The following is a 576,716-nucleotide window of genomic DNA, read 5'->3' on the forward strand; positions in this document are numbered from 1 at the left end:
ACGTCTCTTCATTTCCATGAGATCCATGGGTTAAAGCTCCATGGAATATCCATGGACTTTCCATGCAAGCCTAGCCCATTCCAAATAAGCATTAGCCTACACTATATAAATGTAGAAGCCCATATTTAATTAGTAATCCCTTTGATCTCTAAATTAATCCTAGATTAATTATATATCAATATTAATTAAATAATATGATCTTATATTAATATATTAGAACTGATAATATATTAATAAATCATAACTTGTGCTATTCTCAAAAGATTATCCATAAATTGTTCGGGTGAAGTGCAACCTAAATGGACCATGCCGGGTCGGGTCAAGTACATACCAAATATAGTTATGGACTTAGACACTATTGTTGGGTTTTGAATATTCTAACACTCCTAAGTGTACATGCAACCCTAAATACCTTGGATCTATGTTTTCTCTATTATACATACAAATATGAACATCCAAGGTATTATCCTAATCTAGCATACAAAACAATGAATATAACAAGATAGAATACATACCTCTTTCATGTAGAAAGTCTTCATGAAGCTTGAGTGCCAAGTGCCTCAAGTGTGACACCTCAAATGGTTCACACAACACCAAATACACATGGAATAACTTGAGAGAATTCTACACTTCATGAAAATCGGCTAGCCCTTTCTTACTCTCTCTAGTGGCCGATTTTGGTCAAGAATAAGATGCATATATAGTTAGGGTTACACCATGTAAACCTTAATTGACATGGCCTTTCATTTACATGATCCATGGGTTATGTAACCTCCATGGAGCATCCTATGGGTTTAACCCAACTTGATTATCCATGGAGCTTTGGCCCACTATATAAGTTATGGATGATTTGCACAATCAACCCATATATTTAATTAGTCTTCTTTTGACAACTTAATTAATCCTAGATTAATTCTTGATCAATACTAATTAAATAATCTTATTATTCTTATTATTAATATACTAGAACTTATAACATATTAATAACCATAAGTGTCTTATTTCTCTAATTATAGTCTATCCAAGTGCATGATGGTATGCAACCCAAATGGACCATGCCGGGTCGGGTCAAGTCTTACTAATTATAGTTATGGACTTAGACATTAATCCAACAGTCTCCCACTTGGATAAGTCTAAAACTATTATTGCGTATGACTTCAGGAACCGACTGGCAATCGTAGCTCTCAAAAGCTTCTGTCGAACTCTGACCTTGTAGATGAACTCTGACCTTTGTCAATGACTTGTCCATTAGATTAGGGATCATATATTCCTCCATTCTAGATATCATATGGACTGAGACATGGATTATAATCATTCTCTCTGTCCATTTGTTGTTTCACGATATCCGATTTATGACGACTGACTAATTGAACAAATCAAATCAATCCTGGCCCGGCCGAGCACTTCCATTGGTCATCATCAAATCATCAAGGGGACCACAGATATCGCTTTTATCCCGAAGGTAAAAGGAATGGATAAACTTCAACTCATATGGCTTGTTCTACTACTTGTTGAATCATACACAAAGACACGTTTTATAGCACTGAGTTACCAAATGCGTTTTCGTGCAATCAATGTACAACCAACTCATAGTAACAACTCATATCTCTAGGTTTGAAGAATATAAGATATTATCATCTCATGATCACTCGTGATAAAATCCATGAAGTGATTCCAATGAGTGCGGGTTGAATCCAATACCCAGAACTTATGAGCACTCATGAGTGTTGTAGCCCTTCGTCCAACACCTTAGACCTCTACAAGCCAACCCATGACAGTCTTAATTCATATCTACTTCCAACATATGACCGACTGTGGATGGTTTGAATAACTTAGTCATTCTGGAAGAATAACCTAGTTTATTCAGGAAGTCAAAACATGCAAAGTGAAACACAATAATAATTGAATCCAATATGGTATCAAAACCTATGAACATAAATAAAACACCTTTTATTTATCACCATATGATTACACATTATTCATGTATACTGTTTCAGCTATCAACTTTATTCTTGAATTTAAAACAATAGTAGTCCCATGCTCCAAGCATATACACTATGTTTTCTAAACACTAGTCATGCCACACACCAAGTATGCATACTATGTTTGTCTATGATCTTTACTTTGTGAAATAAATCAATTGAACATAAATCCAATGATTCTATTTTCACACTCCCAAATCCTTACTGCAAATGCAAGAATTCCAAATTCATGCCATTTACTGAAATATGTTAGATTCTAAACTTATATGCATTGATCCTCTTGTAACGATTATGCACAAAGTCAGAAAGACTTGACAACAATCATTACAGAGCATTCCAAAGGAGATCAACTCCTTGGAAACATCCTTCTTGCATTAATTTTCCTAATCTTACACAGATTGAATAATTTCTAACCTTGAAACATTTTTATATTCCATTTTGACTATCACTTCTGAACAAGAGTTGCCTCCTTACAGATTATGTCAATATGGTCCTTCCAGAATTATCACTATACTTCCAATTGTCCTTGAGCAACCAATCTTTGGTAAACCATAGATTGTCCTCGACAATTGTTTAATCCTTTTAGTCATATCCAGTTCTAAACTGTTTCCCTTCTTAATGCCCCAGGCATTTGGAAAATTTAGAAAGGATGAATATAGCACATGTAATCGATCCTATATTCGAAGCATATGGGACACGATTCATGATGTCTCACATAAAGACTAAACCAGTCTTTTGCTATAACATTTCCATTTCGATTTGCCAAGTTCTCATAATTCAGATTATGAAAAGGGATGCTGTAATCATAATCGAATTTTAGAACGCAAATAATGGACTCGTATACAAAATTTCCTTATGTTGAGCCATTCCAACATGAAATTCATATATATATATATATATATATATATATATATATATATATATATATATAATCCTTGACTAAATGATTAAAACCACGATCTAAGCTTATAGATTTGAGATGAAGTATAATTTCCTCTCCCTTAATTATAGCAAAACAACTTTTCCCAATTGAAACCTTTTGTTTTCTATAATTGACATTGCTAACTTGCAATACTTATCATAATTATCATGCTCCCACTAACATGATGATTATTGGCATAACACTTATGCTCCCACTAGCTTTGACATGTACTCAGAAATCAGCTGGACTTCTAGAAATCAATACTTCATTGAATTTCTTACAATTGCTATCTAGCTAAAATCTACTTAGTGAAAGTGTTTCCTCACCATCATTTTCATGAATCGGAGAGAAACCTTATGACACTTAGATTTACTGGTGTATGTGTTTTTATCCATGTGAATTGTCAAAACCATAGTCACAAGACAAGGATAATGACAAATCCAAACTCATATGGACTGAACTCAATCTTAATTTCTTGCCACCTGACAGCTCAAGGGCCTGCCATTGCTTCCAAGTTGCTGTGCAACAAATTAAGAACTCTAAGAACTCATATGCAAAGCCAACTTTAACTGGAATGGGCACAAAATATGTCAACACGATAGGTTATAAACCTCAAGTTGTGTGCTAGTGAAGAACTTCAGGTTTTATTGTTGATTAGTTCTTGAGACTTTCAAGACCTTTAAGACTCCCACTGTCCTCTTGACATATAAGACTTTCTTGTCAGATATTCAAGAGATAGTGTGGATTCTAATCAAGACAAACACTTCACACAATTGGCCTAAGTTGGTCTTTGTTTTATCCAAAACATCACAACTTACCAATTTCAAATGTACAAGAGTAGAAAACTTTTACTCTTACATTTGACAAGTGTTTTAAACCTTCTTTAAGACATGTCACTCAAGTTACAATCTTGGAGTATGACTCTAAGACTTGTATTGGAACGAAGTATGACTCATCTTCTTGATTTAACCATTTCAACAATTCAAGATCCCTTTTCTTTGTCATAAGAATGCACTAAGATTTCCTTAGAGAACTAATTGTGCTATGGTTTCTTAATCATTAAGATGATCACAAAACTAATACTAAAGTACTCTCCCATCTTTTCAGATTTGAGAAACTTTTATCCTTCTGCCTAATTTGATTCTTCTTATTTGCTCTGTCATACATTGGAACCTTTTTCCAATGTCTCAGAGTTATACTTAAGCTTGTAAGTATAATCATATTTACTGAGCTTTTGTAAACTATGACGAATAGTTTTATCAGTCTTTTGTGGTGGACTTGACCAGTGCACAAGAATGTGTACTCGATCCCTTAGTTCTTCACTTGACTCACACATCCATGTGAACAAGTAATTAGTTTTAATTTTCCAATACTTGAAAGTTCTCATTCATCATGTTATACAACTTGCATGATTCCAAGTTCCGGTCCAAATGAAACTTGGGTGATGAGAATCTTCCCTTATTTGGTAAATTTAGACATTACCACAAATGAAAGAATCAATTTTATATTTCCACTCTTGCTATTAATGGAATCTTATAAGCAACAAAAATTTCCACAAATGCCATTGTAAGGATATTTTTAAAATAAATAAAATCAAAATTTTCCTTTTATTTTAAAACTATACGGAAAAACTTATCCTTACAATCCATATGAAAACTTGTTGTTATCTATTCCTAAGCAATATCTCATAACTCCTAAGAAGTAGCTCAAGAATCCGATCTTCAAACTATGCGATAGAAATCCATCTACGCCATCAGATTCAACATATTCTTTCTTTAAGTTTCTTCACTTTTCTTTGATTCTTAAAACATCACCATGTGACCCAGTCACATCATGTATCAAGAATCTCAGAATAGAAACTTAGCAGAGTTAGATAGTGGACTTTACCTGAAGTAGTGTCAAACTTATTGACATTAACATCCTTAGGTAAATTTGGCAGCTTCGCAACCAATGCCCCTTTCTTTGGCAATATAAACATATGGACCGTTTGATAATGGTACACGGGACTATCATAGACTTAGCTTTTCTCTTTACCATTTGGTCAACCGAGTTGACTATGGCCGATCTCTTTCCATTGGGAAGAGAATGCTTTCTTGGATTTCCTATGTCACTATTGTCAATGTCCATCAAGTTTTAAGGAAGTTGATCTTAACAAATAGATAAGATCATTAAGGGTCTTGTCATAGTCTGTTTCATAGGTGTCCCAAAGGAACTCACTATGTGACTTAGAAAGTGATTGAACCACCAACTTTCTCAAGACTTTGACACCCAACTCTCCCGGCTTGTCAATATGTGACTACATCTCCAAGACGTGACCACACCTAGACCTTGCCTTGCCAATTAGGCTTGAGTGACCTTAAACTTTTCAAGAACTTGTGGGTTGGGGAGAATAATTGGAGGAGGTGAATGAAGTATGATTTCCAAGGGACATCATCTTCATTTAGGAAAGCTTGTTTCAAGAGATTTGGGAGGATCATAAATGTCTAAACCAGACATCTTTTGGGAGATATTCATGATAGTTGATCTTAAGTCGTTAATATGACACCCAATATGAAATATTAAGGCTAGGACCCAACAAACTATTTTATAACTTAGAAGAGGTATGCCGTAATATAAGCTATAAAATATTTGAAGGTAGGTGAATGGCGATTCACCAATTTCCACCAAGATAAACGAAATGTATTATTAGGTTTTAATTGGTTTTTGAAACTCCTAGATCTTTGAGATTCATTGAACTGTTCAATGACATGTTTCAATCTCGAGTGTGCCCTTCAGGTTTTGTGACTAGGATGCCGAGGATCACAAAACAAGGTGTGAAGTAACCATGCAAATTACTTGGTACCCTTAAGTGTTTACCCCTCAATCGATGTGCCGGTTAACCACACACGCTCCATCGATACTATGATAAACATTAAGTTACCCTTTGCTTGCCTTGTTAAATACGAGTTAGTGTGCCGGTTAACCACACACGCTCCACTAACCGACTTAAACAAAGTGCAAAGTGTAATTTCATGGATTAGCACCTTATTCACATTTTCCTAAGTAACTAAGATTGGGTATTATTAAGAGTTTAGTTACTTAGTATTTATCATTAATACTTTTAATGAAGGGAGAATTATAGTCCTGTCAAACTCGTTCGGCTAACGACCCTCCACAGTCAAGCAAACGGTGGGTGAGAGCGGACACCCATTAAGTTGCCATTTTATAGGCAACAACCTTATACCCACCTTATAGACCGGCTTCGTGAATGAGGCGTACTAGCGGTAAGACTGACTTTACTCTTATACATATATATATATATATATATATATATATTATTAACTTATAATATTATAAAGTATAAGGGTTGAATTTTAACTCTTAAAAATTCTAAGGGCTAACTTGGAATTAAAGTTTTCATAAGTGAAAACTTTTCAAATTCCAAAACTTGAGGGCAAGTTTTGAAACTATTCAAAACTAATTAATTCCATAACTTATGTGTTTAAAGTAGTTTTAATCCAAAAACTCTTCAAGTTCCATAACTTGAGGACAAGTTATGGAAGACTTTAAACTAATAAAAGAATTAACTTTTCTTTATTTTATAACTTATGGAATTAATTAAGGTTACACTCTTTTTTTATTATTATTATTTAATGAAGAGACTCTTGGTCCTCCATAACTTGAGGACAAGTTATGGAGTCATAAAACCATTTAATTAGAACTAGACTCTTCATTTTTTGTAACCTTTGCCAACTATTATGAGTTTTATGAAACTTAAATGTGACTTTTCATATAACTTGAGGACAAGTTACAAAAACACATTTTAGAATCAACTCTTAGATTAATTTGGAATGAAAACAACTATTTCACTCAACTTTTCTATTAATCTAAGCAACTCATAAGAACAAGATAATTCAAATCAAACTTTTTCATGTAATTAGTCTAAACCTTAAACTAATACAAAACATGAGTCTATTGACAATTATCTTTGAAATTGGATTAGCATGAACATTACCACATCAAAAGCAAGTTTATAAGTTCAAAAACAACTTAGGTTAATGTTCCTAGTCCATTTCTAACCAAAAACCTCGAAAATATGCTGTCTGGGGCTCCTACTCGTCGAGTGCATGAACCTACTCGACGAGTAGGATGATTTTACTCATGGACTCGGCGAGTTCATCAGTGGACTCGGCGAGTTCATCAGTGGACTCGGCAAGTCCAGTGCCCAGTAAGCCAGAAAATCGAGTTTTTCAGCATTTTTCAGCAATTTGCATCAAGTATAAGAGAAAACAAGACCTGGCTCTGATACCACTGTTGGGTTTTGACCATTCTAACACTCCTAAGTGTACATGCAACCCTAAATACCTTGGATCTATGTTTTCTCTATTATACATACAAATATGAACATCCAAGGTATTATCCTAATCTAGCATACAAAACAATGAATATAACAAGATAGAATACATACCTCTTTCATGTAGAAAGGCTTCATGAAGCTTGAGTGCCAAGTGCCTCAAGTGTGACACCTCAAATGGTTCACACAACACCAAATACACATGGAATAACTTGAGAGAATTCTACACTTCATGAAAATCGGCTAGCCCTTTCTTACTCTCTCTAGTGGCCGATATTCGTCAAGAATAAGATGCATATATAGTTAGGGTTACACCATGTAAACCCTAATTGACATGGCCTTTCATTTCCATGATCCATGGGTTATGTAACCTCCATGGAGCATCCATGGAGCATCCTATGGGTTTAACCCAACTTGATTATTCATGGAGCTTTGGCCCACTATATAAGTTATGGACGATTTGCACAATCAACCCATATATTTAATTAGTCTTCTTTTGACCACTTAATTAATCCTAGATTAATTCTTGATCAATACTAATTAAATAATCTAATTATTCTTATTAATAATATATTAGAACTTATAATATATTAATAACCATAAGTGTCTTATTTCTCTCATTTTAGTCTATCCAAGTGCATGATGCCATGCAACCCAAATGGACCATGCCGGGTCGGGTCAAGTCTTACCAATTATAGTTATGGACTTAGACAGTAATCCAACAACCATATCCAACAGTTCCGATCTCGATTGTTTCAGACCAAGATGTGCGTTTTACTTCCAGATTTTGGAAGAAGTTTCACGAAGAGTTGGGTACGAGGCTGCATTTTAGTACTACATACCACCCAGAGACGGACGGTCAGAGTGAGCGGACGATTCAGACGCTCGAGGACATGCTTCGGGCATGTGTATTGGACTTCGGAGGGAGTTGGGACACGTATTTGCCCTTGGCTGAGTTTTCCTATAACAACAGCCATCACTCGAGCATTGGTATGCCACCTTTTGAGCTATTGTATGGGAGGAGATGTCGGACCCCCATTTGCTGGGGTGAGGTAGGGCAACGTGTGATGGGTAGTACGGAGATAGTGCTTCAGACGACCGAGCAGATACAGCAGATCAGACAGAGGTTGTTGACCGCTCAGAGTCGCCAAAAAAGTTATGCAGATAGGTGACGATCCGAGCTCGAGTTTCAGGGTGGGAATTTTTTACTCCTGAAGGTGTCTCCTTGGAAGAGAGTGATTCGATTCAAGAAGAGGGGCAAGCTGGGGTCCCGGTATATTGGGCCATTTAGAGTGGTTGCAAGGGTAGGCATAGTAGCATATCGATTGGAGCTACCTACGGAATTGAGCTAGAATTATGATACCTTCCACGTGTCTCAGTTGAGGAAGTGTATAGCCGACGAGTCGGCTGTGGTGCCGTTGGAGGATATTTAGGTGGATGCGGGCCTGAATTATGCTAAGAGACCAATTGCGATTCGGGATCGAAAGATCAAGGTTCTGAGGAACAAGGAGGTACCGTTGGTGCAGGTTCAGTGGCAACATCGGAAGGGGTCCGAGCTGACGTGGAAGGCAGAGTCAGAGATGCAGGAGCAGCATCCGGAGTTGTTTTCGGCATAAGACTTCGAGGGCAAAGTCTGGTTCAAGTGGGGGAGAATTGTAACATCCCAAAATTCAGGTTCAACCATTTAACCCTACTTCTTTTCCAAGTTGTCATGTTAGGTCCCTTTATGTAAATGCTAGGCTTGTGAGTACGCTAGGCATACTAAGGAGTACGCTGTGTGTACTCGTGCGCTTATTTTGTACGTGGATTCATCCGGGTATGTTGGGCGTACCCAAGGTTACGTCGGGCGTAACTGGCCCAGATGCAAAACCCTAATATGGCTTGAGGGCTATAAAAGGAATGAGATGGCCTTGTCCCTCAGCCACCATCTCACAGAAAGAAACCCTAAGAGAGTATTCCTTTCGTCCCTAGCTTGTGTGTGAGTGTTCTAAGCTTCAAACTGCCATTTCAAGGTGGTGAAAGAGAATAGGAGGCCATTGTAGGAGCTAGAAGTTGGTGGACAAGAGTAGATCTGAGGTTTTCAGAGGTTGGAGCTTCTTCCTAAGGTATAAAGTTCAGAACTTGCCATGTTATTTGTCTTATGTGCTTCTTGGACCAAATTCTAGGGTTTTTGGTCCCAAGATGGAGACTTTATGAGCAAATAGTCTCCATTGGCCTAGATCTATCATATTTCAGGACTATATGTGACATCCCCAAAATCACGGCCAGAAAAGACCGATTTTGTTTATGATTTGTTTAAAAATCAGAGTAACATTTTAAATAAAAGTGTTGCGGAATTTGTCCCAAAACAAAATATGATAAAGATTTATCAAAAGCATTTCCATAGAAATGTATTTCATTAAAAGACTTGGGATGTCATGTTCGTACAGATCAAAAGCATAAACAGTACAATATAAGCCTTACTACATTATTTCATATCTACAGGCCTATATCCGTAATCCCTCGTCCAAAAATCATATCTATGCTCAAGCGCCACTACCTGTAATACATAAAACTGAGTGGGTCAGGCTTGGGAGCCTGGTGAGCACATAGGTTTTTCAACCCATAATAAATAAGTTTATTAATTTCATCAATCAACAATAACCCGATTACCCGTTCCCGTTATCCTCATTTTACGTCCCTAAACACCTATCATAAGCGACCTAGCCTAAGGATCATTATCGGGACGGACACTACTGCTAAGGGGATTCCTCAGCAATAAATGTCCTAAAGGCAACCATGTGGGGGATGGAGTACACCCGTGAACACATCGTTCACAAATACCTACAGGTTGTGAGCCTGCTAGTGTTCCAATGGACTGTCTAGAAGAGTCTGTGGTCGTCATCCATACTCCGCTGGATGACAGAATCAACAACACCAACATCGAGGCCTCTCATCATTTTATCACACATCACCTATTATATCTACCCATGTTTTACCCCAACATTTTCGTAGATATAAAATACATATAAAGTTTAAATCATTGAAAACATGTATAACAATGTTCATCCGACATAGATAGCAAGTATTCAGATAATATGCACACATAGCACGTAATTTATATAAAACACTTCATATCTATGTGTAAGCTGAAAGTAACTATGCACTCACTTGTTAAAGTGATGATTCCAAAATCGGGCAGCGCTTGCTTCTAACTATTCTATTTTCCTTCGATGAAACCTAGCATTATTATCGCTAAATTTTAGTCTAATATTTACCGTGACCAACTATTAGTCTTAGTATTATTATTATTATTATTATATAAGCGTTCAAAAATATTTTCCAACCACTATGTACAGACAGGGGCCAGACATAAAACACCGGAGGGCAGGACCATTTTGGCATATAGCACTTCTGAAATCCAACAACCCTATGCGGCCCTTTAAACCAGATTCCCCATACCGCGAGTAGTTAAAAAAAATATTATAACGACACTTATATAAGTTATAATAATAGCTCAAATATTTATTATAAGTTCATAAAAACAATACTAATTTTAAATATAAGCTATATTAAAATAAGGTAAGCATAACTTACTTACAAGAGGGTTTTAGCTAGGAGTCGGGCTCTGCAGGGGCAGAACTTCGTCGCTGAATCTTTCTAAGAAAGATTCGTGCAGCACTTCAGCGCTCACCTTACTATACTAAACTATAGAAAGAGAAGTCGAATCACGAGGGACTGAAATGTTCGGGGGATAAGGAGAGAAAGACTCTTGAATCAAGAGAATGGTGCAAGAAAGATGAGAGCCCAAGGCTCTTATTTATACTAATTGAATTTTCAAAAACTACCCTCCATAATTACTTAATGACCTTTTAGTTATATAAACAACTAAACACCCCTCTATAATACTATTTTAAATGGATTTAATGATATTTGTACTAAACTAATGTCGAAAGAACTCAACATTAGTCTTATAATGACCGCATCGTCGATACCTTTCTAATGATATATACATATGTATATATATGTGTACGTATACATGATTTATACTTTATTTTAATACGTAAATATGCTATTATAATTTGTAACTCGTTCATACGAACTCCGTTTTTGATGTTCTTTATATCCACGCGTAGGTGGAGACGTACTCTACAACTTTCGATTAGACTCCGTCGGCTAATTTTGACTTTATTTTTAAAGTTATATTTTTAATAGGCCGGGAGAGGATTGGTCTGTCTAAAATCTCATAACTTCTTCATACGAAGTCAGATTTGGGCGTTCTTTTTATGGACACTCTCAGTTTAACATATTCTACGAATTTCATTTAGATTTCTAAGGCTAAAAATCGCACTATCGTAAGTTCACTATTTACGCTTCCCGGTGTCGCGCCGGTTCCGTCGTGAAACTTCGACGGGTCATAACTTCTTCGTTATAACTCGGATTTCGGCATTCCTTATATCCCCAGAATCCTTGTTTAGACCACTACAACTTTATGTAAAGATATCGGGCTTATCTCACACTTTAATTTTGACGCTTATTTTTATTCTTTATTAATTATACATTTATAATTAAACAATAAACACATAAACACACATAATTCACATAATACTCAAATATTTCATCTTTATTACGTCAAAAAGAGTTACGATAGTTGACCTAGATTATTACATTGACAAATATGCTTGGCCCTGAAACCCGGACGTTACAATTCTCTCCCCCTTAGGATGATTTCGTCCCGGAATCATGCATCAGCAAACAGATGTGGATAGCGACTCATCATGTCATCCTCTGTTTCCCAAGTGAGATTCGGCCCATTCGAATGTTTCCATCGGACTAGCACTAAGTCGACCATCTTGCATCGTAACTTCTTAGTCTTACGGTCAACAATTGCCTCGGGCTCTTCGATCAGCCTTTTATTCTCATTCATCCTTAACTTTGAGATTGGAATTATGTCGGGAACATCTCCCGTGAATTTCCTCAAATAACACACATGGAAGGTGTTATGAATACCATTGAGTTCTTCGGGCAATTCCAGCTTGTAAACTTGGTTCCTAATCTTCTGAAGAACTTTGAAGGGTCCAATAAACCTTGGACCCAACTTTCCTCGTTTCCCGAATCTTATAAGTCCCTTCCATGGTGAGACTTTAAGTAAAACCGAATCCCCAACTTCGAAGGTCATCAGTTGTCTTTTCTTGTCAGCATAGCTCTTCTGACGATCCTGAGTTGCTAACATTCTTTCCCTAATCACCTTCAACTTTTCAGCAGTCTCATGGACTATCTCGGGGCCCATAAACTGCTTCTCTCCAGCTTCAAGCCAACAAGACGGCGTATGGCACTTCTGTCCATACAAAGCTTGGTAAGGTGCCATCTTGATGCTCGAGTGGAAACTGTTGTTGTACGAAAATTCTACCAGAGGTAAGTGCTCATCCCAGTTCCCTTGGAACTCGAGGGTACATGCTCTCAGCATATCTTCCAGTGTCTGTATCGTTCTTTCGCTCTGGCTATCAGTTTGCGGATGGTAAGCAGTACTCAAACACAACTTTGTACCCAAATCCTCTTGCAGACTCCTCCAAAACCTCGACGTGAAGCGACTATCATGATCTGATACAATCGTAAGAGGAACACCGTGAAGTCTTACAATTTCCTTCACGTAAGCATTTGCGAGCTTATCCATAGACCACTTTTCGTTAGCTGCTATGAAGTGTGCACTCTTGGTGAAACGATCCACGACTACCCAAATCATGTCGTGTCCGTTCTTCGTCCTGGGCAGTTTAGTCACAAAATCCATGGTGATGTCTTCCCATTTACCCATGGGTATAGGTAAAGGTTCTAAACTCCCATACGGTTTTTGATGTTGTGCCTTAACTCTCGCACATATCATGCACTCGGCCACATACTTCGCAACATCGAGCTTCATCGTCGGCCACCAGTAGTAGAGTTTTAGGTCGCTATACATTTTAGTGCTACCGGGATGAATCGAGTACATGGTCTTGTGGGCTTCTTCCATCAGAAGATCTCTTATTCCTACCGTCTTAGGTACCCAAATTCGATCTTGGAATACCTTTAGTCCTCGATTGTTTGTACCGAACACTAACGTTTTGCCCAAACGTTCTTCCTTTCGGTCATTTTTCTCTAAAGCTTCTTCTTGAGCTTTCTTGATACTTTCCACAATCGTCGAGACAACTTCGATTCTCAACGCTCTTGGCCTCTTCCTTTCAAGATTGACTTTTCGACTGAGGGCATCAGCAAAAACATTTGCTTTACCGGTGTGGTAAAGTATCTCACAATCATAGTCCTTGAGTAGTTCTAGCCAACGTCGTTGCCTCATGTTCAATTCTTTCTGATTAAAGAGATACTGGAGACTCTTATAATCAGTGAAAAGCTTGCACTTCGTGCCATAGAGGTAATGCCTCCATATTTTTAAGGAAAATACTACCGCTGCCAACTCCAAATCATGAGTGGGGTAGTTCTTTTCGTGCTCTTTCAATTATCGAGATGCGTATGCTATCACCTTTTCTCTTTGGGTCAGAACACAACCCAACCCGACTCCAGATGCGTCACTGTAAACTGCGAAGTCTTCAACTCCATCGGGTAGAGAAAGTATTGGTGCTTCGCATAACTTCTTCTTTAGCTTCTCGAAAGCCTCTTCGTGTTTCTCACTCCATGTATATGTGGCTCCTTTGTGGGTCAAAGCTGTCAATGGAGCAGCTATCGAAGAAAAGCCTTGGATAAATCGTCGATAATATCCGGCTAATCCTAGAAAGCTTCGGATCTCCGTGGGACTCTTTGGACGTTCCCACTTCATTACAGCTTCGATTTTTGCTGGGTCAACCATTATCCCTTCTTGGTTAACCACATGACCCAAGAATTGGACTTCTTAGATCCAAAAATCACACTTGGAGAACTTAGTGTAAAGCTTCTCCTTCTTTAACACTTCCAACACTTCCCGTAGATGCTTGCCATGCTCCTCTTGGCTTTTTGAGTAGATCAGAATGTAGTCGATGAACACTATCACAGATTTATCGAGGAATGGTTTACAAACCCTATTCATCAAATCCATGAATGCTGCTGGAGCATTGGTTAGTCCAAACGACATAACCAAGAACTCGTAGTGTCCATATCTCGTCCTGAATGCAATCTTCTCAATATCCTGCTCTCTCACTTTCAGCTGATGATATCCCGACCTAAGATCGATCTTTGAGAAGTAGCTCGAACCTTGCAGCTGATCGAATAGGTTGTCAATCCTCGACAATGGATACTTGTTCTTCACTGTTGCCTTGTTCAGCTCTCAGTAGTCTATACACATTCTCATGCTTCCGTCCTTCTTCTTTACGAATAACACCGGAGCTCCCCAGGGTGATGAACTAGGTCGAATGAAACTGTTGTCTAACAGCTCCTGAAGTTGCGTTATAAGCTCCTTCATCTCCGTCGGTGCTAATCGATAAGGTGCTTTTGATATTGGTGTTGTACCTGGTAACAAGTCTATACGAAACTCCACTTGTCTATCAGGTGGTAATCCGGGAAGATCTTCGGGAAAGACTTCCGGATAATCGCACACAACTGGTAAATTCTGCACCTCTTTCTTTTCCTTCTTAGCATCGATTACGAATGCCAAGTATGATGCACATCCTTTGGACAAACATTTCCTATCTTTCATCAGGGAGATGATTCCACAATTCACTCTGCGTTTGTCCCCGTACACCATAAATGATTCCTTTCCGGGTGGGTTTACCCTTACTATCTTCTTTCGACATTGAATCTCAGCATCATTGGCGCTAAGCCAATCCATACCCAAAACGATGTCGAAACCGTTTAACTCTATGGGTAATAGCTCTTCGTGGAATTCGTTTCCGTTTAGGTCGATGACGATGTTCCTAATACGATCACTAACAGGTACGAATTTGCCACTGGCAACTTCTACAATCAGGGCATTATCAAGTTTTTCTACAGGAAATGCTAATTTCCCACCAAATTTATGCGACACAAAGGAGTAGTTGGCTCCCGAATCAAATAGTATATTTGCAGGCAAACCATTTACAAGAAAGGTACCTGAAACGACGTCTGCTACCTCCTTCGCAACCTCGAGCGTCATCTGGAAGGCTCTCGCCTTCAGCTTTGGTGGTATGTTGGGTCTTCCTGCCTCCTTCTTCTTTGGGCAATCCTTTGAAATGTGCCCCTCCTCGTTGCACTCACAACAGACCTTCTTAGTGAACGTGCATTCGTTGGCGTAGTGCCCAAGCTTTCCGCATTTGAAACAAGTGACCCCTCCGTCACACTTTCCAGAGTGCTTCTTCTTGCACTTGTCACACCACTTCGCTTCTGATCCTCCTCTCGAACCAGACTTCGAGAATCTACTCTTCTTACCGGATCTCGAGGATCCGTCAAATTTCCTTTTCTCTCCCACCTCCACTCTCTCCACACCCTTCTCTCGTATATGGGTCTCCACATTCTTAGCAGCCCAGATGGCGGCTTTCAGAGTGGTAGTTTTCTTGACCATTAGACCGAAGTCCACTGGTAATGCGAGGGAAAATTTGTTAACCTTGGAGAGTTCAGTTGGAATGAGGTGAGGAACAAGCTTCATTTTCTCAGTAAAGCTTGCAGCGTATTCAGTAATGCTCATTCTTCCCTTCTTCAGATTCTGGAATTCGTTGTTGATTTCCAGAAGATCCTGCTCAGAGCAGTATTGCATCTTCAACTGTACCAGAAAATCCTCCCATGACACGTTGCTTGCTTCACCTTTGGGCATTGAATCAGCTAGTAGCTTCCACCAGCTTAGTACTCCAGATTTCAACAGAGGAACCGCGAGAGCGGTCTTCTGCATGTTGCTACACTCGCAACTCTCAAACATCGTCTCCATTTCAGAGATCCAGTTCATGACTTCCACCGGTGTCGGGCTTCCAGATAGACTCGGTGGCTTGGATGCCATGAAATCCTTGTATTTGCATCCACGTCCGTCATTTCCTCCATCCTGGTTGTTTTGCCTAAATATCGGTGGGTTGGCTTGACCAACAGTCCCACTGTAGTTTCCCTCCTCAGTCTGCCCTTCGTTCAACTCGGGCTGTTCGATCTGAATAGTCTCTTCCTCTCGATTTTGCTTGAGCAAACGTATGGTTTCCTCCATTTGACGATCCAACATTGCCTGGATAATCGCTTGCACTCCAGCCATCGTGACTGGATCAGGTGTGACTTCTTCAACAACAGGTATTTGCTGAACCAGTGGGGGTTGGTTCCTATCTCCATTTGCGTTCACGTTTCCGCTACGGGTCCTTGCCATCTTGATCTATACACCGAATAAGGTGAATTTAGATCTTTATTTAGGATAGACGTTTAAATCGTCCTTATCACTCCGAAACGTTTACATGCTAGTTCTAATATCGTAGTCGTACGTTTAGAATCCTAAACACATAAGGTTTCCAGATCCGGTCGGCAACAGACCATAGATCCGAACAAATAACAGTATATCATGCACAAAGCATTTAGCACATAAAAGCATTTTAGGCACAATTCCTAAAATAAGCTAGTGCACCCACCTCACAATCATTGATTAGCATTCTAAGTTTAAGTCTAGAAACCCTACAAATTCCTAGTTTGCTTAAACTAATGCTCTGATACCAACTGTGACATCCCCAAAATCACGGCCAGAAAAGACCGATTTTGTTTATGATTTGTTTAAAAATCAGAGTAACATTTTAAATAAAAGTGTTGCGGAATTTGTCCCAAAACAAAATATGATAAAGATTTATCAAAATCATTTCCATAGAAATGTATTTCATTAAAAGACTTGGAATGTCATGTTCGTACAGATCAAAAGCATAAACAGTACAATATAAGCCTTACTACATTATTTCATATCTACAGGCCTATATCCGTAATCCCTCGTCCAAACATCATATCTATGCTCAAGCGCCACTACCTGTAATACATAAAACTGAGTAGGTCAGGCTTGGGATCCTGGTGAGCACATAGGGTTTTCAACCCATAATAAATAAGTTTACTAATTTCATCAATCAACAATAACCCGATTACCCGTTCCCGTTATCCTCACTTTACGTCCCTAAACACCTATCATAAGGGACCTAGCCTAAGGATCATTATCGGGACGGACACTACTGCTAAGGGGATTCCTCAGCAATAAATGTCCTAAAGGAAACCATGTGGGGGATGGAGTACACCCGTGAACACATCGTTCACAAATACCTACAGGTTGCGAGCCTGCTAGTGTTCCAATGGACTGTCTAGAAGAGTCCGTGGTCGTCATCCATACACCGCTAGATGAAAGAATCAACAACACCAACATCGAGGCCTCTCATCATTTTATCACACATCACCTATTACAGCTACCCATGTTTTACCCCAACATTTTCGTACATATAAAATACATATACAGTTTAAATCATTGAAAACATGTATAACAATGTTCATCCGACATAGATAGCAAGTATTCAGATAATATGAACACATAGCATGTAATTTATATAAAACATTTCATATCTATGTGTAAGCTGAAAGTAACTATGCACTCACTTGTTAAAGTGATGATTCCAAAATCGGGCAGCGCTTGCTTCTAACGATTCTATTTTCCTTCGACGAAACCTAGCATTATTATCGCTAAATTTTAGTCTAATATTTACCATGACCAACTATTAGTCTTAGTATTATTATTATTATTATTATTATTATTATTATTATTATTATTATTATTATTATTATTATTATTATTATTATATAAGCGTTCAAAAATATTTTCCAACCACTATGTACAGACAGGGGCCAGACATAAAACACTGGAGGGCAGGACCATTTTGGCATATAGCACTTCTGAAATCCAACAACCCTATGCGGCCCTTTAAACCAGATTCCCCATATCGCGAGTAGTTAAAAAAAAATATTATAACGACACTTATATAAGTTATAATAATAGCTCAAATATTTATTATAAGTTCATAAAAACAATACTAATTTTAAATATAAGCTATATTAAAATAAGGTAAGCATAACTTACTTACAAGAGGGTTTTAGCTAGGATTCGGGCTCTGCAGAGGCAGAACTTCGTCGCTGAATCTTTCTAAGAAAGATTCGTGCAGCGCTTCAGCGCTCACCTTACTATACAAAACTACAGAAAGAGAAGTCGAATCACGAGGGACTGAAATGCTCGGGGGATAAGGAGAGAAATACTCTTGAATCAATAGAATGGTGCAAGAAATATGAGAGCCCAAGGCTCTTATTTATACTAATCGAATTTTTAAAAACTACCCTCCATAATTACTTAATGACCTTTTAGTTATATAAACAACTAAACACCCCTCTATAATACTATTTTAAATGGATTTAATGATATTTGTACTAAACTAATGTCGAAAGAACTCAACATTAGTCTTATAATGACCGCACCGTCGATACCTTTCTAATGATATATACATATGTATATATATGTGTACATATACATGATTTATACTTTATTTTAATACGTAAATATGCTATTATAATTTGTAACTCGTTCATACGAACTCCGTTTTTGACGTTCTTTATATCCACGCGTAGGTGGAGACGTACTCTACAACTTTCGTTTAGACTCCGTCGGCTAATTTTGACTTTATTTTTAAAGTTATATTTTTAACAGGCCGGGACAGGATTGGTCTGTTTAAAATCTCATAACTACTTCATACGAAGTCGGATTTGGACGTTCTTTTTATGGACACTCTCAGTTTAACATATTCTACGACTTTCATTTAGATTTTTAAGGCTAAAAGTCGCTCTATCGTAAGTTCACTATTTACGCTTCCCGGTGTCACGCCGGTTCCGTCGTGAAACTTCGACGGGTCATAACTTCTTCGTTATAACTCGGATTTCGGCATTCCTTATATCCCCACAATCCTTGTTTCGACCACTACAATTTTATGTAAAGATATCAGGCTTATCTCACACTTTAATTTTGACGCTTATTTTTATTCTTTATTAATTATACATTTATAATTAAACAATAAACACATAAACACACACAATTCACATAATACTCAAATATTTCATCTTTATTACTTCAAAGAGAGTTACAATAGTTGACCTAGACTATTACATTGAAAAATAAGCTTAGCCCTGAAACCCGGGCGTTACACTATATGAGTTTTATGTTCATAAAAATGCAATCTTGGACGTAAATGTTGAGCCATGCATGAGATCTAGACTTTTGGAGGAGAAAGGAATGGTGTTAAGAGGGTATGGGGACCTTTATAGACATGCAAAGGCTTAAAGGTTTCGACTTTATGGATTAAGGGGTATTAGAATGGCCAGATCTGTAATATGAGATTATGTCTTAACTGATTAAGACGTAAAATGAAGAAAGTAAGAAACTAGGATTTACGTTGGGCGTAATCCCAGTACGCGCGGCGTAGGGGGTCGCGTTCCCCGATTTTGGAGTGCAAGGGTACGCCCCGCGTACTGCTTGCTGTTGACTTTTGTTGACTTTTAGGGTTTTGGTCAACATGTGGACTTTTGATTCAGGGAGGGGTAAAATGGTCTCTTACCCTTCTGTGGGATTGTAGAAAGGGATGTGGTATAGCCTTGAGAGCCGTTAATGATTTGGAATGATTACTTGTTGTGATTAGGTGAGGCTAGGTCGTTGTTTCGAGATTCGGAGATATCAAGCATCTGAGATACTAGACATCATACAAGGTGAGTCTTGTCAATATACTGTACCTGGAAGGGTACCTATGTGTGACCAGAAGGTCTGGTATGTTATGAGATATATGCATTGTATGCGATGAGTTGCCTGATTTGTATGCGCTATGTATGTGATATGTATGCTATGCTTGATATGGGCCGGAAGGCATTATGATATGGACCGGAAGGCATTATGATGTGGACCAGAAGGTCAGGGAGTTATGGACCGGAAGGTCGACACGGGTAGGACCGGAAGGTTTACTGGGTTGGGACGGAAGTCCCCTGAGACACATGGACCGGAAGGTCGTGTGGAGTATGGCCTAGAAAGGCGTATGTGTGTAAGTGGTATATTTGGGGAACTCACTAAGCTTTTGCTTACATTGTTTATGTGTAATGTGTTTCAGGTACTAGTGAGGACCGTGGGAAGGCGCCGACATGACTCGTACACACACATGCGGATTTGGATACGATTGATCTTGGGATTTGATATGCTTTGTATGATGACCATGTTACATTGGATTTTATGGTTTGTCTTGAATGAAATTATGTTTTAAAGAAATGAAAAATTGTTTTGAAAATTTACGTCGTTACAAATAGCCACCATATTAAAGAATCCCATGGCTCAAGAAATCGGCACTATGTGTGAGAATGAAGGGCTAGCCGATTTTATGAAGTGTTCCAATTTCTCTCAAGTCATCCCATGTGTATTTGGTGTTGTGTGAACCATTTGAGGTGTCACACTTGGGGCACTAGGCACTCAAGCTTCATCAAGACTTTCTACATCAAAGAGGTATGTAATTCTAACTTGATATATTCATATGAATAATGTTATTATGCGAGTTAGGATGAATACCTTGGAAAGTTCATATTTGCACCAAGGTATTTAGGGTTGCATGTACACTTAGGAGTGTTAGAATGCTCAAAACCCAACAGTGGTATCAGATTCTAGGCTTGTTTTCAATTATACTTGATGCAAATTGCTGAAAAATGCTAAAAAAATCGATTTTCTGGCTTTCTGGGCACTGGAATCGCTGAGTCCACTGATGAACTCGCTGAGTCCATGAACAAAATCATCCTACGCATCGAGTAGGTTGATACACTCGATGAGTAGGAGCCCCAGACAGCATATTTTCGAGCTTTTTGGCTAGAAATGGACTAGGAACATTACCCTAAGCTGTTTTTGACCTTATAAACTTGTTTTTGATGTGGTAATGTTCATACTAATCCAATTTCAAAGATAATTGTCAATAGATTCATGTTTTGTATTAGTTTATTGATTAGGCTAATTAAATGAAAAATTTTGATTTAAATTATCTTGTTCTTATGAGTTGCTTAGATTAACAGAAAAGGTAATTGATTATGTGTTTTCAATCCATTTTAATCTAAGAGTTGATTCTAGAATGTGTTTTTGTAACTTGTCCTCAAGTTATATGAAAACTCACATTTAAGTTTCATAAAACTCATAAAAGTTGGAAATGGTTACAAAAAAATGAAGAGTCTTGTCCTCAAGTTATGGAGGTTCAAGAGTCACTTCATTAAGTAATAAAATGTGTAACCTTAATTAATTCCATAAGTTACAAAATAAAGAAAAGGTACATTCTTTTATTAGTTTAAAGTCTTCCATAACTTGTCCTCGAGTTATGGAACTTGAAGAGTCTTTTATTTAAAACTACTTTAAACACATAAGTTATGGAATTAATTAGTTTTGAATAGTTTCAAAACTTGCCCTCAAGTTTTGGAATTTGAAAAGTTTTCACTTATGAATACTTTAATTCCAAGTTAGCCCTTAGAATTTTAAAAGTTAAAATTCAACCCTTATACTTTATAATATTATAAGTTAATAATATTTATATATATATGTATAAGAGCAAGTCAATCTTACCATTAGTAGGCCTCATTCACGAAGCCGATCTATAAGGGGGGTGTAAGGTTACTGCCTATAAAATGGCAGTTTAATGGGTGTCCACTCTCACCCACCGCTTCCTTGACTGGTGGAGGGTCGTTAGCCGAACGGGTAGGACAATGACTATAATTCTCCCTTCATTAAAAGTATTAATGATAATTACTAAGTAACTAACATCTTATTAATACCCAATCTTAGTTACTTAGGAAAATGTGAATTTGGTGCTAACCCATGAAATTACACATTGCACTTTGCTTAAGTCGTTAGTGGAGTGTGTGTGGTTAACCGGCACACTAACTTGGACTTAACAAGGTAGGCAAAGGGTAACTTAATGTTTATCTTAGTATCGATGGAGCGTGTGTGGTTAACCGGAACATCGATTAAGGGGTAAATATTAAGGGTACCAAGTATATTTGCATGGTTATTCACACCTTGTTTTGTGATCCTAGGCATCCCAGTCACAAAACCTGAAGGGCACACTCGAGATTGAAACAGGCCATTGAACAGTTCAATGAATCTCAAAGAATCTAGGAGTTTCAAATCCAATTAAAACCTAATAATACATTTCGTTTATCTTGGTGGAAATTGGTGAATCGTCATTCACCTACCTTCAAATATTTTATAGCTTGGATTACGGCATCCCTCTTCCAAGTTATAAAGTATTGTGTTGGGTCCTAGCCTTAATATTTCATAGTGGGTGTTATATTAAGGACTTTAAATCAACTATCTTCAATATCTCCCAAAAAGATGTCTGGTTTAGACATTTATGATCTTCCCAAATCTCTTGAAACAATATTTCCTAAATGAAGATGATGTCCCATGGAAATCATATTTCTTTCACCTCCTCCAATTATTCTCCCTAACCCACAAGTTCTTGAAAAGTTTAAGGTCACTCAAGCCCTATTGGCAAGCAAAGGTCTATATGTGATCACATCTTGGAGATGTAGTCACATATTGAAAAGTCGGGAGAGTTGGGTGTCTAAGTCTTGAGAAAGTTGGTGGTTCAGTCACTTTCTAAGTCACATAGTGAGTTCCTTTGGGACTCCTATGAAATAGACTACGACAAGACCCTTAATGATCTTATCTATTTGCTAAGATCAACTTCCTAAAACTTGTGGACATTGACAATAATGACATTGGATATCCACTAAAGCTCTCTGTTCCCAATGGAAAAGGATCGGCCATAGTCAACCCGGTTGACCATATGGTAAAGAGAAAGGATAATTCTGTGATAGTCCCATGTTCCATTACCAAAGCTTCCATATGTTAAATTGCCAAAGGAAGGGGCATTGGTTGCGAAGCTGCCAATTTACCTAAGGGTGTTAAAGTCAATAAGTTTGACTCTAATTCAGGTAAAGTCCACTATCTAACTCTGCTAAGTTTCTAGTCTGAGATTCTTGATACATGATGTGACTGGGTCACATGGTGATGTTTTAAGAATCAAAGAAAAGTGAAGAAACTTAAAGAAAGAATATGCGGAATCTGATCGCTTAGATGGATTTCTATCGCATAGTTTGAAGATTGGATTCTTGAGCTACTTCTTAGGAGTTATGAGATATTGCTTAGGAATAGATAACAACAAGTTTTCATATGGATTGAAAGGATAAGTTTTTCCGCAAAGTTTTTAAAAAATAAAAGGAAATTTTTGTTTTTATTTATTTTATGTATCCTTACAATGGCGTTTGTGAAAAAAATTGTTGCTTATATGATTCCATTAATAGCAAGAGTGGAAATATGAAATTGATTCTTTCATTTGTGGTAATGTCTAAATTTACCAAATAAGGAAAGATCCTCATCACCGAAGTTTCAATTGGACCGGAACTTGGAATCATGCAAGTTGTATAGAATGATGAATGAGAACTTTCAAGCATTGGAAAAACTAAGACTAACTACTTGTTCACATGGATGTGTGAGTCAAGTAACGGACTAAGGGATCGAGTACACATTCTTGTGCACTGATTAAGTCCACCACAAAAGATCGATAAGACTATTCGTCATGATTTACTTAAGTTCAGTAAATATGGTTATACTTACAAGTTTAAGTACAATTCTGAAACATTGGAAAAGTTTCAATGTAAGGCGGAACGAATAAGAAAAGTCAAATTAGGCCGAAAGATAAAAGTTTCTCAAATCTGAAAAGATGGGAGAGTACTTTAGTATCAGTTTTTGTGATCATCTTAATGATTAAGAAACCATAGCACAATTATTTCTCTAAGGAAATCTTAGTGCATTCATATGACTAAAAAGAGGAACCTTGAATTGTTGAAATGGTTAAATCAAGAAGATGAGTCATACTTCGTTCCAATACAAGTCTTAGAGTCATACTCCTAGATTGTAACTTGAGTGACATGTCTTAGAGAAGGTTTAAAACACATGTCAAATGTAAGAGTAAAGGTTTTCTACTCTTGTACATTTGAAATTGGTAAGTTGTGATGCTTTGGATAAAACAAAGACCCACTAAGGCCAATTGTGTGAAGTGTTTGTGTTGATTAGAATCCAAACTGTCTCTTGAATATCTGAAAAGAAAGTCTTATATGTCAAGAGGACAGTGGGAGTCTTAAAGGTCTTGAAAGTCTCAAGAAATAATCAAGAATAAAACCTGAATTTCTTCACTAGCACACGACTTGAGGTTTATAACCTATCGTGTTGACATATTCTGTGCCCATTCCAATTAAAGTTGGCTTTGCATATGAGTTCTTAGAGTTCCTAATTGATTGCACAACAACTTGGAAGCAATGGCAGGCCCTTGAGCTGCCAGGTGGCAAGAAGTTAAGATTGCACAAGTTCAATCCATATGAGTTAGGATTTGTCACTAACCTAGTCTTGTGATTATGGTTTAAAAAATTCACATGGATAAGAACACCTACACCATTAAATCTAAGTGTCATAAGGTTTCTCTCTGATTCATGAAAATGATGGTGAGGAAACACTTTCACTAAGTAGATTTTAGCTAGATAGCAATTGTGATATTTGCATTCTCAAAGTCGTTAGTGGAGCATATGTGGTTAACCGGCACACTAACATGGACTTGTGAGAAGTGGCAAAGGTCTAAACAATCCAGACTATGATTATGGCATCTCTTTTCATAGTTCTTAAAATTGTTTAGACACACCTGTGAGCTATCTAAGATAAGGTGTATGATTATGATAAAGTTTTATCAAAGCAATCTAGTATCAGAAATCTGAACTTTGGTAAGAAAGTCAATAAAGTATTGATTACTAGAAGTCCAGATGATTTTCGAGTACATGTCAAAGCTAGTGGGAGCATAAGTGTTATGATAATAATCATCATGTTAGTGGGAGCATGATAATTATGATAAGTATTGCAAGTTAGCAATGTTAATTATGGAAAACAAAAAGTTTCAATTGGGAAAAAGTTGTTTTGCTATAATTAAGGGAGAGGAAATTATACTTCATCTCAAATCTAAAATCTTAAATTGAGGTTTTAATCGTATTTAGTAAAGGATATATATATATATATATATATATATATATATATATATATATATATATGAATTTCTAGTTCGAATGGCTCAACATAAGGAAATTCTATATATGGGTCTATTATTTGTGTTCTCAAATTCGATTATGATTACGCATCCCATTTCATAATCTGAATTATGAGAACTTGGCAAATAGAAATGGAAATGTTATAGCAAAAGACTGTTTTAGTCTTTATGTGAGACATCATGAATCGTGTCCCATATGCTTCAGATATACGATCGATTACATGTGCTATATTAATCCTTTCTAAAATTTTCCAAATGCCTGGGGCATTAAGAAGGGAAAAGGTCTAGAATTGGATATGACTAAAAGGATTAAACAATTGTCGAAGACAATCTAAGGTTTACCAAAGATTGGTTGCTCAAGGACGGTTGGAAGTATAGTGATAATTCAGGAAGGACCATATTGACATAATCTGTAAGGAGGCAACTCTTGTTCAGAAGTGATAGTCAAAATGGAATCTGGAAATGTTTCAAAGTTAGAAATTATTCAATCTGTGTAAGATTAGGAAACTTAATGGAAGAAGGATGTTTCCAAGGAGCTGATCTCCTTTGGAATGCTCTGTAATGGTTGTTGTCAAGTCTTTCTGACTTTGTGCATAATCATTACAAGAGGATCAATGCATATAAGTTTAGAATCTAACAGATTTCAGTAAATGGCATGAATTTGGAATTCTTGCATTTGTAGTAAGGATTTGGGACTGTGAAAAGAGGATCAATGGAGTTATGTTCAATTGATCTATTTCACAAAGTAAAGATCATAGACAAACATTGTATGCATACTTGGTGTATGGCATGACTAGTGTTTAGAAAACACAGTGTACATGCTTGGAACATGGGACAACTATTGTTTTAAATTAAAGAATAAAGTTGATAGCTGAAACAGTATACAATGAATAATGTGTAATCATATGGTGATAAATAAAAGGTGTTTTATTTATGGTCATATGTTTTGATACCATATTGGATTCAATTATTATTGTGTTTCACTTTGCATGTTTTAACTTCCTGAATAACTAGGTCATTGTTCTAGATGCCTAAGTTATTCAAACCATCCACAGTCGGTCATATGCTGGAAGTAGATATGAATCAAGACTTTCATTGAGTTGGGCTTGTAGAGGTCTAAGATGTTGGACAAGGTGGTGCTACAACACTCATGAGTGCTCATAGGTTCTGAGTATTGGATTCAACCCGCACTCATTGGAATCACTTCATGGATTTTATCACAAGTGATCATGAGACGATAATATCTTATATTCTTCAAACCTAGAGATATGAGTTGCTACTATGAGTTGGTTGTACATTGATTGCATGAAAACGCATTCGGTAACTCGATGTTATAAAATGTGCCTTTGTGTATGATTCAACAAATAGTAGAACAAGCCATATGAGTGGAAGTTTATCCATTCCTTTTACCTTCGGGATAAAAGCGATATCTGTGGGCCCCTCGATGATTTGGTGATGACAAATGTAAGTGCTCGGCCAGGCCAGGACTGATTTGATTTGTTCAATTAGTCAGTCGTCATAAATTGGAAATCGGGAAACAACAAATGGACAGAGAGAATGATTATAATCCATGTCTCAGTCCATATGATATCTAGAATGGAGGAATATATGATTCCTTATCTAATGGACAAGTCATTGACAAAGGTCAGAGTTCATCTACAAGGTCAGAGTTTGACAGAAGCTTTTGAGACCTACGATTTCCAGTCGGTTCTTGAAGTCATACGCAATAATAGTTTTAGACTTATCCAAGTGGGAGAATGTTGGATTAATGTCTAAGTCCATAACTATAATTAGTAAGACTTGACCCGACATGGCATGGTCCATTTGGGTTGCATGGCATCATGCATTTAGATAGACTATAATGAGAGAAATAACACTTAAGGTTTGTTAATATATTATAAGTTCTAATATATTTATAAAGGTTATTTAATTAGTATTGATCAAGAATTAATTTGGAATTAATTAAGTGATCAAAAGGAGACTAATTAAATATTTGGGTTGATTGTGTAGATCATTCATTCTTATATATGTGGGCTTGTGATCCAAGATTCCTTATGTTGGACTAAGTCCATGGGGTGACCCATGGATACTCCATGGAGGTTAAAATCCATGGAGCATAAGGAATGGGAAAAGTTATGAGTTACATGGTGTAACCCTAATAGCCAGCATATAAAAGAATCTCATGGCTCAAGAAATCGGCACTATGTGTAAGAATGAAGGGCTAGCTGATTTTATGAAGTGTTCCAATTTCTCTCAAGTCATTCCATGTGTATTTGGTGTTGTGTGAACCATTTGAGGTGTCACACTTGGGGCACTAGGAACTCAAGCTTCATGAAGACTTTCTACATCAAAGAGGTATGTAATTCTAACTTGATATATTCATATGAATCATGTTATTATGCTAGTTAGGATGAATAACTTGGAAAGTTCATATTTACATGTACAATAGAGAAAACATAGATCCAAGGTATTTAGGGTTGCATGTACACTTAGGAGTGTTAGAATGCTCAAAACCCAACAACATCAAATAGGTTTGATAATCCTATTTTATTTATGTTAGTGATAATGTAGTGTATAAGTCGAGAGGTGGTAATGGGTTCCACCGAGGGTATGTGTGGAGTGGGTGAGGTCTTAGTTTTAGTTGAGGATGGTGTAGAAGTAGGATAGCTCTTAGGATTGGATGTGGTTCAGTTGGTAGTGGTCTTGAGCTTTGGATATTGTGATGATCCAGGTTAAGCCGAGAATGTGTGCGGGTTTGTGGATAGAGTGTAGGTGGTCGGTATTGGTGTAGAGGATAGTGTTGGCGTCGGGGTTATAGGAACTGGCAGAATAGTTAGGATGTTTTAGGAATGTCATCAAGGAGGGAGTATGAGTGTAGGTCGGTTGGGCTTACAAAATCGAATATAAATATAGACGCGTCAAAGCAACATGGTTGGAAATAATGATTTTGAGAGAGGATATGTCAAGAAAATTATATTTGTAGCGGTTACTTGGGTTCCGATGAAGATACATGGATATGTACTCGGTAGTAGTTTGTGATGAGTGAGGACATGAAGATAGCATAAACAACCAAGGAACCAAATTCAAGAGTATGTGGAGTGATGTTTGAATAGAGGATAGTAAGGTCTTGGATTATGGATAGATGAAGATGGTAGGATGTTTTGGTGTTCGGTTTCAATGTTGAGAGATTCTACCAACTGATTGGAGGTAGGTTGGAGTGGAAGAACAGATTCGCATGATCTTATTAGTATTGTAGATCATTCGCTCGAATTTCCAGTTTTGTTGCGAGATATGAGAACATGAGAAATACAATTGTAACATGTTAGCGAAAAAAGTTCAATCAATTGTTTATTTTTATATCCCATGCCCTGCTATCATATTAAAAAACTTTATTTGATTGCTGAATTAAGTTTTGACATAGTTGGAAATTTGATATATTCGTAGAACACATCAGATTTTTGTTTGAGTGGGTAGACCCAAAGAAAACACGAGAAATGATCCAGGAATATAACATAATGCCATAAACCACTAACACTTGTAATAGGTGAAGCCCACAATTCAAAATTTATGATGTTAAATAAATTGGAAACAACATAATTTGAAACACTAAATGGAAGTTTAATAAGTTTTCCAAGTTGATACATGTGACACATGCATTTGACATAACTTTATTACATAAAATGGAATTATTCAAAACTAAAGTGTAACATCCCAAAACGATGACCAAAAAATTTCATTTTTGATTAAAGTAAAAACAGTATTCCAAAACAATGTTCATACTTCCCAATAGAATAAGTATGTCAAACAACATAAAAATCAGAGTGCGCCCCATAATCAGAATCCATATGGTGTGTGCGATGCAGTCAACACGAGCTCTTCCCCTTGGAGCCAGAAGTACTTGGAACATAAGCTAATAACCGCAAGAACAAAGCTTAGTGAGTTCCGCAAGCTACCACATACCAACAAACATATCATATAATGGGCCCCGCCGAATGAATGTAACGGGCCCCTCCCTAACTCGCATACCGAGCCCCGCCCACATACAAATCATATAGCAACTAATAACACACAGTATAATCATCAGGCCCCGCCTTAGAAACATAAAAGCACATACACATACTAGTGTCACAAAGAAAATGATTATTCTAATAGTTCATATCATTAGTCGGCATTGGTGCCTTCGACCAACTATACATGGTGACGAAACTCACCTCCAAAGTTGAACGATAGTTGAATAGGTCCCGACTCTAAATATCAACTCTACCCGACACCTAAACAGTAACAATTCCTTAAATACAACTCAAAATACCTCCACACCCCCTTCTAGGTCAAACTTGGTCAAAGACAAAAGTCAAAGGTCAAGGTCAACAACCCATGTTGACCCAACATGCTATGCTTTCCTCTAACCACGCCGAGTTTCCCCTTTATCGACACTAGCGGGAAAATTCCAACCAATATGTCATGTTTCCTTGAAAGCACGCGGTGTTCCACGAGTTCCAACTGCTTAATACATTAAGCTGTTTTCTTCGACTCCCAGAGCTCCCAAGCTCAGATCTACACCCCATTTGAGACTTAGAATGGTAAAGTTTCCAACTTTACCCCTAAGGACTACCAAAAAGGGTCGAAAACCCAATGATAAGACTTGATATAGTAAACGCTTAACCAATAAGCACTTAGACCATGAAGACAAAGCCCTAGAACCTAGATCTGAATACCTTGAGCCGGAAAACCACATAAACTTTCCAACTGTACGTTTATGCTTGCCTACAAGAAGCTCTTAAGCTTAAAAAGAGACTTAATACATGCATGGGGACCAATTCTTCTCATAAAGCTTGCACCTTCATGCTCAAGGAGTTCAAGAGGAGCTCATATCTAAAATGACAAGCGCTCAAAACGACTTTACTCCATCATCAACCCAAAAAGGACTAAAAGCATGAATTAAGGAGATCTAAACATCTATAATCCAATGTTCAAACTTGATACCTCAAAGAGACTGCAACAAGTGGAGAGATTCTGGATCCACGACCTTCCTTCCAAGCTAAGCACCTTCAATCTTCAAAGCTTCCTTAAAAATGAGCAAGATAACCACAAGAATCCACTCAATGCTCAAGAATACCATCAAGAAAGCATAAGGGACGAATTAGGGTTTTAATGGAACTGGTGGCTGGTAAGGAGACCAGCCCTTGGGGACTTAAGGAGATTATATAGGGTGAAAGACCCTATAATTAGGGATTCCTTTCCATCCTCCAACACGCCATGTTGAGACACCACAACACGTCATATTGGTTCATTGAACTCCATGGGCGTAAACCATATCACCAAGTCATGGTGTGCCTTCAACACACCATGTTCAAAGATAATTTATGAACAAATTGGAAATTATTTCATACCTGGAATAAAGTATTACAATTATCCCTTACTTGAATCAGACTTCGTCCTCAAATTCCGCCACCTTAAATAACTCCTGGTAGTGCTCCATCAGCTCAGCCTCCGGCTTCCAAGTCCATTCTGATCCCTTGCGGTACCGCCATTGCACCTTCACCAGCTCAACTACTTTGTTCCTTAAGGTTTTTGTCTTCCGATCCAAAACCACCACCGCTTTCTCAATATAATTCAAGCAGTCATCCACCTAAATATCCTCAAATGGAACAACTACGGAAACATCCACCAAACACTTCCGCAACTGAGAGACATGAAATGTGCTATGAATCTGGTTGAGCTCGGTTCGAAGACCTAGACGATATGCAACCCGGCCCACCCAAACCGAAACCTTGAAGGGACCAATATACCTGGGGCCCAGCTTGCCCTGCTTCCTGAATTGGATGACACCTTTTCAAGGTGACACCTTCATGAGAACCATATCTCTCACCTGAAACTCCAAATCTGACTGGCGCCTGCCGGCATAACTCTTATGCCGACTCTGGGCTTTCTGGAGCTTGCTCCGAACCTGTTGAATCGACTCAGTGGTCTTAAGTACCACCTCAGTACTCCCCATCACTCGCTGACCGACCTCACCCCAACAAATCGAGGTCCTGCATTTCCTCCCGTAAAGCATCTCAAAAGGATGTCGATCAATGCTAATGTGATAATTGTTGTTATACGAAAGTTCTGCTAACGGAAGATACGTATCCTAACTCCCACCAAAATCCAACACGCACACACGCAACATATCCTCAAGAGTCTGGATAGTCCTCTCACTTTGACCATTTGTCTGCAGATGAAAAACTATACTAAAGAGAAGACGAGTACCCAACTAATCATGGAACCTCTTCCAAAACCTGGAGGTAAACCGAACATCCCTGTCAGAAACCACTGTTATCGGCACCCCATGGCGTGCCACCACCTCTCTGACATAAATCTTGACCAATGTCTCTACAAAAATACTCTCCTGAATCGGGATGAAATTTGTGCTCTTGGTCAATCGATCCACGATGACCCAAATCAAATCCACTATGCACGCATTTCTGGGAAGCTTTGTGATAAAATCCATAGTGATGTCTTCCCATTTCCATATGGGAATTCAGCTGACCCACAATACGCTCATTATTCCAGTGCTCTTCCTTCATAGCCTTGGGCTAAGCCTCACGAATCCGCTCCAACAATGGAGTAATCACGGTCATCCTCAAAAATATATACACGATCGAAGCTGTGACTGCCTTACGGATGAGAGCATCGACCACCACTTTGGTCTTCCCCGGGTGGTAAAGGATCTCACAATCATAATCCTTCACCACATCCAACCATCGATGTTGCCTCATATTCAGATTCAGTTGATCCATCAAGTACCTCAGGCTCTTGCGATCCGTGTAGATGGTACACCGGACCACATAGAGGTAATGCCGCCAAATCTTGAGGGCGGACACCGCGGCTCCCAACTCCAACTGATGAGTCGGATAGTTCACCTCATGAGGCTTCAGCTGCCTCGAAGAGTAAGAGATCATACGACCCCGCTGCATCAACATTTCCCTCAAACTTGTGATCGAAGCATCATAATAAACCACGAAATCATCAACACCCTCTGGCAGGGTCAGAATCGGCGCCTCACACAACCGTTGTCTAAGAGTCTCAAAAGCTGCGTGTTTCTCAGGCCCCCAGCAAAATGTCACCGGCTTCTTGGTCAGTATGGTCAGGGGAACAACGATCTTGGAGAAATCCTGAATGAATCTCTAATAATAACCAGCTAAACTAAGAAAGCTCCGAATCTCAGATGGAGACCTCGAAACCTCCCACAACATCACAGCCTCGACCTTGGCCAGATCGACAAGAATACCCTGCTGGTTGACAAGGTGCCACAAAAATTGCACCTCGCGTAAGCAATACTCGCACTTGGAGAACTTTTCGTAAAGTATCTCCATCCTCAATGTCTCCAGCACCTCCCTCAAGTGCTCCTCATGTTTCTCCTAAGTCTTGGAATACACGAAGATATCGTTAATAAATACTATCACAGACTGATCCCATCGGTCTGCATACGCGGTTCATGATATCCATGAATGTGGTCCAGCGTTGGTGCGCCCAAAAGGCATCACCACGAACACATAATGACCATATCAAGTCCATCAAGCTGTCTTTTGTACATCCTCATCCTCGACCCGAATAAGATGATAACCAAATTACAAATCGAGAACCAAGACGCACCATGAAGCTGGTCGAAAAGATCATCAATCCTCAGGAGGAGTTAAAGGTTCTTCACTGTTACCTTATTCAACTCCTGATAGTTGATATACATATGATGAGACCCGTCCTTCTTCTTCACAAACAAAATAGGTTCTCCCCAATGCGAACTGCTTGGCCTAATAAATCCTTTGTCTAACAGCTCCCGTAGCTGTGTAGACAACTCTTACATCTCGGGAGGAACCAACTGATATGGTGCTTTGGCTATCGATGCCACACCTGGGAGCAGATCAATCTTGAACTCCACCTGTCTCTCCGGAGGTACCCCAGGAAAATCTTTTGGGAACACTTCCGGATAATCCCGCACAATAAACACATCATCCACAGTCGACATACCCTTATCCCGGGTATCCATGACATAGGCGACAAAATCCGAGCAACCCTGATGCAGATAATAGTTGGCCCTCACTGCAGAACATATAATCGGACCACGCTGCGGTCTATCACCCTGAAATACCAACTATCCCCTACGATAACTTTGTTCCCACACAGAGGTAAGGGAACCAGATCAATCAGATACTGCTCACTGAATAACTGGATAGTACAACCATGATGGACCCTCGCAACCCAGACCGTCCTATCATTAGAAATCTTAACATCAAGACGACAAACCAGCTCGCTCGGAGCAACAACAAAAATCTTGCTAAGCGCAAGAGATACAAAGGATTGGGTAGCCCCCGAATCAAATAATACCAAAGCAGAGATACCATTCTCAAGGAACGATCCTAAAATGAAACACATAAACATAAGCAGGTAATTCAATATAAATAAAGAGATAAGGAAAATATGCATACCCTTCACAACATCGGGAGCTGCACGCGCCTCCTCTACCGTCAGCTAGAAAGCCTCGCTCTTCACGGCAGACGCGTCTACCCGGCCCTGGAGGCCATCAGTAATTTAGAGAGTCACAGGAGAGGGTGTTGACACCGGTCCTACTACAGCCAAACTCGGACAATGAGCCTTATTGTGGCCCATCTGATTGCACTAAAAGCAAATCTGATCAGATACTAGGGTGATGGTGGTTGTAGTAGTACAATCCATGCTGATATGACCAGTCCGACCGCACTTGAAGCAAGAAGAACCACCCACACTGCACGCCCCCTCGTGCGACCTGCCGCACTTGTCGTAGCGGCTTGGGCCCTGCTGGCCTTTCCCCCTCGTATCCATAACTTTAGGCCTCTTTCTCGAACCTCTTGATACTTGAACCTCATCCGACTTCCTCTTCCTCTCCATCTTCAGAACAATATCCCTCTCTTGAGCCATCGCTATCATGTCTTCCAGCATCTTACAACTGGATCGACTCACAAACTGCCAAGTGTCACTCCTCAACATCTCATGGTACCAGGCCTTCTTCATATTCTCCTCCACCATATACTGCGGAATTATAAGCGCCCTCTACCTGGATATAGCGGTGATCTCAGCCATCGTCTTAGTAGTCTGGCGGAAGTCCTGGAACTATCGCCTCCACTGTTGCACCTTAATCACTGGTGTAAACTCAGCTCGGAACCTAATCGAGAAATCATCCTAGGTCATCACATCATCTGCATCATCACCCACTGCACAACCAACCTCCTCCCACCAATCATGTTCCCTGTCCTTTAGATGGCAAGAAGCTAGTCTAACCTTCTCCCTTTCGGGACAACGATTGGTACGGAAGGTGTTAACAACATCTGCTAACCACCTCCTGCTCGCAATTAGATCCCTCACCCCACGATAATTTGGTGCTCCACATGCCCGTAACTATCTGAAAGTCAGAGAACGTGTCCCAACCAAAGCCACAAGTTCAGCGCGAAAGGCGCTCAATCGCTCATCAATAATCTCCAAAATATCCTCCTTGACCGAGCCAAAGGTCACAGGAGTCTGATCAAGGATACTATGCGTAATCTCAGATGAGATGAACTCCCTCGTCTGGTCATCAAGCTGTCCGGCTCCAGATCCTGAGCCCAAGCCCTCCCTAACACTAGAACTGCCAACTGGTATGCCTCGCAATACCACCATACTGAAAATAAACCAATACAAACCATCAGAATACACATCAAAATATAACATCAGGGGATCACAACTCTGCAAGCTCCCTGGCTTCATCGCAGCCCTCCTTGAATCGAATACATATCCTCTACTTCCAGTAGTACGGGCCCATACTACCTTCCATATTTATCCGTACTTTCCTCAAGAAGTGCCTTAACTCAACCAAGTTACTTTATACCAAAACAATTCCTCTCACATATAAGGCTTCCAGCACTAGATCTCATCCTAGGTTTTCCTAGGGCGAACTCCACACCACTCTCTGCCATCAGCTGCAGAAGGAACTCCTGTTAACTTCCTCTAACTAGCTCACGAATAGAATTACATACTCCCTCCGTCCCAAAATTATAGTCCATCTTTCCTTTTCGGTTTGTCCCAAATTAATAGTCCACTTCTAAAAATAAATAACATTTTTACCAAAATACCCCTTCATTATTACTTAAACAACTAAGCAATTAATCGAACATTAAATGCAAAGTAAGGACAAAACTGTCATTTTATTGTATAAAGTTAATGGTAATTAATGTTTTCTTAATATGTGTGTTTTTTGTCTGTGGACAATAATTTTGGACGGAGGGAGTATTACAAAACCCAGATAACTCTTTAAATGAGAGGTCTCACACTAGAACGAATGGACTCAAACAAGACCTGCGCAATAGAGTTAAAAACTAAACTTCAAAACTTATCTAGTTCCCATAATATGGAACTTAACATATTCAAATACTAGTTAGCTAAAGTTAGTTAGAACTCCCAGAAGCACAAAGTAGGTAGCATTCGGGCATCAAGTAATCAAAACCAAGCATAACCTAATCAGGCCATCCTATCAATGACTGACCAACAATAGCATGCAATTCTACAAGTTCACACAATAGGCATACAAAGGCATCTCTCTTAGCATTCTATCATGCAAAACTGAGCAGATACTTAGCCTTAACTAGCATGCGATTCATAGATTCACAAATCAAGCATATCAAATAACATGTATGGGTATGTTGGGAAACTGACTTAAGCTCGGCTGATTACATGCACCACACCCTTTCTTATTTTAGAAAAACCTTTTTCTTGAAATATGTTTCTTTTGAAAAACTTTACCAAATCCTTAGTTTGAGTTCAGACACACCCAAGAGTGTGTCTAAATCCCTGAAAACCTTGGCTCTGATACCAACTTGTAACATCCCAATAATATGACCCAAAAATTTCATTTTTGATTAAAGTAAAAACAGTTTTCCAAAACAGTGTTCATACATCCCAATACAATAAGTATGTCAAACATCATAAAAATCAGAGTGTGTCCCTTAATCAGAATACATATGGTGTATGTTATGCAGTAAACACGAGGTCTTCCCCTTGGAACTGGAAGTACCTGAAACATAAACTAAAAACCGTAAGCACAAAGCATAGTGAGTTCTCCAAGATACCACATACCAACAAACATAACATATAACGGGCCCCGCCCAATGAGTGTAACGGGCCCCATCCAAACTAGCATAACGGGCCCTGCCTAATGAGTATAATGGGCCATGCCCTAACTCGCATAACGGGCCCCACCCACTTACAAATCATATAGAAACTAATAACACATAGTATAATCATCAGGCCCCGCCCTAGAAACATACAAGCACATACACATACTAGTGTGGCACAGATAATGAGTATTCTAACATATCATATCATGGGTTGGCATTGGTGCCTTCGGCCTGCTATACATGGGGAGGAAACTCACCTCTAAAGCTGAACGATAATTGAATAGGTCCCGACTCTACCCGACACCTAAATAGTAACAATTCCTTAGATACAACTCAAAATACCTCTACACCCCCTTCTAGGTCAAACTTGGTCAAAGACAAAAGTCAAAGGTCAAGGTTAACAGCCCATGTTGACCCAACATGGTGTGTTTTCCTATAACCACGTCGTGTTTCCCTTTTATCGACACAGGCGGGAAAATCCCAACCAACATTCCGTGTTTTCTTGAAAGCACGTCATGTTCCACGAGTTCCAACAACTTAATACATTAAGCTGTTTTCTTCGACCCCCAGAGCTCCCAATTTTAGTTCTACACCCCATTTGAGACTTAGAATGGTAAAGTTTCCAACTTTACCCCTCAGGACTACCAAAAAGGGTCCAAAACCCAATCATAAGACTTGATAGAGCAACGACTTAACCAATAAGAACTTAGACCATGAAGACAAAGCCCTAGACCTAGACCTGACTACCTTGAGCCGAAGAACCACATAAAGTTTCCAACATTACATTCATGCATGCCTACAAGAAGCTCTTAAGCTTAAAAGAGGACTTAATACATGCATGGGACCAATTCTTCCCATAAAGTTTGCACCTTTATGCTCAATGAGTTCAAGACAAGCACAGATCTGAAATGACAAGCGCTCAAAATGAATTTACTCCATCATCAACCCAAAAAGGACCAAAAGCATGAATTAAGGAGATCTAAACATCTATAAGCCAAGGTTCAAACTTGATACCTCAAATAGACTATAATAAGTGGAGTGATTCTGGATCTATGACCTTCCTTCCAAGCTAAGCACCTTCAATCTTCACAACTTCCTTCAAAATGAGAAAGATAACCACAAGAATCCACTCAATGCTCAAGAACACCACCAAGAAAGCTTAAGGGACAAATTAGGTTTTTAATGGCACTAGAGGTTGGTAAGGAGACCAGCCCTTGGGGACTTAAGGAGATTATATAGGATGCAACACCCTAAAATTAGGGTTTTCTTACCAGCCGCCAACCCGTCGTGTTGAGAAACTACAAGACGCCGTGTTGGTTCATTAAACTCCCATGCCAAAACCATATCACGACGCTGTGTTGATCCTTCAACATGCCATGTTCAAAGATAATTAATGAACAAATTGGAAATAATTTCATATTTGGAATCGAGCATTAAATAAAGACTTCAAGATTGGATCATATGGATGACTATTCTTTGATTTCAAATGGATTGACTTGAGGACACAAAGACTTAAGGGAGAGAAGCAACAACATGGTAGAATGGGATATCATTACAAATCAGATTAGAGGTTAGTGGGTTCTGTACTCCTGTATAGTAAAAAAAATTGATCAATTTTAATTGAGCATACATTTTGACAATTAAATTGTCTAACATATAAGATATTTTATGATAAATGGGATAATTCGGATATTTTTTAGGTGAAGAGATTGGTAAGGATTTTGGAGTGGAACTCGATGTCAGATGGTCACTATAGGAATTTGGAACCTGTTTCCAGCTAATATAGAACCCAAGTTATGGTTATCAAGAGTGGAATGAAGTAAATATGTGTTCATGTGAATATGGTCCATCATACCGATGTCCGTAATCTATTCACTTGTACCCAAATTATTTAGCAGCATGATGTTGGATAGTTGGCACAAAGATGTCACATACTCAGGCCTATACCAATCCAAGGTGACTGAATAGGACCTATAGAGGATGGTTAAGGAACATGGATATGTGAACCTGATGATATTAGATATTGGGAATGCTTACAAGACCAATAGAGACTTGGATTGCACATTAGTCTAGAAAGAGGGTTGTTTGGAAGCAACTTGGTGTTGTTCTTGCTGACCCAAAGACCAAAAGTATATGTAGCTGTAAGGTGGCCTCGTGCTTGACCATTGTACATCGCTATTTAGCGGTTTCCAGTGACAACTGTTTCCATGGGAAGAATCATTTGAGCCAAAATGGAGTACGGTTTGTAACACCCGAGTTTCGATTGTGGTTTTCATTCTTTGATTATTGGTTTTTAAGTCCAAAGAAGGATTGAATCATTTAACGAAGCTCAATGGAATTAATCGCAAGGAAATCTAAGTTTTTCCTGGGGCGTGACGCGACCAGTAAAGGTTGCAGTGTAACCTCGCTGAAACATCCCAAAAATACAAGCCAAAAATTTCGTTTTTAAAATCATTTAACAACATAATATTACCAACATAAAATAAAAACATCAACCATGTATATCAAAATATCATAAAATTTGTCAACATATAACTGTCTCATCTAAAAGTATCTAAGTAAGCTCCCAGGCTAATAAAACGGTGGTGTGTGCCATGCCATCAACTCGCGCCCTTCCCTTTGCTAGTTGAAGTACCTGAAACCAAAACTGAAAACTGTATGCACAAAGCTTAGTGAGTTCCCCCAAACTACCACATACCATACAAGGCACATATAACAAATAACATAACTCTGGGACTACTCCCAACTGCATCGGGACGAATCCTGACATCGGCTTACCCGACATCGGACTCCTATTGGGCATCGGGCTCACCTCGGCATCGGGCTTACCCCGGCATCTGGCCGAAGCCTGGAACAAATAACATATAACATATAACATAATTACATATATTGCTTCGGGCTTGCCCGACATCAGACTGGAGTTTGGGACACATAACACATAATACATATAGACGCATGAATCACAAAGACATCAAGCATACTTAACTACTTCTCGGGACCGCCCCGGCATCGGACCAAAGTCCGGAAACATATAAATTGCGTCGGGCTAAACCCCGACATCGAGCTTACCCCTACATACTCTACTACTCAAACGGGCCGGCATTGGTGCCTTAAACCCATTCCTACTGGAGGAAAAACTCACCTCGTGTGATTGACTGCTGCGAATCTGGTGAGAAATCTCTGCCTCCAACTCCGGTGACTCTCCGGCCATAAATTTCCATAAATGTACTTACTCAAAAACTGATAACTACACTTAGGGTAAAATGACCATTTTACCCCTGGCTAAAGTCAACATCCTGGTCAAAGTCAACACCCAGTTGACCTGATTCGCCAAGTTGGTTCACCAACTCGTCGAGTCCCTATTTTTTCATCTGTTCCCAACCTCGACTCTACTCTTCTATTCTAGCAAGAACTCGACAAGTTCTCCTTCAAACATAACATCGGGACTATCTTCATCTGGTTCGCCAAGTTCATCCTTGAACTTGTCGAGTCCATCTTCATCATATAATTGTGATTAGTCTGTGACTCGCCAAGTTGTATGAAAAACTCGTCGAGTCCTTCTTCATGGGTTGGGAGATTGCCTTGGACTCGCCGAGTGTGTTCATCCACTCACCGAGTCCTATTGTTTCCAGGTCCATAACTACGTCTATTTCGTTGACTCCTTCTCCTGGACTCAACCAGAGCCCTTCTAAACTCAACTGGATCCCTTCGAATCATAATGGGTTTGAAAACCAAACGCCCAACTCGTCGAGTCCCATGAGCGACTCGTCGAGTCGACTTATGCCCAAGTCTATAACTCGATTTCTATTGTGCAAAAACTCATCCAAAAGGTAGATATGGGTTCCTAAGGCCGATATAATACGTAAAGTCATGAACTTTATGTCCATGCATAGGACTTTTAAGCTTAAAGGACCAAAAATGGGGTTTATTACATGCATGAGGTTCTCATGGCCATAAAGATGCCACCTTTATTCCATGAGGACCCTCCAAGGTTCCAGATCTGAAGCTTCTCCCGTACCTTACTCCCTAGAATCCGAAATGACATGGAAATGCCCCCAAAGATGCCAAGGTTCAATCCCCAATTTAGGTCTAACACATAGGAGGTCAAGATAGGGGCTATTTACCTCAAATACACTAGAGATGCAACCAAACTCGAAATCCACTGACTTGGTCCTTGATTCACCAAACCTCCCTTCCTTCTTCTAGCTTCATATCAAGATGCAAAGGCAGAATATAGCTCAAAGATGCTCACAACTGATTAGGGTTTCGAGGACTGGACTTGGGGTGATAGAGGTTGGGGTGGAAGCCTCATAAGTTGTTTAAATAGGGTGAAAACCCTCTAATTTCGGGTTTCACTCAGACATCTCCTACTCGCCGATTTGGTTTTCCAACTCGTCGAGTAGGTCACTTAATCCCCCGACCCGAAGTCGATCCTACATGACGAGTTGAGCCTTCAACTCGCTGAGTCCAAGGGTAAAAATATAAAGTTTGACTTAAATTTGTTGGATTAATGTCTAAGTCCATAACTATAATTGGTAAGACTTGACCCGACCCGGCATGGTCCATTTGGGTTGCATACCATCATGCACTTGGATAGACTATAATGAGGGAAATAAGACACTTATGGTTATTAATATATTATAAGTTCTAGTATATTAATAATAAGAATAATAAGATTATTTAATTAGTATTGATCAAGAATTAATCTAGGATTAATTAAGTGATCAAAAGAAGACTAATTAAATAAATGGGTTGATTGTGTAAATCATCCATACTTGTATAGTGGGCTAATGCTCCATGGATAATCAAGTTGGGCTAAAACCCATAGGATGGTCCATGGATGCTCCATGGTATATTTGTACCCATGGATCATGGAAATGAAAGGCCATGTCAATTAGGGTTTACATGGTGTAACCCTAACTATATAAGCATCTTATTCTTGACCAAAATCGGTCACTAGAGTGTGTAGTGAAAGGGCTAGCCGATTTCATGAGTTGTAGAATTCTCTCAAGTTATTCTAAGTGTTTTGGTGATTGTGATTCCATTTGAGGCTTCCACACTATTGGGGCTAGGCACTCAAGCTTCATGAAGACTTTCTACATCAAGAGGTATGTATTCTATCTTGTTACATTCGTTGTTTTTGTATGCTAGATTAGGATAATACCTTGGAAGTTCTTATTTGCATGTATAATAGAGAAAACATAGATCCAAGTTATTTAGGGTTGCATGTACACTTAGGAGTGTTAGAATGCTCAAAACCCAACAAAATTTATATGCGTACCTGAGACCGGGTGTTACAATTCTCCCCCACTTGTCTTAGACTTCGTCCTCGAAGTCTGTTGTCTCGGGAAACAACTCTGAGTAGTGCTCCCTCATTTCCTCCTCAGGGTCCCACGTCCACTCCGATCCCTTTCGGTACTGCCACTGCACCTTCGCTAACTCTACCCTCTTGTTCTTCAGCGCCTTCTTCTTGTGATCTAAAATCGCCATGGGTCTCTCGATGTAGTTCAGGCTATCTTCAACTTGAATGTCCTCAAGGGGTATCACTGTCGAATCATCCACTAAACACTTTCACAATTGAGAAACATGGAACGTGTTGTGGATCTGGCTGAGCTTTGCTGGAAGATCTAAACGATACGCAACCCGACCCATCCGGGCCAAAACCCTAAAAGGACCAATGAACCTGGGGCCTAGCTTGCCCCGCTTCCGAAACCTGATAACACCCTTCCAGGGTGACACTTTTAGGAGGACCATGTCGCCCACCTGAAACTCCAAATCCGAATGCCGCTTGTCGGTGTAACTCTTCTACCGACTCTGAGCAGTCTGGAGCCTGCTCCAGACTTGCTAAATCTGCTCCGTGGTCTTGAGTACTACCTTTGTACTCCCCATGACTCTCTGGCCGGCCTCACCCTAACAGATTGGGGTCCTACACTTCCTCCCGTAGAGCATCTCGAAGGGAGGTCGGTCTATGCTGGCGTGATAACTGTTGTTATACGAAAATTCCGCTAACGGAAGGTACGTATCCCAAGTGCCACCAAAATCTAACACGTATGCACGTAACATATCCTCGAGAGTCTAAATCTTCCTCTCGCTTTGACCATCCATCTGATGGTGGAAAGCGATGCTGAAATGGAGACGAGTATCCATCTCGTCGTGGAACCGCTTCCAAAACATGGAAGTAAACCGGACATCTCGGTATGACACCACCCGAAGGTACACCCGAATCCCTCAAACCAAGGCTCTGATACCAAATGTAACAGCTCAAATTTCCAAATAAAATTTTCATTTAAAATAAGACAATTTCACTCAACAATAGTATTTATTCCAAATTTCATTTCAAAATACAATTTAAAGGATCCCCAAGATCTCCAACAATGGCAGTGTGTACGCGTCACGCCGGCGCCTTCCCACGGTTCTCGCTAGTACCTGAAACACGTACATACAACTTGTAAGCATAAATGCTTAGTGAGTTCCCCAGTATACGACTTATACACATACGCCTTTCCAGGCCCTGACCCTCCAGTCCACAATACATTGCCTTCCGGCCCGTAACATAATTACCTTCCGGCCTATGACATATCGCCTTCCGGCCCGTATCATAATGCCTTCCGGCCCACAGTATAATTTTTCATTTAAAATAAGACAATTTCACTCAACAATAGTATTTATTCCAAATTTCATTTCAAAATACAATTTAAAGGATCCCCAAGATCTCCAACAATGGCAGTGTGTACGCGTCACGCCGGCGCCTTCCCACGGTTCTCGCTAGTACCTGAAACACGTACATACAACTTGTAAGCATAAATGCTTAGTGAGTTCCCCAGTATACGACTTATACACATACGCCTTTCCAGGCCCTGACCCTTCGGTCCACAATACATTGCCTTCCGGCCCGTAACATAATTGCCTTCCGGCCCATGACATATCGCCTTCCGGCCCGTATCATAATGCCTTCCGGCCCACAGTATATTTACAACACATAATACATTTAACTTAACACACATAACACGTAGCACATACATCATACCTGACCTTTCTGCCACATAAAATATCGCCTTCCGGCCCACATAAACATACATATCTTGCATAGCATCTATCTTTCTATTTATAACATAAATAACAAATATCATATACGACCTTCCGGTCCCACAGTCAAACCCTTCCGGGTGGAGTATAGTGAGAAAACTCACCTCGTAGTATGTAGGCTAGAACTCTTGAAACTACTCGCACTCAATCCGCCAAACTGCAGACTCCCTATAATACCACATACCCTTATCAACAATCTTATCAAACAAGACAACTGACCCTACGAAATTACATGCAGGTCAACTCTGGTCAACGGTCAACTTGACCTGACTCGTCGAGTGCAAAGGCGACTCGGCGAGTCTAGACGTCCTCCCCAACTTCCCTGTTGTTCCCCTTTCTACCCGTCGAGTATCCCTCCTGACTCGACGAGATCCTCGTGGAAGAATCGCGGGGCCACCCCGAATCCACTCGCCGAGTCTAAAGAACAACTCGGCGAGTCCCAGTGAACCTTCAAGATACTCGCCGAGTCTGAAGAACAACTCGGCGAGTCCCAGTGAGTCTTCAAGCTACTCGCCGAGTCTGAAGAACAACTCGGCGAGTCCATGCCATGCAGTCGATCAACTGCCTCCTGTAATCCGCATGGCTCCGATATATATATATATATATATATATATATATATATATATATATATATATATATACATGGGACTTCCTGGACCTCTAACATACTATTACTGGGATTTAAACGCTTGGTAACAACATTATAATCTATCTAATCACCAAATGGGTTTCATAAACCCTAGATTCGTGCTCACCATCAAAACAACATAAATGGGCCGAGTATTACCTGAAGAACGTGATCCCTGTGTCCCCAACCTTCAGAACTCAATCCTCTTGATCTTCCTTTGACCAAAACCTTGCCTCTTCTTGTCTAACAATCTCCTCAAGGTCCCCAATAGCCTTCCCTTCACCTCTAATCGTCCACAGATGCTAGGTGCTTCACAATCGGCCAAAAAAAATGTACAGTGACGGCCTAAGAGGCATTATATACGCTCCAAACTAAACGGCTAGGGTTTCTGCTGAACAGCGTCGACTCGCCGAGTCCATATCTGGACTCGTCGAGTCCAGTCGCGCATCCGCGACCAAGCCTGTGGTCCTACTCGGCGAGTCAGGAACCAACTCGCCGAGTCCCTTCCTAAAATGTCCCCAAAAATAGTTTTAAATCAATACCTGAAATACCGGGCTGTTACACCTAGACCCTCCCATGCAGGGTCAACAATCCTCAGTTATCGTAATCAAACGAAGCTACTCAGCCCACTATCCTCTCGCACTTCTGGCACTCCTCCTTCAGGCCCTCAACCGGCGCCTCCCTAATCTGCTCCAACAGTGGAGTAATCACTGTCATCCTCAAACAAATATCTCGGATCGAAGCCGCTACCGCCTTGCGGCTCAGGGCGTCAGCCACTACGTTGGCCTTACCCGGGTGGTAAAGGATCTCACAATCGTAATCCTTAACCACGTCTAACCACCTATGCTACCTCATGTTCAGATTCAGTTGATCCATGACATGCCTTAAACTCTTGTGATATGTGTAGATAGTACACCGGACCCCGTAGAGGTAATTCCGCCAAATCTTGAGGGCGAACACCACTGCCGCCAGCTCTAAATCATGTGTCGGGTAGTTAGCCTCGTGAGGATTCAACTGTCGCGAAGCATAAGCTAGCACACGCCCCCGCTGCATCAACAATGCTCCCATACTTGTGATTAAAGCGTCATAGTAGACTACGAAGTCATCTACTCCCTCTAGTAGGGTGAGAATCGGTGCTTCGCACAGTCGCTGTTTGAGCGTCTTGACGGCTGACTGCTGCTCAGGACCCCAGCGAAACACCATCGACTTCTTGGTTAGTCGGGTCAGCGGAACTGCTATCTTGGAGAAGTCCTAGATAAATCTCCTATAATACCCTACCAAACCCAGCAAGCTCTGAATCTCGGATGGAGACCACGGGACCTCCCACTGCATCACGACCTCTATCTTGGCCGGATCAACTAATAAACCCTTCTGGTTGACGAGGTGCCCCAGAAACTGCACCTCGCGTAACCAGAACTCGCACTTGGAGAACTTTGCAAAAATTATATCCCTCCTCAAGGTCTCTAGCACCTCACTCAGGTGATCCTCATGCTGCTCCTAAGTCTTGGAATAAACCAAGATGTCGTCAATGAATACTATTACAGACCTATCCAACATCGGTCTGCACACACGATTCATGAGATCCATGAATGTGGAAGGAGCATTGGTGAGCCCAAACGGAATCACCACAAACTCATAATGACCATAGCGGGTCCTAAAAGCGGTCTTCTGCACATCATCATCTCTGGCCCGCACCTGGTGATATTCGGACTGTAGATCAATCTTGGAAAACCAAGATGCTCCCTGAAGCTGGTCGAACAAATTATCTATCCTCGGGAGTGGGTAACAGTTCTTCACAGTTACCTTATTCAGCTCCCGGTAATCTATGCACATACGTGCGACCCATCCTTCTTCTTCACAAACAGTATCGGGGCTCCCCAAGGAGAACTGCCCGGCCTGATAAAACCCTTGTCTAGCAGCTCCTCAAACTGCGTAGACAATTCCTGCATCTCGAGAAGATCCAACCAATACGGTGCCTTGGCTATCGGAGCCGCACCAGGGACCAGGTCAATCCAAAACTCAACCTGTCTCTCCGAAGGTATCCTAGGCAAATCCTCCGGGAATATGTCCGGGTACTCTCGTACTACCGGTACACCATCAACTATCTCTTTACCCTTATCTCGGGTATCCATGACATAGACGATGAATCCTGTGCATCCCTGTTGGAAGTAGCGCCTTACTCTCATCGTTGAACAAAGAATCGGTCCGTGTTGTGGCCTCTCGCCCTGAATCACTAGCTCTCCCCCACTAAGTGTGTGAACCCTCACTAACTGCAGCTCACAATCTATCATTTTCCCATTGGGGCTCAATCAGTCCATACCTACTATAACCTTATTCCCTCGCAGGGGAATAGGAACCAAATCCACTGAGAACTGCTCATCAAACAATCGTAGTGTACATCCTCTATGAACTCTCACAACCTTGACGGTCCTGTCATCGGCTATCTCAACATCGAGTGGGCAATCCAGCTCCCCGGAGCTTTACTGAATCATTTGCTAAGTGAAAACGACACAAATGATCGGATAGCTCCTGAATCAAGCAATACCATAGCTGAAATGTCGTTCACTAAGAACGAACCTATAAACAAACACATAAATATAAGAAACAAAACAATATCAAATACAGAGATAAGAGAAAGGTACACACCCGTCACCACGTCAGGAGCTGCTCCTGCCTCCACTATAGTAAGCTGAAAGGACCAGCTCCATGCCATATGCGCCTCCGCCCGACCTTGACGACCATCTGTAATCCTCAAAGTGGCAAGAGAAGGTGCTACCACCTTCTCTGCTGCTGCTAAACTTGGGCACTGGGACCGCTTTTGTTCCCTCTGATTGCACTGAAAGCAAATCAGGTCTGATGTTGGTGTGGTGGTGCTAGTAGTTGTGTAATATCGGCTCATGTCACCAGTTCGGCCGCACTTGTAGCAGCCCGAATTCCCTGCCTTGCACGCTCCCTCGTGCATCCTGCCGCATTTGCCACAACGAGCGTGGCTGAACTGGCTCCGAGATTTGTGATCTGGTACCTTGGGCTTCTTGCCCGAACCTCCGGACTGAACCTCCTCTAGTTTCCTCTTCCTCTCCATCTCTAAATCCAACTCTCTCTCTCTCGCTCTCTCTCTCGCCCTCGCTATCATATCCTCCAGCGTCTTGCAGCTGGATCGGCTCACAAACTGGTGGATATCACTCCGCAACATCTCATGATATCGGGCCTTTTTATTCTCCTCGTTCACCACATACTACGGAACAAGAAGGGCTCTCTCCCTAAACTTGGCGGTAATCTCCGCCGTCTGACGGAGGTCCTCAAACTCCTTAGCAAGCTTCTGCACCTAAATAATAGGTGCGAATTCGGCTCTGAACCTGGTCGTGAGGTCACTCCAGGTCATAGCATCCAACACAGTGTCATCTCCAATTTCTCTCCAACCTCCTCCCACCAATCTCATGCCCTGCCCTTTAATATATAGGACGCGAGCCTAACCTTGTCCCCCTCGCGACACCTGGTGGTGCGGAATGCGTTGGCGGCATCTATCCTCTCGCACTTCTGGCACTCCTCCTTCAGGCCCTCAACCGGCGCCTCCCTAATCTGCTCCAACAGTGGAGTAATCACTGTCATCCTCAAACAAATATCTCGGATCGAAGCCGCTACCGCCTTGGGGCTCAGGGCGTCAGCCACTACGTTGGCCTTACCCGGGTGGTAAAGGATCTCACAATCGTAATCCTTAACCACGTCTAACCACCTATGCTACCTCATGTTCAGATTCAGTTGATCCATGACGTACCTTAAACTCTTGTGATATGTGTAGATAGTACACCGGACCCCGTAGATGTCACAACTGGAAATTTTGAGCCATGTAATCTATACATTCAAGCTAATGTGAATCAAAAACTTCAATCAAATACATCATACAAGTGCTACAAATAGTCATCAAACAATTGGAAACTTTAGAAGTTCTTGTTTAAGTCCATTTTGGGCTAGAACTCCCTTATTGGATCCAAATGGACCAATAAGCTTCCAAATAGACTATCATGGGCTTAGAACCCTAATTGGGCTCTAATTGGACCCACATTTATTTATTTCAACATTTTGGGCCATGTTGGGCCTATAATGAAATGAATTAAAAGCCTTGATACATGAATAACCTAAACTAGTCCAATAAAAATATAAAAATCCTACTACATTCTTTTAAGCATAAAACACACTCTAACTAACTCTAATTTTGGGCTTAAGGGAAAAAGCCCAAATTTTTCTTTTCCCTTTCAAAAATCTCGGCCCAAGGCCCAAATCCAAGAAGATAAGGAAGAGTTGACTTAAGTATGCCACCTCATTATTGTCCCTTGGATATCCATGCAATATAGTTCATGTTTCCATGCAACATCACCTCAAATATCACTTCTCTTCTCTCCTCTCTCTCATTCTCCGCCACAAGCACACACACACACCACAAATCTCTCACAAATCCTCTCTAGATCACTCAAGAACAACTCTCCCTCTCCACTCAAAAATCTCGAGTTCTAGGAAGCATTCAAGAGGAAATCTCCACAAAATTCTTCATCTAAGGTAAGATTATGCATAGATCTATGATTTAAATTCTTTTTGTTATCAAAATCCTTTCCTAAACTATGCAAAAATCGTGATCTTGCACCCTAGAACCATCTCAAACTCGAGATCTACCAAGGAAAGGTGCTAAGGCCAAAAATCATCAAGTTTTCTTCCATCTTTTCTTCCAAAAACCGAAACCACACCCAAGGTGAGCTTCATACCCCCTATTTTCTGTTTTTATGAGTTTTGTGGGGGGGGGAATACAAGTGAAAGTGTAGATCTATATTTGTTTTGTATGCCTTGTATGATTTCCATGCTTATATGTATGCTTTTGTGTGTTATAATGTTGGATCTAGCCATAAAACCCCTCAAAACCGAGATATATCTTGTGTGAAATGATTTTAGCTTCAAATATATTTCTACATACAAAGGGTTTCAAGAAAAATGGCTAAGTGGTTTAGTAATAATTTTCTTTGGGTTAAAAACACAAATTTTGGGCCTAAAATGTGAAAAATACAAAATTAAGGGTCTAAATTGGCATATCACGAATTCTGCTGGATGAAGTGTGCCAAAACAGTTTCCATAAATCAATTCCTGGAAATATACTCATTTAGGGGATTAAAAACATAAATTCCAAGCTTAATGGGCTAAAAATGACATTTTTGGCCCAATGAGGCCCATTATGCGAATTTTTCTGTTTTGGAGGGCCAAAACAGTGATTTTCTGTAAAACAGTGGACTATAAGTGTTCCAAATCCTTTTCAAAGGTTTAAAATGCTTTTAAATTTAAAAAGGACCAAAGTTGCAAAAATTTTCCAATTTGGGCCAAAATTGCCAAAGTTGTGAAAAAGAAGGGTTAAAACCGAGAAAACTGCATTTTCAGGGACTTAAACTGTTTTCTATGAAAAATATGCTGAAAAATATTAATTTCAATAATTTTTGGTGTTAAAATGTCAAGAAAATTAGTTTAAGGACCAAACCGGGAAGTATTTAATAAAAGGGTTGAAAATGTAAATTTTACAAACAATGAGGGGCTGAAAACAGAAAAATTTCAAGGCTAATTCAATATACACAATTTGATCAAATAATGGCACCGCGGCTTTCGACGAGATACAATACATTACAATACCAAAAGTCGTTGTTAAACGAATTGGCTCGGTCTCGAACCAATAGAAATCTACAACTACTAACACTACGACACTACTACACTACGGTTCATACAAATAACGTTTGGGAACTTAGCTTACATACGAGTGTGCACAGACGTCTACGCACCATCTTCGGGCCCCAAAAGTGTAAAATCTTGCTTGTTGGGCCTAGCTAGCCCAATGACCTGATCTTAAGGCCCGAAGACGCATATTTTCTACGAAGTGTTGAGTTTCACCGACTTGGCACAACGTAGAGGGACTTTCAATGGCTTGTATACCACTGGTCCCCAAGGGTCCTTTGGTATTGCTAGAAGAGTCTGCATATTTTACGAGGCGGGTCGGGGACCCCTCGTACGCATATTATCCCCAACCGATTAATAGAGTCATCGAGGCCTTCGTGTCCTCTTACTCTTCGGATGTGGGACGACACATAGTCAGGGCGGCTGGATAACGTGATTTGTACGAACGACGCCTTCGGGATCGTTAGTATTACTATGAACTGGGCGTTTGTGTAATGCGGGTTTGTAGTAAATAATCATGCTCAAAAATAATCCAACGTCGCCTGGGAATGACACTCCTATCTTTGTAATGGTTTCAACGCAACTTAACGGATTTCAAAGGATTAGGAAAACATCGGGTTTTCCTAGGTTTTTCAAACATATCGGATTCGAAACGCATATAATTTTTAATAAACAATTTTCACAAGTACAGAAACAAACAGGCATACTTATGGATCTTCACAAACATTTTCGAAAGTTTTTCATTTCAGAAAATATCGGATTTTCTGGTGGTTTTCAAACAATACAAACATTGGATTTCAAACACTACTTATGAACTCACCAACATTTCATATGTTGACGTTTTTCAAAATACTTGTATTCTCAGGGAACCAGTGAATCAAAGGAAATCATATTCAGTGACGGTTGCAGTTTATTTATGTACGAATCAAACAATTTATTTTTGGGAATGTAATGTTTAAACAATGTATTTCATGTAAACGCTACTGGTTGTACTATATTGATGAATGGTGACGAATGTTGTTATGTTTCATATATATTCAATGTTATGGTATTCAATTGAGTCACGACAGCCCCCGGACGTTTCCGCCGTCTGGTTCGGGGGTGTGACAGGTTGGTATCAGAGCCAGGTTTATAGTGAACTAGCATGTCGAGCCATACATTGATATGCAACTATAAACCAAAAAGAGGGACTAACATAACTCTGAACAAAACAAGTAAATAAAACACACTTGCTTGCATTAGGAATAAGGACCTAACGCTGAATCAAACACAATAACACTGGTATCTCGGTTAATTCGGGACTGTTCTTAGTGATACCAAGGAGTGAATGTAGCCTGATCAACTACATTCTCTCCAAGGTAAAACTAACACACGTCTTGATGAGATCGGGATAGCTAGGGAACCTAAAATTATACCCTTTATCACAAAAAAGAGAACGTTTGCTTAACCTGTATAATAGTCGTAGCACCTAGGAATAATGTTAGCATATTCACGTACTCGCGCAGACAGCATGGCTGGTTTTCATCACCCTGGAGACCCCTACTTCCCTAATCAGGGAAACAACGGGTGGCTAGAGGAGGAGGAGGAGCCTGAGGAGGAGCAGCAGGGTATCCAGTTTCATCAGGCCTTAGTAGCTCACGGGATGCTTGTGGATGAGCCAGGAGAGAATCCAGGTGAAGCACACGATGTCGGACCCGACGAATACGTAGACACTGACTACGAATTTGGAGAGCTCGACGATGACGACGAAGACGGCCAGGTCGGGGACCAGGACCCCGTCCCGCCATGCGAGGACGAGGCACGACTAGATCACCCTGCTCCACCAGCAAACCCCCCAAGAGAGAACCGTTCCCTCGAAGCTGAGATCGCCGCACTGCGACAACAGCTGTATGCTATGGAGGCTCGGGCAGTGCAAGCAGAGCATGAGAGGGATGAGGTTATAGGAGACATGGCAGAGATGGCGCAGCTACTGGCACAACATTTCGGCATATGACCTCGGCACCACCTCCTGACGCAGCTCATCGCGATTAGGGACAGACTTATCATAGTAGGTCATTAGGAACTATGTTATGTACTCCGGCTCTATGTTTAAGTGACTACACTACTCATGGAGTCGTTATGCTGTCGGATTAGTGTCACATATGTATGCTCCTACGAGCAAATTTTCTTGTATTAAATGCGGATAATATTAATAAACTTTGTGTGTTTTGTTATGATATTACCAGTTGTTATGTGTTGAGACGTTATGATTGTATGCCCGATAGTAGTAAAGTTTAGGTTCGTACCATACACCTAGTTAGTAGGATCACAACCTCACAGAAACCACGTACACTCAACATCTTTCCGTTTCATGACAGAAAGATGCCTCGCCCAGGTACTCGCGGAAATCCCGAACCAACCCCGCCCGAAGTTGACTCCACTGCTTTCCAGGCAGCCGTGTCTGTTGCGGTCACAGCAGCTATGGCACAACTTCACCGAGGGAACAACGGAGGAGGTAACGGGCAAGGATCCGGAAGTTCGAACAACGGGACGAACCAAGGACTCACTAAAACGTGCACCTACAAGGATTTTGCGAACGCTAAACCCCGAACTTTCAACGGCACTGGAGGAGTGATCGCTCTAAAGCGATGGATCGAGAAGGTAGAGTCGGTATTCGAGATATGCGAGTGCCCCGAGCAGATGAAGGTGAAGTTCGCGGCCTGCACTTTCGTGGACCAAGCACTCACTTGGTGGAATGGGCACGTAGAAGCTATGACACTCCCTGTCGCCAACTCTATTCCCTGGGCAGAAATGAAAGAAATGTTAATGGCGGAGTACTGCCCCCGAGGCGAAATACAAAAGATGGAGCAGGAACTATGGAATCTCACGGTGCAGAATGGGAACATCCATGCTTACATATCGAGATTCAGTGAACTATCTCTGTTGTGCCCGGGTATGATCACATCAGAGGGAAAGAAGATTGAACGATTCATCTGGGGACTGACATCCCCCATTCAAGGGAATGTGATAGCTGCGAACCCTGAAACTTTTGACAGTGCGAAGAGATTGGCAAAGAGGCTATATGATCATAACCACAAAAAGGGCGAGAAACCGGTAGAGACTGAGAAGAAGAAGGAGAGTGATGGTAAGAAAGGATGGAACAACAAGAGAAAGGGGCGTCAGGGCCCCGAGACCTCTAAAAAGCAGCAAACGGTGGCAGTTAACGCTATCACTGCGCCGGTTCCAGTCACATCACATGCTCCAGCCTCAGCTGCTTCAAATGCTTCAAGACCCTATTCCGGTAATTCTTCCAAGTGCAATAAGTGCGGGTTCTATCACCATGGAGAATGCAAGGAGTTCCATTGCACCAGTTGCAACCGAAAGGGACACACTGCAAGGTTCTGCAGGACTTATCCTTCTCAGAACCAGAGTCAGGGAAACAACCAGAACAACAACAACCCCCGCAATAACATCAACACCAATACCGGCGGCAACAACGCAGGGCCTAGCCACACCTGTTTTGGGTGTGGAAGGACGGGGCATTTCCGTCGAGATTGCCCTAACAACAACAACTCAGGAAACAGAGGAGCAGGAAGAATGCTGACTATGGGTCAGAGTGATGCAGTTCAGGACCCCGCAGTTGTGACCGGTACGTTCCTCCTAAACCACACTTATGCATGCATCTTATTTGATACCGGAGCGGAGCGAAGTTTCGTAAGTGAGAAGTTTAAACATTTATTAAAACAACAACCCCAGAAGCTAAATGAAACCTATACGGTGGAAATGGCCAATGGGAAAACCGAATCCACTAGGGAAATCTACATCGGATGTACGCTAACCCTCAACCAACACGCCTTACGAATAGATCTGATGCCAGTATCAATTAGGAGTTTCGATGTGATTATCGGCATGGATTGGTTAAGCCCCCACCATGCTGAGATTATGTGCCATGAGAAGGTCATTCGCCTTCGTCTCCCAAATCACGAAACCCTAGTAATTTACGGAGATAAACCCAGTACGAATCTTCGTCTCATTTCGTGCATCAAAGCACAAAAACACTTGCGAAAGAACAATTTGGCGTTCTTGGCTCACATAGTGGACAAGACCAAAGAAGAAACTAACATCCAAGACATTCCAGTAGCGTGTGAATTTCCGGACGTGTTTCCCGATGATCTTCCAGGAGTACCCCCAGAGAGACAGGTTGAGTTTCGAATCGACCTCGTTCCAGGAGCAACTCCTCTCGCTAAATCACCATATCGGTTGGCTCCTGCTGAAATGCAGGAATTGTCCAGCCAACTCAGTGAGCTTCTGGACAAGGGATTTATCCGACCTAGCTACTCGCCATGGGGAGCTCCGGTGCTCTTTGTCAAAAAGAAGGACGGATCTTTCAGAATGTGTATCGATTACAGAGAGTTAAATAAACTCACTGTTAAAAACCGCTACCCACTCCCGCGAATCGACGATCTATTCGACCAGCTCCAAGGAGCTAGCTATTTTTCAAAAATAGATTTACGGTCCGGATACCACCAACTCAAAGTCCGAGAAGAGGATATTCCTAAAACCGCTTTTCGAACCCGCTACGGACATTATGAATTCGTTGTAATGCCCTTCGGTCTAACAAATGCACCTGCCGCATTTATGGACCTAATGAATCGAATCTGTCGACCGTTTCTGGACAACTTCGTCATTGTGTTTATCGATGACATCCTCGTCTATTCTCGAAGCAAAGAGGAGCATGGCCAACATCTCCGACAAGTCCTAGAGACGCTGCGATCGGAAAAGCTTTACGCCAAACTCTCTAAGTGTGAGTTTTGGCTACGGAGCGTGAATTTTCTAGGTCACGTAGTTAGCCAAGACGGAATTCATATGGATCCCTCTAAGGTCAAAGCTGTGGAAGGATGGGCAACTCCGACTACGCCCACAGAAATTCGTCAGTTCTTAGGCCTAGCAGGCTACTATAGGAGATTCATCCAAAACTTCTCTAAGATCGCCAAGCCGCTTACCTTGCTTACGCAAAAGAGCGTGCCATTCAAGTGGACAGACCGACAAGAGATTGCGTTTCGAACCTTGAAGCAAGCTCTCTGTAGCGCTCCTGTGCTATCTCTACCCGAAGGAACGGAAGATTTTGTAGTCTACTGTGACGCGTCGAATCAAGGCCTAGGTTGCGTTCTCATGCAACGTGGAAGAGTGATAGCATATGCGTCCCGCCAACTAAAGACGCACGAAGTAAATTACACGACCCATGACCTAGAACTGGGAGCCGTGGTCTTCGCTCTGAAAATTTGGAGGCACTACCTGTACGGCACAAAGTGCACCATCTTCACGGACCACAAGAGCCTCCAGCACATCTTGAATCAGAAGGAGTTGAACATGAGACAACGAAGATGGGTGGAATTGTTAAACGACTACGAATGCGAGATCAAGTACCATCCAGGCAAGGCCAACGTAGTAGCCGATGCCTTAAGTCGGAAGGAGTACTCTAATCGCCGTACGAAAACGCACTCGATAACCATTCAGTCTCATCTGGCCACTCAAATTGCATCAGTCCAGGCAGAGGCTATGAAAGCGGAAAATAGAACTAGCGAGGCATTACGCGGAATGGAGAAGAACCTGGAAGTCAAAGAGAATGGGGTATACTACTTCATGAACCGTATTTGGGTCCCAAAAATCGGAGGATTTAGGGAGACCGTTATGAAGGAAGCCCACAAGACACGATACTCCATTCATCCCGGTTCGGACAAGATGTATTTGGACATCAAGCAACACTATTGGTGGCCTAACATGAAGGCGGAAATCGCGACTTATGTCGGTAAGTGCCTTACGTGCGCCAAAGTAAAAGTGGAGTACCAGAAACCTTCTGGATTGTTACAGCAACCGGTCATCCCTGAGTGGAAATGGGAGGGGATTTCTATGGACTTCGTGACCAAACTGCCCAAGACGTCGGACGGACTGGACACCATATGGGTAATAATCGACCGACTGACGAAATCTGCCCATTTCCTACCAATCAAAGAGTCCTACAAGATGGAGAGACTGACGCGGTTGTACCTACGAGAGATCGTAAGACTCCATGGAGTGCCAAAATCTATCATCTCGGATAGGGACAGTAGGTTCACGTCGCGGTTTTGGCAATCACTCCACAAGGCAATGGGAACTCATCTTGATATGAGCACCGCGTATCACCCACAAACGGACGGTCAGAGTGAACGAACCATTCAGACGCTTGAAGACATGCTTTGTGCTTGTGTGATAGACTTTGGAAAGTCTTGGGATACCCACCTACCGTTGATCGAATTCTCATATAACAATAGTTACCATTCAAGCATCAAGGTGGCTCCTTTCGAAGCACTGTACGGGCGTAAATGTAGATCACCGGACTTGTCGGCTTGTCGGCTCGGACTGTTGCTAGCAGTCGGGATGTGGGAGTGTCTGTCCCATATAGATCTATACACATAATGCCCGCTCTTCCTCCAGGAGACTTTGGTTACACGGTGAGGGCATAGTGAAGTGTCGTATCAAGGAATAGTATGTCACATTATGTTTTAGTATATTCTCTTGTATTATAGTATAATGTACTTTCTGGTATCGTGTATTGAGTGTTCTCTTGTATAGTATATGGTATTCTCCTTGTATAGTATTTAACATGTATAGACTCATAACAGTACTAACTATAGTGAGTGTCATGGTAATAGTAGTAATGAGCGGTAAACCTTAACTATACATATTATAGTTAAATAGAGGTGTTAGATGCATGCCTTTGATACACAAAGGTATTGAACTAAAGTGAAGACTTTTATATCCAACACAAATATATATGATATATAACTAAGAATCCAACGACAGTCGGACAGATAACAAGATACCCTAAGTCCACAATCAAACAAGAACAGGAAGTAAGGCGAGCTATCAGTACTAAGTCCTTCAAGTCTGACTTATATAAATATATTGATGTAGATATAGTTTGGGAACAAAAGAAGTTTAAAAAGAGTTTGGAAATAGTTTTATAACAATTTAAAACGAAAAATGAGTTTGATAAACATTTAAAGCAGTTGTTTTGGCAAAACAGTTAAAAGTATAGAAAATCCTTTTTGGTTGCAAGTTATAAATCACATGTGATTGAATCTATAACTTGTTGGATTCAACTTGTATTCCCCCCCCCCCCCATAAAAGCATTTAGAAACATTTAAAAGGTCAATTAAGGGGTATGAACTCACCTGCAGTGAGTGGAGTGGATGGAAGTGTCGGGTAGGATGCTAGGTGCCAAGTGAGGACTTGGACACACACGGATCTTATGTAACATGTAGTGATACATAAATGTATCTAATTACTTATTTAATCACTAATTAAGTAAGTAAATACACTCTAATGCATGAAAACACTTTGTTTCAAGTGCTAGGAGTGCTAAGGGTTGTATCTAAGGAGTGTATGGCCTCACTATGGAGTTTACACTTCAAATGGTAGCCCTTAGGGGTGTTTACGGTTTTTGAACCATTTCCCCCATGAGTTTACAGCCGTAAACTCATGGGAATGGTGTGTTTGTGTGCTTCAAGGTCTTATGCTTCACAAAAGAAGGTCCTAGGGTTGAGTCAAGGGCTAAGAAAGTGATTAGGGCTCGAAATGGCACACTTTTTGGAGTTTACGATCCTTGGACCATGTTTGGGAGTTTACTACCGTAAACCCATGAGTTTACTACCATAAACTCATGGTTACTCCATCCATTTCATGTTTTATGGTTCTTAGATCATTCTTTCAAGTTCCTAGTTCATTAGCCAAGCATTGGAAGGAGTTTGAGGCATCAAAAAACCCCTATTAGGGGTGTTTACGGTTTTGGGAGATTCCCAAACTGTAAACCCATATTCTTAGGGGTTTTGGGCTTCATTCCATGGATTTGAAAGCACAGTAAGTAGATAACTAGCTAAGGAAAGTATACTTGCTTATAGGAAGCTTGCAAGAGTGTTTTAGGACCCAAAAACACTAGTGTGTTCTTGGTGTTTTAAAGATGCTTGAAGATCTAAGTAAAAATAAAAAAAATCCATGGATGAAATGATGTATAAACTCTACATTTAGTGTTGTATGAACGAATTTAGGGAAGAAAACTTACATTTTTGGTGGATTTGGAAGAAATGTGTGATGATAGTTGAAAGAAAATTAGTTGTTCTTGAGGTTGGAAGTGTAAAAATGAAGACAAGGTGGGTAAACTCATGCTATATGCATGAGTCTTGGGAGGAGGGTGTTTACGGCCCAAACACCCCTTGTTTGGCCGTGAACACCTAGCTAAGGTGTTGGATTGTTCTACTCGTTACACCTCACTAATAACGACACTTCCTTTTATTTAATCGTTTGACGAAAAATAAAATAAAATCCCAAACGGACTTAAATCCGGCCAAAAATGTACTAAAATATTTTCCACTAATATTTGGAGTGTTTGAATGTGGAAATTATACACATGAAAATTTCGGGTTGTCACATCATCCCCCCCCCCCCCCGTTAGAGGGAATTTCGTCCCGAAATTAGAGTTCAAACAACTAAGTTATTACACAATAACTAAGCAAAAAGATGAGGATATTTAAGTTTCATTTGATCCTCGCGCTCCCAAGTGAACTCCGGTCCTTGCTTGGCATTCCAGCGAACTTTCACAATTGGGATATGGCTTTGTGTTGTTCGTTTGACCTCTCGATCCATAATCTCCGCAGGTTCTTCCACGAAGTTGAGCCTTTCGTTGATCTCGATCTCGTCATGTGGGATTACAAGATTCTCGTCGGATAGGCACTTTTTCAAGTTCAACACGTGGAAGGTAGGATGTATGTTACTGAGCTCGCGGGGTAGATTGAGTTTGTAAGCTACGGGGCCGATTCTAGCGAGAATCTCGAAACGCCCTATGTATCTTGGATTCAGCTTTCCGCGCTTTCCAAAGCGTATAATGCCTTTCCAGGGTGAGACTTTCAAAAGGACTCGGTCTCCCACCTGGAACTCCAAGGGTTTTCTTCGTTTATCTGCATAGCTTTTCTGTCGGTCTCTAGCGGCTTTCAATCGTTCACGAATAAGAACGATCTTCTCTGTCGTTTCTCGAATGATCTCCGGACCCGTAAGAGCGCTGTCAGGAACTCGTCCTTTAGCTAACTGAGTTTCACCCACCTCAGCCCAACATAGAGGGGACCTGCACTTTCGGCCGAAGAGGGCTTCGAATGGATCAGCCTTGATGCTCGCGTGATAACTGTTGTTGTAGGAAAACTCGACAAGGGGTAAGTGGGTATCCCATGCCTTACCAAAGTCGATCACACAGGCTCGCAACATATCTTCCAGAGTCTGGATAGTTCTCTCACTTTGTCCGTCGGTCTGCGGATGGTAGGTTGTACTCATGTCCAGCCTTGTTCCTAAGGAGCTTTGCAGTGACTGCCAGAATCTCGAAGTGAATCTATTATCCCTATCGGAGATAATAGATATAGGAACACCATGTAGTCATACGATCTCCCTAATATATGTTCTTGTGAGCTTCTCCATCTTGTCTATTTCCTTGATGGGTAGGAAGTGTGCGAACTTGGTCAATCTGTCGACGATGACCCATATGGTATCAAGCCCACCCGTTGTCTTAGGTAGTTTGGTTATAAATTCCATAGTGATATGTTCCTACTTCCATTCAGGTATCTCCACTTGTTGTAGTAGACCAGATGGTTTCTGGTATTCGACCTTGACATTGGCGCAAGTAAGTCACTTACTCACGAAGGTAGCAATCTCTGCTTTCATGTTAGGCCACCAGTATGACTTTTTAAGATCCAGATACATCTTATCCGAACCTGGGTGAATTGAGTATCGAGTGTTGTGGGCTTCCCTCATGAACGAGTCTCTGAAGCCACCATGTCGCGGTGTCCAGATTCGGTCCATGAGATATAAGGCTCCGTCACCCTTGAATTCCAAATTCTTATCCATTCCTCGCAGGGATTCTTCTGCCGCATTTTCAGGTTTCAAGGCTTCGAGCTGAGCCTCCTTAATTTGTGTGGATAGATGCGAATGGATAGTCATTGTTAATGACTTGACTCTTTGACCATAATATTCTTTTCAACTTAGGGTGTCTGCTACTACATTGGCTTTACCCGGATGATAACGAATTTTGCATTCGTAGTCATTGAGTAGCTCGACCCATCGTCGTTGACTCATATTGAGCTCATACTGGTTGAATATGTGTTGGAGGCTTTTGTGGTCGGTGTATATCGTGCTCTTCGTACCGTACAGGTAGTGTCTCCATATCTTTAGGGTGAACACAACCGCTTCTAGTTCGAGGTCGTGTGTGGTGTAGTTGACCTCGTATGTCTTCAGCTGCCTTGAGGCGTAGGTGATGACCTTACCTCGTTGCATCAGAACACAACCAAGCCCTTGATTGGATGCATCGTAGTATACCATGAAATCTTCTGTCACTTCGGGGAGGGATAGTATCGGTGCGGTGCATAAGGCTCGTTTCAGGATTTGGAATGCCTTCTCTTTTTTCTCTCCCCAGTCAAAGGCCACGCCTTTCTGGGTCAATGTTGTAAGGGGTTTCGCGATTCGAGAGAAGTTCTGTATGAATCTGCGGTAGTAGCCAGCGAGCCCTAGAAATTGGCGAATTTCTATAGGCGTCTTCGGTGTTGACCAGTTCTCAATAGCTTTAATCTTGGCTGGGTCCATGTGGATTCCTTCTTCGCTAACCACGTGTCCTAATAATTTGACTCTTTGGATCCAAAATTCGCACTTAGAGAACTTCGCGTATAGCTTCTCCGATCGTAGGGTTTCCAGGACTTGTCGTAGATGATCGTTATGCTCCTCCTTACTTCGAGAGTAGTTCATGAACACCGCGGGCGTGTTGGTCAGTCCGAACGGCATCACTACGAACTCGTAGTATCCGTAACGAGTTCGGAAGGCTGTTTTCAGGACATCTTCCTCAAGCACTCGTAACTGGTGATACCCGGACCTCAGATCAATCTTGGAAAAGTAACTCGCCCCTTGCATTTGGTCAAATAGATCGTCTATACGAGGAAGAGGTTAACGATTTTTGACTGTCAACTTGTTGAGTTCTATGTAATCGATGCACATACGGAACGATCCGTTTTTCTTCTTTACGAACAAGACCGGTGCTCCTCGGGTGAGAAGCTTAGTCTTATAAAGCCCTTGTTGAGCAGCTTGTTAAGTTGACCAGACAGTTCTTGCATCTCAGCAGGCGCTAGACGATAGCGCGATTTGGCTACGGGGCTAGCTCCTGGGATTAAGTCAATCCTGAACTCGACCTGACGTTGGGGAGGTAAACCTGGTAGTTCTTTTGCAAAGACGTCGAGGAAGTCGCGTACTACGAGAAAGTCTTTTAGATCTTTTGTTTTCTGGCTCGTATCAACAACGTGTGCAAGGAATGCACGATATTCCTTATGCAAGTACTTCTGAGCTTGAATACCGGAGATGATACGAAGACTGGTACTGGGTTTGTCTCTGTAGATCATCAAGGTTTCGTTATTCGGTAGATTTAGACGGATTGCTCTGTCGAAACACAGGATATCGGTATGATGGAGACTCAACCAGTCCATGCCCACAATGACATCGAAACTCTTGATCGATACTGGTATAAGGTTGATTGGGAACGAATGATTATCTAGCATGAGGGTACAACCTATGTAGATCTTGTTAGAACTCTCTGTCTTTCCGTTAGCCATTTCTACGACGAAGGTTTCTTTTAATGGTTGCGGGGATTGTTTAAGTAAGTGTTTAAAGTTGTGGTTCACGAAGCTTCTTTCTGCCCCACTATCAAATAGGATACAAGCATAAGAGTTATCAAGAAGGAACGTACCCGTGACTACTGTGGGGTCTACTACTGCTTCATTGTGGCCAATAGCAAGTAGTCTTCCTGTTCCTCCCGTATTCCCAGCTTTCGGACAGTTTCTTTTAAAGTGCCCTGTCTCTCCGCAGCCATAGCAGGCTTGGCTCACTCCGGTGCTGGGAACTTGATTGATGGGTTTGGGCTGAGATCTGCAAAACTGGGCGGTATGGCCCTTCCGGTCGCAATTAGTGCAGTGCATTTCATGCCAGGGGTCGTTATGATGGAAGGAGCACTTGGTGCACTTGGGTAGGTTTCCAGCATATGTTTTGGCTGTACAGGGGTAGCAGGAGTAGTGGCAGCATGGACAGCAACAATCTGTTCGTTTTTTGGAAGAGGATTGAGTTGACTTGCCCTTCTTTCAGTCCCACCGCTTCCTCTTGTTGTCGGATGTCTTAGTCGGTGCAGTGGCAACCGTTGTGGTTGTTGATGGTGTGGAAGGAACTTCATGATCAATCAACCTTTGGGCCAATTCCTTGGCACTGTCAAAGGTCGTAGGGTGTGAGGCTAAAACGTTCCCTCGATACGGGGGCACTAAACCCCAGATGTATCGTTCAATTTTCTTGCTCTCAGTAGGGACCATGTTAGGACATAGAGTTACCAGGTCGCGGAACCTAGCCGTATAAGCCACTATGTCGGTCCCCTTCAACTTGAGGTTCCAGAGTTCCACCTCAAGTTTCTGAATTTCGCCTCTGGGGCAGTACTCCCTTGTCAGGAGGTCTTTCAGTGTGTCCCAGCCCATGGCATTGGCTGTTACCAAGGAGAGTGATTTGACATGGCCATTCCACCACGTCAGGGCCCTTTCAGTGAAGGTGCAAGCAGCAAACTTTATCTTGCTTTCCTCGGGGCACGAGCACATCTCGAAAACGACTTCAGTTCTGTAACACCGTAAATTTCAAAACAATTTTTTGCATTTCATAAAAGCATAATTCATTTAGTATTCATAAAAACATCATTGTTTGAAACTCAAATCCATAACATATAAAAAATCCCAAGATCTCATAACATAAAAATCCCGTGTGTGTACTGATCAGGCCGGCGCCTTCCCGCGATCCTCACTAGTACCTGAAACAAATAACATCAAACACTGTAACCACAAAGCTTAGTGAGTTCCCCAAAATACCATATATATATATATATATATATATATATATAACACATATTAGCCACTTAAGGCTATAACTCTTTGGGTCCGTGCACCCAACTCTACGAACCCTCAGGCTTTATCTCTGTGGACCTCCCGGTTCTAACTTTGTAACATGCACAGCATGAATCACATAGAATAATGCAGTGCAACACATAACACATATATAGCATACAACACTGTATCACATAACTCTAATTACCTACTCAAGGTAAAGTATAGTGAGAAGACTCACCTCGCATATCTCGGTAACTCGTAAATCCCTGAAATCACTAGTGCTCAATCACCCGAGCTATAGTCCTCCTATATCACAAATACATCCCTAATTAACACTTTCCAACTAGGGTTGACTAACTCTATCAAGTCAACATCGGTCAAACCTGGTCAATGGTCAACGGTCAACCCAACTCGCCGAGTCTGGCGTGGACTCGCTGAGTCTCTACGGGGACCCAATTCCTCTGAGTCCCTTCCGACTCACAGAGTCACTCACCCGACTCGGTTACTCAACCCCTGGTTCGAAATCACTAAACAACCCGCACCAACTAATCGAGTCTGCCAATGGACTCGGCGAGTGCATCCCATGCACAACCCTAAACGACCTTCTGAGGTCAGAAATGTTCCATTAACTCATAGATCCAGTCCTTCCAAGCTTATTTATCACGTAAAGTTCATGTCTTGGTGCTCATATCACACCTAATGACTCATAAATGGTGTTTTAACCTCAAGCACAAAGATCCCAAACCAAAACCTCCATGGATTCATAAAAAGCTTGGACAAAGGGACACTCTGGACCTCCAAGGGTCCAGATCCAGAACCTAACTCGCTTAAGGGACCAAGGGAGCACTAGATCTAGCCACAAAAGGGCTCAATAAGCCCTAAATCAACATGAACATCACCTCAACAGAAAAGGGTTCGAAAATAGTACCTCAAACGTGATGTTTTGGACCTCAGATCTTCAGGAAGTTGATCCTCTTGTTTCCCCTTGGCTATAGCTTCCTTTCCCTTGCTAGACAACACCTCCAAGGTCAACAATGGCTCCTTCTCTCACTCCAAACGCTCAAGCTCACTAGGGTTTCGCTCTGGGGACTGGTGAGCACAAATGACGGCCATAAGACCCTTTAAATAGGCCCCAAACCCGAGAAATTAGGGTTTCATTAAACAGCGCAGACTCGCCGAGTCCACCAATGCGACTCGTCGAGTCCGGTCATTAATCCGAGTGAGAAAATCGCGTCTCTACTCGGCGAGTCTACGCACCAACTCGCCGAGTTCTTCCACAAAAATCAAAATAAAAATAAATAAATATAATACCTGAAATTTCGGATGTTACAATTCTCCCCCACTTGAATCTGACTTCGCCCTCGAAGTCTCATTCCTAAAATAGCTCCGGATGCTGCTCCCGCATCTCACGCTCTGGCTCCCAGGTCAACTCGGATCCCTTCCGATGTTGCCACTGAACATGGACCAGAGGCACCTCCTTGTTCCTCAGAACCTTGATCTTCCGATCCACAATCGCAACTGGTCTCTCCGCGTAGTTCAGGCTCGCATCCACCTGAATGTCCTCTAACAGCACTACCGCCGACTCGTCGGCTATACACTTCCTCAACTGAGATACGTGGAAGGTATTATGAATCCGCTCCAATTCCGCAGGTAGCTCCAAGCGATACGCTACCCTGCCCACCCTCACGATCACTCTGAACGGCCCAATATACCGAGGCCCTAGCTTGCCCCTCTTCCTGAATCGGATCACTCCTTTCCAAGGAGATACCTTCAGGAGAACATAATCACCGACCTGGAACTCGAGCTCAGATCGACGTCTATCCGCATAACTCTTCTGGCGGCTCTGAGCGGTCAACAATCTCTGCCTGACCCGCTATATCTGCTCTGTCGTCTGAAGCACAATCTCTGTGCTACCCATCACTCGTTGCCCCACCTCTCCCTAACAAATAGGAGTCTGACACCTCCTCCCATACAACAGCTCAAAGGGTGGCATACCAATGCTCGAATGATGGTTGTTGTTGTAGGAAAACTCTGCCAAGGGCAAATACGTGTCCCAACTCCCCCCGAAGTCCAACACACATGCCCGTAGCATGTCCTCGAGCGTCTGAATCGTCCGCTCACTCTGTCCGTCAGTCTAGGGGTGATATGCGGTACTAAAATGCAGCCTAGTACCCAACTCCTCGTGAAACTTCTTCCAGAATCTGGAAGTGAAACGCACATCTCGGTCTAAAACAATCGAGATCGGCACTCCATGCCGCGATACCACTTCCCTCACGTACATCTCTGCTAATTTCTCTGCGGAAGAACTCTCACTGATAGCAAGGAAGTGGGCGCTCTTTGTCAACCTGTCCAAAATCACCCAAATTGCATCGACTCCCCTAGCAGTCCTTGGCAATTTGGAAATCCATGGTAATCTGTTCCCACTTCCATTCGGGAACCTCCAACGGCTGCAACTTACCATGCGGTCTCTGGTGCTCGACCTTAACCCTACGGCAGGTTAAGCACCTCTCAACAAACCACGCAACATCCCTCTTCATACAGGGCCACCAATACTCTCTCCTCAGGTCTAAATACATCTTAGTGGCCTTGCCCGAACTTACCATGCGGTCTCTGGGGCGCTCTCCGCCCTGCGACTCAGGGCATCGGCTACCACATTAGCCTTGCCCGGATGGTACAGGATCTCACAATCATAATCCTTGACCACATCCAACCACCTCCTTTGTCGCATATTTAGGTTAGGCTGATCCATCAAATACTTCAAGCTCTTATGGTCCGTGTATATCGTACACTGAACCCCATACAGATAGTGACGCCAAATTTTGAGGGCGAACACCACTGCCCCCAACTCTAAATCATGGGTGGGATACCTCGTCTCATGAGGCTTCAGCTGTCTTGATGCATATGCTATCACATGCCCTCTCTGCATCAGCACCGCTCCCAACCCCAAGATCGACGCATCACAGTATACCACAAAGTCCTCCATCCCCTCGGGGAGGGCTAACACCGGGGCTTCGCATAACCTTTGGCGAAGCGTCTCAAAGGAGGTCTGCTGCTCGGGGCCCCATGAAAAAGCGACAACCTTCCAGGTCAACCTGGTGAGTGGCACTGCGATTTTAGAGAAGTCCCTGATAAATCTCCAATAATAACCTGCCAGCCCTAAGAAACTCCTGATCTCGGAGGGTGACCTCGGCACCTCCCAACTCATCACTGCCTCAACTTTGGCCGGGTCGACCAATATCCCTTTCTGGTTAACGAGATGCCCTAGGAACTGGACCTCTCGCAACCAGAAATCACACTTGGAGAATTTGGCATAAAGCCTCTCCGTCCTCAGAACTCTGAGGATCTCCCTCAAATGCTCCTCATGCTGCTCTCTAGATCTCGAATATACCAAAATGTCGTCGATGAATACAATCACCGACTGATCCAACATCGGCATGCACACTCAGTTCTTGAGATCCATGAACACTGTCGGGGCATTGGTGAGCCCGAAAGGCATCACCACAAACTCGTAATGCCCATAACGCATCCTGAACGCTGTCTTCTGGATGTCCTCATCTCGCACCCTCACCTGATGATATCCAGACCTCAAATCGATTTTGGAGAACCAAGATGCTCCCTGTAACTGATCGAACAAATCGTTGATCCTCGGCAACGGGTAACGGTTCTTGACCGTCAGCTTGTTCAACTCCCGGTAATCAATGCACATCCGGTGTGAACCATCCTTCTTCTTGACAAAAAGGATAGGCGCTCCCCACGGCGAGCTGCTCGGCCGAATAAATCCCTTTCCCAGCAGCTTCTGAAGCTGCGAGGATAACTCTTGCATCTCTGGAGGTGCAAGGCGATAAGGCACCTTGGCGATAGAGGCGGCCCCCGGAACCAAATTGATACTAAACTCCACTTGCCTCACGGGAGGCACACCCAGCAACTCCTCTGGAAATACATCCAGGAACTCACGCACTATCGGAACCTCCTCAACTGACCTTGGCCTCTCTAAATCAACCCGCGTATCCATCACATACGCCACAAAGCCCTTACAGCCCTGCTGTAGACACTGCCTCACCCTAGCGGCCGAACAAAACGCTGACCCAGAACGTGTACCCTCGTCGTACACCGTAAGAACTCCCCCACTAGGGTCTCGTATGGTCACCAGCTGCCGCTTGCAGTCGATAACCGCACCGAATCTGCTCAACCAGTCCATGCCCACAATGACACAGACATCACCCATCGCAATAGGAACCAAATCAATCGGGAACTCAACACCGAAAATCTCAAATACGCACCCACGGATCACCTCTGTGGCATATATCACCCTCTCGTCAGCTATGGAAACTCTCAGAGGCTGACTCAATGCCTCACGAAAAACACTGATATGTTGACTAAAAGCCAAATATACAAAAGACCGACTCGCACCCGAGTCAAATAACACCAAGGCAGGTACAGAATTCACAAGAAAAGTACCTACGCATAACATAATATAAGCATAATATCTCAACATCAAAATAAATACACGAAAGAATACATACCAGCCACGACATCGGGCGATGCACGGACCTCCTCCGCGGTCATCTGAAAGGCTCTCCCTCGTGCCCTCGGCACCTCGGCTTTCACTGGCCGACTCTCGGTAGCTCTGATAGCAGCAGGGGCGGATCCCTGAGGTGCTCCCTGAGCTGATCCCCGCAACTGTGGACACTCTGCCTTCCGGTGTCCGGTCTGGTTGCAGTGAAAACACACTGCAAACCCCTTGGGGCAGTCCTTGGCCATATGCCCCTCCTTGCCACACTTGTAGCAAGATCCAGCTCTACAAACTCCATCATGACCCTTGCCACACTTTTCACAAGTGCGGCCCTTCTGGCTCCCTGATTTGGGATCAGCGGGCTTGGCCCGCTTGGCTGCCGGCTGGAACTATGCTGGTCGCCGATCCCTCCCCTGAGACTCCGCCTCCTCCCTAGCCTGAGTCTCTAGCTCGATCTCCCTCTTCTGGGCATTTGCCTGAAGCTCGGCAAATGTCCGGTACAAGGAGTTCGCCACAAACTCCTGAATGTCTCTCCTCAAAATACTCAAATATCGGCTCATACATGCCTACTCAGTAGACACGTGCTCAGGGCAGAACATCGCCCTCTCATGAAACATCCTGGTGACAACCGTAACGGACTCTGTACCCTGCTTGAGGGTTAAAAACTCATGTGCCAACCGATCCCGTTCCACCGGAGGAACGTACTCATCACGAAACATGGTGGTGAACCTCTCCCAGGTCACCGCAGCAAGCTCCACTGGAGAATAGTGTGCTGTCGTGAACTTCCACCAGTCCTTCGCCCCCAGGCGAAGCAGGTTCAGCGCAAACCGAACCCTCAAGTGCTCCGGGCACGAGCATGTGTAGAAGCAACCCTCAATGTCAGATACCCATCTCATCGCTGCAATCGGGTCCTGCGTCCCGTCAAACTCTGGTGGCTTCGTGTTGCTGAACTCCATGAACAATAATGAGTCACCCCCTTGCGGCCTAGCAGCAGCAATGGCTGTGGTGGCCACTGCAACAGCAGCCTCAGAAAGAGCGGCATAACGCTCGTGAAAAGTCTCAATCAACGTGGTCTTAATAGACCCGAACATCTCTGGTATCTCTGCCCTGATAGCCGCAGCCACCTCCTCATGGATGATCCGGCGGATCTCCTCATCACTAGCCCCGCTGCTCTCTGGCATAAGACGTGTCCTCACCATGATCTACCTCTGAAAAACAAAATACGATATATTAGAAACTCTCTCGAGCATACTCGCACTCGATAACTCATCCCTCCTTGTTTCCCGGCATCCCGAAGATTCTTACTCGAACTGTATACTGTCCCGGTGTTTCCAGTAGTACGGGCCCAATACTACCTTCCACACCGCTTCAGTATACAACCCAAGTCCTCCTCCTAGGATCCCAAGTACTCTATTATGCAAAATCCTTTCTCTAACAGATCTCTCATAAGCTACTTGCTGCTACCTACTCACTCTCAAGCATCTCATAGCAACTCACCTCTCCCTAAGCTAAGGCATCACAAATCAGGCCACTCTAGTCCTAATAGGAGTACCTAGCCCACTCTAGCACGAGATTACATCATATCAATATCATAAGCATATAACATAAAGGTATCTTGGGAAATCACCGTTCGGGCGCTGACTGATCGTACACACGACTCTGCTCTGCGTTTTCCAAAAATCTCTTACTCTTTTTGAAAATATTATCTCAAATCCTCAGTGTGAGTTCAAATACGCCCGAAGGTGTACTCGAATCCCTCAAACCAAGGCTCTGATACCAACTTGTAACACCGTAAATTTCAAAAAAAAATCGCATTTCATAAAAGCATAATTCATTTAGTATTCATAAAAACATCATTGTTTGAAACTCAAATCCATAACATATAAAAATCCCAAGATCTCATAACATAAAAAACCCGTGTGTGTACGGATCAGGCCGGCACCTTCCCGCGATCCTCACTAGTACCTTAAACAAATAACACCAAACACTGTAAGCACAAAGCTTAGCGAGTTCCCTAAAATACCATACATATATATATATATATATATAACTCATATTAGCCACTCAAGGCTATAACTCTTTGGGTCCGTGCACCCAACTCTACGAACCCTCAGGCTTTATCTCTGTGGACCTCCCGGTTCTAACTTTGTAACATGCACAGCATGAATCACATAGAATAATGCAGTGCAACACATAACACATATATAGCATACAACACTGTATCACATAACTCTAATTACCTACTCAAGGTAAAGTATAGTGAGAAGACTCACCTCGCATATCTCGGTAACTCGTAAATCCCTGAAATCACTAGTGCTCAATCACCCGAGCTATAGTCCTCCTATATCACAAATACATCCCTAATTAACACTTTCCAACTAGGGTTGACTAACTCTATCAAGTCAACATCGGTCAAACCTGGTCAATGGTCAACGGTCAACCCAACTCGCCGAGTCTGGCGTGGACTCGCTGAGTCTCTACGGGGACCCAATTCCTCTGAGTCCCTTCCGACTCACCGAGTCACTCACCCGACTCGGTTACTCAACCCCTGGTTCGAAATCACTAAACAACCCGCACCAACTAATCGAGTCTGCCAATGGACTCGGCGAGTGCATCCCATGCACAACCCTAAACGACCTTCTGAGGTCAGAAATGTTCCATTAACTCGCCGAGTTCTTCCACAAAACTCAAAATAAAAATAAATAAATATAATACCTGAAATTTCGGATGTTACAAGTTCTTTCGATCCATTGGGACAGTGCAATGATTCCTCCGGTCCTATTGAAGAATGTTGGTTTGCAGCTCATGAAATCCTTATAGGTACACCCTTGTGTACGCGGGTGGATTTCACCATGCCTATAGTTGGTGCCCATTCCAACTCCACTTGCATCACTGGAATTTATTTGTGCCATAGCTGCAGTCACAGCTGTGGTTACAGCTTTCTGAAACATCACCGCATTGAACTACAGAGGAGGAGGTGGTGGTGGTGGAGTTTGAGTTGCAGGTCTGCTCCTGTTTGGACGAGGACGAGGCAGCATCTTTTACTGAAAAGTTATGAAAAGTGATGGTAACAGTGAGAATCGACCATGAATATGATGGGAGTGTTTCATGGACTAAATCGCCATAGTCCAATTATCAGATAGAGTTATAACACAGAGTAGAGAAACATAAGAGTATAGACTTTTCCAACAGATTAGATAACTGCGAATATTACTGGTATTACTGATGCAAATAAGTTCAGGAAAAACGACCTAACAGTAGGTCTTACATCAAACCATAAGGGAAAATGTTGACAGCTTAGAAGTCTAGTTGGAGTACTTTCAAGTTTAGGAATGTTTACAGACAAGTGCTCTACCGAGCATAGAAAAGAAAAGGCTATTCCTTAAACAAAAGAGAAAGATGAGTTAACATCTTCTACTGGCAACGGGTATCCCTTGGGTGAACCCTAAGATCAGCCAGTTGGCGTATAACTTCTTGAAGATGTAGTTCCTGAGCCCTCTGACGCACTCGGATTTCCCTGACTTCGGCTCGGGATGCAGCTAGTTGTTGCCGCAGAGCCTCATTGGTCCTCCTAGTCCTATCCATAGCTTCTTCAAGTTTGCGGATACAGATAGTGTTAAGGTTAGAGTTGGCATCAATTTCCACAAATCTGCCGATGGCTGCATGATCTTGTTCGACGTTCCTAGCAATCCTACGGACCATGACGGGTAGGGCTCGATCAGCCGAGCCACCCTTGCTTATGTTGTAAAAGCTTCGGTCTCTATTGAAAGGTAAAGGATGACCTTGTTCATTTCTCCATTGATCCAAGGTTGTTGCCCACATGGGAGTGGGACCTTGAAATGTTGGACGAGGGTTGGGGTTTGGAGCTACTGGGGGTAGGTTGTTGACTTCCGGTTCGGGGTCGGAGCTATCCAAAAAGCCTTCTGCACGGTGATCATCTAAAGGGATCGGGTGATCATCTTCTGAATCTTCATCGAGCCATCCTCCAATGCCTTGGTTCGGATAGTACAGATCTCCGGGAAGGTGGAAGCCATCCATGCTATCTACGCGAGAATGGGGAAAGAAATATGAACAGACATACTAATCTAAGATACTTATAAGATGATCGTTATTAGTCGACCCAATACTTGCATAATGCATACCAATTACATGTAACCGAGATAAGATAGACCTTCGAATAAGTGACCCTAACTCTAAATCCACAACCAAACAAGGAACAGGAAGTAAAGCAAAGATCACAGATTCTAAGTCTATAACGTCTTAGACACATGTAACTGTAGAGTATCCACTTAGCAAGTATTGCCCTACTAGTAACGACCCTTTTAGTTCTCACATATGTAAATTATAGAAATGCAGAATACTCCTATAGTATTCTTGTTCTAATGCTCTTGTAGTAGTGTTGGTAAGTTTTTAGACTTGTTGCAACACCACAACCACTCTTAAGCACATGCTAGTCATTCCTAGGAAAAATGTAGTTGATCAGGCTACATCCACCCAGATTTGACTATATGTCTCTAAGTCTAATTGTGTTGTTCAACAATCTTAATACTTTTGTTTTGTTCTAGTATGATACTGACCCTTTGTATTAATGGATGTATATATATACTTAGTTAAATATTTTATTATTTAAAAGTATATATTCTTGGTCAGAGTGTTTTAATCTCGATGTGTTTATAGTTTGTATATCTTTTATGGGTTGATATACTTGATTCACTAAAAACAATGCTCTAATACCAATCTGTCACACCCCAAAACTGAGAACGGCGGAATATGTTCTGGGGTGGAGGACGTCATGTACAGTATCATAGCAATGCATAATAGTAAAGACAAGCAACAACATCCATTGCATTAATATAATAATTGTAATGCAAGCGTGTTCTGTACAGTTTGTTAGACACCAAAAGTATAATCAAAATAAAATGGAGTCGTGTATGTGCTCCATCTTCTCAAAAGCTGCATCTGTACCTGTCTACTGATGACCTGAGAATACAAGTTATTTTGAAAACGAGTATCAGCATAAAGCTGGAGTGTTCATAAGTATTTAGTGACATTGCTTGTATAAAAGCATTTACAATCATGTAATATAAAAACTGTTATCAAAGTTTGAAAATAGTATGATCTCTAGAAAATCCTATATTTTCCAGTAAAAGTAGTCTTCTACCAAGACTTGATTATTTGCAAGTTTGATCTTTTGAGAGTGTAAAAGTTTTCCGAATGAGACTATCAGTTATAAAAATATAGTTTTAGACTTCATTCATGTAAATTAAGTGGGAAAATAATGTTTTTCCCCAACAGTGTCACTGCCGGCTGAATGAGATAAAAATGCAGACTCCATGTAGTATTAAATGTACAATACACCTCGATGAGTCTGTTTTGCCTTTAATTCTTAATGTGTTAATTAAAGGTCTGAATGTGAACTCATATGTAACCATGCCGATTGACAATCGAATAACTGATGACCCTCCAAGTCACACGTAGTATGGTGACATTTTGTCACCCCTGGTCCTAGTCGGCTCGGACTATTGCTAGCAGTCGGGATGTGGGAGTGTCTGTCCCGTATAGATCTATACACATAATGCCCGCTCTCCCTCTAGGAGACTCTGGTTACACGGTGAGGGCATAGTGAAGTGTCGTATCAAGGAATAGTATGTCACATTATGTTTTAGTATATTCTCTTGTATTATAGTATAATGTACTTTCTGGTATCGTGTATTGAGTGTTCTCTTGTATAGTATATGGTATTCTCCTTGTATAGTATTTAACATGTATAGACTCATAACAGTACTAACTATAGTGAGTGTCATGGTAATAGTAGTAATGAGCGGTAAACCTTAACTATACATATTATAGTTAAATAGAGGTGTTAGATGCATGCCTTTGATACACAAAGGTATTGAACTAAAGTGAAGACTTTTATATCCAACACAAATATATATGATATATAAGTAAGAATTCAACGACAGTCGGACAGATAACAAGATACCCTAAGTCCACAATCAAACAAGAACAGGAAGTAAGGCGAGCTATCAGTACTAAGTCCTTCAAGTCTGACTTATATAAATATATTGATGTAGATATAGTTTGGGAACAACAGAAGTTTAAAAAGAGTTTGGAAATAGTTTTATAACAATTTAACACGAAAAATGAGTTTGATAAACATTTAAAGCAGTTTTGTTGGCAAAACAGTTAAAAGTATAGAAAATCCTTTTTGGTTGCAAGTTATAAATCACATGTAATTGAATCTATAACTTGTTGGATTCAACTTGTATTCCCCCCCCCCCATAAAATCATTTAAAAACATTTAAAAGGTCAATTAAGGGGTATGAACTCACCTGCAGTGAGTGGAGTGGATGGAAGTGCCGGGTAGGATGCTAGGTGCCAAGTGAGGACTTGGACACACACACGGATCCTATGTAACATGTAGTGATACATAAATGTATCTAATTACTTATTTACTCACTAATTAAGTAAGTAAAGACACTCTAATTCATGAAAACACTTTGTTTCAAGTGCTAGGAGTGCTAAGGGTTGCATCTAAGGAGTATATGGCCTCACTATGGAGTTTACACTTCAAATGGTAGCCCTTAGGGGTGTTTACGGTTTTTAAACCATTTCCCCCATGGTTTTATGGCTGTAAACTCATGGGAATGGTGTGTTTGTGTGCTTCAAGGTCTTATGCTTCACAAAAGAAGGTCCTAGGGTTGAATCAAGGGCTTAAAAAGTGGTTAGGGTTCGAAATGGCACAATTTTTGGAGTTTACGATCCTTGGACCATGTTTGGGAGTTTACTACCATAAACCCATGAGTTTACTACCGTAAACTCATGGTTACTCCATCCATTTCATGTTTTGTGGTTCTTAGATCATTCATGCAAGTTCCTAGTTCATTAGCCAAGCATTGGAAGGAGTTTGAGGCATCAAAAACCCCTTGTTAGGGGTGTATACGGTTTTGGGAGATTCCCAAACCGTAAACCCATGTTCTTGGGGGTTTTTGGGGTTCATTACTTGGATTTGAAAGAACACTAAGTATATAACTAGCTAGGGAGAGTATATTTACTTATAGGAAGCTTGCAGGAGTGTTTTAGGACCCAAAAACACTAGTGTGTTCTTGGTGTTTTGAAGATGCTTGAAGATCTAAGTAGAAATCAAAAATCCATGGATGAAATGATGTATAAACACTAGATTTAGTGTTGTATGAACGAATTTAGGGAAGAAAACTTACATTTTTGGTGGATTTGGAAGAAATGTGTGATGATAGTTAAGAGAAAATTAGTTGTTCTTGAGGTTGGAAGTGTAAAAATGAAGACAAGGAGGGTAAACTCATGCTATATGCATGAATCTTGGGAGGAGGGTGTTTACAGCCCAAACACCCCTTGTTTGGCCGTAAACACCTAGCTAAGTTGTTGTATTGTTCTACTTGTTACACCTCACTAATAACGACATTTCCTTTTATTTAATCGTTTGATGAAAAATAAAATAAAATCCCAAACGGACTTAAATCCGGCCAAAAATGTACTGAAATATTTTCGACTAATATTTGGAGTGTTTGAATGTGGAAATTATACACATGACCTATTTTGGTTCACCGAGTTGGTTGTCACAGACCTGACTCGCCGAGGTTGTTTACCAATTCGTCGAGTCCCTATTTTGTCATATGTTCTCAACCCCGACTCTTCTCGTCGAGTCTAGCAAGAACTCGATGAGTTCTCCTTCAAACAAATACATCAGGACTATCTTCATCTGGCTCGCCGAGTTCATCATTGAGCTCGTCGAGTCCATCTTCATCATATGAGTATGATTAGTCTGTGACTCGCCGAGTTGTATGAAAAACTCGTCGAGTCCATCTTCATGGGTTGGGAGATTGCCTTGGACTCGCCGAGTGTGTTCATCCACTCATCGAGTCCCATGGTTTCCAGGTCCATAACTACGTCTATTTCGTTAATTCCTTCACCTAGACTCAACCAGATCCCTTGTAAACTCAACTGGATCCCTTAGAATCATAAAAGGCTAGAGAACCAAACCCCAGACTCGCCAAGTCCCATGAGCGACTCGTCGAGTCGACTTATATACGTAAAGTAGATCTGGGCTCCTAAGGTCGATATAATACGTAAAGTCATGAACTTTACGTCCATGCATGGGACTTTTAAGCTTAAAGGACCAAAAATGGGGTTTATTACATGCATGAGGTTCTCAAGGCCATAAAGATGGCACCTTTATGCCATGAGGTGTAACATCCGGATTCCCAGGTATAATATTTTTATTCTTTTATTTTTTGAAGTTGTGAGGAGACTCGGCGAGTTAGTGTTTAAACTCGCCGAGTATGGTCGCGGATTCGTATCCGGGTTCACAGTCGGTCTCGGCGACTTCATGAGTGAACTCGGCGAGTCCATGTTGTTTAATGAAACCCTAATTTCGTGGGTTTGGGACCTATTTAAAGGCCCTTAAGGCCGTCATTTGCAACTACCAAACCCCAGAGAGAAACCCTAAGGGATCTAGAGCGTTTGTGAGGAAGGAGAGGCCATTCTTGATCCTTTTGTTGGTGTATTTGCAAGAAGGAAGTGACCAAGTCAAGAGGAGGCTGGAGGAGGTGCGATTTTGGTGACTTCTAAGTTCATAGAGATCATATTGAGGTATTTGTTCGGACCTTCTTCGGTTTTGGTGTCGAATCTTAGTGTTAGGGTTTTCTAACCCCTTTAGAAGATGGATAAGTGGAGCATTTGGTCCCTTCTCGAGTCTATGCTTTGGATCTGGACCCAAAGAGGTCCAGAGACCTTAACCCTTGGAGCTTTATGAGTCATTTTGGGAGCCATGAGCTTGGGATGTCATTTTTGGGGCTAAATCACCAAGTTAGACCATTTAGATGTTATATGAGTGTCAAGGTCTGAACTTTAGGTGATTATCATGCTTGGGAAGGCCAGATCTATGAATTTATGGAACAGATCTGACCTCGGGAGGTGTATGGAGTTTGTGCATGGCATGAACTCGCCGAGACCGAAGATCAGACTCGGCGAGCAGGATGAGGGTTTCCTGTAAATCACTCAGCGAGTAGACTTGCCGAGTTGGGGAAATAACTCGGTGAGTCAGGGAGATTTAGGGGGACTGGAGTTCAAGGCGAAACTCGTCGAGTTGTTCTTGAGACTCGGCGAGTTGAGTCGGGGTGGCCCCGCGATTCATGTCAGGTGTGACTCGTCGAGTTAGGGGAAGGACTCGACGTGCCAAGAGAGGGACTAAGAGAGTCAGTGGACACGTGTAGACTCGCCGAGTCGCCCAAGTGCGCTCAACGAGTCGGGTCAAAGTTTGACCGTTGACTTTTGTTGACTTTTAGGGTTTGGTCAACAGTGAGGCCTTTAAGCCAAGAGAGAGGTAAAATGGTCTTTTACCCTTCTGAGGGTGTTAAGAAAGGTTTGAGTATAGTATATTTATGAGAGTATTTACTTTATGTGATTAGGCGGAGGCTAGATCACATTTCTACCGAGTCAGAGACTTACCGAGACATCTGAGGTGAGTCTTCTCACTATACGTTACCTAGAGTGGTATTATGTGTTGACCAGAGGGTCTTATGTGTTATGTATGAGATTACGTGTTATGTGATATACGTATGTTGTATGATGTTATAGACCGGACCGGAGGGTCCAACGAGCTATGACCGGACCAGAGGGTCCAACGAGCTACAGGACCGGAGGGTCCCGCTGAGACACATCGACCAGAGGGTCGTATTATAGCCTCGAGTGGCGTATGTGTTGTATGCGGTATTTTGGGGAACTCAATAAGCATTTAAGCTTATAGTTGTTGTGTTATGTGTTTCAGGTACTAACGAGGGTCGTGGGAAGGCGCCGGTGTGACTCGTACACACTAGAGAGAGAGTTTGATTTTATGATCTTGGGATATGTTATGTTTCAAAAACTAATATTGGAAATACTTGAAAATGTTTTTATATGAACTTGGTTGATTAAAAATGAAAATTTTGTTTTGAAATTTATGTTGTTACAAGTTGGTATCAGAGCCTTGGTTTGAGGGATTCGGATGCATCTTCAGGCGTATCTGAACTCAAACTGAGGATTTGAGGAAAATTTTGATAATGAAGTAAAATTTTTGAAAAGAGTAAAAAGAGTTTTGAGACAAACAGAGCAAAGCCGTGTGTACGATCAACCAACGCCCGAACGGTGAATCCCCAAAAGTACCCTTACATTATGTGTTATGAGATATGTTATGTTACATTATGCATGCTAGAGTAGGCTAGGTATACATATTAGGACTAGAGTGCCCTGATTTGTGATGCCTTAGCCTAGGAGATTTCTGCTGCTGAGATGCTTTGAGAATGAGTAGATAGCAGTTAGGAGCTCATGAGAGGCCTATCGGAGGGTAGCCAATGCATAATGAGAGTAGAGTACTTGTAATCCAGGATCCAAGGAGGAGGAGTTGGAGTGAATGCTGATGCGGTATGGTTAGTAATATTGGGCCCGTATTACTGAAGACACCGAATCAGTGGGCATTCCAAGTAAGAATCTTTTGGACAACGGAGGACGAGTAGGATTGCGTCATCGAGTATGAGTGTGCTCGATCGAGTCTCTGATAATTATTGTTGTATTTCAGAGGCATCATGGTTGGGACTCGACACACACCTGAGAGCAGTGGTGTCAGCGACGAGGAGATCCGTCGATTGTATCATGAGGAGATGGCTGATGCCATCCGGGCTGAGATTCCTGAGATGTTTGGGGACATCAAGACCACATTGATTGAGACCTTTGATGAGCGGTATGCAGCGCTAACTGAGGCTGCGGCAGCTGCAGCTGTTGCTGCTGCCAGACCTCAATGAGGTGACTCGTTGTTTTTTCGGGAGTTCAGCAACATGAAGCCACCAGAGTTCAATGGGACGCAGGACCTGATTGCCGTGATGAGATGGATCTCTGACATCGAGGGATGTTTCTATACGTGTTCTTGTCCAGAGCACTTGAGGATACGGTTTGCTCTGAACTAGCTCCGCTTGGGGGCGAAGGATTGGTGGAAGTTCGTGACGGCGAACTTCACTTTGGCAGAGATTTCTAAGGTGACCTGGGAGAGGTTCACCGCTATGTTTAGAGATGAGTATGTTCCCCCGGTAGAGAGGGAACGGTTGATTTAGGAGTTCTTGACCCTCAAGCAGGGTACTGATTCTGTGGCAGTGATCACCAGGAAGTTTCATGAGAGGGCGATGTTTTGCCCTGAGCAGGTGTCTTTTGAGCAAGTGTCTTCTGAGCAGGCTCGTATGAGCCGTTATCTGAGTGTGCTGAGGAGAGATATTCGGGAGTTCATGGCGAACTCAACTTACCGGACATTTGATGAGCTCCAGGCAAATGCCCGGAAGAGGGAGATTGAGTTGGAGACTCAGGCCAGAGAGGAGGTCGAGTCACAGAGGGCAGATCGGCGACCGGATCAGTCTCAGCCGGTAGCCAAGCAGGCTAGACCCGCTGATTCGAGATCTGGAGGTGCGAAGGGTCGCACTTGTGGGAAGTGCGGCAAGAGCCACGAGGAGTCGTGTAGGGCTGGAGTATGCTACAAGTGCGGGAAGGAGGGGCATATCGCGAGGGATTGCCCCAAGGGATTTTTGGTTTGCTTTCATTGCAACCAGACCGGCCATCGGAAGGCCGAGTGCCCTCAGCTACTTCAGGGGTCAGCGCAGGGATCTGCTCCTGCTGCTAGGGCTACCGAGGTTCGGCCGGTGAAGGCCGAGGCCCCGAAGGCTCGTGGGAGAGCATTTCAGTTGACTGCGGAGGAGGTCCGCGCGGCGCCCGATGTTGTGGCTGGTATGTATTCTATATTCATCTTTTATTTGAGTTGAGTTATTATGCTTATATGATGATATGCGTAGGTTCTTTTCTTGTGAGTTCTGTTCCTGCTTTGGTATTATTTGACTCGGGTGCGACTCGGTCGTTTGTTTCCGTAGCATTTAGTCAGCACATTAGTATCCGTCGAGAGGTGTTGGATCGACCTCTGTGAGTTTCCATAGCTGATGAGCGAGCAGTGTATGCTTCAGATGTGATTCGAGGATGTGTCCTTGAGATCTTCGGTGTGGAGTTTCTGATAGATCTGGTTCCGATTGCGATGAGGGACGTGTGTGTTACAGTGGGCATGGATTGGTTGAGCCGATATGGAGCTGTGATAGCCTGCGAGCGTCAATTGGTGACGATTCGAGACCCTAGTGGGGGATTTCTTACGGTGTACGGCGAGGGTACACGTACGGGATCAACATTTTGTTCGGCCGCCAGAGCGAGACAGAGTCTACAGTAGAGCTGTAGGGGATTTGTGGCATATGTGATGGATGCGAGGGTTGATTCAGAGAGACCGAAGTCAGTTGATGAGGTCCCGATAGTGCGTGAGTTTCCGAATGTGTTTCCAGAGGAGTTGTCGGGTGTGCCTCCGGAGAGGCAAGTAGAGTTCGGTATTGAATTGATTACGGGAGCTGCCCCTATCGCCAAGGTGCCTTATCGCCTTGCGCCTCCGGAGATGCAAGAGTTATCCTCGCAGCTCCAGGAGCTGCTGGGGAAGGGGTTTATTAGGCCGAGCAGTTCGCCATGGGGGCGCCTATCCTTTTTGTCAAGAAGAAGGATGGTTCACACCGGATGTGCATTGATTACCGGGAGTTGAACAAGCTAACGGTCAAGAACCATTACCCGTTGCCGAGGATCGACGATTTGTTCGATCAGTTGCAGGGAGCATCTTGGTTCTCCAAGATCGATTTGAGGTTTGGGTATCATCAGGTGAGGGTGCAAGATGAGGACGTCCAGAAGACAGCATTCCGGACTCGTTATGGGCATTACGAGTTCGCGGTGATGCCTTTCGGACTCACCAACGCACCGACGGTGTTCATGGATCTCATGAACAGAGTGTGCAGACCAATGTTGGATCGCTCAGTGATCGTGTTCATCGACGACATATTGGTGTATTCGAGATCCAGAGAGCAGCATAAGGAGCATTTGAGGGAGATCCTTGGAGTTCTGAGATCAGAGAAACTTTATGCCAAGTTATCCAAATGTGAGTTCTGGTTATGAGAGGTTCAATTTTTGGGGCATCTCGTTAACCAGAATGGGATATTGGTCGATCCGGCCAAGATTGAGACGGTCATGAGGTGGGAGGTGCCGAGATCACCCACCGAGATCAGGAGCTTTCTGGGTTTAGCCGGCTATTATCGGAGATTTATTAAGGATTTCTCCAAGATCGTCGTGCCACTCACCAAGTTGACCCAAAAGGATGTTGCGTTTTCTTGGGGTCCGGAGCAGCAGACCTCGTTCGAGACGCTTCGCCAGAAATTATGCGAAGCCCCAGTATTAGCCCTTCCGGAAGGGATGGAGGATTTTGTGGTATATTGTGATGCATCGATATCCGGATTGGGAGCAGTGCTTATGCATAGGGGGCATGTGATAGCATATGCATCAAGGCAGCTTAAGCCTCATGAGTCGAGGTATCCCACTCATGATTTGGAATTGGGAGCGGTAGTATTCGCCCTCAAGATCTGGCGACATTATCTGTATGGGGTTCGGTGTACGATATACACGGACCACAAGAGCTTGAAGTATTTGATGGATCAGCCCAACCTGAATATGCACCAGAGGAGGTGGTTGGATGTGGTCAAGGATTATGATTGTGAGATCCTGTACCACCCGGGCAAGGCTAATGTTGTAGCTAATGCACTGAGCAGTAGGGTGGAGGGCGCCCCGATGCGAGATGTTTGTTTGAGATTGACAATGATGACCCCGGTGTTGGACGCTATTCGTGGGGCCCAGGCTGAGGCTGTGAGGCCAGAAAGCTAGAAGAGAGAGCGAGTTGTCGGGCTGGTATCGGAATTCGTTACCGATAGCCGGGGGCTTATGACATTTCAGGGTCGGATACGGGTACCGTCTGTAGGCGGAACGCATACCATTTTGATGGAAGAGGCTCATCGATCGAAGTTCTCGATCCATCCCGGGGCCACTAAGATGTATTTGGACCTAAAAAGGGAATATTGGTGGCCCTGTATGAAGAGGGATGTCACATGGTTTGTAGAGAGATGCTTGACCTGTCGCAGGGTTAAGGTCGAGCACCAACGTCCACATGGTAACCTGCAGCCGTTAGAGATTGCCGAGTGGAAATGGGAACAGATTACCATGGATTTCATCACCAAATTGCCAAGGACTGCGAGGGGTGTCGATGCAATTTGGGTGATTGTGGACAGGTTGACGAAGAGTGCTCACTTCCTGGCCATCAGTGAGAGCTCTTCCACGGAGAGGTTTGTGGAGATGTATGTGAGAGAGGTGGTATCGCGGCATGGTGTGCCGATCTCGATTGTCTCGGATCGAGATGTACGTTTCACTTCCAGATTCTGGAAGAAGTTTCATGAGGAATTGGGTACGAAACTGCATTTTAGTACCGCATACCACCCACAGACTGACGGGCAGAGTGAGCGGACGATCCAGACGCTCGAGGACATGCTCCGAGCATGTGTGTTGGATTTCGGCGGGAGTTGGGACACGCATTTGCTCTTGGCAGAGTTTTCTTACAACAACAGCCATCATTCGAGCCTTGGCATGCCGCCCTTTGAGCTGTTGTATGGGAGGAGGTGTCAGACCCCCATTTGTTGGGGAGAAGTAGGGCAGCGTGTGATGGATAGTACCGAGATTGTGCTTTAGACGACAGAGCATATTCAGTAGGTAAGACAGAGGTTGTTGACCGCTCAGAGTCGTCAGAAGAGTTATGCGGACAGACGCCGGTCCGAGCTCGAGTTTCAGGTCGGCGACTTCATGCTCCTGAAGGTCTCTCCTTGGAAAGGAGTGATTCGATTCAGGAAGAGGGGCAAGTTGGGGCCCCGATATATTGGTCCTTTTATGGTAATTGCGAGGGTAGGCAGGGTAGCCTATCGTTTGGAGTTACTAGCAGAGTTTGGGCAGATTCATGACACTTTCCACGTGTCGCAGCTACGAAAGTGTATAGCCGACGAGTCGGCAGTGGTCCCATTAGAAGATATACAGGTGGATGTGAGTCTGAATTATGTTGAGAGACTGGTGGCGATTAAGGATCGGAAGATCAAGGTTTTGAGAAACAAGGAGGTGCCTCTGGTGCAGGTCCAGTGGCAGCATCAGAAACGGTCAGAGTTGACCTGGGAGCCGGAGCGTGAGATGCGGGAGCAGCATCTAGAGTTGTTTGAAGAGTGAGACTTCGAGGGCGAAGTCAAATTCTAGTGGGGGAGAATTGTAACATCCGGATTCCCAGGTATAATATTTTTATTCTTTTATTTTTGGAAGTTGTGAGGAGACTCGGCGAGTTGGTGTTTAAACTCGTCGAGTATGGTCGCGGATTCGTATCCGGGTTCACAGCCGGACTCGGCGAGTTCATGAGTGAACTCGGCGAGTCCACGCTGTTTAATGAAACCCTAATTTCCTGGGTTTGGGACCTGTTTAAAGGCCCTTAAGGTCGTCGTTTGCGGCTACCAAACCCCAGAGAGAAACCCTAAGGGATCTAGAGCGTTTGTGAGGAAGGAGAGGCCATTCTTGATCCTTTTGTTGGTGTATTTGCAAGAAGGAAGTGACCAAGTCAAGAGGAGGCTGGAGGAGGTGCGATTTTGGTGACTTCTAAGTTCATAGAGATCATATTGAGGTATTTGTTCGGACCTTCTTCGGTTTTGGTGTCGAATCTTAGTGTTAGGGTTTTCTAACCCCTTTAGAAGATGGATAAGTGGAGCATTTGGTCCCTTCTCGAGTCTATGCTTTAGATCTGGACCCAAAGAGGTCCAGATACCTTAACCCTTGGAGCTTTATGAGTCATTTTGGGAGCCATGAGCTTGGGATGTCATTTTTGGGGCTAAATCACCAAGTTAGACCATTTAGATGTTATATGAGTGTCAAGGTCTGAACTTTAGGTGATTATCATGCTTGGGAAGGCCAGATCTATGAATTTAAGGAACAGATCTGACCTCGGGAGGTGTATGGAGTTTGTGCATGGCATGAACTCGCCGAGACCGAAGATCAGACTCGGCAAGCAGGATGAGGGTTTCCTATAAATCACTCAGCGAGTAGACTTGCCGAGTTGGGGAAATAACTCGGTGAGTCAGGGAGATTTAGGGGGACTGGAGTTCAAGGCGAAACTCGTCGAGTTGTTCTTGAGACTCGGCGAGTTGAGTCGGGGTGGCCCCGCGATTCATGTCAGGTGTGACTCGTCGAGTTAGGGGAAGGACTCGACGTGCCAAGAGAGGGACTAAGAGAGTCAGTGGACACGTGTAGACTCGCCGAGTCGCCTAAGTGCACTCGACGAGTCGGGTCAAAGTTTGACTGTTGACTTTTGTTGACTTTTAGGGTTTGGTCAACAGTGAGGCCTTTAAGCCAAGAGAGGGGTAAAATGGTCTTTTACCCTTCCGAGGGTGTTATGAAAGGTTTGAGTATAGTATATTTATAAGAGTATTTACTTTATGTGATTAGGCGGAGGCTAAATCACATTTCTACCGAGTCAGAGACTTACCGAGACACCTGAGGTGAGTCTTCTCACTATACGTTACCTAGAGTGGTATTATGTGTTGACCAGAGGGTCTTATGTGTTATGTATGAGATTATGTGCTATGTGATATACGTATGTTGTATGATGTTATAGACCGGACCGGAGGGTCCAACGAGCTATGACCAGACCAGAGGGTCCAACGAGCTACGGGACTAGAGGGTCCCACTGAGACACATCGACCAGAGGGTCGTATTATAGCCTCGAGTGGCGTATGTGTTTTATGCAGTATTTTGGGGAACTCACTAAGAATTTATGCTTACAGTTGTTGTGTTATGTGTTTCAGGTACTAGCGAGGGCCGTGGGAAGGCGCCGGCATGACTCGTACACACTAGAGAGAGAGTTTGATTTTATGATCTTGGGATATGTTATGTTTCAAAAACTAATATTGGAAATATTTAAAAATGTTTTTATATGAACTTGGTTGATTAAAAATGAAAATTTTGTTTTGAAATTTACATTGTTACATGAGGACCCTCCAAGGTTCCAGATCTGGAGCTTCTACCCTACCTTACACCCTAGAATCCGAAATAACATGGAAATGCCCCCAAAGATGCCAAGGTTCAATCCCTAATTTAGTTCTAACCCATAGGAGGTCAAGATAGGGGCTATTTACCTCAAATACACTAGAGATAAAACCAAACTCGGAATCCACTGACTTGCTCCTGGATTCACCAAGCCTCCCTTCCTTCTCCTAGCTTCAAATCAAGATGCTAAGGAATAATATAGCTCAAAGATGCTCACAACTGATTAGGGTTTCAAGGACATGACTTGGGGGTGATGGAGGCTGGGGTGGAAGCCTCATAAGTTGTTTAAATAGGGTGCAAACCCTCCAATTCAGGGTTTCACTCAGACAGCTCCTGCTCGTCGAGTCAGTCTTTCGACACGTCAAGTAGGTCACTTAATCCCCCAACCCAAAGTCGATCCTACTCGACGAGTTGAGCCTTCAACTCGCCGAGTCCAAGGGTAAAAATATGAAGTTTGACTTAAATTTAAATGTGTACCTGAGACCGGGTGTTACACTCGTTGTATGGGCTTAGGCCTTAGGCCACAAGATTATGGCCTATTTAAGAGATTTAACCCTATGGTTTCATCAGTTTCAACCTCCTTCACCCTTAGAATGTCTCTAATGAAACTCTAGCCTCTCTTGAACTGGTTGGAACTTATTATATCTCATAATCACTGTTGTTGTTAGATTGTTTATTTGTTTGTTTGTTATATGTTAACCTATTACATGTGAGAGTTGAGGGCGGTCCAGTTATGTGTTGAAGGCTATGATACTCAGGGCAGACTAGCTTTATGTTTAAGGCCAAGGGGTGGACCAACTTTGTGTTGAATGCCAAGATACTCAGGGTGGACCAATTTTATGTTAAAGTCCAAATGGCTGACCAACTTTATGTTGAAGGCCAACAGGCGGACCAACTTTGTGCTAAAGGCCATTACTTGTATGCACTGTATGTATATTATTGTATGTGATATTTTGTGTAACGCACTAAGATTTATGCTTACATATGTGGATTAAATGTTTTTCAAGTAGATCTTCAGTTTGTGTGAAGGATCCAACTTGATTGTACTGTACGCACATCGCAAACGATTAGAACTTCCACCAATCATGATTTGATACTATGTTTTTCCTAAACTCGGTTTTGGTATATTTTTACACTACGGTTTTACAATGTTTTTAATTAACATGTTACTCTAATCTTTTATGAAAATGTTGTGGATAAATTACTTATTGTTTATAAAAGAAAATTTTGGTTTGAAAAATGGGATGTTACATTGATAGCTAAGAAGTGTAACTTTGTGGTTTGGTGACGATGTAGGGAGAGAATGCATGAATCGTAGGAACACATTGATCGATTTTCGTGAAGGTAGGTAATGGTGGTTGATGGTTAATAAAGCTAGCCATATGACTCTATGAAGAGAGATTTGTTTGTAATGTAGATGGCGAGATGTTTGTTTAGGATCCTGAAGTACGGGTAGGGTTTTTTAAGAAGGTAGGCAATATCTTTGACTTTTTGAGTAGCATGCAATGACAAAGCGGTCACACATGGATATGTTGCAAAATCGAATCTCAAGTTAAAGAGTTCTTGCATATTTATTATCAAGGGAAAGGTTTTCTAGGTTTGGTCATACTTGAAAATGAAGTCCACTTTCATTAACTACGAATTCATGGTTTTTAGGTTTTGCACATCGTAAGAGTCATCAAAGTGATTGATGACATCGTATCGGTTACAATGAGTAGAGAATAATTCTCGCCAAGAACAATAATTAAGTTGGAATCAAGAACGAAAGAAATGTAGGACTTGATGTTAGTTATTTTAAAAGCATTGTGTGGTGATGAGGTTGATATGTATGCATGAGGATAGATAAAGAGAAACCATGGTAATGAATAAACTAGGGGAGGCAGGGGTTGGTTGTGGCAACGCCGTAAAGGAGAGATAGAAGAGAGAAGTGAGGGAACAGATTTTAGGATTGTTCTTATATCATATGATTATTACATTGATTTCCTAATCCGCAAATTATAAATATAAATAATTAAATACAATAGACAATCAACAAATGTCATGGGCCCACTATACAATGTGGGCTAAATGTACAATATCAGTTGTATACTAACACATTAGGATGTGTTTTGTTACACGAGATAGAACTAAACGTAAGATGATTGTTAGATCATAGATGATTGTTACATGAGATAGTACTGAACACGATAAAATGCCATTAGACTAAACCAGATGAAATATGATATTTGTTCCATTGGACTGGACCGTAGAGGTGTCAAATCAGGTCATCGTGTCGTGTTTTTGTCTGACACGACACGACACGACAATGTTTTATGTAACACGAACACAACACGACATAATCTTGGGTTTTTTTTAACTAAATCGAAAACAAACTGATTAAAAAACGACAAACACGACACGACAGGACAAATATAACATGAAATAACAATTAATGTATTTAATTAATATTTGTTCATACATAACACGAAAAACACGATAAAAAAATGTTAAACCGTGTCAATTTTGTGTCAAATTTTGAACACAAACACGACACAACACGACGTCGTGTTTTTTACACTTGACACGAACACGACACAAACACGAATTCAAATTTCAGTTCGTCTCAATTTCGTTTTGTGTCATGTATTTTTGTCGTGTCGTGTCATCAGTTGTCACCCTTACGACCGGATGAAATATGACATAGTAAAACTATTAAGTATCTAATTAATAAAAGAGAAATATACATGCACAAAATCATGATTTAAATTGGTTTATATTTCTTGTCCTACAAAGTCAAAGAACAATGATGCATGACAATTGTGTTTATTTCTACGTTTATCCAATGATGACCTTGTTCAAAACTTTTTTTTCCAAATAGATACCGTCAAAAATCATTTGAACTTGATGATATTTGACTACACATCCATCCAACTTGCACCCAATCGTGGGTACCTTATTGCATCTCGTTTATTAGCGTTTCACATACCAAATCACATCTTACCGATGTGATATACAAGCAAACCATTGGATCTCTTTTTTGCTCCCCCAACCATGAAAACATTTTGCATCATCTAAAATTTAACGAGCTCTTCGCACTCCTTTTCCAAAATCGTTGCGGTCTTACCACTCACCAAATTTTTCATAACCAAACCACACGAAATCGATGCAATAACTTCCTTGCGAGCAACATCACCCACATTACCCACATAAAATTTCATCGGCACCGACATTTTCACTACAAATTCCATCCCTACTCCTTTTTCTTTACCATTTTGCACAATATCTTGATAGGTGCTTGATTCATCTGGGCTTGTTCCTGCCAACGTGACTTCTAGTACTGTCGTGTTGGCAGGACCTTGCTTGTAAGCAGGCAGCTGTCCACATGATATGATCTCATCATCAAAAAGTAAAGATACGTTGTTCTTTTTCCCGTATACGAATCCGATTTTTTCATTCGGATTTTCGATCTTAAAGATAACCACAAACTCCGTTTTGAGAGTTGAATCGTCTTCAAGGTCGAGGGTGTTGACAGTGAATGATTGGATGTCATATACCGGTGGCTTAGGGTCCTCAGCGGAGTAGATGTAATACGCGAAGCCACCGGAGATGATGATTACAAGTAAGAGGAGACAGCAACACCAACACATGCATCGGACAAAACCACTATAGCCTTTTCCCTCGCTAACTACGCCCATGGTGGTGGTGGTGGTGGTTGTGGTGATTATGAATCAAAATGTGAAAAGTTAGATGGAGTTTTGTGCTTTTAGTGATGGGTGGCCGGAAATTTTGATTTTGGTTGGCAGTGGAGTATTGGCTCCATTGTTTTAGGCCCTTTGTGCATGTGTATGGCCATACGTAGGTTTGTACATCAACGCCCCTATTTATTTGGTTAGAGGAAAGAACGTGAAGTGTAAGTGCATTTTGCATAATATAATTGTATAAATTCCACACATTATAATATTGAACTAGTATATAAGAACATAGTACTTATTTATAATTACATGAAATTCGTTTATTGTAGAGTAAATTACACGAATGGTCCCTATGGTTTAGGGTAATTTACGTGTTTGGTCCCTAACTTATTTTTTTAACTTGAAAGGTCTCTACTGTTTGTTTTTGTTACGTGTTTGGTCCCTGTCTTACCTAAAAAGACTATTTTGCTCTTGTTTTTTTAATTTATTTAAATAAACATACCCACAACCCCATCCCTCACCTTACCTATGAAAACAAACAGCAGGGACCAAACGCATAACAAAAACAAACAGTAAAGACTTTCCGAGTTAAAAAAATAAGTTAGAGACCAAACACACAAAATACCCCAAACCATAGGGACCATTCGTGTAATTTACTCTTTATTGTAACATTCAGTTGACGGATGTTACAAGGAATAAAGAAATTCAAGCGTATATCATCAAAATTTATAAATATTTATGAAAATACCTTATGGGTATTTGTCTCCTTGTGATCTATAACAATGACCTATAAAGGATATTGTGTTGGATATCTGATTTACATCGTACATAACAATGACCTATAAAGGATATTGTGTTTGATATCCTATTTACATCTTACATGATGCTCATATCTGACAAGAGTTAGAAAAATAACCATTTGCAGACAAATAAAAAGAGCATACTATAATACACAGATACATAAAAACACATTATTATTTCTCGTATTTAACACTACATAAATGCAAAACTATTTTATTAAACCCACATAAACTACACCATCTATACGAAGTACAACATTTTTCAAACTTCATGGGTAGGGAATTTAGCATTAGTCGGATCGGTCATATCAAGGAAGAGATAGGCCATGCCTCCAATTCCTTCAAACAAGGAGTATGGATTATCACCTCCATGCATTTCGCCTTCCGATATGAGTTTGTGAGATTTATCAAGTAAAAAACACGCAAACGCCTTCGCCTTGTGTAAAAACTCCACGCTTCCTGTCATTTTATAAAGAGAGAGAAACACGTACGCATTCCCACTTATCCCATGACAAATTCCGACTTTTTTTAGTAACCCACGGTCCCACACGACTTTGGATGCATCGATTGCCGCTTCAAGAAATTCTTTATCTTCAAAAACCTAATTATTAAGTTTTAAGGTTAAATGTAAGAAATAGCATCTACTTTCATTTCTCTTTGTTACAACATTGTAGTTTGGAAATCTATTATCCAATTATAGCAATGTCGACCAAATAGAAAGCAATTTTCACTGCTATAATCGAGTAGATTTTTCGAAACTTTAACGTTGTCGTAAGAAAAAAAAATGAAATTGTAGTGCTATAATTGAGTAGTTTTTTGAAAGTATAATACCTTAATATTAATATGAAAAAGATAATTAAAAGTATAATGTTGTAATAAGAAAGTTATGAAAGTAGTATCTATAATACACAAATAAATGAAAGTGTGTTTGCTATTTCTTGAATTTAGCCCTAAGTTTTTTAGTAGGGGCAATGTCACTTAATAGTAACTAAGTTACATACGTTTTCCACTTCGGTACCTTTTTCAAAAATTAACGATTCAAATTTCAGTATTGGTGAAATATTGCATCTTTTTGTTCAATTTTTATTAACTTTGAAATGTTAGTGATGAAGTGGCAATAGCTAAAACTTGTTTCTTATTTCATCATGAAATGACAAGTTATATATTGGAACAGTTTCATTAATTAGTAACCAAGTTTCACTTTTGTTGTAACATTGTGAAAATGTTGAAACTTTTTAACTTTTCAACGATGGAATAAAGTTGAAACTCGGTTACTTTTTAATAAAGATGTTTTAATAAGTCTGGCATGTCTTGTCATGTCATGTCAACAACAGTTGAGTCATGTCAAACTGTCAGCCGTTAGTGCCAAATCATCACTAAAGGTCAAAAACAACAAATTTTCATTAAAAAAAAAGATAACGATACAAAATCTCACAAGAATGGTTACTATTTATTTAATATTTTTGTTACCTCGGCTGCTTTAACTAGTGTGAGGGCAACTCCAGATGCTCCATGACACCAATAAACAAGATGATCACTTTTCATATCTTCTTGTTTTGGGTAATTTCCACTTGGAAAACGATTCTTAATCATATACTTAAGAGTCTCCTTCACATCCAAAACCACATCCGATTTAAGTTCAAAATGCATTAAGACATTCAAGATCCCAGCTAACCCATGTGCAACTCCCCACTGCCTCTCACCTTTATACTCAAACATCAAAGGGCATTTTCCCTTTGAACCCAATTTTCTTCCATTCTCAATCATCTTATCGATAACTACACCCTTTTGATTTAATAAATTGTCAGTATTCGAAATGAAAAAAGTTAAAGCATCTGAGAATGGCAAACTTACAGTATGGGAAGATGGAATTGTTTCATGGCCTAAGTTTTTGTTAAGAAAGAGACATGCTGATAAGTATCCAGCTCTACCAAATATTACTTCATCTAGTACATCTTCACTTAACTTGATCTGTTACCAAAATCAATTGAATCATATTATTATATAAGTTACATATATGTATACCATTTGGGAAGAAATTGAAATATAATATTTTTACCTCTTTAAATTGGGTTAAATAGTAATCAACCATTTCCTCATTGCCTTGGTGCTTTGCAACAACAGCACCAAGTGCACAAACTCCAACGCGTCCCAATAAAAAAGACACAACCCTACAAAGTATCTCCAAGAACATCATATACCCATTTTAAGGGTCAAAAAGTTGAATTTTGAGTGAGCTTTTTGATGCTAGATGCGAGAAAAGTGTGACGTAAATGGATCATAATCATGATACAATAGCGAACCTGGAACTGGAAGAAGAGGAATCGCAAGCTTTGATAATCTCAGAAGCGAGATCAAGATCGTTTTTGTTGTTGGTAACTTGATAGGATTTCAAAAGCAAGAAAGCAGTTCCAAGAGAGCCTCGATATAGGGAAAAGTCTTTGATATCTTGCCCTGTAAAGCCCCATGTCTTCACCACTATCTGTGAGGCATTTTCACAAACACCTGGTGAGCTTACCAGTTTTACTCGCATTGTTCATCAAATGCTTCAAAATTAAACATACATACAAACATAATGAGAGAGAGAGAGAGAGAGAGAGAGAGAGAGAAATTACTGTTTCTTTGAGATCTAAAGCGGCTCGTTTGAGTTTCTCGGAGAGAGTGGGGTAAGGCAAAGCAAGAAGCTTCAACAAAGAATCTTCTTGCTTATCTTCGTCGATTCCTGGTACTGTTGCTTTCTCCTGAACAAAATCTGACATGAAATTCTTAAAGTATCGGTCTGTCATTTTCTTTGCTGGGATTCTGATGGTTCAGAGAATCTGAGACGATGATAGTTTTGAAGGAGATAACATAGCCGCCACGAATGGACCGTTTGACTGAAATCATCAATGACGAGACACGCGTAGACCATCGAAGCTTTAGCTGAGATTGCGGTAAACATGACAGAAGGATCCTCTTTGCCATGGTGTCTCTTTGAAGTTTGAATGGATTTTCCCAAGAAGCATCTTTCTTGTATTTTACTCCTACGCCCTAAACTTTTAGCTTATATCAATTTCAGCCCCTATAGAATGTTGTAAAGCTAATCCGGTGAGATCATCTAGCTCGGCCAACTTGGCTCTTGCCAAGTGATGGTGGCAAGCGGGTATGACTCCTTTTGGTGCTCTTGTATACATTTTATTCATAATCTCAAACTTATTAATGATATTAATGGGTAAAACTTTGCAAAGAAATCTATAAAACAAGTGGTCAAATATCTCTAAGATAGATATGGAGTTGGATGATGAAGGTGTAACTTTTCGTTGATCTATTTAAAAGAGTGGTGGGTCTTTGCGATAGAATATTTTTTTGGAAAGACATTTGATGTTGGAGACGTGACTTCAAAAGATTGTCCAAACTTATATGGAATTGAGACAAACAATGACTATTTGGTAATATGGAAAATTTTGTTGATGGAGTTGTTTTGGACTCGCGGTGGTGCTAGAATTGGGCAAGACAACTTTAGAGAGAGAGAGAGAGAGAGAAGAGAGAGAGAGAGAGAGAGAGAGAGGCTGATTAATTTTCTGTTTTATAGATCTATTGGATTTGCAAGTAGGTGTGATATGTGGCAGTAAGTAGGCGAAAGTGGTGGCTCTTTCTCGGTGAAAGATGTTAGAAATATTATAGCAGATTCAAGAGTCGATGTAATTGTGTTTAGTTTGATCAAATGGGTCCCCTTAAATAGAGTAAATTACTCGAATTGTTCCTATGGTTTAATCAAAATTGCACGTTTGGTCCCTAACCTTTTTTTTCACCCGGATCGTCCCTGTGGTTTGATTTTGTTGCGTTTTTCGTCCGTTACATACATAAAGTTAGAGACAAACGTGCAATTTTGACCAAACCATAGATACAAAAAACACAATAAAATTAAACCATAGGGACAATCTGTTTGCAAAAAAAAAAAAAGTTAGGAATCAAACGTATAATTTTGACCAAACCATAGGGACGATTTCAGAAATTTACTCTCTTAAATATCAATTGTTTTGTGTGGCGGTGGTTAAATAATAGAATAACAACTTATGCAAACTTATTAAAGAGAGGGATTGTGATGAATTTGATTTTATGTCCTTTTTATCACTCCATGGAGGAAGATATGGATCATACTTTCTTTGTGGAATTGGTTGTTAGAGTGGTCTTCTATTCTCCTTCGGGAGCCATTGACTTGTTCAGAGTTGGTTGTTATAGTAAATTCGTGCATGGGTGGAGTTAAAATTAAGAAATTGAGACTCTCTCTTGTGTACACAACTTTATGGTTTATATAGAAAGCTCGGGATGACATTGTCTTCGAGATTAAACGGTAAGCAATCATGAAAATAGTGGATGACATTAATATTTTCATGTTCAGTTAGATTAATGATATATCAAATCTTAGCAAAAATGACTAGTTTAACTCGTGTATGTTTCCTATTTTATTTTCTAGTAATTGTTTGAGCTCTTTGCTTAGGCCTTTTTTTGCTAAGAATTGTTAGCCATTCAAAAAAATATCTAGTATGGGTACCATGGCCATGGCCGTAGTTTCCTTTCACCTCGGCCTTTATCTCCTTCCACCTCATCATCATTTTTTCTAAACCAACTTTAGTGTACATATCACAAACAACAAACACTTGTAGGAAAAGAGAGTATAGAAGAGAGAATATAAGAAAGATGATTGGTCGTCCTACATTGTGGTGGTAACCACAATTCACAATGCCAAAACCACCACGACATACACAGAATGGTGTGCACGGTTGTGGTGGGTTGTCATTGTTGCCACGGACGTCCTTTGTGAAGGGTATATGGGATAGTCTAAGTCTACGTCCCATCCCACTATATTCTCGCATATCATGAGAGTCCACATTTGACGGAAGTCCACAACAAAGTGTTAGATTAGTGTCTAAGCTCGTAACTATATTTGGTATGTACTTGACCCGGTTGTGCATGGTCTTTTTGGGTTGCCTTCACCAAAGCAACTTGACAAGGTAATTTATGGAGAGAGAGGAAATTATGATTTGTTAATATATTAAAAGGGAAATCATATTATTTAATTAATATTAGTCATAAATTAATTATAAATTAATTTGGTGGCTAAAAGAGATTAATTAAATATAGGGACTTAAACTGTCAAATGTGTGATAGTTGGTTTTTAAGCTGGGGAAACCTAATGGATTAAAGGGTGAACAAAATTATGATGAAAGTTCATCATAATTTCTTCCATAGGCCTTATTCCAGAAGGTTCCATGGGCTGCTTGGTGATTAAGCTGTCTGTTAGGGTTTTGACTAAAACCCTAGCATCCTACAGTATAAATAGAGACCCTTACATGCAATTTTCAGCCACTTGATTCCAAGAAAACCTTAGGGCCGATTTTTGAATCTCATCCCTCTCTCATAATTGCCTTCTTGCTTGTGTGGTGTTTGTAAGCCATTAGAGGAGTTACAGTTGTGACTCTAAGCTCCAAGAAGAAGAAGATCCAAGATTGTTCAAGAGGTAAACATCTAGATCTGGTATATCTTGATATTTTCGAAATATGTATGCTAGATTAGGGTTTGTAAGTCTTGGATACAATGCATGTCAATAGAGAAACCTAGAACCAACCATTAGGGTTTGCATGAGCACATAGGAAAGTTCTTGTGTGTAAAACTCATCTGTGGTATCAGAGCTATGTTTTGTTTCTATTGTATTGATGCCTTGTTTATTTGTTCAAGCTTTGAAATCGTTTTTTTTTCTTTTGCTAACTGCCTGATGAACTCGACGAGTTCCAATGTGGACTCGACGAGTTTAGCTGTCAGACAGAAAGATTTTCGGGATTTTATGTTGTTTTTCTTAAGGATAACTGTCAAAACTGTTTTTGTATGATAAAATCTAAATTTTATTATTATTTTGAGATTATCCTTACCAAAAAAAAGATAATTACCAATTAGTTAAATAATAAATTCTTTATATGATAAAATTTGATTATTTGAATTAATTGATCTATTATCTTGCATGAAATTGGATTAGGTCAAATATAGATAATCACCAAATTAATTGTTTAATTTATATTATTTGTTATTTGATCCTTTATGTTTTGAAAAGTTCAAAAACTCGCCCCTCAAGTTTTGGAATTTAAATTTTTTATTAAAAGTTTAATTTTGAATTATTTAAATTTCAAACCCTTAGAATTTTACAAGTTTAAAATTCAACATTATACTTTATTTATTATAAGATTAATATATATATATATATATATATATATATATATATATATATATATATATATAAGAATAAGCTACTCTTATCGCTAGTACGCCTCATTCACGAAGTCGGTCTATAAGGGGGGTATAAGGTTATTGCCTATAAAATGGCACTTAATGGGTGTCCACTCTCACCCACCGCTTCCTTGATTGGTGGAGGGTCGTTAGTCAAACGGATTGGATAGGGCATTTAATTCCTCAGTATAAGTATAATGAATATTACAAGTAACTAAATGTTTTTCAAATTCCCAATCTTAGTTAATTTAGGGTAAAATGTCAAAATGATGCTATTCCATGGAATTACACTTCATACCCTTGTCAAACGTTAATGGAGCGTGTGTGGTTAACCGACACACTAATTTAGGGTTGACATTGGTGGCGAAGGGTGGCTCGATATTTATCATAGATCAATGGGGCGTGTGTGACTAACTGGCACATTGATTAGGTGATAGTGACATTGAGTGCACCATGTTGATTCGCATGGTTATTCACACCTTGTTTGTGATCCTCGGTATCCCAGTCACAAACTTGAAGGGCATATCAAGATTTAAACATGCCATTGAAAAGTTCAATGAATCTCAAAGATCTAGGAGTTTTCAAAACATTTAAAACATAATTTTCTTTAGTTTTTCATGGTGGAAAATTAGTGAATCGTCATTCACTTACCTTCAAGTTATTTGCTTTTAGATTACGACATCCCTTTTCTAAGTTGTATATAATGTTGTTGGATCCTAGCCCTAATTTCTCATTTGGGTGATTAATTGGGGATTCATTCTAATCAAACTTGTCCTTTTCTATTTTCAGATGTCTAACGCAAACAACAACAACACTCCTGCAGCTACTGGTGGATTCTCACTCATGGGTTTATGTGGGAAAGTGATCTTTAATGGCAACAACTTCAACGAGTGGATCTGAAACATTCGAATGATCACTCGCTATGAGGACAAAGAATATGTACTCGACGAGAAGCTTGAAAATATCAATCCAGAAACTGCCACTGCTGAAGAAATCCCTACCTTTGAGGCACATGAACGTGATGCTACGAAGGTTCATTGCATCATGCTCGCGACTATGAATGCAGAACTCCAAAAGTCCTATGAGGACATGTATCCATTCGAGATGCATCAAGATTTAATGGATAGGTATCACCAAAGCGCGAGGCAAGAGCGCTATGAGATCATCACTAACATGATCACCGCTAGGATGGGGAGTGGAGAATCCCTAACCTCGCATCTGTAAAAGATGCAAAGGTATGTTGATCGTCTTCTTAAGTTAAATGTTAACTTTGATGAGGATTTGGCTATCAACATCATCCTCCACTCCTTGCCTCCGTGCTACAACCAGTTCAGAATGACCTACCACATGAACAAAGAAGAGGTCGCTTTGAGCAAGCTTCAAGGGTTGTTGAGGACTGTTGAGTGCAACCTAAAGGATAAATCCATTACATCTACTCCTACTTAATCGACCCCTGTATTGGCAATTGGGCAAGGAAAGGGTAAGAAGAGGAAGGCTCCTTCTAAGAGCCACCAAAAGGGAAAGTCCCAAGATGGTTCCTCTTCTAGTGGGACCAAAGTTGGTTCCGCTAAGCCGTCTTTTGTCCCAAAGGATGCAGAGTGCTTTTACTGCCATAAGAAGGGCCACTGGAAACGAAGTTGCCCTAAATATATGCAAGATATTAAGGATGGGAAGATAAAGCCCACCTTTGCAGGTATGTATTCATTTAAATCTAATAACTCATCACTTGCTACTTCATGGATTCTTGATACTGGATGTGGCTTCCACATTTGTTCTAATTTTCAAGGCCTAAGAGAAAGTAGGGAAGTGGAGCATGGAAGGATAAACTTGGTCATGAAAAAAAGAAGATCGTCGCCAGTTACCAAGATCGGAGTTTATTCCTTAGTGTTGAGTAATGGGTTAGGGTTTGATTTAAATAATTGTTGTTATTCGCCAGATATGCCAAGGAACATCATTTCTTTTCATGGATTATATAGACAAGGGTTTCGATATTCATTTGACAATAGTAATGATTCTATTAATGTTTATCTTGATGTTTTTTCTATTTTAATGCACTACCTTGTAATGGAATATATGAATCTGTGTTGGTTTTAGACAACTTAGGAAATGATATGTTGAGTACTGATGCGTTCAATAGTTTGGACAAAGCATGCTTGTGGAATTGTCGCCTTGGCCATGTCAACAAGAAACGCATAGCCCAACTCCAAAAGGATGGAGTGTTGGAGTCATTCGACCTTAGGGACGATGACATGTGTGAGTCTTGTTTACTTGGGAAGATGAACAGGTCACCCTTTACTGGCACTTATGCAAGGGGTGAAGGTCTAATGGATCTCATACACACAGATGTATGTGGGCCCTTTAGATCCACCCCAAGGGATGAGTGTCGCTTCTACGTGACTTTTACGGATGATTATAGCAGATATGGTTATATCTACTTAATCCAACACAAGTCAAAAATCTTTGAAAAGTTCAAAGAGTTTAAGAATGAAGTGGAGAATCAGCTGGCCAGGAAAATCAAGATGCTTCGATCTGATCGAAGAGGAGAGTACCTAAGTCTTGAGTTTCACGACTATCTAAAGGAATGCAGAATTGTTTCGCAATTGACGCCTCCGAGGACGCCACAATTGAATGGTGTGGCTGAGAGACGTAATCGAACTTTGTTGGACATGGTTCGTTCTATGATGAGTCGGGCTTCGTTACCAATATATTTTTGGGGGTATGCCTTAGAGACTGTCGCCCACATCCTTAACCTAGTTCCCACAAAGAAGGTTGCCAAAACACCTCACGATATGTGGACAGGGAAAGCTCCCTTGTTGGCACATATCAAGGTTTGGGGTTGCGAGGCTTTCGTAAGACGAGAGACTCACGACAAGCTTGAACCTCATAGTGAGCGATGTATTTTCATCGGCTACCCGCAAACGTCTTTTGGCTATCTCTTCTATAGACCGAGTGACAATGTTGTATTCGTTTCAAGGAGAGGGGTTTTCTGAGAGAGAGAGAGAGAACTCATAAGCCAAGGGGACAGTGGGAGGCAAATCGATCTTGAAGAGCTTCAAGAGTCGAGCGATGAAGGAACCTCTAACACTGGCGATCAACCTGAGGAGGAAACTCATGTTGAACCTATTGACGAGTCCTCCTCTCTTAGACGTTCCAATAGGGCTAGTGTTCCACCCCAGTTGTATGGATTCCATATTACTACTGAAAGGGATACATTTATTAGTCATAGTACACTAGTAAATTTGGACGAACCTAGCAGCTACAAGGAAGCCATGGCAGGCACGGAGTCTGCTAAATGGAAAGAGGCAATGGACAGTGAGATTCAGTCTATGTATGACAACCAAGTTTGGAATTTGGTTGATAATGTACCAGATTGTTAATACGATCGGGTACAAGTGGATCTTCAAGAAGAAGACAGACATGGATGGGAAAGTACACACTTATAAAGCACGATTGGTTGCGAAGGGATTTACTCAAACTCCAGGTGTTGACTATGATGAGACCTTTTCACCAGTCGCCAAAATAAAGTCTATTAGGGTAATGCTCACAATAGCTGCGTTTCATGACTATGAAATATGGCAGATGCACGTTAAAACAACTTTCCTTAATGGGAAGTTGGCTGAGGATGTTTACATGAATCAGCCAGAGGGTTTTTTCGATGCGAAGCACCCCAATAGAGTGTGTAAGCTTGAGAAATCCATTTATGGATTGAAGCAAGCGTCTCGCAGATGGAATCTTTATTTCGATGAGAAGGTCAAAGATTTTGGCTTTCTGCGAAGCGAAGATGAGTCATGTGTATATGTCAAAGCCAGTGGGAGTATAGTAAGCTTCCTTGTATTGTATGTCGATAACATACTACTCATAGGAAACAACATCCCAACCTTGCAGGAAGTCAAGTCATGGCTTGGGAAGTGCTTCGCTATGAAGGACCTCGGAGAAGCTGTGTATATTCTGGGAATAAGGATAGTAAGAGACAGGAGTAAGAGACTGATAGGACTCAGTCAGGATACATACTTTGATAAGGTACTAAAGCGTTTTACTATGGAAAATTCCAAGAAAATGGAGTTACCAATCCAAAGCAATACCAAGCTGAGTAAGACTCAGAGCCCAAGTAAAGAGGCAGAGATAGCTGAGATGAGCCGAGTACATTACGCTTCCGCAGTTGGCTCAATCATGTACGCTATGACTTGTACTCACCCTGATGTGGCCTTCGTTTTAAGCATGGTCAGCAGATATCAGGGAAACCCTGGTAGAGCTCATTGGACTGTAGTTAAGAACATTCTTAAGTACCTTCGGAGGACCAAGGAATCGTTTCTAGTCCTCGGTGGGAGTGATGACTTAAGGGTACGAGCGTACATTGACGCTAGTTTTCAGACGGATCGGGATAATTACCGATCATAGTCTGGCTGGATCTTTACCCTTAACGGAGGAGCAGTGACCTAGAAAAGTTCCAAGCAAGAGACGGTAGTTGATTCAACGTGTGAATCAAAATACATTGCGGCAAGTGAAGCATCAAAAGAGGAAATATGGTTGAAGAACTTCATTGGAGACATTGGAGTTGTTTCATCCATAAAGGAGCATATGGAGATTTTCCGTGATAATGAAGATGCGGTTGCCTTGACCAAAGAACCAAGGGGTCATGGAAGATCCAGACATATCGACAGGAAATATCACTTCATTAGACATCGGGTAGAAGAAGGACTCCTCGTGGTGAAGAGGGTATCATCAGAAGATAACCTAGCAGATCCCCTTACAAAGGGACCGAGTAGGGTTAAGCACTTGCGGCATGCGAGGAGCATAGGGCTGAAGGACGATATAAGTTTAGATTAGATAAATAGGAAACATGTAATAGATAATTTGTACTTGACATTTGATGAATAAATAAAGGTGTATTATTTATGAGTAAAGCTACTATCTTGTGTTGATTATTTATCTATTGTTTCAATTTTGCATGTTTTGACTTCCTGAATAATAAGATTATTCAAACAGTCCACAGTCGCTCATATGTTGGAAGTAGATATGAAAGAAGATTGTCATGAATTTGTTTGTAGATTGTCAAGAAGGTTTTAGGCATGGCAAAGGTTTGCTGCAAAGTTCATGAGTGCTTATGAATTGTGATTTGAGCATTGGAATAAACTCACGCTTGCTGGTATCACTTCATGGAATTTGTCATGAGTGATCGCAAGACGATAATATCATATAATCTTTAAACCTAGATATATGGTTATTATTTGTTGGTTGGTTGTGCATTGATAATGCGTAAACGCACCAGTAACTTGATGTTATAAAACATATTGTTGTGTATGATTTAGCCAGTGAATAATAAGAGCATATGAGTCGAAGTTTATTTGTTCCTTTTATTCCAAGAGGATAAAAGCGATATCTAGCAACTTGATGATTTGGTTTGACTTATATGTCGGGCCCGGTCAGGACAAAGTTGATGTGCTCAACTAAGTTCTATGTCAAACAAATCAGATATCGAGGAACAACGTGCTGAACAATAAGTATGACTATGATCCATGTGATTGTTAGCATGATATCTAGAACAGAGGATTATACGATCCCTTATCTAAAGGACAAGATTTTTTTATCAGAGTTGACAGGAGCGTATAAGAGCTACGATTGCTAACCGGATCCTGAAGTCATATATGAGATATAGTTATCAGACTTATCCAAGTGGGAGACTGTTGTATTAGTGTCTAAGCCCATAACTATATTTGGTATGTACTTGACCCAGTTGTGCATGGTCCTTTTGGGTTGCCTTCACCAAAGTAACTTGACTAGGTAATTTATGGAGAGAGAGGAAATTATGATTTGTTAATATATTATATGATTATTATATTAAAAGGGAAATCATAATATTTAATTAATATTAGTCATAAATTAATTAGGAATTAATTTGATGGCTAAAAGAGATTAATTAAATATAGGGACTTAAACTGTCGAATATGTGATAGTTGGTTTTTGGGCTGGAGAAACCTAATGGATTAAAGGGTGAACGAAATTATGATGAAAGTCCATCATAATTTCGTCCATATGCCTTATTCCAGAAGGTCCCATGGGCTTCTTGGTGATTAAGTTGTCTGTTAGGGTTTTGACTGAAACCCTAGCAGCCTACAGTATAAATAGAGACCCTTACATGCAATTTTCAGCCAGTTGATTCCAAGAAAACCCCAGGGCCGATTTTTACATCTCATCCCTCTCTCATAATTGCCTTCTTTCTTGTGTGGTGTTTGTAAGCCATTAGAGGAGTTATACTTGTGACTCTAAGCTCCAAGAAGAAGAAGATCCAAGATTGTTCAAGAGGTAAACATCTAGATCTGGTATATCTTGATATTTTTGAAATATGTATGCTAGATTAGGGTTTATAAGTCTTGGATACAATGCATGTACAATAGAGAAACCTAGATCCAAGCATTAGGGTTTGTATGAGCACATAGGAAAGTTCTTGTGTGTAAAACCCTTCACAAAGTTCATGCATACACCTTTTATCATCCACAGTCTTCTTTTTGTTTGCAGTTAAAACTACTTCAACTTCAACCACAACATCAAATCTGTTTTGAATATTTAAAGTGAAGGGGCATTCTTCGATTTAACGCTAAAGATCTTCATCTAAACCAGTTAGGTAATATTCCATACGATATGTCCACTGATTGTAACATTAAGGTTGCAACATTGGGGATCTAATGGCCCATCTAACTATATTTGTGTAATTGACCAAAGTTGAAGTTTTATAATCCTTCGTGATTGTTGAAAACATAAACAAAATTTCTAATTGACTTATTGAAATAAATAACATATGTGAGAACAAATTCAAATCTAGAAATAAAACATACATTAAATTCCCCCAAAGATTTAGCAACCCTGCTCTCATATCACTTGTTAGATCGAATTAAGAAGATGACAAATCATAGAATGCAAAATGAAAGATTCGAAAAATTATGTAAGTAACCTTTTTATCTATTTGATTGATCACAAGTGGGAGTATAAATTAAAAGGCTTAATTATTTGATAGATTATGAGCACAAATAATTACATCTCGTACTCGATAGTATAAACCTTCACATTAATATGGTATTCACATCAATACTTTGGAGTCTTCATATAAGTTTCCAACTATCACAACTAAATCTGAATTCAACCCTGTTGAGAAAGGTCTGATGGTTTTTTCCTATTGAGCAGGGACCTTTTATCTAAAGACAGCAGTGTTCGAAATAGGTGTCCAATATTATAACTAATTGGTGTAACTTTGGGAATAATAGCAAAGCCCTTTTAGGGCTGCCCTTAAAAGCAAAAATAGCTAGAAATGCTAGTAGGAGATTGAGGAAAAGGATTATTAATTTATTATATGTTTAATAATTTAATGACAAAACTTCAAAAATGGTCCCTGTGGTTTCCAAAAATATCAAGTTTAGTCCCTAAGTTCAAAAAACCTCACAGATGTTCCCTATGGTTTCAAAACTTTTAACAAATGGTCCTTCCGCCTAACTCCGTCATCTTTCTACCGTTAAGTGAGGGGCATTTTCGTCATTTCAATACACAGGGACCATTTATGAGATTTTCTCTATTTAAAAAATATATATATATATATATATATATATATAATTATTTAATTAAAGGGCCCCACCCTCTCTCTCTCTCGTGGGTCTAAGAGATGCATCAAAGCATAATGTGATGGTTAGTTTGTACTCCTCTGACTTTCAACAAGCCCAACATTGGAGAAATTGACTCCACTTTCCCATTCCCAACCACCGCCACAACTGCTGCCGTCTGAATCTCTTCCCTCGACCTCCTTTTCATCTCCAAACTCACTCCCTCTATCTGGTTCTCACTCCACCAACGAAGAGGGCCACCATAGCCGTCTGTGGCAGCCTCTCCGCCTCCTCCTGTCGTGACCCACCATCATCAAACACCCCGACACCACTGCTTCCTTCCACCTATTGCCTCCATTCCAGCATCCACTTGCCATCACCTCCGCCAAGAAACACCGGTTGCCACCTCGTCTTTCTCTCTGTTTCGACGAGCAACACCAATCCCCGCTACCGTAAGTGTCGACCGACCACCAGCAGGATTCTCCCCTCCCCCCGCTCATCTTTCTCGTCGAGATTAGGCAGAAAAGAACTAGCAGAATCCCTAGAGCAGCGCTGCTGCACAATGCCGCCACAGCCGCCATACATAGACACCACATACCGTCGTCGTATGGAGAAGATGGTGGGTCGATTAGCACTGGTCCAGGTCATAAGGGGGAAACAGCGGAACCCAGATTGAGTTCGTGAAATCCGGGTTTGTTGGTATTACTAGCATCGAATATAACTGATTGGTGGGTAGATGTGGAATTTTGATTAAGAAGGAAGAGACAAAGAAGATGAAGCGTTCATCTTGGGTAAAAAGAAAAAGGAGAAGGAGGTGGGGGTATACGGTGGAGAGAGAGAGAGAGAGAGAGAGAGAGGGTGGGGCCCTTTAATTAAATAATTATATTTTTTTCTTTTTTTTTAAATAGAGAAAACCTCATAAATGGTCCCTTGTATTGAAATGATGAAAATGCCCCTCACTTAACGGTAGAAAGTTGACAGAGTTAGGCAGAAGAACCAATTGTTAAAAGTTTTGAAACCACAGGGACCATCTGTGAGGTTTTTTGAACTTAAGGACTAAACTTGATATTTTCGGAAACCACAAGGACGATTTTTGAAGTTTTGTCTAATTTAATTAATAACTAGCTCAAATTAATTTGGAATTAATTTAGGATTAACTTGAGGTACAAAGATTGAATGTTAATTGTTCAATAGTTGAACAAAGGGACATTCTAGAACCCCTTCTACGTGGACGGTTTGGGAGCCTCCTTGGAGGGTTCCAGAATTGTTACATTCAACAGATAAGGCAGTGATTTGAATATTGATTAAATCTGAATATTTAATTGATTCAAATCAAGGTTATCCTGTCATCTGCTCAGCTATATAAAGAGGCATAGGGGAGCTCATAACTTGATCCATATACTCCTCCTGGAAGGCTGCAAATTCCGATCCCCCTCTCTCTTTAACCTCTCTCTTATATGTTTTAGGGTTCTTGGATTTTGGGTGTGAAACATTAGAGGTACTCTCATTGGGTACTAGTCTTCCGAGGAGCAACAAGAGATCAAGGAATCAAGCATCAATAAAGACAAATTTATTTTGTCTAAGGTATGTATTCTAATCCCTCTCTGATAGGTTGATAAGTCAATTTTAAAAGTACGTTGCTATAATAGTAAAACATAGAATCCTAAGGTGCATATACACTTAGGATAATTATTGAATGTTTTCGTTTCCGTCTAGTGTATAGTTGCATAGAAAACACAACAAACAGGTCCAAGGACTGCTGGTCTAAAGACTTTGAATAAAGGAGTTGATTTATGAAAAGAATAAAAAAATTTATTTCGTGATGATCATCAAGAAGAAGGGAATTTGAATTTGTGATATAAAGCTTGTAGTGGATATATGGGTTTTTTTAAATTGTACTATATGTTAAAAAGGGTTTTAAACTAAAAAAATGTTTAAATGGGTTTAAATTAAAAACCGGTATTAAAAAGTGAAATGTTCAAAATGTTTTAGCTAAATCAGGTTAGGGCCAAAGGAGATGTTGGATAGGCATGGAAGAGAAACAAGGATGGGTGGTTGAGGGGGTGGACTTTTGTAACATCCATAAAAATCAGGCCAAATTTGAACTTTTTAAAACATTTATAAACTAGCAGTTATTACCAATTTAAGTTCAAAACAGTTCTATGTCAAAGTATCCCATAAACATAGTCATAAAATGTGAGGAGTTGTACGATCACGCCCTTGCCTTCCTGCGATCGTCTGATGTACCTGAAACAATAAACTGAAACTGTAAGCTCGAGGCTAAGTGAGTTCCCCCAAAATACCGATACACTACACATAACACATATACCAATAACAACATGTACTAGGTCCACAGCTTTACAAACTGGAATACCCCTGGGCCCATAATGTGAGTCTGGATTGCCTTCTGTGCCCACAGCTCACATCTGGATTGCCACCGAGCCCACAGTACAAGTCGCCCTCAGCTCGTATCTGGAATGCTCACATCTAGATTGCCACCAAGCCCACAGTACAAGTCTCCCTCAACTCGTATTTGGAATGCTCCTATCTGGATTGCCACTGAGCCCATAGTACGAGTCTCCCTCAGCTCATATTCGGAATGCTCCTGAGCCCACAATACGAGTCTGGCATGCCCCACCTGGCCCTCAAATCCTATTTGTAATTCTCTCGGGTTTATTGGTTACCGCACGGAGTAGTATCACCTCAACCCATCCCACATAATATGTCAATATATAACACAACTAATGTGCATACAGATAATCACATAACAGCACAGGTAGTCCTACATATCTACCTAACTGGCATAACAACTAGCATGCAACACTAAGTCATACTTAACATACTATCAACTGCTAGGATATCATATCCAATGGGTCGGCCTTGGTGCCTTAGACCCCTTAGTATAGTGAGGATAATTCACTTGTCACTGCTAAAGTCCCGCGGATGAAACTCCAGCTGCTGGTTGACAGATTCCCGAACTACCAACATCAAACAATACCCAATTAATAATTAGGTTCCAAGTCCAAGGTCCAACTCACACTCCAAAGGCCCAATAGTCAAGTAATGGGCCAAAGCCCAACATATGGCCCAATTTTTCAAATTGGGCCCAAACCTCTACATGGTCTTTCCTTAAGGTCCATCCAATTATTCTAGTCCAACCTCTTGGTATTCCCATGACCTAATACCACATAGTCATAAAGGCCTAGTTATGGCCCACCAATGGCCCAATTTTCCAAATTGGGCCCAAGTCCTTCACATGGGCCTTACCCTAAAACTCATCCAATTATTTTGGTCTATTTAATTTGGATAGCCCATCAATAGTCCAACCACCAAGGTCCAATAAGAAGGCCCAAATCAGGGCCCAAGTGAAACACATGAAATAACGATTAGGGTTAAGTGTTTCTTACTTAACCCATTAAGGACTTAATCCATTAAGTCCAATATTGCCTTAGGTTAATTTGCCAATGATTATTATTTAATATTTTAAGTTTATTAAATAATTCTCGTGTGTGTCCCGATCAATTCCCAAAAATTAGGGTTTTATGCCATTAGGGTTTTCCAAACCCTAATTAGGGTTTTGTCACACCCCCGGACCAGACGATGGAAATGTCTGGAGGTGGGTGACTTCATTGTGCAGTATCATAACAATTGAATATAAATGAAACATAGCAAACCCAAACATCATACATTGAGATAACAAACTTACATTGTTTACATATTGTATTTGTTCTTCAACTTACACAAAAGAAACATAAGTAAATAAATTTCCAAACTATAGCAAAATAATCCTGAATCCGCGTTCCTTTAACTTACTTACTGATTTCCTAAGAATACAAGTCGTTTGAAAAGCGTCAACATAAAATATGTTGGTGAGTTCATAAGCATTTTCGTATAAAACTTTCTGATAGTTTAGAAATCCAGAAAATTCTAGTGTTTTCTTATCAAAACAGTTGTAAGTCTTGTTTTCAATCTAGTATATTTGCATGTGCGTACTTTAGTTTATCGTCTTTCGAAATTGTGAAATCGTTTACTCTAGAAAATCCTGTATTTTCTTGTATAAAATAATCATGAGTTCTGTTTCCAATTGAGTATAGTTACATGTGTGTGTTTTAGTCTATCGTTTTCAAAATCATATAAAATCTTTTACTTCAGAAAATTCTATATTTTCTGATATACAAATGGTGGTCTTAAAACCCTAAGACTAGAGAGGCGTGAAAAATCAATAGTCGATTGTGGACATTTTCGCGCAAGTTGAGTGGACGGTCAACACAACAAATGCGGACCATCACTACCATGCATAGGGGAAGTTAAAACAATATGCCAATTTATTTGTAGGGTTTTCCCTACATAAATAACATTATCGTATTCTAGTGAGTCGTTATAACCATACTAATATGACGGAGGCTTGTCTTGGTATTTCTCAGGCGTCCAGATCGATTAAAGACATTTGTCACCCTAGACTGGCCGGTCTAGCTGTAGCGAACAATGAATGTACAGGTTGTCAACCCTGTATAGATCTATACACAAATTCCCGCTCTCCCACCAGGAGACTCTGGTTATAATTGTTTACAGGACTTTAGGCGTACAATAATATATATATATATATATATATATATATATATATATATATATATATATATATATATATATGTACATTGGAGATTCGTCTAACTAGAATACCAAGTGGTTTTTGAGCAAATTGAGGACATCCGTTATTTAATAAATAACATTAATTGTGCTAGTTGACTAGGTCTATCGTTTTCTTTTATTGAGGATAACTACTTGGAATCATAATTATCAAATATGACCCAAAATTATCGGCGTTGGCAAAATAGCCCTTCTTTTTATAAATTATCAAGCAAGACCCATATTTGCCAAAAAGGTGTCATAAGTAACCAAAACTTGGTGAAATGTGTGAAAATGGCCCATTTCTTCTAAAATGTTCATTTTAGACTTACATTTGAGAAAATATTCAAAAGGCCATTGTTTATCCAAAAATTTCATTTTTTGGTCCTTTAAAATTTAGGTGTCCAATGATTTCCCCAAATTTTATCCCATAATCAAAAATAATCCTTGTAATTTTATATGGCCGAAAATGATCCCCAAAATATCATTAAAATTCCAATTTAACCATTTCCAAAATATTATGTTTAACAATTTGTTTAAACAATTTTTGGAGCAAAACCTTATGATTATTGATATAAAAATTTATGATTTATATTTCATAAACATATTAGTTTTTGTTTCTAACTTCTACTTTTTGATATATAGTTCAAAACCTTGAGACTTGCTAAAAATCTCAAGTTCTTGAACCAATATATATATATATATATATATATATATATATATATATATATATATATATATATATATATATAGGGTTCATTACTTTAAGCACATAAATCATATCATTCATGCATAAACAAGAAATTATACTAAAATTTCACAAGACCCTTGACTTGTATCCTCCCCCAAAACCATTAAAACATCAAAAAGAGGGGTATAAAGCTCACCTTGGATTGATTTGGTGGGTGTTTTGGAGAGGTGATGAGAAGTTCAAGTCCTAACACTTGAAGAGTTTGAATGAACCTCTTGAGAATTTTAGCTAGTATAAGATTATAGACACATAAATTTATGTGTGAGTTGGATTTTAAAATAGCTAATTATATGAAACCTTTACTAGTCATAAAACACTTACAAGAACTTAGGAGGAGTGATGAAGAGAATGGTTCCTGGAACTTGGATGAAGCCTTAGGAGAGTTTTCGTTGGTTTACAGAATGCAGATGTGAGTTGTGGAATGAGGAAATGGGGTTCACGGTCCCTAATATAGGACAAGGGGTTGATAAGATACTTACTTTGATTATAGTTGGGTAATACATGAATAACCAAGTTTTGCATTGGAAATCTACGCATTACAAATTGCATCCACCGTGAACACCATTTAATTGGAAGAGGTTCACGATCCAAATGGACCATAAACTATGGTTTATGCTCAAAGGAATCCCCCTAAGGGGTTTACGGCCAAAAGGGATCCACTCAAGGTGGTTTACGGCCTAAAGGTGGCCTAGGAAGGTGTTCATGGTCCATGCTTGAAGGCTTAAGGTGGTTTACGGCCAAAGTGGCTTATTGAAAGTAGTTCACAGCCATGATTCCTCCATTTGATGGTGCTCACGGCCTAAGTGCTTCCTAGGATTGAGTTTGTGGTCTTAGGTGGGTCCTATGGAAGTGTTTATGACCTTAGCTAATAGGAAACCCAAATATATTGTCCTTATAATTCAAGTGTCCAACCTGTGACACAATTACAAGTTATTGTGTCTACACCATGTGATCCTTGTTTGATTGTTTGATTGCATTGTAGATTGAATTCTCGATTTATTTGTCCCACTTTGTCTTTCTTAACTTGTTTACTTTTCTAAGAGATTACTTTACGTGCAACTTTCAAAGTGTATACTTCCTTATACATGCACTTATGCTCTCATGGTTTTCAAGGTTCTTATTGTAATAGGGTTACAATTTAGTCCTTGCATGGTCCAAATAGTTTGGGTTGTCACAGGTTTCCTACCAAATACTAACCCATTAATCATATGGTTGGGCTTTTAGGTCAACTAGGGCTTCGTTGGGCCCATTAGGGTTTCATTGGGCCCATTAGGGTTTCGTTAGGCCCATTCTGTCCAAGTATCCCAAACGAGTCAAAACGTAAACTACTCACACCACCCCCAACACGGCGGCTGGTGGCGGTAGGAGGCGGCAACCACCACCTTACGGTGGTGGTTAGGAGTTTCTTTTTCATTATTCCTACTCTATTACAATATTACAATGCAATCTCAAATAACACACACACACAACCACCTTGTGATGGCCGGTGGTGGTATATGGTGGCAGCCACCACCTCACGGTGGTGGTGGTGACTTCTTTCCAGATTCCGGCCACTGGTTGCTTACACACCCTACATCACACACACTACGCTATACACACATCCTTTTTGCTCGGAAAATAAACCCAACACCCACCTATGGTGGGTGGCGACGATAGCAACGCACTAGTGGCAGAAATAGTGCTGACAGCAACGGCCACAATGGTCAGCCGCCATGGTGGTTCTTCTTGACTACTCACGACGTCCGGCTACATCAACTTTTTCATCCGCTCGGAGTGGCGGAAGTGACACAAGGAGGCGGGCAGCAGCGACGACAGAAACGAAAGAGGAGAAGGGATATGGTGGCAGTAGATGCTCATGGTGGCCACTAATCTCGCCAGAAGGGAAACAGTCGCAAGGAATGGGACGACGGCATATGCTACAAGTCGGAAAGGACATGAGGGCAGACATCGGAGTCCATAACAAACAACATCAACTGGCCGTCGGCATTGGCGGTGACTTCGTTCTTCAACGGCCAGGCATAACGGCAGCCTCACTTAGGTTCCCAATGGTCCTCAACGCCAACAACAAGTGTCACACCCCCAAACCAAGGATGACAGAAACGTCCGGGGGTGGAGGACTTCATGTATAGTATCATAACAACAATTGCAATAGTGATCAAACTAAACATAACCAACATAAATATAATTGAAAAAGTTACACCATAGTATGAGTTTACATGTTTCCAAATCAATTACATTGTGTTGACAAAAATGAAATGTTTGACACCTTAACATCCCATCCTCAAAAGCACTTGGTTACCTGTTTATTGATTTCCTGAGAATACAAGTAGTTTTGAAAGAGTGTCAACAATTAAGTTGGTGAGTTCATAAGCTTTTGAATACAGTATTAAAAGTCTTTTTCCTTGTAAATGTGGTATTTGTTCCAGAAAAATCCAATATTTTTCTTAAAGTGTGAAAGGTAGTCTTAAAATCCAAAGACCGAAATGTACAAGTAATTTCCCATACTTATAGTAAAAACAATGCAAGTTAAAATGGACATAAACTCATTTGATTTAGTGAAGTTCCCGTAAATCCTATGTTGTCTTAATACTTGTTGTGAGTTATTATAACCATGCTATGACCTAGTTGGCCTGAAACGACATTCTTCAGGCGTCGGAAATGTTATGACATTTGTCACCCGTAGACCTCGAGGTCCCACTGTAGCTAACAGCAAGGTGTGGGGTGTCAATTACAATATAGATCTATATACAACTATCATGCTCTCCCTACAAGAGACTCAGGTTATAATACAGGACTTAAGTGTATTACTTGAAAAGTAACATGAAGAGAATGTCTCACATTTAGTCATTAACGGATTTACATGTAGTGTAATGAAAACCCTTTTTGTATAAGTGAAACCTTTTAGTAATGAGTTTGCTATGTAAATGAATCATAAACTATACCTATTATAGTTTATCAAAATAATGGTAGTGGTAGTGAACATAAACTAAACTTTCAATAGTTTATCAAATTTGTTTGTAATGCAAAGGGGTATAAACTTTGTTTATATTAATTTATTACCACACTTGTGAAGGTAAAAATCCCTTTGTTTTCTGATGTATGCCTAATTTACCAAGACAAAATGACATATAATATAACAACAAGTGTTCATATAATGATACACACCTTGCTCAACATATTACAAGGTGTAAATGAAATTGATAGCATTTTTTTAATTATAACATTTCTATTCCTGTATTAGAAAATTTATATAAAAATCATCAAAGGTCCAAATCAGAATCCGTAAATTCTGAGAGTTTGAAAAATGAGTCTAGTTTGTTCATAAAATTTATTATGATTTTTGGTGACCTCCAACTTGTGTGAAAAAGTCCATATTCACATACTAGTCCGGAATTGTTCTTGAAATGATATGTTGTTTTGTAAAAATACCATAAATTGTAGAAAAATCGTATGGAGATGTTCAAGTATCCATTTTAAAGGTATGAACCTGAACTATTTGCACCTAATACAGTTTTGAAAACTAAAATGTTTAACTTGTCCAAAACAGTGCGTGAATGGAGTGGAATTTTCCTGATGAAATATGTTGAGTCTAGTTGTGTTGTTGGTGTTTTAACTTGTATTCCCCCCATAAAACTTAAGAAAACATGAAAAGATAGGGGTATGAACTCACCTTTTGTGATTTCAGTGGATGGATGTTGAAGAAAGGAAGTGTTCAACTCAAGAACACTTAGAAGATTGTTTGAAGATTCGAAGTTCTAACAAAAATATGATGAAGTTTGTGTAAGAAACCTATGATTTGAGTAGAAAGAGGTGGAATAATCATATGAAGGATGATGTTACTTACCAAAAGTAGATGAAGAATTTGAAAATCAGCCTTGGAATCTCGAAATTTAGAGAGAGAAATGAGAGAGAATGGAGTTTGTTCTTTGGTGGAGAATGAGAGAAATGAGAGAAATGAGAGGAGAGATAAGAGTTTTTCCAGCCTTTGACTAAGAGTGTGGCTGGAAAATGGTGGGAAAAGGACAATGAAATGACCTGGTATGGTGGAAGGGCAAGGGCTGGTCATGGAGTGGGCATGGGGTGGTTGCTTGTGTCATACACTAAGGCAAAGTCAACACTCCACCACAAGTATCTCACCCACTAATCTTGGATAAGGAGTGCACTCAAAACGTGATTAATTCATGAAATATGGGTTTTATATGTTGAAATATGATTTTGGGTGAAAATATTGCGTTAAAATAATCAAAAACAGGCTTAAAACGCAAAACTAGTCGAAAACCGGGCAAAAAGGGCCTTTCTGCGAAGCTTCTCGCATTGAACCGAAGATTCGGTCCCTTGTGGCCATGGAACGAAGGCGAATTGGGTCGAGATGGACCAAAACAGAGCGAAGGCGAAAGAGGGAGGTTCGGTCCGAAGGCTAGAGCCGAAGCTCGGTTCAGTCCCTGGTGTGAGGTTCGGGTTCGGTCCTTCTTATCTCCGGGTTCGGTCCTGGTCACTTCGGTTCAGCAAGGTTCGGTCCCTTAAGGGACCTTCGGCTCTAAGAGGGTTCACCCCTTAAAGAGGGGTTTCGGTTCCTTAAGGCTATTTTACCCAATATTACCCCGTTATAAGTGGTTTTTGACCCGGTTAAGGGTTGGGATGACCCAAATGATTACAAAAAGTTAAAGGAACTTTTGAGAGAGATTTGGGAGAGATTTGGGGGAGATTTTTAATAGAGAGAGATTGAGTGAAATAGATTGAGAGGGACTTCTTTTGTGACCTTTTTGAGTGTTTGGCTTTGTAACGCAAGGTTCGTAAACCCCGTTAAGCCATGTTTAAGAGTCCTACACACCCCCGAAGGGTATGTAATAGTGTTTTATCGCTTTGCTAGCTCACTTACCCCGATTAGGGTTAAAGAAATTTTAAGAATACGAATTTTCCAAGTGATGAATTCTTATTAAAATAGCAAGTTGTACAGTAATTACATAACGTAAACCCAAGTATACAAGGGTTAGTTGAGTTGGCCGGTTTGACTTGTTGACTTTAGTTGACTTTGACTTGACTAGAAATTGACTGTTGTCACAACAAGAGTTTCATGGTGGTTTGTGACTCAACAGCGGTGAGGGGTGTAGCCGCGCCGGAGATCGGAGGAATAAGGGGGTGGTGGCGACTAGAGGGAGGTTGGAGAATAAGGAGGGTGACGGTTGAAGTTTAAAATGGTTAGGGTTAGGGTTTGTGAAGGTGACGGGTTCATATACCCGATCCATTCAAACTTCTTTTCATAACAACACATTTGGTCCCTCCTTAACGCTTTTCTTTCAATATCGATCCAAAATTTACCATTTCAACCCCTCATTCTGAAAACCCTTACAAAACAAGTCTTAAATCTTACCAATCAGCCCCTTGGCCTAAAAAATCTTTTCAAAAGAAGTCCCAGAAGTTAACATTTAGTCCCTGCCTTCATAAATACTTACAAAACCAATCCAGAACTTACACTTTTAACCCCCCAACTTCAAAATTATGCCATTTGGCTCCCAGAAACCAACTCCCCGCTAAATATTATTTGATTTTGGACTATAATAATATATAAAAATTACTTCTCGGGGTTTTGGGTTTATTATTTAATTATCCTATTTTAAACAGGATGTTACAATGTAACATCCCAAAATTCAATGCCAAAAATTTCAATTTTTTAATAAGTTATTATAAAACCGACAGTATAAGAAACATCCATCATATCATGTCATGTCAAAACCAAAGTCGAAATAATCAAAACATGTTATCATAAACAATATTAGAGTGTAATACTAAAGATCTCATGTACAGAAAAACCATAGTGTGATGCGCTGCGATCAAGCCGACTCCTTTCCTTTGAAAACGAAGTACCTAAAACCAAAACTAAAAACTGTAAGCACGAAGCTTAGTGAGTTCCCCCACCATACCACATACCATACAATCACATAGCATACATACTGTCGGGCAATTCTGGGGTGCCCGACCTACCCATGTCAAGCCATTATGGGGTACTGACTACCCGTGTCAAGCCATTCTAGGGTGCTGACTACCCGTGTCAGGCCATTATGGGTATTCTAATGGCCCAATACCACATAATCATAAAGGCCCAAACTATGGCCCATTAATGGCACAATTTTCCAAATTGGGCCCAAATCCTTATATGGGCCTTACCTAAAAGCCCATTAATAATTATAGTCCATTTGCTTGATCTGGGATGACCCGTTAATAACCCAATCATCAAGGCCCAAAAGAAATGCCCAACAATAAATCCAAGTGAAATTAGGGTTTCACATAAAATAACGATTAGGGTTAAATTCTTCTCAGTTACCCCATTAAGGACTTAATCCGTTAAGTCTCACATGGCCTTAGGTTAATTGAAAATAGTTATTAATTAATATTTTAATTTAATAAACGATTTTATTGTGGGTCCCAATTGATCCAAAGCCCATATATCCAAAACTAGGGTTTTCTAAACCCTAATTAGGGTTTCCAACCCATTCATAGCCCAATAAGCCCAAAACCAAGTCCTTAAGCACATTAGGGTTTCTTAGTCCCATTAGGACTTCACCAGGCCCATTAAGGATTCATTGGGACCCTTAGGGTTTTAAACACCCCAACAGAATCAAACACAACAAGGCAAAGCACACCGCCACCCGACACGACGGTCGGTGGCGGCAGGAGGTGGCAGCCACCACCTCACGGTGTTGGTTAGGGTTTCGTTTCATTATTCACATTTCTAATTACATTTTACAATGCTAATCTATAAAATAACTCACACAACTAAGCTAAACACACACACAGCCACCTTGTAGTGGCTGGCGGTGGCTAGTGTCGGCAGCCACACCTCACGGTGATGGTGGTGGTTGTTCTAGGTTTTCCAGCCAAGAAAGTTACACACATAACACACACTATAGGAAAACGAACACCCATATGCTTTCTTGCTTGCAAGTGGATCCAGCCACCCTCCTAGTGGTGGTTGGCGACGGCAGAAGCACAAAACAGCGGCAGCAACGGCGGCACCACCGACGATCTTATCATGTGGCAGCGGATCATGGTGGGACAACAACCCATGGACACCACAACATCTTCAACTTAACTATCCACGAGAACCGACAACCCTTTATTTTCACGAAAACGCACAGCGATGTTATTGGTCAGAGATAGCTGCAGTGATGGTGTAACGGCAGGCGAGGCTAGCGAAATGAAGAGAAGAAGAAGAAGTGGTGGCAGTGGACTTCAACCGATGGCAGTGGCTCCTCCAGGGCTCATTTCTCCGGCAAGGAAGGTCACGACGTCCGGCGGTGGACGCGTATTCCAGCAGCAACAACAACAACAACATGGTGGCTGCGACTTGGCCCTCTCCACGTCCGACTGCACAAAGCCCTCCACCGGTCTTTATCTCCAGTTACAACAGAAAGAGGGCGACAATGGAACTTGGATTGGCGGCTAGCAACCTCGACACGGTGGTGGCGATGCCGAGAAATGGAAGGGAAGGCGGCGACTAGTGGGAGGCATAAGGGGTGACGGCTGGAGGGTTTTTTATTAGGGTTAGGGTTTGTATGGGCTTTATACCCGAGCCCTAGGAAACTTAATGCCATAATGGCATAAATGGCCTCTCCCATATCATTTTCTTACAACATTAATTCTATATTTACCAAATAAACCCTTAGCATTAGAATCCATCACAATTTAGGTCTAATTTTTACCAATTTCACCCCTGCTTCCATAATTACTCCGAAATTCGATCCCTAATTTACCAAACAGCCCCTTAGCCCCAAAATCTCTTCCAATGAAGTCCCAGAAGTTACCATTTAGCCCCTGCCTTCATAAATACTTACAAAACCAATTCAGAACTTACACTTTAAACCCCTAACTTCTAAATTATGCCAGATAACTCTTCAAAATCAACACCTTGCTATATAATTATGGTTTTTGGGGCTATTATACATTAATTAATTTATTTATTTATTAAGTAAACGGGGTGTTACAACTCTCGCCCACTTAAATTGGATTTCATCCTCAAAATCATTCCTTACCATTTCTTATGCCTCATACCACTCGAGTAATATGGTCACCATCCTGGGTACACCCTAGCCTTCCCAATGTAGCCGTGTCCAATCTTTGCAAGGCCCTAAAATCCACTGGTGAACGAATTCCTCGCAACAAGTTCACATATACTCCGCCTGAAATCTGCTGTCTTGAGATGGTCTGATTCTCTAACAGACCACTCATATTGAATCATCATTGTTCAGTCTAGCCCTTTTATCCCTCAACAGGCTACTCAACTTCTGATAGCTCGAGGTTCCCACTATAAAACAGGGTCACAGACCTAATTATCCCTGCATATCACTTATACTTGGCCAAGGCTTAGCTAATTCCGCTGTGAGTGACTTGTCACTTCCCAATCAACCAACTATTCTGTTTGTATATGCAACCTAAAACACACATATTAAGACCGCCCAAATGATGAAACTGCTTGAACACTGATCTGCCTGAAGCAGTATGCTGCTACATAGATGCTTCCTAAAATCTATCGAGACCTCCCTGGTCTCAATTCATCCATCAGTCATCTGAAATACTGGGTTCCAGCCTGGTTGCTGAGCTAAAAGGGCTCCCACTTAGTCGTTTCACACAACTTCTAAACAAAATCCTTCTCAAGAACTAGTTGCCACTAGTTATCATGTCACTAAGGCTCTAACAACCTCCTGATCCAACCGATCGGGTCTATGCATTGAATCCTGATGTTACTATACCACGGCTAAACGTAATTACTACATGACCAATTGTAGCCTTATATAACAAGCTACCTTAAGCAATCCATTGCTTCCTCGATCTCAAAACTGCAGTGGCGTTCCTACAGTCTTATCACTGGCTCAACTAGATCTAATCCATCCAGATAATTCTGAAATCCAATTCGTGGATTTCCATATCCTTACTGCTACACCCGAACTGGTGGGGTACTACTGTTCCTTTTGCGTCCTAACAACGCACTCATGCTATATACCAACCTAGTGAATGCTACAGCTACATCCGCAAACTTACAACACTCTATCGCTATCTGGCTGCTAGTGAATGCTACGGCTAACCCCGCAGACTTACAACACTCTAATACTATCTGACTGTTAGTGAATGCTACGGCTACACCCATAGACTTACAACACTCTAGCACTATCTGGCTGCTAGTGAATGCTACGGCTATACCCATAGACTTACAATGCTCTAACACTATCTGGCTGCTAGTGAATGCTACGGCTACACCCGCAGAGTTACAACACTTTCCATACTGGTTCGAACACGAACTCGACCTAACACATAACTGAACTTGAATTCTAACTGGAGCTCTACCCTGGTTTCCGAAACTTGTTGTCTGAGAGTCTCGAAGGTTGTCTGCTGCTTAGGCCCCCAACGAAAGGCCACCAACTTCTTGTTCAGTCAGGTCAAAGGAACCGTAATCTCAGAAAAGTCTCGTATACACCTTCGGTAATATCCCGCTAGACCCAGGAAACTTCGAATCTCAGTTGGAGACCTTGGAATCTCCCACTACATCACGACCCCTATCTTGGCCGGATCGACCAGAATAACCTTCTGGTTGACAAGGTGCCTAAGAGATTGCACCCCACGCAACCAGAACTCACATTTGGAGAACTTTACAAAAAGTCTCTCCCCTACTTAGATTCGAGTAACTCTTCACGGTACATGAGAATTGAAGGATTCCCAATCCTTCTTACTTCCTAATAGTCCACTGCCGACAATCTGAGCTTAACGATCAATCACCAGTTACACCCTAAGATCTCCCATCCTCTGAAATCTTAAAGAGTACTCTTGAAACCTGGTCAAGTCGGACACCTCAGTCTACCTCTCACGCCGACCATTGGAGGCCTTAATTCTCACCCTGGCTGAGGAATCCTCGTTCTCACTTCCAATCTTGTAGCACCACTGAACTCTAACTGAACACAACCCATGCGAGAAATGCAATTGTCTTGAACATCCATTGACCAAACACCCATACGTATAACACTTGCAACTGACTCCACTATCTTCATGCTACCAATCCTTCCCTAGCAACGGTAGTGCCTTGAACTCCAAAGTTCTTCCATAGACAGCTAACGACCATACCCAAACAATGATAGAACCACTGAACCCTGACTTCACTAGAGATATATCGCTCTACTCCTGACCCAATATTCAATGAATAATACTCCAGCACAGATCCCGACAAAGATTAGGGATGAGAATGGTCACGCGGAATCCACTCTGCGAGATACATCCCTCTGTAGGTTCATAAAGGACTTCCGGCATGCATATTGGCATATGACAATCCTTGATAACCCAGACAGTAGCAGAAACCGACCTAATATCTCAATTGTCCAAACTCACTCAAAATTTTAAAGCGGTACAGATTCTCGATATTCATTTGAAGTGGCAAAAGATGACATACCCGCGAACATCTAATGAAATCCTGGTCTTGATGACAGGGACCAACTATAGGATCTCCTTACCCGAAGGATTCTAAGGGTCCACAGGCCTTGGGTTCCAAATGAACCCATAACTCCACCCCCCCCTCCCGCAACAAATCGGGCTCGAAAGGCCCCGAGACGACTACCGAGGGCTCCCAAAGTCTTTTCCCTGACTAAACAAAAGACCACTAATGTCCATTCCCATAACTCTGCAAGTAATCTTCGATGAGATGAACTTCTGCGATCGCGCATCGACTGGTTCAGACTCTGCTCCTGAGCCGGAACCCGAATCTGAGTTTCGTTCTTGGGTGCTTAACACCATACCGAACTGAAATTCTAAAGATCCGGATATACCCGAGAATCCTTATCACCTTTTGCTGAGATGACCAACCCTTCCACATCTGTAGCAGCCTAAACCCTTGGAGTGACAAACTCCCTTGTGCACTTTCCCGTACGTGCTGAACTAACTCCGGCCCTGTTGGCCTTTCACCTGATGATCAGAAATCATGGGTCTCTTCCTGGGACCCTTTACTATATGCACCTAGCACGAACTCCTCTTCTCAAAGTGCTCCAAATCGATCTCGCATCTGCAACCTCGTGGAACTCATACCCTTCAGGGTCTGACACCCTGCCACGCTCACTAACTCACTTGCCAATGGGTAAGCTGCAACAACGGGAACATCCTCTGTCTCGAAACCGGGTCACAAACTCTTCCCTAAAGCTTCTCAAATTCTCCAAGACTCTCACCGATTCGAGTATGGATCTTGTGCTTTCAGTACTATGGGCCCAATACTACCTTCCACACCTATCCATACTTTCCTCAGCAATCCTCCCAAATCCTCCAAGTCACTTCCTCAAACTGGTACACCCAAGTCTCACTGAACCTCACTACTAACCCATTGAAACGTATCCTAGGCTTTCCTAGGTTCCCGAACTCACCCAGTCCTCGTCTGCTGAAAGATTCCCAGTAATGTTAACTAGCTACCTCATGAATATACCTAGCTCACATTACTAAGAGTCCCACAAAGCACAAAGCAATCCGCATTCAAACAATGGAAAATCTAACCATCATATTCCAATCAAGCCTTTATATCCTCTACTCAGGGATTTGTACATGCAATTCAAAGGCTCATACAATCAGGCATAACCTAAAGAGGTTATCCTATTACTGATTGATCAGTACTAGCATGCAAGTCTACCAGCACATACAATAGGCATATAAGGCATCCTTCCTAGATCCTCAGCCCTAATCTAGCATGAAATTCTCATAATCATATAATATCATAGAATAACATAAGATAACATGTATGGGTGTCTTAGGGAAAGCTTACTTGAGCTCGGATGATTGCACGCATCACACACCTTGTTCTTTTCAAAGTTCTTTTCTCCTTCCAAAATCTTTTCAAACTCTTTTATAAAATGATTTTCTTTTGAAAATTTTCATACCAAGTCCTTAGTTTGAGTTCAGACACACCCGAGAGTGTGCTTGAATCCCTCAAACCAAGTCTCTGATACCAACTTGTAACATCCCAAAATTCAAGGCCAAAAATTTCATGTTTTAAATAATTTATTATAAAACCGACAGTATAAGAAACATCCATTATATCATGTCATGTCAAAACCAAAGTCGAAATAATCAAAACATGTTATCATAAACAATATCAGAGTGTGATCCTAAAGATCTCATGTGCGGAAAAACCATAGTGTGATGCGCTGCGATCGAGGCGGCTCCTTTCCTTTGAAAATGAAATACCTGAAACCAAAACTGAAAACTGTAAGCACAAAGCTTAGTGAGTTCCCCCATCATACCACATACCATACAATCACATAGCATACATACTGTCGGGTAATTCTGAGGTGCCCGAACTGCCCATGTCAAGCCATTATGGGGTGCTGACTACCCGTGTCAAGCCATTATGGGGTGCCAACTACCCGTTTTTGCCATTCTGGGGTGTCTGCCTACCCTCCGGTCTATCTCACCCGGTCACCGGGACTATTTCACCCCCTACTACTATCACATAATAACATATCATAAACATGTTGTTAGACATATTTGGGGTGTCCGACCTACCCTTCGGTCCTAACAACCGATCGGGGGACTATTCCCTTCTTACTACCACTATCACATAGAACATAACATAGTGGCACACAAAACACATCAGTAATAGCAAACCAGACAACTATCACAAAGACAATCATCTCAACTGTGATAAACTACTAGTGGGTCGGCCTTGGTGCCTTAGACCCACTTCTACTGGAAGGTAACTCACCTCACACTGTTGAAGTCTCGTAGACACAATCCCAACTGCTGGATGACAACCTCCTGAATTGTCAATATCAAAACATCACCTAATTACTAATTGGGTTCCACTACATAACCATAAGTACATACTTAGGGTCATTACTACATTACCCCATGCTTGGCTTTATTCAAGCCCAAGGCCCAATCCATAGTCATAAAAGTTTAACCATGGCTCAAAGCCCAACATATGGCCCAATTTTCCAAATTGGGCCCATACCTCTATATGGTCTTATTCTAAGGCCCAACCAAAAGTCCAGTCCAACATTTGGTATTCTAATGGCCTAATACCACATAATCATAAAGGCCCAAACTATGGCCCATCAATGGCCCAATTTTCCAAATTGGGCCCAACTCCTCATATGCGCCTTACCTAAAAAGCCCAATAATTATTCTAGTCCATTTTCTTGATCCGAGATGGCCCGTTAATAACCCAATCATCAAGGCCCAAAAGAAAGACCCAACAATAAATCCAAGTGAAATTAGGGTTTCACATAAAATGACGATTAGGGTTAGGTTTTTCTCACTTACCCCATTAAGGACTTAATCCATTAAGTCCCACATGGCCTTAGGTTAATTGCAAATGGTTATTAATTAATAATTTAATAAATGATTTTAGTGCGGGTCCCGATTGATCCAAAGCCCATATATCCAAAATTAGGGTTTTCTAAACCCTAATTAGGGTTTCCAACCCATTCATAGCCCAATAGGCCCAAAACCAAGTCCTTAAGCCCATTAGGGTTTCCTAGGCCCATTAGTGTTTCAAGCACCCCAATTGAATCAAACACAACAAGGCAAAACACACCGCCACCCGATACGGCGGCCAATGGCGGCAGGAGGCGGCAGCCACCACCTCACGGTGGTGGTTAGGGTTTCTTTTCATTATTCACATTTCTAATTACATTTTACAATGCTAATCTCCAAAATAACTAACACACCTAAGCTAAACACACACACACACACAACCAACTTATGGTGGCCGACTGTGGCTAGTGGTGGTGGTGGTTGTTCTACGTTTTCCAGTTAAACAAGTTACACACATAACACAAACTACAACAAAATGAACATCCATACGCTTTCTTGCTTGCAAGCGGATCCAGCCACCCTCCTGGTGGCGGTTGGCGACGGCAGAAGCAGAAAACGGCGACAACAGCGGTGGTGCCACCGACGATCTTGGCATGTGGCAGCGGCTCACAGTGGGACAACAACCCACGGACACCACAACACCTTCAACTAAACTATCTACGAGAACCGGCAACCCTTTATTTTCACGGAAATACACAGCAACGATATTTTCCTGAGATAGTGGTAGCGATGGTGTAACGGCAGGTGGGGCTAGCGGAAAGAAGAGAAGAAGAAGAAGAAGTGGTGGCAACAGACTTCTACCGAGGGTAGTGGCTCCTCCATGGCTCGTTTCTCCGGCAAGGAAGGTCACGACGTCCGGCAGTGGGGGCGTATTCCAGCAGCAGCAACCACAGCAGCATGGTGGCTGCGACTTGGCCCTCTCCACGTCCGACTGCACAAAGCCCTCCACCGGTCTTCATCTCCAATCACAATGGAAAAAGGGTGATAGTGGCACTTGGCTCGGCGGCTAGCGTCCTTGACACAGTGGTGGCAACGCCGGAAAATGGAAGGAAGGCGGCGACTAATGGGAGGCATAAAGGGTGACGGCTGGAGGGTTTTCTATTAAGGTTAGGGTTTGTATGGGCTTTATACCCGAGCCCTAGGAAACTTAATGCCATAATGGCAGAAATGTCCCCTCCCATATTATTTTCTTACAACATTAATCCGATATTTACCAAATAAACCCTCAACATTAGAATCCATCACAATTTAGGTCCAATATTTACTAATTTCACCCTTTCTTCCATAACTACTCCCAAATTCGATCCCTAATTTACCAAACAGCCCCTTAGCCCCAAAATCTCTTCCAATGAAGTCCCAGAAGTTACCATTTAGCCCCTGCCTTCATAAATACTTACAAAACCAATTCAGAACTTACACTTTAAACCCCTAACTTCTAAATTATGCCAGATAACTCTTCAAAATCAACACATTGCTATATGATTATGGTTTTTAGGGCTATTATACATTCATTAATTTGTTTATTTATTTATTAAATAAACGGGGTGTTACATACAACTTTGTTTTTTTTTTTTTTTTTTGGGGGGGGGGGGGGGGGGGGTAAGTTCGAAAGGTATAAGAGTGTTGGTTCGGGAAAAAGGTTGGGTTTATTCTGAGAGCATGACTTTGGTGGGTAGTGAAGGTTGTGGTAGAAAAGATTGAAGGAGAAGGCGTGTCGTCATGCATGGAGAGGAGCATGAGGAAGATAAGTATGGTTTAGTGGGGTGACATAGTTTTAGGAAAATGAGATGGATATGGGGGGTTACATTGTAGTTTAGGAGAATGGATTTGACCCAAACTAGGATTGCTTGTCAATAGGAGAAATAGATCGTGGATGGAATATGTTGGGCATAAAAATGATTGTAAAAGTTTTTACCTACTCTCTGAAGAGTTCAATTGTCATGTCACAAGGAGATACCACCGACATCGTTTTTTTCTGTATACCAAGAAAATACTCCAAAGACGATATACTTTTTTATTTCGTTTCCACAACGCATACATATAGTTATTTTTGGAACTTTAGGAACTTTTAAGAAGTCCAATTTCAAGAATTATAATCTCCATAGAAATTTTAAGAGAGATTTGGAAATTATAAGTTATTTGGAAGAACTAGATTTTCCTTTGATTCGTAGTCAAAGAATCTATGCACACACAAAGGTGTAAGGTGGTTACCTAGGAGCCATAGGTTACCTGGGAGCCATATCTAGGAAGTTTTCATTCCCCATTTTTTTGGAAAGCCGAAAGATTTTCTTTTTTCTATATCTGACTTGATCAATCTATTTTTCATTTTAAAGATAGATCGGGTAAAAAGTCATAATTCAAAATTTAGATCAACAATTCCAAATTAAAAAATAACCACGAAGACACAAGAGAATTCTTAGAAAACATTCCATATGCACAAAAATTCGCATTTAAGCTTATTTGTGAAAAATATATTATCCTCATGACGTATTTTTGGATTTTATTCACTAATTTGTTATTAAAATAACAGGTTTATAATAAAATGTTTTTTACTGTAAGGAAAAACAACATCAGGAATTCACGAATTTTTCTTAGTGATTTTGATGATAATTTTCTGATAAAAGTGGTCATATGGTATATATATATGTCACCAAAATACTTGGTGAATAAATCTAAAAAAAATAAGTAAACGACTTGGCATTTGTAAATTCTTTTAAAATGTCATTTTTCTCTAGTTATATAAGGATCCCTTAAACTTTGTCCTTAATCATAATTGTTAGGCCGTTTGGTTCTTGGCCCGGCCTTTTTAACATTTTAATCATAATTGTTGGGCCGTCCGGTTCTTGGCCTGACCCTTTTAACATTTTCTAATGTACAGTAGAATTTTTTAAATATAATTTAATATGGTAAGACAGTAAGTTATATATAAATTTGTTTTATTTTTATTTGAAGAGAATTATAAAAAAAAAAAAATCAAGAAAATGAGGAGAGGGACTTCATAATTTCAACTTTTTACAATTTGATATTATTTATTTTTTTCTTCTCAAAATATGTCGTTTATTTTTCAAATGTTTTTTAATAGGTGTTTTTATGTTTATAAATTTTTAACTCTTCATGTATATTGGTATACATACTTGAATCAAATATTTTAATTTTTTATTCGAATCAAGTGTTTAACACAATATCATCAAATTTTTTGTTTGAATATTTTACGAATTTTACAATTTTGTATCAGTTATAATATGCTTCCATTATTTATTATGAGCAAATTCATTTGTAAGACATTGACCTTAATTATAATCTGCTAAATCGTCACAATGAAGATTATCATTTAATGAAGAATAAAAAGCACCCAAAAAAAAGCACCACTGCTTTAATGCCCAAAAGCAAGGTCTTATTGCATCAAGCACATTCACATTTGTCCTCTTGGCGTCGTGCATGATTATTTGAGAGATTGTTTATAACATGGAGATCATGTGGCTATGTTAATATGACATGAATGATTTGTCAAAGTATGACAACATTGCTCAATGACGAGTAAATTACATGAAGGGTCCCTATGGTTTATGGTAGTTTATATGTTTGGTCTCTAACTTATTTTTTTAACTTGGAAGGTTCTTATAGTTTGTTTTTGTAACGTGTCGGGTCATTGTCTTATCTAAAAAAACTATTTTGTCATTGATTTTTTAATTTATTTAAGTAAACACACACTCAACCCCACCCCTCACCTTACCTTATATACTCCATCATTTTTTCCTATTTAAATAAGACAGAGACCAAACGCGTAACAAAAACAAACAGTAGAGACCAAGCCTGTAACAAAAAAACAAACAATGGAGACTTTCCGAGTTAAAAAAATAAATTAAGGACCAAGCATGCAAATTACCTCAAACCATAGAGACCATTCGTCTTTGATATTCCTACCAATTTGATCGGCAAGTACTTTGTTCATGAGTCTTTGATAAGTAGCGCCCGCATTCTTGAGTCCAAACGTCATTTTCTGGTAGCAGAAGGTACCCTTTTCGGTGTGGAAGGCAGTTTTCGCTTCGTCCTCTCGTTTCATCTGTACTTGATGGTAGCCATTGTACGGGTCAAAGAAACATTTGAGTTGAAAGCCTTCAAGCGATTGGACCTTTTGATCGATCTTTGGAAGAGGATAACAATCCTTGGGGCAGACATTGTTGAGGTCCGAATAATCAATGCACATTCGCCATGTCCCATTGGTTTTCTTTACAATGACATGATTTGTGATCCATGTTGGGAACATGACTTCCCTGAGGATGTCGGCGTTCACCAGATCGGCCACCTCTGTGTTTATGGCCTTATTCTATTCTGCCGCCCGACCTATCTTTTTTTGCTTAACCGAATTGCTTCCAGACGTGATACTAAGGTTGTGTTCTATAACTTGTCGATCAACGCTTGTCAGATCTGTTGGCTTCCAGGAGAAGACGAATGAGTATTACTTTAGGAGCGCTACCAGTCGTGCCCTAGTTTCGTCTGATAAATGAGCGCATATTCACACGAGATGTTTTGGATATTCCAAGTTCTCTGGTGTTGCTTAGTGAAAAATTCCTCCTTGGACTTCTTTGGCGTGCGTACGAGTTCCGCGACGGCTATGATCTGATGGTAATGTTGTGCCCTGGTGTTTGTGGCGAGGACCATCGTCGATCCCTGGCGCGTGCTAAATTTAACGATGTCATGGATCGTCGATGACGCAAGGCGCAGTAAGGATATTGCTGATCGTCCGAGCAGAATATTATGTTTTGTTGGGTACCGGACAGAGAATTCAATTGTTCTTGTGATTCAGTCCCTCTCGTCGTGACTTACCTGTCGATCAACGTCTGTCAGATCTGTTGGCTTCCAGGAGAAGACGAAGGAGTATTACTTTAGGAGCACTACCAGCCGTGCCCTGGTTTCGTCTGATAAATGAGCGCAGATTCGCACGAGATGTTTTGGATATTCCAAGTTATCTGGTGTTGCTTAGTGAAAAATCCCTCCTTGGACTTCTTTGGCGTGCGTACGAGTTCCGCGACGGCTATGATCTGATGGTAATGTTGTGCCTTGGTGTTTGTGGCGAGGACCATCGTCGATCCCTGGCGCGTGCTAAATTTAACGATGTCATGGATCGTCGATGACGCAAGGCGCAGTAAGGATATTGCTGATCGTCCGAGCAGAATATTATTTTTTGTTGGGTACCAGACAGAGAATTCAATTGTTCTTGTGATTCGGTCCCTCTCGTCGTGACTTACCAACGTTAAGGGCAACGAATAGTATCTAGTGACCATAAGCTATGTCTGGTGAATCCTACCAATGGTCCACCAGTTGGGGGTTGTAGCCCCTCCTTCCATGTATTTGGTAGTTGCCGGAAACAGTGCTCATAGAGCATATCAGAGCAATTATTATTGTCAATGTATATTCGGTGGACTTTCGTGTTACGAACGAATCCTTATATAAGGAGTGGGTATTGTGGGTCCCAGTTTGATGGTCTGGAATTGCTGCTCGATAAACTGATGTTGATTAGGTTTCTCGAGAGTGCCTCAATCTCGTCTTTCGCATAGTGAGGTGTGTTCCTCTTACGGGGGTTAGAGATAGTGAGTACCTCAATGCCGTCATATGGATTTGGGATGTGATATCGCCATCTAAGGCAGTGAAACATTCGACGACAGTTGTCAGAAACTGCTCTGGAGTACTGTCTCTGTTGTTCCTATCGTAATCGGCAGGATTTGTGTCATTAGCACCTAGAGTGGTTCCCGTGTTCTATGCTTACGGTGGTTGTTGTGGGACGTCATCGATATTCTAAACAAATCTCCTACTACCGTCCCAGATATTGTTGGGCTTAGATCCCCCTTTTGCAGAGAACCAGCGTCGTCGATCGGCAATATCACTCTGAGGATATGTCCAGATGGCGCCAAATGATGTGACATGTTCCACATGGGTTTGGATGTTGGATGATGGATCTGTCCTGGAGGCTTTCCTGAGAACACAAATACAAAAGAATCGTTAAAGGAAGTCCGAGTGTTCTCCCGAGACGTCGCTCCGACGATCAAGTTAGTTTTATGGGAGAGGTAATTTTAGGGTAATCTTCGTGAGAGAGAAGATGGATCCCTTCCTTGAGACAAAAAAGATCCTTTTATACATGTTTCTAACGGATCATGGGGACCTCGTCCAATGAGTGTGAGACGTGGCCTCCTCTGACTGGGAGAATCACGCCCACGTTAACTAACCACCTGGTGAATGAGAGGATCACGGGGAATATTCTTTTCTTGTGAAGGAAAGTGAACTGTCGCCCTGGTCTTGGCTCTCTTAGGCCGAGACCGGGTCTTGGCCAAGGTTCTGGCGCAGTAACATCTTTGTTATGTTTTCCATTACATTTATCGTGGCCCTTTGTGGCAACGTTAACACACACACACACACACACACACACACACACACACACACACACACACACACACACACACACACACATATATATATATATATATATATATATATATATATATATATATATATATATAATTTCAAAATTAGCATTTTGATACATAATTATAGCATATGTTTTTTTTTTCACTTTATCATTATAGGGTGCATTTTTTTTGTATATCATAGTGCTGAAATTTGAATTTTATGAACGTTCGAATCTACACTAATTTAATAAAATGTTTTCTTTTCTATTCAACTTTATATTATTAATATTGTTCGATTTTGAAATTAATTATACATTGTAATCTTTATAAATCACCAAATCAACGACAAGATCCGTTTGATATCTCTCAATACTAAATATCACCAACATACATAATTCAACCGATTTTTTATTCATCCAAATAAAATAATTAACGGCTTTACATAAACGAATAAAATATCCGTATACGTATAATTTCGTTGATGTTTTAATCAAAGTCCATAATGTTGATCGAAAAGTCTATTACAAGTTTTTTCATTTAATCATCTACAAAAGTTTTGCTGCATTATACGTATAGATTTATGGTTTATGACATTCATAGTCTTGTAATTAGGTTATTATTGATCAAAAAAGTAGGTTAATAGTGTGGCAAAGGCAAATCTATAGTTAGCTTCAGATTTACTACTTAACTTAATAATACAAGTTGTTTTGTTTTCTTCTTCTATTTTTTAAAAGAAAAAAAAAATATGCATGTAAAATAATATTTACATTTTACATAATATGTGTACTGATTTTATCAAAGTAAGTGTAGGTTGGATGGTAAATATGATGTGACAATGCATAAGGAAAACATGTGGATATGAAGATTGAATTCAAGGGTATCCACATGGGATCATTCTCATGAGATCTCCATCACAATCTCTCTAGTCTCTACTCTCATTTTATAGTATTTCTATAAACAATACTAGTTGTTATTTGTTCATGCTCTGGTATAAATTATAACCTGATATTATGATGTCATTCCAAGTAAAATGTATCATTCAATTTGGATTATCTATGATTATTGTAGTATTCAATAAATTATTCTTAAAAAAAATCTCATGTCTTTATCCGTCGTCGGGGATAAGACATATGTAGTATAATTTTAATTAATAGAACATGTATTTAGTACGGACTTCTATGGAGATGGTTCACCATTTTGAGAAGATACAAAGACGTCTTATCTTGCATTTATAAGCAATGATGCATTATCCTTTCATGACAAACTCCTTATTGAAAACCTAAAACCGTAAAATATTACTTAACCTTTTGTTTTTGTCTTTTTATATAGAGTAAAAATTGTTGGTTATTTTCCAAAAGAAAAAAAGTTAAAAAGGTTATTTAAAAAAAACATTATGGCGTTGGCAATTGCTTGATGAAATATAAATGAAATGAAATCATAATTTTTTGTATTATAAAACTAGAAGTCTTAGGTGTCGACTCATTGATCCATATGTAAACACAGGTTGGCCCTTAGCCTTTGCCCTTTAGACTTTTAATTTGAATTAAAAATAAACGATAAACAATATAAAATATAAATATATAATTCAAAATTTTATTTGGGATGGGTTATAAACGGAGTGGATCGGTGATGATCCATACCCCAATCTTTTAATAAATGGTTAGCTGGTACATGCCATTAATGCATAAACGAATCATAAATTACGTTTCAAACTCATATGATTCTTACAATTTCAGATTAGATCAGGGTCAAAACTTACTCCATTGGTAGGTTTACTTATACCATGTTTTTTAACTTGTTAAAAGACAAAGATAAAAATTCGGTGAGATTATTTTGCTTAAACTTTAAAATAAAATAAAATGCTTTATCCCAAAGATCAAAATGTTAAGCTTTTTTAGAAATAATCTTTTTTTTTCAAATATAGGGTAATAATAATATTTATATTGATAATTCCAATACCAAACGAATAAATAATAATAATAATAATAACTAGATATGTTGCCCATGCTCCACATGGATCGTGTGCGTTTGATTTGAGTGTCGTTTTTTTTAGATTAATAGGCGTCGTTGTTGATTCTTTTAATTGACTTTGGATTATTTTCTTACGGATAAACAGTCGGAAACGGATAGATAGAGGGCATGAAAAAAAACAAAAAGGTTAAATATGATGACCAATATAGAAAAAATATACAAAAAGAAGAAAATAACAGACACAGAAAGTGCAAGGATGAAAACAGTAAAAAAAAATGTAAGTTTCACTATTTCTAACTCGTTGTTGACTCTTCTAGCGAAAAAACTCGGGCTTTGCCCCGAGCCATTTTTTGTGTTTTTTATGAAAAAATGTAAAAGTTTTGACTGCAAGGACCAAAAGTGTCAAAATGGCTAAAGAATTAAAGGAGTTGAAATTAGCAAGTTGTTAGAAAATGGACCAAAATTTTCAATTCCTTAAAGTTTTATCGCCAAACTTTGAATATTAAAAGGTTCTAAAAGAATGTAAAAATTTTGATTGCAAGGACTAGAAGTGTCAAAATGGCTAAAGAATGAGGGGCAAAGTTGACAAAAAATGATGTAAAAGTTTTGACTATAATGAACAAAAATGTCAAAATGGCTAAAGAATTAAAGCTGTTGGAATTAGCAAGTTTTTAATAAAGGGACCAAAGATGTCAATTCCTTAAAGTTTTATGGCCAAACTATAAATATTAAAAGGTTCCAAAAAAATATAAAAAGTTTGATTGCAATGACCAAAAATATCAACATGGCAAAAGAATAAAGGCCAAAATTGATTAAAAAAAAATACACATTTACTATTCCTAACTTTGAACATCTTTTATATATATATATATATATATATATATATATATATATATATATATATATATATATATATATATATATACTAATAATAATTATAATAATAAGAATAATAACAACAACATATTATTATTATTATTATTATTATTATTATTATTATTATTATTATTATAATAAGAATAATAACAACAACATACTAATAATAATTATAATAATAAGAATAATAACAACAACAACATATTATTATTATTATTATTATTATTATTATTATTTTACGATTTATCAATTTCATTGCTGACATGGACCGCCTATTCATTGAATGAGCCAGAAAAATCTCAATTAAAGTCTTATTATTTTATCCTAATTTACAAATAAGTCATAAACTAAAATTTATTTATGAAAAAACATGAATTACAGTTTGATCATTTTCTTCATGTAACATACATTTTATCAGTTATATTATCTACCTGAATGCCTAGCAATTAAATGAACCGATAAGATGAATATGATGAGTTATATAATGCAACATTTATAGTAAAATTTTATATAAATATCATCAGCTCATTTAATGACTAGACGTCCATGTTTACAATAAAACTGATAAAATGTGTGTAACGCCCCGTTCCTGGTACGTATTTATTTTGATTAGATGTTCTTTTGGGAAGAGCTACTCGGCGAGTTGTAGCCCTAACTCCCCGAGTAGATGTCGAGTGGATACGGGCTTTAAGTGATCTACTCGGCGAGTCCACGCCTGGACTCGGCGAGTAGGCCAATCAGGAGGAGGCCCTAATCCTTAGGGTTTGCACCCTATTTAAACATCCTTACAGCCCAATCTCAGCCCCCATCACCCTCAGAGCATTCCTTATCGAAAACCCTAGCCTCCATTGATAAGTTTGAGTGATTGTTGCCTTGTGAAGGGACTTTTGGTTCACCTTGGAGCAAGAGGAAGAAGGGAGAGGTTGAAGAGGTCAAGGAGGGGGACTTAGATCCAGAACACATTCATTTGTGGTCATCCATTCTGGTAATAAAGTTTCCATCTTGGTTATTGATCTATTAGATCTTGTTTGTCCCTAAATTGTTGCTTTTAAGCCCTAAAACCCCAAATCCTTGAAGAGAAATCTTATGGTTGGGTTATACTCCAGATCTGGACTCTCATTACCTTCTTGAAGTGTTAAGTTTCAGTTATATTGGTGATTAAGGTCCCTCTTGAGCTTAGAATCCCATTAAGAGCTTAGTTTGGACATTTGAAGCCTCTAAAGCTATGCATGCACATAAAGTTTGCAACTTTACGTGATAAGCATGACCTAGAAGCCTAGATCTGTGGTTTGGAGCCGTTGCATGACTCAAATCAGGTATGTATAGAAAAAGGACTGAATGAACTCGGCGAGTAGAACGATAGACTCGGCGAGTCCTATGAAGTTAGCCGTGGACTCGACGAGTTGTTCTTCAACTCGGCGAGTCAGATGAACTTGGACTTAGTATTTACGCATCGAGGAAGAACGCGTCGAGTCTTCGCTAAGCTCGACGAGTAGAAACGGGTGTAGAACTAGAACATATGAAAGGGACTCGGCGAGTTGGCGAGCCAACTCGGCGAGTCCGGTCAACCAGGAAGTTGACTTTGACCAAGATGTTGATTTTGAACGGGGGGGGGGGGGGGTAAAATAGTCATTTTACCCTAAGATTAGTTATCAGTATCTGACTTAGTGTTTATGGAAATTGTAGCCGGGGGGTTCCGGTTCAGCAGTCAGGCGCTCAACAAGCAGACTTTCAGCAGCTACTTCGAGGTGAGTTTCCTTCCAGTAGTAACGGGTCTAAGGCACCAAGGTCGGCCCGTATAGACGATATGATAGTGTTGGAGTGTGGGCAGAGCCCGTATCTCTTAGTTGAGTCCGATGATGCTATATGCTAGCGTGGTAGAATTGTTTATACTCGTTGTCTGTGTGAAACTTGTATATTATGGTTTAGTAATGGAGTGTGGGCGAGGCCCGTATCTCCTAGATAACGGAGTGTGGGCGAGGCCCGTATCTCCTAGATAGCAGAGTGTGGGTGAGGCCCGTATCTCCCAGTTAGCGGAGTGTGGGCGAGGCCCGTATCTCCTAGCTGTTCATTATATGATTGTATGGTATGTGGTATTATGGGGGAACTCACTAAGCTTCGTGCTTACAGTTTTCAGTTTGGTTTTAGATACCTCTTCTTCGAAGGGGAATGAGCTGGCGCGGTAGCGGCCAATCACACACATGCCTTGTATTCCGCACTATGAGATCCTCTTGGGAATTTGTACTTTGATGATATTATGTTTTTTTTTATAAAATGTTTTTCAAGACATGCGATAATCTTTTATGAAATGATAAGATCGGTGAACGTTATATTTCTAATGGTTGCTAAGCATATGCTTATTAAATGAAATTTTTGGCTCGAATTTTTGGGATGTTACAATCATATTTTTTTACCGATAAAATGTGTTACAAGGAGAAAAATGTTAAATCATCATTTTTACCGGTAATTCATATTTTTTTATAAATAAAAAAATTAGTTTAAGACTTATTCGTAAATTATGATAAAATAATAAGATTTTAATGAGAGTTCCCCCACTTATTTAACGATCAGGTGTCCAGGTCGGCAATAAAATTGGTAAACTGCGAAAAAAAGGCTAAATCGTCACTTTTATCGGTAATTTATGCTTTTTCATAAACAAATTTTAACTTTGGACTTATTTGTAAATTATAATAAAATAATGGAATTAACGGAGATTTCCCTTAATATTAAAGAAAATAACCCTCTCTCTCTCTCTCTCTATATATATATATATATATATATATATATATATATATATATATATATATATATATATATATATATATATATATATATTTGAAAAATAACCAACATTCACTTCTGGATTGGGTCATTCTAGGACCATAAAAAATAGTGAAATAAAGGACATGTGTTGCTGACATTTTGGATTCGAGATTATAAAATTTCATTCGAAAAGAAAACTCTGAAATTTTAAAAATAAGTTCAAAATCCAATGAATGATTCCGGAATTTTAAGAAAATATTTTTTTTTCATTAAAATCTAACAAAAACTTAAACAAGCATAGTAAATAGAAAAGTATATACACAATACAATGACTTCAAATCAAACATTTGATTGAAAAATGCTTGATTAGTTCCGAATATAAGTAGAGAGATTTTATTTGGAAAAAAATTTAGAGCAAATGAGAAAAATAATCCGAAATTTCAATAACAAGTTCGGAATTGGATATTCAGGTTAGTTTAATTAATATCCTTATTATTATTATTAGGGTTAATGTCACTGTAACCCAACCAATTATTCGGTTTTGGTTTAAAAGGTCCCTAATGTATTTTTTTGGTGGTCTAAGTCATTAAACTTATATGTGACCCGTTAATTATACCAACAATCTATTTTTTACCCGGTTTTACCGGTTACACCCACAAATTGAAGCTCATTTTCCTTGTAAATCTCTAATATGAAATCCTTAAGTATCTGAGCTATTGTTATCGTCATTAACATGGTTGCTGAAACTTTCCATGTTTTATTCTAAATTTTGATGTTGTATGATGCTACATGCTATCTACCTTCAACCATCGACTTCACCATCCACTGTCATACACCATCACCACCTGTCAAAAATTCATCACTGGAAATACCATCCAACCATATACACCACCATTCAAGCTTTCTTCGACAACCACCTGCTCCAGTCAAATCTCCACAGTGAAACACAGCCTACCGAACACCATCTCCCAGCACACCTGCAGACTCAGCCATCTTAATATCACAAACTCCACCATTTTAACCAGCAGCTACATTTCCTCCTTACACCATCGAGCTTTATACCACCGGGGAAATACCGAGAACAGCTTGAAAGCCACTAATGAGGAGACGAGAGCCACCGATGAGGAGACGAGAGCTATCTGCACCTTTTATCCTCCACACAATCCCTACAATTTAATGCTTCTCAAGTTGTTACTGTTGCAACCTTCTCCTCTAATTTCACCAAAACAATCCAAGTCAATGTTGAATAATACTTTAATGGAGCCACACCCACTCACATGAATATCTTAAAGATGATCCAAACATACAACTTTTTATAACTTTTAATTGAAAATATTATTTGAACCATAGCATCATAAACCATATTTACATGTTCCTTCAAAAAAAATTAAATGCTTCCAGATTATTCCTAGGATAAATGCTTGTGATATTTGGAATTATTTCAAGTTCCGACTCCATGAGTTGTAACAGCTCCATTTTGTTGGTAGCCCACACAAAGATAAAAACTTCATCTTTATGAACGTTATTGTCTCTTTTCCAGCATTTTCAGTAAAGATGATGAGTTCTGCTACTTCTCGCAGTATTATCTGTCATGATAATAGATCGTTTATGTATATTCCTATGACTAAGTCGAGTTCCATCAGAAAATCACATATACAACTCTTCAAGGTTGGCCAAATTTTTCTTTGACACCTTGTGATGGTAAGGGGGCCAAGGAAAACATGTTCTTGACTGGGGGATGTTGACGGTGGTTTGCAGGTGCATAAAAAGGTGGCTAATATGATATAAGGGTGGCGGTTCTCGGTAGCTACAGTGAAGTCGATGGTGAGGGATGTTTCTGGTAGAGGTTGTAGTTGCTAGACTTTGCACGAAGATAATAGTGTTCGACATGTTGTGTTGTGTTTCACTGGGCATATCGGATGGACAAGGTGGTTATCGAAGGAAGCTTGAATGGTGGTTTAAGGTGGTTTGATGGTATTTCCAGTGAGATTTACAAGGAAAATGAGCTTCAATTCGTGGGTGTAACCGATAAAACCGGGTAAAAAATAGATTGTTGGTATAATTAATAGGTCACATATAAGTTTAATGACCTAGACCACCAAAAAAATACATTAGGGACCTTTTAAACCAAAACCGGATAATTGGTTGGGTTACAGTGACATTATTATTAAAACAAAAGAGCTACTCAAAAACCGGATAATTGGTTGGGTTAGAGTGACATTATTATTATTATTATTTGTATGTGCTGTTCAATTAAAACAAAAGAGCTACTTAATTGAATTGCTTAAATAGTTGAAGCATAATCATGGCAATAGTTATTATTATTATTATTATTATTATTATTATTATTATGATTATTATATTCTTGTTTGTATGTGCTATTTAATTAAAACAAAATAGCCGCTTAATTGAACTGTTTAAATAGTTGAAGCATAATCATGGCAATTTAAAATCATAAATTCAAACATTATATCTATAAATTAGTCAATAATTGCTATAGGAATTGTTTGTACGTATTGCAGAATTGATGGCAGCTCTATTATTATAGGTAAAATAATTAAATCAAAAGAAACGACTAAAGAGATATTTGTGATTTGCATGTGAGATTTTCTGAACGTGTAAGATGATGATATCCGAAGATTTCATACAAACCACTTAATTATATCAAGTTTGCACTGTTGCACATGCCAAAGTAAGGTTCCATGGTGTGCTCATGGCATACCACCATTCAATCTTTTGCATATGGATAACATGTTGGTCCTACTTTCATATGCTATTTTTCATGAATCATACTACATTGTGTGTAAAACTTTATAAAATTCTAATAATTGTAATCAAAGTTATAAATTACATGAAAATATCATATAATAGAATATACATACGGTATACAATGCTTAGATTTTATAAATGTCACTATATAAGGATTTGGAGATAGAGAGGGGTTTAGAAAGATGAAGATTAGAAATTGAGAATTTACTTTGTTAAGAGTGGCAAATGTGGGTTGATTACTAAAAACAAAAGCCTAAATTTAAGGTTGTTAATGTGAATGTGATTTTAACAGCAATAAGAAACAAAAGCCTAAATTTGAAGTTGTTAATGGAAATGTGGTTTTAACACCGATAAGAGTTTGACAGCGAATTTTTAAAAAATTTCAACTTAGTTTTTGAAAAAAATAAAAACAAAAAAGTTTCGTTATAAGCACGAACTTTTTTTTTTTACTAATATGTTATTATCTAAAAGATATTTCAAATAGTGTAAATAGGGATGTTCATTTAGATGAATCGGTTTGATCCGATCCAATCAAGTAAATCCAAATGGATTTCGGTTTTCAAAACATGGATCCAAATAGTCCAAACTAAGTTCAAATCCGATCCAATCCAACCAAATTACAGTTCGGTTGGATCGGTTTTTAAGAACCAAGACATTTTAAATAATGTATAATTTAAATATTAGCTAACTCTTTAAAAGTAACTAAATAAAACTTTTTAGCTATGAACTATAATTTATAAACAACTATTATGAAAAATTAGCTATAGTTTAATCTTTCATTGACAAAAACTTTTGATAAGTATATATTAAAGTATTATCTTGGTTGAAAGATTCTAATAATTAAAAAAATTATTTAGTAAATTTATAAATGATTAAAAATATATATGAAAAAATAAATAATAAGTTGTTATTCGGTTTTTTTGGACTATTTGGTTCTTATTTTATAAACCAAAACCAATCTGAAAGCCAAAAATAATAATTCGGTTTAGTTTAAAACCAATCCAAAAATCCAAATATCCGAACCAAATAGTCAAATCCAAATTGTCCGATTGGACAATTCGATTTTAACCAAATAATGAACAACCCTAAGTGTAAGCTTTTAACTTTTATGTTTTACGTAATTTTACCATTATTTTGGTCTAGGACGTGTTCGATAAAACTAGCTGGTAGCAGGTAGCGGTTAGCGGGTAGCGTTTAATTTTGGAGTGTTTTGTTTAGGTTAAAAGCTAAACGCTCCTGTCGACGAACGTGGCTTTTTTTTTACTAACGTTTTCATAAAAGTCAGAAGCTATCAAACGCTGCATGCCAAACATGCTCCTAATATTTCTACACAGATAAAAGTTATAGTTTTAATCTGCTGCTACCAGTTAATTTTTGCCAAAATTATATAAGAAGGAATTGTGAGTTGTATATCTTTACAAAAGGGTGAGAGTTTGTCGAGTGTTGATTGGATCCGATAAAATGAAGGACAAAAAATCCAAGTTCTAAATGGGTTTGGAGTGAAATGAGTTTCAAGGTGAGTTTTTTTTTTTTTTTTTTTTTTTTTTTTTTTTTTTTAAGTCATTATTAAGTCGGTATTGCCATGTATTTCATATTTCACAAACAAATAATCTAACAATTAATTTTGTAAACTAACATCGAATTGTAAATAAAATTAAAAGCAATCAAACCGACAAATAATTTCGAGAATTATATAATAAATCATATCATTATTACTTAATTACCAAGTTTCATTTAGAAATCAGATTGATCTTTTGTGATCAGTTCTAATCATAAGAAATATAGAAAGAGATTGTTCCATTGTACGGGAGAATTAAAATGTGAGACAAAACCCATGATTTAATGAAAATTATCGTTCTTTCCAACAACTATGGAAACTCTAATAAACACAAAGTGCATACTAAAAAACTTGGAATAACTAGAATTGCTTGCTTGCAAATCGTAGAGAGAGAAATTGAAGATGAGATCTTGATTTTTTGTGAGGAATACATTTCCGGGAGAGCTGTATTTATAGTTGTAAAAAACTCACGACCGATGTGGTGTGTAAAGTGAAAAGTGCGCCTAAATCATGTAATTTAACGAACTTCATGTCTCGCGTCCTCATTCTGACTAGGTGCGTGTCTAGACTTGATCCATCCCTTAACGTTCACTAAAGCTTTAAAGGCTAAAGGAAAGGAAATCAATATATGCTCACTAATAGTTTGTCCTCCTGCCTATGTAGGATAATAGAAAACTTGACAACTTGCATTTAACCCATTAAATTTCCAACAACCCGTACAAACTAAGGAAGTTTCCTATAACTAAAACAAATGATTTCCCATGAGTGTCACGAAGATTAAACCCTCGTTTAATATTGAAAAACAAGAAGAGGCCGATTTAATGGCATGCTTATGGATTTAAACCAAGAACTTTGTGACCTGTCTAGCTTACCCCACACATCACCTTCCAGCTTTGGGTTCTTACTGAGTGCGAAACCATCGTGTGCTGTAAAACTTTTTCATGACCCTCTAGAAGATAAGACATAAAAATTTCCTACAGATGAATATCCAAAAGTAGATCTTTAATCCACTACGCTTCTTTTCCTACTGATGTTAAGGGAATAAGCTCAACCTCCATCATTGAGCGAGCTATACATATATGTTTATATCTCATCCCCAAGAAATAACCCCTCCACTAGAGGATAAATCCAACCACCCATGGATTTTGAATCACATGTGTAAGCTTCAACGTGAAACCCATGATTTAATAAAAATTATCTTACTTTCCAACAACTATGGAAGAATCGATAAAGACAAAGTGAATACTCATAAATTTGGAAGAACTAGAGTTTAATGCTTGCAAACCGCAGAGAGAGAGAGAGAGAGAGAGAGAGAGAGAGAGAGAGAGAGAGAGAGAGAGAGAGAGAGAGAGAGAGAGAGAGAGAGAGAGAGAACATGAGATCTTCATTTTTAGGATGATAAATACATCTCCGGAAGAGTTGTATTTATAGTTGCAAAATCTCTTGGAGACTCCAAAAAAACATGGGCAAATGAAGACCACAACCCTACCACGACTTGTCACGTGTCACATAGTTTGACTAGGTCAAACACTAGTTGGAGCCCCTTGCTCTCCAAGCAACATGTTTTCTGGATGCTTTTAAATGCTTCCACACGCTTATCACGAAACCAACGCTGACCGGGTTGATCCAACCTGAACCCTGCTAAAAATAAAAACTCTTCAACTCCCACTGACCGATGAAGTGCAAAGTGTGCATAAATCACACCATTTCGCAAACCTCACGTCCTACATCCTCAGCTCGACGAGGCGCTTGTAGGCTCTTGGTAAATCCCTTAACATTCACTAAAGCCTTTAAAGACTTAAGCAAATAAATTGATATTAAAGGTTATGCCATTTTTTTTAAACGAGCAAATATAATCTACTCATAATTCCATTTATGTCTCAGACGAGACTTGAATCTCCCGATCTCAAAAAAATGACAACACTTGATACTGCTATGAATTAAGCTTTTATTAATTCAGTAAATGATTTATGTTAAAAATAAATGTTTCAAATCAAACTATCAAAAAATCATAATCATAAACATATATAACCAGAACAAGAAGGCAACTGTATGTCTAAATTTAACTGTTGCAATTTACAATGCATGAATAAGATTGTGACCTCACTTACTTAACTTTTCTTTTTCTTATATTGACATAAAATAAAGTTCACATAAATCGAATTATAAAACATCAATCCACATATTATAAATAAAACTCACATGTTATATATATTAAAAGAAGAAGAGAAGATACAAAAGGTTCCATTTAATCCAACATGGCACAACAAACTATAATCAACAAACCATACAAAAGGCCAAACCCAACCCACCACGCCTACATAAAAAGACCAAAAGGTCCTCACACCCTAAAAGCGTTTACATATATTAATCCAAAAAAAAAAAAACAAAGAAAAAAAAAGGCGCGCTCACTCTCCCTTTGGAGAGGGGCTGCAAAATACCCTCAAACAGACACTAAATTACAAAACAACCACTTGACTTAACAAATAACAACACTATATATTATATTTTATATATATATTATATAATTAAATACCACAGAAAGCCAAACGGATACCCACTCCCAACGGTTACTTCTTTCCCTTCTCCATCACCAAAAAAAACACCAACTGATATAACGGCTCCATTTGATGTGATAGGTCTTAGCTTAAAATTACCCTTTTGACCTTGCGATGGAATAGGTGATTTGGGTATTTTTGCTTTCTTCTTATTTAGGAATGTCAAAATTAAAAGGGGTAAAAAGTAAAAACATATATATTTTTTCGGAACCAAACTTTTGAACCTTTCGACGAGTGTTAATACTGTTAACGGTTAAGGGGAAAAGTTAAGACGGGACGTATAAGTGGCTTTGACTGCCCAATTTCCGGGAATCACATCCCTTGCTGACAGAGTCCTTTTGGTGGACAGGGTGGTGAGTTTGACGGAAAATGGTCCTCTGAGAGGTCCTCGAACTATCACCCAGTTCGCTCCCCAAACATGGCTCATTTCTAGCCACTCTGTTGACCTCGCCTGTGTTTAACACAGATAAAACGTTAGATTTGTATTTTGGAACATGTATTTCGTTCGTAAGTAAACCGGTATAGATTCTTTTTAACGTTTATAAAAACCATTTATTACAGATAAAGTTATTTGGTTTCGATAATTTGATGTCAAGAAAAAAAATATGGCAAACACAATATATGTTTATTATTTTATAGATTTGGATAGTGAATTATTATTAGAAAATAATAGCTAAATGGATAAAATACTAAAATAACTCCGTTTCTGTGTAATTTAACCTTTTTGTAAGGAAAGTTATCAATATAATTTTTTTTTTCTTACACAATAATATATATATTTTAAAGAATCGTACAATCCGTATAGTATACACATTGTTTGTAGACTGTATAAAACGATAATATTTTAATAAAAACACTTTATTTTTTTACTTGTCTATTATGTTATAAAAATATAGTATTTTAGTGACTAAAAAATAAAATGAAACATAATAAAAATAATTTAATTTTTATTTGTCAATATATATGTAAAATCATATTTATATTTTCTTTTTTTTTTTTTATATATATAAGAAATATCTTTGATTGATTGGACAAGCTATAATGGGTGTCGCAGCATTGTTAGCACTAGGGAGTAGAAAATAATTGAAGATGAAATTTGGGGAAAATGTTGATTAAAACTTGAAATAAGTGCTTTTGTTTTATTTTAATTAAATAAAAAATTCTCCAAAAGCGAAACCATTATCAGAATTAACTACCACCAACGATATTAACTTCACCAATCAATCACATAACGTTTTTCTAATTATTTTAATTGCACGTCTATTTATGTAATCGTGTATGCTATAAAATGTTGGACACTGAGTTAAAAGGGTGTTATATTCTGTATCCGACACATTCGGATTTCTCCATGCTTCTTTTATGCAAGTGTGTGTGTGTATGTGTTTTTATAAAGCTGATCAAAAGTACTTTCTTTTGACTATTTTGCCCATCTGCCCGCCACCACATTTTTCATTTCTTTATTCGTCTTTTCTAGATGCATTTTTCTCCCATTACATGTTTTTTTAATTCCCACTTCTTGTCATTAACCTAAGATTTAAGATTAAATCTTGATTTTGTTTTATCTTTTTATATATGTATCTTTTATTTATCAAATTGATATATAAAATAAAATTAATATATATTATATAGAAAATTATACCTCTCTGATATGCATCGATCCAACATCCCCATCTCCACCCTCGAATTCGACCAGAAGTGAAAGCCAGTAATTTGTAGATCCTTCGTTTACGTGAAATGCAATGTTTCTTCCTGGATATTTGCATGGTGTCCTATATTTTATATAAAAATTAGATAAAAATAATTAATATGTATTTGGAATAATAATTATGTTAAGTAGTTCGGTGTAATTCAATAACATAATTTCTCAGATATTAAATTTTCTCAGATATTAAATTTAGTTTAAATAGTTTTAAGTTTGTTCACTGTGAACAAACTTAAAACTATTATAACAATATAACATAATTTTAGAAATATTAAATTTAGTTTTAAATTTGTTCGTGAACAAACTTAAAGTTGTTATAACAATATAACATAATTTTAAAAATATTAAATTTAATTTTAAACAGTTTTAAGTTTATTAACTATGTCAACAAACTTAAAATTGTTATAACATAATTTTAGAAATATTAAATTTAGTTTTAAATAGTTTTAAATTTGATCACTGTGTGAACAAACTTAAAATTGTTATAATAATATAACATAAATTTAAAATTATTAAATTTAGTTTTAAACAGTTTTAAGTTTATTAAATGTGTGAATAAACTTAAAATTAAAATTGTTATAACAATATAACATAATTTTAGAAATATTAAATTTAGTTTTTAACAGTTTTATTAAAGGTCCTATAACAATGTGACGAGTTTCCGGGATTATAAAAAATTATTCAGATTTTTTTTTTTAACTTTATAAAGATTTTGATGGTGAAAGTGTCTCTTAGCATATATTGAAAGTACATGTTGTAAGAACTAATTAGTTATAAAAAAATAAAAACTAAGGGGTGGATGTTGTCATTTTTGAATAGTGGTGGGGGCCATGTAGCATTTATAGAAAGATTGATCCACGTTAATTAAAAATAAGTATTTTTTAATAAAAATCTGAAACCAAACTGACCAAAAAGAAAAACAAACGACTGTTAATTTAACTAAAAGCCGTTAAAGGACTGCGTGAATACCGGCGATAAACGATGTTCAGTACGCCGCGGTTACGGAGCTGGTTGTGATCGCCGGAAACCGCCATGCGACCAAAGGCGGCACCGCTGAGGTCAAAATGGGTGTTTCCGCCGGAGCAGTAACCGCCGGGACATTCGTCGGTGATAATAACGGTCACCGCCCGGCGAGAACAGATTGATTTATCTAAACACTTGACTTTATAACATGCCCCACATCCTTCACCCGCCTTAAACAGAATTGGACTCACTGCTCCTACACGCGCTCTAAATGGCTTCACATCAACCAGAGATCCGTATCCACACGCGCCACCTACGAGAGTGGAATTACATTATTACAATTTACACACACTCACTCAGGTTTCATTCACTGATTTCAGTCAACAAATTGAACAGAAATGTACAAATCAAAGAAGCATAGAGGACAAGTCACTTCTGCGTAAAAAACTAGATTTGTTGCTTTAAACAGAAATCAAATCACTCAAATTACTGAAATTAGTAAAATTAGTAAAATTAATGAAATTACCATCGCTTCCATCGCCTTCTGGACTGCCGTACCACGTCGCGGTGGCCGGACGCCAATGTGAGTTGACGGAGTTCATAATCGGCCCACCGGAGATCTCCAAACTCTGAAACACCACAGCCGCAAACCACCACGTCATAGCAACACATATTTTGCCAATGTAGCTGTTGGTGTATGATATAAGCGCCATCGTGGAAGGAAAAACACAACCACCGTGTCGGCCGGCGGCGGAGTACACGAGGTACGTATAACAAACAAGTTTTAGAGAGAGAAAAAAGATGAGAGAGAGAGAATGCCGACACTGGGTTTACAGAGTTGGATTTCCACGGTGTTAGGACTGAGCTTTTCACATCGGTATATAACGAGGCTCAAAAAGGCGACAAAGGAAACACGGGTAACATACACTGGAGATTGTAAGGATGAATTTACAGTTATACCCTTGCTGACTTCAGTTATTTACGGTCGTACCATTTTCCCTTTTGTATGGGTCCTACCGGCAGTTAAGGCGTCAAATCCGGACTATTCACTGCTGGGTGTCGGTAAGGTCGGGTCGGGTTTGGGTTGCTCATTTTCTTTAAATATTATATTGTTATTTATGTATCGTTAATCGTTAAAGATTTGTTGGATGATTCTAAACCGGTTTTTCTTTATGGGGGTTTGTGATCACGGTTCTTTTTGCAACTTTACCTTTATATTAATAGTTATCTTTCCGGTATTAAAATGAAAAATATACCTTATTCACATTTGTTTTTTCAACATGTTTTTGCACAAAAATTATCATGTATATTAGAGCTTTCACAAAGGCAAACTTGTTTTCATTAAGCCTTTGAATTATTGGTTATATTATAATGATCTTATTTTGAAATAGCATATTTTGTGTTTAAAAACTAAAAAACAAATTACCTAGTTGATACGGAGTCGGGGTGAAGAGAGTGATTCGCTCGACCAAAGATAGGTTATTCTTTGTGTTGAACCAAATGGTCATAAGTTTCCATGTAAATTTGAACACAAACTTGCAAGGGACCTTTATTTGACATAAAGCAAACCGATAATGTTTAGCAAGATTATTCTACTCTTCACATATACTATTTTAGATAGTATTAATGATTCACTATCACCATTATTTCCTCGCGAGTATTATTGATTTGATTGTTCTCAGCGTGTCGTTCAACAATACATACTTGCAGTCATAAATTTTATTACTAAATCGTAGCGATGAACCTAATTTCGCCTAACCCTGTCGCCATTTACTCTATATGTCTAAGATGAAGGTTATCGTAGAAAAAAACTAACATACATCTTAAAAATTCTTTAATACTGCGATTCATGTTGAAGAGAAAACATCAACGCTGTAGATTTCCCAACATCCTTTGATAGGATCCTATTTAGCAAATAACAATCATCTTGCGAGTAGTTGGTTCGTTTCACTTGAAAAGTTTATTTATGTTCTTTTCTCCCCCATTTTAAAAGAAAAAAATAGATTTGATAAATCATTTCGTTTATGTTTGTCTTTTTTGAAATAGGTGTGGAGTATAGTCGAATACATTACTCTCCCCGAGCAACCTTAAGAGATGCAAGCAGAGAATACTTTGGTTATGGACGACACTCATTTTTCTTGAGGATCCCTTGGTGAACTCCTCCAAGCCAAGTTTGTCAAAGAGCTTATAGGCCAGTTCATCTAAGCTTGTAGAGGACATTAAGGAGAGCATGATCACCATGTTTAGCAGGGCCCACACTAAACGTAAAAGCGATCTTGAGTTCTACCGACAATATGGCTGATATTGGCGAGGCCAATATTGGAAAGCAGGTATAGAGACAGAGGATGTTAGGTAATGTTTTGGCTGGTGCACCAGGTGATAGGTGTAACATCCCAAAAATCATAGTAAATATTTTTATTTTTAAAACCATTTTAAAGATCCATAAATCATTCACAACATTGTTTCAAAATCCATAATCGTTAATGAGAGTATTCCAAAATAATTTATCAATAAAATATCCAAGGATTATGTGCACAATCGCGCATTCACCTTTCCCCGATCATTTGATGTACCTGAAACCATGAAATTAAATTGTAAGCCTAAGCATAGTCAGTTTTCCAAAATACCAAAACGCATCAGAAATACAATTACAGTGCATGCGTATAGGGTTTGTTGGCCCATGGCCTCAACCTAACCATCCTGGGTTTGTTGACATAGAGTCTCAACCCAACCATCCGGGTTTGTTGGTCCATCGCACGAAGCAGTACATTAACCCACCCATCCGGTTTTGTTAGCTTCCCACCTTAACCCAACCATCTAAATGATGGGTTTTATACAAACAATCCTATGTGTGCATGTAACCCTAGAGTTGGATCTATGTTTTCACTATTAGTTATATAACTTTATGAACACAAAAAGAAACCTAGCATGCTACTACTATTTTTGAAATCCACATAAAAGAATATAATACATACCTTTTGTTATTATATAGTAATAACAACTAGTTCCTTGAATTTCCTTAGCTCTTGAAAGCAAGTACCACAAGTGTAGTACCTCTAATGGCTCACAAACACACTTTAGGTGAGAGGATGAATATGAGAGAGAGGAATGAAGGCAAAAGGCTCTAAAATTAGACCCTAGTAGGGTTTCTCCAAGGGTTAGTCGAATTTAGTGCCTTAGGGTGCTATTTATACTTAAGGCTAACTAGGGTTTCAAGGTGGAAACCTTAATCCCTTAGCTTAGGGCCTAAGCAAGTCCATGAACTCCTTTCCTTAAGCCCTTGGATGAAAACTCCTAGACCCTTCTAGGATTTTCATTCAAGCCTTAATAAAGGTGATCCAATAGCCCAAAGTCTCAACTATCAAATAATTACAAAACAACCCCTATACTTTTAATTAATTCCTTTAATCCTGAAATTAATTCCTAATAATTTCTGATTACATACTAATTAATAATATGATTACAAATTAGTATATTATTCATATAATATATTAACAATCATATTTATACCCTAATTTATTATTCTTAACAATAAACCAGCCTCTCTCCTCAACAATCATCCTGTCTAGTCATCAGTGTGAAGGCAACCCAAAAGGACCATGCTCACAATCGGGTCAAGTACATACCAAAATAGTTATGGACTTAGACACTAATCCAACAGTCTCCCACTTGGATAAGTCTAATAACTATTCTACGTATGACTTCAGAACCTGATCATCAATCGTAGCTTTCAAAAGCCGCTGTCAACTCTGATCGTATCAGAAGCGTGTCCTTTAGATAAGGGATCATATATTCCTCCATTCCTGATATCGCATAGACGTGAGGCATGGATTGAAGTCATTCTCTCAGTCTATGTGTTGTTTCCCGACTTCCGATTTATGACGACTGACAACAGACTACAATTGAACACATCAAATTAGTCTCGGCTTGGCCAAGTGCTTAGGGTGTTATCACTAAATCATCGAGGGGCCCACAAATATCGCTTTTATCCCACTTTGGGAAAAAGGAACGGATAAACTTTGACTCAATGCTTGCTTGTACTTACACATCGAATCACACACAACAATAAGTTTTATAACACCAAGTTACTGGTGCGTTTACTTATCATCAATGTGCAACCGAACAGCAAATAACAACTCACACGTCTCGGTTTCAAGAATATACAATATTATCAACTCACAATCACTCATGATAAAATCCATGAAGTGATTTTTGTGAGCGTGGGTTTAATCCAATACTCTAATCTTATTAAAGCACTCATGAACTCTGCAGCAAACTTGTGTTATGTCTAAACTCTTCAAACAATCTACAGACTCTTCATGACAGTCTTCCTTCATACCTACTTCCAACGTATGACCGACTTTGGAGGTTCGAATAACCAAGTTATTCTGGAAGTCAAAACATGCAAAGAGAAACACAATGATAATACTTAATCCTATATGACTCCAAACTGGTGAGTATAAATAAAATAGTTTTATTTAATCACTATATTGATTACTCATTATTCATTATTTAATGTTTCAGATAATCAACTTTATAACTCGAATTATAACCACAATTGTCCCATGCTCCAAGCATGCACACTTTGGTTTCCTATGGTCCATACTTTGTGAAATAGATCAATTGAAAAACTTTTCTAATGAAACTCATTTCATAATCCCCAATCCTTATAATTAGTGTAAGAATACCAAATTCTTGCCACTTTTAGAATATGTTAAATTCTAATATTTTATGCAATGATCCTTTTGTGAACTCACGGCACAAAAGTCACAAAGACTCGGCCAATGAAATCACAAGGTACTCTATCAGAAAAACAATTCTATAGATGTGATGTCTCTCACTCAAAGTACATTCCTTTGAACATCCTTTTTGCATAAAATTTTCTAATCTAGACATAAATTCTAAATTTCCAACTCCCAATTATGGAAACATTTCCATATTTTCCATATGACAACTCATTCTAAATAGAATCTTATCTATTCATAATAATGTCGATATGGTCCATCCATTACTATACTTCCAACTACTCACAAGCGACCAATCCTCAGCAAACTTTGGATCGTCCTTTGATAGTTGTTTAATTATTTCAGTCAAAACCGGTTCAAGTCCCTTTTCCCTCTTAATTACCTTGGCATTTGGAAAATTTTAGAACGGTAAAATATTATAGCATATGCAATTGTTCCTATACCCGAAGTGTATGGGACATGATGCATAATGTCTTACATAAATATATGATACTTTATCAATCTTTTGCCATAATATTTTATGTGTCACGTTCTCATTATTCGAACTATGAAGAGGGATGTCGTAATCATAATAAAAATTTGAGAACACACTATGTATCATTTGACTAAATTTATTAAAATTTCTCAATCTGAGCTTTAGATTTTGAAACGAAGTACAATATTTTCTCCCTTAATTATAGCAAAACAACTTTTCAACCCTTACGACTTTGCAAAGTATAACTCTTGTTTTCTATAATTAATATTGCTAACTTGCAATACTTACCATAATAATCATGCTCCCACTAACATGATGATTATTTCCATATTGGCATAACACTTATGCTCCCACTAGCTTTGATATGTATTCAGAAAACAACTGAACTTCCAGAAAACAATGCATATTGAATTCCTTAAGTTCATATTTCTAATACCATATGCTTTGATAATCCTTTATCTAAGCTTCTTAAACTCATACACCTTTTCTTAGGAAGCTTACATGTGTGTCTAAACAAATTTAGAACTTATGTTACTAAGTCCCAAATGTTCAAACTAATTCTCAAATCTCACAATTCGAACTATGAAGAGAGATGCCGTAATCATAATCGAATTTGAGAATACAATTTACACAACTGCTATCTCCTTAAAATCTCTCTTGGTGAAAGCATTTCCTCACAATCATTTTCATGAAGGAGGGAAACCTTATGACACTTAGATTTTATGATGTATGCGTTCCTATCCATGTAAATTTGTCATAACAACAATCATAAGACAATGTTTGTGACAAATCCATCTCATATGGAAAAAACTTGTTTAATCTAAATTCCCTGCCTCATGGCAGCATAGTTGCCCACCATTGCTTCCAGGTGGTTTAGCAACTTATCCTTACATATCAATGTACTTTCCATTGATCAATGTGCTTTGTCTTTATGCATTCAAATGAGAACTCATAGAACTCACATGCATAATTAACTCAATCGGAATGGCATAGAAACAAAATATTGTCAACACGATAGGTTGTAAACGTCAAGTCGTGTGCTAGTGATGATCGATAAGGTTTATTCTTGATTTGTTCTTGAAACCTTTCAAGACCATTAAGACTCCTACTGACTCCTTGACATATAAGATTCTCTTTTCAAGAAACATTTCTTGACAAAACAAATATTCAAGAGTTAGTGTAGTTCTTATCAAAACAAAACACTTCACATAATTGGTCCTAGTTGGTCTTTGTCTTATCCAAGACAACACAACTTACCAATTTCAAATATGCAAGAACAAGAAAACCTTTTCCAAATTCCACATTTGATGAATGTTATAAACCTTCTTTAGACTTGTCACTCAATGTCACAATCTTAACTCTAAGACTTGATTTTGGAACGAAGTATGATTGACTTCTTGATTTAAGCATTTCTTCAATTCTCGATTCCTCTTCTTAGACATATAATTGCACTAAGACTCACTTAGAGGATCAATTGAGATATGGTTCTTAATCATTAAGACCTATCATAAAACATAATAAAAGGTACTCTCCTTTCTTTTTAGAATAGAGAAACTTTTATCTTTCTGCCTACTTGATTCTTCTTATTCGTTCTGCTATTGATTGAAACTCTTTTAATCAACTCAGAATTATACTCAATCTTATAAGTATAACCATATTTACTAAACTTTAGTAAATAATGATGAATATCTTTGTCACTCTTGTGGTAGACTTGATCAATGTACGACCTAGTGTACTCGATCTCCTAGTCCTTCAATTGACACTTTGTCAAAGAATTAGTCTAAATTTCCCAAATGTGAAAGTTTTCATTCATCATACAATACTCGTTGCATGATTCCAAGTTTTTATCCACTTGAAACTTGGGCGATGAGAAACTCTCCCTATTTGGTAAACTCTTGACACTTCCACAAATAACCTAATTAAGAATCAAATCCATTTTGCTAATAATAGAAACATTCAAACATTATTTTTTCATACACGCCATTGCAAGGATAAATAAATAATATAAAACCAAAATTTATTTCATTGCGGAAAAATTTGTCCTTACAATGCAATTCAATTGAAAAACTATGTTATTACATATTTCTTAGCAATCTATTCTAACTCCAAGTAGTAGCTCAAGAATCTAATCTTCAAGCAATGCGATCGAAATCCATTTCTTCACGATTAGATTCAGCTCACTTCTTCCCTTAAGCTTCCTCTCTTTTCTTTGATCCTACAAAACATCAAAATGTAATCTTATCACATCATGTATTAAGAATCTAGAATAGGAACTTAAAAGAGTTAGTTAATGGATTTTACCTGAAGTTAGAGTCATACGTCTTGACTCTCCCGTCTCTTAGACCTCTCAGGTAAATAGGGCAGCTTCGTCTCCAATTCCCCTTCTTTTGGCAATAAAAGCAAATGGACTCTTTTGGAATGGCACAAGGAACTATCTCAGAGTTTACCTTTTCTGGATTTCCAATGTCACCATTTTCAATGTTCATTGAAGTTTGGGATTTTGATTCACCAGAAAAATTTGCTTGACTAGTACGCCAAATCATTTCTGATTCAACAGCTATAAGCAAATAGGTGGGATCAATGAGGGTCACGTCATGATCCATCATATAGTACTCTCTTACGAATTCACTATATGATCAGGAAGCGACTGAAGAACCCAGTCAACAGCCAACTCACTTGAAATCTCGACACCCAACATCCATAACCTATCAATGTGTGACTTCATCTCTAAGACATCTGCACACACATGTTTCCCATCTTCGTGTTTTCTCGCCAAAAGGGCTTGAGTGATCTTGAACTTTTCAAGCCTTCGAACTTGTGGGTTAGGGAGAATAATCGGAGGAGGTGGAGGAAGCGAAGCATGATCTCGTGCTCCTCGATCGAATTGTGGAATATCATCTTCATGTAGAAAGCTTGTTCCATGGGATTTGGGAAGACCATAGTTGTCATACTTTGACATCTACAAAACAGGAGAAAAAAATAAAATTCAAGTTAGTTGATTGATTGAGTCCTTAATAAATCACCCAAATGAGATATTAAGGCTAGGACCCAACACAATGTTCCACAACTTGGGAGAGGGATGTCGTAACCCAAATTGCAGAACATTTGAAGGTAAGTGAATGACGATTCACTAATTTTCCACCATGAAAAACGAATAAGAGATTAGGTTTTAAATGTATTGAAAAATTCCTAGATCCTTTAAGATTCATTGAACTTTTCAATGGCATGTTTAACTCCCGATATGCCCCTCGATTTGTGACTGGGATGCCGAGGATCACAAAACAGGGTGTGAATAACCATGCAAACTTACATGGTGCCCCCAATGTTACAGTCACCTTTTCGATGTGCCGGTTAACCACACACGCTCCACCGAACTATGACAAACATTGATTCACCATTTGCTACCTTTGCTTAGAACCATTTAGTGTGCCGGTTAACCACACACGCTCCACTAACGTCTTCGCAAGGGCACAAAGTGTAATTTCATGGAATTACATCAATTCACTTTTGCCTAAAGTAACTAAGATTGGGAATTTTGTAAAAACATTTAGTTACTTTATACTTCATTATACTTTTAATGGAAAAGGGTTTGCCCTATTCTACCCGTTCGGCTAACGACCCTCTACCAATCAAGGAAGCGGTGGGTGAGAGTGGACACCCATTAAACGGCCATTTTATAGGCCATAACCTTATACCCCCCTTATAGACCGGCTTCGTGAATGAGGCCTACTAACGGTAAGACTAGCAGTTTAAGTTATACATATATATATATATATATATATATATATATATATATATATATATATATAATATTAGACTTTTAATGTTATATATAGTATAAGGGTGTATTTTATGCTTTTAAAATACTAGGTGGTTTAATTTAATAAATTACACTTTTAATTTGATTAAATATAAACCATATGATAATGGATTTATTAACTCTCTTTAATTATACTTTTAATTAACTTAACAAAACCATAAGGGTGTAATTTGAACTTTTTAAAATTAGGGGTTTTAGAATTTAGACTTTCAAAATTAAACCTTTTAATCAAACAATTTAAATTCCAAAACTTGAGGGCAAGTTTTTGAAACTTTTCAAAACAATTAGGTTTTAATTTTATTCAAAATTTTCGAAAAATTTAAACCCTTAAATTTTAAAATTTTAAATATTAAAACATTGATTTAATAATTATCCAAAATTAAACAATTAATTTGAATTATCAAATCTTGTAGGATTATCTATTAAATTAAACAATTAATTTAATCTATCCCATATCCCCTAAGATTTGAAAATTTATGGAATGGGATAATTTCATATGATCTTTAATTATCTATTTAAGGAATCAAGGATAATAACAAGATATGACATTATCCAAATCTCTAAAATTTGGGAATCCTATCTAGGGGACAAGGCAAATTTCGAAATTCTAGGGTTAGACAACCCTAAAATCGAAATCTTGGGGCCAAAGAAAAAGGTTTAGGAAACCTTACCAAAAATTTCGAAATCTAGGGTTTAGAAACCCTAATTTCGAAAATCAAGCCTCCAGGGTTTATTAGCCATAAACCCTAATTGTCATATTCATACATTTGTATCAAATCTAATTGAAAACAAAAACCAATGGCTCTGATACCACTGATGGGTTTTATAAAAACAATCCTATGTGTGCATGCAACCCTAGAGTTGGATCTTTGTTTTCACAATTAGTTATACAACTTTATGAATACAAAAAGAAACCTGGCATGCTACTACTATTTTCGAAATCCACATAAAAGAATATAATACATACCTTTTGTTATTATATAGTAATAACAACTAGTTCCTTGAATTTCCTTAGCTCTTGAAAGCAAGTACCAGAAGTGTAGTACCTCTAATGGCTCACAAACACACTTTGGGTGAGAGGATGAATATGAGAGAGAGGAAGGAAGGCAAGAGGCTCTAAAATTCGACCCTAGTAGGGTTTCTCCAATGGTTAGTCGAATTTAGTGCCTTAGGGTGCTATTTATACTTATGGCTAACTAGGGTTTCAAGGTGGAAACCCTAATCCCTTAGCTTAGGGCCTAAGCAAGTCCATGGACTCCTTTCCTTAATCCCTTGGACAAAAACTCGTATATCCTTCTAGGATTTTCGTTCAAGCCTTAATAAAGGTGATCCAATAGCCCAAAGTCTCAACTATCAAATAATTACAAAACAACCCCTATACTTTTAATTAATTCCTTTAATCCCGAAATTAATTCCTAATTAATTTCTGATTAAATACTAATTAATAATATGATTACAAATTAGTATATTATTCATATAACATATTAACAAATCTTATTTATACCCAAATTTATTATTCTTAACAATAAACCAGCCTCTCTCCTCAACAATCATCCTGTCTAGTCACCAATGTGAAGGCAACCTAAAAGGATCATGCTCACAATCGGGTCAAGTACATACCAAAATAGTTATGGACTTAGACACCAATCCAACACTAAATATGTCGACATATGCAAATAACAATTAATCATATAAGGGTCCTACATCAAGTACATAACACAACGAATGATCCGACCTTGGTGCCTTTGACCCATAGGCAGTGTGAGAAAACTCACCTCAAAACCAAGATGATAACCGAAAAGAAAGCAACTTCGAATATCGACTCTACAGGTCACAATGGTCCAGCAATAATTTAATCTTGTTGGATCTGTACTTGAACTTTTCTTCTATACACTTTGCCACCACCTTGCACTTTAAGACTCAACCTTCCAATGGAGAAATAAGCTCATAAATGATGCCAAGGATAAAAAAAACAAGTAAGAAGAGGCTAGGGTTTCTCAAGGAATGTTCTTAGGTGATGGAGGCTGGTAATGAGAGGGTTTCCCATAAGTTAGAACCCTTAAATAGGGCTCAAAACCGAAGATTTAGGGTTTTGATCTGCCAAGATTACTGATGGGTTTTCTAGGTTATAAACAAAAATTACATGTGGCAGAAAAAAACACTTAAACCCTTAAGTTCACATGCAACCTAGAATGGATCTATGTTTTCTCTATTGATAGCAACTAACTATCAATATCAAGAAAACACTAGGAAAGAGGCTATGAAATCGAAATTCATATATAAAATTAGGTTTACATACCTTTTGATTATTATTCTAAATAATCAAAATAGAATCCTTCTTCTATATCTTGGAAAGCTAGCACCAAAGGAATTGGTGCCTCTAATGTGTCACACCCCCGAACCAGACGGCGGAAACGTCCGGGGGCTGTTGTGACTCAATTGAATACCATCACAATGAATATACATGAAACATAACATCATTCATCACCAACATTTGAATATTACAACTGATAGTGTTTACATCCATTACATTGTTCCATAATATTACATGCCCAAAAGTAAATTGTTCGATACTAATTAAACAACAGCAAAACATCATAGAGTACAATTCTTCCTTCACTTTATCTGTTACCTGAGAATACAAGTATTTTGAAAAACGTCAACATATGAAATGTTGGTGAGTTCATAAGTAATGTTTGAAATCCAATGTGTTGTATTGTTTTGAAAACCACCAGAAAATCCGATATTTTCTGAAAATAGTATAGTATAAAAGGTGTGAAGATCCATAAGTATGCTTGTTTGTTTCTATAAATGTAAGAGTACGATTTGTAAAACTCGGTATGTAGTTCGAAGGTGTATTAATTGAAAACCCTAGGAAAACCCAACGTTTTTCTATCACTTTACTTTAATTAGTTTATGTGTTGTTATTTCGTTACGATAGGTGTATTCGTTGAGCTCCGGAGATGTTGGATTAATAGTGGGTTGTGAATTGTTGTAACGTACATTATTGAAAACGACCAGTTGACAACCGTACAAACGATCCCTTAGGCATCGCTTGCACTTATTCACTTAACCCCCCCCCCCTGGACTCATGTAGCCCCACGACTGAGGGGAAAAAGAGGGTGCGAAGCCCCCGATAATTCCCTACGTCGTTCAAGGCTATAGTGAATGCGAAGGGCCCTTAGCTCAACTCGCATTACTTTGCTAGCAGTACCGAAGGACCCTTGGGGACCAGCAGCATGTTTGCCATTGAAAGTCCTTTTACAAGGAATTAAGTCGTATTAGACCCAACTACATGTAAGCAAATTTCCTTCGGGCCTAAAGATCATGCCATTGGGCTAACTAGGCCCAACAAACATGATTTGAAACTTTTGGGCCCAAAGACGGTGTATCGACGTCTGGTGTATTCCCGCGTGTGTATTGAATTCCCGAGAGTATAACATCCCCCTCTGGCACGTATCACAATATTGTCCGCTTTGGGCCACTCGGCACGAGGACTTCCCAGGGGGTCACCCATCCTGGTACTACTCCCGCCCGAGCACGCTTAACTGCAGAGTTCTTATGGGATCTACTGCCCTCACGACTTTAAAACGCGTTGTGATAGGGAAGGTATCCACACCCCTTATAAGGAATGCTTAGTTCTCCTTCCCAGCCGATGTGGGATCAGATCTAACCCACTTTCACCCCCCATTATAGGGTTCGACGTCCCCGTCGAACACATCGACCCGTGCCCTAGCTCTGATACCAACTTGTAACACCGTAATTTACAAAATAATTTTTCACAATTTATAAAAAACATTTCCCATTAACTTTTCATAAAATAATCAAGTTTAAATCCCAATTTTCATTATACAAAATCCCAAGATCACAAGTATAACAAAATCCCATGCGTGTGTACGGATCAAGCCGGCGCCTTCCCACGGTCATTGCTAGTACCTGAAACAACAACACTAACATTGTAAGCACAAAGCTTAGTGAGTTCCCCAAAATACCACACATAAAACACATTTTAGCTACTCGAGGCTATAACTCTATGGGTCCGTGCACCCAAACTCTGTGAACCCTCAGGTTCTAACTCTAGGAATCTTACGGTTCCAACTCTGTAAACATGCACAGCAGTACAACATATAGCATACAATACTCTGTCACATAACTCTGGTTACCTACTCAAGGTAAAGTGTAGTAAGAAGACTCACCTCGCGTATCTCGATGACTCACAGATCCTGAAATTCCTCGTGCCCGATCCTCCGAGCTGTAATCCTCCTATATCATCATATGTCTCTAATTAACACTTTTTATCTCTAAGGTTGACTATCCCTAAGAAGTCAACACAGGTCAACTCTGGTCAACGGTCAACGGTCAACGGTCAACTTTGACCAGACTCGGCGAGTGCACGAGGGCAACTCGGCGAGTCTAGACGTTTTCACCAACTCTCTAGGATTCCCTTCTTACACGTCGAGTACTCCCCCTGACTCGACAAGTTCCACCTGGAAGAATCGCGGGGCCACCCCGACTCAACTCGCCGAGTCTCAAGAACAACTCGGCGAGTCCCAGCTCGACTCAGTCCTCTTGACCACCCTTCCCTACTCGCCCTGACTCACTGAGTCAACCCATGACTCGACTGGACCACTCACTGCCCGATCCAAGGCAATCTTCAAGCTACTCGCCGAGTCTGCTCATCGGACTCGACGAGTCCATGCCATGCAATCACTCAAACTCGCTTCTAAGGTCAGATCTGTTCTATCAATTCATAGATCTGGCCTTCCTAGACTGATTCACCACGTAAAGCCCCAAACTTGGTGTACATACCACCTCTATATGTCCATATATGAAGAATTATCAACAAGTATCATAACTCAAAGTCATAACCTCCATTGTTCTTCATAAAGTTTGATGAATGAGGCTCTCTGGACCTCTATGGATCCAGATCCAAAGCCTCATCACTAGCAAGGGACTATTTGGCCATCAAATCAACCCAACAAAGGCCACAAGAAACCCTAAATCCTAATATACTTCACAAAACAGAAGATGAGCCGAAATCATACCTTTAGATTGATGATCTAAGCTTCCAATCCACAGAATAGCAACCTCTTTTGCTTCCTCTTGGCTAGAACCTCCCTCTTCTTTGCTAAACAACACACAAAGGTCAAGAAATGCTTCCTCTCTCTCTCAAATCGCTAAAGCACTCTAGGGTTTCTCTCTATGGACTGCTGGGTAAAAATGACGGCCATAAGGCCCCTTTAAATAGGTCCCAAACTCGAGAAATTAGGGTTTCATTAAACAGCGCGGACTCGCCGAGTCCATATCCTGGACTCGCCGAGTCCAGGCGAATCCCGCGTCCAGAATCGCGTCCCTACTCGGCGAGTCTGAGCTCCAACTCGCCGAGTCCCCTCTCAAAACACCAAAATCATAAACAATAAAGATACCTGGAAATCCGGGCTGTTACAGAGAGTTTCATGTGTGTATTGAAGTGTCGTCGCGTTAGTAGTTTCGGATTTGTTATTGATTCGAGACCGAATCAATTCGTTTGATAACGATTTTTGGTGTTGAAAGTGTATTATAATTTGCCGATAGTCGAGATGTTAGAATTTCATCATGACGAATTTATTGTTTACAACTTTAGGATGTTTCATTATTGCAGCCCCTTTTCTTTTGGATAATTTACACATTTAATCCTTTATATAAAATAATTTCTATTTTAGTCCTCAAACTATTTTTCTTGACACTTTAGTATCAAAACTTGTAGAAAAGTTATTTTTCAGCCCAAAGTTATTTGAAAAACAGTTTTAGTCCCTCGAAATGAAACTTTTTTGGCTGGACCCTTCATTTTCGCAAATTTAACACTTTTGGCCCAAAATAGAGAATTTTTGCATTTTTGGTCCCTTTTAAATGTGAAAAGCATTTTTAACCTTTGAAATGGACTTGGGGCACTAGTAGTCCCCTGTTTTACAGAAAAACGCAATTTCAGCCCCTCAACTTTGGATTTTTCGCATATTGGGCTTTATTGGGCCGAAAAGTTCCCTTTTAGCCCATTAAGTTTAGAAATTTACATTTTAAACATTCTAAAGTGTATATTTCTGGAAAATTACTATATGAAACTGTTTGGACACATCTTAACCTCCAGAATTTGTATTTTGACATTTTGGGCCCTTAAACTTCATGTTTTTAACATTTTAAGTCCGAAAATGTGATTTTTAGCCCAAGATGTTCATCTAAACCAAGTTGGCTATTTTTCTAGAAATGATTTGTGTATAGCAATATGTTTAACACTTGTTTCATACATCCTAATGCAAATCTCGATTTTAAGTGCTTTTTGACTAGTTTCAACACCATAATCACATATAAACATGTATATAAGCATAGAAATCATACAAAGCATACATATACTCATAGATCTACACATTTGCTTGTATTCCCCCCACAAAACTTGTAAAAACCGAAAAATAAGGGGGTATGAAGCTCACCTTGGGTGTGGTTTCGGTTTTGGAGAGGATTGGAAGAAGTTTGAAGTGATTTTCGGCCCTAGCAACTTTTCCTTGAAGATCTCGAGTTTAAGGAGTTTTCTAGGAGTATGATCACCAAAAACTTGTTTAGAATAAGTGATCTTATATGAGAGAGGAGTTTTGTAACTTAGACATGGGAAAACTTACCAAAGGATGATGATTATCTTGTGAAATCCTCTTGAAACACAAGCAAAATTTCGAGATCCTTGGGTGAGGAAGAAGAGAGGAGTCTTGAGTGATTTAGAGAGATTTTTGTTGTGAAATGTGTGTGTTTGGGGAGACTCTCGGCCAAAGGAAAAGAAAGAGGGGGAAGAGAAGTGAGTGAAGTGATGTGTGCATGGAAACATGAGTTTGTGCATGGAGATCCATGAGAGAATAAAGAGGTGGCAATGAAAGTCAACCCCCCTTCCAATTTGGGTTGTTGGGCCGAGATTTTTTTTTAAACAAGAAGAGAGTGTTGGGCTTTAATGTTATTAAGCCCACATTAGAGTTAGGTTGGATGATTTTTGACCTAAAAAAATATAATATGATTTTTACACTTTGTTGGGCTAGTTTAGGTTAATCATGGTTCAAAATTATTAATTTATTTCCTTCTAGGCCCAATATGGCCCAAAATGTTGAAATAAATGGATGTGGGTCCAATTAGAGCCCATTTAAAGGTTCTAATCCCATGATAGTCAAATTGGAGGCTTATTGGCCCAATGAGTCCAATAAGGAAGTCCTAGTCCCAAAATGGACCTAAACAAGAACTTCTAGGGTTTCCAATTGCTTATTGACTATTAGTAGCACTTGTATGGTGCACTTGTTTGAAAATTAGATGTCATAGAGTAAGCATCATACATGCTCTTTGAGTTTTTGATTCTACATTTAACTTGAGTGTATAGATTACATGACACAAAATTTCTAGTTGTGACATCATCCCCCCGTTAGAGGGAATTTCGTCCCGAAATTTTGTTTGAAGGATAGATTTGAGAATGCTAGAATAGGTGAGGGTACTTTTGCTTCATTTGGTCTTCGCGCTCCCATGTGAATTCTGGCCCACGCTTCGCGTTCCACCGTACCTTCACGATCGGGATGCGGCTTTGCTTAGTACGCTTCACCTCCCTGTCCATGATTTCAACCGGCTCTTCAACGAACAGGAGATTCTCATTGATTTCGATCTCGTCAAGGGGAATGACGAGTGTTTCATCCGATAGGCACTTCTTTAGATTTGAGACATGGAACACTGGGTGTACACTGTTTAGCTCTGCGGGTAACTGCAGTTTATATGCCAGGGGACCTATTCGGGCGACAATCTCGAAAGGCCCGATGTATCGTGGGTTCAGTTTTCCCGGTTTTCCGAAACGAATAACCCCTTTCCAGGGTGAGACTTTCAACAGTACTCGATCCCCGACCTGAAATTCTAAGGGCTTTCGTCGTTTATCGGCGTAGCTCTTTTGTCGGTCGCACGATGCTTGTAATCGAGCTCTGATTTGGACGATCTTTTCCGTGGTTTCACGAATGATCTCCGGTCCCGTTAGCGACTTGTCCGACGTATGTGTTTTTGCTAGTTGAGTATCACTTACCTCAGCCCAACATAACGGTGATCTACACTTACGCCCGTATAGTGCTTCGAAAGGAGCCACCTTGATGCTCGAATGATAACTTTTGTTATACGAGAATTCGATTAAAGGTAAGTGGGTATCCTAAGACTTCCCAAAGTCTATCACGCATGCGCGGAGCATGTCTTCGAGCGTTTGAATGGTTCGTTCGCTTTGACCATCCATTTGCGGATGATAAGCGGTGCTCATGTCGAGATGAGTTCCCATTGCCTTATGGAGTGATTGCCAAAAACGTGAAGTGAACCTACTGTCCCTATCCGAGATAATAGATTTTGGCACTCCATGGAGTCTCACGATTTCTCGAATGTATAAACGCATCAATCTCTCCATCTTGTAGGATTCTTTGATTGGCAGGAAATGGGCAGATTTCGTCAGTCGGTCGATTATTACCCATATGGTGTCTAGTCCATCCGACGTTTTGGGTAGCTTGGTCACGAAGTCCATAGAAATCCCCTCCCATTTCCATTCAGGGATTACCGGTTGCTGTAATAAACCTAAGGGCTTCTGATATTCCACCTTTACCTTGGCACACGTAAGGCACTTACTAACATAGGTAGCAATTTCCGCCTTCATGTTAGGCCACCAATAGTGTTGTTTAATATCCAAATACATCTTGTCTGAACCAGGATGAATGGAGTATCGCGTCTTGTGGGCTTCCTTCATAACTACCTCCCTATATCCTCCGATTTTAGGGACCCAAATACGGTTCATGAAGTAGTATACTCCATTCTCCTTTGCCTCTAGGTTCTTCTCCATCCCGCGTAGTGCTTCGCTTGTCCTGTTTTCTGCTTTCATGGCCTCCGACTGGGCTACCGCAATTTGAGTGACTAGGTGAGGTTAAATGGTTACAGAGAGAGTTTTCGTACGACGATTTGAGTACTCCTTCCGACTTAATGCATCGGCTACCACGTTGGCCTTGCCTGGGTGGTACTTGATCTCACACTCGTAATCGTTTAGTAATTCAACCCATCTTCGTTGCCTCATGTTCAACTCTTTCTGGTTCAAGATGTGCTGGAGACTCTTGTGGTCCGTGAAGATGGTGCACTTCATACCATACAGGTAGTGCCTCCAAATTTTCAAAGCGAAGACCACGACTCCCAATTCCAGGTCATGGGTCGTATAATTTACTTCGTGCATCTTTAGTTGGCGAGATGCGTAAGCTATCACCCTTCCACGCTGCATGAGAACGCAACCTAAGCCCTGATTTGATGCGTCACAGTGGACCACGAAATCTTCCGTTCCCTCCGGTAGTGATAGTACCGGGGCGCTACAGAGAGCTTGTTTCAGGGTTCGGAATGCGGCTTCTTGTTTGTACGTCCATTTGAATGGTACGCCCTTTTGTGTAAGTGAGGTAAGTGGCTTGGCGATCTTAGAGAAGTTTTGAATGAATCTCCTATAGTAGCCTGCTAGACCCAAGAACTGATGGATTTCCGTAGGTGTGGTCGGGATTGCCCATCCTTCAACAACTTTGACTTTTGAGGGATCCACATGAATTCCATCTTGGCTAACTACATGACCTAGGAAGTTCACACTCCGGGGCCAGAACTCACACTTGGAAAGTTTTGCGTATAGCTTTTCCGATCGCAAAGTTTCTAGGATTTGTCGGAGATGTTGGCCATGCTCTTCTTCGCTTCGGGAATAGACGAGAATATCGTCAATGAAGACGATGACAAAGTTGTCGAGGAATGGTCGACAGATTCGGTTCATTAGGTCCATAAATGCGGCAGGGGCATTTGTTAGACCGAAGGGCAGTACAACAAATTCATAATGTCCGTAGCGAGTTCGGAAAGCGGTTTTTGGAAGATCCTCTTCCCGGACTTTGAGTTGGTGGTATCCGGACCGTAGATCTATCTTAGAAAAATAACTAGCTCCTTGGAGCTGGTCAAATAGATCATCGATTCGTGGGAGTGGGTAGCGATTTTTAACAGTGAGTTTATTTAACTCTCTGTAATCGATGCACATCCTAAAAGATCTATCCTTCTTTTTGACAAAGAGGACTGGAGCTCCCCATGGCGAGTAACTAGGGCGGATGAATCCCTTGTCCAAGAGTTCGCTGAGTTGGCTGGATAATTCCTGCATCTCAGCAGGAGCTAACCGATAGGGTGATTTAGCGAGAGGAGTTGCTCCTGGAACGAGGTCGATTCGAAATTCCACTTGTCTCTCCGGGGGTACTCCTGGAAGATCTTTAGGAAACACGTCTGGAAATTCACATGCTACGGGAATGTCTTGAACGTTAACCTCTTCCTTGATTTTGTCCACTATGTGAGCCAGGAACACCAAGTTGTTCTTTCGTAGATGTTTTTGTGCCTTGATGCACGAGACGAGGCAGAGGTTCATGCTAGGTTTGTCTCCGTAAATTACTAGGGTTTCATGATTGGGGAGGCGAAGGCGAACGGGCTTCTCATGACACATAATTTCAGCATGGTGGGGGCTTAACCAGTCCATGCCAATAATCACATCGAAACTCCTAATTGATACAGGCATCAAGTCTATTCGAAAGACATGTTGATTGAGGGTTAGGGTACATCTGATGTAGATTTCCCCGGTGGATTCGGTTTTCCCATTGGCCATTTCCACCGTAAAGGTTTCATTTAGCTTCTAGGGCTGTTGTTTTAATAAATGTTTAAACTTATTGCTTACGAAACTTCGCTCCGCTCCGGTGTCAAATAGGATGCATGCATAAGTGTGGTTTAGGAGAAACGTACCGGTCACAACTGCGGGGTCCTGAATCGCCTCTCCCTGACCTATGGTCAGCATCCTTCCTGTTCCTCCGTTCCTGGATTGTTATTGTTAGGGTAGTCTCGGCGGAAATGACCAGTCCTCCCACACCCATAGCAGGTGTGGCTAGGCCCTGCATTGTTGCCGCCGGTGGTGACGTTGTTGTTGTTGCGATTGTTGTTGTGGTTGCTGTTTCCCTGTTGTTGGTTTTGGGGAGGGTAAGTCCTGCAGTACTTCGCCGTGTGTCCCCTTCGGTTACAACTGGTGCACTGTAACTCCTTGCATTCCCCATTGTGATGGAAACCGCATTTGTTGCACTTGGGAAGATTACCGGAATAAGGTCTGGGAGCATTTGAAGCAGCTGAGGCTGGAACATGTGGTGTGGCTGGAACCGGTGCGGTGACAGCGTTAACTACCACTGTCTGCTGCTTTTTAAAAGTCTCGGGGCCCTGACGCCCCTTCCTCTTATTGTTCTTCCCCTTCTTGCCATCACCTTCCTTCTTTCCTTCAGCCTCCGCCGGCTTCTCACCCTTCTTGTTGTTATGGTCATACAACTTCTTTGCCAATATTTTTGCACTGTCAAATGTTTCGGGGTTTGCAGCTATCACATTTCCTTGAATTGGTGATGTTAATCCCCAGATGAATCGCTCAATCTTCTTTCCTTCCGAGGTGATCATACTCGGGCACAACATAGACAGTTCACTAAATCTCGATATGTAGGCATCGATATTCGCATTCTGCACAGCGAGGTTCCACAACTCTTGCTCCATTTTCTGAATCTCCCCTCGTGGGCAGTATTCAGCCATCAACATTTCTTTCATCTCCGCCCACGGCATGGAGTTGGCTACAGGGAGTGTCATGGCTTCCACATGTCCGTTCCACCAGGTGAGCGCTTGATCGACAAAAGTGCAGGCCGCGAACTTCACTTTCATCTGCTCAGGACAATCGCATATCTCGAATACTGATTCCACCTTCTCAATCCATCGCTTCAGAGTGATCACTCCTCCAGTGCCGTTAAAAGTTCGTGGTTTGGCGTTCGTGAAGTCCTTGTAGGTACATGTTTTGGTAGTTCCTTGATTTATCCCGTTGTTCGAACTCCCTGCCCTTTGCCCGTTGCCTCCTCCGTTATTCCCTTGGTGGAGTTGTGCCATAGCTGCGGTGACCGCAGCAGACACGGCCGCCTGGAATGCAGTGGAGTCAACTTCGGGTGGGGTTAGTCCAGGGTTTCCGCGAGTAGGTCGGCGAGGCATCTTTCTGTCATGACACTACTAGAAAAACAGCCTTTTACGACGCTCATTGCGCGTCGTAAAAGGCTCAGACGACGCGCAAATGCGCGTCAAGGAAGGCCCTGTCATAAAGAGAGACGACGTGCATTTATGACGCGCGTATACGACATGCAATGCGTATCAAGGAAGGCCCTGTCATAAAGGAAGATGACACGCATTCGCGTGTCGTAACCTTACGACGCGCGTGTTAATGACACACAATGTGTATCAAGAAAGCCCCTGTCAAGAAAGGCCATGTCATAAATGAAGATGACACACATTTTTGCGTATCATAATTTTAAATGTTTAAAAAAAATATTATTTATAGATTTACTAATTTTCAAATTAAATAATACATTAAAAATCTCATAATACAAAATAAAATACCATAAATAACAAATATAATTCATTTCACTAATATGTCAAGTACAAATAATTATTCCAATAGTGAGTAAATGTTATTAAAAAATGAACTCATTTATATACAATTGCATCATCTAGCTTACTATGTGCCAACAACTCTCTGTGTGCCAACAACATTAGAATATATTCGGATATGGGGTTACAACGTTTTCCTGTCTTCATTCTCGAGCATGTAGAGTTGAACCATCAAAATGGTATGCATGTAGCCGGTTGCAGGAGCTTCAGGGGGAGCTATTCGCAATCCTTGGCTTAAAATACCAACATAGTTTGTCAAACGAGAACCTATTAAGAACAATAGATTTCATTAACATCCATGCAAAAGACAGTAATGCCCTTCTCATCTTGCATGAATGATATAACTTAACAGAAAAGGTTTGAAGCTACAATACCATGCTAAAGGAGAATCTTGTTCTTGATTGTATTTTTATATGGAACAAACTTATCAAACCTATGAAAACTTCTTCCAGCTCAAGTGCCCAATCCTACATTTTACAAAGTACAAACAAGGCCTCCTAGCAAGTTTTTTCCTACAACCAGAGTACAATGTCAATTTCATGTCAGATATTATAAAAGGACAAAATAAACAAATCAAGAAACATATGACTTCATTAGAAAAGGAATCAGAAAAAGGTTTACCTGTAAAATTCAGCAAATAGATCTTTATCACTAATGTAGGCAAGCAACTTTACTACCTGCAAATTAGTTCAAAAACTCAATCACTTCTGCTTACCATTTGCTGCACAGGAGACTTTCGATGATGATGAGGGCATTTACGTCTTTTGAGCAAACAAAATTTTAACATACCTTCTCAAGCGTGTCCTCAACGGATTCATCGTTCAATTTCTCACTTCCACCATTTTAAAGAATATTATCACAAAATGTAGCAAGTAACTCTGCACTTGAACTTCCAACAACACCCTTGTCGCAGAATATTTCAAATGCCTCTTTGAAAGCCTAGAGGGGAATTCATTCAAAAGTAAGACCAAGTAATTTTGAATGGCAGGAGTGTTTATTTTGATGAAATTACTATACTAACTTGTGGAAAAGAGTATGGTTCCTGAAACAGTCATTTACATATGCCAGGTACTTGCCATGAAGCTTAATAACTTTTCTAACAAAAACCTGGAGCAAAGTAAGTAAACATATATAAATAAATAAATAAATAAATTACTAATTTATGCAAATTTCATGTTCTTGTGATTTTACCTGTTACTGTAACCCAACCACATCTCTCTTTTTAGCCTGGAAAAAACAATAAGTTCAAAGTTATTCATCATTGCAACTTTATTTATAAAATTCAATTCTGAATATCTGATAGGAATATGGAATATGGGAGTAGAAAGAAAGAAACATTGATACATATGTAAGAGATAAAACTAACCTGAGTTATGAACACCATGTCAGATGTCAAAGAAAGTCCTTCAAGCTTTAACTGAGAAATATATTCCTGGATTAGGACATTGATCTTTGCCCTAGGCTCTTCCAAAATTTCCTTGATGGGAATAGGAACACGGTCCAAAAGCTTTGCAGGTTCCATCTTTGCATCTTGTCTTACTGTTACATATTTGAACTCCTGACTCAGTGAAAATAATCTGCAAAGCTTAATACCTCAAATAAGTACTAAAATTATAAGATTAATATTTTGGAACAATTTTTTTTGTAACTTATGCTTCTATATATTTCTACTTTTATGTCGTGTGATTACTTTCACTTGAAGATCTCTGAACTAAAGAATTGTGTTGTGCATCAACAGAGCAGACATCTGGTCATTTGGAATCACAACACTTGAACTCGCTCATGGGCATGCACCATTCTCTAAGTATCCACCAATGAAGGTAATTCTTTTGTTAAAATGACCCTTGTACCCTTATACCCTAATCCCTCATGTCTCGTTTTTTTTTTTTTTTTTTTTTTTTGCAGGTTTTGCTCATGACTCTGCAAAACACACCACTAGGTCTTGACTATGAAAATAGCCACTTTCTATCATACTTCACCAGATTGTTTTTATCCAGTATTGTAGCTGCAGAATGGACCTACAAGAAACAGTAAATAGCAGTATTTTTAGACAACATTGTTGTAGAATAAATATTTATATGGGGTAAAAAATATCTAGTAGTAAGTGAAGGATTATATATAAAATATGTAAAATAACTCTCATTTTTACTGTCCATGTAGCTGAACTTATTGACATTGCTTGATCTTATTTCAGTTTCTTAGATTTTTGTCAATGAGGGTGCACATACTTACACACTTACACAGAAAAGTATTGCTGTAAAACACTTTAACTAACATTCTTCTCTATTGTACTTCACTTTTTCTGTGATTGTCTCCTTGATCCACCAACCATCTACAAGTCAACACAACAAGGGTAAAATTGTAATTTATGCTTATTCACACGGTTGATTTAGTCCAAAAAAGAAACAGGCTTTGTTCATACAGCACTTACTCTAGACATACATTAGTGTGCTTTCAACATTTAAACTATTTTTGATACTTTCCTATTTTCTATAGTGATTAAACCATTACACTTTTTTTGACTGTTTAAGAAAGAAAGTTTTCCAGCTTTCCCGGATCTGATATCAGGGAAAAATAATATAAAAACATGGATTCGAGTTCATTAATTATCTCACAAAAGATACAAAACATTTTATAGATGATTATCTAGGTTTGAATTGTTCTCAAGTAGGGTTTAGTTCTTTCGTAAGAAATACTACATTAGGATAATTTAAACAATTTGACATTATATATACAAAGGAAATATATTTAACCTTGTAATAAAATGTATCCAGAATACAAAACTCCAGCCATTTTTAGCAAATACATGCTTATATAGTCGATCCCCTATCAGCTATTCTGATGTCCAGCTAGAAAGTGCTTCTAATCATGCCTATTACATATATTAGGTATCTAATATTAAAGACTGATCATCGGTAACAAGAATAATGAAAACTCAAAAATTGTAGACAAATAACTACCATATAAACAAGAACTTACTTCTATATATTTGAGGATTCTAGAAGATAATCAAAAGAACTTCTCAAAATTTGTCAGAAGTAAGATCTAATTGAAGTATGAAATCAAGTTCTTTTTCATTTTTCATCTCCATTTTGCACTTCCATGGCTTCAAAGAAGACTTAATTGCAGAGCTTAGTGAATTCAACTGCTCTTACCTGCAAAGAGTCGAAGGAGGATAATGCATCTTTTGGTCATCATCTTAATTACGAAACAAAAAACTAGGCTTTAAACAAACATGATACGAAAAAAATGGACAAGGTAAATATTATTAATTAAATATGATTGGGAAAGATGGATAAGGTAAGGAGATTGCATATGGTGGGGTTTAATGATCCCAACATTCAAGAGATACCACAACAGAATCAAGAGGCTTATTTGGAGCCCACTTAGTAAAATATATATAATCACACCAGCACTCTAAGTATCACATTCTTAATTATAAAACTTCCTCAATGCCTCTTGGTCCAACCACCGAGATGGTCCAACAATTGAGAAGGGAGAAGAAAAATCAAGAAACAGGGGTTATTGGTAGAAATTGCTTTGAATATTCAACTTTAAGTAAAGGAATGTGGAAATACACGAACCTTATGGATGTCAGTACCTTTTACCGTAAACTTTGTAAGATATAAAGCTCCATAACTAGAATATTTTTCACCTCCGTTACCAGTTTTTAGTCTGTGTGTTATATCGATGTTATCAGAAATCAAAAACACACGCAATATGTATATGTATATATATAGGAGAGAGAGAGAGAGAGAGAAAGAGACTTGTAGTTGGTCGTGTATTACCTGTATCAAATCAAAATTGAGGGAATGTTGATTTCATAAGATGACTTTGAAATCGCAATATGTATATGGATGTCCACAAATTTGTTACTAAAACCTAGAGAATCGACCTAGGTTTTCCCTGATTTGTGTTTGAAAAACCATTTGTGGTGGGTAATGGAAGAGAGAGAGAGAGAGAGAGAGAGGTTTCTTATAGATAGGGCGGGGCGGCGAACGCGTTGTTTGATAATAATGATAAGAAGGAGATCGAGTAGAGATCCGATGAGAAGATTAGCAAGCAGCGGAGAAGCAGATCGGGGACGAGAGAGGATGGAGAGGGGAGAATCAATTGAAGGTAGAAAAGAACAAGGCGGGTTTTCAAAATTTTGGGGATTTCATTTTCCCCCGTATCTACTAAAGGGGCGTTCATTAAAATTATAAAGCGACACTTATAGAGGGCGCACATTTAAGATATAGCGCCCTCCGTGTTTTTAATTTTTTTTATATTACACTAGTTTAAGGGCACTCAGTAATGCGCGACCTAAATCCTTAAGATTTTTGAAGAGATGACACTTTTTTAATGTCGCTCTCTAATGCGTAACATAAATCAAAGAGCATCGTGTTTTGCGCGTCGTAAAAGGGTCTTTTTCTTGTAGTGTGAAACGGAAAGATGTTGAGTGTTTGGGGTTTCGGGAAGGTTGTGACCCTACGGACTAGGTGTAATGTACGTACTAAAACATTCCTATCATTCAACATACAATCATAGATTTCTCAACACATAGAAATTTGTAATATCATAACAAGGCACGTAAAATTTTACTAATATTATCCGCATTTGATATATGAAAAATTTGCTCGTAAGAGCATACATGAGTGACACTAGTTTGACAGCATAACAACTCTATGAGTAGTGTAGTCACTTAAACATAGAGTCAGGGTACATAGCATAGTTCCTAACGACCTACTAAGATAAGTCTATCCCTAACCGCGACGATCTGCGTCCTACGTAGTGGCGGGGTCATATGCCGAAATGATGCGCCAGTAACTGAGCCATTTCCGTCATGTCTCCAATAACCTCATCCCTCTCATGCTCAGCTCGCACTGCCCGAGCCTCCATAGCATACAGCTGTTGTCGCAGTGCGGCGATCTTAGCTTCGGGGGAACATTAATTCTGACCAATAATCATCTAGATCCATAGTGTGTCACTATGGTTCTTCCAAAACAATAGTATACTTCTAACTGTCCACAGGCAACAAATCTTCAGTAAACCTCATAATATTCTTGACAGTCTGTTTCATAAGTCTTGTCACTTAAAATTCTAGTCTTTTTTTTCTCACAATGCTCAGAGCATTTGAAAAATTAGAATAAACAAATATTACAACACATGTAATCGATCCTATATCCAAAGCATATGGGACTCGATTCAATATTACAAGGGTCCAATATCTATTCAATTTCTTGCTATAATATTTCCATATATAGAATCTCCAATGTTGAAGCATTTCAACATGCTATTCATATGTGCCTTTGACTAATTTCTATTAAACTATACAATCTAAACCTTTAGATATGTAACCAATTATGAGTGTCATCTCCTTTATGTTCACTATATCATAATAGTTCCTAGCTTTTGCAACTTGTACATTAGAGACATTGTTCCCTATCGATAGTATTGTCAACATGTAATACCAGGCATAACAATTATGCTCCCACTAGCTTTGATAGGTACCCAGAAATCAACTGGACTTCTAGAAATCAATACCTTTTTTGAATTTCTCATGGAAGTACAAATTCCTATTCGCGATGCTTCGTTAATCCTATAATTAGGCTTCTTAAGCTTATGCACTTAATCTGGATAATGTATGTGTTCAACCTCTTTCAAGACGTGACAAACATATCTCCTGAAAGTTTAAACAATTCCTTGTAATTCCTCACAATTCGAAATATGAAGAGGGATGCCATAATCATATTGTGAATTTGAGAATGCAATTAACACAACCAATATCCATGTTGATCTTTATTAGATCCTTAAAATCTATCAGCGAAAGTGTTTCCTCATAATCATTTTCATGAACTAGAGCGAAACCTTTTGTCACCTAGATTCGAAGGTGTATATGTTCCCATCCATGTAGAACTTTATTTTTCAACCTACAGTCATAAGAAAAGGTTTAGGACAAACCAAAATCACGTTTTATTTCTCCTTCATGGACTGAACTTCACTTATTCTAAATTTCTTGCCTTACGGCAGCTCAAGGAGCCAACCAGTGATTTCATGTTGTTAGCAGCTCACTTATATTGATCAGTGTACTTTCACTGACCAACGTGCTTTGACTTTTGTATTTAAATGAAGAACATAGAACTCATAGGCACTGACAACTCAACTGGAAATGCACAAAAATTAGAATAAAGCACAACAAGTTATCAACCTCAGGTCGCGTGTTAGTGATAACTAAAAGGATCACTGTCGGTTGACTCTTGAAACTATCAAGATCAATAAGACTCCCATTGACATCTTGACATATGAGTTTTTATCTCAAGAAGAATTCCTTGATGAGCTAAAACAAGAATTCAAAAGTTCGTGCGGATTTCCGACAAGAAAACACTTCATAGAATAGGTCTCATCTTGTTTTTCGATCAACGAAAACATCACAACTGCAATTCCAAATGTGCGAGAGTAAGAAAACATTATTACTCCACGTTTTACGAGGTTTTGTTATCCTTCTTATTTTTTGAAATGAGTTTCAAGATATGATTCATTGTTACTAGAGCATGGCTCTAAAACTTTGATTAGGAACAAAGTATAACTCATCTTATGATCATATCATTTATAACAATGTTCTATTTCTCTTCTTAGTCATATAATTGCACTAAGATGTTCTTGTAGGATTTATTCTGATATAATTCCACAATTACTAAGACAATCATAAAACATGATACTAAATCATTCTCCTTTGTTTTCAGATTGGAGTATCTTTTATCTTTCTGCCTGGCATATTCTTCTATTCGTTCGGATACTCTTTGAACTTTTCAAAAGTATTAGAATTATGTTTAATCTTATAAACAAAACCATATTTGTTGAATCATCAGTAAATCACGAAGAATAGAGTTATCGCCCTTTGTGGTGGTTCTGAAAAGTGCATATCAACATGTATTAGATTCATTAGTCCTTCACTTGCCTCACATAAACATGTGAACAATGATTTGAGTCATATTTTTCCAATGAACAAGAATATCATATATAATACAATTGGAACTATACGATTCCAATTATCAGTGATGAGATTTCCTTTCACTTGGTTAATTATGATATTACCACAAGCGATATCATAAGAATCATATCCACAATTAATATTGCTATTATTAGAAACATAACCAACACTTTCATTAATGCCATTGCAAGGAAATAAGATAAGGCAACTATGTAACCCAAAACTTCATCTTACTGCTAAAAAGAAAATTGGAACTTGTCCTTACAATGCATAAAATTAAAAACTATATTTCCAGACATCTCTGAAGAGTAATAGTAATCTATTAAATTATCCTAACTCCGCAGTAGTAGCTCCAAATTCTGATCATCGAACCATGTGACCAAAGTCCATTTCCCACGATTAGATTTAACTCACTTCACTTAAGCTTCCTTCTCCCTTTTAGATCATGCTATACCATCAAAATGTGATCATCACATTATGTACTAAGAGTCTAAGAATAGGAACTTATAAAACAAAGGAGTTAGATATTGGATGTACCACACGTAGATTCATACAAATTGACTTTACCATCTCTGAGATCATTCAGGTACTTTAGGCAGCTTCGCAACCAATGTCCCTTCAATCGGCAATAAAAACAATTGGACTCTTTGGGTTTAACACATGGAACGATCCTAGAACAAGCATTTCTCTTAACCATATGATCGAACGGTTTGATCTTAGACAACCCCTTTCCATTGGGAAGAGAAATCTTTTCTGGATCACCAGTGTCACCATTGCCAATGTCCATGGAAACCTTGGAATCCGACCTAATAAGCATCTATGCTTCAGATGTGTTATTAAGCATTTATGCCTCAATAACCACCAACACTTGGGTCAGATCTATTAGGGTCACATCGAGATTCCTCATATAAAAGTTCTCAACGAACTGACCATACGACTTAGGAAGCGAGATAAGAACCAACTCAATGGCTTGATCCTTTGGAAATTTGACACCCATTGTAACATCCCAAAAATACGGTCCAAAAATTTCATTTTTAATATACTAATTATAAAACCATTTGTATGAAAACAACCATAGGACAAAATCAAAGTATCAATAGTAAAAACTATTGGATTAGGTGTCTAAGCCCATAACTATAAATGGTATGTACTTGAATTGATAGTAGCAATGTCCTTTTGGGTTGCCTTCAAACCTGGCAATTGAATAGGATTATTGTTGGAGAGAGAAGAATGATTTATTAATTTATTACTTGGTTATTAAATAAATTTATTAATGTATTATGTCTATAATATATTAATTAGAAATCATATTGTTTAATTAATATTTAATCATAAATTAATTTTGGGGTTAAAGGAATTAATTGAAACTGCAGGGACTCAAGGTGACAATGTTCAAAAGTTGATCATTGAGAATTCTAGAACCTCCCTTAGAGGGATGGAACGAAATCTAGAGTGTCCTAGGGTTTCCTTGGGCAGTAAGGGTGCCTTGAAAGCCTTAGGGAGGAAGTTAAGGGATTAGGGTTATCTAAGATACACCTGTCTTATCCTAAACCTTCCTTATCACCTATATAAAACCTTATAGGGTTGGATTTCGTATAAGGGCACTCCAAGAGAGGCTAGGGCCGAATATTCCACTTCCCTTCTCTCTCCATAGTAATCCTTGGTTGTTAGGTTTGTTTGTGAACCATTAGAGGCGCGACACTTGTGGCGCTTGTTACCAAAGTTCAAGATCTTCAAGGATTTGATTGTTATTACAATATAACAATAAAGGTATGTATCCTAACCCTAATTATATGTTAATTTCAAAAATTACATGTGCCTCCTAGGGTTTCTAGTTTTTGTGTTCAATGCTTGTATGTCTAATAGTGAAAACATAGATCCTCAAATTAGGGTTGCATGCACACATATGATTATTTGTTTTGTATAAAACCCATCAGTGGTATCAGAGCCTTTGGTTTTGTTTTCAATTGGATTTGATACAAGAGTTTGAACATGACATATTAGGGTTTATGGCTAATAAACCCTAAGGATTGGATTTTCGAAATTAGGGTTCCTTAATCCTAGTTTTCGAAATTTTATTAGGGTTTCTTAAACCCTTTCCTTAGGCCTCAATATTTCGAAATTTTAGGGTTTCCTAACCCTATGGATTTTCGAAATCATGATAAGGATTCAAATCCTTGTTTTCCTCCCCGAGATAAGATTCCCAAATTTTAGGATTAGGATAATGCCATCTTTTATAATTATCCATTTAATTGTTTAAGTAGATAATTAAAGACCCTTGAATTATCCCATCCCAAATTTTTGAATTTTACGGGATAAAGGGATTAGGTTAAATTAATTGTTTAATTTAAATAAATAATTCTACATGATTTAATAAATAAATTAATTGTTTAATTTTGGATAATTATTAAATCAAATTTTTTAATATTTAAGGTTTTAAAATTGAAAGGTTTTAATTTTCGAAAATTTTTAAGTTTGACTAAGACCCTAGTATTTTGAAAAATTCTAATCACACCCTTATGGTTTTATTAAATTAATTAAGTGTGTAGCTAAAAGAGAGTTAATCCATAATGATATGGTTTATATTTAATTAAATTAAAAGGTATAATTTATTAAATGAGACCACCTAGTATTTTAAAAGTTTAAAATACACCCTTATACTATATAAATTAGAAGTCTAATATATTATATATGTATAAGTAAAGAGTCAGTCTTACCGTTAGTAGGCCTCAATCACGAAGTTGGTCTATCAGGGGTGTTTAAGGAAATTGCCTATAAAATGGCGATTGAATGAGTATCCATTCTTACCCGCCGCACTCTTGACTAGTGGAGGGTCGTTAGCCGAACGGGTAGGATAGGACACAACCTTCCATTATAAGTATAATGAAAACCAAAGTAACAAAACACTTTTATAAATTCCCAAATCTTAGTTACTTTAGGAAAAATGTGGAATTGGTGCTAATCCTTGAAATTGCACATTGCATCCTTATTGGTAGATTAGTGGAGTGTATGTGGTTAACCGACACACTCATATGGGATCAATGAAGGATGGAAATAGGTAGCTTGATGTTTATCATAGATCAATGGAGCATGTGTGGTTAACCGACACTTTGATTAGGTGATTCGTAACATCGAGAGTACCGAGTTAATTTGCATGGTTATCCACACCTTGTTTGTGATCCTCAGCATCCCAGTCACAAATGAAGGTCACAACCAAGATTTAAACATGCCATTGAAATGTTCAATGAATCTCAAAAGATCTAGGAGTTTCAATTCATTTAAAACTTAAATTTCCTCTCGTTTTTCATGGTGGAAATTGGTAAATCGTCATTTACCTACCTTCAAATGTTCTGCAATTTGGATTACAGCATCCCTCTTCCAAATTGTAGAACATTGTGTTGGATCCTAGCCTTAATATCTCATTTGGGTGTTTTATTAAGGACTCAATCAACTGACTCGAATTTTCTCCCGTTTTGTAGATGTCCGATTCTAACTATGGTCTTCCCAAATCCCTTGGAACAAGCTTTCCACATGAAGATGATATTCCATGATTCGATCGAGGAACAAGAGATGATGCTTCACTTCCTCCACCTCCTACTATTGTTCTCCCTAACCCACAAGTTCAAAGGCTTGAAAAGTTCAAGCTCACTCAATCCCTTTTGGCAAGTAAACATGAAGAAGGAAAGTCAGTGTGTGCACACATCTTAGACATTAAGTCGCACATTGACAAGTTAAGAATGTTGGGAGTCGTTGTCTGTGAGAAGCTGGCTATTAACTGGGTTCTTCAATCGCTTCCTGACTCATATAGTGAGTTTGTAAGAGAGTACTATATGATGGACCACGACGTGGCCCTCATCGATCTCACCTATTTTCTTGTTGCTGCTGAATCAGAAATGATTTGGCACACTGGAGAAGCAAAGTTGATTGGTAGATCTGCCTTCCAAACCTCCATGGACATAGGCAGTGGCAACGAAAGGCATTCCATGGTCAAAAAGTTTGACCATAAGAGAAAGGCAAAGTCTGAGGTAGTTCTATGCGCTATTCCAAAAGAGTCAATTTGCTTTTATTTCCAAGAGAAGAGGCAATGGTGACGAAGATTCCTTCTCTACCTTAGAGATCTAAGAGATGCGAGAGTCAAGACGTATGAATCTACTTCAGGTAAAATCCATTAACTAACTCAGTAAGTTCCTATTTTTTGATTCTTAATACATTATGTAATAAGATTACATTTTTTTTGATGTTTTGGAGAATCGAAGAAAAGAGAGGAAGCTTAAAGGAAGAAGTAAGCTGAGTCTGATCGCGAAGAAATGAACTTCGATCGCATGATTCGATGATTGGATTTTTGGAGCTGCTACTTTTAGAGTTATGATAGATTTCTTAGGAATATGTAATAGCGTATTTTTTAATATGAATTGCATTGTAAGGACAAGTTTTTCCGCACCTTTTATAAATAAAATAAAATTTTGTTTTTGTCTTATTTATTTATTTCCTTGCAATGGCATGTATGAAAAATTGACGTTTATGTATTTCTAGTTTTAGCAATGTTGAAATGTATGTGATTCTTAGTTATGTTATTTGTGGAAATGTCGAGAATTCACCAAATAAGGAAAGATTCTTGTCGTGCGAGTTTCAATTGGACAGAAACTTGGAATCATACAAATTGTATTGTATGATGAATGAGAACCTTCATATTTGGAAAATTAAGACTAATTCCTTGACAAAGAGTCAAGTGAAGGACTAGGAGAACTGGTACACAATGTTGTGCACTAGTCAAGTCCACCACAAAGAACAATAAGATTATTTGTCATGATTTACTAAAAATCTAGTAAATGTGGTTATGCTTACAAGATTAAGTGTAATTCTGAATCATTGAAAAGTTTCAATGTATGGCAGAACGAATAAAAAGAATCAATTAGGCAGAAAGATAAAAGTTTCTCCAATCTAAGAAGAAGGGAGAGTAATTTTGTATCGTGTTTTATGATCGTCTTGTTGATTATGAAACCATATCACAATTAATCCTCTAAGGAGATCTTAGTGCACTAGTATGGCTAAGAAGAGGAATCAGAAATTTTTGAGATGGTTAAATCAAAAGGATGAGTCATACTTCGTTTCAAAATCAAGTCTTAGAGTCATACTCCAAGATTGTGAATAGAGTGACACATCTTAAGAAGTTCTAACACACTCTTCAAATGTGAAGTAGAAAATTGTCTTTCTTACTCTTGCACATTTAAAATCGGTAAATTGTGATGTCTTGAATAAGACAAAGACCAACTAATACCAACAGTGTGTAGTGTTTGTCTTGATAAGAATCCACACTAACTATTGAATATTTGTTTATCAAGAAATGTTTCTTGATAGGAGAATCTTATATGTCAAGTGGTTGGTGGGAGTCTAAATGATCTTGAAAAGTTTCAAGAACTAATCAAGAGTAAACCTATTATTAAACACTAGCGCACGAAGTGAGGTTTGTAACCTATCGTGTTGACATGTCCTTGTTTATGTGCCATTCCAGTTTAGTAAACTATGCATATTAGTTCTACGAGTTCTCAACAGACTGCATAAAGGCAAGCACCTTGTTCAATGAAAGAACATTAACAAGTATAGGTGAACTGCTAAATAACTTGGAAGCAATGGTGGGACCCTTGATGGCAAGAAATCAAGTATGAACAAGTTCTATCCATATGAGTTTGGATTTGTCACGAACATTATCTTACGATGATGATTATGACAAATTCACATGGATAGGAACACATACACCATAAAATCTAAGTGTCATAAGGTTTCTCTCCTTCATGAAAATGATTGTGAGGAAACGCTTTCACTAAGAGAGATTTTAAAGAGATAGCTATTATGTAAATTGCATTCTCAAATTCGATTATGATTACGACATCCCTCTTCATAGTTTGAATTGTGAGATTTGGCGATTAGTCTGAACGTTTGGGACTTAGTAATATAAGTTTTGAATTAGTTTAGACACACATGTGAGCTATCTAAGGAAAGGTGGATAAATTTGAGAAGCTTAGATAAAGGCTTATCGAAGCATATCATATTAGAAAAGATGAACTTTGGAAGTCAATAAGTATTGTTTTCCAGAAGTTTAACTGATTTTTGAATACGTGTCAAAGCTAGTGGGAGTATAAATGTTATGCTAGAAAGGATATAATCATCATGATAGTGGGAGCATGATTATTATTTTAAGTGTTGCAGGTTGGCAATATTAATTATAGAAAGCAAAAGTTTCACTTTGCAAAGTTGCATGGGTTGAAAAGTTGTTTTGCTATAATTAAGGAAGAGAATGTTATACTTCGTTTCAAATCTAAACGCTTAGATTGAGAAATTTTAATTTAGTCAAAGGAGATATATGGATGTTACGTTGAAAATATTCAACATAAAGGAATTTGATGAGAATTGTTATCGAGTTTTGAGAAAGCAAAGTTTGATTTGAGTGATTGAAGATTTAGAACACGAAGAGTAAATATTAATCAGATCTCATATTGATAAAGACTGATTACAACATAAGCAGAAAAGAGATATTTGTTACGAAAAAGTCTCTCTCTACTTCTAACCTCAGTCCCTATTTATAGGGAACAAGAGTGTACAAAAAATATACTAAGTCTAGACATTTCACTTCGCATAAAGATGACTTAGTAAAATACCATAAAATGCGAAACTATACAAAACACCATATTCGACTTTTACAATTTTACATCTACATTCTCCCCCTTTGTAAACAGTCGAAGCTATTCATCCCATAAGCTTTTGAACAGCTGAGTGGATTGTCTTTCGCACTTCTCCATACCAGGAGATCACCTTCTTGAGATCTTTCTTGTCTCCTTCATTGTTCTTCTTGAAATTGTTCATACGAACAATAAAGTGCGTATATTGCGAAGAATTATATCTTTCCACCTCTGAGACTTTAAACAAGAACTTCTTAGGTTTCCCTTTTGTATCTTTTCCAGAAAACACCATGCCGAACAGTTTCAGACATATTTCTCAAACAACATATTTAGATAATGCTGATTGAGATAAAGTTTCTTCCCAAGGAACGTTTACTTCTCTTCCCAACACATTAGCCAGTTCTTCATCTGTAAGGGCCAAACAATCAAAGTAATTATCGATGTATGTCTTAACATGTGCGAAACCTATCTTGAACACTTCAGTCTCAGAGCCCTTGAGATTATTTTCTTCCATATGCTTCAAAATCATAGCCACTTGAATTAAATCATTGCAGTTCATCAGAGGAAAATCTGCTACAGTGAAGTCATACTGCTTGTTGTCTGCTCGGATAACAAAATAACGAAAATTTTGAAGCATGTCTTCTAATAATATGTCTTTCTTGATTGTCAGCGCCATTTTGATCTTCATTAAAGACCAAACTTCATCTGGATTCTTCCCCAAAACAACATGAAATCTGATTTTCATGTGTATATAATCATCAGGATTATCAAACTTCTCAATAATCTTGTATTGTGCAGTGATGAATAGCATTTCATTTTATTGGAAAATCCAGCTGACAATTGTCTGAATTCGCAATATCATAACTTCTCTTTGGCTTCTTTTCGAATTCGTACATTTCCCTCCCCACAACTTTTGACTCTATAGTTTCGTAAGAGTAAAGCTTCGCAGGATCTCCTTTGTTCATCATGGGAGGATCACTTGCCCTCTGCCTCATGATGCTTTGTACTTGCCTCATCCTTTCCAACTCAGCTTCAGCCTCAGCTTTCTTCTCCTCCTTTGATTTTTCATATAAAATCCCTTTTCCTTTTCCCACCATATCTGTTTGAGGTTTTGAACTTGAACCTCCTTCTTTTTCTCCAATAACGATTCCTTTGGCAAACGTTTTTGTGGTTACTGTGGTTGAGGGAATTGGCTTCGTAAGTATGGGAAGAGTAGTTATAACCTGAGTAGATATAACTTTTCCAACTGTCTTCGCATCCTCTTCTTTACTTAAACTTTTCTCTCCCCCTTGCACCCCTGTGAAATCAGGTGGGGCACCCTTTGGTAGTAAAAAAGTAAAACTGGCGAGTGGAGCAAGAGCTTTCTGAATTGCTTGTTCTAAAGTATTAATCTTTAGAGACAAGAACTCAGGAGTGAGAATTTGTGTAGTTGAAGATTGCGAAACCACCATTTTAAGCTCAGACACCAACTTGGTTAGCTGATCAAGCTTCTCCTTTGTTTCTTCGTTATGGGCTTCAAGAATAGGAACATCAACAAACTTTTGTACTTTTGAAGAAACCTCTGAAATATGCTTTTAAACTTCAGCATTTTGAGTATGAATATCCTGAAGCTCCTTCGCAAGTTCAGATTTCAACTCTTGAAGCTTATAGTTGACATCCTCCCGAACTTTCTTCACATCCTATACAAAAAGAACATGACGTTCTTTTGCAACAGCTTTCAAATCCTTGAACACTGAAGAAAAATTGCTCCCTTGTGCTTGAATGCGAAGCTCATTATTCTTGTCAGATTGATCAACCTTCTCCATAATACGCTTCTCAGCACCTTTGATCATTATATCAATCTCCATTGCTGATATAGAAGACATCCTGTCGGAATCAGCTTGCGACTGAATAATAACATTCAACTTCTGATTTAGGATTTTAAATTGTTTTCCTGTCATAAGCATATGATCAAGAATATCCTCCTCCTCTGAATAAAAATGAATGTCTTCAATTATCCCTCCAAAGGCACCTCCTTCAGCTTCATTATCAGATAAAGTTTGCGAAAGTTGAGGATTTTCGGGTGATTGAGATGGAAAAAGTGTTGTAAATGGGTTTTGAAGAGCATGATCAAAAATTGATGAAGTGGTGGATAAAGTTGTAAATGGAATTGAAACAATTGGTAAAGAAATAGGTAAGGAGATTGGGATTGTGGTTGCAACACTCAGGATAGGTTCCCCCGTATCAGATACGTTGACAACCGTATTAGAAATAGGTACCTCCTCAGAAACTGATTTGGTAGTGACTATGTCGAGTGGTTTGGTGAGTGGTAAGGTGGTCGAGATTTGCGAAGTTTGAATGATAGGTAATGAAACATTTACCGTAGATGTTATTGGTGGAGTTTCTGGTACTATTTCTTCATCAGATGATTCATTGCGAATCACCATCTTTCTTCTTTTGATGAGAGTACGTTGCATGTTTTTGGAAACATCTTCAGCTCTTTGTCTTTTCTTTCCTGGAGAAACCGGAGCTGGAATACTGCGAATAATAACGCCTTTACTGCTTACCTCAGCCTTGCGAATTTTCTTCAATACCCCAGACTTAGAAGGTATTATTTCTTTCTTTGATTTCGATGAAGTTTCTTCAATCTGAATATCTTCATCTTGAACTTGTTGTGAAGATGAACCCTTCGCATCCTTCTTTATGAGCTTCTTCTTCTTTGACGGAGCAGCAACATCCAATAATACTCCAGTCTGCTCTGATTGATCAAATGTTCGCAAATATCTCACCAAGACTTTGTGAGTTTGAGATACCTTGCGAAGCATCGCATCTGGAATGCGAGCCACATGAGTAAAGATTGCTTCATCATCTTCTACTGCCTTTGGAAACTGATACAAAGAAAATTCAGCAACTTCAACATCCTCCATTACTGGAATTGCTTTTTTTTTCATAGACCTTCTCCAGAATCAAGCTCCAATATCTTGCACACGAAATCCCCTTTTCCGAATTTGTGTTTTCAAGACTCTTAACAAATTCCTTCCATAATTGGGTTGCATAATCAACGTTTATATCATAGTATATGCCCATAACCATGGCATATACTTCCATTCGTCCTCTATCTAGTCCAACTGATCTTCCTGTAAGACATCTGAGAAAAATTCAAAATAAGAAATTCCATATGCACGACAACCCAGACTTTCGAAAGTCACTGATCTTCTCAAGCTCTGGTTGATGACCCATCTCGTTGAACATGTGAATGATTTGAGAGTTAACAGGTTTGACAAATGGAGGGTTGTTTGGAATCTGCAAGAATTCAACAAACATCTTCTTGGACAGTTTGACCCGTTTGTTGTTGATTAAGTTGAATGTTATCACATCCGCTGTATGATTGTATGATGCCGTTGAAGCTGCCAAGGATAACCATGTCATCGGAACAGAGAAGGAACTAAACATGGCAGTTGACAAAGGTGATCGTTTCAGGGCAACGATAAGCATCTTCATGCCTTCAGGATAAGAAGATACATTTGGATCAACTTGATAGTTTGTGCTTTGGATTTTCATCAGGGATTGAGAAAGAACTTCATCAGTGTTAGATTGAGTGGCTACCATTTTTAGGGTTTGAAAAACATGAAGTTTGATCAAGGTTGAAACTTTGGAGGTTTGTGAGAGTTCTGTTTGCGTAACCGTATATAGTGTTCTTGATCCCCCTTTTATAGGTTACTCAAATTGATTTGAAATTAAAGCGGGATGCATTTAATGTTATCCGATGTGGCACCTTGAAAATCGGATCATGACTGCAAAAGATAACCATGCTTCAAAAAGTAACTGTCACATCTCCTTGAAAACCGGATAGAATACCAACCATCTTGAGTACACAGCCTGTCAAGTTTCCCGTTATAGAATATGAACCGTTAAAACCCTTCGCATGGAGTAAAGGCTCTTTCACTTTTGGGATATAAAGTGAAGTCATATGCCAGATTTGCGAAATCATCAGTCTGAGTTGGTTTTAGTCAGAACCTCAAGGATTTCGTGTGTGCATTGTGTCAACAGAATAAGATGAGAAACAAAAAATTTGGAATTTTGTGATGTCAAAAATTTAATTTGACATGAATGCAGTTAAACCCCAGGCAAATGTTGCTTTGTTAATCATCAAGAGAGATAATCAACAGCTTGTGTAGTTTCCCGTGAATTACAATCGAATACTTGTAGAGAAGTATCGAAGGGCTTCTTTTAAAATACATTTTGGATTGGTTTTAAATTTCATTACATATCAGCCTTAACATAAGGTGAGAAATTGTAAATGAAATTACTTGTTTGACCAGTGTAGTTAGTGATAAGTTGGCTTGTGAAAATATTTATCATGACTAAGATTTGCGTATGAAACTTATACATAAATCATATTCAAAAGAAAATTTGTTCTGGATCTTGTTGGGTAACAAATATTGTTGGTTGTGAATATTTGATCAAGGCCACACATGCAAATTGAATATGATTTGAAGTTTCGAAATTTTTGATACTGAAACAAAGGTTTCGTAAAAATCTGGAACAAAGTTCCCCGTGAATTCCTTAAGGTTTATGATTTTTGGGTTTCACTTCCATCACAGACTCATGATTTTAGATCATAAACACAAATTTGTGATTTGTCTAGGTTTTGATTGGTTTTATCAAAGACCTCAAGGACAAATCTCTTCAAAAATTTGGAGTGTAAGAATTGTTTGGTATAAAAAGATTGGATAAGAATCAAAGTGTACCTCTGTTATAATGGACAAAACAGAAAACTCTTAACTCATTTGAGAAGAGTAAGGTAGCTCTTTTGACTGATGCGAATATAAGCCTTTTTGGGAAGAAATTTTCATGTGATAATTTCATTAAGGCTTTCTTTTCACACATAGAGTCTTGTTGAGGCTTTTGGTCTACATACAGCAGCATGCTTCTAGGGACATCCTAACTAGTTTTTAAAAGAAATTTGATACCTTCCCGTAGAAACACATAAGTATGACATCTTCGCATTTTAGCCCTGTATTAAATTCTCAGCATACAAAGTTTAAAGAACAAAGAAAAGAAAAATATTTTTGTGATTTTTGAATTTTTCAAAATTAAAAACATAACAAAATAAAATCTTTTTGGATTTTTAATTTCAAAATTAAGAACATAACAAAATAAAATCTTTTTGGATTTTTGATTTTTCAAAGATTAAAAAAAAATTCAAAATTAGTCGTAAACCTTACCTTAGTTGTTATGATCTCAGATGCGAGAAGATGTGGATGCGAAGCCATGCGAAGCCTCTGAATGAACAGTAACCTCTGAACAAATTTGACTCATAACTGCTGAACCAGACTTTTAGGCATGAGAGTTTGAAATTGAATTCGCATTAATCATCCCCAAACCTGCTAAAATTCTAACAAATGTTTTTTCATCAAGTGGTTTTGTAAAAATATCAGCAAGTTGTTCAGTTGTTTTAACAAAATGAATTTCAATATTCCCATCTTCCACATGATCTTTGATAAAATGATATCGAAGAGCAATGTGTTTTGTCTTTGAATGTTGTACTGGATTATGACAAATGCGAATTGCACTTTGCGAATCACAATACAAAGGAATGTTTTTCATGTTTATTGTATAGTCACGAAGTTGACTCTGAATCCAAATAATTTGCGAAGTGCAAGCAGCAGCAGCAATGTATTCTGCCTCAGCGGTTGATATAGCCACACAAGTTTGTTTCTTTGATTGCCAACTCACCAACTTCCCATCCAATAGTTGACATCCACCACTCCAAAGTAAATCCTCCTAGATCAGAATTTGAAAAAGCTTGAATGAAAAACCCCGTTTTCGTAGGATACCAAAGTCCTAAAGAAACTGCTCCCTTAAGATAGCGAAAAATATTTTTCACTGCAGTCAAATGAGGTTCTCTGGGATTAGCTTGATATCTAGCACAATTGCAAACCGAAAACATAATATCAGGTGTACTTGCAGTTAAGTACAATAAAGACCCTATCATGCTTCGATAAAGTGTTAAATCAACAGCAGGAGCATCTAACGAAGGAGTTAGTCTTGTTCCTACTGCCATTGGTACTCTGAGTTTCGTGCTATTAGACATTCCAAACTTTTCAAGCAAATTCTTCGTATATTTTTCTTGATTGATTAAGATTCCATCCGTGTTCTGTCTTATGTTTAAGCCAAGAAAATTATTAATTTTCCCATCATGCTCATTTCAAACTGACTTTTCATTAGATTTTCAAATTCAATTGACAATGCTGGATCAGTTGAGCCAAAGATAATATCAACATAAATTTGAACAAGCATTAGATGACACCCAACTTTCTTGCGAAAGAATGTGGGGTCAATTGATCCTTGTTTAAATTTAGATTGTTTCAAGAAATTTGTAAGTGTTGCATACCAGGCTCTTGGTGCTTGTTTTAATCCATATACAACCTTATCTAGGATGTAAACATGATTAGGATGTTCATTGCTTATAAATCCTGGTGGTTGTTCAACATACACTGTTTCTTCTAGTTCTCCATTTAAGAATGCACATTTAACATCAATTTGATAAACATCAAAGTCTTTGTGAGCTGCATAGGCTAAAAATATGCGAACTGCTTCAAGTCTTGCAACAGGTGCAAATGTTTCTTCATAGTCTATCCCTTCTTGTTGCGAATAACCTTTAATCACTAGTCTAGCTTTATTTCGAATAATATTGCCATCTTTGTCGGTTTTGTTTTTAAAAATCCATTTTAATCCGACAATTGAAACATCAGAAGGTTTAGAAACTAATCTCCAAACCTTGTTTCGTTCAAATTCAACCAGTTCAGATTGCATAGCAACAACCCAATCTGAGTGTTCCATAGCATCTTTTACTGTCTTTGGCTCTATTTTCGAAATAAAGACATTAAACATACATAGTTCTTGGTTCGCATTCAGTACCTCATTTTTCGCACGAACTTGAGCTCTTGTCAACACACCATCTTGTGCATTACCAATTACCTGTTCTTTTGGATAATTTCTTGTCCATTTCTCAAGTGGTGGAAAATTAGGATCAAATTCTAATGGTGCATCTTCATACATATCTTCATTTTCAGATCCTGCAACAGAAAAATTATCGTTTAGTTCATGAAACTCATCATTTTCATCAAGATTAATTGTCTCTGTTTCATCATGCTCCCCCTCAACATGATCTTCATCTTGATGCTCCCCCTCAAAATGATGTTCATGTTGATTCTGCGAATGCTCCCCCTCAACTTGATATTCCTGTTGATTCTGCGAATGCTCCCCCTCAACTTGATATTCCTGTTGATTCTGCGAATGTTCCCCCTCGAAAGTTGGCTGACTATCTTCATGAATACTCGTATGTTCCTCCTCCATACGAATATCAGGCATACTTTCACAAGTTATTGATGTTGTAGTTATTTTCGAATCATCAGTATGTTTTGAGGTTTCTGATGTTTGATTATCAGGAGCTTTATTTTCGGCTTCAATTGCCCTGTCAAGAATTCCGAAAATTAAGTCATAATCATAATCATTGATTTCAGAATTATCAATTTGAGTATTTGAATCCACAAGTATTGATTTATTTTCAAATTTACTGTCTATTTGTGTAAGATAGTAATCATCAAACGTTAAATTGAAAGTTTCTTCAACTTTTCTTGTTCTTTTATTAAGCACTCTGTATGCAACTGAATTCTGTGAATATCCTAAGAATATGCCTTCATCATCTTTAGCTTGGAACTTGGACAAATTATCTTTGAGATTCATGATAAAGCACCTGCAACCAAAAACATGAAAGAATTTTACATTAGGTTTCCGATTATTGATTATTTCATATGGAGTAACATTGAATCTTCGATGAATGAATGATCAATTCTGAGTAAAACATGCAGTGGACACTGCTTCTGCCCAAAGATATGGAGGTAGATTCGCATATGTTAACATGGTCCTGGCTGCTTCGCATAGAGATCGATTTCTTCTTTCAACAACACCATTTTGTTGTGGAGTATATGGTGATGAGAAATTATGCGAAATGCCTTTGCTTGTGAGAAAAATATCAAGAGTTTGATTTTTAAACTCAGAACCATTATCAGTTTTAATTTTTCGTACATTCTTCTTCAGACTAAGTTCAATCTTTTTGATAAAATCAATCATCGTCTGAGCAACTTCAGATTTCAACCTGAGAAAAAACACCCATGTGAATCGAGAGAAATCATCTACAACAACTAAAATATACCGTTTTTTATTGATTGTTGCAATAGTCGACGGTCCACATAAGTCAATGTGAAGAAGTTCCAATGGTTCTATGATTTTTGAATCTATCACAATCGGATGGCCTTTTCGATGTTGTTTTCCTTGTTCGCAAGCTGCACACAAAGAATCAGTGTCAAATTTTAGTACTGGTAACCCTCAAACTAAATCTTCAGTGACAAGTTTATTAATATTTTGAAAGTTCAGGTGTGACAATCTTCTATGCCAAAGCCAGCTGAGATCATTAGATGCTTTTGATAGTAAACACACAACAGGTTTTCCCACAATTGGTTTGATGTCCAGTGTAAACATATTACCATATCTTTTGGATTTGAGAAGTATTTCATTTGACTTCGCATTTGAAATGATACTTCCTTACTCATTAAATACAACTTGATTTCCAGTACCAACAACAAGTTGTGACACGCTTATCAAATTGTGTTGAAGTCCTTCAACATAAGCAACTCTATTCACAGTGAATTTTCCATTTGTGACTTTCCCATAGCCTTTCACTTGACACTTGTGATTATTCCCAAATTTGACTACTCCTGCATTTTCCAAGCTTCTATAATCTCGCAAGTTTTCCTTTCTTCCAGTCATATGACGAGAGCAACCACTATCAATATACCATTTCGAATCACATTGCTCGTCACACATCGCCTACATTCATTGAAAGAATTTAGGAACCCAAGACTTGTTGGGTCCATCATTAGTAGAATGAAACAAATTCTTTGAATTTAAAAAGCATGTTTTCACTTTCTTTGTGACAGAATCCATTATATCAACATCAACAGATCTAGATATTGATATATAGTCATTCAATAGTTTTGGATTTCCATTGATTGTCATCTTATCCTTCACAACATTCGCATTTTTGATAACTGGTTTCCATTTTTGAACCAGAACTTGCAAATTATAACTGGTTTCCATTTGCGAACTTATCAAATGCATTTTTGATTTGTTGCTCTGAAAACATCCCACTTTGATATTTTCTTCCTTTCCCTTCAAACCAACGATTGATCGTACTTACATCAGATTTTCCTTTTGTATATGAAACTTTGGTCGGTTTTGAGACTGAAGGATTTGGAAAATTTGGTTGTTTTGGTGAAAATTTCACTTTTGCTTGAGTTGAATTTTTCAAACTTGATGAAGTATTCATGAATTTGCCAACATTTTGAAACTTTTGATTATTTGCAAATTTTTGCGAATTCTCAAATTTTCGATTGTTGTCATATTTGCGAACATATGGAATTTTGTCAACAAAATTTATTGGTTTATGAAAACTTGAATATGTTTGTTTATTTTTGCTTTGAAATTTTGATGATGTTGTTTTTGAAATTTGTTCTTTTTCAGCTCTTGGTTTGTCATTAGACACAACTTGCCAGAAAATTGCTTTTCTTGCTTTTCTTTTTGAAACATTATTTTCTGTTGAATAATTTCCAACCATCAATTTGAATTCATGAGAATTTAATTTTACTTCAGACTTTGATTTTTCAACTTTTTCAAAAATTTTGTTTGGTTTTTCACCTTTAACCATCCATTTTTGTAATGATTTTTGTTTTTGAAACACATAAGAATTTTGAGTTAAATTGTTTGCTTCTGTGTTTTGATTTGCGAAAAAACCTTCTGTGGTTGACTTTAGATTATCTTTTTCAATCATTTTGTTGAATTCAGGATGAACTTTCTCAGCATTTCCAGTAGTGACAAAATCTTGATTTGGAAAAATGGTTTTATCAGTACATACAAAATTTGGATAAACCACAGTGTTGGTTTCCAAATAATGTGCGCCTTTGTCATTTAAAATTTTGTCAAATTCTTTTGTATTCTCAAACACTTGATCAACCACATCTCGTTGAGGTGTTTCATTTGACTCTTTCTTTTCTTCTCTGTTTTCTTCATTATCATCAGATTTCCAGCTTTCAACTTCCACATTATCAAACTTACAATGTTGTGAAGTTGAAGTTTTATCAATTTCATCCTCTACTATCGAATCAACTATTATTTCTTTACCTTTGATCTTAGATGTGATATTAACTATTGACAATTGAGAACAATCTACCTCTTCTTCCTCTTCTATCTCACTGATTTCTCTCATATTATCTGAATTTTCATCAATATCAGCATAATTGAATTGAGAGGCAAGAGTTGAATTTTCTATTTTCTTTAAGATTTTCACTTGTTCACTCTTTGTCAAACTTTCATTGACAATGTTAACTAACTCATCAGCATTCAGAAATTCATCAATTTTGACAATACCATATGTATATCTATCATCAGGTATTTTGTCAAATTGAGCAATTGTACTTTCACAATCATAAGAAACAACATCAACTTTTTCACGTTCATATTCAAGAAAAGGTAACAGTTTTCTATGTTGTTCTTTGCTAATGTCAGAAGAATGATGTAAAGCAGTTAATTTTGCATACAATCGTTTGGCAGAATTACAATATATATTCCTTTGTGCTAGCAACAACCTAACATCATTTGTAAGATTATTCCTATCACAATCTATATTTTTGATCTGCATTTCAAGTTTTTCTACTCTGCTCCTCTTTATTTCTAATTCTCTCCGTGTCTCACCTAGTTGCAAATTTAATTTTTGAGCTTCAGTACTAGCAGACACAATAACAGAATCAAAATAAGCCACAATATCATCAAATGAAACAATTTCAGCATCATAAGCAGATAAAGGAATATTAAAAGATTCAAGTATTGCACGTACCTTGGTTGTCATGGGTGATTTGTCCGTGGATTTGGATACGAAGCACCTTCCTGAAATTTCCTCTTCGCAATCTTCAAAACTTGCGAACATTGCTCCATGTGTGGGATGCCTCATTTCTTCATCATCAGATTCTGATGACCAGATCTGATACGTTCCACTTTCTTCATCAACAGATTCACCCTTCGCAACCAAAGACACTCATTTGGTCTTAGCACGTATCTCTTCAATCTTTTCAGAGTAGTATGCTTCATCTTTAACTTTTTCCTTCTTCTCTTCTTTCTTTCGCAACATGCAATCAGCTGCAAAATGATTCGCACCGTTGCAGTAGTGACAATAAATTCCTGAATCACCTTTCAGGTTTTTCACTCTTTCGCATCTTTTTGTTTCTCTTCAGCTTTCTCCATTATCTTCCTGTCCTCTCCTCCAATTTTTGTGACTCCACTTTTCGCATCATTAGCCTTTCCTTTTGGATTAAAAGGCTTTTTGAAAAACTTCTTAACTCTATTGTTTGAGTAGAATGCCACAACTTCATCATCAGAGTTTATCAAAAATCCTTCATTATCTGAACCATCTTTTTCATTAACATGAACTTCTGATACCTTTGAAACAAGAGCCAAAGGACCTCCAATATTCTGTTTTGATTCTTCATACATTTCTGAAACTTCACATTCATGTGTTTTCAATTGATTGTAGAGATCATTCAATTTAGTTGTATCAAAACTCTGTTGATTCTTAATCATCATGCTCACACTTTGCCATTCCTTGCGAAAACCCATAATGAAAGTTAAATTGAAATCCATGAGAGACCTAGTGATTCCATACCTATTGCAGCGAAACATAAGCTCACTCAGACGATCATAGTAATTTTCAAGAGTTTCTGCATCCTTTTGTCTGAATTCCTTCAGTTGAACTAGACATTGCTTCACAGAGTTGATCTTCATCTTTTCGCTACCTTGATACTTCTCTTTTAGAGCGTTCCAGATCTCCTTGGTTGTTTTACAACTACGGATGTAATTGTAAACCACAGGAGGTAGAGCACCTCTTAGTTCCCTCATGCACCTCTTTTCATTAGTCTTCAACCGTTTTTCTTGATCAGCAACTTCAGTAGATGTAGTAGATGAACCAATTGGTTGAACATTAACAGGAGCTTGCACTGTTCCATCGATACAATTCCAAAGTTCTTCATCAATTCCATTTAAGTAATCTTCCATTCTATCAGCCCACTGATCATAGTATTCTGGAATTAACATCGGAATTTTGGTTGAGGAACCAAGCAAGTGAGAGAAGGAAGTCATTGTATTCATGTTGAAGTTCGCCATTGATGAACACATAAATTTTCAGAAAGCTTGAAAAACATGATGAAATAGAGAATTTGATCAAATGAATTGATCACAAATCACTAATCGATTAATCGACTTAACAATTCAAAGACATAATCAATTCAAATCTGAAGATCAAATGTGATTTTCAAAACCAAAATGCGCGGAAAATTTTGAGTAAAGTTGCAACTCAAAAAGCAAATGATTCTAACACGAAAATCAGATCGAAGCAGTTTGAATCCTGCTCTGATACCAATTGATGAGAATTGTTATCGAGTTTTGAGAAAGCAAAGTTTGATTTGAGTGATTGAAGATTTAGAACACAAAGAGTAAATATTAATCAGATCTCATATTGATAAAGACTGATTACAACATAAGCAGAAAAGAGATATCTGTTACGAAAAAGTCTCTCTCTACTTCTAACCTCAGTCCCTATTTATAGGGAACATGAGTGTATAAAAAATATACTAAGTCTAGACATTTCACTTCGTATAAAGATGACTTAGTAAAATAACATAAAATGTGAAACTATACAAAACACTATATTCGACTTTTACAATTTTACGTCTACAGAATTCTATATATGGCAATATTATAGCAAGAAATTGGTAAAGTATCGCGTTTTTCATTATGAATCGTGCCCCATACGCTTCGGGTATAGGATCGATTGCATTTGCTGTAATATTTGACCGTTCTAAAATTTTCCAAATGCCTAGGGCATTAAGAGGGAAAAAGGACTAGAACTGAATTTAAGTAAAATAATTAAACAATTGTCAAGGACAATCTAAGGTTCGCCAAGGATTGGTCGCTTGTGAGCAGTTGGAAGTATACTAATGGATGCACCATATTGACATTATTATGAATAGATAAGATTCTGTTTAGAATGAGTTTTAATATGGCCAATATGGAAATATTTCCATATTAGGAGTTAAACATTAAGAATTTATGTCTAGAATAGAAAATTTTATGCAAGAAGGATGTTCAAAGGAATGTACTTTGAATGTGAGACTTCACATCTATGGGATTGTCGTTTAACATTCTCCAATAGAGCACTTTTTAATTTCATTGGCCGAGTCTTGGTGACTTTTGTGCTGTGACATTACGAAAGGACTGTTGCATAAAATGTTAGAATCTAACATATTCTTGTAGTCACGAGAACTTTTGTATTCTTACACTAATTATTAGGATTAGGAATTGTGAAATGAGCATCATTGAAAATGTGTTCATTTGATCTATTTCATGAAGTAAGGACCATAGGTAAACATAGTGTGCATGCTTGATGCATGAGACAACTATTGTTATAATTCAAGTAAGAAGTTGATTACCCGAAGCAACAAATAATGAGTAATCAATATGGTGATTAAATAAAAAATGTTTTATTTATACTCAAAGGTTTGGGGCCATATAGGATTAGTATTATTCTTGTGTTTCACTTTGCAAGTTTTGACTTCTCGAATAATAAGATTATTCAAATCCTCCACGGTCGCTCATACTTTGGAAGTAGGTATGAATGAAGACTGTCATGAATCCGTCTGTAGATTGTCTAAAGTGTTTAGACATAGCACAAGTTTGCTGCAGAGTTCATGAGTGCTGCTATAAGATTAGAGTATTGGATTAACCCCATGCTCACTTGGATCGCTTCATGGATTTTATCACGAGTGATTGGTGAGTCGATAGTATCTTATATTCTTGAAACCGAGATGTGCGAGTTATATTCTGCAAGTCGGTTGCACATTGATAATATGTAAACGCACCAATAACTTGGTGTTATAAAACATATTGCTGTGTGTGATTTGATGAGTAGATACATGAGAGCATTGGAGTCGAAGTTTATCCATTCCCTTTACCCAAAGTCGATAAAAGCGATATTTGTGGGCCCCTCGATGATTTAGTGATGACACCTAAGTGCTTGGCCAAGCCTGGACTAAGTTGATGTGTTCAATTAAAGTCTATTGTCAGTCGTCATAAATCGGAAATTAGGAAACAACACATAGACAGAGAGAATGATTAAAATCCTTGTCTCAGTCTATACAATATCTAGAATGGAGGAATATAAGATCCCTTATCTTAAGGACACGTCACTGATAAGATCAGAGTTCGACAACGACTTTTGCTAGCTAAAATTTGCTAGTCAATTTTGAAGTTATACTTACAACTATAATTATTAGACTTATCCAAGTGGGAGACTGTTGGATTTGGTGTCTAGGCCCATAACTATAATTGGTATGTACTTGAATTGATAGTAGCAATGTCCTTTTGGGTTGCCTTCAAACCTGGCAATTGAATAGGATTATTGTTGAAGAGAGAAGAATGATTTATTAATTTATTACTTGGTTAATAAATTAATTTATTAATGTATTATGGATATAATATATTAATTAGAAATCATATTGTTTAATTAATATTTAATCATAAATTAATTTGGAATTAATTTTGGGATTAAAGGAATTAATTGAAACTGCAGGGACGAAAGGTGACAATGTTCAAAAGTTGAGCATTGAGCATTCTAGAACCTCCCTTAGAGGGATGGAACGAAATCTAGAGTGTCCTAGGGTTTCCTTGGGCTCTAAGGGTGCCTTGGAAGCCTTAGGGAGGAAGTTAAGGGATTAGGGTTATCTAAGGTACACCTGCCTTATCCTAAACCTTCCTTATCACATATAAAAACCCTTATAGGGTTGGGTTTCGTCTAAGGGAACTCCAAGAGAGGCTAGGGCCGAATTTTCCACTTCCCTTCTCTCTCCATAGTATTCCTTGGTTGCTAGATTTGTTTGTGAGCTATTAGAGGCACGACACTTGTGGTGCTTGCTACCAAAGTTCAAGATCTTCAACGATTTGATTGTTATTACAATATAACAATAAAGGTATGTATCCTAACCCTAATTATATGTTAATTTCGAAAATTACATGTGTCTCCTAGGGTTTCTAGTTTTTGGGTTCAATGCTTGTATGTCTCATAGTGAAAACATAGATCCTCAAATTAAGGTTGCATGCACACATAGGATTGTTTGTTTTGTATAAAACCCATCAAAAACATGTCATGATAAAACAATATCAGAGTGTAAATCCTAATAATCTCATGTGCGGAAATCCTGCTGTGATGCGCTGCAGTCATGCCGACTCCTTTAGCTTCAAAGAGGAAGTACCGGAAACCAAAATTGAAAACCATAAGCACAAAGCTTAGTGAGCTCCCTCATCATACCACATACCATATAATAAACATACTGCCAAACATATCTGGGTGCTCGGCCTACCCTGCTGAGCATATTTGGGTGCTCAACCTTCCATTGTCAGGCATACCGGGGTGCTCGACCTACCCCTATGAAGCATATCTGGGTGCTCGACCTACCCTGCCAAGCATATATGGGTGCCCGACCTACCCTCTAGTTTATTTCAACCGGTTACGGGGCTATTTCACCCCTATCACTACCACGTAATAACATAACATAACATACTCTCAGGCATATCTGGGTGCCTGACCTACTATCTGGTTTATCTCAACCGGCTACGGGGTCTAACCTACCCCTCCTACCACTATCACATAATATCATACTATAAAAGCACATAAAGCATAACATATAGTGGCATAACAGATAATTATCACAAAGACAATCATCTAAACTATAATCAACTACTAGTGGGCCAACATTAGTGCCTTCGACCCATTTCTAATGGAAGGTAACTCACCTTGATAACTGAGAATAGCTGCAAAGACTCCTGATTTGAAATCAACTCCCCTCAGAATCCTACACATAAACATTTCCTTTAATTATCCTTCCATGCTCATGACACCTTAAGGGTCAACTTTGGTCAAGGTCAAAGTCAAAGTCAACATCCTGGTCAAAGTCAACATTCTGGTTGACTCAACTCGCCGAGTTGGGGCTGATGGGTTTTGGTCATAAGACATCCTATGTGCTCATACAAACCCTAATGCTTGGATCTAGGTTTCTCTATTGTACATGCTTTGAATCCAAGACTATAAACCCTAATTCTAGCATATGGGAATCAATATTAACATATAATTAGGTTTATGATATTACCTTGATTGTTATGTAGCAATAACAATCCCAATTCCTCCTTGAATTGACTTTGGAAGGCTTAGAGTCACAAGTGTCACTCCTCTAATGGTTCACAAACACCATAAGCAAGAGGATGAAGAGGAGAGATGATGGAGGCTGCCCAAAACGTGTTCTAACCCTAGAAAAGAAGTTCCCCCACGTTTTTAAGCCTTAAGGGTTCTATATATAGTGAGGCTATTAGGGTTATCTAACAAGGAAACCCTAATTTGGTTGCTTAAGCCCTAAGCAACCCATAGACTCCTTTAATCAAGCCCTTGGACGATTTCCTTATGGGCTTCCCCATAGAATTCGTCCACCCCTTGATTCAAGGCAATCCATGGCCCAAATTGCAATTATCTTATAATTACAATTCCAGTCCCTTAAGTTTAATTAATCTCTTTTAGTCACAAAACTAATTACCAATTAATTATTGACTAATAATAGTTAAACAATATGATTTCTCCTTTAATATATTATTCTCATAATATATTAATAAATCATATTTAATCATTTCTCTCCATAATTCATCCTATCAAGTTGCTTTGGTGAAGGCAACCCAAAAGGACCATGCACCATCGGGTCAAGTACATACCAAAATAGTTATGGACTTAGACACTAATCCAACAGTCTCCCACTTGGATAAGTCTAATAACTATTATGTGTATGACTTCAGATCCTGATCTGCAATCGTAGCTTTCCAAAGCCGCTGTCAACTCTGTTCATATCAGATACGCGTGTCCTTTAGATAAGGGATCATATATTCCTGCATTCTAGATATCATATGAGATATGATTTCAAATCATTCTCTTTGTACTATATCTCGATTCCCGATTTATGACGACTGACTAATTGAACAAATCAAATTAGCCCTAGCCCGGTCGAGCATTTACGTTTGTCATCACAAAATCATCGAGGGGCCCAAAGATATCGCTTTTATCCTACCTTGGATAAAAGGAACGAATAAACTTTGATACAATGCTCGCTTGTACTCACTCACTGAATCAAACACAATAATATGTTTTATAACACCAAGTTACTAGTGCGTTTACATATTATCAATGTGCAACCGATTTGCAAGATACAACTCACACATCTTGGTTTCAAGAATATAAGATGTTATCGTCTCATAAATCACTCGTGACACAATCCATGGAGTGATCCAAGTGAGCGTGGGTTTAATCTAATGCTCAAATTCATATTCATAAGCACTCATGAACGTTGCAGCAAACATTTGCTTATGTCTAATACTCTTTTAGACAATCCACACACCAATTCACGACAGTCTTCATTCATATCTACTTCCAACATATGAACGACTGTGGCCCGTTCGAATAATTCGATTATTCTTAATAAATTCAATTATTCTGGAAGTCAAAACATGCAAATTGAAACACAAGAATAATACTAATCCCATATGGCCTCAAACCTTTGAGTATAAATAAAAATAAAACTCCTTTTATTTATCACCATATCGATTACTCATTATTTGTCGTTTCGGGTAATCAACTTCTTACTTGAATTACTACACTTGTCCCATGCTCTTAGCATGCACACAATGTTTACCTATCGTTCTTACTTTGTGAAATAGATCAAATTGAACACACTTCCAATCATTCTCATTTCACAACTCCAAATCCTTTTTCATAAGTGTCAGAATATAAAATTCTTGCCACTTATAGAATATGTTAGATTCTAACATTTTTATGCAATGATCCTTTCGTAATGTCACTGCACCAAAGTCACAAAGACTATTGCCAATGATATTACAGAGTTCTCTATTGGAGATTGTTACAAGACAATTCCTTAGACATGATGTCTCTCATTCAAAGTACATTCCTTTGAACATCATTTTGCATAAAGGTTTCTAATCTAGACATAGATTTTCAATATTCAATTCCCAATATGGACACACTTCCATATTTTCCATATGACAACTCATTCTTAATAGAATCTTTTCTATTCATAATAATGTCGATATGGTCCATCCAATACCATGCTTCCAACTACTCACAAGCGACCAATCCTCATCAAACTTTGGATTGTCCTTTGAAAGTTGTTTAATTGTTTTAGTCAAAACCAATTCTAGTCCCTTTTCCCTCTAAATGCGCTCGACATTTGGAAAATTTTAGAATGGTCAAACATTAAAGCATTTACAATCGATCCTATACCCGAAGCGTATGGGACACGACGCATAATGTTTTATTTGCTATGTTCTCAAAATTCGAATTGTGAAGAGGAATGCCGTAATCATAATCGAGATTTTAAGAACACACTATGTACCCATGACTAAATTTATTAACATTTCTCAAGCTAATCCTTTAGATTTGAAATGAGGCATAATATTCTCTCCCTTAATTATAGCAAAACAACTTTACAACCCTTACGACTTTGCAAGGTATAACTCTTGTTTTCTATAATTAATATTGCCAACTTGCAATACGTGCCTTAATAATCATACAATCATAACATTTATGCTCCCACTATCATGATGATTATTATAAAACATAACACTTATGCTCCCACTAGCTTCGACATGTATTCATAAACATCTTAACTTTCAGAAAAACAATGCTTATTGAATTTCTTAAGTTCATGTTTCTAATACTTAGTGCTTTGATAATCTTTTATCAAGGCTTATTGAACTTATACACCTTTGACTTCGATAGTTCATATGTGTGTCTAAACACTTAAGACTAATTGCCAAATCTCATAATTCAAATTATGGAAAGGGATACCGTAACCATAATCGAATTCGAGAATGCAATTTTACAATCACTATCTTCTTAAAATCTTTCTTAGTGAAAGCATTTCCTCACAATCATTTTCATGAAGGAGGAAATCTTATGACACTTAGATTTAAACGGTGTATGTGTTCTTATCCATGTGAATTTGTTAAACTAAAGTTTACGACAAATTCAAACTCATATGGACCGAACTTTCTTAATCTTGATTTCTTGCCTTATGGTAGTACAGCTGCCCACCATGTCTTCCAAGTAGTTAAGCAGCTCACCCTTTCCTATCAATGTACCTTTCATTGATTAAGGTGCTTTGCCTTTTATGCGTTCAAAATGAGAACTCATAGAACTCTCATGCATAATTAACTCGATTGGATTGGCACAGAACCAAAATAATGTCATCACGATAGGTTGTAAACCTCAACTCGTGTGCTAGTGATGATCGATAAGGTTTATTTGATTTGTTCTTGAAACCTTTCAAGACCATTAAGACTCCCACTTACTCCTTGACATATAATATTCTCTTGTCAAAACATTTCTTGACAAACAAATATTCAAGAGTTAGTGTACTTTTTATCAAAACTCTTCATAAATTGGTTCTAGTTGGTCTCTGTCTTATCCAAGACATCACAACTTTCCACATTTGATGAATGTTATAAACCTTTAATACTTGTCACTCGTTGTCACAATCTTAACTTTAAGACTTGTCATTGGAACGAAGTATGATAGACTTCTTGATTTAACCATTTCTTCAATCCTTGATTCCTCTTCTTAAACATACAATTGTGCTAAGATTTACTTAGAGGATCAATTGAGATATGGTTCTTAATCATTAAGACCTATCATAAAGCATAAAAGCTACTCTGCCTTCTTCTTAGAATGGAGAAACTTTTATCTTTCTGCCTACTTGATTCGTCTTATTCGTTCTACTATTGATTTAAACCTTTTTCAATCAATCTAGAATTACACTTAATCTTGTGAGTATAATCACATTTACTAAACCTTTAGTAAATCATGACGAATATCTTTGTTACTCTTATGGTGGACTTGATCAACACATAACTTTGTGTACTTGATCTCCTAGTCCTTCACTTGACATTTTTTCAACGAATTAGTCTAATTTCCAAATATGAAATTTCTCATTCATCGTGCAACCAAGTTGCATGATTCCAAGTTTCTGTCCAATTGAAACTTGGGCGATGAGAAACTCTTGACTTTCCATAAATAACATAATAAGAACCAAATCCATTATTGCTAATAATAGAAACATTTTAACATCAATTTTTCATACATGCCATTGCAAGGATAAATAAATAAAATTTAAAATCAAAATTTATTTATTGCGGAAAAATTTGTCATTACAATGCAATTCATTGAAAAACTTATGCTAATAAATCTTTCTTAGCAATCTAACTCTAACTCTAAGTAGTAGCTTAAGAATCTAATCTTCGAGAAATATGATCGAAATCGATTCCTTCATGGTTATATTCTACTCACTTCTTCCTTTAAGCTCCCTTTCTTTTCTTCGATTCTACAAAACATCAATTGTAATCTTATCACATTATGTATTAAGAATCTAGAATGAAGCTTAAAAGAGTTAGTCAATGGATTTTACCTATATTAAAGCCATACGTTTCAACTCTCCCATCTCTTAGATCTCTTAGGTAAATGGGGCTGCTTCGTCTCCAATGCCCTTTCTCTTGGCAATAAAAGCAAATTGACTCTTTTAGAGCATGACATGGAACTACTTTAGAGATTGCCCTTCTCTTATGATCAAACTTTTCGATAATAGCATGTCTTTCGTTGCCATTGTCTATATCCATAGAGGTCTTGAAGGCAGATTCACCAATCAACTTTGCTTTTCCATTGCGCCAAACCATTGCTGATTCAGCAGCAATAAGCATATAGGTGAGATCTATAAGGGTCACGTCGCGGTTCATCATATAGTACTCTCTTACGAACTCACTATATGAGTTAGGAAGTGACTGAAGAACCCAATCAACAGCCATTTCCTCACAGACAACGGATCCCAACATTCTTAACCTATCAATGTGTGACTTCATCCCTAGGACGTGTGCACACACCGACTTTCCTTCTTTATGTTTACTTGCCAAAAGGGCTTGAGTGATCTTGAACTTTTCAAGCCTTTGAACTTGTGGGTTAGGGAGAATAATTTGAGGAGGAGGAGGAAGTGAAGTATGATCTCTTGTTCCTCGATCAAATCGTGGAATATCATCTTCATGTGGAATGCTTGTTCCACGGGATTTGGGAAAACCATAGTTGTCGAACTTTGACATCTATAATACGGGAGAAAACGAATTCAAGGTAGTTGATTGAATGAGTCCTTAGCAAATCACCCAAATGAGATACTAAGGCTAGGACCCAACACAATATTCTACAACTTGGGAGAGGGATGCCGTAACCCAAATTGCAGAACATTTGAAGGTAAGTGAATGACGATTCACTAATTTTCACCATGAAAAACGAAAAAGAATTTTAAGTTTTAAATCTATGAAAACTCCTAGATCCTTTGAGATCCATTGAACTTTCAATGGCATGTTTAAATCTCGATATGCCCCTCTTGTTTGTGACTGGGATGCCGAGGATCACAAAGCGGGTGTAAATAACCATGCAAACTTACATGGTGCCCTCACATGTTACAGTCAACTATTCGATGTGCCGGTAAACCACACACGCTCCACCGAACTATGAAAAACATTGAGTCACCCTTTGCTACCTTTGCTTAGAACCATTTAGTGTGCCGGTAAACCACACACGCTCCACTAACGTCTTCGCAAGGGCACAAAGTGTAATTTCATGGAATTACATCAATTCACTTTTGCCTAAGTAACTAAGATTGGGAATTTTGAAAACATTTAGTTACTTTTATAATTCATTATACTTATAATGGAAGGTTTCGTCCTATCCTACCCGTTCGGCTAATGACCCTCCACTAGTCAAGAGTGCGGTGGGTAAGAGTGGATACCCATTCAATCGCCATTTTATAGGCAATTTCCTTAAACGCCCCTTATAGACCAGCTTCGTGAATGAGGCCTACTAACGGTAAGACTGACTTTTACTCATACATATATATAATGTTAGACTTTTAATGCTATATATAGTATAGGGTGTATTTTACACTTTTAAAATACTAGTTGGTCAAATTTAACAATTATACTTTTAATTCAATTAAATTTTAAACCTAAACTTTTATGGATTTATTAAACCTCCTTTAATTATACACCTTAATTAATTAATAAAACCATAAGGGTGTGATTTGAACTTTTTCAAAACAATACTAGGGTTTTAGAATTTAACATTCCTAATTAAACTTTTAAGCGACTTTTAAATTCCTAAACTTGAGGGCAAGTTTTGAAACATTTCAACACATTAGGGTTTAGAATTTAAATATACATCAAAATTAAACTATTAATCAAAATTTAAATTCCAAAACTTGAGGGCAAGTTTTGAAACCTTTTTCAAAACATTAGGGTTTCAACTATTTAAATTTCAAAACAACAAAACTTTTGGGTTCAAATTTAAGCTATAAAACCTAAAGGGGAAAATATGAAACATTTAATAACAACAAGGATCAAATAACAAATAATCTAAATTAACAATTAATCACGTAATTATCCATATTTGATTTATTTAATGATTTCTTGCAAAACAATTTATCAATTTAGTCAAAATAATTAATCAATTATCTTATAAGGAAACAATTATCTTATTAATTGATAAATATCTTCAATTAGATAAAAATTATAGTCAAATATATCATATAATCATATTAATATTGATCTAACATGATAAGGTAACTATCCATAAGCAAACACAACAAGAAATCACGAAATACCCTCCATCTGACGAGTTGACTCGTCGAGTCAGGCTTGGACTCGTCGAGTCTGCATGGACTCGGCGAGTTCAGCCATGGACTCGGCGATTCCAGCCTCCAGAAACCCAAAAAACGAATTTTCCAGTTATACAATGCATCAATACAATTGAAACCAATCAAGTCTCTGATACCACTGATGGGTTTTGGTCATAAGACATCCTATGTGCTCATACAAACCCTAATGCTTGGATCTAGGTTTCTCTATTGTACATGCTTTGAATCCAAGACTATAAACCCTAATTTTAGCATATGGGAATCAATATTAACATATAATTAGGTTTATGATATTACCTTGATTGTTATGTAGCAATAACAATCCCAATTCCTCCTTGAATTGACTTTGGAAGGCTTAGAGTCACAAGTGTCACTCCTCTAATGGTTCACAAACACCATAAGCAAGATGATGAAGAGGAGAGATGATGGAGGCTGCCCAAAACGTGTTCTAACCCTAGAAAAGAAGTTACCCCACGTTTTTTAGCCTTAAGGGTTCTATATATAGTGAGGCTATTAGGGTTATCTAACAAGCAAACCCTAATTTGGTTGCTTAAGCCCTAAGCAACCCATAGACTCCTTTAATCAAGCCCTTGGACGATTTCCTTATGGGCTTCCCCATAGAATTCGTCCACCCCTTGATTCAAGGCAATCCATGGACCAAATTGCAATTATCTTATAATTACAATTCCAGTCCCTTAAGTTTAATTAATCTCTTTTAGTCACAAAACTAATTACCAATTAGTTATTGACTAATATTAATTAAACAATATGATTTCTCCTTTAATATATTATTCTCATAATATATTAATAAATCATATTTAATCCTTTCTCTCCATAATTCATCCTATCAAGTTGCTTTGGTGAAGGCAACCCAAAAGGACCATGCACCATCGGGTCAAGTGCATACCAAAATAGTTATGGACTTAGACACTAATCCAACAGGGGCCTCCATGTAACATCCTGATTTGCCAGGTATATTATTGTATTTTATTATTTTGGAGTTTGTGGAGGAACTCGGCGAGTTGGAGCCAAGACTCGCCGAGTAGGGTCGTAGATGTTCATCCGGGTTCACGTCCGGACTTGGCGAGTCCATTAGTGGACTCGGCGAGTCCACGCTGTTTAATGAAACCCTAATCCCCCGGGTTTGGAGCCTATTTAAGGGCACTTATAGCCTCCTATTGTGGCTACCAGTCCCTAGAGAGAACCCTAAGTGAGCCAAATCGTTGTGAGGGAGAATAAGTCACTTTTTGATCCTTGTACCTTTGGTTTAGCAAGAAGAAGGTGACAAGAGCAAAGAGGAGGTGCGATTCAAGCAGTTCCAGAGTTCGGAGACTTCATTTTGAGGTAACAGTTCGAACCTCCTTCAGTTTTGGTGTTGATCATTAGAGTTAGGGTTTTCTAACCCCTTTGGAGAGTGATTATGTGGAGCAAATGGTCCCTCTTCGAGTTTGTGCCTTGGATCTGGACTCAAAGAGGTCTAGAGACCTTAACCCTTGGAGCTTTAGGGATCAGTTTGGTAATAGAGTTATGTGACAGAGTACTATAGAGTTATATGCCAGTGTATTTGCGTGTTATTTATGTGTTGTGATTTATTCTGATATGTGATATGCATGATTCAGGGTTACAGAGTTGGGCCTTTCGGGTACCTAGAGTTTGGGCCAGAGGGCCCACAGAGAGTCGGGGCTGGAGGGCCCCACTGAGACACATTGACCAGAGGTTCGACAGAGTTATAGCTCGAGTGGCTATTATAAGTTAGAGTGGTATTTTGGGGAACTCACTAAGCTTATGCTTACAGTGTTACGTGTTATGTGTTTCAGGTACCAATGATGACCGCGGGAAGGCGCCGGCTTGATTCGTACACACACATGGGATTTTATGTATTTTGATCTTGGGAGATATTTTGTGAAACAAAGACATGATACTATGACATTTCATGAATGAATGAGTTTGTAAAAATGTGTTTGAAAATGCGAAAAATTGTTTTAATTTTTACGGTGTTACAAGTTGGTATCAGAGCCTTGGTTTGAGGGATTTGGGTGCACCTTCGGGCGTATCTGAACTCAAATTGAGGATTTGAGGAAATTTTGATCATAAAAAAAGTTTTCAAAAAGAAGAACTTACGAGACAAACAGAGTAGAGTCGTGTGTACGAACAGCAGCGCCCGAACGGTGATTTCCCAAAATACCATTACGATAAGTGTTATAAGATATGATGTGATATGTTATATGATGAGCTATGATATGCATGCTAGAGTAGACTAGGTATTCTTGTTAGGACTAGAGTGGCTTGATATGCGATGCCTGAGTCTAGGAGTCTTGCTGCTAGGAATACATTCAGAGTGTTTAGGTAGCAGCGAGGAGGTTATGAGAGATCTGCTAGCGAGTATCATATGATTAGAGAGAGTAGAGTACTTGGGATTTGGGACTCTGGGAGGAGGACTTGGGGTGAATGCTGATGCGGTGTGGACGGTAGTATTGGGCCCGTACTACTGAAGACACCGGGTCAATGCACAGTCCAAGTAAGAATCCTTGGAGTACCAAGGGACAAGTAGGGTGGAGTATTCGAGTGTGAGCATACTCGAGCGAGTCCCTGATATTTATTCTTGTGTTGTATTTCAGAGAGAGGGAGATCATGGTTGGGATGCGCCACACACCAGGGACCAGCGGTACGAGTGATGAGGAGATACGTAGTGACCTCTCCCAGGTCACTGCTCTTTCTGAGGCTGCTGTTGCTGTAGCTACTGTAGCTATAGTTACGACTAGGCCGCAGGGTGGTGATGTGTTGCTGTTCCGAGAATTCAGCAACACAAAACCACCGGAGTTTGACGGGACCCAGAATCTGATTGCGGCGATGAGATGGATTTCAGACATAGAGGGGTGTTTCTTTACTTGCTCATCTCTATAGCATTTGAGAGTTCGGTTCGCGCTTAACTAGCTTTTCTTGGGAGCGAAGGATTGGTGGAAGTTTGTGACGACACACTATAAGCCTGCTGAGCTTTCTGCAGTGACCTGGGAGAGGTTCACTGCTATGTTCCGAGATGAGTACGTTCCCCAGGTGGAGAGGGAGAGTTTGGCCCAGGAGTTTCTGACCCTCAAGCAGGGTACTGAGTCTGTTACGGTGATTACGAGGATGTTTCATGAGCGTGCGATGTTATGCCCAGAGCACGTGTCCTCCGAGCAGGCACGTATGAGCCAATATCTGAGCATTTTGAGGAGGGATATAGGAGAGTTCGTGGCAAACTCGACGTACCGGACATTTTCCGAGCTTCTGGAAAATGCCCGGAAGAGGGATATAGAGCTGGAGACCCAGGCTAGGGAGGAGGTTGAGTCTTTGGGGAGAGACCGGCGACCGGTACAGTCTGAGCCGGTAGCCAAGCGGGCCAAGCCCGCTGATTCGAGATCAGGGAACCAGAGGGGCCGCACTTGTGGCAAGTGCGGCAAGAGCCACGATGGGGTGTGCAGAGCAGGGTCTTGCTACAAATGTGGCAAGGAGGGCATATGGCCAAGGATTGCCCCAAGGGGTTTGCAGTATGTTTTCACTGTAACCAGACCGAACATCGGAAGGCGGAGTGTCCGCAGCTACGGGGATCAGCACTGGGAGCATCTCAGGGATCTGCCCCTGCTGCCATCAGAGCTACTGAGAGCCGGCCAGTGAAGGCCGTGGCACCGAAGGCACGAGGGAGAGCCTTTCAGTTGACCGCGGAGGAGGTCCGCGTAGTGCCCGATGTCGTGATTGGTATGTATTCTTTCGTGTATTTATTTTGATGTTGAGATATTGTGCTTATATTATGTTATGCGTAGGTACTTTTCTATTGAATTATGTACCTGCCTTGGTGTTATTTGAATCGGGTGCGAGTCCGTCTTTTGTATCTTTGGCTTTTAGTCAGCACATCAGTGGTAGTCGTGAGGCGTTAAGTCGACCTCTGAGGGTTTCCATAGCTGACGAGAGGGCGGTATATGCCACAGAGGTGATCCGAGGGTGTGAGCTCGAGATTTTCGGTGTCGGGTTCCCGGTTGATTTAGTTCCTATTGCGATGGGAGATGTATGTGTCATCGTGGGCATGGACTGGTTGAGCAGATTCAGAGCGGTTATCGACTGCGAGCGACAGCTGGTGACCATACGAGACCCTAGTGGGGGAGTTATTACGGTGTACGTCGAGGGTACACGTTCTGGGTCGGCATTTTGTTCGGCCGCTAGGGCAAGGCAGTGTCTACAGCAGGGCTGTAGGGGTTTTGTAGCGTACGTGATGTATACGTGGGTTGATTCAGAGAGACCGAGGTCAGTTGACGAGGTTCAGATAGTGCGTGAGTTCCCAGACGTATTTCCAGAGGAGTTGTCGGGCGTGCCTCCCGTGAGGCAAGTGGAGTTCAGTATCGATTTGGTTCCGGGGGCCGCGCCTGTCGCCAAGGTGCCCTATCGCCTAGCACCTCTAGAGATGCAGTTATCCTCGCAGCTTCAGGAGTTGCTGGGAAAGGGATTTATTCGGTCGAGCAGCTCGCTGTGGGGAGCGCCTATTCTTTTTGTCAAGAAGAAGGATGATTCACACCGGATGTGCATTGATTACCGGGAGTTGAACAAGCTGACGGTCAAGAATCGTTACCCGTTGCCGAGGATCGACGATTTGTTCGATCAGTTGCAGGGAGCATCTTGATTCTCCAAGATCGATTTGAGGTCTGGGTATCATCAGGTAAGGGTGCGAGATGAGGACATCCAGAAGACAACGTTCAGGACTCGTTATGGGCATTACGAGTTTGTGGTGATGCCCTTCGGACTCACCAATGCCCCGACAATGTTCATGGATCTCATGAACAGAGTGTGCAGACCGATGTTGGATCGCTCGGTGATCGTATTCATCGACGACATTTTGGTGTATTTGAGATCTAAAGAGCCACATGAGGAGCATTTGAGGGAGATCCTCGGAGTTCTGAGATCGGAGAGGCTTTATGCCAAATTCTCGAAGTGTGATTTCTGGTTGCGAGAGGTCTAGTTCCTAGGGTACCTCGTTAACCAGAAAGAGATATTGGTCGACCTGGCCAAAGTTGATGCAGTGATGAGTTGGGAGGTGCCGAGGTCACCCACCGAGATCAGGAGTTTCTTAGGGCTGGCAGGCTATTATCAGAGATTTATCAGGGATTTCTCCAAGATCGTCGTGCCACTCACCAGGTTGACCCGGAAGGGTGTCGCTTTTTTTATGGGGCCCAGAGCAATAGGCCTCCTTTGAGACACTTCTCTAGAGGCTATGAGAAGCCTCGGTGTTAGCCCTCCCAGAGGGAATGGAGGACTTTATGGTGTATTGTGATGCGTCGATCTTGGGTTTGGGAGTGGTGCTGATGCAGAGAGGGCGTGTGATAGCATACGCATCGAGGCAACTGAAGCCTCATGAGACGAGGTATCCCACCCATGATCTCGAGTTGGGGGCAGTGGTGTTCGCCCTCAAGATCTGGCGTCACTACCTGTATGGGGTTCGGTGTACCATATACACGGACCACAAGAGCTTGAAGTATTTGATGGATCAGCCCAACCTGAATATGCACCAGAGGAGATGGTTGGATGTGGTAAAAGATTACCACTGCGAGATCCTATACCACCCAGGTAAGGCTAATGTTGTAGCCGATGCACTGAGCCGAAGGGTGGAGAGCGCCCCGATGCGAGATGTTTGTTTGAGGTTGACCATGATGGCTCCAGTGTTGGAAACCATTCGTGGGGCCCAGGCTGAGGCCGTGAGATCAGAAAACCAGAAGAGAGAGCGAGTTGTCGGGTTGGTATTAGAGTTCATTACCGATAGCCGGGGGCTTATGACATTTCAGGGTCGTATCTGGGTACTGTTTGTGGGCGGGACGCGTACCATTCTGATGGAAGAGGCTCATCGGTCGAAGTTCTCGATCCATCCTGGGTCCACCAAGATGTATTTAGATCTGAAGAGGGAGTATTGGTGGCCCTGTATGAAGAGGGATGTCGCGTGGTTTGTTGAGAGGTGCTTAACCTGTCGTAGGGTTAAGGCCGAGCACCAGAGACCGCATGGTAAGTTGCAGCCGTTGGAGGTTCTTGAGTGGAAGTGGGAACAGATTACCATGGATTTTATCACCAAATTGCCAAGGATTGCTAGGGGAGTCGATGCAATTTGGGTGATTGTGGACAAGTTAACAAAGAGCGCCCACTTCCTTGCTATCAGTGAGAGCTCTTCCGCATAGAAGTTGGCAGAGATGTACGTCAGGGAAGTGGTATCACGACATGGAGTGCCGATCTCGATTGTCTCAGACCGAGATGTGCGTTTCACTTCCAGATTCTGGAAGAAATTTCATGAGGAACTTTAGTACCGCATACCACCCCCAGACTGACGGACAGAGCGAGCAGACGATTCAGACGCTCGAGGATATGCTCCGGGCATGTGTGTTGGATTTCGGTGGGAGTTGGGACACGTATTTTCCCTTGGAAGAGTTTTCCTACAACAACATCCATCATTCGAGCATTGGTATGCCACCCTTTGAGCTGTTGTATGGGAGAAGGTGTCGGACCCCCATTTGCTGGGGAGAGGTCGGGCAGCGTGTTATGAGTAGAACCGAGATCGTGCTTCAGACGAATGAGCAGATACAGCAGGTCTGGCAGAGGTTATTGACCGCTCAGAGTCGTCAGAAGAGTTATGCGGACAGGCGCCGGTCCGAGCTCGAGTTCTAGGTCGGCGACTTTGTACTCCTGAAGGTCTCTCCTTGGAAAGGGGTGATCCGATTCAGGAAGAGGGGTTAGTTGGGGCCCCGATATATCGGTCCTTTTCGGGTGATCGTGAGGGTAGGCAGGGTAGCCTACCGTTTGGAGCTACCTGCAGAGCTAGGTCAGATTCATGACACTTTCCATGTGTCCCAGTTGCGAAAGTGTATAGCCGATGAGTCAGCAGTAGTGCCATTAGAGGATATTTAGGTGGATGTGGGCCTGAACTACGTTGAGAAACCGGTGGCTATTCGGGATCGAAAGATCAAGGTTCTGAGGAACAAAGAGGTGCCTCTGGTGCAGGTCCAGTGGCAACACCGGAATGGGTCAGAGCTTACTTGGGAGCCGGAGCGCGAGATGCGTGAGCAGCATCCGGAGTTGTTTCCAGAGTGAGACTTCGAGGGCGAAGTCTGATTCTAGTGGGGGAGAATTGTAACATTCTAATTTCCCAGGTATATTATTGTATTTTATTATTTTGGAGTTTGTGGAGGAACTCGGCGAGTTGGAGCCAAGACTCGTCGAGTAGGGTCGCGGATGTTCATCCGGGTTCACGTCCGGACTCGGCGAGTCCATTAGTGGACTCGACGAGTCCATGCTGTTTAATGAAACCCTAATCCCCCGGGTTTGGAGCCTATTTAAGGGCACTTATAGCCTCCCATTCCAGCTACCAGTCCCTAGAGAGAACCCTAAGTGAGCCAAATCGTTGTGAGGGAGAAGAAGTCACTTTTTGATCCTTGTACCTTTGGTTTAGCAAGAAGAAGGTGACAAGAGCAAAGAGGAGGTGCGATTCAAGCAGTTACAGAGTTCAGAGACTTCATTTTGAGGTAAGAGTTCGAACCTCCTTCAGTTTTGGTGTTGATCATTAGAGTTAGGGGTTTCTAACCCCTTCGGAGAGTGATTATGTGGAGCAAATGGTCCCTCTTCGAGTTTGTGACTTGGATCTGGACTCAAAGAGGTCCAGAGACCTTAACCCTTGGAGCTTTAAGGATCAGTTTGGGGTTATTGGACTTAGGTTTCCATTTTTGGGACTAAATCTCCTTTTGATGCCTTGTTGTGGTTATACAAGAATCAAGTTTCGAACTTTACGTGACATTCATGCTTGGGGAGGCAAGATCTATGGTTTGGGGAAACAGATCTGACCTCAGGAGGTCAATAGAGTTTGTGCATGGCATGAACTCGCCGAGTTGTTATTGAGACTCGGCGAGTAGGGTTCGGGTTTCACGTAAATTGCTCAGTGAGTAGACTTGCCGAGTTGGGGGATGACTCAGTGAGTTAGGAGGGGGCTAGAGGACTGGAGTTCAAGGCGGTACTCGCCGAGTTGTTCTTGAGACTCAGTGAGTTGAGTCGGGGTGGCCTCGCGATTCATGCCTGGTAGGACTCGTCGAGCATAGGGAGGGACTCAACGTGTCAAGCGGGACAAAGAGTAAGAGGACATGTGTGAACTCGCCGAGTCACCAGGGTGCACTCAGCGAGTAAGGTCAAAGTGTGACCGTTGACTTTTAGGGTTTGGTCATCAATGGAGTCTTTGTGACAAGAGGGGGGTAAAATAGTCTTTTACCCTTCTGAGAGTGCCAATGGCAGGTTGAGTCTAGTCTCGGGAGTTATATTTATAAGAGTATTTATTTATGTGAATAGGCGGAGGCTAGGCCATATTTTCCATCGAGTCAGAGATTTACCGAGACGCCTGAGGTGAGTCTTCTCACTATACTTTACCTAGTGTGGTAACAAAGTTATGTGACAGAGTACTATAGAGTTATATGCCAGTGTATTTGCATTTTATTTATGTGTTGTGACTTATTGTGATATGTGATATGCATGATTCAGGGTTATAGAGTTGGGACTTTCGGGTCCCTAGAGTTAAGGCCAGAGGGCCCACAGAGAGTTGGGGCTGGAGGGCCCCACTGAGATACATTGACCAGAGGGTCGACATAGTTACAGCCTCGAGTGGCTATTATGTGTTAGAGTGGTATTTTGGGGAACTCACTAAGCTGATGCTTACAGTGTTACATGTTATGTGTTTCAGGTACCAGTGATGACCGCGGGAAGGCGCCGACTTGATTCATACAAACTCATGGGATTTTATGTATTTTGATCTTGGGAGATATTTTGTGAAACAAAGACATGATACTATGACATTTCATGAATGAATGAGTTTGAAAAAATGTGTTTGAAAATGCGAAAAATTGTTTTAATTTTTACGGTGTTACACTCCAACTCGTCGAGTTCCTATACAAAAATGAATAAATCTAATTTAAAATACATACCTGGAACCGAGCGTTACAAATCTCCCCCACTTATTTTTAGACTTTTTCCTTGAAGTCTGCTGCGTCTGGAAACAGCTCTAGGTAGTACTCCCTCATCTCATCCTCAGTCTCCCAAGTCCATTCCGAGCCCTTGCAGTGCTGCCATTGCACCTTCATTAACTTTACCCTCTTGTTCCTCAGATCCTTCGCCTTCTTGTTGAGGATGGCTACCAGTCGCTCGATGTAGTCCAAACTGTCATCTACCTGAATATCCTCTAAAGGCACCACTACGGAGTCATGTACCAAGCACTTACGCAATTGGGAGAAGTGAAAGGTGTTGTGGATCTACCTAGCTCGACTGTCTGATCCAGTCGATACGCAACCCATGCCACCCGGGCAATTACCCTGAACAGACCAATGTATATGGGGCCCAACTTGCCCTGCTTCTTGAACTGGATGACACCTTTCAAGGGTGACACCTCATCAGGACCATATCTCCGTCCTAAAACTCCAGGTCTGCCCGATGTTTGTCGGCGTAACTCTTCTGCCGACTCTGGGCCGTCTGGAGTCTACTCCAGACTTGCTGGATCCTCTCTGTCATCTTGAGTACCACTACGGTACTCCCCATGACTCTCTGTCCAAACTCATCCCTAGATACCGGGGTTCTGCACTTCTTCCCGTAGAGCGTCTCGAAGGGAGTTCGGTCGATACTGGCGTGGTAGCTATTATTTTAAGAAAAATTTGCTAAGGTAAGGTAGGTATCCAAGCTACCTTTGAAGTCTAAGACACACACCCGCAACATATCCTCATCCTCCAAGGTCTGGATGGTCTGTTCACTCTGACCATCCGTCTGCGGGTGAAAAGTCATGTTAAAGTGTAGACGAGTACCCAACGCGTCATGAAATTTCTTCCAGAATCTGGAAATGAACCGTACATCTCTATCAGAAATCACTAAAACCGACAATCCGTGACGAGCTACTACCTCTATAATGTAGATGTCAGCCAACTTCTTGGCTGAAATGCTCTCCTAGATCGAAATGAACTGGGCACTCTTGGTCAACCGATCCATGATGACCCAAATCGAATCCACTCCACGTGCGGTCATGGGAAGCTTCGTGATGAAATCCATGGTAATTTCCTCCTATTTACACACAAGGATTTCTAACAGCTTCGTCTTGCCGTGAGGTCTCTGGTGCTTGACCTTGACCTTCCTGCAGGTCAGGCACCTCTCAACATACCAGGCTACATCCCACTCCATGCAGGGCCACCAGTAATTAGGGTGAAGATCTCTATACATCTTCATCACCCCGGGATGGATGGAAAATCCGGACTTGTGCACCTGCATATGGAACGCACCCTATGCGGTGAAGTGTCAACATCCCATGACTATCATAGTCGAAGGAGGAAATCTGTCCCACGATATGCTTACTCTTCCAATGTTCCTCCTTCATAGCCTCTTGCTAGGCCTCTCGGATCTGCTCTAGAAGTGGAGTAACTACTATTATCCTCAGACAGATGTCTCTAATCGGGGTTGCGAAGGCCTTGCGGCTAAGTGCATCAGCCACAACATTGGCCTTCCCTAGGTGGTAAAGGATCGCACAGTCGTAATCCTTCACCACATCTAACCACTGACGCTGTCTCATGTTCAGATTCGGCTGATCCATGAGGTACCTAAAACTCTCTTGGTCCGTGTAAATGGTACAACGAAAGCCATAGAGGTAATGCCGCCAAATCTTGAGGGCAAAAAACTGTAGCCCCCTCTCCAAATCGTGCGTAGGGTAGTTCGCCCCGTGAGGCTTCAGGTACCTTGAGGCATTGACGATGGTGTGCCCTCTCTGCATCAACACTGCCCCAAAACCCGAGATGGACGAATCGTAGTATACCATAATATCCTCAACACCCTCTGGCAGGGCTAAGATCGGTGCCTCGCACAACCTCTGCCTTAAGGTCTCGAACGATGGTTGCTGCTCAGGCCCCCAACAAAATACAACGACCTTCTTCGTCATCCGGGTCAGGGGTATTGTGATATTTGCATGATTAGTCATATATTAAGCATACATTTTTATTCATTTTTTTACTAATTATGTGTATAATGTGGACAAAAGGTACTTAATAATGTTTAAATTTTGTTTTCAGTTCAAAAGACATTCTTGGAAGTGAAAGGGAACAAGGAGAAGCAATTAGAGACCAAAGAATGAAGAAAGAGGGACAAAAGAATGGCTACTCGGCGAGTCTGCGAGCTTACTCGGCGAGTACACTAGAATATTCCAGAAGATAAGTCAAGACTCCTGGTATAAGACGGATAACAAGCATCTACTCGGCGAGTTGGGTCTGCTACTCGCCGAATACACACTATTTTGTGATAATTATAAATACCAAACCATTATCCGAATGGAAGGGACTTCTGGCATTTTTGGAGCTTCACCTGTGATTGATGAACCCTTGGGAGAGCTGAGAAACCCTAACCTTCAATCCTTTGAAGAATCAAGGCAATTTAGGTTAATTATTCCACTTTACCTTAGGAATTGAGCATGTTTAGCGTAGTTGAATTTGTTTTTGAGTTTGTTTTTGCTATGATTATGAACTAAATTCATTTTGTTTCTGTTGGGGAAGACCAAGTTACTCCTATGGTTTAGTTATACTTTTTGATTGATTGTTATTTGGTGATTTTATTAAATTAAGTTTGTTAAAGAACCTTATGCATTAATGACAACTATTTTCTGTTAATTGGAAGGCAATTAAGCTGCATGAACATCTCTTAGTTGTTAACCTCATATGTTATGTGAACACTTCATCATATGCTTAGGAATAATGAATATGAAACTAGGATTAATTAGAAAATGGGTAAATTAATGTGTAAGCTTGTTTGAGAAACCAACAAACAAGAGGTTAATTGAAACACCAACTTGACTAACCAATTACAAATCTTATTTAATCCAAATAATTGAACTAGGGAATTAATTAGTTTAAACAATTAGCCACTGCTTGAATTGATTAATTATCTAAGGGTTAGGAGTAATAAACTTGAACCTAACCACTATAGTTGGTAACCAATAATAATTAATCTATCATTTAAATAACCATAGGAGTGAATTGGTTGAACCTAAACAGAAACCCTTTGTTAAATTTGGTGAATTCGTCATTTGCTTAAATTGTTTAGTTAGTTAAGTGCTTAAGTGCTGTGTTTAAGTTTCAAGTCTTGTAAAACTAGAGAAAAACCCTTTACTTTTATTACTTGCTTGGTTAAAATTAGTTATTAGATTAAATTTCGTTCCCTGAGTTCGACACCCTACTTATCCAACTATACCACTAAAAGACAGGTTCACTGCCTTTGTGTGCTTAATTTATTAACTAAAAGTAGGATTAAAACTAGCTCATTTGACACACATCAAGTTTTTGGCGCCGTTGCCGGGGAACGGTTCAAATAGTTAATTTTATTTGCTAATTGTTATCATTTTTATTTTATTGATTTTTTATGTAGTTTAATTTTAATTTTAATTTTTTTTATTTTATTATGTATTTTCCAAATCTCGATGCTTTTGATGCTTTTCTTGAGGAAATAGTACAAGAAATTGAACAAGAAGATGAGGAGTGTGAATCAGATGAAGATTTGAAGAAATTTGATAGATGGTTAGATAACATCTTGTCTAACGATCAAGAACAATTTGAGTCACAAGAGCTAGATTTACAAGATGAAGAATTTAATCCAAAAAGAGATTTGGAGGAGCTGGAAAGGTTGCTGGCAGAAGGGTCAGATGAAGAACAAGAACAAGCTGAATTGCAGGAACCAAGCTGTGGTTTCACCATTACCACGACATGGCCCCCTCTTCTTCCGGTTTGTGTTTCGAAGCATGGGGTGACGATTCCAACTTTGGAGAAAGTTCTGAAGCGCGATCCATTTCTGATTAGTATCCAACCGGTCCCAACCCTTGTCAGAATTCTTGGGTTTTATGTATTCAAGCTTGTTTGGCCAATTTTAGAAGAAAAGAGCCAAATTTTACAAATTGGTCCAAAGAAGATATTCAATGCAATGGATGGATTGGCGTTGAGTTTATTGGAAGTTTATTAAGTTGGGAATCCAGCTCAAGACTCGCACAAAAAGAAGCGCTTGCGGGAGGCAACCCGTCATTAGAGTTTGCTTTTCTTTTTCTTTTAAACTTCTAGTATTTAGGGATAATATAGGAATTTTTATTTTGATGTTTGTTTTCCTTTTTATTACGTGGTTTTGTCTTTGATCTTTTTAGAAGCTAGGGTGATATTAGAGCGAATTCTTAAAGCGTGAGGGAATTAAAGTGAGGGGTCGAGTCGTTTACGAGAAGATTAAAAGATTTTGAGCGATATGTTGAGTCCGATGTTTATATTTGATTAAAAAGAGTCTCGTCCCTGAAGAAAATGAGGAGTTGTATTACCTTGATACTCTGCTTGAACAAAAAATTAAAGTTGAGGCAGAAAGAAGAAAAGACCTGATCATAGTCAAGAACTCGTCGAGTGCATAATACTAATTCGACGAGTCCAAGCAAAAAATCAGGATTTCTGCGAGTATAGCGATTCAACTCGGCGAGTCTCCACCAAAAACTCGGCGAGTTACTCCTTATTTTTATATTTGAGTTGACGATTTGATTCCATTCGACGTTGGCATTGTCTATATTTTTGAAGATCATTTTCCGAGCGTTTCCAAGATGCTTTTTCCCTCATATTTAGAGTTGTCAACCACACGAGATTTGACGCCCAAGGCATGGATGCGCTGTTCCCATGCCAAAGTCAGCTGAAGTTGGAGCTTTACATGAAGAAGATCAACCTCACAACTACTATCCCAAGGGAGTTTGTTCTAATTCCCTATTTACTTTGTTATTTTCTTTATCATGCATAATATGCAATGGGGAGATTGCATAATTTAAGTGTGGGGTAGGGGGTTGGTTACATTAGTTAAAATTTTAGTTAAATTTTGAAAATTTTGCATGGATCATGCTAGTATTATATTTGATGATTCTATGAAGACCCAAATGTTTAGTTGAGCCTATATACGTTCTAGTGCATTTGTGGCTTCCTTATTCTAGTGAAATCATGGGACAAAAACACGACCTCGCTCAGCCTGAGGGATGCAATATGTTTAGCATCGTGTACCAGAAATATATCCAGGAAAATTGTTATCTGTAACTAATAAAGGTTGAAGTTGAGCGCCCCTGCTTAAGCATGCAGGGTTTTGAGTGAAAAAAGTGAGGTACATGTAAAAAAAAGAAGAAAAAAGAAAAAAAAGAGAGAAAATTACAAGAAAAGTTTGAAGAATTTTTGGAGCATCAAAATCAAATATGAAATTAGAAGATCAAAAATTCCAAAGAAGTGCAAAAAGTTGAAGATACCAAAAATCAAACAATAAAGTGGTAAATTCAAAGAGATCAAAGATCAAATGCCAAATAAATGAAGAATTCCAAAGAGCTCCAATGTGGTATCATAAATTGTAATTATCTAGATTATGTATGCTTGGGTTGCTCAACCAAAAATACTTGAGGTTAAGAGGTTTTCTGAGGATGGATTCAGAGGGATGCATAAAATGAGCATAGTTCGGGGTGAGTGGGCGAAAGTTTATGAGGATTGTGAGTATTTAGAGTATGAGGGTATTTAGGAACATTTTAGACACAAATGCATGCGTTGCGGTCTTGGCATAATGGCTGGGTTAGATTGGAGTTGTCATATGTGGTTCTAATGTGTTAAAATTCGGTTTTGCTTGGGGGCAAGCAAAAGTCAAGTGTGGGGTATTTTGATATTTGCATAATTAGTCATATATTAAGCATACATTTTTATTCATTTTTAGCTAATTATGTGTATAATGTGGACAAAAGGTACTTAATAATGTTTAAATTTTGTTTTCAGTTCAAAAGACATGCTTGGAAGTGAAAGGGAACAAGGAAAAGCAATTAGAGACCAAAGAATGAAGAAAGAGGGACAAAAGAATGGCTACTCGGCGAGTCTGCGAGCTTACTCGGTGAGTACACTAGAATATTCCAGAAGATAAGTCAAGACTCCTGGTATAAGACGGATAACAAGCATCTACTCGGCGAGTTGGGTCTGCTACTCGCCGAGTACACCCTGTTTTGTGATAATTATAAATACCAAACCATTATCCGAATGGAAGGGACTTCTGGCATTTTTGGAGCTTCACCTGTGATTGAAGAACCCTTGGGAGAGCTGAGAAACCCTAACCTTCAATCCTTTGAAGAATCAAGGCAATTTAGGTTAATCATTCCACTTTACCTTAGGAATTGAGCATGTTTCGCTTAGTTGAATTTGTTTTTGACTTTGTTTTTGCTATGACTATGAACTAAATTCATTTTGTTTCTGTTGGGGAAGACCAATTTACTCCTATGGTTTAATTATACTTTTTGATTGATTGTTATTTGGTGATTTTATTAAATTAAGTTTGTTAAAGAACCTTATGCATTAATGACAACTATTTTCTGTTAATTGGAAGGCAATTAAGCTGCATGAACATCTCTTAGTTGTTAACCTCGTATGTTATGTGAACACTTCATCATATGCTTAGGAATAATGGATATGAAACTAGAATTAATTAGAAAATGGGTAAATTAATGTGTAAGCTTGTTTGAGAAACCAACAAACAAGAGGTTAATTGAAACACCAACTTGATTAAGCAATTACAAATCATATTTAATCCAAATAATTGAACTAGGGAATTAATTAGTTTAAACAATTGGCCACTGCTTGAATTGATTAATTATCTAAGGGTTAGGAGTAATGAACATGAACCTAACCACTATAGTTGGTAACCAATAATAATTAATCTATCATTTAAATAACCATAGGAGTGAATTGGTTGAACCTAAACAGAAACCCTTTATTAAATTTGGTGAATTTGACATTTGCTTAAATTGTTTAGTTAGTTAAGTGCTTAAGTGCTATGTTTAAGTTTCTAGTCTTGCAAAACTAGAGAAAAACCCTTTACTTTTATTACTTGCTTAGTTAAAATTAGTTATTACCCTGAGTTCGACACCCTACTTATCCAACTATACCACTAAAAGACAGGTTCACTGCCTTTGTGTGCTTAATTTATTAACTAAAAGTAGGATTAAAACTAGCTCATTTGACACACATCATACCGCTATCTTTGAAAAATCCTGAATGAATCTCCGTTAATAGCCTGCTAACCTGAGGAAACTCCAAATCTCGAATGGAGACTTCAGAACCTCCCATCTCATCACGACCTCCACTTTGGCCGGGTCAACCAAAATATTGTTATGGTTGACAAGGTGCCCCAGAAACTGCACCTCACGCAACCAGAACTCACACTTGGAGAACTTGGCGTACAAGCTCTCCAACCTTAGGGTATCCAACACCTCTTTCAAGTGCTCTTCATGCTGATCATTCGTCTTGGAGTAAACCAAGATGTCCTCAATAAAGACTATCCCAGAACGATCCAGTATTTATCTGCATACATGGTTCATGAGGTCCATGAACGGGGCAGGGACATTGGTGAGACCGAAGGGCATCACTACGAACTCATAGTGGCCATAACGAGTCCACAAAGCAGTCTTCTGTACATCCTCATCTCTGACTCGCATCTGGTGATAGCCTGAACGCAAATCTATCTTGGAAAACCAAGATGCCTCCTAAAGCTAGTCGAAGAGGTCGTTAATCCTTGGTAGTGGGTAATGGTTCTTCACCGTTACCTTGTTCAGCTCCTGGTATTCTATACACATCCGATACAACCCGTCCTTCTTCTTCACAAACAGGATCGGGGCTCCCCAAGACGAACTGCTCGACTTGATAAATCCCTTGTCTAACAGCTCTTGCAGCTGTGTAGACAACTCCTGCATCTCGGGAGGAGCCAACCGATATGGTGCCTTGGCTATCGGAGCCGCACCCGGGACTAGGTCAATCCTGAAATCCACCTGCCTCTCCGGCGGTATCCCAAGCAACTCCTCTGGAAACACGTCCGGGTACTCTCGCACAACTGGCACATCACTCACGGTCGCCATACCCACCTCTTGGGTATCCATAACATAGGCGACATAACCTGCACAACCCTGCTGAAGGTAGCGCCTAACTCTCTCCGCTGAACACAAATCTGGCCCACACTGCAGCCTCTCGCACTGAATCACCAACTCTCTCCCACTTGGGGTCCTGGCACGAACCAACTGCTGCTCACAATCGATCACCGCCCCATTAGGGCTCAACCAATCAATGCCTATGATGACCTTATTCCAACGCATAGGAATGGGAAGCAAATCCACGAGGTAACGCTCTTCATACATCCTCAAGACACAATCTATGTTGACCTCAGATGCCCGGACGGACCGGTCGTTAGCAATCTCGAACTCTAAAGAACAATCCAACATGCCTGAAGACTCAACAAACTTCTTGTTGAGTGTAAGAGATACGAATGATCGGGTAGCCCCCGAGTCAAATAACACTTGTACTAGGATACCATTCACATGGAACAATCTCGTCACCACATCCGATGCAGCACGCGCCTCCTCGGGGGTCAGCTGGATGGCTCAGCTCCTCACCACTAGAGCATCTGACTTGCCCTGTCGGCCATCCGTGATCCGCAGGGTCGCTGGAGCTGGCGCCGCCACTGGCGCCCCTGATGTCAATCTCGGGAAGTTGGCCTTTTTATGGCCCATCTGATTGTAATGAAAGCAAATTAGGTTTGATGTCTGAATAGTGGGGGTAGGGGTTGTAATCGTTGCTAAAATGCCCTATCTTGCGGAACTTGTAACAATCCAATCCCCCAGCCCTGCAAACTCCCTCATGTGGCCTGTCGCTTTTCCCATAACGGCTCTGGCCCTACTGGCCCTTTGACCTAGATTCGAATCCCTTGGTTTTCTTCCACGAAACCCCAGTCCTCTGCCCAGTCTCGGCCGTCCTCTTACTGAGGTGTTCTATATCAATCTCCCTCTCCTTCTCCCTGGATATCATATCCTCCAAGGTCGTACATGCTAAGTAGCTGGCATGTTTTCGAATGTCAGCTCTCCACATATCATGGTACCGGGCCTTCATCATCTCCTCATCACCTCTCCCTGAACTTGGCGGTAATCTACGCCACTGACTCTATCGTCTGTCTCATATCAAGAAACTCCCTGTCTGACTGCTAAATCTCTACATCTGGTGTGAAATCAGCTCGAAATCAGGTCACAAAGTCCGACCAGGTCATAGCCTCAATGGTTGGGGCTCCCAACGTGTCACTGACTGCGTCCCACCAGTCTCTGGCCCTCTCTCTCAAGCAACCGGTAGTATACCTGACCTTCGATCCCTCAGGGCAGAAGCTCGTCAACTGTACAGACTTGATGTATGCAATCCATCGCTAAGCCACAACGGGGTCTTTAACCCCTCTGAAGTTTGGCGCTCCACATCCCCTAAAATCCTTGAAGGAGAGCGTGCGAATCCCTGAATGGCCAGATGTCATGTCACTCCGGAATGCCCTAAGTCGATCCTCCATCAGCTCGATAATCCTTCCTTGATCGACCCAAAAGTCATTGTGGTCGCAGCAAGGATGCCTCTCGTAATCTCAGATGCGATGAACTCGCACAATCCATCATCAACCGACTCGGAACCTGTACCTGAGCCTGACCTTGACCCTGAAGCTCCTGCTCCGGTACGTGTCGCCACCATTCTGAAACATAATCGTCAGGGTCATATATAACCTCAAGAGGTTTCACACACTACAAGTTCCCTAGCTTAATCTCAGCTCTCCTTGATTCGAGTATGAATCCTCTGCTTTTAGTAGTACGAGCCTATACTACCTTCCACATCTATCCACACTTTCCTCAAGAATTGCCTTGAATCCACCAAGTTCCTTTCACTACTACTGCTCACTGCACTAATCTCATCCTAGGCTTACCCTAGATTAATCTCCGTCACACTCTCCACCATCAGCTGCATAAGAAGTCCCTGCTATCTCTCCCTAGCTAGCTCGCTAATACCATTAAATATTACTAAGACTAGATAATTCTTCGAATGAGAGGTCCTACCCTACACCGGTTGGACTCAGACAAGAGCTGCGAAATAGGGCTAGACCTAACCTTCTGAAATTATTTTGTCCTTGTAATATGTAACTTAACGTATTCATTTACTAGCTAATTAAAGATAACTAGGACTCCTAAAAGCACAAAGCAAGCAACATTAGAGCTTTGAGTAACTAAAACCAAGCATCTCCTAATCAGGCTATCATATCACTGACTAATCAATACTATCATGCAGTTCAATAAGCACATATAATAGGAACATAAGACATCTTCCTAGATCCTTATCCCTAATCTAACATGCAATTCTCATACACATACAATAGGCATATAAAGCATCCTTCATAGATCCTTATCCCTAATCTAGCATGCAGTTCTCATAATCATAATGTATATCATAGCAAACTTGTATGGGTATCTTGGGGGAAACTTACTTGAGCTCGGCTGGTTGCACGCATCACACACTTTTTCTTTCTCAAAAATATAAATTTTAATTTTTGAAAAATTGTTTTCCTTGTAAAAATTTTACAAACCCTCGATTTGAGTCCAGAAACCCCCGAAGGTGTGTCTGAATCACTCAAACCAAGGCTCTAATACCTTCCTATAACATCCCAAAAATACTGTCCAAAAATTTCATTTTTATTATACTAATTATAAAACCATTTGTCTTAAAACAACCATAGTAAAAAATCAAAGTATCAATAGTCAAAACATATCATGATAAGACAATATCATAGTGTAAATCCCAACGATCTCATGTGCGGAAATGTTGGTGTGATGCTCTGCAGTCATGCCGACTCCTTTCCTTTCGAAGAGGAAGTACCTGAAACCAAAACTGAAAACCGTAAGCACAAAGCTTAGTGAGTTCCAGCATCATACCACATACCATACAATAAACATAATGCCAGACATATATGGGTGCTCAACCTACCCTTTTTAGGCATACCGAGGTGCCTGACCTACCCCTGTCAAGCATATCTGGGTGCTCGACCTACCCTGCCAGGCATATCTGGGTGCCCGACCTACCCTCTGGTTTATATCAACCATTTATGGGGACTATTTCACCCCTACCACTACCACGTAATAACATAAAATAACATAATGTCAGGCATATCTAGGTGCCCAACCTACCCCTCGGTTTATCTCAACCGGCTACGGGGTCTAACCTACCCTTCCTACCACTATCACATAATATCATTGCATACTAGCACATAAAGCATAACATATAGTGGTTTACCAGATAATTATCACAAAGACAATCATCTCAACTATAATCAACCACTAGTGGGCCAGCATTGGCGCCTTCGACTCACTTCTACTGGAAGGTAACTCACCTCGATAACTGGGAATAGCTGCAAAGACTCCTGTTCTGAATTCAATTCTCCTCAGACTCCTACACATAAACATTTCCTTTAATTATCCTTCCGTACTTATGACCCGTTAAGAGTCAACTTTGGTGAAAGTCAAAGTCAAATTCAACATCATGGTCAAAGTCATCATCCTGGTTGACTCAACTGGCCGAGTTGTGGCCTCCAACTCGTCAAGTTCCTGTACAAAAATGAATAAATCCGATTTAAATACATACCAGGAACCGGGCGTTACATCCATCCTGTCCAATTTGTCGATGTACAACTTCATTTTCAGAACGTGCGCCCACACAGAATTTCCATCTTCATGTTTACATGCCAAAAGGACTTGAGTTGTTTCATATCTTTCAACTTGTGATGTTGGGAGAGTCACACGAGGAGGAGGTGAAGGAGTTGAAGAGAGATGATGTCTAGTTTCATCATTTCCTAAGGAAGGGAATATATTTTCAACTTGGCTCGAAAGTGGAAGATCATTGTTAGGTGCATTTTATGCACCTTTTTTTCACACCTTTTAGTCCCTTTAGAACAACCGTATTTGCACGCTTTTATGGTCTTTTCAGGTAAACCGGAGGTTGAAACGCGCTTCGATCGGGAGGTGTCGGGAAGCACTGGTGAAGATTCCTGGATGATTGGATGCAAAATGGAAAAGTTGGAAAATTCAAGATTTGGCTTGGAAGCAGGAACATACACGGGGTGTGTTTGATTTGCACTGAAAAACAGACATGAGGCGTGTTTGACCAAAAAGGATCTGTTGACCATGCTGAACATGACCCGTGTAAATTTAGCCTATTTTGACACGGGCCATGTTGACCATGCTGAAAACGACTTGTGTCAGTTTGGCCTATTTTGACACTGATCGTGTTCGACCCAAAAACTGTATTTTGATAGTTTTTCTTATCTTTCATATTACGGGATTAGGTTCCTTTTTACACACACACACATCATATCAAAGCACTATGGGTGAGAGGATTTTGAAGACTTTTGCAAGGATTTGATCATTTATCATTTGGAAACATTATTTCTCTTATTTGTAAGCTGTAATTGCATACTATTTCCATCTTTTCGACTTGTGATCTTGTTCTTGTCATGTGTGGCTAGAACCCTAGTTTCTCCAACTTCATGTTTTGACCTCTTAGTTGTGATTTCAATCATATGACTTGATGTTTGCTTTTAATTTCTATCTGGTGAATTTGATTTTTCTTTAATCAAATGTTTGATTCTAGTTGTGATTCTTATTGGTCATTTGAATTAGGTTTAGGTCATTCAAGTTATCTAATCACAAAATCCATAATTGCTTTCTGAATTGGACTATGTAACAAGCAGTAAATTGATTTCCATTGAACGAAGTTAGTGTAAATCTTATTCACACTCTTACACTCCCGATCTTGTGAGGAGTATTGGGTGTTGTTGGGAACATTCAAATAAAGTTTAATGCAATCTTTTAATCTAATTCTAAGAGCTTATTTAGTTTAGGTTAGTAATGTTAGGGTTAATCAAAGAGCTTGTTTTGGTTACTTAATGTAGTGAATGGGAAGTGCTAGAGATTGTTAACACTTTCAAGTACCAACTTAAATAGAATTGAGCAAGTATCTAGTCATCTTTCAAGCGCATTGCTAAGTTGTCATACATAGAGTTGGAGTCCTTACAATTTCAGAATTTAATTCACTCGTTTAGTCGATTACTTGTTTCTTTAATTATTTGTTCTAATCATTGCATTCAAAACCCCCATCTTTATTGTTGGTGACCAAAGTACCTTGCGCAAAGAGGTGACCGATTGTCCCGTGTCTTTGTGGATCGACCCTACTTGCCCTGTACTGCCTTTTAGTGTAAAGACAAGCCTAACAAATTGGCGTTGTTGGACACTGTGTTACTAATGCGTCAGCCCAAGCCATACATATATGACAACTCAAGGTTGTGTCAGGTCTATTTCTCCCCCGAGTTTATTTCAACTCATGGGTCAGCCCAAGCCGTACCAGGTCTATTTCACTCCCGAATCTTTTTCAACTCATATGTCAACACAAGGCTGTACCAGGTCTATTTCACCCTACGTATATATAGCAAACAGTCACACATGCATATAACACATATAGCAGGAGTCACAAAGACTACAAGAACATAACATATACTAGTGTCCTACAGTATAGTGAGCAAACTCACCTTAGTTTGCCGACAGTCGAACAAATGATCGGGTTGCTGAACCAGAAATCCCCAGTAAATCACAAGTAAAGAAACCCTAATTAGAAATTACGTCAATAATCAAACCCGTGAGTACAAACCCTAAATCTCTTCCTTAAGGGAAAAAGTTACGAATTCTTTTCCTTATTGAGCCTAGTCCATCAAGGCCCAAATGCTACTAACCATGAAGCCCAAAAGATAATCTATAATCCAAAATGGGCCCAAGCCCCAAAGGCCCATCATAGAAAAGCTTACAGCCTAAGATGGGCCCAAAGTCCCTAAATCCCACACATGGCTTGAAACAAGCCAAAAACCCAATCTGATGAGTACGCTTAGCGTACCAACCAATACGCTGGCATACTCTCAACCTTCTCATCATTGGACTTCAGACGCGTACGCGTAGCGTACCTCAAGGTACACCCAGTGTACATTGTAGTTGGCCAAAACCTCATTCCAAGGTCTTTATCAGTTAATACCCAACGTCCAATTTTAGATCTAGGATTATTAAAGTGCATTAAGCCATAAAGTTGCCAACTTTATGCTTTTACATGTCTTAATCGGGAAAATCTTGGATTTAACAACATTATTTTCATGAAACCACCTTCAATCCTTGCATAATTGAACTTAATCCATCAAGACTCCATTTTTAAACTCAAGGGACGTTAGAAACACTAGGATTTAACATTATAACCTTTTAGAGTAGCTCATACTCTCAATAATACCTTAAGTAATCCCTAAAATAACAACTAGCACATGGAGTCGTCAAGGTAGAATCTTTTTTTTTTTTTTTATCTTTAATAAGCTAGAAATGATGAGAAACCTCTTGATCTACAAGCTCTTTATGATCCAATGCTTCCTCATAAGTCTTATTCTTCTTTTCTAAGCACCACACACACCCAAAACACACACAAGCTCAAAATTTAGGGAAAATGGATCAGGGTTTCGAGATATGACTCAACAGGAAAAGGAGGCTGATAAGGTGATGAAATTGAAGGACTTAATGAGCTTAAATAGGGTGAAAATCCTATAAATTAGGGTTTCCCTCTGGCTTGAGTACACCCTACCTACGCATGTGTATGCCCAACGTACGTAGGGGTTATCCCTGATGCGCACATGCAAAGGAATGTACACCCAACATACTCAAGGTTTTGTTCTTGATTAATTGAAATAATAGTTAAAGCTTATACCTGGCGACTCGGGCACTAAAATTCTCCCCCACTTGAACCAAACTTCATCCTCAAAGTCCGCTGCCAGAGATAACTGTTGTTAATGCTCTCTTATCTTCTCCTCAGGCTCCCAAGTCCACTCCGAACCCTTCCAGTGCTATCACTGCACCTTCACCAATTCAACAACCTTGTTCCTCAAGGTTTTCGTCTTCCTGTCAAGAATCGCTACCACACTCTCAATGTAGTTTAGGTGGTCATCCACATGTATATCCTCCAATGGAACCACTAAGGAATCATCAACCAAATACTTCCGCAACTGAGAGACATGAAAAGTACTATGAATCTAACTGAGTTCCTCCAGGAGATCCAAACGGTACTCTATCTTGCCCACTCGGGCTACAACCATGAAAAGACCAATATACATGGGGCCTAACTTTCCTCGCTTCCTGAATCGGTGACACCTTTCCAAGGTGACACCTTTTGGAGAACCATATCCCCAACTGAGAACTCCACATCTGATCGGCGCTTGTCGGCATAGCTCTTTTGCCGACTCTGATATGTCAAAAGTCTACAACGAACCTGCTGAATCATCTAGGTCATCTTGAGTACCACCTCGGTACTCCCCATGACCTACTGACCGAACTCACTCCAACATATCGGGGTCCTACACTTACTCCCACAGAGCATCTCAAAAGGAGGTCGATCGAAGCTAGCATGATAACTGTTGTTATACGAAAATTCAGCTAATGGAAGATATGTATCCCAACTGCCGCCGAAATCCAAAACACATCCCCGTAGCATATCCTCCAATATCTTGATGGTCCGCTCCCTCTGGCTATCCGTCTGCGGGTGAAAAGTCATGCTGAAGTGCATATGAGTACCCAACTCTTTGTGGAATTTCTTCCACATGGTAACTAGTAACTGGGACGGAGATCTCTATACATCTTTGTCATTCCAGGATGAATAAAGAATATCGGCTAATGCGCCTCTTCCATCAAAATATGCCGCACTCTACCCCAGTAAGGAACCTACACCCTCCGATGAAGATTTAATAACCATTGGTTATCATAATCCAAGGAACACTCACTATTTCGGTGCTCTTTCTTTATAGCCCCAACCTGAGCCTCTCGTATCTGCTACAAGAGTGGAGTAATCACCGTCTTCCTAAACACATATCCCTGATTGGAGCCGCGCCCACCTTGTGGCTGAGAGCATCGGCTACCACATTGGCCTTCCCTAGATGGTAAAGGATCTTAAAATCATAATGTTTCACCCCGTCCAACCACTTACGTTGTAGCATGTTTAGGTTCGGATGATCCATCAAATACCTCAGGCTTTTTTGATATGTGTAGATACTACAAAGGACCCCATAGAGGTAATGCTGTTGTAACGACCAGAAAATCACGATGTAAATTTTTTGTTTTTAAATTAATAAATTGTCAATACAGATTGTTTCCATAAAACTAGAGTAATCAATATTTAGCAAAACATCCTTTAACCAGAGTAATTCACAAAATGCGGAACCATGTGGTGTGTGCACTGCAATCATCCTAAGCTCTTTTAATTGGAAACCACAATACCCGAGACATAAACTGAAAACCGTAAGCACAAAACCTAGTGAGTTCTCCAAAATACCATACCACACACAATCACAGATTATCATGCACATACATAGAGATGCCATGGGCTCCCCCATGGTCTTTACTTATATTGCCATGAGCTCCCCCATGGTATTTACCTTGAATACCAAGGGATTTTCCCCATGGTCTGACATCCAATTGCAACGGGCTCCCACTAGGGTCTTCCATGAAAGTATCATAGAGACAATTAGCATACCACATAACACATAATGGGTCGGCATTGGTGCCTTTGACCCATGGATATAGTGAGAAGACTCACCTCACACTGCTGAAACATATAGAAAACCTCTAGTTGCCTGCTGACAGATATCGAACTACCAATAACAAAACAAAACCCAATTAACAATTGGGTTCTAATCCATAACCATAGCTCCATACCTGGGGTAAAACGACCATTTTACCCCTAACCTAGCCTTGTCTAAAACTATGGCCCAAACTATAATCTGCAAGGCCCAAAGGCTAATTAAGAGACCAATGACCCAATTTTCCAAATTGAGGCCACGCCTCTACATGGGCCTTACCTTAAAGCCCAACCATCTTTCTAGTCCAAAACATTTGGCATTCCGATGGCCCATTAGCCATAATCATCCAAAGCCTAATAATGGCCTAATTTTCCAAATTGGGCCCAAACGTCTCTAATGGCCTTATCCTAAAGCCAAATAATTTAATTGGTCCAAAAACCTATTTCCAGATGGTCCACGATGGCCCACAACAACTAAGTGCAAGGAATGGCCGAACCCAAGGCCTACAATTATGAAGTCTAATCTGACTGAGTATGTAGGGCGTACTCAGCTGAATGTTGCACGTAGTCACATAATGGATTGTATGTTGCGCGTACATGCTTGTACACCCAACGTACTCCCATTTTAATCTGACTTTTTCCATTTAGCACTTAATGCTTAGCCGATTGATCCAAACCACAAATCTGAGTCCTAAACAACGTCTAGACCCATAAAGTCACTAATTTGGTGACTTTCCATGCCCCAAATGGACCCAACCTCAAAATATAACACTCTACTATCATGAAAATTGTCGTAACTCATGCATGGATGGATTTAAACCCCAAATATGGAAACTTTATAACTCAAGGAACAAAATAACACTAAGAGTGGCAACTCTAAGCTTTAGAAATGCGTAAGATCTCATTAATGGAACCAAAAAGGTTCATAAACCCAAACCAAAAGAGATCTAAGCTAAGAAGCATCAAGTTCAAGACTTTATACCTTAAATGAGTGCCAAATGTTGATGGGTTTCTGGATCTATAAGCCTTCACTCCTCTAGTGAAACTTCAAGGATGAACACCTTCCTTCAAAGCACCAAAATCCATCTTACAACGATCTTCTAAGATAAAAACACACAAGCATGGAATTAGGGTTCGAGTGTAGGGTAAGGAGGAAATGGAGGATCGTAAAATGAGGGATTCAAGTCCATAAGAATGCTTAAATAGTAGCCAACCCCGAATATTAGGGTTTCAAGCTCTGACTATACGCACCACGTACACTTTTATACGCCCAGCATACATATCCGAATCCCCGATAAAACACCCTCGCATGATTACACTAAGCGTACCACTTGGTACGCCCCACGTACTCGCTTTACTGCTTGTACGCTAAGTGTACCTCGTTGTACGCCCCGCGTACTTCTCAACCCTTAACCCTAAATACTCCGAAGATCATTACTCCTTTGTTATAAACCCGATTCGGACAATCCTTATATCCATATAAAGGTACCGAGATACTAAATACTGATATCCATTCATACTCACCGTAGATATCCCGAACGAACATCCGCTTTCCATAAAACCCGAGCTGACAAATTACCAAAATGCCCCTTTGATTCCGAAACACAAACCGAATACCCGAACTATCCAAAATACCTTAACCACTGCAACTGAGTCCAGAACCCAACTTCTCGAGGGTCCAAAGCCTGTTAATACCTAGTCCTTTGATCACCAACATAAAATGGAAACAATGCAAAACAGGATGTTACAACTCCCCACCACTTAAATTAGATTTCGTCCTCGAAATCCGTCGTTACCTTTCCATGCACATCCAACAATCTGGTCATCACCACCACAACCCGAGAATACTACAGCCTTCTCAAGGCAACCGTACCCAACCTCATCAGAACTTACCAAACTTGAAAAAGGAACGAACCTTAAACCCCTTGCAAGAACCACCTCTATCCTTCCTAAAACCTGAAACGTCATATTGATCTGTCTTCCAGACAACCACCTACACTGAACCACTATCATACCATTCCTCATGAATACTAGACTAAACAAATTACTTCCATCCCTGATTATATTGATTCTCCCAATGGAACAAAACCAATGATCATAAATAGCTTTAGAATACTTACACTTGACAAGAGGATCAGATAATCCTTCAGGAGAAGATTCCTCAGTGCAATGGTAAGACTCATACGAGAGCTGCGCAACAGGGTCCAATCAACCACTATCAGAATATTCAATCCAAGTGCAAGTGACTTATCATCCACTCCAAAATACAAGCGACTCTTCACACCAAGCTCAAATCACTAAAACCACTCTGACTCGTCTTGCTACCACCTAGCTACTTACCAAAGGCTAACGAGACCCCTGATCCCAACTTGTCCGCCATCTTTTAGAAACATCGGATTCTTACCCAATCATTGAGCCAAAAGACCCGCAAACACACAGTCACTCCACATGACTTTTAAATGAAAACTTCATCTGGCGATAATACCCCAAACCATGTTGACACCAAACCCCACTGCTAAAATATTACCATGAGACCAACTGCAATCTCATAACATAACCGGTCTCCAACGACCTACCTTATCCTGATTCCAAACACGATGAGGCCCACTCGCAGACATAACCAACCCAAGACACAACCCAACAACTCAATTGCTATCAAAACTAAACTCATATATTACCCTTGAACCCTGCGAATGATACCCTTGGCATATAGATACCCCAATTCTTATTCCACTGAACCGAAATCATGTGCAGATCTCGCACAATACCCGACATAGAGTTCTTACCCAAAACCAATTTAATACACCATTCATAACCTAAGATTCCCAAATCTACACTTGCATTTAACACCACCACCTTCCGAATCCCGATGAACCCTTACCTGACCGATAAATAACTACCCCCAAACCATTTCTAAGACCGTCAATCTCGCACCTAGTCCAACCACCAGGTTCCCAAGAGTCCAAGCAGCAAGGCTACCTAGCCTAAAACCCCTCTTCGTCACACACTGATCCCCCACATGATCCTGGAACTCAAGATCCGATACCTTGACCCAACGGTCTCTACTAGAACCAACCTGATTTATCATAATCACATGGGTCTCGCCCATGGTTCCTACTCAACTAAAGCTACATAGACCCGAATCTGACGCGGACACCAACAGTCTATTGGGTTTCGAGCAATCTAACACTTCCTAAGTGTGCATGCAACCCTAATAAACCTTGGATCTATGTTTGTCTAAATACATGCAAAATAATAATTTTCCAAGGTTTATAACCTATCTAACATGGCATGGGGTACTTTTAAACATAAAAGAATTAGATGAGATTACATACCTTTTGATAATGAGTTCAATTCCTAAGGAGTTTGAGGGCCAAGCACCAATAGTGTGAATGCCTCAAATGGAATCACAAAACACCACAAACTCTTGGAAAACTTTGAGAGAGAATACACACTTGTATTTTCGGCCACACACAAGCACACACACACTAGCTCACTAGTTACCCTTAGGGGCCATTTCATGCAACATAAGCATGCTTATATAGTGTACATGATTAGGGTGAAACCCTAATAACCCATGTCTTTTGCTTTCCAAGGATCCATGGGTTAAAAGCTCCATGGATCATCCATGGACTTCCATATAAGCCTAGCCCATTAACAAATGAGTGTTAGCCCACACCATATAAAACCAATAGCCCATAATCTAATTAGTTTTCCTTTTAATCTCTAAATTAATTCATAATTAATTTAAGACTAAGACTAATTAAATAACATGACTTCATATTAATATATTATAACTTATAATATATTAATAAACATATGTGTATAACTCTCATAAAATTATCCATAAATAGTTTGGATGAGATGCAACCCAAATGGACCATGCCGGGTCGGGTCAAGTATATACCAAATAAGTTATGGACTTAGACACCTTATCCAACAGACTCCCACTTGGATAAGTCTAATAACTGTATTTGCCTATATAACTTCAGGAACCAACCAGCAATCGTAGCTCTCGAAAACTCCATTGAACTATGAAGAAAACTCTGTTGAACTATGAAGCGCCATTTTAGATAAGTGATCATATAATCCTCTGTTCTCATGATATTAGCCGGACAAATACATGGAACAATGTCGTACTTATTGTCCAGCAGTTTGTTTCCCGATTTTCGATTTGTTTGACAAAGAACTTAATCGAACACATCAATTTAGTTATGACCGGCCGTTACATAGGTCACAACAAAATCATCGAGGGGCCCAGATATCGCTTCTATTTCTAGAAGGAACAGATAAACTTCGACTCATATGCTTGTTCTACTACTTGTTGAATTGTACACAAAGGCACGTTTTACAACATCAAGTTACTGATGCGTTTACGTGCAATCAATGCACAACCAACTCATAGGTAACAACTCATATCTCTAGGCTTGAAGATTTATATGAAATTACCGTCTCACGATCACTCGAGATAAATTCCATGAAGTGATAGAAGTGAGCGTGGGTTTAATCTAATACTCATAACTTATGAGCACTCATGAATGTTGTAGCAACCATTGCTATGACTAAACCCATTTAGCCATCTACAAACCCGATTCATGACAGTCTTGATTCATACCTACTTCCAACATATGAACGACTGTTGAGTGTTTAAATAACTTAGTCATTCGGAAAGAATAACCTAGTTATTTTGGAAGTCAAAACATGCAAAGTGAAACACAATAATAATCGAATCCAATATGGTCTCAGAACCCTTTTGAATATAAATAGAACCACCTTTTATTTATTACCATATTGAGTACACATTATTCATTGTATAATGTTTCAAACAATCAACTTAAGACTTGAATAAAAACAACAGTCGTCCCATGCTCCTAGCATGTACACTTTGTTTTCTAAACAATAGTTATGCCATACTCCAAGTATGCACACTATGTTTGTTGATGATCCTTACATTGTGATGTAGATCAATTGAACATGATTCCAATGATACTCATTTCACAATCCCAAATCCTTATTGTAATTGTGAGAATCCCCGATTCCTATCATTTACCAAAAAAATCTGTTAGATTTTAAACTTTTATGCAATGTTCCTCTTGTAATGATTATGCACAAAGTCACCAAAACCTTGTCATTAGTCATTACAGAGTATTCCAAAGAAGGTCAACTTCTATGGAACGGAAGTCTCATATTCAAAGTACATTGCTTTGAACATCCTTCTTGCATTAAGGTTTTTCTAATCTTACATAGATTAAATAACTTCCACCTATGGAGACATTTCCATAGTCCCATTTTGACTATCACTTCCGAACAAGAGTTACTTCTTTTCAGAACATGTCAATACGATCATTTCCGACAACTTACATCCAACTTTCCATGAGTAACCAATCTTTGGCGAACCTCAGATTGTCCTCGACAATTGCTTAATCACTTTAGTCATATCCAATTCTAGACTTTTCCCTTCTCAATGCCTTAAGCATTTGGAAAATTTAGAAAAGATGAATATTATAGCACATGCAATCGATCCTATATCCGAAGCATATGGGACACGATTCATGACGTTTGACATAAAGACATGATACTAGACCAGTCTTTTGCTACAATATTTTTTATTTGCCATGTTTTCGGAATTTTACTATGAAGAGGGATGTCGTAGTCATAATTGAATTTTGAGAACGCAATATATATATATATATATAGAATTTCCTTAAGTCGAACTATTCAGACATAAAATTCATATATATGTCCTTGACTAAAGATGATTAAAATCTCAATCTAAGCTTCTAGAATTGAAATGAAGTATAATTTCCTCTCCCTTAATTATAGCAAAATGACTTTTTCAACCCCTGCAACTTCATGAATTGAAACTTTTTTTTTTCTATAATTAACATTGCTAGCTTGCAATACTAAACGTAATAATCATGCTCCCACTAACATGATGATTATCAGCATAACACTTATGCTCCCACTAGCTCTGACATATTTTCAGAAATTTGCTGGACTTCTGAAATTTAGATTCATACACCCTTTCTTAGATAGCTCACATGTGTATCTAAACAATTTTTAGAACTATGAAAAGGGATGCCGTAATCATAGTCTCAATTGCTTAGGCATTTTCCATTTCTCACAAGTCCATGTTAGTGTGCCGGTTAACCACACGCACTCCACTAACGACTTTTGAAAATGCAAATAACACAATTGATATCTACGTAAAATCTACTTAGTGAAAACGTTTCCTCACCATCATTTTCATGAATCGGAGAGAAACCTTATGACACTTAGATTTTATAGTGTATGGGTTCCTATCCATGTGAATTTGTTAAAACCATAATCACAAGATAAGGTTAGTGACAAATTCAGCCTTACATGGATTAAACTTGTTCAATCTTAGTTTCTTGTCACCTTGGTAGCACAAGGCCCACCAATGCTTCCAAGTTGAACTCTGATAACTCACATGCAAATTCAACTTATTTGAAGTAGGTACAGAAATAAGAATTATGTCAACACGATAGGTTGCAAACCTTAAGTCATGTGCTAGTGATAAAATACAGGTTTTACTCTTGATTAAATCTTGAAACTCTTTCAGGATCTTTAAGGCTCCCACTGTCCCCTTGACATATAAGTTTCCCCAGTCAAGAACCATTCCTTGACAAAACAAATATTCAAGGGATAGTGCGGATTCTTATCAAGACTAACACTTCACACAATTGGTCTTAGTTGGTCTTTGTCTCATCCAAGACATCACAACTTACCAATCTCAAATGTACAAGGGTAGAAACATTTTACACTACATTTGATAAGTGTTTTAAACCTTACTTTATGTCACTCAATGTTACAATCTTGGAGTATGACTCTAAGAATTGTTTTGGAATGAAGTATGACTCATCTTCTCGATCTTAACCAATCCAACAATCCATGACCTCTCCTCTTAGCCATAACAATGCACTAAGACGTCCTTAGAGTATGAATTTGTGATATGGTTTCATACTCATTAAGATGATCATGAAATACGATACTAAAGTACTCTCCCATCCTTTCAGATTTGAGAAACTTTTATCTTTCTGCCTAATTTGATTCTTCTCATTTGTTTTGTCATACATTGTAACCTTTCCAATGTTACAAAATTATACTTAACCTCATAAGTATAATCATATTTACTAATCTTTAGTAAATCATGACAAATCAATCTTTGTGGTGGACCTTGACCAGCGCACACCCAGTGTACCTAATTCCTTAGTCCTTCAACTGACTCACATATACATGTGATCAAAGAATTAGTCTTAATTTTCAAAGATGAAAATCCTCATTCATCATACAATACAACTAGTATGATTCCAAGTTTCTGTCCAATTGAAACTTGGGTGATGAAAAACTTTCTTCATTTGGTAAATTCAGACACTACCACAAATGAAAGAATCAAATCCACTTTCCAATATTGCTATTACTGGAAACATATAAGCAATAATTTTCCACAGATGCCATTGTAAGGATATTTTTAAAATAAATAAAATTAAAACTCTTTTTTTTTTCTTTTATTTTAAAACTTTGCGGAAAAACTTATCCTTACAATCCACATGAAAACCTTGTTGTTATTTATTCATAAGCAATATATTATAACTCTTAAGCAACAACTCAAAATTCTGATTGCCGAACCATGCGATCGAAACCCACCTTTGCAATCAGAATCAACATATACTTACTTTAAGCTTCCTATCTTTTCTTTGATTCTTAAAAAACATCAGCATGTGACCCATTCACATTATGTAATAAGAATCTCCAAATAGGAACTTAATAGAGTTAGATAGTGGACTTTACCCGAAGTAGAGTCAAACCTCTTGACTTGATCAACCTTATGACCTTTCAGGTGAATAGGGCAGCTTCACAACCAATGCCCCTTCCTTTGGAAACAAAACACATGGACCCTTTGGCACATGAGACTATCTCAGACTTAGCCTTTCTCTTTACCATTTGGTCAACCGAGTTGACTATGGCCGATCACTTTCCATTGGGAAGAGACATCTTTTTCTAGATATCCAATGCTACCATTCTCAATGTCCATTTAAGACTTGGGAAGTTGTTCTTTTAATCAAATTTTCTTTACTGGTGTTCCAAATCATTGTTGATTCCACAACACCAAGCAAATCTATAACATCATTAAGGGTCATGTCATAGTCTGTCTCATAGTAGTCCCAAAGAGACTCACTATGTTACAAAGAAAGTGATTGAACATCCAACTTTCACAGGACTTTGACACCCAACTCTCCCGGCTTGTCAATATGTGACTTTATCTCCAAGATGTGAGCACACATAGACTATGCTTGCCAATAGGGATTGAGTGACTTTAAACTTTTCAAGAACTTGTGGGTGAGGGAGAATAATTGGAGGAGGTGGAGGAAGTGAAGCATGATGTTGAGGGACACCATCTTCAAGAGATTTGGGAAGATCATAGTTGTCTTAACCAGACATCTATAATGGGAGAAAATCAAGTTAGTTGATTCAAAGTCCTTAATATAACACCCAATATGAAATATTAAGGCTAGGACCCAACATAATATTTTATAATTTGGAAGAGGGATGCCGTAATCCAAGCTATAAAATATTTGAAGGTAGGCGAATGACGATTCACCAATTTCCACCATGAAAAACGAAATAATTTATTAGGTTTTAATTGGATTTGAAATTCCTTGATCTTTTGAGATTCATTGAACTTTTCAATGGCATGTTTCAATCTCGAGTGTGCCCTCTCAAATTTTGTGACTGGGATGCCGAGGATCACAAAACAAGGCGTGAATAACCATACCAATTCACTTGGTACCCTTAATATTATCACCTAATCAATGTGCCGGTTAACCACACACGCTCCATTGATCTATGACAAACATTAAGTCACCCTTCGTGATCCTTACTAGTCCAAGTTAGTGTGCCGGTTAACCACACACGCTCCACCAACGACTTGGTAAGGTACAAAGTGAGAATTCCATGGGCTAGCACCAAATTCACATTTTTCCTAAAGTAACTAAGATTGGGAATTAAATAAAAAAACATTTAGTTACTTTATAATAATCATTATACTTTTAATGAGAATTTAAAGTCATTGTCCTACCCGTTCGGCTAACGACCCTCCACCGATCAAGCAAGCGGTGGGTGAGAGTGGACACCCATTAAGTCGCCATTTTATAGGCAACAACCTTATACCCACCTTATAGACTGGCTTCGTGAATGAGGCCTACTAACGGTAAAATGACTTGTTCTTATACATATATATAATAATTAACCATTAATGTTATAAATAGTATAAGTGTTGAATTTTAACTTTTAAAACTCTAAGTGTTGGAATTAAAGTTTATTAAAGTGTGTGAAACTTTTCCAAATTCCAAAACTTGAGGGCAAGTTTTGAAACTATTCAAAACTAATTAATTCCATGATTTATGTGTTTAAAGTAGTTTTAATCCAAAAACTCTTCAAGTTCCATAACTTGAGGACAAGTTATGGAAGACTTTAAACTAATAAAAGAATTACTTTTCTTTATTTTATAACTTATGGAATTAATTAAGGTTACACTTTATTTATATATTTATTAATGAAGTGACTCTTGAACCTCCATAACTTAAGGACAAGACTCTTCATCTTTTGTAACCATCCAAGACTTTTCATTTCATAACTTATGAATTAAAGGTTCATAAAAATGAAGACTCTTCATTTTCATGTAACTTATGTGTTTTAAGTGTGTGTTAAATAAAAGTGACCTTTGGATATCCATAACTTGAGGACAAATTATGGACTCCATTAAAACACATAAATGATCAAGAATTAATTCTAAACAATTCAGCAAATAATTCCTATCATCTTCTAAATTCATAAGAACATGAACATGATCATCAAAATTTCAAGAATTATATGAACACATAAAAATCATGGAATTTTGATATATGCTATTGTAAATGGATTAGAACAACCATTACACCAACTAAAACAAGTTTTAAAACACCAAAACAGTTTAGGGTAATGTTTCTAGTCCATTTCCAGCAGCAAAAGTCGAAATTCTGCATTCTGATTATTCTACTCGCCGAGTGCACGAACCTACTCGCCGAGTAGCATGAATTTTTCCTTGAACTCAGCGAGTCCCCCCATGGACTCGGCGAGTCCATCAGCCAGACAGCAACAATTTCAACTTTTCTTTCACTATTTTGCATCAAGTATCACACAAGCAAGCCTAGGCTCTGATACCACTATTGGGTTTCGAGCAATCTAACACTTCCTAAGTGTGCATGCAACCCTAATAAACCTTGGATCTATCTTTGTCTAAATACATGCAAAATAATAATTTTCCAAGGTTTATAACCTATCTAACATCGCATGGGGTACTTTTAAACATAAAAGAATTAGATGAGATTACATACCTTTTGATGATGAGTTCAATTCCTAAGGAGTTTGAGGGCCAAGCACCAATAGTGTGAATGCCTCAAATGGAATCACAAAACACCACAAACTCTTGGAAAACTTTGAGAGAGAATACACACTTGTATTTTCGGCCACACACAAGCACACACACACACTAGTTCACTAGTTACCCTTAGGGGCCATTTCATGCAACATAAGCATGCTTATATAGTGTACATGATTAGGGTGAAACCCTAATAACCCATGTCTTTTCCTTTCCAAGGATCCATGGGTTAAAAGCTCCATGGATCATCCATGGACTTCCATATAAGCCTAGCCCATTAACAAATGAGTGTTAGCCCACACCATATAAAACCAATAGCCCATAATCTAACTAGTTTTCCTTTTAATCTCTAAATTAATTCATAATTAATTTAAGACTAAGACTAATTAAATAACATGACTTCATATTAATATATTATAACTTATAATATATTAATAAACATATGTGTATAAGTCTCATAAAATTATCCATAAATAGTTTGGATGAGATGCAACCCAAATGGACCATGCCGGGTCGGGTCAAGTATATACCAAATAAGTTATGGACTTAGACACCTTATCCAACACAGTCCTCAACCCAAAACAGAGACTACTCCTCGACAATCCTGACTGACATGCCCAAGGCACGAACTAATTCCCCATCACACTCGACCATTTCTAATAATAGTTTAGCTTGAAATAGTGAATGCTACGATCCCATCGCAGTCTTACAACACCTCCAACCAACTCTGGTTACTACTCATGGTTTAACCATCATAATACAGTACATCCTGAGCCGAATCAGGAGTTCTGGTCATGCATTCGAGTCCCACGACATATTATAAATAACAATGGAGATGCCGACTTGCGGTTGGGAGTTTCCGGAAGCCCCACTAATTCAACCTCAATCAGAACGACCACTTAACTCTCCCCCACTTGAACTCGACGGAGGTCTCTCACCTTTTAATCCTTATAGATCTCTGACTCATCTCCCTTCAACAGAATGAACAGCCCTGATCCTGCGCTAAACAATACTAGCGTTCCATTGCTGGATAACTCCATGATCACCCCACTCTTGCAACCCTGATGGATACCCTTTAAATCTCAACCCACCTGATAATCCATATCTCCTCCCACGATACCAAACCAATTTCCCGATTTCTTAAGCTGGCGGCTAAAAACTATTACCCTTGCCTTGAACGGACGGGTCTTTATCCCACTTCCAACTTCAACGAATTTATGGATTCCTACTGATTGCAACCCATGAAAATATAAAATTCATCTGGCACTTCTGATGACCAAACAACCCATACAACTGCCACTATCATCTTCCTGCCACCACTCCCTCCTAACTACCACAATGCTTGAACCCAAATGTTCTTCCATAGGCATTTCCGCTCCTACCGAAGCAAATACTATAACCACTGAACCCTTACGATTATTAGAGAACCAACTCACTGAATCCTGACCATATACTTCACCCACAATTCCCCCGAACCGATCTCGACCAAACCCAAATTATCAATCGAACACATTGGAGCCTACTACACGAGATACAACCCCCTCGATAGCCCAATACATCATTATCCAATCCCAAGCAACATGAAAACTGATAATAAACAAAAAGAACACAAAAGATAACATGCCCACAGAATCACCCAACGGAGCATGGACCTCTCTCCTGACTGACATCGCAAGGATCATCTCTTCTCTGTTGGAGTTCTTTCCCTACGATCACGACTTTCAGAGATCCGCAAATATAATCGGAGCATGCCCACTCACTACTTTTCCCCTTCTCCTCAGACAGACAACCCTCTGGTGGCCTACTTATTCATAGAGAAAACATAACTGGCTTGCTCCTGAGGACAACCCTTAATGACATGATCAATCCTGCTACACTTAAAGCAACTCATACCCCTAGAACGACAACCCCATCATGTAGTTTCTTGCACATGCTACACTAACCCCAGCCCTACTAGCCTCTCAACCCCTATTAGAAGTCTTGGGTCTCTTCCCGAGACCCTCCACTATATGCACCAGACCTGATCGAGAAATCAACCCCTGATATAGGATCAACAACATCATCACCCACTTCACAACCAATCTCTTTCCAAAAATTCACGCCCTGACCTCCAATAGGCAGGAAGCATATCTGACCTTCGCCTCCTCGAGTAGACACTCGTCCTGAACACGTTAGCCATACCCGCTAACCACCTCCTACTTGCAATGGGTTCCCTCTCCCCGTAGAATGCAGAAGCTTCACTGGCACGAAACTCACTAAAAGAAAGAGTGCGTGCTCCAACGATAACCATAACCTCAACATGGAACGCTCCCAAACGCTCATCCAATATCTCCAAAACCCCTCCTTCCCTGAAGTTCATCACCAAACTGAAATACGATCATGCATAAGATGAAAACACACTTAAGAATCCTCTTCCCCAAGCTTCTTAGATTCTCCAATACTCTCCCTGATTTGAGTATGGATCCTATGCTTTCAGTAGTGCGGGCCCAATACCGCCTTCCACACCTATCAATACTTTCCTCTAGAATCATCATGAATCATCTCATTCAGCCAATCTAGAGATGCACAAAAGCTCACTAAACAACGCAACATAACCTATTGAAGCAATCCCTAGGCTCTCTTAGGTTCCCCACCTCATCCTGCGATCAGCTGTTGAGGAACTCCTCATAATGCCATTCATACACCTCATGAATACCATCATATTCACTTAGTGGCTGACTCCCATCATCTAAGAGTTCCACAAAGCACAAACCACGCAACATTCATGCAGTAACGCTCCAATCCATAAAACTATCGAATAACGATCAACCCACTCGCCACCACTTATGCTAGAATTCCACTCTTACTGCCGGTTGCCATATGCATGAAAATTATACACGGAACAAGATTAAATAGAACGTCGAATAACAGACTCTACCCCAGAATCACAACCAGAGAAGGAACAGGAAATAAGGCCAAATCAATTATTCTAGGGCTATAAGATCCTAACCGTGCATAATTTTTAAAGCATACATTTAGCAATTACTGATTCCCATAGATATTCTTATTGCAGCATATCATCCAATTCGCTCAACGGAACAAGGTATCACATATCAAGTCAAACTACCACTAACTATTCAGCACTAGCATCCAAGTCTATGAGCTCATACAATATACATACACGACATCTCTCCTAGCATCTTATCATGCAAAAACTTAGCAGATCCTTAGCCCTAACTAGCATACGATTCACAGATTCAAATCATAACAGATAATATGTATGGGTAATTTGGGAGAAACTTACTTGAGCTCGGCCGATTGCATGCACCACACCCTTATCTTTTCTTAGAAAACACTTTTCTTGAAAATAATTTTCTTTTGAAAACCTTACCAATCCTGAGCTTGAGTTCAGACACACCCGATAGTATGTCCGAATCTCTTAAACCAAGGCTCTGATACCAACTTGTAATGAACTGAAAATAACCAAAATAATTTTTTTTGTTTTTAAATTAATAAAATGTCACTACAGATTGTTTCTCTAAAACCAGAGTATTCAATATTTAGCAAAACATCCTTTAACCAGAGTAATTCACAAAATGCGGAACCATGTGGTGTGTGCGCTGCAATCATCTCGAACTCTTTCATTTGAAAATCGGAGTACCTGAAACATAAAATGAAAACCGTAAGTACAACGCTTATTGAGTTCCCCAAAATACCATACCATATACAATCACATATTATCCTGCACATAAATATAGATGCCATGGGCTCCCCCCATGGTCTTTACCTGGAATGCCATAGGCTTTCCCCCATGGTCTGACATCCAATTGTCACGGGCTTCCCCTGGGGTCTTCCATGCAAGTATCACAGAGACAACTAGCATAGCACATAACACATAATTGGCCTGCATTGGTGCCTTCGACCCATGGATATAGTGAGAAGACTCACCTCGCACTGCTGAAACATACAGAAAACCCCTGGCTGCTGGTTGACAGATCCTCGAACTACCAATAACAAAACAATACCTAATTAACAATTAGGTTTTAATCCATAACGATAACTCCATACCTGGATTAAAAATACCATTTTAGCCCTAACCTAGCCTTATCCAAAACTATGGCCCAAACTATAATCTGCAAGGCCCAATGGCCAATTAATCGTCCAATGGCCCAATTTTCCAAATTGGGCCCAAGCCTCTACATGGGCCTTACCTTTCTAAAATATTTGGCATTCCGATGGCCCATTAGCCTGTAATCATCCAAACCCCAATAATGGCCAACTTATGGCATGCTTTTCCAAATTTGACCTAAACCTATCCAATGACCTGATCCTAAAACACAATAATTTCCATGGTCTAAAAACCTGTTTCCAGATGGTCCACGAAGGCCCATAGCAACTAAGTCCAATCTAACTGAGTACGCAGGGCGTACTCAGTTGTACGCTGTGCATACTCACATAATTGCTTTTATACTGCCCATACTCGCATAATGGCTTGTACAGTGAGCATACAGGCTTGTACGCCCATCGTACTCCCCTCTTAATCCCACTTTTGACATTAAGTACTTAATGCTTAGCCCATAGGACCAAACCACATATCTGAGTCCTAAACAACGTCTAGACCCATAAAGTCATTGACTTGGTGACTTTGCATGCCCCAAATGGACCCAACCTCAAAATATAACACTCTACTATCATGAAAATGCTCCTAACTCATGCATGGATGGATTTAAACCCCAAAGATGGCAACTTTACGACTGATGGACCAAAATAACACCAAGAGTGGAAACTCTAAGCTTTAGAAAAGAAATGAACTCATAAGATCTCATCAATGGAACCAAAAAGGTTCATAAACCCAAACCAAAAGATATCTAAGCTAAGAAGCATCAAGTTCAAGACTTTATACCTTAAATGAGTGCCAAATGCTGATGGGATTCTAGATCTATAAGTCTTTACTCCTCCAGTGAAACTTTAAGGATGCCCACCTTCCTTCAAAGTACCAAAATCCATCTTATAATGATCTTCTAAGCCCAAAACACACAAGCATGGAATTAGGGTTCTAGTGTCGGGTAAGAAGGACAAGGAGGCTGACAAAATTAGGGTTTCAAGTCCATAAGAATGCTTAAATAGTGGCCAAACCCGAAAATTAGGTATTTCAACATTTGACCATACGCCCTGCGTACACTTATTTACGCCCATCGTACATATTCGGATCCCCGATAAAACAACCTCGCATAAGTACGCTAAATGTACCAATTGGTATGTCCCGCCTACTTCTCAAACCTTAACCCAAAATACTTCGAAGATCATAACTCCTTTGTTAGAAACCTGATTCTAAAGATCCTTATATCCATATAAAGGTACCGAGACGCTCAATATTGATATCCATTCATACTCACCACATATATCCTGAATGAACATCCACTTTCCTTAAAAACCCGACCTGAAAAATTACTAAAATGCGCAATTTGATTCCGAAACACAAACCAAATACCCGAACTATCTGAAATACCTTAACCACTCCAACTGAGTCCAGAACCCAATTTCATGAGGGTCTGAGGCCTGTTAATACCCAATCCTTTGGTCACCAACTCAAAATGGAAACAATGTGAAACATAATGTTACAAGTGCCAAATCTTTAGGACAAACATCACTACCTCCAGCTGCAAATGATGCGTAGGATAGTTTGCCTCATGAGGCTTCAGCTGCTTCGAAGCATCATCGATAACGCGACCCCTCTGTATCAGAACTACACCCAAACCCGTGATAGACGCATCACAATAAACCTCAAAATCCTCGATAGTCTCAGGCAGGGTCAAAATCAGTGCCTGAAACAATCTTTGCCTCAGGGTCTCAAAATTTGCATGTTGCTCAGGCTCCCAACAAAAAGTGGCAGTCTTCTCTATCAATCTAGTCAAAGGAACCGTTATCTTGGAGAAATTGTAAATGAATCTCCGGTAGTAACCTGCCAAACCAAGGAAACTTTGAATCTCAATTGGAGACCCCGAAATTTCCCAGCTCATCACTTCCTCGACATTGGCCGCATCGACCAAAATATTGTTCTGGTTGACAAGATGTCCCAAAAACTGCATCTCTTGCAACCAAAACTCGCACTTGTAGAACTTCACATACAAAATCTCCCTCCTCAGAGTCTCCAATACCTCCCTCAGATGCTCCTCATGCTTCTCCTCAGTCTTGGAATAAACCTGGATATCATCAATAAACACAATCACAGACCGATCCAATGTGGGTCTACATACAAGATTCATGAGATCCTTGATTGCAGCTGGAGCATTAGTGAGCCCAAAGGGCATCACCACAAACTCGTAATGACCATAACAAATCCGAAAGGCCGTCTTCTTCACATTATCTTCTTTGAACCTCATCTGATGATATCCTGAATGCAAACCGATCTTGGAAAACCAGGATGCATCTTGAAGCTGGTCAAACAAATCGTCAATCCTCGGGAGTGGATAACAGTTCTTCATAGTTAGCTTATTCAGCTCCCGATAATCGATACACATCCGATATGACCCATCTTTCTTCTTTATAAACAAGATCAGCGCTCCCTAAGGCGAACTACTCATCCGCATGAATCGTTTTTCCAACAGCTCCTATACCTGTGTAGACAACTCCTGCATCTCTGGAGGTGCTAGCCGATAAGGTGCTTTGGCTATCGGAGCCGCACCGGGAACTAGGTTAATCCAAAACTCCACTTGCCTCTCTAGAGGCACTCTAGGCAAATCATCTGGGAACACATCCGGATATTCCCGATCAACCAGCACATGATCCACAATCACCTTGCCCTTCTCCCGGGTATCCATAACATAGGCGATAAATCCAAAACAACCCTGCTGAAGATAGCGTCTGGACCTAGATGCTAAACATAAAACCGGCCAGCGCTAAACACCCTCACCCTAAATCACTATCTCTCCTGTGTAAGGGGTTTGTATACTCATCAAATGTGGCTCACAATAAACCATTTCCCCATAGGGGCTCAACCAATCCATGCACACAATACCCTTGCTCCCACGAAGGGAAATAACAACCAAATCAACCAGATACTGCTCCCTAAACAACTCCACGACAGAACCCCGATGAACCCTATGTAATCGCACAGGTCGATCATCAACAGTCTCAACCTCTAATGGAAAATCATGCTCCCCTGGAGCATCGATAAACCTCTTGTTGAGCACAAGAGATATAAACGATCGGGTAGCCCTCGAATAAAACAATACCAAGACAGAGATACGGTTTACAAGGAACGATCCTAAAATAAAACACACAAATATAAGCAGAAAGTCAACATAAATAAAGAGATAAGGAGAAAATACATACCCGTCACCACATCTGCTGCTGCACGAGCCTCTTCAGCTGTCAGCTGAAAAGACATGTTCCTCACAAAAGGCGCGTCTGTCTTGCCTTGGCAGCCATCTGTAATCCTCAAAGTCACCGGAAGCAGGAGCTGGAACCGGTCCTACCGCTTCTAGACTCGGAAAATCGGCCTTTTTATGGCCCCTCTGATTGCAATGGAAGCAAATCAGGCTCAATCTCTGAATAGTGGCTGTGCAATCCTGAGTAAAATGCCCAATATTTCCGCCCTGATAACAGCCTGAACCACCACCACCCCTACAAGCTCCATCGTGTGTCTTGCTGCACTTGCTACAGCGGCCTCGACTCTGCTGGCCTCTCGGTCTTGAATCAAATATCGTTGGCCTCTTGCCTGAACCCTATGAACCCTGAACCTGACCCGACTTCCTCTTCCACTCCATATCCTAGTGAATCTCCGTATCCCTGGCGCATGCCCTACGTACACATGGGTACGTCCAATGTACTTATGGGTCATCCTCGATGCTCGCATGCAAAGGAGTACACTATACGTACCTAGTGTACGCCAAACATACTCAAGGTTTGGTCCTTAATTAATTAAAATAATAGTTAAAGCTTATACCTGGCGACACGGGCGTTACATTTTCACAAACAAGATTCTCATTGTTAATTAAGGTAAAACACAATTTTCATAAAACCCATGTTAAGAAAACTCATTTGTTCCAAAATACATTACTTGAAAATCAGAGTAATATAATAAATGCGAAATTTCGAAAGTTATTGATGAGTGTGTACAGTCATGCATTCACTTTCCCACGGTCATCATTTGTACCTGAAAAATATTTAACCGACAACTTTATGCCAAATATTAGTGTATTCACCCACATTTAACAAAAACCAATCCCATAAAACATTTATGATTAAAACATTGGGTGTTGGCATTAAGCATCATACAAACTTCTTTTTATTTCTTGTCTCTTACTTATGAACACACAACCACTTTTAATAAACCTCTTGCTTTGTGCAATAGATATAAATGATCGGGTAGCCCTCGAATTAAACAATACCAAGGAAGAGATACCGTTCACAAGGAACAATTCTAAAATAAAACACACAAATATAAGTAGAAAATCAATATAAATAAAGAGATAAGGAGAAGATACACACCCGTCACCACATCTGGTGCTGCACGAGCCATTCGGCTGTCAGCTGAAAAGACCTGTTCCTCACAAAAGGCGCATCCGCCTTGCCTTGGAGGCCATCTGTAATCCTCAAAGTCACCAGAAGCGGGAGCTGGAACCAATCCTACCACTTTTAGAATCAGACTCGGCCTTTTTATGGCCCCTCTAATTGCAGTGGAAGCAAATCAGGTTCAATCCCTGAATAGTGGCTGTGAAATCCTGAGTAAAATGCCCAGTATTTCCGCACTGATAACAGCCTGAACCACCACCACCCCTACAAGCTCCATCGTGTGTCTTGCCGCACTTGCTATAGTGGCCTCGACCCTGCTGGCCTCTCGGTCTCGAATCAAATACCGTTGGCCTCTTGCCTGAACCCTCTGAACCCTGAACCTGATTCGACTTCCTCTTCCTCTTTATCTCCTAGTTAATCTCCCTCTCCCTGACGCACACCCTACATATGGATGGGTACGCCCAATGTACGTATGGGTCGTCCTTGATGCTCGCATGCAAAGGAGTACACTGTGTGTACCTAGTGTATGCCCAACATACTCAAGGTCTAGTCCTTGATTAATTAAAATAATAGTTAAAGATTATACCTTGCGACTCGGGCGTTACATTTTCACAAACAAGATTCTCATTTTTATGTAAGGTAAAACACAATTTTCATAAAACCCATGTTAAGAAAACTCATTTGTTCCAAAATACATTACTTGAAAATCGGAGTAATATAATAAATACAAAATTTCCAACGCTATTGATGAGTGTGTACAGTCACGCATTCTCCTTCCCACGATCATCATTGGTACCTGAAAAACATTTAACCCACAACTTTAAGCCAAAGCTTAGTGTATTCACCCACATTTAACAAAAACCGATCCCATAAAACATTTATGATTAAAACATTGGGTGTTGGCATTAAGCATCATACAAACTTCTTTTTATTTCTTGTCCCTTCCTTATGAACACACAACCACTTTTAATCAACTAATTTCCACATTCTTTGGTCACAGTTGAGTGACTCGTAAGGATTTGTGTCAAAGTTCTACCTACTATATGAACTCATAGCAGAAGATCTCATTATCTTAGGCCTACCCACTTTTGTTCGGTTGTCAAAAAATATACTTAAACCTAGTACTCAATTGTACTTGAGTATGCTAAGTCTGGGTCATCATTTTACACAGCATGGAAGCTTTAAATCTTGCATCCTTGGTTCGTTCGTGTCACTCATAATTTTGAGCACCAAGTGTTTTTCTTACTCAATCTGTAGGATGCCATGAGCTATTGTAAATCACATCATCATACTTTCGTATCCTTCATACCATCTACCCCTTATAAGAAATGAGGGAATTTCTTTTAAGGTCTAAATCACCCTATGTTTCTCACACGGTAAGAGTTAGTCTCTAAGACTCATTTATGGGAATTTCAAAAATTTCCTTTTCTCATCATCCCCTTCTTGGCAACCCTTTTCAACGAGCTTCAAGTGTTTATTATTGCCCATACCTTTTTAGAACTATAAGATCTTTGATTTTCAGATTGAGTTCTTCAATATTCCATCGTGGGAAGAGGTCTTCCTCCTTGATCATTCATAAAACATCTTCCAAATATTACTCCTTCATGATCACATTATCATATCTTGAAGTCTGATTTCTTCTGACACCATCATTATGTTTTCCACGTATTCTTAACTTTTCATCACCAATCACAAAACATGTAAGTAGAGCTTATAAAGTTACTTATGTATAACTGTTCATCATGGCGGTCTAGCATCTTACGATGAGGTACTCTCATGGACTCATTATCATCACTTTTTAGTTCTCATTATTTTTATAATTCAAGATGGTCTTCATAATGCTTGAATTCTTTTAGGTTAAACAAATACCTTTAGGTATCTTTCACTACCCTTTTTTACTTGTGATGACTTCACTTGCTAATGTAGTGCATTAGTTTAATGCACCATCACTCATCTTTTACTAATGTCCCGATGTCACGAGGATACCTTTCTTCCACATCTACTGTCATGCTTGACCCTTGATAATGTTGTTATCTGGTTGCCAACTCCTTAGGATCCCAAAAGATCTTTTCGATTCAACAGTATCATGCTTCTTCCCAAACTATCTTGGTTATGCTTTTTTTATGTTATCTCACTCTCATCATCATATCACCATTTCACTAATTATGTTATTAGCTGAACTTCCACTGTCATCAATCACATCCAAACATTTACTTTCATCTAAAGATGGAATTCATGATTCCATTCCATTTGTTTCTCATTCAACTTGCTTGTAATTTGAATTTGTCACTCCTATGTAGTAACATAAGCTTGTCCTAAATAACCAACTTCAATTAGTTTCTTAATCATAAATTTGGAATTCCAATTCTTGTCCCATTTTAGACATTCACCAAAAGTCAGTTATATGTTTTTGTAGCTAATTGATTTCCAAAAAAATTATATAGCTCAATTTGCTTCAGTCCTTGGTGTTTCTAACTCACGACCAATAGTACTAAAAGATTACAAACTTCATTTTGAACATCTATGATAAGTATACCAAATAATTTTCATTTTTATACTAGTTGTTTGACTTTGACAAAAAAAACAAAGTTTTTAAAATTTTCCATCGTCCATTAACATACTTTAAGTTCTTTCATGATTCCTATTTGACACAAGGTATGTGCTCATTAAGTCCATAAATCACTCAAATCTTTATCACATTTAAAAAAAACCCTTTCATGGTTCTACCGAGTTCGTGTATGTATTATGTGTTTATACTAGTACATGACCTATACTATTATATCCACATCATACATACATAACCTTGACTTCACCACTTAGGAGATTTGATCCATTTGTTTAGACTTTCCATACACTAGTCATACATGATGGGTTTTACATGTAATAGCGTGGATAAATCCTTATACACTTTAAGGGTACATCCAACCTATTAGATCTAGTCATGACACTATTGAAGTAACATTCTATTGAACATCAAGAACCTTATAACCCTAGCTAATTTCAAAATTCATAGAAGAAGATTACATACCTTTGATTGTTGTAGTAAACAATCAAACAATCCTTCTTGAGAACTCTTGGAAGCTAGCACCAAAAATCTCGTGCCTCTGATGGTTCACAACCAAAGTCTAGCAACTAGGAAACTTGAAGAGAAGAGAGAAGAGGGAAATTTTTTTGGCTACGATCTTATCTAAAGGAGTGGCAGAAAATTATAGGGTGGAATGCCTTATTTATAGCCAACAAAGAAACCCTAGATAACTCTCACTTGATTAAAATAATAATATCTTAAATCAGGTAATTATATGGTTTCCTAATTATCTTCAACTGATATTCTAGAACCCTAAGGAAGCCTATAATTTTCGGTCTAACTTGGACTATTTTAGAATCCCTCTTTGGTTCAACTATTGAATAATTACAACTTAGGTCCTTCCACTTTTAATTAATTAAATTAATCCCAAAATTAATTGTAATTAACTTCTGATTAATTCTTAATTAAATAATACCATTTATAATTAATATATTATTCTCTTAATATATTAATAAATCATTTATTGCTATTTATTAATTATATAATAAATCAATAAACCAGTCTCTCTCTAAAAACATCCTATTTAATTACCAGGTTTGGGGGAAACCCAGAAGGACTTTGTTAATAATTCAAGTATATACCAATTTAGTTAATGGTTTAAACACCTAATCCAACAGTCTCCCCTTTGGATAAGTCTAAAACTACAATTGTCATTATAACTTCTAAATTATCAGCAAACGCTGCTTTCAAAAGCAACTTCAGTCTCTGATATGATTATACATTAGTCCTAAGATAAGTGATCAAATATTCCTCTATTCTACAAGATATCGTATGGACACGAGACATGGATTAGAATCAATCTCATTCTCTAAAATTTTGTTTCCTGATTTCCTGATATGTGATGACCTCATAAGATTTCTAATTGGACACATCAATGTAGTCCTTGTTAGGCCCATCACTATAAGTCAACACCAAATCACCGAGGAGCCCAAAGATATCGCCTTTCCCGATAGGGAAAAAAAGGAACGAATAAACTTTGACTCATATGCTTGTATCCTTTACTATCCAAATCACACATGACATTACGTTTTATAACACCAAGTTACTGATTCATTTTCGCAATACCAATGTACAACCCGTTTGTAAATTACAACTAATATATCTCTATTTCAAGAATATAAGATATTATCATTTCAGAATTACATGTGATAGAATCTATGAAGTAATTCTCTGAGCGTGGATTTATCCAATACTAAAAATCTCCATTTTTATAAGTACTCATGAACGTTGTAGCAACACAATTGCTATATCTAAACTCCTTAGACAATCTATAATCCAATTCATGACGGTCTTCATTCAGTACTTACTTCCTAATGTATGAGCAACTGTGTAGCTTTGAATAATCAAATTATTCAGGAAGTAAAACATTCCAAACGAAACACAAGAATAAATAATTGACAAAGGATGTAATCAAACTCATAAATAATCTCTATTATCTAGTCACCAAAATTGATTACATTTATTCTGCTAAAAGTTTCAAACTAATCATGTAACCACTAAAACTAATATCATCTCACAAACCAATGCTCTTAGTGTATTGATTATGCTTACTCATAGCCTCCATGAGAGGATCTGCAGGATTGTCTTCTGAAGACACTCTCTTAACTATGAGATGACCTTCTTCAACTCTATATATGATATTATGGTACTTTGGTCAAAGCAATTGCTCCTTCATTATCGCAGAAAAGTTCCATTGGCTCTTGAATGCTCGGAGCTACTCTGAGGTCACCGATGAAGTTCTTCGTCCAAGTAGCATCCTTTGATGCTTCACTCGCTGCTATGTAATTTGATTCACAAGTAGAATCAACCACTGTGTCTTGCTTGGAACTTTTCCAAGTAACTGTTCCTCCATTTAACAGAAACACCCAACCAAATTGAGAATGAAGATCGTCTCTATCTGCTTGAAATTTGGATTCACTATTCCCATTTACTCTCAATGTATCTCTGCCACCAAGGACTAGAATTAGATCGTTTCTCCTTCGCAAATACTTGAGAATGTTCTTCACTGCTGTCTAATGAGCTCTGCCAAGATTTCCCTAAAAGCGACTTACCATGCTTAATGCAAAAGACACATCAGGGCGAGTACATCTCATAGCGTACATGATTGATCCTACAACCGACGCATATGCGACTTGACTCATTTCTGCTATCTCTTCATCTATACTAGGGATTTGAGTCTTACTCAACTTGGCATTACTATGAATACGTAGCTCTCTTTTCTTGGAGTTTTCCATACTAAAACATTTTAGTACCTTATCCAGGTACTTACTTTGACTAAGACCAGTTAGTCTTTTCTTTTTATACCTTAAGATTCTTATCCCAAGAACATAGGCTGCCTTTCCTAGATCTTTCATAGCAAAACACTTTCCAAGCCAAGACTTTACTTCTTACAAAGTTGGAATGTCGTTTATTATAAGGAGTATGTCATCAATATACACTAGCCTTGATATACATACATGACACATGACTCATCTTCACTCCTAGAGAAACCAAATTCTTTGACTTCTCATGGAAGCAAAGATTCCAGCTGCGAGACACTTGTTTCAATCCATAAAGGGATATCTCAAGCTTACACACTCTATTATGATACATTGCATCTACAAAACCCTCTGGCTAACTCATGTAATCATCTTCAGCCAACTTCCCATTAAGGAAAGAAATTTTGACATCCATCTGCCATATTTTATAATCATGAAAGGGAGCTAAGGTGAGAATTATCCTAATAGACTTTATCTTGGTAACTAGTGAGAAGGTCTCATCATATTCAAACCCTGGGGTTTGAGTAAAGCCCTTCATAACCAGTCGTGCCTTGAAAGTGTGTAACTTTCTATCCATGACGATCTTCTTCTTGAAGATATATTTGCAGCCAATTGTCTTTCGACCAACTTCTAGATCGACTAAATTCCAAACTTGGTTATCAAACATGGACCTGATGTCGCTATCCATTGCCTCTTTCCATTTGGTAGGCTCAGGGCCTACAATCGCTTCCTTCTAGCTAGCTGGTTCATCCAAATTTACTAGTGTACAATCACTGATAAACATATCACCATCTGACGTTATATGGAAACCACATAATGTTGGTGTAATTGCTAACTCTACTGGAACGTCTAACAGGTAGCAAATCTTCAATGGGTTCAATAGGAGTTTCATCCTCTGGTTGAGCACTAATATCTTTTAAGGTTCCTTTATTGCTTGATTCTTGAATTTCTTCATGGTCCATTATGCTCCTACTGTCGTCTTTGCATATGAGCTCTCTCACACGAAATACTCCTCTTCATGCTATAAAGACCACGTTCTCACTAGGTTTGTAGAAAAAATATCCAAAAGACTTTTGTTAGTAACCAATGAAAATACATCTTTCACTTCTAGGTTCTAGCTTGTCATGATTTTCTCGTCTAATGGAAGCTTCACAACCCCAGACCTTGATATGTGCTAATGAGGGAACTTTCACTATCCACATCTCGTGAGGTGTTTTGGCAACCTTCTTGGTAGGGAAAATATTTAGGATATGGGCGGCTGTCTCTCGGGAATACCCATAGAAAGAAATGTGAAGAGAAGCTCGACTCATCATGGAATGAACCATGTCGATCAAGGTCCGATTGCGCCTCTCAGCCATACCATTATGTTGTGGTGTCCTAGGAGGAGTCAATTGTGAAACCATTCCACATTCCTTGAGATATTCGTGGAAATCGATACTAAGATACTCTCTACCTCTGTCAGATCGGAGCATCTTTATCTTCCTGCCTAATTGATTCTTGACTTCATGTTTAAACTCTTTTAACTTTTCAAAGGTTTCTGATTTATTCTTAGTTAAATAGATATATACCCATATCTGCTATAAGCATCTGTAAATGTTATATGAAATCGACTAGCATCCCTTGTGGTGGATATGAAGGGTCCACACACATCTGTGTGTATGAGATCCAACAAACCTTCACCTCTTTCATAAGATCCAGTGAAAGGTGATTTTGTCATCTTCTCCAAAAGACAAGATTCGCATTCATCGTCTGTCCTTAAGTCAAATGATTCCAACACTCCATCATTTTGGATTTGGGCGATGCGTTTCTTATTAATGTGCCTAAGACGACAATGCCACAATCATGCTTTGTCGAAACCATTAGACAAATCAATATAAAATACACTATTACCTAAGCTATTAATACAAATCACAGTTTCATCACACCATTACAAGGTAAAGCTTCCAACATAAAAATGCCATATTTATAAACCAAAATCGATCCAATTATGTCATTAAACGAATATTGAAAAACTTGTCTAAAAAATACACGAAAAGAAATAATGTTTTGCACCATTTCTAACGAATAACAACAATTAACTAAATCTAATCTAATCAAACATCTCTGTGTATGTGATCAAACAAACCTTCACCTCTTTCATAAGATCCAGTGAAAGGTGATTTTGTCATCTTCTCCAAAAGAAAAGATTCGCATTCATCATCTGTCCTTAAGTCAAATGATTCCAACACTCCATCATTTTGGAGTTGGGCGATGCGTTTCTTGTTAATGTGCGTAAGACGACAATGCCACAATCATGCTTTGTCTAAACCATTAGGCGTATGTATATGAAATACACTATTACCTAATCTATCAATACAAATCACAGTTTCACACACACCATTACAAGGTAAAGCTTCAAAAATAAAAGTGCCATCTTTATAAACCAAAATCGATGCAATCATGTCATTAAACGAATATTAAAAACCTTGTCTAAAAAGTGCACGAAAATAAATACTTTTTTACATCATTTTTAAGGAATAGCAACAATTAACTAAATCTAATCTAACATCACTACTAAGCATAAGGCTATAAGTTCCAATATTGGTAACAAGAGAATATCGCCTATTGCCCATGATTAGATTCATTCTTCCATGCTCCACTTCTTCACTTTCTCTTTGTCCTTTCAAATCAGATCAAATATGAAAACCACATCCTATATCAAGAATCACAGAACGGTTAGGTTGTGATTTATTAGTTTGAATAATGTAAATACATGCCTACGATGGCTTCACTTTTCCATTCTTGATGTCTTGCAAGTACTTGGGGTGGCTTCATTTCTAATGGACCTTATCATTGCAATAGAAGTAAATGGCCTCTTTGGGATCACTAACAGAAGGAATATCAGAACTGGGTTTCGACTTTGGGCCATTTCTAGACGACCTAACATGGGTCTTTCCTTTCCAGTTCTGCTTAGGACCACCTTTCCCTGTCTTTCCTTTGTTTTGACCAATGGCAAGGACAAGAACATTTTTAGAGGTAAGAGTTTGATTCCTCTTCATTCTTGACTCAGCTGTTTGCAACTGGTTGTGGAGATGGGACAATATGGTTTCTATGTTGTTCAAGTGATAAGCCGAAACAAACTGATCATAACAAGGTGACAAAGACTTAAGGACTATGTCTATGGCGAAATCCTCATTGAGATTCATATTTAGCCTTTCAAGGCGCTCCACGTATCTCTGCCTTATTTGCATGTGGCTGCAAAAAGGCTCTTCTTCCTTCAATTTACAAGCCATTAATGTTTTGACGACCTCATACTTTTCTTGACGAGGTCATTTTTAAAACTTTTCCATAAGATCCAAGTTCATCTCATATGGCCAATAGTCCTCATAGAAATTTTGCAACTCAGGAATCATGGTGGCAACCATGATGCAAGCAACCTTTGTCGCGTTGTCATTGTTTTCTTGTAGGAGGTTATTTCTTCAGGAGTAGTAGTGGCCTCATCGATCTCAACAAGTTGTCTTTCAAGGACATACTCTCTGTCCTCGTATCGAAGAGCCATATTGATGTTGCACATTTAATCATTGTAGTTGGTGCCATCTAATGTCACATTGGACACGATCGAGAGAAGCAAAAAGTGATGGGAATAGTTTTGAGGGGAAGAAGCATCACCAGAAGCAAAAATCTTTAGAGAAAAAGAAGTTTTAGTTAGATGACAATAATCCTTAATATTTTAACCCATAATTAATATTTAAGGCTCGGATACAAAATAACAATTAACAACCAAGAAGAGGGATGTTGTAATCTTATCACAAATTTATGAAGGTAGGTAAAAGGAATTCACAGATTTCGAACTATGAAACTCCTAGATCTTTTCAGATTCATTGATTCTTATCAATGACATGTTTAATCTCAGATTATGTTCTTCTATTTGTGACGGAGATGCCGATGATCACAAACAAGATGTGAATAACCATACAAATATGCTTGGCATTATCGATGTCATTTATCATCTCTAATTAATATTCTGTTTAACCACACATGCTCCATTAACAATGATAATTTTCAAGATGGCCATTATTTCTCTTTATAGTCACTATTAGTGTGTTGGTTAACCACATGCGCTCCACTAACTACATATAAAGTATAATGTGCAATTTTATGGACTAGCATACTTTTCACATTTTTCCTAAAGTAACTAAGAGTAGGATTTTTCAAAACAGTTTAGTTACTTTATATCAATTTACTTATTAATGAGATTATGTCCTATCAATTCCATTAGGCTAACGATCCTCCACCATACAAGAGAGTGGTGGGTAAGAGGGAATACCCAATGACGGCCATTTTATAGGCCACTTCGTTAAACTCCCCTTGTAGTATGACTTCGTGAATGGGGCGTACAAACGATTTGACTAACTTGACTTCTACATATAATACATATTAAACTTTGAAGTATACATATAGTATAAGGTCTATTTTAAAACTTTTCTAGAATACTAGGTTTAATTTTACAATTTTGAAATTAATGTAAGAATTAATTTAATTTAAAAGTAAACCTATTTTTATTTAATCGTTATCTTTTAATTAAAAATTAACTAAATTAATTAAATCTTATGGATAATTCACAAATTTAAGATATAGGTTATCTAATTACAAAGATAAATATTAAGTTTTACAGAATTAAAAAGCACTATCTAAAGTAAATATCCTAATAAATTTTGAATTAAGCATAAAACAATTTCACTGATTAGAAGGTTCACCACATCGTGGCAATCAACTGCCATGTCGTGGCATAACAAAAAAAAAACGTAGATATGAAGATCCCCACGACATGGCAGAAGAGGACCATGACATTGTGCTGCGACAGAATGATGATTTTGTTGAATCTCCAAGTTGGGTTTTGTTCAACTTCAAGTAATGTATGATCAATTGTTAGACAACCGTATGCTTTGATACCACTAATTGGTTTTACATGCAATAATGCAGATAAATCCTTATACACGTAAGGGTACATGCAACCTATTAGATCTAGTCATGACACTATTGAAGTAACATTCTATTGAACAACAAGAACCCTATAACCCTAGCTAATTTCAAAATTCATAGAAGAAGATTACATAACTTTGATTATTGTAGTAAACAATTAAAAAAATCCTTCTTGAAAACTCTTGGAAGCTAGCACCAGAAATCTCATGCCTCTGATGGTTCACACCAAAACCCTAGCAACTAAAAAACTTGAAGAGAAGAGAGACGAGGGACAAAATTTCGGCTAACCTCTTAGCTAAAGGAGTGGCCGGAAATTGTAGGGTGGAATGCCCTATTTATAGCTGACAAAGAAACCCTAGATAACCCTTACTTGATTAAAATAATAATATCTTAAATCAGATAATTATCTGGTTTCCTAATTATCTTCAAGAGATATTCTAGAACCCTAAGGAAGCCTCTAATTTGTGGCCTACCTTGGACTTTTCTAGAATCACTCTTTTGTTCAACTATTGAACAATTACAACTTAGGTCCTTCCACTTTTAACTAATCAAATTAATCCCAAAATTAGATTTCTAATTGGATTTCTGATTAATTCTTAATTAAATAATAATATTTATAATTAATACATTATTCTCATAATATATTAATAAATCATTTATTTCTATTTATATTAATCATATAATAAATCAATAAACCAATCTCTGTCTCTCTAAAAAAATATCATATTTAATTACCAAGTTTAAGGGTAACCCAAAAGGACTTTGTCAATGAGTCAAGCATATATCAATTTAGTTTTGGCTTAGACACATAATCCAACAGTCTCCCGCTTGTACAAGTCTATAACAATAATTGCCAGTATAACTTCTAAATTATGAGCAAATGGTGCTTCCAAAAGCAACTCCAGTCTCTGATCTTATCAGACATTAATCCTAAGATAAGTGATCAAATATTCCTTCGTTCTACAAGATAACGTATGGATACGAGAGATGGATTAGAATCAATCTCATTGTCCAAAATAATGTTTCCTGATTTTCTAATTTTTGATGACCTCATAAGACTTCCAATTGAATACATCAATTTAGTCTTGGCTAGGCCCATCACTATAAGTCAAAACGAAATCACCGAGTGGCCTAAAGATATATCTTTTCCCGTTAGGGCACAAAGAACGAATAAAAATTCGACTCATATGCGTGTACCCTTCACTCACCAAATCATACATGGCACTACATTTGGATCCTAAATTAAGCTTAAGTTCATATTTGCTTGTAAAGAATTGATACTTCTTTATATAATAAGTATAATTGTGGGTTGTGACACTTTTACATTTTTGTTAAGCAAATTCGGACAAGGGTAAAGGTTTAGGCTTCCCCCAATGAGTGGCTTGTATTTCTTCAGACTTGGAAAAATAATAAGGAAACTTTTCATGTTGGGGTTTTCGGGCTTTTAGGGAATCGGTTTCCTCCTCTTCGGGTTTAGTTTCATCCCCATCAAATTCAGTGAAACTCTTAAAATGTTCAACTATTTCTCCCTGTGGAATTATATTACCATCATCAACTAACAACATTAGTTTTGCCTCATCATTTGCAGATTCATCATCATCAAATGCTGGAGAACCATCATCAACAACCTTACCTTTATACCTAAAATCACCCACATATATAGGGTCATTATAAGAAGGATCATGATTGATTGTTATAGGTAATAATTTACAAATTTGATTACTTCCAGCACCGGAAGACCCATTTCCACTTGAACGATTATTCTTGGGAAATCGCTGAATACCACTTTCTATAATGTTATTAACAACAAACAGTTGTATTGTGTTAGGAGACATACTACTAACCAAACTAAGAAAGTATTTGAATTCACTATCGTCAAGAATCCGCATAACTATATTTGATCATGGACATTGAAAAGATAGACGTATTTGGTTAGTACATAATCTGGACTTGGAAGCAACTAATGTGATCAAACCGACAAAGTTGATATCATTGGTTATATCTACACTAAAACATATGTAGTTTGGAGCGATATACTACATAGATCCCTCGATACGCTGCGTCGACTAGAAACTAGCACTCGGAAAAAACATGTATACATACTCATTCTTTTAGAATATGAAAACTATCAAAGAACACTACTTCTTGATGAATTTGGGAACATATATATATATATATATATATATATATATATATATATATATATATATATATATATATATATATTGCATATGGCTTGTGGATGAACAAAGAATACACAAATATCCTTATTTTACCTCTTCAGAACAGAAGTCAGGAATGGTCGTACATTCCGGAGTACAATCTGAAATAAACTTTATAAGTCTGGAACATACGAGTTTTAGATTCTGACACAAAATCCTACCAACCACCACTAACTCTGGAATTAACATAAATATTCCAGAATATCGTATTCCAGAATATTTAGTTCGGAACATACGATTGTTAGATTCCTGACACGATACATACCAACCACTCTATCTCCAGAACGACACTAACTACTCTAAAATACAATATTCTGGATAAATTAGTCATTTTACAAAATTTATAATAAGTTGGTTATTATTATCAAATTATTCGTTTATATAGATTAGTTTACTCAATTTTCCTTTATTATTTGATTATGTTGGTGATTGACACTATGGTTCATGAGATATACAAATTTAATTTGAAATATAATCGGTTCTTGACTTAACTTAAAAGAACTAGGTTTCATAGACTAGATAAAACACAAGACTTTTGCAAAAGAATCTTCTAAAAAAGATCCAGACGCGGTTGGTATAGAATTATATTCATATTTATCATCAAAAGAGTTCAAGAAAAATGATTGTAGTGAGAAACGTGTGTGGAATGTGAAAGCAATTGATGATGCAACAGGTATACTATGTCTTGAATGTTGTGACAATTAAGTTTTGAGTTTGATTATTTTATTTCACAATTAAATTTTGAGTTGAATATTTTACTAACATTATATTTTGGAATCAAACATTAAGAAAGCTATATCCTACAATCTTTATTTTGCATTCTTTTCATTATGTGTTTTGGAGTATCATTTTATTTATTGCTTAATTTTTTACTCAATCTTTCAAGCGTTGTAATATTCCATTTGCACCATTTATGTCTTGAACGTTGTGAAAATTATATTTTGACTTTGAATATTTGACTCATATTAGACTTTGTAAACAAAAAACTTATTGTTTAATAGTCTAACGACATCAAGTGCTGCCCTCACTCATTGAGATTTATAGTTCAAGTCTAGTCTAGAAGAAAAGTGGAATCTAGAGTAATTTAAAAATAAATTAGTACATTGGATTATGGATAAAAAAAGTCTTTAGAACAAATCATTAATAAGACTATATCCTATAATCTTCATTCTCTATTATTTTCATTAGACCATCCGTTGTACACATCACTTACCACATATGTGGTGGGTGCCACATCAGCACCATATTCTCTACCACTAACCAAGTGATACCTATCACTAAACACATCACTTCATCTTATTTTTTTATTTAAATTTAATTTAAAAATACATTAAAATCATTGTTTTAATACCAGTTTTCCATTAAAAAGACCAAATTACATTAAATAAAACTACATTAATTGAAATAAAAAAAATAAAAATAACAATAAAAATAAAAATTGCAGTACTTAAAATAAAAAAAAAAACAAAAAAAAAACATTAAAAAAAACTAAAAATTCCAACCATAAATAAAATAAACTACCCCATACTCTTATGTCGGGTTCGAACCGACTCTTTCATCGTGATGAAAACTTCCAAGTCTTCGCCCTCGAGGTCGCCCGCTTTCATTTTCAAGATTTCCATATCGATTTTTATTTGGATCGTCGTTTGTGCCTCTTGAAATGATGTTTGTTCTCGACCTTTGTTTCTTGAAGTTGCACATATCGATCAAATTTATCACCAAACATATTCATAACACTAGAATTCGAAGATGTTGAAGCCGCATTTTTTTGCTTTATTTCTTCCAATGGACCGACGAAGAGGTTAGTCGTTTTCAAGATCTAGCGGATCATCGTTGACGTCGATGTGTGTTCGGCCGTACGATTGTTGGGAGGTTCCATTGGGGTTTCTCGAATGCTTTGAACCGGAAGATAGCAAAGTTCCTTCTGTTTGCTCTTTCCATTTTGGAGCGTCTTTCAATTTTAGCCACGGTTTCATATATAGAAAAGCTTTGCGTGTTGGCGTTGTTTTATCAAATTGCTCCATGGCCGCCATGAAAACATCAAAATCATTCGAGCCGCTTTTGCGTATATTTAGGAGGTTGTTGTGGATTCCTCCAAACTCGATGCATTTTAGTCGAATATCTCGCCATTTTGACGTAATTTGATCGGCATTTCAAGTTTCACTTTCCATTAACTCGTAGAAAATGGCTTGGACTTTCTCCTAAAAACTTATGTATAGCTGACTATCTCCTACAATTGGATCTTCAGAAGTCGCCACCCATGCCTCTGCTAACTTTTCTTCTTCTTCTTTTGTCCATGGGACCCTTTCTTGGGTGGTAGTGGGTCGGACCGTTTTTTTTCCTTTTCTCTTTTTTGGTTGAGGTGGTGGTGAAGGTTTCGTTTCCGCAACAAAATCCAGCGAAAGTGGTTGTTGTTGTTGTTGTGACGATTGTTGTTGGAGTTGTTGGAATTGTTGGTATTATTATGAAATTTGTTGTTATTGGAAAGACGGAAAATGTTGATATTGTTGTATGAAAAGTGGTGTTTGTTGGATAGGGGAACCGGTTTGAAGCAAATTGATAAAACCGCCTTGAAGTGACTCCATAGTCGGGAATTGGCGAGGAGTTGTATCTAACGCAAAAGCGTTATTCGGTTTGCGATTTCTGTAGTTTAGAGGGGTATTTTGGTTGGGATCCATGATTTTTGGTTGTGAAGATGTAGTGTGTAGTTTGTGTATAGAGAAAGAAAAGAATGATGTAAGCCTCGCTTCGGGGTTCGAGCTTATCATGAGTCTCGCATCTCACGAAAGCCTCGCAACCCCAAATCTTTATGTGGTCTAGTTTAGGTACTTTACCAGTCCACATCTCGTGAGGAGTTTTGGCAACATTCTTTGTAGGGACCAGATTAAGAATATGGGCGACAGTCTCTAAGGCATACCCCCAGAATGAGATTGGTAGCGTAGCTCGACTCATCATGGAACGAACCATATCTAACAAGGTTCGATTACGCCTCTCAGCTACACCATTCAACTGTCGTGTCCTGGGAGGTGTCAATTGTGAGACAATCCCACATTCCCTAAGATAGTCAAGGAACTCTGAACTAAGATACTCACCACCACGATCGGATCGAAGCATCTTAATGTTCCTGCCCAATTGATTCTCGACTTCCTGTTTAAATTCCTTAAACTTCTCGAAAGTCTCTGACTTATGCTTGATTAGGTAGACATATCCATATCTACTGTAATCATCAGTAAAAGTCAAATAATAACGATTAGCATCCCTTGTGGCATGTTTGAATGGTCCACACACATCCATGTGTACAAGATCCAACAAACCTTCACCCCTCTCACACGAGCTTGTGAAGGGTGACTTTGTCATTTTTCCAAGTAAGCATGATTCGCAACTATCATCTAACTTTAGGTCAAATGACTCCAAGACTCCATCCTTTTGGAGTTGGCCTATGTGTTTCTTGCTTATATGTCCAAGGCGACAATGCCATAATGATGCTTTATCCAAGTTATTATTATTAATAGAATCAATACACAAAACATTATTTCCTAATTTATCTACAACAGATACAACTTCATACACACCATCACAAGGTAATGCTTTAAAATAAAGAACATTATTAAAGAAAGCATCAATAGAACCAACTTCATTATTAAACGAAAAGGTAAACCCTTGTTTGTACAAAGCATGAAAGGAAATAATATTTCTCGCCATTCCTGGCGAATAACAAGATTTATTCAAATCTAAATTAAACCCACTACTTAGCGATAAGGTATAAACTCCAATCTTGGTGACAGGTGAAGCTTTCCTATTCCCCATGATCAAGTTTATTCTTCCTTGTTCCACATTCTCACTTCTTCTTAGTCCCTGCAAGTCACAACAAATATGAATACCACAACCGGTATCAAGGACCGAAGATTTAGAATGGGGTGAGTTATTAGATAAGATAGTGTAAATACCTACATGGGTGGGTTTAACTTTCCCATCCTTTACATCCTGCTGGTACTTTGGGCAGTTCCGCTTCCAATGAGCTTTTTCATGGCAATAGAAGCATTCAGCTTCTTTTGGGTCAGAAAAAGGAGTGATGAAACCTTTCTTGGTTCCACTTGAAGAAGAGCCATCAAGGGTCCGACCCTTGGTACCCTTCGAAGATCTCTTTCTTTTCTTCCCTCGACTTTTCCCGATTGCCAAAACCGGAGTAGAGTTTGGAGTAGGAGTGTTAACAACCGACTTCCCCTTAAGACCTGTTTCTGCGGTCTTGAGAAGTCCCTGAAGTTTGCTGAGTGTGACCTCTTCCTTATTCATGTGATATGTCATGCAGAATTGATCATATCACGATGGTAAGGAATGCAAAATGATATCTATTGCAAGATCCTCAGGGAAGTTCACATTAAGCTTCAGCAAACGATCCACATACCTTTGCATTTTCTGCATGTGGCTCGTGACGGATTCCCCGTCCTTCATCATGGCTGTTATCATGGAGCAGATGATTTAATACCTCTCTTGTCGTGCACTTTGATGGTATCTTTCCATCAAATCTTGGTGCATTTCATAAGGGTAGAAATCCTCATAAGACTTTTGGAGTTCCGCTGTCATTATGGCCATCATGATGCAAGCCACTTTTGTAGCATCCCTTTCATGTGCCCGAAAGTCAACGATCTCCTGAGGAGTCGCAGTGGTCTCATCAATCTCCTTAAGCTCCTTGTCAAGGACATATTCTTTGTCCTCGTAGCGGGTAATCATCCTGATGTTTCTGATCCACTCATTGAAGTTGGATCCATCAATGGTGACTTTCCCACACAAGTTCATAAGTGTAAAGGAGCCATTAGGATTAGAGCCAGAAGCAGCATTGTTAGAAGACATCTGAAAGAAGAGAACAAGATTAGTTTAGATATTAAGAGAGTCCTTAATAAAACACCCAAATGTAATATTAAGGCTAGGATCCAATCACAATATATTATAACTTAGAAGAGGTATGCCGTAATCCAAGCTATAACATATTCGAAAGGTAGGTGAATGACGATTCACCAATTTCCACCAAGAAAACCGAGACATTTAAATATTAGGTTTTTTTGATTGGTTCTTAGAAATTCCTAGATTCTTTGAGATTCAATGAACTTTTCAAAGGCATGTTTCAATCTCGAGTGTGCCCTCCAACTTTTGTGACTGGGATGCCGAGGATCACAAAACGAGGTGTGAAGTAACCATGCAAATCACTTGGTACCCTTAAAGTTTATCACTCAATCGATGTGCCGGTAAAGCACACACGCTCCATCGATACTATAATAAACCTTAAGTCACCCCTTACCTACCTTGTTAAGTCCAAGTTGGTGTGCCGGTTAACCTCACACGCTCCACCAACGACTTAAGCAAAGTGAAAAGTGTAATTTCATGGATTAGCACCTTATTCACATTTTTCCTAAAGTTACTAAGATTGGGAATTTAATAAAACATTTAGTTACTTTATAATATTCATCATACTTTTAATGAGAATTTATAAGTCCTTGTCTTACCCGTTCGGCTAACGACCCTCCACCGATCAAGCAAGCATTGGGTGAGAGTGGACACCCATTAAGTTGCCATTTTATAGGCAACAACCTTATACCCACCTTATAGACCGGTTTCGTGAATGAGGCGTACTAGTGGTAAGACGACTTTGTTCTTATACAGACATATATATATATATATATATATATATATATATATATATATATATATATATATATATATATATATATATAATTAAATCATAATAATATAAGTATAAGGGTTGAATTTTAACTTTTTAAAATTCTAAGGGTTGGAACTAAGGTTTAACTTGACTTTACTTGTTCCAAAACTTGAGGGCAAGTTTTGTAAACTTTCATAACTTTTCATTTCTTGTAACTTATGAGTTTAATACAGTAATAAAATGAAGACTCTTCATTTTTCTAACTCTTGTGTTCTTTTAATGGTTTGTAACTCAAGTGACTTTTGGTTTTCCATAACTTGAGGACAAGTTATGGATACCATTAAAACACATTATGATCAAGAATTAATCTACCACATAGGTTACAAATAATTCCTATGATCATCTAAACATCATAAGAACAAGAACATGAATATGAACACTTTCATGAATCAAAATCACATTTAAACTTTGTAATTTTGATAACTAGTTGTTGTAAATGAATTAGCAAGACATTACACCAACTAAAACAAGTTTTTCAAGTACCAAAACAGTTTAGGGTAATGTTTCTAATCCATTTCCAGCAACTAAAGTCGAAAATCTGGACTCTGTCGACCCTACTCGCCGAGTGCATGAACCTACTCGACGAGTAGCTTGAAGATACAAGTGAACTCGACGAGTCCCCCCATGGACTCGCCGAGTCCAGCAGTCAGGCAACAAGTTTTTCGACTTTCTCCATAATATTGCAACAAGTATCAAACAAACAAGCCTAGGCTCTGATACCACTGTTGGGTTTTGAGCATTCTAACACTTCCCAAGTGTACATGCAACCCTAATAAACCTTGGATCTATGTTTGTCTAAGATACATGCAAATAATTATTTTTCCAAGGTTCATATCCTAACTAGCATGGCATGGGGAACTTGAATCAAATAAAGCTAGTAGAAACACTTACCTTGTAGTTGTAGTTGATTCCTTGAAGTTTTAGAGCCTAGAACCAATAGTGTGGATGCCTCAAATGGAACCACAAATCACCACAAACTTGGAACTTTGAGAGAATAGTTACTACTATCTTGAAATCGGCCCTCACCTCAACAAGTGTCAACTAGTGTTATTTCAAGAACCAAAGCCTCCTTTATATAGTGTGATGGATTAGGGTTACTTCCATGTAAACCCTAATACCCATGTCTCTTCATTTCCATGAGATCCATGGGTTAGAGCTCCATGGAGTATCCATGGACTTTTTCCATGCAAGCCTAGCCCATTCCAAATAAGCACTAGCCCACACTATATAAATATAGAAGCCCATATTTAATTAGTAATATCTTTAATCTCTAAATTAATCCTAGATTAATTATAGATCACTACTAATTAAATAACATGATCTTATATTAATATATTAGAACTTATAATATATTAATAAATCATAACTTGTACTATTCTCAAATATTATCCATAAATTGTTCGGGTGAAGTGCAACCCAAATGGACCATGCCGGGTCGGGTCAAGTACATACCAAATATAGTTATGGACTTAGACACTATATCCAACAACTAATTCAATGCACAGTTTTCTAGTACAAAGCATACTTTTCGAACATAACTTTTGGTACTCAAAGCTAGAAACATACCAATAAAGGGTTTAATCCAGTTTATTAAGCCAGTGTAAACATAAAGGACTTTCAGTGATTGGCTCTATAATACCTTAGTTTATACATCTTGGTTATATATCATTAATACCCAACAGGTAGTTGGATGTGTGCTTTCCGCCTTATTTCCTATTCCTTGTTTGGTTGTGGGGTTAGGGAAGATTCATCCAATCAACTATCTATTCGATATTAGACTATATATAGCCAGTATAAACTAAGTGATTATAGAAGTAATCGCTGTGGTAACTATTTTATTATAAGAAATAAGGGTTTTCTTAAAGAATCTTTTCATTAAATATAAAGGAACTATTACAATAAACTCCATGAGTAACACGTAAATACACCAGGGTTATATACAACGAGGACCTAATAGACAATGGGATGTGTACTGTAACACCAAAAATCAGGAAGGCCAAGAAAGGAAAGGAAACCCTAAGTTAAAGGGCCGACTCGTCGAGTCCAAGGAGGAAATCGGCGAGTCTGAGCGGGATCCGGGTCGAGGAGTAAGTGACCGACTCGGCGAGTCGGCTAAGGGGACTCGGCGAGTCTGGTCTGAACGAGGAAAACCCTAATCCAGGGAGTTGTATTCTATATAAAGGGTGTTATGTCCCTCCCTCAGCCTCCATATCATCCTAGAGAACCTGTAAACCCTAGATTTCGTGTGAGCTTCCATCATTTGAGAGAAATAGCTTTGGAGGAAGGAAACTTTGGAAAGGAACTTGAAGATCAAGAAGGTTTTTTCAAAGGAGAGGTGTAGATCCGAGATCTACTTCAGTTTGTGTTCGTCTTGGTGGTAATAAGCTGCTATTTTCCCTCCTTTGCATCTAGATCTATTTTTGTTATGAGATTTGGGGGTTTTATGGTTGTTTGAGACCCAATTCGAGTTTGGGGCTTAGATATGTTGTTGCCACTTCAGATCTAGTGTTGGGATGGTCCAATATGTCGTAAAGCATCAGAAGATGAGTAGTTAGTGAAGCCTTTTTGTCCTTAAACCTAGCCCTAGAGTGTTTTGAGCCTAGATCTCTTTAGTTATATGTAAAGTTTGCAACCTTACGTGAGGATTGAGCTTTGGAAGTATGGATCTATGATTTGGAGCCCCTGCATGGCTTGAAAAGCCACTGTGTGGATTAAGAACTGGAGCGACTCGGCGAGTCACATGGGTGGACTCGGCGAGTTGGATGAAGTTGGGCAGGAAATCGGCGAGTTGGAAGAACAACTCGGCGAGTCTGTTGAAGATTGCCTTGGACTCGGCGAGTCAAGTCGAAAAATCCCAAACCCTTCGAGTTGAGACTCGAATCAGTGAGTCGAGTGGAGGCTCGGTGAGTTGGACAGGTCAGGACTCGAAAATCGGTAGACTCGGCGAGTCATAGACTGACTCGGCGAGTCGAGTCGCGAATGGAACGACTCTGAGCACATGAAATCGGTGAGTCAGTAGGCAGACTCGACGAGTAGGGTTGACCTGGAAGGTTGACTTTGACCCGAGTTGAATTAGTTGACTTTCGGGGGACAGTTAGACTAAGTGTTGCATTGATATTGGTAGCTCGGGGAGCTAGTGGAGCAGGAGTTCAGAGAGTTGCCGGGCAACAACTAGAGGGGCTATCAGCAAGTTCAGCAAGTGTAGGTGAGTTTCCCTTTGTGTGAATGGGTCTAAGGCTACAGTGTCGGCCCATGTAGTTATGAGTAGAAGACCTGGGGGTTAGCCCTAGGTATAGTATGCTAGTATGATATTCAGGACGAGGTCCAATGATAACTGGCGGGTTCCTAAGGAATGGTTTATATGATAGTTTATACTTGTTGTCTGTGTGATACTTGTATGTGCCTGGTAGGGAGGTGAGTGTGGGCGAGGCCCCATAAATCACCAATAGCAGAGTGTGGATGGTGTTCCACATCTCATTAGGAGCAGATCAGGGGCGAGGCCCAAGTTAGGGAACGAGTGAGTGTGGGCTAGGCCCGTATCTCACTATGAGTAGGAGCATGGACGGGGTTCCATGACTCATCAATAGCTGGACAAGGGCGCGGCCCAGGATAGCCGAGGCCTTAGGACAGGATCCGTTAGTATATGTTTAGCTTATTTGTTGTGATATGTTTATGTGCTATTATATGTTAGCGGGCGAGGCCTAGTGACAGGCGAGGCCTAAGTGAAATAGATTTGTATCCGAGCGGGGCTCGAAGCCAGGCGAGGCCTGGAGCGACGGGGTCGTTGTAGCGGGCGAGGCCCAGAATAGCAGGCGTTGCCCAGTATGTGTAGTATGTGGTTATGTATGGTATGTGGTAGGGTGGGGAACTCACTAAGCTTCGTGCTTACGGTTTTCAGTTTTGCTTTCAGGTACTTCCGGTAGCCGAGGGAAGAGCTTGGGGTGATCGCATGGCACACACCATAGATTAGATAGCCTGGGAATGTTTTACTCTGATAACGAACATGTGTTTTTGGAAATTAATACTCTGATTATGTTTTGGATTGATGATTTTGCTTTAAGTAATGTTTTATTAAAAGAAATTTTTAGTCTTGAATTTTGGGATGTTACAAGTTGTATCAGAGCCTTGGTTTGAGGGATTCGGACGTACTCTCGGGTGCATCTGAACTTAAACTAAGGAATTGGTATGGAAGTTTTCAAAATGCAAATACAGTTTTGTAAAAAGAGTTTGAGAAACAAAAACAGTTTTAGAAAAGCAAAAAGAATTCAGAAAGAAAAGAAGTTTGAAAAGAAAAAAAGTGTGTGGTGCATGCAATCAGCCGAGCTCAAGTAAGTACCCTAAAATACCCATACAAGTTTATGTTATGATTATCAGTTAGTTGAACAGCATGCTAGATTAGGACTAAGGATGCCTTATGTGCCTATTATATGTGCTTGAGTTGCATGATAGTGCTAATTAGACAGTAGTAAGACAGCCTGTTTAGGTTATGCCTGAGTTTTTGAGTTTGTGTTGCGTGCTAGTACATATTCTTGCTATGTCGATATGATTGCTTGAGTATGTTATGGTTAGATTTTCCCTTGTCTGAATGCAGCTTGCTTTGTGCATTGTGGGATTCTAAGTGATGTGAGTTAGCCATTAGTTGAATACGCCACGTCACATGTGATCAGGGTTGAATAATCTCAGAGTACTGGATTTGGCCCTATTATGCAACTCTTGTCTGAGTCCAACCATGGTAGGGACGAGTCTTTTACTCGAAGGATTATCCAAGCCTCGTCACATGTGATGGTATTCAGGTGATGGATAATTGGCATCACAAGGAGGCCTTCAGCAGCTGAGGACTGGTTTGAGTTGAGTCGGAGGTTCCCTAGGGTAAGCCTAGGATGAGGTAGTACTGGGATAAGTAGTAGTGGAGAAGGGACCTGGTGGAGTCGAACAATTCTTAGGGAAATTACGGATATATGTGGAAGGTAGTATGGGCACGTACTACTGAAAGCAGAGGATCCGTACTCGATTCGGGAAAGGCTGAGACAAGATCGGGAACCTGGTAGTGCGTGTGCTTGGTCTCGTAGCAATGATAAGTATTCCAATAGTGGTTGTGGCATATTTCCAGCATGGTGACGTTGCGAGAGAGGCCAGTGGGCGGATCAGGCACCAGAGAGGGATGATGCTCGTGTTCAGGGGCCGAGCAGCTCGAGGAGCGAATGAGGGAGTTGATATTAGTGGAGGTTACGCGTAGTATTCTAGATCAGGCTCCTGTGATCTTTGGCACGGTCAAGGAGGGTATACTAGAGATTTTGGATGAGAGGCTGGGAGCCTTCCGTACCGAGATGATGGCTTTGATGGGAGTGCATACCTTGACATTTCGAGAGTTCAGGGCTTGCGGGGAACCAGATTAGCATGGGGCTAGGGACCCCATTGCTAGTAGCAGATGGTTGGCTGATGTTGCCAATGCATTCCGTACGAGCCAGTGTCCTGAGGAGGACAAGGTCAGACTCGCCTCCTGTCTTCTGAAGGACAGAGCGAGGGATTGGTGGGAGGAGATGGGTCATGCTTTGGGGATGATGCCGCGTTGGACGCGATGACATGGAGCGATTTCTCGACCAGGTTCAGGGCGGAGTTTTCGCCGATTATTGAGGTGCAGCAATTGGCATGGGAGGTTCAGGATTTGACGCAAACCACTGAGACTGTGGCAGAGATCATCGCCGAGTTCAGGGAGAGGGCTCTTCTTGTACCGTAGTACGTCGCGGATAAGGATATGAAGAAGGCCCGATACCATGAGATGTTGAGGGATGACATCAGGCAGTTTGTGAGCAGGTCCAGCTGCAAAACGTTGGAGGATATGATCGCGCGAGCTAGAGAGAGAGACTGATTTGGAGAAGATCCGGAAGAGGAAGCCGGATGAGGTTCAGGCAGCCACGGGCTCGGGCAAAAGGCCCAAGGGGTCGGATTCGAGATCGAGGGATTATCTGGACCGTAGCCGGTGCGGGAAGTGTGGCAGGGCGCATGGGTGCGTGTGCAGGAGTGGTAGCGGTCGTGAGTCTGGCTGCTTCAAGTGTGGTCGGACTGGTCATTTTAGCAGAGATTGTACTGTTACCACCACATAGGGATCAGGCTTGATATGTTTTCACTGCAATCAGCGGGGCCACAAGAAGGCCCAGTGCCCCAGTTTGCTTCCGGCAGGACGGGTGATGGCACCTGCCCCTACAACCTTGAGGATCACAGACAGCCGTCAGGGCCGTGTAGAGGCGCCTGCGGTAGGAGGCAGGGCTTTTCAGATGACTACCTTGGTGTCGCAAGCAGCATCGGACGTTGCAGGTGTGCGACTCCCGTTTTCAGTTCTTTTATTTGTGCATGATTGTATTGTTATGGTTCTGCATCATTATCGGTATGATTATTTTATTTTTGTACGGCTTGATTATGTTCGAGTTATATGCCATCTGCATACCTTGGATATTTGAATGGTAGTTAAGGGATGGGCTCTATTGGAGAAGATTACTTAGGATGTAGTTGATGGGTTTTGAGCATTCTAACACTTCCTAAGTGTACATGCAACCCTAATAACCTTGGTTCTATGTTTGTCTAATTATCATGCAAAGTTGAATTCCAAGGTTATATTTCTATTTAGCATACATGGGGAACAATTTTTAACTTGAATGAAAGATAGAATAACTTACCTTGTTGTTGCTTATGTTCCTTGAAACCTTGTGAGCCTAGCACCCCAAGTGTGATGCCTCAAATGCTTCACACAACACCAAATGCTCTTGGAAAGACTTTTGAGAGAATACACACTTCTTGAAATCAGCCTAGCCCTCCTGTTTCATATGTGTAGCCGATTTTGGTGGAGAATGGATTCTTATATAGTGTTGACACACCTAGGGTTACACCATGTAAACCCTAATGTGTCATGACTCTTCATTTCCATGACCCATGGGTTTGTAACTCCCATGGAGCATCCATGGAGCATCCTATGGGTGAAACCCAACTTGATAATCCATGAAGCCTCTTAGCCCACTATACAAGATACGAATAATTTACATAATCAACCCATATATTTAATTAGTTATCTTTTGATCACTTAATTAATTCTAAATTAATTCTTGATCAAACTAATTAAATAATATTATTAATATATTAGAACTTATAATATATTAATAATCTCCAAGTGTTATTTCTCTCATTTAGTCTATCCAATTGCATGGTGCCATGCAACCCAAATGGACCATGCCGGGTCGGGTCAAGTACTGACCAGAAATAGTTATGGATTTAGACACCATATCCAACAGTCTCCCACTTGGATAAGTCTAATAACTATAACTCCAATTCTTCAGGAACCGGCCAGCAATCGTAGCTCTTTCAAGGTCGCTCGTACTGAGAAGATGTTGATATGCCATTTAAGATAAGTGATCATATAATCCTCTGTTCTAGATATCAATCGGACAAATACATGGAACAATGTCTTACTGATTGTCCAGCAGTTTGTTTCCCGATTTCCGATTTGTTTGACAAAGAACTTAATTGAACACATCAACTTAGTTCTGACCGGTCCCGGTACATAGGTCAAAACAAAATCATCGAGGGGCCCAGATATCAGCTTCTAATCCAAGAAGGAACAGATAAACTTCGACTCATATGTTTGTTCTACCACTCATTGAATTATACACAAAAGCACTTTTTATAACATCGAGTTACCAATGCGTTTTCGTACAATCAATGCATAACCAACTTGTAAGTAACAAATCATATCTCTAGGTTTGAAGACTTATATGATATTACCGTCTCACAATCACTCGAGATAAATTCCATGAAGTGATTCCAGTGAGCGTGGGTTGAGTCCAATGCTCAGAACTTATGAGCACTCATGATTGTTGTAGCCTTGTCCAACACCGTAGACCTCTGTAACCAATCATGACAGTCATGATTCATACCTACTTCCGACATATGACCGACTGTGGAGGTTTGAATAATATGTTATACCAAACAAAATTATTCTGGAAGTCAAAACATGAAAAAGAAATATAGTAAACGATCGACAAGAGATAGCAAAACTTTACTCATAAATAAAACACCTTTTATTCATCATCTAATGTCAATTACACTTTACAAATTTCGAGGTTATCTAACTACTAAATCTAATATCATCCTTCAGCCCAATGCTCCGAGCATGCTGGAGATGCTTAACCCGAGTCAGTTCCTTCATGAGGGGATCTGCTGGGTTCTCATCCGATGATACCCTCTTTGCCATGAGGAGTCCTTCTTCTATCCGATGTCTGATAAAATGGTATTTTCTGTCGATGTGTCTGGATCTCCCGTGATCCATTGGTTCCTTGGCTAAGGCAACAATGCTTTCACTATCATAGAAAATTTCCATTGGCTCATTAATAGCTGGTACAACTCCAAGGTCTCCAATGAAGTTCTTCAGCCATATCGCCTCCTTTGCCGCCTCGCTAGCTGCAATATACTCTGATTCACAAGTTGAATCAGCCACTGTCTCTTGCTTGGAACTCTTCCAAGAAATTGCTCCTCCGTTTAGGGTAAAGACACAGCCCGACTGAGAGCGGAAACTATCCCTATCAGTTTGGAAGCTAGCATCACTATACCCTACAACTCTCAAGTCATCACTCCCACCGAGGGTAAGGACCCAGTCCTTAGTCCTCCGTAGGTACTGGAGGATATTCTTTACCGCAGTCCAGTGTGCCTTGCCAGGGTTCCCCTGATACCTGCTAACCATGCTTAGGGCAAAGGCTACATCAGGTCGAGTACACATCATAGCATACAAGATCGATCCTACAGCCGTAGCATAAGGTATTCGACTCATTTCTGCTATCTCAGCCTCAGTGCTAGGGCTTTGTGTCTTTCTCAATATGGTGTTACTCTGGATGGGTAACTCTCCTTTCTTGGAGTCCTGCATGCTGAATCTCTTCAGCACCTTATCCAAGTAGGTACTTTGACTAAGTCCAATTAGTCTTTTACTCCGATCTCTCAAGATCCTTATCCCTAGAATATAGGCAGCTTCTCCTAGGTCCTTCATAAAGAAACACTTCCCAAGCCAGGACTTAACTTCCTGCAGAGTTGGGATGTCATTTCCTATGAGTAGTATGTCATCCACATACAATACCAAAAAGCTAACTATACTCCCACTAGCCTTGACATACACGCAAGACTCATCTTCACTCCTAGAAAAGCCAAATTCCTTGACCTTTTCATCAAAGCAAAGATTCCATCTGCGAGGTGCTTGCTTCAATCCACAAATGGATTTCTCAAGCTTACATACTCTATTAGGGTACTCGTTGCTGACAAAACCTTCAAGCTGACTCATGTAAACATCTTCAGCTAACTTTCCATTAAGGAAAGCAGTTTTGACATCCATTTGCCATATTTCATAGTCATGAATTGCAGCTATGGCTAACAGAACCCTAATAGACTTAATCTTGGCTACTGGAGAAAAGGTCTCATCATAGTCCACTCCAGGAATTTGAGAGAAGCCCTTTGCAACCAGTCGAGCCTTATAAGTGTGTACTTTACCATCCATGTCGATCTTCTTCTTGAAGATCCATTTGCACCCTACTGTCTTACGACCTGGTACATTCTCAACCAAGTTCCAAACTTGATTGTCATACATGGACTGTATTTCGCTGTCCATTGCCTCTTTCCACTTGGCTGACTCAGGGCTTGCCATGGCTTCTGTGTAACTGTTAGGTTCATCCAGACCTATCAGTGTCTCATCACTGCTAAGTGTATCACCTTCTGCAGTAATATGGAATCCATAGTAATGCTCAGGAGCATTCCTAACCCTTGTGGACTGCCTCAGAGGTACAAACTTGTCAATTGGCTCAACAGGAGTTTCCTCCTCAAGTTGAGTGCTAGGGTTTGAAGTTCATTCACCGCTTGACTCTTGAATTTCTTCAAGATCAACTTGCCTCCCACTGTTTCCTAGGCTTATGAACTCTCTCTCTCTCTCTCTCTCTCTCTCTCTAAAGAAATACCTCCTAGCTACAAAGACCACATTTTCACTAGGTCTGTAGAAGAGGTAACCAAAAGGATTGTTGTGGGTAGCCGATGAAAATACACCTTTCGCTTCGAGGTTCGAGCTTATCATGAGTCTCGCGTCTCACGAAAGCCTCGTAACCCCAAATATTGATGTGGTCTAGTTTAGGTACTTTACCAGTCCACATCTCGTGAGGAGTTTTGGCAACTTTCTTTGTAGGGTCTAGATTAGGGATATGGGTGGCAGTCTGTAAGGCATACCCCCAAAATGAGATTGGTAGCTAAGCTCGACTCATCATGGAATGAACCATATCCAACAAGGTTCTATTACGCCTCTCAGCCACACCATTCAACTGTGGTGTCCTAGGAGGTGTCAATTGTGAAACAATCCCACATTCCCTTAGATAGTCAAGGAACCCTAAACTAAGATACTCACCACTACGATCGGATCGAAGCATCTTAATGTTCCTGCCCAATTGATTCTCGACTTCCTGTTTAAATTCCTTAAACCTTTCGAAAGTCTCTGACTTATGCTTGATCAAGTAGACATATCCATATCTACTGTAATCATCAGTAAAAGTCAAATAATAACGATTAGCATCCCTTGTGGCATGTTTGAATGGTCCACACACATCCGTGTGTACAAGGTCCAACAAACCTTCACCCCTCTCGCACGAGCCTGTGAAGGGTGACTTTGTCATTTTTCCAAGTAAGCATGATTCGCAACTATCATCTGACTTTAGGTTAAACGATTCCAAGACTCCATCCTTTTGGAGTTGGCCTATGTGTTTCTTGCTTATATGTCCAAGACGACAATGCCATAATGATGCTTTATCCAAGTTATTATTGTTAATAGAATCAATACACATCACATTATTTCCTAAGTTATCTACAACATACACAACTTCATACACACCATCACAAGGTAATGCTTTAAAATAAAGAACATTATTAAAGAAAGCATCAATAGAACCAACTTCATTATTAAATGAAAAGGTAAACCCTTGTTTGTACAATGCATGAAAGGAAATAATGTTTCTTGCCATTTTTGGCGAATAACAACGTTTATTCAAATCTAAATTGAACCCACTCCTTAGCGACAAAGTATAAACTCCAATCTTGGTGACATGTGTAACTTTCCTATTCCCCATGATTAAGTTTATTCTTCCTTGCTCCACATTCTCACTTCTTCTTAGTCCCTGCAAGTCACAACAAATATGAATACCACAACCGGTATCATGGACCCAAGATTTAGAATGGGGTGAGTTATTAGAAATGATAGTGTAAATACCTGCATGATTGGGTTTAACTTTTCCATCCTTCACATCTTGCTGGTATTTTGGGCTGTTCCGCTTCCAATGTGATTTTTCATGGCAATAGAAGCATTCAGCCTCTTTTGGGTCAGAAGAAGGAGTGACGAAACCTTTCTTGGTTCCACTTGAAGAAGAGCCATCAAGGGTCCGAGCCTTGGTACCCTTTGAAGAGCTCTTTCTCTTCTTCCCTCGACTTTTCCCGATTGCCAAAACCAGAGTGGAGTTTGGAGTAGGAGTGTTAACAACCGACTTCCCCTTAAGACCTGTTCCAGCGGTCTTGAGAAGTCCCTGAAGTTTGCTGAGTGTGACCTCTTCCTTATTCATGTGATATGTCATGCGGAATTGATCATAGCACAATGGTAAGGAGTGCAAAATGATATCTATTGCAAGCTCCTCAGGGAAGTTCACATTAAGCTTCAGCAATCGATCCACATACCTTGGCATTTTCTGCATGTGGCTCATGACGGATTCCCCGTCCTTCATCATGGCTGTTATGATGGAGCAGATGATTTCATACCTCTCTTGTCGTGCACTTTGATGGTATCTTTCCATCAGATCTTGGTGCATTTCATAAGGGTAGAAATCCTCACAGGACTTTTGGAGTTTCACTGTCATCGTGGCCATCATGATGCATGCCACTTTGGTAGCATCCCTTTCATGTGCCTGAAAGTCAGCGATCTCCTGGGGAGTTGCAGTGGTCTCATCAATCTCCTTAAGCGCCTTTTCAAGGACATATTCTTTGTCCTCATAGCGGGTAATCATCCCGATGTTTCTGATCCACTCATTGAAGTTGGATCCATCAAAAGTGACTTTCCCACACAAGTTCATAAGGGTAAAGGAGCCATTAGGATTAGAGCCAGGAGCAGCATTGTTTGAAGACATCTGAAGGAAGAGGACAAGATTAGTTTAGATATTATGAGAGTCCTAATAAAACACCCAAATTTAATATTAAGGCTAGGATCCAATCACAATATATTATAACTTAGAAGAGGTATGCCGTAATCCAAGCTATAACATATTTGAAAGGTAGGTGAACGACGATTCACCAATTTCCACCACGAAAACCGAAATATTAAATATTAGGTCTTGATTGGTTCTTAGAAATTCCTAGATTCTTTGAGATTCAATGAACTTTTCAAAGGCATGTTTCAATCTCGAGTGTGCCCTCCAAGTTTTGTGACTGGGATACCAAGGATCAGAAAACGAGGTGTGAAGTAACCATGCAAATCACTTGGTACCCTTAAAGTTTATCACTCAATCGATGTGCCGGTAAACCACACACGCTCCACCGATACTATAATAAACCTTAAGTCACCCTTTACCTACCTTGTTAAGTCCAAGTTAGTGTGCCGGTTAACCACACACACTCAACCAACGACTTAAACAAAGTGTAAAGCGTAATTTCATGGATTAGCACCTTATTTACATTTTTCCTAAAGTAACTAAGATTGGGAATTTAATAAAACATTTAGTTACTTTATAATATTCATCATACTTTTAATGAGAATTTATAAGTCCTTGTCCTACCCGTTCGGCTAACGACCCTCCACCAGTCAAGCGAGTGGTGGGTGAGAGTGGACACCCATTAAGTTGCCATTTTATAGGCAACAACCTTATACCCACCTTATAGACCGGCTTCGTGAATGAGGCGTACTAGCGGTAAGACGACTTTAATCTTATACATATATATATATATATATATATATATATATATATATATTAACATATAATATTATAAGTATAAGGGTTGAATTTTAACTTTTAAATTTCTAAGGGTTGGAACTAAAGTTTTAATCAAGACTTTACTTGTTCCAAAACTTGAGGAAAAGTTTTGTAAACTTTCAAAACTTTTCATTTCTTGTAACTTATGAGTTTAATAGACTAATAAAAATGAAGACTCTTCATTTTTGTAACTCTTGTGTTCTTTTAATGGTTATAATTCAAGTGAATTTTGGTTTTCCATAACTTGAGGACAAGTTATGGACTTCATTAAAACACATTATGATCAAGAATTAAACTACCACATAGGTTACAAATAATTCCATTTCCAGCAACTAAAGTCGAAAATCTGCACTCTGTGGCTCCTTCTCGCCGAGTGCATGAACCTACTCGGCGAGTTGGTTGAAGATATAAGTGAACTCGACGAGTCTCCCCATGGACTCGGCGAGTTCATCAGGCAGACAGCAAGCTTTTCGACTGTTTTCAACTTTTAAGCACAAATAACAAACAAACAAGCCTAGGCTCTGATACCACTGATGGGTTTTGAGCATTCTAACACTTCCTAAGTGTACATGCAACCCTAATAACGTTGGATCTATGTTTGTCTAATTATCATGCAAAGTTGAATTCCAAGGTTATATTCCTATCTAGCATACATGGGGAACAATTTTTAACTTGAATGAAAGATAGAATAACTTACCTTGTTGTTGCTTATGTTCCTTGAAACCTTGTGAGCCTAGCACCCCAAGTGTGATGCCTCAAATGCTTAACACAACACCAAATGCTCTTGGAAAGACTTTTGAGAGAATACACACTTCTTGAAATCGGCGTAGCCCTCTTGTTTCATATGTGTAGCCGATTTTGGTGGAGAATGGGATTCTTATATAGTGTTGACACATCTAGGGTTACACCATGTAAACCCTAATGTGTCATGACTCTTCATTTCCATGACCCATGGGTTTGTAACTCCCATGGAGCATCCATGGAGCATCCTATGGGTGGAACCCAACTTGATAATGCATGAAGCCTCTTAGCCCACTATACAAGATATGAATAATTTACATAATCAACCCATATATTTAATTAGTTATCTTTTGATCACTTAATTAATTCTAAATTAATTCTTGATCAAACTAATTAAATAATATTATTAATATATTAGAACTTATAATATATTAATAATCTCCAAGTGTTATTTCTCTCATTTAGTCTATCCAATTGCATGGTGCCATGCAACCCAAATGGACCATGCCGGGTCAGGTCAAGTACTGACCATAAATAGTTATGGATTTAGACACCTTATCCAACAGTAGTAACTATAGCATGCCTGGGAGGAACTTCGTATGTCTCTCTAGCTCAGAACTGTATAGTTTTAGAAATGGACTGGTTAGATCCCTAGCTATGGTAAGCTTGGGATTCCTCAGCAAAGTGATTATGGAATGGTAGCAAGGATTGGGATTTTCTTTTCGAGCATAGATCAACGAGGTGTAAGCAGGATCGAAGTGGGGGAGAATCCTCCGAGTGTACAAGGGTAAGAGCACGCAGATCCAGAATGAGTATGCGATCTCTGAGAAGGAAACGAAGTAGTACAACGTTTGATGGATTGAGGAGTTCAGGGGTGGGACTTTGGGAAACTCCCCATCAGTTAGTGCATGTAATGGTGATGGTTAGTACGTGGTTGGGAATTCAGGTTGGAGGATCGCCTGTAGGACTCGAGTGAGCCGGAATGAAGATCTAGAGGACAGATAGCATGGGATGCTTTCGTGTTAGTAGTCAGTGGCAGAGGCAACATGTAGAGCATGGTAGAGCGGTGGGAGAGTCGCAGCTTTCTCCAGCAACAGTCAGTGGTAGAAGGTGTTGTAAGACTACGGGACAGCCATAGCATTCACTAGCAGTCAGAGATGGAAGGTGATGTAAGACTGCGGGTAAGTGTAGGGTCCATTATGTGTTGCGTCTTGGGCTCGGTCCATAGTCCAATTTTGTATCCGGATTGGGCCTGTCCATCCGTGATTTTATTATTAGGGTTTAGTATTTATAGATTCTTTCATGCATCTTTGTACGCAAGATTTTGGAGTCGATCATTCATAACGAATACCTTTTATCGATTGTAACCCTAAAAAGCCTCTATAGCGGAAGTTCTTTGTAGAGCTCTGCTAAGGCGTGAATCTATTGAATCATTCAGCTTATTTTGATTCATTCTCTTGTTTGATATTTGTGTTTGCATTATTTTGATTAACTTGTGTAAGATCTAAACGATCAAAGAGTTTTTCAACTCATCAATTGGTATCAAAGCATTATTAGGGTTTAGTATTTAGAGATGCTTGCATGCATCTTTATACGCAAGATTTTGGAGTCGATCATTCATAGCGAATACCTTTTATCGATTGTAACCCTAAAAAGCCTCTACAACGGAAGTTCTTTGTCGAGCTCTGCTAAGGCGTGAATCTATTGAATCATTCAGCTTATTTTGATTCATTCTCTTGTTTGATATTTCTGTTTGCATTATTCTGATTAACCTGTGTAAGATCTAAACGATCAAAGAGTTTTTCAACTCATCAATTGGTATCAGAGCAGGAGACTGTGTAATTCATACACATCTCTTCTGTGAAAAAAGTGATTAGGGTTCATTCCGCATTCATTAATATTTATTGAGCCGTCACTCTATAATTGACGATCTCATTAACTATTCATCTTGCCCTAATATTACGTATTACAAAGTCTGATCTTATAATAGGTTAAACGATCAAGCATGGACGATTCTCAATCCAATCCCATCAACATCTCTAATAGCATTGGATCAACAACCAAGATTCCAATCCTCTACACTCAAGACTATGAAGTGTGGACGCACCACTTTGAAGATTACATTATTGGATCGGAAGATAATGGGTATCTGATATGGGAAGCTATCACAGCTGGCCCTTTCGCTTATTCAAGCACGTCAAGAATCATTAAAACTCAAAAGGAGTATAATGATCTATTAAAATAGGTGAAAGACGTCGCTCAGGACGAAAAGGAGAAGTTCCAATGTAACATTAAGGCATTGAGACTAATTCGATTCGCTCTTCTATCCGACACATTTCGATTAGTAAGTTCTTGTGGTACAACAAAGGAAATCTGGGATCGGCTGCGAGAGCTGTACTCCACAGATGAAGATCTGGAGCACTCAATTCAGACCCTACTTCTCTCTGAATATGGAGAGTTCAAGCAGAAGCCAGAAGAGGTTGTTACACAAACATTTGATCGGTTCAATCATCTTCTCAGCAAGATGATCAAACATGACATAGAAAGAAAGCTCATCGAGCAGAAGGTCACTTTCTTAAATGGCCTAAGACCCGAATGGAGGGCGGTTGTGTCGACGGTTAAAGCGCATGAGCAGTTCAAATCGTATTCTTTGGCAAAACTAGTCGGGATTCTGAAATCCCAGGAAAAGATTGTGCTACAAGAGAAGAGTGTGGTTTCAAACTTGGGGTCTTTGGCTCTTCTGTCTAAAGGTAAGAATGCAGCAGCAGAAGAAGAAGATTTGAATCTGGGAGACTACGATTTAACTACTGAAGACTATGCTATGATGGTGTCAAATCCTAGAAGGTTCATCAAAAAGAAGTTCCCTACCAACAAGAACCGAAAATGGCAGGGAAGCTACAGCTCTGAAATGGTGAAAGAGGAGCCGAAGGTTGAAGAATCAAAGAAAGAAGCGAAGGGTGAAGCTGACTCTGGTGTCAGCTGTTTTTACTGTGGTGGGAAAAATCACTACTCAAAAGATTGTGTGTTGAAGAAAATGGCAGAGAAAGATGAGGAGAAAGATGAAGAAGCAAGTCTCCTGAAAAGACTGGAGGAGATTAAAAGGAAGAAAGCTACTACTAATCCCTCTATGAATGCTCTTGTTGTGCAGGATTCGATAGATGATGATGAGTTCGGTGGTGTACAGGTGTGCTCAACCGAATCAGAAGATGATGAAGTGAGAAAGCCTTCTCATGGAAAGGCTTATGTGGCGAAGAGTGGTGATGCTGGTGGAAGATGTCTGATGGTGACAGATGTATCCCAGATGAGAGGATACAACACTGATGGTGGAAACGAAGTAGCTAAGGAGCGAGAGGACGTGTGCTTTACAGCGAAGCCTCTCAGTGTGCAGATCAGTGAACTAGATGAACTGATCAAGAAGGTACAATCCATTTTTCTTTCGTTTAAAATTCCACAAACATCATATGAAAAAGAATTAAATAACTTGAATTCAAGAATTTCAAATCTAGATAGTTGTTTAACTCAAACACGTGTCACGAATTCTAATCTAACTGACCAAATAAGCAGGGTATCATCCAAGAGTGAGGAGCGAAGAATGTGGATTGAGCAGAAGGAGTTGGAGCTGGTTAAGTCTAGAGATGAGAATATCTATTTGCAAAGAGACAATCTTAAATTGTTAAAACAGAGGAATGCTTTTTGTTTAATTGCAAAAAGACTTTATACTAACATTACTCAACTGCATTTAAACTGTGAAATAGGCCAGAAGATACATCGCATGATTTTGCCCTTCCTTGAGTTAAAGGAGGATGAAATCGATGCCGAAGCATACAACTATGAAAGTGTTGTATCTTCAGATGATATAAATCCCACTTATATGTATGCTCTGGACAAAATTGAATCTTTTATAAAGTCCAAAGACCATAAGGACATGCTTAAGAATCTTTTGGATGAAAATGACAAGTTGAAACTCAGAGCCGAAACTATACAAAAATTTGACTCATTGAGTACAAAATTAAGTTTAGAAAATAAAATTGATGCTGAAAATGCATCTGAAGTTAATGAGGACGATGACATGAGTGAAATCTCTGTAGAGGATGAGGTTGGCTGTTCTGAGTTTATTAGAAGCGAACCTGAAAACCACAAAAACTTGATTTCTGAAAATTCTATGGAATTCGCTCGTCTGTCCAAAAATAAGTCCCCAATCCTTAAAGAGAAGGCAGTTGTTTACCAAAAGGTTAGAACCACTCCCAATCAGGTTTATAAGGTCACAGGAGTAACCGAACATCAGACAACCGAACTCGCTGCCATGGTGAATGAAGATAATGCAGATGGCTGCGATGAGTTTTTCTGGTCTGCACCGTTAGACAACGCAGATGAAACAGTTGGTTTTTCGGAGTGAACTTCATGGAAGACCAAAGGTAGATATGTGGCAGAACCACTAAATAAACCTACCAAATTTGACGTGCCCAGTTCCAGTGGCACAAAAGAGGTTCCGGTTGAATGCATCTACTCTACAAGCGAAACCTCTTCCATGGAAAGTGAACCAGTTGTTCAAAAGCCGAAACAAAAGGCAAATATTCACAAACAACCAAAACAGGTGAAAAATCAAAAGCAGCAGAGAAATCTGAGATACAAGAAAAATCTCTCAGAGCGAAAACAATTTTGGCTCTCCCAAAATCCTCACTATACTCACTTTGATAGAAACTCCAAGCTAAAAGGAGAAGAAAATAAAAGTAAGAGGAGCTTCGGTCCATTGGATCAAAAGAACCAGAAGAAAACTTTTGGGCCAGAGGAAGAACAACACCGGAAGGATAGGTTCGGTCCCGAAAGTAACAACAACCGAAAGCCTGGTTTCGGTCCACAAAACGGCAACAGACAAAGACCAGAGTTCAGTCCATCAAGCTTTTACAGTAGAAGACCGCGTTTCGGCCCAGCAATCCACAACAACCGAAAATCCAGTTTCGGTCCATCATCCAACAACAACCGGAGGTCCAGGTTCGGTCCCACAAACTCCCGAACCTGAATCCAAAATACCTACATCTAACTCTAATAAAGTCAAAGTGTTTAATATTAAGAGGAATGATGAAACAACCTTAATAAAATGAACATATCTTGTTGATGTTTCTCTTACTATTCCTGTTTCTGTAAAAGGTTCACGAGGACCCAAGAAACTTTGGGTTCCTAAATCTGCTTAATTTTTGCAGGTTATAAGTGATGAGCATTTCAACGAAGAATGGTACGTAGACATTGGCTGCTCACGTCACATGACAGGAAGGAAGGAAGAGCTAAGAGAGTTCGGTCACTTCAAAACGGTGGCAATGGCAAGTTTGGTAACAACTCTTATGGAACGATAAAGGGTTATGGGATGATAACCAATGGAGACTTTACAATCAGGAAGGTGGCGTATGTAGAAGGGTTGCAGCATAACCTCATAAGTGTGTCTCAACTGGTGGGAGGTACAGGTCTCAAAGTCTCATTCGATGACGAAGGTTTAGAGATAATAGAGAAGAAATGCAACAAAGTCATTCTCAAGTCTGAACGAAAAGGTGAAATGTTCCCTCTGAATCTCAGACCAATCAAAGGGAATCCAGCCATATGTCTTTTGTCCAAATCCCATTCAGACGAAAGTTGGTTGTGGCACCGAAGGCTCTCACATATCAACTTCAAAGACATCAACAAGCTAGTCACCGGTGGTCATGTTCGGGGACTTCCACTGCTCAAGTTCGATCATGAACACTTATGTGCTGCATGTGAAATGGGGAAACAAAGTCGCCAAAGTCACCCAACAATCATAAACACGAAAGTTGTTGAACCACTTGAGTTGCTTCACATCGACTTATGTGGTCCATCATCAATCGAGAGCATTGGCGGTAACAAGTACATCCTTGTTATTGTTGATGACTTCTCACGATTTACTTGGGTATTCTTTCTAAAGCACAAATCTGAGGTGACTCCCAAAATGAAGATCTTTATCAAGCAAGTCGAAGTGCAACTGAGAAAATTCGTTCGAAACATCAGGAGCGACAATGGACTGGAATTCAAGAACAAAGAATTCGAAGATTTCTTAGCAGAAAAAGGCACCAGTCACAATTTCTCAGCCCCCTATACACCTCAACAGAACGGAATTGTCGAAAGGCGTAACCGATCCCTATGTGAGGCGGCCCGAACCATGTTGAGTTTTGCTTCTCTTCCTCTATATTTCTGGGCTGACGCCATTGCTGCAGTTTGTTTTACTCAAAACAGATCTTATCTCAACAAACGGTTCTCTCTCACCCCTTATGAGATTATTAACAACAGGAAGCCGAATGTTAAGTTCTTTCAGGTGTTCGGTTCAAGGTGCTTCATCTTCAACTCCAAAGAACATCGCAACAAGTTTGATGCCAAAGCTGATGAAGGTATCTTTCTGGGATATTCTCTTACTTCAAAGGCATACAGGGTTTTGAATTAGCGTTCTAAAAGAATTGAAGAAACCTATTATGTGACGTTCGATGACAATTACGTCAAGAAGTTGAAGTCCACCGAAGAAGCAATTGGAGAGATTTTCTCTCAAACAGGTCAAGTCACAGCCTCAATCGCCAATTTCTTTGACCAGTTCATGGATTTATTTGATGAACTTGAGAAAGCTGCTCACTCTGAGGCCACGGCAGCAGACAACACGATTGATCACCTTAAGAAGATTGTCGAAGATGTAACCAAACAAATGGGAGAAGAAGAACCAGTTCGAAACGAACCTCCCCAGAGCAGTACTTCGGTCGAGGGGGAGAATCACTTTTCTTCAAATCAACAGGTCTCACATGTCCAGGGGGAGAATCCAATCTTTGATGGACCCGAAAGTCCTGTAGCACCCGAAAGCCCAGTTGCACCCGAAATTCCGGTAGCACCCGAATGTTCAGATCAGCCTGAAAGCCCAGTCGAAGAAAGACTTCTTGGTTCATCATCTGTCGAGGGGGAGAGCTCGAATATGCTCTATGATGATGATATTCAATCAGAGTTGGAAGAAATGGTAAATGCTGAATTGGATCCATCCTATGATCCAAATTATCCTCCTCTCACCAAATGGACCAGAGATCATCCTGTGTCTCAAATTGTGGGTGATGCATCTTAAAAGGTTCTAACTCGATCTCAACTTAAGGCGAAGCAAACTGCTTTATTCTCCAAAGTAGAATTCTGCATGTTAAATTCTTTCATCTCCAAAATAGAGCCGAAGACTGTCAATATTGCTCTCGATCATTCTGATTGGGTTCAGGCAATGCAAGACAAACTCAATGAGTTCGAAAGAAATAAGGTCTGGAGACTCATTCCAACACCAAAAGATGCCTCGGTTGTCGGTCTCAAATGGGTATTCAGAAACAAAATGGACACGGAGGGAAATGTAATCCGGAATAAAGCTTGGCTAGTGGTGAAAGGATATTGCCAGTAAGAAGGAATTGATTACGAAGATACATTCGCTCCGGTAGCAAGGCTGGAATCCGTTCGAATATTTCTTGCCTATGTTGCACACAAAAATTTCGAGGTCTACCAGATGGATGTGAAGTGTGTGTTTCTGAATGGGGAACTTGAAGAAACCATGTACGTGGAGCAACCTCCTTGTTTTGTAAATGAAAAGCATCCAGATCACAGCTACATCTTGGATAAGGCCGTTTATGGTCTGAAACAAGCACCTAGGGCATGGTATGAAACATTAACTAAGTTTTTAAAGATGTCTAAATTCAAACAAGGTTCGGTTGACCCAACCTTCTTTCTTAAAAAGCAAGGTAACCACCTTATGATCGTTCAAATCTATGTCGATGATATCATCTTTGGCTCAACGAATCCTAGCCTAATAGTTGAATTCAGAAAGTTGATGGAGACTAAATTTGAAATGAGCTCAATGGGTCCAATTAACTTTTTCCTTTGTTTAAATATTAGACAGGGACCCGATGGCATCTTTATCAACCAGGAAGCATATATGAAGACTCTCCTTGCCAAATTCGGCATGATGGGAGACTCAAAGGTCAAAGTTCCTATGGCGTTTGGTACCAAGCTCACACCATCTTTGGAAAAACCGATAGTCGACATAACGCTATATCGCCAAATGATTGGTTCCTTGATGTACCTCACAACTAGCAGGCCCGATATAATGTTTTCAGTGTGCTATTGTGCTAGGTTCCAAGCAAATCCTCGTGAACCACATATGTTGGTAGTGAAAAATATATTCCGTTATTTGAAGCGAACCACCTCTCTCGGTCTCTGGTATCCCTCAAACTCAGGTTTCTTCGTTCAAGCCTACTCAGATGCAGACCTAGGAGGATGTGGTCTAGACCGGAAAAGCACTACAGGAGGCTGTCAATTCCTCGACGGGAAGTTGGTGAGCTGGCAATCTAAGAAACAAACATGTGTTTCTCTATCTACAGCTGAAGCAGAGTACATTGCCACTACCTCCTGCATATCTCAAGTGATTTGGATCCAAAGCCAACTCCGGGATTATGGACTCAATATGAAAAAGATCCCACTATATTGCGACTCAGAAAGTGCAATTAGGATCTATCATAACCCAGTGCAACATTCCAAGACAAAGCATATAGCACTGAGGTATCACTTTATTAAGGATCATGTAGAAGATGGAAATGTAGAAATTCACTTTGTTCGAACCAATGATCAACTGGCCGACATCTTCACCAAAGCCCTTCTAGAAGCAAGTTTCAATAAAATCCTACAAGGCCTAGGTATGATGGAATCGGAGTCTGTACCAAAAACGCCTTCTCAAAACTAAAAGTTCGAAGCGAAATGAACCGAACGCTCGGTTTATTTCGGGCTCGGTTCACACGGGAACCGATCGGTCTATTTCGGGTTCGGTCCCACTTCACTTGTTTTCGTTTATCTTAAAAAGGTGATATCTTTGGTTGTATACTTTTGTACAATTGTTTTCCAAAAACCCAAAAACATTTTTTTAAGGAACCGAAATGAACCGAGCGTTCGATCCATTTTGGGTTCGTTTCAAAAAAAATTTCATTTGGTTTGTTTTGTTTTTCTCTTTACAAAAATATCAAAAATTCCAAAAATATTTTCGTTCTTTTTGTCTCTACTTCTGTTTATGTTAATAGTTAATGGAATATCGATGGGGCAGGTATCATTCTCACACTTTTTACTAGCTAAGTGTTCCTAGAAGCATGCTGTTGCATGTTGTCCAAAGCCTCAACTGATTTTGAATAAAGCCTTATTGACTGGGTATATACAAACCTTGTCTTCCCAATTAGGCTGCCATATTTATTCTAATCATGAGCTACCTTACTCTTTTCTCATATGAGTTAAGAGTTTTCTGCTTGGTCACTATTTTTTTTATATAGCAGAGGTACTTTAGTTTCCTTACACCACCTAAATTTTTTTTTTCTCCATCATATTCGCTTCATACATGTAACCCTTGAGACTCTCAGAAATTATCACTGAGGTTTATGGTTACACAATCTCTATGTTTGTGATCTTAGCTTCGTGTCACTACGTGCTAAGTGAAACCCTCAATTCAATACCCACTATGCATTGACAGTGAACAATTAAATTTGCTCTAGCTTTCACTTATGAATTAACGAATCCACCCAAGTGGTTGTACCATGAAATCTCTATTTTCCTTTTATGTGATTCTTATGAAATTATTACATACCATAACATTTCTTCCCATAGAGTCCCGTTTTAAATTTTCTTGAGATTTCACACCAAGCATTTCCAACAAGTCACTAATATGCTATCCAAACCTACTTGTTCAACAGACCACATTGGTCCCACAAGTACTTCATTCAGTTTCTATCTTATGCCAAGATTTGGAATTCTGAACTGAAGCGAAAGTCACCCCTCTAAGCCTCATTAAAAGATGCCTTTCAACACTTCTTAACAAGTGCTTGATCGTAATTCAACGGGAAACCACACAGACACTTTAAAGTCTCTCTTGACTTTGAAGGAAGAGATTCGTGCCCGGGATCCACTGTTTCGTTTCTATATTGACATCACAACTTCCCACATATATGTTGCTTTATTTCTTCATCTTTGACACTCTATGCACACAAATCTTTTTGATTTTCCAAAAGTCTGGTTTGGTTCACTACAGGCTATTTTTATAGCTCTGGTTTTTAATGCTATATTCTCAAAGGGATGTTGTGGTTTATCTACATGTTTGTTTTTCTCTAGTGAAGACAGCTCATTTTAAAGATAAGATGATGACTCAGCCGGGAGACTAAAGGTTTCAGGAATTCAAAAAGGCATTTGATGGGAAGACATGTAAAATGGAAACGTTTTTCTCTCTCCTGCGTAATCATAGGAGCTGCTAACTGTCACGCATCAATCAACTCAGGAACCGATTCATTTTTCAAGAAGATTTGGGGGTGGATTTTTCTCTCACTTCTACACACGGTATAAAGGGTAAACCCTAAGTTGTTTTACCTCTTTACTGCACCCAAATTTCTGAGATAAAACACAGATGCTTTTCTACCACTGTTGATCTCCTTCTTCGAAGCACTCATCAATGGCGGATTCCTCATCTGTTCATGAAACCTCCCACATTCTCCCAATCCGACCCCAGCAAAGCTTGGTCATTGATCTCACCCCAGTTTCGTATGATGCATTCATGTACCCCATCGTGGAGTGTCTCAAACACTCTCCACTGGTTCTCGCTCTGACCAAGGTCGAAAATGTCCCTATGGAGTGTTTATCCCAGATTTTCTCTACTGCCCTCTACGATAAGTCTGTTGATTGCATCTTCTTCGACATTCTTGATACCAAAGCCTCCATCTCAAAACAGCGATTCTACTCACTTCTATGGTTTGAACCTGATGAGTCAACGGTTAACCCTGAGTTGATTTCAGTGGGACAGTTGTTCTCCATGTTTTACAACATGGGTTACACTAAAATCCTTACCACTGTGATGAAGTTCAAGAAGCCGTGTCTTCCTCCTCAGTGGAATGGCTTTTTCACGATCCTGTTTAAGGGTCTATCAGAGAGGAGTACACGTTCAGATGGGGCTAGTCGCTTGTTCATGACGATTCTCTACGGGTTGTACAATGGGGTTAACCTCGACTATGGCTCAGTTTTATGGCAGCAGTTAATCCAAAGCCTTGCCTCTACTTCTCGCCATTCTGAAGTTTCATATGCCAGGTTCTGGACGCTCGTCACCAAATGGGCAATGGACAAGTATCATGTCCCCATTGTGGCTACATCTCCACTCTCCTCTATTGGCGTTTTCCACACCACAAAGATAATTGTTATTGATCCTTCCAGGTTTCAGTTTATTGGCTCAATTCCTGAGTCAATGTATTCTTGTGTATCAGGGGGGAGCCGCATTATCAAGACCTACAAGGAGTTTCTTCCTTAGGGTCCCAGAGAGCTCACTCCAGAGATGATTCATTCTATCAATGACGCCGACAAACCTGCTCCCAGGGGCAAGAAACCAGAAAAGGGGAAAGACAAGAAGGTGGTCAAAGGGGCGAAAGGCCCTTCTCCTAAAAAGAGAAAATCAACGAAGGCAGTCCAATCACCTCCACCAAAGAAGAGGAAAACCCAGACCAGGAGAAATCTCATTCTTGCCTCTTCCTCTAGTGAATCTGAGGATGAGGATTCAGACTCAGAGGAGTCGTTTCGAGGCGATTCTCCTCCCTGTTCGCCTTCACCTGAGGTACCAGTTTCAACCAAACTTGTCTCTCCTCCCCCAATATCCATTTCTATTTCCATTCCCGCATAACCTCCACTACTCATATTCCACCCACCTCTATTCCTGTACCACCCGCATTTTCTCAGATGCTACAACAACAACAACCACTGGAGTTCGAACCAACGTATCTGATACGGGGGCTCACACTTCATCACCCAAACACACACCTGCAACCGAACCTACTTCCAAACCCGAACCTACACCCACAACCGAACCTCCACCTTCGCCTTCATCTCCTAATCACTCAGCCAATACCGAGACTTTTCTTGGAGGGGAAGACATGACCTTTGATTCTGTCTACTACAGTCCCTACCAGGTTCAAAGAGATGATGACGATGATGCTCCTGTCACTAAAAATCACATAAAGGAACTTCATGAGAAAATTGATCGTCTCGTCGCTTCCTCCTCCTCCTCTCGGTCCAATATCTCAGAAGCTGCCATTTAGGGGATGGTTGATACTTTCACCAAGGCTCATGAAGCCTCTATCAACTCTGCCAATGCTGCTATCGAGGCATCCACAAAGGCATGTGCTGCTGCGACCGAAAAAGTCAAAAAACTATTTCATGATGCTAACGTTCTTTTACAGTCTTTACAGGGAGCAACTGACTCTAGTGTAGCGAAAGTTGATTATTGAGAAGCTGGTTACTTCATTTGCATCAGAACAACATCTCTTTGCTGATCTTCGTCAGTCTCTTAAAGCTGACAATAAATCTGTCTAGGCAGTTGTTGAGGAGCGATTGACCAAGCTCCAAGAAGACCTCGCTTCGGATAACTCTGTGATGGATGCACTTGCACGCAAAACAATTGCTCGGATTGCTAGAGAGGCAAAAGCAAACGAAAGGAAGATGAAGGAGGTTCATGATCTCCTTGAAAGTCGAAAAACCCTATTCCCTCCATGGACTCTCGAGAAGCTTATCAAAGAAGCTATCGATACCCCCAACATCCTCTGGCTTGAACCTGTTATCTCCTTGGATAGGGTTAATTCTGTCGACTCTCAGTTCGACATGCCCTTGACCCGAAAGTCCTTCATATTTCATGGATTTTCCCACATTGCTGAAGTCCCTCATCCTCACCCGAAGGTCGATAGGGAGCTTATTGACTTCTATCTGAGGTCTGCTCAGCCTTAGTATCAGACGTGGAGTGCACAAAAGATCGTCAATGTTCGGGTCCTCAAACCCTTTCAGGAGGGTAACTTCACAAATGTCAGATTCAAAGTGTTGAGGGGGTTAGCTAAAGCCAAACATACCATTTCTCTTGCTGATCTTCCTAACCTGAATCCACACGATTGGATCATCCTACATAACATCCTCCTCATCAATGAAGCTGAATATGGGCCGATCATAGATCACTTCAAGAGGATGTTGGTTTGCTACATCATGGAGGTTGCCAAGATGGATCAGGAGATTGCTAGTGTATTCAAGAAGAAGCCCACCGTCTCCCCAGTTGGTTCTGCAAGTGATTTGAATATGATGCAAATGGGGAGGATCGATCCAAAGCGAAACTCAGTCATGTTCACCAGGAATGAAGGCCAAAAATGTCTGTTTGCCTTGGCTGACAAGCATCTATATACCACTTCATGTTTGGAGCATGTTCTGGGGATCATTAATCGATGCAAGCAGAATTCTGAAGATGACAAAAAGTATTTCGATGATATGATCCAGTGGTACATTCGTTTCAGACAAACCATTCTTGCCATCATTCCTCGTCTATTCGATACCACGAAGAAAGTTTCCGATTAACCTGTGTAAGATCTAAACGATCAAAGAGTTTTTCAACTCATCAGTAAGCCGTAGCATTCCATAGTAGCTTCATTAGCGGAGTTGGAGCGAGGCCCTTATCTCCTAGTGATCAGATGGGGATCAAGAATGGGTAGTGGATGAGAATAGTAGGGAGTTTGCCTGTATAGCCCTAGAAAGGTTAGACCTTGGGAAAGGCCGCTCCAAGATGTAGTTGGGTGAGACCCATGGGTGAGGCCCGTATGAGAGTAGCAGTATAGGTGAAACTTGAGAGCAGGGTTGCTCCGTAGTATGGTTGGGTGGGACCCGTAGGCGAGGCCCGTACGAGAATGGTTAGACAAGTCAGACTAAGAAGGATAGAGGTGGGTGAGACCCGTGGGCGAGGCCCGTGAGTTTTAGTAACACAGGTGGGACCTGGTAAAGACCTTAGTGTCGAGGTAGGGGATCGAGGATCCCAGGATTGTAGTGCCTGAATGGATGAATAGATTGAGCAGTTATAGGTAGTCGAAGTTTCTTCGAAAGTCGCTGGGAGCGACTAGGAGATTGGGTTGGGGCTAGCGACTGGTGGGAGCCGGTAATCCAGATATTGATAGATTGGTAGGGACCAGGGTGGTCTCGGTTCATCCGGAAGGCAGATAAGGAATAACGGAAATTTTCAGTCAGTAGCAGTGCTGGTAAGCGGGCTATGGTGGAATTCAGTTAGTTGATCGTGGGGTGCTCGACACCCAATTATAGTAGAGAGAAGTGCGCAGTGGATACTAGCGGTAATGACCCATACTGGAGGTAGCGGGAGTAATAGATTTGGTGAAGGATAGGACCTTCACAGTGACAAAGGAAATAGTTGGTTATGGAGCATCGCCTTGGGAAGGCCAGAAAACGCACAAGGAAAGAGGGGGTGAACCCCTATGGGGTTCAGTTGCAGTAATTTGAGAGTACCAGAAGGATTGTCGGTTGAGTAAGTTGTGTTTCCAGAATGTTCAAGGTCAGGGTTGACCCGAGATTATTATCCGCATGGATTAATGCTAGTCGGAATGACCGGGCGAAAGGCCAGCGAAGGTAGGCAGCTGGTGTTGGATTAATAAGTAGAGTATTGGAAGAAGATCGCAGGCGGTTGGCCATAGCAAACTTTGAGGAAGAATTTTAGTTTAAGTTGGGGAAAGTTGTAACACCCAAAATCAGGAAGGCCAAGAAAGGAAAGGAAACCCTAAGTTAAAGGGCCGACTCGTCGAGTCCAAGGAGGAACTCGGCGAGTCTGAGCGGGATCCGGGTCGAGGAATAAGTGACCGACTCGGCGAGTCGGCTAAAGGGACTTGGCGAGTCTGGTCTGAACGAGGAAAACCCTAATCCAGGGAGTTGTATTCTATATAAAGGGTGTTATGTCCCTCCCTCAGCCTCCATATCATCCTAGAGAACCTGTAAACCCTAGATTTCGTGTGAGCTTCCATCATTTGAGAGAAATAGCTTTGGAGGAAGGAAACTTTGGAAAGGAACTTGAAGATCAAGAAGGTTTCTTCAAAGCAGAGGTGTAGATCCGAGATCTACTTCAGTTTGTGTTCATCTTGAAGGTAATAAGCTGCTATTTTCCCTCCTTTTCATCTAGATCTATTTTTTAATGAGATTTGGGGGTTTTATGGTTGTTTAAGACCCAATTCGAGTTTAGGGCTTAGATATGTTGTTGCCACTTCAGATCTAGTGTTGGGATGGTCCAATATGTCGTAAAGCATCAGAATATGAGTAGTTGGTGAAGCCCTTTTGTCCTTAAACCTAGCCCTAGAGTGTTTTGAGCCTAGATATCTTTAGTTATACGTAAAGTTTGCAACTTTACGTGAGGATTGAGCTTTGGAAGTATGGATTTATGATTTGGAGCCCCTGCATGGCTCGAAAAGCCACTGTATGGATTAATAACTAGAACGACTCGGCGAGTCACATGGGTGGACTCGGCGAGTTGGATGAAGTTGGGCAGGAACTCGGCAAGTTGGAAAAACAACCCGGTGAGTCTGTTGAAGATTGCCTTGGACACAGCGAGTCTGTTCTTGGACTCGGCGAGTCAAGTCACGAAACCCCAAACCCTTCGAGTTGAGACTCGAATCAGTGAGTCGAGTGGAGACTCGATGAGTTGGACAAGTCAGGACTTGGAAATCGGTAGACTCGACGAGTCATAGACTGACTCGGTGAGTCGTGTCGCGAATGGAAGGACTCTGAGCATATGAACTCGGCGAGTCAGTAGGCAGACTCGGCGAGTAGGGTTAACCTGGAAGGTTGAATTTGACCAGAGTTGACTTAGTTGACTTTCGGGGGACAGTTAGACTAAGTGTTTGATTGATATTGGTAGCTCGGGGAGCTAGTGGAGCAGGTGTTCAGAGAGTTGCCAGGCAATAGCTAGAGGGGCTATCAGCAAGTTCAGCAAGTGCAGGTGAGTTTCCCTTTGTGTGAATGGGTCTAAGGCCACAATACCGGCCCATGTAGTTATCAGTAGAACACCTGGGGGTTAGCCCTAGGTACAGTATGCTAGTGTGATATTCAGGACGAGGTCTAATGATAGCTGGCGGGTGCCCAAGGAATGGTTTATATGATAGTTTATACTTGTTGTCTGTGTGATACTTGTATGTGCCTGGTAGGGAGGTGAGTGTGGGCGAGGCCTCGTAACTCACCAATAGTAGAGTGTGGATGGTGTTCCACATCTCATTAACAACATATCAGGGGCGAGGCCCAAGTTAGGGAAAGGGTGAGTGTGGGCTAGGCCCGTATCTCACTATTAGTAGGAGCATGGACGGGGTTCCATGACTCATCAGTAGCAGGACAAGGGCGAGGCCCAGGATAGGCGAGGCCTTAGGACAGGATCCATTAGTATATGTTTAGCTTATGTGATGTGATATGTTTATATGCTATTATATGTTAGCGGGCGAGGCCCAGTGACAGGAGAGGCCTAAGTGAAATAGATCTGTATCCGAGCGGGGCTCGAAGGCAAGCAAGGCCTGGAGCGGCGGGGTCGTTGTAGCAAGCGAGGCCCATAATAGCGGGCGTGGCCCAGTATTTGCAGTATGTGGTTATGTATGGTATGTGGTAGGGTGGGGAACTCACTAGGCTTCGTGCTTACGGTTTTCAGTTTTGGTTTCAGGTACTTCCGGTAGCGGAGGGAAGAGCTCGGGGTGATCGTATGGCAAACACCATAGATTAGACAGCCTGAGAATGTTTTACTATGATAACGAACTTGTGTTTTTGTAAATTAATACTCTGATTATGTTTTGGATTGATGATTTTGCTTTAAGTAATGTTTTATTAAAAGAAATTTTTAGTCTTGAATTTTGGGATGTTACATGTACTATCCGCCTTACTTCCTGTTCCTTGTTTGGTTGTGGACTTAGGGCAGATGCTCACAATCAATTTTTTGTTTACTCTGAGTTTTATATAACTTGTATCCACTTAGTACTCATAGAAAGGATTGTAGGATGATTTTTATGTATCTTTCATCAAATTAGGAAATATAGGATTTTCTACAGGAACTGGCGAACTTTTCTAAAAACAGAACTTATAACTTACTACATTTCAACTACATTTTTCAACAACTTTCTACGACTTACATATATCACTAAAATCTTATGAATTCACCAGCTTCATTGTTGATAAAGTCTCTCAAATAACTTGTATTCTCAGGAAACTAGTAGACATGTACTAGCTCTGGGAATTTAGAAGATGGAGCAGTATAGCTTCAAGTCTTGTTTTGTTATTTGCTTATGTACTCTATGTTTTGTGAACAAATACTTTGTAAATACTTTCTTTCTAATGAAGTGATTGTTCATTACTTTCTTACTATGATACATGTCTTGTGATACTAAACATGACGTCCTCCACCCCCGAACGTTTCCGTCGTTCCGGTTTTGGGGTGTGACAGTTTCAAAGGTTCTTATTATTATTATTCTCAAAAACTAATATTAACTTAATATAATCTAAATATTGATAGAAACAAAAGCTAAAATCGAAAGGTAAAACTGTAATTGCTTAATTTTCTAACTTAATAAGAGCAATATACAACACCTAATAAAGACTAGAGGTAGTTTAAAAGTAGATTAATATACTAAATTGTCATTAGAAAAAGACTTTAGAATGAACCACTTATAAGACTGTATCCTATAATCTTCATTCTCCATTCTTTCATTATGTGTCGTGTAGTATCAATTTATTTGTAAGTTAAGGTTTTACTCGATCTTTCAAGCCTTGTAATATTCCCTTTTCACCTTTTATCATTTCATTTACTTTTTAAAAGTAGATTAATATACTAAATTGTCATTAAAAAAAGACTTTAGAATGAACCATTTATAAGACTATATCATATAATCTCCATTCTCCATTCTTTTCATTATGTGTCGTGTAGTATCAATTTATTTCTTAGTTACAGTTTTACTCGATCTTTCAAGCTTTGTAATATTCCCTTTTCACCTTTTATCATTTCATTTACTTTTTAATACAAATATTAAATTTGTTATTATAACTTTTAACATAATAATAATCATAAAATTATATAACATTAACATTTATTAAATAAAATATTAAAACCACAAAATTATCTATATCTATATCTATATCATTTCGTTATATACTTATAAAGCTTGCATTTTTTCTTGTTCCACATTCATTTGAAACTCCCATGCATTTTTTCCTTTCACCATATTCATTTGAAACTCGTATGACTTTTCAATTTCTTTCTAATAATTATTATAAGTTGGTTAATAAGGTTAAATAAATATCAAACCTAAAGTGTAATCATATATAACCTAAATTTCAATATTAAAAAATATATTTTTTTCTACTTATAAAGTTTCTTTTTAACTTTTAACATATTATACTTAATGTATTAGGTCTAATATGTTGTATGTAACATATAATTCAAAATAATCAATATACTATATCAACTTAGTATACGAATTATTATAACAAATTTAATAACGACATTATTGTTATATCTAAAAAAGCATATATTTGTAAAGATTTCAACTATATAGATGCTTCTGCGCAACGCGCAGACATTCGCCTAGTATACTTATAAATGAAGCATTTTTCCTTTCATCACATTCATTTGAAACTCCCATAAGGCATTTTTACTCAAACCATATTCATTTGAAACTTCCTATTTGAATGAATCACTCAAAAGTCTCTTATTAATGATTAACCATTCAAATGTTTTATAACTTATATAATATGTTTAATAAACAATTAATTGATAGTCTATTATAAAAGGTCAATCTCTTTGAGTAGACATACAAATACCAATCATATACTAAATTCATTAAGAAAACAAATTTAAAGGTTATTGTATTGGTTTGAGGGCTTTGGACCATTTTTTGAGCCATGTTATTATGTTAAAGTTTTTAATTTGTAAGTTTATTATATACAAATTCTTTATTTTATTTTATTTTTCTTGGTTGAAGTATTCTTTTAATACAATCATTGTATGTTGTGGTTGAAATTTTGATGTAAATTAGATTAGATTCATGTTATCAATCATATGTTATGGAATGTGATATAGATAATATTTAATTAAATGTTGTATATATATTTATATGTTGTGTTGCTTCAAAGAAATAATTAATTAAAAATCATGAATATATCATATTATCTATATTATTCATGTAAGTCTCTTTTAAAATGCAAATTGTCTATCTTATCACTTTATATTTTAGTATATGTTTAACATTTTAAGTATAATAATACATGCTTTATAAAAGTTTTCTTTCAATTATTAATAATAATATGTGGTTTTAAAATTAACGAAAAATAGTTATAAATAATAAAATCAAATTATAAAAATCATAGATATGTCATATTATCCATGCAAGTCTTTTTTGAAATGCAAATTGTCAATCTTACACTTTATTATTTAGTATATGTTTCATATTTGAATAATAATAGTAAGTGTTTCTTAAAAGTCTTCTTTAACTTATTAATAATAATAAATGGTTTTAAATTAATGAACAATAGTTTTAAATGATAAGAACATCAAATTATAAATTACATAACGTTAGTCACAAATAAATTGTATTTTAAATGAACATCATTAATAAAATTAGAAAATAATTTCATAAGTAAAAGTTTAAATTAAATAGTCATAAGAGTTGTTAAAAATAATATTAAGTATATAATTATATTTAATTTTATTAATGAGGAAGGTGGGTTGATGTCAACGAATATTATTGTTCAAAATAGTTGAGATTATATATATATATATATATATATATATATATATATATATTAGTGTAAAAATATTATGTCAATGTTAATGTCAATAGCATAACCATTATAAACATATATTTTCAATATTCTAACAATATATTTTTAGCCTGTGTCGCGCAACGTGCCGAAATTCGTCTAATATATTTATAAAGGAAACATTTTTCCTTTCACCACATTCATTTAAAACTCTCATGACTTTTCAATTTCTTTCTAATAATAATTATAAGTTTGTTAATAAAGTTAAATAAATATAAAACCTAAAGTGTAATCATATATAATTAAATTTCAATATTAAAATAATATTTTTACTTCTACTTATAAAGTTATGTTTTCTAACTTTTAACTTATTATTAGTTTTAATATATTATTGAATGTAAACCATTATCATTTGGAACAATGTGTATAAAATACTTAAATTATTAAGTTAAATATAACATTACATGGTCAACTTAAATATAAATTTTAGTTAAACTTAAACAACCAAAAAATATTTTGTAAATAGTTAAAAGTGATAGATTGTACTGTCTTTCTAATAATGATTATAACTTCGTTAATTAGAATAAATAAATATCAAACCTAAAGTGTAATCATAAATAAAATAAATTTCAATTTTAAAATAATATATTTAATTCTACTTATAAAGTTATGTCTTTAACTTTTAACATATTATACTTAATATATTAGATTTTAAATTTTGTTCTATGTAAACCATTATCAGTTTAAAGCTATAACTTTTGAACAGTTTGGACAAAATACTTAAATATTAATTTAAATATAACATTACAACGTCAACTTAAATATAAATTTTAGTTCTACTTAAAAAGTCAAAGAATATTTTGTAAATAGTTAAAAGTGATAAATTATAGTAATAAATACAAAAACTAAATTGTAATTTCAAATTTAACTAAAATCTTTCCTAAAGATATTTTTATAATCACTAAAAGTTTTCAAATTTAAAATAACTTACAATAACAATAGTTAAAAATAACTCTATATAAATGATTCTATTGTTACCTTTAAAATCGACAAACAATGTTTGATGTTTTAAATAATTATAATGATAGAAATTAAAACATTAAGCAAATAAATTTTAAAAAAATTAATTAACAGTAACAACAATTATAAATAACCTTAAACCATATATTATATTTAATTTTGTTCATGTGTAATTCGTAGGTAGAAGTCATTCAAATGATTGAGATTATGTAGTTATCACAGATGTTTATATATATATATATATATATATATATATATATATATATATATATATATATATATATATATATATATATGTTATCCTATAATTCAAAATAATTAATATATTATATCAAATTTAACAATAACTTTATTGTTATATTTAAAAAATATATATTTGTAAAGAATTCAAGTATATAGGAGTTTTTGCACAACGTACCGGCATTCGCCTTGTATAATAATAAAAATAAAATATTACGTAGTAAAAATGAAAATATATTATGAGAATTACTTTAAGAAAATCATTAAAAGCATATATTTTAAAAAATACTAAAATTTTTGGATAACAAAACTTATACAAAGGTTTCAAAGGTGTTTATTTTTATTCTCAAAAACTAATATTAGCTTAATATAATTTAAATATTGATAGAAATAAAAGGTAAAATCGAAATATAAAATTATAATTGCTTAATTTTGTAAGTTAACAAGAGGAATATACAAAACTAAATAAAGATCAATGGTAGTTTAAAAGTAGATTAGTGTACTAGATTGCCGTTAAAAAAAAAACTTTAGAAGAAGATGAGGTGACGTAGCTGGGTCGGTTTTTGGCTGATGTGATGGTAGTGTTGGTGGCGGTGACGGTTGTTGTGGGGAAGGTTCCGGGGAAAAAATTAACAGACGACAGTACATAATCATTATGAATATATTACTACCCTGCCGTGCCGATACGCTCGAGTGTAGAGCGGCAAATAAAAAGTATGTGACTAAGGTTGAATATCGAGATCTTTATTTTTTCAAAATTTCAAAGGAAGCTATATATATATATATATATATATATATATATATATATATATATATATATATATATATATATATATATATATATATATATATATATATATATATATATATATATATATATATATATATATATATATATATATATATATATATCGTGATTTTAACTAAATAATTTAATGGAATTTTAAAACAAGAAGATATCTTATTTATCTTATAATTTGGTGGGATTTTAACTAAATACTTAATTACATTTTTATTTAAATTTTAAAATGTAGTATTAATGGATAATTACACAAATTATATTAAAAAAATGAAGGATCATAATGATTACTAAAGACTTTATTCTAAGATATTTTTTTTAGAAATAAACATTCTTTTAAAATACTTGTTAGTTCAAAAGATTATAAAAATTAAACATTTTTAATAATAAGTTTCCACATTTTCTCATTAATAATATGTGGCATCAAAATAATAATCATTTTCATTATATAACTAACATATTCTGATTTTGTTCATAAATATATAAAAATTACTCCTAGTAAATTTTGAAGTTTGTGTCTGTTTTGAATGTAGCATTCAAAAAAGACCTACAAGTTTAGATCCAAAAAAGATTGGTAAATGATTTGGTTCAAACCCTGGTAATACATTTCTTATTGCAAGCAATTTATCTTTGGAATTAGATGAGATTTTGATTCCTAAATTTCCATCCTTTTAGTTCGTTCACAAACTCTTCTTATTAATATTTTGAGATGTTTGGTGCACTCACCCCTTATGCGGCGATGGTGATTGAGAGAAGAATGAACAAGTTTGTTACACAGGAGACAACACAAGTATGAAAAAACATCTTTGAAGTACAAGATTATACACGGATCATTGATATCGATGTCATCAGTTATACATGTGAGAAATGGTGAAGTTGTCATATACATTGTAGGCACATGATAGCGGTATTTTTTTGGTTAAACATGTTGCCCGATTATCAAATTTTGTTTATAATTACAAAACTTTTGCAATTTATCTAGTTGTATAACAAACAAAATCTCTATCGCCCCCACCTCCATCTCAATGAGAAATACACAAACTTTGACCAATTGACTGTTGGCTATTGACTTTTCAACAAGTCTTACTTTTAGTTTAACTTTGATAGTTTTGAGATATGGATTGAGGTTGGACCTTTGCAGATTTATAGGTGATTCGTGCCAGATTTGTAACATCCCAAAAATCATGACCAAAAATTTCTTTTAAAAACATTACTAAACCATAACATTAAATCATTTCAACATACTAAAAAGGATTATGTGACAAATCAGAGTATTTTTCCCAAAACACTTATTCATTTTATCAGAGTAAACATCACAGACTAAAATTCTTGGTGTGTGCCATGCGATCATCACGAGCTCTTCTTTCCGCTATTGGAAGTACCTAAAACTAAAACTGAAAACCGTAAGCACGAAGCTTAGTGAGTTCCCCAACCTACCACATACCATACATATCTACTGATCCAAACATGTCATATACAAGTGTGTGCACATAATCATATACTGGGCCCGCGCCCGCTGCATTGGGCCTCGCCCGCCATCGGATCCCGTCCGTCATCAGGACCCGCCTAGCATCCGGTCCCACCTGGCATCGAGCCCCGCTCGGTATAAAAATATGTTTCCCTTAGGCCCCACCTATCTCCGGGCCTCGCCCTCCATACACATACATACGATCAAATAACATACTGAGACATACATAAACATTCCCTAACCATACCCTGATCTAAGGCCTCGTCTAACTTGGGCCCCGCCCCTGGTCTGCTACAGAAGTAGTGGAACCCCGTCCACACTCCTACTAGTAGTGAGATATGGGCCCCCCTCCTACACTCACATCCTTCCTACCATGGGCCTCGCCTCAGCTAGTGACGATATACGTGACCTCGCCCACACTCACCTCCCTACCAGGCACATACAAGTATCATGAAGACATCAAGTATAATCTAACGCACTACATAAGAATCTTCCTCGGGAATAACCCAGCATCAGACCCCCGGCCCGGAAACATACTATTATCTAACTTACTTCGGGATTACCCCGACATCGGACCCTCGGTCCAGATCCTATCATACCGATACATGCAAGAGTCACAAAGACCTCTAACATCCTAACATTCCTCAGGCCTCGCCCGACATTAAGTCGTAATCCGAAACATATATTAATAAGTGCCTAGGGCTAACCCCCGGGTCTTCCTTCTATATATAAATATAAACATGAACATAATGGGCCGACATTGTGGCCGTAGACCCATGCACACAGTGAGGAGACTCACCTAGCACTGCTGAAGATTCGATGAACACTTCTGACTGCTAACCGACACTTCTGAACTGCTGACCCTTTGGCTTCCCGAACTATCAATACCCAAACAATATTTATACCATAATAATCCAAAAGTCAACCCTGGTCAAACTTGGTCAAAGTCAACCTCCAGTTGACTTGAATCGCCGAGCTGTGTTACCGTCTCGTTGAGTCCATACCCCTACAACCCAATACATCGCTCAACTCAACTCGTCGAGTGTAGCAAGAACTCGACGGGTCCTCCTTCAACCATACAATCGGGACCATCTTCAGCCGACTCGCCGAGTTCATCCTTGAACTCGTTGAGTTCATCATCCACATATGAATGTGTCTAGTCTGTGACTTGCCGAGTTGTATAAACAACTTGTCGAGTACATCTTCATAAACTAAGGAGATTGCCTTAGACTCGCCGAGTTCTTCCTTGAACTCGTCAAGTACGATGAACTTCATGACCATCATGGACTCGGGCCAACTAAGCCCCTTTTCCAAACTCAACTCATACCCTTAACATAAGGGTTTGGGGCAAGAACTGACCTGAATCGCCGAGTCTCTCTATGTCCAACACTATTCAGACGATTTCAGACAAGCTCAAGGCATCAAAAACATAGATCTGGACCCAACCATCTCCTAATCATGCAAAGCTACCGCTTTTTTCCTCCATTCATGGCCTTTTGAGCTAAAAAGGCCAAAAGAATACTTCATATGCTTGCATGGGGATTCCTATGGCATAAAGCTTGCACCTTTATGCTATAACAACCCTTAATAATGGTAGATCTAAAAACACAAGCTCTTGGGACGTCCATTCCTCTCATGCTAGGGTTCTTGGACTAGAAACCCCCAAAATGAAAAAGAAGGGAGATCTACATGCATAATGATCAAGCTGGAAACTTTCTTACAATAAAATGGAGGAGAATGCAAGAGGTTTCTGGATCTACCAGTCTCTTCTTGAACCTCCAAAGCTTCACTTTCTTCTTAAAGCTTCACAACACTCTAGAATGCTGACAAAGGCTCGCAAACTCATGGGAGGCACTAGGGCTTCGTTCTGGAGTTGAGAGAGCATCAAGGAGGATGATGAAGGGTTATAATGTTCTTTAAATTGGGTACAAGACCCGCATTTAGGGTTTTCTCCAAATCTGACCAACTTGCCGAGTCAGTCCTCTGGCTCGTCGAGTAGGTCACTTAACTCGTGACCCTATCCATGCTCCTACTCGTCTAGTCACTCCATCTACTCAACCAGTCCCTTCCCTAATTTGAGGTTTTCTTTCCTTTCTAGACTTCTTGAATTTGGGGTGTTACAACTCTCCCTCACTTAAACTAGACTTCGTCCTCGAAGTCCGCCACGGTTAACTACCTTATTGTAAGTCCCTAATTTGCCTGTGTATCAATCAGATCTGTTTGATGGTGCGGAATCCCAATCAAACGGATGATGTCAGATCAAACAGAAGAGAAGGAGAAGAAGAGTAATATGAATCTTTGTATGTATTGATATGGATGAAGATCCGGATACAAAAGATTCACACACACATAAAAGCTCCTGTTTCTCTCTGGCCGTAAACTCTTTAGGGTTCATCAATCTCTACTCCTCACCCTAACACCTCTATTTATACTAGGGAACATGGGCCGTAAATGAGTTTTCGGCCGTAAGGTGTTTACGGCCGTAAACTCTGCCGTAAACTAGACCATAAATTCATAAATATTACAGAAAAATACAATTGTCCAGAAAGTAAAGTATAAACCATATTTTGACCAAACAATCTTCCCCTTGGTTTATAGCTTTCTTTTCTTAATTGACCCAACAAGCTCCCCCTAAAAAGTAGCTGGCTCTTCTTGTCAGTCTTCAATGGGAGCTTGGCTTCAGCTTTAACCTTCGATTTCTTCACAGCATCAGGATGAACATATGAATCTTCAATGAATGACTTTAACTTGAGCACTTGAGGTTTTCTTCAGAATTTGGCATTGAATGCACATTGGGTGAGGAGGCTTGACGTACTAATTCTTGAAAATTGGTGCTTTTAGCTTGAGAATCTTCAGAGAGAACATTAGAGAGAACTAAACTTCTAGATCACTTCAGCAGGTACAGCGATAGCAGCAGACTGATTGAGGAGGCTTCAATGCAATCCGTCACATAATCTTCAAGTCAGCTTGACCTTTCTTCTGGGGTTGAAGGATTGAATGTCGAAAGAATAATCTTCATTTCTTGCTCCTTCGAATGCGAATTCTTCAATGCTCACAGACGAGGCTTTGGCTCAGAAATCTTCAACACAAACTCCATGAGTCTTATCTATACCTAAAATCACTTTTCAAGACAAAACAAAACTAAAAGAAAACTTAGCACACAAATTAAAACAGAAACAAAAATATTTTTGGATTTTTGATTTTTCTGAACAAGAAATAAAACAGAAATAACACTATTTTTGGATTTTTTAATTTTTCTGATTTTTCTTTGATTTTTTGAATTTTTCTGATTTTTTTTTAATTTTTAATTATCCCCTAATATTTAAATTAGAAGAAACTATGACAAATTTAACAAAATTAAAAATGATATCTAACCTTAAGAGAGATTTGGGATCAAAGTTTTTAGACAGCCTTTATCCACTTGTCGGTACCTTTCATATTCATATCTTTGTCTGGTCGATCGTCGGTATTGTTGTCCACTTAAACACGAAAAATTGTGACAAAGTTAGGACATACTATTTGTTACAAGACAGGTGAACTTAAGTTCCTAAAAAATTATATATGATCCTAATTTCTTAGATATTATATCTTAAGGACCATTCATCTGACGACGACCAGGGATATTGTTGTCCACCTAAATTGAGCAGTGAGATCTACAGACAATCTGTATGAGTTCAATTTTAAGTGTACTGGAACGTGTTTCCCGCTTCCTGATATGCCCCAGCCATCAAGAACTTCCAGAGTACTCCTTACACCGGGTGAGCAGACTACCATTCAGAGAGAGGATAGATTCAGAATTCTATTACTAATTACTTCAGAGGGGTTGAGAAGAAGAAGGTTGCATATGCTGCGTACCAGGTCGGATTAGAAGTCGCGCAAAGGAGACAACATATGGCTAACAGATAAAAAGTATTTCACATATATATAGCCTGCAGAGAAAGAAAATGATATTCTACAGACCTAATTTATCGGAATATACCAGTTGCCCCAGCCAACCGGAATTAAGGACATAATCCGCACATCGAGGAAAAGTTAAACCACGGTTCCAAGTACGGGTTCATTTAATGTGACGAGTAGATTCCAATATATATCTCCCTGCTCAACCTATCCGAGCGTCGTATTGTCAGACTGAATGGATCTACCTAGGTCAAGATTTGTCAAGTCTATAAATTTCCTAAGTTTAGCTCTGCCTAGTCATGTCCATTTTAAAAAATTTCGTGCCTACCGACACATCAAACCAGAGCATAGACCCTTCAACTTTGGGTACGTTACGCAAACTCAGGTTGCCTGTTATCACTTGATAATATCACTTCCCAAAATATCTCCCTCAAACACATTTCATAACTAATATTTTTTTTTATTTTCTAATTTTCTAATGTTTTTAAATTTTCTAATTTTTGTTTTGTTTTTATTTCTCCCCCTAAATTTGTGCATAGGAGAGAAACGAAAATAAATGCGCAAATTTAAACTATTCTAAAACAAAAATTAGTCTTTAAAGCGAATCAGCTTAAGAAAAATTCAGGAGTATAGAGAAGAAAATGCAAACCGTAATTCACTGATTGAATTTGCATCTAGAAGGTCTGAGAACAACACACGTAATCTCAGAACAAATCCGAAAATTCTTCATGTCGTTAAGCACTAACCCCGTTTGATCCCTTCTTTTCTTCCTTTCCCGCAAAAGGACACATACTCTCAAACAAAGGTCTGAATGTTGTACAGTTGAGAGATGTCCCCTATTATGTGCCTGGAACAGCCACTACAAACAAACCGAAGTTTGATGATATGCCTTCATAGCTGCTCCGACACAAAGCGGGATTAGTTGGTCTTTGGAACCCAGTCCATTTTGAAACTGGGTCGACCTTGTCATCCTTGTACGTTACTCTCTCCCATGACATGTTCTGTTTATCAAAAACTGAATACATAGAAATATTAGAATCGTTAGTTGATTTGGGAGATTGAGCCTTCGGAACCCATTTGTAGTTGGGTTTAACCCATTTATTTTTCGATCCGATGGATGCCTCGGCACTTGCTTTGGAGCTTGAAGCCGGCTGCCGAGATGACTTTGACCTAACCGGTCTTTGTTTCATTGGAGCATCTCTTGGATTGGGCTTGTTGGCTGACATTTCCTTCTTGCCCTTGGGATTCGGATGCTTGGCCTTGGGAGTTGAATTCTTGTCCTTCATGGCATTCCAGTCGACGTTATCTGAACGTGACTTTGAGGGGTTTCTTTTGAAAAACCTCCCTCTTGGCGCGTTCTGCCAGCTGTGTGCATTGTAGGGAACGTAAGCGCGATTTGGACAGTTTCGGGCAATGTGTCCAGGTGTTCCACAATGAAAACAAGTCTTTTTCCTCACTGTGAAGTTATTTCTTCCTGCCCCTGGTGGCGTATCCTTGCCTCGTTTCTTTTTGTTCCCACATGCACACTTGCCACAAGAACACTGTTGCGTTGGAATTGGTGGCCTGTATTTACCAACGGCTGGTTGATTAGAAGCAACAGAATTCGAAGCAAAAGATTCAGAGTTCAAGAAGATGTTGTTTTATTCAATGGTTTTCACATTGTTCTCATCTTCTGCTACTTTACCTGCACATGTAACAGAAACATCAATATTTTCAACATTAATAACTCCTCCTGACACAAATCCAGCTCGTTTGCCATATCGAAGATGTGGCTCCGTGTCAGTTTTGTCCTGTGTTATAGGGATGGATGTGTAGTTACGATTATAAGGAGGAGGTACACTATCATACCATAGACCATTGTTTTGATTTTCTTTGAATCTTAACTGGGTTTCATATAAGGACTCGACTTTCTGACTTGACGCAGTATAATTTTTGAAACTGACATCAGTTTTCCCACACTTGATTTTTAAAGCGTCAAGTTCTTCAGTTACAGCAACAAGTTGTCTCTTAACATAATCATAATTTTCACACTTGCTGCTATACTCTTCCTGAAGTTTCCTAAAGTCCTTGGTTTTTGCTTCTTACTCAGCCTTCAGGGGTTTCTGTCGTTTCCTGAATTGATATCCTTCATATCTCAGGTCCTCAACTTCTCTTTTAAATAACTCAATTTGTTCCCGAAGAAATTTAATCGTATCTTCACATGATTGAGAACATGAAGCTTCACATGAATGAGAACATGACGCTTCATTGACCGGAAGGTTTACAGAACTCTTTAAAGTGTCAAGCTCTTCAATTACTTCAGCAATACTAAGACGATTGAGATCTCTTGTCTTCTTGATGACATCTACATTCATATCCCACGATTTTGGAAGTGAATTCAATAGCCTTTTGTTTATCTCAGATTTAGACAAAAAGATCCCAGCCATATTCATCTCAGTAGTAAGCGTGGTAAATCGCTGCAACTGAGCTTCAAGGGTTTCTCCAGGGATATAATCGAACATGTTGAAGTTCTGTCTTAACATCTCTTGACGACTCTCTTTCATGTCTTCAAATCCGTTGTTGACCTCAAAATCAATTAAAAAGCACAACTAGAAGCTAAAATAAAAATTAAACGTCAAATTTAAAATGCTTTTTTTTTTTTAAATCAAACTCAAAAGTCAACCTTAAAAGTCAAATTTAAAAAGTTAGACTCAAAAGTCAAACTTGAAAAGTCAAACCGAAAAGCTAAATTTGAAAATTTAAAAGTCAAATGAGAAAGTCAAAGATCTTATTTTAAAAGTCAAAGTCAAAATTTTAAATAAAAAGTCAAAAATAAAATTCAAAAATTAAAAATTAAAATTTTTGGTTGAAAAAGATATTTAAAAAAGAAAGAAATTGATTTTTGGGGTTAAAAGTGTCAAATTTCGAAATTAGGAAGCGACAGGTAGTGTTTAAGTTTAATATTTGGGAGGGAAGGAACAAAGTCACAGTTGGTCGAGTTGGCTAAGCGTTTGTGTCAATGATCTAGAGGTCGCGGGTTTGATCCCTGCCACCCCCAACTTCGTGTCCTTTTTATTTGAAGCGCGCTGCTGCTGAGGAGACCAGTCGCTGAGCCGATCACCGAGCTGAGCCACAGACAATCCGAGCCGTATCCTTCCAACCGAGCTGCAAACTCCGAGCCGCAAGCTTGGAAACCCTAGCGGCAAACACGAACTTCGCCGCCGGCCATGAGCTGTTTCCGACAGTAAGCTCCGGCCGAAAATCCTTCAACTATTACGTGAAAAACAACGATTTTTCGACTTTGAAGCAATAAATCCTTTTGATTGATACAACCAGGCTCTGATACCAATTGTAAGTCCCTAATTTGTCTGTGTATCAATCAGATCCGTTTAATGGTGCGGAATCACAATCAAACGGATGATGTCAGATCAAACAAAAGAGAAGGAGAAGAAGAATAATATGAATCTTTGTATGTATTGATATGAATGAAGATCCGGATACAAAAGATTCAGACACACATAAAAGCTCCTGTTTCTCTCTGGCTGTAAACTCTCTAGGGTTCATCAATCTCTACTCCTCACCCTAACACCTCTATTTATACTAGGGAACATGGGCCGGAAACAAATGGGCCGTAAATGAGTTTACGGCCGTAAGGTGTTTAAGGCTGTAAACTCAGCCGTAAACTAGACCATAAATTCATAAATATTACAGAAAAATACAATTGCCCAGAAAAGTAAAGTATAAACCATATTTTGTCCCAACACTTACAATCCGCTTACAGCTTTACGCACTTCACCCATTACCATTAGGTCCATCCTTGGAAATATCATCCTTAGAATAATCTGATCATTACTACCTTCGAGTACAACACCTTTTCCCAACTGGTAGCCTTACCGGTACTCCTAGTGCACTTACATTGATACACAAGGGGTTCACCCTTTTTCCTTGCACTGCCACTGGCCTTTCCAAGGCAACTTCCTATAAGCAACAATTTTTCCGATCTCCATCAAGAACATCTCTTCTGCTTAAACCGCAATCCTAGCCACTCCCAGTGCCGGCCATCACACCTGCACTCCGAGATTATGTGATTCCGCAGTGAGCAACTTAACATTACCCGATCAGTTCACTACTTTTTGCACCAAATACGTTATCATCATTCCTGTCTGAAGTCCTGCCGACTCCCATCCGCCTTCCGGATGAACCGAGACCACCCTGGTCCCAACTAATCTACCATTACCCGAAATACCGGTCTTCCACCGGTTACTGGACGCAAAAGCATTCCCTCAGTCGCTCCCAGCGACTCATGAAGAGACCGTGACTACCTGAACTGCTCTACCAACCCAGCCACTCTGGCTCTAGAAGATCTAGGATCCCCGATCCCCTACCTTACCCTATGGTCTCTATCTGGTCCCACCTGTTGCTAAAAGAACACGGGCCTCGCCCTTGGGTCCCACCCATCTATACCTCGGAGCGGCCTTTCCCACAGGTCTTACCTATCCAGGGCTATGCATACCCACTCCTCCTCTGATCTCAACTAGCTAAACTTTATTGATTCTTAACATGCTAACTCGGAGATACGAGCCCCCGCCCACACTCCGAGAACTAGGAGATACGGGCCCCCGCCCACACTCCGCTAACTAAGCTGCTAATGATTCTTACCTTTAGTCTTACATCACTTCCCTTACTGACTCGCTGCTGGGGAATGTTGCGACTACCTCGCAACCTTATATCCCGACTAAACTCGTACCTGCCGAAGGCTCTCCGACCTGGTTTCCCCGAACTAGCCATTAACTATTCGTGAAGATACGAACTCAAGGTTAGAAAGTTTCCCCAACTTCCAACCTAATTGATCCTCAATTCAAACAGCCACTCGAGCTGCTTCCTTCCTCACCAAGACTGTAGAACACCCCAGTCTTGCACTAACTTCTGTCTCTGGCCCCACGAGTGGCTCTCCCTCACTTCGATTCGTCTAGCTCCTTACAGCTCACAGCTTCATAGAATTACCAATTCTCCCTACCATCCTCTAGCCACTTCTATTGAAAACCCAAGCTTACCACAACTAGGAAACTAACTGATCTATCCCCTAACGAAACCTTCCCGAAACTAGCGAGACACTACCGAGCCCCACACGTGCATGCTACAGTTACTGCATCCAAAGTAACCTGCTCTAAAGCAGGCGACCTCCTATTATCTGTTGGGTTTTAGTATACTACAACATCCTATGGTGCACATACACCCCTAAATACCTTGGATCTATGTTTTCTCTATTATACATGCAAATATCAAGTTTCCAAGATATTACCCTATACTAGCATACAAATATAAAATACTTGGGTAATAAAATAGATAGAATACATACCTTTTTTTATGTAACTTGTCTTCATGAAGCTTGAGTGCCTAGTGCCCCAAGTGTGACACCTCAAATGGTTCACACAACACCATGAACACTTGGAATAACCTTGAGAATAAGGATACTTTGGTTCTCTCTAGTGAAATCGGCCTTGCCTTTTGTGTACACACACTAGTGCCCATTTCACCAACCAAGGACATCTTTATATAGTGTGGAGATTAGGGTTAAACCCTAATACCGATGACCTTTCATTTCATATGATCCATGGGTTAAACACTCCAAGGACTATCCATGAAAGCTTAGCCCAACCTAAATGAACTTGGCCCATCACACAATATATCTTAGAGTCCATATTTAATTAGTTCCTTTTGATCACTTAATTAATTATAAATTAATTCTTGATCAATACCAATTAAATAATATGATTATATGTTAATATATTAGAATTTATAATATATTAATATAAATCACTAGTATCCTTTTTCCTCATCTTGTCTATCCAATTGACCCGATGCCATGCAACCCAAATAGACCATGTCGGGTCGGGTCAAGTCTTACCAATTATAGTTATGAGTTACACATTAATCCAACAGTCTCCCACTTGGATAAGTGTAAAACTATTATTGAGTATGACTTCAAACCCCGACTAGCAATCGTAGCTCTCAAAAGCTTCTGTCAAACTCTGACCTTGCCGATGAATTTTGACCTTTGTCAATGACTTGTCCATTAGATAAGAGATCATATATTCCTCCATTCTAGATATCATATGGATTGAGACATGGATTATAAATCATTCTCTCTATCCATTTTTTTTCCTAATTTCCGATTCATGACGACTGACTGATTGAACAAATCAAATCAGTCTTGGCTTGGCCAAGCACTCACATGTAACATCATTAAATCATCTAGGGGCTGACAGATATCGCTTTTATCCTGAAGGTAAAAAGGAATGGATAAACTTCGACTCATACAACTTGTTCTACTACTTGTTGAATCATATACAAAGGCACGTTTTATAACATTGAGTTATCGAATGTGTTTTCGTGCAATCAATGTACAACCAACTCATAGTAACAACTCATATCTCTTGGTTTGAAGAATATAAGATATTATCGTCTCATGATCACACGTGATAAAATCCATGAAGTGATTCAAATGAGCGCAGGTTGAATCCAATACTCAGAACTTATGAGCACCCATGAGTATTGTTGCATGACTTTGTCCACCAACTTGGACCTCTACAAGCCAACCCATGACACTCTTGATTCATATCTACTTCCAATATATGACCGACTATGGATGGTTTGAATCACTTAGTCATTCTGGAAGAATAACCTAGTTATTATGGAAGTCAAAACATGCAAAGTGAAACACGAGAATAAATTAATCAAATATGGTATCAAACCCTATGAATATAAATAGACCACTTTTATTTATCACCATACCAGTTACTCTTTATTCATTGTTTCGGTTTTATCAACTTTATACCTGAATTAAAAATACTAGTTGTCCCATGATCCAACCATGTACACTATGTTTTTCTATACAATAGCTTTGCCATACACCAAGTATGCACTCTATGTTTGTCTATGATCCTTTTCTTTGTGAGCTAGATCAATTGAACATAATTTCAATGATTCTCTTTTCAGACTCCCAAATCTTTGTCTTAAATGTGAGAATTCCAAATTCTTATCATTTATCGAAATCTGTTTAGATTTTAAACTTATATACACTGTTCCTCTTGTAATGATTATGCACAAAGCCACAAAGACTTGGCAACAATCATTACAGAGTATTCCAATGGAGAGAAATTCCATGGAAACGATGTCTCAAATTCAAAGCACATTGCTTTGAACATGCTTCTTGCATTAAGTTTCTTTAACCTTACACATATTTCTTCCACCTATGAAGACAACTCTATATTCCCATTTTGACTACCACTTCTGAATAACAGTTTCCTCTTTTCAGACTATGTCAATATGGTCCTTCCAATATTAACATTATACTTCCAACTGTCCTTGAGCAACCAATCTTTGGTAAACCTTAGATTGTCCTCGACAATTTCTTAATCACTTTAGTCATATCCAATTCTAGACATTTTCCTCCATAATGCCCCAAGGCATTTGGAAAATTCAAAAAAAATAAATATTATAGCACATGTAATCAATTTTGTACCCAAAGTAAATGGGACACGATTCATGATGTTTCACATAAAGACATGGTTCTAGACCTGTCTTTTGCCATAATAATTTTTTGTTTGCCATATTCTCAAAATTTAACTATGAAAAGGGATGCCTGGAGAACGCAATATATAGAATTTTCTTAAGTTGAACCAATCCAACATGAAATTCATATATATATATATATATATATATATATATATATATATATATATATATATATTCTTGACTAAAAAAGGTGATTAAAATCTAAATATAAGCTCTTTAGAATGATTATAAACTCAATCTAAGCTTTTTAGAATTGAAATGAAGCATAATTTCCTCTCCCTTAATAATAGCAAAACAACTCTTTCAACCCCTGCAACCTCACGAATTGAAACTTTTGTTTTCTATAATTAACATTGCTAACTTGCAATACTTATCATAATTATCATGCTCCCACTAACATGATGATTATTAGCATAACACTTATGCTCCCACTAGCTTTGACATGTATCCAGAAAACATATGGACCTCTAGAAGTCAATACTTTATTGACATTCTTACCAAAGTTCAGATTTCTGATACTAGATTGCTTTGATAAGACTTTATCAAAATTATACACCTTATCTTAGATAGCTCACAGGTGTGTCTAAGCAATTTCAGAACTTTGAAAAGGGATGCCATAATCATAGTCTCAATTGTTTAGACCTTTGCCATTTCTCATAAGTCCATGTTAGTGTGCCGGTTAACCACGCACGCTCCACTAACAACTTTGAGAACTGAAAATATCACAATTGCTATCTACTTAAAATTTACTTAGTGAAAGAATTTCCTCACCATCAATTTCATTAATCGGAGAGCAACCTTATGACACTTAGATTTTATGGTGTATGTGTTCTTATCCATGTGAATGTGTCAAACCATAATCACAAGACTAGGTTAGTGACAAATCCTAACTCATATGGATTGAACTTGTGCAATCTTAACCTCTTGCCACCTGGCAGCACAAGGGCCTGCCATTGCTTCCAAGTAGTTATAAAAACAATTGAGAACATGTAGAAATCAAATATATATAGCCAACTTAACTGGAATGGGCACAAAAATGTCAACACGATAGGTTATAAACCTCTAGTTGTGTGCTAGTGATGAAATACAAGTTTTATTCTTGATTACTTCTTGAAACCCTTTCAGAATCTTTTAGACTCCCATTGTCTCCTTGACCTATAAGACTTTCTTGCCAAATATTCAAGAGATAGTGTGGATTCTAATCAAGACAAACACTTAACATAATTGGCCTGAGTTGGTCTTTGTTTTATCCAAAACATCAGAACTTACCAAATTCAAATGTACAAGAGTAGAAAACCTTTTACTCTTACATTTCACTAGTGTTAATAAACCTTCTTTAAGATGTGTCACTCAAGTTACATTTGTGGTGGGCTTGATCAGTGCACAAGAATGTGTACTCAATCCCTTAGTCCTTTATTTGAGTCACACATCCATGTGAACAAGTAATTAGTCTTAATTTTCCAATGCTTGAAAGTTCTCATTCATCATACTATACAACTTGCATGATTCCAAGTTTCGGTCCAATTGAAACTTGGGTGATGAGAAACTTTCTTTATTTGGTAAATTTAGACACTACCACAAATGAAAGAATCAAAACGATTTTCCTATATTACTAGCAATGGAATCATATAAACAATAATTTTTTTTCACAAATGCCATTGTAAGGATATTTAAAATAAATAAAATCAAAAATTTCCTTTTATTTTAAAAACTTTGCGGAAAAACTTATCCTTCCAATCCATATGAAAACCTTGTTATTATATATTCCTAAGCAATGTGTCATAACTCCTAAGTAACAACTTCAAAATTCTGATGCGATCGAAGTCCATCTTCGCGATCAAAAGCAGCATATACTTCCTTTTAGATTTCTATCTTTTCTTTGATTCTTATAACATCACCATGTGACTCAGTCACATTATGTAATAAGAATCTCCAAATAGGATCTTAACAGAGTTAGACAATGGACTTTACCTGAAGTAGAGTCAAACTTATTGACTTTAACATCCTTAGGTAAATTTGGCAGCTTCGCAAACAGTGCCCCCTCCTTTGGAAATTTTAACAAATGGACCCTTTGGTAATGGTACATGGGACTATCACAAACTTAGCATTTCTCTTTACCATTTGGTCAACCGAGTTGACTATGGCCGATCCCTTTCCATTGGGAAGAGAATGCTTTTTCTGTGTTTCCTGTGTCATCATTGTCAATGTCCATAAAGTTTTGGGAATTCGATCTTCTAATCAAATTTGCTTTACTAGCCTTCCAAATCATTGCTGGTTCAACAGTACCAAGCAAATAGATAAGATCATTAAGGGTCTTGTCATATTATGTTTCATAGGAGTCCTAAAGGAACTCACTATGTGACTTAGAAAGTGATTGAACCACTAACTTTCTCAAGACTTTGACACCCAACTCTCACGGCTTGTCAATATGTGATTTCATCTCCAAGATGTGATCACACCTAGACCTTTACTTGCCAATAGGGCTTGAGTGACCTTGAACTTGTGGGTTAGGGAGAATAATAGGAGGAGGTGGAGGAAGTGAAGTTCCAAGAGATTTGGGAAGATCATAGATGTCTGAACTAGACATCTTTTGGGAGATATTCAAGTTTAATTGATTAAAGTCCTTAATATAACACCCAAAATGAAATATTAAGGCTAGGACCCAACAACCTATTTATAACTGGAAGTGGGATGCCCTAATCCAAGTTATAAAATAGTTGAAGGTATGTAAATGACGATTTACCAATTTCCACCATGAAAAACGAAATATAATTAAGTTTTAATTGGATTTGAAACTCCTAGATCTTTTGAGATACATTGAACTTTCAATGGCATGTTTGAATCTCGAGTGTGCCCTCTCAAGTTTGTGACTGGGATGCCGAGGATCACAAACAAGGTGTGAATAACCATGCAAATTGACATCGTACCCTTAATTTTATCACCTAATCGATGTGCCGGTTAACCACACAAGCTCCACCGATCTATGATAAAACTTAAGTCACCCTTTGCCACACATTGTCAGTCCCATGTTAGTGTGCCAGTTAACCACACACGCTCCACTAACGACTTAACAAAGGTGCAAAGTGTAATTTAATGGGTTAGCACCATTTCACATTTTCCTAAGTAACTAAGATTGGGAATTTATAAGTATTTAGTTACTTAGTATTTATCATTATACTTTTAATGAAGGGAAAATTATAGTCCTTGTCCTACCCGTTCGGCTAACGACCCTTCACTAGTCAAGGAAGCGGTGGGTGAGAGTAGACACCCATTAAGTTGCCATTTTATAGGCAACAACCTTATACCCCCCTTATAGATCGGCTTCGTGAATGAGGCCTACTAATGGTAAGACGACTTGCTCTTATACACATATATAAATATTATTAACTTATAATATTATAAAGTATAAGGGTTGAATTTTATCTTTTAAAATTCTAAGGGCTTAACTTGGAATTAAAGTATTCATTACAGAAAACTTTTCAAATTCCAAAACTTGAGGGCGAGTTTTGAAACTATTCAAAACTCTTGGATTTTCATAACTTATGAGTTTTAATTAAAGCTTTAAAACTTTTAATGAAAAGACTCTTGGACATCCATAACTTGAGGACAAGTTATGAGTTTTAAGATTCATAAATGTGACTATTCATATAACTTGAGGACAAGTTACAAAAACACATTTTATGAACTACCTCTAGATTAATTAGGATTGAAAACAACTAAAACACAATTTATTTTTTCCATTAATCTAAACTAACTCATAAATCAAGGAAACATAAAACTTTTGGTAATCCATAACTTATGGATTTAAATGCTTGTTTTGTGATGAAACTTTTCAGGTTCCATAACTTCAAAATAAGTTATGGAATTCTTTAAAACATTAACAACAAATTTTGTAACTCCATAAAAACTTTGAATCATTTTTTTTTTAATTTTAAAACCTTTTCATATCCATAACTTATGGAGGTTTTATAACACTTAAGATCACAACTTTAAAAAAAAACTTTTGAGCTCCAAAATTTTATGAGAAAATTTGTAACTCCTTAAAACATTTAGATCAAACTTTTAAAACTAATAAAATAATCATATCATTTTATCTTTTACTAAATTTGACATAATTCAACTCATATAGCAAATGATTCAAATTTTACAAATAATTAGTTTTTCACAAAACAAGTAATTATCTTAAAATTTGACAAACTTCATGTTTTTTTTTCTTTTTTTTTCTAACTTTGAAAATTAAACATTTGCATGAATATAACAGAAAACAACCCATGGCTCTGATACCACTATTGGGTTTTAGTATACTACATCATCCTATGGTGCACATACAACCCTAAATACCGTGGATCTATGTTTTCTCTATTATACATGCAAATATGAAGTTTCCAAGATATTACCCTATACTAGCATACAAATATCAAATACTTGGGTAATAAAATAGATAGAATACATACCTTTTTTATGTAACTTGTCTTCATGAAGCTTAAGTAATAAAATAGATAGAATACAATCTTTGATACTTGGGTAATAAAATAGATAGAATATATACCTTTTTTATGTGATTTGTCTTCATGAAGCTTGAGCGCCTAGTTCCCCAAGTGTGACACCTCAAATGGTTCACACAACACTATGAACACTTGGAATAACCTTGAGAATAAGGATACTATGGTTCTCACTAGTGAAATTGGCCTTGCCCTTTTTGTGTACACACACTAGTGCCCATTTCACCAACCAAGGACATCTTTATATAGTGTGGAGATTAGGGTTAAACGTTAATACCCATGACCTTTCATTTCATATGATCCATGGGTTAAACACTCCATGGACTATCCATGAAAGCTTAGCCTAACCTAAATGAACTTGGCCCATCACAGAAATATATCTTAGAGTCCATATTTAATTAGGTCCTTTTGATCACTTAATTAATTATAAATTAATTCCTGATCAATACTAATTAAATAATATGATTATATATTAATAGATTAGAACTTATAATATATTAATATAAATCACTAGTATCCTTTTTCCTCATCTTGTCTATCCAATTGTCCCGATGCCATGCAACCCAAATGGACCATGCCGGGTCGGATCAAGTATTACCAATTATAGTTGTGGACTTAGACATTAATCCAACATTATCATTCTAAAATCCGAGGTATGCAGATGGCATATAACTCAATCACAATAAGGCCACAAAATTTCGAAATATCATTATCAATACCGATGCCGAACCATAACAATAAGATCATAACATAAGCTGATAGGGAAATGAAAGAAGATATGTACCTGATGCATCGGGCTGCTCACACCTCATCTAAAACCAACTGATTCGCCATGCTCCTTGTTGTAGGCATATCCGCCCGACCCTGATGGCCATCGGTGATCCTCAAGGTTGAAGGGGCAGGTGTAATCACCTTTCCTGCTGAATGCAAACTCGGACATTGGGCCTTCTTCTGGCCCCTCTGACTGCAATAGAAACGTATCAGGTCTGATCCGTGGGTGGTGGTAGCAGTACAATCTTCGGTAAAATGACCAATTCGGCCGCACTTTAAGCAGCATGAATCACCACCGCTGCCACTCCTACACGCACCCTCGTGCGTCCTGCCGCATTTGCCACAGCGGCCCCGACCCTGAGGACCTCTGAATCTAGAATATGATGTCTTAGGGCTCTTACTCGATCCCATGGATATCTGAAACTCTGCCAACTTTCTCTTCCTTTCTGTCTCAAGATCAATCTCCCTTTCTCTGGCCCGAGCGATCATGTCTTCCAGCGTCTTGCAGCTGGACTGACTCACAAACTGGTTGATATCAATCCTCAACATCTCGTGGTACTGAGCCTTCTTCATCTCCTCGTCTGCCACATACTGCGGAACCATAAGGGCTCTCTCCCTGAACTTGGCGCTGATCTCCGCCACTGACTCTGTAGTCTGTCTCAAATCCTGAAACTCTCGGGCTAACTGTTGCACCTTAATCACCGTTGCAAACTTGGACATGAACCTGGCCGAGAAATCGCTCCATGTCATCGCGTCCAGCACGACATCATCGCCGATAGCATGACCAACCTCCTCCCATCAATCCCGTGCTCTGTCCTTCAGGAGACAGGAGGCGAGTCGTACCTTGTCCTCCTCGGGACATCGCCAGGAATGAAAGCGTTGGCGACATCAGCCAACTAATTGCCACTAACAATGGGGTCCCTAGCCCCATGGTTGTCTGGAGCTCCACAAGCTCTGAACTCTCGGAATGTCAATGTACACGCTCCCAACAAGGCCATCATCTTTGTGCAGAAGGTTCCAAGCCTCTCATCCAAAATCTCCAGGATCCCCTCCTTTACCGTGCCAAAGATCACAAGAGTCTAGTCTAGAATACTACGCGTAACCTTCGCTGATACAAACTCCCTCATCCGCTCCTCGAGCTGCTCGGTCCCTGAACCCTAGCCTGATCCCTCTCTGACACCTAACCCATCCATTGGTCCATGTTGCAATGTCCGCATACTGAAAACATGGGATAACAATCATGAAAATACACATCACTGCTGAGGGATCACACCCACACTACAAGTTCCCTGGTTTTATCTCGGCCCTTCTTGAATCGAGTATGGATCCTATGCTTTCAGTAGTATGGGCCCATACTACCTTCCACATCTATTCATACTTTCCTCAAGAGTTTCCTCGACTCCACCAAGTCCCTTACTACTACTACTGCTCCCAGCACTAAACTCATCCTAGGGTTACCATAGGGAAATCTCTTACCCAAACTAGTCCTCAGCTGCTAAAGGTCTCTTCGTAATGCCAATTAGCCATCACCTGAATACCATCACATGTAACGAGGCTCGGATAATCGTTCGAGTAAAGGACTCGTCCCAACAACGGTTAGGACTCAAACAAGACCTACGCAATAGGGTCAAATCGAATACTCTAAGATTATTCCACCCTGATTACATGTGACTTAACGTATTCACCAAATAGCTAACTCACATCACTCAGAGTCCCAGAAAGCATAGAGCAAGCAACATTCAGACAAAAGGAAAAAATCTAACCATATAATATATAAGCAATCATATTCACATATCAGGAATCTGCACTAGCATGCGATATAAGCTCATATAATCAGACATAACCTAAACAGGCTATCCTAGCACTGTCTAACCAATACTAGAATATAGCTCAATAAGCACATATAACAGGCACATAAGGCATCCTCCTAGATTCTTAGCCCTAAATCTAGCATGCTGGTACATAATCATAACAAAACATAAACATGTATGGGTAATTTGGGAGAGCTTACTTGAGCTCGGCTGATTGCATGCACCACACCCTTTTCTCTTTTCAAATTTCTTACTTCCTTTTTGAAATCCTTTTTCCTTTTCAAATCTCTTTTAAAAAAACGGTTTTCCTTTCAAAAAAAATATCCTTACCCAACCCTTAGTTTGAGTTCAGTCACACCCGAGAGTGTGCCCGAATCCCTCAAACCAAGGATCTGATACCAACTTGTAACATCCCAAAAATCATGAACAAAAATTCCTTTTACAAACATTACTAAACCATAGCATTAAATCATTTCAAACATACAAAAAAGGGTTATGTGAAAAATTAGAGTATTTTTCCAAAAACACTTATTCATTTTATCAGAATAAACATCCCAGGCTAAACTTCTTGGTGTGTGCTATACGATCATCCCGAGCTCTTCTTTCCGCTATCGGAAGTACCTGAAACCAAAACTGAAAACCGTAAGCACAAAGCTTAGTGAGTTCCCCAACCTACCACACACCATACATATCTATTGATCCAAACATGCCTTATACAACTGTGAGCACATAATCACATACTGGGCCCCCACCCGCTACATTGGGGTCGCCCACCATCAAACTCCGTCCGTCATCCGGCCCCACCTGGCATCAGGTCCCACCTGGCATCGATCCCCGCTCGATATACAAATTTGTTTGCCTTAGGCCCCGCCTGTATCTAGGCCTCGCCCGCGCGTACACATACATACGATCAAATAACATATTGAGACATACATAAACATTCCCTAACCATACCCTGATCTAAGGCCTAGCCTAACTTGGGCCCCGCCCCTGGTCTGCTACTGAAGTAGTGGAACCCCGTCCACACTCGTACTAGTAGTGAGATATGGGCCCCCTCCTACACTCACATCCTTCCTACCACGGGCCGTGCCCCTGTTCTGCTAATATCGAGATATGGAACCCTATCCATACTCAGCTAATGAAGAGATACGGGACCTCGCCCACACTCACCTCCCTACCAGTCATATACAATTATCACGAAGACAACAAGTATAATCTAACACACTACATAACAATCTTCCTCAGGAATACCCCGGCATCGGACCCCCGACCCGGAAACATACTATTGTCTAACGTACATCGGGCTTACCCCGACATTGGACCCTTGGTCTGGATCTTATCATACCGACACATGCAAGAATCACAAAGACCTCTAGCATCCTAACATTCCTCGGGCCTCGCCCGACATCAGGTCGTAACCCGGAACATATATCAATAAGTGCCTAGGGGTAACCCCCAGGTCTTCCTTCTATATATAAACTTAAACATGAACATAATGGGCTAACATTGTGGCCGCAGACCCATGCGCACTGTGAGGAGACTCACCTCGCACTGCTGAAGATTCGCTGAACACTTTTGACTGCTAACCGACACTTCTGAACTGCTGACCCTTCGGCTTCCCAAACTATCAATACACAAACAACATTTAGACCGTAATAATCCAAAATTCAACCCTAGTCAAACTTGGTCAAAGTCAACCTCTAGTTGACTTGACTCGTCGAGTTGTTCTACAAACTTGTCGAGTCCATACCCCTACAATCCAATACATCCCTCGACTCAACTCGTTGAGTCTAGCAAGAACTCAACGGGTCCTCCTTCAACCATACAATCGGGACCATCTTCAACCGACTCACCGAGTTCATCCTTGAACTCGTCGAGTTCATCATCCACATATGAATGTGCCTAGTATGTGACTCACCAAGTTGTAAGAAAAACTCGTCGAGTCCATCTTCATAAACTAAGGAGATTGCCTTAGACTTGCCGAGTTCTTCCTTGAGCTCATCGAGTACGATGAACTTCATGACCATCATGGACTCGGGCCGACTAAGCCCCTTTTCAAACTCAACTCATACCCTTAACAGATGGGTTTTGGGGCAAGAACTGGCCTGAATCGCCGAGTCCCACAACTGAGTCGCCGAGTCTCCCTATGTCCAACACTATTCAGACGATTTCAGACAAGATCAAGGCATCCAAAACATAGATCTGGACCCAACCATCTCCTAACCATGCAAAGCTACTACCTTTTTCCTCCATTCATGGCCTTTTGAGCTTAAAAGGCCAAAAGAACACTTCATATTCTTGCATGGGGATTCCTATGGCATAAATCTTGCACCTTTATGCTATAACAACCCTTAATAGTGCTAGATCTGAAAACACAAGATCTTGGGATGTCCATTCCTTTCATGCTAGGGTTCTTAGACTAAAAACCTCTAAAATGAAAAAGAAGAGAGATCTACATGCATAATGATCAAGGTGGAAACTTTCTTACCAGAAAATGAAGGAGATGTAATAGGTTTCTGGATCTACCAGTCTCTTCTTGAACCCCCAAGGCTTCACCTTCTTCTTCAAGCTTCACAAACTCAAGAATGCTCACAAAGGCACACAAACTCATGGGAGGCACTAGGGCTTCGTTCTGGAGTTGATAGAGCATCAAGGATGTTGATGAAGGGTTATAATGTTCTTTAAATAGGGTACAAGACCCGCATTTAGGGTTTTCCCCAAACCTGAGCAACTCGCCGAATCAGTCGTCTGACTTGTCGAGTAGGTCACTTAACTCACGACCCTATCTGCGCTCCTACTCGTTGAGTCACTCCATCTACTCGACGAGTCCCTTCCCTAATTTGAGGTTTTCTTTCCTTTGTAGACCTCCTGAATTCAGGGTGTTACAAGATTATTATTGCTCAGAGATTTATGAGACTGCACTTGCTAGTATTGTTGGAAATAGTGTCCAAGTTCATAACTATTGGTAATATTTTTAATAATATCATGGACCTTTTGGGTTACCCTTAAGAACCAATTGATCAATTAAAAGACAAAAATAATTTAGGAGAATTAGTTTATTAACTTTTCATGTTTTGATAAATTTATTAGAAGCTGATATCTAATTAATTAGAAGTTGATGAACAAAAATGGATTGGATGTTAATTAATTAAAAGTTTAATTAATAGAAACAATCCATGGGCCGAATTCAACAAAAGGGTGCTACTTTGGCAATACGCAACTGAATGCCATTAAATAGGGAGCTAGGGATTAAACCTTAATTTCTCATTCCCTTGCAAGAAATTCTATTCTCCCTTGCCTCTCCATAAGGTGGACAAAAACCTAATGCTTATATGGTTTGTGGTTTTTCATTTTTGCCTCCCCTCTCCTAGGGTTTGTTGCATTGTTCAAGTGATGTTCGTATGTGTGATTCCATTATAGGGATTCTCATTTGGATCCATGGAATCCAAGCAAAGGGGGCAAGAACAAGATCTCAAGCCAGAAGATAATTAGATAACAAAGAGATACGTTTTTCTTATTCATTTTTTAGTTTGAATAATATTATGAACATAAGACCATGTAGTGTTAGTTGAACATTTGATTAGAAAATTGCTATATGCTTCCGTTACTATATGTTTTTGTATAGTATGTTAAAAACCTTTTAGTGGTATCAAAGCCTTAGTTCATAGTTATTTGGACTCTTAGATTCAATTTGATTTGTGTAAAATCTTATTTGCATGTTATGGTTTTTTAAAATTAGGATTTACAAGGTGAGAAATTATTGTTTTTTATGGCTATTTTGATTACTCGTGCCATAAGTTAGGTTTTAATGGTCGTAACCTTAAACCAAAAATTGGAAGCTAGGGTTTACTAAGAAAAAAGTGGCACCCTAATGCAATGTTTTCAAGAAAAATGTTGGACCCTAATTCAACGTTTTCTGAAAAAAGGTTGCATCAGCAGACCCTAATGCAATGTTTTTTGAAAAAAAAAGGTTGCATTACCGGACCCTAATACAACATTTTCTGGAAAAGTGTTGCATTAGATTCTTATTAGGAAACACTTTTGCAACCCTAACTTGTTTGGAAAGTTTCCTAACTTGTTTTGCAAGAAATACAAATAGGAGGATTTTTCGAATACCGGATATACCTCTTTTATGTAAATATTATTTATAATTGTGATTATAATTTTGAATATTAATTTATTAAGATTGCGTCATCGCATGTTAAATTGCAATTAATAAATTAAAATATGAAATGGTTTAAAATTTTCCTATATATGTTGAAGTATTGTGTGTGTGTTTGTATATATATATATATATATATATATATATATATATATATATATATATATATATATATATATATATAACATTGTGTCCTAACATGTTTAAATACAGTGTCAGTCTTACGGCGACTAGGTTCACCCTCATTGCCTTTTTTCGTTTTGAGTAAAGTTAGCGAAAGGTTTTGATAGGATAATGTTTGAAATTAAAAGTATTAACTTATAGTATTTAAACAAAATCTAGTTTTAAATGTAAGTAAAAACAAGAATCATATGCTACCCATGAAAAAAACACATTTTCTTTATAACATGTTGATGGAGCGTGTGCGGTTTGCTGGCATGTGAAATCGAGGGTATAATAGGAAGTGATATGGTACTCATGAAAGTTAAGCGTAACTTAAGTTGGGGATTATGTGTTTTGCATGGTTGTTCCACCATCTAATCCATGATCCACATCATCCTTGGCTAGGACTAAGATAAGCAAAAATGAGATTAAGATGCAATTAACCATAGTCAATGAACCTCAAAGATCAAGGAAATATCATTGTGATTGAAATTGGAGAGTATTGTTGCTACCTAAATAGCTTCATGGCGTGATTACAACATCCCTCTTTACATGATGGAGTGAAATACGGATCGTAGGATTATTTAAATAAAGATGTTGAATTGGTTAAAAGGATTAATAAAAAAACTAGAATGGCACTTAATATCAAATGATATCTATAAATTTATCCACTAAAATATACATCTACAAAGCCTCTAAAAAGAAAAGATGATAGGACCGATCAATCTTTTCTAAATTTGTAGTTTGCGAATAGTTTTAATGAACAAACAGAAAGATCATCCTGTAGATAAATGAATTCATGAGGTTCCTCCAGACGCTGCATTTTAAACTGTACAAAGAAATTGTAGGACACCATGGAAATGACAATTGCGAAATTAAGAACATGCATAATCGAAAAGACACGAATTAATGTTTAAGCTCAAATGTAGATAATGGAGTAAAATTTTTTATATAAGCATGTGCATGCATGTATACAATTATATATATATATATATATATATATATATATATATATATATATATATATAACTGTAACTAAACTACTCTTCTATACATAATGGGAGCTCTCTCTCAACTTACAAAGAATACTAAACAAGTAGCCTTCTACATGAGAAACCTTCTTCATCGAATAAGGGAAAGCCTTCTAAGTCAATATCCCATGGAGATTTTTTCACCCCAACATTCTCCCCCTCAATGCTTGGAATGGTTGACCTGACTTCTAGTTCTCGAAGAGCAACTTCGCGAATTAAGACCTCAATCGTAATAAGAATATAGAAGTGATCATCAAATCTTCAAATCTTCAATAGTCTTCTAATCCAGGTACTAGAATGTGAGACATTACAATCCAAAGCTACAAGACACAATTTAACTCCTTGAGCATCCAAAACTCTAAGGAAAATTACACATGCTTGAGCATTAAGCACATCCAAGAAATATTCAATAAGTCCAAACCCCGCATAAAACCCCCCTTTGGAAAATCAAATCTGAATGAATTCATAATCAATACCAACTCCCTCTCAAAGTCACATCGGTCTTCAATCATAAAAGTTCATTCACTACAAAAGTGAATATCCAAAAACTTTGAGTACCCATATCGAAATCTCTCCCCCTTTTTATAATCAAAATATGATTATAATACCTCCAAATGGGAATGAGAAAGCGCTCAAAGTGGATTTGTCAATGGAATACTCCCCCTCGATATATGATAAAAAATATGAAGCTTCAAAAATAACAATCTTTGAAATCCCAAGAAATTATCTTCAAAAGTTGCAAAGATTTTAGTTTTCGGGTAAAATTATCATTTTGCTGAAAGTTTGAGGACTAAATGTGTAAAACTATGTTTGCTTCTTCCCCAAATCTGTTCAGTTAGAAAAGGAACACACATTAGTCAACTATATTGAAGCACCCTTCAACCATTCGATATCCAAAATCAATACCCTTCAAAATCCAAAATCGATACCCTTCGACATCCAAAATCGATATCGAACAATTCGTTATCAACCATGTGCAATTCAAATCATCGATATCAAAGCCTTCGTTATCAACTTCTCATTTGATACTCAATTTTTGAAGACATCGTATCGATTGTGAGTCAAACACACAAAATGCTAGATTATCAATTTCATTTACACGACCTAAAATTGAGTTTTGATTGCAAATCATCGGTTCCAACTTTATTCCAACTGTGAGACATTTGTTCCAATGATACCTTCACAACATCACATCAATGGCCATCGCAATATCCATTGGTTCCGATTTTGACATTTTCTTTGACCAACAATTGCGAATGGATATACACTCATACTACTTGCGAGATTATCTACACTTACAATTTAAAATCATAAATGAATGTAAAACAAAAGTATTCAAACATAAAAAAATCTTGTTAAACACAATCATATATGAATAGAAAATAGTTATAAACTATTTACTTCCATATTTATTTTTATTTGGATCCTCTTTTACCCCTTTTGCCAAATCAGTGCCAACTTCACTACCTTCACTTTCTACCACACCTTGTCCATCCTTCTTTGCTTTAGCATTTTCAACTTCACCTTCAGCACAAACTTTAAACAAACTTGCAACAATTAATTCATATTTTTTTATTTTTTGTCCAATAACTTTATCAGCAGTACCATCTGAAATTCCTGCTTTGATTTTATGATCGTCACCCAAATTTACAGTACCTAAATTATTAAAATCAAAAGTGAATAATCTATGTAACATATTCATATATTTTATGTACAAACAATACATACACAAATACTTACCTTCATCAAATTCATTGTTCTTAAAACCAGTCAAAATGTTATTAATATAATCTTCAATTGCTTTCTTATTTATACCACCCTCAACCAAGTTCTTAGTACATATAATATTCAAAAATACAAAACTAAAGTCATATATGATTAAACCATATATAACAAAAACACATTACCTCGATTCAAATCATTAAGAAAATTTTCAACGATTGGGTCACACATGAATTGACTAAAAGTTACACCTTCCTGGATTTAAACTACACCAACACTCTTAGAAACATTTTCGACAACTAAATTCAAATTCGAGACCTCTTCTTTATTGAATTCACTTCGATTTCCTTGTTCATCATCTTCATTACCAAAATATCCCATCGCAACATCATCATTTTTATCATCATCTTTCTCATTTAAAACATCAATATTTTTAACAATCTGGTCCTCATGTGCATGATCATCAACATCACCTTCAACACCATCAACTTTACCACGACCATAATTTTTGTCAAGATGGTCCTCGAATCTTTATCATTAACATCCCCTTCAGCACCACCACCTTTCCGTTGATCATCAACTTCATCATCATTCAAAAAATCATTTCCATAATCATCACCATCATTTTCATGATCATTTATTATCTGTAATACCCTGTTCTGAAAGTATGCGTTATTGGATTTCAGAGCCCGAGGCTAGGCGCGTTTCGGTCATTTGTGGGTCTTGAAGTTTATTTTTGAGAATTATTGGGCTGAGTTGTGTCACTAGAAGCGAAGGGCTTCTCGCCACCTTTTCGTGGATATAAAGTTCGTCGGAAACGGACTTAGAATGAAGGAGTTATAGCATTTTGAAGTTATTGACATTAATGGTCCATTAATGGAAAAGTTGGCAAGGAGGACCATGCATGCAAAGTGGGAGGTGCGTGGGTACGCCTAGCGTAAGCTGGGTTATGCCTAGCGTATAAGGGAAATGGTCGCGGGTGCTCCTTGGCGTACGATCAACATACGTCCAGAGTCCAGAAACCCTAAATTTAGGGTGTGACACTATATAAGGAACATTATACCCTCAAGGTTCAACCTCCATTTCACCCTAAAGAGCTACTAGGAAACCCTAAACTCTCTTGAGTGTTGTTGGAGCTTGTAAGCCCATTTTGGAGTGCATTTTATTGTTCTTGGATAGGGTGATCATCTTGGAGTCTCATTGATCAAGGAAGAGCGTTTGGATCCAAGTTCTCAAGCTCATTTACAAACCCTAAAAAGTATAAAGCTTCCAACTTTCCTCATAGAAGTTTAGATCTAGGTTTATGGAGCTTTAGACCTTTTTAGGTCCATATAATGGACCTTTATGATGAAACCTAGTGTTTGAGCTTAGGGTTGTCACCCTCATCTAAAAAGGTACCATAAGTAGTAAAGTCTCCATCTTGAACGTCTTAATGAGTTCATGCATGAGATCTAGCCCTCTTTATGGAAGAAGAATGTCATTTTGAGAGTTTGCGCTTGTTTGGGTCAAGTGAAGTCACCATGTTAGTGACTTTATAGTTTACGACGTGGAAAGGACCTAGCTCTGTAACTGTAGCTTCTAAAGTGGAGTATTAAGCACTTAATGAGAAATGGGCTTATCAGGGAGGTTATGCTGAGCGTACATGTAGGTATACCCAGCGTACTCACCACTTACCTATTATGCTTAGCGTACGTGTGTGTACGCCCCGCATACTAAGGCAATTTGGGCTTCGGTTTATTGCGCTTCAGTTTGGGCCATGCTTTAGAATTTGGGCCTTAGTAGGCCAGCAGAAGTTAGATGATGTGGGCCAAGTAGATGTTTGGACTTAGGGTAAGGACCATTAGAGGGATTGGGCCCAATTTAGCAAATTGAGCCATTGGTGGGCTACTACTGGGCTTGGGAGGCATACCTGGTATTGGGCCTTAGTTTTGGGCCTTAGATAAAGACCAAGTTGGACTAGGGGTAGAATGGTCATGTTAACCTATGAGGGATTATTGTATTGGACTAAGTGATGTTTAGTATTGGTAGTTCGAGAAGCCAAAGGGTCAGCAGTTCGGGAATTTGCTAGTCAGCAGCAAGAGGAGTATGAACAGGGTTCAGCAGTGCGAGGTGAGTCTCCTCATTGTGTAAATGGGTCTACGGCCACAATGTCGGCCCATTTATTTATGAGTAGGAAGACCCGGGGGTTAGCCCTAGGCACTGTATGCTAGTATATGATTCTAGATCAAGGTCCGATGTCAGGCGGGTGCATGAGGAATGCTTGTATGATAGTTTGTACTTGTTGTCCGTGTGATGCTCGTATGTGCCTGGTAGGGAGGTGAGTGCGGGCGAGGTTCCATATCTCATTAGTAGCAGATCAGGGGCGAGGCCCGGGATAGGATAAAGGTGAGTGTGGGTGAGGGCCCGTATCTCACTATCACCAGGAGCATGGAAGGGGTTCCATGACTCACCAGTAGCAAGATAGGGGCGGGGCCCAAGATAGGCGAGGCCTTAGTACAAGAATATAGTAGAGTGTGTTTAGCTTACATGTTATGTGTTATGTTATATCTTGTATGTGTTTAGTGGACGAGGCCCAGAGATAGGCGGGGCCTAAGAGAAACATATTTGTATACCAAGCAGGGCTCGATGCCAGGACGGGCCTGATGCCGGGCGGGGCCCGATGCCGCGTGGGGCCCAATGTCGGGCAAGTCCCGATGCGGCAGGCGGGGGCCCAATATGTGGCTATGTATGTGGTATATGGTAGGTTGGGTAACTCACTAAGCTTCATACTTTGGTTTCAGGTACTTCCGGTAGCGGAGGGAAGAGCTCGGGGTGATTGCATGGCACACACACCAAAGTAGTTTTAGCCTGGGATGTTTACTCTGATAAAATAAAATAATGCTTTAGTCATGATACTCTGATGTGATATGGTTTGTATGAACGGTTGACACTTGTGGTTGTATTATTAAATTAAAAACGAAATTTTTGGTCATGATTTTTGGGTTGTTACAAGTTGGTATCAGTGCCTTGGTTTGAGGGATTCGGGCATACTCTTGGGTGTGAATCAACTAAAACTAAGGCCAAGGTATGAAAATTTTCAAAAGAAAATCATTTTTATAAAAACGCGTTCTGAGAAAAGGAAAAGAGTTTGAAAAGAGAAAAGGGTGTGGTGCGTGCAATCAGCCGAGCTCAAGTAAGTTCTCCCAAATTACCCATACAAGTTTATGTTATGATATGATTATGTGATCAGCATGCTAGATTTAGGGCTAAGGATCTAGGAGGATGCCTTATATACCTGTTATATGTGTTTGTGAACTGCATGCTAGTATCGGTTAGACAGTAGTAGGATAGCCTGTTTAGGTTATGCCTGATTATATGAGCTTAGCATCGCATCCTATTACAGTTTCTTGTTGTGTCAATAGAATTGCTTGATTGTGTTCTGTTTAGATTTCCCTTTTTTTCTGAATGCTACTTACTTTTTGCTTTGTGGGACTCTGAGTGATGGGAGTTAGCCATTAGGTGAATGCGTCAAGTCACATGTGACCAGGGTTGAATAATCTTAGAGTGTTGGATTTGGCCATATTGAATAACTCTTGTCTGAGTCCAACCAACTAGAGAGGAGTCCTTTACTCGAAGGATTATCTGAGCCTCGTCACATGTGATGGTATTCAGGTAGTAGCCAATTGGCAATATGAAGATACCTTCAGTACCTGAGGATTGGGTGCGGGTTGGAGGTTACCCGTAGGGAAAGCCTAGGATGACAGTAGTGTTGGGAGAAGTGTTAGTAGCAGTGAAAGGGACTTGGTGGAGTCGAGGCAATTCTTGAGGAAAGTACGGATAGATGTGGAAGCTAGTAGGGGCCCATACTACTGAAAGAAGAGGATTTGTACTCGATTCAAGAAGGGCTAAGATAAAACCAGGAAACTTGGAGTGCGTGTGTGATCCATCGATATTGATGTGTATTCTGATGGTTGTTATGGCATGTTTTCAGCATGGTGACGTTGCGGGTGAGACCAGTGGGCGGTTCTGGCGCAGGTGAAGGATCAGGCTCGGGTTCAGGAGCCGATCAGCTCGGGGAGCAGATGAGGGAGTTTATATCAGCTAAGATTACTCATAGTATTATACACCAGACTCCTGTGATCTTTGGTATGGTCAAGGAGGGAATACTAGAGATGTTAGATGAGAGGCTAGGAGCCTTCCGCACTGAGATGGTAGCCATGATATGGGCGCGTATACTGACATTCTGAGAGTTCATGGCTTATAGAGCTCCAGATTACCATGGGCACAGGGACCCCATTGCTAGTAGCAGGTGGTCATACCATTGGGGATGATGCCGCATTGGACGTGATGACATAGAGTGATTTCTCCACTAGGTTCAGGGCCGAGTTTGCGCGAGTGATTGAGGTGAAACAGTTAGCACAAGAGTTTCAGGATTTACGGCAGACTACAGAGACAGTGGCAGAGATCACCGCCAAGTTCAGAGAGAGGGATCTTATTGTTCAACAGTATGCCGCGAACGAGGAGATGAAGAAGGACCGATATCACGAGATGCTGAGGAGTGACATTAGGGAGTTGGTGAGCAGGTCCAACTGCAAGACACTAGAGGATATGATTGTTCGGTCCAGGGAAAGGGATATCGATCTTGAGGACCTTAGGAAGATGATACCGGAGGAGGTTCTGGTAGCCGCAGGTTCAGGCAAGAGACCCAAGGGGCAAGTGTCGCAAGTGTGGCAGGACGCACAAGGGTGCGTGCAAGAGTGGTAGTGGTGGTGATTCTGGCTGCTTCAAGTGCGGCCAGATTGGTCATTTCAGTAGGGATTGTACTGCTACGACCCCTCAGGGATCAGACCTGATATGTTTCCATTGCAGTCAGAGGGGCCACAAGAAGGCTTATTGTCGGAGTTTGATTCCAGCAAGACAGGTGATGGCACCTGCCCCTGCGACCATGAGGATCACCGAGGGCCGTCAGGGCCGAGTGGAGGCGCCTTCAGTGGGGAGCAGGGATTTTCTGTTGTCTACAGTGGAGGCGCGAGCAGCACCAGACATTACAGGTATGTATCTTTTGCTTTCCTGTCAATTTTTATTCATGATCATATTGGTATGGTACTGCATCTATGTTAGAGAATGTATGTTAGAATTCTATTTCTGTTCGTGTTCGGATCATATGCCATCTGCATACCATGGGTTTTCGGGCGGTAGTTCATAGCAGTACCCCCCCCCATTTTGGGTCGGTTTTCAGGATGCATTCGATGTAGCAGGTGTGAGTGGGACTCGGGAAGTGTCTTGTTAGTTTGCAAGAGTGGTTCAGGTTTGGTATTAGTTAGTTTTGGAGATCCAGCGGTGGTAAGCGTGGCTGGCATCAGATCGACATTTGGATGGAGAAAAGGATTGGGAATCCTTTCCAAGCTGAAACCTATAGGGATCTAGTTTAATCGACGTGGGGGAGTATTATCCCAATAGTCAGGTGCTGGGGTAGGAGCGCAAATTGGATGCGTTCACCTCCTGGCTAAGAAGGAAAGCAGCCTGGGTAGCCGTTTGGATAGAGCAGCGGGGAGTGGGGAATTTGAGAAACATCCTGACATTGAGTTCATGTATTCGCAGTAGTAGAGGACTAGTTTGGGAAACCAGGTTGATGTTTTCCCAGTACCACGCGAGTTAATCAATAGGTTAGACTACGGATCGCTCGTTTTTGGATGTTATCAGGTTGGTAGCCAGTAGTTGGAGGAGTGCGGGCGGGCGCACAAATCTCCTAGTTAGCGGAGTGTGGGAGAGGCCCTTATATCCTAGATAGTCGGATAGAGATCGAGAAAGGATAGTTTGTTGAGGATTCAGGATAGTTTAGGACCCGTGTCGCCCTAGATAAGTGATACTGGGGGTAGGGTCACTCTGTAGTATGGTTTGGGTGGGACCCGTGGGCGAGGCCCTTGCGATAGTAGCAAGACAAGTGAGACTTGAGGGAGAGACCGCTCTAAGATATAGTTTGGTTGAGACCCATGGGTGAGGCCCGTGAGATTTTAGCAGCTTTAGCGTTAAGTTAGGGGATCGAGGATCTCAGGACTTAGGAAGCCAGAGTAGCAAGGTAGAGTAGAGCAGTTTTAGCTAGCCAAAGTTTTTTCGAAGGTCGCTGGGAGCGATTGTGAGCTTGAGCTCGGGTTCGGTGACCGGAGGAAATCCAGTATCTTGGATGGTGGACTAAGAGGTTCGGACCTGGGAGGTCCCAGTTCTTTTGGAAAGAATACAAGAGGCAGCATGGTGTTCAGACAGAAGTGGCTAGTATGATGGTTCCTGTGGGCGAAGTAGCTTGGGATTTGCAGAAGCTTGAAGTACGTTTTCTTCATAATGGAAGACCGAGTTGGCTTTCAGTGTCGTGGGAATGTTGTTTCGCACGTAGAATCATTGGGTGCGTGTAACATCCCATTTAAATGGAGTATTTAAATAATAAATATGGAGTCCCGAGAAGTAATTTTATTACTGTTGTATATTATTGTAGCCCAAAATTGAATGAGGGGGAGTGCTAGTTTCGGGAAGCCAAATGGCAATATTTGAACCTATGGGGGGCATAATATAAAATAAATTATGGGTGTGGGGGTTAAAAAGTAAATATCGGATTTATTTTGTAAGGATTTTAGAAGGCAGGGTAGGAATGTTAATTTTTGGACTAAACTTGAAGGAAGAAGGGCAAGGACGGACTAAATGCGTCAATATGGGATAATGTTTCAATGGAGTCGGTATATAACTGTTCACCACCCCGTAACCCAAACCCTAACCCTAATATCATGTTGCGGCCACCAATCTCCACCCCTTTACTCCCTCCAACCGTCACCATCCCTCTTCCCTCTTCCCTCCGACGCCGCTACACCTTCTACTGCCGTTGAAGTCGTAACCACCATCGCTACTATCGACATAGGAGGTGACCGGCGCGTTCATATTATGGCAGTGAGAGTCGGGAGCAGGACTCATATCTATGGCTTTGTCGATGGACGTCACCGCCACTATGCCGCTATCGGAGACATTGAGTGCACCTCTCGTGACCACTGAGACCGATGGATGACCACCGTCTATTGCCGCCGTTGCCCGGTTCCATTGAAGAGAAGATGTCGCCATTTCTGTTGCTGCAGTTCTAGGTGGAGATTAACCGCCACCATCTCCCAGCCGTGCTCTTCTTCTCTTTCTCCAATTCCGTTCCGGTGTAGCGCCGTTGCTGCCCGTTTCTTGTGTTGCCGCCAAGCTCAGCCGCTGCCACTACTGTACGTCCCTAGGAGGGTGGTGGTGTCACTGTCCAGATTTTTGTATGTGTATATCCTCAGGGATGATCCAGTCAAGGTGGTGTATGGTGTTGGATTGGCCGGAAAACAAGTAAGACCACCATAGCTGCCAACCATGGTGGTAACCACCGCCTTTGTTGCTCTGCTGTTACTAGCCGCCGCGTGGTGGTGGCTGTGTGTGCGTTTTGATATGGATTTAGGTGTGTATGAGTATGTGTGCATTATTTTGTTTTTCAGCATTGTAATTGTAACCGAAATAGTAATAGATAAACTCCAGACCGCCACTGTGAGGTGGTGGTTGCCACCTCCTGCCACCACCGGCCGCCGTGTCTGGTGGCGGTGTGATTTGATTGCGTTTGGACCTTGTTTGGGGGATGTTTGGACAATGTGGGATCAATGAAACCCTAATGGGCCCAAAGAAAACCCATTAGGCCCAATGGAACTTTAATGGGCCCAATAAGTCCCAATGTGACCTAAAAGCCCAACCAATGGACTAATGGGCTAGTATTGGGTTGGAAAACCTTAATTAGGGTTTGGAAAACCCTAATGGCATAATACCCTAATTTTGAGAATTAATCGGGACACACACGAGATTATTTAATAACTTGAAATGTTAAATAATAATCATTGGCAAACTAACTTAAGGGAATAATGGACTTAATAGATAAGTCCTTAATGGATTAATTCCTTAATGGGTTAAGTAAGAAACACTTAACCCTAATCATCATTTCATGTGAAAGTCCTAATCTTACTTCGGCCTTGAATTGGGCCTTCCTATTGGGCTTTGGCGATTGGATTATTGATGGGCCATCCAAGAACAAGTTAATGGACCAAAGTAATTGGATGTGCTTTAGGATAAGGCCCATGTAAGGACTTGGGCCTATTTTGGAAAATTAGGCCATAAGTGGGCCTTTATGATTATGTGATAATGGGTCATGGGAATTGGATTGGAATAATTGGATGGGCCTTAAGGAAAGACTGTGTAGAGTTCTGGGCCCAATTTAGAAAATTAGGCCATATGTTGGGCTTTGGCCCATGATTTGACTTTTGGGATTTTGTAGTGTCTGTTGGACCTTAGGCTTGGAACGCAATTATTAATTGGGTATTGTTTGCTGTTGAATGTTCAGGAATCTGTCGACCAACAGCGGGAGCTTTACATGCGGGACTTCAGCAGTGCCAGGTGAATTGCCTCGCAATACTAAGGGGTCTAAGGCACCAAGGCCGGCCCGATGGATTAATATCCTAGTAGCTGTTATGATAAGTATGTATTAGATATGAATGCTAATTAGATATGTTGGTTTGGTAGGCCTGTAGGACTACCTGTGATATTATTGATTATTGGTATGTGCATTGGGTATGATATCCTAGCAGTGGTAGTATGTTGAGTATGAGCTACAGTTGCATGCTACTTGCTATGCCAGTTAGGTAGATCTGTTGGACTATTGTAGTATTAAGTGATTATCTGTGCGTGCATTTGTTGTGTTATATGTCGACATGTTATGTGGGCTGGGTTGAGGTTGTACTGCTCCGTGCGGTAGCCAACAAACCCTAGGAGCATTCCAGATACGAGCTGTGGGCCCAGTAGGCAGTACAGACTCATACTGTGGTCCCGGAGCATTTGAGATACGAGTTGTGGGCCCGGTAGGCAATCCAAACTCGTATTGTGGGCTCGGTGGCAATCCGGATGTGACTTGTGGGCCCGAAAGGCAATCCAGACTCACACTGGTGGCTCAGGGGTAATCCAGTCTATAAAGCTGTGGACCCATTGCATTCTGATCAGTTTGTTATAATACTGCTGACATTGTTAGGTGGACTGTATGTGTATCGGTATTTTGGGGTAACTCACTAAGCTTTCGGGTTTACAGTTTCAGTTTATTGTTTCATGTACATCAAGGGATCATGGCAAGGCAAAGGCGTGATCATACAACTGCTAACTTTTATGACTATGTTTCTGGGATACTATGATATCAAACTATTTTGAAAACATTTTATAATGACTAATGGGTTTTGTGTTGTTTAAAAAGTTTTAAATTGGGTTGAATTTTACGAGTGCTACAAGTTGGTATCAGAGCCTTGGTTTGAGTGAATTGGAGGAACATTCGTGTGAATCTAGTCTTAAATCAAGGAAAGGTTTTCAAATGATTTCTAAAATGGTTATCAAAATAAGTAAAGGAGGATGCAGGGTGTACGATTAGTCGGAGCCAGTAAGTAGACCCCAAAATACCATACAGTTATTTGATTATGTGATATGTTAGAACAACATGCTAGTACTAGGCTAGGGATCTTCAGGAATTGCATGATAGAATTTCCTGATTACATGATGCCTGCTAGCCTAGGGTTTTCCTTGTATAAGATTGACATCATTACTGTAGTTACTTGTGTATGCGTCACAACTGTATATAATTAAGATCTTATAGCCTGAGAATGATTGATTTGGCCTGATGTTCTATTCTTATTAATTAGGGCTTAGGGTAGGATCGGATATTCAAATGTCTGTGGGGTCCAATGTTATGTATGGCTAGCATACACTAATGCTGCAGGATTGGTGGAAGTTTCATGGATGGGTGGGTTGTGAGAGGCTGGGAGGCCAGTTACTAGATATTTAGCATTCCTCTAGGAGTGAGGATTGAGCGCTCGCTATGATTATGTATATTGTTAGGGTGTTATGGTGATACTTGAGACAAATATGGGTAGGTGTGGAAGGTAGTATGTGCCCGTACTACTGAAAGCACAAGACCCATACATGTACCAAGGAAGTCACAACCCCTAGGGTTTGGTAGAAAATTGGTTCTTGGTCATTATATGGGTTGTTAGAGATCTTTCTGGTGAATAACCAGAATGGTGGTTATGATATGTCTTGAGACGGATCCGGGTCAGGATCGAGAGTTAGCAGCCAAGATAGGCCGGTGTTGTCAGAGGATCATGTCAGTGAGATCATTCGGGAGGAGGTGATCGAGTTTGTCTAGGGACAATTTGTTGGATATAGTGTCTAATCCATAACTTTATTTGGTTTGTACTTGACCCGACTCGGCATGGTCCATTTGGGTTGCATGGCATTGCAATACTTGGATAGACAAAATGAGAGAAAGTACACTTGTGATTATTAATATATTATAAGTTCTAATATATTAATAATAGTATTATATAATTAGTATTGATCAAGTATTAATCTAGTATTAATTTGGTGATCAAAGTGATACTAATTAAATACATAGGGTTGATTATGACAATCATCAATTCTTTTATGGTGGATTAATGATCCATGGTTTATGGGTTTGGTTATAACCATATGGAGCTCCATGGATACTCCATGGGAGTTACAAACTCATGGGTCATGAGAAATGGAGAGTCATGACAATTAAGAGTGTTCATGTGAAAACCCAAATTGTGACAACACTATAAAAGGAACCATTTGGTTGGCAAAATCGGCTACCTAGAGTTCGTGTGAGGGCATAACCAATTTTTTGAGTGTAGCAAGTTTTGTGGTGTTGCGTGAAGCATTTGAGGCACAACATTTGGGGTGCTAGGCTCACAAAGTCTTGAAGGAATCCAAGCAACAACAAAGTATGTATTTCTACTGGTTTTTATTTTTTATATATTCCCCATGCCATGCTAGTTAAGAAATAACCTTGAAAAAGAAATTTGCATGTATATAGAGAAAACATAGATTCAAGGTTATTAGGGTTGCATGTACACTTAGGAAGTGTTAGAATGCTCAAAACCCATCAGTGGTATCAGAGACTAGGTTTGTTTTCTGTATACTTGATGGAAACTGCTTGAAAAAGTCAAAAATTTGCTCTCTGTCGACTGGACTCGCCGAGTTCATAGGGAGGACTCGCCGAGTCCATGAACAAATTCATCCTACTCGTCGTGTAGGTTCATGCACTCGACGAGTAGGAGCGTGTTGGGCAGTTTTTCGAGTTTTGTTGCTGGAAATGGATTAAAATCATTATCCCAAACTGTTTTGGACTTGTAAAATCTTTTTTTTTAAATTGGTAATGATTATGTTAACCCATTTCACATGACTTTTATCAAATTTCAAGTATTATATGTGTTAATATGATTTCTTGAAATTGCTTGTGCTGAATATGTGTTCTTATGAGTTTTTTAGAAGATCATAGGAGTTATGTGTAACCTTCATGTGTGTTTAAATTCTTGATCTTAATGGCAATGATGGAGTCCATAACTAGTCCTCAAGTTCTGGATAACCAAAAGTCACTTCTTTAAATTGTGATTAAAGAACAAAGAGGTTTCATAAAATGAAGAGTCATCATTTTTATATACCATTAAAACTCACAAGTTACAAATTGAAGAAACTTGGAATAGTTTCAATTCTTTCCCTCAAGTTTTGGAATTTGTAAAGTCCTACACTTTAATACTTTAATTCCAAATTAAACCTTAGATTTTTAAAAGTTTAAAAGTCAACACTTATTCTATTATTATAATTTTATTATATAGATATGTATAAGAATATGTCATTCTTACCGTTAGTAGGCCTATAAAATGGTGACTTAATGGGTGTCCACTCTCACCCACCGCTTCCTTGATCGGTGGAGGGTCGTGAGCCGGACGGGTAGGATACGACTTTAAATTCTTATTAAAAGTATAATGAATTATAAAGTAACTATACATTATCAAATCCCAATCTTAGTTACTTTAGGAAAATGTGAAATAGGTGCTAGCCCATAAAATTACACTTTGTACCTTACCAAGTCGTTAGTGGAGCGTGTGTGGTTAACCGGCACACTAACAAGGAGTAGTAAGTGTGGCAAAGGGTAACTTGACTTTATTATAGATCGGTGGAGTGTGTGTGGTTAACCGGCACATCAATTAGGTAATATGGTTAAGGGTACGAAGTCAATTTGTATGGTTATTCACACCTTGTTTGTGATCCTCGGCATCCCAGTCACAAACTTGAGAGGGCACAGTCGAAATTCAAACATGCCATTGAACAGTTCAATGTATCTCAAAAGATCTAGGAATTTCAAAACCAATAAAACCTAATAATAAAATATTTCATTCTTATGGTGGAAATTGGTAAATCGTCATTTACCTACCTTCAAATATTTTATAGTGTGGATTACAGCATCCCTCTTCCAACTATAAATAGTTTTTTGGATCCTAGCCTTAATATTACATTTGGGTGACTTATTAAGGATTCTTTATCTAATTAAACATATCCTTCTTTATTTCAGATGTCTTCCAACAGTACTACTGGTTCAAACCCTACAGGCTCCTTTTCCCTCATGAACTTGTGTGGGAAAGTCACTTTTGATGGATCTAATTTCAATGAATGGATTAGAAACATCCGGATGATTACCCGCTATGAGAACAAGGAATATGTCTTTGATAAGGAGTTTAGGGTTATCAATGAGTCCACTACTACTCCTGAGGAGATTGCGGAGTACACTGCACATGAGAGGGATGCTACCAAAGTGTCCTGCATCATGTTGGCTACCATGACTCCCGAACTCCAGAAATCCTATGAATATTTCTATCCCTATGAGATGCACCTGGATCTGACAGATAGGTACCATTAGAGCGCGCGTCAAGGGAGGTATGAAATCATCTCCTCCATGATAATGGTCAGGATGAAGGACGGTGCACCAATCACCGGTCACTTGCAGAAGATGCAAAGGTTAGTGGATCGGTTGCTGAAGCTGAATGTAGACTTCCTTGAGGACTTGGCGATTGATATCATTCTCCATTCCTTACCTCCTAGTTATGATCAGTTTCGTATGAGTTATCATATGAACAAGGAGGAAGTTACAATTAGCAAACTTCAAGGACTTTTAAGGACCGCTGAAAGTGGCCTTAAAGGTAAGTCGACTGTTACTTTTACACCTACTCCTACAGCAACCCCTGTTCTTGCAATTGGGCAGGGAAAGGATAAGAAGAGGAAAAAGCCTTCGAAGGGTACCAAGGGTAAGCCCCTTGATGGTTCCTCTTCAATTGGGACAAAGAAAGGTCCAATTCCTCCTTCCTCAAACCCAAAGGAAGCACAATGCTTCTATTGCCAGGAAAAGGGGCACTGGACGCGAAGCTGCCCCAAATACTTGCAAGATGTAAAGGATGGGAAAGTTAAACCCAGCCATGCAAGTATTTATACAATATTGTCTAATAACTCATCTAATGGTAATTCTTGGGTGCTTGATACAGGTTGTGGTATTCACATTTGTACTGATTTGCAGGGCCTAAGAGGAAGTGAGCAAGTGGAGCACGGGAAGATAAACTTAGTCATGGGCAACAGGAAAGCATCACCTGTCACCAAGATAGGAGTTTATTCTTTATTTCTTAATAATGGGTTAATGTTAGATTTGAATAAATGTTGTTACTCGCCTGAAATGGCGAGAAATATATTTCTTTTCATGTCTTGTACAAACAAGGTTTTACATTTGCATTTGATAATAATAATGGTGTTATTAATGTTTATCTTAATGATGTATTTTACTTTAAAGCATTACCTTGTGATGGTGTATATGAAGCTGTGAATATTGTAGACAATTTAGGAAATAATGTGTTGTATATTGATTCTTCAGATAGCTTGGATAAAGCATCCTTGTGGCATTGTCGTCTTGGACATGTTAAGAACAAACGCATAGGCCAACTCCAAAAGGCTAGAGTGTTGGAATCATTTGACCTCAAGTCAGGTGATAGTTGCGAATCTTGTTTGCTTGGAAAAATGATAAAGTCACCCTTCATAGGTACTTGTGATAGGGGTGAAGGTTTGTTGGGTCTTGTACACACGGATGTGTGTGGGCCCTTCAGAGTGGATACAAGGGATGCTAATCGCTATTATGTGACTTTTACTGATGATTACAGTAGATATGGATATATTTATTTAATCAAGCATAAATCAGAAACCTTTGAAAAATTCAAAGAGTTTAAGTAGGAAGTTGAGAATCAATTGGGCAGGAACATCAAGATGCACCGATCCGATCGGGGAGGAGAGTATCTTAGCATTGAGTTCCTTGACTATCTTGAGGAATGTGGGATTGTCTCACAATTGACACCTCCTAGGACACCATAACTGAATGGTGTGTCTGAGAGGCGCAATTAAACCTTGTTGGATATGGTTCGTTCCATGATGAGTCGAGCTTCGTTACAAATCTCTTTCTGGGGGTATGCCTTAGAGACTGCCACCCATATCCTTAATCTATTCCCTACTAAAAAGGTTGCCAAAACACCTCACGAGATGTGGACTGGGAAAGTGCCCAATTTGGACCACATCAATATTTGGGGTTGTGGAGCTTTTGTGAGGCGTGAGACTCATGACAAGCTGGAACCCCGAAGCGAGAGGTGTATTTTCATCGGCTACCCATAGAGATCCTTTGGTTACCTCTTCTACAGACCCAGTGATAATATGGTCTTTGTGGCAAGAAGAGGAGTCTTTCGTGAGAGAGAATTTATAAGTCAATGGGATAGTGGGAGGCAAATTGACCTTCAAGATTCAAGTGGTGAAGGAACCTCAAATACTGTCAGCCAACCTGAGGAGGAAACTCCTGTTGAGCCGATAGATGAGTCTGTACCTCCAAGACGTTCCACTAGGGTGAGGAACACACCTGAATTTTATTATGGTTATCACATCACCACTGAAGGTGATACATTTATCAGTGATAGTACCTTGATAGATTTTGAGAACCTAATAATTATAAGGAAGCCATGGTAGACCCTGAGTCTGCAAAATGGAAGGAGGCTATTGACAGCGAGATTCAGTCCATGTATGACAATCAAATTTGGGAACTTGGTTGACAATGTACCCGGTCGTAAGACAGTAGGGTGCAAATGGATCTTCAAGAAGAAGACCGACATGGATGGGAAGTTACACACTTACAAAGCGCGACTGGTTGCGAAGGGCTTTACTCAAACTCCGGGAGTTGACTATGATGAGACCTTCTCGCCAGTAGCAAAGATTAAGTCTATTAGGGTGTTATTTGCCATAGTTGCATTTCATGATTATGAAATATGGCAAATGGATGTCAAAACCGATTTCCTTAATGGGAAGTTGTCTGAGGATGTTTACATGGCTCAGCCAGAGGGTTTTGTCGATCCAAAATACCCTAATAGAGTGTGTAAGCTTGAGAAATCCATTTATGGATTGAAACAAGCGTCTCGCAGATGGAATCTTTGCTTTGATGAGAAGGTCAGAGAGTTTGGCTTCTCTAGGAGTGAGGATGAGTCATGTGTGTATGTTAGTGCCAGTGGGAGCATAGTCAGCTTTTTAGTGTTGTATGTGGATGATATACTTCTCATAGGAAATGACATCCCAACTTTGCAAGAGGTTAAGTCTTGGCTTGGGAAGTGTTTCGCTATGAAGGACCTTAAGGAAGCTGCCTATATCCTAGGGATAAGGATATTAAGATACAGGAGTAAGAGACTAATTGGACTTAGTCAGAGTACTTATGTGGATAAGGTACTAAAGAGGTTCAGTATGCAAGATTCCAAGAAAGAAGAATTACCAATCCAAAGTAATGCCAAGCTGAGTAAGACTCAGAGTCCGAGTACAGAGGCTGAGATAGCTGAAATGAGTCATATACAACATGCTTCTGCTGTGGGCTCGATCATGTATTCTATGACTTGTACTCGCCCTGATGTGGCCTTTGCTTTGAGCATGGTCCGTAGATATCAAGGGAACCTTGGAAAGGCACACTGGACAGCGGTAAAGAACATTCTCAAGTATCTGTGGAGGACTAAGGACTGGGTCCTTACCCCCCGAGGCAGTGATGACTTGAGAGTGGAAGGATATAGCGATGCTAGCTTTCAGACTGATATGGATAATTTCCGATCACAGTCAGGTTGGGTCTTTATCCTAAATGGAGTGGCAATTACTTGGAAAAGTTCCAAGTAGGAGACAGTAGCTAATTCTACTTGTGAATCAGAGTACATAGCAGCGAGTGAAGCAGCAAAGGAGGCGATATGGCTAAAGAACTTCATCGGAGACCTTGGAGTTGTACCAGCTATAAAGGAGCCAATGAAAATTTTCTATGACAGCGAAAGTGCGGTTGCTTTGGCGAAGGAACCAAGAGACCACAGGAGATCTAGGCACATTGACAGAAAATACCATTTCATCAGACATTGCAGAGAAAAAGGACTCCTCGTGGCAAAGAGGGTATCATCAGATGAGAACCCAGCAAATCCCCTCACGAAGGGACTGGGTAGGGTTAAGCATTTACAACATGCGAGGCGCATTGGGCTGAAGGATGATATTATTTTAATAATTAGATTTTTGAAACTTGTAAAATGTAAATGACATTTTGATGATTAAATAATTAACATTATTTATTTATGAGTAAAGTGTTACTATCTTATGTTAGTCGTTTACTATGGTTTTTATTTTGCATGTTTTGACTTCCAAAATAATTATTTTATTCGAACTCTCCACAGTCGGTCATATGTCGGAAGTAGATATGAATCAAGACTGTCATGAATTTGATTTGTATGATATGTCTAAAGGGTATTAGACATAGCAATAGTTGCTTCAACATTCATGAGTACTCATAAGGCCTGAGTATTGGATTCAACCCACGCTCACTTGCATCACTTCATGGAATTTATCTCGAGTGATCGTGAGACGGTAATATCATATAAATCTTCAAACCTAGAGATATGAGTTGTTGACTATGAGTTGGTTATCCATTGATTGTACAAAAATGCATTGGTAACTCGATGTTATAAAACGTGCTTTTGTGTATAATTCAACAAGTAGTCAGTACAAGCATATCAGTCGAAGTTTATCTGTTCCTTCTAGAAATAGAAGCGATATCTGGGCCCCTCGATGATTTGGTTTTGACTAATGTGTCGGGACCGGTCAGAACCTAATTGATGTGTTCAATTTAGTTCTATATCGAAACATATCAGAGATCGAGAAACAAATGCTGGACAATAAGTAAGACCATGTTCCATGTGTTTTCCGGCTGATATCTTGAGAGCAGAGGATTATATGATCACTTATCTTAAATGGCGCATCATCATCATCTCAGTTCCGAGAGACTTTGAAAGAGCTACGATTGCTAGTCGGATTCTGAAGTCATATCTGCAAATAGATTTATTGGACTTATCCAAGTGGGAGACTGTTGGATATAGTGTCTAAGTCCATAACTTTATTTGGTATGTACTTGACCCGACTCGGCATGGTCCATTTGGGTTGCATGGCATTGCAATACTTGGATAGACAAAATGAGAGAAAGTACACTTGTGATTATTAATATATTATAACTTGTAATATATTAATAATAGTATTATATAATTAGTATTGATCAAGTATTAATCTAGTATTAATTTGGTGATCAAAGTGATACTAATTAAATACATAGCGTTGATTATGAAAATCATCAATTCTTTTATGGTGGATTAATGATCCATGGTTTATGGGTTTGGTTATAACCATATGGAGCTCTATGGATAGTCCATGGGATTTACAAACCCATGGGTCATGAGAAATGGAGAGTCATGACAATTAAAAGTGTTCATGTGAAAACTCTAATTGTGACAACACTATAAAAGGAACCCCTTTGGTTGGCAAAATCGGCTACCTAGAGTTCTTGTGAGGGCATAACCGATTTTTTGAGTGTAGAAGTATTCTCTCAAGTTATTACAAGTTTTGTGGTGTTGTGTGAAGCATTTGAGGCACAACATTTGGGGTGCTAGGCTCACAAAGTCTTGAAGGAATCCAAGCAACAACAAGGTATGTATTTCTACTAGTTTTTATGTTTTACATATTCCCCATGTCATGCTAGTTAGGAAATAACCTTGAAAAATATATTTGCATGTATATAGAGAAAACATAGACTCAATGTTGTTAGGGTTGCATGTCCACTTAGGAAGTGTTAGAATGCTCAAAACCCATCACAATTACCGGATACGTTGGGTCTAGTTAGACCACCATGGTTGCGTATTTCGACAAGCGTTACGCAACCATTGCTGAGACGGCTGCCACAGCAGTTTCAACAGCTGTAACGACAACAGGGAGAGGAGCTGGTCGATTTTACCAGTACTGGGACTTGTTATTGGTACATATTCAGATGAGCAGAGGGCTGCAGTTATCTGGGATTAGGAAGATGATATGTACTCGTTATATTTATGCGGATCGAGCGGGAGGATAGTACATGATTTTCTGGATTTGAGGCTCGGGGATTTTGCTCGAGGCCGAAATGTGAGTCGCTGGGACTCTAGAAAGGAGTGATGATTATCTTCAACTAGGGTTTTGCAGCTGGAAGTAAAATTGCTAATTGATGGATTGGAATGTCGTTTTCTAGGGCAAGGATTATGCACTTTCAGTTTACGAGCTCGAAGGATTGAGCAGGCTTGTGACCCCAGGATCAGGTTGTATTCTAGCTCGGGGTCAGCTGGTCGTCGGGAATGGAGATAGTAGTTCAACGCTGGTGAGCATGGGTGAGTCGACATGACATAAGTATCTTGTGAGATCCGATTCGTGTTGGATCTCTTGCATCAGACGGTAAGGATTAATCATGCAATCTATTGCACTTTTGGGATTGTAAACTAAATTTTGGGAGTAGTTTGTAGCCCGATTTAGGGCAAATGTTGCTTTAGCTATTGCAATTCAGTTGTGGACATTTGAGAGGGTGAGTAAGTCAGAGTGCGAACCCTAAATGGAATGATTTCTAGAGCCCGGGAACGGGAGACTTGTTTGGAGCACCTTTGGAAGAAGGGTATTATGAGGGAGGTCTGCGGACAGGGTCCCACATGATGGTTATTCTGCATTGTCAGATTCAGTGGTTCTAGTAACCATTATTGTTTGGCGAAGGAAAGCACTAAGGGAAGTAGCTCGTGTTGAGACACTAGTTGGAGCATCTATCTTTGGACTTCAAGATTTGGATGTGGGATCATTTGAGCATAAGGGTTCGTTGGTTTCCCTGGGATTCAAAAAAGAGGTTCATCTAGTTATTAGAAACATGTGATCATTTGGGGTTGGCTATTAAATGAGTACCAGTTGGAAAGGTGTGGTTGTCATCATATCGATCGTTGGAAAATGAGAAGTACTGGGAATTCTCCAATCTTCGTGTGTTGTGAAAACTTAGTCAAATCTAAGTGGGGGAGAATTATCCTGAGCTTCCGAAATAGGAGCGATCTTGAAAATGGGATGAGTTTTGCATCGTTGTCAGAAAGGAAGACAACCCAAGATGTTTGGTTTGAGGTTTGTGTGAGTGGGGAGTTCGGTAAAACTTCCCAGTGTGTGAATCGCATCATCTCGGTGCATGATAACAATGTTGTGAATTTATAGGTTGAGCGTCAGCCATTGAAGGTTTCATCTATTGTTGTTCAGATTATGGTTTCCAGTACGGTCGGACAGGCATTAATCGGTGAACCTATCAGGGAGCGGGATTCTCCGAAGGAATTCAAGAGGCGATAGTTGAGAAGCTAGGAGCGTGTCACCAATTCTCGTATGCAGTGTGTTTATGTTTCCAATGTCTTTGGGGTATGTTTCACCTCGATGATGGAGTATAATTTTGATTTGTATCGGACTTGAATTTCGGTAACATTTGGGATAATTGTGGAAGTCTTCTTGGACTAGTTTGGTATTAGTAGATCTGATCATTCTCAATCGAGTATGGGCTTTGTGGTGAGTAAATATGGATTAGGGATTCTCAGATATGTACATGGGAGTGATTCTTTGCGTGTATCTATGAGTATTCATGGCGACAATAGAGTTGGTTTGGATTACGTGTTTGATCAGGTTTGGCTTTCAGTCTGCGAATTGGATCTAGAATTCGACTATCATCTTATTCTAAGGGCATGTTCGACCATGAATTAAAGGATTTTGCTTGGATAGAGACTTATTCTATAAGTGAATCGTACGTAGTGGGATTTCATCATTGTGGCGTTGGTTGGTGTTGTGAGGGACGTTTGTTAGGCCTTTTCTTTTGGACAATGCTGATAGTTCATCAGGAGCATTCCAGTCATGAGCTGAGGGCCAGGTAGGGTATACCAGACTCATGCTGCAGGCTCAGAGGCTTTCCAGACCTATGTTGAGGACGTTGCAGGGGTATTCCAGTCATAGGCTGTGGGCCTAGTGATCTTAGAAGTTTATTTCTTCTGTTAGAGCACTTTCGGAATGGACACAGTGTTGAGGCTCGGGTGAGCCGCAACCGGCTGCGAGGAATTAGAAGATTGAGTGCAAAATACAAGGGTAGGTCCTTGAACCTCAAGCTGTAAGTCTAGACATGAGTTCGTATATATTGGTATTCTGATCTAGGGTATTCCATCATGAGGATGACCGGACCCTACGATTGAGTGGACCTGACGTGTTTGGTATTCCAACCCAAGGGTTGATTCGACCAAACATGTGCGTGATACGAGGGTATTCCATCCCAAGGATGACTAGACCCATCGTGGGCATGCCTGGTACTCCAGCCTGAAGCTGATTGGGCAATGTATGAGTGTTTGAGCTTATGAGCTGGTCATTATATGTATGTGATTCAGGAACCAAAGGAAACATTGCTATGTTGATCCAAAAAGAGGTTCATCTCCCAATTTACATTCTGTTGTTCATTATATTATTGGTAATTGGTTATCGAAACGAGTTTCTCTTGAAGGAGTACCTAATATCTTGTTAAAAAAAGAATTAGAGACTGTAGTGTGGAATTTGTGATTCTTTTTACGAGTGAGAATCCCAGGTTATTATCAGCTGAGTAGCCAGTTAGGAGATAAGTGCAATAAATACAACAACAATGATCCAGTGTGGTCAGTCTGTCATGAAGCCCGACCATCTAGTGACTTCAGAATTCAGTTTGAGTAAATGCGATCTTATTGCAAGGGATTCGTTTATTTTTAGGTTTTAGAACCCTACGAGGGTTGGATATGGTTGCCTTGGAGAGGCTAGGGTTTCACTCGGGATTAGAGCCAAGTGGTTCACATTGTTTGGCGTATAAGGAATGATAAGAAACGATTTCGAGGACGGAATCAAACTTAAGTGGGGGACAGTTGTAACATCCCGTTTAAATGGAGTATTTAAATAATAAATAAGGAGTCCCGAGAAGTAATTTAATTATTTTTGTATATTATTATAGCTCAAAATCGAATGTTAATTGGGGGAGTATTGGTTTCGGGAAGCGAAATGGCAATATTTGAACCTTTGGGGGGCTTAATATAAAAGAAATTTTGGGTGCGGGGGTTAAAAAGTAAATATCGGATTTATTTTGTAAGGATTTTAGAAGGCAGGGTAGGAATGGTAATTTTTGGACTAAACTTGAAGGAAGAAGGGCAAGGAGGGACTAAATGCGTCAATATGGGATAATGTTTCAATGGAGTCGGTATATAACCATTCACCACCCCGTAACCTAAACCCTAACCCTAATATCATGTTGCGGCCGCAACGTTCCACCCCTTTACTCCCTCCAGCCATCACCACCCCTCTTCCCTCCGAACTCCGACGCCGCTACACCCCCTACAGTCATTGAAGTCGTGACCACTATCGCTACTGCCGACGTAGGATGAGACTGGCGAGTTCATATTGTGGCAGTGACAGTCGGGAGCAGGGCTCATAGCTATGGCTTTTCCAATCGATGTCGCCGCCACTGTGCCGCTACCGAAGACGTTGAGTGCAGCTCGCGTGACCGTTGAGACCAACGGACGACGACCATCTATTGCTGCCGCTGCCGCTGCCCGGTTCCATTGAAGAGAAGATGTCACCATTTCTGTTGCTGTTGTTCCCAGTGGAGATTAACCGCCACCATCTCCCAGCCGTGTTCTTCTTCTCTTTCTCCAATTCCGTTCAGGTGCAGCACCGCTGCTGCCCGTTTCTTGTGCTGCCGCCAAGCTCAACCGCTGCCACCACCGTACGCCCCTAGGAGGGTGGTGGTGTCACTGTCCGATTTTGTGATGTGCATATTCTCGGGGATGATCCAGTCAAGGTGGTGTATGGTGTTGGATTGGCCGGAAACCAAGGAAGACCACCATGGTTGCCAACCATGGTAGTAACCACTGCCTTTGTTGCTCTGCCGCTACTAGCCGCCGCGTGGTGGTGGCTGTGTGTGTGTTTTGATATGGATTTATGTGTGTATTAGTATGTGTGCATTATTTTGGTTTTCAACATTGTAATTGTAACCAGAATAATATTAGAGAAACTCCAGACCACCACCGTGAGGTGGTGGTTGTCGCTCCTACTACCACCGGCCGCCGTGTCGGGTGGCAGTGTGATTTGATTGCGTTTGGACCTTGTTTGGATAATGTGGGATCAACAAAACCCTAATGGGCCCAATGAAAACCCAGTAGGCCCAATGGAACCCTAATGGGCCCAATAAGGCCCAATGTGACCAAAAAGCCCAACCAATGGACTAATGGGCTAGTATTGGGTTGGAAAACCTTAATTAGGGTTTGGAAAACCCTAATGGAATAATACCGTAATTTTGAGAATTAATCGAGACACACACGAGATTATTTAATAACTTGAATTATTAAATAATAATCATTGGCAAACTAACTTAAGGAAATAATGGACTTAATGGATAAGTCCTTAATGGGTAAAGTAAGAAACACTTAACCTTAATCATCATTTCATGTGACAACCCTAATCTCACTCGGGCCTTGAATTGGGCCTTCCTATTGGGCTTTCGCGATTGGACTATTGATGCGCCATCCAAGAACAAGTTAATGGACCAAAGTAATTAGATGGGCTTTAGGATAAGGCCCATGTGAGGACTTGGGCCCAATTTGGAAAATTGGGCCATAAGTGGGCCTTTATGATTATGTGATAATGGGCCATAGGAATTGGATGGGCATTAAGGAAAGACTATGTAGAGGTCTGGGTGTGAATTGGAAAATTGGGCCATATGTTGGGCTTTGGCCCATGATTTGACTTTTGGGCATTTGTAGTGTGAGTTGGACCTTGGGCTTGGAACCCAATTATTGATTGGGTATTGTTTGTTGTTGACTGTTCATGAATCTATCAACCAACAGCGGGAGCTTTACCTGCGGGACTTCAGCAGTGCCAGGTGAGTTACCTCGATATACTAAGGGGTCTAAGGCACCAAGGCCGGCCCGATGGATTAATATCCTAATAGTTGTTATGATAAGTATGTATTAGATATGAATGCTAATTGGATATGTTGGTTTGGTAGGCCTGGATGACTACCTGTGATATAATTAATTATTGGTATGTGCATTGGGTATGATATCCTAGCAGCGGTAGTATGTTGATTCTGAGCTAGAGTTGGATGCTAGTTGTTATGCCAATTAGGTAGATCTATTGGATTACCGTAGTATTAAGTGATTATCTGTACATGCATTTGCTGTGTTATATGTCGACATGTTATGTGGGGTGGGTTGAGGTTGTACTGCTTCGTGCGGTAGCCAACAAACCCTAGGAGCATTACAGATACGATTTGGGGGACCGGTAGGCAATCCAGACTCGTACTGTAGGCTCGGGAGCATTCGAGATACGAGTTGTGGGCCCGATAGGCAATCCAGACTCGTACTGTGGGCTTGGTGGCAATCCAGATGTGAGCTGTGGGCCCAGAAGGCAATCCAGACTCATACTGTTGGCTCAGGGGTAATCCAGTTTGTAAAGTTGTGGACCTATTGCATTCTGTTCAGTTTGTTATAATATTGTTGACATTGTTATGTGGACTGTATGCGTATCGCTATTTTGGGGTTAACTCACTAAGCTTTCGGGCTTACAGTTTCAGTTTATTGTTTCAGGTGCATCAGGGGATCGTGGCAAGGAAAAGGCGTGATTGTACAACTCCTAACTTTTATAAGTATGTTTCTGGGATACTCTGATATTAAACTATTTTGAAAACATTTTGTAATGACTAATGGGTTTTGTATTGTTTAAAAAGTTTTAAATTGGCTTGAATTTTACAGGTGTTAGAATGCGTTCCACAGATTCAATTAATGGGGATAAGGGTGTTAGTAAGGAGAGACTTCGAGGAAGAAGTTTAGTTTAAGTGGGGCAAAGTTGTAATACCCTGTTCTGAAGGTATCCTTTATTGGATTTTAGAGCCCCAGGCTTGGGGCATTTCGGTCTTTTGTGGGTCTTGAATCTTTTATTTTAGAATTTTTTGGCCGAGGTGTGTCACTAGAAGCGAATAGCTTCTCACCACCTTTTCGTGGATATAAAGTTCTTCGGAAACGGACTTATAACGAAAGAGTTATAGCATTTTGAAGTTATAGACATTAATGGTCCCTTAATGGAAAAGTTGGCAAGGAGGACCGTGCATGCTAAGTGGGAGGCGCATGGGTACGCCCAGTGTATAAGGGAAATGGTCGCAGATGCTCCTTGGTGTACGCCCATCGTACGTCTAGAGTCCAGAAACCCTAAATTTAGGGTGTGCCACTATAAAAGGAACATTATACCCTCAAGATTCATTCTCCATTTCACCCTAAAGACCTGCTACGAAATTCTAAACCCTCTTGAGTGCTCTTGGAGCTTGTAAGGCCAATTTGGAGTGCATTTTAGTGTTCTTGGAGAAGGTGATCATCTCGGAGTCTCATTGATCAAGGAAGAGCTTTTGGATCCAAGTTCTCTAGCTTATTTGCAAACCCCAAAAGTTAAAAAGCTTCCAACTGTCCTCATAGAAGTTTAGATCTTGGTTTATGGAGCTTTGGACATTTTTAGGTCAAAAGAATGGACCTTTATGATGAAACCTAGTGTTTGTGCTTAGGGTTATCACCCTCAAAGCTAAAAAGGTCCCATAAGCAGTAAAGTCTCCATCTTGAATGCCTTAATCAGTTCATGCATGAGATCTAGCCCTATTTATGAAAGAAGAATGTCATTTTGAGAGTTTGGGCTTGTTTGGGTCTACTGAAGTCACCAAGTCAGTGACTTTATAGTTTAAGACGTGGAAAAGGACTTGGATCTGTAATTGTAGCTTCTAAAGTGGAGTATTAAGCCCTTAATGAGAAAAAGGGCTTATCATGGAGGTTACGTTGGGCGTACGTGTAGGTACGCCCAACGTACTTACCACTTAGCTAGTACGCTTAGTGTACGTGTGTGTACGCCCCGCGTACTCTGGCAATTTAGGCTTCGAGTTATTGGGCCTCGGTTTGGGCCATGGTTTGGACTTTAGGCATTAGTAGGCCAGCAGAAGTTATATGATGTGGGCCAAGTAGATGTTTGCGCTTAGGGTTAGGACCATTAGAGGGATTGGGCCCGATTTAGCAAATTGGGCAATTGGTGGGCCACTAGTGGTCTTGGTAAGCTTACCTAGTATTGGGCCTTAGTTTTGGGCCTTAGATGTGGACCAAGTTGGACTAGCGGTAGAATGGTCATGTTAACCTATGAGGGATTATTGTATTGGACAAAGTGATGTTTGGTATTGGTAGTTTGGGAAGCCGAAGGGTCACCGGTTCGGGAATTTGCAAGTGAGCAGCCAGAGGAGTATCAGTAGGGTTCAACAGTGCGAGGTGAGTCTCCTCATTGTGCGACTGGGTCTACGTCCATAATGTCGGCCTATGTAGTTATGGGGTAGGAAGACCCAGGGGTTAGCCCTAGGCACTGTATGCTAGTATGTGATTCCCGATCAAGGTTTGATGTCGGGCGGGTGCCCGAGGAATGCTTGTATGATAGTTTGTACTTGTTGTCTGTGTGATGCTCGTATGTGCTTGGTAGGGAGTTGAGTGCGGGCGAGGTCCCGTATCTCACCACCAGCAGTGTATGGACGGGGTTCCATATCTCATTTGTAGCAGAGCAGGGGCGATGCCCAGGATAGGAGAGAGTCGAGTGTGGGCGGGGGCCCGTATCTCACTATCAACAGGAGCATGGAGGGGTTCCATGACTCACCAGCAGCAGGACAAGGGTGGCGCCCAAGATAGGTGAGGCCTTAGTACAGGAATACAGTAGAGTGAGTTCAGCTTATGTGTTAAGTGTTATGTTATATGTTGTATGTGTTTAGCGGACGAGGCCCAGAGATAGGCAGGGCCTATGAGAAACAGATTTGTATACCGAGCGGGGTTGGATGCCAAATGGGGCCCGATGCCAGAGCTAGTCCAATGCCGGGAAAGTCTCGATGCGGTGGGCGGGGGCCCAGTATGTGGCTATGTATGTGGTATGTGGTAGGATGGGGAGCTCACTAAGCTTCGTGCTTACGGTTTTCAATTTTGGTTTCAGATACTTCCTGTAGCGGAGGGAAGAGTTCGGGGTGATCGCATGACACACACACGAAAGGCGTTTTAGCCTGGAATGTTTACTCTGATAAAATAAAATAATATCTTAGTCATGATACTCTGATGTGATATTGTTTGTTTGAACGGTTGACATTTGTGGTTTTGTTATTAAATTAAAAACAAAATTTTTGGTCATGATTTTTGGGTTGTTACAAGTTGGTATCAGAGCCTTGGTTTGAGGGATTTGGGCATACTCTTGGGTGTGACAGAACTCAAACTAAGGGCATGGTATGAAAATTTTCAAATGAAAATCATTTTTATAAAAACGCGTTCTGAGAAAAGGAAAAGAGTTTGAAAAGAGAAAAGGGTGTGGTGCGTGCAATTAGCCGAGCTCAAGTAAGTTCTCCCAAATTACCCATACAAGTTTATGTTATGATCTGATTATGTGATTAGCATGATAGATTTAGGACTAAGGATCTAGGAGGATTCCTTATATGCCCGTTATATGTGTTTGTGAACTGCATGCTAGTATCAGTTAGACAGCGGTAGGATAACTTGCTTAGGTTATGCCTAATTATATAAGCTTAGCATCGCATGCTAGTATAGATTCTTGTTGTGTTGATAGAATTGCTTGATTATGTTCTGTTTAGATTTCCCTTTTTTCTGAATGCTACTGACTTTGTGCTTTATGGGACTCTGAGTGATGGAAGTTAGCCATTAGGTGAATGCGTCAAGTCACACGTGACCAGTATTGAATAATCTCAGAGTGTTGGATTTGGCCCTATTGCGCAACTCTTGTCTGAGTCCAACCGACTAGGGAGGAGTCCTTTACTCGAAGGATTATCTGAGCCTCGTCACATGTGATGGTATTCAGGTAGTGGGTAATTGGCATTATGAAGATACCTTCAGTAGTTGAGGATTGGGTACGTGTTGGAGGTTACCCTAGGGAAAGCCTAGGATGAGAGTTGTGTTGGGGCAGTGTTAGTAGCAGTGAAAGGGACTTGGTAGAGTCGAGGCAATTCTTGAGGAAAGTACGAATAGATGTGGAAGGTAGTAGGGCCCATACTACAGAAAGAAAATGATTTGTACTCGATTCAAGAAGGGTTGAGATAAGACCAGGAAACTTGGAGTGCCTGGGTGATCCATCGGTATTGATGTCTATTTTGATGGTTGTTATGGAATGTTTTCAGCATGGTGACGTTGTGGGAGAGACCAATGGGCGGTTCAGGCACAGGTGAAGGATCAGGCTCAGGTTCAGGAGCCGATCAGCTCGGGGAGCAGATGAGGAAGTTTATATCAGCTAAGATTACTCGTAGTATTCTAGACCAGACTCCTGTGATCTTTGGTACAGTCAAGGAGGAAATACTAGAGATGTTAGATGAGAGGCTAGGAGCCTTCCGCATTGAGATGGTGGGCATGATATGGGTGCGTACACTGACATTCCGAGAGTTTAGTGCTTGTGGAGCTCCAGATTACCATGGGGCCAGGGACCCCATTGGTAGTAGCAGGTGGTTGGCTGATGTCGCCAACGCTTTCCGTATGAGCCGGTGTCCCGAGGGGGACAAGGTCCGACTTGCCTCCTATCTTCTGAAGGACAGAGCACGGGATTGGTGGGAGCAGATTGGTCATGCCATTGGGGATGATCCCGCGTTGGACGCGATGACATGGAGTGATTTTTCTCGACTAGGTTCAGGGCCGAGTTTGCACCAATAATATAGGTGCAACAGTTAGCATGAGAGTTTCAGGATTTGCGGCAGACTACAGAGATAGTGGTTGAGATCATCGCCAAGTTTAGAGAGAGGGCTCTTCTTTTTCAATAGTATGTCGCGGACGAGGAGATGAAGAAGGCCCGATATCACGAGATGCTGAGGAGTGACATCAGGGAGTTTGTGAGCAGATCCAGCTGCAAGACACTGGAGGATATGATTGCTCGGGCCAGGGAGAGGGAAATCGATCTGGAGGACCTCAAGAAGAGGAAGCCGGAAGAGGTTCAGGTAGCCGCAGGTTCAGGCAAAAGACCCAAGGGTTCGGACGCGAGATCGAGGGATTATCAGGGTCGGAGTCACTGTGGCAAGTGTGGTAGGACGCACGAGGGTGCGTGCAGGAGTGGTAGTTGTGGTGATTTTGGTTGCTTCAAGTGTGGCCGGACTGGTCATTTAAGTAGGGATTATACTGCAACCACCCCTCAAGGATCAGACCTGATATGTTTCCATTGCAGTCAGAGGGGCCACAAGAAGGCCCAATGTCGGAGTTTCTTTCGAGCAGGACAGGTGATGGCACCTGCCCCTGCGACCAAGAGGATCACCGAGGGTCGTCATGGTTGAGCGGAGGCGCCTTCTGTGGGGAGCAAGGCTTTTCAGTTGCTGACAGTGGAGGCGCAAGCAGCACCGGACGTTGCAGGTATGTATCTTTTGCGTTCCTGTCAGTTTTTATTCATGATCATATTTGTTTGGTATTGCATCTATGATAGCTAATGTATGTTAGAATTCTATTTATGATCGTTTTCGGATCATATGCCATCTGCATACCATGGGTTTTCGGGCAGTAGTTCGTAGCAGTACCACCCCCCCCCCCCTTTTGGGCCGGTTTTCGGGATGCAGTCGATGTAGCATGTGACATCCCCAATTTCACGGCCAAAAAAATATCAATTTGTTAATGCTTTGTTTTTAAAATCAGAGAAATCTTTTAAAGAAAACAGTTGCGGAATTTGTTCCCAAAACAAAATATGATAAGAATTTATCAAATCATTTCTTTAAAAAAAGGTATTTTCATTATATAACAAAATCTCGGGATGTCATGTTCAATACAGACCAAAAGCATAAACAGAGCAAAATAGACCTTACAACAGTTATTCATAACTACTGGCCTATAATCGAAAATCTCTCGTTATGTCAGCCAACTTATGCTCTCGTGCCATAACCTGTAATACAAAGAAAACTGAGAGGGTCAGGCTAGGGAGCCTGGTGAGCATATAGGGTTTTCAACCCACAATAATATGATTATTATATTCACTTATCAGACAATCAATCCGATTACCCACCCCCATTATCTTCCTTTATTTCTTAAAGATTTACGCTAAGAACAGATTACCCTGTTCCCATTCATTCCTAAGGATTGCCCTAAGGAATTGACACAAAGTCTAGTGCTGCCAATGTTCTTAGATTACCTCTGGTGAACACGCAGTTCAAAATAATTAATGAACACCTAGTTCAATAACACCCAGTGAACACACTTCGTTCAATAATACCTAATGAATATCTAGTTCAAAAACACCTAATGAACACTTTGTTCAAATATCCCTAGTGAACCCAATCATGTAAGGAACACAGAGTACGAAAACTCTTAGTTCAAACAAGGTGATAATAATGTATATCTTGATCTTGAAAAACCACTATTACTATTAACACATATAAATCATATTTATAAAACAATCTATCCTATCCTGTCGATCCCCACATACCGACCCTACACAATGACCTTACGAGATCCAGCCTAAGGAATCGATATGAGCAACAAACTGACGAAGCTACTTCGGAAATTCCCTCGCAGCAAATGAGGATCAATAAAGACATCAATTGAGGGGAATGGAATAAGTTTCACCACGAACCTTCGTTCGTAAAAGAAAGAACCATAAGACAATTAAGTAAGGGGTAGTTGTCTAGATAACAATGCCTAGGCATGGTCTGGATATCGTAAGGTATTTTACCCGCAGACTCTCCGTATCCGGCATCGAACTTTGCCTAGTAGTGGTCTAAATATCATGAGGTACTTCACCCCCAGACGCACCCTATCCGGCAATACAACACCATACATACCTAGAAGTTCATACACTTTATTAGGCAGTCTACGAAGTTCCCTTAATTACTTTGTGAAAGGAAACGCTGACACATGAAGCTCGTCCGGTCACTTCATAAAAGAAACGCTGACTCCAAAGCTCTTTCAACATAAACAATATGGGGAAATACTAATAAAGTACTCCCATACGCTCCTGTAACCGACAGGCATTAGCTTCAAAAAGACTTTGTACATGATAGTACTTCTGGCACATTATAGTACTCTGGTATGCGTAGAATCCGTACCCGAGAACATAATAGTACCCCGACACAAGCAACTCCTAATACACAGAGCTTTGAAAAAGTACTTCGTACATAAAATGTACTTCTGTACGTAGGAAGTACTCCACCGATCATCGATCTCACCACACACATACTCTTAATAAGAGGCTACCCAATGTCCGAACTTAGTTGAACTAAACATCCCATTTTAAGTCTTAACCCATCACTAGGCAAGCCTACAATGCTTATAATCAATTTTTGATACTAACTCCGTTTAGGGAATGCTAACTAGTGTATACTTAACACAGAGTTTTAAGTAATAATATAATATATTCACATCTTAACACATATTGAACCATAACTTGATTCGTGCATTGTATATCATCAAATATATCTAACACGTATTTCGGGCAATAACAAATACTTCACATGCATATATATTTAATACTTTAACAAATACTTGTATTACAATCATGTCCATGAAAGGGAATATGCACAGGATACCTTATCGGATGAACACACAGTTCAAAAATACATAATCCGTACTCCCGGATCTAAAACTAACCTCCTGATATGATCCATACTTCCGGATCTAAAACTAACCTCCTGATTTGATCCATACTCCCATATCTAAAACTAACCTCCTGATCTGATCCATACTCCCGGATCTAAAACAAACCTGTTCAACTGATCCATACTCTCGGATATAAAACTAACACCTCACCCTTTTATCTCATTATACAGCTCATCTTTTATCACCCAGCAACAACCTCATCTACCCATTTTCTACCCAACATATTTGTAGATACAAAATACATACACAGTTTAACTCATTAAAACTTATATAATTCATCCATTCCACAACCATCTCAAATAAGAAACAATATAGTATAGATATAACACATATTTCATAGCAAATACTTAATATTTATGTGTTAGAAGAAAGTGAGTAAACACTCACTTGATCAGAAGATGATCGTGCAACACTACGGCTTGTAGAAGTAGTATTCTTCGGTGAAACTGTTATCTATTCACACACCGGGACTCTCGCGGGCTGAGCTTCGGCTCGGAAACTCTTTTCTTCTCGGGATCTTCGGAACTTCGGGACTTGCTTTGGGACTCGGGATGATACCGGGGCTTCAGGGGGGGGGGGGGGGTTAAAATAGGGCTTAGAGAGGGTATTGGGAGTGAGAGAGTGATCAAGTAGCAACCTAAATCAGCTACACTTCGATTTCTATTTATAGGGCTGATTTTTTGGATTCACGTCGTAAATCTCAAATATTCACGTCGTGAGTTCAGTCATCATCAGGTGTGTCATCGCAACTTGCGTCTGCCAGGCTTCAGAAGGCGTTAGAAGTATGTTCACGTCGTGGTCTCTAACAGTTTTGGGGTTTCGCGCCCCGAACTTCAGAAATTCATAACTTTCGCATACGAACTCCGTTTTTGACGTTCTTTATATCGACGCGTTGGTAAAAACAAGATCTACAACTTTCAATTAGAATTTTTTGGCTAATTTTTACTTTATTTTTAATATATTAATAATATATTATTGTTAGTAGGTCGGGACAGGAAAACTCCGTTAGAAATTATTAACTCATTCATCTAATGTCCGTTTTCGACTGTCTTTCCACCGTTGCACTACTATCAACGAGATCTTCGATTCTCGTTTAGATTGTTTTGGCTAGAACTCTCTCGATCTCAAAATCGAACTTCGGGATGCATACTGCTAAGCTGAAACTTAGAAAAATCATAACTTCCTCATACGAAATCAGATTTGGGTGTTCTTTTTATGCACGCTCTTGTTTTAACGTATTCTACGACTTTCTCTTAGATTGCTAAGGCTAAATATCGCTCTATCGTAAATTCACTATTTACGTCGCGCTGTGCCATGCTGGTTCTTTCGTGAAACTTCGACATGTCATAACTTCTTTGTTATAACTTGGATTTCAACGTTCTTTATATGTACGGAATCCTTGTAACATATACTACAACTTAGTTTAGACTAATCCTCCTAAATAATCTTCTATCAAAAACCCATTTTTGATGTTCCTTGTCTCCAAATTGACTAGCCCTGATCTACGGGCGTTACAATTATCTTTCCCTTAGGATGATTTCGTCCCATAATCATCGATGAAAATAAGGCTTGTTATAATGATTCCATACGTTATCTTTCCATCCTATGTAATAACTGTAATATATATGATTCTTCGAACGAGTTCCCAACTCTAAAGCTTCTTGACTGCAGACGATGCTCAATCTTGCATCTGCTTTTCGTACTATGTTGTACTTTCAAACATAACCTTCGAGTTACAAAATATGTCCTTATTGTGGACTCCTTCTTCTTCTTAGGATAAGTACTTTCCCTTATCTATTGTACTAGATCGATGGGTCGTGCTCTAATGATATTTCGTCATATGAAGCAACGCTTAGACTCACGCCTCTTAGAGTCAAATTCTAGAATGGAATATACCTTCACTCACATTCTAATGTGATATAATCACCTTTTAACATGTAGCATTTCTAGCTACAACTTCTTTAACAACGAGTGCGATACAATCGATCACATATTTTTTAACCTTCTGACTTAAGTCAGATTTTACATCGAACTTGGTCCTCTGGACCATGTAACAAACTCATCGTAGTCGAACTCAAATTGGACATGACCACTGGGGTCGGAATAACAACCATCTTACTAGTCATTACCGAAACAAGGGTAACGACATATCCGAATAAAACATAATCAATTTCTAGCTCCTTGGTAACCTTGTGACTTTTCTTGATCCAAGTGTGAGTCTTGTGCTTCTGGTAGTATATGCATCTACTACCTTTCACACCTACTCATACTCGTCCCAAGTATTGTCTCGCAGTCCCCAAGTCCTAAAATCACAAAACAATTTAACACATATGAATGTGTCCAAATAATCATAAACAATTTCCCCTAGACTCTACTAGGACTTCTTCATTGCATATCTTCAATCATCAATTCTATTTCAACTTGATTGGTGATGGAAATACCAGGTGATGAGACAACCTCAAGAATTACACCAATCGTTCCATCATCCTGCCAATCGAAGGTGTACTTCAGACGTACCGTACTCCTCTAAACGTTCAGTTATTTTATCTGACATACTCTAAAGTCAAGGTACCACCCTTACGACATCTTCCGATAGGTGTCATTCACTATCATAATCCTTTCATTTCCTCCATTTACTCAATTCTCTACGAGTCTTCACTATGACCTTTCATACACCCAAGCATACGTTCGGTGCACTGGATGAGAATTTAAGATAGGAAAGCTTCATTTACGATAAACGTATAAATCTCCCTATCACTCTGAAACGTTTACATGCTAGTTCTAATATCGTATTCATACGCTTAGAATCCTACACACATAAGGTTTCCAGATCCAGTCGACAACAGACCATGGATCCGAACAAATAATAGCATCGATATAGCTATCACACAAAAAATGTAGCACATAAAAGCATTTTAGGCATTATTCCTAAAATAAACTAGTGCTTGTGTCAATTTAGGTGTACTACCTAACAAATTTTAGACACACTCCTCACGATCATTACTTAGCATTCTAAGTTTAAGTCTAGAAATTTCCTACAATTTCCTAGTTCGCTTAAACTAATGCTCTGATACCAAGTGTGACATCCCCAATTTCACGGCCAGAAAAGACCGATTTCCTTATGCTTTGTCTTTAAAATCAGAGAAATATTTTAAAGAAAACAGTTGCGGAATTTGTTCCCAAAACAAAATATGATAAGAATTTATCAAAACATTTCTTTAAAAAACGTATTTTCATTATATAACAAAATCTCGGGATGTCATGTTCAATACAGACCAAAAGCATAAACAGAGCAAAATAGACCTTACAACAGTTATTCATAACTACTGGCCTATAATCGAAAATCTCTCGTTATGTCAACCAACTTATGGTCTCGTGCCATAACCTGTAATACAAAGAAAACTGAGAGGGTCAGGCTTGGGAGCCTAGTGAGCATATAGGGTTTTCAACCCACAATAATATGATTATTATATTCACTTATCAAACAATCAATCCAATTACCCACCCCCATTATCTTCCTTTATTTCTTAAAGATTTACCATAAGAACCGATTACCCTTCTCCCATTCATTCCTAAGGATTGCCCTAAGGAATTGGCACAAAGTCTAGTGCTGCCAATGTTCTTAGATTACCTCTGGTGAACACACAGTTCAAAATAACTAATGAACACCTAGTTCAAGAACACCAAGTGAACACACTCCGTTCAATAATACCTAATGAATATCTAGTTCAAAAACACCTAATGAACACTTAGTTCAAATATCCCTGGTGAACCCAATCACTTAAGGAAAACAGAGTACGAAAGATCTTAGTTCAAACAAGGTGATAATAATCTATATCTCGATCCTGTAAAACCACTAATATTATTAACACATATAAATCATATTTCTAAAACAATGTATCCTATCCTGTCGAACCCCACATACTGACCCTATACAATGACCTTACGAGGTCCAGCCTAAGGAATCGATATGAACAACGAACTGACGAATCTGCTTCGGAGATTCCCTGGCAGCAAACGAGGATCAATAAAGACATCAATTGTGGGGAGTGGAATAAGTTTCACCACAAACCTTCGTTCATAAAAGAAAGAACCAGAAGACTATTAATTTAGGGGTAGTTATCTAGATAACAATGCCTAGGCGTGGTCCATATATCGTGAGGTATTTTACCCTCAAACTCTCCCTATCGAGCATCGAACTTTGCCTAGCAGTGGTCTAAATATCATGAGGTACTTCACCCCCAGACGCACCCTATCCGACAACACAACACCAGACATACCTAGTAGTTGATACACTTTATTAGGCAGTCTACGAAGTTCCCTTAATTACTTCGTGAAAGGAAACACTGACACATGAAGCTCGTCCGATCACTTCATAAAAGAAACGCTGACTCCAAAGCTTTTTCAACATAAACAGTATGGGGAAATACTAATAGAGTACTCCTGTACGCTCCCGTAACCGACAAACATTAACGTCAAAAAGACTTTGTACATGATAGTAGTTCTGGCACATCATAGTACTCTGGTATGCGTAGAATCCGTACCCGAGAACATAATAGTACGCCGACACAAGCAGCACCTAAAACACAGAGCTTTGAAAAAGGACTTCGTACATAAAACATACTTCTGTACGTAGGACATACTCCACCGATCATCGATCTCATCACACACGGACTCTTAATAAGAGGCTACCCAATGTCCAAACTTAATTGAACTAAACATCCCATTTTAAGTCTTAACCCATCACTAGGAAAACCTACAATGCTTATAATCAATTTTCGATACTAACTCCGTTTAGGCAATGCTAACTAGTGTATACTTAACACAAAGTTTTAAGTAATAATATCATATGTTCACATCTTAAAACATATTGAACCATAACTTGAATCGCACGTTGCATATCATCAAATATATCTAACACGTATTTCGGGCAATAACAAATACTTCACATGCATATATATTTAATACTTTAACCAATACTTGTATTAAAATCATGTCCATGAAAGGGACTATGCACATGATACCTTATCGGATGAACACATAGTTCAAAAATGCATAATCCGTACTCCCGGATCGAAAACTAACCTCCTGATCTGATCCATACTCCCGTATCTAAAATTAACCTCCAGATCTGATGCATACTCTCGGATCTAAAACTAACCTGCTCATCTGATCCATACTCCCTGATCTAAAACTAACCCCTCACCCTTTTATCTGATTATCCAACTCCTATTTTATCACCTACCAACAACCTCATCTACCCATGTTCTACCCAACGTATTCGTAGATACAAAATACATATACAGTTTACATCATTAAAATTTATATAATTCATCAATTCCACAACCTTCTCAAATAAGCAACAATATATTATATACATAGCATGTATTTCATATTAAATACTTAATATTTTTGTGTTAGAAGAAAGTGACTACACACTCACTTGATTAGAAGATGATTGGGCTGCACTAAAACTTGTAGAAGTAGTATTCTTCGGTGAAACGGTGATCTCTTCACACACCGGGCCTCTCGCGGGCAGAGCTTCATCTTGGAAACTCTTTTCTTCTCGGGATTTTCGGAACTTGAGGACATGCTTCGGGTCTCGGGATGATACCGGGGCTTCGGGGGGTTAAAATAGGGCTTAAAGAGGGTATCGGGAGTGAGAGAGTGATAAAGTAGCAACCTAAGTCGGTTGCCCTTCGATTTCTATTTATAGGGCTGATTTTTAGGATTCACGTTGTCAATCTCAAATATTCACGTCGTGAGTTCAGTCGTCATCAGGTGCGTCATCACAACTTGCGTTTGTCAGGCTCCAGAAGGCGTCAGAAGTCAGTTCACGTCGTGAACATTGTTTTCACTTCGTGGTCTCTAACAGTGTTAGGGTTTCGCGCCCCGAACTTCAGAAATTCATAACTTTCGCATAATAACTCTGTTTTCGACGTTCTTTATATTGACTCGTTGGTAAAAACAAGATCTACAATTTTCAATTAGAATTTTTTGCTAATTTTGACTTTATGTTTAATATATTAATAATATATTATTGTTAGTAGGTCGGGACAGGAAAACTCCGTTAGAAATTCATAACTCCTTCATTTGACGTCCGTTTTCGACTGTGTTTTCACCGTTTCACTACTATCAATGAGATCTTCGATTCTCGTTTAGATTTTTTTGGCTAGAACTCACTCGATCTCAAAATCGAACTTTGGGCTGCATACTATAAAGATAAATCTTAGAAAAATCATAACTTCCTCATACGAAGTCAGATTTGGGTGTTCTTTTCATGCACGCTCTCGGTTTAACATATTCTATGGCTTTCGTTTAGATTTCTAAGTCTAAATATCGCTCCATCATAAATTCACTATTTACGTCACGTAGTGCTGTGCTGGTTCTGTCGCGAAACTTCGACAGGTCATAACGTCTTTCTTATAACTCAGGTTTCAACGTTCTTTATAGGTACGGAATCCTTGTAACATATAGTAAAACTTAGTTAAGATTAATCCTCCTAAATAATTTTCGATCAAAAAGCTATTTTTGATGTTCCTTGTCTCTAAATTAACTAGCCCTGATATACGGGCGTTACATAGCAAGTGTGAGTGGGACTTGGGAAGTGTCTTGTTAGTCTGCAAGAGTGGTTCCGGTTTGGTATTGGTTAGTTTTGGAGCTCCAGCGGTGGTAAGCGTTTCTGGCATCAGATTGACCTTTGGATGGAGAAAAGGATTGGGAATCCTTTCCAAGCTGGAACCTATGGGGGTCTATTTGAATCGAAGTGGGGGAGTATTATCCCAGTAGTTAGGCGTTGGGGTAGGAGAGAAAGTTGGATGCGTTCACCTCCTGGCTAAGAAGAAAAGTAGCCGAGGTAGCCGTTTGAATAGAGCAGTGGGGAGTCGGCAGTTTGAGAAACATCCAGACATTGAGTTCATGTATTCGCAGTAGTAGAGGACTGGTTTAGGAAACCAGGTTGATATCTTCCTAGTAGCACCCGAGTTAATCAGGATGTTAGACCGTGGATCGCTCGTTGTTGGACGTTTTCATGCTGGTAGCCAGTAGTTGGAGGAGTGCGGGTGGGGGCCCGAATCTTCTAGTTAGCGGAGTGTAGGCGAGGCCTGTATCTCCTAGATAGTCGGATAGAGATCGAGAAAGGATAGTTTGTTGAGGATTCAGGATAGTTTAGGGCCCGTGTAGCCCTAGATAAGTGAGACTGGGGGTAGGGTCACTCAGTAGTATGGTTTGGGTGGGACCCGTAGGCGACGCCCTTGTGATAGTAGCAAGACAAGTGAGACTTGAGGGATAGACCGCTCTAAGATATAGTTTGGGTGAGACCCGTGGGCAAGGCCCGTGAGATTTTAGCAATGCAGGTAGGACCTGGTAGAGGACTTAGGGAGCCAGAGTAGCAAGGTAGAGTAGAGTAGTTTTAGCTAGCCGAAGTTTCTTCGGAGGTCGCTTGGAGCGACTGAGAGCTTGAGCTTAGGTTCGGTGACCGGAGGAAATCCAGTATCTTGGATGGTGGGCTTAGAGGTTCGGACCTGGGAGGTCCCAGTTCTTTTGGAGGGAAGACAAGAGTCAGCATGGTGTTCGGGAAGAAGTGGCTAGCATGATGGTTCCTGTGTGCGAAGTAGCTTGGGGTTTGCGGAAGCTTGAAGTACGTTTTCTTCATAATGGAAGAACGAGTTGGCTTTCAGTGTCATGGGAATGTTGTTTTGCACCTAGAATCATCGGGTGCGTTTCGCAGATTCAGTTAATGGGGATGTAAGTGTTAGTAATGCGAGACATCGAGGACGAAGTTTAGTTTAAGTGGGAGAGAGTTCTAACACCCTGTTTTGAAAGTATCCGTTATTGGATTTCAGAGCATGAGGCTAGGGGTGTTTCGGTCTTTTATGGGTCTTGTAACTTTTATTTGAGAATTTTTGGGCCGAGGTGTGTCACTAGAAGCGAAGGGCTTATCGCCACCTTTTCGTGGATATAAAGTGTGTCGGAAATGGACTTAGAATGAATGAGTTATAACATTTTGAAGTTATTGACATTAATGGACCCTTAAGGGAAATGGTCGCGGATCCTCCTTGGCGTACGACCAGCGTACGTCCAGAGTCCTGAAACCCTAAATTCAGGGTGTGCCACGATATAAGGAACATTATACCCTCAAGGTTCAGCCTCCATTTCACCCTAAAGAGCTGCTACGAAACCCTAAACCCTCTTGAGTGTTCTTGGAGCTTGTAAGGCCATTTTAGAGTGCATTTTAGTGTTCTTGGAGAGGGTGATCATCTTGGAGTCTCATTGATCAAGGAAGAGCTTTTAGATCCAAGTTCTCCAGCTCATTTACAAACCCCAGAAGGTATAAAGCTTCCAACTTTCCTCATAGAAGTTTATGTTGGGTTTTGAGCATTCTAACACTCCTATGGTGTACATGCAACCCTATAAACCCTGGATCTATGTTTTCTCTATTATACATGCAAATAAGAACTTTCCAAGGATTTAATCCTAACTAGCATATTATGAAGCTCTTATACTACAAAGTACTAGTTAGATGACATACCTTTTGATGTAGCTTTATGTCTTCAAGCTTTAAGAGCTTAGCCCCAATAGTGTGGAAGCCTCAAGTGGAATCACAAATCACCAAAACACCTTGGAAGACTTTAGAGAATATGAATACTTGGTTCTCTCTAGTGAAATCGGCTAGCCCTCTTAGTGTAACCACACTAGTGCCAATTTCACCAACCAAGGACATCTTTATATAGTATGGAGACTAGGGTTAAATCCATGACCTTTCATTTCATATGATCCATGGGTTAAATACTCCATGGACTATCCAAGAAAGCTTAGCCCAACCTAAATGAACTTGGCCCATTCCATATATATATAAGAGTCCATATTTAATTAGTTCATTTTGATCACTTAATTTATTCTTGATCAATACTAATTAAATAATATGTTTTCATATTAATATATTAGACCTTATAATATATTAATATAAATCATAAATATACTATTCTCAAAAGACTATCCATGTAAATTGTGTCGGTGAAGTGCAACCCAAATGGACCATTTCGGGTCGGGTCAACTACATACCAAATATAGTTATGGACTTAGACACTAATCCAACAGTCTCCCACTTGGATAAGTCAAAAACTATTATTGAGTATGACTTCAAAACCTAACTGGCAATCGTAGCTCTTAAAGCCGTTGTCGAACTCTGATCTTGTCAACGAACTTGTCCATTAGATAAGGGATCATATATTCCTCCATTCTAGATATCATATGGACTGAGACATGGATTATAATCATTCTCTCTGTCCATTTGTTGTTTCCCAATTTCCGATTCATGACGACTGACTGATTGAACAAATCAAATCATTCCTGGCTTGGCCAAGCACTCACATGTGTGATCATTAAATCAACGAGAGGCCCACAGATATCGCTTTTATCCCGAAGGTAAAAGGAATGGATAAACTTCGACTCATATGGCTTGTTCTACTACTTGTTGAATCATATACAAAGGCACGTTTTATAACACCGAGTTACCGAATGCGTTTTCGTGCAATCAATGTACAACTAACTCATAGTAACAACTCATATCTCTAGGTTTGAAGAATATAAGATATTATCGTCTCATGATCACTCGTGATAAAATCCATGAAGTGACTCCAATGAGCGCAGGTTGAATCCAATACTCAGAACTTATGAACACTCATGCGTGTTGTAGCCCTTTGTCCAACATCTTAGACCTCTACAAGCCAACCCATGATAGTCTTAATTCATATCTACTTCCAACATATGACCGGCTGTGGATGGTTTAAATAACTTAGTCATTCCGGAAGTCAAAACAAGCAAAGTGAAACACAAGAATAAATGAATCAAATATGGTATCAAACCCTATGAATATAAATAAACACTTTTATTTATCACCATACTGATTACTCATTATTCATTGTTTCGGTTTTATCAACTTTATACTTGAATTTAAAACAATAGTTGTCCCATGCTCCAAGCATGTACACTATGTTTTCTAAACACTAATCATGCCATACACAAAGTATGCATACTATGTTTGTCTATGATCTTTACTTTATGAAATAGATCAATTGAGCATAACTCCAATGATCATCTTTTCACAGTCCCAAACCCTTACTGCAAAAGCAAGAATTCCAAATTCATGCCATTTACTAAAATCTGTTAGATTCTAAACTTATATGCATTGATCCTCTTGTAATGATTATGCACAAATTCAACCAGACTTGGCAACAATCATTACAGAGTATTCCAACAGAGATCAACTCCTTGGAAACATCCTTCTTGCATTAAGTTTCCTAATCTTACAGATTGAATGCTTTCTAACTTTGAACCATTTCCATATTCCATTTTGACTATCACTTCCGAACAAGAGTTTCCTCTTTTCAGACTATGTCAATATGGTCTTTCCAAAGTCAACACTATACTTCCAACTGTCCTTGAGCAACCAATCCTTGGTAAACCTTAGATTGTCCTCAACAATTGCTTAATCATTTTAGTCATATCCAATTATAGACCTTTTCCCTTCTTAATGCCCCAGGCATTTGGAAAATTTTTAGAAAGGATGAATATAGCACATGTAATCTATTTGCCATGTTCTCAATCTAAGCCTTTGGATTTGAGATGAAGTATAATTTCCTCTCCCTTAATTATAGCAAAACAACTCTTTCCCAATTGAAACCTTTTGTTATCTATAACTAACATTGCTAACTTGCAACCTTTATCATAATTATCATGGTCCCACTAACATGATGATTAATAGCATAACACTTATGCTCCCACTAGCTTTGACATGTACCTAGAAATCAACTGGACTTCTAGAAATCAATACTTTATTTACTTTTTTACCAAAGTTCATATTTCTGATACTAGATTGCCTTGATAAGACTTTATGAAAATCATACACCTCTCTTAGATAGCTCACAAGTGTGTCTAAACAATTTCAGAATTATGAAAGGGATGCCGTAATCATAGTCTAAATTGTTTAGACCTTTTTCCATTTCTCATAAGTCAATATTAGTGTCCCGGTTAACCACGCATGCTCCACTAACGACTTTGAGAACTGCAAAATTCACAATTGTTATCTACTTAAAATATACTTAGTGAAAGAGTTTCCTTACCAACATTTTCATGAATCGAAGAGAAACCTTATGACACTTAGATTTTATGGTATATGTGTTCTTATCCACGTAAATTTCTCAAAACCATAATCACAATACTAGGTTAGTGACAAATCCTAACTCATATGGATTGAACTTGTGCAATCTTAACTTCTTGCCACCTGGCAGCTCAAGGGCCTGCCATTGCTTCCAAGTAGTTATGCAAACAATTGAGAACATGTAGAACTCAAATGTATAGCCAACTTAACTGGAATGTGCACAGAAATGTCAACACGATAGGTTATAAACCTCTAGTTGTGTGCTAGTGATGAAATACAGGTTTTTGTTCTTGATTACTTCTTGAAACCCTTTCAGGATCTTTTAGACTCCCACTGTCTCCTTGACTTATAACACTTTGTTGCCAAATATTCAAGAGATAGTATATATTCTAACCAAGACAGACACTTAACACAATTAGCCTTAGTTGGTCTTTGTTTTATCCAAAACATCACTACTTACCAATTTCAAATGTACAAGAGTAGAAAACTTTTACTCTTACATTTGACAAGTGTTTTAAACCTTCTTTAAGATATGCCACTCAAGTTACAATCTTAGAGCATAACTCTACGAATTGTTTTGGAATGAAGTATGAATCATCTTCTTGATTTAACCACTTCAACAATTCATAACTCCTCTTCTTAACTATCAGAATGTACTTAGAGGATGAATTGTGATAAGGTCTCAAATTCATTAAGATGATCTTAAAACAGGATACTAAAGTACTCTCCCATCTTTTCAGATTTGAGAAACTTTTATCCTTCTGCCTAATTTGATTCTTCTTATTCGTTCTGTCATACATTGAAAAATTTCCAATGCTTGAAAATTATACTTATGCTTGTAAGTATAATCATATTTACTAAATCTTAGTAAATCATGACGGATAGTCTTATCCATCTTTTGTGGTGGACTTTGAGAAGTGCACAAGAAAGTGTACTTGATCCCTTAGTCCTCTTGACTCACACATACATGTGAACAAGCAGTTAGTCTTAATTTTCCAATGCTCGAAAGTTCTCATTCATCATACTATACAACTTGCATGATTCCAAGTTTCTATCCAACTGAAACTTGGGTGATGAGAATCTTTCCTTATTTGCTAAATTTAGACACTACCACAAATGAAAGAATCAAATTCATATTTCCAATATTGCTATCAATAGAATCATATAAGCAACATCTTTTCCTTTTTCTACAAATGCCATTATAAGGATATTTTAAAATAAATAAAATTGAAACCTTTTCTTTTTATTTTAAAACTTTGCGGAAAAACTAATCCTTACAGTGCAAATGTATATGAAAACTTGTTGTCATCTATTCCTAAGCAATCTATCATAACTCTTAAGCACATGCTAAAAATTCTGATCACCGAACCATGCGATCCATCTTCGCGATCAGAATCAGCATATACTTCCTTTAAGTTTCTTTACTTTTCTTTGATTCTTAAAACATCAACATCTGACCGAGCCACATCATGTAATAAGAATCTCCAACTAGGAACTTAATAGAGTTAGACAATGGAATTTACCTGAAATAAAGTCAAACTTATTGTAACGTCCCAAAAATATCGGTAAAAAATTAATTTTTAATTTAGATTAATACATAGAAACATCATTACAAAACATTCATAACAATAATCCATGTCTGAAAACCGGTAATATCATAGTAATAATTCAGAGTACATCCCAGAAATCCATAGTGCGAGAACAAAAGTGTGTGATATGCCGCTACCGCACCGGCTCCTTTCCCCTAGCTGAAGAGGTGCCTGAAACAACAACTGAAAACGTAAGCACAAAGCTTAGTGAGTTCCCCCATCGTACCACATACCATACAAACACATAACATACATACTGCCCGACTATTCTGGGGTGCCTGACTACCCGGTACGGCTATTTTGGGGTGCCGACTACCCGTGCGACCATTCTGGGGTGCCGTCTACCCGTGTCAAGCTATTCTGGGGTGCTGACTACCCATCGGTCCTGACAACCGATCCTCGGGGACTATTTCACCCCCTACTGCTACTTACACATATATCATAAGATAACAAATTCTCAGACATATCTGGGGTGTCTGAACTACCCTTCGGTCCTAACAACCGAACTCTACTTCTATCACATATAACACATCATGCTAGCATATAACATATAGTATAGTAGCAAACCTAGATGATATCACAAAGACATTCATCTAACGTACAACTCCTACTGGTGGGCCGGCATTGTGGCCGTAGACCCACCGCTACTGGAAGGTAACTCACCTCAAAGTAGCTGCTGATCTGATCGGGAACTGACTGTCTACTGCTGTTGCTGCTGCTCCGGACGTCCTCCGGCTATAATTCCCACAAAACGATCAGTCTAACACTTCTACATGTACTTAGGGTAAAATGACCCTTTTACCCTTGAACAAGTCGAAATCCAAGTCAAAGTCAACTTCCAGTTGACTGGACTCGCCGAGTCCGCGAGCAACTCGCCGAGTCCTTGCCATACTAATCCGGTCCTACTCGCCAAGTCCCTCTCCCCACTCACTGAGTCACCCTTGACTCACCACTCGGGACTATGGGGCCGACTCGAGTCCCGACTCGCCGAGTCTGCGAGCAACTCGCCAAGTTCCTCGAGCGGATCCCCTACTCGCTTCCAATCCACACACCAAAACACCCCATACAAGGGTTTGGGGTTTTGGGACTACGTTACACGGTTAATTCCGCGTGCAGGTACGAAGGATTGAGACTTCAACGCTTAAACCCCTCTTGCTCTTTGAAAGTTCATATGACTCGCCGAGTTTGAAGAACAACTCGGCGAGCTCCAGGCAATATTCATAGGGCTCGCCGAGTTGTTCATCCAACTCGCCGAGTCTAGGACCATCTTCATAGAACTCGCCAAGTTCCACTTTGGGACTCGCTGAGTCCCCCGACCCATTTCCCGCTAGGCCAGATCTGAGACATGCAACGCTTCAAAACCACAGATCTATGGTGCTAGGGCATGTTTACTACGTAAAGTTGCAAACTTTACGTGCATGCATGGCCCTATGAGCTCAAACATGCAATTCCAAGCTCTTTAAGAGGTCCTACACTCAATGGGGACCTCAATCACCTCAACCACAGAGACTTTATGCTACTAGCATGTCCAAAAGGTCCAAATCCAAAGTCCTTGCAGAACATTACCCATAAACACATAGAGATTTAGGTTCTTAGGGCTTAAAACCACTTTTTAGGGACAAATAGGGGATTTAATGAACTAAAGATCAAGGTAGGAACTTTTCTACCTGAATAGAAGCCCTTCACAGAGTAGATTCCGGATCTTCTTCCCTTCTTGCACTCTTCAACCTTCTCCTTCTTCTCCCAAGCTCCAAACCACCTTCACAATACCAAAAAAATCACCCACAAGGACACAAAAGGGCTAGGGTTCGTTCTACAGATCTCTGGGAGTGCTAGGGGAAATGGAGGCTGGCTTAGATCGTTTAAATAGGGTGCAAACACCCGGGTTAGGGTTTTAGTCCATACAGGGTCTACTCGCTGAGTCCCACATGCCTACTCGCCGAGTAGATAGAGTAGATCCCGCGTCAAGTCCCACTTCTACTCGGCGAGTTAGTCCTTCAACTCGTCGAGTCCAAGGTTAAAACGCAATATATAAGGAGAGTTAATAACCAAGAATACATACCAGGAACCAGGTGCTACAAATCTCCCTCACTTATTTTAAACTTCGTCCTCGAAGTCTGCTGCTCAATCCTGGAACAGCTCGAGGTAATGCTCCATCATCTCTTCCACCGGCTCCCAAGTCCACTCCGATCCCTTCTGGTGCTTCCATTGCACCTTCACGAGTTCCACTCGCTTGTTCCTCAAATCCTTCGACATCCTGTCGAGGATTGCGACTGGACGCTCAATGTAATTCAGGCTGTCATCAACCTATATATCCTCTAATGGCACTACCGCTGAATCGTCCACTAGGCACGTCCGCAGCTGAGAAACATGGAAAGTGTTGTGGATCTGGCTGAGTTCGGCTGGCAGATCCGGCCTATACGCCACCTTGCCCACCCGGGCTACGACCCTGAACGGCCCAATATACCTCGGACCCAACTTGCCCCGCTTCCTGAATCGAATGACGCCCTTCCAAGGCGACGCCTTCAGGAGAACCATATCCCCAACCTGGAACTCCAGGTCGGATCGGCGCTTGTCGGCGTAAATTTTCTGCCGACTCTGCGTGGTTTGAAGCCTGCTCTGAACCTGCTGAATCCTCTCGGTAGTCTTGAGCACCACTTCGATGCTCCCCATGACCATCTGACCAACCTCTCCCCAACATATCGGGGTCTTGCACCTCCGTCCGTACAACATCTCAAATGGGGGGCGGTCGATACTCATGTGGTAGCTGTTGTTGTACGATAACTCAGCCAAGGGAAGATAAGTATCCCAGCTACCACCAAAGTCTAGCATGCACGCCCGCAACATATCCTTCAGAGTCTGGATGGTCCGCTCGCTCTGATCATCTGTCTGCGGGTGAAAGGCGGTGCTAAAATGCAAACGAGTGCCCAACTCGTCATGAAACCTCTTCCAAATCCTGGAAGTAAAACGCACATCCCTGTCCGAGATAACCGATACTGGCACCCTGTGTCGTGCCATAATCTCCCTAATATAGATGTCGGTCAATTTCTCGGCCAATATGCTCTCCTGAATCGGAATAAAATGAGCACTCTTGGTCAATCGATCCATGATGACCCAAATTGAATCTACTCCACGCGCGGTCCTGGGAAGCTTCGTGATAAAATCCATCGTGATATCTTCCCATTTCCACAACCGGATGTCCAACGGCTGCATCTTGCCATGCGGTCTCTGATGTTCGGCCTTGACCTTCCTGCAGGTCAAGCACCGCTCGACGTACCAAGCCACATCCCGCTTCATGTAGGGCCACCAATAATCTAGACGAAGATCCCTATACATCTTCGTCGCCCCTGGATGAATAGAGAATCGGGATTTATGCGCCTCCTCCATCAAGATCTGGCGCACGCCCCCATGATACGGCACCCACACCCTACGGTGTTGTGTCAATAGTCCTCGGCTATCATAATCGAAGGAGGAAACCTAACCCACCACACTCTCGCTCTTCCAATGATCCTCCTTCATAGCCTCCTGTGAGCCTCCCGAATTTGCTCCAACAGGGAAGTCACTACGGTCATCCTCATTTAAATATCCCTGATCGGCGCCGCCTTGAGGCTAAGCGCATCGGCCACCACGTTGGCCTTCCCCGGGTGGTAGAGGATCTCGCAATCATAATCCTTCACCACGTCCAACCACTGACGCTGCCTCATGTTAAGATTCAGCTGATCCATGAGGTACCTCAAACTCTTGTGGTCCATTTAGATGGTACATCGAACCCCGTAGAGGTAATGCCGCCAAATCTTGAGGGCAAAAACTACCGCCCCCAACTCCAAATCATGCGTTCGGTAGTTCGCCTCGTGAGGCTTGAGCTGCCTCGAAGCGTAGGCAATGACATGCCCCCTTTGCATCAGTACCGCGCCCAACCCTGAAATAGACGCGTCACAGTAAACCAAAAAATCCTCTACGCCACCTGGCAGGGCTAAGATTGGCGCCTCGCACAATCTCTGTCTTAGTGTCTCAAACGCAGCCTGCTGCTCGGGTCCCCACCGAAAGACTACGGCTTTCTTCGTCAGCCGCGTCAGAGGTACGACTATCTTGGAGAAATCGTGAATGAATCTCCAATAGTAGCCTGCTAATCCCAGGAAGCTCCGAATCTCAGATGGAGACTTAGGAACCTCCCATCTCATCACGGCCTCGACCTTGGCCGGGTCGACTAGAATCCCGTTCTGGTTGACAAGTTGTCCGAGAAATTGCACCTCGCGCAACCAAAACTCGCACTTGGAGAACTTGGCATACAAGCTCTCCCTCCTCAGGGTCTCCAAAACCTCTGTCAGATGCTCCTCATGCTCCTCCTGTGTCTTGGAATAAACCAAGATGTCATCAATGAAAACTATCACAGACCAATCCAGCATCGGTCTGCATACGTGGTTCATGAGGTCCATGAACGCGGCAGGAGCATTGGTGAGCCCAAACGGCATCACCACGAACTCATAATGGCCATAGCGTGTCCGAAACGCGGTCTTCTACGCATCCTCCTCTCTGACCCTCATCTGATGATAACCCGAACGCAAATTGATCTTGGAAAACCAAGACGCTCCCTGAAGTTGGTCAAAGAGATCATCAATCCTCGGGAGTGGGTAACGGTTCTTCACCGTTACCTTGTTTAGCTCCCGGTAATCTATACACATCCGACGCGACCCGTCCTTCTTTCTCACGAGTAGAATCGTGACTCCCCAGGGTGAACTGCTCGGTCGAATGAATCCCTTGTCTAACAGCTCCTGCAACTGTGTAGACAACTCCTGCATCTCAGGAGGAGCCAACCAATACGATGTCTTGGCTATCGGAGCCGCACCAGGAATGAGGTCAATCCTGAACTCCACCTGTCGCTCCGGAGGTATCCCAGGAAGCTCCTCTGGAAAAACATTTGCAAAATCTCGCACCACCGGAACCTCGCTCACCGTCGCCTTACCCGCCTCCCGGGTATCCATCACATACGCGACATAACCTGCGCATCCTTGCTGAAGGTATCGTCTAGCCCTCGCTGCTGAACAGGCTGTTGGTCCACACTGTGGCCTCTCGCCATGAATTACTAACTCTCCCCCACCTGGGGTCCTGACTCGCACTAGCTGCTGCGCGCAATCCATGCCTATAATTACCTTGTTCCCACGCAACGGAATGGGAACCAAGTCTACCAGGTAGCGCTCCTCAAACAAACGCAATACGCAATCCCGAAACACCATCGATTCTCGCACCGATCGATCATCATCAATTTCTACCTCTAAAGGGCAATCTAACACGCCCGAAGACTCAGGAAACTTCTTGCTAAGCGCAAGGGAAACAAATGATCGGGAGGCACCCGAGTCGAACAACACCTGAACTGGGATGCCGTTCACATGGAACGATCCTAATGCATACATATACACACAGAGCACATGTCAATATCATAACATCATAAAAATAAAATAGAGGGAAAGAATCATACCCGTCACCACATCGGGTGCGGCGCGTGCCTCCTCGGTAGTCAGCTGAAATGCCTGACTCCTCACCACTGGAGCCTCTGCCTTGCCCTGCCGGCCATCAGTAATCCGCAGGGTCGCTGGTGCTGGCGCCTTCACTGACGTTGTAGCTGTCAACTGGGGACAATTGGCCTTCTTGTGGCCTCTCTGGTTGCAGTGGAAACACAGCAACTCCGATGTCTGCAACACAAGTGCAGGGGCGGTACAATCCCTGCTAAAATCCCCCGTCTTGCCGCACTTATAGCAGCCTGACGATCCCAGTCTACATGCCCCCTCATGAGGCCTGCCGCATTTTCTGCAGCGGCCCGGTCCTGACTGGCCTTTCGGCCTACCATCTGATCCCATGGGCTTCTTCCCCGAAGCCCCTCCCGTCTGTCCCTCCTCTGACTTCCGTTTCCGGATATGCTCCAAATCTATCTTGCTCTCCCTCGCCTTGGCAATCATGGAGTCCAAGGTGGGGCAAGCTGAAAAACTAACGTGCTCCCAGATATCAGCCTGGAGCATGTCATGATAACAGGTCCTCCTCATGTCCTCATCGCCCGCATACTAGGGCACCAACAGTACCCTCTCCCAGAACTTGGCGGTGATCTCCGCCACAGTCTCTGTCGTCTGCCCCATGTCCAAAAACTCCCTGGCCAACTGCTGAAGCTCGACAGCCGGCACAAACTCTGCCCTGAACCTGGTCACAAAGTCCGACCAGGTCATAGCCTCGATAGCTGAGGCTCCCATTGAGTCACCCACGGACTCCCACCAATCTCGAGCTCGGTCTCGTAAACACCCTGCTGCATACCTCACCTTCGACCCCTCGGGGCAGAAGCTAGTCAACTGTGCAGACTCGATGTCTGCAATCCATCGCCTGGCAGCAATGGGGTCTTTCACCCCGTGGAAATTCGGCGCACCACTGCCCCTGAAGTCCTTAAAGGACAGCATGCGAGATCCCGACTAGCCAGATGCCATGTCACTCCTGAACACCCTGAGGCGATCCTCTATCAACTCGATGATCCCTTCCTTGATCGACCCGAAGATAATGGGGTCGACTCAAGGATACCCTTGGTGATCTCTGACGCGATGAACTCACATAGTCCCTCATTTACCGGCTCGGAACCTGATCCTGAACCTGACCCCTCTCCTGAACCGCAATCTATCAGCCTCGATCGAAGTACCACCATTCTGCAATACATAATAACAATCATTAGTGATACTGATACTTCCTGAGGGATCACAACTACTTACAAAGTTCCCTGGTCTTATCTTGGCCTTCCTTGGTTCGGGTACGGATCCTCTGCTTTCAATAGTACGGGCCCATTATACCTTCCACATCTATCCGTACCTTCTTCAAGGACTCCCTCGACTCCACCAGATCCCTTCCACTACGACTGATCACTGCTATACTTATCCTAGGCTTGCCCTAGGGAAATCTCAGGCTCCACTCTACCAGGTCCTCAGCTGCTGAAGGCCTCTTAGTAGTGCCAATTAACCATTACCTGAATACTATCACATGTGGTGAGGCTCGGATAATCCTTCGAGTAACAGGCTCATCCCTACAACGGTTAGACTCAAACGAGAGCTGCGCAATAGGGCCAAATTCAGCACTCTAAGATTATTCAACCCTGATCACATGTGACGTGACGTATTCACCTAATGGCTAACTCCCACCACTCAGAGTCCCACAAAGCACAAAGCAAGCAACATTCGAACTAAGGGAACAATCTCAAGCAAATCCTCTCTCATAGAGAAAAACTAATCTAGCATAGAGAGCTAAACTCATACTATTAGGCATAACCTAACAGGCTATCCTACTACTGTCTGCTCGATTCTAGAATGCAATTTTCATACACTGAAGCACATAAAGCAGGCACATAAGGCATCACTACTAGATCCTTAGTCCTATTCTAGCATGTTGTTCTACTGAAACTGATAAACACAACATAAGCTTGTATGGGTACTTTGGGGAAGACTTACTTGAGCTCGGCCGATTGCGCACACGACACACCTCGTTTCTTCTTAAAATACTTTACTTGAGCTTTTAGAAAACGTTTTCTTTTTCAAAATCTTTTGACCCCTCGATTTGAGTTCAGACACCCCCCCCCCCCCCCGAAGGTGTGTCCGAATCCCTCAAACTAGGGCTCTGATACCAACTTGTAACGTCCCAAAAATATCGGTAAAAATTTCATTTTTAATTTAGGTTAATACATAGAAACATCATTACAAAACATTCATAACAATAATCCATGTCTGAAAACCGGTAATATCATAGTAATAATTCAGAGTACATCCCAGAAATCCATAGTGCGGGAACAAAAGTGTGTGTGATATGCCGCTACCGCGCCGGCTCCTTTCCCCTAGCTAAAGAGGTACCTGAAACAACAACTGAAAACGTAAGCACAAAGCTTAGTGAGTTCCCCCATCGTACCACATACCATACAAACACATAGCATACGTACTGCCAGGCTATTCTGGAGTGCCTGACTACCCGGTACGGCCATTCTGGGGTGCCGACTACCCGTGCGGCCATTTTGGGGTGCCGTCTACCCGTGTCAAGCTATTTTGGGGTGCTGACTACCCGTCGGTCCTGACAACCGATCCTCGGGGACTATTTCACCTCCTACTGCTACTTACACATATATCATAACATAACAAATTATCAGACATATCCGGGGTGTCTGAACTACCCTTCGGTCTAACAACCGAACTCTATTTCTATCACATATAACACATCATGCTAGCATATAACATATAGTGTAGTAGCAAACCTAGATGATATCACAAAGACATTCATCTAACGTACAACTCCTACTGGTGGGCCGACAGTGTGGCCGTAGACCCACCGCTACTAGAATGTAACTCACCTCAAAGTACCTGCTGATCTGATCGGGAACTGACTGTCTACTGCTGCTGCTGCTGCTCCGGACGTCCTTCGGCTATAATTCCCACAAAACGATCAGTCTAACACTGCTAGATGTACTTAGGGTAAAATGACCCTTTTACCCTTGACCAAGTCGAAATCCAAGTCAAAGTCAACTTCCAGTTGACTGGACTCGCCGAATCCGCGAGCAACTCGCCGAGTCCTTGCCTTACTAATCCGGTCCTACTCGCCAAGTCCCTCTCCCCACTCACTGAGTCACCCTTGACTCACCACTCGGGACTATGGGGCCGACTCGAGTCCCGACTCGCCGAGTCCACGAGCAAGTCGCCGAGTTCCTCGAGCGGATCCCCTACTCACTTCCAATCCACACCAGAACACCCCATACGAGGGTTTGAGGTTTTGGGACTACGTTACACGGTTAATTCCGCGTGCAGGTACGAAGGGTTGAACCTTCAACGCTTAAACCCCTCTTGATCTGTGAAAGTTCATATGACTCACCGAGTTTGAAGAACAACTCGGCGAGCTCCAGGCAATCTTCATAGGACTCGCCGAATTGTTCATCCAACTCGCCGAGTCTAGGACCATCTTCATAGAACTCGCCGAGTCCCTCGACCCATTTCCCGAGTAGGCCAGATCTGAGACATGCAACGCTTCAAAACCACAGATCTATGGTCCTCGGGCATGTTTACCACGTAAAGTTGCAAACTTTACATGCATGCATGGCCCTATGAGATCAAACATGTAATTCCAAGCTCTTTAAGAGGTCCTACACTCAATGGGGGCCTCAATCACCTCAACCACATAGACTTTTAACTACTTAGATGTCCAAAAGGTCCAAATCTAAAGTCCTTGCAGAACATTAACCATAAGCACATAGAGATTTAGGTTCTTAGGGCTTAAAACCACTTTTTAGGGACAAATAGGGGATTTAATGAACTAAAGATCAAGGTAGGAACTTTTCTACCTGAATAGAAGCACTTCACAGAGTAGATTCCGAATATTCTTCCCTTCTTGCACTCTTCAACCTTCTCCTTCTTCTCCCAAGCTCCAAACCACCTTCACAATGCTAAAAAAATCACCCACAAGGACACAAAGGGGCTAGGGTTCGTTCTAAAGATCTCTGGGAGTGCTAGGGGAAATGGAGGCTGGGTTAGATCGTTTAAATAGGGTGCGAACACCCGGGTTAGGGTTTTAGTCCAAACAGGGTCTACTCGCCGAGTCCCACGAGCCTACTCGCCGAGTAGACAAAGTAGATCCCGCGTCAAGTCCCGCTTCTACTCGGCGAGTTAGTCCTTCAACTCGCCGAGTCCAAGGTTAAAATGCAATATATAAGGAGAGTTAATAACCAAGAATACATACCAGGAACCAGGTGCTACAAATCTCCCCCACTTATTTTAGACTTCGTCCTTGAAGTTTGTTGCTCGATCCTGGAACAGCTCGGGGTAATGCTCCGTCATCTCTTCCACCGGCTCCCAAGTCCACTCCGATCCCTTCCGGTGCTTCCATTGAACCTTCACGAGTTCCACTCGCTTGTTCCTCAAATCCTTCGACTTCCTGTCAAGGATTGCGACTGGACGCTCAATGTAATTCAGGCTGTCATCAACCTATATATCCTCTAATGGCACTACCGCTGAATCGTCCACTAGGCACTTCCGCAGCTAAGAAACATGGAAAGTGTTGTGAATCTGGCTGAGTTCGGCTGGCAGATCCAGCCTATACGCCACCTTGCCCATCCGGGCTACGACCCTGAACGGCCCAATATACCTCGGACCCAACTTGCCCCGCTTCCTGAATCGAATGACGCCCTTCCAAGGCGACACCTTCAGGAGAACCATATCCCCAACCTGGAACTCCAGGTCGGATCGGCGCTTGTCGGCGTAACTTTTCTGCCGTCTCTGTGCGGTCTGAAGCCTGCTCCGAGTGTGCCCTTCAGGTTTTGTGATTGGGATGCCGAGGATCACGAAACAAGGTGTGAAGTAACCATGCAAATTACTTGGTACCCTTAAGTGTTTACCCCTCAATCGATGTGTCGGTTAACCACACACGCTCCATCGATACTATGATAAACATTAAGTTACCCTTTTCCTACCTTGCTAAATATGAATTAGTGTACCGGTTAACCACACACGCTCCACTAACCTACTTAAACAAGGTGCAAAGTGTAATTTCATGGATTAGCACCTTATTCACATTTTCCTAAGTAACTAAGATTGGATATTATTAAGAGTTTAGTTACTTAGTATTTATCATTAATACTTTTAATGAAGGGAGAATTATAGTCTTGTCAAACCCGTTCGGCTAATGACCCTCCACCAGTCAAGGAAGCGGTGGGTGAGAGTGGACACCCATTAAACTGCCATTTTATAGGCAGTAACCTTATACCCCCCTTATAGACCGGCTTCGTGAATGAGGCCTACTAATGGAAAGATTGGCTTTACTCTTATACATATATATAAATATTATGAACTTATAATATTATAAAGTATAAGGGTTGAATTTTAACTTTTAAAATTCTAAGGGCTAACTTGGAATTAAAGTATTCATAAGAGAAAACTTTTCAAATTCCAAAACTTGAGGGCAACTTTTGAAACTATTCAAAACTAATTAATTCCATAACTTATGTGTTTAAAGTAGTTTTAATCAAAAAACTCTTCAAGTTCCATAACTTGAGGACAAGTTATGGAAGACTTTAAACTAATAAAAGAATTAACTTTTCTTTATTTTATAACTTATGGAATTAATTAAGGTTACACTTTTTATTATTATTTAATGAAGAGACTCTTGGTCCTCCATAACTTGAGGACAAGTTATGGAGTCATAAGACCATTTAATTAGAACAACACTCTTCATTTTATAACCTTTGCCAACTTTTATGAGTTTTATGAAACTTAAATGTGACTTTTCATATAACTTGAGGACAAGTTACAAAAACACATTTTAGAATCAACTCTTAATTTGGATTGAAAACAACTATTTCACTAAACTTTTCTATTAATCTAAGCAACTCATAAGAACAAGATAATTCAAATCAAACTTTTTCATGTAATTAGTCTAAACCTTAAACTAATACAAAACATGAATCTATTGACAATTATCTTTGAAATTGGATTAGCATGAACATTACCACATCAAAACAAGTTTATAAGTCCAAAAATATCTTAGGGTAATGTTCCTAGTCCAATTCCAGCCAAAAAAGTCGAATTTATGCTGTTTGGGGGTCCAACTCGTCGAGTGCACGAACCAACTCGGTGAGTTGGATGCATTTTGCCTTGGACTCGGCGAGTCCATTCATGGACTTGGCGAGTCTGCTGGGCAGACAGCAACAAAACTCGATTTTTCAGCTTCTATTGCAAGTATAACAAGAAAACAAGCCTAGGCTCTAATACCACTGTTGGGTTTTGAGCATTTTAACACTCCTATGGTGTACATGCAACCCTATAAACCTTGGATCTATGTTTTCTCTATTTTACATGAAAATAAGAACTTTCCAAGGCTTTAATCCTAATTAGCATATTATGAAGCTCTTATACTACAAAGTACTAGTTAGATGACATACCTTTTGATGTAGCTTGATGTCTTCAAGCTTTAAAAGCTTAGCCCCAATAGTGTGGAAGCCTCAAGTGAAATCACAAATCACCAAAACACCTTGGAAGACTTTAGAGAATATGAATACTTGGTTCTCTCTAGTGAAATCGGCTAGCCCTCTTAGTGTAACCACACTAGTGCTAATTTCACAAACCAAGGACATCTTTATATAGTATGGAGACTAGGGTTAAACCCATGACCTTTCATTTCATATGATCCATGGGTTAAACACTCCATGGACTATCCATGAAAGCTTAGCCCAACCTAAATGAACTTGGCCCATTCCATATATATAAGAGTCCATATTTAATTAGTTCATTTTGATCACTTAATTAATTATAAATTAATTCTTGAGCAATACTATTTAAATAATATGATTTCATATTAATATATTAGAACTTATAATATATTAATATAAATCATAAATATACTATTCTCAAAAGACTATCCATGTAAATTGTGTCGGTGAAGTGCAACCCAAATGGACCATGTCGGGTCGGGTCAAGTACATACCAATTATAGTTATGGACTTAGACACTAATCCAACAGTTTAGATATAGGTTTATGGAGCTTTGGACCTTTTAAGGTCCAAAGAATGGACCTTTATGATGAAACCGAGTGTTTGAGCTTAGGGTTGTCACCCTCAGAGCTAAAAAGGTCCCATAAGCAGTAAAGTCTCCATCTTGAACATCTTAATGAGTTGATGCATGAGATCTAGCCCTCTTTATGGAAGAAGAATGTCATTTTGAGTGTTTGGGCTTGTTTGCGTCAGGTGAAGTCACCAAGTCAGTGACTTTACAGTTTAACACGTGGAAAAGGACTTGGATCTATAATTGTAGCTTCTGAAGTGGAGTATTAAGAACTTAATGAGAAAAAAAACTTAACAGGGAGGTTACGTTGAGCGTACGTGCAGGTACGTCCAACGTACTCACCACTTACCTAGTACGCTTAGCGTACGTGTGTCTAGGCTTCGGGTCATTGGGCCTCGGTTTGGGCCATGCATTGGACTTTGGGCCTTAGTAGGCCAGTTGAAGTTAGATGATGTGGGCCAAGTATATGTTTGGGCTTAGGGTAAGGCCCACTAGAGGGAGTGGGCCCGATTTAGCAAATTAGGCCATTGGTGGGCCACTAGTGAGCTTGGGAAGCTTACCTAGTATTGGGCCTTAGATATGGACCAAGTTGGACTAGGGGTAGAATGCTCATGTTATCCTATGAGTGATTATTGTATTGGATTAAGTTGTCACAACTAGAAATTTTGTGTCTTGTAATCAAAACACTCAAGTAAAATGTTGAATCAAAAACTTAAGAGCATGTAAGATACTTACTTCATGGCAACAAAATTTCAATCAAGTACACCATACAAGCATTTCAAATAGTCAACAAGTAATTGGAAACCCTAGAAGTTCTTGTGTAGGTCCATTTTGGACTAGGACTTCCTTATTGGGCCCAATGGGCCAATAAGCTTCCAACTTGACTATCTTGGGCTTAGAACCTTAAATGGGCTCTAATTGGACCCACTTTCATTTATTTCCAACATTTTGGGCCATATTGGGCCTAGAATGAAATAAATCAATTATATTAACTACTATGGACCATAATTAACCTAATCTAGCCTAATAAAGCATAAAAATCACACTTATATTTTATAAGGCCAACAATCATTCAACCTAACTCTAATATGGGCTTAGGGGCAAAAAGCCCAAAAATCCTTTCTCTCCTCTCTCTATTCTCGGCCCAAGACAAGCCCAAAAGAAAAGGAAGAGTTGACTTATTTCATGACACCTCATTTTTGTCCTTAGGTTTTCCATACAACACACATATCTCCATGCAATAATCTTGTCAAGCTTCTCACTCCTCCCCTCCCTTCTTGTTTCGGCCAAGAGCACACACACACACACACACCTCACAAAAACACTCTCTAAATTACTCAAGAATCACCCACTCTCTCCATCCGAGATCTTGAAAATTTGGCTAGAAGCTTAAGGATCTTCATAAAGTAATTCATCATCTAAGGTAAGTTAATGGCTAACTTATGATCTAACTCCCTCCACTTCATAAAAATCTCTTCTAAATTCATTCAATCTTGTGATCTTGCACCTTAGAAGCTCCTAAACTCGAGATCTTTAAGGAAAGGTTGCTAGGGCTGAAAATCACCTCATTTCTTTCCATCTCTTCTCCAAAACCGAAACCACACCCAAAGGTGAGCTTCATACCCCCTATTTTTCGGCTTTTATAAGTTTTTTTTTTTGGGGGGGGGGGGAATACAAGCAAATGAGTTTATGTATGCTTTGTATGATTTCTATGTTTATTTACATGTTCTTATGTGATTATAGTGTTGGATCTAGTCAAAAAGGAACTCAAAACCGAGATCTACATTATGTTGAATGAAATAAGTATAAATCATATTATTTCATACAAATCAACTCTAGAAAAATAACCAAGTTGGTTAATATGAACTCATTTGGGCTAAAATCCCATTTTTGGACTTTAAATGTTAAAAATATGAAGTTAAAGGGCCCAAAATGTCAAAATACAAATTCTGATGGTTGAGATGAGTTAAAACAGTTTCAAAAATGTATTTTCTGGAAAATTACTCTTTTTAAGGACTAAAATGGAAATTCTTAAACCTAATGGGCCAAAAATGCACTTTTCGGCCCAACAAGGCCCAAATTGCGAGATTTTCAAACTAGAGGGGCTGAATCTGTATTTTTCTGTAAAACAGAGGACTACTAGTGCTTCAAGTCCATTTCAAGGGTTAAAAATACTTTTCATATTCAAAAGGGACTAAAGATGCAAAAAATTTATATTTTGGGCCAAAAATGTAAAAATTGCGAAAATTGAGGTTTCAGCCGAGAAAACTTCATCTTGAGGGACTAAAACTGTTTTTCAAATAAACTTGAGCTGAAAAATACCCTTTCAATGAGTTTTGATACTAAAGTGTCTAGAAAAATGGTTTAAGGACTAAAACGGAAATTCTTTTATACAAAGGGCAAAAAATTGAAAATTTATCCAAAAGGAAGGGGCTGCAAAAGAAAATTTCTAGTGATTTTAAACAATAAATCTGTTAGGATGGAATACTAGTACCACGACCATCGACGAAATATAATACACCTTCAACACCAAAATCGTTATCAAACGAACTGATTCGGTCTCGAATCAATAACGAATCCGAACTTAATAACACGACGCTACTTCAATACACACGCGAAAATTTCGGGAAGTCAATACACACGTGGGAATACACCAGATGTCGATACACCATTTTTGGGCCCGAAAGTTTCAAATCGTGCTTGTTGGGCCTAACTAGCCCAATAACATGATCTTTAGGCCCGAAGGAAACTCGCTTACATGTAGTTGGGTCTTATATGACCTAATTCCGTGTAAAAGGACTTTCAATGGCTTTTGTGCTGTTGGGCCCCAAGGGTCCTTTGGTACTGCTAGCGAAGTCGAGAATTCATCAATGCGAGTTGGGCTAAGGGCCCTTCGCATTCACGATAGCCTTGAACGACTTATGGAAATATCAGTGGCTTCGTACCCTCTTTTCCTCCTCGGTTGTGGGGCTATGAGTAGTCAGGGTGGTTGGATTAAGTGAATAGTACGAACGACTCCTAAGGGATCGTTTGTATAGTTGTAAACTAGTCATTTTCATTAATGTGTGATTATAACAATTCACAATCCATAATTAATCTAATGTCACCGGGACTCATCGAATACACACGTCGCAACGAAATAACAAAATATAAAACGCTTAATTCAATGTATTAGGAAAACATCGGGTTTTCCTAGGATTTTCAATTCATACACCTACGAGATGCATACCAAGTTTATCAATTTTTTTTTACATTTACAGAAACGAACAATCATACTTACGGATCTTCACACTTTTTATACTATGCTCTTTTCAGAAAATATCGGATTTTCTGGTGGTTTTCAAAACAATACAAAACATTATATTTCAAACATTACTTGTGAACTCACCAACATTTCGTATGTTGACGTTTTTCAAAATACTTGTATTCTCAGGTAACAGGTAAATCGAAAGGGAAAAATTTACTCAGTAATGTCTTGCTGTTTGTTTAATTAGTATCGAACTATTTACTTTTGGGCATGCAATGTTATGGATCAATGTACTGAATGTAAATGCTACCGGTTGTAATATTTCAATGCTTGGTGATGTATGATGTTATGTTTCATGTATATTCATTGTGATGGTATTCAATTGAGTCACAATAGCCCTCGGATGCTTCCGCCGTCTGGTTCGGGGGTGTGACAGGTTGGTATCAGAGCCAGGTTTATAGTGAACTAGCATGTCTAACCAGACATTGATATGCAACTATAAACCAAAAGAGGGACTAACCCAACTCTGAACAAAACAAGTAAAACATAACAATAAAACACCCCTGCTTGTATTAGGAACAAGAACATAACGCCGAACCAAACAAGATAACGCTAGTATCCCGGTTAATTCAGGACTGTTTTAGTGATATCAAGAAGTGGATGTAGCCTGATCAACTACATTCCCTCCAAGGTATAACTAACACATGTTCTGATGAGATCGCGAGCTAGGGAACCTAAAAACAAACCCCTATATCACCAAAAGAAAAGAACGTCTGTTTAGTATATATCATAGTTGTAGAGTCATAAGAGTAACGATAGTTTACACTTTCCCCCAGTCTTCATGGAGGGAGAGCAACCGGGTATCCAGTTTCATGAAGTCCTAGTAGCTCACGGGATGCTTGAAGATGAACCAGAAGGGAATCCAGAGGAAGCACACGACGTCGGACCTGACGAATACATAGACACCGACTACGTGTTCGGGGAGAACGACGATGACATCGAGGAAGGTCAAGACCTAGACAAGGATCACAACACGTCGTGTGTGGATGAGGCGCAACCAGACCACCCCGCTCCACCAATGAACCCCCCCCCAAGGGAGAACTGTTCTCCCGAAGCTGAGATCGCCGCCCTGCGGCAACAGTTGTACGTCATGGAGGCCCGGGCAGTGCGAGCTGAGCATGAGCGGGATGAGGTTATTGGAGACATGACGTAGATGGCTCAGTTGCTGGCATAACATTTCGGCATATGATCCCTCCACTATGTAGGACGCACCACGGAGTATTAGGGATAGACTTATCTCACTAGGTCATTAGGAACTATGCTATGTACCCCGACTCTATGTTTAAGTGACTACACTACTCATAGAGCCGTTATGCTGTCGAACTAGTGTCACTCATGTATGCTCCTACGAGCAAAATTTTCATGTATTAAATGCGGATAATATTAGTGAACTTTTGCGTGTTTTATTATGACATTACAAATTGCTATGTGTTGAGAATCTATGATTGTATGCTAAATGGTAGAAGTGTTTAAGTTAGTACCATGCACCTAGTCAGTAGGATCACAACCTCACAGAAACCCCAAACACTCAACATCTTTCCGTTTCATGACAGAAAGATGCCTCGCCGACCTACTCACGGTAACCCTGGACCAACCCCACCCGAAGCTGACACCACTGCATTCCAGGCGGTCGTATCTGCTGCGGTCACCGCAGCTATGGCACAAATTCACCAAGGGAACAACGAAGGAGGCAACGGGCAAGGGGCCGGGAGTTCGAACAACAGAATGAATCAAGGACCCACCAAAACATGTACCTACAAGGACTTCACAAACGCCAAACCACGAACTTTTAACGGCACTAGAGGGGTGATCACTCTGAAGCGATGGATCGAGAAGGTGGAATCGGTATTCGAGATATGCGATTGTCCTGAGGAGATGAAGGTGAAGTTCGCAGCCTGCACTTTTTTTGATCAAGCGCTCACTTGGTGGAACGGACACGTGGAAGCCATGACACTCCCTGTAGCCAACTCCATGCCGTGGTCGGAAATGAAAGAAATGTTGATGGCTGAATACTGCCCACGAGGTGAGATTTAGAAAATGGAGCAAGAGCTGTGGAACCTACTGTGCAGAATGCGAATATCGATGCCTACATAATGAGATTTAGTGAACTATCTCTGTTATGCCCGGGTATGATCACCTCGGAAGGAAAGAAGATTGAGCGATTCATCTGGGGACTAACCTCTCCGATCCAAGGGAACGTGATAGCTGCAAACCCCGAAACTTTTGACAGTGCAAAAAGATTGGCGAAGAAGCTGTATGACCACAACAACAAAAAGGGTGAGAAGCCAGCGGAGGCTGAAGGCAAGAAAGGGAAGAACAACAAGAGGAAGGGGCGTCAGGGCCCCGAGACCTCTAAGAAGCAGCAGACAGTGGAAGTTAATGCTGCAACCGCACCAGTTCCAACCACATCACATGCTCCAGCCTCAGCTGCTTCAAATGCTCCCAGACCTTATTCCGGTAATCTTCCCAAGTGCAAGAAGTGCGGTTTCCATCACAATGGAGAATGCAAGGAGTTGCAGTGCACCAGTTGCAATCGAAAGGGACATATACCAAGGTGTTGCAGGGTTTACCCTCCTCAGAACCAAAAACAAGGAAACAGCAACAACAACAACAATCGCAACAACAACAACATCACCACCGGCGGCAACAATGCAGGACCTAGCCACACCTGCTATGGGTGTGGGAGGACTGGTCATTTCCGCCGAGATTTCCCCAACAACAACAATCCCGGAAATGGAGGAACATGAAGGATGCTGACCATGGGTCAGGGAGAGGCGATTCAGGACCCCGCTGTTGTTACCGGTACGTTTCTCCTAAACCACACTTATGCATGCATCCTATTTGACACCGGAGCAGAGCGAAGCTTCGTGAGTAATAAATTTAAGCATTTATTAAAACATCAACCCCAGAAGCTCAATGAAACCTTTATGGTGGAAATGGCCAATGGGAAAACCGAATCCACCGGGGAAATCTACACCGGATGTACCCTAACCTTAAATCAACACGTCTTTTGAATAGACTTAATGCCGGTTTCCATTAGGAGTTTTGACGTGATTATCGGCATGGATTGGTTAAGCCCCCACCATGCTGAAATTATGTGTCACGAGAAGGCCGTTCGCCTTCACCTTCCCAATCACGGAACCCTAGTAATTTACGAAGACAAACCTAGCTTGAACCTTCGCCTCATCTCGTGCATCCAGGCACGGAAACATCTACGAAGGAACAATTTGGCGTTCCTGGCTCACATAGTGGATAAAACCAAGGAAGAGGTTAACGTTCAAGACATTCACGTAGCACATGAGTTCCCAGACGTGTTTCCTGAAGATCTTCCTGGAGTACCCCCAGAGAGACAAGTGGAGTTTCGAATTGACCTCGTTCCAGGAGCAACTCCTCTCGCTAAATCACCCTACCGGCTAGCTCCTGATGAAATGCAGGAATTGTCTAGCCAACTCAGTGAACTCTTGGACAAGGGATTCATCCGACCTAGTTACTCGCCATGGGGAGCTCCATTCCTCTTTGTCAAAAAGAAGGACGGATCTTTTAAATGTGCATCGATTACAGAGAGTTAAATAAACTCACTGTCAAATATCGCTACCCACTCCCACGAATCAACGATCTATTTGACCAGCTCCAAGGAGCTAGTTACTTTTCTAAGATAGATCTACGGTCCGGATACCATCAACTTAAAGTCCGGGAAGAGGATATTCCTAAAACCGCTTTCCGAACTCGTTACGGACATTATGAATTTGTCGTAATGCCCTTCGGTCTAACAAATGCCCTTGCCGCATTTATGGATCTGATGAACCGAATCTGTTGACCATTCCTCGAAAACTTTGTCATTGTCTTCATCGACGACATTCTCGTCTATTCCCGAAGCGAAGAAGAGCATGGCCAACATCTCCGACAAATCCTAGAAACTCTGCGGTCGGAAAAGCTATACGCAAAACTCTCCAAGTGTGAGTTCTGGCTCCGTAGTGTGAATTTCCTAGGTCATGTTGTTAGCCAAGATGGAATTCATGTGGATCCCTCTAAGGTTAAATCTCTTGAAGGATGGGCAGTCCTGACAACACCCACGGAAATCTGTCAATTCTTGGGTCTAGCAGGCTACTATAGGCGATTCATTCAAAACTTCTCTAAGATCGCCAAGCCACTTACCTCGCTTACACAAAAGGGCATACCATTTAAATGGACGGACAAACAAGAAGTCGCATTCCGAACCCTGAAGCAAGCTCTTTGTAGTGCCCCGGTACTATCCCTACCGGAGGGAATGGAAGATTTCGTGGTCTACTATGACGCATCAAATCAGGGCTTAGGTTGCGTTCTCATGCAGCGTGGAAGGGTGATAGCTTACGCATCCCGCCAACTAAAGACGCACGAAGTGAATTATATGACCCATGACCTAGAATTGGGAGTCGTGGTCTTTGCCCTGAAGATTTGGAGGCATGACCTTTATGGTATGAAGTGCACCATCTTCACGGACCACAAGAGTCTCCAGCACATCTTGAACCAGAAAGAGTTGAACACGAGGCAACGAAAGATGGGTTGAATTATTAAACGATTACAAGTGTGAAATCAAGTACCACCCGGGCAGGGCTAACGTGGTAGCTGACGCATTGAGCTGGAAGGAGTACTCTAATCGTCGTACGAAAACTCTCTCAATAACCATTCAATCTCACCTAACCACTCAAATTGGGTAGCCCAGTCAGAGGCCCTGAAGATGGAAAATAGAGCAAGCGAAGCATTACGTGGAATGGAGAAGAACCTAAAGGCAAAGGAGAATGGAGTATACTATTTCATGACCCGTATTTGGGTCCCCAAACTCGGAGGATTTAGGTAGGTGGTCATGAAGGAAGCTCACAAGACGCGATACTCCATCCATCCCGGCTCAGACAAGATGTATTCGGATATCAAACAACACTATTGGTGGCCTAACATGAAGGCGGAAATCGCCACCTATGTTAGTAAGTGCCTTACGTGTGCCAAGGAAAAGGTGGAATACCAGAAGCCCTCAGGGTTATTGCAGCAACCAATATGTTGGGTTTTGAGCAATCTAACACTTCCTAAGTGTGCATGCAACCCTAATAAACCTTGGATCTATGTTTGTCTAAATACATGCAAAATAATAATTTTTCCAAGGTTCATAACCTATCTAACATGGCATGGGGTACTTTTAACCATAAAAGAATTAGATGAGATTACATACCTTTTGATGATGAGTTTGATTCCTAAGGAGTTTGAGGGCCAAGCACCAATAGTGTGAATGCCTCAAATGGAATCACAAATCACCACAAACTCTTGGAAAACTTTGAGAGAGTGTATACACACTTATAAAATCGGTCACACACAAACACACACACTAGTGCCACTAGTGGCTATTTCATGCAACATAAGCACGCTTATATAGTGTACATGATTAGGGTGAAACCCTAATAACCCATGACCTTTCCTTTCCCAAGGATCCATGGGTTAAAAGCTCCATGGATCATCCATGGACTTCCATACAAGCCTAACCCATTAACAAATGAGTGTTAGCCCACACCATATAAAACCAATAGCCCACAATCTAATTAGTCTTCCTTTTAATCTCTAAATTAATTCATAATTAATTTAAGACTAAGACTAATTAAATAACATAAATTCATATTAATATATTATAACTTATAATATATTAATAATCATATGTGTATAACTCTCATAAAATTATCCATAAATAGTTTGGATGAAATGCAACCCAAATGGACCATGCCGGGTCGGGTCATGTATATACCAAATTAGTTATGGACTTAGACACCTTATCCAACAGACTCCCACTTGGATAAGTCTAATAACTATATTTGCGTATGTTACTTTAGGAACCAACCAACAATCGTAGCTCTCGAAAACTCTGTTAAACTATGAAGCGCCATTTTAGATAAGTGATCGTATAATCCTCTGTTCTTATGATATCAGCCGGCCAAATACATGGAACAATGTCGTACTTATTGTCCAGCAGTTTGTTTCCCGATTTTCGATTTGTTTGACAAAGAACTTAATCGAACACATCAATTTTAGTTCTGACCGGCAGGTACATAGGTCACAACAAAATCATCGAGGGGCCCAGATATCGCTTCTATTTCTAGAAGGAACAGATAAACTTTGACTCATATGCTTGTTCTACTGCTTGTTGAATTGTACACAAAGGCACGTTTTATAACATCAAGTTACTGATGCGTTTACATGCAATCAATGCACAACCAACTCATAGGTAACAACTCATATCTCTAGGTTTGAAGATTTATATGATATTACCGTCTCACGATCACTCGAGATAAATTCCATGAAGTGATAGAAGTGAGCGTGGGTTTATTCCAATACTCATAACTTATGAGCACTCATGAATGTTGTAGCAACCATTGCTATGACTAAACCCATTTAGCCATCTACAAACTCGATTCATGACAGTCTTGATTCATACCTACTTCCAACATATGAACGACTGTGGAGTGTTTAAATAACTTAGTCATTCGGAAAGAATAACCTAGCTATTTTTGAAGTCAAAACATGCAAAGTGAAACACAATAATAATCGAATCCAATATGGTCTCAGAACCCTTTTGAATATAAATAGAACCACCTTTTATTTATCACCATATTGTTTACACATTATTCATTGTATAATGTTTCAAACAATCAACTTAAGACTTGAATAAAAAGAACAGTCGTCCCATGCTCCTAGCATGTACACTTTGTTTTTCTAAACAATAGTTATGCCATACTCCGAGTATGCACACTATGTTTGTCTATGATCCTTACATTGTGATGTAGATCAATTGAACATGATTCCATTGATACTCATTTCACAATCCCAAATCCTTATTGTAAATGTGAGAATCCCCGATTCCTATCATTTAGCAAAAAAACTGTTAGATTTTTAAACTTTTATGCAATGTTCCTCTTGTAATGATTATGCACAAAGTCACCAAAACCTTGTCACCAGTCATTACAGAGTTTTCCAAAGAAGGTCAACTTCTATGCAACGGAAGTCTCATATTCAAAGTATATTGCTTTGAACATCCTTCTTGCATTAAGGTTTTCTAATCGTACATAGATTGAATAATTTCCACCTATGGAGACATTTCCATAGTCCCATTTTGACTATCACTTTCGAACAAGAGTTACTTCTTTTCAGAATATGTCAATATGGTCCTTTTCGACAACTTACATCATACTTCCAACTTTCCCTGAGTAACCAACCTTTGGCGAACCTCAGATTTGTCCTCGACAATTGCTTAATGACTTTAGTCATATCCAGTTCTAGACTTTTCCCTTCTCAATGCCTTAAGCATTTGGAAAATTTAGAAAAGATGAATATTATAGCACATGCAATCGATCCTATATCCGAAGCATGTGGGACACGATTCATGATGTTTGACATAAAGACATGATACTAGACAAGTCTTTTGCTACAATATTTTTTATTTGCCATGTTTTCAAAATTTAACTATGAAGAGGGATGTCGTAATCATAATCAAATTTTGAAAACGCAATATATATAGAATTTCTTCAAGTTGAACCATTCCAACATAAAATTCATATATATATTCTTGACTAAAGATGATTAAAACGTCAATCTAAGCTTTAGAATTAAAACGAAGTATAATTTTCTCTCCCTTAATTATAGAAAAACAACTTTTCAACCCCTGCAACGTCACGAATTGAAACTTTTTTTTTCTATAATTAACATTGCTAACTTGCAACACTAAACGTAATAATCATGTTCCCACTAACATGATGATTATCAGCTTAACACTTATGCTCCCACTAGCTCTGACATATTTCTAGAAATCTGCTGGACTTCTGAAATTTAGATTCATACACCCTTTCTTAGATAGCTCACATGTGTGTCTAAGAAATTTCAAGAACTATGAAAGGGATGCCGTAATCATAGTCTCAATTGCTTGGGCATTTGCCATTTCTCACAAGTCCATGTTAATGTGCCGGTTAACCACAAGCGCTCCACTAACGACTTTTGAAAATGCAAATAACACAATTGATATCTACGTAAAATCTACTTAGTGAAAGCGTTTCCTCACCATCATTTTCATGAATCGGAGAGAAACCTTATGACACTTAGATTTTATAGTGTATGAGTTCCTATCCATTTGAATTTGTCAAAACCATAATCACAAGATAAGATTAGTGAAAAATTCAGCCTTACATGGATTAAACTTGTTTAATTTTAGTTTCTTGTCACCTTGGTAGCACAAGGCCCACCAATGCTTCCAAGTTGAACTCTGATAACTCATATGCAAATTCAACTTATTTGAAGTAGGTACATAAATAAGAATTAAGTCAACACGATAGGTTGCAAACCATAAGTTATGTGCTATTGATAAATTACAGGTTTTACTCTTGATTAAATCTTGAAACTCTTTCAGGATCTTTAAGGCTCCCACTGTCCCCTTGACATATAAGTTTCCCCAGTCAAGAACCATTCCTTGACAAAACAAATATTCAAGGGATAGTGCGGATTCTTATCAAGACTAACACTTCACACAATTGGTCTTAGTTGGTCTTTGTCTTATCCAAGACATCACAACTTACCAATCTCAAATGTACAAGGGTAGAAACATTCTACACTATATTTGATAAGTGTTTTAAACCTTACTTTATGTCACTCAATATTACAATCTTGGAGTATGACTCTAAGAATTGTTTTGGAACGAAATATGACTCATCTTCTTGATTTTAACCAATCCAACAATTCATGACCTCTCTTCTTAGCCATAACAATGCACTAAGACGTCCTTAGAGTATGAATTTGTGATATGGTTTCATAATCATTAAGATGATCATGAAATACGATACTAAAGTACTCTCCCATCCTTTCAGATTTGAGAAACTTTTATCTTTCTGCCTAATTTGATTCTTCTCATTTGTTTTGTCATACATTGTAACCTTTCCAATGTTACAGAATTATACTTAACCTTATAAGTATAATCATATTTACTAATCTTTAGTAAATTATGACAAATCAATCTTTGTGGTGGACCTTGACTAGCACACCCAGTGTACCTAATTCCTTAGTCCTTCAATTGACTCACATATACATGTGATCAAAGAATTAGTCTTGGTTTTCAAAGATGAAAATTCTCATTCATCATACATTACAACTTGTATGATTCCAAGTTTCTGTCCAATTGAAACTTGGGTGATGAAAAACCTTCTTCATTTGGTAAATTCAGACACTACCACAAATGAAAGAATCAAATCCACTTTCCAATATTGCTATTACTGGAAACATATAAGCAACAATTTTCCAAAGATGCCATTGTAAGGATATTTTCAAAGTAAATAAAATTAAAACTCTTTTTTACTTTTATTTTAAAACTTTGCGGAAAAACTTATCCTTACAATCCACATGAAAACCTTGTTGTTATCTATTCATAAGCAATATACTATAACTCTTAAGCAACAACTCAAAATTCTGATTGTCGAACCATGCGATCGAAACCCACCTTCGCAATCAGAATTAACATATACTTATTTTAAGCTTCCTACCTTTTCTTTGATTCTTAAAAACATCAGCATGTGACCCATTCACATTATGTAATAAGAATCTCTAAATAGGAACTTAATAGAGTTAGATAGTGGACTTTACCCGAAGTAGATTCAAACCTCTTGACTTGATCAACCTTATGACCTTTCAGGTGAATAGGGCAGCTTCGCAACCAATGCCCCTTTGTTTGGCAACAAAACATATAGACCCTTTGGTAATGGCACATGAGACTATCTCAGACTTAGCCTTTCTCTTTACCATTTGGTCAACAGAGTTGACTATGGCCGATCCCTTTCCATTGGGAAGAGAAATCTTTTTCTAGATATCCAATGCTACCATTGTCAATGTCCATTTAAGACTTGGGAAGTTGTTCTTTTAATCAAATTTGCTTTACTGGTGTTCCAAATCATTGCTGATTCCACAACACCAAGCAAATAGATAACATCATTAAGGGTCATGTCATAGTCTGTCTCATAGTAGTCCCAAAAAGACTCACTATGTTACTAAGGAAGTGATTGAACATCCAACTTTCACGAGACTTTGACACCCAACTCTCCCGGCTTGTCAATATGTGACTTTATCTCCAAGATGTGAGCACACATAGACTATGCTTGCCAATAGGGATTGAGTGACTTTAAACTTTTCAAGAACTTCTGGGTGAGGGAGAATAATTGGAGGAGGTGGAGGAAGTGAAGCATGATGTTGAAGGACACCATCTTCAAGAGATTTGGGAAGATCATAGTTGTCTTAACCAGACATCTATAATGGGAGAAAATCAAGTTAGTTGATTCAAAGTCCTTAATATAACACCCAATATGAAATATTAAGGCTAGGACCCAACACAATATTTTATAATTTGGAAGAGGGATGCCGTAATCCAAGCTATAAAATATTTGAAGGTAGGCGAATGACGATTCACCAATTTCCACCATGAAAAAAAGCGAAATAATTTATTAGGTTTTAATTGAATTTGAAATTCCTAGATCTTTTGAGATTCATTGAACTTTTCAATGGCATGTTTCAATCTCGAGTGTGCCCTCTCAAATTTTGTGACTGGGATGCTGAGGATCACAAAACAAGGTGTGAATAACCATACCAATTCACTTGGTACCCTTAATATTATCACCTAATCAATGTGCCGGTTAACCACACACGCTCCATTGATCTATGACAAACATTAAGTCACCCTTCGTGATCCTTACTAGTCCAAGTTAGTGTGTCGGTTAACCACACACGCTCCACCAACGACTTGGTAAGGTACAAAGTGTGAATTCCATGGGCTAGCACCAAATTCACATTTTTCCTAAAGTAACTAAGATTGGGAATTAAATAAAAAATATTTAGTTACTTTATAATAATCATTATACTTTTAATGAGAATTTAAAGTCATTGTCCTACCCGTTCGGCTAACGGCCTTCCACCAGTCAAGCAAGCGGTGGGTGAGAGTGGACACCCATTAAGTTGCCATTTTATAGGCAACAACCTTATACCCACCTTATAGACCGGATTCGTGAATGAGGCCTACTAACGGTAAAACGACTTGTTCTTATATATATATATATATATATATATATATATATATATATATATATATATATATATATATATATAATAATTAACCATTAATGTTATAATAGTATAAGGGTAGAATTTTAACTTTTAAAACTTCTAAGGGTTGGAATTAAAGTTTATTAAAGTGTGTGAAACTTTACAAATTCCAAAACTTGAGGGCAAGTTTTGTAACTATCCTAAACTTTTCATTTCATAACTTATGAATTAAAGGTTCATAAAAATGAAGACTCTTCATTTTCATGTAACTTATGTGTTTAAATGTGTGTGTTAAAGAAAAGTGACATTTGGAAATCCATAACTTGTGGACAAATTATGGACTCCATTAAAACACATAAATGATCAAGAATTAATTCTAAATAATTCAGCAAATAATTCCTATCATCTTCTAAATTCATAAGAACATGAACATGATCATCAAAATTTCAAGAATTATATGAACACATAAAAATCATGGAATTTTCATATATGCTATTGTAAATGGATTAGAACAATCATTACACCAACTAAAATAATTTTTAAAACATCAAAACAGTTTAGGGTAAAGTTTCTAGTCCATTTCCAGCAGCAAAAGTCGAAAATCTGCATTCTGAACCTTCTACTCGCCGAGTGCACGAACCTACTCGGCGAGTAGGATGAGTTTTGCCTTGAACTCGGCGAGTCCCCCCCATGGACTCGGCGAGTCCATCATGCAGACAACAAAAATTTCAACTTTTTTCCCTATTTTGCATCAAGTATCAAACAAGCAAGCCTAGGCTCTGATACCACTGTTGGGTTTTGAGCAATCTAACACTTCCTAAGTGTGCATGCAACCCTAATAAACCTTGGATCTATGTTTGTCTAAATACATGCAAAATAATAATTTTTCCAAGGTTCATAACCTATCTAACATGGCATGGGGTACTTTTAACCATAAAAGAATTAGATGAGATTACATACCTTTTGATGATGAGTTTGATTCCTAAGGAGTTTGAGGGCCAAGCACCAATAGTGTGAATGCCTCAAATGGAATCACAAATCACCACAAACTCTTGGAAAACTTTGAGAGAGTGTATACACACTTATAAAATCGGTCACACACAAACACGTACACTAGTGCCACTAGTGGCTATTTCATGCAACATAAGCATGCTTATAGAGTGTATATGATTAGGGTGAAACCCTAATAACCCATGACCTTTCCTTTCCCAAGGATCCATGGGTTAAAAGCTCCATGGATCATCCATGGACTTCCATACAAGCCTAATCCATTAACAAATGAGTGTTAGCCCACACCATATAAAACCAATAGCCCACAATCTAATTAGTCTTCCTTTTAATCTCTAAATTAATTCATAATTAATTTAAGACTAAGACTAATTAAATAACATGACTTCATATTAATATATTATAACTTATAATATATTAATAATCATATGTGTATAACTCTCATAAAATTATCCATAAATAGTTTGGATGAAATGCAACCCAAATGGACCATGCCGGGTCGGGTCAAGTATATACCAAATAATTTATGGACTTAGACACCTTATCCAACACAGTAATCCCTGAGTGGAAATGGGAAGGAATTTCTATGGATTTCGTGACCAAGCTACCTAAGACGTCGGATGGACTAGACACCATATGGGTAATAGTCGACCGACTGACGAAATCTGCCCATTTCCTGCCAATAAAAGAATCCTACAAGATGGAGAGATTGACACGTTTATACATTTGCGAAATCGTGAGACTCCATGGAGTGCCAGTGTCTATTATCTCGGACAGAGACAGTAGGTTCACTTCACGTTTTTGGCAATCACTCCAGAAAGCACTGGGAACTCATCTCGACATGAGCACCGCTTATCATCCACAAACGGATGGTCAAAGTGAACGAACCATTCAAACGCTCGAGGACATGCTTCGCGCATGTGTGATAGACTTTGGGAAGTCTTGGGATACCCATTTACCTTTAGTCGAATTCTCGTATAACAACAGTTACCATTCGAGAATTAAGGTCGCTCCTTTCGAAGCACTATACGGGCGTAAGTGTAGATCGCCGTTATGTTGGGCTGAAGTAGGCGACACCCAGCTAGCAAGAGCACTCACGTTGGACAAGGCGCTAACGGGACCGGAGATCATTCGTGAAACCACGAAAAAGATCATTCAAATCAGAGCTCGATTACAAGCATCGCGCGACCGACAAAAGAGCTACGCCGATAAACGGCGAAAGCCGTTAGAATTTCAGGTCGGGGATCGAGTACTGTTAAAAGTCTCACCCTGGAAAGGAGTTATTCGTTTTGGGAAGCGGGGAAAATTGAACCCACAATACATTGGACCTTTCGAAATCGTCGCCCGAATAGGTCCAGTGGCATACAAACTGCAACTACCCGAAGAGCTAAACAGTGTACACCCCGTGTTCCATGTCTCTAATCTAAAGAAGTGTCTATCAGATGAAACAATCGTCATTCCCCTTGACGAGATCGAAATCAACGAGAATCTCCTGTTCGTGGAAGAGCCAATTGAAATCATGGACAGGGAGGTGAAGCGTACTAACCAAAGTCGCATCCCGATCGTGAAAGTACGATGGAACGCAAAGCGTGGACCAGAATTCACGTGGGAACGCGAAGACCAAATGAAGCAAAAGTACCCTCACCTATTCTAGCATTCTTAAATCTAGCTTTCAAATAGAATTTCGGGACGAAATTCCCTCTAACGGGGGGATGATGTCACAACTAGAAATTTTGTGTCTTGTAATCACAACACTCAAGTAAAATGTTGAATCAAAAACTTAAGAGCATGTAAGATACTTACTTCATGGCAACAAAATTTAAATCAAGTACACCATACAAGCATTTCAAATAGTCAACAAGTAATTGGAAACCCTAGAAGTTCTTGTGTAGGTCCATTTTGGACTAGGACTTCCTTATTAGGCCCAATGGGCCGATAAGCTTCCAATTTGACTATCTTGGGATTAGAACCTTAAATGGGCTCTAATTGGACCCACTTTCATTTATTTCCAACATTTTGGGCCATATTGGGCCTAGAATGAAATAAATCAATTATATGAACTACTATGGACCATAATTAACCTAATCTAGCCTAATAAAGCATAAAAATCACACTTATATTTTATAAGGCCAACAATCATTCAACCTAACTCTAATATGGGCTTAGGGGCAAAAAGCCCAAAAATCCTTTCTCTCCTCTCTCTATTCTCGGCCCAAGACAAGCCCAAAAGAAAAGGAAGAGTTGACTTATTTCATGACACCTCATTTTTGTCCTTAGGTTTTCCATACAACACACATATCTCCATGCAACAATCTTGTCAAGCTTCTCACTCCTCCCCTCCCTTCTTTTTTCGCCCGAGAGCACACACACACACATACACCTCACAAAAACACTCTCTAAATTACTCAAGAATCGCCCACTCTCTCCATCCAAGATCTTGAAAATTTGGCTAGAAGCTTAAGGATCTTCATAAAGTGATTCATCATCTAAGGTAAGTTAATGGCTAACTTATGATCTAACTCCCTCCACTTCATAAAAATCTCTTCTAAATTCATTCAATCTTGTGATCTTGCACCTTAGAAGCTCCTAAACTCGAGATCTTCAAGGAAAGGTTGCTAGGGCCGAAAATCACCTCATTTCTTTCCATCTCTTCTCCAAAACTGAAACCACACCCAAAGGTGAGCTTCATACCCCCTATTTTTCGGCTTTTATAAGTTTTTTTTTTGGGGGGGGGGAATACAAGCAAATGTGTAGATCTATGAGTATATGTATGCTTTGTATGATTTCTATGTTTATTTACATGTTCTTATGTGATTATAGTGTTGGATCTAGTCAAAAAGGAACTCAAAACCGAGATCTACATTATGTTGAATGAAATAAGTATAAATCATATTATTTCATACAAATCAACTCTAGAAAAATAACCAAGTTGGTTAATATGAACTCATTTGGGCTAAAATCCCATTTTTGGACTTTAAATGTTAAAAATATAAAGTTAAAGGGCCAAAAATGTCAAAATACAAATTCTGATTGTTGAGATGAGTTAAAATAGTTTCAAAAATGTATTTTTTGGAAAATTACTCTTTTGAAGGATTAAAATGGAAATTCTTAAACCTAATGGGCCAAAAATGCACTTTTCGGCCCAACAAGGCCCAAATTGTGAGATTTTCAAACTAGAGGGGCTGAATCTGTATTTTTCTGTAAAACAGAGGACTACTAGTGCTCCAAGTCCATTTCAAGGGTTAAAAATACTTTTCATATTCAAAAGGGACTAAAGATGCAAAAAATTTCTATTTTGGGCCAAAAATGTAAAATTTGCGAAAATTGAGGTTTCATCCTAGAAAACTTCATCTTGAGGGACTAAAACTGTTTTTCAAATAAACTTGAGCTGAAAAATACCCTTTCAATGAGTTTTGATACTAAAGTGTCTAGAAAAATGGTTTAAGGACTAAAACGGAAATTCTTTTATACAAAGGGCCAAATGTTGAAAATTTATCCAAACGGAAGGGGCTGCAAAAGAAAAATTCTAGTGATTTTAAACAATAAATCTGTTAGGATGGAATACTAGTACCACGACTATCGACGAAATATAATACACCTTCAACACCAAAATCGTTATCAAACGAACTGATTCGGTCTCGAATCAATAACAAAGAACTTAATAACACGACGCTACTTCAATACACACACGGAAATTTCGGGAAGTCAATACACACGTGGGAATACACTAGACATCGATACACCATCTTTGGGCCCGAAAGTTTCAAACCGTGCTTGTTGGGCCTAGCTAGCCCAATGACATGATCTTTAGGCCCGAAGGAAACTCGCTTACATGTAGTTGGGTCTTATATGACCTAATTCCGTGTAAAAGGACTTTCAATGGCTTTTGTGCTGTTGGGCCCCAAGGGTCCTTTGGTACTGCTAGCGAAGTCGAGAATTCACCAATGCGAGTTGGGCTAAGGGCACTTCGCATTCACGGTAGCCTTGAACGACTTATGGAAATATCGGGGGCTTCGTACCCTCTTTTCCTCCTCGGTTGTGGGGCTATGAGAAGTCAGGGTGGTTGGATTAAGTGAATAGTATGAACGATGCCTAAGGGGTCGTTTGTATAGTTGTAAACTAGTCATTTTCATTAATGTGTGATTATAACAATTCACAATCCGTAATTAATCCAATGTCACCGGGACTCATCGAATACACACATCGCAACGAAATAACAAAATATAAAACGCTTAATTCAAAGTATTAGGAAAACATCGGGTTTTCCTAGGATTTTCAATTCATACACCTACGAGATGCATACCAAGTTTATCAATTTTTTTACATTTATAGAAACAAACAAGCATACTTACGGATCTTCACACTTTTTATGCTATGCTCTTTTCAGAAAATATCGGATTTTCTGGTGGTTTTCAAAACAATACAAAACATTATACTTCAAACATTACTTATGAACTCACCAACATTTCATATTTTGACGTTTTTCAAAATACTTGTATTCTCAGGTAACAGGTAAATCGAAAGGGAAAAATGTACTCAGTAATGTCTTGCGGTTTGTTTAATTAGTATCGAACAATTTACTTTTGGGCATGCAATGTTATGGATCAATGTACTGAATGTAAACGCTACCAGTTGTAATATTTCAATGCTTGGTGATGTATGATGTTATGTTTCATGTATATTCATTGTGATGGTATTCAATTGAGTCATAATCGCCCTCAGACGTTTCCGCCGTCTGGTTCGGGGGTGTGACATAAGTGATGTTTCGTATTGGTAGTTCAGGAAGCCGAAGGGTTAGCGGTTCGGGAATGTGCCAGTCATCAACCAGAGGAGTATCAGCAGGGTTCATTAGTGCGAGGTGAGTCTCCTCATTGTGTGAATGGGTCTACGGCCACAACATCGGCCCATGTAGTTATAAGTAGGAAGACTCGGGGGTTAGGCCTAGGCATTGTATGCTAGTATGTGATTCCGGATCAAGGTCCGATGTCGGGCGGGTACCCGAGGAATGCATGTATGATAGTTTGTACTTGTTGTCTGTGTGATGCTCGTATGTGCCTGGTAGGGAGGTGAGTGCGGGCGAGGTCATGTATCTCACCAGTAGTAGAGTATGGATGGGGTTCCATATCTCATTAGTAGCAGAGTAGGGGCAAGGCCCAGTATAGGAGAAAGGTGATTGTGGGCGGGGGGCCGTATCTCACTATCAGCAGGACCATGGACGGGGTTCCATGACTCACCAGTAGCAGGACAGGGGCAGGGCCGAAGATAGGCGAGGCCTTAGTACGGGAATACAATAGAGTGTGTTTAGCTTACGTGTTATGTGTTATGTTATATGTTTTATGTGTTTAGCAGGTGAGGCCTAAAGACAGGTGGGGCCTAAGAGAAACAGATATGTATATCGAGCGGGGCTCGATGCTAGGCAGGGCCCAATGCCGGAGCTAGTCCAATGCCGGGCAACTCCCGATGCGGCAGGCGGGGGCCCAGTATGTGGCTATGTATGTGGTATGTGGTAGGTTGGGGAACTCACTAAGCTTCGTGCTTACGGTTTTCAATTTTGGTTTCAGTTACTTCCGGTAGTGGAGGGAAGAGCTCGGGGTGATCGCATGGCACACACACCAAAGGTGTTTTAGCCTGGGATGTTTACTCAAATAAAATAAAATAATGTTTTAGTCATGATACTCTAATGTGATATGGTTTGTATGAATGGTTGACACTTGTGGTTTTATTATTAAATTAAACACAAAATTTTTGGTCATGATTTTTGGTTCGTTACATTATTTGCCTTCATCTTCATTATTATATTGATCAAAGGCAAGTGTTAGCGTTGGCTATTTAGAATTTCATGAATCATAACCAAAATTGAAATTTTCTACACTTAACTCTTCAGTTGACAACAATAATTTCCATTGTTTCAAAATTTGACTTTCGCGAAAATTTAACACTCCGTCATCTATTTTTACAACAAACTACTTTCTAAATTTTTCAAATTTATGATACATATAAAATATTTTAGTTTAATATTATCAAATAAGAAAAAATACTTTAAAAAGAATACCTAATCATAAAAATCATATCTGAATACACTAATGAAATCATAATTGAATACACTATAAATTACCTCTATAGAACTAACTTTATAAGCATCAAATTCTTCTTCATAGTCATCAAATAATTCCTCAACGCCATCATATTCCTCCTCATAGCCATCAGATTCCTCCTCATCGTACCCAGATTCTTGACATTCTTCTTCTACATATAGTTCATTAATCTCTCCATAACCAAATCCTCCATCATCTTGTAAAATATCCTCTAGAAGCCTAATATTTTCTGACGTCCAATAAAAAATTATTGGACGTTTAAGTAAGACTTGCAAATGATCAAACTTGAAACTATCGACATACAACAACTACAAAAAAATATATATCATATAAGTTAACTTAAATAGATGTATAATCATATGTGATTAATTATATATTACACTACATAATCATATATGATTATTCATATGTACTTATACAATGTAGTATATCATTAATCATATATTTGACTATATAATCATATATGATTCTTCATATATACTTATACAATGTGATGTATCAGTAATCATATCTTAGACTGAATAATTGTACATGATTATAAAGTATAATATATGATTAAAAGTAAAAAAAACATATATATTACAAATGAAAAAAAATATTTAATATTAAAAACTAATACACCTACCATAATATATGTTTTTGGTCCATAAAAGAAAGACGATTCTTTCTCTGGGTTGTAAACCTTCTTAGTCCTTATCAAACAAATCAACAATAAAATTGCACCAGTCAATAAAATTGAAATTAGTACTTCTTCTGATTACATTTAATGGATTCATATTACATTTTCCCATGCTTGTAGACTCACATAATGTATTGATAAATAGAACCAAAAATTCGATTCTAAAGTTATAATCTGCTGCATTATTCCGAACAAATTCATTCTTTAGTTGCTTCAGTCTCAATTGATCAATATTTTCATATTGTTTCTTCCACTCAAACATACAACTCTCTTCATCAGGTTCTAAAATTTAATCAACGCTTGAAAGTAATGTAACACCAAATGGTAATCCTAACATCTCATGAACAGACTTGCTATTAACACTCACTTGACACTTCTCAAACTCCACCTTCAAACTTTCAAAATTAAAATGATCAAGAACATAATAAACAATCCTAAACCATACATCAATCATCTTAATTCCATAGCAAACTCCTGAATCCCATAGCACTAACACATTCGTTCTATTCTCTACTTGAACCCTAAATAATAGCTAACAATGACCCGAGTGAGCATCTGTTTTTCATTGAAGGAAATCCTTTTATCATAGCAACTTTTTTCTCCTTCTTCACAACTTTAGGTTCTCTCTGTGGTTTCTTTGAATACCTAGGAAAGCTCTTAAAATCATAATCATCTTCACAGATAGTACATGTTTCTTACTTCTGGTTTTGACATTCTCTAAAACTAATTTATTTCCCTTAACTCTCACTTTCTCTTTTGGTTGTTCAATATTTTCTTTATTAGATTTCTTTGATTAGGTTTGAACTGCTTCCTTAGCCTTTTTTTAAGATGATAGTGTATGCATTAATCTTTCTACTAATACCTTCTTCGTAATATTATCTTTTTAAACTACAAATATTTTTACGCACATAGTGTTAGTAAAATAATCACTTATGATTAAAAAATACATATAGTCAGTTACAAATGAAGAAACATAAATACTTATGATTAAAAAAACATACGCTTATCATTTTTAATCTTGGACTTTTTCACTAAAACTTCTAGACCTTCCTTTTTATAAACAAAAGGATTTACTAGAAACAAAAATAAATATAATTAATTATTTATATAGAATCACTAATTATTAAAATTATATATATATATATATATATATATATATATATATATATATATATATATATATATATATAAAAGAAAGTATGATTTTAACTAAAACAATCACTAATAATTATAAAACATACACTTATCATTCATCTTCTTTGACCTTTTCTCTTTAGATTGTAGAGAATCGTCTTCAAATTCAGATTAGTTACCTATATAAACAATATATATATATATATATATATATATATATATATATATATATATATATATATATATATAGTCATTTATAATTAGAACTAGAAATAAACATATAACTACAACAAGAGAATATCATTTCATTTATACACAATCACTAATGATTATAAACGATAACTTTATCATTTTTTTTCTTTGACATTTCTCTTTACCTTATGAAGAAACATCTTCATATTCACGTTGGTTAAATAGAAATATAAAAGGACCAAAAACAATTTCGTTATAAATAATGACATCATCAGTTATGAATAAGATAAAAAGAATAGAAGAATCCGAACACAAAAACATAACATAAACCTTTTTGAAAATCAATTTTTTCAACTGTATCTTTTGTCTACAGCCACACATCTGCCGCCTTCGAGATTTTTTTGTTTTTTGAACTTTTTCCGAACATATTTTGTTTCGAAATCCCTATCTGCGAACAAAAAAATACTTATAAAAAATCACCACGAATATAAATACTACAAAACAAAAGAACTATGAAACAAACAAATCACCATAATCAAGTAAAAATGATGAAAAAACTACTAAATGAAAACAAAAATCATCGTTACAAACAAAACAAACTACAATTAACTAGGTATAACAAACATGTGTTATGAATAAAATGAGAAAATAATCACATTCTAACGTTTCATTTTGATTAACGAAGATGCGATTTCCTTTAGGTGTTCTTGTGAAGACATTACTGATATTTCAACTTAATTTGAACAACTAACAACCGATATCTAGGGCTTATTGTGATAAACAAAGAAAAGTGGGCTTTCGAATGGGTTCGCATGTGAATTTTTGAATAGGATAGGATGTAGGCAATTTTAGAGTATGATCGTAGCCTTCAATATAATCCATGTGCAGACGATTTGATGTGTGTAAAATGACGATAATAACCCTAACGCTGACTATAAACCCGTTGAAGTTATGAAATGATCTAATATTACAATTATGTCACCATAGACATTTGTTCATTTAAGATCGGATAATCAAATGACCATGTGACAATCAGACAATCTCTATTTTTTTTATAATTTCATGGGAATCAACATGTGTGTATATATATATATATATATATATATATATATATATATATATATATATATATATATATATATATATATATATAAGGGCAAAGAGGGCTGTGTCCCCGATGAATCCCACCAAGACCAATTAATTCCTTAACACCGGTCAACCTTCGAGCTACTGTCGAGCCATTTTTACAACCTTAATATATATATATATATATATATATATATATATATATATATATATATATATATATATATATATATATATATATATATATATATAAAATTGATTGGGCCGAATCGTTGCATAGAAATTGACTTGATTGATCTAAGTTCGTATAATTTATTATTTACTAATATTTTCGTTTGGTCAATCGTTGAATAAAATCAACTAAAAATGGGGAATGGTTTTGTAGAACATCTTTTTCCTATTTAATCACACATCATACAGACCAAGGAGTTAGCCACCTTCCCACAGACATTTGGTGGGATTCATCGGGGACACAGCCGCCTTTACCGTTATATATATATATATATATATATATATATATATATATATATATATATATATATATATATATATATATATATATATATATATATATATATATATATATATATATATATATATCATGGGCTAATGGGGTATACGAATTATATGGTCTTGTATTTTAAGCTAGGGATGGTGGATCTACTTTTCATATTTTATTCTTGTTCAAGTAATGATACAAACGGTAGTATGTCTCCGTTTGTTATAAAATTATCGCTAATAATTGGTTTCATTCTTCAGTAGCACACTATTGTATTTGAATTATAACTTTGATTGCTATCGATGTGGAACCATGTTGGGATATATTTATATTTATCTTCTCGTAGTTTTGAGTTGTTGGTTGGATCAGCACCCACCCAACGGACGAGTTCAAGATATTCTTGTAACTTGGATATCGACGGTGGATCATGATGGCAAAAACAAGCTTTTCGTGTCAATGGATGTGTGTGTTTGTTTATATAAATATCGTTGAAATTGCTATTTTGAAGTACGAAATTTGAACAATGATGTAATATATACTTGAACGAGTAGTAAGTAACGTGTTTCGTATATTTATAATGCAATGTTAAATAATGATGAACGTTGTTTTATTTGTTTATCTTGCATTCATAAATAAATATGGGACCGCTGGTTTTGGTGTAATTACTCGCTAGTAAAAATTACCTCGAGTAATTATTACGAATATCTCCAAGATCAAAAAATAAAGCTTATACATGTATAGTCTTAGCTATCATCTAAATGTATATAGGTTGTCATATTAGTATTAATGCTTTCCTGTAATAGCTCCTCAATTAGCTCCTTTCCATGTAAATATTATTGGCTATAAAAGCCACCATAAGGATCAATAATAAACATGCATTTCCAATATCACCAATACCTTCATATGATATCAAAGCCTACCGAAGCTCCCCTGAGCAACTCTCGTTCCTTCTTCTAAACCCTTAAAATCACTCATAAATCAACAATGGCTGCAACTATTCAATTGACTGTCGCCACCCACTTTCCTATCAAACTCACTTCTGTCAATTTTCCTGTTTGGTGCAAACAAGTTGAATCTACCCTCATCAGACTACAACTCGAAACATTCATAGATGGCAGTCAAGAACTACCAAGGAAACAAATTGAAGATAAAGATGGAAAGAAGACAAACCCAGAATACTTACCTTGGTTTCGACAAGACTAAATCCTCATCAGTGCACTCTTTGGAAGTTGCTCTGAATCAATTCAACCACTCATATCTTTTGCCAGCACTGCTAGAGAAGCCTGGGTAAGACTAAATTCAAGCTATGCTAGCGCCTCAAGGTCACAAATTATTTCCATAAAATCTAAATTGGTGAAGAACCCCAAAGGAAATCGATCAATCACTGATTTTCTTCAAGATATGTGGTCTATTGCTGATGACCTAGCCCTAGCCCAAAACCCAATTTCTGAAGAAGATCTCATGGTGCATATGTTGTCCCAATTAGGCGATGAATATGCCAATATTATCGCAGCCAATAAAGTAAGAGAAATCGCTCTCTCCTACTCTGAATTGTTTGAGAAGCTAATCGATTTTGAAAGAGGACTCAGTGAAACTTCACACAGCCCGACATCCTCCCTGATCACCGCCAACTACACTTCTCGACAACCAGGTCGCCAATATACACAGTGCCCACCTCAAGGTACCCAAAAACCTAATCTCAATACCCAGCAATGAGGCCCAAATCGTCCTCCATGGGCTAACTCTCAATCCAACAACAATCGCCAAAACCCAAACCGCAGCTCCACTTACTACCACTATTGCAATATCCTAGGTCATCCAACAAAAGAATGCCGCAAGCTATCCAGGTTCCATCGTGAAAACAACATCTCAATCACTACCAACCCAACATTACTCCCTGTTGCAAATGTGACCACCGCAGGCCCCACCACATCGCAACCTACCTGGTTGTTTGACACAGGAGCCTCCATCCATGTCACTTTTGACCCCTCAAATCTTCACTCTGTCTCTGAATATCGGGTACCTGATGAAATTCAACTAGGAAACGGTACATCACTACCAATTTCACACATTGGCTCAACGCACATAAAAACATGATTTATACCTCTCTCTTTACCTGATATTTTGTGTGTTCCAAACTTAAAAAGAAACCTTATTTATGTTGCTAAACTATGTAAAACTAACATGGTTTCTGTTGAATTTTTCTCCTCTCATTTTATTTTGAAGGATCTTCGCACGGTGGCGTGTCTACTACTGGGGGAGAACATTGATGATGTCTATCACACCACTATCTCATCCTTACATCAACTAAACTTCATCACTACCAAAAAGTCGCTTGACTGACATCACAAGCTAGGCCATCCATCCATCAAAGTCTTTAAAACCATTGCTGCCAGCCTAGGTCTTAATTCTAAAATAATGCTGAACTCCAGTGTTCATTGTTCTTCCTGTGAGGTTAATAAAAGTCATAAATTGCCCTTTGGGCCAAATTCTTTTGTTGCCACAAAACCTTTACAACTAATTTACTCAAATGTATGGGGTCCAGTTAAACAATCCATTGATCACTTCACTTATTATGTCATATTTGTTGACTTCTATTCCAAATATGTATGGCTTTACCCAATGCAACACAAGTCTGATGGAGCTAAATTATTCCCTCAATTCAAAATCTTAGTTGAAAAATTCTTCAATCAACAGATTGTATCCCTTTTCACAGACAATGGAGGAGAGTACATTGGCTTACTCCCTTTCTTACAATCTCATGGAATATCCCATTACACAACCCCACCACATACGCCTAAACAGAACAGGATAGCCGAAGGGCATCATTGACACGTAGTTGAAACGGGTTTGTCCCTGCTCCACTATGCTAAACTTCCACTGGAATACTGGTCCAATGCTTTTCAAACCGCAGTCTACCTCATAAATCGTCTAACTACACCTACCCTTGCAAACAAAAGTCCCTATCAGATTCTATTCAATCAAACTCCATCCTACTCCAAACTAAAGCCTTTTGGCTGCCTCTGTTACCCATGGTTGAAGCCATATACCACCTCCAAACTTCAACCTCACTCCTCACCATGTGTATTTATTGGCTACTCCACTTCTAAATGTGCATACAAATGTCTCGACCTTACTACCAACCGCCTCTATCACTCTCGTCATGTGCAATTCATTGAAGAAAGCTTCCCATTTCATGATCATTCACACTCCTACACCTTGCCCACATCTCACGAATTCCATCCAGGTTCAACAATTCCCTCTCCAGTCTCAACCACCTCATCCTCTACCCCAACGACTGTAACATCTCGAAATAGCGAGAGTAGAGTTGAAGGGCCAAAAGTGTTAATTGGGAAAGAGTGACTCGGCGAGTCCATGGCTGGGCTCGGCGAGTAGAGTCGCGGCTTGACCGCGTGTTAAGTAGCCGACTCGACGAGTCGATGAGATAGACTCGGCGAGTAGGCGCTGGATGGAGAAAACCCTAATTCTCGGGGTTGAGCCATATATAAGGAACATTATGTTCCTTCCCCAGCCTCTTTATTTCCCTCTTGGGTTCCAGAAACCCTAAATCGCAGAGGAGCTCCATTGTTGAGTGGATTGAAGCTTGGAGAAGCAATCATTGAAGGAATTTTGTGGGAATTGAAGGCTTGGGGCAAGGGGCTTTGCTTGGAATCAACTTCATTGCAGTTGGGGGCGTCCATTGGAGGTAATATCTCGTTCTTGGTCTGATTGTATGTTGTTTCTTCATTTTGGGGTTGTGGGATCTTGCCTTTGGATGTAATTGGAAGTCTAGAGGGTAGATCTGAGGTTGCTACCTCAGATCTGGAGTAGAGGAGAATCAGAGAGCATGAAAGTCCCGGTGTTGGATTGTTTAGTGAAGCTTGCAAGTCCCAAACCCTAATTATGAGTGAATATGGCTTAGATCTCTATGGATTTACGTAAAGTTTGCAACTTTACGTGATGGATGAATTGTAGGAGGCTAGATCTATGTTTTGGATCAATTGCATGGTCTGGAATGCTTCTGTATGGATTCAGATCGGCGGTACTCGGCGAGTCACATGGGTGAACTCGACGAGTTGCTTGAAGATGAGCTGGGACTCGACGAGTTGGAAGAACAACTCAGCGAGTCGGATGAAGGTAGCCTGGAACTCGGCAAGTTGTATGAACAACTCGGCGAGTACGTTGATGATAGCCTTGGACTCGGCGAGTCTGTTTTTAGACTCGGCGAGTCTTGTCGAAGAGTCCCGATATTCTCTGGTTGAGTCGAGAATCGGTGAGTCAAGGGATAACTCGGTGAGTTGAGGGCAAGTGGACTCTGAGTTGTTGGACTTGGCGAGTCTCGGGGTGACTCGGCGAGTTAGGTCGCGGATGGAGTGAAGTCTGAGAATGGGAACTCGGCGAGTCATAGGGTTGACTCGGCGAGTAGGGTCAGTCAGGAGTTGATTTTGACCTTGTCTTTGACCAAGGGTTGCCCAGTGGTTTCCAGGAGTATTTTGGTAATTGTTGATTATTGTTTGAGTTCAGTGCATTGGTGGCTGTCCAGAGGTGGAGATCGTATCAGTGATCGGAGCAGCTTGAGCTATCTGTTCAGTCGGCAGTTTCGAGGTGAGTTATATTCACTATATCGCTAGGGTTTATGGCACCAAGGCCAACCCTTTTATCGGATGGAAATGCGGGTAGTTGTCAGTTGTTATATGTTATGGGCCGGAAGGCATTGCTATGTGGACCGGAAGGTCATGGCCTGGAAAGGCGTATGTGTGCTTTTAGTATGTTGACTGATTCGTAGGGTGATATTATGCTAGTGACCGGCTGGGCTGGTATCTTGATTAGAGTAATGCTATGTTATGTGATTTGTTGATCGATCGTTGACTGTGAACTGTTAAATGATTATGTGTTATGCGTATGATTGCTAGATCTGGGGTGTGACCCGGTATGCAGGGTCGTTCTATGATTTGTTATGTTATGTATGCATTTTATGTTATGGGCCGGAAGGCAATATGTTATGGGCCGGAAGGCAATATGTTATGATCCGGAAGGCGATAAGTTTGGACCGGAAGGTCGTGGCCTGGAAGGGCGTATATGTGGTTGGTATATTGGGGGTATCTCACTAAGCTTCCGGGCTTACAGTTGTGGTTTTATGTTTCAGGTTCTCAGGAGTCTGTGGCAAGGCAAAGGCGTGATCGTACCGTTCCTCGCGTTGATGTTTTATGATATGAACCTGGGAAAATACTCTGTTAAATAATGTATTGAAAACCTTTTGTAACAATGTTATTATTAATGAGTGGTTTTTGAAAAGTTTTAATTGTTTTGAAATTTCGGTCGTTACAAGTTGGTATCAGAGCCTTGGTTTGAGTGAATTGGGGGAACATTCGTGTGACTACAGTCTCAAATCGAGGAGGATTTTAAAAAGAGAAATTAAAATGGTTTTCAAATTAAGTAAAAGGAGGACGCGGAGGTACGATCAGTCGGAGCCAGTAAGTAACCCCAAGATACCATACATGATATTTGTCTTATTGAGCTTGATAGAACAGCATGCTAGAGCTAGGCTAGGGATCTTCAGGAATTCATGATAATGTTGCCTGATTTGTGATGCCTGTAGCCTAGGGTCCCTTATGGGAGATTCTCAGTGTTCCTCTAGTGGTGAGGGTTGGTAGTTGTTATGCATGTTCTCTAGGGTATTGTGGTAGTACTTCATACAAATATGGGTAGGTGTGGAAGGTAGTATGGGCCCGTACTACTGAAAGCACAGGACCCATACACGTATCAGGGAAACCATGATCTCTAGGGTTGGGTTGCGAGAGTTGGATCCCAGGATTGTGGGAAGTGTCTGAGATTGGTATGGTGTCTTCGGTATGGAGATTTCGAGGCATGATGATAGTGGATCCGGATCAGGATCGGGAGCTGGAGAGCGAGTTCCGGGTGGATCGGTGCCGTCTGAAGTTATCGATCAGACGGGCACGAGCGAGTTGGATGCGAGGATTCGCGAGATCCTGCGTGATGGGGTTGCTGCATTGTTCCGGGCTGAGTTGCCGGAATTGTTTGGGTCGATCAAGACCGCCATGATTGAGTATTTTGATGAGCGATATGCGGCTCTCACAGAGACGGCTGCCGCGGCGGCTACAGCGGCTGTAGCAGCGGCAAGGAGAGGAGCTAGTCGGGGTTTTCAGTATCGGGACTTCTATTATACGAAGCCTCCCACATTCGATGGATTTCAGGACCCAATTGTTGCTATGAGATGGTTATCAGACGTGGAGGGGTGTTTCTCCACGTGTTTATGCCCTGCTGATCAGAGGGTGAGGTGTGCTCTGAACCTGTTGAGGCTCGGGGCGAAGGGTTGGTGGAGATTCACCACGGGGTCATATTCAGATGCGCAGAGGGCTGCGGTTTCATGGGATCAGTTCCGAGAGATGTTCATCACCCGCTTTGTTCCGCATGATGAGAGGGAGAGATTGGCTCAAGAGTTCCTTGAGCTGAAGCAGGATTCAGAGTCGGTGACTGAGATCACCAGGATGTTCGCTGAGAGGGCGATGTTTTGCCCTGAGTTCGCTTCGGAGCAGGCTCAGATGTCCCGATATCTGAGTACGCTCAAGGGGGATATCAGACAGTTCGTGTCTGCGCAGAGGTGCGAGACCTTGTTGGAGTTGCAGGAGGCCGCCAGGCGGCGTGAGTTAGAGGTTGAGTTACAGTTGCATGAGCTGAGGCAGGCTCCGATGCAGTCGCAGCCAGCGCCGAAACGGTCCAGGACCGTTGATGTTAGAGTGGGGAATCTGAGCGGCCACACTTGTGGGAAGTGTGGGAGGGGTCATACCGTAGTTTGTTGGTCCTGTGGTGCATGCCGCAAGTGCGGAAGGGAGGAGCACTATGCGCGGGATTGTCGGCAGTCAGTGCCGGTTCAGGATTTGAGGATCTGCTATCATTGTCATCAGGTTGGATATTTGAGGGCCAACTGTCCACAGTTTGCTGCTGGGTCGGTGCAGGCTCCAACACCGGCCACTTTGAGGATCACAGGTAGAGGTCAGGGTGGAGCGGAGCCCCCAAGGGCTCAGGGTCGTGTTTTTCAGCTTGTTGCAAAGGAGGTCAGGGCAGTGCCAGAGACAGCTGCGGGTATGTTTCTCTTTTGATGTCTTGTTGTCTTGTGATTATTGTGGTGTAATGTTCATGAGCCGGTAATTGTTTGGTTTTCGTTGTGATATTCTTCGTTTTGCGGGTTGTGGTTTGGGTTATGGATTTGTGTTTCGGGTTTTTGTCTTGGTATCCGTTGTTTCCTGAGGGTTTAATATGATTATGGTTAGTGTTTTGGTGCCTTCGTTGGTTATTGTTAGTGAGGGTTGATAGTGGAGATGCGGCTCTGGGTCGAATGTCGGGTAGCATCTGCAGTCGTGGAGTGGATGATTGAAAGACCGGATTCTTTTGAGCGGATTGATCAGGGAGGAGATGTGTTTTGCTGAGGGTTGCTTATGGTTGTGGGAAGCAGTCAGTGTGTAAGTTTTCTCTTTGTGCGGGGTTGTTCTGGAAGGTCGTTAATGGCGATCGGTGGCTGTTAGTTAGTGCTTTAAGTGGGGGAGAATTGGAGAATTCTCCAGGAGATCGATGAGTATGTGAGGGTGCTTAGCTGTTGGGATTCAGCAGTGTTCTGTCAGCATAGAGTATAGGCTGACAAGAGTGAGTGTCAGGTATGCGGGGTGGGATACAGACCTAGGGCATTTGATTGTGGAGGCCTGGGAGCAGGCTGGGATCAAGTTTGAGTAGGTAACCGGGGTTATGCGATCAGAGTATTTGTATGCTTGATGTACGTGATGGGTTGTACTGCATTAATCCCACGGGATTTATGTTGTGCATGTTTCCAGAGTTAGAACCGGAAGGTTCGCAGAGTTAGAACCTGAGGGTTCACAGAGTTTGGGTGTACGGACCCACAGAGATATAGCCTCGAGTGGCTAGTGTGTGTTATGAGAGTCGGTCCAGTCATGCTGGAGACTCTGTTGGTATTGCTGGATCAGTTTGAGATTGCGGATTGTGTATGTTTCAATGTGATTGCATTGGAAGGTCTGGCCCCGGGTTAGTGATCTTGTTTAGCTGAGGTAGTGATTTTGATGAGTGGAGAGAGTGCATGGGCTTGAGATCCCCTGCAATGAGAGCCAGAGTATGTGAATAGCGGTTACGCAAAAAAGGTGGTGTCGCTTGGGGCGAGCCCCGTGGCACAGGTTGGGGTGGCATCATGGCCAAGTGAGTTCCTTGGAAAAGGAAAAAGGAAAGGTGTGTAACTCCGAAGGGGAGTGCAAGTTCATGAAAGTGAAAGCTGCAGAGCAGAATTATGGCTAGAGTATTCCGAGTATGGTTTTGAGCATCGTGTTCGCGGCAGCGAAGTAGGAACCCAACCGGTTTGGGATGTCTGTTGAGGTCGCGAAGGGAAATCCGCAAGTGTAGAGCCAAGAGGCTCAGAAGGGATGCAGGGAGAGAGAGAATCTTGAATTCTCAGTGTGATTCTAATCAGGGTATGGGGTGGATATTAATGGTTCATCCTGGGAGATGCTTGAGGATAGTATCAGTGTATCAGGTTTCCCAACCTGAAGGTGTTAGAGCTGGTTCAGCTTGTGTGTGCGGTTGCAAGAGGAGAACTCGTGAGGGTTACTCTAAAATAGAGAATGAGTTTTTCCGTTGTCACGGAATGGGTAGAGTGGGATTCGGATCGGGAATCCGATGGTTCATGGTCTTCTAGCCTTTAAGAGTCGAGCGATGGTTGCGATTTGGAGCAGTGTTGCATTATGGGTAATTCTCAGGGGTTAAGCGAAGATATTAGAGGGTGAATCCGGTGCCCTATTTGAGACGGTGGACAGGACACCGGGAGGGAAGGTAAGTGTATTCGAGTTCGTTTGGGTATGCCTGGTGGGACCGGGTCTGGTTGAGGCCAGGTGGAGCGTTGTGGGAGTATCCTTGGAGTCGAGCTGCTATAGGCTTCGAGGGCGAAGCCTAATATAAGTGGGGGAGAATTGTAACATCCCGAAATAGCGAGAGTAGAGTTGAAGGGCCAAAAGTGTTAATTGGGAAAGAGTGACTCGGCGAGTCCATGGTTGGGCTCGACGAGTAGAGTCGCGGATTGACCGCGTGTTAAGTAGCCGACTCGACGAGTCGATGAGATAGACTCGGCGAGTAGGCACTGGATGGAGAAAACCCTAATTCTCGGGGTTGAGCCATATATAAGGAACATTATGTTCGTTCCCCATCCTCTTTATTTTCCTCTTGAGTTCCAGAAACCCTAAATCGCAGAGGAGCTCCATTGTTGAGTGGATTGAAGCTTGGAGAAGCAATCATTGAAGGAATTTTGTGGGAATTGAAGGCTTGGGGCAAGGGGCTTTGCTTGGAATCAACTTCATTGCAGTTGGGGGTGTCCATTGGAGGTAATATCTCGTTCTTGGTCTGATTGTATGTTGTTTCTTCATTTTGGGGTTGTGGGATCTTGCCTTTGGATGTAATTGGAAGTCTAGAGGGTATATCTGAGGTTGCTACCTCAGATCTGGAGTAGAGGAGAATCAGAGAGCATGAAAGTCCCGATGTTGGATTGTTTAGTGAAGCTTGCAAGTCCCAAACCCTAATTATGAGTGAATATGGCCTAGATCTCTATGGATTCACGTAAAGTTTGCCACTTTACGTGATGGATGAATTGTAGGAGGCTAGATCTATGTTTTGGATCAATTGCATGGTCTGGAATGCTTCTGTATGGATTCAGATCGGCGGTACTCGGCGAGTCACATGGGTGAACTCGACGAGTTGCTTGAAGATGAGCTGGGACTCGACGAGTTGGAAGAACAACTCGGCGAGTCGGATGAAGATCGCTTGGAACTCGGCGAGTTGTATGAACAACTCGGCGAGTACGTTGATGATAGCCTTGGACTCGGCGAGTCTGTTTTTGGACTCGGCGAGTCTTGTGGAAGAGTCCCGATATTCTCTGGTTGAGTCGAGAATCGGTGAGTCAAGGGATGACTCGGTGAGTTGAGGGCGAGTGGACTCTGAGTTGTTGGACTCGGCGAGTCTCGGGGTGACTCGGCGAGTTAGGTCGCGGATGGAGTGAAGTCTGAGAATGGGAACTCGGCGAGTCATAGGGTTGACTCGGCGAGTAGGGTCAGTCAGGAGTTGACTTTGACCTTGTCTTTGACCAAGGGTTGCCCAGTGGTTTCCAGGAGTATTTTGGTAATTGTTGATTATTGTTTGAGTTTAGTGCATTGGTGGCTATCCAGAGGTGGAGATCGTATCAGTGATCGGAGCAGCTTGAGCTATCTGTTCAGTCCACAGTTTCGAGGTGAGTTATCCTCACTATATCGCTAGGGTTTATGGCACCAAGGCCAACCCTTTTATCGGATGGAAATCCGGGTAGTTGTCAGTTGTTATATGTTATGGGCCAGAAGGCATTGCTATGTGGACCGGAAGGTCATGGCCTGGAAAGGCGTATGTGTGCATTTAGTATGTTGACTGATTCGTAGGGTGATATTATGCTAGTGACCGGCTGGGCCGGTATCTTGATTAGAGTAATGCTACGTTATGTGATTTGTTGATCGATCGTTGACTGTGAACTGTTAAATGATTATGTGTTATGCGTATGATTGCTAGATCTGGGGTGTGACCCGGTATGCAGGGTCGTTCTATGATTTGTTATGTTATGTATGCATTTTATGTTATGGGTCGGAAGGCAATATGTTATGGGCCGGAAGGCAATATGTTATGGGCCGGAAGGCGATAAGTTTGGACCGGAAGGTCGTGGCCTGGAAGGGCGTATATGTGGTTGGTATATTGGGGGTATCTCACTAAGCTTTCGGGCTTACAGTTGTGGTTTTATGTTTCAGGTTCTCAGGAGTCTGTGGCAAGGCAAAGGCGTGATCGTACCGTTCCTCACGTTGATGTTTTATGATACGAACCTGGGAAAATACTCTGTTAAATAATGTATTGAAAACCTTTTGTAACAATGTTATTATTAATGAGTGGTTTTTGAAAAGTTTTAATTGTTTTGAAATTTCGGTCGTTACAACGACTATCCCTATCCTACCTCAACCACAAACATCCTCCATCACAGATCCATCACTCTCTCCTACAAATCACTCTCAATTACCACCTATCACCACTACACCTCCTATTGACCAACATTCTACCCCCTCCTCAAATCACATCTCACCTAATTCTCCCTTCCCTATTTCACCTCCACCCATACTTACCTGCTCTCGCTGGCTACACCACCCATCTGCTCCTTTCCTATCCACTCCCTCTCCTACAAGAACATCTGAATCGCCTCCAATCACACCAAACATATCCCCAGTTTCCCCACCTTCACCACCACTTACAAAAAGAAGCCACAAACCCAACACAAAATACTTCAACTCTAACTTTATCAACACTACCACTCTTCACCCTCTTCCTCCAACTATTGAACCCACCACTCCTAACCAAGCCACGAAAGACCCTAGGTGGCATGCAGCCATGGATCACGAATTCAATGCACTCATGCAAAACGGAACTTGGGAGCTTGTTCCTCCCAACACTCAACAACCAATCGGTGGTAAATGGGTCTTCCGTGTCGAACGAAACCGAGATGGTTCCATTCAAAAATACAAAGCCCGACTTGTTACAAAGGGATTTCTCCAACAATTTGGAAAAGACTACTTTGAAACCTTCAGTCCTATTACTAAACCTATCACCATTCGTACCATCCTCTCAATTGCTCTCTCCAAGAACTAGCAACTATGACAGTTGGATGTCAATAATGCCTTCCTACATGTCACTTTCCATGAACAAGTCTTCATGAATCAACCTCCTGGCTTTGTGCACCCTCAATTTCCAAATCATATCTGCAAGCTAAGAAAAATCTCTCTATGGGCTTAAACAAGCCCCACAAGCAAGGTACATGGAACTTACCCAATTTCTTCTTACTACTAGTTTTTGCACATCAATGGCCGATGCTTCCCTTTTCATCTACAATCACAATGGAATAACATGTTATTTCATGGTCTATGTGGACGACATTGTCCTAACCGGAAACAATCCCTCCTTTCTCACTCACTTCACTAAAACTCTTGCCACTCGATTCTCCATCAAAGACCTTGGACCTCTTCACCACTTCTTAGGTATTAAAGTAATTTTAACTCTAAATGGCCTCTTCCTCTCTCAACATCGGCATATCCAAGACCTCCTAACTCAATTTCGCATGGATGGTGCGAAAGATGTCGCCACTCCCTTAAACTCATCAATTGTTCTATCACCCATCGATGGCTCCCAACCGTTGATCCAACACCTTCCCGGAAACTTGTGGGCTCCCTACAATACCTTGCGTTTACTAGACCTGACAAATCCTTTGCGGTCAATCGTGTCTCTCAATTTATGCATTTACCCACACAGACCCATTGGCAAGCGTTAAAAAGAGTCCTTCGCTACCTTAAAGGTACCATTCATCATGGTCTATTTCTAAACAAAAGATCTAATATTGATCTTAAAGCCTTCTCAGATTCTGATTGGGGCGGTGTAACTAATGGTGGTCGATCTACGACAGCATATATTAAATGTCTTGGATCCAACATCATCTCTTGGCGTTCAGCACGTCAAAAATCGGTCTCCCGTTCGTCAACCGATGCTGAGTACAAGGAATTATCTAATTTTTCTGCTGAAGTCACATGGGTTCAACATATGTTACACAATCTTGGTCTAAAATCCACTGCACCACCTACCTTGCTTTGTGACAATACTGGTTCCACGTATGTTTGCGCCAATGCACTATATCATTCCCGGATGAAGCATGTTGCCTTAGACTAGAATTTTGTGTGTGAACGGGCACAAGGTGGATCATTACGTGTTCTACATATCAACTCCTCTGATCAGCTTGCTGATGCTCTCACGAAGCCTTTGGGTCGCACAGTCTTTCTATCTCTTCGTTCCAAGATTGGACTCTCCGATGGATCCTCCATCTTGCGGGGGCGTATTACGAATATCTCCAAGATCACAAAATAAAGCTTATACATGTATAATCTTAGCTGTCATCTAAATGTACATAGGCTGTCATATTAGTATTAATGCTTTCCTATAATAGCTCCTCAATTAGCTCCTTTCCATGTATGTATTATTGGCTATAAAAGCCACTATAAAGATCAAGAATAAACATGCATTTCCAGTATCACCAATACCTTCATAGTAATAGGGGAGAATGTATGTTGCACAAATACTCTAGATAATATGGTGCGCCATTTTTTATGTAGACGGTGTAATGATCACATTCATGAAATATGTTTATTTCCTAATGGCAACCTTTATCGAGAAACTAGTACGCAACTAGTAAATAATCCTAAAATGTACTATAACTAAATGATTAATGTTAGATCTTTAAATAATGCTAAAGAATACTATAATCAAATAATAAAAATCAGATCTTTCGGCCATCCTAAATTCCTAACCACTTAATGTATCTTTTAAGTTGGAAAAACAAAAATAAGTATGCACACAATGTTGTTAAACAATGTCTCCTCTCTCGACTTCTTAGTAAAAAACATATAAACATTTCGAAACATCCATATCGACCACAAAACCGTAAGAGTAACGATGCTGAAACCTGCATCATAAAATATATAAGAAAATTCCATTGTTAGTGTATTTATTAAAAACGAATTGTTGGAGGTTGTTTTGATATGTCTATCGCATTGAAACATTCATCAAATATGATGGTATCTAATCTTTATCCAAGATGTATGTATCTTTATACCATATTTTATTGTTTAGTTTGTACTAATTTATCAGTAAATCCCACTTTGGTTCAACTACTTTATGTATTAAGTATAGTAATGTTTACTTTTATATACTAGTTTTAAGTTTATAAATTCATAATTTGTTGCAACTAAACTAATGCATATAACAAATAGTGTACCTGATCAGGTGTCAATATTAGGAAGAATGGTGTTCAATTCAGATAAATTCAAACGATAATTAAACTATAAAGAATAAAGTAAAAAAGAGGTTTTTATCTGAACTAACAAAATTAGAGACTAAATTTAGAGACAAAAGAGATAAATATGTTTTCACATAGATTGATGTCGCCTTCAGATATGGTGGATTGCAATTGAATGGAAAGAATATTAGTTATTATTTACCGATTTCTAATGTATTAGTTATTGTTAGGCATGTCAAAGCCAACAAATGATAGGGGTACACTAGACTCCAAATACACTGTTTTAATGAACTAAAAAGTAGTACATGACAAGCAGGGTCGAAACACAGAGACACGAGATAAAATTCTATACCTCTTTGCGCAAGGTAATTTGGTCACAAATGGGGATTTCATTGCAAAAGTCAAATAATGAAAATAACAATCAACTTTGAAACATTCAGAAAATGAAATAGATTTATAAACAAGTTGTGAAAGTGCTTCCAGTTCTAGTTCTAAATGTTGTCATTTAATCTGATTATGATTTGATGTAATTTATTATTGCTATTGTAAGTTGGTATTGAAAGATATTAACATGCTCTAATACCTCTCGCTTGCCAAATTATCTAACCAAAATACGCTATTTGACTAGACCTAGCTTTACTAATTTAACCTAAACACGCTCTTAAACTGTATTGAAAATTGCATTAAGTTTTGTACAAGCTTCCCAACAATGTTCATTTCTTCTCATACACTCGGAAGTGTGAAAACATGTGATAAATGTTCTACAATAAGAAAACCTATTTTTTGTTACCAATCATTAACTTTATAGAATGATTAGGTTCCCTAAAAGTTAATTAACTATACAAAAATTCAAATCATGGAAGTGGTCAATCAAACACAAATCAAATTTAAGGATTATAATTTAAACAAGAACATAGTCACTAGAATAGAATCACAAATCAAACATCAAATCACATGCTTCAAGTCAAACAATCAACATGTTTTGAACAAGAACTAGAAACTAGGGTTTCTTAGCCACACATAGCTAAGAACAAATCAATCAAAGAGAAAGATGGAATTGGAAATGTTTAATGCTTACTAAATGAAATCAAAAAGTGCTTGCAGTGATTAGGTTTTCACAAAATCTCCAAGAAGTCTCCTAGAATCGCCCAAGATCGCTGAAAACTGCTCCTTAAACCGTCTTCCAGATAAAATGTCAACCTCTCTTGTTTTATTAAGTTCTCACGTGCATACCATAAGGCCATGCGTTATAAGCATATCCATGCTTTTGTCCATATGTTTTTGGCATGGCCATTTGTCTTGACCATGTGTTTTTGGCATGACCATTTCTTGACCATGTGTTTTTGGCATGACCCATGCTTTTTGCTAAAACTCCAATAAGTCTTCCCTATGGCTCCATCTTCAGTCTTGCCTCACTGCGAGTCATGTTGCTCAAATATAAGATGGTAAAGGACAAACACGACCAGTGTCGGTGTGACGAGAACCGCGTTTCAAACGTAGTCCTTTGCTACGATGATAATAAGACAATGAATCGGGTTATGTCTTCATGTTCTTTTCCATGGCATGACCATTACATCTTCTTTTCATGATCCAAAGCTCCAAGCTCCAAGTTCTATGCTCCATGGTCCAAGCATCCAAATTCCATGCTCCCAAATGCCTGCAAAATAAATCAAAAAAATAGTGAAGTACGAAACATTCTTAATGAAATATGTAGTTGCCCAAACAATTAAATAAATGCAATAACTATGAAGTAGAATGCTATGAAATGACATAATTAAACATGCAAAATAGGTGCATAAAATGCACCTATCAAACCTCCCCAAGCATAGACCTTACTTATCCTCAAGAAAGAACAAAATTAAGAACTCACCTTAGAGAAGACGATAGACGACTAAAAAGATGATGGGTTTTGGAGCATTCTAACACTTCCTAAGTGTACATGCTGTTGGGTTTTGAGCAATCTAACACTTCCTATGTGTGCATGCAACCCTAATAAACCTTGGATCTATGTTTGTCTAAATACATGCAAAATAATAATTTTTCCAAGGTTCATAACCTATCTAACATGGCATGGGGTACTTTTAAACATAAAAGAATTAGATGAGATTACATACCTTTTGATGATGAGTTCAATTCCTAAGGAGTTTGAGGGCCAAGCACCAATAGTGTAAGTGCCTCAAATGGAATCACAAAACACCACAAACTCTTGGAAAACTTTGAGAGAGTATACACACTTGTATATTTTGGCCACACACAAGCACACACACACTAGTTCACTAGTTACACTAGTAACACTAGTTCACTAGTCCTATTTCATGCTCCATAAGCATGCTTATATAGTGTGTATGGTTAGGGTGAAACCCTAATAACCCATGACCTTTCCTTTCCAAGGATCCATGGGTTAAAAGCTCCGTGGATCATCCATGGACTTCCATATAAGCCTAGCCCATTAACAAATGAGTGTTAGCCCACACCATATAAAACCAATAGCCCATAATCTAATTAGTCTTCCTTTTAATCTCTAAATTAATTCATAATTAATTTAAGACTAATACTAATTAAATAACATAACTTCATATTAATATATTATAACTTATAATATATTAATAAGATATGTGTATAACTCTCATAAAATTATCCATAAATAGTTCGGGTGAGATGCAACCCAAATAGACCATGCCTGGTCGGGTCAAGTATATACCAAATAAGTTATGGACTTAGACACCTTATCCAACAGACTCCCACTTGGATAAGTCTAATAACCATATTTGCGTATGTTACTTCAGGAACCAACCAGCAATCGTAGCTCTTGAAAACTCCGTTGAACTATGAAGCGCCATTTTTAGATAAGTGATCATAAAATCCTCTGTTCTCATGATATCAGCCGGACAAATACATGGAACAACGTCATACTTATTGTCCAGCAGTTTGTTTCCCGATTTTCGATTTGTTTGACAAAGAACTTAATCGAACACATCAATTTTAGTTCTGACCGGCCGGTACATAGGTCACAACAAAATCATCGAGGGGCCCAGATATCGCTTCTATTTCTAGAAGGAACAGATAAACTTTGACTCATATGCTTGTTCTACTACTTGTTGAATTGTACACAAAGGCACGTTTTATAACATCAAGTTACTGATGCGTTTACGTGCAATCAATGCACAACCAACTCATAGGTAACAACTCATATCTCTAGGTTTGAAGATTTATATGATATTACCGTCTCACGATCACTCGAGATAAATTCCATGAAGTGATACAAGTGAGCGTGGGTTTATTCCAATACTCATAACTTATGAGCACTCATGAATGTTGTAGCAACCATTGCTATGACTAAACCCATTTAGCCATCTACAAACTCGATTCATGACAGTCTTGATTCATACCTACTTCCAACATATGAACGACTGTGGAGTGTTTAAATAACTTAGTCATTCGGAAAGAATAACCTAGCTATTTTGGAAGTCAAAACATGCAAAGTGAAACACAATAATAATCGAATCCAATATGGTCTCAGAACCCTTTTGAATATAAATAGAACCACCTTTTATTTATCACCATATTGATTACACATTATTCATTGTATAATGTTTCAAACAATCAACTTAAGACTTGAATAAAAAACAACATTCGTCCCATGCTCCTAGCATGTACACTTTGTTTTTCTAAACAATAGTTATGCCATACTCCAAGTATGCACACTATGTTTGTCTATGATCCTTACATTGTGATGTAGATCAATTGAACATGATTCCATTTCACAATCCCAAATCCTTATTTTAAATGTGAGAATCCCCGATTCCTATCATTTACCAAAAAACTGTTAGATTTTAAACATTTATGCAATGTTCCTCTTGTAATGATTATGCACAAAGTCACCGAAACCTTGTCACTAGTCATTAAAGACTATTCCAAAGAAGCTCAACCTCTATGGAACGGAAGTCTCATATTCAAAGTATATTGCTTTGAACATCCTTCTTGCATTAAGGTTTTCTAATCTTACATAGATTGAATAACTTCCACCTATAGAAACATTTCCATAGTCCCATTTTGACTATCACTTCCGAACAAGAGTTACTTCTTTTCAGAACATGTCAATATGGTCCTTTCCGACAACTTACATCATACTTCCAACTTTCCCTAAGCAACCAATCTTTGGCGAACCTCAGATTGTCCTCGACAATTGCTTAATCACTTTAGTCATATCTAGTTCTAGACTTTTCCCTTCTCAATGCCTAAAGCATTTGGAAAATTTAGAAAAGATGAATATTATAGCACATGCAATCGATCCTATATCCGAAGCATATGGGACATGATTCATGATGTTTGACATAAAGACATGATACTAGACCAGTCTTTTGCTACAATATTTTTTATTTGCCATGTTTTCAAAATTTAACTATGAAGAGGGATGCCGTAATCATAATCGAATTTTGAAAACGCAATATACATAGAATTTCTTCAAGTTGAACCATTCCAACATAAAATACATATATATTCTTGACTAAAGATGATTAAAATCTCAATCTAAGCTTCTAGAATTGAAATGAAGTATAATTTCCTCTCCCTTAATTATAGCAAAACAACTTTTCAACACCTGCAACTTCACGAATTGAAACTTTGTTTTCTATAATTAACATTGCTAACTTGCAACACTAAACGTAATAATCATGCTCCCACTAACATGATGATTATCAGCATAACACTTATGCTCCCACTAGCTCTGACATATTTCCAGGAATCTGCTGGACTTCTGAAATTTAGATTCATACACCCTTTCTTAGATAGCTCACATGTGTGTCTAAACAATTTTCAGGACTATGAAAAGGGATGCTGTAATCATAGTCTCAATTGCTTAGGCATTTTCCATTTCTCACAAGTCCATGTTAGTGTGCCGGTTAACCACACGCGCTCCACTAACGACTTTTGAAAATGCAAATAACACAATTGATATCTACGTAAAATCTACTTAGTGAAAGCGTTTCCTCACCATCATTTTCATGAATCGGAGAGAAACCTTATGACACTTAGATTTTATAGTGTATGAGTTCCTATCCATGTGAATTTGTCAAAACCATAATCACAAAATAAGGTAAGTGACAAATTCAGCCTTACATGGATTAAACTTGTTCAATCTTAGTTTCTTGTCACCTTGGTAGCACAAGGCCCGCCAATGCTTCCAAGTTGAACTCTTATAACTCACATGCAAATTCAACTTATTTGAAGTAGGTACAGAAATAAGAATTATGTCAACATGATAGGTTGCAAACCTTAAGTCGTGTGCTAGTGATAAATTACAGGTTTTCCTCTTGATTAAATCTTGAAACTCTTTCAGGATCTTTAAGGCTCCCACTGTCCCCTTGACATATAAGTTTCCCCAGTCAAGAACCATTCCTTGACAAAACAAATATTCAAGGGATAGTGCAGATTCTTATCAAGACTAACACTTCACACAATTGGTCCTAGTTGGTCTTTGTCTCATCCAAGACATCACAACTTACCAATCTCAAATGTACAAGGGTAGAAACATTTTACACTACATTTGACTAGTGTTAATAAATCTTCGTTTATGTCACTCAAAGTTACAATCTTGGAGTATGACTCTAAGAATTGTTTTGGAACGAAATATGACTCATCTTCTTGATTTTAACCAATCCAACAATTCATGACCTCTCTTCTTAGCCATAACAATGCACTAAGACGTCCTTAGACTATGAATTTGTGATATGGTTTCATAATCATTAAGATGATCATGAAATACGATACTAAAGTACTCTCCCATCCTTTCAGATTTGAGAAACTTTTATCTTTCTGCCTAATTTGATTCTTCTCATTTGTTTTGTCATACATTGTAACCTTTCCAATGTTACAGAATTATACTTAACCTCATAAGTATAATCATATTTACTAATCTTTAGTAAATCATGAAAAATCAATCTTTGTGGTGGACCTTGACCAGCGCACACCCAGTGTACCTAATTCCTTAGTCCTTCAACTGACTCACATATACATGTGATCAAAGAATTAATCTTAATTTTCAAAGATGAGAATTCTCATTCATCATACAATACAACTTGTATGATTCCAAGTTTCTGTCCAATTGAAACTTGGGTGATGAAAAACTTTCTTCATTTGGTAAATTCAGACACTACCACAAATGAAAGAATCAAATCCACTTTCCAATATTGCTATTACTGGAAACATATAAGTAACAATTTTCCACAGATGCCATTGTAAGGATACTTTTTAAAATAAATAAAATTAAAAACCTTTTTTTTTCTTTTATTTTAAAACTTTGCGGAAAAACTTATCCTTATAATCCACATGAAAACCTTGTTGTTATCTATTCATAAGCAATATATATTATAACTCTTAAGCAATAGCTCAAAATTCTGATTACCGAACCATGCGATTGAAACCCACCTTTGCAATCAGAATCAACATATACTTACTTTAAGCTTCCTATCCTTTCTTTGATTCTTAAAAACATCAGCATGTGACCAATTCACATTATGTAATAAGAATCTCCAAATAGGAACTTAATAGAGTTAGATGGTGGACTTTACCCGAAGTAGAGTCAAACCTCTTGACTTGATCAACCTTATGACCTTTCAGGTGAACAGGGCAGCTTCGCAACCAATGCCCCTTCCTTTGGCAACAAAACACATGGACCCTTTGGTTATGGCACATGAGACTATCTCAGACTTAGCCTTTCTCTTTACCATTTGGTCAACCGAGTTGACTATAGCCGATCCGTTTCCATTGGGAAGAGAAATGCCTTTCTAGATATCCAATGCTACCATTGTCAATGTCCATTTAAGACTTGGGAAGTTGTTCTTTTAATCAAATTTGCTTTACTGGTGTTCCAAATCATTGCTGATTCCACAACACCAAGCAAATAGATAACATCATTAAGGGTCATGTCATAGTCTGTCTCATAGTAGTCCCAAAGAGACTCACTATGTTACTAAGAAAGTGATTGAACATCCAACCTTCACGAGACTTTGACACCCAACTCTCCCGGCTTGTCAATATGTGACTTTATCTCCAAGATGTGAGCACACATAGACTATGCTCGCCAATAGAAATTGAGTGACTTTAAACTTTTCAAGAACTTGTGGGTGAGGGAGAATAATTGGAGGAGGTGGAGGAAGTGAAGCATGATGTTGAGGGACACCATCTTCAAGAGATTTGGGAATATCATAGTTGTCTGAACCAGACATCTATAATGGGAGAAAATCAAGTTAGTTGATTCAAAATCCTTAATATCACACCCAATATGAAATATTAAGGCCAGGACCCAACACAATATTTTATAATTTGGAAGAGGGATGCCGTAATCCAAGCTATAGAATATTTGAAGGTAGGCGAATGACGATTCACCAATTTCCACCATGAAAAACGAAATAATTTATTAGGTTTTAATTGGATTTGAAATTCCTAGATCTTTTGAGATTCATTGAACTTTTCAATGGCATGTTTCAATCTCGAGTGTGCCCTCTCAAATTTTGTGACTGGGATGCCATGGATCACAAAACAAGGTGTGAATAACCATACCAATTCACTTGGTACCCTTAATATTATCACCTAATCAATGTGCCGGTTAACCACACACGCTCCATTGATCTATGACAAACATTAAGTCACCCTTCGTGATCCTTATTAGTCCAAGTTAGTGTGCCGGTTAACCACACACGCTCCACCAACGACTTAGTAAGGTACAAAGTGTGAATTCCATGGGCTAGCACCAAATTCACATTTTTCCTAAAGTAACTAAGATTGGGAATTAAATAAAAAATATTTAGTTACTTTATAATAATCATTATACTTTTAATGAGAATTTAAAGTCATTGTCCTACCCGTTCGGCTAACGGCCCTCCACCAGTCAAGCAAGCGGTGGGTGAGAGTGGACACCCATTAAGTTGCCATTTTATAGGCAACAACCTTATACCCTCCTTATAGACCGGCTTCGTGAATGAGGCCTACTAACGGTTTAACGACTTATTCTTATACATATATATAATAATTAACCATTAATGTTATGAATAGTATAAGGGTTGAATTTTAACTATTAAAACTCTAAGTGTTGGAATTAAAGTTTATTAAAGTGTGTGAAACTTTTCCAAATTCCAAAACTTGAGGGCAAGTTTTGAAACTATTCAAAACTAATTAATTCCATGATTTATATGTTTAAAGTAGTTTTAATTCAAAAACTCTTCAAGCTCCATAACTTGAGGACAAGTTATGGAAGACTTTAAACTAATAAAAGAATTACTTTTCTTTATTTTATAACTTATGGAATTACTTAAGGTTACACTTTATTTATATATTTATTAATGAAGTGACTCTTGAACCTCCATAACTTAAGGACAAGACTCTTCATCTTTTGTAACCATCCAAGACTTTTCATTTCATAACTTATGAAGTAAAGGTTCATAAAAATGAAGACTCTTCATTTTCATGTAACTTATGTGTTTTAAGTGTGTGTTAAATAAAAGTGACCTTTGGATATCCATAACTTGAGGACAAATTATGGACTCCATTAAAACACATAAATGATCAAGAATTAGTTCTAAACAATTCAGCAAATAATTCCTATCATCTTCTAAATTCATAAGAACATGAACGTGATCATCAAAATTTCAAGAATTATATGAACACATAAAATCATGGAATTTTGATTAGAACTTTGAAATTGGTCCACAATCATCATTACCACATCAAAAACAGGTTTTATGAGTCCAAAACAGTTTAAGGTAATGATTCTAGACCAATTCCAGCACCAAAACTCGAAGATATGCTGTCTGGGGGTCCAACTCGTCGAGTGCATGAACTAACTCGCTGAGTTGGATGAGTTTTGCCTTGGACTCGGTGAGTCAGCTATGCAGACAACATAAAATCTTCGACTTTCAGCAATTTGCATCAAGTATTCAAACAAGCAAGCCTAGGCTTTGATACCACTGTTGGGTTTTGAGCAATCTAACACTTCCTAAGTGTGCATGCAACCCTAATAAACCTTGGATCTATGTTTGTCTAAATACATGCAAAATAATAATTTTTCCAAGGTTCATAACCTATCTAACATGGCATGGGGTACTTTTAAACATAAAAGAATTAGATGAGATTACATACCTTTTGATGATGAGTTCAATTCCTAAGGAGTTTGAGGGCCAAGCACCAATAGTGTGAATGCCTCAAATGGAATCACAAAACACCACAAACTCTTGGAAAACTTTGAGAGAGTATACACACTTGTATATTTCGGCCACACACAAGCACACACACACTAGTTCACTAGTTACACTAGTAACACTACTTCACTAGTCCCATTTCATGCTCCATAAGCATACTTATATAGTGTGTATGGTTAGGGTGAAACCCTAATAACCCATGACCTTTCCTTTCCAAGGATCCATGGGTTAAAAGCTCCATGGATCATCCATGGACTTCCATATAAGCCTAGCCCATTAACAAATGAGTGTTAGCCCACACCATATAAAACCAATAGCCCATGATCTAATTAGTCTTCCTTTTAATCTCTAAATCAATTCAGAATTAATTTAAGACTAATACTAATTAAATAACATAACTTCATATTAATATATTATAACTTATAATATATTAATAAGATATGTGTATAACTCTCATAAAATTATCCATAAATAGTTCGGGTGAGATGCAACCCATATGGACCATGCCGGGTCGGGTCAAGTATATACCAAATAAGTTATGGACTTAGACACCTTATCCAACACATGCAACCCTAATAAACCTTGGATCTATGTTGAAATCGGCCCACTTGCTTTACTCACCTCAACTAGTGTGATTTCAAGAACCAAAGCCTCCTTTATATAGTGTGGTGGATTAGGGTTGCATCCATGTAAACCCTAATACCCATGTCTCTTCATTTCCATGATATCCATGGGTTAAAGCTCCATGGAGTATCCATGGACTTTCCATGCAAGCCTAGCCCATTCCAAATAAGCATTAGCCCACACTATATAAATATAGAAGCCCATATTTAATTAGTAATACCTTTGATCTCTAAATTAATCCTAGATTAATTATAGATCAATACTAATTAAATAATATGATCTTATATTAATATATTAGAACTTATAATATATTAATAAATCATAACTTGTGCTATTCTCAAAAGATTATCCATAAATTGTTCGGGTGAAGTGCAACCCAAATGGACCATGTCGGGTCGGGTCAAGTACTTACCAAATATAGTTATGGACTTAGACAGTATATCCAACAGTTTCCCACTTGGATAAGTCTAATAACTATAGTTGCAAGTATGACTTCAGGAACCGATCAGCAATCATAGCTCTTTAAACTCTGTTGAACTAGAACGCACCATTTTAGATAAGTGATCATATAATCCTCTGTTCTAGATATCAGTCGGACAAATACATGGAACATGGTCTTACTTACTGTCTAACATTTGTTTCCCGATTTCCGATTTGTTTGACATAGAACCGAACTGAACACATCAATTCAGTTATGACCGGGCCCGGTACATAGGTCAAAACAAAATCATCGAGGGGCCCAAATATCGCTTCTAATCCTAGAAGAAACAGATAAACTTCGACTCATATGTTTGTTCTACCACTCATTGAATTATACACAAAAGCACGTTTTATAACATCGAGTTACCAATGCGTTTTCGTACAATCAATGCATAACCAACTTGTAAGTAACAAATCATATCTCTAGGTTTGAAGACTTATATGATATTACCGTCTCACGATCACTCGAGATAAATTCCATGAAGTGATTCCAGTAAGCGTGGGTAGAGTCCAATGCTCAGAACTTATGAGCACTCATGATTGTTGTAGCCGTCTCCAACACTTTAGACCTCTGCAACCAATCATGACAGTCTTGATTCATACCTACTTCCAACGTATGACCGACTGTGGAGGTTCGAATAATATGATATACCAAACATAATTATTCTGGTAGTCAAAACATGCAAAAGAAATATAGTAAACGATCAACAAGAGATATCAACACTTTATTCATAAATAAAACACCTTTTATTCATCATCTGATGTCAATTACACTTTACAAATTTCAAGGTTATCTAACTACTAAATCTAATATCATCCTTCAGCCCTATGCTCCGAGCATGATGGAGATGCTTAACTCGAGTCAGTCCCTTCGTGAGGGGATCTGTTGGATTCTCATCCGATGATACCCTCTTTGCCACGAGGATTCCTTCTTCTATTCGATGTCTAATGAAGTGATATTTTCTGTCAATGTGTATGGATCTCCCATGATCTCTTGGTTCCTTGGCTAAGGCAACCGCACTATTGCTGTCACGGAAAATCTCCATTGGCTCCTTTATAGCTGGTACAACTCCAAGGTCTCCGATGAAGTTCTTTAGCCATATAGCCTCCTTTTCTGCCTCGCTTGCTGCTATATACTCTGATTCACAAGTGGAATCAGCCACTGTCTCCTGCTTGGAACTTTTCCAAGTAATTGCCCCTCCGTTTAGGGTTAAGACCCAGCCTGACTGGGAGCGGAAATTATCCCAGTCAGTCTGAAAGCTAGCATCACTGTACCCTACAACTCTCAAGTCATTACTCCCACCAAGGGTAAGGACCCAGTCCTTAGTCCTTCGTAGGTATTTGAGGATATTCTTTACCACAGTCCAGTGTGCCTGGCCAGGGTTCCCCTGATACCTACTAACCATGCTCAAAGCAAATGCTACATCAGGTCGAGTACACGTCATAGCATACATGATCGATCCTACAGCTGAAGTATAAGGTATTCGACTCATTTCTGCTATCTCAGCCTCAGTACTAGGACTTTGTTACTAGGGCTTTGTGTCTTACTCAATCTGGTGGTACTCTGGATGGGTAACTCACCCTTCTTGGAGTTATGCATGTTGAATCTTTTCAACACTTTGTCCACATAGGTGCTTTGACTAAGTCCAATTAGTCTTTTACTCCTGTTTCTCAAATCCTTATCCCTAGAATATAGGCAGCTTCACTAAGGTCCTTCACAGCGAAACACTTCCCAAGCCAGGACTTTACTTCCTGCAGGGTTGGGATGTCATTTCCAATGAGTAGCATGTCATCCACATACTGTACCAAAAAGCTGACTATGTTCCCACTAGCCTTGATATAGACACAAGATTTATCTTCACTCCTTGAAAAGCCAAATTCTTTGACTTTCTCATCAAAACAAAGATTCCGTCTACGAGGTGCTTGTTTCAATCCATAAATGGATTTCTCAAGTTTACACACTCTATTGGGGTACTTTGTACTGACAAAACCCTCTGGCTCAACCATGTAAACATCTCCTGCCAACTTTCCATTAAGGAAATCGGTTTTGATATCCATTTGACATATTTCACAGTCATGAAATGCAGCGATGGCTAACAGAACCCTAATAGACTTAATCTTGGCCACTGGTGAAAAGGTCTCATCATAATAAACTCCCGGAGTTTGAGAATAACCCTTTGCAACCAGTCGTGCCTTATAAGTGTGTACATTACCGTCCATGTCAGTCTTCTTCTTGAAGATCCATTTGCACCCAACTATCTTATGATCAGGTACGTTGTCAACCAAGTTCCAAACTTGATTGTCATACATGGACTGTATCTCACTGTCCATAGCCTCTTTTCATTTAGCAGCCTTAGGGCCTGCCATGGCTTCCGTGTAGCTGTTAGGCTCATCCAGATTTACCAGTGTGTTATCACTGATAAGTGTCTCACCTTCTGCACTAATATGGAAACCATAATAATGCTCAGGTGCATTCCTGACTCTGGTGGAACGCCTCAGAGGTATAGATTCTTCAGTCGGCTCAACATGAGTTTCCTCCTCAGGTTGAGGGCTAAGGTTTGAGGTTACTTCACCACATGACTCTTGAATTTCCTCAAGGTCAATTTGCCTCCCACTGTCTCCTTGGTTCATGAATTCTCTCTCTCTCGAAAGAATCCTCTTCTTGCTACAAAGACCACATTATCACTGGGTCTGTAGAAGATGTAGCCAAAGGATTTCTGTGGGTAGCCGATGAAAATACACCTTTCACTTCGGGGTTCGAGCTTATCGTGAGTCTCACGTCTCACGAAAGCCTCACAACCCCAAATCTTGATGTGGTCTAGATTGGGAACTTTTCCAGTCCACATCTCGTGAGGTGTTTTAGCAACCTTCTTTGTAGGGACAAGATTAAGGATATGGGCGGTAGTCTCTAAGGCGTACCCCCAAAATGAGATTGGTAGCGAAGCTCGACTCATCATGGAACGAACCATGTCTAACAAGGTCCGATTGCGCCTCTCAGCAACACCATTCAACTGTGGTGTCCTAGGAGGTCTCAATTGTGAGATAATCCCACATTCCTTAAGATAGTCAAGGAACTTAATGTTCCTGCCCAACTGATTCTCCACTTCTTGCTTAAACTCTTTGAATTTCTCAAAGGTTTCTGACTTATGCTTGATTAAGTAGACATATCCATATCTACTAAAATCATCAGTAAAAGTCACATAGAACCGATTAACATCTCTTGTGGCAGTTCTGAAGGGTCCACACACATCGTGTGTATGAGGTCCAACAAACCTTCACCCCTAGCACAAGTTCCAGTAAAAGGTGACTTTGTCATTTTACCAACCAAACAAGATTCACAACTATCATCTGACTTTAGGTCAAATGACTCCAAGACTCCATCCTTTTGGAGTTGGCCTATGCGTTTCTTGCTTACATGTCCAAGACGACTATGCCATAAAGATGCTTTATCTAAGCTAGTGGAATGGTCAATACACAATACATTATTTCCTAGATTATCTACAACAGATACAATTTCATACACGCCATCACAAGGTAATGCTTTAAAACAACGAACATTATTAAAGAAAGCATCAATACTACCATTATTATTATCAAAATAAAAGGTAAAACCTTTTTTATACAATGCATGAAAGGAAATAACATTTCTTCCCATTTCTGGCGAATAATAACACTTATTCAAATCTAATGTAAACCCACTATTTAGCACTAAGGAATAAACTCCTATCTTGGTGACAGGTGGAGCTTTCCTGTTTCCCATGATCAAGTTTATCTTTCCCTGCTCCACATTCTCACTTCTTCTTAGTCCCTGCAAATCACAACTTATGTGAATACCACAACCTGTGTCAAGGACCCAAGACTTAGAATGAGGTGAGTTATTAGACAATATAGTGTATGTACCTGCATGGTTGGGTTTTACTTTCCCATCCTTCACATCTTGCTGGTACTTTGGGCAGTTTCGCTTCCAGTGCGACTTTTCATGGCAATAGAAGCGTTCAGCCTCATTAGGGTTAGCAGAAGGAGTGACAAAACCTTTCTTGGTTTTGCTTGAAGAGGAGCCTTCAAGAGTCTTACCCTTGGTAACTTAGAAGGGTTCTTTCTCTTCTTCCCTTTTCCATGCCCGATTGCCAAGACATTAGCCACAGTTGGAGTAGGAGTAGGAGTAGTAACAACCGAATTACCCTTTAGACCACTTTCCACGGTATTCAAGAGTCCCTGAAGTTTGCTGAGGGTGACTTCTTCCTTGTTCATGTGATATGTCATGCGAAATTGATCATAACACGATGGCAAGGAGTGCAAAATGATGTCTATTGCTAACTCCTCGTAGAAGTTCAAATTCAGCTTCAGTAAATGGCCTCAAATGGAAATCACAAATCACCACAAACTGTGGAACCTTGAGAGAATAGTCACAACTATCTTGAAATCGGTCCTCTACTTTACTCACCACAACTAGTGTGATTTCAAGAACCAAAGCCTCCTTTATATAGTGTGGTGGATTAGGGTTACATCCATGTAAACCCTAATACCCATGTCTCTTCATTTCCATGAGATCCACGGGTTAAAGCTCCATGTTGTATCCATGGATTTTCCAAGCAAGCCTAGCCCATTCAAAATAAGCATTAGCCCACACTATATAAATATAAGAGCCCATATTTAATTAGTAATACTTTTGATCTCTAAATTAATCCTAAATTAATTATAGACCAATACTAATTAAATAATATGATCTTATATTAATATATTAGAACTTATAATATATTAATAAATCATAACTTATACTATTCTTAACAGATTATCCATAAATTGTTCGGGTGAAATGCAACCCAAATGGACCATGCCGGGTCGGGTCAAGTACATACCAAATATAGTTATAGACTTAGACACTATATCCAACAAAAGAAAATAATATGAGAAGAATGGAAGGAACGAAAAGGACCTAAAGGGAATTAAGAGTGAATGCATCCAATAAAAGAATAACTAATGAAAATAACATATGTACAAAAAGATTAAGAAAACTTCAAAGATATATATATATATATATATATATATATATATATATATATATATATATATATATCAAATATTAACGCAATAAACAAAACAAAAGGAACAAATTCAATCCAATTAACGTAATTGTGTCATATAGTCGAAGGTGTACCTATCGTGCCTTGAGATAATTTGGCATTAACCCCACGAAGATATATAACATTTAAAACAAGATTTTTAGCCACTCCCTAACACAACTCAACAAAGTAAAAACTACAACACTTGTTCACTTTTTCCAGGTATTGGGTTAGCACATGGAACAAATTATGGTTTTACTCTCTTGAAAACATGTGATGAAAATAATGCTCAATCATTTTCATTTTACATAGCATGACAATGACCAACTCCAACAATTTGTTGACTAACAACAATCTTTTTCTAAAAAATATTTTCTAAAAATTCCCTAATATTTACCCAGATTGGTTACGTGTTTCAAACGACTTACACCAGTCAAAGTAGTTTACACGATGTCATAAGTTCAACTTCAAGGCCAATGGGATCTTTTGACAGCCAAGCTTATTTCCTAGTTGTAATTATTCATGGAATTTTTTATTTTTTCCGATTCTTTTTTTTTTTTGAATTTTTTTCTTAACTCTTTTATATTTTGTCCCTGCACAACTCCTTTGAAGTTGTGTTCGCAAGGACACACTTTCAAAGTATTTGAAGATGCACTCATGTTTAAATGTCAGCTTAACGCGACATACCAAGATGGTGTTCACATGGAGGGTGCTACTATGGCATAAATAGAGGAGCACAATTGTCAGGGAAGAGTACACATCTACATGTTTAAATTATTTGCTTGTCCTATTTTTTTTATTTTTTTATTTTTTGATATTTTTGTCCTTGACTTTTTCTATTGTTTGGACATCTCACAGTCTATTACCATGAGAAACTTCTAAGACATTTTTTGGCGTACTGATGTAAACGCGCAAAGACCCGTAAGTATAGTTGGAAATAATGTCCCCAAGTAGGGTATTTAGAAGGGAATAGGTAGAAATGAATTTTTAGAGCGCTAGAAGATTCGAGTCGCTGCAATTTTATATTCATTTGATGGTTTTTTTGAACTTACAGTTTGGATACGATTGAGCACTTAATACTCATAAGACTGGTCGTGTGTTCCAAGGGCTAATCTATACCTGTCGTTATGCTTCGGTGTTGATAACCTTATCATTTTTTGTTTTGCACGAATAGCTTCGAGAGGCGTGTTCGTGTGTGATTATATTGCTTCAAGATTTTTAATGAAAAATGAACAGGTTCTAATCTCAAGCCATGACTAATCTACCACTTCTACTGATTCAAGAAGATTAGGTTCCTTTAGATTGATTTTTCTTTTTGGGAAAACTAAGAAATAGTTAAAAACAAAATCTTTTTGCATTTTTGTATTTTTTTTATTGCTTTGAAATGAATGCATGAAAAAATTGAAAATAAGGAAAATAAGATAATTTTGGATTTTTTTTTGATGAAATGTATGTGGAAACTAGAACCTAATGTACAAAGACCCCTCCCTAAGATTAAGATTAAGCATCATCCTCGATGCTTGGAGAGGGGAGGGAAATCTACTGACCGTGGGGGGGCCAACATTACATGAACTGCATGGCTTCTTATGTAGTTTGTGTCAATTTCTGAACGGAGGCATTGGTAGCAGAAAAATCGACGCGAATGTCGGCAACAACTCGATCAAGGTGATCAAAACGCCTCATGTATGTGTCATGGTACTTAGTTGCATGTCGGGCGTAGAAGTAACATGCGGTCTCTACCGGGGAAACAGAAGTGGATCCCCCTGCAGTGCGAGCAGTGGAGTGAGCGGGGGGAATAGGGATGTCGTCTTCGTGGTCAACAACAAGCCACTCAGGAGGTCTCGGGATGGGCGCAGGAGCACGTGGGATGGAATCTGAAGAAGTATTCTTTGGTAGGCACCACCGAGTCTGAGTGACGTCCTGTTAGAGCTATAGGGAACTGAAATCCCCAACAGGAACTCAGAAATGTGGCTCACCTTGCACCCACCATGTGTGACTACCATTACTTTCTCTACGAAAGAAAGATGAGGCTGCAAGGACATTACATGTGATGGTATTAGAGCCTTGCGTGATTTTCTTGAGATTCGGGTGCTTGTTCTCAAAAAGCTAGGCACAAGTAAGGCGGGTGGCAAGATAAGTGATAATCCCGCCACAACAGATAGGGCCGAAATCGCTAGTGGAGACCTTGAGAAGTTTGTAAGCCAGGAAGGCGCCAAAGTGTGGTCTTTTAAAGCCAGTGGCCATGTAACAAAGAATTTCTAGCTCCATCTTACCGGATCTGCTAACGTCTTCTTGGGGGAAGACAATGTTAGCAATAATTCAATGACCTACCCTTAAAACCGGATAGATGATTTGGGATGCTTTCGCGGATCGAGCCTCATACACATCAAGTCCAGTGATTTCCTTCTAAAAGGCTTTGGCTTGGGTTTTGAAACGCGTATTTTTCTCCAACATCTAGCCTAATTAGGGACCATAAGTATTGAATGTAGAAATCCCAACAAACATACTAAGATCGTTTAGACTCGGTAAAAATTGCAAATGCATGAGACAGAATGAGAGACATTTGGCATTGTCATTGAATTCCCAGGATTGTAAGAATTCAATGGTTGCGTTTTCATACGATTCCATTGGTTCCAAAGTGAGAAGTTTCTCTCAACTGATGTTGCTAAACAACCTAAGGATGCCAACAAAAACTCCTAGTTCTTGGAGAGTCGGAAAATCTACAATTCGTTGCTGAGAATATCCGTGGTCCTTCAGGTGAAGGAATCAGTCACATTGCTCAAGACAATTGTAAATAATGGTGGTGACACTATATTTGGAATCTAATTGTTCTTTTGGCTTTGGATTTTTGCGTTTTGGCATGATGACAAACCAAATTTATGACTGACAGGTAGTGACCAAAGAGTAGAACACAACTAGACAAGCACGAATTAACAATTATATAAAGCACAAGAACAGATTCACAACAATTCTAGCAAAAAAAATCTTAAAATCAATGCGTATAACTTGAGATATGGAAGGAATGTACCGTTCGAACGCTTGAATTTGTGGTGTTGGCTTGTATTGTTCACTTTATCTTCAACCTCAAAATTGCTTGAACTCTTCAGTGGTGGAATGCCCAATTGGAGAGGAAAGCTTCCAATATTCCTACCAAAAGCACCTCCCCAAGCTTGTTCTTCAAACCCTATACAAGAATTTTGAAACCCAATACAAGAATCAATTCAAACATTACAAATCAAGAACTAGGGTTTATGAAGGGAAATTCGATTTTACCCATTGAATAATGAATTCGACCTAGATGATGAATGAAATGAAGTTAGGAACTTAAAAAAACATACCTTTATGCCTAAATCTTGGATTAATTGAAGAAAAAAGAGAAACACACGGTTAGATGAAAATCAAATAAACTTGTGTTTATCGATTCGCACGACCCAAGTCGCTCGATCGAGGCTATGGGCTACTTGATTTTGTCCGTGATATGTATCCGTGCGATGTTCTAACTATCCAAAGATGAATTCAGGGGCTGCACGTTTTTAGTTTAAGTACACACTTGGAATGCAAGGTCTAGGGTAAAGTAGGTCGTGTATTTTTTATTAGCCCATGCGATTTTTCACAAAGGCCCGTGTGCTTTTTTTCTTGAGCAGAGTAGTTGTGATGTGGAAGAACGGTCTACCCTTAGGCCGTGTGTTTTGTTCTTCCAACCCATGCGATTTGGAGTATGCTCGTGATCTTTTTATTTGCTTCTTGAAATCCTCGATAGTAGCGCACAATCTAAGGCTTAGGCTGTGCGTTTTGAGCTTTTACCCGTGCATTTTCAAGCTAGTCCGTGCCAAATTTTTTTTCCTTAAAAACCTCGATGCAGTAACATGGACAAAAAAATATGACCGTGCTTTTTCGTTTTTGGCCTAACCTGTGCGTTTTTCTTCGGTAAATCTCAAAAATGATGATTTTTTTTATTATTCAAAACCAACTGGACCATTAGATAGGAAAATTATTTGTATGGAACCCTCGAAACGACTCAAAAACATTGCAACACGGAAGAAATAAAGTAAAATAAAGAAAATGCGAATAAATATTCCGAGTTGCCTCTCGGTTAGCCGCCCTGGTTTCAAGTCTTTTGCTCGACTTTGCCCTTTAGATTCACTCAATGTAGTCCAGGCGTTCCAAGCTATCAACGTCCATGTCTTTCTCTTGGAAACCTTCATAGAAGACCTTTAACCCGTGGCCATTAACTTTGAACACTTTTCCAGTTTTTGTTACTCTTAATCTCAACTGCACCATGATCAAATACATTGGTAACAATGAACGGTGTCACCCACCGGGACTATAACTTACCGGAAAACCATTTAAGTCAAGAGTCATAGAGTAATACCTTTTGACCAATCTCAAAGGTCTTACGGGAGAGGTACTTATCATGGAATGCTTTGGTCCTGTCTTTGTAGATGCGTGAACTCTCGAATGCGTCATTTCTTATCTCCTCCAACTCTTGAATTTCTAACTTTCGGTGAACACCCACTTCATCAATCTTCATGTTGAGCTTTTTGACAACCTAGAAAGCTTTGTGCTCAGTTCGACAGGGAGATGACAGGCTTTGCCAAACACAAGTCTATAAGATGACATCCTAATTGGAGTTTTATATGCAGTTCGGTATGCCCAAAGAGCATCTTCTAATCTCAAACTTCAATCTTTGTGGTTTGTGTTCACTGTTTTCTCAAGTATGGACTTGATTTATCTATTTGACACTTCAACTAGTCCATTTGTTTGTGGGTGATAAGTCGTGGACACCCGATGTTGGATTCCATACTTCTTGAGAATTGATCCAAGAGTTTTTTTGCAAAAGTGTGTGCCTTTGTCACTGATCAAGGCTTTTGGAGTTCTAAACCTACATAATATGTTAGCCTTGACAAAATCTACAACAACTATAGCATCATCACTTCTTGTTGCCTTTTTTTCTACCCATTTGGAAGCATAATCAACAGCCAAAAGGATGTATTAATTCCCAAAGGATGAAGGAAAAGGACCCATAAAATCAATACCGCATATATCAAATATTTCACAAACCAAGATGGGGGTCAAAGGCATTTGCTTTCGGGAACTCAAAGAACCAGTCATTTGACATCTCTCACAACTTTTACAAAAGGTGTAAGAGTCATGAAAGAGTCAAGGCCAATAAAATCCACAGTCTAAAATTTTCCTTGCAGTTTTTTGAGGACCAAAATGCCCTCCACAAGCATAACTATGAACAAAGTTGAGGATAGATTGTACCTCATGTTCTTCAATACATCTTCTTATTACTGGATCTGCACAATGTTTCCAAAGGTACGCCTCATCCCAAATGTACCTTTTCGCATCTTTCTTGATCTAATCTCTCTGTGACCTTGTGAGATCGGATGGGAACTTCCCCGTGACCATGAAGATTCATATATCCGCATAGCAAGGTGGTGTTTGGATAACAAACAAGTGCTCGTCTGGGAATGTGTCATGGACTGGAGTTGCATCTTCGGGTTGAACTACTCGGCTCAAATGATCGGCGACTAGGTTCTCTTTCCCGCTTTTATCTTTGATCTCAATATCGAACTCTTGCAAAAGCAGCATCCACTGTATTATGATCACTTTAGTTCCAAGGAGGTACTTCAAGAACTACTGTACTGCAAAAACAATAGCAAGCAACTCTTTTTCTGTTGTGGTATAGTTGCTTTGTGCACTATCAAGGGTTTTAGATGCATAGTAGGTGACATGATGTGCTTGAGCCACCTTTTGAACCAATACCGCCCCAACAACCGTGTTGCTCGCGTCACACATGATCTCAAATGGGAGATCCTAATTAGGCAGTTGGAGAATTGGAGCGGAGGTGAGTAAATCCTTCAAATGATCAAAAGCATCCTTGCATGGCTAAGTGAACTCAAATTCAGCATGTTTTTGGAGTAGTTGACACATTGGCACCGTAATCTTTGAAAAATATTGATGAACCGTCGATAGAAACCTGCATGGACAAGAAACGAACAAACTTCCCAAACATTTTTCGGGTAAGGAAGACTCTTGATAACATCTATCTTGGCTTTGTCAACTTCCAAGCCTTTTTGGGACAGAATACGACCTAAAATCAATCCTTTGTCCACCATGAAATGACATTTTTCATAGTTAAGCACAAGATCTGTGTCAATTCACCTTTGCAGAATTTTTGTTAGATTGCTTAAACATTCATCAAAGGAGTTTCCATAAACTGTGAAATCATCCATGAAGACTTCAATGATATTTTCAACATATTCAGAAAAAATGCTCACCATGCATCTCTGAAATGTTGCCGGTGCATTGCATAGACCAAATGGAATACGCCTATAATAAAATGTGCCAAAGGGACAAGTGAAGGTGGTTCTCTCTTGCTATTACGGGGCTACCAAAATTTGATGAAAACTCGAGAAACCATCCAAGCAACAGTAATGAGATTTACCTGCAAATCTCTCTAAAATTTGGTCAATAAATGGCAAAGGAAAATGGTATTTTCTCGTTGAGGCATTCAACTTTCTATAGTCAATACAGACTCTCCACCTATTTTGCATACGGGTTGGCACCAAATCTCCCTCGGAATTCTTAACATCTGTGACCCCGACTTTTTTGGGGACTACATGTACAAGGCTCACCCATTTACTATATGAGATGGGGTAGATCATACTTGCATCCAAAAGCTTCACGATTTCTTTCATTACCACCTCCATCATTGGTGGATTCAATATTCATTGTGCCTCTTGGGTTGGTTTGAAGTCTTCCTCCATGAGAATCTTATGCATGCACAAGGAAGGACTAACCCTTTTATGTCAACAATTTTCCACCTAATAGCTTTCTTATACTTTTTCAGCAAAGTCACCAACTCATCTTCTTCTACAATGGATAGCTTGTTGGAGATAATGACAAGCAAATTCTTCTCATCTCCAAGGTATGCGTACTTCAAATGATCTGGAAGAGTCTTCAATTCTAGCTTAGGCGCCTACATAATAGAAGGAAGAAGTTTTGTGTTAGAAATAGGCAATTTCACATTGGTATTATCATACATCATTTTCTTCCTTTTTTCCATGAACTCCACAACTTCTAGCAACTCTTCATCTCACTTGAAATTTCCTTCAATATCTGTGACTGAATTGTTATAAAAATTCCTGATAAAAACTAACTCCAACAAATCATGGTTAGTCCACTCAATACACTTTTGAGTCAAAGGTTAGATCATATCAACAAAATTTATACGATGAACATCACTTGGGTACCTCATTGCTTCATGGATATCGAAGTTGATGACCTCCCCATCGAATCATAAATAATGTACCATTGTAGACAACAATTTTTGTTCTAGCTATTTTTAAGAATGGTCTACCTAAAAGTATGGAACTCGAGGATGGGTGGTCATCATCTCCCATATCAAGCACATAAAAACATCCTCTAATACACCTTTTGGGTGTACTATAGAACGATCTGCAAGTTAGATAATCACCCCAGTTATTGTCAAAGTGCCTATGCCAATAGATTTATATACAAAATATGGTAAAACATTAATTGAAGCTCCTAAATCTAGCATAGCACAGGGGAAATAAATGTTTCCCAATTTGCAAGGAATGGTGAAAACACCTGAATCCTTGCACTTTGGGGGCATCCTTTTCTACAAAACTGCAGAAACATTTTCACTGTCTCATTATCTCCCAACTTCTTTTTAGATGTACAAAGTTTCTTAAGGAACTTAGTATATCTAGGTACATGTTTGAGCGCGTCTAAGAGAGGGATGTTGACTTCAACTTTTCGAAACATTGTTATGCTTTCATTATCTTCTCTCCCTTTTTTTGCTGCTCAATCTTGATGGAAAAAGGTGGTGGTGGGTTCTTTGTTTCTTTCTCTTCTGACTTCTTTTTCTCCACCATTTCTTCTTTCTTTTCATCCTTCTTTGGTGGTTCTTCTATCACCAACTCCTCCTCTTCTTCTTCTTCTTCTTCTTCTTCTTCTTCTTCTTCTCCGGGCATCTTTGAGCCATCATATTTCTTTCCACTCCTCAAGCTAATTGCACAAGCATTATGCTTTGGGTTCTTTTCGGTTTTAGGAGGCAGTTTTCCTTGATTCTCCATTTACTCACCGATTGAGCAAGAGGTGCCATTTTTTGCTCAAGATTCTTTATGCTTGCCTTGGTTTGTAATTTTGTTGTGGAGGGTTTTGACAATGTCTTCTAAGGACATGCTTGAAGACCCGAATTATTGAGGAGGAGGTTGTGGTTGCCTCGGTTGGTAATTTTGTTGTGGAAACGGTGGCCTTGCTTGGTAATGCGGTGGTTGTCTATGTTGATAGCCCATGTTTTGGTTGTTGTTCCACCCTTTATTGTCTCGGGGCTAATCATAAATTCTTTGATTGTGCCCTAAATAGCCTCCCATAGCATTTGCTTCTTCAAATTCTTCTTCTAGAAATTGAGGACACATATCAGTCGGGTGTCCCACTTAAGTGAGAATACCACAAGGACGGGGTGTGGATTGTACACCTTTGTCCTTAGCAAGCATCATTACCACCTTGGTCAACTTAGATAGTTGAGCTTCAATTTGGGGAGTGTACACCTCTTTTACAACTCGGGATGCATCTGTGTACCAATCTGCATCTTGACTAGTATGCTTGGAATCCTACGCCATGTTTTTTATGAGATCCCGAATCTCAGTTGGGGTCATATCTGTCAAAGATCATCCACTTGAAGCATTAAGAAGTCTTATTTACCAAGTAGTCATCCTTTCAATGAAGTATTGGAGGATTTGATACTCACTAATACCATGCTTTGGGCAATAGGCACAAAGCTTTTTGAACCTCTCCCAGTATGTATGAAAAGCTTCTTTCTTGTGATGTTTGATCCCAATTATCTCTCTTCTTAGGGCTGGTGCTTTCATTTATGGGAAGTATTTGTCTAAGAAGAGGCATGCAAAATCTACCCATGTGTTGACCGTCCCCGGTGGAAGGTCATAAAGCCAATCTTTTGCTGAGTCTTGCACTATAAAGGGGAATGCCCTAAGCTTGATTTGGTGATCTGTGAGGAACTTTTGGGGATCTTTGTTTTCTAGGCCTCTAAAGGTTGGGAGTAAGTGGATGAGTCTGGAATTCAATTCAAGATTTGTGGCTGCCAGATAGGTGATGCAAAGAGGTTGTTGAGTAACCTCTTTCCTAGGCCATTGGCGAAGGGCTTGTTCGGGTTGTGATTTTGGAGGTGGATTCCCGCCTTGGTTATCTCCCATGGTATGAGTAGTGGTTGAAGCTTCCGTGGGTGTAGTGTTCAAGATATTATGAGTAGGTGAAGAGGGTGGAGTGGTACTTCTAGGTGAAGATGGTTGAGGTGAAGGTGATGGACTTTCTATTTCAGATGCGGACACACTTGAGAGGGGTATATCCTTGCAAATGTTAATGACTGGAGGGGTAGATGATGAAGAATTATCGGAAACCGGTTGCCTCTTACGAAGCTTGGCTTGCTTCCTTAACCTCTTTGTAGTCTTCTCTATCTCCGAGTCAATTGGTAGTGGTGTACCTTCACGAAAATATCTAGGGATAAACAATTAGTAACACCGTATCCCCGACAACGACGCCAATTTGTTAAAAGTGTCAAACCCAAGAAATGATAAGGATACAACAGACTCCAAATACACTGCTTTAATGCACTAAAAGTAGTACAAGGTAAGCAGGGTCGAACCACAGAGACATGGGATAAAATTCTATACCTCTTTGTGCAAGACACTTTGGTCACAAAGGGGGATTTGTTTGCAGAAGTCAAATAATGTAAATATCAATTAACTTTGAAATATGCAGAAAATTAAATTGATTTGTAAACAAGTTGTGAAAGGGCTTCCAATTCTAGTTCTCAATGTTGTCATTTAACCTGATTGTGACTTGATGTAATTTATGATTGCTATCCTATGTTGATACTGAAAGATATTAACACGCTCTAATACCTCTCGCTTGCCAAATTATCTAACCAAAACACACTCACTGACTAGACCTAGCTTTACTAATTTAACCTAAACACGCTCCTAGATTGTATTGAAAAACTGCATTAAGTTTTGTACAAGCTTCCCAACAATGTTCATTTCTTCTCATATGCTCAGAAGTGTGAAAACATGTGATAGATGTTCTACAATAAGAAAATATGTTGTTTGTTACCAATCATTAACTTTGTAGAACGATTAGGTGCCCTAAAAGGTAATTAAGTACACAAAAATTCAATTCATGAAAGTGACCAATCAAACACAAATCAAATTTAAGGATTCTAACTGAAACAAGAACATAATAACTAGAATAGAATCACAAATCAAACATCAAATCACATGCTACAAGTCAAGAAATCAACATGTTTTGTACAAGAACTAAAAACTAGGGTTTCTTAGCCACACATGACTAAGAACAAATCAATCAAAGAGAAAGATGGAATTAGAAATTTTTATTGCTTACAAAAATGAAATCAAAAGTGTTTGCAATGATTAGGCGTTCTCAAAAGCTCCAAGAAGTCTCCTAGAATCGCCCAAGATCGCTCAAAACTACTCCAGAAACCGTCCTCCTGATAAAATGTCGACCTCCCTTCTTTTATTAAGTTCTCACGTGCATGCCATAAGGCCATGCGTTTTTAGCACGACCATGCCTTTTGCACATGTGTTTTTGGCAAGGCCATTTGTCTTGACCATGTGTTTTTGGAATGGACCATGCTTTTTGCTAAAACTCTAGTAACTCTTCACTATGGCTCCATCTTCAGTATAGCCTCACCACGAGTCATGTTGCTCAAATATATGATGGTAAAGGACAAACACGACCCGTTTCGGTGTGACAAGAACCGCGTTTCGAATGTAGTCCTTTGCTATAATGATAATGCGACAATGACTCGGGTTATGTCTTTATGTTCTCTTCCATGGCATGACCGGTACGTCTTCATTTCATGATCCAAAGCTCCAAGCTCCAAGTTCTATACCCCATGCTCCAAGTATCTAAGTTCCATGCTCTGAAATGTCTGCAAAATAAATCAAAAAAATAGTGAAGTACCTGACATTCTTAATGAAATATGTAGTTGCCCAATTAATTAACTAAATGCAATAACTATGGTGTAGAATGGTATGAAATGACGGAACTAAACATGCAAAATACGTGCATAAATTCACCTATCAGTTATATTGGTTTGATTAACTAAAATGGATACTTATTAAGATAATAAACATAAAGGTCACGCAATTCACTATCTAAAAAACTATAATTAAGTACGTAGTATGAGATATTTGATGTATGAATTAACTTTAATATTCGTGGAAGTAAATTATAAGCAAAAGTGGTTAACAAACACTCTCTTACACGTTTTAGATTACAATATTATTTCCTAACCCTAGGTTTTGGTCAAACACTAGCCCTAATAGTTTATTGTTTATAAACTAATTAAGATTCAAGCTAATACAATCAGATTAGTTATCTAAATTATAAATAACTCAACAATAGATAATAAAAAGAAAATCTTTAACACATAATTTATTTGATCAAACAATCATAATATATTAAATAAAACTAAATATTTTAACAATGAAATCACACTAAGTTATTAGGTTACATCTAATATATTGAAAACATTAGGGTTTTACCCCATAATTAACAGATAAAAAAAGAAAAAACATCACCGAATGACTGCTAGACATGATCATTAAGCAAATCGACCGAAGTGAAATCCTAATGCTTCTAGCTCATGATTCTTCAAAACCTTGCTCCTAGAGCTTCTCCAGTTTCGAAATCGACACAAAAGGGTTTCTACATGTTTGGAACACCTTCAAATCTCTTGGGAAAAGTTCCCAAGGGTTACACACCGAATTAGGGCTGTAAAAGTGTGTATTTGTAGACTTAGCAACGTCGAGACGCGACCATGGAAGTGTAGCGTCGCAAAGTAGGAATTTGTATTCGAGTCAGTTTAGATATCTTGGATGTCATTATCTTATTTTGAACATGGGAAGTTAGCGGCATGCTTCTTTGTATTTTCGAGAAGTTTCTCGTTTTTCGTCCTTATCAACTCCATTTAGACCCAAGCTCTTCCTTTTGCACAAACCCATGAATTTTCCTATCATTATCCAATTCAAAACATTTTAAGTATCTTTTATCTTTAAATAAAACAATTAAGCTAATAAATATTATGATAATTACCTCAAAATATGTGTACAAATAAGACGATATCATATACATTCCAAACTAGTTTGTTGAATCGTTTTGAAAAATATATCTTTTTCAAAAAATCCATAGGGACCTGAAATCCACAATTTCATTCTTATTCCTACATGAATAAGGAACCATTACTATGCAAAAATTTAAAGAATATTGTATCCATATAACTTAATTCATAAATGAATAATTTGTTATCACACTTACTATTTCAAACTTATTACATACCTCTACTTGTAATTTTTTTATTATGTTTCAGATATACAATTTATGATTCGAATAAGGTAATACAACATCAACAACCTACATAGAGGCTGAAATATTTGTATGTTAACTCAAATATTGGTTGTTTTCCATGATTTTTTTAAAATGATTCTAGCAACCACCAATATGATTCTATCGTCTCATTGCTTAATAACACAACTCTAACAATTTTAGATAATTTATGACCAGCAAAAACTTTGAATGGAACAAAAACCATTACATACATGGTGAACGAAAATCATATATATTCTTAAATGACTATGAATCAAATTATTAAATTATATTATACACCATAATAACTAGAGTGGATTGTTTGTCTTGAATGTTGTGTCAAAAGAGATGACATCTCCAAACTCCTTATTGGCAATGAGACGATCTGGGTTGATTTCGAGTTCAAACCATTTATTAATTGGGTTGAAGATTTCAAACAATCCAACCTGTTTATTTAAATTGGTTGATATTTCCGACCCAGCCCAACTTTCCAAATAAATGAGTTGTCATCGGTTTGACATATTTATGTAGTTTCCAATCCATCCTATTAAATAAATAGGTTAAACATGGGTTATACCATTTAAATAAAAAAAAGTAAATATATTTAATTTACGATTACACCACTTAAATTAGTTTCAAACTTAATTAAAATTTCAAAGTGTGAGAAAAACACAATCTCAATTTACAAATACAAAAAGGTGTTCAAATAACATAAAAGATATTTAATTTAGAAGTAATTTTGGAGAGTAAGTAGTGTTTTCGGCGCAAAAAAGAGAGATAAGAATTAGGAATGCATTTTTTGATAACATAAATAATAATACATCAATGTATTTATAAATTAATACTTTGACTAATATATGATAATATTTAAATAGTCATCAAACTAAATATATATTATAGTTAAATGGGTTGGTGGTATAAAATATGCTATATTTTTTATCCAACACAACCTAGTTAATTAAATGAGTTAGTCGGGTTTACCCATTTAACTTAAATAGGTTGCAAATTTCAAGCCACCCTGTTAATTTTGGGTTGGTTGGTTGGGTCGATTCTTGTTGGCTCTATAGATTATAACATTCAGTATACTATCTACATATTTATACTTAAATGTGTAATTTTATAAATGCACTTTCCTTATATTAGTTTTATCGACTACCATTTACGCATCATTGTCTTCTATAATGTCATCCATCGTTCTTCTAAAATTTATATAGTCAATCACCTAAAGGCTAGGATTTTCATATTCTGCTTTCAAACTTGCTTGTAACTTATATAGTTTTGTTACACCTATCTTGGATGTCGATGATCAAACTATATACTCCGTATAAGAGCCTATAATTTAGAAAAGAATTGACTTTAATAAAGTTAGTCGAGATAACTCTAAGTCACTTTTATGAGATGAGTAAGTGGGTTCAAGAGAAGAAATGCAATAGATTATGCACTTAGGCCATAAAGGGTAAAATGGTAATTTTATGCCACTAGTGGAAATTTTATGACTTAATAGATTAAGACCACCAAAGGGTTTCTAGCCCAGCAGTATGCGGTATTGTCCTCCCTCCTTAAGGTCGAGGGTTCAAGTCTCAGTGTGGACATAGGTCTAATAATTTAGGAATAGTTTAGTATATATTTGTATTTGCTGTGCAAAAAAAAAAGATTAAGACCGGTAAGTATTCAATCTGAAGTGACTTAATAGAGCTGTAGAACTCAATACCAACTTCACGTAGATATAAAGATAATTTAAAACGGGTTTAAAATGAAAAAGTCATGAGTGTTTGAAGTTAGAAAGAAAATTGACCAAAGTTAGATAGGAATCAGCAAAGGAGTCTACTAATGTACAACAATCGTCGCGCGGTAAGGCCATTGTCAAAATGCAATTTGCGACACAGTAAAAATGACGAAATTTTCGTCGTAAGTAGAGGGCAACATGCTTTGGACCGCAACGGTAAGGCCATTGTCACAACGTGCTTTCCACCGTGTGGAAGTGAAAGTAGAATTCTATAAGAGAAAGGCTATGCAACTTGGTTAGAGGGAGTCCGCGACTTATTTAGAGGAACAAAGGCATAATGGTACGGTTTCGTAGTCAGGAAACATGTTTACAACTGTTAACGGTTTATTATTCGAACTATTTCTCCCCGAATTCGAAGGAGAACTGAGATAAGGCGATTTTGATGCCAATATGAGATAGACACAGATGATTACAAGGATTAACTGTTGGATAAGGTGTCTAAGTCCATAAATATATTTGGTATCTAGTTGACCCGATTTAGCATGGTCCATTTGGGTTGCATGGCATCGTAACCATTTGGATATACTTTTGTGAGAAGAGGACATTTATGGTTTATTAATATATTATAAGTTCTAATATATTAATATGAATTATTTAATTGGTATTGATCAAGAATTAGTTTGGAATTAATTTGTGATCAAAAGAGACTAATTAAATAAATGGGGATTGATTTGGTAAATCATTTATTCTTATATAGTGGGCTTATGATCCATAGTTCATCATGATGGGCTAAACACGTGTGGTTACCCATGGATACTCCATGGAGGTTAAAACCCATGGATCATGAAGAATATGGAAAGGAATGAGTTACATGGTGTAACCCTAATATGAACACTATATAAAGAAGCCTCATTCTTGTAAAATCGATACTTAAGTGATTCTAGTGAGGGCTAGCCGATATTGGTGCATAAGAATCTTCTCTCAAGTTATTCAAAGTTGTTGGTGGTGCTGTGTGAAGCATTTGAGGCATCACATTTGGGGTGCTAGGCTCACAAAGTCTTAAGGAATCTAAGCTACAAGAAAGGTATGTCATTCTACTAGTTTTTATATTACGTATACCTCAAGCATATGCTAGTTAGGATGAATCCTTGGAAAAATGAAAATTTGCATGTATAATGGAGAAAACATAGATCCAAGGTTTCTAGGGTTGCATGTACACCATAGGAGTATTAGAATGCTCAAAAACCATCAGTGGTATCAAAGCCTAGGCTTGTTTTAGTTATAGTTGATGCAAATTTCTAAAAAAATCAATTTTTCTGCTCACTATTTAGTGAACTCGCCGAGTCCATGGGGGGACTCGACCAGTCCATGTGAAAGTTAATCCAACTCGTCGAGTAGGTTCTTACACTCGACGAGTAGGAGGCCTTGAGTGTAGAATTTCGAGTATTATTGCCGGAATCGGACTAGGATCATTACCCTAAATTGTTTGTATATTCTTAAACCCGTTTTTGATGTGGTAATGATTGTGCTAATCCAATTTCAAAGATAATTGTCAAAGTTTCAAGTTTTATGTTAAGTTCATACGATTCTTGAAAATTGTTTATATGAATTATTCATTCTTACGAGTTTTGATAGATCATAGAAATTAGTTGACATGCTTGTTAGTTTAATTGTTGATCTAAATGCTTTTTAATGGACTCCATAACTTGTCCTCAAGTTATGGAATTCCAAAAGTCTTTTCCATTAAAATCATTAAAACTCATAAGTTATAGAAATGAAAGGTTTTGAATAGTTTTAAAACTTGCCCTCAAGTATTAGAATTTGCAAAGTCACTTTAGAAAACATTAATTCCAAATCCTAGAATTTTAATAGTTTAAAATTCAACCCTTATACTTTATAATATTATAAGTTAATAATATATATATATATATATATATATATATATATATATATATATATGTATGTATAAGATCAAGTCAGTCTTACCGTTAATAGGCCTCATTCACAAAGTTGATCTATAACGGGGGGTATAAAGGTTGTTGCCTATAAAATGACAGCTTAATGGGTGTCTACTCTCACCCACCGCTTCCTTGACTGGTGGAGGGTCGTTAGCCGAACGGATAGGACAAAGACTATAATTATCATTAAAAGTACAATGATAAATATAAAGTAACTAAACCTTTTATAAATTCCCAATCTTAGTTACTTTATGAAAATGTGAAATTAATGCTAACCTATGAAATTACACTTTGCACCTTGCTAAAGTCGTTAGTGGAGCATGTGTGGTTAACCGGCACACTAGCTTGGACTTAACAAAGGTAGCAAAGGGTGGCTTAAGGTTTATCAGTGGATCATGTGTGGTTAACCAACACATCAATTAGGTGATAAAATTAAGAGTACCAAGTTAATTTGCATGGTTATTCATACCACGTTTGTGATCCTCGGTATCCCAGTCACAAACTTGAGGGAATAATCGAGATTTAAAAATGTCATTGAATTGTTCAATGAATCTCAAAAGATCTAGGAGTTTCAATACAATTAAAACCTAATAATCTATTTCGTTTTTTCACGGTGTAAAATTGGTAAATCGTCATTTACCTACCTTCAAATATTTTGTAGCTTGGATTACGACATCCCTCTTCCAATTTATAAAATATTGTGTTGGGTCCTAGACTTAATATTTCATTTGGGTGTCTTGTTAAGGACTCTTTATCGAATCTAAACTTGTCTTTCTTCATTTTCAGATGTCTTCCAACAATGCTTCTGGCTCATTCTCTCTCATGAACTTTTGTGGGAGAGTCATCTTCGATGGGACTAATTTCAATGATTGGATTAGGAACATAAGGATGGTCACTTGTTATGAGGACAACGAATATGTCCTGCAAAAGGTGCTTAAGGTCATCGATGAGTCTTCTGCTACTCCCTAGGAGATTGCTCAGTGCACTAGCCATGAGAAGGATGCCACCAAGGTATCTTGTATCATGTTGGCTACCATGACAGCAGAATTCCAAAAATCCTATGAAGATTTCTACCCTTATGAGATGCACCAGGACCTGATGGAAAGATACCATCAGAGTGCTCGTCGGGAAAGGTATGAAATCATCACCTTCATGATAAAAAGAAAAATAAAGGATGGAGAGTCTATCATGGGCCACTTGCAGAAAATGCAAAGATTCGTGAACTGTTTGCTAAAGTTAAATGTGAACTTTGATGAGAAGTTAGAAATGGATATCATTCTACACTCTTTACCGTCTTGTTAAGATCAGTTCCGCATGACTTATCATATGAACCAGGAGGAAGTCACACTAAGCAAACTTCAAGGACTTTTGAGGATTGCTGAAAGTAGTCTCAAAGGTAAGAATGTTGTTACCACTCCTATTACCACCCCTGTTCTGGTAACCGGGCAAGGCAAAGGGAAAAAGAGGAAGTCCCCTTCGAAGGGTACCAAGGGAAAGTCTCTGGATGGGTACTCTTTGAGTGGAACCAAGGTGGTTCTGCCTCTTCCTCTTCCAACCCGAAGGATACTCAATGCTTCTACTATCAGGAAAACGGGCACTGGAAGCGAAGCTGCCCCAAGTGCTTGCAGGTTGTTAAGGATAGGAAAGTTAAACCCACCCATGCAGGTATTGACACTATATTGTCTAATAACTCACCACATACTAATTCTAGGGTCCTTGATACAGGGTGTGGAATTCACATTTTTTCTTATTTGTCGGGCCTAAAAAGATGTGAGGATGTGGAGCATGAGAAGATAAAATTGACCATAAGGAATAGGAAAGCTTCAACTATCATAAAGATTGGAGTTTATTATTTATTTCTTAGTGATGGGTTAACATTAGATTTGAATAAATGTTGTTACTCGTCTGAAATGGAAATAAATATTATTTCCTTTCATGGTTTGTACAATCAAGGATTTACTTTTTAATTTGATAATGAATGTGGTGGTATTAATGCTTTCTATAATGGTGTTCTTCATTTTAAAGCATTACCTAGTGATGGTGTATATGAAACTGTGTCGGTTGTAGACAACTTAGGAAATAATGTATTACATATTGATTCTTCCACTAGTTTGGATAAGGCATCCTTGTGGCATTTTCATCTTGGACATGTCAACAAGAAGCGTATAGGCCAAATCCAAAAGGCTGGAGTCTTGGAATCACTTAACTTAAAGTCAGATGATCGTTGCGAATATTGTTTACTTGGAAAAATGACTAAGTTACCCTTCACTGGTACTTGTGCTTGGGGTGAAGGTTTGTTGGACCTCATACACACGGATGTGTGTGGACCCTTTAGAACTGCCATAAGGGATGCTAACCTCTTCTATATGACTTTTACAAATGATTATTGTAGATATGGTTATGTCTATTAATCAAGCATAACTCTAAAACCTTTGAGAAATTCAAAGAGTTTAAACAAGAAGTGGAGAATCAGTTAGGCAGGACGATAAAGATGCTCCGATCCGATCCTAGGTGGTGAGTATGTTAGTATTGAGTTCCTTGACTATCTTAAGGAATGTGGAATTGTTTCACAACTGACACCTCCTAGGACACCGCAGCTAAATGGTGTGGTTGAGAGGCTCAATCGAACCTTGTTAGACATGGTTCATTTCATGATGAGTCGACCTTCTTTACCAATCTCATTTTGGGGGGTATTTCTTAGAGATAGACGCCCATATCCTTAATCTAGTCTGTAACGCCCGTAGATCCGGGCTAGTCAATTTTGAGGCAATAAGGGTCGAAAACGACTTTTTAAAAAAGATTATTTATAATAATTAGTCTTAAACAAGTTGTAGAATATGTTTCAAGGTTTCCGTACATATAAAGAACACCGAAATCCGAGTTATAACGAAGAAGTTATGGCCCGTCGAACTTTTACGGCAAAACCGACACGACACCGGGAAGCGTAAATAGTAAATTGACGATGGAGCAACTTTTAGCCGTAGAAATCTAAACGAAAGTAGTAGTATATGTAAAACCGAGAACATACAAAAAAAATAACGCCCAAATCTGACTTCGTATAAGGAATTTATGATTTTAGTAAGATTTGGCTTAGCAGTGCACGACCCGAAACTCGAATTTTAGTTCGAGCGGTTTTTGGCTTACGCGACCTAAATGAGAGTTGAAGATCTCATTAATAGGAACTCATCGGTAAAAAGATAGACGAAAACAGAGTTCGTATGAAGGAGTTACAATTCTTCGCAGTCATTTAACAGTCTAAATTCCTCTTATTGTTAAATTTGAGATCGGTCAAGAATTTGCCGATAGAGTCTAAATGAAAGTTGTAGATCTTCTTTTTAGCTACGTGTGGTTATAAAGAACGTCGAAAACGGAGTTTGTATGCGAAAGTTATGAATTTTTGAAAATCGACTATTTTACCCTCTATCTATGATGCCACGTATCAGCACCAAGTTTTGCCTTGGAGCCTAAGCAAGCTCACGAGGTGAACACTAAAAACTCACGAGGTGAGTGACCCTTCAGCCTCCTGTAAATAGAAACTCCCCTCTCCTTCATTCCTCACACCTTAACCCTTCATTCTTCTCTCTAGAACTTTTCTCTAGCCCCCGAAACCCCCCGAAAAGCCTGGGGAACCTCCCTAGCACGAGGCGGAAGCCCCAAAATGCCCAATGGCTCCGAGAAGAAGAGCCTTTCGGCTCAGGAACGGTGCTCTAGTGGCACTCAGTTTTGAGAAAAACCCGCTGTAAGTGAGCTATGCCTACCCTATCTTTAGTATAGCTTATGTTTTAATATAGTAACGTTATTAGGAACTTATAATGAGTATTTGGGATATTATTATGAGTTATATAAGAATGTTTCTTAACGCTTATATAATAGTAATAATATCTAGACTATTAATTAGTCGCGGTTAACGTTAGACTAAACTCTAGTGGTAATGATACTAGGTTTTGTCCGAGGGAAATTGTTTTAACAGTAACGAAGTGTTGTCCGAGTACCGAGTTATCACCTTATCAAGTGAGTGCATAGTCCCTTTCATCTTACGCATAGATATGAAGTATTTTAATATAAATTACATGCTACGTGTGCATATTGTCTGAATACTTGCTGTCTATGCTGGGTGAAAGATTTTTATACATGTTTTAAATGATTTAAACTGTATATGTATTTTATATCTACAAAATGTGTTGGGTAAAACATGGGTAGATGAAATAGTTGTTGTGTGATAACACGATGAAAGACATCATTGTTGACAGTGATCCAGTCATATAATGGAGTATAGATGACGACCATGGACGATACTAGACAGTCTAGTGGAACGCTAGCAGGCTTTTAACCTGTAGGTGTTTTTGAACTAGGTGCTCATTAGGTATTTTTGAACTGAATGTGTTCACAAGGTATTTGAACTGAGTGTCCACTAGGTATTTTTGAACGGAGTGTGTTTACTATGTATTTTGAACTAAGTGTGATCACCAGTTACTTTTGAACTAAGTGTTTACCAGATGTTTTGGACTACGTGTTCACCAGTTATAATCTATAAGCCTTGGTAACGATGGATTTCGTGCCGATTCCTTAGGATGATCCTTAGGTATAAATAAACGAGGAATAGTTTATTCTTAAGGTAGATCATTAAGACTAAAGAAGATAATGGGGATGGGTAATTGGGTTGATTGTTTGATTGTTTAAACATAATAATTATATTATTGTGGGTTGGAAACCCTATGTACTCACCAGGTTTCCCAACCTGACCCACCCAGTTTATTTATATCACAGGTGTTGATATGAAGTCACATTACACTAACATATTAAAGAGATGTAGATCACTAGTGTAAATAAATGTAAGTTCCGTTTATGCTTATGTTTCTGTATTAACGATGACATCCCAAACGTTTTAAAATGAATAAAATACGTTTCTTTGAAAATGTTTTGATAACGTATTTATCGTGTTTTTCTGGGAACAAATTCTGCAACATTTTTATGAAAAGAAGTACTCTGATTTTTACAAAGCATAAACAAAATGGCTTTTCTGGCCGTGAAAAATAGGGATGTCACAGTTGGTATCAAAGCATTAGTTTAAGCGAACTAGGAATACGGATTTATTTCTAGACTTAAACTTAGAATGCTAAGCGATGATTGTTAGGTGTGAGCACTAGCTAATTTTAGGAATGATACCTAAATTGCTTTTATGTGCTAAATGATTTGTTATGCTTTATGCTATAGCTTGATCGGATCTATGGTCTATTGCCGACCGGATCTGGAAACCTTATGTGTTTAGGATTCTAAGCGTTTAACTACGATATTAGAACTAGCATATAAACGTTTCAGAGTGATTAGGATGATTTAAGACGTCAATCTTAAATTAAGGTCTAGATTCACCTTATTCGGTGTATAGATCAAAATGGCAAGAACCCGCAGTGGAGCTGGGAATGCAAATGGGAATAGGAATCAACCCCTGGTGATTCAACAGACACCTATTGTAGTAGAAGATGTACCCGAGCCAATCACCATGGCTGGAGTACAAGCCATGATTCGGACTATGTTGGCTGAACAAAGAGAAGAAATGAGGCGGATGTTGAATAGGGACGAACCTACTATGCCCATTGAGCAACCCGAGCTGATTCCCAAGCAGTCAGAGGAAGGGAACTACAGCCGCCAAGTGAGTCAAGTGGGGACTCAAGGTGAACGAAGGGATGGCCCGAAGAGGAGAAACGACAAGTATGGACGAATCTACAAGTATTTCTTGGGTGCGAAACCACCAAGTCTCTCAGGAAGCCCAAAGCCTGTTGAGATTATGGATTGGATCTCCGAGATGGAGATGGTGTTTGAGAGCTACGACTGTAGCGAGAAATAGAAGACCGTCTTCGCTATCAGACAATTGAAAACTGGAGTCTTGAGCTGGTGGAAGCTATTGGCTGATACGATGCCATGAGGAGAAGCCCTAAGGATGTCATGGGAAGAGTTCTTGAAACAGTTGAAAAATGTAGTACTGCTCAGAGATAGATCTGATAGACCTAAACAACGAGTTTCAGAACCTGAAGAAAGGGAAAATGAGGGTTGATGAGTACGCCACTGCATTCACCGAAAGGATGCAGCTATTCCCCTACCTGGTGCCTACTAAACTCTCCAAGATTGATAGGTTTGCTAACGGACTGCCCAATGACTTTGGCCCAATGGTCAAAATGGCAACTACCTTGAAAATAGTTGTTAGGGTAGCTAAGAACGTAGAGGCCTAGGTAAGAGAAAAGGGTCTAGAAAAAGATAAGGCAGGAGAGAAGCGAAAGTTTGAAGGATCTTCAAGGTCCAACAAGGAGAGCAAATTCTCAAAGCTTAGAGGAGGAGATGGAGGTGAAGCGAGATGGTGTGGTAAATGCAAGAAGAAGCATTGTGGGAAGTGCAACAAATAAGTGACATGTTTCAAGTGTGGAAAGTCTGGGCATTACGCCAATAAGTGTACATCCAACAAGAGGTTGTGTTATGAATGTAAAGAAGGGGGCATCTTTCAAAGAATTGCCCAAAGAAGAATGAAGCAGCAAGGCCAAACACACCACCAAGACCAAGGGCATTCCACATGATCCTCGACGAAGCGGAAAACAACGCGAGGAACCAAGGATGAGGAACCCATACCCGAAGATCGAGTTATGAGGTAGCCAAAGAGATAGAATCATATGATGTAGCCTATTAGAGGCATAGTCTAGGGTCGACTTGAACACCTATGTAATAGTTTCAAGAAATAATAAAGCCTTCATTTTCTTATCTGATGTGTTAAACTGTTATGTGATTTTCTTGCATTGTGACTTGGAAAACTGCGAGACAATACTTGGGACGAGTATGAGTAGGTGTGAAAGGTAGTAGATGCATATACTACCGGAAGCACGGGACTCACGCTTGGATCAAGGAAAGTCACAAGGTTACCAATAAGCCAATAAATGATTCCGTTTTATTCAAGCATGTCGTTACCATCGTTTCAGTAATGACTAAGAAGATTGTTGTTATTCAGACCCTAGTGGTCATATCAAATTGAGTCCGATTACGGTGAGTATGTTACGTCGTTTAGAGAACCAAGTTCGATGTAGCATCTTACTTAATCCAGAAGATTGAAGTGAGAGATAATCAAAGCGATTAATAGAAGTATCGCGCTTATTGTTAAAGAAGTTAGTAGCTAGAAATGCTACATGTTAAAATGTGATTCTATCACATTAGAGCATGAAGGAAGGTATATTTCATTCTGGAATTTGACTCTAAGAGACCTGAGTCTGAGCGTTGCAACATACGATGAGAGGTCATTAGAATATGACACTTCGATCCATGATAGTAATAAAGGAACTTATCTTAATTCCGTATCCAATGAGTATCGATATTTTGACTTAAAGGTCATAATTAGGAGTCTAACGTGAGATAGGGAGCAAGTGCAACATCGAGCACCGCCTGCAGTCAGGAAGTCTTAGAGTTAGATACTCGTTCGAAGAAACATCAAAGTTACGGTTATAACAAAGGATAAAGAGATAACTTATGGAGTCATCATGTGAGCCCTATTTCGTTGATGATTTCGGGACATAATCATCCTAAGGGGGGGGGGATAATTGTAACGCCCGTAGATCCGGGCTAGTCAATTTTGAGGCAATAAGTGTCGAAAATGACTTTTTGACAAATGATTATTTATAATAAATAGTCTTAACCAAGTTGTAGAGTATTTCTCAAGGTTTCCGTACATATAAAGAACGCCGAAATCCGAGTTATAACGAAGAAGTTATGGCTCGTCGAAGTTTTACGGCAAAACCGGCACGACACCGGGAAGCGTAAATAGTAAATTTATGCTGGAGCGACTTTTAGGCTTAGCAATCTAAACGACAGTTGTAGTATATGGTAAGCCTAGAACATACAAAAAAAGAACACCCAAATCTGACTTCGTATGAGGAAGTTATGACTTTTCTAAAATTCGGCTTAGCAATGCACGACCCGAAACTCGAATTTTAGTTCGAGCGGTGTTTGGCTTACGCGATCTAAATGAGAGTTGAAGAGCTCATTAATAGGAACTCAACGGTAAAAATATAGACGAAAACGGGGTCCGTATGAAGGAGTTACGAATTTATCGCGGTAATTTAACAGTCTAAATTCCTCCTACTGTTAAATTTGAGATCGGTCAAGAAATAGCCAACGGAGTCTAAATGAAAGTTGTAGATCTTGTTTTTACCTATGTGTGGATACAAAGAAAGTCGAAAACGGAGTTCGTATGCGAAAGTTATGAATTTTTGAAAATCGGTTGTTTTACCCTTTATGTACGATGGCACGTGTCAGCACCAGGTTTTGCATTGGAGCCTAAGCAAGCTCACGAGGTGAGCACTAAAAACTCACGAGGTGAGTGACCCTTCAGCCTCCTATAAATATAAACACCCCTCTCCTTCATTCCTCACACCTTAACCCTTCATTCCTCTCTCTAGAAATTCTCTCTAGCCCCCGAAACCCCCCCCCCCCCCCCCCCCCGAAAAGCCTAGGGAACCTCCCTAGCACGAGGTGGAAGCCCCAGAGTGCCCGACGGCTCCGAGAAGAAGAGCCTTTCGGCTCGGGAACGAAGCTCCAGTGGCGCCTGTTTTTGAGAAAAACCCGCTGTAAATGAGCTATGCCTACCCTATCTTTAGTATAGCTTATGTTTTAATATAGTAACGTTATTAGGAACTTATAATGTGTATTTGGGCTATTATTATGAGTTATGTAAGAGTGTTTCTTAATGCTTATATAATAGTAATAATATCTAGACTATTAATTAGTCGCGGTTAACGTTAGACTAAACTCTAATGGTAATGATACTAGGTTTTGTCCGAGGGATATTGTTTTAATAGTAACGAAGTGTTGTCCAAGTACCGAGTCATCACCTTATCAGGTGAGTGCATAGTCCCTTTCATCTTACATATAGATATGAAGTATTTTAATATAAATTACGTGCTATGTGTGCATATTGTCTGAATACTTGTTGTCTATGCTGGGTGAAAGATTTTTATACATGTTTTAAATGATTTAAACTGTATATGTATTTTATATCTACAAAATGTGTCGGGTAAAGTATGGGTAGATGAAATAGTTGTTGTGTGATAACACGATGAAAGACATCAATGTTGACAGTGATCCAGTCATCTAGTGGAGTATAAATGATGACCATGGACAATACTAGACAGTCCAGTGGAACGCTAGCAGGCTCGTAACTTGTAGGTGTTTTTGAAGTACGTGCTCATTAGGTATTTTTGAACTGAGTGTGTTCACTAGGTATTTTGAACTGAGTGTGTTCACTAGGTATTTTTGAATGGAGTGTGTTCACTAGGTATTTTGAACTAAGTGTGTTCACTAGTTACATTTGAACTAAGTGTTTACCAGATGTTTTGGACTATGTGTGCACCAATTATAATCTATAAGCCTTGGTAACGATGGATTTCGTGCCGATTCCTTAGGTTGATCCTTAGGAATAAATAAACGAGGAATAGCTGATTCTTAGGGTAGATCCTTAAGACTAAAGAAGATAATGGAGATGGGTAATTGGGTTGATTGTTTGATTGTTTAAACATAATAATTATATTATTGTGGGTTGAAAACCCTATGTACTCACCAGGTTTCCCAACCTGACCCACTCAGTTTATTTATATCACAGGTGTTGATATGAAGTCACATTACACTGACAGATTATAGAGATGTAAATCACTAGTGTAAATAAATATAAGTTCCGTTTATGCTTATGTTTCTGTATTGACGATGACATCCCAAGCATTTTAAAATGAATAAAATACGTTTCTTCGAAAATGTTTTGATAACGTATTTATCGTGTTTTTCTGGGAACAAATTCCGCAACATTTTTATGAAAAGAAGTACTCTGATTTTTACAAAGCATAAACAAGACCGGTCTTTTCTGGCCGTGAAAATTCGGATGTCACATAGTCCCTAACAAAAAGGTTGCTGAAACACCTCACGAGATGTGTACTAGGAAAGTTCCCACTTTAGACCACATCAAGATTTACGGTTGTGAGGCTTTCGTGAGGCGTGAGACTCACGGCAATCTCGAACCTCGAAGTGAGTGATGTATTTTCATCAGCTACCCACACAAATCCTTTGGTTATTTCTTCTACCGACCGAGTGAAAATGTTGTCTTCATGGAGATGCAAGGAGTCTTTCGTGAGAGAGAATTCATAAGCCAAGGAAATAGTGGGAGGCAAATTGACCTTGAAGAACTTCAAGAGTCAAGTGGTGAAGGAACCTCAAACACTAGCAATCAACCTGAGGAGGAAATTCCTGTTGAGCCAATTGATTAGTCTGTACCTCTGAGGCGTTCCAAAAGAGTTAGGAGCACACCTGATTTTTATTATGGTTTTCATATTACTACAGAAGGTGATGCATTTATCAATGATAATACACTGGTAAATTTTGATGAACCTAATAGATTTAAGGAAGCCATGGCAAGCCCTAAGTCCACTAAATGGAAAGAGGCTATGGACATCGAGATTCAGTTCACGTATGACAATCAAGTTTGGAACTTGGTCGACAATGTACCCGGTCGTAAGACAGTCGGGTGCAAATGGATCTTCAAGAAGAAGACCGACATTGGATGGGAAGTTAGAAACTTATAAGGCGCGGCTAGTTGCGAAGGGCTTTACTCAAACTCCAGGAGTTGACTATGATGAGACCTTCTCAACAGTAGCGAATATTAAGTCTATTAGGGTTATGCTAGCCATAGCTGCATTTCATGATTATGAAATATGGCAAATGGATGTCAAAACCGCTTTCCTTATTGGAAAGTTGGTTGAGGATATTTACATGAGTCATCCAGAGGGTTTTGTTGATGCAAAGTACCCTAATAGAGTGTGTAAGCTTGAGAAATCCATCTATGGATTAAAACAAGCATCTCGCAGATGGAATCTTTTTTTCGATGAGAAAGTCAAAGAGTTTTCATTTTTGAGGAGCGAGGATGAGTCTTGTGTATATGTTAAGGCTAGTGGGAGTATAGTTAGCTTTTTTGTATTGTATGTGGATGACATACTACTTATAGGAAATGACATCAAAACCTTGCAGGAGGTTAAGTCCTGGCTTGGTAAGTGTTTCGCTATGAAGGACCTTGGAGAAGCTGCCTACATCCTAGGGATAAGGATATTAAGACACATGAGTAAGAGACTAATTGGACTTAGTTAAAGTGCCTACTTGGATAAGGTGTTGAAAAGATTCAGCATGCAAGATTCCAAGAAAAGTGACTTACCGATCCAGAGTAATGCCACTGAGTAAGACTCAGAGCCTAAGTATAGAGGCTTAGATAGCTGAGATGAGTTGAGTATGATATGCTTCCGTTGTAGGCTCGATCATGTAAGCTATTAGTTGTACCCTCCCTAATGTGGACTTTTCTTTGAGCATGGTCAGCAGATATCAAGGGAATCCTAGCAAGGGTAACTAGACTGCAGTGAATAACATTCTCAAGTACCTGTGGAGGACTAAGGACTGGGTCCTTACCATTGGTGGGAGTGATGACTTAAGAGTAGTGGGGATAGTGATATTAGCTTTCAGACTAATAGGGATAATTTCCGCTCTCAGTTGGGCTGGGTTTTTACCCTAAACGGAGGAGAAATTACTTGGAAAAGTTCCAAGAAGGAGACAGTGGTGGATTCAACTTGTGAATCAGAGTACTTAGCAGCAAGCGAGGCGACAATATGGCTGAAGAACTTCATTGGAGGCCTTAGAGTTGTACCAGCTATAAACGAGCCTATGGAGATTTTCTATGATAACAAGTTTGCAGTTGCCTTAGCCAAGTAACCAAGGGATCACGGTAGATCCAGACACATCGACAGAAAATACAACTTCATTAGACATCGAATAGAATTAGGACTCCTCATGGCAAAGAGGGTATCATCGGATGAGAACCCATCAGATCCCCTCACGAACGGACTCTGTAGGGTTAAGCATTTACAGCATGCGAGGCGCATTGGGCTGAAGGATGATATTAGTTTTAGTAATTAGATAACTTTCGAAACTTGTAATAGTTGAAATGTAATTGACATTCGATGTTTAAATAAAAGGTTTTTTTTTATTTACTAGTATGGTACTGTCTTGTGTCAATCATTAACTATTGTTTCATTCTGCATGTTTTGACTTCCAGAATAATTATATTATTCAAGCCATCCATAGTCGATCATACTTTGGAAGTAGGTATTGAAATAAGACTGTCATGAATTGGGTTTGTAGATTTGTCTGAATTGTGTTAAGCATAGAAATTGTTGCTGCAACATTCCTGAGTGCTCATAAGTTCTGAGTATTGGATTCAACCCACGAAAATGCGTTGGTTATACATTGATAGTACGAAAATGCATTCCTGAGTGCTCATAAGCTCATAAGTGCTCATAAGTGAGACACTAATATCGTATAAGTCAGTTGTTGAATATGAGTTGGTTATACATTGATAGTATGAAAATGCATCAGTAACTTGATGTTATAAAACGTGTTGTTGTGTACAATTTGATGATTAGTTAGTACAAGCATATGAGTCGAAGTTTATCTGTTCCTTTTTGTCCTTGGAGGATTAAAAGCGATATCTTAGGCCCCTCGATGATTTTGTTTTGACTTATGTGTCGGGCCCAGTCAGAACTGACTTGATGTGTTCGATTAAGTTCCATGTTAAACAAATCGGAAATCGGGAAACAAACTATTGGATAATAAGTACGGCGTTGTTCCATGTATTTGTCCGGCTGATATCTTGAACTTAGGATTATATGATCACTTATATAAAATGGCACAATTAGCTCCGCGAGACTATGAAAGAGCTACAATTGCTGGTCAGATCCTGAAGTCATACTTGCAGCGATAGTTACTAGACTTATCCATGTGAGAGACTGTTGGATAAGGTGTCTAAGTCCATAACTATATTTGGTATGAATTGACTTGATTTAGCATGGTCCATTTGGGTTGCATGGCATCGGAACAATTTGGATAGACTTTTGTGAGAAGAGGATATTTATGGTTTATTAATATATTATAAGTTCTATATATTAATATGAATTATATAATTAGTATTGATCAAGAATTAGTTTGGAATTAATTTTGTGATCAAAAGATACTAACTAAATAAAAGAGGATTGATTTGGTAAATCATTCATTCTTATATAGTAGGCTTATGATCCATAGTTCTTCATGATGGGCTAAACCCATGTGGTTAACCATGGATACTCCATGGAGGTTAAAACCCATAGATGATGAATAATATGGAAAGGCATGAGTTACATGGTGTAACCCTAATATGCACACTATGTAAAGAAGCCTCATCCTTGTAAAATCGACACTTAAGTGATTCTAGTGAGGGCTAGCCAATTTTGGTGCATAATAATTTTCTCTCAAGTTATTCCAAGTTGTTGGTGTTGTTGTGTTAATGATGGGTTTTATACAAACAATCCTAAGTGTGCATGCAACCCTACTTTGGATCTATGTTTTCACTATTAGATACACAACATTATGAACACAAGAATAAAACCCTAATATGCATTGTTATTTTCGAAATTAACATACAAGGTTGGATTACATACCTCTTGTTGTTATATTGAAATAACAACTTAAATCTTCAAATCCTAAGTCTTGAAAGCAAGCACCATAAGTGTAGTGCCTCTAATGGCTCACAAACACCACAAGCAATTGGAGAGGCTTAAGATAGAGGAAGGAGGAGATGGAATTAGTCCTTGGGACATCTTAGGAGCATGTACACGAATTCTAAAGGCCTAGGGGTCTTTATATAGGGTTTAGATTAGGGTTTCAGTCGTTATCCTTATCCAGTTGCTTGCCCACCAAGCAACCACAAGATAAGCCTTGAAAAACCCTTATCCTCTTATCCTTGGACGATTTTAAGGATATCATTATCCTTGAATTCGTCCATCATTTAACAAGGATAAATATTGCCCTATCTTGCAACTATCTTATAATTACAATTCAGCCCCTCTAGTTTAATTAATTACACTTGATCACAAAATTAATTCCTAATTAATTATTGACCAATATTAATTAAACAAATATGATTTTTCCTTTAATATATTATTCTTATAACGTATTAATAAATCACAATAACCTCTCTCTCTATTTAATTTCTCCAGTCAAGTTGCTTTGGTGAAGGCAACCCAAAAGGACCATGCACAACCGGGTCAAGTACTTACCAAATATGGTTACGGGCTTAGACACTAATCCAACAGTCTCCCACTTGGATAAGTCTAGTAACCATAAATGTAATGTGCAACCCGATTAGCAATCGTAGCTCTCAAAGACGCTGTCAAACTCTGATCTTATCAGTAACCTATCCTCTAGATAAGGGATCGTACAGTCCTCTGTTAGATATCATGCTGACAATTCTATGGAATGATTAGTCAAGCATTTAGGTTTCTCGATCTCCGATTTATTTGACATAGAACTTAATCGAACACATCAATTCAGTTCTGACCGGGCCCGGCACATAAGTCAAATCAAATCATCGAGCGGCCGAGATATCTCTTCTACCCTCTTAGGATAAAATTTACAGATAAACTTCGACTTATATGCATTTACTTATTCAATAATCAACTATACACAACAATGCGTTTTATAACATTGAGTTACCAATGCGTTTTCGCATTATCAATGTACAATTAGTTAGCAAATAATAGACCATATATCTAGGTTTTAAGACTATATGATATTATCGTCTTGCGATCACCTCTTATATATCATATTCCATACGGTGATTCCAGCAAGCGCGGGTTTATTCCAATGCTCAAAACCAGTTCATAAGCACTCATGAACGTCGCAGCAACCCTTTGCTATGTCTAATACCATTTAGACAATCTACGCACAAATTCATGACAATCTTCATTCGTATCTACTTCCAACACATGAACGATTGTGGACAATTTGAATAATTCGATTATTTCTAATAAACTCAATTATTCTGGAAGTCAAAACATGCAAAAATTGAAACAATAGTTAAACAATTAACATATGACAGTAGCTTTACTTATAAATAAAACTCCTTTATTTAATCATCAAATGTCAATTACATTTATCTATTACACGTTTCTAAAACTATCTAATCTATGCTAATACCATCCTTCAGCCCAATACTCCTAGTATGCTGCAACTGCTTAACCCTACTCAGTCCCTCCGTAAGCGGATCTGCTGGGTTATCTTCTGATGATATCCTCTTCACTACAAGTTGGCCTTCTTCTACACGATGTCTGATGAAGTGATATTTTCTGTCGATATGTCGAGATCTACCATGATCCCTCGGTTCCTTGGTCAAGGCAACCGCTCCTTCATTATCACAGAAAATTTCCATGGACTCCTTTATGGCGGGTACAACTCCAAGGTCACAAGTGAAGTTCTTTAGCCATATTGCCTCCTTCGACGCTTCGCTCGCTGCGATGTACTTTGATTCGCACGTTGAATCAGCTACTGTTTCCTGTTTGGAACTCTTCCAAGTCACTGCTCCTCCATTTAGGATAAAGACCCATCCCGATTGCGAACGATAGTTATCCCGATCGGTTTGGAAGCTGGCGTCACTATACCCTCGCACCTTCAAGTCATCACTCCCTCCGAGGATTAAAAACCATTCCTTCGTCCTCCGAAGGTACTTAAGGATATTCTTCACAGCAATCCAATGTGCTCTGCCAGGGTTCCCTTGATTCTACTAACCATGCTCAAAGCAAAGGCTACATCAGGGCGAGTACAAGTCATAGCGCACATGATTGAGCCAACTGCGGAAGCGTGTGGAACTTGGCTCATTTCAGCTATCTCAGCTTCGGTACTCGGACTTTGAGTCTTACTCAATTTGGCATTGCTTTGTATCGGTAATTCTTCCTTCTTTGAGTTTTCCATACTAAAACGTTTTAGTACTCTCTCTAAGTAAGTGTTCTGACTAAGTCCAATTAGTCTCTTACTTGTTTCTCTTACTATCCTTATTCCCAAAATGTAAGAAGCTTCTCCGAGGTCCTTCATAGCGAAGCACTTCCCGAGCCAGGACTTAACCTCCTACAAAGTCGGGATGTCGTTTCCTATGAGTAATATGTCATCGACATATAAAACTAGAAAGCTTACTATACTCCCACTGGCTTTGACATATACACACGACTCATCTTCGCTTCGTACAAATCCAAGCTCTTTGACTTTCTCATCGAAGCAGAGATTCCATCTGCGAGATGCTTGCTTAAGTCCATAAATGGACTTCTCAAGCTTACACACTCTATTCGGACGCTTCGGATCCACAAACCCTTTTGGCTGAGCCATGTAAACATCCTCAGCCAACTTTCCATTAAGGAAAGCGGTCTTGACATCCATTTGCCAAATCTCATAATCATGAAATGCGGCAATAGCTAGCATCACTCTAATAGATTTTATCTTCGCAACTGGTGAGAAGGTCTCTTCATAGTCAACTCCGGGAGTTTGAGTAAAGCCCTTCGCAACCAATCGTGCTTTATATGTGTGTACCTTTCCATCCACGTCGGTCTTCTTCTTGAAGATCCACTTACACCCAACGGTCTTACGTCCGGGCACATGATCAACCAAATTCAAAACTTGGTTATCATACATGGATTGGATCTCGCTATCCATCGGCTCTTTCCATTTCACAGACTCCGGGCCTGCCATGGCTTCCTTATAGCTATTAGGTTCATCAAGATTTACTAGTGTACCATCACTAATATACATGTCCCCTTCGGTAGTAATATGAAAACCATAAAACTGGGGTTGAACTTTAACTCTATCGGAATGTCTAAGAGGTAAGGACTCGTCAATTGGTTCAACCGGAGTTTCCTCCTCGGTTTGAGTTCCAGCGGTAGAGGTTCCTTCATCTATCGACTCTTGAATCTCTTCAAGCTCGATTTGCCTCCCACTGTCCTCTTGGCCTATGAGTTCTCGCTCTCGGAAAACTCCTCTCCTCGCAACAAGGACAACATTGTCCTTCGGTCTATAGAAGAGATATCCAAAGGATTTCTGTGGGTAGCCGATGAAAATACATCGCTCACTTCGAGGTTCAAGTTTGTCATGAGTGTCTCGTCTTACGAAAACCTCGCAACCCCAAACCTTGATATGTGCCAACGAAGGAGCTTTCCCCGTCCACATCTCGTGAGGTGTTTTGGCAACCTTCTTAGTAGGGACTCAGTTAAGGATATCGGCGGCAGTCTCTAAGGCATACCCCCAAAAAGAGATTGATAGTGAAGCACGATTCATCATAGAGCGAACCATATCCAATAAGGTTCGATTACGCCTTTCTGCCACACCATTCAATTGTGGTGTCCTAGGTGGCGTCAATTGTGAAACTATTCCACACTCCTTGAGATATTCGTGGAATTCAAGACTTAGGTACTCTCCTCCTCGATCGGATCGAAGCATCTTGATCTTCCTGCCCAATTGATTCTCCACTTCATTCTTAAACTCTTTGAACTTTTCAAAAGTTTCTGACTTTTGCTTGATTAAATAGATATACCCATATCTACTATAGTCATCGGTAAAAGTCACGTACAACCGGTTCCCATCCTTCGTGGTTGATCTAAACGGTCCACATACATCGGTATGTATTAGGTCCAATAAACCTTCACCCCTTTCGCACATACCAGCGAAGCGTGACTTAGTCATCTTTCCAAGCAAACAAGACTCGCACGTGTCATCTTCCCTAAGGTCGAATGACTCCAACACTCCATCCTTTTGGAGTTGGGCTATGCGTTTCTTGTTGACATGTCCAAGACGACTATGCCACAAGGATGCTTTATCCAGACTATTGGAAGAATATATATTCAAAACATCATTTCCTAAGTTATCAACAATCATAACAGTTTCATAAATTCCATTACATGGTATAGCTTCAAAGTAAAAGAAACCATTTAGATAAGCTAAAATAGAACCATTCTCATTATTAAAAGAAAATCTAAAACCTTGTCTAAACATACCATGAAATGAAATGATGTTTTTAGCCATTTCTGGCGAATAGCAACAATTTTCTAAATCTAAACATAAACTATTCCTAAGCACTAAAGAATATACTCCAATCTTGGTTACAGGCGACGATCTTCTGTTCCCCATGATTAGATTTATCCTTCCTTGCTCCACATCCCTACTTCTTTTTAGTCCCTGCACATTAGAACAAATGTGGTAACCACAACCGGTATCAAGAACCCAAGAAATAGCATGATTAGAATCGTTAGATTTAATTGTGTATATACCTGCAAAAGATGGCTTGATCTTTCCTTCCTTGATGGCTTGCAGGTACTCTGGGCAGCTTCTCTTCCAATGTCCTATCTTGTGGCAGTGGTGACATTCAGCCTCCTTAGGGTTAGAGCAGGGCTTAGCGGGATCAACTTTGGTCCCACTAGAAGAGGCACCATCTCGGGCTTTCACCTTGCGTTGGTTCTTGGATGAAGCCTTCCTCTTCTTTCCCTTCCCTTGACCAATAGCCAAGACAGGAGCAGTGGGTGGATTGGGAGTTGTTGCAACAGACTTGTCTTTGAAGTTGCTCTCAGCGACCCTCAAAAGACCTTGGAGTTTGCTTAGTGTGACCTCCTCTTTGTTCATGTGGTAGGTCATCCTAAATGTATTGTAGCTTGGAGGCAAAGAGTGAAGCACCATGTCGATTGCCAAGTCTTCCCCAAAGTCAACATTCAACTTTCGAAGACGATCGACATACCTTTGCATCTTTTGTAGGTACATGGTAAGAGACTCTCCATGACCCATCTTAGCGGAAATCATGTTAGTGAAAATCTCATAACGCTCTTGTCTCGCGTTTTGGTGGTATCTCTCCAATAAATCTTGGTGCATCTCGTATGGATACATGTCCTCATAGGACTTTTGGAATTCGGAGTTCATTGTGGCTATCATGATGCAGTGAACTTTCGTTGCATCACGTTCATGAGTCTCAAAAGAACTCATTTCAGCCGGAGTAGCGATTTCTGGGTTGATCTTCTCGAGCTTTTCATCAAGGACATAATCCTTGTCCTCGTAGCGAGCAATCGTGCGAATGTATCTTATCCATTCGCTAAAGTTCGTCCCATCGAAAGTGACATTTTGACAAAGGCTCATCAATGTGAAAGAACTATCAGCAGCGTTGTTTGTCTTCGACATCTAGAAATAGAAAGGACAAAGATAGATTAGAATATGAATCCCTAATTATCACCCAATTAGAAAAAAATTAGGGCTAGGATCCAACAACAATATTTACATCTTAGAAAAGGGATGCCGTAATCTAGATGCAAATAATTTGAAGGTAAGTGAATGACGATTCACTAATTCTCCATCATGAAAAACATTAACTCTAAGTTCTAAATGTATTGAGAATTCCTAGGTTCGGATGAGATTCAATGAAACTTTTCAATGGCATGTTTAAATCTCGATATGCCCCTCTCGTTTGTGACTGGGATACCGAGGATCACAAAGTGGGTGTGAATTACCATGCAAATTCACATGGTGCCTTCGTTGTAACGATCACCTATTCGATGTGCCGATAAACCACACACGCTCCATCGAACTATGATAAACAACGAATCACCCTTTGCCACCTTCGCTTAGAACCAATGAGTGTGCCGGTAAACCACGCACGCTCCACTAACTTCTTAGCAAGGTGCAAAGTGTAATTTCATGGGATTGCATCAAATTCACTTTTCCTAAAGTAACTAAGATTGGGAAATTTTAGAAAACATGTAGTTAATTTGTATTTCTTATTATACTTTTAATGAGAGAATGAGGTTGCCCTATCCTACCCGTTCGGCTAACGACCCTCCACCGATCAAGCAAGCGGTGGGTGTGAGTGTACACCCATTAAGCGCCATTTTATAGGCCGCAACCTTATACCCACCTTATAGACCGGCTTCGTGAATGAGGTCTACTAACGGTAAGACTAGCATTTTAATTATACATATATATATTTATTAAGCTTGTAATAATATAATAGTATAGGGTGTATTTTAAACATTTCAAAAATACTAGGGTTTTAATCTTCAATTAAAATTTTCGAAATTTAATGTCACTTAAATTAAAATTTTAATTATTAAAACTCTTGATTTAATAATTATCTTAAATTAAACTATTAATTTAAATTATCAAATCATAAAGGATTATCTAAACCTAAAAGATAATTACCATTTAAACATTTAAGTTATCCTAATCCCTTAAATCCCTCTATAAATTTCGAAAATAGGGATGGGATAATTCATGATCTTTAATTACCATATTTAACTATTAAACGATAATTACAAGATATGGGATTATCCAAATCCCTAAAATTTAGGATCTTATCTTGGGGAAGGAGGCAAATCTCGAAATCTAAGGGTTTGCAAACCCTAGATTTCGAAATCTTGGATTGAAAGGAATGGATTCAAAAATCCTTTCAAGATTTTCGCAAATTAGGGTTAGGAAACCCTAATCTCGAAATCTATGGCCTCCTAGGGTTTATTGGCTATAAACCCTAATTTGTCAAGTTCATACGATTGAGTAAAACTAATTGAAAACAAGTTAACCAAAGGCTCTGATACCACTGATGGGTTTTATACAAACAATCCTAAGTGTGCATGCAACCCTAGTTTGGATCTATGTTTTCACTATTAGATACACAACATTATGAACACAAGAATAAAACCCTAATGTGCATTGCTATTTTCGAAATTAACATACAAGGTTGGATTACATACCTCTTGTTGTTATATTGCAATAACAACTTAAATATTCAAATCCTAAGTCTGGAAAGCAAGCACCACAAGTGTAGTGCCTCTAATGGCTCACAAACACCACAAGCAATTGGAGAGGCTTAAGATAGAGGAGGGAGGAGATGGAATTCGTCCTTGGGACCTCTTAGGAGCATGTACACGAATTCTAAAGGCCTAGGGGTCTTTATATAGGGTTTAGATTAGGGTTTCAGTCCTTATCCTTATCCAGTTGCTTGCCCACCAAGCAACCACAAGATAAGCCTTGAAAAACCCTTATCCTCTTATCCTTGGACGATTTTAAGGATATCCTTATCCTTGAATTCGTCCATCCTTTAACAAGGATAAATATTGCCCTATCTTGCAACTATCTTATAATTACAATTCAACCCCTCTAGTTTAATTAATTACACTTGATCACAAAATTAATTCCTAATTAATTATTGACCAATATTAATTAAACAAATATGATTTTTCCTTTAATATATTATTCTTATAACATATTAATAAATCACAATAACCTCTCTCTCTATTTAATTTCTCCAGTCAAGTTGCTTTGGTGAAGGCAATCGAAAAGGACCATGCACAACCGAGTCAAGTACTTACCAAATATGGTTACGGGCTTAGACACTAATCCAACAGTTAAGCATTTGAGGCATCACATTTGGGGTGCTAGGCTCACAAGGTCTTAAGGAATCCAAGCTACAAGAAAGGTTTTTCATTCTACTAGATCATATGCTAGTTAGGATGAATCCTTGGGAAAATGAAAATTTACATGTATAATAGAGAAAACATAGATCCAAGGTTTCTAGGATTAAATGTATAATAGAGAAAACTTGATACTATTGGAAGAACATAGCATTCTTGTAACGACAAGAAATTTCAACCAAATTTTTTATTTTTGATATTCATAAAACATATGTTTCAACATTACATCTCAAAAACCAATCAGCAAGTTTTCAAAACAATAGTTCAATTCTAGGATCCACAAATATAGCTCCAAATCAAAAGTGTGTGTACTATCTTGCCGGTGCGTTCCCGCGATCCTCTGAGGTACCTGAAACACATAACACATAATATGGTAAGCATGAACGCGTAGTGAGTTCCCGAAAATACCACATGCACATAAATTAGCCACTCGAGGCTATAGCTCTATGATGCCTTCCGACCAATGTGTCTCAGTCGACCTTCTGGCTCCACAACTCTGGTAGACCTTCCGGCCCTACACTGATGACCTTCCAGTCCTCCTCTATTGACCTTCCGGTCCTACTCTGTTGATCTTTCGGCCTAACTATGTTGACCTTCCGGTCCAAGCCATGTAGACCTTCCTGTCCGAAACAGGCAACTCATACATAACATATCACATAACACATATATCACATATCACATATAAACACATACGGCCTTCCGGTCACACATAATTACCACTCTAGGTAAGGTATAGTGAGAAGACTCACCTCGAACTATCTCAGAATAATATCGAACTCTAATCTCTGGTCTAGCCTCCGTCTAATACACATAAACATAAATTGTTATTGAATAACAACACTCATTAAGCTAGACCACCCCCTAGCTCTCACAGAAGGGTAAAAGACCATAATTACCAAAAGTCAATGTCTGCGAGTACGCTATGCGTACCAGATTCCTACGCTGGGCGTACCCATCCACTACGCTGATATCGGGCTGATTGAACCCTACGCCCCACGTACTAGGATTTACGCTCAGTGTACTTCAGTTAAGACCTTGGCTAAAAATGCATATCTGGACCCCCTATAGGCTCCTAATCCATAAAGTTGAAGACTTTACGCCTTTGCATGGCTGGTTTGACCTTAAACACTTAAATCCTTCATCCATTTTCTTTCTCAAGTACATATCTCATGAATGGTTAGTTCTTAATGACCAAGATTGGATTTTTATGACTTTATAACACGAAATACACTAGCAAGGGACATATCTAGGTTCTTAGAGCTCATCAACTCACAAAGCCATCAACTTTTGGGACAAAAACCCAAAAACATCCCATATAAGAACACACAGTAGAAAAGGAAGAAAGTTTGAAGCTTTATACCTCCAAATGAAGCTTCTCACACTGCTAAGCTTAGATCCAAGTCCTTGGGCTCTTACTCCTTCTTCTCCAAAGCATCCTTCCCACTTGTAAGGCTCAATAACACACCAACAAGCTCTCAAGGGAACTCTAGCTTCAAGAATGAGGATTAGGGTTTTGGATGGACAAGTCTCTAGAAATGGTGGCCAACAATGAGTCCATAATGTTCTTTAAGTAGGGGGCTCACTTAGAATTAGGGTTTCATTATGGGCCTGGTACGCCCCGCTTAAACCTTGGTATGCCCCGCGTACTAGGCAACCTCCGCATCATGATTACACTCACGAGTACGCGCGACGTACTCTATATTACGCCCAACATACTCGATCATCACACAAATTACACAAGGGCTAAAACTGACAACTTAAGGAAAGAAGAAGGATCAAGGAGATATACCTGATTTCGGGATGTTACAATTCTCCCCCACTAGAATCAGACTTCGCCCTCGAAGTATTACTCCTCAAATATCTCAGGGTATTGCTCCCGCATTTCTAACTCCGGTTCCGAAGTCAAATCGGATCCCCTCCGATGCTGCCACTGGACCTGAAGCAGAGGCACTTCCTTGTTCCTCAGAAGTTTCACTTTCCGATCTAGGATCGCGATCGGCCTCTCGATGTAATTCAGAATCACATCCACCTGAATGCCCTCTAATGGTACTACTACCGTCTCATCAGCCACACACTTCCGCAACTGGGACACGTGGAAGGTGCTATGGATCTGGCTCAACTCCTCAGGTAGCTCCAGCTAATATGCTACCTTGCCTACCCTGGAAATCACCCTGAAAGGTCCAATATATCGAGGCCCCAACTTGCCCCGCTTCCTTAACCGAATTACTCCTCTCCAAGGGGAAACTTTTTGAAGCACAAGATCTCTGACCTGAAACTCAAGCTCAGGTCACTATCTGTCTGCGTAACTCTTCTGGCGGCTCTGAGCCATTTGCATCCTCTGTCGGACCTACTGAATCTGCTTGGTCGTCTTCAACACTATCTCAGTGCCGCCCATAACTCTCTGCCCCACCTCTCCCCAACAGATGGGAGTATGACACCTCCTCCCATAAAGAAGTTCAAAGGGAGGCATACTGATACTCAAGTGATGGTTGTTGTTATAGGAAAACTCAACCAAAGGTAGGGTTGAGTCCCAACTCCCACCAAAATCAATGACACATGCCCGAAGCATGACCTCGAGTGTCTGAATCGTCTGCTCACTCTGCCCGTATGTCTGTGTGTGGTAGGCGGTACTAAAATACAATCGCTTTCCCAACTCCTCATGGAATTTCTTCTAGAATTTGGAAGTAAAGCGCACATCCCAATCCGAAACTATGGACGTCGGCATTCCATGTCGAGCCACCACTTCTTGCACATAAATCTCTGCAAGCCTCTCAGTAGAAGAGCTCTCACTAATAGCAAGGAAGTGAGCACTCCTCGTCAACTGGTCCACAATCATCCAGATCGCGTCAACTCCACATGTCGTCCTTGGCAATTTGGTGATAAAGTCCATCGAGATCTGCTCCCACTTCCACTGGGGAATCTCCAAAGGCTGCAATGGACCATGTAGACGCTGGTGCTCTGCCTTGACCCGACGGCAGGTCAGACACCTCTCTACTACCCACGCTAGATCCCTCTTAATATAGGGAAACCAATAGTCTCTCTTCAGATCCAAATACATCTTAGTGGCCCCGAGATGGATCGAAAACCTCGAACTATGCGCCTCCTCCATCAGAGTGCTACGATCCCCGCCCGCATAAGGTACCCAAATCCGTCCTCGAAAGGTCAGAGGCCCCCGACTATACATCACAAAGTCGGATACCTGGCCGATCACCCGCTCCTTCTTGCGGTTCTCTAGTCTCATGGCCTGCGCCTAGGCCTCTCGAATGGTATCCAATACCGGAGTCATCATTGTAATCCTCATGCATATATCTCGAATCGGGGGCACTCTCTGCCTTGAGGCTCAGGTCATCAGCCACCACGTTAGCCTTGCCCAGGTGATACATAATCTCAAAATCATAATCTTTTACCACATCCAACCATCTCCTCTAGCGCGTATTCAGGTTGGGCTGATCCATCACATAATTCAAGCTTTTGTGGTCCGGGTAAATGGTACATCGAACCCCGTACAAGTAATTGCGCCAGATCTTGAGGGCGAACACCACTGCCCCCAACTCTAAATCGTGGGTGGGATACCTCGTCTCATGAGACTTCAGCTACCTCGATGCATATGCTATCACGTTCCCCCTCTGCATAAGCACTTCACCTAACCCCGATATAGATGCATCATAGAAAACCACGAAGTCCTCCATTCCCTCAGGAAGAGATAAAACCGGAGCTTCGCACAACCTCTGGCGAAGAGTCTCAAACGAGGTCTGCTAATCGGGACCCCAAACAAAAGCAACACCCTTTGAGTCAACTTGGTGAGAGGAGCAACAATCTTAGAGAAATCTCTAATAAATCTTCAGTAGTAGTTGACTAACCCCAGAAAATTCCTAATTTCCGTGGGGGATCTCGGCACCTCCTAACTCATAACCGCCTCAATTTTGGCCGGGTCGACCAAAATCCCATTCTGATTAATTCGGTGTCCCAAAAACTGGACCTCTTGTAACCAAAGATCACACTTGGAGAATTTGGCATAAAGCCTCTCCGATCTCAATACTCCGAGAACCTCCCTCAAATGCTCCTCATGCTGCTCTCTAGACCTCGAATACACCAAAATATCATCAATGAACACGATTACTAAACGATCCAACATAGGTCTGCATACCCGGTTCATGAGATCCATGAACGCTGCTGGTGCATTAGTGAGCCCGAAAGGCATCACCACGAACTCGTAATGCCCATAATGAGTTCTAAATGTTGTCTTCATAATATCTTCCTCACGAGCTCTCATCTGATGATAACTGACCTCAAATCGATCTTAAAGAATGAATATGCACCCTGCAATTGATCGAACAGATCGTCGATCCTCAGCAACGGATAACGGTTCTTGACCGTCAACTTGTTCAGCTCCCAGTAATCAATGCACATCCGGTGTGAACCATCCTTCTTCTTAAAAAAAGGATCGGCGCTCCCCACGGCGAGCTACTCGGCCGGATAAATCCCTTACCCAACAGCTCCTGAAGTTAGTAGAATAATTCCTGCATCCCTGGCGGCGCAAGGCGATAGGGTGCCTTGGCGATAGGTGTCACCCCTGGAAGCAAATCTATGTGGAATTCCACCTGCCTCTCGGTAGGCACACCCAGTAACTCCTCGGGGAAAACGTCCGGAAACTCGCTAACCTATGGAACCTCAGCGCTAGTACACGGTCTCTCTGTAATATCCCTCGTATCCGACACATACGCCAGAAAACCCATGCAGCCCTGTTGCAAGCTCTTCCTTGCTCTGGCATCCGCACAAAATGTTGACCCAGATCTGGTACCCTCTCCATATATAGTAAGCACTCCCCCACTAAGGTCTCGTATCGTCAACATCTGACGCTCGCAGTCGATCATAGCTCCGAATCGACTCAGCCAATCCATGCCCACAATAACACAGACATCACCCATCGTGATCGGTACCAGATCTATCGGAAACTCAACTCCGAAAATCTCGAGCACATATCCCCAGATCACATCAGTCGCAAACACCGCATGCTCATCGGCTATAGAGACTCTCAGAGGCCGACTCAACGCCTCTCTTTGCATACTAATGTGGGGACTAAGTGCTAGATATACGAAAGATCGACTCACACCCAAGTCAAACAACACCAAAGCAGGTACATAATTCACAAGAAAAGTACCTAAACATATCACAGATAAGCACCATATATAAGCAAAAGAATAAACAAAAGATCACATACCAGCCACAACGTCGGGTGCTGCGCGTACCTCCTCCGCGGTCAACTGAAAGGCTCTCCCACGAGCCTTCGGTGCCTCGGCCTTCACTGGCCAATTCTCAGTAGCTCGGATAGCAGCAGGTGCAGATCCCTGCGCTGGCCCCTGCAACAGCTGTGGGCATTCGGCCTTTCGATGGTCGGTCTGGTTATAGTGAAAACAGACTATAAATACTTTGGGGCAATCATTGCCTATGTGCCCCTCGTTGCCACACTTATAGCAAGCACCTGATCGACAGACTCCCTCGTGACTATTGCCGCACTTTCCACAAAGTGCGGACCTTCTGGCCTCCCGATCTCAAATTAGCGGGCTTTGTCCGCTTGGCCGTCGGCTGAGACTGTTCCGACCGCCTATCCCCTCTCTGAGACTCCGCCTCCTCCCTGACCTGAGTCTCTAGCTCGATCTCCCTCTTCCGAGCGTTCTCATGGAGCTCGGAAAATGTTCAATATGTCGAGTTCATCATGAACTCACAAATGTCTCTCCTCAGTGTGCTCAGATATCAGCTCATACGTTCCTGCTCGGTAGACACATGCTCGGGGTGAAACAACGCCCTCTCATGAAACATCTGTGTGATCACAGTCACAGACTCACTCCCCTGCTTGAGGAACAAGAACTCCTGGGCCAACCGTTCCTTCTCTACCGGGGGAACGTACTCATTTCGAAACATACTGGTGAACCTCTCGCAAGTTACTACGGTAAGTTCTGCAACAGAGAAATATGCTGTCACAAACTTCCACCAGTGCTTCGCTCCCAAGCAATGCTGGTTCAGCGTGAACCGTACCCTCAGATGATCTGCACAAGAGCATGTATAGAAGCATCCCTCAATGTCAGAAATCCGTCTCATTGCTGCTATCGGATCCTGAGTTCCATCAAACTCTAGTGGCTTTGTGTTGCTAAACTCCCAGTATAGCAATGAGTCACCCCCCTGTCGCCTAGCATCAGCGACGGCTGCGGTTGCCGCAGCAACAGCAGCATCGGTAAGAGCAGCATATCGCTCGTCAAATGTCACAATCAGCATGGTCTTGATAGACCCAACCATCTCCGGTATCTCAACTCGAATGGCTACAACCACCTGATCATGGATCATCCTGCGAATCTCATCATCGGTAACACCGTTGCTCTCTGGAGTGTGGCGCGTATCCTCCATGATGCCTCTGAAATACGACATAAAATAATCATAGACTCGACCGAGATTACTCACACTTGATCAACCGTTCCTACTTATTCCTTAGCACTCTAAGGATTCTTAATTGGAATGCTTACCGATCTGGTGCTTTCAGTAGTACGGGCCCAATACTACCTTCCACAACATATCCGTATCCACACCAAGTCCTCCTCCTAGTATCCCAACTCGCAAGTACTCTATAGCACCCTGAATACATCCTAATCGCTAGCATACTTCTCACATGCTACTCTCTGCTACCTACATGCACTGAAAGCAACTCACATCAGCAAAAACTCTTAGGCTAACGCATCACATATCAGGAAACTCTAGTCCTAAGATATGAATTACCTAGCCTACTCTAGCATGCATAAAACATCTCATAATAACATAACACATAACATAAGGGTATTTTGGGAAATCACCGTTCGGTCGTTGGCTGATTGTACATACTGCTCTTTTCTTGAAATCCTTTTATTTTTAGAAAAATTGTTCCTTTTTGAAAACTTTTCTCAAATCCTCAGTTTGAGTCCAGATATGCCCGAAGGTGTATCCGAATCGCTCAAACCAAGGCTCTGATACCAACTTGTAACAACAAGAAATTTCAACCAAAATATTCATTTTTAATATTCATAAAACATATGTTTCAACATTACATCTCCAAAACCAATCAACAAGTTTTCAAAACAATTGTTCAATTCCAGGATCCACAAATACAGCTCCAAATCAAAAGTGTGTGTATAATCACCCTGATGCCTTCCAGCGATCCTCTGAGGTACCTGAAACACATAACACATAACACGGTAAGCACAAACATAGCTCTCTGATGCCTGCCGGCCAATGTGTCTCCGTGGACCTTCCGACTCCATAACTCTGGTAGACCTTCTAGCCCTACCATGATGACCTTTGGGTCCTACTCTATTGATCTTTTGTTCCTACTCTGTTGACCTTCCGACCCAACTCTGTTGGCCTTCCAGTCCAAGCCCTGTCGACCTTCCGGTTCGAACCAGGCAACTCAAAACATAGCATATCACATAAAACATATATCACATATCACATATAAGCACATACGACCTTTCGGTCACACATAATTACCACTCTAGGTAAGGTATAATGAGAAGACTCACCTCAAATTATCTCAGAATAATCTCAAACTCTAATCTCCGATCTAGCCTCTGTCTAATACACATAAACATAAATTCTTATTGAATAACAACACTCATTAAGCTTGACCACACCCCCTTTTAGCTCTCACAGAAGGATAAAAGACCTTATAAACCTAAATGTCAACAAAAGTCAACGTCTGCGAGTACGCTATGTGTACTAGATTCCTACGTTGGGCGTACTCATCCACTACTCAGACATCAGGCTGATTGAACCCTACGCCCCGCGTATTGGGATTTACGCTCAGCGTACATCCCAGTTTCACTATTTTCTCACTTATGGTCTAAATCAGTTAAGACCTTGGCTAAAAATGCAGATCTAGACCCCTTACAACCTCCTAATCCATAAAGTCGAAGACTTTACGCTTTTGCATGGCTGGTTTGACGTTAAACACTCAAATCCTTCATCTATTTTCTTTCTCAAGCCCATATCTCATGCATGGTTAGTTCTTAATGACCAAGATTGAATTTTTATGACTTTATAACACAAAATACACTAGCAAGGGAAGTTTGAAGCTTTATACCTCCAAATGAAGCTTCTCACACTGCTTAGCTCAGATCCAAGTGCTTGGGCTCTTACTCCTTCTTTTCCAAAGCTTCCTTCCCACTCTTAAGGCTCAAGAACACACCAACAAGCTCTCAAGGGTACTCACTAGCTTCAAGAACGAGGATTAGGGTTTTGGTTAGACAAGTCTTTGGAAATGGTGGCCAACAATGATGCCATAACGTTCTTTAAATAGGGGGCTCACTTAGAATTAGGGTTTCATTATGGGCCTGGTACGCCCCGCGTACACCTTCGTAGGCCCCGCGTACTAGGCAACCTCCGCGTCATGAATACGCTTATGAGGACACGCAGCATACTCTATATTACACCCAGCGTACTCAATCATCACACAAATTACACAAGGGCTAAAACTGACAACTTAAGGAAAAAAGAAGCACCAAGGAGATATACTTGATTTCGGGATGTTACAATTCTCACGAAAGAATATGAGATTATCGATATGTAATTCCTTCGAGAATAGAGATATGTGATTCCTTTGGGAATAAAGATACGTAATTCATACGGGAATAAATATATGTAATTCCTTCGGGAATAAAGATATGTAATTCCATTAGGAATAGAGACATGTTATTCCTTTAGGGATAGAGATATGTGATTCCTACGGGAATAGAGATATGGGATTCCTTAGGGAATAGAGATATGCAATTCCTTTTGGAAAGTGAATATATGTATAATTAGAAGATATAAAGATAGAAATATGATGAGAAGAAATAGAGATAAACAAGTGAGGGGAAACGAAAGAGATAAAGAGATTGAGAAGATTTAAAGATATAGAGATAAAGAGAAGAGAAAAGACAAAGAGAATGCATACTGATAGATATATTATGAGAAAAGATAAAGCTAAAGAGATGAGAAGAAGAGATAAAGATAGAGAGATTGCGAGGAATTAAAGATAGAGAGATAAAGAGAAGAGAATAGATGGAGAGAATGAGAAGAGGTAGAAATAAGAGAATGAGAAGAGGAAGAGATAAAGAGAGTGATAAGAGATAGAGATAGAAATAATGAGAAGAGTTAGAGATAGAGAGATATTGAGAAGAGAATAAGAAGAGAAATAGATAGAGAGGATGAGACTATATATATATATATATATATATATATATATATATATATATATATATATATATATATAATGAGAAGAGTCAGAAATAGAGCGATAATGAGAATAGAAGGAGATCTTGAAAAAATGAGAAGAGTTAGATCTGGAGAGAATGTAAAGATATAGAAATACGGACAAATATATTGAAATAGAGAGAAATAAAGATAACAAATAGAAAGAGGAAGGGGATCATTATAATCCATGAGGGATTTTATGTAGAGGATCTGTAAGGGATCATTGGAATCTGCAAGGGATTCCTGAAATGAATTTTTACCAAAGGATCCACAAGGGATCAAAGTGAGGGTCCTGAGTCCGAATGATTGTACAATTTAAGGTTAGAGCTATGGTGTCACTATACACGATAATGTAGTAAATTTATGTGACTAGATTGCTTGGATCTTAATGAGAGGAGATTAGAGTTGCATATGAGATGATGAGAATAAAATGTTTTATAAACTCACCAGACTTGTTGTTTGATGTTTGTAGATTTTCATATGTTGCAGCTTCAGGTAGTAGTTGTAGTACAAGAGTAAATAGAAGCACCAATGATATGGACTAGATGTAGTTTTTGATTTTAGTATATTCTTGTTGCTTTAAATTATGGTTAAGAAATGTTCTAAACCCGAATGTATTATGGGATATAAAATGTTTTTAAAACTCTGTTTTTTTTAATGTTTTAGAAAAACACTGATAAATATCTAGAATATTTTATTGAGAAAAGTCAGGTCGTTACACTCCACCTCTTTAAAATCCATTTTCCTTAATTTTCTCGAATGCCTTTGACCTCTTTGATATCAATAGGGTGTTTGTGGAACCCATGAAACTCTCTAATTTTAAATACATCTGTTTCAATATGTTTTCATTCAAACTTGACTAGTGATTTAAAATCAATATTTTTGATGTTGGAGTTCCATATATTCCTACAACTCTCCCTATCTAATAAAAGTGTAGCACATTTGTCACGTGTCAATCAATTAGAGCTTCACATTAATTATTTGCCACTTGTCATTCTAAGGTTTTTCCTCATTAATTAAATTTCCACTAATTCAATCATCCATTTTACACATATCAAACACGTCAACAAAAAATTTATTTGTAATATCTATTGCCTAATTTATTAAATTATTAATTTTTTTTATCATAGTTCAATAATTACATTATAATTTAATTAAAATTATTTTTACTTTTCTAATCCGTGGTGCCCACGGGTTATAAACTAGTACCATATATATATATATATATATATATATATATATATATATATATATATATATACATACATACATATATATATATATATATATATATACATATATATATATATATATATATATATATATATATATATATATATATATATATATATATATATATAGGGAAAAGTGAATATACCCTTAAGGGTATATAAGCTTAGGTACCCAAACACGTTATAATACGTCATTTTGTTTGATATATTCATTATAATGTTCTTAAAGTTCAACCCCTAACTGGATTTACTTTCAAGATTTTTCAATTTTCACTATTATCTTTCTCCTACATCATATCTTTTTACCGAACACCTACTAATCTATATATATTGTAGTTGAAAATGAAAAATATGTAAGAAGAAGATAAATGTGTAATTTATAAAAATCATGAAGGTAAATCAAGTTAGAAGTTAAATTATAAGAACATTAGACAATTAGAATGTATTATATAATACAAAACGACGTAATATAGTGAGTTTGGGTACCTAAACTTATATATCCTTAAGGGTATATTCACTTTTCCTATATATATATATATATATATATATATATATATATATATATATATATATATATATATATATATATATATATATATATATATATATATATATATATATATATATATATATATATATATATCTCCAAAGTGTCATTTGTTTTGTTTGGTATCTTACCTTGTGGTTGCATACCACATACTACACAAAATTTTCTATTTATAAGAATACATTTTAATGGAAACTTCAAGTGATTGGAAACAAATGTTTTTATCCGGCATAAACTCTTTGGGGATGGTTTACCGTCACAACTTGAACGTCCCACCTGATAAGATTCATTTGTTGAATCATAATCTTCACTTACTATAAAACAAGTGTGTATAAATTAAAATAGGCCCAAAACAACTTTGTAATCATTAATGATTAACTAAAAAATAAATTATCACTTAACACGATTAACAAAAAACATATATAATGTAAATAGTTTTCTTTTCTTCTTAATTCATATAAACATAAGCAACAACCATTAGTTCTACTAGTTACTATATTCACTCATGATCATACATACAGATAGATTTTTGCCATGTAAAACCAATGTTTGAAAACATATTTTATATAGTGACAACCATTAATTGCATTACCGTTTTATTAGAAGGTTACTATTTTCATTTTTTTGGAACCGATGAGAATTTATTAAGGCCAATCTTTGCAAGTCGCCAAAAACAAAAACAAGTTATAGAGTACAGAGCTTAAGGGGAAATATGATGCCAAAACAGAATACAAATTAAAAATTTCTAAATAGATTGCAACACCACTGTACTCAATTGCAATTTTCTATTTTGTCGCTATGGTTGATCCACCCATGAGTCAAATTAATCACGTGATCCGCCATTTTAGAAGGGTTTAGAGTGAAATTATTGAAGCTCCTGTTGTTTCTTGCCATCCAAGTACACCATATATAGTGCTTAAGCTGATTTTCTTTTTCTTGGGCAGTTTCCCATTGAGTTGTGTATCTGATTATGTCTTCCACTTTATAGAAGCCATGGATATTTATATCACACCATTTAAAAATCCACATAAATGTGTCACAAACGAATGAACATTCAACTAACAGGTGGTTCGTTGTTTCCATATCAGTTAGGAAGATTGAACATTCAGTTGAGGTAATATGTAGGCCCCGATGGGATAAAGTTGTTGTACTTGGAATGCATCCGAAAAAAGCCCTCAAAATAAACACCAACACTTTGTTTGGAACCACATTAACCCATTCCATAATCTTTGTCGAGGCAGCTGTCAACACCATATCAAACCAATCTCATAAGATACTCACCCAAAAAACACCATCTGGAGCTAAAGGGAATTTGCATGAGTATTCAGTATTAAAGAAGTGAAATGATTTTACAATCGCCTAATGTTTTTCTAATAACCTAAACAAGTTTCGAAGGAATCCTTTTCCAAGAAGCAGCAAATCCAGAATGATCCTTTCGTTCAGATATGCATGCCCACTTACATTTCTATGGTGCATATATGTTTGGGTACCACATAGATATGGAAGATGTATATATATGTTTGGGTACCGTGTGCAGATGTGTGACAACTAGAAATTTTTTGATTAGGCAAGGTTTAAAATGTAGCTATATGTAAGTACAACCACAATGTAACCTTGTTGCAATAAAAATTTTGAAAGCCAAAATGACATTATTTGTACAAGTTTATATGTATGTATATATGCATACTTTGTAAGTTATGTTTGTAGTAAACACTTAAAAGTCAAGTAAAGCAAAATAGTTGGAACCTAAAACATGAAGTTAAAACATTACTTTATAGTTTTTGGCCTAGTCCCTCACCCACTTTGAGATTTCGACTATAAGGAGGCCGAAATCCCCAACCTAGAACAGCCTCAGCAAAAACACCTAAGATCCAACCCACTATGACCGAAACCCATTTGTGGGGGAGTTAGGACCGAAATCACAAAGGGGGCAAGGTGATTTCGGTCATACCTTGGCCGAAATCGCCACCTTGATCCCTTTTAAATGTGATTTGGGTTTAAGGAATAAAAGATAAGGTTAGTTGCCTTTAAGAGGTGATGTTTCACCCATTTCCCATGCAATTTTTACCCAGCAAACCTCCAAGCTTTTATCCAACAGTTAACTAGATAAGTATCACCTCATCCCATCCTTTTTATAAATGATAGTACACATTCAAAGAACCCTCACTTTCATTTCTCCTTACTATAACTCCTAAGTTCTCCCATGAACAAGTCTAATATCCTCCAAGAAATTACATTCTTCATGTTTATTCCTGGAATTTTGGTAAGCTTTTATTGTTGACCTAGTGTTTCTATACATTTTATGTTAGTTCATTATATTTACACACATTATTATGTGTTAAAACTCTTAAGATAAGATCAATTCCAAGAAAATTCATCAACCACACTTAAGTGTTTAGGCTTGAAGATCTTCACACCACATTCTCAAACAACTCACAAATCCACTCAAGGTTAGTTCATAGCCCCATATTTTCAAGCTTTTACATGTTTGGATGGGGGGGGGGATACAAGTCAAAAATGTTCATCATACAAATATTTACATGTTTCATCATTAAGTTAAAGTATAAGCCATTATTTGCATGAGATATAGTTATCACTAGTTTTATCCAATTCTTTGTGGTACAAATTTGGTCCAAAATTACCTTTTTTGCCAAAATTTTAAAAATTTATTATGAATTCATCCTAACTTTAGCTTTTTTACAACTTTTTTTCTCAAAAATTTGTTTCTAATATGTTTTTTCTTTATAAACTCATATTATTCAAAAGAAACATATTTCCACATAAAAATCTTATTTTTTCTATATAAAAACGTTTTTAAAAAACTTTTTGAATATGAAATATCTACTTATAAAAATAGGTTTGGATTATTTGTGTGATTTCTTTTAAAAAGTCAATTAACAAATTAAAAGTAACCCCAAATTATACACTCAAATTATAGTTTGTCAAAGACTAGTTACACTCATTTTAATATTATTTATTTGTTCTTTAATCACATTTATAGGACAAATAATGTTAGTTCTTAATTGTAGTTCATAGAAAAAAACCATTTTATTAAAAAACTTTTGACATCAGGTTTTTGAGTAGGTTGTGATACTTTCCTTGTGAAGCTCAACTCAAACATGTTTCAGGTGTTTGAGTAATTTTTTTTAACCAAACTCATGTGTAAATTCTTTAGAACTTTAGTTAAAGTATTTTATTGAGTTATTGATTGTTATAATATTTTAAATATTTATGTTGCGATTGTATTTTTGGTCATTTCTCACTCCCCTAAAAACATATTTATCGAGAATAAATTGCAACCGGTATTCCATATAACAGACATTAAAAAATATAGGAAATACAGGATTATAAATAATCCAAGTAAAAAGAGGTTAATTGGCAATAAAAAATCACAACCTAGATCGGACACGTGCCATGAATAGATATGTTTTATTTACATAATATATTTATTAAAAAGTTATTAAAAATATATCAAAGTTATGATTTTAACCTTTTTCTTAAAAAAAATCTTATCAATAAAGTATAATATTATATATATATATATATATATATATATATATATATATATATATATATATATATATATATAATGTAACTAGTTTAAACTTTCACATAAATGTGATTAAAGAACAAATAATCCAAACCTATTTTTATAACTAGATATTTTATTTACAAAAAAGTTTTTATATAGAAAAAAATAAGATTTTTATGTGAAAATATGTTTTTTTTGTATAAATATGAGCTTAAAAAGAAAAAACATATTAGAAACAAATTTTTGAGAAAAAAAAAAGCTGTAAAAAAAACTAAAGTTAGGATGAATTCATAATAAAATTCTAAAATTTGGGCAAAAAGGGTAAATTTTGTACCAAATTTGTAAAAAAAATTTAAAATCTGGGCCAAAAGTGTAAATTTTGGACCAAATTTGTAATAAATTTTGAAATCTGGGCCAAAAATGTAATTTTTGAATGTTTGATTACCTGTTGACGGGGTCAAAAGGTTAAATTGAATATGATTACCGCTATTTGGGACTTAATTGAATAAAAAAAATATATAAGGACTAAATCGATTATGAGTGCAATATGGAGGGACTTTATTGGAGTTTTCCCATTACTAAATTTATAATTATTTTGCTTACAAAATAACGAATTTTCAGCACTATAGACGTAAACCGGTTGATACAGACTTGTGTGGCACTACTTCCTTGTACCTACCAAAGTACCCACTATAGTCCTAAATTATAACAAGACTCTTTATTAGGGAGAGCGTGACACTTGTGTATAGATCTATACAGGATTGAGAAACCCGCACCTAAACTATTAGCTGCAGTTAGACCGCTAGTTCTGAGGTGAAAAATGTCGTAACAGTTCCGATGTCTGAAGAACGTTGTTCAGGTCACTAGTCGTATTAATATGGTTATAATAACTCACTTAGGGTATCGATGTTACATTGGATTTACTGGTTAACATACATTCAATTAGTTGTATATAAAGATAAAATTACATAACACTACTTTTTAGACAACATTACTTACATTTTTAGTCTTTGGATTATAAGAAAATATTGGATTTTCTAGAAGTATACACTACCATTTTACACGAAACAGTACCCACTCCTTCGCATACAAAAACGCTTATGAACTCACCAACTTAATTGTTAACACTTTTCAAAATCAATTGTATTCTCAAGAAACCAGTAAACAGGTAATCGCAAGAGATTTTGGTGGATGGGATGTCGTCACATCTTGTTATTTCATGTTAGACACATGTAATTGATATCATGTAAACGATGTTTTTGAGTACGATGTAAACATATTAAATATTCAATATTATGGTTGTAATTCTTTGATATCTACTATCCAATTGTTATGATACTGTACATGAAGTCATCCTCCCCAAACGTTTCCACCATTCTGGTTTGGGGGTGTGACAGATTGGTATCAGAGCATTGTTTATAGTGAACTAAGTATATCCACCCATGTAAGATTTAAAACTATAAATACGAATGGGGCTAAGACAATCTGACTAAAAGCATACTTTTGAAAATATATGTATTTTTATAAATAGTATACATACATGCATACATACTAGGACAGTGTCGAAATAAGGAGCATATAAAAGTATTTAGATAATTAAACACTACGATTAAGCCTAGGCAGTTATGTAGTCATTTCTGGAATAAATATAGCCTGATCAACTATATTTATATGAGATATGACCAACATGTATTTAGGAGTGGTCACGATGGGTAACGAATCTAAAACTTACCAACCCTATATACCCAGAAACTCTAGAATCAAACATAAAGATTAAATACTATAGTAGTATTTTAGGATACCATGGGATCATAAACTTAAACCTTCATGTATTTCTCAAATCTTTATTCTCGGACAGACGTCATGGCAGGATTTCACAAGCCCGGAGACCCGTATTTCCTAACCAGGGAAATGGTGGGTGGACCGTAGAGGATCCCAAAAAGAATCCTAAGGAACTAATGGAAGAAGAACCTGAAGACGATTCCCGAAGAGGATCCAGAGTAGGAGGAAGAAGAAGACGAGGAAGAGGAAGAGGTGGGCTCAGACACAGAGTCCGAAGTCACTGAACAACCCTACGTCGCCCAAGTTCCCAAACATCGTCTGGGCTACCAGGGACCCACGCCTCGTTGTGCAGATGACCTGGAGTGGTGGAGCAGGCAGCATCACCGACGCTCACCATACGACATGCAGAGAGGTTTCTATAACCTCCACCACGGAGGACCGACAGACCAGGCCCTCCCTGTCACGGTTCAGCGCATCACACACCTCGGAGACCAGACCAGGGCGCCAGCAAATCAGAACGTGGAGCTAGGGGCTACTACTGAGACCACTAACGCACACACTCGACTACAGGAGATGAGAGAGTACCAGGAGAGGCACTCGACTCTCGAAGAGAGGGTAATCACAATTGAAGCTAGAACAGTCGTAGCATAACACACAGCGGAGGAGGCCACTCGTGTGCTGTTGAGATGGCAGGGCACTTTGCAAGTCACCGAGGTATATGATGAGCTGGTATAGCATACTAAGTTGGTGACTGCACTGCTTTTACTACGAGTTAGACTTATCGTGCCCTATATCACAACCAGTAGGAGTAAATCAAGTAAGATACGCCCTTCGAAGCCAGCATACCCCGAATCAACTAAACGTTTTGACGTCCAGTTTTATTATAGTAACCTAAAATTCGTACAACACCGACCACTACATACTACCATAAGTATAATACAACGATGTTGATCGAAACAATTGAGAATCGTACAAAAAAACATATAGATTATATGTAGATGGAATACAACTAGCAACAACCAAAGTTACTTACAAATTCGTTTTTCTACAACATAATCATGGAGCCCCGCGCAAGTAGCCAGCGTACCGGCGCAACACCAATTCTACGCATGGATCCCGCTACATTCCATGTTGTCGTGGCTGCCGCTGTAGCATCCGTTATGACACAACTTAACACTAACAACCCAAACATAAGCATGAATGGTGCCAATGTTTCCAAGCATGACGACAACCAAGGAAGCTAACGAGTGTGTTCGTGCAAGGACACTCCAAATTCCAAGCCTAAGGCCTCCTACGACAGTGGAGGAGTACTGCCCAAGAAATGAATGTTCTAGAACAAAGGGAAGGGCTGATCGACATAAAATCCTTCCAAGAAACAACAAACTAAGGTAGTCTATACCACCACTATCCCTATTGCCCCCATGCTAACGACAACGTATGCTGGGAACTTGCTAAAATGCAAAAAATGTAGCTTTCATCATTTTGGGATATGCCAAGGGATGCACTACAATAGTTGCCAAAGAAAAGGTTATACCGCCAAATTTTGTAGGGCACCCACCTGACGAGGCACCCAAACCGCAACTTATAGGGTGATCAAGTCTTGTTACGAGTGCGGGGAGGAAGCTGCAAGGAGTGCCCAAAGAATAAAAGCAAAAAGTTGGGCAGCGTCGGAGGATTTCCAATCACGGGACATGAAGAAGCTGCAAGGAACCCCGATGTGATTACCGGTACGTTTCCTCCACAAATAACTCCTATACATATATATACTTTATAATAGAGATGACGTGAGGAGACTCATGAGTCACAAGGTATAAATGCATACTTCAACAAAAACCTCAAACATTTACAAAATATTTCCCGGTGGAAATAACCAGGGGAAAGAACTAAAACCACCACCAACACATACCTAGGATGCACTCTAACTCTAAGAAAACATTACATATGAATCGACCTAATACAAGAGAAAATAGCAAACTTCGATATGATCATTTGCATGCTATGGTTATGTCCTCACTATACCAATACCACATGTTACAAAAAGGCCGTTCGATTTAACTTACCAGATAACAAAACCCTTATTACCTATGATGACGATTCCGACATAAACCTCCGAATCATACCTTACGTCAAGGATCAAAAGTACCTAGGAAATAAGTACCTTGCTCTTCCTTAGACCACGATAGGAATAAGACTCAAGTGTGAATGACATTCAAGAATATCCAAGGATCTTTAACTTTCCTGATGTATTTTAAGAAAACCTTCCGGGAATACCACCCGTACGCCTAGTCAAGTTCCGAATCGACTTGATTCCAGGAGCCACCCCATAGCCAAATCCCCATACCGCTTAGCACCGACTAAAATACAGACACCATCCGCTAAGAGTTCCAGAGAAAGAGGTTTCTGAGACCACTCAAGACTCAAGAGATCGACTACACCACACATGTCCTCACATTAAGAGCAATGGTATTGCCTTGAAGATCTAGGGACACTACCTTTACGGCAAAAAGTGTACCATCTTCACAAACCATAAGAGCCTTCAGCACATCTTCAATCAAAAGGAGCTCAACATGAGACAAGGACGATGGGTTGAACTGCTAAATGTCTACGAACGTGAAATTCGTTATCATCCGGGCAAGGCCGACGTAGTAGCAGACGCCCTAAGACGGAAAGAAAACTCGGGCCGCCGAGTAAGGTTATTAACCATGACGATCCATTCACATCTGTCCATACACGATCAATGAAGCACAACTAGATGCCCTAAAACCCGAGAACCTAGTGGGTAAGGCATTGCAGGGATGGGTAAAAACTTACAAATCAAGGGTGATGTAGCTCTTCAATTCATGGATCGAATGTGGATACCGAGATTCGGCGGATACGGAGACGTTTTCATGAACGAGGCCAATAAGACAAAATACCACGTTCATCCTGATTCAGACAAGATGTATCTAGACCTAAAGAGACTTTATTGGTTCCCAAACATAAAGGCAGAGATCACCACCTATATGGGCAAGTGCCTAACTTGCACGAAGGTCAAGGAAGAATATCAAAAGCCCTCGGGTTTGCTTCAGCAACTGGAAATACGCGAGTGGAAGTGGGAACGAATAACCATGGACTTCATAACCAAGTTACCCAAGGCGACGGGTGGACTAGACACGACATGGGTGATTGTTGACGGATTAGCCAAATCCGCACACTTCCTGCCACTAAAAGAGACCTAAAAAATGGAAAAGCTAACATGGACACACATTAAGGGAATTGTGCGACTACATGGGGTACCAATATCCATCATCTCCAAACGGGATAGTAGGTTCACTTCATGATTCGGGCAGTCGCTTCAAAAGTCCTTGGTGACCAAACTCGATATGAGTACAACTTATCACCTTAAACAGACAGTCAGAGATAAAAGGACTATTCAAACGCTGGGAGACATGCTGAGAACTTGTGTGATAGACTTCAGTGAAGAATGGGATACCCATTTACCGCTCATCGAGTTATCATACAATAACAACTATCACACTAGCATCAAGGTCTCACCCTAGAACGAAATGGTGCGTTTTGGAAAACATAGAAACATAAATCCGAGGTATATCGGTCCATTCAAGACCCTTGCTAGAATCGGCCTGGTGGCTTACAAAATTTGACTACCAAAGGAGGGTAGTAACATACCTCCTACCTTCCACGTATTCAACTTAAAGAAGTGTCTGACCGATGAAACTCTTGTAGTCCCATTCGACGAAATCGAGGTAAACGAGAGCCTACCCTTCATAGCGGAACCTTCAGAATTAATGGACATAGAGATCGAGAGAATGAAACAAAGTCGTATAACAATAGCAAAGGTCCGCTGGAACGCTAAGCGAGGGCCCAAATTCACTTAGGAGCGGGAACATCAGATGAAACAGAAATAACCGAAACTTTTCTTCTAGTTGCAAGAGTCCGTCCACGATGATAATTTCAGGATGAAATTCCCTATAACGGGGGGTTGATTTGACAACTGGAAAATTTTGGATTAGGCAAGGTTTAAAATGTAGCTATTTATAAGAACAACCACAATGTAACCTTATTGCAATAAAAGTTTTGAAAGCAATAAAGGGCATTATTTGTACAAGTATATTTGTATGTATATATGCGTACTTTGTAAATTTTGATTGTAGTAAACACTTAAAAGTCAAGCAAAGCCAAATAGTTGGAACATAAAACATGAAGTTAAATCATTACATTATATTTTTTAGCCTAGTACCTCACCCACTTTGAGACTTCGGCTATAAGGAGGCCGAAATCCCCAACCTAGAACATCCTTAGCCGAAAACACCTAAGATGCAACCCACTATGACTGAAAACCCATTTGAGGGGGAGTTAGGACCGAAATCACAAAGGGGGCAAGGTGATTTTGGTCATACCTTGGCCGAAATCACCACGTTGATCCCTTTTAAATATGATTTCGGTTTAGGGATTAAAAGATAAGGTTAGTTGACTTTAAGAGGTGATGTTTCACCCATTTCCCATGCATTTTTTACCTAGCAAACCTCCAAGATTTTCTCCAATAGTTAACTAGGTAAGCATCACCTCATCCCATCCTTTTTATGCACGGCAGTGCACATTCAAAGAAACGCCACTTTCTCCTTACTATAACTCCGAAATTCTCTCAAGAACAAGTCTTTGATCCTCCAAGAAATTACTTCCTTCAAGTTTATTACTAGAATTTTGGTAAGCTTTTCTTGTTAACCTAGTGTCTATATACATTTTATGTTAGTTCATTATATTTACACACATTATTATGTGTTAAAACTCTTAGGATAAGATCAATTCCAAGAAAATTCATCAACCACACTCAAGTGTTTAGGCTTGAAGATCTTCACACCACTTTTTCAAACAACCCACAAATCCACTCAAGGTGAGTTCATACCCCCCATATTTTCAATCTTTTCCATGTTTTAGGGGGGAGGGATACGAGTCAAAATTGTTTATCATACAAATATTTACATGTTTCATTGTTATGTTAAAGTATAAGCCATTATTTGCATGAGACATAGTTATCACTAGCTTTATCCAATTATTTGTGATATATTAGTTTTAAAAGTCAAACTAACAAGAACAACACATGATCTATGTTATAAAAATCATGAGAAAATTTATGATTTGCAAAACTATAAGATTTTTGGAAACTTGTGACAACCCGAACCATTTTTCTGTTTCCGTTCTTCGAATTCCGTTAATAAAATTTGAATTTTATTGAGTTTCGTCGAATTCCTTTGGTTTGGAAAGTCATTTTATTATATAATTGAGCTTCATATATGATTCGGGACCAAAAAATACGCGAAATTTCGAGTTTCCTTCGATCAAAACAACCATTCACAGTCTGACTTGAGTTTACGGCCATACAATCGTTTACGGCCAGCGTCGGGTGGACCCCACCACCAACCACGAAAACCCCTATAAATACGAGACCCTACCCCTCATTTACACTCTTTTGATGGGAAACTTTCTCCTTGTCTTTCTAAACTCTTGACCATACACCCCTAAAACACCCTTATTGCTTCAGGGAAACATCGAGGATCACCATTGGGATCATTTTAGAGCATCTAGAACACGTTTTTCATTGATTCCAGCACCCTTGTTCTTAAGTGTACAGACGTACACCCTTCAAAATTGAAAATCTTCATTGACCGTACACTCGTTCACAGTCGTACACCTTCAAGGGGGGTTGATGAAACAAAATATATTTCAAAAGTGCAGATCCCCTCTGTGTTGGGTTGAGGTGGGTGACACACAGATAGTCAAGAGTCAAGTCCCCAATAGCACTCTCACGGGCCCAGAAGTCATCCGAGAGACTACTGAAAAGATTGTACAAATCTGGGAATGACTAAAAGCTTCAAGAGATAGACAAAAGAGCTACGCCGATAAGAGACGAAAACCCTTGGAGTTCCAGGTTGGTGACCGTGTTCTTTTGAATTTCTCACCCTGGAAAGGCATGATACGTTTTGGAAAGCGTGGAAAGCTGAATCCAAGATACATAGGACCATTCGAGATCCTCGCCAGGATCGGTCACGTAGCATAAAAAACTTCGTTTACCCCAAGAACTTAGCAACATTCATCTCGTCTTCCATGTTTCGAACCTAAAGAAGTGTTTGTCCGATGAGACACTTGTGATACCCCTCGATGAGATCGAACTAGACGAGAAATTACACTTCGTAGAGGAACCCGTAGAAATCATGAATCGGGAAGTAAAGCGAACAAAACAAAGCCGTATTCCGATTTTGAAGGTTCGCTGGAATGCCAAGCGGGGACCTGAATTCACTTGGGAACACGAAGATTCAATGAAATAGAAGTATCCCCATCTCTTCCCGGGTCCATGATTTGTATTCTATGTTTGAATATTGGGACAAAATTCCCTCTAACGGGGGGATGATGTGACAACCCAAACGATTTTTCCGTTTCCGTTATTCGAATTCTGTTAATAAAATTTGAATTTTATTGAGTTTCGTCGAATTCCTTTGGATTGGAAAGTCATTTTGTTATATAATTAGGCTTCATATATGAGTCGAGACCAAAAAAATATGCAAAATTTCAAGTTTCCGTCGATCAAAACAACCATTCACGGCCTGACTTGAGTTCACGGCCGTACACCCATGTACGGCCATACACTCGTTTACGGCCAGCGTCGGGTGGACCCCACTACACACCACGAAAACCCCTATAAATATGAGACCATACCCCTCATTTACACTCTTCTGACCGGACACTCTCTCATTCTCTCTCTAAATTCTTGATCGTACACCCCCAAAACACCCTTATTGCTTCCGGAAAATATCGAGGATCACTATTGGGGGTCATTTCGGAGCATCTAGAACATGTTTTTCATTGGTTCAAGAGCCCTTGTTCTTAAGTGTAGGACCGTAAACCCTTCAAAACTGCAAATCTTCATTGACCGTACACTCGTTCACGACCGTCCACCTTCAAGGGCCGTACACCATTCAAGAAGCAGTCTACGGCCGTACGCGGTTCACGTCCATACACTCCCTTCACGGACGCACACACTTCCTAAGCAGTGAATTAGATTGAAAACCTAATTTCCTCGAATCAATCAAGCCCTAGATTCTGTTAAGTGCCACACACTACAACTCGAGTGTCTTCATTCAAATTCGTTGATTCGACGTTTGCACACAACTAACGATGAGTTCATACCCCTATTTCTTTACTGTTTTTAACGTTTTCAGGGGGGATACAAGCCAAACATAAACAATGTTATGAAATTTATACAAAAGAATTTCAATAAACTTAAAACAGATGCAATTGATACAATCATACAGTTTCTATACGTTTATAAAATATTTGGATATTTTGTCCCTTTTTTATTATGCAAAGCATAAGGGAAGTCCTCATCAAAATCATAGAACTTTCAATATAAAACATATTTTGAAATTCATGAACGAACATATAAACTATAATAGGTATAGTTTATGGAACAATTAACATATCAAGGTACAAATCATAGATTCAATGCAACCAGACATATAACCTATTAAATGTGTAGTTTATGAGGTATATAGACAGCAAGTTAAATTCAATGGATTCATTTTATTCTACATGTAATCGTTAGTACAACATTTTATGAGTAAGCATTCTTCGCGTACTTACCTAAGTACTAACAAAAGTCCTGAGATTATAACCAGAATCTCCTGGAGGGGGAACGTGAGTTTGTGTATAGATCTATATGGGATTGACAATCCTGCATCATAACTGCTAGCTACAGTTAGGCCAGCAGGCCTGGGTGACAAAGTCATTTCGATTTCGACGTCTGAAGAATGTCGTTCAGGAAATTCAATGTTCAAGTATGGTTATAACAACTCATAAATTTGGTACTAAAAATATACGATAAATGTATGAATGATGATAATTTTAAATAGTTTTATTATAAAATAATAGAATTACTATACATATTAAAGTTTTCAAAGCTTTCCGAAACTTATTATATATACTGGGGATAACCAGAGTTTTTCTTGTAAATAAAGATTTCTTATTCAATCAAAAAATGCACAACACATTCAATGATATTCAGTAACAAAATACACATGTTATAAAATAATGGATTTTCTTGGAAGCATACGAATATATTCATTGATTTCTTAACCGATTTATCCTCTCAAAATATACTTATGAACTCACCAGCTTTATGTTGATACTCTTTCAAAATTGCTTGTATTCTCAGGAAATCAGTAGACAGGTACCTACTCGAGTTTTGAGAAGACAGAGCGTATAGAGTCTCGTCTTTTGCTTTTGTCATACTTTTTGGTGTCTATAAACATGAATCAAACTGATGTAAATATTTTTACTTTATTAATGTAATGGTTGTGTTTACTTTGATTACTGTAATACAATGGTTGCCATACTATACATGACGTCATCCACCCCCGAACGTTTCTGCCGTTCGGGTTTGGGGGTGTGACAAAACTTTTTACCAAAATATAGTTTTCTAACAAAAAGGAATACATTTAATATTTCACTATTTTGTGGGTTGCAACCCAAAAACATTATGTTGACTTACACTTTGAAACTAGACAAAGTATTTGCTATGTGTTTATATAAATGTTTATATAAACATTCTTGACAGAAAAACATGATAAACTATAATTGGTATAGTGTGGGAGGTACAAAAACTACACTATCATTTCAGAAGAAACAAATAATTACTAAAGGTATAATTATTTTGCTTACAAGATAACGAATTGTTAGCACTATAGACGTAAACCGGTTGATACAGGCTTGTGAGGCACTACTTCCTTGTACCTACCACAGTACCCACTAAAGTCTTGAATTATAACAAGAGTCTATATTAGGGAGAGCGTGAAACTTGTGTATAGATCTATACGGGATTGACAACCGCACACCTAAATTGTTAGCTGCAGTTAGACCAGCAGGTTTGAGGCGACACATGTCGTATTACTATGGTTATAATAACTCACATAAGGTATCGACGTTACATTGCATTTACAGTTGAACATACATTCAAGTAGTTTTATTTAAAGATAAAATTACATAACCCTACTTTTCAGTACATCATTTCTTACATCTATAGTCTTTGGATTAAGACTTACAACTCATTTATAAAAAAATATTGGATTTTCTAGAAGTATACACTACCATTTTACACGAAACGGTACTAACTCCTTCACATACAAAAATGCTTATGAACACACCAACTTAATTATTGATAATTTTCAAAATCAATTGTATTCTCAAGAAACCATTAAACAGGTAATCACAAGAAATTTTGGTGGATGGGACGTCGTCGCATCTCATTATTTCATTTTTGACACATGCATTTGATATCATGTAAACAATGTTTTTGAGTACGATGCAAACATATTAAATATCCAATACTATGGTTGTAATGCTTTGATCTCTACTATTCAATTATTATGATACTGTACATGAAGTCATCCGCCCCCAGACGTTTCCGCCGTTCTGGTTTGGGGGTGTGACAAGATGGAAGATGCACCTTTCCAAATTTCATTCCAGAAGTTTTTATCCTCCCCGTTACCTATAATCACAATAAATGATTTTATCTAGGGCAGCTCCCACTGTCTGAAGTTCTGAGTTGCCTTTACAACGTTGTTCCATCCTCTATTTGACGATCTTTTGACAATGGCTTCAATGACTTTCTATGTAGGTTATGTGTGCCCATGATAACATTTTTTACACATGGATTTTGACCATATTTTAGTCTCCAAATCTAATTAACCAGTAGTACGATGTTAAATGCACACAATAAAGACACCAAGACCTCCATTTTCTTTATTAGTTAATATTGTAGGCCAGGAGACCCATTGTATTTTTCTTTTCTCATCGATTCCACCCTAAAGAAATCTTCTCCATAATTTTTCAAGAGACTCAATAACACTAATAAGAGCCTTGAAGATTGAGAAATAATATATGGCTAGGCTTCCCAAGACCGACTTCATAAGGGTGAATTGCCCAAACAATCGATAACTTGTTAGCTTTCCATGAAGAGTACCTAGATTGAACTCAGTTAATTATGGGCTTCCAAATTTTAATGAGATTTATATTTGATCCCATTAAGACCCCAAGATAATTGAAAGGAAAGGAGCCTACATCACACCCAAGTATCCTAGTGTTACAATCTAATTCCCGCTCGGAGACGCCAATATCAAACACTTTCGATATATACAAATTAAAATTTAAACCATAGGACGCATTGAAACACCGAAGTATTCTTGAGAAGTTTTTGATGTTTCTCGGTGACTAATCACCTATAAAGAGTGCATAATTAGCGTAAAGAAGATAATAGAGGCAATAGTCACTCTTTAGAATGGGAATGTCATGATATAAGGATTTTTCACGTGCGTCCTGTATGGCAATGTCGAGTCCTTCAATTGAATTAACAAAGAGAAATGGGGATAGCGGGTCACCTTGCCAAACTCCCTTGGAAATAGGATATTCCTTAGTGGGGGAATCATTCACCAAAACCAAGGCTTGGGATGATGATGGACACCATGCGACCCATGACTTCCATTCACTTTCGAACCCTATTTGTGCCATAATCGAGTTGAGGTAACCATAGTTGACCGAGTCGAAATCGTTGCCAAAATCAATCTTAAATAGGAACGTCTTCCTTTTAACTTTCTTTGCCCAAGAACCAACTTCATTGGTGATTAAAGGCTCGTCAAGGATATTTCTTCCTTCTATGAACATTGTTTGAGTAACATCAATAATTGAACTAATTACTTACTTGATTTGAGAGCTTAGGGATTTGGTGACGAACTTGTATATAGACTTGATAAGGCTTATTAGTTGGAAGTCGATTAGGGACAACGAGTCTTTTAGTTTAGGAGCCAATGTAATAAAGAAGAAATTGCAGCCCTTCCCATACTAGCTGTCGGTTTCAAAATGTTTCACAAATAGCATGATATCATCCCTCATTATGGTCCAATACTTTTATAGGAATTTGAAAGTAAAGCCATTAGGCCCTGGGGACTTCTCGCTCCTACTATAACAAATCGCTAATTTGATATCCTCTAAACTAAACGATTTTTCAAGGTCAATACATTCTTCAAGGCTAATACGCCTAAATTTTGGATTAATAAATTTGTGTCGGTTATGATGGGATTCCTCAAATTTGGACTTGAAGAATTTCCACACCTCTTGTTATATAGGTTTCATGTAATAACCAAAATTTAGAGTAAGTTGACTTTTAGTCAAATATTGACTAAAAGGGTAAAATACATAATTATGAGAAAAATATGAGAATATGAGTTTGTCACCTAAAGTCAATGAGAAATGACTTAACAAAAATGTAGAGTATATTCCCACCTCGGTGTGGATATAAATATCATAGAAAATGGGTTAGAAACGAAGAATATATAAAGCTTTGAAGATTAAAGAAAAATGCACCAAACCTAGAATAGAATCAGCCGAGGGGCTGCTATCAAGCAACTACTGCGACACGATGGATAAATCACCATGGTGTAGTAGGAATTCCTCATAAGAATGAAAGCCAATGTAATTTAACCGTGACATTGTATATACTTGCTAGGACAAGGTGGCCAAAGTAGGATGCTAGTGGAGGAATAGTACCGCGGCGTGGAAAGCAGATAGCTACGATGTGGAAAGCAAATGGTTTTCATTGACTGTGGTAAATTGGCCACCATGACATGGTGTTGCATCTGATTCAAGGTTGTGAAGCCTTTCATTCTCGTTATAAGTAACCCCAAACACCCCTATAGAGGAGCTCTTACGATCATATATCTGAGCATGTGTGTATAACAAAGGTATGTAAAGATATATAGAGAAAGAACAACAGTATTATGACTAATAACCTTGAGAGTAGATAAAGAAAGAATGTGATTTTATGTATTATGATCCTATGTATGATTAAATAATGAGAAAGAGTATTTGTGGATACCTTAAAGATTTCAGATAAAGATAGAGAATGATGATACATAGTATAATCATAAGTGTATGTAGCTATGTCTAGAGAATGATGGTATTGTGTAGAATACCTATATTTTAACATGCATAGATGAAGAATAAGTGCATAATGAGTTAAGTACTAGATGTGTATTAGAAGATACCTTGAAAATATAAAAAGATAGAATGTTCATGGGACATGTGTTATGTGATAAGTCACAAAATAAAGACATACATGAAGAGAAAGATGGTTCCTTCAGGGACAAGAGATAGAAGTTCCTTTAGGGACAAGTGATATGGATTCCTTTGGGAGTAATAGATAGAGATTCCATTGGGAATAAAGAGCATGATTCCTACAGGAATGAGATGATGGTTCCTTAGGGAAGATATATAGATGATCCCTTGGAGGACATAGATAGACTGCATGAATTAAAGAGGGTGATGGTTAGAAAAAATAGAGAAAAGGTTCTATGATTGTAAAAAGGTAATGAAGTTCTTTCAATAGCATAGAGATCCGTGAGGGATCGAGATGAGAAGTAATGGATGAAGCAAGAAGAGAAAGAAAATGGTATGCATAGAGCATATAAAAGGGTAAAGGAAGGAGGAGATGAGATAAAGTATGGAGGAAGATAGAAAGATTAAGAGTAGAGTAGAGTAGAAACAGAGGTAGAGTCGAAAATAGAGTATGTGGAGAGCATGAGATGAGCTTGAGAAAAGGCTAAGAAAGATAGAAGAGATAGATGAGTGGGAAGAATAGTATTATTTTCTATTGGAGAAGAAAGTAGAGTGTTGAGTATGGGAATGAGAGAGTAGAATGCTAAGTTATGATAAGAGACAGAAGAAAATAGATATATGTGTTGAGATAAGATAGATTAGCAGTGTATGTCGTAAGAAGAAGAGTTTAGAATGTAGTGCATGAGATAAAAGAGAATAAGAAAGGTTAGAGTATGAAAGATGGAATGAGTATATGAACTTGAAAATAGAAAGAATATAACTCACCAAACATTGTTGTATGATGTTGTAGATGATGGGTTTCTAGGATCCTTAGACATCATAAAGGGGACAGTGGAAGAAACAATTTTTTATCCTCACTAAGCCGAAAAACTAGATCTATGAACAACCTATCTAATGGAAATTTAATACGCAAAAAATCATACCTTTTATGCTCATAGAAACCATCGTAGATCTTTATTTGTTTGATGAGAGGTTAAGATTCCAACATAGAACTTCTCTTTCGTAGTCGCACCCAAGGCACTCAGATCAGCAATATCCGACAACAACCCATGCAACAAAAACCATTAATGAAGGTTCCAAAATCTGTAGTTGATGGAATTAGCGACGCCACGTCGTGCCATGAAGCCATCATGACGTGGAAATTGGAATATGGGTGATTATGGAAATGAAGAGATATAGCTGAATTTCAAATAGGCTTTTGAGAAAGCTCATCATCTAAATTCTGATGGATTTTATGTATTCTAAAATCCCTATGGTTCACATACAACCCTAATGCTTGGCGTCTAAGTTTTCTCTAATTATACATGCAATATTATTTTTCCAGAGCAAGAAGGATAACAAGCATTCAAAGGTGATATTTGAATCATAAAAACTTGTTAGAAGATTACCTTGTGTAGTAGATTGTAAAACTTGGCCTTGAAAGAGCTTAGCACCTCAAGTGTGATGCCTCAAACAAGTCACAAACACCAATAAAAAATTAGATGAATATGAGAGAGGTTTATGAGACTCTAAAATCGGCTAGCTCTTCTTAGAATACAAGGGTGTCTAATTTTAGGGCTTAGGGTATACATTTATAGTGTAGAAATCCAAGAGTCATATGTTTAACTCTAATTCTTAGACATAATCCTATGATCCAACAATTGATTTGGATTAACACTTCATGGACTAACTCATAAGCTTAGCCCATTACAAATCAATCATGGATCATTAGCCCAAACCATATGTATCACTGATTTACAGAATCAGTCCCCATTAATTTAGTTAGTCTCTTTTGATGGCTTAACTAATTCCAAATTAATTCTTGATCAATACTAATTAAATAATATGATTTCTCAATTAATATATTATTCTTATAATATATTAATGAATCAAAATTAACCTCTTTCTCAAATATCCATCTATCAAATTGTTCTGGTGAAGGCAACCCGAAATGGACCATGCTACTATCGGGTCAAGTACATACCAATTATAGTTATGGCCTTAGACACCTAATCCAATAGTCTCCCACTTGGATAAGTCTAATAACTATAACTGTCAATGTAACATCAAAATCTGATTAGCAATCATAGCTCTCAAAAATCCGCTGTCGAACTCTGATGTGTCCATTAGATAAGGTACCATATAGTCCTCTGTTCTTCAAGATATCATGCGGACAAATACATGGAACATAGTCATACTTATTGTCTTGTAGTTTGTTTCCCGATTTCTGTTTTATTTCACATATAACTTAATTGAACACATCAATGTAGCTCCGACTGGGCCCGACACCTAAGTCAAAACAAAATCATCGAGGGGCGCAAGATATCACTTTTAATCCTCTTAGTATAAAAGGAACAGATAAACATCGACTTATATGCTTGTAATAATTACTGATTAAATCATACACAATAATACGTTTTATAACATCAGGTTACTGATGTGGTTTCGTACTATCAATGGACAGCCAACTCATAATCAACAACTCATATATCTTGGTTTGAAGACTATACGATATTATCATCTCACAATCACGTGTAATTAATTCCATGAAGTGATTCATGTGAGTGTGGGTTTAGTCCAATACTCAAATCTTATTTCAAGAGAACTCATAAATTTTTGTAGAAAACTTTTGCAACGTCTAAACCCATTCATGACAGTCTACTTTCATAACCTACTTCCGAAGTATGATCGACTGTGGATAGTTTGAATAATCTTATTATTCTGGAAGTCAAAACATGCAAAAATGAAACAACAGTAAATAATTTACACAAGATAGTACCTTTACTTATAAATTAAACTCCTTTTATTCAATCATAAAATATCAATTACATTTTAGCTATTACAAGTTTCTAAATGTCTATCCAATCATTAAAACTAATATAGTCCTTCAGCTCGATACTCCTAGCGTGCTGCAAATGCTTAACCCTACTCAATCCCTTTGTAAGGGGATCTGCTGGGTTCTCCTCTGACGATGCCCCCTTCATTACGAGGAGTCCTTCTTCTACCCGATATCTTATGAAGTGATATTTTCTATCGATGTGCCTGGACCTTCCATGATCCTGTTGGATTAGGTGTCTAAGCCCATAACTATAATTGGTATGTACTTGACCCGATAGTAGCATGGTCCTTTTGGGTTGCATTCACCATGGCAATTGGATACGATGGATATTTGAGAAAGAGGTTATTTATGATTTATTAATATATTATAATTACAATATATTAATTGAGAAATCATATTATTTGATTAGTATTGATTAAGAATTAATTTGGAATTAATTTAGTGATCAAAATAGACTAATTAAATTGACGGGGACTGATTAAGTAAATCAATGATACTTATAGTTTGGGCTAATGATCCATGTTGATTATGTCGACTAAATCTTTGTGGAGTCCATTAAGATTTTGTCCAAAGGGCTTATCATATGGATTGTTGGATTAAAGGCCCAAGGGAGTGGATTAAGGTTTACAAGTGTAAACTCTAGGAATTCCACACTATAAGTCTAACCCCTGAGCTCCAAAATTGGCACCCAAGGATTCCAAGTATAACCCTATCCGAGTTTTTGTGTTCATGATCTCTCTCTCGCATTATCATCTATTTGTTCACGGTGTCTTGTGATTCCATTAGTGGCATCACACTTGGGGTGCTAAGCTCTTGAAAGGCCAAATTCTACATGCTACAACTAAGATGTATTCTTCTACTTGATTTTGTGTTTCAAATATCAAATTGTATGCTAGTTGTAGGCTTCATGCTTTGGATAATTTTATTGCATGTATCACTAGAGAAAACCAAGATCCAAAGCATTAGGGTTGTTTGTGCACCATAGGGATGTTAGAGTACATAAAACCTAAAAGTGGTACCAGAGGCATGGGTTGTTTTCTGTTTTATAGATGCATTGGTTATTTGTTCAAAGCTCGAAAAATTGAAAAACTGGGCTCTAGGCAGTGGACTCGATGAGTCCTCTGATCTGACTCGACGATTAACCACAAATCAAGCCAACTCGACGAGTCTTGTATCTGACTCGACGATTTGGATATGCTGGTTGCACTTTTTCAGGGTTTTTTTTGGCTAATATTGGATTTGGTGTTGGACTAATTTCTAAGTCCATAACTATAATTGGTAAGACTTGACCCGACCCGGCATGGTCCATTTGCGTTGCATGCCATCATGCATTTGGATAGACTATAATGAGAGAAATAACACATAAGGTTTGTCAATATATTATAAGTTCTAATATATTAATAAAATTATTTAATTAGTATTGATTAAGAATTAATATAGGATTAATTAAGTGATCAAAAGAAGACTAATTAAATATACGGGTTGATTGTGTAAATCATCCATATTTGTGTAGTGGGCTAAGACTCCATGGATTATCAAGTTGGGCTAAAACCCATAGGATGCTCCATGGTGTATTTGAACCCATGGATCCAAGGAAATGGAAAGCCATGACAATTAGGGTTTACCCTAATTGTGACACTATATAAAGATCTTATTGTTGACAAAATAGGCACTAGAATAGATGTGAAAGGGCTAGCTGATTTTATGAAGTGTGGATTTCTCTCTAATATATTCCAAGTGTATTTGGTGTTGTGTGAACCATTTGAGGTGTCACACTTAGGGCACTAGGCAATCAAGCTTCATGAAGACAAGCTACATCAACAAAGGTATGTATTATATCCATTTGATTACCCAAGTATCAATTATTGTATGCTAGATAGGATAATACATTGGAAAGTTCATATATGCATGTATAATAGAGAAAACATAGATCCAAGGTATTTAGGGTTGCATGTACACTTAAGAGTGTTAGAATGCTCAAAACCCAACAGTGGTATCAGAGCCTAGGCTTGTTTTCTTGTTATAAGATCTTTATATAGTGTCACAATTAGGGACTCGACTAGTCCAAGGCAAAATGCATCCAACTCGACTAGTCCAAGGCAAAATGCATCCAACTCACTTGAAAAATTGGCTGAAAATCGAGTTTTTATGTTGTCTGCTCAACAGACTCGCCGAGTCCATGGAGGGACTCGACTAGTCCAAGGCAAAATGCATCCAACTCACTGAGTTGGTTCATGCACTCGACGAGTTGGACCCCCAGACAGCATATATTCAACGTTTTTGGCTAGAATTGGACTAGAAACATTACCCTAAGATGTTTTTGGACTTATAAACTTGTTTTTGATGTGGTAGTGTTCATGCTAATCCAATTTCAATGATAACTGTCAATAGATTCATGTTTTGTTTTAGTTTAAGGTTTAGACTAATTACATGAAAAAGTTTGATTTGAATTATCTTGTTCTTATGAGTTGCTTAGATTAATAGAAAAATTAATTGATTATGTGTCTTCAATCCATTTTAATCTAAGAGTTGATTCTAAAATGTGTTTTTTTAACTTGTCCTCAAGTTATATGAAAAGTCACATTTAAGTTTCATAAAACTCATAAAAGTTGGCAATGGTTACAAAAAAATGAAGAGTCTTGTCCTCAAGTTATGGAGGTTCAAGAGTCACCCCATTAAGTAATAAAATGTGTAACCTTAATTAATTCCATAAGATACAAAATAAAGAAAAGTTACATTCTTTAATAATTTAACGTCTTCCATAACTTGTCCTCAAGTTATGGAACTTGAAGATTTTTAGGATTAAAACTACTTTAAACCCATAAGTTCTGGAATTAATTAGTTTTGAATAGTTTCAAAACTTGCCCTCAAGTTTTGGAATTTGAAAAGTTTTCACTTATGATTACTTTAATTGCAAGTTAGCCCTTAGAATTTTAAAAGTTAAAATTCAACCCTTATACTTTATAATATTATAAGTTAATAATATTTATATATATGTATAAGAGTAAAGTCAGTCTTACCATTAGTAGGCCTCATTCACGAAGCCGGTCTATAAGGGGGGTATAAGGTTGTTGCGTATAAAATGGCAGCTTAATGGGTGTCCACTCTCACCCACCGCTTCCTTGACTGGTGGAGGGTCGTTAGCCGAACGGGTAGGACAAGGACTAGAATTCTCCCTTTATTAAAAGTATTAATGATAAATACTAAGTAACTAAACTCTTATGAATACCCAATCTTAGTTACTTAGGAAAATGTGAATAAGGTGCTAATCCATGAAATTACACTTTGCACTTTGTTTAAGCTGGTAGTGGAGCGTGTGTGGTTAATCGACACACTAACTTGGACTTAACAAGGTAGGTAAATGGTAACTTAATATTTATCATAGTATCGGTGGAGCATGTGTGGTTAACCGACACATTGATTAAGGGGTAAATACTAAGGGTACCAAGTATATTTGCATGGTTACTTCACACCTTGTTTTGTGATCCTCGGCATCCCATTCACAAAACCTGAAGGTCACACTCGAGATTGAAACATGCCTTTGAAAAGTTCAATGAATCTCAAAAGAATCTAGGAGTTTCAAAAACCAATTAAAAGCTAATAATACATTTCGTTTATCTTGGTGGAAATTGGTGAAGCGTCATTCACCTACCTTCAAATATTTTATAGCTTGGATTACAGCATCCCTCTTCCAAGTTATAAAAGTATTGTGTTGGGTCCTAGCCTTAATATTTCATATTGGGTGTTATATTAAGGACTTTAAATTAACTATCTTGAATATCTCCCAAAATATGTCTGGTTTAGACATTTATGATCTTCCCAAATCTCTTGAAACAAGCTTTCCTAAATGAAGATGATGTCCCATGGAAATCGTACTTCATTCACCTCCTCCAATTATTCTCCCTAACCCACAAGTTCTTGAAAAGTTTAAGGTCACTCAAGCCATATTGGGAAGTAAAGGTCAATTTGTGATCACATCTTGGAGATGTAGTCACATATTGACAAGCCGGGAGAGTTGGGTGTCAAAGTCTTGAGAAAGTTGGTGGCTCGACTACTTTCTAAATCACATACTGAGTTATTTTGGGACACCTATGAAACAAACTATGACAAGACCCTTAATGATCATATCTATTTGCTAAGGTCAACTTCCTAAAAACTTTATGGACATTGACAATGATGACACTGGAAATCCAGAAAAAGCATTTTCTTCCCAATAGAAAGGGATCAGCCATAGTCAACTCGGTTGACCAAAGGGTCCATATTTTTATATTGCCAAAGGAAGGGGCATTGGTTTTTAAAATAAAAGGGAAAAAAATTTATTTTATTTATTTTAAATATCCTTACAATGGCATTTGTGAAAAATTGTGTTGCTTATAAGATTCCATTAAGAGCAAGAGTGGAAATATGAATTTGATTCTTTCATTTGTGGTAGTGTCTGAATTTATCAAATAAGGAAAGATTCTCATCACCCAAGTTTCAGTTGGATATAGACATGGAATCATGCAAGTTGTATAGCATGATGAATGAGAGCTTTCAAGCATTGGAAAAATTAAGACTAACTACTTGTTCACATGGATGTGTGAGTCAAGTAAAGGACTAAAGGATCGAGTACACATCTGTGTGCACTGGTTAAGTCCACCACATAAGATCAATAAGACTATTCGTCATAATTTACTATAGCTTAGTAAATATGGTTATACTTACAAGATTAAGTGTAATTCTGAGACATTGGAAAAGATTCCAACGTATGGCAGAGCGAATAAGAAGAATCAACTTAGGCAGAAAGATAAAAGTTTCTCAAATCTGAAAAGATGGGAGAGTACTTTAGTATCATGTGTTAAGACCATCTTAATGATTTTGAGACCTTATCACAATTCATCCTCTAAATGGATTCTGATAGTTAAGAAGAGGAATTATGAATTGTTGAAGTGGTTAAATCAAGAAGATGATTCATACTTCGTTCCAAAAACAATTCTTAGAGTTATACTCTAAGATTGTAACTTGAGTGACATGTCTTAAAGAAGGTTTAAAACACTTGTCAAATGTAAGAGTAAAAGTTTTCTACTCTTTTACATTTGAAATTGGTAAGTTGTGATGTTTTGGATAAAACAAAGACCAACTTAGGCCAATTGTGTGAAGTGTTTGTCTTGATAAAGAATCTACACTATCTCTTGAATATCTGACAAGAAAGTATTATATGTCAAGAGGATAGTGGGAGTCTTAAAGGTCTTGAAAGTCTCAAGAACTAATCAAGAATAAAACCTGAATTTCTTCACTAGCACACGACTTGAGGTTTATAACCTATCGTGTTGACGTATTCTGTGCCCATTCCACTTAAAGTTGGCTTTGCATATGATTTATTAGAGTTCTCAATTGGTTTCACAACAACTTGGAAGCAATGGCAGGCCCTTGAGCTGCCAGATGGCAAGAAATTAATAATGAGTTCAGTCCATATGAGTTTGGATTTGTCATTATCCTTGTCTTGTGACTATGGTTTTGACAATTCACATAGATAAGAGCACATACATCATTAAATCTAAGTGTCATAAGGTTTCTCTCTGATTCATTAAAATGATGGTGAGGAAACACTTTCACTAAGTAGATTTTAGCTAGATAGCAATTGTGATATTTGCATTCTCAAAGTCGTTAGTGGAGCATGTGTGGTTAACCGACACACTAACATGGACTTGTGAGAAGTGGCAAAGGTCTAAACAATCGAGACTATGATTACGACATCCCTTTTCGTAGTTCTCAAAATTGTTTAGACACACCTATGAGCTATCTAAGATAAGGTGTATGATATTGATAAAGTTTTATCAAAGCAATCTAGTATCAGAAATTTGAACTTTGGTAAGAAAGGCAATAAAGTATTGATTTCTAGAAGTCCAGCTGATTTGTGAGTACATGTCAAACCTAGTGGGAGTATAAGTGTAAATCTAATAATCATCATGTTAGTGGGAGCATGATAATTATAATAATAAGTATTGCAAGTTAGCAATGTTAATTATAGAAAACCAAAAGTTTCAATTCGTGAAGTTGCAAGGGTTGAAAAGTTGTTTTGCTATAATTAAGGGAGAGGAAATTATACTTCAATTCAAATCTAACAGCTTAGATAGTGAGATTTTAATCAAGTTTAGTCAAGTATATATATATATATATATATATATATATATATATATATATATATATATGAATGATATGTTGGAATGGTTCAACATAAGAAAATTCTATATATGGGTCCATTATTTGCGTTCTAAAATTCGATTATGATTACGACATCCCTTTTCATAATCTGAATTATGAGAACTTGGCAAATTGAAATGGAAATATTATAGCAAAAGACTGGTTTAGTCTTTATGTGAGACATCATGAATCGTGTCCCATATGCTTCGGATATAGGATCGATTACATGTTGTATATTCATCCTTTCTAAAATTTTCCAAATGCCTGGGGCATTAAGAAGGGAAAAGGTCTGGAATTGGATATAACTAAAAGGATTAAGAAATTGTTGACGACAATCTAAGGTTTACCAAAGATTGGTCGCTCAGGGACAGTTGGAAGTATAGTGCTAATTCTGGAAGGACCATATTGACATAATTTGTAAGGAGACAGCTCTTGTTTAGAAGTGATAGTCAATATGGAGTATGGAAATGTTTCGAAGTTAGAAATTATTCAATCTGTGTAAGATTAGGAAAAATTAATGCAAGAAGGATGTTTCCAAGGAGTTGATCTCCTTTTGAAGGCTCTGTAATGTTTCTTGTCAAGTCCTTGTGATTGTGTGCTTAATCATTACAAGAGGATCAATGCATATAAATTTAGAATCTAATAGATTTCGGTAAATGGCAAGAATTTGGAATTCTTGCATTTTTAGTAAGGATTTGGGACTGTGAAATGAGAATCATTGGAGTTATGTTCAATTGGTCTATTTCGCAAAGTAAAGATCATAGAAAAACATAGTATGCATACCTGGTGTATGGCATGACTAGTGTTTAGAAAACATAGTGTACATGCTTGGAGCATGGGACAACTATTGTTTTAATTCAAGAATAAAGTTGACAGCTGAAATAGTATACAATGAATAATGTGTAATCATATGGTGATAAATAAAAGGTGTTTTCTTTATATTCATAAGTTCTAAGACCATATTGGATTCCATTATTATTGTGTTTCACTTTGCATGTTTTGACTTCCAGAATAACTAGGTCATTGTTCTGAATGACTAAGTTATTCAAACCATCCACAGTCGATCATATGTTGGAAGTAGATATGAATCAAGACTGTCATGGGTTGGGCTTGTAGAGGTCTAAGATGTTGGACAAGGTGGTGCTACAACACTCATGAGTGCTCATAAGTTCTGAGGATTGGATTCAACACGCGCTCATTGGAATCACTTCATGGATTTTATCATGAGTGATTATGAGATGATAATATCTTATATTCTTCAAACCTAGAGATATGAGTTGTTACTATGAGTTGGTTATACATTGAATGCACGAAAACGCATTGGTAACTCGATGTTATAAATCGTGGCTTTGTGTATGATTCACCATGTAGTAGAAAAAGCCATATGAGTCGATGTATATCCATTCCTTTTACCTTAGGGATAAAAGCGATATCTGTGGGCCCCTCGATGATTTGGTGATGACAAATGTAGGTGCTCGGTCGGGCCTGGACTGATTTGATTTGTTCAATTAGTCAGTTGTCAAAAATCGGAAATCGGGAAACAACAAATGGGCGGAGAGAATGATTATAATCCATGTCTCAGTCCATATGATATCTAGAATGGAGGAATATATGATCCCTTATCTGATGGACAAGTCAATGACAAAGGTCAGAGTTCATCGACAAGGTCAGAGTTCGACAGAAGCTTTTGAGACCTACGATTTCCAGTCAGTTCTTGAAGTCATACGCAATAATAGTTTTAGATTTATCCAAGTGGGAGACTGTTGGATTAATGTCTAAGTCCATAACTATAATTGGTAAGACTTGACCCGACCCGACATGGTCCATTTAGGTTACATGGCATCATGCATTTGGATAGACTATAATGAGAGAAATAACACTTAAGGTTTGTTAATATATTATAAGTTCTAATATATTAATAAGATTACTTAATTAGCATTGATGAAGAAATAATCTAGGATTAATCAAGTGATCAAAAGAAGACTAATTAAATATATAGGTTGATTGTGTAAATCATCCATACTTGTGTAGTGGGCTAAGACTCCATGGATTATCAAGTTGGGCTAAAACCCATAGGATGCTCCATGGTGTATTTGAACCCCTGGATCCAAGGAAATGGAAAGCCATGACAATTAGGGTTTACCCTAATTGTGACACTATATAAAGATCTTATTGTTCACAAAATCGGCACAAGAATAGATGTGAAAGGGCTAGCCGGTTTTATGAAGTGAGGATTTCTCTCTAATCTATTCCAAGTGTATTTGGTGTTGTGTGAACCATTTGAGGTGTCACACTTGGGGCACTAGGCACTCAAGCTTCATGAAGACAAGCTACATCAACAAAGGTATGTATTCTATCCATTTGATTACCCAAGTATCAATTATTGTATGCTAGATAGGATAATACCTTGCAAAGTTCATAATTGCATGTATAATACAGAAAACATAGATCCAAGGTATTTAGGGTTGCATGTACACTTAGGAGTGTTAGAATGCTCAAAACCCAACATTTGGATCATTAGCATGAATTGTTTTATATCATAAAATCTAAATTTTTTTATGTGGTAGTGATTAACCTCATCCAATTAAAAGATAAATTGTCAAATCTTGAGATAATTACTAGTTTATATTATAAGTTAATTGTTTGTAATTCTTTGATTTGAAGTTATCTTGCTATAAGAGTTGCATTAGGTCAAATTGGTAAAAGGATAAAATTATGATTATTTTATTAGTTAAACATTCTATCTAAATGGCTTTGAAGAGGTTCATAACTTGCGCTCAAGTTATGGTACTTGGAAAGTCTATTTTTATGACCAAAGAGAATTATAAAAACTTGCCATCAAGTTTTGGAACTCAAAAGTTTTTTAAGGAGTTACAAAACTTGCCATCAAGTATGGAATACAAGAAATTTAGAATTAAGTTTTGAATTTGAAAAGTTTAATTTAAGGTTTTAATTTGAAATAATGAATTCTAAAACATCTAGTAATTGACAGGTTTCAAAAAGATGCAACTCTCAGGTTCAAAACTTAAAAATTAATTAAATGCTTTTTAATTTTGAATTTTTTAATAACCTTGATCCTTTTAATAGTTCAATTACACCTTATGGACTTTATTAAATTGATTAAAGTGTTTAATTAAAATAGAATTAATAAATCCATAATCATATAGTTTAAATTAATTAAATTAAGAGTATAATTTATTAATAGCTTAAACCACCTAGTATTTTACAAGTGTAAAATACACCCTTATACTATATAAAATTAAAAAATTAATATATTATATATGTATAAGTAAAAAGGTCAGTCTTACCGTTAGTAGGCCTTATTCACGAAGCTGGTCTATAAGGGATGTTTAAGGAAGCGGCCTGTAAAATGACTGCCATTGGGTATCAACTCTTACCCACCGCACCCTTGACCAATGGAGGGTCGTTAGCCGAATGGGTTTGCTAGGACACTTAAATACTCATTAAAAGTATAATGAAATATAAATTAACTAAACCTTTTATAAATTCAAAATCTTAGTTACTTTAGGAAAAATGTGAATTTGGTGCTAATCCATGAAATTGCATTTTGCACCTTGCCAAGTCATTAGTGGAGCGTGTGTGGTTAACCGGCACACTGACTTAGACTAGTAAGGGTAAAAAATGGTAGCTCGACGTTTATCATAGATCAATGGAGCGTGTGTGGTTAACCGGCACATTGATTATGTGATAAATGACTTCGAGAGAACCAAGCTAATTTGCATGGTTATTCACACCTTGTTTGTGATCCTTGGTATCCCCATCATAAACTTGAAGGGCATAATCGAGATTAACATGCCATTGAAAAGTTCAATGAATCTCAAAATATCTAGGAATTTCATTTAAAACTTAATTCATTTAAAGTTTCTTTTTCGATGGTGGAATTGGTTATTCGTGATTTACCAACCAACAAATAGTTTGCAATTGGATTACATTTATGACATCCCTCATCCGAATTGTGAATTATTGTGTTGGGTCCTAGCCTTAATATTTCATTTGGGTATTATATTATGGATTAAATCAACTAAAGTTGAATTTCTTCCTTGTAGATGTCTAGTTCTAAAAACTATGGTATTCCCGAATCTTTTGGAAAAAGTCTTCCTCATGAAGATGATGTTCCCAAGAATCATACATCACTTCCTCCACCTCCTTCAATAATTCACAATGGCGACATTGGAAGTCCAGAAAAGCTTTCTCTTCTGAATGGAGAGGGATCGACCAGGGTCAAACCGTTTGACCAAATGGTAAAGACAAAGGCTAAGTCTGAGATTATCCTGTGTGCCATTCCGAAGTCTGTTTGTTTCTATTTCTAAGAGAAGGGGCATTGGATGCGAAGTTGTCATATTTACCTGAAAGACCACAAGGATGGTAAAGTCAAAGGGTTTGACTCTACTTCAGGTAAGTCCACTATCTAAATCTATTAAGTTCCTATTTGAAGATTCTTAATACATGATGTGATGAGATCACATTTTGATGTTTCGTAGGATTGAAGAAGATAAAGAAAGCTTAAAGAAAGAGCAGGTCGAGTTTGATCACGAAGAGATGGATTTCGAACGCATGATTCGATGATCAGAATTTTGAGCTGGTGATTAGGAGTTATGATAAATTGCTAAGGAATATTTAGAAACATAGTATTCATATGTACTTGCATTGTAAGGAAATGTTTTCCGTGTTTTACAAATAATGATTTGTTTTTTTTTTATATTTTTTTATATTTCCTTGCAATGACATTTGTGAAAATTGATGTTTGTATCTTTCTATTTTTAGAAATATGGATTTAATTTATTCATTTGTGGTAGTGTCTAAATTTACCAAATAATGAAAGATTTTGATCACCAAGTTTCAATTGGACAGAAACTTGGAATCATGCAACTTGTATTGTATGATGAATGAGAACCTTCATCTTTGGGAAAATAAAACTAATTCCTTGTTCACACACACACACATATATATATATATATATATATATATATATATATATATATATATGTGAGTCAAGTGAAGGACTTGGGGATCTAGTACACAATGTTGTGCACTGATCAAGTCCAACACAAAGAACGATAAGACTATTCGTCATGATTTACTAAAATCTTAGTGAATATGATTATGCTTATAAGATTAAGTATAATTCTGAATCATTGAAAAAGTTTCAATGTATAGCAGGACGAATAAGAAGAATCAATTAGGCAGAATGATAAAAGTTTCTCCAATCTGATAGGAAAGGAGAGTACTTTAGTATCGTGTTTTATGATCATATTAATGATTATGAAAACCATATCATGATTGATCCTCTAAGGACACCTTAGTGAACTTGTATGGCTAAGAAGTGGAATCAGGAATTGTTGAAATGGTTAAATACTGAAGATGAGTCACACTTCGTTCTAAAATCAAGTCATAGAGTCATACTCTAAGATTCTGTCTTGAGTGACGTGTCCTAAGAGGGTTTGTAACACATCATGAAATGTGGAGTAGAATAGTTTTCTTGCTCTTGCACATTTGAAATCGGTAGTTGTGATGTTTTGGATAAAACAAAGACCAACTAAGACCAAATTAAATGAAGTATTTTTCTTGATAAGAGCCGGCACTAACTATTGAATATTTGTCTTTCAAGGAATGCTTCTTGACAAGAGAATCTTATATTTCAAGAGGTCAGTGGGAGTCTTAAAAATCTTGAAAAGTTCAGGAACTAATCAACAGTAAACCTATCGTTAATCACTAGCACACGACTTCAGGTTTGTAACTTATCGTGTTGACATATTCTTTTTTCTGTGCCATTCCAGTTGAAGTTGACTATGCATGTGAGTTCTATGAGTTTTCAATTGTTTGCATTAGGCAAGGCAACTTGATCAGTGAAAGTTCATTGATTAGTGTCACACCCCCAAACCAGAATGGCGGAAACATTCGGGGGTGGATGACTTCACGTAGTATCACAACAATTGAATATTGTAAATAAAGTAACACAACCGTCATATATATAATAAAAACGTATATTGTTGTGTTATACATTTTGCAAAAGAATATTACAATATGATGATATAAATGTTTAATAATAAACGTCCTTAGCGTTCCTTCTTCAAAAGCTGGTGGTTACCTGTATTACTGATTCCCTGAGAAATATAAGTGGTTTCGAAAAAGTGTCAACAATTAAGTTGGTGAGTTCATAAGTGTTATGTATTGAAAAGTATGTCTTTTCGGTAGAAAATCGATGAACGTGGTTTTCAGAAAATCCAATATTTTCTATATATAGTTTGAAAAGTTCCCAAAGTTTGGAGTGCGTTAGTATTTTTCGTACTTGAATGATAATGATAAACTTGGTGTTCCAAAATAATGTAAATACTGAATGCATGTATGAATCTCGTATATCAAACTTGTTTTTATACTTTCATGTGAGTTTTATAACCATACTAATGACACTGACTGCCTGTAACAACATTCTTCAGGTGTTGTAGTGTTATGACATTTGTCACCCCAGACCTGCGGTCTAACTGTAGCTAACAGTTTTGGTGCGGGGTTGTCAACCCCGTATAGATCTATACACAAGTATCACGCTCTCCCTCCAAGAGATTATGGTATATAATACAGGACTTGAAATGCATACATAAGAGTACGTTGAAGTTTGAATATCTCACATTGCTTAGTATAAATAGATTTACGATAAGAAAGACTTTACTTCATTTGAAAGTATTTCGTTTTTCAAGATGTATATGTAAAAATGTATGAATAACTTGCTAACTATACCCATTATAGTTTTTCAAAAAGTATGTTCCATTTAGTGAAAATAACTTGATGATATAATAGCTCTTTATACGTAAAGATGTTGGTATCGATAATTCAATAAGATAAATGTTACTTTTATGTTTATAAATCGATACTTTTACTTGTATTATACTTGTATTGCCCCCCTAAAACATGAAAAGATTTGAAAGGTAGGGGTATGAACTCACTTGTTTGGTTTGAAGAGAGTGGGGCTAGACTCGAGCAAAACTTCGACCGCGGAAACCTGCGTCTTCGAGCTCTTCGGGGATCTCGGTAGTGTAGAATCTTCGTCGGGGGCTCGGATGCGGAAACCGAGGGCGTCGGGATAGCTTCTGGATCTTGAAAGTATGAGAGAGTGATTGAGAGTTTAGAGAAAGTGTGCTAAAACCCGTAGGTCATGCCTTCTATTTATAGTGCTGGAAAGTCGAGTACGTCGGGCGTACCACCGGAGTACGCTGGGCGTACTTCGTTTACGTTGGGCGTAACTTTGCATCATGGCTTACGACTCGAGTCTAGCTAGGTGTAGAGCTGCAGCCGATGGGACTCGACCCTGCTCCTAAGTACGCTGGGCGTACTCCTATATTACGCTGGGCGTAATCCCGACTTTCGTCTTCTAAATTCCGTAACATTCGCGTACGGGCTCCATTTTTTGCATTCTTTATATCCACGCGTAGGTGAGATTATGCTCTACAACTTTCATTTAGACTCCGTCGGCTAGTTTTGAATTTATTTTTAATGATATGTTTTTAATAGGTCGGGACTGCTAAAGTTCGTTAAAATTTCTTATCTTCTTTATTCGACGTCGGTTTTCGTTTGTCTTTTTATCATTTTACTCCTATTATGTAGGTCTTGAACTTTCATTTAGGTTGCGATAGCTAAATAACGCTCGATCTTCAATTCGAGTTTTTAGCCCTCTACTACTGTTACGAAACTTAGAAAATTCGTAACTTCTTCATACGAGGTCCAATTTGGGCGATCTTTTTATGTACGTTTACAGTTTAACGAACTCTACAACTTTTGTTTCGATCCTTAAGGCTAAAATGCATTGTACTGTAATTTCACTTTTTACGTTAAATAATGTTTTAACGGTGTGTCGTAAATATTCGCGTTGTTATAATTTCTTCAATATAACTCGGTTTCAAATGTTCTTTATGTTTTTGGAAACCTTGGCACGATATCTAATATTCGATGCATCCCAATTTAGATATTTGAACACTTTATTTTTGAGGTTAATTTCGTTGATTCCAAATAGTGTTCGTTGTATTTGACTTTTGAGTGTTACATCGCTTTTGGAAAATATGGCGGTTGTCACATCATCCCCCCATTAGGGGAATTTCGTCCCGAAATTTAATCTAAGCTAGTGTTTACAGGTTAGGAAAAAGATGTGGGTACTTTTTTTTCATCTGATCCTCGCGTTCCCAGGTGTATTCAGGTCCTCGCTTGGCGTTCCAGCGGACCTTTACAATAGGTATGCGGCTTTGTTTAGTCCTTTTTATTTCCCGATCCATGATCTCTAATAGTTCCTCTACGAATTGGAGATTCTCATTTATTGCAATTTCGTCTAGAGGGATGACAAGGGTCTCATCGGACAAGCACTTCTTTAGGTTTGATACGTGGAAGGTAGGGTGTACGTTGTGGAGCTCCTAAGGTAATCTAAGTTTGTAAGCCACTGGACCGATCCTGGCAAGGATCTCAAATGGTTCGATGTATCTTGGGTTCAGTTTCCCACGCTTCCCGAAGCGTATTAATCCCTTCCAGGGCGAGACCTTTAGTAGGACTTGATCTCCAACCTGGAATTCCAAGGGTTTCTGTCTTTTATCCGCGTAACTCTTTTGTCTGTCCCTTGATGCTTTTAGACGTTCCCGGATCTGAACAATCTTCTTCGTAGTTTGCCTTATGATTTCTGGTCCAGTGAGCGTGTTGTCTGTTGCTTGTCCTTTTGCTAGTTGTGTGTCCCCCACTTCGGCCCAGCACAGAGGTGACCTGCACTTACGACCGTAGAGGGCTTCGAACGGGGCAGCCTTGATACTAGTATGGTAGCTATTGTTGTACGAGAACTCGACTAAGAGTAGGTGGGTATCCCATGCTTTGCCAAAATCGATTACGCAAGATCTCAACATATCTTCTAGGGTTTTATGGTTCTCTCACTCTGGCCGTCGGTTTGTGGGTGATAGGCAGTACTCATGTCTAGTCTTGTTCCTAGAGCTTTTTGTAGTGACTGCCAGAACCTTGAGGTGAATCTACTATCTCAGTCTGAGATAATGGATATGGGCACACCATGCAGTCGTACAATCTCTTTGAGGTATGTCCTAGTTAGTTTCTCTAATTTATCCGTCTCTTTGATGGGTAGGAAGTGCGCTGATTTAGTTAACCTGTCGATGATCACCCAGATGGTGTCGAGTCCGCTTGCCGTTTTGGGTAGTTTGGTTATGAAATCCATGGTTATACGTTCCCACTTGCATTCGGGTATTTCTGGTTGTTGCAACAATCCCGAGGGCTTTTGGTATTCTACCTTGACCTTGGCGCACGTCAGACATTTACTCACGTAGGTAGCCATTTCGGCTTTCATGTTCGGCCACCAGTACAGTTTCTTGATGTCGAGATACATCTTATCGGAGCCGGGGTGTATGGAGTATCGTGTTTTATGGGCTTCGTTCATGACGACTTCTCTGAATCCGCCAAACTTCGGCGTCCAAATCTGATCCATGAAGTCATGAACTCCATCATTCTTGACTTCAAACTTCCTATCCATTCCCCTTAAGGCTTCCCCTGCCACATTTTCAGGTGTTAAGGCTTCTATTTGGGCTTCCATGATTTGTGTGGACAGGTGTGAATGGATTGTCATGGTTAAAGACTTCACTCTGCAACCCGAGTATTCCTTCCAGCTGAGTGCATCGGCCACCACGTTAGCCTTTCCGGGATGATATCGAATCTCACATTCATAATCATTTAGTAGTTCTACCCACCGTCTTTGTCTCATGTTGAGTTCTTTCTGGTTGAGGATATGTTGGAGGCTTTTATGGTCGGTGAAGATCGTACATTTCGTGCCGTAGAGGTAGTGCCTCCATATCTTTAGAGCGAAGACGACTGCTCCTAGCTCAAGATCGTGCGTTGTGTAGTTCACTTCGTGCGTCTTTAGTTGCCTTGAGGCGTAGGCGATGACCTTCCCTCGTTGCATTAGGACACACCCAAGTCCTTGGTTTGATGCATTGCAATAGACCACGAAGTCCTCCGTTCCTTCTGGCAAAGTTAGGATGGGCGCACTACATAAGGCTCGCTTTAGCGTTTGAAACGCGTTGTCTTGTTTTTCTACCCAGTCGAAGGTCACACTCTTATGAGTTAGGGTGGTGAGTGGCTTGGCAATCTTGGAGAAATTTTGTATGAACCTTCGGTAATACCCGACGAGTCCCAAAAATTTCCGGATTTCTGTAGGGGTTCTTGGAGTCGTCCAACTCTCTATTGCCTTGATCTTAGAAGGATCCACGTGTATCCCCTCCTTGCTTACTACATGTCCTAGGAAATCCACTTCTCGGATCCAAAATTCGCACTTTGAAAATTTTGCGTAAAGCTTCTCTTCCCTCAATGTTTCCAAAAATTGGCGGAGGTGTTGGATGTGTTCTTCCTGACTTCTTGAATAGATGAGTATATCATCTATGAACACGATCACAAATTTATCCAGGAAGGGACGGCATACTCGGTTCATCAAGTCCATGAACACTGTTGGAGCATTAGTCAACCCGAAGGGCATCACTACAAACTCGTAGTGACCATAGCGTGTTCGGAAGGCCGTTTTAGGGATGTCTCCTTCCAGAACTCGCAGTTGGTGATACCAGATCTTAGATCGATCTTTAAGAAGTAGCTTGCTCCCTGCAGTTGGTCGAACAGATCATCTATGCGCAGTAGGGGATATCGGTTCTTTATCGTGAGTTTGTTCAGCACCCGATAATCGATGCACATGCGAAATGATCTGTCCTTCTTTTTCACGAATAGGACCGGTGCTCCCCATGGTGAGAAGCTCGGTCTGATGAAGCCCTTGCTCAGCAGCTCATTTATTTGACTGGACAGTTCCTGCATCTCGGTTGGGGCTAAACGGTAAGGCGACTTTGCTACTGGAGTAGCTCCGAGGATTAAGTCGATTCTGAACTTAACTTGGCGCTCTGGTGGAATTCCTGGAAGATCTTCTGGGAAAATATCTGGGAAGTTGCAGACTTCCGGAATGTCTTTAATGTTCTTTGGTTCTTGTTTCTGGTCTACTACATGGGCTAGAAAGGCATGGTATTCCTTGCGAAGATATTTCTGTGCTTTAATACAGGAGATGATTTGTAAATTTGAACTAGGTTTGTCTCCATATATGACAAGAGTTTCGCTGTTGGGCAGATTGAGACGAACGACCTTTTCGTGACAAAGAATATCGGCATGGTGAAGACTTAGCCAGTCCATACCGATGATTACATCAAAACTTCTTATCGAAATGGGCATAAGGTCGATTTGAAATAAGTGTTCGTTTAAATTTAATGTGCACCCTACGTACATATCGCTTGTGCTTTCCATTTTACCGTTAGCCATTTCTACAGTGAATATTTTATTGAGTGGTTGGGGTCTTTGATTAAGTAAGTCTTTGAATTTATGACTCACAAGACTTCTCTCCGCACCGCAGTCAAAGAGTATGCATGCATAAATGTTGTCGAGGAGAAACGTACCCGTAACCACCATTGGGTCGGCTATTGCTTCATTTTGACCTATTGCCAGCACTCTCCCAACACCGCCAAAGTTCCTTGTCTTGGGGCAGTCCCTCTTGAAGTGCCCAGTTTCTCCACACCCATAACATGCCTGGCTTATCCCAGTACCAGGAACTTGAGTAACTGTTGCGCTGGTGCCTTACAGAAACGGGCTGTGTGCCCCTTCCTGTCGCAGTTCTTACAGTGCATCTCGCGGAAATTATCGTGGTGATGGTAGTGTCATTTGCTGCACTTTGGCAGGTTCCCTACATATTGTTTTGTTGGCGCAAGGGTAGCAGGAGTTGTGGTGGGAGCAGTAGCAGCATGAACCGCAACCATTTGTTTCTTTGAAGTTTCTTGCGAAGTTTGCCCCTTTCTCTTGTTCCAGAATTTCTTATTGTTGTTGTTGTTGGCATTGATTTCATTGTTGTTGTTCCCTTTGGTTGGTTCAGCCATGATAGCCATGACTCCTTGACAAACACCATCATCAACGAGAGATTGCGCCAGTTCCTTGGCACTATCGAAGGTCATGGTTTTGGAAGCTAACACACTTCCTCGAAGTTGGGGTGATAGTCCCCAGATGTACCTCTCCACCTTTTGGCTTTCCAGGATCAACATCCCTGGGCAAAGTGTTATCAGATCGCTGAATCTGTTGGTGTAGCCTGCGATGTCCGAGCCTACCATCGAAAGGCCCCACAGTTCCTGTTCGAGCTTCTGAATCTCGCCTCTTGGGCAGTACTCTCAAAGGAGCATTTGTTTCAAGTTTTCCCAACCCATGGAGTTCGCCACCACTAGGGTTAGTGTCTTGACGTGGCCGTTCCACCATGTCAGGGCGCGTTCAGAGAATGTAAAAGCAGCAAATTTTACTTCGCTTTCTTCAGGGCATGCGCAAATTTTGAATACAGCTTCCGTTTTCTCTATCCATTGGGATAGAGCCAATACTCCCCCAGTCCCATAAAATGGAATAGGTTTTCCATTGGTGAAGTCTTTGTAAGTGCATACCCCTGAACGGCCTTGACCTTGGTCATTTGTAAAGTTGTTTGTTCCTCCTCCCGACCCGTTGTTGCTCATTTGAAGTTGAGTTTCTGCATGCTGATCTACGAGGAGGCATGTTCTGGTAGAGAAAATAAGAATGAATACTATAAGTTTCTAATGTTTTGACAATCGTGTGTTAGTTGTATCTTGTAATTTGTTTTGACTTTAGTTTATGGTTTCAAGGTAGGTATAGTAATTTAGTTAATCCCATAAGTTTCGAGAGGTATATATAGAAGTACTTCATGTTTATATATATATATATGTCACACCTAAGGTGTGTTACATTATGCTTCATGTTTTAGGAAAATTTCGACCTATGTAGAGGTCTCCGATTACAGATACAAAGGAAATCAGAGAAAAACTTTATCCGAGGTCCTATGCTATATCAAAATTGTTGGAGTTGAGCAAGTTCTACTTGCGGCGTCTTGTACGTTTGGAGCTGGATTCGACATCCAACTGCTTGACCCCCATCAGGCACCTTTCAAAATCTGCTTGTTGTTCTTTCACCTCTCTTATTTCTGCTAGTGCTGTCACCATTTGATTCTGAAGTGTCCCTGTGTAGATTTGGGTATTTTCGTCTAGTCCTTCCAGATGACGGATGTCTGCGGCGTTACCCTGTGTAACAGCATTGATCTCGCGAACTTTGGCTGCTTGCTTGTCCGCATGGTAGTTCTGGGTAGCTATAGTGCCCACAATAACAGGAAGTGCTCAATCAGCTGAGCCTCCCCCACTGACATTGTAAAAATCTTGACACATGCCGAAAGGAGGGCGTACACCTAGTTGGCGGATCCAATAGTAGAGGTGGCTTCCCCACATGGGAATGGGTCCCGGTTGATATGGTCTGATTTCGGGAGGATGAGGGATGGGAGGGTCGATTACTTCCGGCTCGGAGTCTGTTCCACTAGTAATTTCCTCGACCTCCTCGTCGACTTCGAATTCCTCTCCGACTTCGACTTCGAATTATTCTTCGACTTCGACTTCGAATTCTTCTTCGACTTCCTCTTCGATTTCCTCTGGGTCTTCTTCTATCCAGCCGCTGTTGCCTTGGTTTGGGTAGTAGGGATCTCCCGGTAAATGGAATCCGACCATTTGTCTGTACTAGGATAGAGGTATGAGAATTTCATAAGAAAAGAAATTTCTATTTAACAACATCCTACTTTTAACTATATCTTACGGAGCGCAAGTTTTTCATTGTACTATTATTTATAACAATACTCTTATAGTATTTCAAATTGACAAATCTAAAATAATTTTATTTGGTAAGTTTTTGGCTTGTTGTCCACTACGACCATTCCTCAACGTACATTGGTCAAATCCAGGATAAATATAGTTGATCAGGCTATATTTATTCTCGATTTGATTACATACCCCGAGGCCCAATCGTAGTGTCGCAACTTGCCTTAATACCTTTTAGAAAACTTGTCATGATACGAGACTAATACATGCGAGTAAAAATGTATATTTTTAAAAGAAAATGTATTGTTTATGAAAACGTTTTGTCAGAGGGTTTTTGGTCCCCTTTGCATTTATAGTTTGTATATCTTATGTGGTTCGATATACTTAGTTCACTATAAACAATGCTCTGATACCAATCTGTCACACCCCCAAACCAGAATCGCGAAAACATTCGGGGGTGGATGACTTCACTTAGTATCACAACAATTGAATATTGTAAATAAAGTAACACAACCATCATATATATAATAAAAACGTATATTGTTGCGTTATACATATTTGCAAAAGAATATTACAATATGATGATATAAATGTTTAATAATAAACGTCCTTAGCGTTCCTTCTTCAAAAGCTGGTGGTTACCTGTATTTCTGATTTCTTGAGAAATACAAGTGGTTTCGAAAAAGTGTCAACAATTAAGTTGGTGAGTTTATAAGTGTTTTGTATTGAAAAGTATGTCTTTTTGGTAGAAAATCGATGAACGCGGTTTTCAGAAAATCCAATATTTTCTATATATAGTTTGAAAAGTTCCCAAAGTTTGGAGTGCGTTAGTATTTTTCGTACTTGAATGATAATGATAAACTTGGTGTTCCAAAATAATGTAAATAATGAATGCATGTATGAATCTCGTAAATCAAACTTGTTTTTAAACTTTCATGTGAGTTTTATAACCATACTAATGACACTGACTGCCTGTAACAACATTCTTCAGGTGTTGTAGTGTTATGACATTTGTCACCCCAGACCTGTCGGTCTAACTGTAGCTAACAGTTTAGGTGCGGGGTTGTCAACCCTGTATAGATCTATACACAAGTATCACGCTCTCCCTCCAAGAGATTATGGTATATAATACAGGACTTGAAAAGCATACATAAGAGTACGTTGAAGTTTGAATATCTCACATTGCTTAGTATAAATAGATTTACGATACGAAAGACTTTACTTCATTTGAAAGTATTTCGTTTTTCAAGATGTATATGTAAAAATGTATGAATAACTTGCTAACTATACCCATTATAGTTTTTCAGAAACTATGTTCCATTTAGTGAAAATAACTTGATGATATAATAGCTCTTTATACGTAAAGATGTTGATATCGATAATTCAATAAGATAGATGTTACTTTTATGTTTATAAATCGATACTTTTACTTGTATTATACTTGTATTTCCCCCCTAAAACATGAAAAGATTTGAAAGGTAGGGGTATGAACTTACTTGTTTGGTTTGAAGAGAGTGGGGCTAGACTCAAGCAGAACTTCGACCGCGGAAAGCTGCGTCTTCGAGCTCTTCGGGGATCTCGGTAGTGTAGAATCTTCGTCGGGGGCTCAGATGTGGAAACCGAGGGCGTCGGGACAGCTTTTGGATCTTGAAAGTATGAGAGAGTGATTGAGAGTTTAGAGAAAGTGTGCTAAAACCCGTAGGTCATGCCTTCTATTTATAGTGCTGGAAAGTCGAGTACGTCGGGCGTACCACCGGAGTACGCTGGGCGTACTTCGGTTACGCTGGGGGTAACTTTGCGTCATGGCTTACGACTCGAGTCTAGCTAGGCGTAGAGCTGCAGCCGATGGGACTCGACCCTGCTCCTAAGTACGCTGGGTGTACTCCTATATTACGTTGGGCGTAATCCCGGCTTCCGTCTTCTAAATTCCGTAACTTTCGCGTACGGGCTCCGTTTTTCGCGTTCTTTATATCCACGTGTAGGTGAGATTATGCTCTACAACTTTCATTTAGACTCCGTCGGCTAGTTTTGAATTTATTTTTAATGATATGTTTTTAATAGGCCGGGACTGCTAAAGTTCGTTAAAAATTCATATCTTCTTTATTCGACGTCGGTTTTCGTTTGTCTTTTTATCATTTTACTCCTATTGTGTAGGTATTCAACTTTCGTTTAGGTTGCGATAACTAAATAACGCTCGATCTTCAATTCGAGTTTTTAGCCCTCTACTACTGTTACGAAACTTAGAAAATTCGTAACTTCTTCATACGAGGTCCAATTTGGGTGATCTTTTTATGTACGTTTACAGTTTAACGAACTCTACAACTTTTGTTTAGATCATTAAGGCTAAAATGCATTTTATTGTAATTTCACTTTTTACGTTAAATAATGTTTTAACGGTGTGTCGTAAATATTCGCGTTGTTATAATTTCTTCAATATAACTCGGTTTCAAATGTTCTTTATGTTTTTGGAAACCTTGGCACGATATTTAATATTTGATGCATCCCAATTTAGATATTTGAACACTTTATTTTTGAGGTTAATTTCGTTGATTTCAAATAGTTTTCGTTGTATTTGACTTTTGAGTGTTACATCGCTTTTGGAAAATATAGGGGTTGTCACAATCAGCAAGGGTTATCTCTCAACAACTTGGAAGACATGGTAGGCCCTCGTCCTGCCAAGTGGAAAGAAATTAAGATTGAACAAGTTCAATTCCATATGATTTTCAATTTGCCATAGACCATATCTAATGATAATAGTTGTAAATGAAAGTTTCACATGGATACGAACACATACACCATAAAATCTAAGCGTCATAAGGTTTCTTTCTAATTCATGAAAATGATTGTGAGGAAACGCTTCACAAGTAGATTTTAGGGAGTTAGCAGTTGTGTTAATTGCATTCTCAAGTTCGGTTATGAGTACAACATTCCTCTTTATTTATCGAATTGTGAGAAATGGCAAATAGTTTGAACATTTGGGACTTACTGTCGTAAGTTCTGAAACAGTTTAGACATATATATGAGGTTTCATATAAAAGGTGTACGAGCTTAAATAAAGGCTTTATCGAAGCAGCTCGTATTGGAAATCTAAACTTTTGAAAGAAATTCAATAAGTATTGATTTCTAGAAGTCCAGCTGATTTCTGTGTACATGTCAAAGCTAGTGGGAGCATAAGTGTTATGCTGGTAAGAATATAATTATCATGATAGTTGGAGCATGATTATTATGTGAAGTGTTGCAAGTTAGCAAAACTATTTATAAGAAACAAAGTTCTAATTTGCAAAGTTACAAAGATTGAAAAGTTGTTTCGCTATAGTAAGGGAGAGGACACTTATACTTTATTTCGAATATAAATCTTTAGATTGAAGTATTAATCAAACTTAGTCATGGATATATATGAATACCATGTTGAAATATTTCAACATTGGAAATTATATATATGGAAATATTATAGCAAAAAACTGGTCAAGTATCATGTCTTTATGTAAGACATTATGAATCGCGTCCCATATGCTTCGGATATAGGATCGATTGCATATGCTATAATATTCATGTGCTCTAAGTTTCCAACTGCCTGGTGCATTAAGAGGGAAAAGGACTAGAATCGAATACGACTAAAGTTATTAAACAAATGTCAAGGACGATCTAAGGTTCGTTAAGGATTGATCGCTTGTAGTTGGAATTATAATAATGGTAGGACCATATTAACATTATTACGAATAGACAGAATTCTATTAATAATGAGTTGTCATATGGCATATATGGAAATGTTTCCATAATGGGAGATGGATATTAAGAATCTATTTATGCACGAAGGATGTTCAAAGGAATATACTTTGAATTTGAGACTTCGCTTCCTTGGAAATGTCTTCTTATCAATCCCCAAAGGAATACTTTGTAATATCGTTGGCAAAGTCTCTATGACTTTTGTACCTCAACATTACAAAAAGGATCATTGCATGATAGTGGCAAGAATTAGGTGTTCTTACACTAAGGATTTGGAATTGTGAAATGAGTATTATTGAAATGTTTTCAGTTGATCTATTTCACAAAGTAAGGACCATAGGTAAACATAGTTTGCATGCTCGGAGCATGGGATAACTATTGTTTTAATTCAAGTATTAAGTTGATTAATCGAAACGTTATATAATGAGTAATGTGTAATCAATATGGTGATTAAATAAAAGGTGTTTTATTTATATTCAAAAGTTTTGAGACCATATTGGATTCGATTATTCTTGTGTTTCACTTCGCATGTTTTGACTTCCCGAATAATAAGATTATCCAAACCATCCACAGTCGATCATACTTTGGAACTAGGTATTGAGGCAGGACTGTCATGAATCTGACTGTAGATTTTCTAAAGTGTTTAGACATAGCACAAGTTTATGACAGTGAGTACTCCTAAAATAAGATTTAAGTATTGGAATAAACCCACGCTCATGTGAATCTCTTGATGGAATTCATCACGGGTGATTGTGAGACGATAATATCTTATATTCTTGAAACGGAGACATGTAGTTGCAGTTTACAAGTCGGTTGCACTTTGATAATATGTAATCATACCGGTAACTTGGTGTTATAAAACATATTATTGTGTGTGATTTGATGAGTTAATAGAGCAAGTATATGATTCAAAGTTTATCCATTCCTTTTATCCTAAGAGGGATAAATGCGATATATGTGTGCCCCTAGATGATGTAGTGATGACAAACCTAAGTGCTAGGCCAAGCCTGGACTAATTGGATTTGTTCAGTTAGTCGGTCGACATAAATCGGAAATCGGGAAATAACACATGGACAGAGAGAATCATTATAATCCATATCTCATGTCCATACGATATCTGGAATGGAGGAATATATGATCCTTTATCTAAAGGACGTGTTACTGATCAGATCAGATTATATATACTACAACTAAGAGGTATTCATCTAGTTGATTTTGTGTTTCAAATGTCAAATAGTATGCTAGTTGTAGGCTTCATGCTTTGGATAATTTTATTGTATGTATAACTAGAGAAAAATTAGATCCAAAGCATTAGTGTTGTATGTGCGCCATAGGGATGTTAGAGTACATAAACCCAATAGATCCCTTGGTTCCTTACGTAAGGCAACCACACCCTCATTGCCACATAAAATCTCCATATGCTCCTTTATAGTTGGTACAACTCCAAGGTCTCCGATGAAGTTCTTTAGCCATATTGCCTCCTTCGACGCTTCGCTTGCTGCTATATATACTGATTCGCACGTTGAATCAGCTACAGTCTCCTGTTTGGAACTTTTCCAAGTTACTGTTCCTCTATTTAAGGTAAATACCTAGCCTGACTGAGAGTGGAAATTATCTTTTTCGGTCTAAAAGTTGGTGTCCCTATGCCATGTCACTCTAAAGTCATCACTCCCACTAAGGGTAAGGACCCATCCTTAGTCCTCTGCAGGTACTTAAGAATGTTCTTTATTGTAGTCCAGTGATCTTTACCAGGGTTCCCGTGATATCTACTAACCATGCTCAAAGCAAAGGCAACATTAGGGGGAGTACATGTCATAGCATACATGATCGAGCCAATTGCAGAAGCATAATAGATTCGACTTATTTCTGTTATCTCAACATCGTTACCCGGACTCTGATTCTTACTCATTTGGTATTGCTCTAGATAGGTAATTCTCCTTTCTTGGAGTTCTCCATGTTGAAACATTTCAACACCTTGTCCAAGTAGGTACTTTTACTAAGTCCTATTAGTCTTTTACTCCTATTTCTCAATATCCTTCTCCCTAGAATATAAGAAGCATCTCCGAGGTCCTTCAAAGCGAAACACTTCCCAAGCTAAGAATTAACTTCCTGCAAGGTTGGGATGTCGTTTCCTATGAGCAGTATGTCATCTACATACAATACAAGAAGGCAGGATATACTCCCACTAGCTTTGACATATACACATGACTCATCCTCGCTTCTTGAAAAATGAAGCTCTTTTACATTCTCATCGAAACAAAGATTCCATCCGCGAGATGCTTGCTTTAATCCATAAATGGATTTCTCAAGCTTACACACTCTATTTGGGTACCTTGCATTGACAAAACACTCTGCATGGCTCATGGAAACATCTTAATCCAACTTCCCATTTACGAAAGCGGTTTTGACATCCATTTTCCATATTATATAATCATGAAACGTAGCTATGGCTAGCATCACCCTTATAGATTTAATCTTTGCTACTGGTGAGAAGGTCTCGTTATAGTCACCTCCAGGAGTTTAAGTAAAGAACTTCAGAACCAACACGCCTTATAAGTGTGTGCTTTCCCATCCATGTCCGTCTTGTTCTTAAAGATCCGTTTGCACCCGACCATCTTACGACCTGGTACATTGTCAAACAATTTCCAAACTTTATTGTCATACATGGATTGAATCTCTCTGTCAATTTCCTATTTCCTTTTCGTAGACTTAAGGCCTGACATGGCTTCCTTGTAGTTGTTAGGTTCATCCAAATTTATCAATGTACTATCACTAATAAACGTATCACCTCCAACTATTATATGAAAACCATATAACACAATTGGAACACTAACTCTACTAGAACGTCTCAGAGGTACGGACTCGTCAACTGGTTCAACTGGAGTTTCCTCCTCGGGTTGAGTGTTGTGTTTGAGGTTCCTTCATCCCTTAACTCTTGAAGATCTTCAAAGTCAATTTGCCTCCCACTGTCCTCTTGTCATATGATTTCTCTTTCTTGGAAAACCCCTCTCCTCGCAATGAAGACAACATTGTCACTTGGTCTATAGTAGAGATATCCAGAGGAATTCTGTGGGTAGCCGATGAAAATACATCGCTCGCTACCAGGTTCGAGCTTGTCGTGAGTCTCTCGTCTTACGAAAGCCTTGCAACCCCAAACCTTCATATGTGCTAACGAAGGAACCTTCCCAGTCCAGATTTCATGAGGTTTTTTGGCAACCTTTTTAGTTGGGACTAGATTAAGGATATGGGCGGTAGTCTCTAAGGTATACCCCCATAATGAGATAGGTAACGAAGCTCGACTCATCATGTAACGAACCTTGTCCAACAAGGTACGATTGCGCCTCTCAACCACACCATTAAGTTGTGGTGTCGTACGTGGCATCAGTTGTGAAAGAATTCCACATTCCTTAAAAAAGTCGTGGAACTCGATACTAAGATACTCACCACCTCGATCGGATTGGAGCATATTTATCTTCCTGCCCAATTGATTCTCCACTTCTTGTTTAAACTCTTTGAATTTATCAAAGGTTTCTGACTTATGCTTGATTAGGTAGATATACCCATATCTACTATAATAATCAGTAAAAGTCACATAGAAGCGGTTAGCATCCCTTTTGGCGGATCTGAAGGGTCCACAAACATCAGTGTGTATGAGATCCAACAAACCCTCCTTGTATAAGAACCAGTGATGGGTAACTTAGTCATCTTTCCAAGTAAACAAGATTCACATGTGCCATCCAACTTTAAGTCAAATGACTCCAACACTCCATCCTTTTGGAGTTGGGCTATGCGCTTCTTATTGACATGTCCAAGACGACAATGCCATAAGCATGCTTTATCCAAACCATTGGACGAATCGATATGCAACACATTATTTCCTAAGTTATGTATAGCCATCACAGTTTCATATATACCATTACAAGGCAATGCTTCAAAATAAATTTTACCATTATAATAAGCATTAATACCTCCAATCTTATTATTAAATGAAAAAGTAAAACCTTATTCATACAAACCATGAAAAGAAATAAAATTTCACGCCATATCAGACGAGTATCAATAATTATTCAATTCTAAATTTAATCCACTACTGAGGACCCAAGATTTAGCATGTGATGAGTTATTAGACTGAATAGTGTAAATACCTATAAAGGTGGGCTTGATCTTCCCATCCTTTATGTCCTGCAAGTATTTGGGGCAGCTTCGTTTCCAGTGCCCTTTTTCATGACATTGGAAGGATTCTTCTTCCTTTGGATTGGAAGAGGGTTTAGCAGAACCAACTTTGGTCCCACTAGAAGAGGATCCATCATGGGACTTTCTTCTTGGATATTAGAAGGAGCCCTCCTCTTCTTTCCCTTCCCATATCCAATTGCCAAGACATGGGCAACAACAGTAGAAGTAGGTACAACATATTTGCCTTTCAAACTGCTTTTAGCAGTTCTCAAAAGTCCTTGATGCTTGCTTAGAGTGACCTCCTCCATGTTTATATGATAAGTTTTACTAAATGTTTCATAACAAGAAGGCAAAAAGTGTAGAATAATGTCAATGGCCAACTCTTCATCTAAATTGACATTCAATTTCAACAATCGGTCCACAAACCTTTGCATCTTTTGCAAGTGGGCCCTGATAGAGTCTCCATCCTTCATTTTGGTTGTGATCATGGAGGAAATGATTTCATACCTTTCCTGCCGAGCACTTTGATAGTGCATTTCATCAAATATAGGTGCATTTGATAAGGCCAAAAGTCCTCATAGGACTTCTGAATCTCAGCGGTCATGGTAGCAATCATGATACACAACACTTTTGTCGTGTACCTCTCATGAGTCTTATACTCAACAATTTGTTCGGGAGTAGCAGTGTTTTCATCAATCTCCTTTAGCTCTTTATCGAGGACATATTCTTTGTCCTAGTAGCGAATGGCCATTCGAATGTTTCGAATCCAGTCATTGAAGTTCGATCCATCAAAATGACCCTCCCTCATAAGTTCATGAGGGAGAAAAAGCCAGAAGCAATTGAGTTTGAAGCAGTGTTTGAATTAGACATCTGAAAAAAAAAAAAAAGACAAAGTTTGGATTAGATAAAGATCCTTAATATAACACCCAAATGAAATATTAAGGCTAGGATCCAGCACAATATTCTACAATTCAGAAGAGGGATGTCGGAATCTAATTGCAAAATATTAGTGTGTCGGTTAACCACTCACGCTCCACTAACGACTTATCATGGTGCAAAGTGCAATTTCCATGGAATAGCACCATTTTCACATTTTTCCTTAAGTAACAAAGATTGGGAATTTATAAAAGTTTAGTTACTTTATAATATCATTATACTTATTAATAAGGATTAATTTCTTATCCTACCCATTCGGCTAACGACCCTCCACCAATCAAGGAAGCGGTGGGTGAGAATGGACACCCATTCAATCGCCATGTTACAGGCAATTTCCTTATACCCCCCTTATAGACCGGCTTCGTGAATGATGCCTAATAACGGTAACACTGACTCGTCGTATACATATATAAGTAATAAACTTTAATATTATAATAGTATAGGGTTAAATTTTAAACTTTTAAAATTCTAGGGTTTCGAATTAAAGTTTCATAAATGAGACTTTTCAAATTCCAAAACTTGAGGGAAAGTTTTGAAGCACTTCAAAACCTCTTGAGGATAAGTTATGACACTCTTCAAGACTTTGGGAATTCTATAACTTAAAGAGTTAATGTTTCATGAATGAGACTTTTGATATTTCATAACTTGAGGACAAGTTATGAAACTCTTCAAGAAACTTTTAGATCAAATTTTAACTAATACAACTATCATATAATTGATCATTTACCAAGTTGACCTAATACTAGTCATATAAAATAATTCCAAAATTTATAAATAATTAGTTTTTCACAAAATCAAGCAATTATCTTAAAATTTTACAATCATCATGTTATTCGATGAGGATAACTATTACCATATGATTAAAAACAAATTTTATGAACCAAAACAATTTGTGGTAATGATCCTAATCCAAAACAGTTTATGGTAATGATCCTTATCCAAAACAGGCCAAAAACTCAAAAATTTTGCTAACAGGTGATCCAACTCGTGGAGCCAGGCAATGGACTCATCGAGTTCATGGTCATAAATGAGTCAACATGTCGGGTCCACTCAGGCGACTCGTCAAGTCCAGCAGTCAGACAGCAAAAATCATAATTTTTTAACTTTTAAAGCAATACAATTGAATCTATATAACAGAAAACACCCATGTCTCTTATACGAGTGATGAGTTTTATGTACTCTAACATCCCTATGGTGCACATACAACCCTAATCCTTCGGAACTATGTTTTTTTCTAATTATACATGCAATATTCTTTTTCCAAAGCATGAAGCCTTACTAGCATGCAAAGGTGATATTTGAATCATAAAAACTAGTTAGAAGATTACCTTGTTTAGTGGCTTGTAGAACAAGGCATTGAAAGAGCTTAGCAACTCAAGTGTGATGCCTCAAACAAGTCACAAACACCAATAAACAATTAGATGAATATGAGAGAGGTTTATGAGACTCTAAAATAAGTTAACTCTGCTTAAATACAAGGGTGTCCGATTTTAGGGCTTAGGGTATACATTTATAGTGTAGAAATCCAAGAGTCATATGTTTAACCCTAATTCTGCATCTTGAGTTTCCTCAAGATTTCAAGTATTTGGCTTAAATCAATGATTCACTTAGATTTATCTCCATAGACTCTAAGTATACTTTCTTGTTCATCCCATATATATCAAAATGAATCATTTCCTAAGCTAATTAAAGCTTTTACTCTTATCAAAGTTAGGACATCGTTTCCTATTTCAATGCAAGGGAAAACATCACTCGATCGCACTAGCTTTAAAATTTATACGAACTATCTTTTTTTATTGTCATTCAAATTATCAATTTCTCATCAAAGAAAATGATCCAAACATGAGATGTTTATTAGAATCCGTTAAAGGGATTCTCTAGCCTACATTTCTTTCAAAACCCATCTTGGTTTGAATATATGTGTGTTCCTATCCATTATTGTCATCTTTTTAAGATCTATATACACTAAGTGTTGGATTAATTTAAATTTCAAGCATACATGGACTAAATGTCATTCCTCATAGATTCCTCCAATTTTGGCTTATTGAGCCTTCCATAGCCTTCGTGAGTTGATAGACTCTGATCACAATCTATCTATGACCCATTTCCTATGTGACATGGAGTCAATGAGGTCCATGATGTCTTCTATTAGATCTATGTGGAAGAGGTAGGGGGATGTCATTTTACTTATTAGGCATTAACCTATAATTAAGTACTAGTGTTTTTCATTGGGTTATTCGTCAATTGATTCTCGAGTCCTATCAAGATCAATATGGCTCCTACTAGTTTTTTTTTTTTGGATATCAGCTCTCTCTTTCGAGAGACTGATCTTAGAGCAACAAATACTTTGTTTTCAGAGAGTTTCCAAAAATATAGTTGGGGCGTCCAATGAAATAGCCCATTTCAAAGATCATTTAATAACAAATTTCTTAGTTTGTACAATACCAGAGACACTTATAATACTCATTTATGGTACAATCCATGAATTTTTTTTTGTAGGCACAATACGAATCTTTAGTTACAAATCAACTAATGATTTTGTCTTTGTCCAACTATATTGCTTATGACAATACTTTGGTTTGAGTTGTGAAACTATTTTAGAATACCATTAGATGATCATTAACCTTTGACCAACATTACTAGAAAAACATCCTTTTACGACGCTCATTGCGCGTCGTAAAACGCTCAGACGACGCACAAATGCGCGTCAAGGAAGGCCCTGTCATAAAGAGAGACGACACGCATTTACGACGCGCATTTATGACGCGCATTTACGACGCGCGGTTATGACACGCAATGCGTATCAAGGAAGGCCCTGTCATAAAGGAAGACGACACGCATTTGTGTGTCGTAATCTTACGACGCGCGTGTTTATGACACGCAATGCGTATCAAGGAAGCCCCTGTCAAGAAAGGTCATGTCATAAATAAAGACGACACATATTTTTGCGTATCGTAATTTTAATTTTTTTTTTTTAAATTACTTATAGATATACTAATTTTCAAATTAAATATGCATTTTCATAATAAAAAAATGAAATACCGTATACAAAAAATACAATACATTGCACAAAATTTAATGTCATACAAATAATCATTCCAACAGTAGACAAATGTAACATTTCAACATTTTTTATATAATTAACTAAATTATTAGCCAAATTTCCTAAAATACCAACATACTTTTCTATGAAGAGCATTAACACTATTCTTTTCCATCAAAAACTTCAAAACCTGCATAATTAAATGAATGTGTAATCAGCTACAGAAATTTGTGTGAGCATATGGCAATAGAAAGAGAAGACGATAATCAGAAACGAAAATTTTTGGCATTGCAAACCATCAAAATTATTGGAAGTATATGTATACTTCACGTTGGAGGCGTTGACTTTCTGTAATTTTTTAGCAATTTGTCTACTTAATATATAAAGACTCCAACAATAAATAGATATGTTATGCTACCTTGACGCATCTCTGCTGTCCAAAAGTATCCTCAAGTAGGAGCTTTCTTCATATTTGGAAGCCTCTCTGTTCCCCAAATCAATCAATCCACACACAACACAAGTGAAGTGGAGAAAGAACTACATTAAAACTTAACAGTTTCAATCTCTTCAAGATTCAAAATTCAAGAAACTCTGAAGTGTCATTGCACTCATTACATAAGATCCAAACCTGCAATTTTCACAATTATCCATTCACTTCTACTATGTCAATCTCTTCAAGATTCAAAATTCAAGAAACTCGTAATATAATACCTTCTTTTGTCTGTAATTTTCAGGCATCACAGTAGCTTCAATCTGAGAATTACAAAACAAACCAACTTATAGAAACAAAAGATGATCAAGAATTTGTTGTTTAAAATTAAATTTTCACAGTCACAGATTCAATAGTTGCACCTCTTCATCTAGTCTCTCCACATCATAGACATATCCATTATTGATTTTGAGCATATGGGACAAGAGTATCTGTAATAATATCCATTGAAATTTAGCTAAAATTTCACAAGATTTGGAAATGAACTAATCCAAGACAAGTTTAGATTCACTTACTTATTACGCTTAATCATCTCGTGATAGCATTCTGAGTGCATTGTGTGCCCAAATTTCATCACAGTTGTGTCTTTTAGCGAGCAAAATAAGAAAAGGTATTACATCATCATCATACTAGTTGATGTATTCAAAAGATTTGATGGCCGACTAGTTGAGAGCATCGTGCCTGTAACAGGGGCAATTGTGGAACATAACGTAAGACTATTTGGTTGGTTAAACCCATCAAACCATGAACCCTAAAATCCATTCCACTAAGCTTTCCATTTAGCTCTGGCAACACCTTTCCCACAACCTATTTTTTTTATAAAATATAAAAAGATTTATATAAAAAAGAATATAAAAATTTACAATTTCATTTTATATAAGAATAATTTATACCTTGGCAGCAAACGACAAGAAACAAGATTTATAAAAAAAAGATATATAAATATTTTTTTATAAAAAGAGTTATAAAAAAAGACATAAATGCCTCCTAATCCTTATCATCAAATGCTAACACAAACAATCTTCCAGAAATTGGGGACGCATTTGCTACATCCCAATTTGAAGTTATCTAATATTGAAAAAAATAAGAATAATAATTTAAGATGCTAAACTCACCAACAACTACTTTTGTCAAACCAGGAAGATCGACCAGGGTTAAGTTCACAACTGTCAACATCATACATTATTAAGTGAGTTAACTGTTAATAAGTAAAGAACTTAAAGTTAATAATACTATCTTTAAGTAAAAGGTTAAATATCTCACGATTAGGAGAATAGATACTGAGATATATATATATATATATATATATATATATATATATATATATATATATATATATATATATGAACTGATGAAATCTATTTGCTTCGTCCTGTCTCACAATCAGTCTCATCAGAGATTTCCTTCCTCACAGTAGTTGCACAAGAAAAACGATGAAGATATGTTTATTGATTATACGAATCTTCAAACTATGAAATTTGGTGGTTCCTGAAAGAAGACAGAAAGATAAGATGTATAAAATGAAAATGAAAGAATAATTCATATTTGGGGGTGGGGGAGGGGGGCTGGCTTACATCATGATAATGCTGAGATAATACTAAAAGAAGCAGCATGATTCATTGGGGCTTAGTTTCAAAAAGACAAAAGACGTAATGAAATTAGTTTTTGCTACATGTAAGATAAATTGTGTGATTTTGGTTATTTGTTATGATTGGTCTGCAAGTATGAATGCTTGAAGGAGGCTCTGAGCAGATTGGGTTTCATTGGGAGTACCCGAAATAACCACATTGTGATCACTTGTTCCTGAACGTGGCTCATGCACAACCACTTTTGCACCCGAAATCTGCTTTTACATAAAACCAAAATGCTTATTGATTTATAGCAATCAACAAACCGATTTTCAATGCTATAATAGAAAAGTATATGGAAGTAGAATTCCAATTCCAATTACCTGTCTTAAACGAGTAAGGTTGCTTCCATTCTCCCCATAAACGAAAGCAATGACATTTTAGGGTACTAGAATTTCCACACTCATGTTACTCACTATAGCAACAGATCTACCTACAGAAGTTAACCCTGTGCTAATATCCTGTCCCATCTGCAATAAATAAAGGAACAATTCAATTCTCAAACATCAAAAATAGGAAGAAGAAATAAGAAAAAAGAATAATACCGTAAGGTGCCATTTTCCATGTGTCATAGGACGATCTATGCTACTACTTGAGAGTTTGAGATTATCCATAGCTTGAGTTAAATTAGTATTATGCTGATTAGGATAATGTGACATGGCAACAGAAGATTGATGGTGTGTATATGTACCCTTTTTGTTACAGTTCCAGTTTCATGGCTATTTGACATTTTATTTGAGAATAAGTTGTTTCTTAGTCTTCCAGTAACACTGTATAAAGCATCTCTTACATTTATCATCTCTCCTGTCACCTTTTCTTAAAAATAAAAATAAAATTATAACAGATAATTTGTATGTATAGTAAATTGGTTAAATGCAAGAAATGGTGCTCACCAACACTACTTGATCAGTTTCAGGTGCACACTTAGGAACTTGATGATCACCAACTATCTTTATAAAAGCACCAGTCATCTTTCTCATATCTGCAACTATGGACCCACCTTTACCCAACATACAACCCATTTGGTTTTGTGAAATCACAATTCTAGCAGAAACATGGGCCCCACTTGATGACGCCATATCCATCTCCTTTTGAAACCCAGACTCCACGGACCTATTGAATATAAGAATCACTACATTTTGTGAAGCCGGATTTCGTGACTCTGCTGCACTCTTCTCACAGTTAAAAAAAGGAAACAACACCTTGATCTTACCTACAATTGTAGCTGCTTCAAAAAACCAAGATTGTCTTTGAAGAACTCAATACTTTGATCATAGGAAGCAAGCATGCCTATGTTCAATGCCATTGCCCTAACCACAGTGGGACCAACACCTTTCTAGAGAGCTAAAACTCCTTCATCTGTAGTGATTCTGTAGAGGGTATGGAATGGGTTTGTGTAGTTACTATGTTGGGCTGGAATCAGCTTGCATACAGATGAGTGCTAGCTCAGCAGGGCTTCCTACACAGGCTCCGATAGCACCAGCTATCAGCACGCGGAAAGATTTTTGATATAAAGGTAATGGCTTTCTATCGTTGGCTTCAAGTGCCTTGTTTCTTAGAATCCTATCAACTAATTAAAGAGTCACATAAACAACCAAAAAACAATAAATCTGTGTTTTTTTGGTTAACGAACCATTAATGGTGTACCTAAATGTACCAAGTGTGGTTGTTGTGTATGTAGCTTGTCTAAGTAATCCATCAGAAAGAACCTGTTCAAAACAAATTGCTTCACAGATCAGTAGAAGAACAATGATGAATGTAGTACTAAGGTATGATAAAGAAATGAGAACTAGGGAAGGGGTTATGAAGAATCAAAGTAAGATCAACCTTACAAATCTATAGAGATACACATTTTAGTACCCTACAAAATATATTCTTTTCCAGTCACTCAACACTCAGACAACTAATTTGGTTGAGAGCTCACCAAAGTCGGTGGGGCATACAACAAAAATCGCTGAGAAGAGTCGAGGACTGAGGAGCAAGGGAAAAACCCTAACTAACCTCAAATTAATCGGTTTTTACTGGAAAAAAAGGCAGAAATCGAGAGAGAGTTGGAGTTTACCTGTATAGGCGCTTGGTATGGTACCGCCGATCCACCTTCTTCTTCCACCACCAGTGTTAGTAACCAGGACGTCGAGAAAGCATCGATACAGTAGAGCCGTAACCGATGGTGAAGAAAAATGATGAATTGATGAAGGAGGTGTAACAGGTATTTGATATAAGAGACGGTGAGGGCAACATAATTTTCGATGGGAACTATGTGTGCTCGCGAGGGGGCTGAAATCAATTAGACACAAGAACACCACCACATCTTCCCCTTCGTTGCTCTATTTTTCAGGGTCCAAGTAGATCACTCTCACTGCCGACGATGGAGGCGAGAATAGTGGTGGTTCAAGGCCGGATTTATGGATGAAGAAAGTTATTCCGAAAACCCTCGCAGAAGAAGAAAAAGAGAAGGTGGTGAAGAAGAACAGTTATTGAAAGAGGGGAGGGGGTGGCAACAAAATAAAAACCAGAGATTGGAGTGGTGGGAAGAATCGAAAGACACGGTCAATGATATATATGAAATTAATAGGTGATAAAGGTGTTTGCTAACCCTGGTAAAGGATTAAGCTAAACCCATGAACAACACTGTGTAAGGAAAGTCTGAAGAAGCAGCAATGGAGAATTCGGAGCACCTAAGAAGCAAAGGAATCCGATGACGGTGTGTTTGTGGAGACGAGGGAGAAGAAGGTGGGGGTTTAAAAAATTGATCCATAATTTTAGTGTGAGGGTCGATTTGGAAGATATCTCAAACCCTTAATCTAAAACATGATGTGAAGCAATTGATCCTTAATTTGAGGCTAGAAGAGGAAAAGAGGGGTGGACACGAAGGAGAAGAAGGTGGGGTTTAAAAAATTTAGGGATTTCATTTTCCCTTCGAGATGCGCGGTTCTTAAAAAAAATATAAAACGACATTCACAGAAGACGCACAAGTGCCTTCCGTGTTTTTAATATTTTTACATGAGACACTAATTTAAGGGCACTCAGTAATGCGCGACCTAAATCCTTAAAATTTTTGAAGAGATAACACTTTTTTAATGTCGCTCTCTAATGCATAAAATAAATCAAAGAGCGTCGTGTTTTGCACGGCGTAAAAGGGTCTTTTTCTTGTAGTGCAAAATCCTCACTATCCCATTGTATGTGAGATCTTATCTTTTTCCCAGTTGTCTCTTAATTTTGTTTTGTGACTAATCTGAACGGAAAATTAGCTTGAACTTATTCCAACATCTGATAATATCACGAGATCATTTGTTTATCATTTATCTTGATATTATGTGAAATGTACCCGTCAAAATACTTGGGGTTTAATTACTTCTAAAATTCTATCAAATTGAATATTTGGTGATGCACTTCTAATTCACATATTCAAGATGTGGATCTAAACATATTTGGATCAACATGCATCGTGGTTAATATTAACTACCAAATAGTGAAAACTAATTCCAACAGATATTGTACCACTATATGGTGTTAGTGTCATCATTCTTGACAAATAAGATTTCCATTTATCATAAGACTTAGATTTAAATGAAATCCAAAATACGATCCAAATAGATATTTTGTAATGCCTATTCATATGTCCAAGAATATGATTCTATGATTGCATTTAATCCAACAACAAATCTCCTCTGAAATATTGTTACTATACTAGTTTCAATGATTTCATGATTTCCTTTTAAAAAATAAAAAATGTGAAATGTTCTTTATTGAAATAAGCCAGAACTATCTTACAAGAAACTGTATAAAAAATTCAATCATATGACCACAAACTTAACATTTTGGTAGAATACGTCATCTTATGATCCTAAGGATAGTAAAGGGACTTGATTTGATGTCCTTGATCATAATCACTTCTCTATGTTATACTCTATTACTTCCGTTTTGGTCACTACACATTCTTGCAAATGTTAGTTCTCATCGTGTAACGTGTACTTAATGATTTAAGGTAACATACCAATGGTGTTATGGATTTATTATTCTAATTATAGGCTAAACACTTAGAAGAACGAGTTGACTACTGATCTTTAAAATTATTGTAGGGCCTCATTATCAATTATCAATCATTTCTTCTTTAGGTTTTAATTTATTTCAAATAAATCGGGCATTTGTGTTTATCTTAGTCCTTTTCTTAGTAATCAACGTAGCTTATTAGAATATGTATTAGAATAGGCCTACATATTGTCCTTCGCACTTGTTGTTGCTATTGGGTATACCATCTTTGAACATCCTCTTTGCTTATGGAAAATTGACTTTCTTCTTCTTGAAACTTGTTTCATGATAGGTAATCATAGGAGAATTTGAAGCTTTGAGTTTTATGCTTAACTACGTTAATCCTAAAAGGTTCGCAACATGCTATGCAACTCCACACTGGATCTTTCCAAGTTGTTCATGATTAGTCAGAATCACCTGGTCATTTCCAATTCGTAATCGATAGAATTATACATTTATCCAAACTTATCAATGTACTTCTTTCTTTGAAGCTCGGAGTCTCTTTACTTTTCCATGTTAGTTCCAAAGGTACTCAACATGCAATGTAGTTCCGTAATGGATCTTTCCAAATAACTCATATTAGAATTGCCTGAAAATAGCCAATTAACTGGCAAGTTGATTATACCCCCATAATCAACTCCTAACATGATGGAATTCCATATTGATTCAATTTGTACACTTAACATTTGCTAAGATGGATCTTTCTAAGTTGCTCATACTTAATCAGAATCACCTTATTTTATTAACATTAATAAGTTAGCGAGTTGATTATGTTTCCTTATGTCAACTCCTAACTTGACGGAATTCCATATAGCAACAATGTTATCGATTTAGTAAGTGTATTTGATACTTTCTCCTTCCTAAACCTAAAGGCACAATCTTTCTTTTTGTATAAGACAAATCTTCTCAAACCATAAAAAAGATTGACCATTCCTTCTAGCTTATACTTTTAGAGGATTTTATAGCAGTTAACTTTTAGTAGATACTTTTAAGACATAATTTAGTTAAATTTTCATCCTGGTTTTATTTTTATTGTTTCTTAATGAATAATTACCCAATTATCATATTATTGCAAACAAGGCTAGGATCCATATTTCACTCCATGATGTGAAGTGGGTTAGCCGAAAATCACACCAAGAAGCTATTTAGGTAGACAAACAATTCCTTATCTCTATTTTTATGAGATTGCTAGATCTTTCAAGATTTATTGACACTATGTAAATAGCAAGTTTAGTTTCTTCTTATGCTCATTTAGCACTAGTGATTAGATTAGCAAAGGATCAAGAATCCAAATGGTGAACCGACAATGCAAAGCTACACGATATTCGACTCACATAACGCTTGAGAACCTTGATTACCATATACCTCTTTCCGACAATATTCTTATTTGACTCGTCGGTAAACCACACACGCATAATGCCAAAAGAATATTTACTACATGACGTAGTTTCCATGAGAACCATAAGATTCACATTTTAATTTATATAAAATGGGATTTTTTTAAATACTTATAATGCTATTACTTTTAACAAGCCATGTGTCATATCAGAACCCTTTTGGTGACTCTACTCACAAAATATAAAATGGCGGTGAGGGTGGCGAACACTAAATGCCACTTAAAATCCGACTCAATAGGACTCAAAGAGACCACTTTAAACTTTAGCATTTAGAGTAAGTGAGCCTAGTTATGTTGAGATTGACAATGCTCTCGCACATGAGAGGACACCATGTTTGTATTATAATGTTAAATATATAAATGAAAATTTACCATATATAGAAGGCATAATTTAAACCATTTAACATTTAATGTCTATTAATTCTAATTGGACATAGGAGGATGCAATTTCAATAATTAATACATTCTATCAAGATCTTATTCTTTGAATTTTAATTAATTAATTAAACAATTAAATGACTAATTAAACCAACAAGCATAATGTTTTCCAACTTTAGTAAATTTAACAAATTTTCATGTTGAACTAAATCAACGCATATAACTTAAGGGGCGAGCAATGAGGAAACTAACATTATCTATTAAATGAAGCAATCAATGAACAGTGTCGCCATGTTGTAGATGAGAGTTCTCCATGCAATGTCCCAAAAACCATAGAAAAAATGTTTCATTTTCAAATGATTTTCCATAAAATAATAAGAAATCTAATTCATCGTTTCAAAACATAACCATAAAATCATAGTATCAATAACATCTCTCAAACCCAAATCAACAGGATGATTTGTACAATCATGCCTTCGACTTCCCCCGATCCTCTAAAGTACCTGAAACATTTAAATCCACAACTGTAGGAAAAATCTCAGTGAATTCCCCAAAATACCCCACACAACAATACACATACAATACATGCACACATGAGCCTACAGTCTAACTCGACCGCCTCGCAAGGCTTACAGTACACCTAGACCGCTCTCATTTGGTTTACAGTCTAAATGGATTGCCTCGAAATGCGTATAGTACATCTGAACCGCTCGGGTATCTTGTCCTACAACACAAAGCATGACCGCCTCAACCCCACCACAATATGTCGACATATGCAAACAAATAAACAATAACCACCAAACACATGTAGTCATAACATAACTAACAGTCTAACAGATCATCACAACATACCAACATCCTACACATAAGGATACTCACCTTGTAGGCTAGCAGACAACAACACAACTCTCACGGAACAAAGAATGGTCCTACGTGTCACCTATACAAAATCAGAGGCACATCCTCAATCTATATTCTGAAAACCCTCAAGTTAACCAAGAGCGAACTTGGTCAACAGTCAAATTCCACATCCAAAAGTCTAGTTAGCTGACCACCACGTCGTGACCAAGCATTAGCCACATCGTGGTAGCCTTGTGACAAAAAAATCATGATACTACCTACCGCCACATTCTGGCATCCAAACCACCACGTCATGGGACCTAATTTGACCAAATTAAAGCATTCAGCTCTTAATCCTTCAAGCTACACATTTATACTTTTTAGAAAGCTATCTTACACCCAGTGATTCATAAAAATCATTGTTTTATTAACATGCATGTTCGATGCATGTCTTTCTAAAGCTAGGTCATAATAATGATTGAAATGGGGTCAAAATATCATGTGCCAAAACCCATCTGAAACTCAAATTTGGATCACTAATCCTGAAAGAAAGCTCAAGGATCCATAAAGTTGGCAACTTTATGGAATCCATCCACTCACACTCTCCTAAAGCATAGAGAAAATTGCATAAAAACCTAGATCCAGAAGCATAACACATAAATATTGGAAGCTAAGGACTTATAATGGTCCAAAATATGTGCTACAAGGTGGTGAGGGAGCTTGCTTGATGGATGTTTACTCAAGGGACACCTTTTTCTCCTTCAATATCACAAAAAATAACCAAAAACCTTCAATAACTCAACAATAGAGGCTAGGGTTTGATTTGAAGGTGATGGAGGCTGAAGGTGAGCAATATCAAGCCATCACATCCTTAAATAGGGCTTAAAGCCCGAAAAATTAGGGTTTTGCATACTGGCGGCTGCCAGGTCATGACCAATAGCCTACCATATCGTTGCGCCCTAAATGAAGACTCGTTTCCATCAAGTGTTGCTACGTCATGGTGCTATCACAACCACGTCGTGGCCAAGAAAAACTTATATTTTTATGTCTTAAATGCCTAAAATTACAAAAATACTTATACCTGGAACATAGGGTTACACTCCATGATGTGGTGCGACACGAAACCGTTTTTTAAGATCAAAGCCACGATGTCGTGGAGGAAGACCTACCACATCAAAAAAAATGATTTTTTTTCATGCAATATTGATTTTTCAATTAGTTTAGTTGCCAAAAAAAATTAAAAAACAGTTAACATGTGGAAACCAGAATAGATCTAAGCATGCAAGCTCAGTTAAACATACAAGAACGGAAAACGTACAGACCACTCTGATACCACTAATGGATTTTAAGTATCTTTAGATAGCATATAAGGGACAACGAAAGCAATAACTCTTGATCCTCATTATGCCTAAAAACTAGATCTCTGAACAACCTATATAATGTAATTTTAATATTCAATAAATCATTCCTTTAGGGTTGTAGAAACCCTCACAAATCTTTGATTGTTTGATGAGATCTTAAGAGTCCAACGTAGAACTCTTCTTTTGTTGTCACACCCAAGGCACTCAGATTAGCAACATCAAACAACAAACCATGTAACAAACACCATGAACGAAGGCTCCAAAATTCGTAGTTGTTGTAAACAACGATGCCACATCATGGCCATGAAGCCACCATGACTTGTTAACTGGAATATGGGTGATTATAGGAATGAAGAGAGGTAGACAAATTTTTCATAGGTTTTTGATAAAACTCATCATTTAAATTCGTCCATAGTACTCTCTATTTAAAAGGATGAATATAAAACCCTAAAAGATAATTATCTAGTCACCTAATATATATCCATATACATGGTAATTATATGACTACTTAAATTATCTAATTTTATCCTGCTACACATTCCAGAACTTTTAGATTTCACTTAATTCATTAAAGACTATTAGTTAATTAACAAATCAAGTACCTCTAATACTCCCATGTAATTTATTGATTATTTGTTACCATGTGTGTAACCTAAAAGGAGCCTATTATTAATAGTAATATTGCCAAAGGTTGTAACTATGTTGTAACGATGGTCACCACTATGCATCATCTGTTGAAATGTTTCATGTGTTGCAGGTATAGGTAACAACAATCATGGTACTAGAAGTGAAGTCAGGAGCACAAGGACTTAGACTAAGTTGTTATCTTATTTGTATTTCCTTGTTGTTCTTTTATGTTGAGAATTTAATGTAAAATCATGATTATTACCTTGGATATAAAATGTTTTTATTTTTATGAGTTAATAGAAATCCACAAATTTTTAGAAATAACTTTGATTATCCCTTATATTAGATGTAAGGAAATCTAGTTCGTTACAATTGGTATCTAGGCTATAGTTTAAGTGAATATGGTTTGGTGAATCCATTCCCAGTCTTAAGCTATTCAAGATAGATGAGAAGTAGAGAGTATAAGCTGGTTTTGGAATAAACCATGCTAAGAGATCAAAGTATGCAACTGATGATATGTGAAGATAACTACCCTGAACAATACAAGATTAGTAGATTAACCAACCTTGAAAGTTTGGGTCAAGAATGGCAATAAGAAAGAATGAAATGTCATTTTGTGAAATGACAAGAATAACCTCTTTATGTAACGAGATGCCAAGAGTATGTAAAAAGAATGATACTATAGTATAATGAAAAATAGATGTGTTAGAAATGATGTGTGATAGTAAACGGAGACTAGATAGAGTATGTGTCCCAAATAGTAGAGTTGGTAAAGATTTAGAAAGGAAGGGAATGGAAAGAGGTACATAAAGATATATAGATAGAAATGGGGACATAAATGGTAGAAAGAGCAACATGGTTTTTATACCCATACATAGAAAAGAAAGATAGATTACGTATATCTTAGAAAGAGGTAAAGAGTAAAGAAGTGTAATGATGACTACAAGAATTGAGTGACATTTCCTGAGAGAAATGGCCATACCAAAATGAAATTCCATTGCTATTTTGACAATGTATGAGATGTATAGAGTACATCTTACACCAGGTCATTGATGCTATAGGGATAACATTGACCAGAGATATATTAGATGGGAGAGGAGATAGATACGGTATTAAAGAGAAATTGGTGCAATAAGTTTCATGATTGAAACTTAAGAGAAATAGAAGGTTAGATAGAATGTTCTAAAGTTGTGTTAACAACTAAGGAACACGAGAAAATGGGTCAATACTTTTGTAGGAAGTAAAAGACATGGAGAATTTAGAATAAGAGGACACTTTGGAAGTGTGAATATAAGAGAGAAATAAGTGGATATGTAGCTCCTATAGTGAGGAAATATGAAACCGTGAAAGTGTGTAGACATGTTTGTATTATGACAATGTACTTGTGAATAACAGTCAGAGAAACAAGAAAGATTGACCTTATGTGTAATAAGGGCAACTAGAAAGAGAGTAAGAAATTGTATAGAGAGGTGGGAAGATAGCAGAATCGGGAGAAGAGTCTAAGGTTGGGAGTAGAGTCCTAGAGAAGAATGACATGACTAACTGTCATCTAAAACTGAAAAGTTGAAAACATTAGGAGTGTGTAACTTCCCAATGTAAGAAAAGAGTTAGTAAAAACAATTGAGAAAATCATAGCAGCTGAGGAGTAGTGAAGATAAGTACCCTAAAATTTCAAGTAGAGAAATGGGTTATGAGAAAAGAGATATAATATATGTGAATCGGGTAACAAAGTGGAAATATTGGAACTAGATAAGTATGATGTGTGTACAGTGTATGGGCGCTGCAGATAAATGATACTTATTGCAATCCAATAGAGCCAACAAATTACCAAAGGATCAAGTGGGTTAGAAGAGAAAAACTAATAGAATGGTAAATTAAGAAGTGTTCACCATGTAAGAAATGAGAATTGTGAACCAATAAGTGAAATGGCGAAATTGAATCTAGATAAGTATAGTGCACATGTAGTGTATGGACACTACAGGAACATGGTGCTTGTTATGATTCAATGAAATCATTGAACTGCCTGGGGATCAAGTGAAGAACGAGAAAAGAAAAAAGAAAACTTGTTAATCAGGGTATGTAATGGTGAGATAAAATCAATATAAGTATAGTGTACATGCAGATGTATGGGCTCTACATATACATTGCACTTACGTCAATCTAATGGAACCATTAAGCTACCTTAGAATTGTGTGGTGGGACAAGAAAGATAAACACGGTATTTAAGAAGAACATGTCATGCATAGATTGAGACTTTGCGTCTTGATAGTAGAAGAAATATGAATGTGAAAGTTAGCGCACGAGCACTAATTATAGATTGATAAGAAAGGAGTTCTAGTCGATATAACACTTTAGAAAGATAGTGAAGTAAGTAGATATAATACTTCGCTAAGAGTTAGAGAAGTAGTGAGTAGTCACATGTTGTAGAGTGAGTATGGCATCGTAGAAGTACATGAGAAATGGTAACTTACCTAAGATTAGATGATTAACAAGTATGGTAGTACACATGCGAGAAAAAGAATGAAAGGTGATAAGTTGATGTACATGGTTGTGAAAAGTGGGACAAAAGATGAAAAATGGTGCTAAGTATGTAATGTTATTATACAAGAATAGATGGAGTAGTAAACTTCCGCTAACAAGAATTTAGAGTATAGAAATGAAGAAAGATTGGCCATTTCATTGAAAATTCAAAGAAAAGGAAAATAGATTGCAATTTCGGGTTAAGAGACTAAAGAAGAGAATAGCCTTTGAAATGAGTCATTAAGTGATAAAATGATCAAGAGAATACGAAAATATTTCAAGTGGTGAAATCTATTTAATGGGGGTAGATTCTAAGAACTAGAAATTTAGAGAAAGTTGACTTTTAGTCCAATATTGACCAAAAGGGTAAAATGGTCAATTATAAGAAAAAGATGAGAATATGAAGTTATGACTTCATGAAAATAGCCATTAAGAGTTTATGTCACTAAGAAGATATTAGATGAGTAAGTTCAAGAGAAAGAATGCATGAGAAAATGCATTTTTGGTCAAAAGGGTAAAATGGGTATTTTATGTTTTTGGGCGAACTTTGTGGCTTTTTTTTCAAATTAAGACCCATACTAAGTCAGTGAGAAATGACTTAAAAAATTGTAGAGTATCTTCTCACCTTCGGATGGATATAAAGATAATAGAAAATGTGATAGAAATGAAAAAGATATGAAAGTTTGTAGACTGAAGATAAATGTCCCAAAGTTGGAATGGAATCAACCAGGGGCTGTTGTTAAGCAACTATGGAGACGCGGTGAAAAATTACCACCACATGGCAGGAGTTCATCGTAAGAAATAAAGGCAATCTACTATATCTCACAATGAATTATATGGGTGCCCAGTGCGATGATCAAAGTAGGGTGCTGGTGGAGGAGGAGCACCACGAATGGAAAGCTGATCATCACGACGTAGCAAGCAAATGGATGTCATTAACCAAGGTTAATTTGCCACTGCAACGCGGTAAACAGACCACCACGACATAGTGTCGCATCATATAAAAGGATGTTATGCCTTTTATTCTCGTCATTAGCAGCCCCAAACACCCCTATAGAGAAGTTCCGGCGATTTGAAGGATCAAGGAGGGTCTAGTGGTGGTTAAGGGTACTTATGGCTTGGATTATACATCAAAAGGTTGTGAGGTAATCTCGTTCATCATTAATACCTTAGTGGTTTAATGGTGATTTATAGACTTTAGTTAGATATGATTGATTAGCCTTAAGAAGCTTGTTAACTGATGTCATTGATAGTGTTTATACGCTTCGAACAAGATTTCTTGTAAAATCCTAAACATAATGATACAATTTTTTCATTTTAAAAATCATCAATCCATACATCAAGTGTCTCAAAATTAATCACAATACAATGTATCAAATCTTCAGAGTAAAATAGTCATAAATGTGAAATTATGGGGGAGGAGGGGTGTTGTGCGATCACGTCGGGCCCTTCCCTTTCGAACTGGAAGTACCTAAAAATTTTAAACCACAAAACAGTAAGCACAGAGCTTATTAAGTTTCCCCAAAATATCCCACACCATACTAATCAGTTGGCCCAACTGTGGGGTATATTCCAACCCAACATACAATCTTGGACCCAGCCCTAGGGTATATTTCAACCAAAGCATAAAATAAGGGGCCCAGCCCTGGGGTATATTTCAACCCAAAAATATGATAATGGGCCCGACCCTGGGGTATTATTTCAACCCAATCATTCATGCAAGAGTCACAAAGACATCTAGCATTCTACATAAGACAATTAAGTGGGACGACATTGGTGCCTTCGACCCATAAGTACAGTGAGAAGACTCGCATCTCAAATGATAATCAACTGCTACTACTCTCACTGTCAAGAATATAGATGCTACAGAGAACCTATACAACTATACAAAGTAAACTCATAAACTCTTACCTCTCCTACCAAAACTAGGAGTTTGACCAAAAGTCATCTTAAACCAATTCAACGGTCAAAGATGACTTTAGTTAACTTGCCATGTCGTGGCCATCCTTGACCATGTCGTGGCTCGTAAACAATAAAATAGAAGCTAAATCCTTAATTGCCACGCAGTGCAAACCTAGGACCATACCATGGGCACCTGGTTCAAAACAACATAATGGGTTAACTCGTTTCCTTCGATTGCAAGAGCTCCAATGCTCAGATGTGGTCCTTTTTATGATCTAGATGGATAAAGTTTCAACTTTATCTCTTAAGACTCTCCAAAAGATGAAGATCTTAGACCCTAGGTCCAATAGAGGGAAAACATGACATGGACTTTATCATTAAGCACTTAATCTTAAAATTTCGAAGTCCATCAACTCTAGAAGAGTTTCCAACACCAAAACTAACCTAAAAGTTGGTGCTTTACAGACATGTATGTCCAATGCATGTCTTGAGCTCATATTAGGTAAAAACTGAGGATGATGACCAAAATCCCATGCATGGTTCAATCAATCAACCATACTTCAAATCTAAACCATCAATAACTCCAAATAACCCAGAGATTCATAAGGTTGCAACCTTTATGGGATCTCACCATCCCAACTAACAAGAACAAGAAGAGAATGGGACAACACTCAATATTTAGCAACCAAGCAACATAAAGTTGCATTCTTGGACAGTTACAAAGGTCCAGAAACATGATAAGAAGAGAAATGGGGAGTTGCTTATTGATCCTTGGCATACTCCTTCTTTCTCTTTCCTTCAAAATCCCCCCAAAACACCAAAGTAAGCTTCAATAATGGATGAAAAGGAATTAGGGTTTCTTCAGAGCTAAGGAGGGTCATGGGGGCTGAGGATGAACAAACACTAGCTTCCTCGTTCCTTTAAATAGGGTGCAAAACCCGGAACATTAGGGTTTAAGTCATCAAAAGCGGCCACGGCGTGGCCTATGCCTACCATACCGTGGCAAATCTAAAGAACTCACGACCAAAAATGCCTCGCCATGTCGTGGCGATCCTTCCCCGCGTTGCGGCGACTGTCAAAAGCCAAACATTAATAAAATAAAATGCACCTTTAGATTCAGATGTTACATTTATGTGTCATTTCAATGGTGAAATTTGTATGTGTGAAGTTAGGGTTTGAAGCCCCAAACAATCAATTATTTTAATCGATGCGTTAGATGTTAAATTATGATGAATTAAGTAGTATGAGATGCTTAGTTCATTGATTGTAATGAATTTAGAAGTAGAGACTGAAATAATGTTAGAATTATGATCTATTAAGTGATCATTTTGACATTTAGAAGTAGATAAGATCTTAATAAGCTAAGACGAGTTTTAAGGAACTTTATATGTTGTGTGAATAGGCCTTCATCAAGAGTATAAACTAAGATACATCAACAGAAGAAAGGAACCAAGAAGGGTATTAGTCATCACTAACTAATATGGTGAGTTATAACTCTCACTCTTTTTTTGTTGTTGTTATATATATATATATATATATATATATATATATATATATATATATATATATGTTGTATGTAAGAGTCATGTATCTAAGCTTGATAAAGAGAAAGAAAGAAGAGGATTATATGTACTATAATCCTATGTAAGATTATGTACTTGTGGTCATACACTTAAGATCATGTATCTGAGGATGTGTGTGTAGCCAAGCTATGTAAAGATATATAGAGAAAGAACAAAAGTGTTATGAGGATTACCCTTTACTGTAGATAAAGAAAGAATGTGATTTTATGTATTATAATCCTATGTATGACTAGATGATGAGAACTATTATTTGTAGAAACCTAAGAGATTCAGATAGAGATAGAGAATGTTTATACGTAGTATAATCAAATATGTGTGTAGCTATGTCTAGACATGGATGGTATTGTGTAGAATACCTTTATGTTAATAAACATAGATGAAGAATATGCACTTAATGAGTTAAGTACTAAACGTTTATTAGAAGATCTCTTAAAGACAGAAAGATATATAATTTCCATGGGACATATGTTATGTGATGAGTCGTATAATAAATAGAGCGATGTAAAGAAAGATGGTTCCTTCAAGGGTAGGAGATAGAAGTTCCTTTGGGGACAAGTGATAGGGATTCCTTCGGGAATAAAAAGTAAAGTTTCCTTTGAGAATATAGAGAATGATTCCTATAGGAATGTGATAATGGTTCTTTAGGGAACATAGACATATGATCCATTTAGGGATGTAGATAGATGATTCCTACAGGAATTAAAGATTGTGTATGTTTAGAAAAGATAGATAAAAGGTTCCACGAGTGGAATAAGGTAATGGCGTTCTTTCAAGAAGTTAGAGATAATTTGTGAGGGATAAAGAGTAAGGAATCCGTGAAGGGATTCAAGACAGAAAGAGAAGGACAAAGGATTCGTGAGCGATCGAGAAGAGAAGTATAAGATTAAGCAATAAGAGCAAGAGAAGAGTATACATATATTATAGAAAAGAGTAGAGGAAAGATGAGATGAGATAGAGTATGGAGGGAGATGGGAAGATTAAGAGTAGAGAATAGAAGAGACAGAGGTTAAGCAACGATACAATATGTGGAGAGCATGAGATCAAACTGTTAAGAGGCAAAAAAGATAAAAGAGATAGATGAGTGGGAAGAATAGCAGTATGTGCTATTGGAGAAGAAAAGTAGAGTGTAGAGTGTGAGAATGAGAGATTAGAATGCTAAGGTATCATAAGATATAAAAGAAAAGAGATAAATGTGATGATAAGAAACATTGGCAGTCTATGCCATGAGAATAAGCGTTTAAAATTTAGAGCATGAGATAAACGAGATCAAGAAAGGATAGAATATGAAAGATGGAATGAGTAGATGAACATGAACATAGAAAGAATAGAACTCACCGGATATTTTTGTTTTATGTTGTAGATATATTTCATGTTTTGTAGGTTCATGTTACATCAACCGTGGTTCTAGAACGGAAGACATGAGTACAAGGACTTAGACAAGGTTGTTATCTTAGTTGTATTTCCTTATTGTTCTTTTATGTTGATAATTTATTGTGAATCCGTGATTGTTGTCTAAGATATAAAATGTTTTTATTTTTATTAGTTAATAGAATTATGCAAATTTTTAGAAATAACTATGATAATGCTTTAGATTTGACTTTAGAAAATCCGGGTCGCTACAGTTCGCCTTTATTTGTCACGTACAATATATTAGAAGACCATGAATTTTGGTTTGTCCGTTATTGTTCTTGATCACGCCGTTGGAAAATTTGGTGTTTCTGAAAAACGTCTAGTTTCATCTCTCTTTGTAATAACTGTGTTTTCATATTATATAACAATATCATTTAACACTTGAGTTCTTTTCTAGATTTTTCAATAGTTATGGTGTTTTTGATTAAATATTTTTTTTCTCTCTCTCAATATATATATATGACCTGAGGGTCTATGATAGTAAAATTAGGGCTATCAAATATGTACCATGGAGAACCAACCAACATGTTACCAACCGAACCAAGAAAGTTGGTTACTAATATATTTGGTAGCCAACATGTTTGGCTGGTAGTACCGTACCAATTCAGTAAACTTGGTATGGTAATGGTATTAAATTTTATATACCAGGGTATTACCGTACCAACCAATTCATATATATGTATATATATATATATATAGTCGAAATCGTATTTTTAAATGTCAAGTGTTTACTGTTTATGATTTTAAAAATATGATATTAGACATTAGACTTAGTCAATAGTTATTACCACATTAGATTAAAAAAACTGAAAAGTTTCTTATGATAATCAACTGCTACTACTCTCACTGTCAAGAATATAGATGCTACAGATAACCTATACAACCATACAAAAGTAAACTCATAAACTCTTACCTCTCCTACCAAAACTAGGAGTTTGACCAAAAGTCATCTTAAACCAATTCAACGATCAAAGATGACTTTAGTTAACTTGCCATGTCGTGGATCGTAAACAATAAAATAGAAGCTAAATCCCTAATTGCCACGCAGTGCAAACCTAGGACCATACCATGGGCACCAGGTTCAAAACAACATAATGGGTTAAGTCGTTTCCTTCAATTACAAGAGCTCCAATGCTCAGATGTGGTCCTTTTTATTGTCTAGATGGATAAAGTTTGAACTTTATCCCTTAAGACTCTCCAAAAGATGAAAATCATAGACCCTAGGTCCAATAGAGGCAAAACATGACATGGACTTAATCATTAAGCACTTAATCTCAAAATTTAGAAGTCCATCAACTCTAGAAGAGTTTCCAACACCAAAACTAACCTAAAAGTTGGTGCTTTACAGAGATGTATGTCCAATTCATGTCTTGAGCTCATATTAGATAAAAACTGAGGATGATGACCAAAATCCCATGCATGGTTCAATCAATCAACCATACTTCAAATCCAAACCATCAATTACTCCAAATAACCCATAGATTCATAAAGTTGCAACATTTATGGGGTCCCACAATCCCAATTAAAAAGAATAAGAAGTAAATGGGACAGAACTCAAGATCTAGCAAACTAGCAACATAAAGGTGGAGTCTTGGACACTAACAAAGGTCTAGAAACATTCTAGGAAGAGAAATGGGGACTTCCTTATTGATCCTTGGCATACTCCTTTCTCCTTCCTTCAAAATACCCCCAAAAATACCAAAGTAAGCTTCAATAATAGAGGAAAAGGAATTAGGGTTTCTTCAGAGCCAAGGAGAGTGGTGGAGGGTGAGGATGAACAAACACTAGCTTCCTCATTCCTTTAAATTTGGTGAAAAACCTGGAAAATTAATGTTTAAGTCATCAACGGGGACCACGCCATAGCCTAACCCTTCCACATCATGGCGGGTCAATAGAAACACGCGACAAAAAATGCCTCCCCACACCGTGGTGACTCTCAAAAGCCAAAATTTAATACGTTCAAATCCCGCTCTAGGGAAAAAACAGAGAGAGCAGCGAAGGGGCTTTTCCTCGCTTCTGTCTTTTTTTTTATAGATCAGTTCAGTCTATAAACAAGCAGGTGATTTTTAGCTGGGAAAATGTAAACTTTCGAAAGCAAGCTCACCCACTCTCCCCCAGTGGTTAAACTCTAGGATCTTATTTGAATTCCATATTAAAGAAAAGTAGACATATGCGGCCTAAAACTACACGAGTGGATAGATTTACGGCTACTACTTCCCGATCTTTGTGAACGTTCACTTCAATAGGATATCTCTCTTCAGACGTGTCCTCGAGAACCTGGCGGTTCTTCTGTCTCCGCTTTTGGGGGCGGGAGTGCTTGGTCGTTGGCCTTTCCTTTTCCTCAACCAATTCGGTTGTGTCAGCCGGTCTAACATTTTGTTATGGGCTGGCTTGGCTGGACAACGATGGATTGAAGGTAAGATAGATTTGAGTTCAAGTGGCACAGGACCTTCGATCTACCATAGGGTAGAATACTACCGAATTCATTCTATTGAAGCGTAACATTTCATTTCCTGTTGCATTTCTTTGGTTTGGAAGTTCTAGAATGTTGTATGTGGATTTCTAGCCCCTTATATTATATGCCAAAAGATTGATTCAAGTTCTGTGCTGCTCACCACTCCTCGAGGCCAAGGACGGGGTCGAACCGTCATTCCAGGATTTGTAGTCCGATACATTTCCATTATGTTACCTAGCCAAACCCACCACCTCATGTGCCAAATTAAAACGGTTGTGGATCACTCGAATAAATGCAGCAATTCGTGAAAGGGGGTATGATATAGTTATAGTAGATTAATAAACGGACTGTACAAGAGACAGTTGCTTCTTAATCGTAAAATACTTGCACAAATAGCTATATCAAATAGGAATTTTCTTTATATGATTTCCAATGAGATCATAAAAGAAGTAGGTTGGAAGGAATCCACCGGTTAAACGGAGTTGCCCGGAGAATGAACTCCGGGAAGGTCGAATAAAAATGAATAGAATATGATAAAATATGAGAAAGTAGTCAAAATAAATATGAATCAACAAGTTAAATAAAAAAATTTATTATTCCCAGATTATTATTTGTTTTCTTACGACACGAGAATTCAATCCGGATTCTGGGATTCTTCCAACAAAATATCAATCCCCGTTTGAGTTCGGATGGGAATTCGAATTCAAGTGAATAAAGAGTAAACCTATCTTTTTCTGGCTCTAAGACTAGGAGTTCTAGTGGTCGACTCGGTTCTTTCAAATTGTTTCTCATTATTAAGAAAAGGTAACAAAGATAAAATACGAGCTTGTTGTATAGCAATAGTAATTAATCGTTGTTGTTTCAAGGTCAATCTATTCACTCGTCTAGATAATATTTTTCCCTGTTCACTAATAAATCGACTAATTAAACTCATGTTTTTATAATCAATTCGATCCCCCGATTGGATCGGGGGCAAACGCCTACGAAAAGATCGCTTGGATTTACGAAAAGTTCGCTTGGATTTATCCATGGTTTGGTTAGTTTATTTCTTATCCCTAAAATCCTATTTCAGCCGTATCTCTAATTAGAATAAAAAAATAGGATTTGGTTTGTTTATAATTATCTTTAACTATGTTAAATATGTTATATATATAATGTCATTTTTTCCTTTTTCACTTCGTTCTATGATAGAATGGATCAGCCCTCATCAAGAACTCTCACCAAATCACAAGTCTTCCTATTACGTTACGCCAGAATGCACAACCACCGTGGGCATTCATTCCTATGACGGGGCCGGGGGCATGGCAAATGAACTTTACTTTGCACATGCGTTCATCGGCGGCTGATCATGTAACGTCAAAGAAAAAGACCGTTTAATAAGACGTCTATTCGATCTAATAGTCGAACGAGGTACGAACTAGTGCTAGCTCGGGCGCGGTAACAAAGGTCCTCGCAAATCTCGTAGCGGAGAGTCGGCTTATTGCAGCAATTTGAATCAGTAATCATTGTCGTAAAATTGAGATTCTTTCATTTTCTTCCTTATCAGAGAGGGCCCCTTGTTGAGCGGGGCTTCTTTTTGAAAAAGAGGGAGTGAGGGCTTTCCGGACCTTCCCCAACCGGAGGGCGGAAGATCACGAAAGGGAGACAGAGTCCTAACTAAATCATAAAACAAGCTACCATTCCATCTATCATATCAGTCGAGTCGATCTGATTCGTTCTTATCTATGGATAACGCAAGACGTCGTTCCCAAGTCTCATCAATCTCAATGTCTTTGGGTCCACAGCCCGATTGAAAAAAGTTTAACATCCTGAACGAACTTCTTTCCTTAAACCCTCGTAAGGTATCTCTATCACTCGTTACGCCGAATCAATCAACAAGCAACCATAATTTTCTAACTTCAACGCTTCAGGCAGGTGGCCTAGCTAACACATCAAGGACTTACACCATATACTCAGTGCCCCTAATAGATGTGGAATTAGACTTTCTCTCTTCTATTTTTTTTAGATGGATATCAAACTCCTTGGATTCAAAAAATGTGGGAATAAAGAGTATTAACAGAAAATATTTCATCTTTCCTTGATGCGGAAATAAATAGTCCTGACTTTCCTGAAAGCTTACTAAGGTGCGACACCTGATTCTGAGTCTCATAGCCATACGAGAGCTTGGAATTACACCCTAGAAGGAGTTAGTCAAAGCCTTCCTTTCGCCCTCGCTTTCCTTCATCTCATGCATCTGGGGAAGGAAGCGAAGTTGTTTAAGTAAGAGTTAGCGCCTATGGAAAAGATATTTTAATCGCTTTGTGGCGGGATAAGCTGTGATCTTATTCCTAACTTGGGATATTAAGTAAAATAACATCACTCTTTGGCAAAGCATGAATTAGCCTTCGAGTTGTGGCTTCTTGTTCATCTTTCACTATCTGACCTTTCATTTCAGGTTCTCTTCTAAAAAGTGTATTCCTACCCTTTCCCCTTTCTGTCAATGTTGCCAATTCCCAGAAGACTAATGTACCCTCGTGTATACCGACCTGCAAAACCAATGACTCTTCAGGTTAGGTTCTCTTTCAACATAGATATCCCGATGACCATGGATCAACTTCTTTCCACGTAATAGAAAGAAAATGAAATCTTCCTCTTAGGGCGTTCGATTCCGCGAAATGGCGACCCGTTTTGCCGGACTTTCCACAACTAGTTAGCCGCCGCCGGCTATGCCAATGAAATTCAAGACCCAATCAGTAGACATTAGCAGTAGAAGGGAATCGGGAAGTCTTGCTTCGACCATTATAATATAATCTTTATTTGAATTTTAGATTGAAAGATTTCCAATCTTTTACAAAATCCCCAGAACACGTGCTAGGCGTCCAGACCCACTACGCCCGAGCCACCTCCCCGTCACACTTGCTATACCCACTAAGGCTTCATCCCACTTCATCCTACCAACTATACCTGATATAAAGCCGCTTTATAACAATTCAAGACAACAAGAAAGCAAGAAAAGGATAGCGATCGATTTGGGAGCGTCACGGGGGAGGAAGATCGAAAGGTAACCTATGAGACCGGGGAGTTATGCTTTTTCTCCCGCCTCAGCTTCGCGGATGGGAGGAGTGCGAGAGCCATGCCCAGTCGAGGTTCGTCCATGCCCAATCCCAATGGACAAACCTTAGCCCCTAGCACTGTAATCCACCCTACCTAGTCCCTGAAAGCCGAAAAAGAAGAACTGGCATTCTTTGAATTTGAAGTAATCAGACTATCCCAATTATGACACTCATGGAGAAAGAATCTTAATAAATGCAAAGAGGAAGCATCTTTTATCCAATAGCGAAGAGCTTGAACCAAGATTTCCAGATGGGCTGGGTAAGGTATTAGTATATGTAATACATAATTTAAATGTGAAAAGTTGTCCTCTAAAAAAGAAAATATTGAATGAATTGATCGTAAATTATCGAATTTGACTACCCCTTTCCTTTCTAGGTAACATATTAATCGCAGAGACAATGGAATTTCCATAATGATTGAAGAGACCTCGGACATTACTTGCGAATAAAAATTCTTGTTGTGCCCCAAAAATGGAGTCTGTTTAGAATTATTAACCGAAAGAATCAAATGATTCTGTTGATACATTCGATTGATTAAATGTTTCACAATTAGTAAGCTGGATTTATTATCATAACCTGCATTTTCCAACAAAATCGATCAAGTTAAACCATGATCATGAGCAAGTACATAAATATACTCCTGAAAGATAAGTGGATATAAGAAGTGGTGTTGTTGAGATCTATCTAGCCCTAAATAGCTTTGGAATTTCTCCATTTGAAATTCTATTTAAATGAAAGGTAGAGGATTTTTGGGGTTATCAAATGATACATAGTGCGATACAGTCAAAACAAGGTATTATAGTACAAACCGAATAGATACCTCGGATACAGATAAACTTATCAACAGATTCTCTAGCCTCTCTTTTTCCATTTCAATTTCAATATTTATGTTCGTTTTCGTTATAGGATAACAAGATGATTAGAAATCCTTTACTTTTTTTCAACCCAATCTCTCTTTTGATTTGGGAAATTTTTTATCAATATACTGTTTCTTATACACACACATCTCCATTATGGAATGGAGAATGGTAACATTTAGGATTCATTAAAAAATCAAGAATACATTCCTGGGAGAATGCCTTCCCGTATTGGGAACTAATATTTTTTTTAACGTCTAATTAGATTGGGTAATGATTCAAATTAAGAATGGAAGCTCGTTGCTTTTTCTTTCCCTATAATCAAAATGAAATTAATTGAAGCCGCGGGACCCTATCAGAGTAGGAGTTCCCATCCGTCGAGGCCTCGTTTTACCCACCCTTGGGACTGGAACTAATTGGTTGCTTGTTGTGACAGCCAAGGTCTGAACATTGTCCCACTTCCCTCATCGGGTTCCTCTATGTTCATCATGGGTTTGTTGGGATGAACGTGGCTTGTTCATTCACTTGTTCATGAACTCGCAGCTTCGCCAGAAGCTACGAAGGGGGGCCTCGGCCCGGGAAGGGGAGAGTGGTCGAGTGATCAAAAGCGACAGACTGTAAATCTGTTGAAGTTTTTCTACGTAGGTTCGAATCCTGCCTCTCCCACTTGTTTGTTGTAGACGGATTGCCTATTAGTCAATTTTGACTGGAAAAAGACTTGAAACCCCATACCCCAGGTATGAATGGAAAACGACATCTTTATTGGTTTTATTGTTCTACTTCCTATTTTTTATGAAGAGAATGAATCTTTTTATCGAAGGATCAGAAAAAAAAGGGTCTAGATCTCCTGCGGGAACGATTTGGAAGAGCCATAACCAAAAATAGTGGTATTTGCTAGCAACAACATAATGGAGGCAGCCGCACTCTTGGGAAATCGGGGGTTTTGTCGAGGAATCGGTGTCGTGGTGGTGCTACGAGATGGGGATTTATTGTATAGAAGAATGGATCTGCGGACCGGCACTCAGCCCTTCCCCCCTTACTCCAAGAGCCGAAAGTAAGATGATGAGGGGTCGCTCCTGATTCTGAGTAGCTTTATCGAGATCAGAAGCAAATTGTGCAAAAGCTTCTAATTCTGCGAATTGTGCCAGTTCTAATTTTAATTTACCGGCTACTTGTTTCATAGCTTTAATTTGAGCTGCAGACCCCACTCTGGAAACAGAGATCCCCACATTAATAGCGGGTCGGATTCCAGCATTGAATAGATCAGTAGATAAGAATATTTAAAATAAAATGTACCCTTAGATTCGGATGTTACAAGTCTCCCCCACTTGAATAAGACTTCGTCCTTAAAGTCCGCTGCTGCAAATAACTTCCGATAGTGCTCCCTCATATCCTCCCCAGGCTCCCAAATCCACTCTAAACCCCTTGGTGCTTCTATTACACCTTAACTAAGCCCTCCACCTTGTTGTGCAAGGGATTATTCTTTTTCTCAATGATAACGATCGGTCTCTCTACATAGTTCAGACGCTTATTGACCTGAATATCATCCAAAGGAACCATTGTGGAAGCATTAGCTTCACACTTTCATAACTAATAGACATGGAATGTGTTTTGGATCTGGTTGGGCAGATCTGAACACCCAACCGGTACACAACCTTGCCCACCCGGGCGATAATCCTGAAGGGACCAATATATCGGGGGCCCAACTTTCCCCGCTTCCAGAATCGGATGACACATTTCCATGGAGACACCTTCAGAAGCACATAACCTCCCACCAGGAACTCGAGGTCTTTTCGTCGCCGGTCAACAGAAATCTTCTGGTGATTTTGCACGGTCAACGGCCGACTGCAAACCAATTGAATTAACTCGGTGGTCTTGAGTACTACCTCAGTACTCCCCATCATCTGACGTATGACCTCTCCCTAACACACCAGGGTCCAAAACTTCCTCTCATAACTTATTCTGAAGAGAGGTCGATTAATCCTTGTATGATAGCTATTGTTGTATGAGAACTCGGCTAAAGGAAGATAAGTATCCCAACTCCATCCAAAATTAAGAACACACGCCCAGACCATATCCTCGAGCGTCTGAATAGTCCTCTCACTTTGTCCGTCGATCTGGGGGAGATATGTTCTACTGAAATGTAGCTAAGTACCCAAAACCTCATGTAATTTCCATCAAACCTGGAGGTGAAGCGAACATCTCGATCTGAAACCACCAAACCTAGCACCTCGTGCCGAACCACCACCTCCCGGATGTAAATTTCGACCAGCTTCTCAATAGATATACTCTTAGCGATCGGTATGAAATGAACACTCTTCCTCAATCTATCAACGATGAACCAGATAGAGTCAATCCCACGTGTCGTCCTCGGTAACTTCGTGATAAAATCCATGGTGATCTCCTCTCATTTCCACACGGGAATAGGTAATGGTTGCATCTTGCCATGGGGTCTCTCATGTTTGGCCTTGACTTTCCGAAAAGTCAATCACTGCTTCGCAAAACATGCTACATCCTTGTTCATACAGGGCCACCAATAACTCAACCTCAAATCCCTATGCATCTTCGTGGCCCCCAGATGGATCTAGAACTTCGATTTATAAGCCTCCTCCATTAGTGTCTGTCTAAGTTGACCAGCAACCAGGACCCAAACCTTACCACACTGAGTTGGTAATCCGCGAATATCCTTGACAAATAAAGGAATTTAACCCTTGATTAGCTCATTGTTCAAATTTTCCTTATTCAACCCTTCTACCCAAGCTTTCTTGATAATATCTAACAGAGGAGAAACAATAACCATCCTCAAACATAAATCTCTGATATGCGTACTCACGGCCTAACGACTCAAGCAGTCTTCCACAACACTAGCCTTCCCTGGGCAATACAAAATCTCATAGTCATAGTCCTTCACCACTTCCAACCACCTTTTTTGCCCCATATTAAGATTCAAATGATCTATCATGTATCTTAGGCTCTTGTGGTTAGTATAGATAATGCACTTGACCCGATACAAGTAATGCCTCCAAATCTTCAGGGAAAAAACCACAACCCCAACTCCAGATCATGTGTATGGTAATTTGCCACATAAGGCTTCAGTTGTCGCAAAGCGTAAGCAATCACGTGATCTCTTTGCATTAGCACTACACCCAATCCCGAAATCGATGTGCCATAATAGACCACGAAATCATCCGTGTCCTCAGGAAGAGTGAGAATTGGAGCCTTGCACAATCTGTTTCTCAGCTTCTCGAAAGTTACCTACTTATCAGTCCCCCATCAGAAAGTGACACTCTTCTTCATCAAGCAGGTCAATGGCACTACAATCTAGGAGAAGTTCGGGATAAATCTCCGATAATAATCTACCAGGCCAAGAAAACTACGATTATCAGATGGCGTCCTCGGAACCTCGCACATCATCACCACCCCAATCTTGTCTGAATTGATCAATATACGTTTTTGGTTAACGATGTGCCCCAAGAACTGCACCTCGTGTAACCAGACCTCGCACTTAGAGAATTTGACATAAAGCCTCTCCCTCCTTAGGGTCTCCAATACCTCCCGTAAATGATCCTCGTGTTGTTCCTTGGTCTTGGAGTAGACCAGAATATCGTCAATAAACATGATCACCAACTAATGCAACATAGTTCTACACACCCAGTTCATCAGATCCATGAACGTTGCTGGTGCGTTCGTGAGCCCGAATGGTATCACCACAAACTCGTAATGACCATAACAAGTCCTAAAGGTTGTCTTATGCACATCCTCGTCTCTGAATCTCATCTGATGGTAACCCAATCATAAATCAATCTTAGAGAACCAATATGCACCGTGATGTTGGTCAAATAAATCGTTGATCCTCAGGAACGAATAAAGGTTCTTCATCGTTAACTTATTTAACTCCTGATAGTCAATGCACATCCTGTGTGAACCGTCCTTCTTTTTTACGAACAGGATCGATGCTCCTCATGGCGAATTACTCGTTCTGATAAAACCCTTGTCTAGCAGCTCCTGCAGCTGTGTAGACAACTCCTGGATCTCCGGAGGTTCTAAACGATACGGTGCCACGACTATCGGCGCCACTCCGGGAACCTAATCAATCCAGAACTCGACCTGCATCTTGGAGGGGTAATCTAGGTAAGTCCTTAAGAAGCACATCGGGAAACTCCTGTACAATGGGTACATCACCCACGGCTGTCATTCCCTCAACTCGAGTATCCATCACATAGGCCCAAAATGCATAACAACCCTTCTAGAGATATCTCCTAGTTCTCACATCTGAATAGAGAGTCGATCCACGTTGAACACCCTCGCCATGAATAACCAGTTATACCCTACTTGGGATTCAACCCTCACTAACTAGTTCTCACAATCAATCATGGCCTCATTGGGGCCAACCAATCCATCCCCACAATAACCTTCGACCCTCGCAGAGGAATTGAAACCAAATGAATCGAATAACTCTTGCTCAACATGTAGAGAACACATCCTCGATGAACCCTTGAAAAACTCACAAAATGATCACCCATGATCTCCAACTCCAATGGATAATCCAAAATCTCAGGAGCATCACTAAACTTCTTGTTATGCGCACGAGATACAAAAGATCGGGTAGCACCCAAATTGAATAGAACATGAGAAATCATACCATTGACTAACAAATTTTGTATACATGATCAGATAAAACATAAACATAAATGAGCAAAGCAATAAAATATATGATAAAGATACATACCCGTAACCACATCTAATGCTGCTCGAGCCTCATCGGTAGTCAATTGGAATTCCCTACTCTTCACCTCAGGTGCCTCCGCCTTGCCCTGGCGGCCATCAGTAATCCTCAAGCTGGATGGTTCACGCTCATCCACTGCTCCTCCCATCAGCCTCAAATAATTAGCCTTTTTAAGTTTAGTCTGATTGCAATGAAAGAAAATTAGTGCACTCGAGGGCAATCACTACTCAAATGCCCAGTCTGTCCACATCTAAAATAACCTGATCCCGCTACTCGACATGCCCCACTGTGCGGTTTTCCGAACTTGTCACAACAGATCAAGCCCTACTAGCCACTAGGCTGTGAATCAGATACCTTGGGCCTCTTCACCTAACCCATTGCTGTCTGAACCTGCTTCGGCTTGCGCTTCGTGTCACACCCTGTAACCGATGGCGGAAACGTTCCGGGGCGGAGGACGTCATGTATAGCATCACAACCAATGAATAATAGCAATCATAGTAACACAACCAATAGTTTTGCATTAAAAAAAACTTAAAAACTCGTAATGCTTCAGTTCCTCGAAAATCCAGCAAGTACCTGTCCACTGACTTCCTGAGAATACAAGCAGTTTGAAAAATATCAGCATAAAGCTGGTGAGTTCATAAGCAGTAATTTGTAATGAAAACTTGTTGATGAGCGAGCCAAAATGATTATGTAGTTTCAAGGAAATCCGATATTTTCTTTAGTGAAAAACGTAGTGAGATCGATTTCGTATACAACCATGAATGTTTGTTTCTGAAAATTGTAGAGATATGCAAAATACTACTTCATGTGGCTAGCTAAAGCTAATCATGAAGTATGGGTATTTAAATGTAAAACCGTAGCATAAATGATTCGGTTTTGAAAAAAAACTGGCTCGTCCAGTATGCATAATGTGTTTAGTTCTATTTCGTATAAATAAAACTACTGAAGAAAACCAGGTTGGTAAACTATCGTTGATTTATACGTAATGTGAGTCGTATAACTATGCTTGATATGACTAGTGACCTTTCCAACGTTCTTCAGGAGTTGATGTTAAATGACATTTGTACATCTCAAGCGTGCCTGCCTAGCTGTAGCTAGCAGTCCAGATGTGGGATTGTCAGTCCCGAATAGATCTATTGACAAATCTCACGCTCTCCCTCCAGGAGACTCTGGTTATACAGTGGTAGGATTTATCCCTGTACACCTAAGGGTACAGTAGTGAAGTATCACCTCATAGTATCGTACAATCTAGTTTACACGTAATGCAGTAGCGTTCTACCGTAGTGAAAATCCGAATGTATACCGCGTATAGTGATAAGTTACAGTTATGAAAATCATGATAAAATAGTGATATAAACTGTAAACGGTTTCTGTTCCGGTGCATATGTTTAGTAGAGAAAGTTTCTACGCTTGATAAATTTTTAGAGAAATCCCAAACTATATACCCATTATAGTTTGCATGTATAACGTAGCGAATAGCGTATCCATAAAAACTATGCAATTTTAGCGAAAACGTCCCTTATGCTCGACATAGTATAAAACGGAAATAAAGTATGAAATTTGCATAAGTTTTATGTATATTTCAGAAAACATTTATGTTTAGCTTATAAGAAAACATTTATGTTTAGCTTGTATTCCCCCCCTGAAAACCTTAAAAATGCGGAAAAATGTAGGGGTATGAACTCACAGTTGTTGCGTCGAGTTGTTGACTGAAAAGAAGGTTCCCGAGTTGTTGCACGTGACACTTAACGAAATCCTATTATCAAATAAATACATATATGTATCTAAATTAGCGATTTTGATAAATAAAGTGTCATAAGAACACTTGAATTCGGTTGAGGAATGTTACCAAGAATTGCTTGAATCGAAGAAATGGGTTTTCAGCCTTAGAACTCGAGTTTACGGTCTCTGAAGATGGGTTTACGGTTTCTGAAATGAGTTTACGGTTTCAGCAGGTGGCTGAGTTTACGGCCGTAAACTCAAGAACTGAGTTTACGGTCTTTGAAGCTCGGACCGTAAACTCGAAAAACGAGGTTTTGAATGCAGATTTCGATGCGAGAAGTGATTCCAGACGCTCCAAAGTGCTCCAAAAGGTGTTCTCCGACGTTTCCCGAAGTCTAAAAGCGTGTTTGTGAGTTTACGGTTGAAGAACTTAGAGAGAGAAGAGGAGAGAATGTGGGAAGAAAATGTTCTAAGGAGAGTGGGGGTATCGTATTTATAAGGTGACAAATGGGGTCCACTCGTCACTGACCGTAAACAGGGTTTACGGTCGTAAACTAGTTTACGGCCGTAAACACATTTACGATCGTAATCCCATTTAGACCAAAAATGTTTGATTTTTGATTCCGACTCATAAATATTTAAATTAAATATAACTAGATTATTTTAATAAACCAAAGACTTTGACAGAAAAGTTAACAAATTTTGAATTTTTATTAACAGAATCGCGTAACGGAAACGGGATAAGTTTCGGGTTGTCACACTTCGCTCGAAGCTCCAACTCAATTTCTCATTCTCGGGCTCTAGTAATCATCTCATTTAGGGTCTTGCACCCTGAAAAGCTCATGAACACTCTTATATCATCTATCAACATATCATGATATCTCGTCTTCTTCATTTCTTTATCTGCAACATATTATAGAATCAACAAACACCTCTCTCGGAATTTAGCAGTGATCCCCACCACAATCTCAATAGTCTGGCGAAGGTCCTAGAAATCCCTCTCCATCTACTGCACCTCAATAGTCGGTTCAAATTCCTCCTAGTATCTAGTCATAAAATCTTTCTAAGTAATGGCCACCATAGTCGTAGACCCAAATGCACGATTGACCTCCTCGCATTAGTAACAGGATCGATCTCTCAAAAGGCAGGATGCAAACCCCACCTTCTCCCTCTCAGGGTAGAAGCTCGTACGTTGAGAATTCTCCATGTCAACAATCCATCGACGGCTAGCAATGAGGTCCTTAGCCCCAATGAACTCTGGAGCTCCACAGGCCTTCAACTCCTTGAAAGATGGATTCCGCGCTCCTAACTTTCCTGGCACGATCTCCACCCAAAAGGCTCCAAGACACTCATCCAAAATCTCCATAATCCCCTCCTTTATGGTACCGAAAAACACAAGGGTTGCCTCTATAATACCACGAGTAATCTCTGATGTGATAAACTCGCAGAGCTGCTCATCAATCGGCTCTGCACCAGAGCCAGAACTAGAACCAAAAGCTGCTCCTCGAGTAATATCTGATGTGATAAACTCAAGGGAACTCCCACTCTACAGGATCCTTAGAACTTCCAAGACCATCCTTGAGTCGAGTATAGATCCTTTGTTTTCAGTAGTACGGGCCCAATACTACCATCCATACCTATCTGGAATTTCCTCAAGAACCATCACGAATCCTGTAAGTCACCCTACTAAACACATAAACACACAATCCCTATGCTAAGCAACATACAAATCCTACTTGGGCACTCCCTACACTCTCCTAGGAATCCTCTACTCACCGCCCTAGAAAACTATGAACCGCAACCAACACTGTTGGTTTCCTTATGCATGCAAATTATACATAAAATGGGACCAAATTGACTATCGAATCAATGATTCTACCCTAAGCCCACAACCAAACAAGGAATAGGAAATAAGGCTAAACCAATCATTCTAGGGCTATATGATCCTAGTCGTATACAATTTTTAAAGCATACACTTAGCAATTAACTGAGCCGATATAACTCCCAAACAATACATAACATCCAATCCCTATAGCTTATAAGGCATCACAAAAATCATGCAATTCTAGCATACGACTCTTGAAGGTATCCTTAGCCATACTCTAGCATGAAACTCACATAACATGGATACTAGTCATAATACATTGGTATGAGTATTTTGGGAATTACTTAGGGGCTTTTTGGCAAAATATGAATATTTAAGATCTGAATTTTTAAGAGGTCTACATTTCTAAGAGGGTCTGATTTTTTAAGATATGAATTATCAAATATTGTTTCGTTGGAACATCTGAATTATTGTGATGAATTATGAAAATGACCATTTTACCCTTTTATATTATTTTTTGTTGAATAATAATAAAAGAAATGTAAACACTATATAAAATCCAAATTAACATAAATCAAATTTATATTCAATAATTTGTAATGATCTTTTGAGATAAATTTACAAAAATAACAATCATTTTCTTTATGTCCCAAGGATTTCAAAGTTCAAATATAACATACTTGACATTGAAGGTTAAAAATTTTCCCACCGACTTTTGAGCTTTGATCTTTTAAGATGGGGTATACTTTAGTTTGGGTTTTGAGTCTTCAATATATATATATATATATATATATATATATATATATATATATATATATATATATATATATATATATATATATATATCCAACTAATGTTTGAGACATAAATGACAACCAACTTTGACAACTTCCGAAAAATAAGCTTGCAAAATCTTCATCCATTTCACCTGAATACCCAATAAAAAAATATATCATTTATTAACACTCTATGTATAAAAAACTGCTTTTATGTCATACAAAATCAAATTTTTAACATAAAATGCATTACAAAACATACCACACAACACACAGGGGGTAAGGGGTCGCAACAACCTGAGACCATGGTTCAAAACGAAGATGAAAGCCATGATATGAAAAGCTTTTAACAACATCTAACCTTAATGGATCCTATATAAAAGAAGTATCAAGTGTTAACAAAACACCATTAAAAGAAAACTTTATCACCTTCCTAATTTGTGTTTATCAATACAAACCTCATCAAACTACTTGACATGAACATCATAGATGTTGGGTTGTTGTTATATTTGTGCAAATGCTTCACATATAGGCCTTCCGTTAAAAAAATTTCATCCAACATAGATTTTGAACAGAATGTACTCCAATTTAGGAAATAAAATAATAATTATCCCCAAAATCAAACCAGGTATACTGATAAAGTGGTCAGACCATATGAATCATGGCCAGCCGATAATCGAATTCAGGGAAAAAAAAGAACAAATCAATGTATAAAAATCGATTTTCATGAGAAAAAGAAAAGTAAAGGTTACCTGCAATCCCAAATCGGAGTCGCTGGCGGAGGCAGCGAAACTGGCGGCGACATATTTATCGGAGAAGGGTGTAAGGGTTGACGGGGGAACTAGGTGGAGGTGGCTCAAGGGTTGGCGACGGCGGTGACCAGGAGGGACATGGTCGGAGATGTGAACAATATGGAGAACTTGAGAAGGCGGATGAAGCAAGTGATGCGGAGGAGAAGAGGGAAAGCATGTTTAGGTCGGGGCATCTTAGGAAGTGTGTCAAACAAAAAAAATTCAGACTTAGGTTTACTTCTGATTCGCTCAGATCTCTTTTTGCAATTTAGATGATAAATTAAGTTGCAACCAAACGATATGAATGTTATAAATTCAGACGTGTCTCTTTTTAAGAGGCATTAAGACCCAAACAAACAGCGCCTTACTTAAGCTCGGATGATTGCACGCATCATCTCCATTTTCTTAGTAAAACCTTTTTAGAAACTCATTTTTCTTTTGAAAACATTATCAATTCCTCATTTTGAGTTCTGACACACTTGAGAGTGTTCCTGAATCCCTCAAACCTAGGTTTTGATACCAACTTGTAACATTCCAAAAATAGTGATAAATTGTTTATTTTAACAATCATCAATTCATAAATCAGGTGTCTCAAAATTAATCTCAATACATTGTATCAAAATCATCAGAGTAAAATAGTCATAAATGTGGAATCACGAGAGGGATGTTGTGTGATCATGCCATGCCCTTCCTTTTCAAACTGGTAGTACCTAAAAATATTAAACTACAAAACCTTAAGCACAGAGCTTAGTGAGTTTCCCAAAATACCACACACCATACTAATCAATGCGCCCAACCCTAGGGTATATACCAACCAACATTTTAGTTCTGGGCCCATCCCTAGGGTATATTTCAACCCAAGCATATAATAATAGGCCCGACCCTGGGGTATATTTCAACCCACACATACCATAATGGGCCCATCCCTAGGGTATTATTTCAACCCAATCATTCTTGCCAGAGTCACAAAGACAACTAGCATTCTACATAAGACAATTATATGGGCCAACATTGGTCCCTTCAACCCACAAGTACAATGAGAAGACTCACCTCTTAGATGATAATCAACTACTACCACTCTCGCTGTTGAGAATTCAAATGCTATACACCACCTAGATAGCCATACAAGCTAAACTCTTAACTCTCCTACCAAAACTAGGAGTTTGACCAAAAGTAATCTTAAACCAAAAGTCAACAGTCCAAGTTAACTTTAACTTACTTGCCACATTGTGGATATACTTGACCACATAACAACCCACAAATGACAAAACAGACGCTAAGTACCCAGTCGCCACATCGTGGCAACCTAGGGCCACATCGTGGGCACTAGGTTCAAAACACTTTAATGGATTAACCGTTTCCTTCGATTCCAAGAGCTCCAATGCTTAGATCTGGTCGGTTATATGGTCTAGATGGATAAAGTTTCCAACTTTATCCCTTATGACTCTTAAATAGATCAAGATCTCAAACCTTAGGTCTAATAAAGGCAAAACATGACATGGCCATAATCATTAAGCACTTAATCTCGAAAATTCTAATTCCATCAACTCCAAAAGAGTTTCCAACAGAAAAAATAACCTAAAAGTTGGCGCTTTACAGACATGAAGGTCTAATGCATTGTCTGAGCTCATATTAGGAAAAAAATGAGGATTATGACCAAAATCCCATGCATGGTTCAATCAATCAACCATACTTCAGATCCAAACCATTAATTACTCCAAATAACCCATAGATTCATAAGGTTGCAACCTTTATGGGATCTCACCATCCCAACTAACAAGAAAAAGAAGAGAATGGGAAAACACTCAATATTTAGCAACCAAGCAACATAAAGTTGCATTCTTGGACAGTTACAAAGGTCCAAAAACATGATAAGAAGAGAAATAGGGACTTGCTTGTTGATCCTTGGCATACTCCTTCTTTCTCTTTCCTTCAAAATCCCCCAAAAACACCAAAGTAAGCTTCAATAATGGATGAAAAGGAATTAGGGTTTCTTCAGAGCTAAGGAGGGTCGTGGGGGCTGAGGATGAACAAACACTAGCTTCCTCATTCCTTTAAATAGGCTTCAAAATCTGAAAAATTAGTGTTTAAGTCACCAAAAGCGGCCACGTCGTGGCCTATGCCTACCATACCGTGGCAAATCTAAAGAACTCGCGACCAAAAATGCCTCGCCATGCCGTGGCGATCCTTCCCCGTGTTGCGGCGACTGTCAAAAGCCAAACTTTAATAAAATAAAATGTACCTTTAGATTCAGATGTTACATTTATGTGTGATTTCAATGGTGAAATTTGTATGTGTGAAGTTAGGGTTTGAAGCCCCAAACAATCAATTATTTTAATCGATGCATTAGATGTTAAATTATGATGAATTAAGTAGTATGAGATGCTTAGTTCATTGATTGTACTGAATTTAGAAGTAGAGACTGAAATATTAGAATTATGATCTATTAAGTGATCATTTTGACATTTAGAAGTAGATAAGATCTTAATAAGCTAAGACGAGTTTTAAGGAACTTTATATGTTGTGTGAATAGGCCTTGATCAAGAGTATAAACTAAGATAGATCAACAGAAGAAAGGAACCAAGAAGGGTATTAGTCATCACTAACTAATATGGTGAGTTATAACTCTCACTCTTTTTTTGTTGTTGTTGTTATATATATATATATATATATATATATATATATATATATATATATATATATATATATATATGTTGTATGTGAGAGTCATGTATCTAAGCTTGATAAAGAGAAAGAAAGAAGAGGATTATATGTACTATAATCCTATGAAAGATTATGTACTTGTGGTCATACACTTAAGATCATGTATCTGAGGATGTGTGTGTAGCCAAGCTATGTAAAGATATATAGAGAAAGAACAAAAGTGTTATGAGGATTACCCTTTACTGTAGATAAAGAAAGAATGTGATTTTATGTATTATAATCCTATGTATGACTAGATGATGAGAAGTATTATTTGTAGAAACCTAAGAGATTCAGATAGAGATAGAGAATGTTTATACGTAGTATAATCAAATATGTGTGTAGCTATGTCTAGACATGGATGGTATTGTGTAGAATACCTTTATGTTAATAAACCTAGATGAAGAATATGCACTTAATGAGTTAAGTACTAAACGTTTATTAGAAGATCTCTTAAAGACAGAAAGATATATAATTTCCATGGGACATATGTTATGTGATGAGTCGTATAATAAATAGAGCGATGTAAAGAAAGATGGTTCCTTCGAGGGTAGGAGATAGAAGTTCCTTTGGGGACAAGTGATAGGGATTCCTTCGGGAATAAAACGTAAAGTTTCCTTTGAGAATATAGAGAATGATTCCTATAGGAATGTGATACTGGTTCATTAGGGAACATAGACATATGATCCATTTAGGGATGTAGATAGATGATTCCTACAGGAATTAAAGATTGTGTATGTTTAGAAAAGATAGATAAAAGGTTCCACGAGTGGAATAAGGTAATGGCGTTCTTTCAAGAAGTTAGAGATAATTTGTGAGGGATAAAGAGTAAGGAATCCGTGAAGGGATTCAAGACAGAAAGAGAAGGACAAAGGATTCGTGAGCGATCGAGAAGAGAAGTATAAGATTAAGCAATAAGAGCAAGAGAAGAGTATACATATATTATAGAAAAGAGTAGAGGAAAGATGAGATGAGATGAGATAGAGTATGGAGGGAGATGGGAAGATTAAGAGTAGAGAATAGAAGAGACAGAGGTTAAGCAACGATACAATATGTGGAGAGCATGAGATCAAACTGTTAAGAGGCAAAAAAGATAAAAGAGATAGATGAGTGGGAAGAATAGCAGTATGTGCTATTGGAGAAGAAAAGTAGAGTGTAGAGTGTGAGAATGAGAGAGTAGAATGCTAAGGTATCATAAGATATAAAAGAAAAGAGATAAATGTGATGATAAGAAAGATTGGCAGTCTATGCCATGAGAATAAGCGTTTAAAATTTAGAGCATGAGATAAACGAGATCAAGAAAGTATAGAATATGAAAGATGGAATGAGTAGATGAACATGAACATAGAAAGAATAGAACTCACCGGATATTTTTGTTTTATGTTGTAGATATATTTCATGTTTTGTAGGTTCATGTTACATCAACCGTGGTTCTAGAACGGAAGACATGAGTACAAGGACTTAGACAAGGTTGTTATCTTAGTTGTATTTCCTTATTGTTCTTTTATGTTGATAATTTATTGTGAATCCGTGATTGTTGTCTAAGATATAAAATGTTTTTATTTTTATTAGTTAATAGAATTATGCAAATTTTTAGAAATAACTATGATAATGCTTTAGATTTGACTTTAGAAAATCCGGGTCGCTACAGTTCGCCTTTATCTGTCAGGTACAATATATTAGAAGACCATGAATTTTGGTTTGTCTGTTATTGTTCTTGATCACGCCGTTGGAAAATTTGGTGTTTCTGAAAAAAGTCTAGTTTCATCTCTCTTTGTAATAATTGTGTTTTCATATTATATATCAATATCATTTAACACTTGAGTTCTTTTCTCGATTTTTCAATAGTTTATGGTGTTTTTGATTAAATATTTTTTTTTCTCTCTCAAAATATATATATATATATATATATATATATATATATATATATATATATATATATATATATATATATATAAAAGAGAGAGCTCAAAAATTTATGAGAACCCAATAATAGCCTAAGACGCAATGTCTAAAGGCTATTCTTTGGAAAACCAAAAAAAATATAAAAAACCGTTATTTTAAAAAATGCATATATATATATATATATATATATAGTTAGGTTATTATGTTTTTAGTAACTATTGTGTGC

At 38.8% G+C, this 576,716-nt stretch overlaps 2 protein-coding genes and 1 pseudogene across 2 annotated transcripts; all 3 read right to left on the reverse strand.

Moving 5' to 3' along the window:
- Positions 1-88,940: 88,940 nt before the first annotated feature.
- Positions 88,941-91,806, reverse strand: LOC145070342 (lanC-like protein GCL2). The gene is made up of 6 exons (XM_079017278.1): positions 91,438-91,806; positions 91,126-91,304; positions 90,882-90,993; positions 90,677-90,793; positions 90,293-90,607; positions 88,941-89,423 (listed from the first exon to the last, which is right to left on the reverse strand). The coding sequence occupies exons 1-6, from the start codon at positions 91,606-91,608 to the stop codon at positions 89,085-89,087; spliced, it is 1,233 nt and encodes a 410-aa protein (XP_078873404.1). The 5' UTR covers positions 91,609-91,806; the 3' UTR covers positions 88,941-89,084.
- Positions 91,807-139,910: 48,104 nt separating this feature from the next.
- On the reverse strand, positions 139,911-143,816 carry LOC145065716 (expansin-B3-like). The gene is made up of 4 exons (XM_079012771.1): positions 143,475-143,816; positions 142,955-143,261; positions 141,923-142,052; positions 139,911-140,734 (listed from the first exon to the last, which is right to left on the reverse strand). Exons 1-4 carry the CDS (start codon positions 143,659-143,661, stop codon positions 140,537-140,539), a joined length of 822 nt encoding a protein of 273 aa, XP_078868897.1. The 5' UTR covers positions 143,662-143,816; the 3' UTR covers positions 139,911-140,536.
- A 395,847-nt stretch (positions 143,817-539,663) lies between these two features.
- On the reverse strand, positions 539,664-543,905 carry LOC145067907 (KH domain-containing protein HEN4-like; annotated as a pseudogene).
- Positions 543,906-576,716: the final 32,811 nt, after the last annotated feature.

The sequence above is a fragment of the Lactuca serriola genome, chromosome 8 (genome assembly GCF_051521515.1).
Source record: "Lactuca serriola cultivar US96UC23 chromosome 8, Lser_US96UC23_V15, whole genome shotgun sequence".
Lineage (NCBI taxonomy): Eukaryota > Viridiplantae > Streptophyta > Magnoliopsida > Asterales > Asteraceae > Lactuca > Lactuca serriola.

Excerpts from the sequence above, each read along its gene's own strand:
- LOC145070342 (XM_079017278.1), bottom strand. The coding sequence starts at position 91,608 with ATGACAGACCGATACTTTAAGAATTTCATGTCAGATTTTGTTCAGGAG. Across the intron at positions 90,994-91,125 it reads TCCTCTTCTTCCAGTTCCAG|GGTTGTGTCTTTTTTATTGG; the intron begins GTTCGCTATTGT and ends GATACTTTGTAG. Across the intron at positions 90,794-90,881 it reads ATTTAACCCAATTTAAAGAG|ATCAAGTTAAGTGAAGATGT; the intron begins GTAAAAATATTA and ends TTTTGGTAACAG.
- LOC145065716 (XM_079012771.1), bottom strand. The coding sequence starts at position 143,661 with ATGGCGCTTATATCATACACCAACAGCTACATTGGCAAAATATGTGTT. Across the intron at positions 143,262-143,474 it reads AGAAGGCGATGGAAGCGATG|GTGGCGCGTGTGGATACGGA; the intron begins GTAATTTCATTA and ends CCACTCTCGTAG. Across the intron at positions 142,053-142,954 it reads CTGAACATCGTTTATCGCCG|GACACCATGCAAATATCCAG; the intron begins GTATTCACGCAG and ends TATAAAATATAG.